The following is a 576,716-nucleotide window of genomic DNA, read 5'->3' on the forward strand; positions in this document are numbered from 1 at the left end:
TATAGGATCCAAAACCCGCGAGACCCGGAAGGCGGGATGATGACGTTTTGCCTCGATTTCAGATCCGAGTCAGGCGGGAAAAGTCGAGCCTGACTCGCATCGGCCTCGGATCGGGGGGGCTCGGGGGGGTTCGGATTTCAGAAATCCGAACCCGATTACCCCTATTTTGAACTGCACAGGCAAAAGGACAACATCACCAAAAAAACAAAAAATTCAAAAGCAACCATAGTTTAAAAGGGAAACATACCGGGTATAATGCTGACTGGGCCAGGAGCCCCGAAATCGTCCTCCTCAGAGGTGGGCCAGTACTGCACGGATGGAGGAGAGGTGATTTGTGAGGAAGTTGAGGGTGAGGAAAAGAGAGGGGGGGTGGAGGGGAGGGTAAGGAAAAGAGAGGGGGGGGTGGAGGGGAGGGTGAAGTTGGAGGGATGGGAATGTGAGGAGAGGGAGGGGCCTCACGGTCTACCAGGTCTGGGGTGGAGGGGGAATTTGGGGAAGAGTGGGGAGAGGATGTTTGGGTGGGAGTGGGGGATAGGGGACGAGCCTGACGTCGGTGACGTTGGAGACGTCGTAGTCTGCGCTCAGCCCCTAAATGATGTCGAAAAATTTATATTATTACATATTTAATATTTTGATTCTAAAATTTACACACCTAAAAAGAAAAAACACGGCTATACGGTAAACATGCACACGCAGGTATGTCCAAAATAAAGAAACAGGGCTATACGGGAAACATGCACACGCAGGTATGTCCAAAATAAAGAAACAGGGCTATACGGGAAACATGCACACGCAGGTATGTCCAAAATAAAGAAACAGGGTGATATGGGAAACATGCACACGCAGGTATGCTTACATTTTAAAAAATTTTAAAAAACCACTTACTTTGCAGTATTTGCTGACACAAATTGGCCAACAGGCGTGGGGATCGGCGCCGCAGATCGGACCACCTTCTTTCCAGCCGTCCGATATTTCGGCGGTAGCCGATCGTACGCAGGCGGCGCCGCACCTCCGCGTAGGCAAGCCGCTTGCGGAGGTTAGTGATGGGGCCCGTGGAATTTGTTATTCTCCGGTCCATCACATCAGTGAGGACCAGGAGTTCACAGCGACAAAAAGCTGCGGCTCTCATGATGGCAATGATTTTTTTTACACAAAACAGTTTTAATAAAGGTCCTAGAAAAAATTTGATTGGCTAAAGTACTTTGTAAATTAACAGAAAGCATTCTATTGGTTATTGTATGAGTCATGTGACCTACACTCACAAATATAATGTGAGTTATTATAGGCTTGATGCAGTGACATGCGTAAGCTAATTTAAATATTAGTAAAAAAGATGAAAAATCTGCATATAAAAAAACGCAAAACAATAGTAGCATTCAAACAAACTTTTAATTTTGAACAACCATCCCCTTGGTCCAACCGTACGTATTCTGCGGAATCAATGACACACACTAACAATAATAAAGTTTATTAACATTGAAAAAAAAAAAAGGATTGCAAACATGTGAATACCAATTAAGGTAATTAATATAGTGATTGCCATTAATCGATTCAAGTATGCTTGCTGCATGAAATAGCAGGCAATCGAAAACTGACAGGGCCACTTCCGGAATTGACTTGTGCGAGCGTTCCCTGCAACCAAAGAGGAGACGGACGGACGGTCGCTATTTAGAACGTTCGCTAGCTAGAGGAGGGGTTGGGAGACTATTGGGCGGAAGATTAGCTGTGAGCGAACATACGAGCGAGCGCTTGAATTTACATTTTTTCGCTCGTACGCCGAACGAGCGAACGGCCACTTACGTCCGGGTCTGAATCAGGCCCTATGACCACTGGTAGAGTTTATGGTTATGAAGCAGCTGCCTGCAGACATGCAAGATATTAGTCATATCTCAAAAGGCCCGCCCCATCCTCCAATTCCCTGACCACTGTAATAATCTCTCTACTGGCAGGCAAGGCAACTTGCATCTTGCCCTTCCAAATGTGGGGGCTTGTGTGGTCAGCGGCTCCCGGGTAGGAGAAGCCTCGTCATGAGTGACACCAGTCTGTCTCTCTCACTCTCCTCTTATCAAAACCCACAAGGTAAACATGTGGAGCTGGTATGACTATGTAATGGGTGTACCGTGTACAGCTTTGCTGCTTGCCTATGCCCGGTCCCACTGCAGCGTTATCTAGAGTTACACTCTAGAGTCGCCGCTCTGCTGCCGGCGTGCCTGACCCACTGCTGCCGACGCTCGTATGCGCAAGTATCGCATCGACATGGCAATGGCAACCATTGCGATTCACAACACTGCAGTGACAGAGTGCACATACAGGAGTCACGCCACGCATGCGCAGAGGAAACTTTGCCCAGCGCTGACTTTTTCCAGCAAAGTCTCTTCTGTGCATGCGTGGCTATTCAAAAGCGGGAACCATCGATGATAGATGGTAGAATACTTTTAAACCATCGACAGTTCCTACTAAAATAGCCACCAATGGCAACCATCGATGGGGGATGTGCCAATGGCCATCCCTAGTACACTCATACTACTCGGCGGTGGTGTGTTTGTTTTAGCAGCCAATGAGAGTCAGACAGACTTTCATTGACTGCTGCACCCATGGCCAGAGCCGGGCTGGAGCTCACTTATGAGCTCCGCCTTCCAGCTCCCGCAGTGGGCGAAGGGATAGACGTCATGACATCTCTCCCACCATAGTGCGAACGGGAGGACGGAGGAGCGGGGGTTCAGGTAAGTGTTTTGTTTTGTGTGTGTATGTCTGTGTGTTATATATGTAAGGGGCACTACTGGCTGGGGGTACTGTATAAGGGGCTCTACTGGCTGGGGGCACTATATACGGGGCACTACGGCCGGGGACACTGTATAAGGAGCACCACTACTAGGGGCACTGCATAAGGGCCACTACTGGAGCACTGTATAGGGTGACCACTACTGGGGGTACTGTATAGGAGGGACCACAACTGGGGGGCACTGTATAAGGGGTACTACTGGGGGCACTGCATAAGGGGGACAACTACTGGGGCACTGTGTAAGGGGCACTGCATAGGGGGGACCACTACTGGGGGCACTGTATAAGGGGCACTACTGGTGGCTCTACTGGGGGCACTTTATAAGGGACACTATTGGGACACTACATAGGGGTGACCACTACTGGGGGGACTGTATAAGAGGCACTACTGGTGGCACTACTGGGGGCATTGTATAGGAGGGACCACTACTGGGGGCACTGTAAAAGGAGCACTACTGGTGGCACTGTATAAGGGGCACTGTATAAGTGGCACTACTGGGGGGGGCACGACTGGGGGCACTACGTCAGGGGGCATTGCATAATGGGCACTGCATAATGTTCACTACAACAGGGGGAATTGCATAACGGGCCCTACTACTGGGGCACTGCATACGGGGCATTACTACAGGGGGCATTGCATAAGGGGCACTACAACAGTGGGCATTGTAGGAGGGGCACGACTACTAGGGCCATTGCATAAGGGTCACACACTACTGGTGTCATGGAAGTGGTGGTGTCATGTTGACACGCCCCCATTTGTCATTAATCATGCCCCTTATGGCATGTGACCATGCCCACTTTTTCTACGCACACACTCGCACATATTTAAGGGGGGGGGCACTCCATTTTTTCACTTGCCCTGGGCTCCAAATACCCTAGTTACACGAATGTCCCAGTGTGTCTATGAAAGATAAGAAATCTGGTAACACCAACCTCTGCTAACACACACAAGTGTTAATTCTGTCTTTCCTCCATTTTTAGTATGTGACCTGCAGATAGGCAGAAGCTCTCAAGTGGTGATGGAGACACTAAAGAAGGCAGATGCCACAATAGGGCCGAAGGTTGACAAGGTTTTGTTGGACATCCCTGTTAATAGGACATAGGAATTACTAGAAGTTTTTTGGGTAATTGCTGTAAGCAGTAAGGTTTTTTGTTCCAGCTACATGGGAAATTACTGACTGGAGAGAGAGGGAGAGCCGAGGGGTGGGGGACAGATTTACAGGTGTTCAATAAGTAGAGTGAGAGGAGAATCCAGGTGGACAATAGCTAGGGAGTTTTATGAATCACTAACCTGTATCCAGTGATTCTGCAGACTTGCCAGTCCAGTTTGGCACCACTTATCCTAAACACAATGCAAGTTTTCACCAGTGATCCCCGCAAGAGGATTTGGTGCGCAGGTTGCAGCCCCAACGCAAGCACCAGACATGGTGAGGATTGGTTGAGAGGGACACCAAGGTATAGAATACAGGAAGCAGAGCCATAGTTAAGCAATGGGTCTTGACAGGCGACAAACAAAGAGTGGTTTAATACGTTCCGGGATCAGAGTTAGCGATAACAGAGCAAATGGGAGACAAGCTTGGTACGGGGAAGGCAGCTGATGAAGAGGAGTCCAGAGTCAGGCGAGGTCAGCATTGGAGAGATCAGAATGGTCAAATGCGGTCCGAGTCAATAACAGAAATCCTCTGGTAACAGTAACAGGTTTACGACCAATCACAAGGACAGCTAATATCACCAGCACTGGATACTGTATGCTGACTTCCTGCTTTATATACCCAGGAGATTGACTGTGGCCAGGAAGTGGGCGTAGAGCAGGGCGTGTTCAGGAACATCAAGTAAACCAGAACCAAAGATTAACCGAGCTGCTTCTACTGTGGCTCAACTGACTGGAGCACTGGCTTCAAATCTTGAAGAGGTAACAAAAATAATTTATTGCAGGCTTGTATTTCTAACAGTAGTGAAAGGCAGGTTAGGGACTGGGCAGCAGGGCTGCCTTCAGAAATTGTGGGGCCTGGGACTAACCAAATCGTCAGGGCCCCCCTTTCACCCGCTACCTTATTCCTACAAGAAAAACATTTGGCCAAAAAATATCAAGCCTGCCCTCTTATGTGTATCCAGCCAGCCGCCCTTCTGTCTGTCCAGCAGACCCACATATGTGTGTCGAACTATGCCCTCCCTATGTGCGTCCAGCCAGGCCCCTCTTATGTGCATCCAGTCAGCCCCCAGTGTGTCCAACCAGCCCCCTTTTGTGTGTCAGCCAGGCCTCCCCCTTATGTGCTTCCAGCCAAGTCCCCCCTTATGTGCTTCCAGCCAGCCTTCCCCCCAGCCAGGTCTCCTTTAGGTGCATCCAGCCAGGCCCTTCCCTTATGTACGTCCAGCCAGGCCTCACTCTTATGTGCGTTCAGCCCATCCCCCCCTTATGTGTTCCCAGCCATGACCCCCTTATGTGCAATCAGCCAGGTCCTCCCCTTATGTGTATCCAGCCAGCTTCCCAATGTGTCCAGCTAGCCCCTTTATGTACGTCCAGCCTTCCCACTCCTTTCACAGGCACAGCACAGTCAGCCTAGTACAGCAGTGCATTTAAACTTACCAGCTGCTGTGCTGACTCCTCTGCTGAGTCCTCGCACCCGGGCATTGATGCGCCTACACGTGTTGCTGGAGCCGTACGAACAGGAGCTGTTAGAGCCGCGGCGGATCCTAGTGCCCGCCAGCTCAATCTAATCTGACGGAGACAACAGCAGTGCTCTCCGAAAAAAAAAAACCCCACAAACTACAGGCACGGTAGGAGCAGGCCCCCCCTTTTTGTCAAGTATCCGGGCCCGGGACTGCAGGCCTGACAGTTCCCCCCTGATGGTGGCCCTGCTGGGCATTGTAGAGAAAAGGTTATATAGAGGGATAGAAGTAGGACAGGAGAGCATAGGGACAGTGTATCCAATGTTTTAAGGTTGAACTTTCCCATCTGCCCACATCTAAGCAAACAAGCAAGTAAATCAGGATACTATCAGTGGTGGATTTTAATAAAGGGACTGCAGAGCTGCAGCCCACGCAGTAAAATCCACCAGCCTAGTGACAGGCTGCGGCTGCCTTGCAGTGGCTTTCCATTGGAAGCGCTGACTGCTAATCACAGCCGGACAGGCAGTCCTAAGGGTAGGTGTTTTCTAACCTGGGACTGCCAGTATAGACTGCAATTAGCAGAGAGAGTGCTTCCAAAGGGAATCCACTCCCCTACTATAATGACAGCCCGATCTGGACTGCTTGTTAGCTTGTGCTCAAGTGCGGGTTTGCAAACTCGTGCTTGTGCACAGGCCACACATTTCAGCTTTGCAGAGCAAACCCCCCCCCCGAGAGAGAATGGAGGCTTGTTGGATCAGTGGAGTGACATTGGACAATCTAGACATCGTTAACAAAACTAGTAAAGGGGAGACCCCGTCCGCTCAGCAAGGAACCCCTCCAATCTATTACCCTGTCCTTCATTGCCTGCAACGGAGCCGCTTGTGATATCGTCCAGTTGGACATGCAGCACGGCCAACCGGACGATGTCGCAAGCGGCCGCGGGAGCGCGCATTTTGGCCGTACACACTGAGCAATGCGGCCGATATGTCGTTGCGATTCCGATAAGTGTGAGATACAGTCTGCTTGAGTGTATGTTATGAGCAGCTAGGAACAGGGCCGTAGCTAGGATAGTGCGGCCGGTGCCATCGCACAGGGCACCACAGGTCAGGGGCGCTGTTTGGGCCTGTCAAATTTATGTTTATTATCATTCTTGCTTGTAACGTCCTCTTATTTCATCCCCAGCATCTCCTGGCCTCTCCTATCTCTTCCCTGGCCCTTCCCCATGAAGCCATGGCCCTTTTTTGGGTGCATTATGTCCCTTTGAAAAATGAGGGGGGCGCCAATGCTCTTTCTGGTACAGGGCACCAAAAAGTCTAGTTACGGCTCTGGCTAGGAATGCAGTAGGAGAGGGGTTATGTATTCAAAAAACAAAACAGGAATATCCAGAAAGGTTAATCCAGCTTTTATAATGATAGAAGAGCTCACTCTATGTTTCCTATATTTGCCCCTTTCGATTTGACATTTCTAACATGCAAGTCCATCAGTTCCTAAAATGTTTCCGTTATTTCATGATCACCATAATTTCATGCAAATAAAAACATTTTTGAAATGTCAGGCTGCTTACACTGATAATGTTCAGAGAATACCATACGTGTTCACAATGAATATGAAGTTTTCAAAATTATGCCTGCAATCATTTATCATTGCTATTCACATATGTAGAATAAGTGGTAGACAGGGTCGGCTCTACCATTAGGCAGCTGCCTAGGGCGCAAGCACCTGGGAGACACCACTGAGTCTACCTATATCAGAACTAAGGAACATAATGGAGGTGGCGACTGTGGATGCGGTTTGTATGTAGTAACGGAAGAGCGGTTAGAAAAACGTGAGCATGTCACAAACGTTTTATAGGAGTGTTGGATCCAGAACCTGGGTCTTTGTACGCAGCTTCACTGGTGCCGGCGTCTTTGTTCCGTCGTCTATTCTGAGTAGCCATAGGCTTACTGAGAAAGATGATGATCAACTGATCTGCGATTAATGCTGTGATATGTTGCACAGATGCTGCAACTTTTTACGCAGCTGCTTGGATTTGCAGGTGGGCGTCTCAATGCATCTCCCGTCGGCTGCGACATTTGCATATATTCACATAGCATCTGTGTAAAATGTCGCAGCCGCGACGGGATTAGTGTACAACTCTGAATCAGGTCCAATGTCTTGTTAAAAGGTGCAATATAGCAATTATGAACAGTTGTAAAATAATCATATCCAGGCTTATGTAAAGAGACTGTTATGAATTACAAATATTCCTAGTTATCCTGTATATCATAGCTAAGCAGTACTTTATAAAGTCATTGTAATTCTCCAACACTCTCCTTCATTAACCAGGCACGGGGAAAGATAAAAGTGATAGTGACGCAGTCGTAATTCAAAGAGCATATTAGCAGCATTACTGTGAGACAGCACATATAACTGCCATAATAGCTCTATAATGAACCTCTGTGTTCCCTTTACATAATATGCTAAAAAACATATGTGCAACTCATTATTTTTGTCTATTTTTTTCCCCATTGTATTATACATGTATAACTAGATAGGCCGCTGGGGGAACAAGTAGTTTGTAGATGTTCCATATGAAATATATACACTGCTGTCTGACTAGGCTACAAAATCTCAAGACTTCCTTCCACTGTGTTTATAAACCCAACTAATTGCTTAGGGCGGTGGTTCCCAAACTGTGCGCCGTGGCACCCTGGGGTGCCTTGGGACACTTGCAGTGGTGCCTCAGGTTGGTGGTCCAGCACCAAATCAAATCATTTATGGTCAATCCAATGTAAATATGTGGACAAACAGAAGCACAAACCTGTCCACAACCAAATAACTGATCCTAAGGCAGAGATGCTGACATTCTGGCTGTCCCTTCCTGGAGGGGGCAGCCAGATTCTCAAAATCAGGGGCGTGGCCGGTGGTTGTGGGCGGAGCGGATGCATGGCCATGCGATCACATCATTTTGGTCCCGCCCCCGCTACACAATACTGATAATCCTTGTAAAGCAGGTGTCACACGCCGCCCTGGAGACCCCAGAATCAGACCCCGTCACCTACCTTTGCGGGTGCTGACCCGCGCTGTCTTCCGGCTCCCACGCTGTGCGCTGCTTCCCTCTCTCTCTGGCTGGTCTCCGCTGTCCTCTGGAGGGTCCCGCTGCTCTACTGCTCCCACGCTGGCTGCTTGTCGCTGGTCCCTGCTGACTTCTTCTGAGAAGCGCTGTCCTCCGGTCCATGGGCGCGGCCATCTTGGATTGCCCATGTGACACACTACCACCAATGAGGAGTCTTCTCCTTCTCTCTCAGCCTGTCAGCTCCCAGCGTCCACTATATAAGGTTCCCCAATGCTGACACAAGTTGCCAGTGCAACTAGTTTCCTAGTGAGCTTTCCCACTGTGCTCCAGTCGCTCCACGTAGCTTCCCAGCTACCGACGTCTCCCCATGGCTATCCAGCCGCTCCAAGTAGCCACCCAGCTACCAACATCTACCCACGGCTATCCAGCCGCTCCACGTAGCCACCCAGCTACCAACGTCTACCCACGGCTATCCAGCCGCTCCATGTAGTCACCCAGCTACCAACGTCTACCCACGGCTATCCGGCCGCTCCACGTAGCCACCCAGCTACCAACATCTACCCACGGCTATCCGGCGCTCCATGTAGCCACCCAGCTACCAACGTCTACCCACGGCTATCCACCCGCTCCACATAGCCACCCAGCTACCAACGTCTACCCACGGCTATCCGGCCGCTCCACGTAGCCACCCAGCTATCAATGTCTACCCACGGCTATCCGGCCGCTCCACGTAGCCACCCAGCTACCAACGTCTACCCACGGCTATCCGGCCGCTCCACGTAGCCACCCAGCTACCAACGTCTACCCACGGCTATCCGGCCGCTCCACGTAGCCACCCAGCTACCAACGTCTACCTATGGCTATTCAGCCGCTCCACGTAGCCACCCAGCTACCAACGTCTACCCACGGCTAACCAGCTGCTCCACGTAGTCACCCAGCTACCAACGTCTACCCATGGCTATCCAGCCGCTCCACGTAGCTTCTCAGCTCCTAACGTCCACACAAGGCTATCCAGTCTTTCCAAGTGGCTTCCAAGCTACCACACCACTTCTAACAGTACTCAAATTCCCTATTAGTTCACTGCTTCCTCTCATGCGGAGGAACTTTATTAAACCAAGTCTCCTCCTGCGAGCGTCTGCGCCAAGTGATACAGGTCCAAGGCCCAGTCCGGGAACACAGTCTTTAAATCCCACGATTGTGACAGTTTGCACTGGCCAGATGGACTCGGCAAGTGGTCAAGGATCTGGGGTAGATCCCTCGCAGGATGTACTATCTCGTCTGGAATGACAGGAGACCTCTCAGGCCCAGTTGATCCAGTTCATCCAAGATATGTCGTCATGCTTGGACAATATTCAGTCCTTATTGGCTCATCCCGCTCCCACTGGCTCCCAAGCCGCCTCTCCTCCTGTGGTGTCACCTGCTCCCCCGCTTCTACCTCCTGCTCATCTTCAGCTTTCCCCTCTGAGCAAGTTTGATGGCAACCCCAAATTATGCAGGTTTTTTTTAAACCAATGCGAAATCCAGTTCGAGCTACAATCTGCCAATTTTCCAACAGCCAGAACCAGGGTGGCATATATCATCTCTCTGCTCTCTGGCCAAGCACTCGACTGGGTCTCGTCCCTTTGGGAGAAATCGGATCCTTTGCTCTCCAACTACCCTGAATTTATTTCCACGTTTCGCAAGATCTTTGACGAACCTGGAAGAACCACTTCCGCATCAGCTGATATTCTACGCCTCCATCAGGGTAGCAGGACCGTCGGTCAATATGTAGTCCAGTTCCAAACTCTGGCCTCAGAACTCAATTGGAACGAGGTTGCTCGCATTGCTGCCTTCTGGAGTGGTCTTTCAGAAAGACTCAAAGACGACCTAGCTTCCCGTGACCTTCCAACCAATTTGGATGATTTAATTTCCCTTTGCAACAAGGTGGATCTTCGTCACAGGGAGCGTGCCTTGGAAAGAGGCAAACTTGACCATGGAAGGCCACGTCCAGCTTCCCGTTTACCCTCTCCTCCTATGGGCGAAGAACCCATGCAGGTCAACCGCTCTCTTCTATCGGCTAAGGAACGACAGAAAAGGCAGAGACAGAACCTCTGTATGTACTGCGGATCTCCTCAACACTTAGTTAGATCCTGTCCCATCCGTCCAATTCGTCCGGGAAACGCCTCCTCCTAACTTAGAGAGGTTAAGTTAGGAGTTGCCATTGAACCACATAGGAAGTCTGATTCCACCATCCAGGCTCACTTAAAGCTTCCCCGAGGTTCCAAAGCTGTATTAGCTCTTCTGGATTCTGGAGCAGCAGAGAACTTTGTCACTACGGACTTTGCCCAGAAACATCAAATCCCCATAGAAGCGTTGCCTCGGGTCATCACTTTAACCGCCATCGATGGTAGTCGCATTACTAGTGGAACCATCACCCATCGTACAGCACCACTTAGACTTACCATTGGGGTGCTCCATACCGAACAACTGTCCTTCCTAGTGATTCCCAAAGCCTCTCATTCTTTAGTCCTTGGACTACCCTGGCTACAGAGACATTCACCACAAATTGATTGGACCACCATGCAAATAACCTCTTGGGGTTCCAATTGCTTCAAAGGCTGCCTTCAGCGGGTAGTACCTGTCTGATCTTCTGTCATACAGGATTCTACTGACCTGCCCAAAGCTTATGGTGGGTTTTTGGATGTCTTCAGCAAACAGAGTGCAGACCTATTACCTCCCCATCGTGATTGGGACTGTCCCATAGATCTGATTCCCGGGAAGAATCCTTCTAGAGGCCGAAACTACCCTCTATCTCTCCCTGAGACTCAAGCTATGTTGGAGTACTTTAAAGAACACTTAAGTAAAGGCTTCATTCGACCCTCCACGTCTCCAGCCGGGGCTGGATTTTTCTTCGTAAAAAAGAAAGACGGTGGGCTGCGCCCATGTATTGACTACCGGGGTCTTAATGAAATAACTATTAAGAATCGTTACCCTCTTCCTCTCATAACAGAGTTGTTCGATAGAGTCAAGGGAGCCACAGTTTTTACCAAACTCGACCTAAGAGGGGCCTATAATTTAATTCGTATCCGTCCAGGTGATGAATGGAAAACGGCCTTCAACACCAGGGATGGGCACTATGAATATCTCGTTATGCCCTTCGGCCTCTGTAATGCTCCAGCCGTCTTCCAGTTTTTCGTCAACGAAATCTTCCGGGATCTTTTGTACAAGAGCGTGGTCGTATACTTGGACGACATTTTGATTTTTTCTGAAGACCTCCAAACTCATCGAGACCAGGTGAAGGAAGTCCTTCTGAGGTTGCGGTCCAATCAACTTTTTTGCAAATTAGAGAAGTGTCTGTTTGAAGTCTCAAGTGTACCATTCCTGGGGTACATCATCTCCGGAACAGGCCTTCAAATGGATTCTTCAAAACTACAAGCCATTCTTGATTGGTCTCTTCCTTCTTCCTTAAAATCCATACAAAGGTTCCTAGGGTTTGCCAACTATTATCGCAAGTTTGTGAAAGGTTTTTCAACACTGGTAGCTCCTATTACAGCTCTCACCCGTAAGGGAGCAGATCCAACTAAGTGGCCCGTCGAAGCTACCTCAGCATTTCAACTCCTTAAGCAAGCCTTCATCTCCGCTCCCATCTTAAAGCAACCGGATTCCACCCGTCCATTTATCTTGGAGGTGGACGCATCCTCCGAAGGTGTCGGTGCTGTGCTTTCCCAGCAGTTTGAAGATGAAAAACTTCATCCCTGTGGTTTCTTTTCCCAGAAGTTTTTGCCTGCAGAAAAAAACGACACCATCGGGGATCAAGAGTTACTCGCCATGAAACTAGCCCTCGAAGAATGGCGATATCTTCTAGAAGGAGCCCATTACCCCATTACCATTTTCACAGACCACAAGAACCTGCTTTATCTTAAATCCGCAAATTGCTTGAACCCTCGTCAAGCCCGGTGGGCAATGTTTTTCTCCAGGTTTAACTTCAAACTCTCCTATCGCCCTGGCTCGCAAAACCTCAAAGCCGACGCACTCTCCCGTTCCATGACAAGCGACCCTGATCTACCCATGGAACAGCCCCAACCAATCCTGAATCCAGCTTTCTTCGCCTCCACCAAATTATCTTCTATACCCCCGGTTGGGAAGACCTTCGTCGCTCCAGAACTCCGCAAGAAGTTGCTGCATTGGGCCCATGCTTCCCGGTTCCCTGGACACTTGGGTATGGATAAAACCCTTGAATTCATCCAGCGGTCCTATTGGTGGCCTTCGATGAAAAAGGACGTCAGGTCTTATGTATCGTCATGCATCAAATGTGCTCAACACAAAATACCCCGGCGGGTTCCACACGGTCAACTCCAGCCTCTAGCAATTCCATCTAAGCCATGGACTCACCTCTCTATGGATTTCATCTCTGAGCTTCCTCCATCTCAGGGCCACTACACCATTTGGGTTATCGTGGATCGCTTTTCTAAAATGGCTCATTTTGTACCTCTTACTGGGCTCCCGTCTGCACCTCTACTCGCCCAGAGTTTTATAAAAGAGATCTTCAAGCTCCACGGCCTTCCTCAAGAGATCATCTCAGACAGGGGAGTACAGTTCATAGCGAAGTTCTGGAGGTCACTCTGCTCAGCCCTTCAAATAAAACTAAAATTTTCTACCGCTTATCACCCCCAGACCAATGGTCAGACCGAAAGGGTCAATCAGGACCTGGAACAGTTCCTGCGCACTTTTGTCTCCTCCTCCCAAGATGACTGGATTGAACTTCTTCCTTGGGCCGAATTTGCTCACAATAATCATTATCACACGTCCACCAACTCAACTCCTTTTTTTTACAGTTTTTGGTCATCATCCTCGAGTGCCAGATTTTCCTCTTCTTCCAGCATTAGATGTGCCCGCGGCCAAGTTGTCTCTTCAACGGTTCTCCAACATCTGGGAAAAGGTTCATTCCTCTCTGACTAAAACCTCAGCCCGGTACAAGAGATTTGCTGACCGCCAAAGATGAGCGGTTCCAAATTTCCAACCTGGGGATATGGTCTGGCTCTCTACCCGAAACCTAAGACTCCGAGTTCCCTCAATGAAATTTGCCCCATGGTACATTGGTCCATTCCCAATCGTCAAAGTCTTGAATCCTGTGGCCTACAAGCTAAAACTTCCTCCATTTCTTCGCATTCCAAGTTCTTTCCATATTTCTCTTCTAAAACCACTGGTCTTAAACCGATTTCAGAAGGTCCTTCCCAAAGCTTCTAGTGTTCAAACACAACAAGGAGAGGAGTTCGAAGTTGACAGAATCTTAGATTCCCGTTGTCGATACAATCGTCTTCAATACCTCATCGACTGGAAAAATTATGGTCCAGAAGAACGAATCTGGATAAATGCTTCCGATGTCCATGCGCCCCGTCTGGTCAAAGCATTCCATATGAAATTTCCTCATAAACCAAGGAAGTGTCCGGTGGCCACTCATGAAGAAGGGGGTACTGTCACACGCCGCCCTGGAGACCCCAGAATCAGACCCCGTCGCCTACCTTTGCGGGTGCTGACCCGCACTGTCTTCCGCATCCCGCGCTGTGCGCTGCTTCCCTCTCTCTCTGGCTGGTCTCCGCTGTCCTCTGGAGGGTCCCGCTGCTCTACTGCTCCCACGCTGGCTCCTGCTGGTCGCTGGTCCCCGCTGACTTCTTCTGAGAAGCGCTGTCCTCCGGTCCATGGGTGCGGCCATCTTGGATTGCCCATGTGACACACTACCACCAATGAGGAGTCTTCTCCTTCTCTCTCAGCCTGTCAACTCCCAGCATCCACTATATAAGGTTCCCCAATGCTGACACAAGTTGCCAGTGCAACTAGTTTCCTAGTGAGCTTTCCCACTGTGCTCCAGTCACTCCACGTAGCTTCCCAGCTATCAACGTCTCCCCACGGCTATCCAGCCACTCCACGTAGCCACCCAGCTACCAACGTCTACCCACGGCTATCCAGCCGCTCCACGTAGCCACTCAGCTACCAACGTCTACCCACGTCTATCCGGCCGCTCCACATAGCCACCCAGCTACCAACGTCTACCCATGGCTATCCGGCCACTCCACGTAGCCACCCAGCTACCAACGTCTACCCACGGCTATCCGGCTGCTCCACGTAGCCACCCAGCTACCAACATCTACCCACGGCTATCCGGCCGCTCCACGTAGCCACCCAGCTACCAACGTCTACCCACGGCTATCCGGCCGCTCCACGTAGCCACCCAGCTACAAACGTCTACCCACAGCTATCCAGCCGCCCCACGTAGCCACACAGCTACCAACATCTACCCACGGCTATCCAGCCGCTCCACGTAGCCACCCAGCTACCAACGTCTACCCACAGCTATCCAGCCGCTCCACGTAGCCACCCAGCTACCAACGTCTACCCACGGCTATCCAGCCGCTCCACGTAGTCACCCAGCTACCAACGTCTACCCACAGCTATCCAGCCGCTCCTCGTAGCTTCTCAGCTCCTAACGTCCACACAAGGCTATCCAGTCTTTCCAAGTGGCTTCCAAGCTACCACACCACTTCTAACAGTACTCAAATTCCCTATTAGTTCACTGCTTCCTCTCATGCGTAGGAACTTTATTAAACCAAGTCTTCTCCTGCGAGCGTCTGCGCCAAGTGATACAGGTCCAAGGCCCAGTCCGGGAACACAGTCTTTAAATCCCACGATTGTGACAGCAGGGGGCAAGGCCAAAATGACGCGATTCGGTGTGAATGGCGTCACAGGCCCCCCCCTGCTGCCGGGGATTCTTATGTAATCGCAGGGGGTGCAGGAGGGGTCGGCAGCTGCCGGAAGGCTTGCCTGTTCTCCCGGGAGGCCAGGAGCGGCACCCGATTTTCGTGAGGCTCCTGACCAAATCGGGAGGGTAGGCAAGTATGGCCTAAGGATGACAGGTAAGCACAATTTACTTCACTTTACTACATTTTTTCTGAATTTTTTCAATATTAAACATTTGGCTTAGGGGTGCCGTGAAAACAATGCAGATACCCTAGTGCGCTGTGGTTCAAAAAATGTTGAGAACCACTGGCTTAGGGTGTTAAGGACAGTGAATATCGCTACCTGACAACAAATATGATACCTTGATAATTAGTAAACACACAAAAGAGAATTACAACTATTCAGGTTACATTATACAAGGAGTAATGAATCACTTTAATAAAAGAAAAAAAAAGAACAATAAACAGGATGCCGAGGAGAAAATGAGGTTTGCCAATAGGAAAAATATCCATGATAAATTAAAACCAAATGAACACATAGCAAGCATGTTCAATAGCAATAGACCTCTAAACAAATACTGACCTACCCTACTATAAAGGGGACTGAGCTTTGTAGTACAACATACATATGTGTTCTCATACATCTAGCATCTATACCCCATACGGTGTGAGACTCCCGGCGTACCTCAGATGCTCCGAGATGAGTACCGTGCCGTACTTTACATTTTGTGTCTTATACGCATCACCGATACAGCGAAAAGCCACTCACAGTGTACTAGAGATGCTAGACTGCGACAATAACCGTAAAGGAATTGTTTATACACATACAAAGTAGTAGATTAAGCACAATCGAACTTGAAATGAGAACAAACATGGTTGCTTGCAGCACAAAGTAGTATATATAAAGAAATTATATATACAAGCAGCGGTATTAAGGGAGTCAGTCTCCAGAAGGTATAAAAACAGATAGAATATAACAGTGTACATAGGGCCTGATTCAGCAAGGATCGCGTCTGCAATTACACACGCAGTCTCACTGCAATGATATTCTAATCCATTACGATCGCTATACCGGTGCAGCACAACATCGGAGCCTCACGAACACTTGCACAAGGCCTGGCCTTACTCAGAAATTGCTTACTTCATCACACGCAGTGAAAGGCCAAGCTGCGTACGGCATGGCAGTGGATAATTTATGCACGCCCCTGTAACGGCGTTCAAATGCACTGGCACGCCTGAGTATCGCCGACCACCCCCCTGTTACCTCCCACAAACGGGACTTCCTGTCAATCACTCTGTGATGGGTATGCGTAGTCACTGCGATCGCAGTTGCTGGTTTGCGCACGCACATTGTGATGCATACGCATGTCCCGAATGCAATAATCGGCTGATTGCGTGCATAAGCGCAGTTGCGATCCTTGCTGAATCAGGCCCATAGTCCCTTGGCCACAAGTATTATTCCATAATTAATGTAGTTACGTATATAAATAATATATTTATTACATATTAGGCATGTTTAAAATGATAATCATATACACTAAAAAAACTTAATAAAGAGTATATTAATAACAATATACATATGTAAAAGGATTTTGAAAAGCAATAAATCATCAAATAAGTCAAATTAACTGTCAGCAGTAGTTCTTATTCTGCAGTTTAGGCTTTGTGAGAATGATATAATGAGGGCCTCACATCAGTTGTAAGATGGCGGGGTGGTGGCAACATGGTCAAACACTGAGGTGCATCATCTGATCAGACTCCTGCCTCTATAGGCCACATTAGCAGATGAAATTCATCGCCAACTTTTCGAGGTGTATGGTGATAATGTCATGTCACGGAAACAGGTTTGGGTATGGTGCACTGCCTTTGATAACAGCAGGATAGACGTTCAAGATGAGCAACGACCCGGCCGGCCAAGCACGTCCACCACAGATGACAATTTGTGCCGTATTGCAGTTCTGATTCAGTAAGACAGACGCATTCAAGTTAGTGATATTGCTCAATGCTGATGAACTGAACATCTCAGTGGGTACTGCGCACAACCACGTTCATGAGCAACTGGGGTACTGGAAAAAGTGTTCACACTAGGTACCATAGCAACTCACAGATGTTCACATAACCAAAAAGTCTCTCATGCACTTGACGCGGTACCATGAGGAGGGAGTGCAGTTCCTGCAGCGTATTGTTACAGGCGATGAAATGTGGATGCATCATGTGACACCGGAGACAAAGCAAACATCCATTACATGGAAACACGCATTGTCCCCACCTTCAAAGAAATTCAAAACAACTCCATCAGCAAAGTAGGTCATGGTGACCGTGTTTTGGGACCACAAGGGAGATATTTTGAATGCACGCACGCGTGAGCTATTGATTATACATATATGTACAAGTTGAATACAGTAAATTGACCTTATTTATTGAACCACTCTCATAAGACACATACAGTATTTTGACTGAGAAAGATACCCAGGACCTGGTACGCCCATGGGCAGCTCAGTCAAAAAACAGGGATGACCAACGGTTGGTGAAACCATCGATGGTCATCCATTGCATAGTTGGTAGCCACTGATGGCCATCCCTAGTTTGTACAGGAGAAAGAAATATATCCTGTCACAGCCAGTGTCGGCATCCGTCAGACCGTCCAACCCCATCACCACACCCCCTGCCAGGCTGGTACGCCAGAATCACATAAAACAATAATAACAGAGTACTCGATCCAATTTTTTTTGTTGTATGTGATTCCAGCTTACTAGCTGGTTACTATTGTGATAGGCAGGGAGGCAGGCCTGCGGTGCGTGCCCCGGGCCCCCCTCTCACAGGGAAGGATATGCAGTGCGCAAACTTGCCTGCCACTGCAGCAAATAAACAAGGCGGGAGCGCAGGCTGGAGTGACAGCCTCCAGTCCTATCAAGTCTGTTTGGTTCCTCCCCCACACGGACTTCAGCGGGACCCACGGCCCTTTCTTCTGTGGCTGTGTAAGGAGGAACCAAGCAGCTGAAGGACAAGAGACCCACGAGACCCCCGGCCCTTTCTTCTGTGGCTGTGTAAGGAGGCACCAAGCAGCTGAAGGACAAGAGACGGTGATCAGAAACAGGAGAAGGAGGGGGGAGAGGAATTTTAGTGGGAAACTGGAAGGTAGTTAGCATCATGGCGTGCGGGATGCAGATGGTCAAAAAAACGGTGCAGGAATCCCGATAGTATCACAACCCCGGCTGCTGTATCTCGACCGCTAGCATCCCAAAGATAAGTATCTGGGGTTAGGGGGAGAGTTAGGTTTAGAGTTAGGGGTTAGGGTTAGGCAATAGGGGGAGGGTTAGGGTTAGGTGCTAAGATGTGAGGGTTAGGTTTAGGGTGCGGGGAGGTTAGGTTTAGGCACTAGGGGGCGGCATCCCGACTGCCGGGATCACACCCAACCCATTGGTGGTAGATAAACTACATAGTGGTAGATAATTCAGAGATCTCAGTTGCATATATTTGCAAAGATATGGCTAAGCCTTCAGGCCACATCACGGCTTCTTTGATACTGGACGTCCCTAATATTTGGTCAGTCTGGGGTGCAGAACCCCCAAAAAGCCGGCGAAGGCCAGCCACCCCAGGGAACCACCCATGAAACACTAAAGTGTTAATGAGAATAAAGCAAAACTATGTGTTAATAGGTGATACATAGGTGAAGAGTGTAATTAAAATGCTAAGAAAAAAAGAAAAAATAAATAAATTATATAGTAAGAAAAAAATATATAATTTGAAGGTGTTAAAGTGCTAAATAAAGTGTTAAAGTGTGCCACCCCAGAGCAGCCCAGCCACAACAACCCCAGGGGGCACCGCACACCAAACTCATCCCCAAAACTGATAACTATATCCAATTCGGGTCATATAATTAGGATATAGTTATCAGTTTTGGGATGAGTTTGGGGTGTGGTGTATACGCCATATACTTCAATGGGGAGAACTCCGTCCGTGCTTAGTCACAGCCCTTGCACATGTATCGCGGCACCAATGTAGATGGCTACATCTGTACATTGGCACCATATGCTCATATATATATATATATATATATATATATATATATATATATATTGTGGCAGTATCACCAGAGATGGTGCTGGTGAACAGCAGATTATGTGTGTGGCAGGAGAGGTCCGCCCACACAGAGTACAAAAGCATTGTGGGAAATTGTGTAATGGCTGCCATAGGACCAGAGCCCAGGTGAGGCTGCTGGTGGACACAGTCAGCCAGTCCAGGTGGGGCTGCAGTGTGAGTGAAGCAGACCAGGTGGTCAGGATCATACATGCAAGGAGGCAGGGAAGTCCCTATACCTCTGACACTGTCCTTGTGAGAGGCGGCAGCCAACAAGATAAGAAAGCTATACCAGGCCAGGAGGCCAGTGTCCAGTCCTGCATGTGGCAGGAAGGACCACCAATCTCAGAGACTGTGAGGGACTTTCATGCAGATTAGCTGCTTCTATAGAGAGGGTTCAAGAAGTGAGCTAGTGCCCTAAGAGAGGGCTAGGTTGTTTATTATTTTCTTTATCTGTTTCCTGATTTCCATGCTGGAAGCAAAAGCACCATTTTCATTTATTTTACTGGAATACCATGTGTGGACTTTATTCTGCACCTAATCACTGCACCGCTGACACCAATCGACCAAGCTAATTACCCTCAAGATATCACAATATCACATGCAAATAAATCAAACCATAGATGTCCATAAATTAAGTTATGTGTAATAATGTGAAATGACACAGGGAAAAAGTATCACCATTTTCTATAGGTCCCAAAATTCCTCATCTAGACTGTTATCCATTTTAGGATTAATAGGTTCAAAGGACTCTTTATTAAATATAATCTGACACATGGTGGCACGTACGCCACCTTGATGGCTTAACCTTAAAAAACTCATTATGTAGAGCAGTGATTCCCAACCTTGGTCCTCAACACACACTAACAGTCCTAGTTTTAGTGATATCCATGCTAAAGCACAGATGGTTAAATCAAAATAACTGAGGTACTAATTAAGTCACCTGTGCTCAAGTATGGCTATCCTCAAAACCTGGACTGTTATACCCCTTTTTCAGCAAAATTCCGGGTCTGACCCGAAGTTGGTACAGAGGGCCTGATTCAGAGTCGGATGCTCTTTCAGAGCGCTCGCTCTGAATCAGTGCCCGCCTATTGTATTTTCCCATGGGAATGCCTCCGTCTGGACAGCCACGCCCCCGGCCCGCCCACCAAAGGGGGCGTGCTGTCACTGAACATCGACAGCACGCCTCCTTTGTAGCGAGACCCGGAGCGACGGCTTGCCCGTCGTTATCCGGGTCCCGCACATGCGCACGATGAAGCCGCCTCCATCGTGCGCATGCGCACTGGGCCAACATCGACCCACTGGCGACCACTCAGTGCTTGCGAGCGTGTCTGAATCAGGCCCAGAGTTCCTATCCATATCAGACCCGGAATCTAGCCGGCGCTGACTCGGGATATTCTCGAGTCGACGCCGCTCACACCGGAGTCGGGTCTGCATAGACCTGGCTTTCCCGGCATGAAAGTGGACGCTTGGAGATGACGTCATCTCCAAGCACCACTGAAGCCGGACCAATCGGCCGGCTTGCAGCGCACTCCAGGGCATAGTGACCCGAAGTGCGCTGTTCTCACAGCAGGGTTTCACGGGCTATGCCCGTATTAAACCCAACTATTTACCTGGGTTGGATTGCCGGGTCACTCGACCCGGCGATCCAACCCTCTCCCCTTTTACACCAGGGAGCTGCCTTGCAATAACCCGGGTTTTAGCTCCGGTGTAAAAGGGGTAGTGTGCCTAGAGGACCGTGTTTGGGAACCCCTGGTGTAGAGAAACCACTATTTACAGAGTCTAAGGGTGCTGCCCCTTAACAAAAGAATAAAAAATCAATTAAAACAATAGTGCAAGTGGAGCACAAAGCTCAAAAAACTTTGTAGATGAAAAAACAATAATAACAATATTAAGTTTTCAAACACACTAATTCACACTCCCTAATAAAGGTGGCTGCTAATTCTTCAAGGGGATGGTCTATTCAAAAAACCATCAATGTTTGCTGAAAATTAATATGCCCGAACAGCGCCCCCGTCCTGCAGTGCCCTGTGCCACGGCACAGGTCGCACCACCCTAGTTACAGCCCTGGTATAATGTATACATTATTATCAACAATATACATTATTAATAGAGATGTGCACAGATCACCGTGTCTTGGTTTTGATTTTAATTAATCGTCGGGTTTCGGTTTTGCCAAAACAGCCCTCGAGTGTTTTAGTTTTAGATCTGTATTTTTTTTTTAAAAAATTGGCAAAAACAGTTAAATCGCATAATTTGGCCTGCTTTTGTTCTCACAGTATTGTTGACCTCAATAGCATTAATTTGAAGGTGTTTTCCAGTGAATTGTGACCACCTCACAGCTCACAATATTGTTTTCACTAGTTTTCACCAATATAGGCCAAAGGCTGCTGCAAGATGGCTGGCCAAACCAAGCGACAGAGCAACGGCACAAACATACAGCAGTTTGAAAGAATATAGGACATCTATGAAACATTATCACGCACAGTGGCAGACGGGATGGCAGTTAAATAAACTATAAAAAACAGCGCATAATGCAAAGAAAAGAGGTGCAAGATGGAATTGTTCTTGGGACCTCAAACCCACCCTTATGTTGTATATTAAACAGGACATGCACAGTTTAACATACCAATCACTTCAGCGACAGGGACTGCCACTTGTGGCTGAAATGTTTGGTTTGGTTGGGCTTGTACAAAACAAGCTACCAATTGGCAGCTGATACTGCTGGCAATGATCTCTACGTACAGATTGGCTCTACAGAAGCATTATTTTCCTCACCCTCATCAGTGTGTACATCATCTTCACACAATATTATTTAGTCCCCGCTGGAATCCAGGTGCATCTGGGCTGACGTAATTGTCGGTAAAGGTCTTCTTCATGGAATTTGTAGTTTATTTTGATGAACATCATCTTTTCCACATTTTGAGGAAGTAGCCTCCTACGGCGACTGCTGACAAGATTCCTGAAGGTGTTGAAAACTTTTTCTAAGTACACACTGGAGGGTGGGCAGCTTAAGTAAAGCAATGCCAGTTTGTGCAAAGGCCTCCAAATTGCCTTTTTTTCCTGCCAGTAGTCAAACAGAGGTATACAATAGGGAAGCCGGCAATCGGGAAGCCGGCTGCCTTAATACTGGCAGCCGGCTTCCCGACTTTAATATCCCGGCGAGGGTGAAATGCCGGGCGCTTAGATGTAGACGCCTGACATTTCCCAGATGCCAGGAGACCGGCACCCAGCATCCCGATCGAAGGGATGCCGGGCGCCGCGAGTGGACAGCTGCAGGGGGAAGGGTTAGGTTTAGGGCACCCAGGGGGGACTTAGGGTTAGGCACTCTCCCGGGAGGGTTAGGGTTAGGCTAGGGGGAGGGAGGGTTAGGCATCCCCGGGTGAGACTTAGGGTTAGGCACCCCCCCGGGGGACTTAGGTTTAGGCAGCGGGGTAGGGGGGGTTAGGGTTAGGCACTTGGGGGGGAGGTTAGGGTTAGGCACCCCTAAGGAGGGTTTGGGGGTTAGGTTAGTCAATACTTACCTATCGATGATCGGGATTTCCAGCGCTGTCGGGCTTCCGCTGCCGGGAACTCTGCTGTGGTCGGCCAGGCGCTGCCGGGAATCAAACCATGCGACCGGCTGTATTTCATGCCGATTCCCAAACAACTGTCTGACATGCCTATTTGGACACTATCATTAAAATAATCCTCAACCATTCTTTGAATGGTGACTATATCAGATGTAGTCATGGTAGAGGTGTCACTAATTTTAGGCAATTCTTTTAGACCCAACCAGAAGTCAAAATGTTGTGTTGACTTATCTGCATCACCAGTGGGTCTCCTTGGAAAGCTGAGTTTTTTCTGCTGGCCATAGTTACCGTAGAAACTGGGGGAGACATTGCCATGTCATGTGCCTCTTGAGCTGACAACTTGCTCGCCAAGAGCTCTTTGCATCTCTTAAGATCTGTGTCTGTTAGAAAGAAGGACACAACTTAAACCTAGAATCAAGTATGGTCGCCAAAATGTAGTGATCTGATTTCAAGATGCTGACAACCCTTGGATCCTGGTGAAGCGAATAAAGAACTTGATCTACAAGTCCGACATACTTAGCGGAATCACTTCATTTCAGCTTTGCCTTCATTTTACCAAGCTGCTTTTCCAAAAGCCTAATTAGGGGAATCACCTGACTCAAGCTGGCAGTATCTGAACTCACTTGACAGATAACAACTTTCGAAGGGTTTCAGCACCTTGCACAACACAGAATGTAGTCTCCATTGCGCTGGAGTAAGGTACATTCTCCCTATGTCATGGCTCACTGTGTAGCTTTGGATGGCTTTTTGCTGTTCCTCCATTTGCTGAAGCATATAAAAGGTGGAATTCCACCTTGTTACTACTTCTTGCTTCAGCTGATGGTGGGGCAAATTGAACTGTTCTTACAGGTGCTGCAATCTACTATATATAACTGATGAATAACGAAAATGTCCCAAACGTTTTTGAACCCACAGACAACATTTCCTGCATTCCCCTGTTATTTTTAAAAAAAATTCTGCACCATTAAATTCATTTTGTGAGCAAAACATGCGGTCACAATATTTGTGGCATTGTCAGAAATCACAAATGCATCACAAATGCTGAGGAGAGTCCAAGCTGAGTAAGTAATTTTGCAATAACATCCTTAAGCTTTTCTAAGAGGTTGACACCGGTATGCCTCTTAGTGAAGCTGGTGATACAGAGAGTAGCCTGCCTCTAAATTAACTGGCATTTCTTAGATGCTGCTGCTGTTCATGCTATTGATGGCAATACACTTACCCAGTGAGCTGTCATAGTCATGTAGTCTTTAGTTTGCCCAGTTTCACTTTTCCACATTCTGTATCTGTGGGTAAGTGGACAGTGGGTACAATGGCATTTTGGAGGCCAATAATTCAATTTTTTTTACTTTGATGTACAGACAGGGAATTGCTTTTCTAGTGAAGTGGAATTTGGATGGGATTTGGTAGCGGAGACAAAGGACCTCAATTAACTCTCTAAAACCAACTGCATTAATGGTGGATATTGGACGCAGATTTAATACTAGCATAGCTGTTATGTTGTCAGTGATCCGCTGTGCAAATGGATGACAGATGTCATAACTGCTTCCTCTATCAAAGGATTTTTTAACAGTCAATTGTTTTTTTAAACTACTACTAGTAGTAGTCTTCTTGGTCACCTTCTGGGATGAAGATCCAAACCCAGCAGCAGCTGCAGGCCTAGCATTCAAGGATTCTTCTGAGGAATCTTGGATAGGGGTGGACTCATCCTTATCAAATTTGATGCAGGACCACTTCCGATCATTATTGAGGATATTGATGATGAAGGTGTTGGTGGTGGAGATTGCAGGTGCTTAGATCTAGCAGAGAGAAGGGAGCTAGCTGACACTGGACTACGTGTTATTTGTTATTTTTTTTAGCATAAGTTTATGATATTGCCAAAAACTTTTCATGAACGCACTGCAAATGATGTAACAGGGAGAAGGTTCCTAAACGGTTAAGGTCCCTACCTCTACTTACTGTAACTTTACAAATGCTACAGATCGCAAGACAATTGTTGTCCGAATTTGGTTAAAAATAATTCCATACATAAGAGGTGGATTTTTTCATGTTATGCCCAGGCATGACAATGGCATTCTTCTTATCATGGGCGAGAACTGCTTCCACTGGTGACTCACTTACACAAACAACATCCTCATCATCAACATCTTCATTAACACCTGCATCAGCTATACAAATATCTACCTCATCCTGTTGTACTTTCATCGTAGCATCCTCAATGTCTAGGTCAGCAGCTTCTTGACTTGTGCTGCTCATCCCCACATTGGCAGAGGGTGCAGTAATGGAGGAAGGAGACTTCTCTATGTGTACAGTATCAGAAAGGTCACACATAGCACTCCCGGACACACTTTTTAGACTTTCCTCAGGGATTTGTGACATTTCTGAACAACACAGTTTGTTTTACTGCCTTAGTAGTTTTTTTTTCACCAGTAATATTACAGTTTTCATTTTTCGGCACCTCTTCTAGAGTGAGATGATCTTTCATCGTCATATGAGGCAAAAGAAGATGCCTGACTGACAGCAGTTGCAGAACCACCACTCAGAAATAAAGGACAAGGCCTGAGCCTTTCCTTATCACTGCGTGTGGTGTATGGCATGTTGACAATTTTATGTTTTTCTTTAGCAATGTAGTAAAATATGTTTTTTTTTTAATTTTAGATGCCCTGACTGAAAGCCTCTATGTCCTTGAGCATCAGCTTTAGTAGATGACGTTGAAGCTATATCATGAAGTTTTTAACCACACACAAGTAAAATAAATAATATTCCTGCAAAAACAAAACAATGATTTGCTGACTGCCTATCCAAAAAAAATAGCTTGGCCAGTGTTACCTTGGTGACTGTCACTGATGTGGGTGGCACTGCCCATCAAAGACAGTGTCACTAAACCTGTCCTGATTCTCACTGTCTTACTCAGTCTCACTAACTGTCACTGGGCCTGATTCAGCATGGTTCGCTATTCTGTTTATATGCATGCAACGCAGGTGATAATATCAGCGGTGATATTCAAATGTTTGCATTCGCATTGCGATCGCACCCTACCATAAGGATGTCCACTTCCACTTACTCACACGGCGTCGCCCACAGAGCTCTTGTGCATTGGTCACACACCCCTAGTTACAGCCCTGATACCCACCATGGTGCACACGGGCCCCTGCATCCACATATAGTAAATCTTACCTCTCCACAGTCTCCAGAGTGCTGCTCAGCTAATCTGCACGTGCACAAAACCTGAATGCTTCTGTGCATGTGCACAGCAAAACCTTTGACGGTAATACCATGGAAGCCATTGCATCGCTGGATTTGATGTCAGAAGCCCGACAATCATTCGATGCTGGGCTTCCAATGTTCATACCTACTGTATCCTGCTGTGCAGATGCATGGAAGGAGCTTATCCATGAAGATAAAGGAATGCAAGAAACGGTAGGGGAGGGAGGGGGAGTTGCAAAGGGGAAGATGCAAAGGGGAAGGGGCAGGGATTAACAGAATAGAAGCCAGGAAGATCATCACGGAGGGGCAGGCCAGCCCCTTGATCTGATAAACTGCACACATTATCTGTCAGCCTAAGCACATAGCCTGTACTGGCAGTAAATTAGCTGATTCTGCTGTAAGCAACAGAATACTAAAAACGGTGGTTGATCCCTGGGAGGATACTAATGCCAGGGTTTAACACTTTTTGACTAGGACCTGCCCAAATAAACCCATTCCTTGGAGACTGATTAATGAGCGATCTCTGTGCTGGACGATTGAACATGGTGAAACACCTGTCAGACAAATTGATCCATGCACTGACAGGAAGAGACCAGACTTGTCTTTTACTTTCTTCCCTATGCAATCGCTCCTCTTGCCCCCCATTCGTATGGGCTAGTATGAAGACATCCAGTATACTCACTGAACAGTATGAATAACAACTCGGCCTTGTTTAAATAAATTCCAGTTGCATTATGTGTTGAAAGCCCAGACTGATTCCTTTAGTATTACACCCTAACTATCAGAAATCACAGTCAGCTCTTTATGTTCATCTGTGTTATACTTGACCTTCCCCCTTTGATATAGCCTGCTAAAATGGTTTGCAGGCTTAATAAATTTGCCTGATGAGCAATGGAAAGAGGTTCAGGCTACAGTCATTAGCTTGAAGGACAGATTAATATAATTCTGTTTTCTCCATAGAAACTACTTCATCTAGGCCCATTTGTGCTGTGACACTATTTTATTGTGATGGTAGATTCACAAATAAGCTACATCTAGTGCATTCAGCCAAACATCATGAATTTGGGGCAATTTTCATTCATTGCATTAAACATGTTGCTTCCTATAGTTGGTTAATCTACAGTTCCTTAATTAGGAAATGAGATGGAGAAGCACATGCGTATTTATGTCTAATTTGCATAACCTCACAAAGCGCAACATCACGGTGCACAGAAGCTTTTTGAGATCATTGATGAATATACAGTAATTCACATATATAGTCAGCACTGTAGCAGGGATCAGAGGCATACCAGGAACAGGGAGATGTGCAATGGGCTATAAATAGGTGTCGTTAGAGCCTGTGGTGTTGCTATACGGGTGCGAGCTGCAAGGGGGGTGACACCAAAATGCTGGCTCCTCCACAGTGACAGGAGCTGGGTGCTACAGTGTGACATTCTCCTACAGCACTCGGATCCTGTCACAGAGGAGAAGCCGACAATGCAGACACTAATCTCCAGGGGCAGCCTAACATCACCGGGTATTTTCCGTGAGGCTATGCCCCTGTATGTTAAGTCAGGCACCCTTTTCGGGAGTGGAATTTCCGAGGGTGTGCTGGGTGTCAGCAGACCCGGAGTCGCCTCTGGTTGGAGCAGAAATTATGCCCACCAACCAGGGACGTGCAGTCAGAGTAGGCAAGGGAGGCAGAGCCTCCCCTGTCATACCCCCTCCCCATCATACTTCCTGTCATGCTACAGAGTTTTGATATAAAAACTATTAGAATAATACAAAGAAGATATGTATAACTTATAAACATCTTTGTTTATTGTAATCATTATTTCGTTAAAACTGGCCAAATCTGCGGAGCTCCCTAGAAGTGCAGAGAGGAACGAGAGGTGAGGCAACAAAAGCTCTACACTGCTTGCAGAGCTGATGGCGGGCCCACACCACGGACAGTAATACTGCACAGAAAGGGAACCAAAAGAGGCATGCCTCACTGTGTGTGTGTGTGGGGGGGGGGGCTTGAGCACTGATGAACACCTTGGATGTGTCATGTGACCAGGAAGTGTGCTGTTCAGATACCCACCAAAGCTCAGTCAGCAGCAGCGGGAGGAAGAGAAGAGACAGTTTGTGAGGCAGGTAGGATAATTAATACACTGAAGCTTAGTATAATGAGGGGAGAGTTACAGTGAGTAGGGGGTGAGACAGGCTCCCGGCACTCAGACCTTCTCCCATGTGTACCTCCCCAGCCATTGACCTCACCGCACATCACTGCCACCAACTCAGGCCATGAACCCTGAGCAGAGGCACCGGTTGCACACCACTTGCTATGACCCTATATATCATGGCCAAAACAAAGCAAATTACACCATTTTGTTTTAACTACCAATGTACTGGTCACTATCCCTTCTATATAATATATACGTATGAGAGCAAGGGATTACTAGGGCTGCTTTTCTAGCACAATTACACTTTTTTTTTTCTCAATAAATTGAAGGGATAGGACAGCCAGGTTAACACAGCAGAGGGTGTGGCGTGACACAGATGGGCCCTGCCCCTGCTATACAATGGCGAGATTAAAGGCATTGTAAAGCAAGGGCAGGGCTACGATGATGCAATTCAGTGCAATCTGCCCCCTGGGCCATACATTCAGGCAGTGGGTGGCACTGGGCAGATGCAGCCTGGCTCTGGTAGACTTGTCCACTCTTCCAAGGGGGGCCAGGAGTGCCACCCAAATTTCGGGAGCCTCCCAGCCGTTCCAGGAGAGTGGGCCAGTATATTTAGAATTGATAATAATCCATCATAATCTTTTGTTCCCAGATGCTTTCCGATTGTAATGGGCAAAGTCTAAATACATAGAACAATAAACTGTGGGGAGAGTTGGCACCCTTGTTGAGTACCATCCTTAATTGTAAAATAATGAATTGCCCTATATGGGAGTTTAATCGAGCAGGAAGTGTGATGCTTTTAACAAATGCACGCTAAAACCCTATCCTAGCAAAACTATAATAATAAATGACCAACTACCTTAAAAGAAAGAAGGGAGTTTCACTTAGCTAATAATATTAATCACAATTTGTTCCAGGAACAGGAAGAAATTAGTGAAATAATTTCAGAAATGAATAAAATAAGCTTCTTGTATCATCTTTTAACTTTAAGTGAGCACTTGTAATTTTATTCATAGAAACAAAGAATTGTTTTTCATCAGTAAGTCACAGACCAACCTTAAGGAACTCATTAGCCAGAAACTTAAGCCAGCCATACATGGTGCGATACGCACCGTGCGGCGCGAGGTGGGATCCGACGTCCGGCATATTGGGTGGTCCCCACACATGAGCCCTGATTCAGAGCCGCTCGCTAGATGCGATCGCTCGCATCCAGCGTATGCAAATTCGGCAAAGTGACGCCATGGCAGGCGGTCACTCGGAAAGGCATTAGCACGCCCACTTTGGCTGTGCGAGCGATCGCTTTGCGTATGTAGACACCCATAAGCGTATGTTGAGACGCCCACTAGCGCACGTCATCTCCAGGAAGTGTATTAAAACATTGGTACATCGAGCACCATCGGTAGCGAACGCAGCGCTTGTGGTTGCCTTACCGAACCGCAAGCACTGCGAGGACTTCAGGTGTAAAAAACAGGCATGTGACGTATACTATGACGCTGCCTGTTAACTATGCACGCCTTAAAAATGGTGTTGAAACACCGAGGCACGCCTGCGTTCAAACCTCCACACCCCCGTTATTAGTGTCCTGCCCCTGTTACCACCCACAAATGGCCTCTCCTGTCACTCATTTCACTGGGCTGTCTTTGCTGGGCGAGCAAGCGGGCTGCGATCGCACAGAATAGTTTGCACAGGCGCAGAACGAAGCGTGCACATGCGCAACCATCAGGCCGCTTGTGAGCGCACAGCGCTCGCAAGCGGGTCTAAATGAGGTCCATGGTGCGTTCGGGTGGCCGACCGTCCGATATACCGACTCCCCCCTCCCCCACCTGCATAGCGTTGCATGGGATTGCACATCGCATCCCCTGATCAACTGAACCTGCAGTAAGATCGGGGGGTGCGCTGTAGGACCCCACGGGTGCACGCTTTGTCCGATATCATGCCCATACATGGTACGATAGAGCAGCCAAATCGTACCAATCCGTCGGATCGACTGCTTTATCGCAACGTGTATGGGCACCATAAGTCATACTTGCCTACTCTCTTCCACTGTCAGGAAGATTGGCTGAAATTGTGGTGATCTCCATGAAGAGTCTAGCAATATCCTTGAGACCAGGCTGCATAGGCACAACACAGTGATGATGTCATCCCTATTCTCCCACCATGGAGGAAACACTGGGGAGAAGAATAGGAAGGATGTGTGCTACAAGAAAATGTCCTTTGGATCCCTCTCAGGGGAATTGTGCGGAAAGAAGCCCATAGGCCATAGGCTTTTATAGATGGCGTTGCCTATTGGGCAGGAACTTGGTGCATATTGCACATGACAGCCTCATATAATTCTATGGGGACTGCAGTACCGGCAGACTGCAGCAGATGTTTCATACATCCGCTGAAGGACCTCTTTAATGCATATGTCGATTGCGGAAAACCTCTGAAACTGCCGTTTTCGGAGGTCTGATCGCATTTTTAGAGTTAATACATCCCACCCGGGACTTTTAAAGGCAAAAAAAATGGTTTCAACAAATCTTAAGAAAGATCTCCAATAGATTCCTTTGAGGATTTCAGCTAAACTGTTTTATGTCACTTTAGTGTATGTGTTTTATGTTTATTCTTTATTAGATGGTGTTTATATACAGTACATTACACTACATTATATTACATTAGTTTTCCCTTGTTCTGCATATACATATTTATTTTCTGCTGAACAGCCTCTACTCTAAAAACTATAGAAGGGAATTGACAAGGAAGAGTGACTACTGAAGCCCAAGGACCATGGTACACTTCAATGACTTAACCTTTCTTTCTATTTCTGGTATATGCATATAATTGTCCACCTTAAATCTAACTGATCAGAATGAATGTCACCATTTATCTTCCTTATTTTCCGAAAATTGCAAGAGTTTCTTAAAATAAAACTGAAATATAGCATGGAAACATAAGTAACTTTGGGCCGCTCGCAAGCGGGTCGATGTTTCCCAAGTGCGCATGCGCACGAGGGAGCCGGCTCTGTCGTGCGCATGCACGAGACCCGAATAATGACGGCCAAGCCGTCGTTATGGGTCTCGCACCAAAGGGGACGTGTTGTCGATGGTGATTGACAGCACGCCCCCTTTGGTGGGCGTGCCGGGGGCGTGGCTGCCCAGACGGAGGTGTTCCCATGGGAACGCCTCCGTCTGGGGCCGGCCCCACTGACATCACTAGCGATGTCAGTGGGAGTCCTTTTGGCTCTGATAGAGCCAAAAGCACTCCAGGGCTTGCGGCAGCGAGACCCTACTGCAACGGTCTCGTCGCAAGCCCGATGGTCGCTATGGTCTTGACCATTGCGACCATCATTTTGGCTGCTCGCTATAGCTGTGGGTGGTCACCCACAGCTATGCGAGTGGCCAGGAGGCCGCTCCAAAAAGGAGCAGGGACGGCCCTGATTCAGAGTGAGCGCTCTGTCAGAGCGTCCGGCTCTGAATCAGGGCCTTTATTCATACTTTTCAACTGATCTGCCAACACAAATCACAATTTGGATAATTATCAGTAGCAGATTGACAATTTCATATTTTCTCCATTACTTTTTAAACTTTCTTCCTTGCTCAAATCCACCTCATTGGTGACATCAATGAAAAATATGTATTGTTATAGTAATCTGTTTCCTCTTTTAGTAGAATTTTCCACACCAATACATACGAAACATGATTACCTTATACAGGATCTAAAGAACATTATCTGGGTAATAAAAGTGTTTGACTGCTTTCTGTGATAACAGTGCATCTGAGTAAATAATCAGAGTGATTACAAAAAGCAGGACCCTGATACATGTCGATTTACTTTATCAAACTACATTAACTCCTTTTATGCTTCCACACAGTAATATTCTGGAAACCATTTTGACTGTGTGAATTTAGATTATAGTATTAGGCATGACAACATTAACATAGTATTTCCATAATTATTCTTATTAGATTATAATCATGAGACAATTTGTTTGCACTTATTTGTGTTTTATAAACAAACAGAACAGAACTTCTGGAGCAGAAGTTTGATTCAAAATTGTTTGGCGAAGCAATTACTACCTCAGATATACAGATAGTTATACTAAATTGAAAATAAAGAAGGAATCTATTTTTAAAAAAGTTAAGAAAAATAAACAAACAAATGTTGGCTTACTGATCAATATTAATAAATCAATAGCAAAGTGTACATTGCCTTCCAAGGCTCAAAGGTTTATATGAATGATGAGTGAAATTGTAACTATGAGCCAGGTATTAAGGCTATGATCAGCCAGACATTGGGAAAAATTTACTGAGCAGCGGGTTCTAAACCCCGGCGGTTTGGTGGCGGTTTGACGGCGGGTTCTATTCTGTTCTAAAACCCGGGGGTTTGGTGGCGGTTTTGCAGCAGTTTCTAAATGACAGCCCTGTTCTATTCTATTCTAAAATGTGTTTGCAGCGTTTTTGTCCTTAGTAAATCTGCAGATAGTAAAACCGCTGCCAAACCGTAGTCAAAACACATTTTAGAATAGAATAGAACAGGGCTGTCATTTAGAAACCGCTGCAAAACTGTCACCAAACCCCCGGGCTTAGAACAGAATAGAACCCGCCATCAAAATGCCACCAAACCACCGGGGTTTAGAACCCGCCGCTTAGTAAATTTTGCCCATTGTCTGTACAGAATTTCATTATAGGCTAGTAGTAAAATCTTATGTAACAACTGGTACATGCATAGAAAATGGCAACTGTCTAGGTTAAGCACGGGAGAAAAAATGCCTATGGACTACATACAAGATTGGGATGCAGTCAGGAAGCCGACGGTCGTAATGCCGACCGGCGGCTTCCCGACTGTCTAATCCCAGTAGGGGTCTAATGACAGGCTTCGAGAGCCCGACGTCTGTCATTTTACCTACGCCGGGAGCCCGACGCCCGGCATACTGATTGAAGGTAAGCCAGGCGACAGGCGCGGATAGCCGCGAGGGGGGGTTTAGGTTGTGGGCTCCAGGGGGGACTTAGCAGTGGCGTAATTATAAATTTTGCTCCCCCATGCCAAAAAAGTTTCAAGCACCCCCAAAAAAAGATCAAACACACCCAAAGATGATGTTTAAGGTGTGTGGTTACATGATACAGCAACGTGCCTTACACATTATGACACACTAAGTAATGCCACTTATAACACAGTGTGCCACACTGGAATGCCCCTTACAACACATTATGTCACATCAGAATGCCCCTTACAACACATTATGCCACACAGCAATGCCCCTTACACATGCCACACAATAATGCCACGTATAACACATAATGACATACAGTAAAGCCATGCTGTAATGCCCCTATTTCACATTATGCCACACTGTAATGCCACATACAACACATTATGCCATACAGTAATGCCACATACAACACATTATGCCACACAGTAATGACCCTTACACATTATGCCACACAGTAATGCCCCTAATAGCACATTGTGCACACAGTAATGCCAAATACACATTATACCAAACAGTAATACCCATTACATCCTACCCTGACAGATCTACTTCACCAACCCTCCTCTCTGCTCCTGCCAGTCTGTCACCTCAGCTCAAGACAGGTTGCACAGTTTTTATGTCCGTGTAGAACCAGATTATTGGGAACATAGTTTACAACCTGTAAACTGTATGTATCAAGTTAGTGCCCCTTATACAGTGCCCCCTGTAGTTGTGCCCCAAAATGCAATGCCCCCTATACTAGTGCTCCATATGCAATGCCCCCTGTAATAGTGCCCCTTATGCAATGTCCCCTGTAGTAGTGCCCATTATGCAGGGCCCCCTGTAGTTGTGCCCATTAAAGTAGTGCCCCTTGTAGTTGTGCCCCATATGCAATGCCCCCTATACTAGTGCCCCTTATGCAATGCCCCCTGTAATAGTGCCCCTTATGCAATGCCCCCTGTAGTTGTGCCCATATGCAGTGCCCCTTGTAGTTGTACCCCTTCAAGTAGTGCCCCCTGTAGTTGTGCCCCTTCTAGTAGTGCCCCCTGTAGTTGTGCTAATTTTAGTAGTGCCCCTGTAGTTGTGCCCAGTAGTTGCCACCTGTAGTTGCCCTCAGTAGTGAGCCCCCTGTAGTTGCACCCAGTAGTTGTCCCTTGTAGTTGCCCCCAGTAGTGAGCCCCCAGTAGTTGCCCGCAGTAGTGAGCCCTCTTTAGTGATCTCCCTGTGGTTGCCCCCAGTAGTGAGCCCCCTGTAGTTGCCCCCAGTAGTGAACCCCCTGTAGTTGCCCACAGTAGTGAGCCCCCAGTAGTTGCCCCCAGTAGTGAGCCCCCTGTAGTTGCCCCCAGTAGTGAGCTCCCTGTAGTTGCCCACAGTAGTGAGCCCCCTGTAGTTGCTCCCCCCCGCGCACACAGACACACACATAAAAAAAAAAAACACTTACCTTTATCCCCGCTCCAGTGCTGCTGCCGTCCATACCCCGGCGTCCGCTCCTCGGCACTATGGGAGTGACGTCATGGTGTCACTCCCATAGTGCCCTGCGGGGACCCGGAAGACGGAGGGAGCTCCATCCCCCGGCTGCCGCAGGGGGTTTGAATAGGAGCCGGGCGCCCGCTGGTAACACACTCAGCGGGCGCCCAGCAGATGGAGGGTGCAGGGGGTGCGACCGCACCCCCTGCACCCTCCATAGTTACGGAAGTTCCGCCACTGAGTGGCCTAACTACTGCCCCCGTCGCCCCCAAGCTACCCAGTGCCTCCAAGCCACCGCGGGGGCTGCGGGGGCAGCAGTTACGCCACTGGGACTTAGGGTTAGGTACCCCTCCGGGAGGGTTAGGGTTAGGCTAGGGAAAGGGGGGGTGAGGGTTAGGCACCCTCGGGAAAGGTTAGGGTTAGGCACCCCCCCGGGAGGGTATGGTTTAGGCAGCAGGAAAGGGGGGGGGGTTAGGTTTAGGCACTTAGAGGGGGGTTAGGGTAAGGCACTAGGGAGGGAGGTTAGGGTTAGGCACCCCTAAAGGAGGGTTAGAGGGGGTTAGGTTAGTAAATACTTACCTTTAGAGCGGTCGGGATGTTCACTGGTGCCGGGCTTGCGGCGTTGGGATTTGAACCGCCGGACATAGGGCCTGATTCAGAGCCGGACGCTATTTGCGGTCGTTCGTTCAGAAAAAAGGGGTGGCTATTCAAATGAACCGTTCACTCTTTGCGGTCTGTTCACGCCTCTAGGTCTGAACGAGCGAACAAAACTTGCGGTCGTTTTTTGGATAACTACGCCCCCTGGCCGCTCGCATCCTACGTCATGTCCACTATTTATTAGATTAATCGAGTACATCGACCAGCGTATGAACTGCTCGCTATTCTTGTGGTTGTTTTTTCCTACCGCAATCTTGCAAGCAGTTCTGACTATAAAATAACCCAATGACGTGGACAATGACGCTGCTGTATTAATTATGCACACCCATAAAACGCCCGTTTTAACCTTTAAGCACGCCTGCGTTCGGATCTCCACTCCCAGTTTTCAAGCACCTTCCCATGTTACCACCCACATACGCCTCCTCCTGTCACTCAAAATAGCAGGCATTCGAACAAACGATTTTCAGCCGCACTGACTGGCTTGCGCATACGTATTACGATCCGTACGCATGCGCAGTTGGGCAAACATCGCTCGGAACGAACGAGCGGCCGCTTTCGAGCGTCTCTGAATCAGGCCCATAGCTCCGGCGGTATTTCATACCGATCCCCAAAGATGGCTAAGAGAAGAAAAAGTGAGATATTTAGCTTATAGTGCTGCAAGAAATCTTTACAATGGACTGCAAAACAAACAATCAGTATTTCACTTAGATAAACCCAGACTACAGAATATCTCATATTAAAGTTTAAGTTCAAATACATTGGCCACTTAATGCAAAAGTAAGATGATATTAAGCAAATGGAATGACAGACATTAAGATGGTTATACACTACCACTGATGCCATAAAAATTAACTTACAGAGCTCAATAAGCAGCTGCTGGCAGACAAGGCTAACATGCTAATGTCCAACACTTCATTAATGAGACACAAGTTATCGAATGAACGCACATCGTGTCCACAATCGCACTGATGATTGATTATGTAAAAGGTATTCATGTGATTAATGAAACACTGATTGCCAAACATCAGTAAATTTTCTGACATGAAAACATGGCAAATATTTCCACATCACTGAACAAAATTAAGTTTGTAAAAATAGGACATAGCATGCATAGTCTGTAGAGGATTATGAATAGTTTCAAGATGCTACTATTTTCAATTATTGATACATTTTAGGATTATCTATACTAATATATTAAAAGTGTTCACTTGCATAGGATAGGCTACGTAGCAGTCTGTGCACAGGGCAAAGAGTGACATTGGTGTGAGTGGTAGGGATGGCAATCGACCATCAATGATTAACAAATATCGATGGTTAGCCACCAATAGCTGATGGTTTCCCATCGATGGCGGTGATCCAATGGTTCACTGCCATCGATGGCACAGAGCCAAACAATGGGCCTGATTCAGACCCACTCGCGAGCGGCTGTCCGCTCGCAAGTGGGTCGATGTTAGGCACTGAGCATGCGCACGACGGAGGGAGCTCCGTCGTGCGCATGCGCCAGACGCGACGAGCGAAGGAAAGTCCTTCGCTCGTTGTGTCCGATCAAAGGGGGCGTGCTGTCAATGTTGATTGACAGCACGCCCCCTTTGGTGGGCGTGCCGGGGGCGTGCCTCCCTGACGGGGGCGTTCCCACGGGAACGCCTCCCGTCAGAAGCCGGCCCACTGACATCACTAGTGATGTCAGTGGGAGTGATTTTGGCTCTGTTAGAGCCAAAATCACTCCGGAGCTTGCGGTTGAAAACCTCAACCGCAGGCTCCGGCTCGCAATTTCGATGGTCGCGATGGTCACGACCATCGCGGCCATCAAAATGCACGCTCGTATAGCCTGTGGGTGGTGACCCACAGCTATACGAGCGTCCAGGAGGACGCTCCATGAAAATGGAGCCCGGCCCTCATTCAGAGCGTGCGCTCTGCTCAGAGCGTACGGCTCTGAATGAGGGCCAATGTTTTTCTTTTTCCCCACCCTGTGCCGGGACATGGAGCTTAGCTCCACCCCTGACAAAACCTGCAAAGCCATGCCTCCACTCCCTGATTGGCCCACTGCCAGGCCAGTATTAAAGCAAAGTTGACCGTGGGTGGATGAAACCATCGTTTCATACCATCGATGTCATCCACCAATGGGGACAATCGATGGGTAACCTACCGATGGCCATCTCTTGTGAGTGGTGGGTGAAAACATTGCTACCACCAGCCCGTATAGTGCTGCTGGTGACATGGGCCACTGCCGCTACAGGGCTCCTATGCAAAGCAATACAACTAGAACACCTATATAAAAAAATGTTTTTAGAAGCGATATCATCATGGGCGAAGCCGCGGGCAACAGCTAGTATATATATATATATATATATATATATATATATATATACACCAAATGCAAAAAACGAGACTGGAGAAACAAAGTCACTGAAGCCGGCACTCCACAAAAAACAAAAGATACTTGCCCAGGTGCCATCCGAGGTAGGGGAGACCTGATGTGTAGAAACGAATGAAACAGCAGCACTCACGGGACTTGGTAAAAAAAGACTCAGGTACACAAACGGTGTGTAGGATTCGACGTTTCAGTCGGTGAGGACTTTTATCAAGAACCGTCACAGTGCACGTGGTGACGTTCGGCGTGTGACCAAAAACCTGTCCAAAACTGAGTTTGATTTACAAAACCTGGTATTCCAAGGGAGTCACCCACCCTTGAGAGGTTGTTGGTTATTCTTCCTCTTTAAGGTTTGCTAACATACTCACACTGGATAAGCCCGATCTCGTCCGATCTTGGAAGCTAATCAGTGTTTGGCCTGGTTAGTACTAGGGTGGGTGACTCCCTTGGAATACCAGGTTTTGTAAATCAATCTCAGTTTTGGACTTTTCCCATCTCTCTCCTCATCTGACCTTGTGTGGTCACTATGATCTTGTCTACCCTTAACGTGGCATTGTCCTCAGTACACCATAGGCAATTTTTCCTGTTGACTCCAGTTTTGTCTTTTCTTAAGTCTAGTTATATCTATTAACCTGCTCAGGTTTTCCTTTTTTAGTAGATATGTCTACTCATATATATGTTTTATCTCACATGTCCATTCGCTTTTTGGTTGCTAGTTCATTGCATCACCTTACAATATGCCGCATAGTCTTTTCTATTACTTACTATATCATGACTATTGCAGTTTATTTGTTATATGTTGTTTCTGTCCAGCACGTATTGCATGGGAACGCTTGGGAACGCCTACCATCAAGGGCCGGCCCCACAGACATCACAAGTGATGTCAGTGTGAGTGCTTTCGGCTCTGTTTGAGCCGAAAGCACTCTAGGGCTTGCGGCAACGAGACCCTACCACAAGGGTCTCGTCGCAAGCCCGATGGTCTTGACCATCGCAACCATCTTCCTGGCCGCTCGCTATAGCTGTGGGTGGTCGCCCACAGCTATACGAGCGGCCAGGAGGCCGCTCTAAAAATCAAGAAGGACGGCCCTGATTCAGAGCGAGTGCTCTGTCAGAGCGTCCGGCTCTGAATCAGGGCCACAGTCTCTCAGCGTCAAGGTCCCAGTCCTGTCTATGACAGGTATACTCACAGGCTCTAGCCTGCTCACGTTCAGGCTCCTGGCCTGCTTGTGGTCTCACAATCTGCTTCCATCAGCTTAACAGACACAGTCTTTCTTGATGGCCTTCCATGTCTCCTCCATGTATAGGCTCTGGCCTCCCAGCCTGCAGCCCAGCTGCTTAAATGTATACAGTCTTTAGAGTTTTTTGACCCTCCCTGCCTCCTGCAGGTATGGACTCAGGCCCCCTGGCCCCCAGGCACACTGGGCTCTTTAGCGTCCAGTACTCCCTGGACTGATTCCACATGCAGCCTGACTTTAGGTCTGCCTTGTTAGCCCTTACCTGAGCTCTCTCTACAAGGCAGCCCAAAGGTGTGTCAAAACTCAGTATTTCTACCCTGTGTGGGCGGATCTCTCCTGCCCCACACAAAATCTGCTGCTCACCAGCACAATCTCTGGTGATACTGCCACAATATATATATATATATATATATATATATATATTATCTATCTATCTATATACACAGTACTGGAAGGGCTGATATATACACAGTACTGGAGGGGCTGATATATACACAGTACTGTAAGGGCTGGAAAGCGGTACAAGTATGAGTGTCTGCAGGCAACAGTGAAGCATGGTGGAGGTTCCTTGCAAGTTTGGGGCTGCATTTCAGCAAATGGAGTTGGGGATTTGGTCAGGATTAACACTTCTATTTTTGATAGCATTCTTACTTTGCAGCATTTTTTCCACACCTGCCTTAAACTTTTGCACAGTACTGTATATACATATATAATCTGTCATATAAACCATACTTTCCTACCTCTCGGAATGGCCAGGAGGCTCACGAAAATTGGGTGGCACACCCGGCCACCTGGAAAGGTGGAGAAGTCTCCAGGGAGCAGGGGCCACCTGGCCGTGGCCACCCACTTCCCCAGTAAAGTGGGCGACCCAGGGGGCTAATGTTGCGATTCCTGTTGAATCGGTCATTGTGGCTCCACAGTGCTGACCTGGCTGCCTGTTCCTGGAGGAGACAGCCAAAAGGTTGGCAACTATGATATAGGCTATCATTTACTTTTTAATAAAATAGTTTAAAAAAAATAAAAATAGAGTTTTACAGGGGTGACAACCAGAGGTGTAACTAGAACTTTGAGGGCACCACAGCAACATTTTGAAGTGGTCCCAATGCTTCTAGAGCACAGGTTCTCAAACTCGGTCCTCAGGACTCCAAACAGTGCATGTTTTCCAGGTCTCCTCACATAATCGCAAATAAAATAATTAGGTCCACCTGTGGATCTTTTAAAATGTGTCAGTGAGTAATGAATACACCTGTGCACCTGCTGGGTGACCTGGAAAATGTGAACTGTGTGGTGTCCTGAGGACTGAGTTTGAGAACCACTGTTCTAGAGAGACACCTCTCTGAGAAGTGAGCATGCCGAGTGCTGACAAAATAGTAGATGCTCATGATCAACTCAATAGTTTTTCACAGGTGCTTATAAAGGGAGGGGTTACTCTAGGCTAGGCTACAAGCACATGTGAAAAACTATTGTTGATCATGAGCAACCACTATTTTCTATTGCTGTTCTGAGAGGCATGGATGGGACCAGCATTGGGAGGGTGTGCTGGTTCCTGTAGTCCTATTTGAAGGTCGCTGGGGTACCTTCAGGTAAATTGTCTCTCAACTTAAATATATCTATGTACGAGCTGTTATCATGTGGCATTACAGTATGTAATTATATAACCCAGAGTGGGTGCTATTATCATGTAGCCTTAGGCACGCTGGTACAGAGAAGCCTTGACGTGGCCCGGCGCTTATCCATGTATTGGCAAATATATGCAACAAAGATCTCTGAATTTCTATTATCATGTAGTATTCAAGTCTTTTTGCTGTTTTTTTTGCAGTGTGCTGGGGGATTTTTTTCTTTCTTTTTTTCTAGCCTAGAGTAACCCCCCCCCCCCCCCCCCCCTTACAAGCACCTGTGAAAAACTATTGGTCACAGTTGATCATAAGCAACCACTATTTTGTATTAGAGTTATGTAATGTACACACCAGCAGATTCACATAAAGAACCAAAGCAGCCATTTTAATGGAACTTAACCAGGGTGTGTAGTTTATTTGTGTACAACAGTACTCAATGTAACACTGGTTATGTCCAAGCATGAAGTGGAGACTGTAGCGGAGTGGGGTTAGGCAGCTCACCAGCAGATGACTGTCTCGTATGCTGCGGTTACGGTGCAGACGGTTACTGGTCAGGACAGCCGTCATTTACTCTATTGCTCATACACAGTGAAACAAGATTGTGCTGCGCATGCGCAGCTAGGTTATCGGCAGCCATCTTGGTAAGGGAACAAAAGTGCCCCTTGAGGAGCCATGTTGTTGGTGACTGCGCAGTAGCGCACTCCACTTCTAACAATATATACACATGCATATAGACACGGGGTAATATGACACTCCAGGCCTACAGGTCCAGCCCAACACTTTACGGCCCTCAACAGTTCGCAAAACCTACCCAGTGGCACCTCAGCAGCCATATTTGCCCACTCGTCTTAGTAGAATTCAAGACAGAAACAACATACAGCAATAGTACTGTAGCTCATTTTATGCCCCATAGTAGTGCCCTAGTTCATGTTATGCCCCATTTAGTATCCTGTTAGTCAAGCCGCCTGTTACCTTATCGCTTACACAAAAGGCTCCTCCTCCGAGACAGGTAAGCTGCTGCTGGGAGCTACAGAGGCAGGCACTGGGCAGGGAGCCTCAGTCTGTGTTACAGCTTTGCGCGGTCACCTGGGAATGATAGGGACGGTTCTGTAACCCCAGTACACGTCAGATCCTCCCTGGGGTGTTTTAAGAGAGGAGGAGGGGTTCTATGTGCACACACAGTTCAGGTCCCCTCCTCTCTTATGGCGGTGCCGCGGTGCACTAGATTCTGGCGTAGTGCCATAATCTACTGCGCATGCACGGGTCTCTGGGAAAATAGCACCAGCAACGCTTTTCCTAGGGACAGCAGTACTGCGCATGCGTGAGTCACCGGGAAAATGGCTGCCGCCATTTTACCAGTGATATTTGCTGCTCTGCAGTGTCGGCCCGGCGCTGCAGAGCAGCACTCTGGAGACTACGGACAGGTAAGTATAAAGGTGCCTACACACACAGCGATTTTGTTACCCGATTTGGGCAATTTTGACGAATCGTGATGACAAATCGTGTAAAATATGGCCAAATCGTGAGTTTCCACTCACGATAGCGATGCCAATGCACATCTCCGGTCGTCGTTTATCGCATCTTCAGATCTGCCGTGCTGTAGGGTAGATTTTCCAATCTGGGACACGATGTGGTGCCGATCCTGAGTATTTTTTTGTTACTCACGATGTATCTCACGATTCATCGTACGTCGCGGAATTTGACAGACATTGACTGTACACCCCATCCGCCATCTTGTGCAGCATCGTGGATAGAAGGAGAAGGAGCCACGATTGGGAGCCTGCACACTGAAGTCTGGATTGCAGAACTTTGGTGAGTATTGGTACTGTATTAATGCAACCCCACTGCCCACCAATGTATGCTACCCACCTATAAATGCATGACCCAGCCACAGCCCGCCGGAATGAGGCGGGTGGTGGCTGGGTCATGCATTAACCCCCCTGCCCACTAAAGTGCGCCACCCACCCACCTACCCACCCATGTGTGCCACCCACCTATAAATGCATGACTCAGCCACCGCCCCCCGGAATGAGGTGGGCAGTGGCTGGGTCATGCATTAACCTGCCATGCCCACCAATGTGCGCCACCCACCTACCCGCTCACTGGCCATCAATGTCACGGACTACCTAATAAATAACTAGAAAACGCTCCAAATATATGAAATTTCAAAAACAAATATATTACAACAAGATAAACAAAAACATTACAACAACATAATTAATTCTATTACAACAACATAAAATATATTTCAACTGCATAATCAAATATATTACCTTTGTTTATGTTGATGTAATATATTTGTTTATGATGTTGTAATATAACATCATAAACAAATGTACTGCAACAACATAAACAAATCTATTACATAAACAGAAATATATTAAAATTAAAATACAAATAAAAACACATTACATTTCTGTAACATAAAGAAAAAATTACAATACAAATAAAATAAATACACATTACATTCCTGTAAAAGAAAAACATTACAATACAAATAAAAACACATTGCATTCCTGTAAAATAAAAACATTACAATACAAATAAATACACATTACATTCCTGTAAAAGAAACAAAACATTACAATACAAATAAAAACACATTACATTCCCGTAAAAGAAAACATCACAATACCATAACAAACATATTTAAATCCTGTAAAAAAAAAATATTAAAAACATTAAAACATTAACAACATTAAAAATAACAAAACTATTAAATACAATAATACATAAATATTTATATGTCCTTATTTTTTATTCTTATTAGGAATGTCAATGGATAGTGAGCGCGAGTTTGTGACTGGATTCCTCGAGATCCTACAGTCAAAAGAGTGGCTATGGCGGATAAGCTGTAGACAGTACCATAATAAGTCTCAGAAATTGGCAGCTTTAGAGGTGTTGTTGGTCTACACGAAAAAGTTAATTGCGGATGCTGACCTGAAAACAGTCCACCACAAAATCCAGAACCTGCGTACAGTCTACATCAAGGAGAAGAAGAAAGTGGATGACTCAAAAAGTTCCGGAGCAGGCACCGACGACGTGTATCATCCAACGCTGTGGTACTATCACTTTATAAGCTTTATCAGCGATCAGGATCCACAATGCCAGTCTGTTGTCCTAATGGCCAAGCGAGAGGGAGAAGAGGAGGTGGCAGTAGTGAGTAGACCGTCTATGAGGGGGACCGTCTGAGGAGATTTTGGTAAGTTGCAACACAGTTCATAAATCAAAAATTTTTTTTTTTAAATAATCCCAAATGTCCACTGTAGTCAGTTAGTTCACAGACAGTCCTCCTGCCATGGCACTGCACCTGGTCTGTTGAAATAGGCCATATACTCCTCCCTCACTTCTTTGGCACGTGTGGTTGATGTTGTTGAAATTGGTGGTCCAGATACTGATGTAAACTGGGCAATCTCCTCCAGATGTCCTGCATCTTCAGGTCTAGCTGTGACTGGCCCCCGTTGTGTTGTTTTCCTTCGCAGAAAGTTATGCAGCACACAGCACGCCATCACGACCCAGTCTATCTTGTCCAAACGTAGGTTTATGGTGGTGTGGAAAATGCGGAACCGGTTGCTTAGTATTCCAAACGCATTTTCCACAATGCGCCGCGCACGGGATAGACGGTAGTTCTCTTCTGTCTGGTCAGGCCCCTCTGTGCGAATGGCTTCATCACATGTTAATGTAAAGCAAAATCCTTGACTGCGATGAAAACATAATTTAGGCTGTGCTTTGTCTTGTCCAGTGACGGCAAGTTGAGGGTTTTGTTTGTGAGTCTCTGGTAGAATGCCGTCTGTTTGAAGGACCCAACATCCACAAACAAAAATTCGTAATTGGAATTCACCACTACCATGAGAACGATGCTGAAGAAGCCTTTGTAGTTGTAGTAATATGATCCGGTGTTGGCATGTGGGTTGATGTGGATGTGTTTTCCATCGATGGCTCCTCTGCAGTTAGGGAAATTCCAACGTTGTTCAAACTCTTCGGCAATGCTCTTCCAATCCTCCACGGTGTTTGGAAACTAGAAAAATAGTAAAAAATGGGTTAAAACATGACTATAATATTGTTTCTGAATTTTTTTTCCTATATAGACTCCCACCCAAGCCTGATATGTCCTCCACGCCGGACCTAAGATGGATCGGGGACAGCGAGGTGGAAAATTCTGCCCCAGTGCCAACAAGCATTCAACACCCCCATCATGTTCTGCACCTCCCCAGCGAAAAAAAAAAAACAGGGGAAAAAGCAGCAGGATTACTCTGAACAGGAGGACATATTTCTCCAACAAGCAGAACGCATCCTTCAGAAACCGCCGGATGATATCGACAATTTTATAGCACATATTAACAGTAGAATGAGTAAAAAGGGATGAACCAACTAAGATTAATTTCCACAGGCTCGTGTATGAGCTATTAATTAGGTAACTCAAAAGCAATTTACATGACTACTTACATTGCAGACCCACTTCTATATTCACCTGCCCCAAGCGCATATGTGAGGCCCCTTGCCATCCCAGTTGGAGGTTACTCCCCCACCCAGTACCCCACACGCAAGCCAGACCATTTATAATGCTCTGCTGGAGTCAGGAAGATTTGCTGCGTTACTCATAATTTTTAGTTTTTTTTTTATTATTATTGTTGCCTGTACTATCACCAAATTTTATCACTCCCAATAGGTGCTGCTGTATGGTATACGGTGGCAATGACGCTTTTTGGACAAGGTCACTACACACATGGCGCAAGTACAGATTGATGGAAGCCCGGTCCACAATCTGTACTTGTGCCATGTGTGTATTGGCCTGTTCAAACTGGCGTCTGACCCACCGTATAACATACAGCAGCCTACCTATAGGGACTGATAAAATTTGGTGATAGGTATTTTTTTTTATTATTGTTGCCTGTACTATCACCAAATTTTATCACTCCCAATAGGTGCTGCTGTATGGTATACGGTGGTGATGACGCTGTTTGGACAAGGTCACTACACACATGGCGCAAGTACAGACTGATGGAAGCTGGGGCCACAATCTCTACTTGTGCCATGTGTGTATTGGCCTGTCCAAACTGGCGTCTGACTCAGCGTATAACATACAGCAGCCTACCTATAGGGATTGATAACATTTGGTGATAATGCTGTTTTCTACATTTTATATACATAATGTGAAATTGATATATTAAAAAAAAAAAAAATTATTTAATACTGTGCAGTGTTGTTGGCACAGTCTTGTTTATGCAGCCTTATTGGCTGACAACACAGAGTTAAAAAAATAAATAAATAAAAAATAACTTTTTCTTTCACAAGAAACAAATGTGTATGCAGTGTGTTTTTTTTTTTCTTACCTTGCAATACTGGCACTGCAGCACTTTAACGACAGCCTTGCAGGTCTCTGGAATGATGACGCCCAAGGACTGAGGGGAGATGAGGGTCCCAAACTCAGGTCTTCCAGTGACCTTCCTGTAGCCAGGTACCTCAGGGTAGCCACCAGTCTCTCTTCAGCAGGGATTGCCCTCCGCCACTTTGTGTCCTGCCTCCGGATGTGGGGGGTCACCATACTCAGCATCTCCTGGAAAGTGGCATCATCCATGCGCAGGTAGTTGCGATAGTCGTCTGGGTTGTTCTCCTTGATCTCCATCAGCAGGGACATGAGAGTGAGTATCCCTTTGCTGCAGCCACTCCTTGGTCCAGCATGCTCTCCTCCTCCTTCGCTGGGCCCTCTCCTGGATCACCTTGACCTCAACTTGGGCGACCAACACTTTATACTGATAGGGATGCATCAGCACGGAATTCAGGAACAGGATAGAATGCAGGTAGGTAGCACACACTTGCAGGTAGAAGACACTTTGTAAAAGGCAAGCCAAATACAAAGCAGAGCACAGTAGCAATGTACAGGGTTCAGCAGGTATACACCTAGCCTCACTAGTAGCAGAGCAGAATGTGCACAGGGTTAAAATGGCTCCTGCTTTTTATACACCATAGCTAGCCCCGCCAATTATTTAAATTTCCCACCAATTGTGAGGATCCTTGTGTGTTGTTTGGTAAACTCACGATCTATCGGGCACGATCTCACGATTTGGAATTCCGACACAATTCACAATAGATTGTGAAATCGTGAATGAAATTGGCAGCTTTTTTTACCTAATCTTGCTCACGACTGCCCAGGGAGAGTTCAGGGTAAATCGTACACGATGTCGGATCGTGAGCACATCGCTATGTGTGTAGGCACCTTAAGACTATATGGGTGCAGGGTGTGCGCCCCCTATGACCCAGGGGCCTGTGTGCCCTGCATACCCTCCACCCATTATAGATACGCCCCTGGATCCCCCATTGTATTTACTCCCATTTGCTTCATGGCTGTGTCCAGCACATGCAGGGTGACACGGGGGAGAACAACTAGGCACCAACATGGGGATTTATTGTGAGATGGGTGAATACTTAACCTGAATTATGCACATCACCTCCCTACTGCCACTGAGATGCCAGTCACCCTCACATGCATGAGGGTGATAGACAGATGCTTCTCAATTTGTGATTGTTAAATATTATAGTATGTTTGGGCCACATGTCCTGTTTGTAATATATAATGGCTTGTTGGAAATCGTGAAGGCTGTGATCTAACTTGCCTCATTATAGCTTTCTCATGGTTTCAAATCAGGGCCCAGATTTATCGGGCACTGTCCCACCATCACACCTGCAGCCCACAGGGGGTTAGGAGGCCCCCTCTCACCTGCTGCTCTGCTTAGAGCGAATGGTGAATAAATGCTGTGTGCATGCGCGCCATATCTATTCACTGGAGACAGGGTCTGGGGGCATGCCCAGCAGCTACCAGGGTGTTGGGCATGGCTCCAGCGTGACAAAAATGGGGTATGGCCTTCAATGCACGCAAAAGAATACAATGGGGCACCAAAATATATATTCGCTTACCAAAAAATTGGGCTCCAGCCAGCCCTGGTGGTATATCCCATGAAACATTCTATAAATGACGTGCAATACAATGGGTCAGATTTTTTACATGACACTGATCAATCACAAGTGTGGCAGTGAAAATAAACGGTGAACTGAATGACCCAACTGTAGGTATACAATACACAGAGAAATTACTCCTTATAAATAAAAAGTTGGATTTGTCTGCACTGTGGGAAAGTATTACCGAGTACATGTTGAGTTTCCAGTAAGAGACGGTATAGTAATACTGTGTCTGTAAAACGCTTTTCAGTCCAGGATTGAATGTATGTGTAATGACTGTGCGGTCCAGTAGGTGGCAGCAGCATACCTGGAAAGCAGCAAGCAGCCATTTAAACAACACAAGGAGAAGTCTGAGCTGTCAGTCCCGGGCCGGCTCCAGCCGCCGCTAGAGCTTCCAACAAAACACTGAGTAGACACAGGGAACAGGAGGCATAAGCCATCTTGCCAGTGCTGGGACCAGCGCTTTCTGTAGGGGTGTAAGGACCCCAATTGCCCCTCATCTGCTGCAGGGGTGCAGAGGAGAAGGGGACAGAGAACCTTATCTGTGGATGCTTTTCCAGTTCTAGCTTGTCCCTTATCCCATTTATGAGAGGAGCTGCTGGAGGAGCAGACCAGCATCCCACCATCACAGCGGATACAGCCTGCAGCGAACAATAGCCCATTGCTTTTACCTCTGCTTTTTCTACGTTTATGCCATAGGATAAATGTCGGGATAAGGTAAAATCCCAGGGAGCACAGTTACAGAGGAGAACCCTCCATCCTGTGTGAGGATCACACAGATAAACTCTTCTTATGGACGATGCAGGGAGCCCATCCTTGTGAGGGGATCTAGACACCATCTACCTGTCCTGTGCACTTCAGCTATAGCGCAGGGATCCGGGGCTGTCCTGTGGGTATCAATATCAAACTAGCACATACACAGCGTCAGTCTCTGCTGGCCAGAACCCTCCGGGGGCTGCAACCTGCCCGTGTGCTACCGCCTGCAGCCCTGTGCCCCCCACCCCGCAATGTGCCTGTGCAGGATAAAGGAGAGAAGGGTTTGATGATGGCACAGTGATGCCGGGCACAAGCTGACACGCCTGGGAGGGGGCAGCAGGAGACACACAGAGAGGAAGTTTCCTAGATGCTATTAGCCGGAGAGTGTGGGACAAGGAGGCAGATACATGGAAGGAGGACCATAGGCTTGGCTGGGGGAGAGGCTGCCAGGACACAGAGGCGGTGCAGGGCTGCTGGGATCCTGGGGTAAGAGGTGCATCTGCTGCCTGCAGAGCTACACACAAAGCGGTGACATCGGCGAATGTGCATTGTCCTGCCCTCTGGGGGTACTAGCTGCTGCCATTGGGATAGCCCAGCCCGCTGACTCGCAGGAGGGAGACCAGGCACGTACTGTAGGAGGACAACAAAACCATCTGAGACTCCCTCCCCCCCCCCCTCACCCGCCCAGCCAGGGATTGGGCACACTGACACACTGACACCGCATCCCTGCTGCTCCGGGACCCCGCTACCGCCGCCGCTGCTGCCATTGTGGATGCGCTGAGCAGGTGCAAAGTGCGGCCGGGAGAACACCATGGAGAGCGACCGGGACATGTACCGCCACTTCCAGGACTGGTGCCTCAGGACTTATGGGGACTCCGGGAAAACCAAGACCGTCACCCGCAAGAAATACGAGCGCATAGTGCAGCTGCTGAACGGCTCCGAGTCCAGCTCCACCGACAACGCCAAATTCAAATTCTGGGTGAAATCTAAGGGCTTCCAGCTGGGGAAGGCGGAGGAGGGGAGCCCAGGGGACACACAGGTGCTCCACGTCCCTGTCAAGACCACGGTGAGTGCCCGCAGCCCGGGGGCCCCTGGTAGGCATGTCACCCCTTAGGATCTGGGGGGAGGGGGGCTCCGTATTTCACCTCTCTCTGCTCCTTCTCTTTGTTGTCCCGGTGCCCTGTGTCATGGGCCATTCTGCCATCTTTAACACCCGGGCTCTGCTGTCCCTGTCACAATATGTCATGACATGACCTAATGGACACTTCCCCTCTATCCCCATCCCCATGTCTCTCCCCAGCCCACATACACTTTTTAATGCACCCCCCCCCACACACACACACCACAACCACCCTTACTAAGAGAGCTGGCATCATTGGACGTGAGCATCCACTGCCCCCCTCTCTGTACTGATGGCTAGAACAGGGAGTCTGGTGGTGCCTGGCTCTGTGCCAGGGGTGGCGCTGGCCCTTTTATTTGGGGCTTTCCCAAAGCTCATTGTCACAGAGCAGCTGAGCCGGCTAGCACACCCTGGCACACACACTGGTGATGCTAGCTCTGGTCTGGTGTGATGGGTGCTGAGGATGGGCGTGTGATGGGGAGACATTGGTGCTGGGGAGCACTCACCTGAAGAGATGGATGCAGATATATATATATATATATATATATATATATATATATATATATATTCCCCTCTCTTGCAAAAGCTCAAAGAAGCACAACTGGGAGCCACAAGTAGGTTTTGACATTCAGTTCCCGAGCTTGAAGATGCATGCATTTGATTATGGTAAGAAATACTATGTATTTTAATTAGTGTATATATATATATACATATATATATATATATATATATATATATATATATATATATTTAAAACATTTTTACTTTTTTAAATACTTTTTTTGTTTTAATGTATCAAGCCACATTAATTATTGTGACGTTTGATTAAAAGATAAGGTGACATTATTAATGTAATAACTGATCTTGTTGTAGGTTCTTCATGGTTTATGTGTGCCTTATGACTCTTATTATCTTGATGTTTATATTTATAATTGAGTTTATAGCACAAATGCACCACACTTCAAAGCAAACGTGAATACAATACTACAGGAAAGAACAGTACTTAGGGTGAAATAGACTATTGAAAAGAGCTTACAACATAATGTAAATTATTTATTTTACCAGGGGTGTGAAAAATTAATTACAATTTGTGTTTTGACACGTGAAATCTGTTTATTCAATTAAATAGAATAATATGAGGAGAACATTTGAGCAGATAGCTAGAATAGTATATTTTAAATGAATAAGTTTAGTCCTGAATGTGTGTATTTGATATAGCCTGCAGTTCTTATCTTCTGACAGTCACATACCTCATAGTCCAGTATAATAAACGCGTATGGATTGTAAAATGAATACTAGAAGCCATTTAGTACCACACCATGAAAAAAGTGTTTGGCAGCCACTGAAACTTTTTTAAAACCACACTGTTTGCTGGGAAACTAGAATCGCTGCTGAATTTTTAATGCTTGTCATTTACTTGTTTGTAGACATTGCTCACTCATTTGCTTACATGCATATTAGCCATTTGTGATGAACACTATGGACAAAGTGATGACACCTGTAGTTGGGAGTTCTGGTGACAGTTCTGGTCTTGGGATACATTTAGTCATCCCAGTGCTTCTAGCTACTCCTTAGCAAGTAACAGTGTAGCTGTCATCCAGGCCAGGGTACCAAGGACCAATAGGAGCCCGTTACATCACCACAGCATGACATGACAGTTCCTAGACACTGGTGCTTGTGGTTGGATTATTCTTTTGTTTATTTTTGGCAGATAGCAGTCTTGTATTGAGGAGTCCCCAGAGATTTTGCTAATAGTGAATTCATCTTACGTTTTGGGGAATTATAATCTTTGCTGCTTAATGTCTATGACAGTGGGCTGAGAATAAAGGTGCATACACACGTAACGATTTTGTAACCAACGATTTTCTGTCAGATTTTCTCTTCAAAAAGTGAATGATTTTTTGAAGTGTAATGAACGATTTTTTGAACGATGAACAAATAATGTTCCTTCCCTTAATGAAAATCGTCATGTTGGACAGTCCGAAATGGACGCTGAATGATAACTACAAACGGGAGTGCGCATTTGTGATTATTGTTCATCGTTATAACTCATAAACTGAACACATTTTTGGAACGATTTAACGATAAAGACGTCGTTATCGACAAATCGTTCAGAAAATCATTACGTGTGTATGCACCATTGGAATCTCATACTTTGGATCTTCAAGTCATGCCGTTATCGTTATTTTATACACCATGGAGAAAGTACACTTCGTTCTGGCTCTTATTGCTGTGTTTAATCTTTGGCCCTTAGTTGAAGCTAGGCATTATTTCCATACTGTCTCTGAGGTCTGCTGAGAGCCTGCTGCATGATTCCACCTCTTTTCATATGAAGTAGATCTTCCTGTGATTTCCCATTGCCTGCCACCCTCTGGCATCAGTACCCGACCTTTTGTTCCAGCTCCTCACTTTCTCAGTAACAACTTCCTTGTGGAAATATGCTAGATTATTGGAATGTGCCTGTAATGTCCCACCTCCCATTTACTCTGGCACACTGAAAATAACACCAATTTCTGCTGCCCCATTACCAAGGATTTGACTCCAGTAAACATCATTTTAGTAAATGTAATACTCAGAACTGAATGGGAAGCTAATTCTAGAATTTCATAGAGCGGTTTCAGTACTGTTATATGCAATCATTTCTGTACTTGGAGGAAAACACTTCTACAAGATTCTCTCAGAATTGATACAAGATTGCACTGATATGGGTCACATTCAGCTCCTTAGGGGTAATGTATTAAGGTGCGTACACACATAACGATGTTAGTAAACAACGATTTTAGTGAACGATTTTCGTCCAGATTTTCCCTCGAAAAAGTGAATGAAAATCGTTTATAAAAATCGTTGGTTACTAAATGAATGAACGATTTTCATGAACGATGAACGATTTTTTAATCATGCATACGGTGAATGGACATCGTTCATTGTTCATTCTGTACAATTTTCTGAACGAAAGTTGTTTGTTGGACAGTCAGAATGGACGATGAACTACAAACGTGAACGCGCATGAACGATTATCGTTCACCTTAAAAAGATGAATGGTTCTATAAACGATTTAACGATAACGTCGTTAAATCGTTATGTGTGTATGCACCTTTAGGGTTCAAGTTGGTAAAAGTGCTGATTTTTTGGCGATTATGACACAAAATATAAAGCTGCATTTTTTTTAAAGGCAAAACCAACTTCTTTCATTCTTGCTAAAAACTCACCCCAAAAAATCATCACTCTTACAAACTCATACCCTATTAACAGGTTCTCAAACTCGGTCCTCAGGACCCCCAACCGTGCACGTTTTCCAGGTCTCTTCACAGAATCGCAAGTGAAATAATTAGCTCCACCTGTGGATCTTTTAAAATGTGTCAGTGAGTAATGACTACACCTGTGCACCTGCTGGGTGACCTGGAAAACGTGATGTGTGTGGGGTCCTGAGGACCGAGTTTGAGAACCACTGCCCTATTATATTCCAGCCCTACTCTCTGGTGATTGATGACAGAGCCAGATGTGTGGACACGATGCTGGAGGTGACACAGTACATCATCATGGTGAACTATTCTATTCATGTAACCATGGGTTAAATTATAACTACATTATACATTATATTATTTGTTACCAATGGGATGTAGTCATGCTGGGACTATGGAGTGCTGTTACAAGGGGAGTGGCCTAGTGAGGTACAACGTGTGCATGTGGGTCTGTATGAATGGGCTTCCCATTTTTTCCTCTCCAGGCCCTTTGCCTTACAATGAAGAATGAATGACTGTGAGCTGGGAACAGGATAGGTGGGAGGAACAGAGAGGAGTGAATAATCTTTCAAACAGACTCTTAAAGGAATGATGTATTGTATATAATTTTACAGGTGTTTGTGAATGCATGAAAGCAAAAGAGACGGTTTGTGTATAGATATGCAAGAGATTGTGTTTGTGCACACACAGAAGTGCTTTAATTATTTTCAGCTGCAAGGTGTGTATGTAAAATACACGGAGGTCGATTTATAATATACAAGATATTTCACAGAAGAGATGAATGGTGTCCCACTGGTGTTATTAGTAACGTGTGTGTATATAGTAAACAAGAAAACGTGAAAAACAGCTTAAATGGAGGAGACAGACAATATGTCGACAAGGAGCAGAATAATATGCTGTATGACAGTTATGGGCCTAATGATCAAGGCTGTTGATGGAGGAATAAGGCACATTTTTAGTATCGTGGGCTATATAACAAAGCTAAGTGACACAGTAAAGTGATCACTTTTCACTCTTCGCCGGATGGGCTCTTATCTGAGCTCTAGACACGGCAAAGTCAATTTGATAAATAGGCACACAACATTTAGTTGTGTCTTGTGGCGATAAGATATGGTAGTTTGTGGGGGCCATTGTCTGTAATGAAAAATAGGCCCCTTATAATGTAATAGGTGTCATTACATTCATTTTGTTTATTTTAATATGCAAATTATGGATGAGCAAACATAAATCTACTGTGCAGTCATGACATTTGAAAACCCTGAAATTGTCTTTCATTTAAAAAAAAAAATATATATATATATATATATATATATATATATTTTAAATAAAAAGTATTAAGAGCCGTAACTGTTGGAACAAAAACATATCACAATTTTTTTTCCAATTTATGTCAAATTAATTTTCCCTGAACATTAAAAAATTGTGGCCTTAAGGCCCCCATACACGGTGCGATTCAAAGTTGGTAAGATGTGTTGTATGATAGCCCTTGAAATTCTTCCCTTGAAATTCTTCAAACGATGTGGTCAAATGGTGTACGACTGATCGGTCCGATCATAGGATAAGATGCATAGAAGTGAATCTGGTTGTACTCAAAAGATCGTAGATCTATCTGGAAACCCATCTGATCTGCGATCCAACTAGAGGACGGAGGGGGCACGCATCGGGGTCGCAGAACACACAAAATACACCTATTTTCACACGATTGGTCTGTCCAACCTGTCGTAACTGGCCATATTGTTTAAAAAATCATCCCGTGTGTGGGCACCTTTATAGTCCCTTTATAGTGCTAGAAATTGCTATGATAATATATTTGTAATGTACAGGATGTGTGGTCTTGTTTTGTAACTGATGCCTCAAGATCATGGAGTGAGAAAGAGGAGGGGAAGTTATTCTCAATTGCACTATTTAATGAAACATACAACAGGAAGTGCAGTTGTAAGTTATTTATTAACTCCGTTGTTGCTGGGACAGCTCTTCAGTACATCCATGGCTTAATGACAAGTCCTTTGTCTTTGATACCTATGTAACAGAAACACATTCTAAAGGCACTGGTAGGTCAGATAGTGGTGTGTCCAAGGAGAAAATGGGCGTCCTAGTATAGGGGGAGTCCCGTTAGAGTATGTTTGCACAGTTGTGAACAAATGTAGCCTGTGATACAGACAAATATATGTCTGAGAAAGCCTTATTATTTGCAAGTTGACAGATGCAGGTGCAAATATGGATAATGATCACAGTCACAGGTGAACTGCTTGTGATTGGCTGCCTTCGAATGCACTGCTGATGCTGATTGGTGCTTTCCTCGTTACTCCTGCATATACTTTTGTGTGTATTTTACCAAATTTATATATTTTCGTTTGGGTTTTTGAAGTATTATTGATGCTTATAGTGAATGTATGTTTTAGCCAAACAAATGGTGGCATAAGTGTGTGTGTGGCATAAACCTGGCACATATGCTATTGGGGCTGACAGGCACTCATCTTGCAGTGTGTTTGCCTTGGGCATAAACATGCTATTTTTACTTGCAACTTCTGAAGGGTTAATTACACTTCCTACATTCTGCAAACAACTGTACATCAGGTCCCTGTATGTGATTGTATACCATAAGGATTGGGCTTTGCAGGCATGGAATCTTCTATATGAAGAAATTACTTCTGCTTAGTGGTTTTGGCTTACACAAAGACATGATATGGAGTGAATCTTCCTACAGTCACTATGAGGAGTGCTGCAAGGTAATGCATAAGGGAGCAGGCCTGTATATGGAGTATTAGAAATAAACTATAAGTATTATTTCTGCTTTATCACAATCCACAATCCTACAGTGTAGCCAGGGACCGTAAGAATCTCACCAATACATTTTATATAAGTGCGCTTTGTAAAATGCTCATCTACTATTTCCCTGAGTAGACATGATGCTATGAGTAAGGATTAGTAATGTCAGGTACTAAATTTTCTTGACGGTTCTAACAAATACCATATAATTCATAATTGCAGATTACACAAGATAGGCAGCTAAATGCTTATATATATATATATACTTAATATATCATATATTTACTAGGCCAAAGTTAGTTTGAATCACTATTAATATTATCATAATCATTATTAACCTCAGGTTCCATCATATCGAGATCTACAATTGTGGAATTGGCTGTCCTATAGTGAAAACTCCTGCAGATTAATAAAACAGACGGCTGAAGAGGATGTTGTGTGACCTACAGTAACTAACATACTACTAGAAGTAAACGTAATTTGAATAGAAAGAGTTTTTTTATCTAAAAGTGGCAGGTTTTATTAAATCCAGTGTTTTTAGAGGACCATGTTTGTTACTAATATGTATGTACTGTTGTGCTGCCTCTGGGTAATCACAGAGATGAACAAAATGATGTGGCACTCAAGAGCCAATCACAATAATGGAGCCGTTAAACTTTTTTTAATTTTAGATTTTTCGGCTAAATCGAAAGCCCCAATATCTGTGCTACACATTATACGATTCTAGAACTAGCTTAGTGTATATGGGTTTCTATGGGATGGGGAGATCGGTGAGGTAAGTATTAAACAGCACATAAGACGCAACTTCCCGATCCCGGCCATTGCAGGAGCGGTTTAAACCATTTATCGGCTAGCACTCATGCAACGCACCTTCATACACACCTATACAATCGTCAGCCTGATCATCCGATACTGGGTAAGGTGCCGACGACTGTATAGGTGTGTACCCAGCTTTAGTTATTGTCATGAATATTATTTACTTGCTTAAATACTGTGAGTACAAAAGTGTCCATATACACTTTTGCTCAAACCTGGCTATTTGGTATGCCATGGACTTTGTGACTTAGTCTCTCCAAACGTCTTTTGTCTTAAAATATGTATCTTGGTAGTGTTGTCAATGCAACAAAAGCACAATGTGCACTTGGCTACTGACGCTTTCATTCCGATACAAGTGCCATGTGCTATGCATCACATGCAGGGCCGGCTCAAGGCATTTTCAACTAGTACAGTCGAACAGGGGTGCCACCCCATAGAGGGCGCAACCCTCCCAACATACTGATTTCAGCAGGACAGTCCCACTTTTCAGGCACTGTCCCGCTGCTCCACCTGTGGGCCAAAGTGTCCCGCGGGAGATTGGGCACCCCCACTGCCACAGCTGAATGGATGCTGCGCGCAAGTGCATGGCATCCATTCAGTGCAGGGAGAGGACTGGCGGTGCCCAACCTCCCGCGGGACACTTTGGCCCACGGGTGGAGCAGCGGGGCACGCCCCCAAACAGGGCCGGACTGGGACTAAAAATAGGCCCTGGCATTTAAAGCACACAGGTCCACCTAGGCGTCAGGCCCCAGACGTAGACTCCTCCCATTACTATTCCTGACTTCTCCCACTTCATAGTCAATGCTCTTACATATATAATAATTATTAGAACAACATACAAGTATACATCATTCTCTACATTAAAATACACACACAGCAGAGCAATTCATACAGGGGATTCAAACATGTGCCATAGTTAGATATTTGGTATTGGGTTGGTTCTGTTAGGTAAAGCTGGCGGAGAAGGCATTTTCCCAATTGACCAAGCCCTAGCTTAGCAGTTGTAGAGGATTAGATAGCGTTCACTGTAGGAATTTTTTAGGGCAGGGGTGCTGAACACAGAGGATGATACATCTGTGCACACTAAAGATGAGCCATAAGTACACAATTTTGTGCACTATGTACATAAAGAGCATTGGTGACACCATCCACAACGAAAGCAGCGAGAGCGCGCACCGAAGGCGCGTGCCGAAAAAAAAACCTGGCGTGGTTGGGTCGTGACCGCACATTACGTTACACAGTGGTGCCCCTTTTTCACGTTACTCCACACAGTAGAGCCCATTCAGTTAATGACACACAGATCCCATTCACGTTATGCCACACAGTACAATAGTACTCCTTATAACACATACCACACAGAGTAGTGCCCCTTATAAAAAATTATGCCATACAACAATGCCCCTTATAATACAGTAATGCCACACAGTAATGTCCATAACACATTATGCCACACAGCTCTCTCCCCGACACCATAACCCTTGCGGTAGTGGATAGATCCCCTTCCGTAGATGTGCCCTGATGTCATCAGTTACTGTCCAACATAATTTTTACTATCCACGTGGACATAGAAGGGGAATATAAACCTGTGATGAGCGAAGCGAGCTACCATGCCTGAAGCCTATTCCTCACACAGCTCTCCGCCTGACACACCATCTCCCTCACACATCTGTCCCCCTGACACACCATCTCCTCTGGGCCCCAACACAGCATCTCCCCCTGACAATCACACCATCTCCCCATGACATTCATACCATCTCCCCCTGACAGTCACACCATCTCCCTCACAAAGCTCTCCCCCTGACACACCATCTCTCCCTGACACACCAGCTCCCCCTGACACAGCTCTCACCCTGACACACCATTCCCCCCTGACACACCATCTTTCCCTGTCACACCATTCCCCCTGACACAGCTCTCATCCTGAGACACTATCTCCCCCTGGCACTGTTCTCCCCCCGCCTCACCATCTCCCCCTGGCACAGCTCTTACCCTTGCACACCATTCCCCCTGACACAGCTCCCATCCTGAGACACTATCTCCCCCTGGCACTTCATCTCCCCCTGGTACACCATCTCCACCCTGACACACCATCTCCCCCCTGGCACACCATCTCTCCCTGGCACAGCTCTCCCTCCTGGCACACCATCTCACCCTAACACAGCTCTCACCCTGACACAGCTCTCACCCTGACACACCATCTCCCCCCTCTACAGCTCTCCCCCTGGCACTGCTCTCCACATGGCACAGCTCTCCCCAGGGCCCTCCTCACACAGTTTATCCCCCACTCATGCAGCTCAACTTACCTCTGTTGCGCTCCTCATGCCGTCTTCTGAACTGTTCCTTCGCCGCTCCCTGCTGCCTGTCACTGATACCGGCGACCGCGTGGGTCTGTCCTCTAACTTCTCTCCATTGTCCTCTTCATGCGGCAGCCGGCAGGAGAGACAGACGCGCGATGACGTCACCGCGCTGTCTCATTCTTCAGTCCCGGCACAATGAGAGGGGTCTTGAGGGAGGCTGGCTCAGTCACTGCCTAGCGCCGTCCTTCAGCCAGCCGCATCTATTCCATTTTATATTGAACTTTAGGCACAGCGGCTGGTGGCAGGCACAGCAGGGCAGAAAGTCTCTATCTGTCAGGCAGCCACAGCACTGCATGTACAGAGTGCTGTGGCCGGGAATACTGCTGCAGCCTGAGCACCCCATTGGCGGCACTGGCCGGACCGGCCCATCTAACCATCGGCCCTTCTGGCATTTGCCAGAACTACCAGATGGTCAGTCCGGCCCTGCCCCCAAATAACGTAATTTAGGGGGCGTAACCTATGGTAATTAGGCCACACACCCATTTTCGTTTACAGGGCAACTATTACCCATCCTACACAGGGTGCGGCCGCCCCTGGCCCTGCCTAAATGCCAGGCGCTATGTTTTTATGCTTAATCGGCAACTTTATACGGATTTCTTTGCAACAAAAGTATTATTCTAGTGTGCCTGGTTCGCTATGAGTGACATGTGGCTACAATGCAAATAAGATGTAAAATTCACAAAAAATGTTGAATTACTTCCTGTGGCTCAACATCTAAGTCGCACCAAGCGTCTTGCGCCAGGTACAAATATGCAAAGTAAATAAGGACACATCTGTATGGTTAATACAGTGTGTGTGTGTGTGTGGGGGGGGGGGAGGTAAAGGGACTTTGAGAGGATGAAAGCGTTATTTTATGTCTTAAGTGTCAACGAGAAATTATTTAGACACCCAAATTAGAAAGTACCTATAGTGAAGTTACATGATTTAAGATAAAAGATCTTTACAATGTGGTATAATTACATAGTGAGATTATTATAAAAATGCAGAATAATTATGGAGTAGGGCTAAAGGAGAGGAAAACGTTGAAGGAAGTTTCCACATAGAGTAAAATTACAAGATGATGAGGAGGTGCACACAAACCATTGTAATATTTAGCTACAGGTTATTTATGCGCATTTAAAATTTGGAAGGAAAGTTTAGTACATTGAACTCCAAAGGCAGGTTGAGCACTCAATTTCTTTCATGAAGATCAAGGTTTTAGGTTACAGGCACCATATATGAATAAATTCTCTTCTATGTCGGCATACTCGCCAGTACAAACGAGAAGGTTAAAATCTTTTGAGCAATTGTATAGGAACAAAGTATTACCTAGTATAGGCTTTATATGCATTTTCTTTTCTCAAAGTTGAGATGGACGCCATGTTATAAAGGATATAGATTGTACCTTATGTAATGGTGTTATAATGTCACATATGCTCAAATGGAGTTAGGGATCTGAGCTGTTAGTCCCCAGACAGAGAACAGAGAAAGGAACATATTTGTATATATTCTAACAAATTGGGCCGGGGGATGATGTATCTCTCTGAAAGGTAATCTAAACATCTCGTCTTTGCCCCATCAATAAAACACTAATTTAGTTTCTCTGTTACCTCAGAATGGGGGGAAATAAGGCCACAAGTTGAAAGAAATGAGAAGCATAATAATATTGAGTGACATCTGGGAGTGTTCTGCCACCATAATAAGAATGAAGAATTGCAATCTGGATGGTTTACCTTATTTATAGCTTTTCTTATAGCTAAGAATGTTCCCTGGCACTTGTATTGGAATTGTCTGAAATAAATATAAAACTCAAGGAAGAATATTCATTATAATAGTAGCGATTTGACCAAACCAGCAGATTGTGAAGTTACCCTTAGCGTACATATTTCTATGGACTTCGATATGTGGGTAGGAAATTGCCCTAGCATTGAGAGGAATAGTTGTAATGTCTATCCCCACATATTAGATTTTATTTGCCTTTTAAAGCTGGAGTTTTTGGATAATAACTCCAGCTTTAAAAGGCAAACAAAAACTAATACATGGGGCAAATTTCCTACCCACATATCGAAGTCCATAGAAATATGTACGCTAAGGGTAACTTCACAATCTGCTGGTTTGGTCAAATCGTTACTATTATAATGAATATTCTTCCTGTATCTGTATCTGCTTATCTTTTTCTGACATATGGGGGGAGGGCTTCTAATTTGGCATAATTTATTATATATACAGAGATAGCAGAGAATAAATACATCCTTTGTATAGATTTGGAAGAAGAATATGAAGAGAAGAGAAAGTGAGGAGTATATCGTGTGCAAAAAGTGATCTTTTATATTTCATACACCCATCCCCTCCATATTTGGAATTCATCTAATAAGGTCTGCATGTGTGGAGAGTCTATAATGGACCACTCTGCCTAGTACTGTTTCCTATTCGTAAAAGATCTGAGTTAAGGCCCTAATACTGATTAGAGAGCCTCCCCCTATTCCATATGTACCTAAAGTACAAAATATAAAGGGCCACAAAACCGATGAGCCTTTTAAAATCCTGTTGAGAAGCTCCCAAAATAAGTCACCAGCGTAGTTGTGTTGAACGCAAGAGACATAGGAGAGGGGTTTTATCTACTTGTAATATAAGTTAAATTACAATATAAGATCAACCAAAGAAAGAGGCTCCTGGAGAACTAATAGTGAAGATGCCATTAAAGTATGTGTATTTCTGGCATTTAACATATATAGAAATGATAAGCTAACTCATAATTTGCCATTTTCTGTGTTTCTGTATATTTTGGAAGGGATGTACTAAGCATCGCATCCACGATGCTGTACATTCTACCACTTTCGGGTACATACCGGTGATAATATCGCCGGTATGTACCTAGAAAATTGCAAAGGACAGCTCTCCTGATAAGAGCTGTCCTTTGCGATAGTGGGACTTCCGGGTTTATGATCCAGAAGTCCCTCTGGTGTCCTTGTGCAATGTGCAAAATAAAGCGCTCGCCGCAGTGGGTGCTGTGAGGTCTCCGACTGGATCTCTCTCAGGGGGAATTGTGGAAAGGAGTCTATAGGCTTCTGTTAGATGGCATTAGCAACCGGGCCCAAGCTCTGGAATGTATCGCATTCCCGGAGCTTGATAGATATGGAAATGCGGCCAAAACTCAGAAAACGGGGGTTTTCAGAGTTTTGACCGCATTTCACCCTTTAGTACATCCTGCCCATAGAGATGAGGTTCTTTATATTTCAGGATACTGTTGTCATAAGGCCTATTTTTCTTACTGCATTATTCACTTTAGCTAGTCATTAGTATTGAGGATGAAACACAAACAGTATATCTGTTATATTTATATGTGGATTAAAGCATGATTGACTGAAATTGATATTCCTTGTAGCCCAACAATACCAGAAGCTATGCCATATCCACACTATTCAGACTAGTAAAAAGGTAATGCAAACGGCTCTTTCACACTATCACATACTAGAACAAATACATAATGCAGTATAAATGTGTGTGTGTTGAATTTAGGACTAATTGAATCTTCTGCTGCAGAACATCTTACATGGAACATCTGTCAGACATCAGTGTGTTTTAAACTGGTGAGATTGTGACTTCTTATTTGTTAAGAAGTGGCATCCCATGGTGACCCAGCTCATTAAAATCTAACCAGCCTGAGAGGCATGTCAGAGCTCCCCCACCACCTGCTTTTCAGGCTGGAGGGAGGTAGGAGAGGGACCAAACCTGAGGTTAGAGGGGGATGGGGCAGCAGAATGGAAATCTGCTTCAGGGTTGAAGAGGAGTGTGAGGAAGGTGGAGAATGGATGAGATATGGCGAAGGAAGATAAGACCTGAGGCGAAAGTACAGCAATACAAAGGAGGAGCTGAATGCTTGAGGGATGAATGAGGAATGAGTAGTGGACCGGTAAGAATCCACTGTCGTGCCCAGTACGACCCCTGCTATTCTGTCACACTGAGTGCGGATATAGCAGTGGAGCAAGCTGATTTTGATTTCATAGCATTATTGAACATGGTCCTATGATGTTATGTTATATGTGACCTCACATTTTCAATATTGCAGACCATCTGTATACTTTATATTGATTTGCAGGTTATTACTTATTATTTCTCTAGAGATCTGTGGATGATTGGCTGCTCCTACACTGATACTTAGGTCATACTTGCCTACTTTTGAAAAAGCATTTCAGGGAGATTGTGAAAGCTGCACCTATGAGCGTGGCGGTAAAGTGGACGTGTACTGCTACATCTGAGAGGCGTGTCATAAAACTAATTTACATCCAAATGTAAATGAGCCCCAAAGCAGTTACTAAGATCTACTTGGTGATGAAAACACACTGATACTTTTCCGAAAATGCATGTAGCCATAGCGATCATTGGGCCTGATTCAGAGCCGCTCGTAAGCGGCCGTCGTTCGCTCCGAGCGATGTTCGCACAACTGCGCATGTGTATGGGTTGTAATTAGTGATGAGCGGTTCGGATTCTGAGGAATCCGAACCGCTCCGAACAGGTGGAATCCGAGTCCACCCGAACGCAAGTTCGGGTGTTCCCGCCTGACTCGGATTCCACCTCGAGGCCGAACGTCACCCGTCCGGCGTCGGATTCTCGCGAGAGCCGAGTGACGTTCGGCCTCAATAAAAAGGCGCGGCGCCCGGCAGTCGGCGCCATTTCTCGCGTGACGCGTAGTTAGGTAGTTAGCTAGTGCGCTGTCTGTTCTAGTGTTAGATAGATTAGAGTAGGCAGTGCTCTGTGACTTTACTGGGCATAAGCCCTTGTGTGTGCTCCGTGACTGGGCATAATAAGCCCACTGTGTGTATGTGTACTCTACTACTCACTGTATTATACAAGCTCCGTGACAACTGACAGGGCATAGCCCACTGAGTGTATTATACAAGCTCCGTGACAGGGCATAGCCCACTGAGTATTATACAAGCTCCTTGACAGGGCATAGCCCACTGTGTCTATTATACAAGCTCTGTGACAGGGCATAGCCCACTGTGTCTATTATACAAGCTCCGTGACAGGGCATAAGCCCACTGAGTGTATTATACAAGCTCCGTGACAGGGCATAAGCCCACTGAGTATTATACAAGCTCCGTGACAGGGCATAGCCCACTGAGTGTATTATACAAGCTCCGTGACAGGGCATAGCCCACTGAGTATTATACAAGCTCCTTGACAGGGCATAGCCCACTGTGTCTATTATACAAGCTCTGTGACAGGGCATAGCCCACTGTGTCTATTATACAAGCTCCGTGACAGGGCATAGCCCACTGAGTGTATTATACAAGCTCCGTGACAGGGCATATGCCCACTGAGTATTATACAAGCTCCGTGACAGGGCATAGCCCACTGAGTGTATTATACAAGCTCCGTGACAGGGCATAGCCCACTGTGTCTATTATACAAGCTCCGTGACAGGGCATAAACCCACTGAGTATTATACAAGCTCCGTGACAGGGCATAGCCTACTGTGTATATTATACAAGCTCCGTGACAGGGCATAGCCCACTGAGTGTATTATACAAGCTCCGTGACAGGGCATAAGCCCACTGAGTATTATACAAGCTCCGTGACAGGGCATAAGCCCACTGAGTATTATACAAGCTCCGTGACAGGGCATAGCCCACTGTGTCTATTATACAAGCTCCGTGACAGGGCATAGCCCACTGAGTGTATTATACAAGCTCCGTGACAGGGCATAAGCCCACTGAGTATTATACAAGCTCCGTGACAGGGCATAAGCCCACTGTGTCTATTATACAAGCTCTGTGACAGGGCATAAGCCCACTGTGTCTATTATACAAGCTCCGTGACAGGGCATAGCCCACTGAGTCTATTATACAAGCTCCGTGACAGGGCATAAGCCCACTGAGTATTATACAAGCTTCGTGACAGGGCATAGCCCACTGAGTGTATTATACAAGCTCCGTGACAGGGCATAGCCCACTGTGTCTATTATACAAGCTCCGTGACAGGGCATAAGCCCACTGAGTATTATACAAGCTCCGTGACAGGGCATAGCCCACTGAGTGTATTATACAAGCTCCGTGACAGGGCATAGCCCACTGTGTCTATTATACAAGCTCCGTGACAGGGCATAAGCCCACTGAGTATTATACAAGCTCCGTGACAGGGCATAGCCCACTGTGTCTATTATACAAGCTCCGTGACAGGGCATAGCCCACTGGGTCTATTATACAAGCTCCGTGACAGGGCATAGCCCACTGAGTGTATTATACAAGCTCCGTGACAGGGCATAGCCCACTGTGTCTATTATACAAGCTCCGTGACAGGGCATAGCCCACTGAGTGTATTATACAAGCTCCGTGACAGGGCATAGCCCACTGTGTCTATTATACAAGCTCCGTGACAGGGCATAAACCCACTGAGTATTATACAAGCTCCGTGACAGGGCATAGCCTACTGTGTCTATTATACAAGCTCCGTGACAGGGCATAGCCCACTGAGTGTATTATACAAGCTCCGTGACAGGGCATAAGCCCACTGAGTATTATACAAGCTTCGTGACAGGGCATAGCCCACTGAGTGTATTATACAAGCTCCGTGACCGGGCATAGCCCACTGTGTCTATTATACAAGCTCCGTGACAGGGCATAAGCCCACTGAGTATTATACAAGCTCCGTGACAGGGCATAAGCCCACTGTGTCTATTATACAAGCTCTGTGACAGGGCATAAGCCCACTGTGTCTATTATACAAGCTCCGTGACAGGGCATAGCCCACTGAGTCTATTATACAAGCTCCGTGACAGGGCATAGCCCACTGAGTGTATTATACAAGCTCCGTGACAGGGCATAAGCCCACTGAGTATTATACAAGCTTCGTGACAGGGCATAGCCCACTGAGTGTATTATACAAGCTCCGTGACAGGGCATAGCCCACTGTGTCTATTATACAAGCTCCGTGACAGGGCATAAGCCCACTGAGTATTATACAAGCTCCGTGACAGGGCATAGCCCACTGAGTGTATTATACAAGCTCCGTGACAGGGCATAGCCCACTGTGTCTATTATACAAGCTCCGTGAAAGGGCATAGCCCACTGTGTGTATACAAGCTCTGTGACTCCAGTTCATAGTGATAAAGTAATATGGATCACGAGAATGAACTGAGAGGAGAGCAGAAACAACATGTAAATGCTAGCATTGCAGCGGCTGGAAGTCCATCACTTTTATCTAAAGCTGATGCTCAAGGGCGTAGAGGCTTTAAAACCTTAGGGAACCTGAAATCAAAAAATTTAGATTTTACAGGGGTAAAGACAAAAAAAAAACCTCTAAAGACTACTACTTTTGCAGAGAAACAGAAAATTGGCAACATACCATTCACCACACGTAGCGGCAAGGAAAGACTCAGGCTTTGCCCTTTATTTCTGAGTGGTGGTTCTGCAGCTGTCAGTGAGGCATCTTGTGCCTCTCGTGATGATAAAAGACCTTTTCAATCAGACTATAGAAGTGTGAAAAAATTTAAAACCAATAAGGCAGTCGAACAAACTGTGTTTTTTGAAACACAAATGTCAGAAATCCCTGAGGAGAGTCTAAGTGGGTCCACAAGTGGCATTTCTATGTGTAAGCCTGACCTTTCAGAGAAGCCGCCCTCCACAGTTTCTTTTCCATCTGTAGTTGTGGGGATGAGCAGTATTGCCGAGGACATAGAAATTGAGGATGCCACCGTGGAATTGCAAGAGGATGAGAGGAATATATGTGCAGCTGATGCTGGCACTAATGAGGATGTTGAGGATGAGGATATTATTTGTATAAGTCAGGCACCAGTGGAAGCAGCTCTTGGCCAAGATAAGAAGGCCATTGCCATGCCTGGGCATAGAACCAAGAAATCCACATCTTTTGTGTGGAATTACTTTTACCCAAACCCTGACAACGTTTGTCAAGCCATTTGTAGCCTCTGTGAGACCACAGTTAGTAGAGGTAGGGACGTTAAACATCTAGGAACCTCTACGCTATTACGTCATCTGCAGCGAGCTCATGACAGGTGTTTGATAACAGAAACTACTGCAAAAAAAATAACAACAAGCAGTCCAGCATTAGCTAGATGCCTTCTCTCTACTAAATCCCAGCACCTGCAATCTCCGCCGATAACACCTTCCTCCTCAATATCCTCAGGAATGATCAGTGGTAGTACAACATCCAATTTATTAGTGCTAAGTCACGGTGACTCCTCCAATTTCCAGGACACCTCAGAAGAAACTGAATCTTTGAGCGCTAGGCCTGCTGCTGCTGCTGCTGGTGGATCTTCATCCCAGAAGTGGACAAAGAAGACTACTAGTAGTATACCAAAAAAACAATTGACTGTTAAAGAATCTCTTGCAAGGGGAAGCAAGTATGACAGCTCTCACCCTGTCGCACAGCGGATCACTGACGCCATGACAGCTATGCTAATATTAGATCTGCGTCCAATATCCTCAATTAATGCAGTGGGATTTACACAGCTAGTTGAGGTCATGTGTCCCCGGTACCAAATTCCATCTCGGTTTCATTTTACCCGAAAAGCCATTCCTCGGCTGTACCAGGACGTTAAACAGAACCTAATTATTGGTCTGCAAAATGCTATTGTACCCACTGTCCACTTAACCACAGATATGTGGACAAGCGGTAGTGGACAAACTAAAGATTACATGACTGTGACAGCCCACTGGGTGGGTGAATCGCCTTCAGCAGCAGCAGTATCTAACAAACAACACCAGCTCATTCAGAGGCAGGCAACTCTGTGCATCACCGGATTCAATAAGAGGCATACCGCTGACAACCTCTTAGAAAAACTAAGAGATGTCATAGAAACATGGCTTACCCCACTTGGACTCTCCTCAGGATTTGTGATTTCTGACAATGCTACAAATATAGTGAAAGCATTACAGCTGGGTGAATTCCAACACATCCCCTGTTTTGCTCACACAATAAACTTAGTGGTGCAGGGTTTTTTAAAAAACGACAGGGGCGTTCAGGAGATGCTGTCTGTGGCCCGAAAAATTTCGGGACATTTTCGGCATTCAGCAACAGCGTGCAGGAGATTGCAGCACCTGCAAGAGCAGTTTAATTTGCCCTGCCATCAACTGAAGCAAGAAGTGGTAACGAGGTGGAACTCAACCCTGTATATGCTTCAGCGGATGGAGGAGCAGCAAAAAGCCATCCATAGCTATACGACAAGCCATGACATTGGGAGAGGAGGGGGAATGTACCTTACCCCAGCACAGTGGAGAGTACTTTCTGTCTTGTGCAAGGTGCTCAAACCATTTGAAGTTGCCACTTGTGAAGTGAGTGCTGACACTGCTAGCTTGAGTAAGGTGATTCCCCTGATTTCGCTTTTGGAAAAGCAGCTGGAGAAATTGAAGGATGATATTAAACAAAGTGATTCCGCAAAGTATGCTGGACTGATAGATCAAGTCCTTTGTTCGCTTCGCCAGGATCCACGGGTGGCCAAGATCTTGAAATCTGATCATTATATTTTAGCAACCATTCTTGATCCTAGGTTCAAGTCATATGCTGTGTCTTTCTTTACAACTGACCCAGATCTTAAAAGAACCAAAGCGCTCCTGGTGAGCAAGTTGGCAGCTGAAGTGACACATGGCACTACGATGACGTCTCCTCCTTCGGTTTCTGCAGCAGCAGCCAGAAAAAAATGCACCTTTTCCAAAAGACCCAGTGGTGATGCAGATAAGTCAAGTCAACATTTTGACATCTGGTCGGGTCTAAAAGATTTGCCCAACACCAGTGACACCTCTACCGCAACTCCATCTAATACGATTACCATCCAAAGAATGGTGGAGGATTATTTTCAGGACACCATACACGTAGACATGTCACAGAGTCCCTTCGAATATTGGAAGAAAAAAAAGGCAATTTGGAGACCCTTGTATAAACTGGCTTTGCATTATTTAAGCTGCCCACCCTCCAGTGTGTACTCGGAGAGAGTTTTCAGTACAGCCGGGAACCTTGTGAGTGAACGACGAAGGAGGCTACTTCCACAAAATGTAGAAAAAATGATGTTCATTAAAATGAACTGGAAATTTCACGAGGAAAACCTTTCCCACCAATCACGTCACAGTACAGATACTTCTGTAATGGTAGATTCCAGCGGGGATGAACTGATATTGTGTGAGGAATCGGATGATGTACACACTGATGAGGGTGAGGATGGCAATGATGGTGACATCATGCCACTGTAGACCTGTTGCCTTTAGTAGATTGGAAGATTTTTTTGTGGGGGCCCAAACAAACCAAGCACTTCAGCCACAAAGTGGCAGTACCTGTCGCTGAAATGCTTTGTTTGTTAAAGTGTGCATGTCCTTTTTAAGATCCAACATAAAGGGTGGGTGGGAGGGCCCAAGGACAATTCCATCTAGCACTACCTTTCATTTCTGCCACTGCTGTGTGGCATAGTTTCATAGATGTGCTTTAAACTGTGGTGTCTGTGCCACTGCGCCGCTGCTCTGACGCTTGGTCACCAGTCAGCTCAGTGCAACCTTTGGCCAATAATGGTGAAACCAATAATTTAAGCTGAGGTGGTCTAAATTGACTGTAAATGACTGGAAATTAATGTTATTGAGGTAAATAACACTCTAGGAAGAAAAAAAAGCCCAATTTATGTAATTTTAGCTTTTTTTGCCAATTTTGGCAAAAAATCCAAATCCAAATCCAAAGCCAGTCACCGCAGTTTGGCAAATCCAAATCCAAAGCCGGATGACGAATTAGAACCAAATCCAAATCCAAATCCGGCAAAAATGGTCCGGCGCACATCCCTAGTTGTAATATGCATGCGCGAACCAGTCATTGCGGTTGGAAATTGTGTGCTCGCAAAATAGCGAATGCCTGCTAATTTGAGTGACAGAATGAGGCGTTTGTGGGTGGTAACAGGGGAAGGTGCTTGAAAACAGGGAGTGGAGATCCGAATGCAGGCGTTCCAAAAGGTCAAAACGGGCGTTTTAAGGGTGTGCATAATTAACAAAGCAGCGTCATCGACCACGTCACTTGGTTGTTTCTTAGCCTGAACTGTTTGCATGATTGCGGTAGGAAAATCCTACCACAAGCACTGCGAGCAGTTCAGATGCCTTTCGATGTACTCGATTAATCAAATAAATAGCGGAGATGACGTAGGATGCGAGCGGCCAGGGGGCGTCTTTACAAATTAGCGAGCGCATATTTCGTTCACTCGCTCAGACATAGAGGCGTCAACAGATCGCAGAGAGCCGGCCCCTTTTTCTGAACGACCGTTCGCAAATACCGTCCGGCTCTGAATCAGGCCCATTGTGTCTTATAACTAATGCAGGAAAATTATACTAATGATCCCATTTTAATGTATACATCTCTGTTTTTTTTGTATATAACAGCTTCATACTGGGGGTAATGTGCAATCAGGGAGATTGGTGGACTCTTCAGGGAGATTGCTGTTATTTAAGGAGTCTCCCTGACAATCAGGGAGAGTTGGCAAGTATGACTTAGATGCAGAGAATCTAATGGTACATACACACGGGACGATTGTCAACGATAACGATATCGTTGAACGATCTCCTGGGTGTGCTGGATGATTGATATCAATCATCCAGCACACCACCAACCCGCCAACGACCCGCAATCAACGATCGCAGGTCCCTATATTAACCTGGTCGATATTGACTAGGTTGACCTGCATGCACGGTTGATGGACGATATCTTTATCGTCCATTCGTGCCCGCGTATCGCAGGTCGTTATTGTTCATATCGTGCATTTTAATCGTACCGTGTGTACACACCGTTACACTTACAAACCAGGAACAGTCCGAATTGCAGATCTGACAGCCCTTGTTTAATCGCTGCGGTTCTGTAGGGAACATGATTCTCTCAGTTTGCACTTTCAGATAGTAATATCATTGGTGGCAACCTTTGTACTGTAGGAAAAGTGGTCAAGATGAAATCATAAAATGTATTTTTACAGGAGACGTGCTATACACTTGATCTTTTTTGGTCAAAGCTATAATATGGATAAAACTTGTGTCATTGTGCACATTACTGAACGCATGGACTAAAGCAGTTTGATAATAAAGCATAAGAGGCAGTAACTTGATTTTATTTCTATTTAATCCGGTACTTGTTATATTAGCCTTAATGCAAAGCTTTTCCGTATAGAAAGTATAAGTACTGTTCAACGTAGCTTCCAAACCACTTCATATCACTATAACTTGATGACTTGAATGTATATGCCATCCTGCATCTTACTGCTCACACAACAATCTGTCTGATGATATAAATGCATTACTAAACTTCACAGTCAAAAGCTAGCAGGATAAATTAATATTATTCTAACAAGTCTCTTTTCTCACAATAACTTTGTGTTCCTCCATTGTGTACTGAAATAAAAAGTGCCCAATAGATATAATTTTTTCCTATAGGGGTGTTTAGATGTAAGATTTGTATTTGTACATTCACAATGATCACTATATCCTTTTCTGGTACACGCTGAAATATAAATGTGCCATGCCCATACCTAATTACGTTCAGGACCTCCCTCCCTCAGGAGATCCTGAAGGGAAGGTCCAAATAACAAGTGCATGGGGCTTGGCGATGCAAATCACAAAATCCTGACCCCTCCCCTGTGGCATAATGCAGCAAATCGTGACATCACACTTCGGGGGCACTGCTCTGATTGGCTGCAAATTGTGTCATGAAGCTCTTGTTCCTCCTACTTTAATAAGGAAGAACTTGCTAGATGAGGATTATGCATAAACTGCATACATGAAAGGCAATATATCGGGATATCTATGAGATTTCATTATAATGGTACACTTAAAGTATGACTGTTATTCTAACATTATCACACTAGTGTCTCTGGAACATCAAATAAGAAGTGTTATAAAAGTTCTAATTCCTCTCCCCTACATTACAGTGACAACACACACCTTTCTTTTTTAAATATTACGGCCCCCATACAGGGTTTCGATATTTACCTTGCGATGCGACTTGCGATCCGACGGCCGACATATCAGGCGGTCCCCACACACGGAGTGATTGGGTGGCCGACCACCTGATATGCAGGTCTCCAGTAGTGCCCCCAGTAGTGATCCCCCCTATGCAGTGCTCCCAGTAATGGTCCCCCCTGTGCAGTGCCCCTTCTGCCCCCAGTGGTAAATCCCTTATATAGTGCCGCCAGTAGTAGTCCCCCATATGCAGTGCCCCCAGTAGTGGTACCCCTATGCAGTGCCCCTTATATAGTGCCCCCAGTAGTAGTCCCCCCCATGCAGTGCCAATAGTGGTACCCCTTATGCAGTGCCCTTTAAATAGTGGCCCCAGTTGTAGTCCCCCCCTATGCAGTACCCCCAGTATTGCCCTTTATATAGAGCCCCCAGTAGTGGTCCCCCGATGCAGTGCCCCCAGTGGTAGCTCCCCCCTATGCAGTGCCCCCAGCAGTAGCCCCCCCTCTATGCAGTGCCCCTAGTAGTAGTCCCCCTAGTAGTAGTCCCCCCCTTGTAGTGCCCCCAGTGGAGATCCCCCCCATGCAGTGCCCCTAGTAGTTGTCCCCCCCTTGCAGTGTCCCTAGTAGTTGTCCCCCCTCTTGTGGTGGCCCTAGTAGTAGTCCCCCCCTTGTAGTGCCCCCAGGAGTAGTCCCCCCCTTGTAGTGCCCCCAGGAATAGCCCCCCCTTGTAGTGACCCCAGGAGTAGTCCCACCCTTGTAGTGCCCCCAGGAGTAGTCCCCCCCTTGTAGTGCCCCCAGGAATAGTCCCCCCCTTGTAATGCCCTCAGGAGTAGTCCCCCCCTTGTAGTGCCCCCAGAAGTAGTTCCCCCTTGTAGGGACCCCAGTAGTAGTCCCCCCCCACACAACCCACAGCAGACACACACACGTAATAAGTAAATAAACACTTACCTGAATCCACGCTCCTGCTCCCACCGCCGCCATCCGCTCCTCCGTTCGTCCTCCTGGGTCGGGCCCGCTCAGCATTATGGGAGAGACGTCATGACGTCGTGACATCTCTCCCACTACCCACTGCAGGAGCCGGAAGATGGAGCGGCTCCTGTAGTGGGCGCAGCAGCAGTCAGTGAGAGTCTGACAGACTCTCATTGGCTGCTGATTAAAACAAACACGCCAGCGGCTGTGTGTTTGTCAATCACTGTGTAGTGCTGACCGAACTCCGTCCGACGGAGAGAGCAGAGCCCGGAGCCAGCCACAGTAATCAGCTGTGTGGTCTAAACAGACCACACTGTGATTCACTGTAAAAAAAAGTAAAAAAAAAAATCAAACTTACCTGACTCCAGGGACCGGAGTTCGGGGCTCCGGTGATGTCCTCTCTCCGGTCAGCTGGTCTCCCATGCTGCACTGCGGCCCAGTCGTCACCTGACATGGTCCCAGTGCAATATGGGATGTCAGCTGACCGGAGGACATGGAGGACATCACCGGAGCCCGATCATGCAGGTAAGCGTAATTAAGGGAGAGGGGGGCGCGGGGGGAGGGGGGGTCGCGGGGGGTCCGCAATAGATAGTTTTAGGGTCACGGGGAGGGTTAGTTTTAAGGTTAGGGGTTAGGATTAGGCAATGGGGGTGGTTAGGGTTAGGCTGCCGGGGGGGGGGAGAGGTTAGGCTGTGGGGGGAGGGATAGGCTGCGGGAGGGGAGGGTTAGGCTGCGGGAAAGGTGGGTTAGGGGAGGGTTAGAGGTTAGGATACTTACCTAATACTATCGGGATTCAGACTGTGTGGATGACGCTGTGGTATTCTGTCCGCCCTGATCTCGTACCCAACCCGTTTGTACTTAATTTAATGTATTATATTGTGTGCTAATAGAGTAATCCACTTTCTCATTGGCTACTAACATTGTCAAGCCACATCTCTTCTCTACGCTTATGTATAGGGCGCAAACGTGAATTCTATAGTGAATATCTAATTTCACTTAAAACAACAAAAACAAATACAGAAAGGGCATAGTTTACAACTGTCCCTAATTTCCAAGGAGAGTCCCTGTAATTTTTTTTGTGTACTTGATAATGTCCCTATACAAGTTTTTCAGTAGTGACCAACTGCTATTATCTTTAGGTTAGAAGAAATGTTTATCATGCATTTTTATTCATATTATTATTATTTTTCATAAATCAAGATTTATTGTAGATACAGTAAGTACTTGAATGCAAATAGCATGCTATAACTAAGTTCAGTGAGGTTGCCATGATGGTGATTGTAGTGCTTTAAGGTCTGCTGTGAAAGTTTCTCGGTAACGTACTTGGATTTATCAGCTCAACCACTGAGTGTCCCCGGCAACTATTTTAAAATGTTGACAACTATGAAAGAACATCAAAATAATGATTGCAGCATACAAATCAAAGTTCTTATATGAGAGCACACTTTGTATCTTCCATATAATAGGTATCAAATTTCCAATACATTTACTGTACTTGAGATGTTCCAATAGATATGGTTAGTGCAGAAAGCTATTTCTCATTGCTCATTGCACTACTGAGCTAGAGGAGGCATTATTGCTACCTCTGCAGGTAATTCAGGCTATTTTATTATCACATGATCACAATTTATCTCAATAATGTTGCCACATTAGTGTACCTATGTGTGTGTGTGTCTATCTATCTATCCATCTATCTATCTATACAGGGCCAGATTAAGGTCTGTGGGGGCCCCTGGGCAACAAACGTGTGGGGGCCCTATCAATAAAAGTAGATTTTTAATATATATATATATATATATATATATATATATATATATATATAGTATGAAGGACAGTACACACATAGGAACAGGAAGAGGAGGACTGTATATACACAGGTGGACCGGGAGGGGAGGACTGTATATACATAGGTGGACAGGGAGGGGGGGACTGTATATACCTGTACATAGGGGGACAGGGAGGGGAGGACTGTATATACACAGGTGGACAGGGAGGAGAGGACTGTATATACATAGGGGGACAGGGAGGGGAGGACTGTATATACACAGGTGGACAGGGAGGGGAGAACTGTATATACATAGGTGGACAGGGAGTGGAGGACTGTATATACATAGGGGGATAGGGAGGGAAGGACTATATATACATAGGGGGATAGGGAGGGGAGGACTGTATATACATAGGGGGATAGGGAGGGGAGGACTGTATATACATAGGGGGACTGGAAGGGGAGGACTGTATATACATAGGGGGACAGGGAGGGTAGGACTGTATATACATAGGGGGATAGGGAGGGGAGGACTGTATATACATAGGGGGATAGGGAGGGGAGGACTGTATATACATAGGGGGACTGGAAGGGGAGGACTGTATATACATAGGGGGACAGGGAGGGGAGGACTGGATATACATAGGGGGACAGGGAGGGGAGGACTGTATATACATAGGGGGACAGGGTAGGGAGGACTGTATATACATAGGGGGACTGGGAGGGAAGGACTGTATATACATAGGGGGACAGGGAGGGGAGGACTGTATATACATAGGGGGAAAGGGAGGGGAGGACTGTATATACATAGGGGGACAGGGAGGGAGGACTATAAACACAGAGGGATAAGGAGGGAAGGACCCCATATACACAGGAGGAAAGGGAGGGGAGGACTGTATATACATGGGGCAGGGTGGGAGGGAGTACAGGGGGACAGGGAGGGGAGACAGTGCAGACATAGTGACAGGGAAGACAGTATGTGCACAGTAAAAGATAGGCCTGTGATATACTCGTATGTCACCTTTTTCCTCCTCCTGCTGTGGCTGCTCCTTGTCACTTTCCCGTGCCTCCGCTACATACTCCGGCTGCCCTCCTCGGGGTCCTGGCCGAAGTCTTTGCTCTGCTCTCTAGGCGGATCCGGTTCTGAGTCATAGAGAGCGGCTGCACATTAGTCTGAGCCGTCCAGCCCCACCTCCTGCTTCTCCGCACAGGACGCGAAGCTGAAATCACCCCGTGACTTCTGGACTGCCTGAGCGACCAGCGCTGTGGCTGCTGCTGCTCAGCTGTCTCTCCACGGCTGGGCCCGGCATTAGCTGAAGGGGAGCAGGGCCCAATCGGCAGACATACCCCATGTAGGTGCTAGCAGCAAGCATCTCAATGAGAGGGAGGAGCTGTAGGGGCAAAGCTACACAGTGACACACCGAATGCCAAGTTCCACAGTGTGGCCGGGGACAGTGTGTGGGGGCTCCAGGACGACCGCCCCTATCGCCCTGCCTATAATCTATCTATCTATCTATCTATCTATCTATCTTATAAATGAGAACGTCTGTTTGCTTGTCTGATTGCGATAAACTCCGCAACCGCTGAAATGACTATGAAAACCGCAATCGGTTACACAATAGTGAAAAACGATTGCAGCTGCCACCACAGGAGACCCATTACAAAAGCGCTGATGTACCTGCTGTTGAGAGACCCGTTATGTGCGGTGATCGGTTGAGCTCCCTGTCATCTGGGGAGGCTGCAGCACTGTCCTGAGTGACGAGAATACCGGAGGGCAGTCATTGAAGAGAACAGAGGGGCTGGCTCAGTACAAGTCCCTAGCAGTGGTTTCTGTGCAGGAGGCGCTCAGTACAGGAGCGCTGGAGTCTAGATGGCAGAGATCACCAGAGTGCAGCCCACTGAGGGAGGAGCTGACTTCCTAGGGAGAGACAGATCACTGACTTCCACCCGAGCGGATCCAGGAAATATATATATATATATAACAATTTATATACATAATGGCAACTATATATATATGGTACATGGTATAATGTTAGAGTAGTTGGGGGCCACCCCATCAGTCTCTGAAAACTGTGAGCGATGAGAGTATTGACATGTTCATCATAGATTATACAGTCCATGGTGCCACTAGCATTCTTTAGGACAAATCCTGTAATAGAAACCATGTACTCTAGAACATACCCATATGACTATAGTGAGTGGCTGCAAATTATTATAGCTTCACAGCCCGGAACAAGCAATGTACACTGCCACATCATATTGACCTGGGCAGTGGCTCCCGCATTTGTTTATTGAATCTCTTTTAATGTATACATTAAACATATTGTGGGAGAAATGCCCACTGGAATACATTTAAGCGTGATGTTTTTGGTTGGCTGGCATTCGGTACATGTTAACATGCATAAAGAATATACTAATGACATTCTTGACATGATATAAACTACAAGCTCAAAGTTCCCAAGATTATAAAAGCTACACACTAACATAGAAATTGGAGTTATATAGGATGCATAAAAATGGAATCTTAGACTGATGATGTCTCTACACTGGTTTGACAAGCCGCACAAAACAAGAACAGGTTGTAGTAAAGTGTGGCCACACTCACTGGAACACTTATTGACAAGTAATGTGATACTGGATATTTTATTATCTCATTTGCAATCTTTCAGTTTGCCACTCTGATAAATTTACTTATGTTACTTCTGGTTTATATTTCCCAAAGCCGCCTGTGAGCTCTCCTGTATGCGAGAAAAGGTGATTGTCAAGTGGGAGACATGAACGGGAAGTGAACAAAACACATTTTTTGGATATAAGTGTCTGAATAAAGAATTTAAGTAATTAATGCCAACTAGCAAACTGTCACAGGATGGGAATTATCATACAGATTCCTGTCTTTTTACTGATCTATCTGAATACTTATGGCAATTGTAGTATGGAGAAGCTAGCCAGCATGGGCGTGAATGCTATAGACAAAGAATTAGAAGCCATGTAACCGTTCTGTGTGTAAGGAACAGCCTCTTGCATTTATCCAGCTGATAATCTAATATGTAGCTGAAATCTTTGGGACAGGGTCCCTTATGGTGTTGAGCTTATTTATTTTAACCTTATTTTTGTTGTAGTTTGAGTCATTTTAGTTCGGTTTTCAAGACAGAAAGCATATAGAATATGGAAGCAAAAAATCCAGCAGTAAATAGTTTAATAGGTGGATTTAAAGATGATATTAGCAAGTATGATATAATCAAATCACGCCTGTTGGTACAAATACACTATATAAATTTATACACTAAACTTCAAGATCTAAACATCTGCATGGAATATTATTTTATGTGTAATTCACATTGGAAGTTGGAACTAACCATACTAAAGTGAATATGTCATTTCCTTCAAATCATTGAATAGGGGCAGCTGCCATCTTGCTGTAAGGTTGCCAGACTATTATTATTATTATTATTATTTTTATTATTATTCACCTAATGCTGTAGGAATGATGAAATCCAGGAAACTCAAAAAACCCATCTGCAATGGTTTCAATCAGATTGCATTAATACTACATTTCAGCTTTATATGTTTTTAACCATTTTCCCGGTTGATCAAAAGTCAGTTCGCAAGACAGTCCAGCATTTCTAATAAGCATCTAATGTGCAGGCTTGAGCCAAATGGATGGAAACTGTATAACAAGCATAGGCAAATGCAGGGGTGGTTTCCGGTTGCCTGGAAACCTCCCTCCCCAGCTGACACCATGATGACCACAATAGAAATAGCATATAATACTAAAGTCGCATGTTTTTAAGAGCCCCTCAGTGTCACAAATTAAATAATTAGCACCACCTGTTGATCTTTTAAAATGTGTGAGCCAGAAATTAATACACTTGTGCACCAACTAGGAGATCTGGAAAACATGCACTGTTAGGGGTGCACTGATATAGACCACCTATAGGGTTAATTAGTAATACTGTATAATAATAAACTAGCCAGTACATAAAGAGACCAATTTGTACATATATGTCCAGGGCACGGCAAGGTTCTTTTGCTGCTCCCCAGATACCTGAACTTGCTGAAATGATCTGGAATGGAGCCCACATCAAAAATAAAAACATTCAGCTCAGGCAGGATGGCCCTAGTGCCGCATATAATGGAATATTGTGATTGTTGGTCCAGTATATGTCAGAATTATTACATACACTATACTTCGTATGATGTATATTATAGCTGGTTAATTGCTTATTATACACTCTTCATGGACTGGCCACACTTGCTTTAAAATTAAGCATTTGGAAACCCCTCTTTAGAAATCCTGCATTTGCCACAGGCATAAGTCTTGCACATAGATGAAATAAATAAAGAAGTTTGTCTGCGTACCTAAATATTACATGGAGCATTTTGGATGTTTAAAATCTTTTGAGATATGTACAGTTTTCTGCAGAGAACTTTGTGTGCAGAAGGATTCTAGGTTTGTTCCTTGAGGTTTGCTCCTGACGGTTCTGCCATCCAGTGCTTCTGGTAATTAGACCTCATTACTGCTGTGTTCATGGGAGAGGAAGAGGGGAAGAAGACAGGCTCGGTTTAATTAACTACTTGATTCTAATGAAAGAAGGACTGACTGATAGCAACTGGGGGAGAGCATCGGAACAGGAGAGGATGCACAGCAGAAACATTATTGAAGATAAGAAATTAAGGAAGCTTATAGGCGCCTGGCCTAGTACACTGTAAATATCATATGACCATTCACATGGAGATCTTTAGGAAGTATCTTTTTTAATAGTTTATTGTCATGAATAGAATAATGACATGTGCTGTACTCTTCTCCAAACACATCTGCATATTAATACAACCATTAATTATACTGTAAGCTGTAGGGTGCTTTAACTTGATCTTAATAGTCGTGTAATAAACATGTTATATTGTAACTTTTTTGCCCACTTTGTTGTATGCCTCCCTGACCGACATTTCAAATATTTGCTTAATATATGATCATAATTGGTTTTCTGCAATCAGAAGTTGTTTTTCCACTTTTTCAACTTTCAGAAGTTTGTAACTTAAAAGTCAGTGACATAGATCTGCTTTTACTATTTAACATGTCAGTTTTCATGAATAAATGAAATATGAAATTTCAAACACTATAGTTATAGTATTCTCCATGTACACCTACTGAATGCCCCCACAGCATTCAACTACAGTATAGTTATAGTATTCTCCATGTACACCTAAATGCCCCCACAGCATTCAACTACAGTATAGTTATAGCATTCTCCATGTACACCTACTAAATGCCCCCACAGCATTCAACTACAGTATAGTTATAGCATTCTCCATGTACACCTACTAAAATACCCCCACAGCATTCAACTACAGTATAGTTATAGCATTCTCCATGTACACCTACTAAATGCCCCCACAGCATTCAACTACAGTAGAGTTATAGCATTCTCCATGTACACCTACTAAAATACCCCCACAGCATTCAACTACAGTAGAATGTTTTGTTACTGATAATAATCACCTGTAATGTCCATCTTCTTTGTAATCTGTATGGTTATGCCATTTGTTCTGTTTTTATTTTTATTTATTATTTTTTTTAAGGCTCATTAGAAGTCTACACAAATGAGAAACCAAACTTTCTGTGAAACACTTTTTCTCACAAATCAACTGATAGCAGAATAGATTAGGACTCCAATTTAAAGGAACATACAACGTTTGTAATAATAATATTAATAATAATAATAACAATAATAATAATAATAATAATAATAAAAAAAAATAATAATAATATAATTTATATATTTGACTCGTAAGGGGATGAAAAGGGCCAAAATGCTTTCTCCCCCTTGTTCAATGTCCTGACTGACTGACTCATCAACGCCCTGTTCAAACCCCTTGACCTAGAAACATGAAATTTGGGGAGTATATTCCTTCCATGATGTAAGCACCCACTAAGCCGTGATTATTGAAAATTTGACCTCTTAAGGTGGTGAAAAGTGGTAAAATGTTTCCTCTCGAGCAAGGTCATTGGGTGACAAAACAACATGTCCCAAGTGCTGTGGGACTGTAAGCTCATTGAGTGCAGTGGTGGCTTCAGAGGTGGGGCTGCAGCACAGTCCATTGTTCAAGTAGGGGAGCCACACCAACTGCCAGTGATGTGTGGCAGCAGTTGGGGTGACAGTTGGTGTGGTTCCCCTGCTTGAATATTGGATGCACTGCAGCCCCACCTCTAAAACCGCCACTGATAAGGACTTAACACTTTGGGCCGTATTCAATTAGGTGCGAGAAGCCCATTTCTACGGAAAAGTATCGCCGGTGACATAATTTCGCCAGGCAAAAACGTATCCCCGTATTCAATTCCAAAGACTTTTCGCCGGTGCGGATAGTCATTGCATTGGATTAGGCGAAAAAGATTTGCCTATGAAAGCTGTCTAAAAAAGTGCAGAATGGGTGTTTAGGGGTGCAAACTTGCGGGAACCAACCTGCACCCATGGGACAGCCCCCCAAAGGTAAACTGTGTCAAAAAAAGAATAAAAAATACTTAAGAACACCCCAAAAAATTACTTTGAAAAAGTGGTAGAAAAAGTACAAAGTTGGGGACAAACTTAAAAACTAGCGAAATAGACTATTGGGGGGTCTTCAATTATGGGGGAGGTGTTTTTTTATTACAGGTGCTTGTTGAAGGTTCGTATTTAAAAAATTTTAAAACTTCACTTTTGCGATTCTTAGCCATGCTTGCACCCATTTTCATGTACCCCAAATTTACTGGGACTAGTTATTTTCTCCCCAAAAAACTGCAAAATGCTATTCTTCACCACTTGTGCAAAGACGCTAATTAGCAGCTATTGAGAGCATTTAAGTAACCCAAATACCTTCAGAAGGCCTATTCGGGGGTATCTATAGTGATCCCCAATGCCAGTGCATCTTTTGGTGGGTGTCAAGCGGATTTCCCCAAATCTGACAGCACTTTTCGCCAGGTCCGAATTCGCCGGGTTCCGTTTTTGCCGATTTCTAATTGAATATGGGGATAAGCGGGGACGAGCGCGATACCGTTTCCAATGGAAAACCAGCGATGTCGGCGAAAAGTCCGGCATGCGAAAAGTACGGGACTTTTCGTACCTAATTGAATATGCCACTTTGACTAGGTTTTTTCCATTTGGATGCTTCACTTGCTTTGTATTTGGATTTTTCATTTTCTGGAACATGGCAATTGAGTTTTTGAATGTTAAAGGGGAAATGGTGTCTCACACCGTTGTCCCCATCACAGGAGACAGAGCCTGCCTGTTCCGGTACCTGCCTGTTCCGGTACCTCTCTTATCTCATGGTGGTAGGTGCGTGAACTAATTGTGAAGGCTCATACAAACTTAACAATATGCTCCATGAGCGATATCGTTAAATGTTTCCCCTGCACTACCTGGCTCAATGTCGTTAACGATAGATATCGTTCAGTGACGGCACCCTCTCTCATCCCCATACTTGCAGAACATGACAATATTGTCAGGTTGCCCTGCAAGTACGGGCGTTGAAAGACATCATTAACGATCCGCAGGAGCGTGCATCGTTACTGATGTCTTGCATACACTAGACGATATTGAATGCGATGAACGATAACGATATCGTTCATATCATCCAACTTATCATCTAGTGTGTATGCGGCATGAGGCACGTGGTGGACAACTGGGAGGAGTTCTCCATCATGTCCCACGACAGCAAGGGGGACAATTACACCAGCTCTGCTGAGTACCTCGTTGACATTTCCCAACCTTTTATTTATGGTGGTTTATACAAACTGGTGGCAGCTCGACAACTTTTTAAGTTCGTCTTCGAGGTATACCGCAATGGTGAACTCTATGAGAGTTTTGGTGCTAAACATCACCCTGTGAGGAGACTACGCTTACACAGGGCCAATGCGATGCATACCAGCCACATGAACCTCAAAAAGTGTGCACCACATCACCCCTCCTCCAGCCTGACTCCGCCTCACACCTCTCACAGGAATCATCTCTTCCTGTCCCCAAGAAGGCTCCTGCCAAACGTTGTGCCAGATACACCCACACTAAAACTAGGAAGCAACTTGAGTATGCGGCAAGGAAATATGCGCAGATTATTCCTACGGTGCGCCGTGCTGTGGTGGCTAAGTAAACTAAGTATATAAGTTGAGTTAAGATGGTATGAAGGAAGTGAAAATATCTGAGGGCTACTATTTGTTATACCAAGGTATTTAGGTTGCTGTTGGTTAAATGGCCTCTTTCTTATTAATCAATTTTAGTACTCTAATAAAATGATCATCAAGAGTTTATTTTAAGTATAATGAAGAGTTAGTAGTTATTTACACAAAAAACTATTTTTGTACCCATTTGATTTAGTAACGTATGAAGGATAAGATTATTATTATTATTTTGACTATTCTGCATGATAGGATAAAGTCCCTCTGAGTCTTCCGGTCACTATGGTTACCTATATAAACTAACTACACTGTGAGACTAAACCCTCCCAGAATACCGCGCACTCCGAGTCCCCGATCACGTGATGTATTGGTACACCACATCATGGACTCATAGCAGCGCTGCCCATTGTGGGAGTAGACTCTGATGATCAGTGTAACTCCCTTTGTTACAATGGTGTATACATAAACAGTTCCCCCATGATGCTGTGCGGCCTAGAGCTCCGATCACATGACTTGTGTTTACATCACGTGATGGACTCATGGGAACGCAGAGTAAAACAACAAGGTTTGTACACTCTATAATAACAGTATCAAATATATATTTATCCTTACAAGATAGGATTGCCTCTTTGTCATTTTTTTTTTAATACTGTTGTTAGAATGGCTTGTGTATTATATGACTAATTGATGCAGCTGCAGTGGGTTTGCATTTGAGGGCAGTCACTGTGGAACCATGAGACACTTGCTTCTGAGGCACTGAGGGGTAATGACTGAACAAAATGCATCAAGCAATTCTTGCATTACCGTGACGCCAATTCTGCAACCTTTACTTATGTTCCTGACCAGTACCAGGATTTCATCATTGTATGCCAGTTAAAGGGACAACCAGCAGACATCCATCTGGCAGTGACTTCTTGCTTAAGGACTGGACATTTGTCACCACCAACTGGTAATATATTTCTAATCAGAGGCGTAACTAGAACTTTGTGGGCCCCATAGCAAAATTCTTAAGGGGCCCCCAATTCAGGTCTCAACCAGAGTGTATACATATACATAAATACGGCGGATAATATTTTCTCCAAATCGTGGGAACTGCTATGGGCAGTAACATGGTACCATCTTACACGAATCTATATATGGATGAAAAACTTACATCATCCCGCGATTTGGAGAGAAATTTAAATTTTTCCGCCAGTTTATAGATAATGTATTTTTTATTTGGTGTGACTCCAGAGAATGTCTAGATGATATACTACAATATCTGAACACCTTGGACTCACCAATTAGATTCACTATGGATGCTCATGCTGAACAAATACATTTTCTAGATGTAACGGTGTATGTAACTTACACTGGTTATGGTCACAAACTCTATAGAAAACCAACTGATCGCAATACACTACTTTGTTTTGACAGTTTTCACCCAGAAAACCTCAAGCGTACCTTGCCGGTCTCCGAGTTTTTAAGGGTCCTACGTAACAATTCAGACTCAAACATGTCTGAGATCCAGATTAGAGAAATGAGCACTCGTTGCACTCAGAGGGGCTATAATGATACCACTGTAACAAGATGCCTAGCTAAGGCACGTAGGATTTATGCGGGTTAACTTAGAGGAAGAAGGCGTGCACGATCGGGAGAACCATTTGTAATTACAACTACATATGACACAGCTGGGATAGCTGTAAAGAAGGCACTTAACCAGCATTGGTCAATTATGACCACAGTCCCAGTGTTCAAGAGGAAATTACAGAACAAACCTCTTATCAGCTATAAAAGAGGTTCCAACTTAAAGGATCTACTGATGCATCCGAAATTATATCCGAGAATGGCACCTAATACCTGGCTTATGCCACAGAAACAAAAGAAAGGCTGCTTTAAATGTGGTGGCTGCATAACGTGTAGGAGCATGCTGACAGGTGAAACATTTTATCACCCACACAACTGGCCGGAAAATGAGGATTAAACATAGGGTAACCTGTACATCAGACTATGTGGTATACATCTTGAATTGTCCCTGATCACTATTTTACGTGGGCAATACCATTTGTCCATTCTGTGAACGGATGGCGAATCATCGCTCATCAATTAGGTCAGCTATTGAGAATTGTTCTACGGACAAACTGGTGGTCAAACACTTCACGGAGGCCCACCACTCTTTAGCGTCTCTGAAGTGTATGGTGATTGACTTTATCCCCGCGGTAACAGAGCGAAGATGCTATTACGTAGGGAAGCACTCTGGATCCACAAGTTTGACACAATCTGGCCACGGGGCTTAAATGAATCTACACACTACGGAGCTTTTCTGGATTGAATAGTTGGACACTACCTGGATGATGGGAATATAAACTTTGTTTTCTACTGAATCTCTCTTGTATTGTTGAGATGATTTTATTTTCATTTTTTTAAATTATTTTTTTCATTGTTTGATTTTTTTTTATGAGACATAGTGATGGTTAACAGACCGGTGCCGGTAGGCGGAATGATGTAACTGTAAGATTCGGTAGTGACTGAGATGGTTCTTTATTGGCCTCAATGTATAACATGCAGGGATCATTATTCACACGCTGATAAGATGTGTGTCATAGCGGGATTACGGTCGCGGCGGCTTGCGTTCCACACCATGGGGGTGACTGACTTCCAGCTTGTTCCCAGGAAGTGCAGCGAACTCCTGGAACCATGTGCAGACAGCATCCGTGTAGAGTGCGGTAGTGGAGCTGGTATGTAAGTGATAACATTGTAATGGGGTTTGTGTTTTTATTATGGGTGGGTTTATATTCTAATTAGGGTTGGGATGTGTGTATGGGTGGGGTATATTAAGGGCATAGGGGGCCTTTGAGTCTGTATCTTGACAAAGATCCGTGAGGGGATCAAAACGTCGATTTAATTAATTGTGCCCCATGATGTTGGAATAAAGATTTATTGCTTACTTCAAGTCTGGTGAGTGCACCCCTTACTTCTAAGTAAGCTGCAGCGGGACTCGGGACGGAGTTTGTCCGTCTGTGACTGACCAGCAGCAGGAGCAGGGAGAATCGGCACTGAGAGAGGGAGGGGTGGGGGCTGGGGGACAAGGTTGTACTCACCGCGTCAGGCTGTCTGCAGACTCTCCGGCAGAGTCTCCTTCCTGTGCTGCTTCCTGTCGTGGCACTGGGCGGCTCTTCACAGTACGGGACTCCCGGTGAGACCCGAAGGCAGTGGGCTGGCGTAACTACAGATGGCACAGCAGGGACGGATTTAATAAACTTTATATTGAAAAATCTTTTCTTTTTTTTTAAAAAGTGCAGTTTGCTTGCTGGAACTCAGGCCCCCCTAGCGACTGCACTCCCTACACCCTCTGTAGTTACGCCACTGTTTCTAATCCTGACTGGAATATGCAGACTGAATTTTACTACTAATTTCTATTCTCAAAGCCCTTCCACTTGAGGCTGTCTATTCAGCAAATAGGGTCTCTGCCTTTTATATTGGGGACATTTTATTAGTTTGTGACTAAGGCAGTCCAGCTGCATATACCCAATGCTTATATTTACCCTATTTTTTAAATAATTGTTATCTATATATTGTAGTTACATTATTAATTATATGCGTTTCATTTTATCCACAAGCCATACTCGTTAATATTTTCTTTATCTTATAATGAATACCTATTTAGTGCTGTTTTGATTTGTTGTATTTCTCACATGCTATTTAGTCTTGGAGGCTGACACCCTCTCTTTACAGCTTCTCCAATCTCATTAGCAGTGCCACTGTTGAATCATATTGTTTTTTTTATTTTTTATTGGAGAAGCACTTTTGTGACTAATGAACTGGTATTGAAAAACTATAAAATATTTGTGTAAATTTTGTGTCAACTGCTTACTAATTGGGCATTGTACACAGGACGTGGGCAAGTAATGAGACAAACCCAGTTCCAGCACTGTGTCATTCTTAGATTAATCTTTAACTAAGGGTCATAATGTAAATTGTGTTCTCAGGCCTAACAGTCCTTCCATCTGGATTATAGTCCCTAGAGAGGAGCTTCAGATGACTGCCCTAGCCCTTTTCCAGTGAGGATACCAGTCACTATACAGTAGTATACAGTCATGGAGCACACTGACCAAAGCCAGCATTGCCTGGTACCTGCATATCAGTAGTGGCTCATGTGCAGATTGGAGGTTGGGCATTAACTTACACTGGTACACAGATCAAAACTCATCATGAATACACTCAAAGCTCCCTTTTACATACCCTGATTTTAGACATTCACAGATTTAACCATTTTGCTTTTCACCAGGCTCCTTCATTCCCAAACAGATTCCAATGGGTCCATTATGAGGGCAAGAGAGTGGGAGTTTGGACACAATAGCTTAAAGTGAAAGGATCATCTCAGTACCAGATTGGTTTAAATTAATTTTGCTTTAGGGTTTCTGAGCAGGCCAGCCTGGCATGGAAATTAGTGTAAAATTGGCATATTTGATTCAGAGCTTGTATCTCCCGGTTTTGTCAGAAATAGAGCTTTTCACCATTTAAAAATATAAAAAGCACCCTTAGGGGCCCATTTATCAATAGTCGCTTACTCAATGCGATTTGGGCGTGATATTAGCGCCCATGATTGCATTTCAGTATGCTATCATGCCACCCGGATGTATTAAAGAGCACCCGCAATGGGCTAGGAGTGAAGTGATCGCCTCAGTGGTCTTTTCACTCCTGTGCCAGGACTCCTGCGCATGTGTCTGCAGACCACGCATGCGCGGTGGCCATTGCTTCCTCCTCTGGAACCCTCTTCCGGCTAGTTTTGCAATGTGTGCCCATAGGCTACAGCAGCACAGTGCCATCTTTATATGGCGTTAGCTACGGGAGCCAAGCTCCTTGGTAAACCTGACAACATCGCATCCGCCATAGAAACCTATGGGACTTGTGGCTGCTGTCGGATATCAGAGATATTTTCTGGGGGATACTAAATATTTGTGGCTATCTCCCAAAAGCGGGTGTTATTGGGGAATATGACACAATTAGTTGATACTAAATTGGCCGCTTACTGACTAAAAGGTTTTATATTTTGACAAATCTTACCAGGATATTAACATATATTAAAAGGTAACTCCAGATGAAATATAATTTTTACCTAGATTCTCCATCTAACAACACACAATCCATTGTTCCCCATATATAACAACTATCATCCTCAGACCATTGAGGTGAAGTATGGATGACAAACTATGTGATGAAGTCAATCGTAGATGACAACCTCAGTCTTGCTGACTTTCTGGCTGCCCCCTCTGGCTAGGTCGGCACAGCAGGGGGCGTGGTGGCAGCAATGGTGGGTGGTGCGGGGGTGTGGTGGCAATAGTGGGCGGTGTGGGGACGTGATGGCGCAATCGAGTCATTGCACCTCTGCCATCGAATTTTGGGATTACCGGCAATGTAAAGCAGGGGGCGGGGCTACAATGACGAGATTCATCGTGAATTGTGTCTTTGCCCCCCACCAGAACGCCTACTTTCACGTCGACTGCCGGGAGGGTGGTTGGCTTTTACTGCAGGGTCCAGTTACTTGTCCTCTCTTGAGGGTGCCTGGGAGCGCCACCCGATTTTCGGGAGCCTCCTGGCCATTGCAAGAGAGTCGTCAAGTATGGGCCACATCCATCAATAACCTGGTGGAAATTTCATCCAAAAATGACTGGAACTTATTTAAGTGTATTTTGTTATTGCGCAATCAAAGACAGACAGTCACACAACCAGCCAACTTGTCTTCCTGCTCTGACAGATCAAAACTGTAATTTTTGCCAAACGATCCCTATTTTTTTTTAAAGAAAAATCTTACTAACCATAAAGTTGTCATTGGACCTGTTTCTGTAAGGATCGTAATTGCAAAGCTGCACGCAGGCTATAGATATATGACGTATGCACGCAGGCTATAGATATATGCACACAGGCTATAGATATATGATGTATACACGCAGGCTATAGATATATGATGTATGCACTCAGGCTATAGATATATGATGTATGCACTCAGGCTATAGATATATGATGTATGCACACAGGCTATAGATATATGATGTATGCACACAGGCTATAGATATATGATGTATGCACGCAGGCTATAGATATATGATGTATGCACACAGTCTATAGATATATGATGTATGCACGCAGGCTATAGATATATGATGTATGCACGCAGGCTATAGATATATGATGTATGCACGCAGGCAGCTTTGCAGTTGTGATCCTTGCAGATATGGTAATGCAGCAGGAGGCATCACGCCGGCGCAGTGAAATGCAATAGATTGCTCATAAATAAGAAAAGTTGATGCATGGGTGGGTAGGTGTTATTAGTCTACTTTTCCATTTATTTAAAGAAACAAAATATACAAAGCAAAGCCCTGCTTCACATCTTCCAATAGTCCTAATTTTTGTCAGGTTTATGCAAAGTTTTAAAACCTAAAAATTAGGTGGTTTTCGTTTTCTTTCCGTTGTATGTGAATGGCAGATTTAATCTTTTAACAGAGTTTTAAATAGGATGAAGGAAATATAAAAAAAAATTGTCAAATCATTTCCACACTGCTAAATTTAAAGTATTTCCTCAGATGCACAGAGGCCTCAGCTATATTGCATATTTTATGCTATTCCTAATGGGGTACATTATTTGGCTCATGTACAGTTGGATGTATGTTCTATTTTACCTGTACAGTATACATTTTGGTACCACACATAAACAAAAAAAGACATGCTCTTGCATCTGTGTGCAGATTCAATTGCCCCTAAATATTGACAACACCCTCACATTAGAGGGGCACAGTGGGAAGGGAAGGCAAGCCTACGCTCAGTATAGTAAGGCATGTACACATAAATGCTATTGAGGTAGGCCTGGACTCAAACACATATGCACCTGTTAGGAGGGGTATCCTGCAAGTGCTCAAACTCTGGTTCAAACTACAAACCGATGATGGTGGCCATCGGCAGCCGCTTCTGATCGGCTGATTGTGCCTGGGATTCAATCATGACATTATCTCCTTGAAAAAGGCCTGAATAGGCTGAAACGCGTTGGAGTTCATTGAACGTTTTTATTACAATCTATTTGAACCATTTCCTAAGACTATAGATCAGTGTGCACATTGGTATCATCCGGAATCAGTGCCATAACATCCAGTCCCTCTTGCAAGACACCGTCTCCTGCAGTACTACAGTCACGTGACCAACCCATCGGAACACCAAGGAAGGAAGCAAGCGCCTCCGATCATGGGAAGAAGACCTGGCCGGCAGGGCAGGAGCGGTGCCCTCCAGGTAGAGAAGTAAGTCTCCTGTGCTCTGACGAGCTGCATAGCCGCGTTGTCTCCCTCTCGGACCGCAGCGTGCACCCCGCCACGGATTGCCGGAGTCAGCCTGTCCAGTCAGGCGTCTTCCGGCATCCTAGCCGGTGAGTGACACCAGCACTGTAGAGAGACTGCCTCTCCCTCGCAGTCCACACTGTACTCTCTGACCCGCAGAAGACACCCCGGGCACCATTTTTCAAGTTTCCCTATCTGATTTACCAAAGCGGGACACCGCTATTGACTCTCTAATCTCAACATCAGTATCACCAGTTACAACGTCTTTGGACATTATCCATTTAGATATTCTTTTCAACACTGACGCCTGACATATGTAGCTGGATGTTATTTACACTATTTTTGCAAGTGCAGCTTTTCTAGCTAGTTCTGGTTTAGCACATGCCTTAATAAAATATTCTGATTTTTACAAATTATGCTTCTGACACATCTATGTCTATATACAACATACCAAGGATAGACTATCCACCTTCATATACAGACCATTATTACCTTTGGGTCTACCATTTGATACATAGGGTACACTGTGTGTGTATGATTGATACCAGGTGTGTATATGCACATTCATTCATTCTCTGATTTGGACAACTCTGCATTAACAGATGGGTCTTAAATATTAATACCACTTACGTATTATATAGAGGTTAAGCGCAGCAACATCCTTTTTTCTATTGATTTCTACTTTATAAGCTAGGGTACCTTGCCCGTCGCTATCGCTATCCGGCATGCGTACGACGGAGCCGCCTCCATTGTGCGTATTTGCACTGGGCCAACATCGACCCGCTTGCGAGCGCTCAGCGCTCGCGAACGGGTTTGAATCAGGCCCTCAGTGCGCAGACTCGTTCTGCTTTGGAATTGGGTATTGTGACTTTAGCATTGACCACTAACACCGTCCAGTCCCATCTCTATGCGTATGTTACTTCAGGTGTAAATCTGGAGCATATGCTGCTGTTGTAAAGCTGGACGCAGTTTGAGACGTATTTGGCTCAGCATACATATTGCTCATTTTTTCACACACTCCGCCAACCGCACTCAGCCAACCACACGCCTGGGTTAAGGCGTTACCATTAGGAGATACTGGACCACCCTCCCCTACAGCCTTGACCTGGCACTGAGTGATTTTCAACTTTTTGGTCCATTGAAGAAGCACCTGGTTGGAAGATGATTTGCAACTGATGGTGAAGTTCAGCAAGCCGTCATGTCCTGGCTTCAGGCGCTTGTCACTGATTTCTTCTATGCCAGGATAGATACTTTGGTGTACCAGTGGAACAAATGGTTAGACAAGTATGGGAACTATGTGGAAAAATAAGTGCCAGCATGTCACACTGGCGCTTTTGTACAAAAACACATCCAACTGTACATAAGCTCTTTTGTGTCTTTTAATTTAGAATGTGTCTACAACTCGGAAAACAATACCAGAAACGTGATGTCTCCTTGTTTATTTATAGGCTATATGCAATTTTTCACTGTGCTCTCTGACATTTTTAAAGTTAATATGATTCACAGGTATATTAATGTTAAACATTTATGGCTTCAGTATATTGTACTGCAATGCTATTACTAGGGTGGTTCAATAAGTATGGTAACAAGACCTCTCACGTGTGTAATGTTCTCTATTTCACTCTAATTTCCCGCCAGGCCAGAGCAGGTAGTCCACTGCTGCCCCTCACGGCCATTAGACTGCACCTCATGTCATACTGTCCCAACATCAGTTGTAAGTTGTCAGCGCTGGCGGAAATATAGTCAAAAATTGAGGTGCGTAGAGTGATTAGATTTGTTTGTCTAGAGGGCACAACAGCAGCTGGAATTTATAGCCAACTTGTCAAGGTGTACGGTGATAACGTCATGTCACGGGAACAGGTTTGGGTTTGGTGCACTGCTTTTTTTAACTGTAGGACAGACATTCAAGATGAGCACGACCTGGCCGTCCAAGCACATCCACCACAGATGGCAATTTGTGCCGCATTGAAGATCTGATTTAGGAGGACAGGCGCATTTGAGTTAGTGATTTTGCTGACAAACTGAACATCTCAGTGGGTTCTGTGCACAACATTGTTCATGAGCAAGAGGTGTACAGGAAAAAGTGTGCATGCTGGGTACCGAAGCAACTCACAGAAGTTCACAAAACCAATAGGATGGATTGTCTTTCGTGCACTTGACGCGGTACCATAAGAAGGGAGAGCAGTTCCTGCAGCGTATTGCTACGTGGGTGCATCATGTGACACAGGAGATGAAGCAAGCATCCATGACATGGAAACACGCATTGTCCCCACCTTCAAAGAAATTCAAAACAATTCAATCAGCAAAGAAGGTCAAGGCGACCGTGTTTTGGGACCACAAAGGCGTGCTTCTTGTTGATTTCCCCACCAAGGGAGATACTATGAATGCTGTCTGCTATTGTGACACATTGAGCAGGTTGTGGAGGGCAACGACCTGGGTTGCTGCAAACAGGCATCGTATTGTGGCATAATAACGCCATCCGCACAGGTGAGTTACGGCGCTACCATTGGGAGGTACTGGACCATCCTCTCTACAGCCGTGCCCTGGCACTGACTGATTCCAACTCTTTGGTCCATTGAAGAAACACCTGGGTGGAAGGCGATTTGCAACTGATGGTGAAGTACAGCAAGCCATCATGTCATGGCTTCAGGCGCTTGACACTGATTTCTTCGATGCCAGGATAGATGCCTTGGTGTGCCATTGGAACAAATCGTTAGACAAGTATGTGGAAAAATAATCTGTACCAAGGCAATACTATTGATTATACGTATAATTACAAGTTAAATAGATTTACACAATGAAAAGTCTGGGTAAGTTATTTATTGAACCACCCTCGTGTATTAGCGTGGAGATTTTCCTCTTTCATGAAGTTAAAATCAAAAGACTATTTTGTGCATTTGTGATGTAATTACACCTGCCTTAGTAATTGCTTTAGCTATGTAAATTGAGACATTTCTAATGGCCTAACTAGGGGGTGATTCAGCAAGGATCGCAATTGCAAAGCTGCACGCAGACAGCTTTGCAATTCCGGCCTTGCTATTATGCATATGCAGCAGGAGGTGCATGACACCCCCTGCTGCATTTGCGATCCCAGAACTGCGACAGAGGTTACAGACTGGGATCACCATCACGACCATCGGTGGTAAGCCTCAGCATACTCAGGCTGGCCAGCTTGCGAGCCCAGGAATGCCGGCCACCGCCGCACCGCCTCTTAAATGTCTCTGCCTGTCATTCAGTGTCCCCGCCCTCCACCCCTCACTGCCGGATACAGGTTATGCGTTCAGGGGGAGAGTCGCCACGGCAGTGAAGGGCCGGGAAGAGATGGGGGCGTGCCGTTAGATCAGGCCCTCGTAACTCGCGGTGCGCCCCCATCGGGAGCGCCCATGCCTAAGGTGAGAGCACAGGGCAGACTGCCAGACCTGAACTACAGCCCCAGTCTGTCCCTGCAGCTAGATGTACCGATATCTCTGCAAGATGTATCGGGTGTGGATTTATGTAAATACAAGTATTAATTAAAATATGTTTTATTACATATGTATAGAATCTTGTAACTAAAAAAGGTATATATTTTATTGTTATCTGAAATATACAGTAACTCTGGGATACTCATATGTGTTTATAGGGGGATTCTCGGAACAAGTTTAAAGTACATAAGGCTATTTAATAAACACTTTGTTAACACTAAAGCTTTGTCATTATAGCAAGGGTGGTGATAAAAAGATAACATTTCTTGCAATACTCTTTGGAGCCATTTACCTTCATGCAACTTTTATGTAGGATGTGTTTTGAACTGCGATGAAAAACTGTCAGGCTTCCATAGAAGAGTGGTGCAGTATCACAAAGCTGGCTGCTGTGGATATTAAAGCGCTCATAATAATCTTCGCCTCTTTGTTACAAAAACTCACGCTCAGACACCGCGTGAAACAATTTGCTGTAAAAACCCACCTGGATTGTAATCTCCTCCATACATGTTGCCTTACAAAAAGCTGCACCAGGTCTGCGTGAGTAAATGATTATTCCACACTACACTATCCAGCCTATAAATGATTCCATCTAGTTATCACCCTATCTTTATGCTTGCTAGTTTGCATTAGAGTTCTATTGCATTATTTTACCATTTCCCAAAGCACTGATGATTTACGGCTTGATTCAAATTTGTACTCTAATGCCATCACACCTGCGATGCCGTACGCAGCTGCTATGCAAGTGTGGCAGGCGGAGTGGAATGTATAGAGATGCTTTGCAAATCCAAGCATCTACGTACAAAGAAGGAGAATCGGCCGCAGATACAGTATCACAGTTCTGAGTATCCCTATGGTCACACAGACGATAGAGGCACCTTCACTGCATACAAGATCACAGTTGCAGGCTGTGACATCCCCCCCCCTCCCCGAAAACTATAGCGGAAAGCCTGTTTTCTTTGCCGCCACCGCCTGTTACCTCCATCAAACGCTCCGTGTCTGTCAATCGAACTGCGAGTAAATATTAGCTGCGGGCGACTACGTTAATGTAACTTGATTCTTGCACCGTGCGACTCAGACATGTGCGCAGATTGGCGATTAGGGGTCAAATGCATAAACATCAGAATTGCATATATCTTTGAATTAGGCCCTTATGGGGCGATTCAATTAATTGCGATGTGAATAGTGCTGGGATGTTGGTCCTGGATCTATTCAATTCACCGCATTGTTGAGCCGACTAAAGGATTTCTTATCGCACCCTCTGAGGGTGCAAAGAGAAATCCGACTAAAGTGCCGACCACGAGGCTGTTTGCCGGCTTAGCCCGGTGCTAACAGCCTCACGGCAAGCACTTTGATTAGAGAATGCCAATTCTCACAACTAAACGCCCTGCTTAAGTCACGAGAACTGGCATATTCCGACTTAAGTACTTCTAGTTGGACTTAACATCACTGTGAATTGAAAAGCTCCGTGACTATCATCCTGGCGCTATTCACATTAAATTGAATCACCCCCTTAGTTTGCCAGCACACATAGATAATATGTCTGTCTCTGAGATTATTTCTGTTGTCAAACTGAAACCTAACTAGAAAAAACTTAAATCTATAACCATTAATAACGTGACAAACCCTCACAGTATTATGTTTCATGGCATTACGGCTTTGTTTATGCTTCTGCTTTATGTAATTTGTATACTTCAACATTTTCAATAAAAACAGTTTACAAAATAAAAAAATTATGTGACAAACTAATGTCATATGCTTGTATATTCTCAACATAATAATGACCTACTATATAACTTTATATAAAAAAATCTGAGTATTTTGGGTGAATTTGAAAGATTTTCTTTTGATCATACAGCAGATTTTGGTTGTATACTAAAGATGTGTGCAGGCCCAAGTGTTTTGGTTCTAAATTATCATGTGTTGGTTTTGGCAAACCCACACTCAAATGTTTGGTTTTGATTTTGGTTTTGGATTTCATTGCAAATTTGTAAAAACAGCTAAAATCATACATTTTGGATTTGTTTTTGTTCCTACAGCATCAATAACATTAATTTCCAGACATTCCGGGGTAAATTTACTAAGATTTGAGTCTGATCAAGTTTTTTTTTTTTTTTCACTTGATTAACATCGGGTGATTTGAGCCTCCTGAAACTCACAAATTTAGTAATAAGTGAGTTTAGCTGAGAGTGAGTTTGCTGATGGTGAAGTAGATCGAGATTTCTCTCCAGAGTAGCAAGTTTAGATGAGATTACTGACTGAACTGCCCATGCGTAGGACCCATTCTGAGCATGTGCAGAACGAGACCAGGATGTGACGCCCCGTTTTTTGGGAGTGCCAAGGCCAACCTCTGCGTTGGAAGACGCAGATTTCCTGGACTCGGCAGAGCAGCTAAAACGGAAATTCGGAGTAACCTTTGGCCTGATGGTTGCAATGGTGATCTGATGCTGCGTCTTCGGTCGCAGCACTCGGATCGCAGATGCTGACAGGAGGCATGTATTTCCTTCAGGTGCCTCCTGCAACATTAGAATATTTATACATCGTTGCTCTGTACAAAGACGCAGCAGAAATGTATTCTGCGTCCACATCTGAATCAGGCCCTGTGTGCGCAAAATATGGTACGTGTTGAAATGTACCCAGTTGTAATACTGGTACGATGTTACTTGCGGAAATGACAAATCCTGAGAAGAGTCTTAGCATTGTCAGCCATTTCTCTTATTGAAGCCAGGGATACAGAGAGTAGCTGGCATTGTGTGTTAGATTCTGCTGCTAAAGGCGATACACCTACCCAGTGAGCTGTCACAATCATGTAAACTTTAGATTGACCATTATCATTTGTCCACATATCTGTAGTTAAGTGTATAGTCGCTACAATGGCACTTTCTAGGCAGAGAATAACTTTTTGTGTAACGTCCCAGTACAGGTGAGGAATTGCCATTCTGGTCAAATAAATCAAGGTGGAATTTGGTTGCATGTACTCATGATCTCAACTAATTGGCTAAAAGCACATTCATTGATGGAAGATATTGGATGCAGGTCTAATGGTGCGTACACATGGTACAATTAAAATGGACGATCTGAACGATAACGATATTGATCATATCGTTATCGTTCATATCATGCATTTTTCAGTGCCCAACGACTTGCGATGTGCGGCACGTATGGTCGATATCGATATTGACCATCACCCGTGCATGCAGGCCAACCTGGTCGATATCAACCAGGTCACTGTAGGGACCTGCGATCTTTTATCGCGGATCGCTTTAGTCGTTGGTGAGTTGGTGGTGTGCTGGATGATCGATATCGATCGTCCAGCACACCCAGGAGATCGAACAACGATATCGTTATCATTGTCGATTGTCCCGTCTGTACGATCCATAATGCTAACAGAGCTGTTGTGGCTTCAGTGATGCGCTGTGTAACAGCAGCTATCATACTTGGTTTCTCTTGCAAATGATTGTTTCACAAACAATTGTTGTTTCAAACTACAGTACTAGGGGTAAATTTACTAAAGGGAGAGTTTTAAGAAGTGAGGTTTAGAAGAGATGTTGCCCACTTTAGTAAATTTACCTCCTAGTCTTCTTTGTTCTTTTCTGTGATGTAGATTCACCCCAAGCAGCAGAAGCCCTACCGTGCAAAGATTCTTTTTGGCAATCGTGGATTAGGGAGTCAGTTTCCCTTTGCAATTTGGATGCATTACCTCTGATTGCTAAAGAGGAGGTTGTTGATGAAGGCATTGGCGGTGGAGATTGGATGTGCTGGTATCTTTCCATGCTGTTGGTAGCTGATGCTGGACTGCTTGTTATTATATATGATTTTTCAGATTTTGATAAACAACTTGAATGAACTCACTGCAAATTAGTTAGATGCCTAGATGGTTTTGGGTAAAAACAATTCTACGGGGAAGAGGTGGCTTTTTTGGTCTTTTGCCCAGGCTTGCCAATGCGCTTCTTATCACTGGCATTAAGGTCCTCATTCAGAGTCGGTCGAAGCCGCCGCACGGTCGTATGCGAAAAGGGGCCGTATATGCAAATGATTCCCTCGCAAGTTGCGTCCCTAAGTTCGGATCGGTATACCATAGCGTATTCCTAAAACACTTCCAAATCTGATCCTTAAGTAAGTGGTAGAGGGTATCTATGTAACTCTCCCATGTTTCAAAAACTATTTCAGTCAAAAACTATTCAGTAAACTTCTGCTTTGTAGTGAGGCCTCCAACCATTCCATTCTAAAAACGTGAAAATGTTTTTCTCGGGTATTATGCCAAAAAAAATTACCCATTCGGAAGATAGGGGTAGGTAATTAACTACGTAAATGACGATTAACATAGCCACATTGCTGAGCCCAAAATCTCTGTATCACTGGACACGCACATAAACAATGCATTACTTCAGACCTTTGAGAGACATATCTGGGACATGAGTGATCTTCTGTAATCCCTATGAGGTATCTGTGATTAGGGGAAAGATAAGTCCTGTGAAATATGTTCAAGAATAGTTCTACATAGGATGCTGCAGGGATTAGTTTAATAGATGTGTCAAGTGCCTGCAACATGTTGGCAAATTTACGTTTTTCGGTAGTAACTTTTCCCTTCATACTCTACTTAGAGGTGATTTTTTTATCTTAAGTATTGTCACACATTGTTTAGATTTTAAGTGCCCTTTCTTACACCTTCTAAACCCTTGACCTTTAAAAGTTGATGCTGTAGTACTTGTTTAAAAGTAGATGTTGAAGAAATACTATGACTGCCAGCACTAGTACTGGGTTGCTCCAGTTCTTCTATAGACTGATTTTTTACTGATTTACACCAGAACAGGAATAAAGCTAGTGAACCCGAACTTTTAACTACCACAACACCAAGTGAATGTACAGTGAAATAGGGAAATGAGGGACTGGTACCTTTGCCATGCAGTTTTATTAAAAGATTGAGTTTTTTTTTTTTAAACCAAGAATTAAAAAAAAAAACAACTTTTATTATTTTGGGGTGCAGCTGACGGGGACACAACACCCAGCAAATACAGTAATATATGCTGCCTTTCAAACAGACACAATATTCCCTTTCACTTCAAATATCTACATTGAATTATAAATGACTTGGATTATGTCTTCTTTAGGTGCAGCTCACTCAGACACAGGGCCTGATTAAGAGCCGCTCGTAAGCGGCCGCTCGCTCGCTCGCTCTGAGCGGTTTTCTCCCGTCCGCGCATGCGTACGGTTCTAAATACGCTTGCGTGAACCAGTCTGTGCGATGGGAAATCGTGCACTCGTAAAGCAATGAGCGAGCGCTATTTTGAGTGACAGATAATGGCGTTTGTGGGTGGTAACAGGGGAAGGTACTTGTGAACAGGGGAGTGGTGCTGCTAACGCAGGCGTGTCTGACCGTCAAAATGGCGTTTTAAGGGCGTCCATAATTATCATGGGTTCGTCATATGATGCGGCAGTAGGTGTAATTTGACAAGAAGCAGGGTAAGGTCTACCACAAGCAGTGCGTGTGCTTCCGATGGCTCTCAATGTTAACGATGGCTTTAAACACTTCCTGGAGATGACGTTAGCTGCGAGCAGCAAGGGGCGGTATTTCAATAAAATGCGATCAAATTTTCCTCGCTTGCTGAGACATAGAGGGCGTCCTTATGGTCTGCCGTGCGAGTGAGGAATTTGAATAGCCAGCCCCTGTGAGCCGCGAGCGTGCGGCCGCTTACGAGTGGCTCTGAATCAGGCCCACAGTACACTATTTTATGGTCAGCTAAGCTTGCAATCACAGTACTGTATCTGCCCTCATACACAATATATACTGCAATTGTAAGTAAGTGCATCTTACTTCAAATTCAAACAAACATACAGGATGAGTCTGTACTGCAGATTGGAGCTGCTAGTGTTTGACAAACATGACATACATACGAGCCTGAATTATAGATTGCTTGCTAGTGTCTGACCCTCAAAGAGTCAGACATACAGATTAAACCTATGCCTGCATTCTTTTCTACTCTTCCCACCCATTCTAACCACCTACAACTCTCTCTAATGACAACAAATGCAGCACAGCTACAGCCCACAACTCTCTCCATGCACTCTCCTATATAATAATGCTTCTGAAGTAACGAGGTAGGGACATGTAGGGACTTTTATGCAATCCAAAACACAAGAGATTCGAGATTTCTAGTTTTGTCTTATTTTGAGAACCAAATTTGTCGGGAGGACACGAGCTGGGTCTCTGTTCTTCTCAGAAACCACAAATTCAGTTCTGTCGGATTTCTCCAAATCCGATCTGCTCATCTCTAATTATACATGGAACTGTTACTTTGTGATTTGTTCCACGCAATAATGTAGCACCATCTGATTACCCAATAATAAACTTCAATTGTGAATGATCTGAAATGAGAAATATATATACACTACAAATAATAATAATATCAATAATAATATAGAACATAAATATAGTGATATATAAGTAGAATGGGAAAGTAATGAATATATTTATTATTAGCAAATTGTAAAGCATTGCAAATCTTTAATTGGGTTTGTGTGTGCAGTAGATGAAGTGGAATTTAGAAGTGTCGTTATGAATGAAATTGAATGGGGTTTTATTATTTTTTTTTAATCAAAGCAGTAGAACAGGTGTAGGTACAGCATTCCAGCTCACTCCTTCCCCTGTATGTGTATGTGTATATCTGTATAAGGTCTGTCCATCTCCAACATGCACGCGCAGTGAGAGCTGGGCCACACACCCCATCGGCTCCCACTGTTAGGGATATGGGACAGACTTAGGAGAGGTGAAGAACTTGTGGAGCGATGTAAACTATGTAAGTATGGGGGCGAGGACTACTGGATGGTGCTGGTGGATGGGATGGGTGGGGAGGACATATCAGCTGAGAGGGAAGTGAAGCTGGACTGAGTGGAAGAGAGGGGGCAGACTAAGGTGACGCTGGTGACCTGGGTCTATTTACTAATATATATTTATTCATGCACATTTTTTGTCTTCCTTCATTAATAAAGCTAAGTTCGTGTAAGTTCTTCTGCCTTGCAAATGCCTGTGATGCATGGAAACTATGGCGCAGGAAGAAAGCTAGACAGGAAGTAAAGGTGGCCCAACTGTCCAACTACTGTATGTCAGAGCGTTTCATGCAGCACACTTTGTTTTCGGCTCTTTGTGCAGATTTTCAGTGAGTGAAAAGCTGGCTGGTTTACGAATGCACAGACCTGCAGAGCCCCTTGCTGCTTAATGTGAACACTCTGCTCCAGGCTAGTATCAGTCAGCTGTCCCTACAATAGTTATTTGATAAATTACAAACATAAATGAAAAGATGTGATACAAAAAGGCTGTCTTTAAGAAAGAATAAACCTACAAAGGTATCCAGCAATCCTCACAAAGGGTTGTCTATGGAGAGGTGAAACTACGGGTTTAGTATGAAAGATAGACAGGAATTAGATAGACAGTGTCTAGTTAGACAACAGGTCTTAGGCAGGCAGTAGGTCGACAAGGACAAAAGGTTGACATGGACAAAAAGGTCGACACAGAAAAGGTAGAAATGGAAAAAGGTCGACAGGTACAAAATGTTGACATGGGCAAAAAGTTGACACAAAAATGGTCGTCACAAAAATGGTTGACTAATGTTTTGTTTTTGTTTTTTTCTAAACCTAATCTTCACCCTAACCCTTCCTCCTGATGCCTAACCATAACCGTCGGGGTAAGTGCCTATCACTAACCATCCCTTCTAGTGCCGAACTCTAACCCTCAGAAAACAAAAATGTGTCAACCATTTTTGCGTTGACCTTTTGACCCTTTCGACCTTTTGTACCGCTTGACTTTTATCCCTGTCTGCCTTTTCTGTGTCTACCTTTTGTCCCTGTCGGCCTTTTGTTACTGTCGACCTATTGCCTGTCTAACATCTGTTGTCTCTCTAGACATTGTCTAATTACTGTCTATTTATAGACTGGAACCCGAAACTACATCCCTGCAGTGCAAAGGTCTATTTGCGATGCTGGGTGCCTACCTTTGTGTTACTGCTTGCCCTACGTAGCTTGTTGTGATGGAAATAGTTGACCGGACTCTGCTACTCCTTGCTGAATGTAGGATTGTCACAGGAAAGTGCCTCACACTGATCCCATATGTAAAAGCCAGACTTTGTGCCGAAGGATGAGATATCTAAATCATTTTCAATAAGTGGAGACTGCACATTTAGGGGGGCATTCTGTCTACAAAGTGAACTTGTTTTTGCATATGCTTGGAGGTGACAGATACTTTTAATGAGATACCTTTTCCACCCTCAGAGGTTTTTACTTTAAAAAATAGTAATTTTATTAAATATATTGAACTGTACAAATTTAAAAAAAAAAAAAAATGCATTTCCAATGTTTGCCAATGTCGGGACTGGTGTTAGGAAGAAATGGCAATTGCCTAGGGCCCTAAGCTAAAGGTGTGCCTTTTAGCTTCTCTTTCCTAATACTAGCGATGTGGGGGTGTGACCAGTGCTGACCCAGGTTTCCAAATAATGACATTAAGGCAGCACTCACTGGTTGTTTTAAAAAAATTGTATTCCCAACAAACCATTAACACAACATGAAAAGTCAAGTCAACTTTTCAGGATGGCACAGTTCCTTTTCCTCAGGACCATACATACATGAATAACATGATATACATATTTGCCACAATTTGGCACTATTTTCAGAAGCTGCCAAACAACTATATTATTATGTACCGACGGTTCTTTTTTTCCTGTGCCCAGCACTCCTTCATTTTACAGGCCCCTTAGGAATTGCAGAGGCTGAAATTACTCTGTCTGATTTGGAAGAATTGAGTTAAATGAAAACTGTAATTCTCGTTCCTACAAGCTTTCATGTGACCTTTGCTGTGCTGTCTTATTTAGTTTCACTTGCAAGTCTTACTCTGCCAAGAACGGACCAACACAGGATAAGCGCCACCTTTTTAAATACTCCATAGCATTCAACATTTTATTACATGATAATCAAATTGCCACTCATTCCAGATCACTTCACCAATTTACACTTAAATTCCAACCACATCAGAGGAGACAAATGTCCCACTTCTATGCTATATAGCGCCATTACTCCAGAGCTTGCATTCTATCATATAACTATTGCAGAAGCTAACCACACAAGTACGGATATGTATGGTTGGGCAATTGAAGGAACCGCATCGGTGTTACCCATCAATGCGGACATCGACATCTACCCTGTTATGCAACTATCAGCGAACATAAAAATATGTTTAATTGCATTGATCCTTAAATTAAACTGGCAGAAAGAAAAGAGGTAGTGGTGCATGAGCTGGCGCGCCTTAACAGCTAAAGTGTCATAAATTAACCTTTCCACAACCAGAAAAGTCAAGTGGTGTCTAAAGAGTTAACTACCATATTGAGTGACTTTTTGCTGTCCATGATCAGATTCAGTGGTGTATTTTGCCTAGGGGCTGCAGAGTTGCAACCACCCCAGTAATATCCATCAACTCAATGAGCCAGTTGCAGTCCATGACTGCACTGGCTACACTGTGACTTAAGCTGGCCATACACGGTGCGATATGCACTGTGCGACGCTACGGGGGATCCGACGTCCGACATATCGGGTGGTCCCCACACACAGTGCGATCAGGTGGCCGACCGCCCGACATGCCGGCTCCCCCCTCCCGCATAGTGCTGCATGGGATCGCACATCGCATCCCCAGATCGACTGAACCTGCAGTAAGATCAGGGGGTGTGATGTACCACCCGACGGGTGCGCGCTCTGTCCGATATCATGCACATACACGGTACGATAGAGCAGCCAAATCGTACCAGTCCGTCGGATCGTCTGCTTTATCGCACCGTGTATGGGCACCTTAACAGTGGCTTTGCATTGGAAGCAAATCATCTGCCAATCACAAACAGGTTAGGTACTGTAGGTCAAAAGGGGGAGGTGTTTTCTCCCCCTGTGACTGCCAGTCCAGGCTGCGATTAGCAGAGATTGTGCTTCCATTGGGACGCCGCTCCTCCATCTTTCGGGCAGCCCTACCCGGCTTCTAAGGGCTGTAGTTTGTGTCAATAGAAGGTTTAATTGCAAAAGCAGGAGGAGATTCTTGCCTTCAGTGGCGGTTGTCCAGAATTACCCTAGTGTGAACTATAAAATTTGTCCCACAGACATCATCTCTGTTGAAGATTTTCATTTCTAGTCAAACACTCTACTCAATAGAAGTGTTCGCTCCTTTTGCTCTAACATCAAAGAAGCTTCACTTTACTGTGACTGCCTAAGCATAATCATCACAGAGGCTGTGCTTGCAAAGCTTGGAACCAACTCGTGTGACACTCGTGTATGTATTTAAGGTGAGTGTGTTTGTAATTTTTCATTGTCCTGATGAAAATGCTACATAATAAGCATTGAAATGTTGACACCTCAAGCTGTGTGAGAGTCTTATTTTATTAGCGTGGAGTGCCACACCGGGTGGATCCTATGAAATTGAACTTTGTGGGGGCAACCAGCTAAGTAGTTAATGTTAGACCGAGTGCCCGACCTATGTGTTGTATATATACGTATATATATATATATATATATATATTATATACGTATATATATTTATATATATATATATATATATATACACACACGCACACATATACAGTATATGGAAGATGGCCTCGGGCCTTACTGAGGAACTGCAGCCGTTCATGCAGTAGGCTATCCTGGAAATGCTTCCAGACACAGGACTTTACATATATTCAGAATGACCCATATTTGCTTTAATAGGCTGCTTTATGTTTTTTTTTTATATTTGTAATTATTCTGCTTTGTTCAAAATAAAGGTTAAAATAATATAAAAATGGTAATTGCCTGTAGCATAATTATATTAAAAGGTAATAATATAATATGAAAAATATAAATGTTTGAAAAATGTATAATTCTAAGTGATGCCTTATAATATTTATTCTAATGGAATATCTAGGGGGATTAATGTGCTGTCATGTGGAGTGGCTTCATAAGGAAATAGGTATTTTTCTAAACTGTTGAGCTAAGTCCAGTCACTGAGCATTAGGTTGTGCTGACACACACTGAAACAGAAGCATACAATTAACTGATCCTCTGTCGGTTTTGTTGCTACGGTGACAGAACCATAAGACAAGAAACTGCATTGTGTTAGGCATGTTCTACACAGTCCCATCCGATGGATGATCCCAAACCCCTTGTGGACGGCTGGCTTGCATGCGTTCATCAATAGCTGGACAAGTAACAAAGCAGTTTCATATGCTTAAAGAGCTAATGCTGTAGAGATAGTGAGCTAGTAGAAATGACCCAAACACCCAATTCAGTCATTAACATTTTATCTCCCAGTCATTTTATATGAGTTCCTTTTAATTCAAAAAACCAATAACCTCCAGAGCATCTCACCTCAATCGTACAGTATGTCTTTTGTTTGTGTGGGACGGGATGGGTGACAGATGACCCTCGGTGCCTTCAGCTGCAGTATCCTTATTCTTGCTTTATTGTCAGGATTGTGTTATAGCTTGAGTTGTAACAGTTGTTAAAAATGTCTACTTATTTGTGATTACTCTTTCTTTTTAATTAAATCTACTGTATATAAATTGTATTGTTTTGACTTGCTACTGAAATTAAAAGGGGAATGTGTGACCCTTTTGAAGCTTAGAGAGCCGCCCATGCAGTCCCTGAAGTTTATCAGCTTGCCTATCACGGCTGTAGGGGAACATATTGGTCAAAATTCACAGCATGTACATTTTATCATTATTATCATTAATTTATATGGTGCACAAGTGTTCCGCAGCACCTTACAAAGTACATGAACAAATAAGTAACCAGTGACTTACAATACAATACAATGCAGGACATGGACATGTATAATAAACATTGCTTTATTAGCGACCTTTACGCCCACATAAGCACCCGAGTGTTGGTTGCACTAGTGGGGAGTAAGAGATAAATTAAATTACAATAGGGAGAAGCACAAGAGGGTAGAGGGCCCTGCTCGAAAGAGCTTACATTCTTTAAGGGAGGCACAGACGAACAGGAGAGACACAGATGGGGTAGGTGGGGAGGAAGGAAGATGTAGCAGCAAGTTAGGATGAGAGCTGGAAGACTTTAATGAAGTAGTGGGTCTTAAGAGCTCGTTTGAAAGATTGTAGAGAGGTGCAGAGTCTGATGGTGAGAGGGAGGGTTTTCCAAATGTGGGGAGCAGCGCAGGCAAAATCTTGGAGGCGGGAGTGGGAGAAAGTAATCAATTGGCATGAAAGGCGGCATGTATTAAGTGAACAAAGAGGGCAGACAGAAGAGTGAAGGGAGAGGAGATCAGAGATTTAAATGGGAGAGGAATGGGTGAGGGCTTTGTAAGTGAGTGTGAGAACCTTGAATTGGGTTCTGAAAGGGAAGGGGAGCCAGTGGAGGGCTTGTAAGAGAGGGGAGGCAGATGTAGAGCATTTGGAGAGGAAGATGAGCCGAGAAGCAGCATTGAGCACAGACTGGAGAGGAGAGAGATGGGATTTGGGGAGGCCAGATAGGAGGAGGTTACAGTAGTCCAATCTGGAGATGACCAGTGAATGTATGAGGGTTTTGGTGGCATCCTGGGTGAGAAAGGGTCTGATCTTGGAAATATTCTTGAGATGGAAACAACAGGACTGCGAGAGGTTCTGAATATGTGGTTTGAAGGAGATAATTAGATGAGATAATTATGCCATCTACTGATAAAGAAATAGTGGGACATGATGTTATGTGGGAGGGTGGGAAGACGATCAGCTCAGTCTTAGACATATTAAGTTTGAGAAATCACTGGGACATCCAGGAAGAGATAGCAGAGAGACAGTTAGAGATACGAGTCAGTAGAGAAGGGGAAAGATCAGGTGTGGAAAGGTAGATTTGAGTATCATCAGCATAGAGATGATAATGGAGGTTCAAAAGAGTGGATGAGCTTACATAGAGAGGATGTATAGAGAGAGAATAGGAGAGGTCCAAGAACAGAACCTTGGGGAACACCTACTGTAAGAGGCTGTGGGGGGAGGTGGAGTTGTGAGAGGAAACAGAGAAGGAGCGGTCAGAGAGGTAGGAGGACAGCCAGGAGAGAGCAGTGTCACGTAGACCAAGGGAGTGAAGGATATGTAGCAGTAGAGGGTGGTCCACAGTGTCAAAAGCAGCAGAGAAGTCAAGGAGAATGAGCAGGGAGTAGTGGCCCTTGGATTTGGCAGCAAGGAGGTTGTTGCTGACTTTTGTGAGGGCAGTTTCAGTGGAGTGAAGAGAACGGAAACCAGACTGAAAAGGGCCAAGGAGGGAGTGGGAGGAAAGAAATGTGGTGAGGCCGTTGTAAACAACACGTTCAAGGAGTTTGGAGGCAAAAGGGAGGAGAGAGATGGTTGGTAGTTAGAGAGAAGGTTAGGATCAAGGGTAGATTTTTTAAGAATGGGGGAGACAAGGGCATCCTTGAATGCAGAAGGAACAGTGCCAGAAGAGATGGAGAGATTAAGGAATTGGGCAAGATGGGAGCAGGCAGAAGAAGAGAGGTAGCGGAGGAGGCGGGAGGGGATAGGGTCGAGGGGAGAAGTGGAAGGGGGGGGAGGACTGGATAAGTGGCCCTAACATTTAAAAAAAAAAAAAAATACTGTAATAACAGAAGTTGCTATAGTTTATTTCCTCCATTCAAAATAGAAACACATTAAAATGCATGTTATTATACCCTTGTATTTGTTAAAAAATTTTTTTTAATAATCTGTTTTCATAACATTATACATGTGCAAAGAAAAATATTTCCTTGGGGACATTCCTTAATGTAGATCTTTAATCCACTTTTTATCATAATCTCCTTCTCCCATAGCAGAATTTGTGTAATGTTTCCTAGACCCATGCGGAAATCTAGTTTATAGAGTTCACTGCTAATTTCAAAGTAATTTATTATATTTTGGAATGCTGCTTGGGTTTAATGGTAGTTTAAACATGATTTTTGTACTGAATTCCTTATTATATGTTTAGGAACAAGGGTGGACTGGCCTGGGGGCAGGGTGGTAGATGCTCCCTGGGCCGATACAATTTTTCCACAACGGGCCCACAGACGACATCCTGCTACTGTATGTTCTCATCTGGCGGCTGGAAGGCAGGCAAATAATACTCATCTGCCACCCCATTAGTGTCTAATGCTGGGTACACACCTTACAGATATATCTGCAAATGATGGTTGTTCATACACATTGAACAGCCATCATCTGCCCTCTGGTTGCGGGTCCCGCTGGCCGGGGGGGCATGTTCACAGACATATCGCTGGTACACACTGCCCGACGCACACAACATATATTCACCGATCAATTAATTGCCCCATATATATGCCAGTGTGTACCCAGCATAAGGGGCATATTTACTAATCATCGGGTTTTAGACCCGATTATTAGAATTTGAAAAGAGGGCGTGTCCTTGAGCCGTGCCCCCTTTACATCACTGAGATGCTGGGCTGCCTCCAAGCTCTCCCGGAATTAATTCACCTGGCAGTGATTGTTAATATGCTAATTCTGCAGGAGGCATCTGAGGGAAAAAGACTGTTCCTGCTGGCATCCAAATGCTTCATCCAAAGATGCAGCATCGGATCTTCTGCAAGACCATCGGTCATATAAGTTGGAAGATGCAGACCCTGGCCTCTGCACTACCAGAATACGGGGTGATGTCCCCGATTTCTGGAATTGAGGTAAACGCCGCCTCTCCTTGCCCTCTGTAAGTCTGTGCTCAGATGGCACTGCGTGTGAGGACGCAGGACCCGTTCTGTACATGAGAGTTGTACGCAAACCATCAAATTAGGCCCATAGTCAACTAGGAGCACTCCTGGTCATGGTCTGACACAGGTGTTGTCAACCGGCTTCCTGGATGACAGACTCTCTTTGGGGTACAGAACTAGTTAGTGCAGTTGAGGTTTTAGAAGCCTGCTAAATACAGGCAATGTTACAGTCCCAGAAAAGGGACCTTATCAAAGTAATAATTTTGGGAAGAGTATTCAAAGAAATGCAATATGGATGCCCCCTATGTGAACACGAGTAAGCCATATCACAGCTGCAGACAGTATTTTGCTGTGACATCAGAAAAAATGAATGGCAGCCTCCGCTTTAGTGTGGATAAAATGAAATGCAAATAAGGGCTTATTGTTCTTCTAGTGGACAGTTATATTAAGCTGTCATTTCCAAGTCACTCATGATAGTTAAAAAATATATTATTTTATAAACAACCTCAACATATTGATTGCCACAGGTCTAGCACATAGAATCTCTGTATTGTTTTATGACCAATCCTTTTTAATGATTATCTGTGTCTGGTTTAGTGCACTGCAAATGGGTTATTCAGCTGGTTTCAATTGTTTTCACTCACTACTTGTTTTATCTCTGAAGTTCATCTCTGTACTGTATAACGGTCACTAGAATGATGCCTATGTTGTATATTGCTCACTAGAATACTCCATGTATTTTATATAAGTCGCTATACCAATTCCTGTATTGCATATTGGTCACTAGAATGCTGTCTATATTGTATATCGCTCACTAGAATACTCCATGTATTTTATAAGGTTTCTGATTGGAAGGTTGACACTGCATAGGTCGAAATCAATTGGTCAACAGTCGATATGTCGACAGGAGAAAAGGTGACAGGTACAAAAGGTCGACGCACAAGAAGTCAACATGGGTTTAGGTCAGGGGAGGGGAACCTTTTTTCTGCCGATGGCCATTTTTTCTGGCGAGGGCCATTTTGATATATATAACATTATTTGTGGGCCGGTGATGACCACGCCCCCTTCGAGTGGCGTCATACAGGGGCAGGCCCACAATCGATGGTGATTGCAGCAATGCCTGGAGCATCCTGAGGATGCTCCAGGGAGCTGTAAAGGCAGCGCTGTGACCATCTGAAGCGTCCTAAAGACCCTCCATGTGGCATTGCTGCATACATTCTGGCTTCAGGGTGCCATTCCAGGCACCCTGCTAGCTAGATTAGGCTAGCAGAAAAATGCTCCAAGGACCAGACCAAATGATTCCGCGGGCCTTATATGGCCCCGGGGCCTGAGGTTCCCCATCCCTGGTTTAGGTGGACAGATACAAAAGGTTGACATGCACAAATGGTCGACTTGTGAATGGTTGACTGTTTTGTTTTTTAAGGTTAGGAACTTCCTGGAGGGTTAAGGTAAGGCCAGGGGTTCCCAGACTGTGCGGCACAGCACCCTAGGGTGCCGCAACACTGACACCAGGTTGCCACAGCTTCCGGTTGCCTAAAGAAGCCGGCCAGTGTATATATTTTTTTGCACACGTGGAAGGGGGAAGTTGGTGCCCGGAGGAGCAAGAGGCTGCTGCTACCCCGCAGTGAAGAAGGGAGACCGGAGTACAGTCAGATCAATGAGGGACCCACCGCTGGAAAGAAGGGTGCTGTGATGGACCCTAAGTGCCATTATCCGCAGCCTGATAGATGAAGATGTGTGTCTGCTGAAGGGAGAAGACCCCCCTTAGGACCCGCCGCTGCTGAGGAGTCAAGACCCACTGCCGCTTAACACATGGCCGCAGGACAGGGGACTGGAGAGCTGCCTGCCCAAGAGGAGGACCCTGTAGAAGACCCAGGAAGAGGAGCTGACCACCAGAGTGGGGGAATCCCGGAGACCTGCCGCTGCCTACCAGACCAGTCTTGTGGAAAAGCCCGTCCACTGCCGGACATCTCTGGCAGTGTGTATGACAGCCCCAACCAGCACCTGCCCAGCGAGGACCCCTGGAGCAGAGGATTTCCCCTGTTGTGCCCGACGGAGACAGCACTGGAGGGGAGGGAGGGAGTAGCAGTGGACCAGTAGCTGAATTGCAATTGCTCTGAGCGCAGCCCTGTGTGGTGCTTTGCATCCCGGGCTGTGTCTGAATATTGGAGGTGGCAGAAGCGCCACAGCTTGGGGGTAAGACATCTGGTGCCCTTACTGTATCCTGTCCTAGTGTCCTTCTCTCATTCCCTTGTCACTCCATTTCTTTAACCCTTCAGTGTGTCCTCTCTGCTTAATGCCAGTTGGAATTGGGTGCCCTAGGTTCTGTGTAAGGACCCTCCTTTGTTCAAGTCCTTTGAGTGTCTTCCCATGGGAGACATGGAGGGGGCAATGTGAGAGAAATGGAGTGGCAATGGAAGAGAGATAAAGGGGGCAATGGGAGAGAGAGATGGAGGGGGCAATGGGTAAGAATAGCAAAGTTTTTACTACTTAAAACAGGACTGTTCGGTGATTATTTTGGCTTAGGGGTGCCTTGAAAAAATGATGGCGACCCTAAGGGTGCTTTGATCTCAGAAACTTTGGGAACCACTGGGTTAGGCATTAGGAGGGGTGGTTAGGGTTAGGCACTTACCCTGTCGGTTAGGGTTAAGTGCTTTGAGGGACAGTTAGGGTTAAGCATCAAGGGAAGTGTAAAGTTTTGGGTCAGGGTGAAGATTAGTGTTAGAAAAAATAAACAAAAAATGTGTCGACCTTTTTTGTGTCGAACATTACCATGTTGACATTTTGACCCTGTCAACCTTTTGTACCTGTCAACCTAAGTCCATGTCGACCTTTTGTCCCTGTCATTTATTGACTGCCGATCAATTGGGGTCGACCTGCACAGTGTCAACCTTTTTAGTGTTGATCTATTATACTCAACCCATTTTATAAGTCACTATACCTATTCCTGTATTGCATATTTGTCATTGGAATGATCACTGTATAGTATTGTAGTCACTTGAATGCTTTCTGTATAGTATATGGGTCACTAGAGTTGTCTCTGCTTTGTCAGATGGTAGGTGGTGTTTTTGTTCATAGTTCTTTGATATAATCATTTTTTATATATTTTAGTGGTTAAGTAAACCCCACCCTTGACTACAGGATTTTTGTCACATTCCATTTTTCAGTTGTAGTTTGCTGGTAGAAAAGCCGGGGCCACTTGCTTGTGTTTGCTCCCATGCTGAAAGTTGCCAGCCTTGTAAACCCTTGTAAACAGTTCAAGTACATTGTAAACAAGTTAAAGGATAACATGAATAGACAATGTAAATGTAGCAATTGATTATGACATTTGATTTTGCTACATGTGTATATATGAAAAGAGTAATGTTGTAGATCATATATGACACATTTTTCAGGTTAAACTTTTGTTGTCACAATTCTATACTTGACCCTGTAGGGCATGTCAAATGGCATAATTGTGATTGGAACTATTACAGACCCCATGTGATCTCCTATGGCATTTTATGTTACACTAGAAAGAGAGTAAACTACAAATTTGTCTTGTGCGAGCCATCTGAATTGTTCATGTACTTTGCTGCAAATTATGTTGGTGGTATATAAATCAAATATAATGATAATCTCAATCAACCTCATCCTCTCCCATCTCTGACTTCAGCTCTCTGACCACAATCTTTTTTCCTACTACCTCACCTTACCACCTCCACCCCCATCTGTACCCAAATCTATGCATCCACAATGGTCTTGACCATATTCTCTTTCCTTCGCACTTAAACCACTGTACTCATTTATAGCCTGTCCTGCTCTAAAGCTGTAGTCTTCTACAACACAAGACTCACTGCAGCCATAGATGAGGCAGCTCTATTCACCACATATTGTCTCCAGTGATCCAAACCCTGACCCTGGTACTCCTGCCAGGCCCTCCAACTGCAAAAGTGCTTACAGTCAGGTTCATAAATATTGGGACATTGACAGAATTTTTATATTTTGGCCTCTATTCACCACCACAATGGCTTTGAAATGAAACAAACAAGATGTGATTTAACTGCAGACTTTCAGATTTAATTTGAGGGTAATTACATCCAGATCAGGTGAACGGTGTAGGAATTACAACGGTTTCTATATGTGCCTCCCACTTTTAAGGGGCCAAAAGTAATGGAACTATCAACTCAAAAGCTATTTCATGGACAGTAGTGGGCTATTCCCTCATTATTTCATTATCAATTAAGCAGGTAAAAGGTCTGGAGTTGATTCTAGGTGCGACATTTGCATTTGGAATCAGTTGCTGTCGACTCTCAATATGAGATCCAAAGAGCTGTCACTATCAGTGAAGCAAGCCATCATTAGGCTGAAAAATCAAAACAAACCCATCAGAGAGATAGCAAAAACATTAGGTGTGGCCAATTCAACTGTTTGGAACATTCTTAAAAAGAAAGAACGCACCGGAGAGCTCAGCAACACCAAAAGACCACGGAAGACCACGGAAAACAACTGTGGTGGATGACAGAAGAATTATTTCCCTGGTGAAGAAAAACCCCTTCACAACAGTTGGCCAAATCAAGAACACTCTCCAGCATGTAGGTGTATATGTGTCAAAGTCAACAATCAAGAGAAGACTTCACAAGAGTGAATATAGAGGGTTCACCACAAGTTGTAAACCATTGGTGAGCCACAAAAACAGGAAGACCAGATTAGAGTTTGCCAAACAACATCTAAAAAAGCCATTAAAGTTCTGGAACAACATCCTATGGACAGATGAGACAAAGATCAACTTGTACCAGAGTGATAGGAAGAGAAGATTATGGAGAAGGAAAGGAACTGCTCATGATCCAATACATACCACCTCATCAGTGAAGCATGGTGGTGGTAGTGTCATGGCGTGGGCATGTATGGCTGCCAATGGAACTGGTTCCTTTGTATTTATTGATGATGTGACTGCTGACAAAAGCAGCAGAATGAATTCTGTAGTGTTTTGGGCAATATTATATGCTCATATTCAGTCAAATGCTTCACAACTCATTGGACGGTGCTTCACAGTGCAGATGGATAATGACCCGAAACATACTGCAAAAGCAACCAAAGAGTTTTTTAAGGCTAAAAAGTGGAATGTTATGCAATGGCCAAGTCAATCCCCTGACCTGAATCCAATTGAGCATGCATTTCACTTAATAAAGACAAAACTGAAGGGAAAATGCCCCAAGAACAAGCAGAAACTGAAGACATTTGCAGTAGAGGCCTGGCAGAGCATCACCAGGGATGAAACCCAGCGCCTGGTGATGTCTATGCGTTCCAGACTTCAGGCTGTAATTGCCTGCAAAGGATTTGCAACAAAGTATTAAAAAGTGCAAGTTAGATTTAGGATTGTTTAGTTTGTCCCATTACTTTTGGCCCCTTAAAAAGTGGGAGGCACATATAGAAACCGTTGTAATTCCTACACCGTTCACCTGATTTGGATGTAATTACCCTCAAATTAAATCTGAAAGTCTGCAGTTAAAGCATATCTTGTTTGTTTAATTTCAAAGCCATTGTGGTGGTGAATAGAGCCAAAATATGAAAATTCTGTCAATGTCCCAATATTTATGCACCTGACTGTATGTACTACTGACAAATTCTTATGCAGGTTAAGTATTATACAGCCCTTTATCTCACCAAGCAAAATTGCCCTAATATCCATACCTTTGCCCCCCCACCCCTTCTTGCCTTTGTTTCCTAAATGTTCATGACTTTGCCACCTACTTCAAAGGTTAAATTGATACCAGTCATCAAAAATCTCCCCTTGATGAGTCAATCACCCTACATCAACCTTATACTCCACTTGCCTAAATACTCTCAAATCTTTCTCTCCTGCTACCAAAAATGAGGTCTTCACATTTCTTTCTTACCCTCATCCTTTCTCCTCAATCCATTCACTTCCAACTCATCCACATCCCCCCTCCCCAATGCTTGTCTGTAGTAGCTCACCTCCTTAAACTGTACCTTTCCAATTTTCCCTTCCATCTAAAAACTTGCATTATTTTTTCCTTAATCTCAAGAAACCATCTCTTGACCTTAAGTCCGTCCCCAGCTACTGACCCATCTCTCGCCTTCCCTTTGTATCCAAACTACTTGAGTGACTTTTGCCCTCTACATTCCTCAAAGACTGTACTCACTAAAATGACCAATCACCATCTAATGGTTGAGTTACAGCGTTATTACTCACTGCTCATCGTCTTTGATCGCTCTGATGCTATTTTTGCAGCACTGTTCTCTCCTGGTTCATCTTCTATCTTTTCGAATACCCCTTCAGTGTCTCTACTATTGACTCATCCTCTCTTCCACATCTTATGTTTGTTGGGGGTTCCTCAATTCATGATTTTTATTATTAATTTATTTTCTCTCTTTATATATCCTCTCTTGATAATATAGTCATAATCTTTTATCTCAATGATATAGTCCTACAGCCTCCACTACCACCTCTATACAGACAACACATCTCTGCTACCTCTATATCTCTTCCCCTGACCTCTATACTTCTCTATTATCCCTTGCGTCCAAATGTTTCTCTGCCAAATCCTCTCTGCCAAATCCTTATGGATGCCCCAATGCTACCTAAAACTCCACATAAACAACATGTATCAAATGGTGCTCCACAATGTCCGGAGCCATCCTAGTGCTACTACACATTGTTAACAAAAGCTGGAAATGCTGATAGTAACAGTTTAAAAGAATCACATCTATCTTATAACTAAGTTGGACAATGAAATTTCCGCTTGATAATGTATGGTGACCTAAATAAGTCTACCGTGACTGAGACACATGGAGTCTTTGTTTCCTAAACCTCTGATTATTAAAAGCCAGCACATATCTCTAATAGTTCTTGAACTATGATTCATTTATATTAATCGGATGAATACTAAAAAAAACAGAATTAGTACTTGATCACGAGGTTTGTGGATCTGGAGAGGGTGGTGGTGTCTATCGGGCATCAAATGAAGCATAAACTGTTTATCATGAGTCTAATTTAAGAGAAATTGCTGCTAATGAATATGCCTGAGCAAGCTCAGTTCAACCCTTTGACCACTTCCTATCTTTAGTAATACCACCATTAGACAGAAACCCTGTCTTTAGCCCGGCTTGGACCCAGGACACTGACCTTTGGTTGAAGCTGGGGTTATCTCTGGGTTGTTGCCATTCAGACCAGACCTGAATCTTCCAGTGACCCAGGTTATGCCTTTCACACAGGAGGCTGCCTGGGTTGGACCCAGAAATAGCTCTGGTAGCAACCAGGGTCAAAGTCTTGGGAATTTCGACCAGGGGTGACCCTTTCACACAGAAAAAGGACCTGGGTTGACCCGACTTGCCCCGGCAAATTACCAGGTCTTTTTCTCTGTCTGAAAAAGGTATAAATCACTTGTATCCTTGGAAAACTTATTTTGTGTATTATTGTGCCTATTCCTAGCGATCCTGCTTTTGACTGAATCCCTGTGCACCGACACTTGGTTTTGTAAGTTGACCCTCTTGGCTCTGACTTAGGAATGGACATCAGAAGCCTCCATCACATTGTTCCCAGGCTGTCCCTCCCGGCTCTGACTTAGGAATGGACATCAGAAGCCTGCATCGCATTGTTCCCAGGCTATCCCTCCTGGCTCTGACTTAGGAATGGACATCAGAAGCTTGCATAGCATTGTTCCCAGGCTGTCCCTCCCGGCTCTGACTTAGGAATGGACATCAGGAGCCTGCATCGCATTGTTGCCAGGCTGTCCCTCCCGGCTCTGACTTAGGAGTGGACATCAGAAGCCTGCATCGCATTGTTGCCAGGCTGTCCCTCCCGGCTCTCACTTAGGAATGGACATCAGAAGCCTGCATCGCATTGTTGCCAGGCTGTCCCTCCCGGCTCTGACTTAGGAATGGACATCAGAAGCCTGCACCGCATTGTTGCCAGGCTGTCCCTCCCACTTCTGACTTAGGAATGAACATCAGAAGCCTGCATCGCATTGTTCCCAGGCTGTCCCTCCCTGCTCTCACTTAGGAATGAACATCAGAAGCCTGCATCGCATTGTTCCCAGGCTGTCCCTCCCGGCTCTGACATAGGAATGGACATCAGAAGCCTGCATCGCATTATTGCCAGGCTTCTGACATCAAATCATGTGTATCCATTGCATCGAAACCATTCAATGGTATAACCATCGATGGTTATACTGTGCGCATGCACAGAAGCAGTCATAGCTTCGGGTTTGTGCACAACTTCCGGGTATATGCAGCTGAAAAAAATGTCAGCCATTGTATCGGCATTGTAAAGTTGCATCTCATGACTGGCAACTATTGCATACCCACAATTTGATGGAAAAAGTACTTCCATGGGATCATGAGCATTAATGGTTGCTTACCATCGGCTTCAGATGTCCATCCCTACTCTGACTTTCCTGTGGTATTTGAGTTCCCGATATGGTTTTAATATTTTTCGTCTGCAGCTACTGGGGTTCATTACTACAATAACATTTACTTTATTGAAAAAGTGCCTTTGTTGAGAAAATCTTGAACATCTATTCACCTGATGAGTTGTTTCTACAGTTGTCATATTTTTATCCCATGATTGTAGGGGTTTAAAATTAGGACTCCTTACGGATTATATGCATGTTAATTATACATGTTGACAACCCAAGAGTAAATGTATCATGCACTGATGAACAAAAAAGGTAAATTCACCTTTATCTATGAGTCTTGGAATTGGAATATTGGTTTCCTGTAACATTGAATGAAAAAACCCCAGTTTAGCTGTTGGGATTTTATTTTTTAAATACTGTAGGTACAGAGCATTCACTAAACTGATACAAGCTGTCTACATACAGTACAGGCAAAGAGAACAACTGAACACTGATTTTTGCATTGTTAGTCAATGTGCCCTAAATTAGTAACTGGGGCAGCTCACAAACAAGTGCTACTCTATCTAACACTGCCCTCTCCAGTACTTGTGCTGCAGAAATATGGTCAGTCTACTCTTATGCTCTACCCGCCCACATCATGTGTCCAGTCAGCCCACATGCACAGAGCTAACAGTTACAGTAAAAAAGTCAGTTATTTATATAGCGCGCACATATTCTGCATCGCTTTACAGCAAATATTTACTCATTCACATCAGTTCCTGCTCCAGTTAAGCTCACAGCCTATGTTTCCTACAACATGTACATACATACACACTAGGGTTCATTTTTGTGAGAAGCCAGTTAACCTACCAGTATGTTCTTTCATTGTCAGAGGTATCTGGGGAAACCCATGCAAGCACGGAGGGAACATGCAAACCTTACACCTTACATTACCATTACCTTATTATTTTCTTAAAGTAAAAATCTAATTCTCACCACGTTTATGGTTATGGTCAGTGGTGAATATAATAAAACAAGAAGTGAGTATGTCATGAAAGGTTGGCACAATACAAATGAGCTATGTGTCAAAGACAAAAGGCATTCCAAACTACAACACTGTATATTACCCGCTACAATTAAGGTTTGAAAAACGAGCAACACTAGAATATTCCTAATAAAAATAGATTTCATGTATATGGATAAAATGAAATGTATTCACAAAAATCACATACTGCATATTAAATATTATATTTATTGATATACTGGCCAACTTTTTCCAAGGCTCACTTCTTTGGGTAAGTGGGCAGATGCGGGAGACTGGGCTAGCCTTTCGGGAGTCCGAGAGAGTTCCACAAAACACAGACATTCCAGTTGTCTATGCAAGCATTAGACACATGGTTTTCATCTTAAATATTTTTATTTTGGATAGAGAAGAAAAATGAAGATACCGAAAGCATGAAAATGTGTGACATATTATTATAAATGGCACCATTCTGTATAAATTATTTTTATGTAGTGTTGATAAATAGTTCTCAGCAGGATGCGGCCGTAATACTGACCGCGGGGATTCCGCGCCGGCATCCCATACCCAACCCTTTCTCAGCATGCACATGTCAGTTATATTAGAAACATTTTAATTTATTTGTAATCTCTGTTTGAGAAAGAGTATTATTTTGGTGACTAACCAGATGGAGCATAAAAGACAACAAGTACCAATCTCCGATAATGAATCCAGAACTTACAAATGGTCACAGGCGTCCAGGCTACCATACATTTATAATGAACACAATGGATGTGCTGGGTCCAGCTCAGTCATTACCATCTGGTGCAATTATTGTTGCTAAACAATTCCTTGTACAGCTAAATAATCCTTGTACAGCTATATGGGAAAACAATCCCTGCTATGTACAGTTTAATAACAAAAATAAATTTTTGTACCTGTGATTTGTTTTTCATGTGCACTTTCAAGGCACACGTTTGTTACAAGGGATTATGTTATCCAAGAAGAAAATGATTTGATTTTGATCCACACTAATTAGAGCCAATGCTAACTGAACATAATGTATTTTATCTTTAGGAATACAGTTTAGGAAAAGGTGTCAGAGGTACAGTATGGGATGTGTCCTTCCATTAGGTGCTTCTATTACATTTATTGGGCCCAAATGTACACATTTACCTATGTAACAACCTTGTGGGCCTGACTCAGAGGTGCATGCAGTGGCGATGTCGAATGCAAGTGGGCGATGTGCAGCCTGAGCATGCCTCCAAATTGCACTGCCCATGCGTCCCTATGGTTACTGCTCTCAGACTCAGATCCAAATTGCACATTCCCGGGCAGGGCCGGCCCTAACCAATGTGGTGCCCAAGGCAAGATTTAGGCTGGTGCCCCCTAGCAGATAATCCCACCAGACTACACTCTCCCCCACCTGTTCAAACATGATACCCAATTATCACTTACCTCTTAGGTCTTCCTCTTGTTTCTTTCTTTCTCTTTCTTTCTTTAGGAGTTTGGCAGAGGGCACATAATTGTGATTCATATGCCTCCGTTTTAAGATATCTATTACATCTCTCTCTCTCTCTCTCTCGATATATAGCTACATGTATGTACACACAGCACACACTGATCCAGTTACTACCCACCTCACAGCACACCATACTGCCCCCTTCACTGCCAGCCTCACAGAACAGCACCCCTCTCTTCTCTCAGCACAGCACCCCTGACATCATCCAGTATCCCTTTCCCAGCACAGCACCCCTCCTCCAAACCAAGCCTCATCCCTTTCCCAACACAGCACCCTTGGCCACATTATGTACCCCGTATCCAGCACAGTCAGCACCCCTGATTCAGCAAAGCACCCCTGGCCTTATTATACACCCCTTTCCCAGCACAGTCATCCCACGCATTCAGTACAGCACCCCTGGCCTCATTAATTACTCCCCTTTCCCAGCACAGCACCCCTCAGTCATCCAGCACAGTCAGCACCCCTGACCAGGCTGGCCTCCATGCACCCCTTTCCCAGCACAGTCAGCACCTCTCAGCCATCTAGCAGCAATCTAGCAGCACCCCTCTACCAGCTGAGAGCTCAGCTGACTTACTTAGGGCCCCATTTATCAACGATGCATAAACCCATTAGCACTCGCTAAATGGCTTATATCATCCTTTCTGTATTCAACAAATAGCGGCAATCTAAGATTACAGCTGTTTGTTAAAGCATCGTTCTTGCCATCTTTATGGCGAGTGTGATGCGGTCACCATTGCACTGCCGGGTCTCCGTTGGGTTAAGTGCCATGCACATGCGCAGACGGACTGTTGAGCATGCACATTACACAGTGTTTAGCTTCATTAATAAATGTGGCTCTTAGACTCAATCTCTTCACGGAGGCATTCACGGCCACCCCTGCTTGTTTTTCCAGCTCTTGGACTGTCCCTGCTGCACTTGGTGGGCGCTGGGCGGCTGATGGAGGTGGAGCCGCGAGGGGTGAGGAGTAGTTGCAGCTGGGAATGCGTAGCATGCCCTCCCATGGCCATTTCACAGCCCAGTGGCGGAACTAGTGAGTTGTGGGCCCAGGTGCAGATAGCAAGAAAGGGACTATCTGCGCGCACCACAGGCGCGCAGTCGAAAAATAGATGTGGACGCATGGAGAAGGGGCGTGGCCTCACACAACATAGGGTATCAGTAGCGCCATAATGCAGAGTGCGTCGCAGTTAGGGCCATATAATGCAGAGGTGCCATATAATGCAGAGAGCGTTGCAGTGAGCACCATATAATCTAGAGAGCGTCGTAGTAAACGCCATGTAATGCAGAGTCCATTGCAGTGAGAGCCATTTAATGCAGAGAGCGTCGCAGTGAGCGCAATATAATATAGAGTGTTGCAGTGAGCGCCATATAATGCAGAGCGTTGCAATGAGCGCCATATAATGCAGAGCGCCATATAATGCAAAGCGTTACAGTGAGCGCCATATAATGCAGAGCGCCATATAATGCAAAGTGTTGCAATGAGCACCATATAATACAGAGTGCCATATAATGCAAAGCGTTGCAATGAGCACCATATAATGCAGAGCGCCATATAATGCAAAGCGTTACAGTGAGCGCCATATAATGCAGAGCGCCATATAATGCAAAGCGTTGTAATGAGCGCCATATAATGCAGAGAGTTCCACAGTGAGCGCCATAAAAATGCAGAGAACATCAGTGACCCACATATAAGTATAACTAGAGCCCCTCTCACACACACGCATACACATTAAATTAATAGGCTGATCAGAAGCTGTCTTGAACAACGCCATTATCTTGATGTGGCCACTGAACGATATGTCAAGTGGTCGCACAATATATTGTTTAATGTGTGTGACCGACCAACATATCTTTCCGTCACTCATGCCGTCGGCCACGATCCAGGAACGTCTAGTGTATAACCAGCTTAAGAAACAGCACAGTCTGAATTATGGAGGAATTCTGATTAATTTAGATATAGCTATACAGCAGTGTTTCCCAACCCCGATCCTCAAAGTACACTAACAGTCTTGGTTTTAGTGATATCCATACTTGAGAACAGGTAGTTAAATCAAAATAACTGAGGTACTAGTTAAGTCACATGTGCTCAAGTATGGCTATCTTTAAAATCTGGACTGTAAAGGTGCATACACACTAGACGATATGCTCCCTGAGCGATATCGTCTAGTGTGTCCCCGGCAGGCTGTGCTCAATGTCGTTCATGACATTGAGCACAGCCGCTGAACGATATCATTAGCGATATCGTTCAGCGCCGGGCTCTCTCACCCATTCCCTGACATGCAGCAACCTGACGAGGTCGTCAGGTTGGCCTGCTTGTCAGCCCGATGAACGAGGATGACGAACGACCCGCGGGAACGCGCGTCGTCGTCATCGTTCATCTTTTTTGTGTTAAAAATGGACGATAAAGTGGACGACTGAACGATAACGATATCGTTATCGTTCAGTCGTCCACTTTAATCGCCCAGTGTGTACGCACCATTAGTGTGCCTTGAGGACTGCGGTTGGGAATCACTGCTATAGTCAGGCCAACCCTCAGTTAATTCAAACGTAACTATTTGTTACTTTTACTGTAACTGTTAGCTGCTGGCAGATGGGATTCAAACACTCCCCAGATGAATCTGACTGCAGGTAGCTGGGTGGAGAGCATTTAAATTCCCAATTTCTTGGTCTGAGCTGTTTTTTCCTAGTTAACATATAAAAATTTCCTTTCAGAATTTATTTAGATGAATGTGCTCGAGATGCACTTTAATAGTATTTCTCTTGACTGGGTGGGATTAGTGTGCCTGATTCAGAGATGGACGCAAACCAATATTTTCGCAGTAGAGCGATTAACGGTGGTCTGCGCATGCATATGAGTCGCACGGGGCATGCAGCAAATTACGTTACCGTTATTGGTTGTAGCAAGTATTTGCCCACAGTGTGATTGACGGATTGGGAGCATTTGAAGGAGGTAATGGGATAGTAGCGGCTACAATGCAGGCATGGTGCCACCTTTTCAGGGGCGTGCCACAGCTTGTGACTGCCACCCCGTACACAGTCAAAATGGCTCCAGCGTCTTATATTATCCATTGGCCATCCTGCGCAGCAATACTCAAAAGTTCGCTAATCTGCCACCAGCAGACTTCTTAATACAAATCTAGGCGGCTGCGATATTTGCATATTTTCGCAGATCCGCTGCCTACGGGATCACAGCAGCGGTGGCATTCGTGTACACTAGCTGAATCAGGCCCAGTATCTCTGCGATCGTGTGTAACCCCCTCAGCTTGAGAGGCGTTCTGTTGTACTATTAAGCTCATTTTGACAATTGAGTGGTCAACACTGGAAATACATCTGCTAGAGCTAAAGACAACAACATTGGCTTTCAAGTCCATAGTTCCCAAGCAGGTTGAAAGGGTCTCGTTCCATATCTCCAGGCAAGTCAGCACTGTAGATATTTGATTGGGTGGCTCCACAAAGCATTCTTTGTAATTGCAATGCATTTTCCAGGGGAACAATTTAGCAGTTTCTGTATCACACCAGTGGACAGGATGGCTCAAAAACACAACTTCCAAAAGATAGTACACACCTTTTTGAGTCGAGACATGGGGCCAAATGTAATAGGATGAGTTTAGAAAATGTGAGAGATTAGCAGTAAACTCTCACACTAATACATTGGTTGAGTTGTATTTTAAAATGGGAAAACATCTGGATGAGAGTTTAAATTGTAAGAGTTTTTTGAGTCTGAAAAACATGAGAGTTTGCATGTCCTCAGAGTTTAAAAAGTGTGAGAGTTTACTCTAAAATTTTATAAAATATCACCCTATTACATTTGACCCATGCACTTTTTTGCACAGATCCCTCTCTTCATCTCTTAGTGTCCATTTCATGGGGGAATCTGACCTATTCCCATACTTTCCCCCTACCAGCAGTTGAAGGGCAGCGTGGAGGGGGCAGTCCCAATAGTTCTGATATACCTACCGCTAGTGTTTGGTCCCCTTAATCAATCACTTGCTCAAGGGCTTCAAACTTCCTCTGGGCTTGTCCACAAACTGCTTATAGGACACTCCTGTTTTGTTAGACCATACCTTATTGGATGGCAACATTACGGTGTTGCCAGCTTATGTAGTATTAACATTAAACATAAAGGCCCATATGTAATAGTCCATTATTTGGTTTACCTTAACACTATATATCGACCAGGTTGGCCTGCATGCACGGGCGATGGTCGATATCGTTATCGACCATCTGTGCCCGTGCATCAACCATCGTTTGGGGTTTAAAAAAAAAAAAGAACGATATAAACGATCAAACGATATCGTTATCGTTCATATCGTTCTTTTTGTCTGACCGTGTGTATGCACCATTAGGCAGGCCAGTCGACCAGAAGCTCCATTTCACATTGCACCTTAACCCACAAGAGTGGACAGTACTAGGACAGCTGCAAGCTTCAGCATGTTATATTCTGCAGAATTCCAGTGTTACAGCTTCTAGAGATAATTGATTATTTGCTATTATTCCCTTTGTTATTGTTTACATTTTCAATTTCATAGTTATGTCATTATGTGCCTTGAATCTTTATATTTTATATTACAGTACATTCAGCAATGGTTTCAAATTACTTTGATGCAATCGTGTTTTTCACCACTCAGGAAGTTCCCCCCTTTTTCAGTACTTGTTTACTATTGCGCAGTGTAGTGACGTGCGGTGAGGTCAGTGGTTGGGGAGGCACTGGCTGTTTAATACCCCCCTTAAAAAAAGCATAGGGTCCCCCCTATATAACAGTAACCAGCACCGGGCTGAACTAGCCAGGAGGATAATGCCATAGGAGGGAGTACGCTCACATTAACATTAGAGATTAAACTAGTCAGCCCAGAGCTGGAATTCCTTGAAAAGTGGGGATCCCCCTAAAAAATAAAATGGGGTCCCTCCTTCCGAACAACAATCTGCCCAGTGCTATGCCCTGCACCCCTGGTGGCAGTAGGTGCGGGGTTTATGGTATAAGATTGATCTTTACAGATGGCCTACAGGTCCCAGCAAAACTACCCCAGCATGCCGGCACTTGGAGAACCACAAGTGCCTTCATGCCCGGACATTAAGGGCCCGCTGGCACCTTTAGTCTGCCTGTAAAGAAAATATTAAAATAAACACAATACACTTTAATATTTTAATAAAAGTTTATCATATAGTATCTTCACCTGGGGCGCGGCGTCCTTTCAGCTCTTTTGCATGGCTGCCGTCCCTCCAGGGCTTCTGGCTTCTTCATCTTGGGGGTGGCCGCCTTTAGGGGTGCCGCCTTCCCTGGGCTTCCAAAGCCTTCTGTCTCCAGAGGCTCTTGCATGCTCCCTCCTGCCAGCCGCTGCCTCGCGCTGGCTTATATAAGGCAGCTGAGGGGGCGGGGCAATGATGTTGCAAGCCGTGATCGGCTGTGGCGGCCACCTTGAATTTCAGAAATATAGCATTTTTTAATTTAGCACCACTGCCGAACTCTGCAGAATGGCTGACAGGGAATGGATCCTCTCGAATCCAGGCCTGCCACAATGCCAGCTACCTCTGCCAGGTTCCACCGCCGCTAACGCCGCACCTCCGCCGTGTCACTGCCGCATACCCAATCAGTAATGACAGCGGATCCATCACTGGATCCGCTGTCCAATCAATCTGCCTGACTGACAGAGGAGTGTTTTCATGTGGGCTGAAGGCACGTCCCTGTAAATGAGGTATTTGTATGGTTGCCGCTTTCCCCTTTATTTTCAATGGGCTTTTACACTGTAAAACCCCATTGAAAATAGAGCCCATGGAAAGGCCCTGCCCCCTGCTCATCTGTTGACAGTGGGAGGCAATGCACTCGCTGCCTGCCGTCCGATTTTTACCATAGAATGCAAACCAGATATTTATAACACAGAATCTGTGTTAGAAATGTATTCTTTGTATTATTTTAATCATTATGACGGGAGAATCTGTGTCCCCTGCATCCCGTGACTGCACGTCCCTGGCGCAGTGCGTGTGCACACCTGATATAGGTTTGCGTGAACATGCTGAATGTCAGTGTGCTAGAGGCCCATCCTGTGTGCTGCAGGCTACAGTACCATTTTTTTTCTTTTCACTCTATCTCACTGTTACAGCAGTATTTCGGAAGACTTCTTCCCTATCCTCCAGCTCTTTTCCTTAAGACAAGCTGCTGGTCATAAAGTCCAGCAAATTTCTGTTTGCGGCTTCTGTAGTCTTTTGCCACAAGCATTGTACACAGATGTTTGATGTCACTGTAGGCTGCACATCCCCCTAACAGCGCTGCCACAAGAAAAATTCTGAAATTAGATTGAGTAAAAAAAACATGCAGAGTTTTAGTTTTATTACATGTATAATTTAAAGATAGTATTGCCACCTGCCTAACATTAGCGATTGTACCTCTCAGCCATATGCTCCAATTTCCTCCCACATCTCAAAAGCATATCTCCAATGGAACAGGGACTAGTATGAAATACTAAAACCACTCTAAAGTGCTGTGTGATATTTAGGTACTACAGCCATGGCCAAAAGTTTTGAGAATGACACAAGTATTGGTTTTCACAAAGTTTGCTGCTTCAGTGCTTTTAGACCTTTTTGTTAGATGTTACTATGGTATACTGAAGTAACATTACAAGCATTTCATAAGTGTAAAAGGCTTTTATTGACAATTACATTCAGTTTATGCAAAGAGTCAATATTTGCAGTGCGTACAACTCTGGGTCACTTGTACCTGCCTGCGCTCAGCTCCAACACATGCGCAGCTGCCAAAAACATGCGAGATCCTGATACACCTCATAAAAGAACAAGCAACCCTGAATAAGGCTCTTAGCAGTATAGCAATTTTGTAGTATAAAAAGTAAAGTGCTATGCGTTTTTTGCATTACCCTTTATCATACACACTAAAAAGGTATTTACAGTTATGGATATGGGCCTAAACGCTAAAACAACAAAACTGAATAGGACAGTACTTCCAGCAAAACGGCCTGTTGTTAGGGTTCAGCGTGTGCAAAGACCAATATTGGATCCGGAAACAGATGAAGGGGCATAAAAAATAGGTTTATTTATACACAGCACACATGAAGACAGGTGACTGCGGAGCATTAAGGCTGGAGAGCGCAAAAACAAACTCGAGCAGACTGAAGACACAGGATACCAAAAGCCACAATGAAGAAGTTAGGCAAATAGTACCAAAATTTATAACTCACTGCTCTAAATGAATATCTCGAAACAGGCGATGATGCTTTTTTTCCATTTAGCCCTGTAGCAGAATGCACTTGGTAAATTCTATTGTTAATTACAGCCAAACAGGAGACTGGAACAGCAGAATGCACCTAGTAAATGCACCTGGTAAACTGGATAACACAGGAAGCTAAATGTTGTAAGCAACACAAGGAGACCAACCCAGAGAAACTGGTAAAGGATCTGTTATGAGGAGTATGGCACAGGGAAACAGACTGTGGCCCTGATTCAGAGCCGGACGCTCTGACAGACGCTCTGAGCGCATAGCTGTGGGTGACCATCCACAGCTATAGCGAGCGGCCAGGAAGATGGTCGCGATGGTCAAGACCATCACGACCATCGGGCTTGCGACGAGACCCTTGTGGTAGGGTCTCGTTGCCGCAAGCCCCAGAGAGATTCCGGCTCTAACATAGCTGAAATCTCTCCCACTGACATCACTCGTGATGTCAGTGGGGCCGGCCCCAGATGGAGGCGTTCACATTGGAAAGCCTCCGTTTGGACAGCCACTCTCCCGGCCCGCCCACCAAAGGATGGCGTGCTGTCACTCAACATCGACAGCACACCCCCATTGGTACGAGACCCGGAGCTATCCGGTTCTCGCACATGTGCTCTGGGCCACCATCGACCCAGTTGCGAGCGCTCAGCGCTTGCGACTGGGTCTGAATCAGACCCTGTGTCAGAGGGTGGAATAAAAGACCTCATGAACAGGGGTAGCTCATGAGGCAGATGTTAACTCCTCACAGGTAAGATCACCATTAGTCCGGAATAAGAGAGCAGCCCCCACTGGTGAACCACAGTACTGCACAGACCAAGATGTACAAGACAGAGGACCTCATTCAGAGTCGGTCGTAAGCGGGCGCTCGGTCGTACGCATCCAATGTTTCCAAACTACGCATGCGTACTGTTAGTTGTGTGCATGTGCGTACGAGGCCTTGCGATCCAAAATGCTGTCGATGGTACAGTTTACGAGCAGGAAGTGGCTTCCGAGAGTTGATTGACATGAAAGGCCATTTGTGGGTGTTGACGGGGGTGGTGGCCTAAAAACGCAGGCGTTCCTCACCGTTTTCAGGGGCGTACATTTCCTGCTACGACCGACATAGAAGGCTGGAAGTAGTAAAACGTCACTCTGCGAGCAGGTTAGAGGCCTGGCTGATCGTACAGTTTGAGGTTGGGTATGTGCTCTCTCAATCCCCAGAGTACAATCGATACTATCGAATGTGAATGATGTTAGGAGTGATGTTTCTATTTTGAGCCACACAATGCAAGCAGCTAATAATCGTTTTTTGTATCTAATAACACTGCTAATTGGCTTGTAATTGATTCAGCTGCGTTTGCATTAGCGAATAATAAGAATAAATATATTTCATGGGGATGGCTTATTCTATGCGTTTTTTTGTTAATTTTTGGTGTAAATTGCACACAACACAAGGGGCCGCAACCATCAGAAGAAAATTAACATACAGCGACTGACAATGACTGACTGACAACGATTGACTCGATCGCTAGCTGCTATCACTCGCTAGCTAGAGGAGGTGCATTGTTCACGTATGGGCGTCACTTTGGTTGCGACCGACCGGCCGTGCGATCGCTTCCTTTCTCAGTTTTGCGGTCGTTAGGCGTACGACCGAGCGGCCGCTTATGACCGACTCTGAATGAGGGCCAGAGTCATGTGTGTCACTAATGCATACCTCCCAACATAACCCTCTCCAGGAGGGATACAATGCTCTGTTCCTGGATCTTCCCTGGTAATTTATGATTGCTATTACCTGTGTTGCAATAGTTAATTGATAAGAAAGGTGTTGGGAGGTATGCTAGTGTATCACTTTGGTTTTAAACACCAATCAGCAATGTTTGTATTACAATAACATACTTATATCATTCTGTGAGGGTGTTTACATTTCTTATTTGCAGAGGTCACTGTTTAGGAAAATACAATTGCTTTTTGCTCTATCAAAGAATCTTTCATCCCATTCCAAAAGACCACCTGTCAGTCTTCTGCTATGTGATTACAGTCCTCTCACTATACAGTACAATAACTTGGAGGAGGGGTCTAGTGGTAATGAGTATGCAATCACAGGGAGTGTGGGATGACTACATTTGGAGCATAGCAAAGATCCAGAAACCTGAAAATATGACCAATTGCTTGCAAAGAGCTTGTAGAAACTTCCTAAATTAGCATATCCTTTGTCTCTAAGTATATGGTTGGTCGTTTTTTAAAAGACAAAAGGTTTCGTCTCTTTTTTTTTACTGTGTTCGAATTGCAGAATTATCATAACACTCTTTAATAAATATGCCCTATAGTCTGGCTAACACGTGACTACAATGCCATATTATGTTGTATCTATATTACAAGCCAAATATATTACAGCCGTTATACCAACTTGTTCCATGTAAGACTCGATTAGGGAAAATACCCACATGTCATATAGGATCCATTTTTATTACATCATTTCCTGTATTAAGTACAATATAGGAAAGAAAAAGGGAATGTAGTCAAAAGGACATCCACAATGTCGACAGTTATGATGTAGACATTGTCAGAATGTCGGCATTAAGCTTAGCCTGCGGGAGGGTTAGGGTTAGCCTGCAGGAAAGAGGGTTTGGCTGAGGGCAGGAGGGTTAAGATCAGCGGCTGCTCCTAGCCTCTTAGATGAGGGGGGCTGCCGTTGCCGGAAACCACCCGGCTTCTCCTGGCCGAGTCCCGGCACCTGCGCAAGGTGCCGCACATGCACATATCACCAGTTTCCAAAGGGCTGCATCGTCTGCAGCCCCAAGGAGCCGGGTAGGGCTATTGGATAGGCAGAGAAGTGGCTTCCTACTAGAAGCCGCTCTCTGCTAATAGCAACCCAGCCTGGCAGTCCCAGAGGGAGGAGACACCTCCCCCTGAGACTGCCTGTTTATGTGACTGCAGGTAGTGCTTACAATAGGAAGCCACTGCCAGTCACAGTGTAGCCAGTGCAGTCACAGACTACACTGAGGTGGTGGATTTTACAGGCTGCAGCCCCTAGGCAAAATCTGCCACTGTTTAGGATTAGACTGCAGGAGGAGGGGTGGTAGGGATAAGCACTAAAGGCAGGGTTAGAGGATATGGGAGAAATACTCACCCGCACGTTGGAGGATCAGAGGTCTGACCTGGAAGTCACAGTCACATGACCGGCGGGACCCAGAGGATGAGCTGCAGTCGTCGGAAGCAGGTAAGTCACCATTGGGCCACCAGGGACTATGGACCTCATTCAGAGTCGGTCGTTGCGGCCGCACGGTCGTACGCCACCGATGTTCGCTATACTGCGCATGCGTAAAGTTTGCAATGCGCGTGCGCAAACTAGCCGCTACGAGCAGAAATTTCTCTCTCCTTGAACACAGCCAGGTCGGTAGTTTGAGTGACAGAATGAGGCGTTTGTGGGTGGTAACAGGGGAAGGTGCTTGAAAACGGGGGAGTGGAGATCCGAACGCAGGCGTGCCTAATTATGCGAACGGCGTTTTATGGGAGTGCATACGGTTTATGGGAGTGCATAATTAACAAAGTAGCGTCATGGCACATGTGACATGGGAGGTTTTTACACTGACATGATCGTAGAGCTTAAGAGAGGGTATGGTCAACCTTAAGCTCTACGACCAGTTTCGATGGTCTCGATTAATCCTTATATGCCCGAAGATGACGTGCAATGCGTACGAATAAGGGGCGTATTTTTTTTAATTCCGACCGCTTCCTCCCCTTGGTCGGCCAGCTACCGATCCGAACTTAGGGACGCAACTTGCGAGGGAATCATTTGAATATTCGGCCCCTTTTCCCGTATGACCGTGCGGCCGCTTCGATTGACTCTGAATGAGGTCCTATATGTTGGTATTCTAACATCACTGTCTACATGATGAATGATGACATGGTCAACGTTGACATTATAAAAGAAAAAGGTGTGAAACTGTACTATAAAAAAAAAAAGAAAAAAGAAAAAAAAGGTTATATAACACCGGTAGGGCAGTGAGTGTTAAGAGTGACACATTCGTAATAATAATAATAATGATAATAATAATAATAATAATAATATGAATTTAATATCAATCAAACAAAACAATCACAATATAATAAATATATATACTGTATATATATATATATATATATATATATATATATACATACAGTCAGGTCCATAAATATTGGGACATTGACAGAATTTTCATATTTTGGCCTCTATTCACCACCACAATGGCTTTGAAATGAAACAATCAAGATGTGATTTAACTGCATACTTTCAGATTTAATTTGAGGGTAATTACATCCAAATCAGGTGAACGGTGTAGAAATTACAACGGTTTCTATATGTGCCTCCCACTTTTTAAGGGGCCAAAAGTAATGGGACAAACTAAACAATCCTAAATCTAACTCTCACTTTTTAATACTTTGTTGCAAATCCTTTGCAGGCAATTACAGCCTGAAGTCTGGAACGCATAGACATCACCAGACGCTGGGTTTCATCCCTGGTGATGCTCTGCCAGGCCTCTACTGCAAATGTCTTCAGTTCCTGCTTGTTCTTGGGGCATTTTCCCTTCAGTTTTGTCTTCATCAAGTGAAATGCATGCTCAATCGGATTCAGGTCAGGGGATTTACTTGGCCATTGCATAACATTCCACTTTTTAGCCTTAAAAAAACTCTTTGTTTGCTTTTGCAGTATGCTTCGGGTCATTGTCCATCTGCACTGTGAAGCGCCGTCCAATGAGTTCTGAAGTATTTGACTGAATATGAGCATATAATATTGCCCGAAACACTTCAGAATTCATTCTGCTGCTTTTGTCAGCAGTCACATCATCAATAAATACAAGGGAACCAGTTCCATTGGCAGCCATACATGCCCACGTCATGACACTACCACCACCATGCTTCACTGATGAGGTGGTATGTTTTGGATCATGAGCAGTTCCTTTCCTTCTCTTCTCTTCCCCTCACTCTGGTACAAGTTGATCTTTGTCTCATCTGTCCATAGGATGTTGTTCCAGAACTGTAATGGCTTTTTTAGATGTTGTTTGGCAAACTCTAATCTGGTCTTCCTGTTTTAGTGGCTCACCAATGGTTTGCATCTTGTGGTGAACCCTCTATATTCACTCTTGTGAAGTCTTCTCTTGATTGTTGACTTTGACACATATACATCTACCTCCTGGAGAGTGTTCTTGATTTGGCCAACTGTTGTGAAGGGGTTTTTCTTCACCAGGGAAATAATTCTTTTGTCATCCACCACAGTTGTTTTCCGTGGTCTTCCGGGTCTTTTGGTGTTGCTGAGCTCTCCGGTGCGTTCTTTCTTTTTAAGAATGTTCCAAACAGTTGATTTGGCCACACCTAATGTTTTTGCTATCTCTCTGATGGGTTTGTTTTGATTTTTCAGCCTAATGATGGCTTGCTTCACTGATAGTTACAGCTCTTTGGATCTCATATTGAGAGTTGATAGCAACTGATTCCAAATACAAATATCACACCTAGAATCAACTCCAGACCTTTTACCTGCTTAATTGATAATGAAATAACGAGGGAATAGCTCACACCTGTCCATGAAATAGCTTTTGAGTTGATAGTCCCATTACTTTTGGTCCCTTAAAAAGTGGGAGGCACATATTGAAACTGTTGTAATTCCTACACCGTTCACCCGATTTGGATGTAATTACCCTCAAATTAAATCTGAAAGTCTGCAGTTAAAGCACATCTTGTTTGTTTCATTTCAAAGCCATTGTGGTGGTGAATAGAGGCCAAAATCTGAAAATTCTGTCAATGTCCCAATATATATGGACCTGACTGTATATATATATATATATATATATTTATATATATATATATATATACAGGTTGAGTCTCCCATATCCAAAATGCTTGGGACCAGGGGTATTTTGGATATCGGAATATTCCGTATTTTGGAATAATTGCATATTATAATGAAATGTCTTGGAAATGGGACCCAAATATACACACAGAATGCATTTATGTGTTATATACACCTTATACACACAGCCTGCAGGTCATTTTAAACAATATTTTTTATAATTTTGTGCATATACATGAAATTCATTTATGTTTCATATACACCTTATACACACAGCCTGAAGGTTATTTTATACAATCTTTTTAATAATTTGTGCCTTAGACAAAGTTTATGTACATTAAACCATCAAAAATCAAAGGTTTCATTATCTCAGTCAAGCTGAAAATATTCCGTATTTCGGAATATTCCGTATTTCGGAATATTTGGATATGGGAGACTCAACCTGTATATAGTATATATAAACACACTCATAAAAGATCATTACACGTGTGTTGCCTTTGAAAAATTGTTCATCACGCTGGAAAAAATATACATATGATATATATCCTCACAGGATTGTCCAATTCAAAATTCCAATATAATTTATATAGAAAGTCATGTAAGTTATAATCTGCAGAAACATATCTGACCAGCAAGTAAAAGAAAGCTGTTTAATTACCAGAGAGTCCAGGTTAAAACAAAGGTTCCCAAACCTTGGTCCGGTAGCCGTATATGTAATCACACAATAGACTGGGACTTCCTCGGCACTTAACCCTCTCACAGGTAGGCAGATGCCCCAGCTAGATAAACCAGGCTCAGCAAACATCCATGTAATCACCTGGAAAGTATAACTGCTGCGCCATGCAGCACTAAGGGTCTGATTAGCAAGGAACGCAACTGCGAATGCAGTTGCGATTGCGCACGCAGTTCAACTTCAATAGTATGCTAATTCATTGCAATCGATATGCCGCCGCAGCACTGCACAAGGACACCCACTTTACCTTACACACATCCATAATGTTTAGTAAGACTGCAAATACATCGGTACAATCCAGTACCATCGCAGCCTCACGGACATTTGCACAAACTCTGACCTTACTCAGAAATTGCTAACTTTATTGCACGCTATGAGTCCTCAAGCTGCGTATGCCATTGCAGTGACTAAATTATGCACGCCTCTGTACCGGAGGCCAAACGCACTGGCACGCCTTTGTTTTGCCGACCACCCCCCCTCGTTACCACCCACAAACGGTACTTCCTGTCAATCACTGCGACGCGTACAAATGCACAGTGTGTAACAATTGGCTGACAGCGTGCATATTCGCAGTTGCGATCCTTGCTGAATCAGGCCCTAAGACTCTCTTGTCCAGGATGCAGATAATATTAGCAATATAGCTGCCCAGCAGATTTCCAGGAGTTATCACTATAAATCGGCACAATCCAGAGGGTAAAATAAGTATCTGTGAATCAGCATGTATCCTCTGACGATTGACATGATGAATGACAACATATCATACCCAACCCAGTCTAAGTAAAGGGCCCCAAACAGCAGCGGATTGCCGTGATCCTGCGATTCTGCAACCCGGCATCGCAGAAATCCAACATGCTGGCTTTTCCTGATTTGACGATCGCGATCAAAAAATGATCGTGATTGTCTAATCGTGGACATTTAACATGTAAAACATGTAACATGTAAAATGTCAGCGATCGCTGAACATCGATGGTGGGCGGTTGGTGTTTCCATCCAGAAGCTCGGCATTTCCGATAGAATTGCTACATCGCGACAATCCATTGCAGATGTATGGGCACCTTTTACATTGATGCTCTTACAGCTAAAACTCGTTTCCACGTGACATTAGCGTCCTTGTCCTTTTTTGATTGATAATGAAGTGATTCTTCCATTCCGTACATGAAATGTATGGACAGTCAGTGGCCCGACTTGCTCGTGGCTAGATTGCAGCGTAGGTGTTCTGTTAATTTAGATAATCCGGTCTCTGAGGACCATTTAACTGATTATGTGTTTTTTTTTTATTTGCTCCATCTGTGACTTTTCAGCATTTAACAAAAGCACAGGTCTCTATAACTACGGGCATTATGCAATCATCTATGGTTAACTCCTAATATACTGGGAGATAAGAACCTGCTCTATTCCTAAAGGCGCTTCAATTCAAAGTATTATTTTATATTGCATGTATGTACATCTTGAAGCTAGTAAAAGAAAACTGACTTACACAGTGTAAATGAAAGTCTGCATTTTAAGCACAGTTGTATGTCAGTGAATGATGCACAAATATTTCTGGCTAACAACCCCCCCAAACCCCCCCCCCTCCCTTTCCCAATCAAATCCTCATTCAGCCAAAACAGCTAGACAGGCTTCCCCTATAACAAGGAGACCACGATCATAGAGTCCCTCTGTATTACTGATAACTAGCCCTAGCACAGGTTGGTGTCTCAATGGTGGCAAAAAAAAAATCAGCGTGCCCACCCTCTGACCCCTCTGGGCTATGGAGGTTGGGATAATGAAAGTGATTGTCACTCTTAAAGTTTCAACCTTGTCACTAATGTGGTCTCATTATAATAGACACATGTCCCTAAGACCTCTGTTCATTACACTGGGTAAAAACAATTACAGACATATACAATTTAAAAATAAACTTTAATTGAAAAGAGACTTAACAACCCCCTTATTTATCACATTATTAATGCTAAAATAAGACTTTTGTTCTTTATCTATCATAGTCCAAATCTTCATCCGTTATAGTCGAAATGGGAAAAATCCCCATTGAAAAATCTTCATTCACGAGTATGCTCACTAAAGCTGGGTACACACTATGCAATTTGTCGTGCAATCATGGTACCTGCCACCACTCTGCATAACCATCGTGTTGTGTGTGCACACATTTCATGCGTGGCCCCATCATCCTATCTGACATGCTGCACATCAGATGGGACAATGCAACAAACGATGTGGTTTGGTTTCATTAATCATGTAACGATATAGATAGAGCGCATCACTGCACGGCAGATCCTGCAGTGTATTCACAGGCGCAATATATATATATATATATATATATATATATACAGTCAGGTGCATAAATATTGGGACATTGACAGAATTTTCATATTTTGGCCTCTAATCACCACCACAATGGCTTTGAAATGAAACAAACAAGATGTGCTTTGACTGCAGACTTTCAGAATTAATTTGAGGGTAATTACATCCAAATCAGGTGAACGATGTAGGAATTACAACGGTTTCTGTATGTGCCTCCCACTTTTTAAGGGGGCACCTGACTGTATGTATACATCGCATCGCCTTATCATTGTCCTGGCGGATCTTTGCATTGTGTGCCCACTTAACACTTCCCACCACTGAATGACTAAAGCATGACGTCCCGGAGCCTCCCCTTGGTCAGTGGGCAATCCCAAGTGGCCATTGTGAGAAACCGCTTATGATTGGATAACGCAATTATCAATTTCAAAGTGGTGTGTGGTATAATTTGTTTTATTTTTCTTCTCTAACCAGATTCAGATTTGAATTATCCAATATCTATCTGAACTGTTTTCTGACTGTCCAACTTTTTCGACAAACCCCCTCAATATTTTACTGGTTTATTTTTCAACTTTGAAGCAAAGTATTAATCAAGGTTTGTGTTGTCAGTCTGCATGATTAACTCTTGCTGATGGGTCAATGGGACCCTCTGAGGAAAACTTCAGAGAAAGCTATGACAATTATTTTTGCACAGTTACTTTCATCTGCTTAAATAATCAGACAGTCCTTTCTAGCAATATATGGGTTAAATTATATCCCAGGCCCAAATGCCGGCTTCTGCATCCTTTCCTTCACCCTACACTAATTCCACCCCCTCCTCACAACTGACATCTGGTGCTAGGAAGCTGTCATCACCAGGAACGGGCTACTGATAACTCAGGATACTGTCTGGTTGCCTCATCTTCTTCAGCGTGTTTATATCACGAAAGTGAGCTTTTGCCAGAACATGAAATTTACATATTGCAACTGTGCAGCCATATTGGAAATAGCATACTCATAATAGGGCAAGTTCACATTTATCTGTTTTCTATATTTCTTCCTATCTCCAAAATATTTGTATTTTATTCTTGGGATCTAAACTTCCCGATTTCATCTTAAGCATTAAGGACAAAACAACTGGAATGCTAGTTACTTTTTCATTGCTTATCAGTTAACGTTTAGTATTGACTACTACATTAATGTTCTCATGTCCAATCAAGATTCTTTCCTATATCACAACTCCCCTGTCGCTCCTTCATCTCATTGCACTCCTGACTTCCACTCTTATTGCACCTTATCTCTGGAACCTAAATCCTCCGTGCCCATGTGCCCGTTCCCATCTACTGTATGTTTACAGTTGATTTCAAAGGAAGGTATCCACTTATAGATATACAAACGAGAGCACGATTATGACATTGCTGTCGTGCTCTCGTTTGTATAGCTAGTGATGTGCCTACACTGAGACACTGAGTGTTCACTCGTTCAGTCCAGGCACATCCCTCATCCCCGCACATGCTGAACCTGACGAGATCGTCAGGTTGACCAGCATGTACGGGCGATGTCGGATGTCGGAAGCGACCAGCGGGCACTCGCATCGCTGGTCGCTTCCGACCAAAACATGCCCGATGCATGAGCGATTTGCAGGCGATTGCACAGTAACGACGTCGTTATCTTGCAATCGCTTGGTTAAATCGCTAAGTGGATACCCCCCTGAAACTTCTCATTCATTGGGCTTGTAATATAAACAACAATAAAGTTATTATTTCTGAGTACATTTTCCCAAAAATGGTGGTCAGTTTTTTTTTCAATTGAGTCATTTATTGTATTTTCCCATATTTTTTATTTTGCCAGGGTGGTGCAAAAAATATTTATTACTCAGTCTGTAAAATATACAGTTTAGCCTCAGTCTTGTACCTGCTCTCTCTCCTATAGTGGTGAGAGGTAAACCACGTCTGTGTGATTCTTTTTATTCCATGACCACACAACTGTGTGCCAGGACTGCTGCTCTGAGGTACACTGGCTGAGAGCAGGATCCCAGCTTCCCTGCTGCAGATCTATTGAGCTGCTTCCCTCTGGTGCCTACATTGCAGCGTTGCTCCATGGGCTATTTTTAGCCGCCTGGGACAGTTTTATAGTAGCTCTGTCTGCAAGAGCGTGTGCATTACATTGGTATGGTCATTTGATTATATTCGCCATGGATGATTTTAGTCATTTACACAGTATGCAGCTGTATTATTAGATTTCATGCTACTAAAGGGAAAAAAATACATATATATATTTTTTTATTGTACTCTTCAGTTCATTTATAGGGAGCTGGCGATAGTGTAATTACACCTTAGAGAGCACAATTGTATAGCAAGAGGAGAGCAAACTTCTGTCACATATGACTGGGTACTGCAAGCTTGTCAAATGTGTCCATTGGCAGCAGATAGCTGATGAAGGGGTGTGAGGTCTGATAGCTGGTGTGCTTCAAATCTCCATTTCTCTGAGAAATCCTATCTATGTATTAGGTGATAAAGGACACAATACTTTTATTTATTTTTTTAATCAAGTGTAAAAAGGCTCCTTCAAGGCTGTGAATGTCCCATCTGATGGCTAAAGCGTTCGCAGTCTGCAAGGTAGAGGCTCCCTATGTATGTGACACAAGCTCTTAGGATACAGGACTGTCACAGTTTCATTACATCTTCTGCATTGAATGATTCTGGGCCCGGCCTGGCACGCAGGGCACTAGTGAGGGAGCAGAAGGAGGGAGAGCTGCCTGCCCAGGTTTCTATGGCAACACTGAAATACCTCCAGGACAGGAGAAGGCGGCAGCAGGGAGATGAGGAGAGAGAAAAAAAATAGTCTCCTAACCCAGCACCAACACCGACCACAGCAAGTGCAGCACACACCCCGTGCCTGCTTCCTGCTGCATCCCTAATGACACAGGCACTTTAGGCCACAAACATGATATATTTATCCTCCTCTCCGAAAATGGGGACAGTGGCATTAACTGAAAGGAAGTACTGCTCTACTTATGTGGGTCTGTTTTTTCTTTTATCACTGTATCCCAGCTGTTAGCTTAACAAAAAAAAAAAAGCCTGCTTAATCCTAATGTCCCAGGCCCACCCCAGGAGCTGCTATCGATTGGTGGATTCTAGGGTTGGTTGCTCACAGTGAAGAAGTGTAGAGGGGGGAGAGGGATGAGGGAGGCTATACAAGGTCCTCCTCCTACACTCTCCCGTCCTTGGTGCATTCAGGCCCCATGTGTTCCCATGGAGACGGCCCGTCTGCACGGCACCTGTATGGGCAACCTGAGAACTGCTTGCTGTCTTATTCACTCGGTGACTGAAATTAGCGACACGACCTAGCCCACAGCAGCTGCTACATCCTGCATGCTAAACCATTTCAATTAGGAAGTAAAGTTTATTTCATTTGTGTGGCGTAGGCTCCTCTCACTAAGCATGTCTGAGCAGTTTATTTGGCGTGCAGTCAGACAGTGCTGCTATAGGATTTTCTTGGCTAATAGCAGATCTACAATGCTCAGGCAGTAAAAGAGGGTAAACCGGTTATAGGAGATGTACCATAGGCCGCTGTCAGCCCACAAGCCATTGGAAAAGTATTGCATGTTGTGAATAATAGGCATTTTTCGTCATTGGGATGGTTACCTGTGAGTTTGGTAACATTGGTCAACATTACAGAAAAATAGAAATATCAGACTTTTTCTCCATTCAAGTGTGCGGTTCGGTTCTCCAGAAATCCGAATCCACCCGATATTTGTGAATCCGTATAGATCCGAGTGGTGGTTCTAATCTTCTGAGGAGCTCCAGCTAAATCTGAGTTGCGGTTCTTCCAGCGGTTCGGAATTTGGATTTTAAATCAGAATTTTGGATTGCAAAAATTACATGATTTTTGCTGTTTATAAAATCTTTCTATAATTTAAAAAAAATAAATAAAAATAGCCAAAACCAAAACATGAAGATAAATACAGATCCAAAACCAAAACACGGGGATCAGCGCACATCTCTAATTTTTACCCTTGCAGTACCGAACTTTCAGTTCACTTATCCTGAGTATCCATTGTATCCAGTATTATATTGTGCTTAATTTGTGTTATTGCAATCGATATATATGTACAAATTCTCACCAGGAATGGTGGTAATAGCTACAGATCAGACATATGCTTCCATTTTGTAAACCGCACATGAAAAATTTAAAAAATCTAGCTGCTTTTTTTGTGCACTCGTTTTTGGACCATCCATCCTTTGTTACTATGATTTAACAATTTGCTATTTGGATATCTGTGATATTAGTACAGAACAGAGAGTCATTTAGAGCAATCATTAAAAAAAAGGTAATGATGTTGTCCATTAATACCACAGTGACACTTCAGTTCATGGCGGGCCTCACTGTAAAGTTAATGGGTTAACAAGGACACATTCATAATTCAGGCAGGGATTTGTGGCAGGTGCATTGAACACCACTGCAACAATCTAGCTGAAGCCCTTTGTGCTGTGACATCTGCTGCCCTGTTCAGAACTGCTTTTCTGTGTTATTAGAAGCTTGTTATTTCACAGAAGTATTAGTGAATGGGGGAAATATAGGATGCGAAATAGAAAATATTGCAGTGCTCAGTACTGTACCAAAGTAGCCACATGCCCAGTTCTGTCCACAGATCCAAATGATTAATCAATGCATTTAGTGGCTCACCTAGGCTAGTATATCCATGTGGATTCAGTAATCTAATTGGATGTTTCTACAAATGTACAGCTCCCATTGGGGACTACTTATCATATGTCACAGAGGTAATTTGAGTAGACAAGTGTGTTTAATACCAAAACTGAACAAATTGCGTTATGACATTTTTTTTTTTTTTTTATATAGTTCAAATATAATTTTGCACAATGAACATTTTTTTTGCACTTATAGGGCTGGATACAATTAGCCGTGGTAATTAACCGCGGGATAATTTGTCGGCCAAGGTTTTTCAGTTACAGCCCTCAATAATACCCCTTTTCCACCTAAATTCCGGGTCTGACCCGGAGTTGGAACAAAGGGCCTGATTCAGACCCACTCGCGAGCGGCTGTACGCTCGCAAGTGGGTCGATGGTCTGCACTGAGCATGCGCACGACGGAGGGAGCTCCGTCGTGCGCATGCGCCAGACACGACGAGCGAAGGACTTTCCTTCGCTCGTTGTGTCCGATCAAAGGGGGCGTGCTGTCAATGTTGATTGACAGCACGCCCCCTTTGGTGGGCGTGCCGGGGGCGTGCCTCCCTGACGGGGGCGTTCCCACGGGAACGCCTCCCGTCAGAAGCCGGCCCACTGACATCACTAGTGATGTCAGTGGGAGTGATTTTGGCTCTGATAGAGCCAAAATCACTCCGGAGCTTGCGGTTGAAAACCTCAACCGCAGGCTCCGGCTCGCAGTTTCGATGGTCGCGATGGTCACGACCATCGCGGCCATCAAAATGCACGCTCGTATAGCCTGTGGGTGGTGACCCACAGCTATACGAGCGTCCAGGAGGACGCTCCATGAAAAAGGAGCCCGGCCCTCATGCAGAGCGTGCGCTCTGTTCAGAGCGTACGGCTCTGAATGAGGGCCAAAGTTCCTATCCAGATCAGACCCGGAATTTTGCCGGCGCCAACTCGGGATATTCCCGAGTTGGCGCCGCTCACACCGGGGTCGGGTCTGCATAGACCCGGCTTTTCCGGAGTGAAAGTGGTCGCTTGGAGATGACGTAATCTCCAAGCGCCACTGAAGCCGCACCAATCGGCCGGCTAGCAGCGCACTCCAGGTCATCGTGACCCGGAGTGTGCTGTTCTCACAGCAGGGATTCACGGGCTAGGCCCGTGTTAAACACTGCTAGTTACCTGGGTTGGATTGCCGGGTCACTCGACCCGGCAATCCAACCCTCTCCACTTTTACACCAGGGAGCTGCCCGGGTTAACCTTTCAAAAACCCGGGTTTTAGCTCTGGTGTAAAAGGGGTATTAGCCTGCAGTCTGCACACAACGTGTGTTTCTGTTCCAGCCTGAGGGAGACTTGAACAGAAATCAGCGGTAAGTGCCCATAACGCGGGTGCCGCGAACGTGTTAACCCATAGCTCTGGGTACTTATCCCGGAACCTCTGGGTTAAGCCGCAATTTTAGCGCACGAGGAAAAGGGATTGTAATTGAATATTGAGGCTACCACGCTTTTCCTCACGTGATAAATTACCGCTGCTAATTGAATCCCTTAGGGGTAAATGGAATAGCCTGTGACTTGTCGGCTATTCCATGTTTTTCCTTTTAAATGACTCGCCGAGATCTCGTCCATGCCTGCAAGTCACAGGCTTTTAAATTTACCCCTTAGGCCTATAAATACAAAGCAGCGGCTGCTTCTCGGTGGGTTGGAGGAAGCTGAAAACTTAAAGCGGCACTCACATTCCATGTAAGTGCCGCTTTAAGTTTTCAGCTCCAACCCGTCGAGAAGCAGCTGCTTACCAAAGCCACCGCTTTGTAAATATAGCCTTTAGTTTCTGGTTGGATCAGTAAGGGGAGCAGTTGTAGTAAGCAATAGCACAATTAAATATGTCAAACTGTACTGATACCACATTCTGTGTTAAGATAAGTATTTGAGGAGGTGTGCATCTACTACTTGTAGCAAAATTGGTAAGATGAAGTGGTCTATTTGTAACTACTTCCTCCCATCTGCAGCTAGAAGTATAATTTACTTATTACAGCAATAAAGAGAAAATCACTTGTCTCTATTTATCAAAATGAGGTTGGGTATGGGATGCCTGTGCTCCGGATCCCAGCGGTCAGAATACCTACGCCGGCATCCCGACAGGGTTAGACTACCGACACTTGTTGGTCGGGCTCCGGTGATGTCCTCCCTCCAGTCTGCTGGTCTCCCGGCTCCTGCACTGTGACCCTGGTCAGCTGCTGCATTAAACAGCTGACCGTGTCACAGTGCAGGATGGGAGAGCAGCTGACCGAAGCCCGGAGGGAGAACATCACCGGAGCAGCAGAGGTAAGTGAAAGTAAAGGGGGTGATGGGAGGTCACGGGGGGGAGGGGGGGTTGCCGCGAGGGGGGGCACGGGGGCGGGCGGAATTAATCATTAACTCGCCCCCCCAATACAACAGTCTAGATCCGCCCCTGACCTAACCTCCCCCTTGCCGCACACTCTAAACCTAACTATCCCCCCTTAATGCATAACCCTCACCCTAGTGCCTAACCCTGACCCCTAACCCCGCTACTTACAATCGGGATGCCGGCGCCGGGATTCTGACAGGTGACGGGATTCCGGCGCTGGTATTCTAAGCATCCCATGTGCCAAGATATTGATTGTATCCCATCAAAATGTATCCCAATAGTGGCAATAGTATCCCAACTTTGCAGTGACAGGAGGTTAAGTAATAGGTTCCGATATTACGGAACCGGTGGGATTTCAGCGAGATTACTGCTTAATTTAAAACTGATATATAAGGCTGGTTCAGTCTTATAACTGATTGCTGCTTTAAATTTAGCTGCAATTGCGCTGAAATTCCTCTGGTTCTGTAAAATCGGAACCTATTTCATAACCCCCCCCCAGTCTCCATTGTTTTGCTCATGTAAAAGGAACCAAAAGCCCAGATATGGACTTTCACAGTTGAATTTGATTAAAAAAAATCATATATCAATAAAAACATAAACAGATAATGATCCATTTATATAATGTAGAACTTTTGTAGAATGTTGTCTTTTTCCATAAACTAAACTTTATTTGTATAATGAAATATTTATTATTCAACTGTATTGCATTTTTATGTTATTTTAAATGAAGCATTATTTTAATGATATTGGACCTCATTCAGACCCGCTCGCAAGCGGGTTGATGCTTAGGCCCTGCGCACGAGCAGCGGCCGCGTTGCGCTTGCGCAAGCCCCTGAGCGGGAGAGAAATTCTGTGGCTCCGGAGCTCACTACAAAAGGGGCGGCTGTCGATGTTGTTCGACAGCTTGACCCGTTTTGTAGGCGTGGCGGGGGGGTGGTTTCACAAACGGAGGCGTTCCTTAAGGAACGCCTGCCGTTTTGTGGGCGGCCGCACTGACATCAGCAGTGATGTCAGTGGGGAGCTTCGGAAGCTCCCTGGGGCTTGCGGTTGCCAAGACCCAACCTTAGGGTCTCGTCGCAAGCCCCGATGGTCTTGACCATCGCAACCATCAACCTGGTCGGTCGCTAAAGCTGTGGGTGGTAACCCACAGCTTAGCTAGCGACCAGGAGGCCGCACTTCAAAAGCCAAGCAGCCGCCCTCATTCAGAACGAACCCTCGCATTTTGCGAGCACCTCTGAATGAGGGCCATTGTTTGGGACACTCAAATATACTGCCAAGATACTTGTTAAATAGGAATGCCCATGTACAAGCATCAGGAAGCCTAAGCTGGCAAAACATACATAGGTATCGCTTGCGTTAGTCCCTGTTGAGTGATGCAATAATAAGTCAAATTGGGCGGGATGCATGAGGCATCGCAATTTGCATGCGATGCATCCCGCCACTGTTCGCATCCATGCCAGTAAAGCATCCTGAGACCATTCATGTGTGGGGTTGCTTCTCAGCCAAGGGAGTGGGATCACTCAAAATTTTGCCTAAGAACACAGCCATGAATAAAGAATGGTATCAAAACATCCTCAAAGAACAACTTCTCCCGACCATCCAAGAACAGTTTGGTGAAGAACAATGCCTTTTCCAGCATGATGGAGCACCTTGCCATAAGGCAAAAGTGATAACTAAGTGGCTCAGGGAACAAAACATCGAAATTTTGAGTCCATGGCCAGGAAACTCCCCAGACCTTAATCCCATTGAGAACTTGTGGTCAATCCTCAAGAGGCGGGTGGACAAACAAAAATCCACAAATTCTGACAAACTCCAAGCATTGATTAGGCAAGAATGGGCGGCCATCAGTCAGTATGTGGCCCAGAAGCTGATTGACAGCATGCCAGGGCGAATTGCAGAGGTCATGAAAAAGTAAAATATTGACTCTTTGCATAAACTTAATGTAATTGTCAATAAAAGCCTTTGACACTTATGAAATGCTTGTAATTTTACATCAGTATAGCATAGTAACATCTGAGAAAAAGGTCTAAAAACTCTGAAGCAGCAAACTCTGTGAAAACCAATACTTGTGTCCAGTGGCGTCACAAGGGGGGTGCGGGGGGTGACACCAAAGTGCAGACTCCCCCTCAGCGACAGGAGCTGGGTGCTGTACTGTAGAATTACGTGCATTACTGGTACACTGGTCCAGAGGGGCAGCCCACACGTCCGGGACCCCCCGGAGAGGCTAAAACCGAGGTTCGGGACTGTGACCCTGTCCCCACCCTCAAGGCCCCACCCCTTTGTCACGAGGTCACGCCCCCTATTTCCCCACATGCTGCGATGCCGCGCACACTGCTTAGCTACCCGCATCGGGTGCATGAAAAGGTAGGGACGCCACTGCTTGTGTCATTCTCAAAACTTTTGGCCATGGCTGTACTTGCAGAATAAGGGGATATTGGATAAGCAAGAGTTTATTTTATTGGTATTCGGTTGAGTGATCTTTTAGCTGTATGCGAGGAATGTAGTCGGCATCCTGGCGTGCGGGATGCCGACGGTCTAAATAACGGCGCGGAAATCCCGACACGTCGGGATCCCGGCACAAGCATCCCGACCGTCGGCATCCCGAAGGTAAGTATCAGGGTGTTAGGGGGAGGTTAGCGTTAGCTATTGGGGTTAGGGTTAGGCATTAGGGGGAGGGTTAGGGTTAGTCACTGAGGAGGGAGTGTTAGGATTAGGGTGCGGGGAGGGGGATGTTAGGTTTAGGCACTAGGGGGGTGGTTAGGTTTAGGCACTGGGGAGGGGGTGTTAGGTTTAGGCACTAGGAAGGGGGCGTTAGGTTTAGGCACCGGGGAGGGAGGGTTAGGGTATGGAACCTATATCAGATCATCATTATGTATCGGACAAAGGGCCTGATTCAGCAAGGAACGCACGGGTGCAGACGCACGCACCCGACCGCTGTGAGAATATGCCTTTCAATGCATACGCACGAAGACCACAGCACAAGATGCAGACGCCCAGCCCCATACTAAGCCACCCATCTCCCTTTACTCACAGCCTAATTAGCACGCAAGATAGCGTAAACATCGGTAACATCGAGAACCATCGGACTCATTAGCGTAATAGTGCATGACCTGATCTGCTGTAGGATTTTGGCCACTTCCTTTGTACAGCTTACGGTATGGCTGCGTATGCCACCACACTGCTTTAATTATGCACGTCCCTATTCTGCGTGTAGTCTGCGTACCATAACCCGATTGCACTGGCTATTTCGCACACGAGCAGTGCGATGCATACACTTGCGCAGAGCAATAACATCGGCCAATTGCGTGCGTTCTCTCCTTTGCGTTCATTGCTGAATCAGGCCCATCATGTACACCTGAATTATATTCAGCAATAAACAAAGGGGATTATATGGTTACATTGGGTGACATTAAATGCAAGAGCAATTTGTCATATGGTTTTATGCAGCTTGGTTACATCTGTCTGTAGTGCTCATTTAGTTCATTCATTAAAACAAGCATTTGCCTACCTGGTGTATTGCTGTATTGTTTTTACTCTACGGACATGTCATAAAGGACTTTATGCATGTTGGGTGTAACTTCACTCCCCATATAAATATCTCTAAACATTGTTATTCATATCAGGAGTACGTTATCATTTGCGGATTGTGGTTACCCGGATAAAGTTTTTCCTGTACTCAAGGAATTTAAAAATATGTATTAATAAATTCACAGCAATCTCAATGATAACATATTTGAAAACAAGCTATACGAATGCTGTAAATAGCAAACTTACTTTTGTATGTTATGAAAAAAACTAACAAACAATATTTTAATCTCGGATGTCTATAAAACTTTTCTCCACATCATGGCTTTATTCAGGTAGCGTTCTTATTACAGTACACCATTGGCGTACTGAGGAAACAGTATAAAATTATTCAAACTCTTTTTGATTTTTCACTGGTTATTTGGCATATATAATACACCAATCTATTAGCATGAGAAGTTTTCCGCAGCACAGAGGAAGGATTTGCAATACGTAATTTCTAATTTATGGCATATTTCTTCCAATTGGAGATGGGTAAACAGCCTCTAGCGGAGTCTACTCACTATAAAGGCTGATCACTTGCTGCATGACTAGATCAAAATTGGACAGATCTGGGTAATCCAGCAGCAACCAAATTGCGAAGTTACGTTGTCTCCATCCACTTTGGGTACAGGTATATAAACTATGGCCCTCATTCAGAGCCACTCGCTAGCGGCAGTACGCTCGTTCCGAGCGATGTTCGCACATCTGCGCATGCGTACGGTTTTTAGTACGCATGCGCGAACCAGTCAGTGCGGCCGAAAATCGTTGGTACGCAATATAGCGAGGGCCTGCTATTTTGAGTGACAGAATGAGGCATATGTGGGTGGTAACAGGGGAAGGTGCTTGAAAACGGGGAGTGGAGATCCGAACGCAGGCGTGCTTAAAGGTCAAAACGGGCGTTTTAAGGGAGTGCATAATTAATACAGTAGCGTCATTGACCACGTCACTTGGTTTTTTTTAACTCAGAACTGCTCACAAAATAGCGGTTGAAAACACCAACCACAAGAATAGCGAGCAGTTCATACGCTGTACGATGTACTCGATTAATCTAATAAATAGCGGACATGACGTATGATGCGTGCGGCCAGGGGGCGTTTTTACCAAAAAAACGAGCGTATGTTTTGCTCGCTCGTTCAGACTTAGAGGTGGGAACAGACTGCAATTTGCGAACGGATCATTTGAATAGCCACCCCTTGTTTTTGAACGAACGACCACAAATAGCGAACGGCTCTGAATCAGGCCCTATGTTTTTCTGCCAAACCAAGGAAACTATTTATCGAAAAAATTGGTCCAGTCCCAAAATTCACTTTATTCAGAGAAAAATGTTTTCATAGGCCACAAACAATGCAAACATCATCTGTTTGTCTGTGGGCAAATTAAATACAGCCCAGTTCTCACTATAGCATATGCAAGGAGAGAACAACAGTGTTTTAAATACCTTTCTGATACATAACCCTAGTTTTTCATCTAAAATCTATGGCACAAGTCTAAAGCAGCATCCTACTATTTGTCTCTGTACCCTCTTTTGATTGCCATTATACTGGCTGGAAATATTATGTTTTGCTGCTTCATTTATTACCTAAAGCAAAAAAGAAGCAACCTGTCACTATGGATGAAATAAGACCACTAAATCATTTAACATGCGGTAGAAAGGATCACAATTAAAACAGGTCGAACCAGAGGAAGGAAACCTAAACCACGAGACTATCTACACTTCTCAAGATAACCCCTTCCTCAGGATGCACAATGCCTGGCTATTTAATGACTTTTAGGCTTAACATGGCTTGTGGTCATCAGTGCAAAGAATAACAGTTGCTGAAAATGTACCAAAAATGTAAAATGTACCAAAGGAAAACCGATGCCCTAAAGAAATTTAATATATTGAAACTTTTCCTTGATGTATTTAAATAATGGTATCCAACCAAGAATGGCATCTACAATGTAATATTAATAGTCTAGTAACCAAACTAAAAGAGCTTGAACGAAAACATGTAAATACGGATTGTAACATGGTAACCACATATGTATGTATACTACCAATTAAGGTGCCCACACACATACCGATGTCCTCACGATACGATTTTATGGCCAATTTCCTCATGAACTTTCACGGGAGCTCCCTTGCCGTCGTGATCACGATTTGGAGTTAAAAATGTCCTATCTGACTAAAGATCTATCTTGCAGCCAATGCATTGTATCCCAGATTGGCTAATCTGCCCTACAGCACGGCAGATCAGAAGATGTGATGTACAACGAGCTGGGACGCGCATCGTCCTCGGTGTCGTGAGTATAAACTCACGATTTGTACTTTTTTTTACCCGATTCGTCGTCACGATTCGTCGAAATCGGCCAAATCGTGTAAAATGGCGCTATGTGTGTGGGCACCTTAACACTGCACAACAATGAAAATGTTTCCGATGTGAAATTAGTTACTTCTAATTGATTTCAGCATACAAAGAATGAATATGACATTTAAAACTCTCAGTTAGCTCTGAGTTCCGAGATATAGCCCATGACGATGTAGGGGTATTCCTAGTGAAGTGGGCAGAATGGAGAGAATCTTACCGGCAATCTGCGTTCTGCACAGAGGGGGCCGGGCCTAATGACCCAATTAAATGAATCAGTTATTTGTCCCCTCCCCTATTCAAATATATGCGATTCATTGGATTACCCACACAAGATAACATTCAGTGACAAGCATAGTGAGCAATTCCACCAAGACATTTCAGCAATGGAACAAAGATATCAGGGTAGGTGACTCACTATTGTTGGACAGTGTCAAGAGATGCCCCAGAAGAGGAGTACAAGCGACAAGCAAAGAGAAAGCACCCCCATGAATAGGCCACTATATTAGATAATACTTTTGTATGCTGTATGTTTGTTTCGTATGCTGTATGTTTGTTTTGTATGCTGTATGTTTGTTTTGTATGCTGTATGTTTATTTCCTTTTGTGTTCTTATTTGTGATTGATTGAATTAAAACAACTGTTATTTATTTTCTATCAAGAAAATATCTGATTATTTTAAAATACCTTTTCACTATGACTATATTACTAATGTACATACAGTATAGTGCAAGTAGTGTAGCTCAAAAAATAGAGCTAGTAAAAACATTCTGAAATCATTTTAGTTTTTCTTGACCTCAAATTAGTAATGTATGACTATTTTTAGAAAGGAAACAAATTAAAGTATTAATTTGTTGTACAGTGTAATTTATGGATCTGAAAAGGGTGATGTTTTTCTGAACTTGAAGAATGATCTGCATGTTCCTGTGTACGATATAACACCATATAATTGCTTGGTTTGGTCAGCTCGCCGTATGGCATGAGTTGGTCAATCGGTAGTTTTGGGGCTTGGTCATTACTGTCCCAATTTTCTGCTTTGGGATTTTGGAAAGTATGTGTATTGTACATTAATAGAGAACATAGGTCAGCGCAATGGGGGGGAATGAGACAGCGTGACATGGCATAGGTGGGCGGTGCAGGGGTGTGCTGGCAAGGTTGCATCATCCAGGCCACGCCCCCTGCTATACAAAGCTGATATTAACATTGTAAAGAGGCGGCAGAGCTATGATGATTCAGTTCAGCTCGAATCGCATCATTGACCCAAACTCCTCCGCCGGGGGGGTATGAACAGATAGCAGCCATCTCCAGGAGACTTGCCCACTCTTCCGGGCGGCTGGGAGTGCCACCCGATGTTCCCGGGAGAGTAGGCAAGTATGGTTTTTTGGTAAAGTTATGACAAAATATAAAACCTTGCTGTGTCACTGTGATCCACTGGGTGTCATCAAGGTATCAGTGGTCCAGCCCTGCTCTCCTCTTTGGTACTGCTAGCCTGTTTACACATACATTGTTGTTGCTGGTTCCACTTCCATGTTAACTTCCAATTCATCAGAGTGGGAAATCCACAGGGAAAGGACAAAACAATTGTAGGATTATATCAAGTCTGTCTTTATTAGTAAAGAGTAGAGCAGCGCTGGTCTGTTGGGACATATGTGACTGAGGAACGCTGATCCCAAGGAAAGTAGAACACACTATGTTATCATAAATGTATGAGCCGAATCCACCCAGAACAAATTGTTTTTGATAGAGGGCTTGATTCAGAGATGTACGTTCATCCGAAGATGAACACACATCTCCGATGTTTAGGGGTCTGCATCTGCACAGAACCTGTTCTGCACATATGCAGGTCCTGCGATCTCGCTTGCAGGCCCCCCAAACCACACGATGATTGACATACTGCGGTGTTGGGGGGGGGGCGCAGGGGTGTGCCTGCTTGTCGTTCCCGGTCAGGCTGCGGGAGGCTTCAGCTCCCCTTCCCCTACCCCTTCCCGCAGCATGACCAAAGGAGCAACCGTAAGGATTTCGGCGCTGGTATTTAGACCGTTGGCATCCCGCACGCTGGGATGCCAACTACATCCCATTCTAACTGCCCTGCGCTTGTGGCTATTTAAAATATTTCAGTATCCACATTATACCAAGCCATACAAAAAGACCTACACAGTTGTAAAAGTTTGCAGCTGAAATCCAGTCAGCCAATAAATGCTCTCACTGCAGTTTTGTTTTTTTCTGTTTGGTGTGTAATGATCTATAACAGTATTATTGTTTACTTATAAGGCACCAGAAGTGTTTCGTAGCTACAAACAGCGGGGACACAACTAACTATAGGTACATGATATAGACAAAAGCTTTGTATACAACGTATCATATGATATATCATTCCGACGTGGAACGGAACGATATATTGTACACATCGTACACATGATATAGTGTGTATGCCTGATCCGTCGTTCACGATGGTCGCACATTGCATCTTCCCATCTGCTGTACTGCACAACAGATGGGACGATGTAATCAACGATGTGGTGCTGTTACATGTAGCATGTAATGTAACATTGCTCCATCGTACGCCGGATCGTACAGTTGGTCTCATTCAGACCCGATCGCGAGCGCAGGACGCTCGCAAGCGGGTCGATGGTACCCAAATGCACATGCGCATGACGGAGGCTGCTCCGTCTTGCGCATGCGCGAGACCTGACGAGCGACGGAGAAGCCGTAGCTCGGGGTCTCGCACCAAAGGGGGCGTGCTGTCGATGGTGAGTGACAGCACCCCGCCTACCGTCTGGGTCCGGCCCCACTGACATGTCAGTGGGAGTGATTTTGGCTCTGATAGAGCCAAAATCACTCCAGGGCTTGCGGCAGCGAGACCCTACCGCAGGGTCTCGTCGCAAGCCCGATGGTCGCGATGGTCTTGACCTTCGCGACCATCATCATGGACGCTCGCATAAGCTGTGGGTGGTAACCCACAGCTATGCGAGCGTCCAGGAGGACGCACCAAAAAAAACAAAAACGCCCTGATTCAAAGCAGGCGCTCGTTCAGAGCGTCCGGCTCTGAATCAGGCCCCATGTGTATGGCGCACACCATGTATCATTACATCGCATTGCACCATCGCTGGGTCGCACATCGTATAGTGTGTACCCAGTTTTACACATATATAATTATAGAACTTTGGCTGCTGCACTGAGTGCAAATAAAAAAGACCCTGACTAAAATTTTTAACTTAAAGCTGGGTACACAGCCGACATATCGGATCCTGGGTACACATCAGAACGAAGTAATGAATGATACCTCATTACTTCCTTCATTACCTGCAACGGGGCGATTTTCGATATCGGGTGACCGGGCAATGTTGCAAGAGGCCTAAGGAGTGTGCATATTGGCCGTACACACAGCGATGCGGCTGACACATTGCTTGCTTGTGCGGAGATATATATATATATATATATATATATATATATATATATATAAAATATTCTAATTAAAGTGATATACATTTATTTCAAACAGCCTAATATCTGAGGTGCGTCCCAAATAAGATTTCTTTTTTGCACTGTGTATTATGTGCACGTCTCTAAATTTAGTTTTGTGAACACTGCCCCCTAGTGTATTAATTCATAAATTGCCAGTATTAATTTCTCTTCCTTAGTAAGCAGTTAGCCACTATTCACCTATATTGTAATTAATACTTAAACTCTAAAGGCAGCTTTTTTTAAATAATATAATTCACAGTACAAGTAATGAATTTAACTGATATTTTTACATTACTTTTGTCATAGAGGTTACTTGATAAATAAAAATAGGTATTTGATTATTAGGGGTAAATTTACTAAGATGGAAGTTGTATTAAGAAGTGATCTTGCCCATAGCAACAAATCAGATTCCAGGTATTATCTTCTAGAAGGTGCTAGATAAATGAGAAGTAGAATCTAATTGGTTGCTATGGGCAACCCCTTAGTGTTCTGTTATGCCATTTTTGTTAATTTTTGTGCCGTGATCAAAATCCGAAAAAAAAAAAATTAATTAAGCTATTTAATTATATCTCTACGTTGCCTTGAACCACAACTTCGAATTCCTACACTTTGCTTTATACATTTTGTCAGGGACCCCAATATGATTCGGCACTGAAGAGCCTAGGACACTATCACCCGGACTGGTACTACACTAGTGTCAGGATTCTTGATGTAATGAGGACAGAGCCTAATATAATACTCCCAATTAATATGATACCACTCTGTCTGTTACACCATACACCTCTCTTGCTTGCCCAGGTAAGTAGCGGGGAGGGTTAGGTTTAGGCACTAGTTGGAGGGTTAGGGTTAGGCACTGGTCAGGGGGAGGGTTAGGTTCAGGTAACCTAAGGAAGACAGAGTTGGGATACCTACTGACAGGAAATCTAACCCTGTCAGGATGCCGGCATTGGGATTTTGACCGCTGGGGTCACGAGCGTCAGCATCCCATACCCATCCCGAGGGACACAGATTATAAACCTGTATGTAACATGTCTGACTTATTAGAGGATAAAGTTTAGGGAAACTGAGTTTGCATTTTTTTTAATGTAATCTGTTTTTATTGAAATCAAAGTAGCATAGTACATATATGGCCCACAACGGCCTACTTAGACACCAAATAAGTACAAATAACAATATAAATTCAATGGACAAACATACTCACAAAATATATTGAAGAAAAAAAAAAAAGAAAGTCCCAGATAGACTAATATTTAGTTGTACTTTCATACATTGTTAGATAAAATAAAAACAAAAATAACTAATACAAAAAAAATATATAAGAATTGGAAAAAAAAAGAAAACATACATAGAGAAAGATAAAACAATAGGGAAAGTCACTATGTCCTAGGGGGCGTTGAGATAGTATGTATCCTGTACTCAGAAGATTCTTTAAAAGTCAACCAAGCATACCAAATTGCTGTAAAATCAGAGGGAGGTGATCTCAAAGAGGAGAGATCTTCCCAAGATATACTGTCAGGTGCATAAATATTGGGACATTGACAGAATTTTCATATTTTGGCCTCTATTCACCACCACAATGGCCTTGAAATGAAACAAACAAGATGTGCTTTAACTGCAGACTTTCAGATTTAATTTGAGGGTAATTACATCCAAATCGAATGAACGGTGTAGGAATTACAACAGTTTCTATATGTGCCTCCCACTTTTTAAGGGGCCAAAAGTAATGGGACTATCAACTCAAAAGCTATTTCATGGACAGATGTGGGCTATTCCCTCGTTATTTCATTATCAATTAAGTAGGTAAAAGGTCTGGAGTTGATTCTAGGTGTGACATTTGCATTTGGAATCAGTTGCTGTCGACTCTCAATATGAGATCCAAAGAGCTGTCACTATCAGTGAAGCAAGCCATCATTAGGCTGAAAAATCAAAACAAACCCATCAGAGAGATAGCAAAAACATTAGGTGTGGCCAAATCAACTGTTTGGAACATTCTTAAAAAGAAAGAACGCATTGGAGAGCTCAGCAACACCAATAGACTCGGAAGACCACGGAAAACAACTGTGGTGGGTGACAGAAGAATTATTTGCCTGGTGAAGAAAAACCCCTTCACAACAGTTGGCCAAATCAAGAACACTCTCCAGGAGGTAGGTGTATATGTGTCAAAGTCAGCAATCAAGAGAAGACTTCACAAGAGTGAATATAGAGGGTTCACCACAAGATGTAAACCATTGGTGAGCCACAAAAACAGGAAGACCAAATTAGAGTTTGCCAAACAACATCTAAAAAAGCCATTACAGTTCTGGAACAACATCCTATGGACAGATGAGACAAAGATCAACTTGTACCAGAGTGATGGGAAGAGAAGAGTATGGAGAAGGAAAAGAACTGCTCATGATCCAAAAAATACAACCTCATCAGCGAAGCATGGTGGTGGTAGTGTCATGGCGTGGGCATGTATGACTGCCAATGGAACTGGTTCCCTTGTATTTATTGATGATGTGACTGCTGATAAAAGCAGCAGAATGAATTCTGAAGTGTTTCAGGCAATATTATATGCTCATATTCAGTCAAATGCTTCAGAACTCATTGGACGGTGCTTCACAGTGCAGATGGACAATGACCCGAAGCATACTGCAAAAGCAACTAAAGGGTTTTTTAAGGCTAAAAAGTGGAATGTTATGCAATGACCAAGTCAATCCCCTGACCTGAATCTGATTGAGCATGCATTTCACTTGATGAAGACAATACTGAAGGGAAAATGCCCCAAGAACAAGCAGGAACTGAAGACATTTGCAGTAGAGGCCTGGCAGAGCATCACCAGGGATGAAACCCAGCGTCTGTTGATGTCTATGCATTCCACACTTCAGGCTGTAATTGCCTGCAAAGGATTTGCAAGAAAGTATTAAAAAGTGAAAGTTAGATTTAGGATTGTTTAGTTTGTCCCATTACTTTTGGCCCCTTAAAAAGTGGGAGGCACATATAGAAACCATTGTAATTCCTACACCGTTCACCTGATTTGGATGTAATTACCCTCAAATTAAATCTGAAAGTCTGCAGTTAAAGCACATCAAGAGACAGGAGGGCAAATCGGAGATCTCCAATAACATGGTATAGTAGCCTTCGCAGCATTAATCAGAAGACGTAGCAAGGATTTTTTGTATATGGAGATAGATAGGTCCGATAGATTTAATAACCAAAAATCAGGTTTATCAGATAAGGGAAGACCAGTGATCAACTCTGATATCTGTCGAACCTTCCTCCAAAAGTCGGTTATTACTGGGCATTGCCATCAGATATGGAAAGGAGTACCCACTGCTTGACCACAGCGCCAGCACATTTCAGATAGATTTGGGAACATCCGGTGAATGTGAACAGGGCACCTATACCACCTAGCCAAAATCTTGTATTGAGTCTCCAAAACTTGGAGTGAAGAGGAACTAGCAAAAGTAAAACTAAATATTTGTGACCACTGATCCTCTGTCAGTTCCCTTCCCAATTCACCATGCCAAGCAGAAACATAGGAAGACATAGATGGATTGGAACACTCAAGACATAACTGATATATTAAAGAAATAAGGTGTCTTGTTGGGTCTTCTTTCATACATAAAACTTCAAACTTAGTCGGGGTCCAACGAGGACTACCAGTAATAAGAGAATTAATGTAATGTCTTAATTGGAGATAAACCCAGAATGAACAAAATGGGAGATGGTATAATTGCTGGAGATCTAGAAAGGAACCCACTAGTTGTAATCAAATGGGATATGAGTTTGCATTTTTGTTTATGTTTTACCATATTTGCCAACTCACAATACATACTATTGGCATATCCTATTGTATTAGGACTAAACAAAACCAACTTAAATGTGCAGCTATTTATAGCCTTCTGAAAGAACAGTTTGCTGTTGGTTTTTGGTTATAGTAAGGTGAAATGTAAGCCATACTCTCCCCAAAGTTGCGATTTTCCGGGTAACCCCCCACACCCCCGGAAGAGTAGGCATATCTCCCGCGTCCTAGCCACTTCCTAGTGAAGTGGGTAGGATGGGGAGATTTTAAGGGGAATTTTCGGGTCCGTGGGTGGGTGCCGTCCCCTATATGGGGATCCGCAAATCACGGCCTTTTCCTGTGGTGGGGCGGGGCCAAATGACGTATGCAGCCCCGCTCCCGCAGATATCTAAAGGATCTAATCTACAGCTTTCTCCAGGGGAGGAGATTTTTAAAGTTGCTAAGTATGGTCTAAGCATGTCTTCTCCTTCTGGGTGTAAGCAGCCCAGCATAGTGTGTGTTGTGATGTCTGATAATAAGCCCATGTGTGGCATGAATGCAATGTGTACTGCACCTATTGTACTAAACTTATTGCATTATTAATTGTTGCATGTATTGCTGGATTAGAGGGATTGGGAGTCCCTTTGGGGCATATTCCATTAGCCGAGGGGTTTTCCCCGAGACTAATTGCCGTCCAAAATCCCTGTGGCACGGGGAAAAGCTATTCAATTAACTAACCTTTTTCCAGTGCCGTAAAATCGGGACTCATGCAGAATCACACAGAATCAATGTTTTTTTCCCCCGCGCGCAAGGCTGATTTGGTTGTTTTTACGAGGATTTTACCTCGCACCTCCAGGAGCTGCGAGGTAAAGTCCGACTGCTGTGACTCACGCGCGCAGTCTAGGTGCCTCGCACGCGTGGAATCTCCGGTGATTGAATTGGTCCGGCACGACAATTTGAATATGCCCCTATGTCTGTATTTTGGTGGAGTCTGGCGTAGTCACTATATGTGCGTGTTAATGTTTGTACTTCATACTTGCCTACCTTTACTTTCTCCTCCCCGGGAGAAGCCATGGCAGGAGAAGCAGATGGGTTGCGACGGGAGCGGAGCCTGATGAATTGTGTAATTATGCCCCACCCGCTTCATGGTAAATGACCACGATTGGCACAAATTTACATAGGGGCGGGGCTAAATGACGCGATTAATGAAATTCACTCCATTCTGCCCACTTCACTAGGAAGTGGGCAGAATATGGGAGAAATGCCTAACCTTCCGGGGGTGCGGGGAGTTACTCGAACAATCGTGAGCATGTATGATGTACATAGGGGAGCTAGATGGTGCAGAGTTTGCGGCGGTTGATATGGATATATTTATTCACTTTGAATTTCTTCTTGTTATATACCTACAGAATATTTGCAGTGGTGTGTGTGTATAGTACAGGGAATAGCGGTGTGCATACACTGGGCTTGATCCTATTAGGTGTAAGTAGGGTCCTGAGAGTCATTCTCATGGCAATTGGCAATGCAAATTCAAATTACAATCCAATTACAAACTCGCATTGATTTTTCATAGGAAATTTCCTTTTTTTTCGTGCGCATCCCCTCAGCAGGAGAAAATGTAGGAAAAATCTTTATTTTTTAGATAAAATATCAGGACACAGTGCAGAACCTCTGGTACACCCCTCCCAATGAATAATCAGGCAGTTGAAAGGGTTTAAATTGCATAATATGGCCAATAAAGACATATTAGTTGTCATGTGAATTTCTCTAAAAAGCTCAATAATGGGTTAAATTATGTGGGACAGTTATGTGGAGGTGTAAATGATGTGGGACAGGTATGTGGAGGTGTAAATGATGTGGGATAGTTATGTGGAGGTGTAATGATGTGGGACAGGTATGTGGAGGTGTAAATGATGTGGGACAGGTATGTGGGGGTGTAAATGATGTTAGACAAGTATGTGACATTGTATATGATGTGGGACAGGTATGCGGAGGAGTAAATGATGTAATACAGGTATGCGGAGGTGTAAATGTTGTGAGACAGGTATGTGGAGGTGTAAATGATGTAGGACAGGTATGTGGAGGTGTAAATGATGTAGGACAGGTATGTGGAGGTCTAAATGATGTGGGACAGGTATGTGGAGGTGTAAATGATGTAGGACAGGTATATGGATGTGTAAATGATGTAGGACAGGTATGTGGAGGTGTAAATGATGTGGGACAGGTATGTGGAGGTGTAAATGATGTGGGATAGGTATCTGGAGGTGTAAATGTTGTGAGACAGGTATGTGCAGGTGTAAATGATGTAGGACAGGTATATGGAGGTGTAAATGATGTGGGACAGGTATGTGGAGGTGTAAATGATATGAGACAGGTATGTGGAGGTGTAAATGATGTGAGGCAGGTATGTGGAGGTGTAAATGATGTGAGACAGGTATGTGGAGGTGTAAATGATGCAGGACAGGTATGTGGAAGTGTAAATGATGTGGGACAGGTATGTGGAGGTGTAGATGATGTGAGACAGGTATGTGGAGGTGTAGATGATGTGAGACAGGTATGTGGAGGTGTAAATGATGTGGAACAGGTATGTGGAGGTGTAAATGATGTGGGATAAATATATGGAGGTGTAAATGATGTGGTACAGGTATGTGGAGGTGTAAATTATGTGGGATAGTTATGTGGAGGTGTAATGATATGGGACAGGTATGGTGGAGGTGTAAATGATGTGGGACAGGTATGTGGAGGTGTAAATGATGTGAGACAGGTATATGGAGGTGTAAATGATGTGGGACAGGTATGTGGAGGTGTAATTGATGTGAGACAGGTATGTGGAGGTGTAAATGATGTGAGACAGGTATGTGGAGGTGTAAATGATGTAGGACAGGTAAGGGGAGGTGTAAATTATGTAGGATAGGTATGTGGAGGTGTAAATGATGTGGGACAGGTATCTGGAGGTGTAAATGATGTGGGATAGTTATGTGGAGGTGTAATGATACGGGACAGGTATATGGAGTTGTAAATGATGTGGGACAGGTATGTGGGGGTGTAAATGATGTTAGACAAGTATGTGACATTGTATATGATGTGGGATAGGTATGTGGAGGTGTAAATGATGTGAGACAGGTATGCGGAGGTGTAAATGTTGTGAGACAGGTATGTGGAGGCGTAAATGAAGTGGGACAGGTATGTGAGGGTGTAAATGATGTGAGACAGGTATGTGGAGATGTCAATGATGTGGGACAGGTATGTGGAGGTGTAAATTATGTGAGACCGGTATGTGGAGGTGTATATGTTGTGAGACAGGTATGTGGAGGTGTAAATGATGTGGTACAGGTATGTGGAGGTGTAAATGATGTGGGACAGGTATGTGGAGGTGTAAATGTTGTGAGACAAGTATGTGGAGGTGTAAATGAAATGGGACAGGTATGTGAGGGTGTAAATGATGTGAAACAGGTATGTGGAGATTTAAATGATGTGTGACAGGTATGTGGTGGTGTAAATGATGTGAGACAGGTATGTGGAGGTGTAAATGATGTGGGATAGGTATCTGGAGGTGTAAATGTTGTGAGACAGGTATGTGCAGGTGTAAATGATGTAGGACAGGTATATGGAGGTGTAAATGATGTGGGACAGGTATGTGGAGGTGTAAATGATATGAGACAGGTATGTGGAGGTGTAAATGATGTGAGGCAGGTATGTGGAGGTGTAAATGATGTGAGACAGGTATGTGGAGGTGTAAATGATGCAGGACAGGTATGTGGAAGTGTAAATGATGTGGGACAGGTATGTGGAGGTGTAGATGATGTGAGACAGGTATGTGGAGGTGTAGATGATGTGAGACAGGTATGTGGAGGTGTAAATGATGTGGAACAGGTATGTGGAGGTGTAAATGATGTGGGATAGATATATGGAGGTGTAAATGATGTGGTACAGGTATGTGGAGGTGTAAATGATGTGGGATAGTTATGTGGAGGTGTAATGATATGGGACAGGTATGGTGGAGGTGTAAATGATGTGGGACAGGTATGTGGAGGTGTAAATGATGTGAGACAGGTATATGGAGGTGTAAATGATGTGGGACAGGTATGTGGAGGTGTAAATGATGTGAGACAGGTATGTGGAGGTGTAAATGATGTGAGACAGGTATGTGGAGGTGTAAATGATGTAGGACAGGTAAGGGGAGGTGTAAATTATGTAGGATAGGTATGTGGAGGTGTAAATGATGTGGGACAGGTATCTGGAGGTGTAAATGATGTGGGATAGTTATGTGGAGGTGTAATGATACGGGACAGGTATATGGAGTTGTAAATGATGTGGGACAGGTATGTGGGGGTGTAAATGATGTTAGACAAGTATGTGACATTGTATATGATGTGGGATAGGTATGTGGAGGTGTAAATGATGTGAGACAGGTATGCGGAGGTGTAAATGTTGTGAGACAGGTATGTGGAGGCGTAAATGAAGTGGGACAGGTATGTGAGGGTGTAAATGATGTGAGACAGGTATGTGGAGATGTCAATGATGTGGGACAGGTATGTGGAGGTGTAAATTATGTGAGACCGGTATGTGGAGGTGTATATGTTGTGAGACAGGTATGTGGAGGTGTATATGTTGTGAGACAGGTATGTGGAGGTGTAAATGATGTGGTACAGGTATGTGGAGGTGTAAATGATGTGGGACAGGTATGTGGAGGTGTAAATGTTGTGAGACAAGTATGTGGAGGTGTAAATGAAGTGGGACAGGTATGTGAGGGTGTAAATGATGTGAAACAGGTATGTGGAGATTTAAATGATGTGTGACAGGTATGTGGTGGTGTAAATGATGTGAGACAGGTATGTGGAGGTGTAAATGATGTGGAGGTGTAAATCTTGTGAGACAGGTATGTGGAGGTGTAAATGATGTAGGACAGGTATATGGAGGTGTAAATGATGTAGGACAGGTATGTGGAAGTGTAAATGATGTGGGACAGGTATGTGGAGGTGTAGATGATGTGAGACAGGTATGTGGAGGTGTAAATGATGCGGGACAGGTATGTGGAGGTGTAAATGATGCAGGATAGGTATGTGGAGGTGTAAATGATGTGGAACAGGTATGTGGAGGTGTAAATGATGTGGGATAGATATATGGAGGTGTAAATGATGTGGGACAGGTATGTGGAGGTGTAAATGGTGTGGGATAGTTATGTGGAGGTGTAATGATATGGGACAGGTATGTGGAGGTGTAAATGATGTGGGACAGGTATGTGGGGTTGTAAATTATGTTAGACAAGTATGTGGAGGTGTAAATGATGTGAGACAGGTATGTGGAAGTGTAAATGATGTGAGACAGGTATGTGGTGGTGTAAATGATGTGAGACAGGTATGTGGAGGTGTAAATGATGTGGGACAGGTATGTGGAGGTGTAAATGATATAGGACAGGTATGTGGAGGTGTAAATGATGTGGGGCAAGTATGTGGAGGTGTAAATGATGTAGGACAGGTATGTGGAGGTGTAAATTATATGGGATAGGTACGTGGAGGTGTAAATGATGTGGGATAGGTATGTGGAGGTGTAAATGATGTAGGACAGGTATATGGAGGTGTAAATGATGTAGGACAGATATGTGGAAGTGTAAATGATGTGGGACAGGTATGTGGAGGTATAAATGATGTGAGACAGGTATGTGGAGGTTTAAATGATGTAGGACAGGTATATGGAGGTGTAAATGATGTAGGACAGATATGTGGAAGTGTAAATGATGTGGGACAGGTATGCGGAGGTATAAATGATGCGGGATAGGTATGTGAAGGTGTAAATGATGTGGGACAGGTATGTGGAGGTGTAAATGATGTGGGATAGTTATGTGGAGGTGTAATGATATGGGACAGGTATGTGGCGATTTAAATGATGTGAGACAGGTAAGTGGTGGTGTATATAATGTGAGACAGGTATGTGGAGGTGTAAATGATGTGGGATAGGTATGTGGAGGTGTAAATGTTGTGAGACAGGTATGTGGAGGTGTAAATGATGTGGGACAGGTATGTGGAGGTGTAAATGATGTGAGACAGGTATGTGGAGGTGTAAATGATGTAGGACAGGTAAGGGGAGGTGTAAATTATGTAGGATAGGTATGTGGAGGTGTAAATGATGTGGGACAGGTATCTGGAGGTGTAAATGATGTGGGATAGTTATGTGGAGGTGTAATGATACGGGACAGGTATATGGAGTTGTAAATGATGTGGGACAGGTATGTGGGGGTGTAAATGATGTTAGACAAGTATGTGACATTGTATATGATGTGAGACAGGTATGTGGAGGTGTAAATGATGTGAAACAGGTATGTGGAGGGGTAAATGATGTGGTACAGGTATGTGGAGGTGTAAATGATGTGGGACAGGTATGTGGAGGTGTAAATGTTGTGAGACAGGTATGTGGAGGTGTAAATGATGTGAGACAGGTATGTGGAGGTGTAGATGATGTGGGATAGTTATCTGGAGGTGTAATGATGTGGGACAGGTATGTGGAGGTGTAAATGATGTGAGACAGGTATGTGGTGGTGTAAATGATGTTAGACAAGTATGTGACATTGTATATGATGTGGGACAGGTATGTGGAGGTGTAAATGATGTGAGACAGGTATGCGGAGGTGTAAATGTTGTGAGACAGGTATGCGGAGGTGTAAATGTTGTGAGACAGGTATGTGGAGGTGTAAGTGAAGTGGGACAGGTATGTGAGGGTGTAAATGATGTGACAGGTATGTGGAGGTGTAAATGATGTGGGACAGGTATTTGGAGGTGTAAATGATGTGGGTCAGGTATGTGGAGGTGTAAATGATGTGAGACAGGTATGTGGAGGTGTAAATGATGTGGTTCAGGTATGTGGAGGTGTAAATGATGTGAGACAGGTATCTGCAGGTGTAAATGATGTGAGACAGGTATCTGCAGGTGTAAATGATGTGAGACAGGTATGTGGGATTGTAAATGATGTGGGGCGTTATATCGATGGGAGAGGGTATAATTGTTTATTCCAATTTTTTTACAAACATGTATAAAAAAACACTAAAAAAATATTATACAGGTACACACATTTTCCTGTACCCCAAAATGCTGGAAAAACTTTAATTTGTTAGCACTTTTGCGATCATTTTTCAACCATTAATAAAAAGTGTAAAAATCAGCCATTTGACACCTTTTAAAAACATCTAAAAAGGCCACTAACAGCCTTTTATATGGTCCTGCTATCACAGGTGTCACTTTTTAAGGGGTCCTGGAAGGTTTCCCAACTTTGTCATGAACTTTTCTCAGGTCACATTTAGTCGAAAAATCTCACACTCTGCTGTTAGTCCCACAAATTGCATTTCTAATTGGGATTACATTACTCTGGTGCACGCATTCATGTGATGACTGTGACTTTCATGAAACAAACTCGCATTTGTAAACTCGATTGAGCTCACTGTGTTTGGTCTTTGGCTAATTGTGTGACGCTGATTGCAGCAGAGAGGGGAGTGTGGGAGTCTATAGGTGGACGACCCTGGTCATGGACAGCACCATGCACTGTAATATGGCCTGCCAATGCTGCATCATTATCCAGTACATGTCTGCATTTTACTGGGGTTTAAATTAGGGTGGGGTTATTTCATTTGTCTGGAAACATTATATTAGCAGGGATGAATTGGAGGGGAGGGGGCCTCAAACCAGAATCTCACTTAGGGCACCATGGGGTCCTAATCTGCCTCTGATGCAGGGACGGACATAACACACAGATTTTATTATTAGGCTGCCTTTCATTGATGTGTCCAGTTTAATAAAGTTAGGAAAACAGCCGGCTTCACGTTGCATGTTGGTCTCCTACATTTTCAGTCTCTCCTATGGGAGCAGACCAGAGGAGAGACACAGCTGGCTTGAGGTAGAGGCGGAGCCCGCTGCTTCGCGTCACTAAGCCCTGCCACCTCACGGAACCTGCCACAAATTATGGCTTAATTGAGAGGGGCATGGCCAATATGTCTTAATTTTCTTAGAAATATGTCATATTGGGTCTGCCCCTTCACTGTTTACCCACAATTCGCTGGATTATCCTCCCTATAGTGTCCACTTCACTAGGAAGTGGGCAAGATGCGGGAGGGCTGCCTACTCTTCCAGGGATGCGGGGGAATGCCCACAAATTCTGAAGACTCCCGCTACTTCCGGGAGAGACTCAGTGCACCCTAGCAATAAGCTCCTAAATTTACTCCAAACTACAACTCCCAGCAGCACGCGGGTATTCATCCACCTCTCTCTACGCTGTAGGATAACTTGTCTGTACAGAGACACGCCATTGGCTGCATGTGTTCCCGAAGCTGTGTGGTTGCTCTGTATTAGTGTTTTGTCTGTGAGTGAGGAGACTGGGAGAGTAGTGATGTCCGCATACAGAGGCCATATCAGCAAAAGCAAAGACCCCTCAGGCTTAAGGTTCCCATCCACTAGACGATTAAGTTGAGCGATTGAACGATAATGATCGTTCGATCGTTCACAAATTGTTTTCAAATCGTTTGCAAAAATGTCTAAAACGACCAGCGATGCGTGGTGTTATGATATATCTCAATATTCTGTTTTCTTTTTACAAGTATAAAATAGGAGATGACATATGATAATTATCTATATTCCGGTTTATATATTTTTTTCTACTTCAGGGTCCATAGGGTATCCACAGGATACCTTGTGGTATAGGTGTGACGTCAGTCGCTGGGCACCATAGAGTTAAGCTTTTCAGCCTCCCAGGATGCACTAGGTTCCCCCTCCTATACCCCGCCCCCGAGCCAAGGCACCTCAGTTTAGTTTGGTGCCCGGCCGGCGTCGGGTGCACCTGTCGGAGTGGGGGGCTAGAAGAGCCCCTGAAGCTTTCTTCAGTGCAGCTGTGGCTGCACATCTGGATGTACAGCATGGACAGTCAGTCCTGACGTCCATGCTGTCTTCCCTACACCCCCGCCGGTACCAGAACGCCGGTACCGATCCGGGGATGCTGGTGAGCATCTGGGGTCACAGCTAGCGGTGACCCCAGATGTTCCGGACCATGGCCGGATCCAAGGGGGACAAAGGTAAGCAGCGGGGTCCCGCGGTGGGTCCCCGCTGGTCACATGGTCCTAAGTCCCCAGGCAGGGGGCTCCCTGGGGACTGGCTGCAGCGTGGAGCCAGGCGACCAACCTGCGCTTTCCACTACCCCCTGGGACAGCGGACCGCAGCAGAGCGGTAGCGCTGCGGCGTCCCAGGGGTTAAATGCATGCCAGGGGAGCGCGCCTTCCCTGTCTCACAGCCGGCGCCTCCCCCGCTGCACACAGCCCTCTCTGCATGCTGCCGACTGGTCCTGTGGCAGCGCTCCTCCCCCAGGCCAGCCTCCTCTCTGCTCCTCGGCGGCCATCTTCTCCAGAACGCATGGTGAACGCTGCTGGAAGCGCTGGACGGAAGCATCGTGGTCTGGGTCCCCCCGCATACCTCTCCTCCGCTGTGGCTCAGGTCTGTGTATGCAGCGCTGTGTCCTACCAGGCCCTGTGTCTGTGTAGTTGAGTGATCAGCGCTGTTAGTGCAGGAATTGTTATTTCTCTGCATTGTATGTGACTGTGCTAGCGCTGCCTGTAACTTTTCTTCTCTAAACTGTCAGCTTTATTACTGTCCCTGTTCTTCTGCTAAAGCCCTTGCGGTGCGGTGCTGCAGGGTGGTCTCTCGCCTATTTAATACTTAATTGGTGAGAGAGGTCACATACGTGGTGCCATCATGTCTGAAAGTGATTTTCCCCTCCGGCTACAGTGTACCACGTGCAAAGTACCGTTAGCGGAGGGGGAGGGTAGCGCGGAGGGCCTTTGCCGGCAGTGTTTGTCCATGGCGCGGCCTATTACGGTTACAGCACCGGTACAGGAGCCGCCCTGGGCTTGTTTCGCTCAGGCGTTAACAGCTTTAGTAGGCCAGTTAGCTCCGCAGCCCGCGTTTACTCCGATGGGTTTGTCCCAGCAGTCTGTGGTGTCGTCACCCATGCAGGGGTTCCCACGACAATTGGTGGTACCCCACAGTCTCCCTATTTCCCCGCTCCCGGGTTCTCAGGAGCCAGCGTGGGTTAACTCCCTGACGAGTTCTGTACAGCACTTGTCGGATGTGTTGCAAGGGGAGTCTGTGATGCGGCCTCATAAAAGGCCGGTGGCGTCTCTGTCCGCTCCTTATGAGGATGACGAAGGGACGTCTGATGATGGGGAGATTCTGGATCCTTACGATCAGGAACCTCTCCATACTAAGGACGCTGATGCTAAGTCCAAAGTATATATTCCTGGACTTATTCGGGCGGTCCGCACAGCCTTGGTGATTGAGGACGAAGTTCCCCCAGCGGCTAAATCTAAGTATGCCTTTTTCAAAGATGTGAAGGGCGATGCCACAGTCTTTCCTCTTTCGGGTCAGTTGGTGGACCATTTAGAGGAGGCGTGGAAACAACCTGGCAAAAGATACCAGCCGCAGAGACGCCTGGCGGTGGCTTATCCGTTCGCGGATAATTATTTTGCTAAGTGGGAATCCCCTCCACAGGTGGATTCTCACGTGACCCGTCTTGTCCGTAGTGCCACATTGCCGATGCCATCCATGTCCTCCCTTAAGGATGCTACGGACCGCAAGGTAGAAATCTGCCTGAAGTCCGCTTATTCCCTTGCAGGGGGGGCAGCACGGCCGGCTATGGCCATTTGCTGGGTTGCCAGAGCGATGGAGCGCTGGGCGGATTCATTAGAAGCTTCTTTTGAATCCGACTGTCCGGCCAAACAGGCGGAGTTGATTGGCAATCTCCGTGATTCGGCCACCTACATCAACGAGGCGGCTCTAGACATTAGTACTCTGGTGTCTAGAATTTCTTCAGCAGCGGTAGCTGCTCGTCGCACCTTGTGGCTGCGATCCTGGAAGGCGGACGCAGATTCCAAGAAAGGTCTGGAAGCGTTGCCGTTTACCGGAGAAGTTCTCTTCGGTCCGGATCTGGATAAGATTGTGGCCACGCTGGCGGCAGCCAAATCTGCTTGTCTCCCGTCGGCCGCTGCTCCTTCTGGTTCGGGACCATCGTCCTTTCGGTCATCTAGGGCCCAGGGCAGGCCCAAACCACAGTCGTTTCCTCGACAGGCTGGCCCTAAGAAATCGGTCAAGCCCCGGAAGCAGGCATGGAGTACCAGACGTCCGGCCCCCAAGCCAGATGACAAGCCTGCGGCCTGACGGTCCGGGCCTCCCTGTGGGGGATCCCAGGGTGGGAGGCCGCCTGCTACAGTTCGCCCAGTGTTGGTCGACCACTACGACAGACACTTGGGTTCTGGAGGTGGTTTCCCACGGATACGCCCTCTCCTTCCGGCACAGACCCCCGGCTCGCTTCTTCACCACGGGTCTCCCATCAGACCGGAACAAGGCTACGGAGCTGCGGAAGGTATTGCACACTATGCTCCAGGCTGGAGTTATAGTGCCTGTTCCATTCTCCCAGAGGGGCCAGGGTTTCTATTCAAATCTATTTTTGGTACAGAAACCCAATGGGTCATATCGTCCGATTCTCAACCTCAAAGCACTCAACAAGTCTTTGCGGGTCCCGAAGTTTCGGATGGAGACCCTACGGTCCATCATTCTGGCGCTGGAACCTGGGGACTACTTGGTGTCATTGGACATACAGGACGCTTCCCTGCATGTCCCTATTCTTTTGCGCCATCAACAGTTCCTCAGGTTTGCAATCCGCAGCGACCACTTCCAGTTTCGGGCGTTACCTTTTGGCCTGGCAACAGCACCACGTGTTTTCACCAAGGTGATGGCGGTCATGGCGGCTTCTCTGCGGCTGCAGGGAGTCCGCATGTTGCCGTATTTGGACGACCTGTTATTGGTGGCAGGATCTCCAGAGCTCCTGTTACGCCACTTGGACCTGACCATTGCACTGCTGCAACGGCACGGCTGGCTAATCAACTGGCAGAAGTCCACTCTAATCCCGTCTCGGAGGATTCTGCATCTTGGAGCCTTATTGGACTCGGGACAGCAAAGGATCTTCGTGACGGAGGACAAGATCTCTGCTTTACAGTCAAGGGTGCGCAGTTGCCTGCACAGCCGCCGGGTGTCCTTACACTCGGCGATGAGGTTACTGGGCTCCATGGTGTCGGTGTTCGACATGGTGGAATACGCCCAGTTTCACTCCAGACCTCTGCAGCACCTGATCCTGTCCAAGTGGAACGGGCTGCCTCAGTCTCTGAAGTCCCAGACGATTGTGCTCACCCAGGAGGTTCGCCTGTCCCTTGCGTGGTGGTTACAGACGACCCACCTCAACAAGGGACGTCCGTTCTGGGTTCCAAATTGGGTCCTGTTGACAACGGACGCCAGTCTTCGGGGCTGGGGAGCAGTTTCGGGTCCACACTTGTTCCAGGGCAGGTGGACGCCGACAGAAGCGGAGCTTCCAATAAATATCTTGGAACTCCGTGCGGTCTTCAATGCTCTCCAGCAGGCACAGCGGTTTCTCCAGGGTCGCCCGGTGCAGGTCCAGTCGGACAACGCTACCACCGTGGCCTACATAAACAGGCAAGGAGGAACTCGCAGTCGGGCGGCTCTCGTAGAGGTCTCTCGGATCCTGGTTTGGGCGGAGCGCAATCTTCCGGCCATATCAGCGGTCTTCATCCCGGGAGTGCTAAATTGGGAGGCGGACTTTCTAAGTCGCCAGGACGTTCAGATGGTCCCTGCACCCGGATGTTTTTCAACTACTGGTGGACAGGTGGGGTCTTCCAGAAATCGACCTCATGGCGTCCCGGCACAACAACAAGTTGCCGGTGTACGGGTCTCGCACAAGAGACGAAGGGGCGTCTCTGGTGGATGCTCTGTCCGTCCGGTGGACGTTCCGGTTTGCATACCTGTTCCCTCCGGTCTCCCTTCTTCCACGGGTAATCCGGAAATTCAAACAGGAAGGAGGGACGCTCCTGTTGATAGCTCCCGCGTGGCCCAGACGGCACTGGTTCTCACACCTTCAGGGTCTGTCCGTGGACAGTCCTCTGCGGTTGCCGCTACGACCGGACCTTCTGTCTCAGGGTCCTTGCCTTCACCCGGACCTGACTCGGCTGTCTTTGATGGCGTGGCTGTTGAGACGGCCATGCTGAGGTCCCGGGGGTTTTCCAGCTCTGTGGTGCGTACCATGTTACGAGCTCGGAAACCGTCTTCCGCGAGGATATACCATCGCGTGTGGCATACGTTCTTCCAGTGGTGTCGACCGAGAGGTTATGCACCGCGGGAGTTTCGTCTGTCTCGGATTCTCGCCTTCCTGCAAGCGGGACTAGATCATGGGCTTCGCCTTGCTTCTTTGAAGGTACAGGTTTCGGCCCTATCTGTCTGGTTTCACCGTAGGATTGCTACAATCCCGGATGTGCGCACCTTTATGCAGGGTGTTCTCCGCATTCAGCCGCCCTTTGTTCCACCTGTGGCGCCTTGGGATTTGGCTGTGGTCCTGAGGGCTCTCCAAGGACCGCCGTTTGAACCACTGGGCTCAGTGGATCTTAAATGGCTAACAGCTAAGACTGTTTTCCTTCTGGCCATTGCTTCGGCCAGACGTGTTTCTGAGTTAGGGGCTCTTTCTTGTAGACCCCCTTTCTTGGTTTTTTATGGGAACAGGGCAGTGCTCCGCACTCGGCCCGAGTTTCTTCCCAAAGTTGTTTCCCAGTTTCATGTTAACGAGGAAATAGTTGTTCCGGCCTTTAACTCACCGGGTCTTTCCATGGGTGAGGCCTCTTTGGATGTTGTGCGGGCCTTAAGGACTTATGTTGACCGCACTTCTTCGTTTAGGAAGTCGGACGCTTTGTTTGTCCTCTATGGCTTCCGTAAAAAGGGTTGGCCTGCCTCAAAGCAAACTTTGGCAGCCTGGATCCGTATGGCTATTTCTGAAGCTTATCTTCATGAAGGCCTACCGGTCCCTCCTTCTCTGAAGGCTCATTCCACTAGGTCTGTGGGTCCTTCGTGGGCAGCTCGACGTGGTGCCTCGGCAGTTCAGATCTGCAAGGCTGCTACGTGGTCCTCTGTCCATACCTTCGTGAGGTATTACAGGTTTGACACCTTCGCCTCTCAGGATGCTTCCTTCGGGCGGCAGATTCTCCTTTCTGCACAGGAGCGTCCCCACCCTTAAAGGATACTGCTTTGGGACATCCCCAAGGTATCCTGTGGATACCCTATGGACCCTGAAGTAGAAAATATGAGATATGGTAAGAATTTACCCTTGTTATCTCTATTTCTACGAAGTCCATAGGGTTCCACAGGACTCCCGCCCTGTCGCACCTGTGCTGCAGATGGGCTTTGCTCTGGTCACCGGTTTTCCGTCTCCCTCTGGTGAGAATGTGATTCTTGTATGTGTCCAGATCTTTTTTCTCTCTCTTCCTTCTCCTCCTCCGGCCTATGGCTTGATAACTAACTGAGGTGCCTTGGCTCGGGGGCGGGGTATAGGAGGGGGACCCTAGTGCATCCTGGGAGGCTGAAAAGCTTAACTCTATGGTGCCCAGCGACTGACGTCACACCTATACCCCAAGGTATCCTGTGGAACCCCATGGACTTCGTAGAAATAGAGATAACAAGGGTAAGTTCTTACCATATCTCATATTATTTATAATATGCATATCATTTATTTTTTTGGTTCTGATAAGACACCTCGAAGTATATTAATATTCCAATATTTTTAGAAGTTTAATTGTAATGTAAAACTAAATTGGTGCTCCATTTTAAAAGGTTTGATCGAAAGATTTATGTATATAGGTGAAAACAAAAGGTTAAAAGTCTGTGGGACTATCAGCCAATCAGCATTTACTCTGAGGGATATATTGAGGCTCCAGTGAACTGTGAGTCATCCTCTGAAGAAACCGCCACGTCATTGGGCGGAGAAACGCGTCAGTTGACCCGTGAGATGCAGGTGGAACGCACAACCGGAAGCCGGAAGTACCGAAACCAGAAATAGCGGACCACGTGTGGACAGCGTTCTGCACACCATCACTACATTGGAAGCAGCCGGGAGTGCCAGCATACGGGAGCGGAGGGCTCTCTGCCGCAGGACCTGAGCACATCTCCCGCACTGCAAGGTATTTACAGTGGACTGTGGATACCAAGTACGCATACTACTAGTGCACAGACTATACGGATTAGGCACTTAGATTATCCTCCCCAGGACTGGGTAGAGATAAGGACTGCCATATAGCAAAGGATACATTATACAAATATATTGTTGGAAGCTGTTTTTGCTCATACTACCAACTCCCCAAACTAACGTTTTCTTGCTTTGGCATACTAATCCATTTGATTTGAAATATTTGCACTAATACTAACTGAGATATATGCTTGGAACCTACGCTGTGCTACTGCTGTTCGCTACCACTACTTCCTTCAATTGGCTTCATTAATTTTTTTGATACATCACATTTATGGTTGTTTGTTTTTTAATATAGTAGATAAATATATCTTGACCCAAAGATTCCATCTGCTTACCATGGTAATGCTTTATGTTTTTAATATATATAACTAATTGTTTTATTGAATAAATGATGAACCAATCTTCAAACCAGCAGCTGCATGTTTAGCGCTCCCATTTTTTTATTGTGTGATTCAATATAGTGGGTGGAGTTCCAGTTCCATCTTTGTGGCTGCAGCTCACACAGCTGTACATCATAACATACATTATTAAACTATATATTTAGCGCCCACTTTTTAGGTTTTTCTTTCAGAATCGTGCAGTAGTTTTCATGTCTGCTAGTGGATGGGCACCTTCACTCATCTCTGTCATCAGGTAGGTGGTGTGGCGGGTTACTCCAGCTGCCCTTTAGGGAGAGACTTAGAGGCGCCAAAATTAAATTATATTGGACCCCCCCAACCTAAAACCATTGTGGCCCCCCTGGACAGGTGTATAAGTTACATGGTCACGCTTCATGGGGGCATGGTCACACATTACAGGGGTGTGTCCAGCGCTTCTGATGTTAAAGACTGTCCCATTGCCTCCTCCTTAAAGGGGAAGGGGGCTCACATCTGCCATGCTGCAGAGCAACAGTAAATAGGACATACATTCTGGCCCCATTGGGACAAAGTTGTTTTGACTGAGTTGAGGAGACGGGGTATTCCATTCAGTACTGTCCTACCTAAATCAGGACACCTGGGAGGTAATGTATGTGAACAAAAACTTGGATAACACTGAATTGTTTTTATTTTAGATGGGAAAATGAACAGAATAGGGGCCTATTGAAGTTGTGAGTTGTGAGCTATGTGCTTGTCAGAGCAGGGGTAGAACGAGGCTCAATTGGAAATGTGTACCTCTTTCATGCACTTTTTGTTTTCAAATGTGCTTAATAGAACATGAATATCTTTTTTTAAGCCACTGTATATCTTTTGTTTAATACATCCCTGCAGAGTGTACCTATAATCATGCTTGGGAAAATACTGAAGTCCTATGCTTATACTCCAATTGAAGCCTTCTCTGTCGGTGGGCTTAAAATTGACACTGGATCTTCCAGAGAGACTTCCACAGTTTTCTATAGGTCATTCTAAAGGACGATACAATGCTACTAATTTGCTAATACATTTGTTATCATTATTTTTCCAAATGAGCCAATATATCAGTAGAGATATCACGTATCAGATTCTGGTAACTTGCAACTCTCCAACTGTTAGGGTACTATACAGTACAAGTCCACATCTGCCGTACAGGCACAGCTTTCCTAAAATATACATATGAATATGACATAAAATAATCCATTTAAATCATACTTGTAACACTTATTACAATATGGTAAAAATATACCACAAATTGTTGCTGGGATAACAGGGCTGAGTATGTGACATTTCTTCATAAAGTGAATAATATCACAAATGTTCATGGTTTTTTTTACTCTTTAATAGCACCTCCTGCTGTGTATATGGTGTGCACTGGAATCGGTATGACATACCGCCGGACGTGAGCCCGGCGGATGTAATACCGACACCGGAAGACAGAAGAGTGAAGACCCCGACAAGTAAGTAACTATACTATCCCTGACCTTCTCCCCCCCTAACCCTCCTTTAGGGGTGCCTAAACCTAACCTCCCCCCTAGTGCCTAACCCTAACCTCCCCCCAGGGGTGCCTAAACCTAACCCCCCTCCCCGCAGCCTAAACCTAACCATCCCGGGTGGGGGGTGCCTAACCCAACTACCCTTCTCCAGCCTAACCCTCCCAGGGGGGTGTCTAACCCTAAGTCCCCCCGGGAACCCCTAAACCTAACCCTCCCCCTGCGCAGCTGTACGCTCCTTGGGATTTCGGCGGGTGGATAATGGTAGGCGTCGGGATTTCGGCGCCTATCATTAGTCCCATGCCGGGATTTGACAGTCGGGAATGCTGACTGCATACCGTGTGCACTGTATCCTTCTGCCCCAGTACTGACCAACTGTCTTTCTAATAGCACCTTTTACTGTACTTTGTATGTGCTTTTCTTTGTAAATAATCCTAAAATTTAGCCATATGGCCACATGTGCCACGCCTTTGAATCTGAGAATTAGCCACGCCTTGTGATTTTTGCTACTTTAATCTGCTACTTTAAACAAATCCGTTTGCAGGAAAACAAAATTGGGATACATCCAATTGCTACTCGTCATGGAGCGTCTTAGTCGTGATGGCATCTCGTGCCAAATGAAGCAAAAAAGGAAAGGTGTATGAGGACACATCTGTAAGTGGGACAATCATGATTTGAGGGGACCATCCCACCAGAGCACATATTAGGACTTTTGTCCTGATTCCCACTGATGAATGCCCTTTCCATGCTGTACAGCAGTGGAGGGTTGTTTATTGGGGCCATGGGATTGGGATAGCAATCCAGATGCACGACTAAAGCCCTCTTATATCATAACCACATCTCCGTCTTATGCGGTGATGCTTGCACTGTTCCAGCTAATGATATATTAATAAGGGGGATATATATTATACTTATAGGAGTTATAGAAGCTGTGCCCCATGCACTATATCCGGATGCCCTATTAATGGCTGGATGTCTCTGTATCAGCACCTTCTGCTAAGTATGTGCTGATTTCTGTGTTCTGTATCCGTTATCCCCATTATTTTCTGCTTGTTTCTGCTTTCAATGTGAAAGATGAAGATAGAATATTGTAGACCATCATACTATATAGTTGGATGGCAACAAGACTGCTCATCATTGGGTTTATATTTTTTTCTGGAGCATTTATAGTTAATGTTTTATACATCAGAAACCACTACTAACGGCTATGTAATTGCTTTGTGTTTAATATTGGCGTTATATGGACTAAACCCGTTAAGCACTGCTTTGTGACCTATTACAGATGTAAGCTTTTGTTAGAAGCACTGTAGAGTTGACCACAAGAGATGAGTGATGTGCACGTATTTATTAAAGGGGACATATCATAGCCACATAAAACTACACTGCTGTCCTTCAAACATTAAATAATTATGTGTCTATTTCACTGTGTTACAAGTAGGAAGGGATGGAAGGAAATGATTGCAGAGTAAGGCTGGCTGTGACAGATAGCTGCCGCTATTACGCGCTGTTATGTACACGGGCCAGCACGACGTTGCCTCACAAGGCAGATGTTGGGCTGCAACATGTACGAAATTAATTGAAAGGGTTTTTTTCTGCAAATGGATTTATATCTTCTTGGTTGATCTATATTAATTATAACTTTTTTTTTGTAGCTAGTATTATATTAATACAAACGTTTTGCTCTTTGCGAGGGATGGAATGGACACAATTTCAATAGCAACAGAACAGTTTACATTGAGGCTAAAGACAAATAAGTAGTTGAAACCATGGGGGTCATTCAGACCCGCTCGCGAGCGCAGGACGCTCGCAAGCGGGTCGATGTTCCCCCACTGCGCATGTGCACGACGGAGGGAGCTCCGTCGTGCGCATGCGCGAGACCCTGCGAGCGACGAGCTCTCCATCGCTCAGGGTCTCGCACCAAAGGGGGCGTGCTGTCGATGTTGATTGACAGCACGCCCCCTTTGGTGGGCGTGCCTTCCAGATGGAGGCGTTCCCATGGGAACGCCTACCGTCTGAAGCCGGCCCCACTGACATCACTAGTGATGTCAGTTGGAGTGATTTTGGCTCTGATAGAGCCAAAATCACTCCAGGGCTTGCGGCAGCGAGACCCTACCGCAGGGTCTCCATCGCAAGCCCGATGGTCGCGATGGTCTAGACCATCGCGACCATCATCATGGGCACTCGCATATGCTGCGGGTGGTCACCCACAGCTATGCGAGCGGCCAGGAGGCCGCTCCATTTTCATGGAGGAGGGCACTGATTCAGAGCGAGCGCTCTGGTCAGAGCGTTCAGCTCTGAATCAGGCCCCATGAAAGAACTTGCTGCCATACTAATCTGCGTCACAGTTAATGGTCTACAGACCAAAGCAAGTGTTGTCAGTGTTCTCTCCAGGCTATATTTCTGGAGCAGTCCTTCCAGCCACCCGGCACTGTGATGCGCCCAAAAGTAGCGCTTTGCTGACGTTTCAGCGCAACGTGACTTATTGGCCATGTTACAGTGCAGCTCACTGCTCTGAGCAACCCCCATCAGAAGGAGGATGCCGGTGACTACCTCCAGCTTGTCTCCTGCTCACCATGTCGTAGCCGTCCCCGCCGAAGGAGGATGCAGACCTCGACCCTGGCCCACCCTGCACTGAAGGAAAGCATGGCAATCTCACAGCCTCCCCCTCTCCTACCTGGTGCCTGCCAACAGTAAGTGAGATGCCAGATGGCAGGGGGTTGGGTTCCCTATGGGCTGCTGCTAACCCCAACCCTCACCTCCCCCTACCTCTGGTACGCATGCACACCCTACAACTTTCTGAGGAGAACACTGGTTGTGTGTCTTTCAGGTGTGGTTCCAGGACCTTGTATTTGGATGCTACTCTAGTCTACACACTGTGTTACATTTATCATGTTTTCCTCTTAGTATCATTCTCTCTGTTTCTCTATGGGTAATTTATCATCTCCATTATTGCTTTAATATGGCCTTTCTATCCTCAACTGCCATACAAGTCAATGAGCTGAAGAACTGGTGTTGGAGCATGATAAATCACCCTCTACTTATTTATTTTATTTCCTCACTCACTTTCCTATCAGAAGCACTAATGTCTGTACAGCAGGACAGCAACAGCAAGCGTGGCATTTGGTATCTTCAAATTGGCTCCGACATCTGCACGGGAAAGCACAAAGATGTTACTAAAACACCACATAGAGATTTGTCTGATTGGGGGATGAAAAATTAACTTACATACAGTAATTAGCTTTGCATGCCCATCATCTTCTCCTCACACCTTCAGCTATTTTCTTTGAAGTTGGAAAACCTGCTGAGACTCTATTGTTATTTGTATAAAAAGTAAGCTATCACATAGCCAGTCTGATTTAATAAGAGGCAGAGGGCATCTGCCTGGCGTACCTGTCCAGCAAGGCTGACTAGATGATGCTGTGCTTTGCTGAGTTCGATAAGTTGCAGTCTGGCAGCCTGTTATACAGTAATCTGTCTCCTCATGCTACCTCTCTGAGGTTTATTTACGAAGCCTTGGATGGAGATAAAGTGAACAGAGAAAAAGTCCCAACCAATCAGCTCCTAACTGTCATGTCACAGGCTGTATTTGAAAAATGACAGGAGCTGATTGGTTGGGACTTTATCCCTGTTCACTCAATCTCCATCCAAGGCTTTAGAATAAACCCCTATTTCCAGAGAGACACGTGGCTGTGTACTGTACGTTAGAATATAGCACAAATCAGGGCAGCTCATATTTGTCTCTTCTGATAATTATGTGGGTTGATTGTTGAGAATTAGGGGTAAATTTACTAAGATGGGAGTTCTATTAAGAAGTGATGTTGCCCATAGCAACCAATCAGATTCTACTTCTCATTTATCTAGCGCCTTCTAGAAGATAATACCTGGAATCTGATTGATAACTGTGTAGCGCGGGCAGCACTCACTGCGGGCTGCACTACACTGAGTGTCTATGGCGGGCCTGCACTGCAGCGCACCACCGGTTCCATGGCACCCAGGGCACGAGCCTCGGCGGCCCTGCCCTAGTTACACCACTGGTTGTCAAAATGGGAATTTTGGAGTGAGAGTATGGAAAAATTTGCAATGGGGACCGTATAGATGGCGTAAGCAATACATTGACAGATACTGAAAGGAGGACATAACCCCTTAAGCGAGTGTTAAATGGGTTAGGTCTCATTGTGAAATGGGGCCAATAGGCTTCACATTAAAAAAAAACCCACACACATAGATTCACACAGGAAAATAACAAACACATAGGCACCCACAGGAATAAAAACACATACATACGCACCCACATGAATAAAAACACACACATAAGCACCCACATGAATAAAAACACACACATACAGTAAGCTCCACATGAATAAAAACACACACATAGACACACACAGGAAAATAACACACATAGGCACTTCCCCGCTGTGTGCAGTCTAATTAGAAACTTCTGGCACAGTGCAAATCGAAGTGCCGGTATATCAAACTGCTGTATAGTGGCATACTTAAAGCACTGCTTCCAGGTCATATCATACTAATTTAAGTAGATATAGCATTAGTATTATAGCCAATATGTTGTTTGCTTCCATGCTTAATGGATTTAACCTGTTTGGGATCATAAGCTATTCCTACGAACGTTTCATACATTAATACTTTATAGCAGTGGTTCCCGAACTGTGTGCCAAGTTGGTGGTCCAGAACTAAATCAAATTATCTGTGGTCAATGTAATGTAATTATGTGAACAAACAGAAGTGCAAACCTGTCCACCACCACATAACTGACCCTAAGGATGACAGGTCAGCACAATTTACTTCACTATACTATTTTACTAGATTTGTTTTCTGTATTTCACAATAACAAACTAAAACTCAGGGGTGCTGTGAAAACAATAATGATACTCTAGGGCGCCGTGATTCAAAAAAGTTTGGGAACCACTGCTTTATAGTAGGGGTGAGCGGGTTCGGATTTCTGAAATCCGAACCCCCCCGATCCGAGTCCGATCCGAGTCAGGCTCGACTTTTCCCGCCTGACTCGGATCTGAAATCGAGGCAAAACGTCATCATCCCGCCTTCCGAGTCTCGCGGGTTTTGGATCCTATATAAGGTACCCGCGTCGGCGCCATTTTCTCACTCGGCTGTGGACAGTGAAGAGGGAGGGTGGGAGTTAGGGCTGTGTAGTGTAGTGTAGTGTAGTGTAGTGCTGCTGTTGTCCACTACTTCAAAGTCCATAGGGGCTGGCTGTGTTGTGCTGTGCTGCTGTTGTTAATAGGGGCTGTGTCCACTACTTCAAAGTCCATAGGGGCTGGCTGGACTGTGTTGTGCAGTCAGTTCTCCATAGGGGCTGTGTCCACTCCAAAGTCCTGTGCAGTGTCCCAGTCCTAAAGGGGTGCTGTAGTGTTGTCCAGGGGGTGCTCTGTCCATCAGGGGTGCTCCCCCCAAGTGCTAAAAAAATAATATATTTTCTGTGTATGTGAATTGTGTGCGCAGTAGCCGCACGTGCATCAACAAAGTAGTGCCAAGCGTGCGCCTGTGTCATAAGTAAAGGGCCGGCTGTCTTGACCGTTAAAGGGTGCTGTAACCCCCGAAAGTACACTCCAGTCCAAACCAAAAAAAAAATAATTTTCTGTGTTTGTGAATTGTGTGCGCAGTAGCCGCACGTGCATCAACAAAGTAGTGCCAAGCGTGCGCCTGTGTCATAAGTAAAGGGCCGGCTGGCTTGACCGTTAAAGGGTGCTGTAACCCCCGAAAGTACACTCCAGTCCAAACCCAAAAAAAAATAATTTTCTGTGTTTGTGAATTGTGTGCGCAGTAGCCGCACGTGCATCAACAAAGTAGTGCCAAGCGTGCGCCTGTGTCATAAGTAAAGGGCCGGCTGGCTTGACCGTTAAAGGGTGCTGTAACCCCCGAAAGTACACTCCAGTCCAAACCAAAAAAATAATTATTTTCTGTGTTTGTGAATTGTGTGCGCAGTAGCCGCACGTGCATCAACAAAGTAGTGCCAAGCGTGCGCCTGTGTCATAAGTAAAGGGCCGGCTGGCTTGACCGTTAAAGGGTGCTGTAACCCCCGAAAGTACACTCCAGTCCAAACCAAAAAAAAAATTATTTTCTGTGTTTGTGAATTGTGTGCGCAGTAGCTGCACGTGCATCAACAAAGTAGTGCCAAGCGTGCGCCTGTGTCATAAGTAAAGGGCCGGCTGGCTTGACCATTAAAGGGTGCTGTAACCCCCGAAAGTACACTCCAGTCCAAACCAAAAAAAAAATTATTTTCTGTGTTTGTGAATTGTGTGCGCAGTAGCCGCACGTGCATCAACAAAGTAGTGCCAAGCGTGCGCCTGTGTCATAAGTAAAGGGCCGGCTGGCTTGACCGTTAAAGGGTGCTGTAACCCCCGAAAGTACACTCCAGTCCAAACCAAAAAAAAAATAATTTTCTGTGTTTGTGAATTGTGTGCGCAGTAGCCGCACGTGCATCAACAAAGGAGCAGCGCCAAGCGTACGCCTGTGTCCCATAAGTAAAGAGCCGGCTGGCTCATTTCTTAAAGGCTGGTGTAACCCACAAAGTGCACTACTCTCCAGCAAAAATAAAAAAATATTTTCTGTGTTTAGCAGCACGTATATATCAAATCGATATAACATAAATGGAGGACCAAACTTTCTCTGATAAAAATAAAATTGAGAAAGATCAAGAACCACTTCCTCCTAGTGCTGAAACTGCTGCCACTAGTCATGACATAGACGATAACATGCCATCAACGTCGTCTGCCAAGGCCGATGCCCAATGTCATAGTAGAGGGCACATACAATCCCAAATGACAAAGTTCAGGAAAATGACCTTGAAAAAAACATTTAAATTATCTGAAGAGAAATGTAAACTTGCCAATAAGCCATTTACGACACGGAGTGGCAAGGAACGGCTAAGGTCTTTCCCTATGTTCATGACTAGTGGTTCAGCTTCACATGACGATGGAAGCCCTCCTCCCACTAAAAAAATCAAAAGAGTTAAGCTGGCAAAAGCACAGCGAAGAACTGTGCTTTCTAAGAAGATATCACAAATCCCCAAGGAGAGTCCAAGTGTGGTGGTGGTTGCGATGCCTGACCTTCCCAGCACTGGACGGGAAGAGGTGGCTCTTTCCACCATTTGCACGCCCCCTGCAAGTGCTGAAAGGAGCACCCACAGTCCACTTGCTGATATGCAAATTGAAGATGTCACTGTTGAAGTACAACAGGATGAGGATACTGGTGTAGCTGGCGCTGAGGAGGAAGTTGGCAAGGAGGATTCTGATGGTGATGTGGTTTGTTTAAATCAGGCTCCGGGGGAGACAGTTGTTGTCCGTGGGATGAAAAAGCCCATCACGGTCATGCCTGGGCAGAAGACCAAACATTCCACCTCTTTGGTCTGGCAATATTTCTATCCAAATCCGGACAACAACTGTCTTGCCATATGTACCATATGTAAAGGTGAAATAAGTAGGGGTAGGGACGTCAACCACCTAGGAACATCCTCCCTTATACGGCACCTGCAGCGCGTTCATAACTTTGGCTAAGACCGTAAGCAGTCCAGGGACACCTAAATCCCGTTGTCCTGTTGTATCCAAGCGCCTGCAAACCACACCGTCAACTCCCTCCTCGTCAATTTCCTCCTTAGTCAGGATCAGAAGTAGTCCTGCAGGCCATGTTACTGGCATGACTGACTCTCCTATCCGGGATTCCTCCGGAGGATCCTGCATTGCTACGCCTACTGCTGCCGCTGCTGCTATTGCTGCTGCTGGGAGTCGTTCATCATCCCAGAGAGGAAGTAGGAACACCACTACTTTTACTAAACAATTGACGCTCCAACAGTCCTTAGCGAGGAGGATGAAGTACGACAGCAGTCATCCTGAAGCAAAACGTATAACTGAGGCCTTGACTGCTATGTTGGTGTTAGACGTGCGTCCGGTATCCGCCATTAGTGCAGTGGGATTTAGACAATTGATGGAGGTAGTGTGTCCCCGGTTCCAAATCCCGTCTAGATTCCACTTCACTAGGCAGGCGATACCGAGACTGTACAGAAACGTCAGAAAAAGTGTCCTCAGTGTCCTGAAAAATGCCGTTGTACACAATGTCCACTTAACCACGGACATGTGGACAAGTGGAACAGGGCAGACTAAGGACTATATGACTGTGACAGCCCACTGGGTAGATGTATCACCTTACGCAGCAACAGCAGCAGCAGCGTCACCAGTAGCAGCATCTCAGAAACGCCAGCTCGTTACAAGGCAGGCTACGCTTTGTATCACCGGTTTCAGTAAGAGGCACACCGCCGACAACCTCTTAGAGAAACTGAGGGAAATCATCGCCCAGTGGCTTACCCCACTTAGACTCTCCTGGGGATTTGTGATATCTGACAACGCCACCAATATTGTGCGGGCATTACATCTGGGCAAATTCCAGCATGTCCCATGTTTTGCTCACACAATAAACTTGGTGGTGCAGAATTTTCTGAAAAGCGACAGGGGCGTGCAGGAGACGCTTTGGGTGGCCCGAAAAATTTCTGGCCACTTTCGCCATTCAGCGACTGCGTGCCGAAGACTGGAGCGCCAGCAAACACTCTTGAACCTGCCCCGCCATCACCTGAAGCAAGAGGTTGTGACGCGGTGGAACTCAACCCTCTGTATGCTTCAGAGGATGGAGGAGCAGCAAAAGGCCATACAAGCCTATACATCCACCTATGACATAGGCAAAGGAGGGGGTATGCACCTGACTCAAGCGCAGTGGAGAATGATTTCCGTGTTGTGCAAGGTTCTCCAGCCCTTCGAACTTGCCACACGTGAAGTCAGTTCAGACACTGCCAGCTTGAGTCAGGTCATTCCCCTCATCAGGCTTTTGCAGAAGCAGCTGGAGAAAGTGAAGGAGGAGCTAAGACGGAGCGATTCCACTCGGCATGTGGGACTTGTGGATGAGCCCTTCATTCGCTTTGCCAGGATTCCAGGGTGGTCAATCTGTTGAAATCAGACCACTACATTTTGGCCACCGTGCTCGATCCTAGGTTTAAAGCCTATGTGATGTCTCTCTTTCCGGCCGACACAAGCCTGCAGAGGTGCAAAGACCTGCTGGTGAACACACTGTCAGCTGAAGCGGAACGTGACACGTCAACAGCTCCTTCATTTTCTCCCGCAACTGGGGCTGCCAGGAAAAAACTTAGGTATCCTAAGCAACCCGCTGGCGGTGATGCAGGGCAGGCAGGACCAAGTTTGGACATCTGGTCCGGACTGAAGGACCTGGCAACAATTTCTGACATGTCTACTGTCACTGCATATGATACTGTCACCATTGACAGAATGGTGGAGGATTACATCGGTGACAGCATCCAAGTAGGCATGTCAGACAGTCCATACCTGTACTGGCAGGAAAAAGAGGCAATTTGGAGGCCCCTGTACAAAGTGACTCTATTTTACCTGAGTTGCCCCCCCTCCAGTGTGTACTCCGAAAGAGTGTTTAGTGCAGCCGGGAACCTTGTCAGCAAAAGGCGTAGGAGGTTGCTTCCACAGAATGTGGAGAAGATGATGTTCATCAAAATGAATTATCAGCTCTTCCAGGGAGACCAGCCTCCAGAAGGTACAGAGGGACCTGTGGTGGTGGATTCAAGTGGGGACGAGTTAATACTTTGTGAGGATGAGGATGTACACACTGAAGAGGGTGAGGAATCGGTGGATAAGGAGGATGAGGATGACATCTTGCCTCCGTAGAGCCAGTTTGTGCAGGGACACATTAATTGCCAGCTTGTTTTGTGGGGGCCCAAACGAACCAATCATTTCAGCCACAGTTGTGTGGCAGACCCTGGCGCTGAAATGATTGGTTTGTTAAAGTGTGCATGTCCTGTTTATACAACATAAGGGTGGGTGGGAGGGCCCAAGGACAATTCCATCTTGCACCTCTTTTTTTTCTTTGCATTATGTACAGTTTGGGGCCTAGTTTTTCAAACTGCCATCCTGTCTGCCACTGCAGTTTCACGCCTAGATGGGTCACGTGTTTGTGCCGCCCACTCGTGTCGCTTAGCATAGTCATCCAGCTACCTCGGTGCAACCTTTTGGACATAAAAACACTATTGTGAGGTGTGAGGTGTTCAGAATAGACTGGAAATGAGTGGAAATTAAGGTTATTGAGGTTAATAATAGCATAGGAGCAGAAAAACACACAAATTCTGTGATTTTAGCTGTTTTTATGCTTTTTTTCAAAAAAATACAGATCCAAAACACAAAACCCAGAACCCAAAACACGGAAGGGTGGTTTTGGCAAAACCAATCCAGATCCAAAACACGAAGAAAGATCCAGATCCAAAACCAAAACACAAAACACGAAAAGTGGCCGGTGCACACCCCTACTTTATAGTATGAATCTTATTTGTTGATGTGTATTCAGCGCACATAATATCTGCCCCTGGAGGGTATTCTTGATGACGTCTTAAATAGTCTCCTATGCATGTTTAATGTCAAGCATGAGTCATCTTTTAAAATGCATTATGATAGCCACTTGTCATGATTATGTCATGGTTCTAATGTCCCATTGCTCGTCCAAAGGATTGCAATAAAAGCTGAAAATCAAATGTGTGGTTGGCTGATTTATATCCTGCAATTGTTATTGCATTTTTATTACCCATTCTCGTAAGCCAACTAGTACTAGTTATTAAGCTGACTGCTATAGGCTTTTAGAGAGACAGCTTTGGTAAGGTTCTGTTACAGCTTTTAATGACCTCTTTAAAAATAAGTTTGTAGTGGTTTCAAATTCTTACAGCATACCTGCCAAACATGCTGTTGTGTTGGGACTTAGGGGCAGATGTATCAAGTCTTCTAAAGAGTGGAGAGGTGGACAAGTGGAGAGGTTGGCCTTTGCAGCTAGTCAGCTTCTACCTACCATTTTAACAAGCCAGTTGGTTGTTATTGGCAACTTCTCAATTTCTCCACCCTTTAGGAGGCTTGATAAATCTTCATCTAGTCCCTGACAAAAGGTGTGAGACTTGCAAGAACAGGGTACGGCCTCAGGTTTGGGTGTGCTTTGCTTGATCGTCATGGCCTTAAAGGGATTGGATACAGGATGCCGGCACTCAGGATCCTGGTGGCCAAAATCCTGACAGGGTTAGGATACTGACACCTGTTGGTAAGTATCCTAACCCTACCACTAAACCTAACCTCGCCCACAGCCCCGCTAGTGCCTAACTCTAACCCTCCCCTAAAGCCTAACCCTAACCCATTATCCTCCCCCTAACCTCACTACTTACCATCGGGATGCTGGCGCCGGGATTCTGACTGGTGTTGGGATTCCAGTTCCGGCATCCTGACTGCTGGGATGTAAACTACATCCCTCTTAAAGCAGTTATTGCATTCTTCACTCATCATATGTCTGGACTACTGTGATTAGCCACAGCAAATATAAATTAGTTTACTGATAGTTGCATTATAATACTGGTAGCTCAAATAGCAACCAAAACAGGCCCTGGGCACCCAGCTGTGAACTTTATGTGCGCTCTCTGGGCTGCTTGTTACCACCTCCATCCTTGTTACCATGGAAGAAGAAGCACAGCCTGTTTATCAATTACAGGATGGTTTCTAAACCAGGAGCCATATCACCACACAATTTTGTCTTGGGAATCCTGGACAAGTAAGTGCACTACATCTACCAAACAGGCCAAGTTACTTAGGTAATTGCAGAGAAACTGGAAATATACATGGAGGACAAGCGAGGGACAGACAGAGGGGGAAGACACAATATACAAAGGGGAACAAAGAAGAAGTATACAGAGACAATGGGGCTTAGGTATGACTGGGAAGGTAGAAGACAAGAAGGGATAGGCATGACAGGTAACAGATATCAGGCAGCGAGGGGAAATGTCTGAGTATGAGATAGGTGCAATGGGTATAATGTTTGTGTATGCAGTACAGGGTTTTTATATTGAGGACTTGTCAGAGAGGTATCCTTTTATACTGGTCATTTGTGGACACCAATCCAGCGCCATTATAACAGAAAACCCAAGAGTGTACCCCACCCTCTCCCCTGCTTTGGGAAAACCCAGAGTTTGTATCCTCTATAGGGGAGGTGCAAAGAAACATAATACTATCTCCCTGGAGGCAACCACTCTTGTGCTTTAATGCAGGGCAGCATTTCCCAACTTCACTGATGGGACTGTGGTGGCTGGGGTCATTAACAAGATTGGGGCCCCTGGAAACTTCCTACACCCAGTAGGCTCAGTATAGTGTACAGGAATACAGTAAGACCCAAGTCCCTTATACCAATACAGTAAAAAAAAAACACCCTCAGAATTATATAAAATAAACTTATTTATGTTAGTATTTCAGCTCACTCTACTGTCTGTAGCCTAATGAAATTCCTCATTCTGCAGCTTCTGTTTATGTGGAAGCAACACAAGTGTGCCTAACTTGCATTCAGCAGGACATACCACTATCTACCCTCCAGAAGAGCTAAACCTCTACACCTTCCGATGTAGCCATCATCACAGCTAGTGCACAATAGGTAGTTGATGGCACAAATAGTATTTGCACTGTGGACATAAGCTTTTGAACTTTTACTAATACACTAATAAATGGCATCTTGAAATGAAATACATAGTCGCACAAAAAGGATCATTTTATCTTATTAAACTAATCTTCTTCCCCAAAATACAATCTTGTTTTTTGGACGAGTTATAGTAGGTGAAATATTCTACTGGCCTCTCTCCTTCCATTAAGTAGTGCAATCTTCTGCACCTCCATAAATGCCACCATGTCACAAACCAGTGCACCTATGCAATAGGATTTTACTTGACTGAAGTGCTCTAATTGTAGTTATTGGAAAACATGCTATAAAACAGATTGGTGTACACAGGGCCGGCTCCAGGGGTGTTCGACCAGTGCGGTCGCACAGGGGCGCCATCCGTAGAGGGCGGCACCCCTCCCCAGCATCCCAATTTCAGTGGGAAAGTACTGTCCCGCTGTTCCACCCGCGGGCCAAAGTGGCCTGCGGGTGGTCAAATCGGGAGGCTGGGGACCCCCACCACCGCAGCTGTGCGGCGGCGCCAGACTCCCAGAGAGTGAATGGATGCCACGCGGCAACCATTCACTGACGGGAGAGGGCTGGGGGAAGCCCAGCCAGTGACGGAGTGCTGGGCTTTACCCCCAGTCTGACGTTATTTGGAGGCGTGCCATGCGGGCACGCCTCCAAATAATGTCACACAGGGGGCGTGGCGAGGTTAGTGCGCTCTCTCAAGAGCCAGCACAGGGTGCGCAGAACCCTGGAGCCGGCCCTGGGTGTACGATACTCATGGTTGAAAAGCCAAATATTTTTTAGAGTTTTGCATCTTTGTTGCACTATTTTTTGGAAATGAAAATATGTAGTCACATACAGCAGCCAGACAAAGGTAACAGGGCAGAGAGCCTTTCTATGAAAGCAGGTAAGTTTAACACTCTTAACTTATTATTTCAGGAAAAACTGCATGGATAATAGAGCAGCTTGTATTGCAGTGTGCATTTTCCATATTTGCATATTTTTTTCATGCGTTCAATGCATCAGAGTTCATATATAAAACACCAATCTCCACAGCGGCAGACCTGGCTTCCTGATCTACTGCTTTACACCTTGTTTGCTGATTTTATCATTCTAACTGTGTCCCATGAGAAGTTTCTTCACAGACTTTTTTCTCCATGTATGTAATATATTGTTTTAATTCACAGTTAAGACAGTGTTCTACAGGCACATACTGTTTTGTGCTCACTATTGATGGGGCTGCCAATAATTGCTATTGCAGGTTGTCTTATAGGAAAACTGCTGCTGGGCAGAAAACAGCTACTGCTGGAAGATCAATAGAGTACAGTAGAAGGCAATTTTTCCAGAAAAATACAACAAATGGGTATTTTCTTTCCCTGTATTTGGAAACGCATACCCAATACTTGAGGGGAAATGTATCAAGCCGTGGAGAGAGATAAAGTCCAGTAGTTGCCAAAGGCAACCAATCAGCTTCTAATTGTCATTTCAAAGGCTGTGCTAGATAAATGACAGAAGCTAATTGGTTGCTTTTGGCAACTTCTCCACTTTCGCTTTTTCCAAGGCTTGATACATCTTCCCCTTGGTAACCTAGGGACAAGTGTAATAGGCTGAGAGTTTAGAAAATGTGAGAGTTTAGCAGTAACCTCTCACATTGATTGACTTTTATCTTCAAAATGGAAAACATCTGAATTAGAGTTTAAATCGTGACAGATTTTTGAGTATAAAAACATGCTAGCTTGTATGTTGTCTGACATTGGCCGAGTTTAAAAAGTGTGAGAGTTTACTGCTAAACATTTTATAAACTCTCACCCTATTACATTTGGCCCTTAGAATCAAGTCACAGAGCGTAGTGGACGGGTTCCACATACCTGGTCTGCATTTTTTTATTGTGTCAAGGGAATAAGACCCAACCCCCACCCGCAGCAGTTGAAGATGAACATACTGATAACAGGTTGGTGGAACAGTCCACAACACTTGGGATTGTCCCACCGAAATTGGGATAGTTGGGAGGTATATGTATATAATTTATATAATTCAGGTGTACCTTGTAAATGCATATGAAGGAGAAACATATGATGCATTAACATATGAAGGAGAAAAGTAAGTAGTTACCAGGGTGCACTTTGTCATTAAAATTTTTTAATGTATACCAATAAAGTGTATAACTTTTATTAATGAATTTGGTCCGAGTGCACCCTGGTAACTTACTTACTTTTCTCCTTTATATGTTAATAGTATTTTCTCTAGTAGTGGGTAGCACCTCGCAATAGCCTCACTATATTCTGTTGGAATAACACCAATTTATACATTAAGCTATACTCGAGCATAAGACCATATAAGAAGAGGACACCATACAATTACAATACTGGTGCGGGATTGACATTTCTATGGATATGTTGTACCATTGTACATGTTATATTCATAAATGCCGTAATTAGATTTACTGTGTATAATATATGCTACTTTCATTAAACACGTTGCATCAGGTAAAGCAAGTTTCCAAAGCCATCCTGTAGTATTGAAATTCCCTGCAATACATTTTTCTGCAACCGTATGGCACTTAAAGAGACGCAATTTGCTCATTTCAGAAGACTAAAAAGTATATGGCTTATCCATACAGCACTACAGTAACTTCACAGTTTCAATGAATGAATCTGCAGCATCTGCAGTCTGAGCTGTAATAACCGTCTCCGAAGCAGTAACGAACTTCCACCTCTTAACAGCAAAGAACTGCAAGTGATTGATTGATCCAGTTACTGTAGATCCTACACTGACCTCAAATATTTGCAAGGATTCAATAGCAAACATGCACTTAGCCATTGTGTTACCAAGTAAGACTTATCAGTGGTTTGGCATGTAGTTATAACATGACATATGAAAAAACATACTTAATATTTTATGAGATAGCAGCAGGTTTATCATGCATTGGTGAGCAATTCTGTACATGCTACATTTGTATGTAAATCAATGACAGCAAGCTACTGGGAGTAAGCTATAACGTTTGAAACGAAATCAAGAGTTTATTTAGCCTTTGATCTTAAAAACTAATTAAAAATCAAAATACAGATGCTTATACTGTATATATGGAGACAGCACATCTCTGAACCACAACCACTAAACCACATCAGCCAATCACCGATTGGCTTTTATCTTTCTAGGACAATGTTAGGAACAGGCGCCTCCAGCTCCTTCCTGCTTTATGATTCATCTGTTTTTTTGCATTTTGCCCTGTCAGCTGCATCTTTTAAGCTGGGTACACACCTATACAATCATCCAGCCAATCACCCGATATTGGCTGTTCGGCCCTATGATTGTATAGGAATGTACGCTCCGTTAGCCAATAAACAGCTTAAAACTGACCTGCAAACGGTCAGATTGGGAGGTCGCATCCTAAGTTGGATGGACTGACGCGTTTCGCTGCAAGTTTGCAGTTTTATCAAACCTTTGATACAGCTGCAAACTTGCAGGTAAGGTACATTTTATGGAATCTGGAAGGACTTGAAGGTATTTTGTAGTATTTGGGGTTCTAAAGGGAATAAGAGGGGATTTTGAGGGATCTGAGGGGTGTTTTGGGGTGAATGTAGGGTGTGTATGGTATGTTGTTGAAGTTGAAGTCATATTTTGTCTATTTAATTTAATGTATTGTTTTAACTTATTATTGAGAATAAGGGTATTGTGCCTCTCTTGTGGGTTAGAGGGCCACACATGAGGCTCTTGAAGTATTGCCCAAAACTGGTCTATTACATGTTAGACAATAAGGTTCATTTACCAAATGCACATACGTACAACTCAAAATGCATCTCATGTATAAATTGTGTATTATGCTCCACTTTCTTTGTAATAAATACAAAATAAAAACAAAACTTCCAAAAAAGTGATTATAGATTATAGTTCAGCAGACAGTGTAGTAGAGATATTTGATCAGAACAGTCAGTTTCAGCAGTTGACATCCAGGGGTTAATTTCCTGGTAATCCATTCTCTCAGGATGCTGAAGTAACCAGAAGAACCTACACTAAGACCTAATAAGTCTGCAGTTTCCTCTCGTTTTACTCAAATCCACCACAGGCTTAAACAAATCTGTAGAAAAGTAGAAAGCGAGGCCCTCCATAGTGTAGGTCATCTTTATTAATAACTGATTTACAAGATTATGTACCAGAAACATGAATAATACTGTACGTGCTCATTAGACTAGATGACAAGGCTCAGATATTTCGATCCAAACTATATGCAGGATGGAAGCGATTTTAGTGGAAGTCAGATGCTGGAGTCAGTAGTGCACCAAGCCATATCCCATTCTTGGAGCTATTAGAACTTTGTGCCCTTAACAAAATAAGGGAGCAGAAAGGTTACTCATATAAATATGTTTTGAAATAAATTAATCTTATTGAAGTGCCACTAACCACCACTAGATGGATATTCCAATACTGTCGGCTTATCATATATCACAATATTTTCTACGCTTATTTAGTTTGGTGCATTTATTGTGCATAAAATGTGTGTGGTGTGGAAAGGCTCACTGCAACCAGGCATTTCAATGACTGCGACCTATATGGAAAATAAAATAAAAACACAGCACGTTATTTACAGTCAGTCAGCGATACTATGCCACAGGTCAGCACTATGTGCCTCAGCAGTCTGACTGAAATGGCTCTGCCATATATTATCATCCCCGATTATTCATTCTATGTACAGTACCTTCACAAAACAACTGCAAATAAATACATTTGCACAATTCCACAGAATCGCTTCTTTGAAGAAACACATTGTCTTGTTTTGTAGATTATCTCCCAGGAAGAGCACATTGAATTGATCTTGGTTCTCCTTTGAACAACAGAAAGAACATTTTGTTGTTGTGTTTTTAAGAAAACAGCAAACAACTTGTATTATTGTTAGCAGTAAAAAAATAACCTTTGCGTCGCTTTATTTGTTTACCATTAGTAACCATTCGTTACCGTGGTTATCACAAGACTCTTCTCTAATAGGACAGTGGTTTATACTCCCCATTATTCATCATCACATGGCTTTGCCTATCAGTTGATACTTTGCCTATCAGTTGATACTTTGCCTATCAGTTGATACAGGCTCATTTTAGGACTAGAGGCAGCCCATGTGCAGTTGTCCGTGGGCTCCCCAGCTCTCTGAAAAGAAGTGTCACATATAAAGACTGTCACAAAGACTCTCTCTGTAAATACCTAATAATCTGGCATCATCTTCTGAAATATGACACCGGCGTCATACTTCTGGTGACTACTTCAGAAATTTGGCACTGGTGCCATATTTCGAAAATATCAGTGGAAAGCAGGACTGGCAGAAGGTAAGTAAAGGAAATAGGAGCAAGGTGTGTGGAGTGATCCCCCCTGGACCCAGGGGCCCATGTGCACACCGTACCCTGCACCCATTATACATATGACAGTTTGCTTAAAATTGATTCACGAAATGTCAAAATACCATTTAGGGCAAAAAGGACCTGACCATCATCTGCCTGACCCGTTCATCCATGTCACAATTTTGCTGTGATTACAGCCTAATTCTATTACGCAACACTCCCTTCGGCTTCAACTAATCTTGACTTAATGGAGCATGGGATATTGGGAGGTCTGTTATAAAGAAGATCTCCAAAAATTAGTTTTACGTGTGCTTAATTACCAGCTTATTCTGTTTCAATAGACAATAGTTTTACAAAGTAAACAGAATTTGGGGTATATGTACCAATTGTTCTCTGGCACGGCCCCTCTTTTAGGAAGCTGTCCCTAGAGATATCAGTCCTGCTTTTCTCTTTATATTTTTTTGTCACTGTGTTGGAAAGAAGCAGTATAACTATAACTACATGCAGGAAACTACATTTAAATTGCAGAAAACTGGTTTAACTATATATTACAAACTTAATATGTAAATATGTTCAGACAATTACATATTTATATATGTGTATCACCATATTTCTCTTTATTGTTCTATTACGAAGTTCCAATCTGACTCGGTATTATATTTGTACAAAAAGTGGGCTATGTATGGTGAAAAAGTAAGGACATATAAAAGTAGGGGGCATAATGCAGGAGATGCATTTGTGTATCCAGGGATGGATTTCCACTCTGCAATATCTGTGTACCCAGACAGTTGTCTCCAGTCCTAGCACTTATTTGTGTTCTGTAATGTCCTTGTGTCATGTTTTATGTATTCTCCATGTTCCCTGCTGTGCAATGCTGCAGAGTATTGTTGTTCCTTACAAATACATGCTTATTAATAGAAAGACTCTGCTTTCCTTCTTTTTTCTGCCATCTTATTATCAAATATACTTTTCCCTCCCACCACCCCAGTCATCCCGCTAGTGCCCTCTATCAGCAAACATGTGTTGCTAGTCTCTACTCATTTCACACATCTATCACACTATGATAGGAGCTTCTAGGGGCCGGTGCAAGGTATCTCGGCACCCTAGGCAAAACTTCAGCCTACTGAACCGCGCTCACCCTCCCCCACTTTCCAGCCCCTCAGGTGAAAGTGAGTAGGCGCGTCTTAGAAGTTCCACAGCCGTCACCTGCATTTAGTACAAGAATGTCTTTCTCAGAGACATCCTTAATATTGTGATAGACAGACTCTTTGGGGCCCCCCAGATCCAAGTGTTCTAGACAGCTGCCTAAAGCTGCCTAATGGTAAAGCCGGCCCTGGGAGCTTCACAAATGTGAAAAGAGAGTTCCGCACTGCAAGTTTTAGCCTTAGTGACTTATAGGTTTGCCTGTTTTGAACCAAACTTTTTTTTTGTATATTTGTTTTGTTTTTCAAATTTACTATTAAAGGTACTATAGTAATAGGAATGTGATTGTGAGCTGTTAGAACAGTGGTGTTAGATGAGGTTGGGCATGATATGTCGACAGTCATAATTTTGACATGCATCTCAACATCGTAATGTCGACATGCATGGCGACATTTTAATTGTGGTGTCGTGTCAACGTTATGAATGACAACATTGTCATTGTCAACCTTTTGACTACATCCCTGTGTTTCTATGTAAGCAAAGTAAAGTACTCTCTTTTTGTTTGGGGAAAAAGACTTGGACAAAGACAGACAACATTTACACATGTTAGTGAGGCAGTAGTAGCGTCAAGTGAAGAAAAAACTCAAATGGTTTATTTGTGGATACCACTGTGGTCAATTAAGTAGTTATATCAAGGTGAAAAAATTGTATTGAATTAAATTCACTTAATTGAAAGGGATATGGGCCCTGATTCAGAGCCAGATGCTCTGACAGAGCGCTCGCTCTGAATCAGGGCGTCTTTTTTTTTTATGGAGCGGCCTCCTGGCCGCTCGCATTGCTGTGGGTTGCCACCCACAGCTAATGCGAGCAGCCAGGATGATGGTCGCGATGGTCAAGACCATCGCGACCATCGGGCTTGCGACGAGACCCTTGTGGTAGGGTCTCGTGGCCGCAAGCCCCAGAGAGCTTTCGGCTCAAACAGAGCCGAAAGCTCTCCCACTGACATCACTCTGTCTGGGCAGCCACCCCCCCTGTCCGCCCACCAAAGGGGGCGTGCTGTCACTCAACATTGACAGCACGCCCCCTTTGGTGCGAGACCCGGAGCGACAGATTGCCCGTTGCTATCGGGGTCTCACGCATGCGCACGATGGAGCCGGCTCCGTCGTGCGCATGCGCTCTGGGCCACCATCGACCCGTTTGCGAGCGCTCAGTGTTTGCGACCGGGTCTGAATCAGGCCTATGGTCCCTTAATGAAGGCTGGGCATACACACACAGCAATTCAATAAAACACACAATTCAATTTATTCTATTACACTCTAATATAAATTCAATAAATCCCTTACGTTTGTACATAGATAAGTTACCAAAATGGATATTGGCAAAACATTAAGCAAAAAAGGAGAAAAATAGGTATTTTTTATATCAATGGGACTGACACTCCAAAAAGATTTCATGTAGATCCCAAACTGGGTAAATCATAGCCAATAATCCATAACATGTAGTATAACAGTATCATCAATACATATTCTGTGACGGTGAATACTGTACATTCAATCAATATTTATGAGATTGATATTGAAGAGTTGTCACTATCCAGGTATCAGATATAATAAAGAAATGAGATAGATACCTCTCACTAATAGCAAGGGGATAGGTGGCTGCTGTATCTCATGTACAATTGTAGTGAATGAGACATGAGCGGACCCACCGCATACACCATGAGGGTATTATAAATAAAGTGACATCTGCTATTCTCTCACTTCAACCACTGTGAGTCTGGTATCAGATGCAGGCTAGATACCTATGCAATATACACAGATGCAGTACTAGATCATGGAAGTATTTCTTCCATTCTGTGACCAATACTTTGGCACCAGTGCTTAGGGTCTCCCCTCTTCCCCTTCCCTATACCTCATGACTACATCCCTGTGTTGCAGGCCTAATATTGCTAACTGTATGAGGCTAGCTGTAATTGTTAGCTTAAACCATTGCAGTTAAGCAGATCTATGTAGTCTGCAGCCACACACTACATAGATCCGCTTAGCTCCAATGATTTAAAGTAACGTCCTAAATCTCTCATAGCGCCTCTGGCACTGATAATTTTAAAATATGAGTATTACTATTATTACCGATGAAGTGGCCTATGACTGCTGTCCTTAAGTTGTGTGATCAGTATCAGTTTTAAGTTATGACTTTAACCAGATACTTCCTACATCCTATCTCAAGCATTACCCACAAAACGCCAAATGTAATGGGCATAATCACCTAAGCCTGAAATATGTACCAAATACATCTTGCATTTTTCACTGTAGATACTGTATACCCAATGTAAATAATTCATAGATGGTCTGGTCTATATCAAACCAGTGTGTCCTTCACATCAGTGTTTCATCAAAGAATACATCACCATAGCAACATCAGAAACTTACCTTTTGTTACTGTGCCCTGTGATGTCCCTCCGAGTCAGGAGAGGCAGGACATATATTTCAGCTAGCCCACCCTTCTCCTATCTCATTATGGTAGTTTTGCCTTTACTCATTATGTGCTATAGGGCACATTTTCAAAAAGATTGGGTGACCTGTGTTTTTTTAATTTATGAATAGATAGTGTATTGTAGCAGTGTATTTTTATTTCATCTACTAAAGTAATTGATTAATAACCGTATGGAATGACTTACGAGGAAAACTGAAAACAAATCAAAGCTGAATATTTCAAGCTATTGCAAAGTTTGGACAATTTACTGCAGTTAGAAGTCCTTACTCAATTCAGTAACAAGTAATAACCCCATTTTCACATTAAGAAATATGTTATAAACCAGACTTGCATTATTTTTTCTTTTTTCCGTGAAAAATAGGTTAACGATTTGGTGTTCTCAGCCTGATGTAATGAGAATGTTTCCTGTGCGGAACCAATGTGCCTATAAATATGGGTATTTCACTCTGTTTAATTGCTGCAGCTGTGGACAAGCACATACAGTATATATGATTTTACTTGCGTATGCTCATATTAGTTTTATTGTAATTGCTGAATTATATTTTTGTTCTGGTGTGTATTCTGTATTGTTTCCAAATCTCTAAAAACGTATAGCAACATATATTAAAATAAATGTGCAACTTTGTTTCGCTATAATTGATAAGTTCACTATCTCATTATGGGAACACATATGTCAGGTTTGTGAATCGTGCATATCAACCGGAAAGTGAATTGAGTGTAACCAATTACACTGAGTGAATGGAAGCCACTCAAAGCCCTCAACAAATTCTTTTACTGCATAAATAACTTGCTTTGTTTTTTATTCAAAGCACCACAATGTACCTTAGTTCTACTGTCAAGCAATGTACAATGACAAAACAAAGGAGACCCAAGAAAAAATAAATGTTGTTTAGAACTTTAACTTTTAGTCATCCATTTGTCGTAATTTAATTTATACAATAAATACAAATTCACATTTACCAAGGAAGTATCAGTAGTGTTAGCCCTTGCAGAGCTCCTAGGTGTGATCAGTGTGCTGGATTGTAAGACAATGCTTCAAATGAAACAATTTTGTGGCTCTCAGTTTAAAGCAAAGCAAAAAAAGAGCTAGTAACTTTGCACCTGGGTAGAACCACGGTGCACTGCAGGTGGGGTAGATTTAAAATGTGCAGAGATATAGGGGTATATGTAATAGGCTGCAGACTTCAAGCTTCGGCGAATACCATGCGAGACTGGCCGATGTTTTAAATTAGCAGACATTTAAAAGGAAAAACCCGTTTGATTTTGCCTTCTAAATCACTGCTACTTTAAAACATCGGGTAGTATCACGGTACTAACCGATGCTTGAAGTCTGCAGCCTATTACATATACCACATAGCGTGTACTCAGACACATATAAAATGGACAAACAAAGTTCAATCTCTGTGAATGTTTTTAGTAGCTTCTTTAGATAAACCAACTTGTGTTTTAGGGGTAGAACCATTTTTTTTAAATTGAGTAATTTTTTTATTAATTTTATAAAAAATACATATATACAGCAAGAAGAGTGAAAAGAAAACAGAAACTTAAAAAGCGAAACAAAATACAGAGATGCACAATCTAATATTGACAACTCAAATAAATGGCATGGACCTACAGTCATCTGCATTATTATGCTGTCCATCCACTAGAAGACAGGCAAAAGACTGCACGATTACGACATTGTAATCGTGCAGTCGTTTGTCTGTCTGTGATGTGCCTACACTGAATGAGAGCGAGATCTTATAGAAACTATAACATTTCCCACAAATATTGTAATACAGAAAACAAATACAGTATACAAATTCCAAATATAGAAAACAAAGAAAAAATACATAGGATAACATACATATAATATAATAGTGCAACATAGAAAAAAGGGTAGTAGCACTTGTACCTCTCTTGTTTGTAGAAATAATAATAATTATTAAAAATAATAATAAAAAAAAAAACCATTTAACTGGAGGAGAGAAGGTTAAGTACTAACATACAGTAGGTTTAAACTAGGGGTGAGCGGGTTCGGATTTCCGAGCCCCCCCGATCCGAGTCCGATCCGAGTCAGGCTCGACTTTTCCCGCCTGACTCGGATTCTGAAATCGAGGCAAAATGTCATCATCCCGCCTTCCGAGTCTCGCGTTGGATCCTATATAAGGTACCCGCGTCGGCGCCATTTTCTCACTCGGCTGTGGACAGTGAAGAGGGAGGGTGGGAGTTAGGGCTGGCTGGGCTGTGTAGTGTAGTGTAGTGCAGAGTAGTGTTGTGCTGTGCTGTGCTGTGCTGCTGTTGTCCATAGGGGCTGTGTCCACTACTTCAAAGTCCATAGGGGCTGGCTGTGTTGTGCTGTGCTGCTGTTGTTAATAGGGGCTGTGTCCACTACTTCAAAGTCCATAGGGGCTGGCTGGACTGTGTTGTGCAGTCAGTTGTCCATAGGGGCTGTGTCCACTCCAAAGTCCTGTGCAGTGTCCCAGTCCTAAAGGGGTGCTGTAGTGTTGTCCAGGGGGTGCTCTGTCCATCAGGGGTGCTCCCCCCAAGTGCTAAAAAAAAAATATTTTTTCTGTGTTTGTGAATTGTGTGCGCAGTAGCCGCACGTGCATCAACAAAGTAGTGCCAAGCGTGCGCCTGTGTCATAAGTAAAGGGCCGGCTGGCTTGACCGTTAAAGGGTGCTGTAACCCCCAAAGTACACTCCAGTCCAAACCAAATAAAAATATTTTCTGTGTTTGTGAATTGTGTGCGCAGTAGCCGCACGTGCATCAACAAAGTAGTGCCAAGCGTGCGCCTGTGTCATAAGTAAAGGGCCGGCTGGCTTGACCGTTAAAGGGTGCTGTAACCCCCAAAGTACACTCCAAACCAAATAAAAAAATATTTTCTGTGTTTGTGAATTGTGTGCGCAGTATCCGCACGTGCATCATCAAAGTAGTGCCAAGCGTGCGCCTGTGTCATAAGTAAAGGGCCGGCTGGCTTGACCGTTAAAGGGTGCTGTAACCCCCAAAGTACACTCCAAACCAAATAAAACATTTTTTTCTGTGTTTGTGAATTGTGTGCGCAGTAGCCGCACGTGCATCATCAAAGTAGTGCCAAGCGTGCGCCTGTGTCATAAGTAAAGGGCCGGCTGTCTTGACCGTTAAAGGGTGCTGTAACCCCCAAAGTACACTCCAAACCAAATAAAAAAATATTTTCTGTATTTGTGAATTGTGTGCGCAGTACCCGCACGTGCATCAACAAAGTAGTGCCAAGCGTGCGCCTGTGTCATAAGTAAAGGGCCGGCTGGCTTGACCGTTAAAGGGTGCTGTAACCCCCAAAGTACACTCCAAACCAAATAAAAAATTTTTTTCTGTGTTTGTGAATTGTGTGCGCAGTAGCCGCACGTGCATCAACAAAGTAGTGCCAAGCGTGCGCCTGTGTCATAAGTAAAGGGCCGGCTGGCTTGACCGTTAAAGGGTGCTGTAACCCCCAAAGTACACTCCAGTCCAAACCAAATAAAAAAATATTTTCTGTGTTTGTGAATTGTGTGCGCAGTAGCCGCACGTGCATCAACAAAGTAGTGCCAAACGTGCGCCTGTGTCCCACAAGTAAAGGGCCGGCTGGCTCATTTCTTAAAGGGTGGTGTAACCCACAAAGTGCACTAGTCTCCAACAAAAATAAAAAATTATTTTCTGTGTTTGTGTGCGCCTTAGCCGCACGTATATATCAATATAACATAAATGGAGGACCAAACTTTCTCCGATAAAAATAAAATAGGGAAAGATCAAGAACCACTTCCTCCTAGTGCTGAAGCTGCTGCCACTAGTCATGACATAGACGATAACATGCCATCAACGTCGTCTGCCAAGGCCGATGCCCAATGTCATAGTAGAGGGCACATACAATCCCAAATGACAAAGTTCAGGAAAATGACCTTGAAAAAAACATTTAAATCATCTGAAGAGAAATGTAAACTTGCCAATAAGCCATTTACGACACGGAGTGGCAAGGAACGGCTAAGGTCTTTCCCTATGTTCATGACTAGTGGTTCAGCTTCACATGGCGATGGAAGCCCTCCTCCCGCTAAAAAAATCAAACGAGTTAAGCTGGCAAAAGCACAGCGAAGGACTGTGCGTTCTAAGAAGATATCACAAATCCCCAAGGAGAGTCCAAGTGTGGTGGCGGTTGCGATGCCTGACCTTCCCAGCACTGGACGGGAAGAGGTGGCTCTTTCCACCATTTGCACGCCCCCTGCAAGTGCTGAAAGGAGCACCCACAGTCCACTTGCTGATATGCAAATTGAAGATGTCACTGTTGAAGTACAACAGGATGAGGATACTGGTGTAGCTGGCACTGAGGAGGAAGTTGGCGAGGAGGATTCTGATGGTGATGTGGTTTGTTTAAATCAGGCTCCGGGGGAGACAGTTGTTGTCCGTGGGATGAAAAAGCCCATCACGGTCATGCCTGGGCAGAAGACCAAACATTCCACCTCTTTGGTCTGGCAATATTTCTATCCAAATCCGGACAACAACTGTCTTGCCATATGTACCATATGTAAAGGTGAAATAAGTAGGGGTAGGGACGTTAACCACCTAGGAACATCCTCCCTTATACGGCACCTGCAGCGCGTTCATAAAAAGTTACTGTCAAGTTCAGAAACTTTGGCTCAGACCGTAAGCAGTCCAGGGTCACCTAAATCCCTTTTTCCTGTTTTATCCAAGGAATCGGTGGATGAGGAGGATGAGAACGACATCTTGCCTCCGTAGAACCAGTTTGTGCAGGGACACATTAACTGCCAGCTTGTTTTGTGGGGGCCCAAATGAACCAATCATTTCAGCCACAGTCATGTTGCAGACCCTGGCGCTGAAATGATTGGTTTGTTAAGTGTGCATGTCCTATTTATACAACATAAGGGTGGGTGGGAGGGCCCAAGGACAATTCCATCTTGCACCTCTTTTTTTTCTTTGCAGTATGTACTGTTTGGGGCCTAGTTTTTCAAACTGCCATCCTGTCTGCCACTGCAGTGTCACTCCTAGATGGGCCACGTGTTTGTGCCGCCCACTCGTGTCACTTAGCATAGTCATCCAGCTACCTCGGTGCAACCTTTTGGCCATAAAAACAATATTGTGAGGTGTGAGGTGTTCAGAATAGACTGGAAATGAGTGGAAATTAAGGTTATTGAGGTTAATAATAGCGTAGGAGCAGAAAAACCCACAAATTTTGTGATTTTAGCTGTTTTTATGCTTTTTTTCAAAAAAATACAGATCCAAAACACAAAACCCAGAACCCAAAACACGGAAGGGTGGTTTTGGCAAAACCAATCCAGATCCAAAACACGAAGAAAGATCCAGATCCAAAACCAAAACACGAAAAGTGGCCGATGCACACCCCTAGTTTAAACATAACACAAGGCAGGATCACAGAGCAACTAGATACCACATGCTTTTATTATGTATTTTTATTGTATTTCCGTGATACATGGAAATACGGGATGCGGTCAATATCCCGACTGTGGGGATTCCGGTGCTCAGAATGCCGCCACCGGGAATCCCATACTCATCCCTGGAAATACTACTATCTCCTGCCATAGTTTTAGCATAATCTGACAGCAAAACTGTGGCAGGCAGGGCCGGACTGGCCATCTAGCAATTCTGGCAAATGCCAGAAGGGCCGATGCCAAGATGGGCCTGTTTGACTGCAGTGCGGACATGCCCGGCCGAGGGACACCACTTGTGCTAAAGTCCCACCCAAAATGGCCGCCACCACAGTGAAAAATGCAATGTAGTCAGGGAGAGGTGGGCTCTAGTGTCTCTAAAGCAGCACATGCTCTGCTGGAGGCGGTGCTATTGGTTCCGTGGGTGCTGCACATCACAGGTATACACCCTCCTGGGAACACACGAGCCGCCCCCCCCACACACACATACACCTCTCCTGCACGTTACAGGCTGTCTCGGTGTCTCCCCCTCTCTCTCCTGGTGTGCTAGCTTATTTCCTCTGTTATAATTGAGTCACAGCCTGTCCCCCTCTCAGCTGTAAGTGACAACCTCCTCCATTCCCTGTATATGGCAGCCTTTATATCCTATAATCTCCGCTGGAGCACTATTGTCTTTCATTGCCCCTACACTTTGCAGCATGTTATAGCTATTGTTTCCCAACCCACGTGTTTCCTGCCCCATGTGTGACAGGTTTTGTCTCCACTCCCCGCCCTCAAGCCTCTATCTTTCCCAGTGTGACAGCCTGTCTCCTTTCCTACCCTCTCCCCCAATCACTTCATGGTCTCTCCTGTTTTTTATATTTTCTGAGTCCCATACCACCTGCCCCCTCCCCCTTATGTGTGACATCTTATTTCCCCTGACTCTCAGCCCCTCTGCTAAACTTACAGTTTCTCTCCTCACCCTTCCCTGACAGGCTTTCTCCCCATCTATCCCTTGTGTGCAACAGCCTGCCTAACCCTCATCCCTGCTGATAGCAGAGCTCCCTCCCCTATTGTCTCCAGTCCTACCCTCTCCCCCAGTGTATGACAGCTCTTCTCCACCCCATTTCTTATTCAGCTCCCCCCATTTTGGTGTGACAGATTCTGTCTCCTCTCCTCACCCCTGTGTTGTGAGAACTTTTGTACCTCAGTGTGTGTCAGCTTGTCTCTTCCCCATGATGTGAGAGAACTGTGTGCCTCCCCCATCCTCTCTGTGTATAACAGCTTCTAACTGCCCCAACCCTCTACTCTACATATAACAGCCTCTCCTATCTCTCACATCCCATCCATACTTGTGTGGAAGCTTCTGCCAATCAGCTTTCTTCTCTTTTCATATCACAGCTTCTGTTTCCCCCATACATATCTTCAACATGTAACATCCAACCCACTCCCTTCACATGTGACAGCCTCAGCAGCTGTTTCCTCCCTCTCTCTCTGTGTATATCAGAGCCCCCCTTTCTCCCTTTCACTCCTCTTGTTTTTAGACTCCCCCACTCTCTCCCCACATTGTGCAATCTTTCTTCTATTCATTCCCCTATGTTTGTGGCATAGTTTACAGCCTCTCCTCCTGTCAAACATGGGGCTATGTTTTTCCTGACATGCATGCAATCCACATGTGCAGGCAGCAAGGGAGGCAGACAGAAGGGTCTGCCTCCTACTGTATACAGCTCAGGAACATAGTAAGTGTATTTGTGTAATGTGGATGAGGATTTATAGGCTATTCATTTATGGGTGAGAGCTATTCACTAAATGGTCGGTGAATGTGGTGGTGGGCATGGGCAGATTGGCCATAGCCTTACCTGTCCATTATTCTAATGGAGCCAACCAGAAGTCTCCTGATGTTTTTTTTTCTTTCCATTTCTTTTTACTTTTTAGTACATTTTAGTTTGTGTGACAAATCAGGACTGGAGGTCAGCAGCATGTGGTGGGTCAGGTGAAGTTCCTGTCCCTTCCTTGTAGAGCAGTGATTCCCAACCTCGGTCCCCAAGGCACACTAACAGTCCTGGTTTTTGTGATATCCATGCTAAAACACAGATGGTTAAATCAAAATAACTGAGGTACAGTACTATTTAAGTCACCTGTGCTCAAGTACGGCTATCCTTAAAACCTGGACTGTTAGTGTGCCTTGAGGACTGAGGTTGGGAACCCCTGTTGTAGAGGCTGTGCAGTCTACTATTTCAGTGTATGGCCCCTACCTATTCTTTGATGACCCCGCACCCTCACAATCTGAGGTGGGATCCAGTCACCTCCAAACTCACTGTGGTGTCACGCTGTGCCATGGTTGCAGCAGTACATACATGACTCACAGGAATGTGCCATGCCAAGTGAGTGCGGGTCAAAGAGCCAGGGCGGGGGCCTCGGGACTGAGCTGCTGGTGCCTAGTTTATGAAATATTTCTGTAGTTAATTGATGTTTTATTGAAGATAAATTATATATTTCAGTGCCATGGTTTGTTTATTTATTTAAAAGGTATTGTTGGTATTTTTCTTTCTTGCAGGTGACTAATTTCCTCACCATGATGTCCATCTGATAGGAATGAGGGACTTGTTGTGTAGATGGTGATTTTAACTATTTGCTTGTTTAATTCAGTAACCTACTCTTATGGTACGTACACATGGTACAATCAGTCAGCGATAACGATACCGCTGACTGATCGTCCTGCACCTTCCTGGTGTGCTGGATGATCAATATCGATCATCCAGCACACCACCAACCCACCAATGATGCCCAGCGGGTCCCTATAGTAACCTGGTCAATATCGACCAGGTTGGCCTGAATGCACGGCCGATGGACATATCATTATCGTCCATACGTGCCCGCACATCGCAGGTCATTGGTGGGTTGGAATGGACAAAAAAATGCACGATATGATCGTTATCGTTCATATCGTACATTTTTCTCGTACCGTGTGTACGCACCATTAGACCTTTTCCTTTGAAGTTGCCTTCACTTTTCATTTTTGTTCTGGTCAAATCCAATCATTTTCACTTTTTATCACAAGGGGCTACATTTGCAGTGCTTTTCAAAACCACCACATCTCTGCATAGGTAATTTAGCCCATGGACTTTATAATAGGATCACCCACCCTTAGATTACTGAACACCTGTCTATTTTTGAGTATTTTGAAGATATCAGATTTGTCCATCCTACACTGTTCTGTTTTATTCCTGTTTAAATTTAATTTTCTTTGGTACTTAACCAGTAGATTAACACTAAATCTGGTAGTTAATTTGTGGCAAAATTAATTAGTTCTGTCCATCCATTAACTCACACCTTGACCTTGGGTACTTTCTGTATCTTATGACATTAACTGGGTTGCTGTCTGTACTGTATTGCAGTCACAAGGATGCTCTCTGATATGTATGGCAGTTACTGGGATGTCTGTACTGTATGACGATGTGGATTCTCTCTATATTGTATGGCCGTCACATGGATATTCTATATATTGTATTATGGCTAGCTCTAACTGCAATCCCAGCTATATTTGTGTTGGACTCCTCATTCAGTTTATTGGTTCCACCTACATGAGGCCACTTTCAGAGTTTTTTCCAGTGCCACTTTAAGTTCCCAATCCGCCCCCACCGCTGCGCATGAGTGTTCAGCAGACAAGGCATGCGCAGGAGTGCCAAAAGAGGAGTGAAGATATCGCTGATGCAGTCACTTCATTCCTAATGCTGGGCATACACTGCCAGATAAAATACCTGTCAGACCGACACCCAACCGATATTGCGTGCATACACTGTGGGGCAGATGTACTAAGCTCTGGAAAGGGATAATGTGGAGAGTGATAAAACCACCAATCAATCAGCTCCCAAGTGTCATTTTTCAAACACAGCTTGTAACATGACAGTTAGGAGTGCTTGGTGGTTTATCACTGTTTATCACTTTCCAGAGCTTAGTATATCTCCACAGTGACTGAGATATCCGCGTTCTGCCCCTGGGGAGGAGACATTTCCCCGTTCCTTCCCTGTGAAGGAAAAATAAAATGTTTGTCAGCCGGCCAATTTGCCCAACATTTAAGTTACAGAATATCACTTCGGACGGGCATGTTGGACGATCCTGCATGCCCGACAAATCGATATTTTATCCTCAGTCGCCCGGATACACAGTACAATTATCAGGGCGATCTTCTGATATCCGGCGGATCGTCCTGATAATTGTATAGTGTATGCCCAGCATAACACATCGCAGGGACTAGAGTTGAAGCTTGAAAACTTTACCTATGCAATGGTCGTGAGACAGGATGGCAGACTGTCAAGGAAACAAAAGTTCTGGTGATGGGTTGGAACTGGGACCCAGAAGGATGTCTCTTTATGGGTGTGCAGGAGAGGTATTTTAGTATTTTTGTAGCAAAGGAATTATCGCAGATTAAGCATAACTATGCATGGTGCAGGTCACTTGTATCGGACCTGTTTATTTGCCCTAGATTGTGTACTTTTTCCTTTTTTTGTGTCTTAAGTTTGCTTATAGTGTACTATATACTTAGGATTACTGTTTTGCGTGGCCAAGTCACAATGTCCATGGCGCGCTAAACAGAGCTATTTGGCTCGATTTAAGGATAGGAGTATGAGGGCATATCTGTAAGTGGTATTGTAGATGACTGTGTAAAAACAACCAATACGGCACCTTCCATGCAGTGCATTTATAAATGCAGATTTACCTAATATCTTAATATTTTATCTGAATATTGTACATACCTTTATATACAGTACAGTTCAGTGTCCATAAACTCACAATGAAAAGGTCATAAGAGTACATAACTTAATAATACCACAGGCAATGACTAAAGCACAGAGGAAATTACCTAATAAATGACATTATTTCATTGACTAAATTCAGTTATTTTGCAAGCACAGATGTTTATGGTAACCTAGTTTTATGTAACCTGCCAGGGACAGTCAGACCAGTCAACATACATCAAGCACATATGGAATTTAAATGTAAAATAAACCGATAAAAGCTGATTCCTACTTGCAGTCTTGGTGAATGTAAAAAAAAATTTGGATGCAATTGGTAATGCATTTTTTTGCACATTGATCATTACTTTTAATATGTACATAAAAATAAAAAAAAATGCTATGTCCGAATCTTTTAAAACCAAACAAAAGCTTTGGTGTAAGAATGCATCATATGGGCTTACTTACATCTGTGCGCTTACTTACATCTGTGCGATTCATGTTTTGCTTTTATACATTTAGCATAAGAATGTTTAGCCAATATTTTACACCATAAATCAGTAGTGAATATTTAAATGATAACTGTAAATTTTATTACACTCCCTTTATATCTATATACTCCTACAGGCCTAAATATATCAAATAGGGAATCCCCAGGAATATACAAGGGGCAGTTCTCTTCATGTAGGTCTCAGTCAGATCCTCTTGCTGACATGGCGCTGTAAATTATGTCATTAGTCCTGCCCTTGCAGTGCAATATCGTGATACAAACGTTATATGTAGTGGGGGGACCATGATGACACAATTGAGTATGAGTCCTGTTATCAAACCCCCTTGATCATGTACGTCACTGATGATGTACGTGGGAATGGGTAGACTGGTCTACGTCATTTTAAATAGTAGGTATGTAGGCCTATGGCGATTTGTTATGGAAATTGTTTATAGAATTCTATTGAAGAGCTGTACGCGACTTTGCAAAAAAACAGAAGCACAATTTAGCGCAAGCCTGTGCTTTGCTAGTAACTGGGCTTTTCATGCTGTAGACATTTTGTCTGCATTCAATTGAAAACTACGAACACATAACCAAGCTAAAAAACTGCTGAAAAACTGTAATAATTGATAAAATCATGCACACATAGTACATCTAAAGTGTCTGTAGGGCAGCCAGATGTGCTGCAAAATAAAACATACATGTAATAACCCGCTGAGTCGCTGGTGGGGGCTATCTCTGATGGTAGTAGTTCTATCTCTGGCAGTACACCTTATTAGATGGGACTTTTCACTGTTTGATAAATAGGCATGTTTACAATCCATATGTGCAATACATGGTAGTAGATACTGTATATCTTATGCAATCAATGTGCTTTTCTCATCCACATGCTTGGATAAGGATTGGGTTGGCATATGCATATTGAATATGTGTGTCTATATCTATCTGTATACTGTACGAATGTATGTATATATATACACACACACACAGATACCATAGTTTACTGTCTTCTACTTGTTTGCCAACTATGAATGTAATAATACATTTTGTTAATTACCAGCATTTTACACATTTTGATAGTTTGCATGTGATATATGTGATATAAGTGTAATGCCCACTCAGAAAAAGGAAAGTGTTTTATTCCTAGGTAACTAAGGAGAGATATCAGGAATGTACAGTATGAGCACACTGCAGGTTTGTGAATATAATGGTAGCATATTACAAGCAAAACATGCTGGGATATATGCCTCAATATTATGTAGTTATACTGTCGAGTCGACATTTAGAATGTCGACACTGTAATGTTGAAAGGGTCAGATTGTCAACATATTCAGTGAGAATATGTTCATAATGTCGACATTATTCATGGCTACATTATGACCATATGAATGTTAGGGTTATGCTGCGGTTAGGGTGAAGTAGAACTGTCGAAATCCTCACTGTCAAATTGCACAATGTCGACAAATTGAACGTGTTGGCATTATGCCAGTGTCTACATTGGCATCTGAAATGTCGATATCCGGAATGTCGACATACAGGCCACTTCAACATTCTGGTGTTGACATTCTGAGTGTCAACATGGTATACCACAGCCAGCTCAACAACCACTGGCGATCCATTTGCTTACCTAGTCTTATTCTATGAGATCTACATGTTCTAAGGCAGACATAGTTAATAGCGGTATAGGAATGCATTGTACATGCATGAATGGTATTGACTGTTTCTTCTCTCTTGTCTTTTTAGGTGATCATGCTTTATTCATGTTTCCAGATGAAGGTTTATTGTACTGTGTGACCATACACCTACCCCTGCTCATCCTGCCTCTCTCTCTCTCTTGTCTTAGGACGGCGTGGGCATTGAGGAGAAGCTGTCCTTGAGGAGAGTAGCCGTGGTGGAAGATTTCTTTGACATTATTTATTCCATGCATGTGGAAACGGGGCCTAATGGAGAACAGATTCGGAAGCATGCTGGTCAGAAGAGGACGTACAAAGCTGTAAGTGAAATGACTTGTTTGTTTGTGCCTACTCAGATTTTGTGTTCCGTCATTTAACTATTTATGCTCAGTTCATATTTTTTATGTCTTAGAATTTGGTTTAACTGTTTATGTTCCATCATAATTTATTCATATATATTGAATTAGTGAATTAGTGTATCCTATTTGCAGTTTTACAAGCTGACTATTTCCTAAACCGAAGATATAATGACATTAAATGTGTTGTTGCATTTAAATGCCTTTATCAACTTACACTTGCATCTTTCAACTATTGCTAAATACAGTGGTTTTTCTATCTAGCTTCCTTCAACACAAAACTCAGGGCCTGATCCAGCAAGGAACGCAGTTGCTAATACTCACGCAATCGGTCGATTGTTGCATACTGCGCATGCGTATGCATCAAAGTGTGCATGCGCGATCTAGCAATTGCGATCCGAACTGCAATTGCAGAGGCTATGCAGACCCTGAGCACAGTGATAGGCAATAAGTGCCATTTGGGGGTGGTGACGGGGGGGTGGTCGGGCGAACGCAGGCGTGCCACTGCTTTGCAACGCCGTTGCAGGGGCGTGCATAAGTTAGCAATTCCTGATTGAGGTCTGACCTGCCTTAACTGTGTGGGTCCGATGTTACTCGATGTTACAGATTCATTCGCTATGTTGCCCAAGTATACGGATGTGAGTAAGGGGTAGTGGGCATCCGTATGGTAAGCTGTGATCACAATGCGATTGCAAACATTTGCATTTCACCGCTGATATTAGCAGAAGAGTGATCCTTGCTGAATCAGGCCCTCAGTCTTATTATAACAACCCTCCCTGTTAGTATAAATCATGCTTGCCTACTTTTTGGATCTCTCCTTTAGAAGATCAGAGAGTGGAGGTCCAATGAGCAAAGGCAGGGGGTGTGATGACAAGCAGCATTGCAGGCAGGGGACGGGGTGGTCCAATATCTATTAAAAAAAACAAAATTTTTTTGTGGCAGATAAATCTTTACAGAACATCCTATGGTTTAATGTAAATATCTTGATTGATTAATGCTTGAAGCTTTGAATCCTGATAAACTTTAACACTTTCCTGAGCTGCTTCTTCCCTGTGGTGGAGCACCGAGGGCAGCACACTGAATCAGTTTTCCGTTTATGTATTGCAACACTGGCAAAAGATACTTCTCTGCTGCTGTTGTAAAATGGCCAGTGAGAATGGTTGTGTGAAGGTGTACAAACAGGAAGCTGACAGGCTCATGCTTGAGAATTGTTATTGGATTACAGGAGCACTGGGAAGCGTGCAGATTGCGGGAATCCACTAAGGGTACAACAAGCAGCTCTGGCATACCTAGCGTGTCACAGGAAATACAGCAATAAGGATGGATCTGTCAACGAAAGTGTGGACTGAGGGAGGGCTTATTGTATATGTATGACTAAATGATAAAAACAACTGATACAACTGATGTCATCATATTGGAGTGTTATGACAGTTGGTGGTAAATTTACTACGATTCGAGTCTGATCGACTTTGTTTTTTGTTTTTTTAAATCGACTATCCTCGCCGAAACTTGGGTGATTTGAGGCTCCTGAAACTCACAAATTTACTAAGAAGTGAGTTTAGCTGAGAGTGTTTTTCAAGGGTGAAGTAGATCGAGATATCTCCCCTGAGTAGCAAGTTTAGATGAGATTATTCACTAGAGATTGCAGTGTTTTCTCTCTGCCAATATCTCCCGAACAAGCAGCCTGCCAGGGGCTGGCTGGCAACTTTTAGCCTGGGGGCAAATGCATGCAGGCGGCCCTGGCAGAGGAGTGGCGTGTAGCAAGGGTGCCCGGAGCACGTGCGTGCTACGTCGCCCCCCCCCCCCTCAAGTGTTCCATGGAGGAGGCGGGTCCATATGGGATTAAAGTAAAGTTAAAAAAAAAAAGTTTAGGGGCAGCCCCCTGTAGTGGTGCCCATATGCAGTGTCCCTTGTGCCCCAGGAGAGGACCCCCTTATGCAGGCCTCCAGTAGTGATCCCTCCTATGCAGTGCCCATTATACAGTGCCCCCAGTAGTGGTCCCCCCTGTGCAGTGCACCTTCTGCCCCCAGTAGTAAGCCCCTTATATAGTGCCCCCAGTAGTGGTCCCCCCAGTTGTAGAACTCCCCTTGTAGTGCCCCCAGTAGTAGTCCCCCCTTGTAGTGCCCCTAGTAGTAGTCCCCCCCTTGTAGTGCCCCTAGTAGTAGTTCCCTCCCCTTGTAGTGTCCCTAGTAGTAGTCCCCGCTTGTAGTGCCCCCAGTAGTAGTATTCTCACCCCTTGTAGTGCCCCCAGTAGTAGTAGTCCCCCCTTGTAGTGCCCCCAGTTGTAGAACCCCCCTTGTAGTGCCCCCAGTAGTAGTCCCCCCCCTTGTAGTGCCCCCAGTAGTGGTCTCCCCGTTATAGTGCCCCCCAGTAACGGTCTCCCCCTTGTAGTCCCCCAGTTGTAGAGCCCCCTTGTAGTGCCTCCAGTAGTAGTCCCCCCCCTTGTAGTGCCCTCAGTAGTGGTCTCCCCATTATAGTGCCCCCAGTAGTGGTTCCCCCCCTTGTAGTGCCCCCAGTAGTGGTTTCCCCATTATAGTGCCCCCAGTAGTGGTCTCCCTGTTATAGTGCCCCCAGTAGTGGTCTCCCCCAGTAGACACATAATAAAAAAGAAAAAAAGCCCACTTACCTGAATCCCCGCTCTGGCCGGCGTCATGCGCTCCTCCGTCTGTCCCCTCGGGCCGGGCCGCTCTGCATTATGGGAGAGACGTCATGACATCATGACGTCTCTCCCATTACCCACTGCAGGAGCCAAAAGATGGAGCGGCTCCCGCAGTGGGCGCTGCAGCAGCCGATGAGAGTCTGTCAGACTCTCATTGGCTGCTGATCAAAACAAACACACAGCTGCCGGAGCTGGCGGCTGTGTGTTTGGCACTGTGTAGCGCTGACCGAACTCCGTCCGGTCAGCGCTACACTCGCAGTGCAGCCTGTGTCACAGAGACACAGACTGCCTGCGACCGGCGGCCCGTATGGCGCTGCGGCCCGGGGGGCACATGGCACCCTGCCCCCCGGCCCAGCCCGCCACTGCAGCCTGGACATAGTGAGATATGTGAAGGCTGCTTGTGTGTTGTACTTGTAAAAAAAGGGGTTACATATTTTTTTAAAAATTACATAGAGTCCCCCCCACAAAATAAAAAAGACATAACCAGTCCCGGACTGTTCAGCCAATCCTAGTTCCTAAAATTACTGGGGGAAAAAACGTGTAGGGTTCCCCCGTAGTTTAGGAACCAGCACCTGGCTGCAGGGCCAGTCCTGGTTTTAAATATAAGGGGGAAGACCTTATCACCAGCTCTCCCCGGCCAAAGTATTAACACCCCAAGCCGGTCAGCCCAAGCCGGGGATCTCAGGAGAGGTGAGATCCCAAGAAGGCATCCCCCCTCTCCCGAAACCCCATGCTTAGACTGAAGCCTGGGGCTCTTCCCCGCACCCCTGGGCTGTGGGTACGGGGGTAATAGTATTGCAAAAAAAGTTCAAACAGGTGCCAGCATTCCTGCCCTTTGGCACTTGTGGAACTACAAGTGCCAGCGAGTGGACGGCACCCGTACCCCCACTGTAAAATAACCACAACACTCACACACCGTGTATAGTACAACTTTATTACATACCTACCTCACTCACACATACTTACCTGCTGCCAGCTGGTCTGTCCCCTTGTCCATGTAGAATCCACTGGGAGTACCTGGAAAAAAGATCCCATACTCGCCTACATCCTGGTGCTGCTCTCTGTAGCATCCCTGTACTTGTCAAAATAAAAAAACGAGTGAACCGATCCAAGGCAGACAGGTGTAAGTATATGTTGTCACATATACTTACACTACGCAAAATGACAGATTATCACTATCATCTGTATTTCCCATGGACCGCTAGCCAATCAGCGGCCGCTTTACATGTAGCGGCTGCTCATTGGTTGGTTACACGATGGTCCCAGCCAATGAGCTGTGGGGAGGAAGTGATAAGGTGAGTGGAAGAAGGAGAGAGATGGAGTTATAGAGAGGGTGTGTGTGGAGATATCTCTTGTGATATATCTCCCATTGCAGGACACAGCAGCCCAATTTTTCCAGCACTATTGGAACTACTGTACAATTTGTCAGGGGAATAAAAACACAGATATAATTGTGAATGTACATAATATTACTTTACATTTACTAACGTGAAGCTACTGTAAATAAAACCTCTGTCTTAAATGTGCAGTGTGGTTTATGCAATTAACTATAGTGATTCTATTGTGTTTGATATGGTAAATGCTGCATTGAAAGCAGACAGTCACAGAGAACACCTAATAGCATCGCTTTCCGGTTCTACCGCTTGTTCCATGACAAAAAGAGATATATGGGAGGACACAGCTTGGTGTAGGAAAAGGTCTATACCAGTGTTGGCTAACCTTGACACTCCAGCTGTTATGGAACTACATAACCCAGCATGCACTACAGTTTTGCTATTAGGGCATGCTAAAACTGTGGCAGGGCATGCTGGGATATATAGTTCCACAACAGCTGGAGTGTCAAGGTTAGCCAACACTGGTCTATACCGTGACTGACAACATAAAAATATTACTGTGTTGTTCTGTCACCCGATGGCACCATTTGTGCAGACCGCCTGATATGTCGGATACCCTGTCGTCTTGCGCGGTGCCATCGCATTGTGTATGGCCGGCTTAAGTATTAACGATCGATACAGAGGTGTTGAATAACAAAACAAAAAAAACCTGTTAAAAGCACATACAAAACCTTGCACTTTGTACTCAATTTTAACAGAGCATTAGAAGCATTTTTCTGAAAGCCACTATGCAGCAGAGAACACTAGATACTAATGAGAATTACCATAGTACGCTATTGTATTTTACAGCGTGTTCAAAACTTTTGAACACTGCAGTCAATGTTGAAATTGACAGAAAGCAAAGCTTAGCGAGTGCTTGTCTGAAAGAGTATGTGTAAAGGAGTAACAGCACTAAAGCACATTTAGGGTGAGAATTCAATTAGCTGCCGTAGCTAATTGATTGCGCCACGCAGGGAAAGGCTATTCAATTAATTATCCTTTTACAAGTGCGGTAAACCAGGGGCAAATGCGTGCTTACCCATTGATTCTGTGTAAAGTGCAGAATCATCGCAGCTCCTGATGCTATGGAGAAAAGACCACTTCTGAATGTTAACGCTAGGGGTAAACCCTGCTAATTGAATTTTTCGGTGCGGGTAATTAGCCGTGGGGTAAACCCATGCCTAAATAAGTTTTAAGAATATGTACTAAATGCACAGAATAAATCTCCAGATAAGCAAGTCTTATGTACTGTGCAGTTTTTGTAGCTGTTTATAGCCAGCTACAATTTTTTATACTTTGCATCTAAAATTCTGCCATGGTATTTAGGAATGTTTGATGCCATGAAAACATATTTTGTTTTAATACAACAAAAAAAGGGGATGTCCACCCAAAATAATGTTTAAGAAAAGTCCTTTTTTACTTGCCTGGTAGCTGTAGTCTGAAGTTTGCAGAAGAACTAATGGGGGGTATCCACAAAGCGATATGCAAACGACAGCACGATTGCAACATTGCAATCGTGCTGTCGTTTGTATAGCTAGTGATGTGCTAGGACTGAACGCTCACTTGTTCAGTCCCGGCACATCCCTCATCCCCGCACATGCAGAACCTGACGAGATCGCCAAGTTGACCTGCATGTACGGGCGATGTCGGATGCAACCCGCGGGCACGCGCATCGCGGGTCGCTTCCGTCCAAAACATCCCCGATGCATGCGCGACTTGCAAGCGATTGCACGATAACGACATCGTTATCGTGCAATTGCTTGCATAAATCGCTTAGTGGATACCCCCCATAAGAGTTGACAGGGATTATCAAAAGCAATTGACGTTTTAATGTACAGATATATCACCAATCCTTGCTAAACATGCATTATTACATTTTTGCTTGTTTGAATATTTCAAAAGGTGCCGATCTTCTATCTATCTACTCCTCACCTTTATAGAAATACTATAGGGGGTGTTACACTATTAAGTCCATAAAATTTCAATAATCAGGGAATACAAAGTAAAAAAATCCCCTTATTTGTTTTTAGGAATGCTATCAACTGTCTCTTCTAATCACACTGAAAAAAATACAGAACAGTACTAACTAAGTAAAATAAATCTATGGGGTCTATTTACTAAGCAGTGTTAGAAGACAGAGTGAAAAGTGCTAAGAAAGTGATATGGTACCAGCCAATCCGCTCCCAACTGTCATTTTTCAAACACAGCCTGTGAGATGACAGTTGGGAGCTGATTGGCTGGCACCTTATCACTTTCTTATCACTTTTCCCTCTGTTTCCTAACACTGCTTAGTAAATAGACCCCTATGACATTTAATATGCATCATAAAATATCACAACTTTATTCACAAAAATAATACAAGGGCTGATTAAGAGTTGAGAGCAAAGCAAAAAAAAGGAGCAAATTGTCACCTTGGCAAACCATGCTGCACTGCAGGTGAGGCAGATTTAAGCTAAATGCAGATTTAAGTGCAGAGAGATTTAAGCTAGGTACCCACTAGACGACTTTTAAACAATGCGATGTTATAAATGATTTCCCTTGAACTCCCGGGCAAACGATGTGGTACATTCACACTGTGCAATCTAACAAACGACCAAATTATATATCTTGCATCGTTTGGTGGTTAGATTGTTAACTATATAATGTAACCATATCGCCTAGTTGTTTGGTAGAGAGTACACACTCCACGATCTGCAAGGAATAGTTAACGAGATTGACGGATCTTCCTGCATGTACAAAAGATCTGAAGATGTGACGAACGATGCCGCGGGAACGCGCATAGTGCATACACACTTAACAATTTGAACAATTTGTCATTCCAATGCGTCAAAATCGTCCAAAATTTTCAAAATGTCATCTAGTGTGTATTGGCCTTTAGAGTTGCCAGGAGTGTGTCTTAGCTGAACTCTAAATTGCAGTATAAAGTTGTCCAGTATTTGTAAGCAGCAAAAAGTATCTAGTGCTTACCCTGTATTTGCACCTCTTGCATTGAAATTGGTTTGTCCCGGTGAAAAGTGGCTCCTTTTTTGTTCTTTGCTCCCAGCTATGAATTAGCACCAGTCTTCAAATGATCCATTGATTAATCCAAGTGATATAAAACAAATGAGTTCACTACTTAAAAGTTATCTTATCCAAGGTCTTATGTTGTCTGTCAATGCTTATAGCAGGGGTGGATCTACAGGCGGTGCAGCAGGTGCGCTGCACTTGGGCCCCTGGTAACTAAGGGTCCCACCGGTGGTGCTGACCAGACCAGAAACTTGTTATCCCTGGCCCGAATCGCCTGACCATTTCTGCAGGCACAGGGTTTGTCTGATGACCAGTAGATAGCCACCAGTGCCAGTATGACATTTTGATGTCTGGGGTGGAGCCAGGAGTGTGGTCAAGTGAGGCAGCGGGAAGGATGATAGTGGAGAATAGCACTACAGCAGAATGCTGTGTGTTCTTCTAGCGTCTGTGCTCTGCGGCTGTCGAGAGGAGGCGGCAGAACCCCAGGAGAGAGGCAAGCAGCACCTGTTGGTTCCATGCCTGGCGAGGCTTGTAACACCATCGTAAGGACTGGATTGTGCACCTCTGACAGCAACTGCCTTCCAATGTCACCCTCTGCCTGAAACTGTGACCCTCTGCCTCCCCCTGTTACCTTCTGCCTCTCCTCGTCGCCCTTTGCCTCTCCCTGTTGCCCTCTGGCTCTCCCTGTTGCCCTCTGCCTCCCCATGTCACCCATTGCCTCCACCTGTCATTGACAGCCTCCCCCTGATTGTCTCTGCCTTGCCTCTCCCTTGAGGTAACCTGGTACACTGCAGGCTATTATGAACTCGGAGTGAGGTGAAGGGGAGGCCCCACAATTCGCTAGTTCCACCACTGGCTAATAGCTGTAGTATATGGAAACTGCTCTTCATAGGTGCAGGATAAGTAAAATTCTGAATTTGGGACATTTTAGGCAGTGCCCACCCAACTGCGTAATCTGGAAATGACGGTGTTAAAAGCGTATTGTTTAGGGATGTGCTGTACAGCAGGTTCCCAATGCAGCCTTTACATTCTCATAATATCTAGCTTTGAACTCATTCACTTCCAGATATCAGACATGGGAGTATTTCAGAGAGGACAAGGCAATAATCAGCAGATCCCTGGGGAGTCTAGTAAACTAATAGCCTTCAGATGATTAATACCCAATCTAAAGGAAGAACTAAAAGTTCTGGATAGTAAATGTTTATAGGTCAATATAGTTCCAGAAAAAAAAATTATTCGTTTGGTCAGCATTTTGTAGAAAGTGACGGGTTTCTAAAGAGCTGGTCTTAGGGCTTTGAAGTGCAAAATAGGCATTTCATTTAGGGACATCAATACACGTTGTTATCTGTTTCCTACAAAAAGTCAAATCTATCATAAAATTATTTTTGTACTGTACATATATGTTGGAAAATATTTTTAGACACAACATACACAAAAGGGTTTACTTTGTCAGAATCCAAATACTGGTATGATTTTGGAGGAAATACATGCAAACATGGGGAGAACATGCAAACTCATGGGGATAGGTTTACCAAACATTTTCAAAGCTGCCGCATTTTCTGCAGTTTAGTCTGCTGGATTAAAAGTGTCAATAATTTTAAGTACAAAACCAGATGTGTTTTGTACTTAATATTATTGCTTTGAAAAGCACTGCACAGCAACCTTAACCCATGACCTCAGTGCTGTGAGGCAGTAATGCTAACCACTATGCCACTGCACTGCCAACAGCACCTATTATTGGAGAAGGTTTTCTCACACCAAACCATATGAGTAGCTGTTTTGTATCACAGGTTCTCCCTCGGTACAGATCAGTTTGTTGGTTGTTGTTATTGGCAGATGTTCAGACTTTTATTTTCTTTGGGGATGTTCACAAGAGCAGGGGTATATTCCTGGCAGGCAGCAGGCTCACTGGAGATAGTCTGTCATCATAAGACAACACCTGAAGGAAGCAAGTATTTAAATAGGCGCTGCTCTACAAATGGACAATAATGCGCTGGCATAAAGTCCATGGTAAACTTATGTGATGCCCCATGAGCATGAGCAAACAGGCTTAGGGGTATATTTACTAAAGTGCAGGTTTTTGAAGTGGAGATCATGCCCATAGCAAACCACTCAGATTCTAGCTATTATCTTCTAGAAGGTGCTAGATTAATGTTAAGTAGAATCCGATTGGTTGCTATCTGCAACATCTTCACTTCTAAAAACCTGCACTTTCGTAAATATACCCCTTATATTTTGAAATTCCTGTTGGCTAATAACATAATAAAGAACATCAACATTTTGTAAGAGAATACAGATAGGTCTGACTACCACAGATAAGGACTAGGCATTCTATTTCACATTAAGCAAAAGGGGTGTTCAGGGGTGGATTGTGGTGGAAAACCAGCCCGGGAAATTTCTGGAAGCAACCCTTATGAGGGCGGGTCTGTTGAGGGGGTGGGCCTGTTGAGGGAGCTTGGTCTGTGGAGGAGGGCAGGATACTCCCTCCTCTAAGGGCCTGGAGGGGCTTTTGCAAGCCACTGAGGGGAGCAGAGTCGGCTACAGAAATCTTGGTGAATGATACACTCTTTTTGGGGACCCCCATCCCTCTGCACTAGGTATAGGCCAGTCAGTTTGCTAAGTCTTTTTTCTTACCTACTGTATATGGCGGTTTCTCTGCAAAAGGGAACCTCTGAAGAATTTGAGCCTCACTGGGCAGCGTCTTCAGCCGGTATTCACTATTCATGTAGATCACACTGTCTGGAAGATGCCTGTTTACGTAGAAATATGACCAATGTCATCATCATAACCAGATAATGTACAGTAACAGAAGTGTTTGTGCAGGGCAAAATGTTAATTTCCCTGATCAAACAATTTCTGTGTCTTTCCAGGCCCCCGTGTTACTCCAGACCTCCTTACGTCTCTCCATCCCCAGACCCCCCCCGTGTGGTTCTCCAGGCCCCTTGTGGTTCTCCAGGCTCCCTGTGTCTCTCCATCTTCAGGCATCCATGTCTCTCTCCAGGACCCCATATGTCTCTCCATACCCAGGCCCACCTGTAGCTCTCAGCCTCATTCCCCCAGACCCAGTGTGTCTCTTAACCCCATTCTTTCAGACTCAGTGTGTCTCTCAGACCCATTCCCCCAGACCCAGTGTGTGTCTCTCAGACCCATTCCCCCAGACCCAGTGTGTGTCTCTCAGCCCCATTCCCCCAGCCCCAGTCTGTCTCTCAGCCCAATTCCCCCAGGCCCAGTTTGTCTCAGCACCTGTGTGTCCCAGCCCCAATGTGTGTCAGCCTCATTCCCACCAGCCCCTGTGTATCTCAGCCTCTGTGTGTCCCAGCCCCAATGTATGTCAGCCTGTTTCCCATCAGCACCGTGTGTGTCTCAGCCCGTGTGCCCCAGCTCCAATGTTTGTCAGCCTCATTCTCCCCAGCACCTGTGTATCTCAGCCCATGTGCCCCAGCTCCAATGAATGTTGGCCTCATTCCTAGCAGCCCCAGTGTTTGTCTCAACCTTGCCCCCCATGCAGATGCTGCCGCCGCAACTTACCTGCAGCTGCTCTTTTTGGCTGCCCACTGCTTGCCGCGGCGTCACTGTGCAGTTTGCTGTCCCGGAGGTGGGGAGTCGGTCCAGGCTGCAGAGGGGATGGACGGAGGCACATTTATCAGTGGAGACTGACAGTCTCTGCAAAGGCTTGTGGGAGGACCTGCTGCGGCCGCGCAGCGGCTCTCCTGTCAGCCTTTTTTTTTTTTACCATTAGCTGTAGAGCTGCCCGATTGGAGCTGAGCTCTGATCGTGGCAGTGGGGGTGGGTAAGTGTTGGGCAGCCGCCAGCCAATGTAGGGACCGGCCCAGCGGGAACCAGTACGGTGTCCCGGCGGCCCAATCCGCCCCTGGGGTTGTTTTTAGCCAGGGGATTTAAATAGACCAGTTTCGGCTCCACTCTGGGAGATCCAACTCCTTGCAATTATCTCCTTTTGCCTCCTAGCCGCATCACATTGCAAGAGGGACTGTTTGGCACGACCGCAGCAAGAATGTATGAGGACACATCTGTATATATATATATATATATATATATATACATAGTTGTACATGGATATTGACTGGGGAGCGACCAGCTGGTTGATTATAGATATAAATAAAACAGTGACTAAAAACACACGTGTGTGTAAACTTACAATATGTTACAAAGTGCAGATGCTATATGTGCAAAGACTCTGCAAAAAACTTATCTCATGTGTATATATATATATATATATATATATATATACCAATATTTCAATAAAGTGCAAGTCCTATATGTGCATAAACTCTGCAAAGACTTATCGCATGTATATATGTATATGTGCCAATATTTCAATGAGGTGCAACCAAGTGGTCAAGCGTATATAAGCTAGTTAAAAGATTTCCCAGATCGGGTGGGATGTGCATGCGTAATCAAGCGCTCTAACAATCTTCATCTTTATTAATAGGTTACTTGGTGTATATATATATAAATTACATTTTCAGGTGGTCTAAAGTAAATAACTATATACCGGAATATATGTAAAGGATTCAATTAGTGACATCATGAGCCCAGGTGAGGTGCTGTGTCCGGTATTGTAGTGTTAACAGGGGCACTCTGGTGAGTCTTCTGATCCCATATCCCATGGAAGCTAAAAAACGCTGTACTGACCTACTGGTTTTGCGCGTGGTGCCTTCTGCATTGAATGTGGATGTGATTTGAGCCAGTGTTGCTTGTCTGTTACCACGGACAATTCTAGCCAGAAACCGCTAGTCATAGTTATTAAGCACCCGTGGTCGGCCACTGTGCTGTCCACTGTGGGTGGTAATGCCTTCCATGAGGTATTCCCGGTACACAAGTGACACTGTAGATTGAAGAATGTTGAATGTCCGCACAACTTCAGAAATGGAATGTCCCATCCGACGGGCACCCCCTATCATGCCCTGTATAAACCCTGATAATTCACGTGCCTTTCCATGAGTGGCCTAGCTGGTGTTCAAACTGACTCACAAAATGTCAGATTACAACTGATGCAGGTCTGGGCATTTCCAAGATGTCACAGTATGGTGACACCACCTACCATTACCTTTACATACTGCTGTCCCATGACTTTTCGTACTTCAGTGTGTGTGTGTATATATATATATATATATATATATATATATATATAGCATCTATTTACTATGCTTTGTGATGGAATAATTCTTACTCTTAGGTGGTTCTTGGTCCTTTGTTCCTTTTACTTCTATTACATTTGGTGATAACTTTCTGTGAACTCTCTACTATGTGAAAAGTCTGCATGACAAAAATAACATCAAAATGCAGACACTGTCTTGACTTTGTTAGGTCAAATGTATCAGACACTTTTTGCCTAACTATAGTTACAGCATGCAAAGTACAAGTTTATCCAACTTGTACTTTGCATGCTGTAACTATAGTTGTGTTTTTTTTTTCCGTAAATAAGACCTAGGTGAGATATCTCGGTCCATTTAATATTGTAATTTTTCTTCTGCTCTCAATGGCAACAAGGGGGACAGCTCCCTGTCCATTATAATAAGTCTTCTTGCAAGCAGAGTGTTACTACAACAACAACCAGAGGGCAGAGCCAATCAGATTTGCGCAGGCTGGACCAGCTACTTATAAACTTGTTGCTGTCCAAGGTCCTGCAGTACTTCGGTGTATGGTACACACTCTTCTATCAGCTGAAGGTTAAAGCTTCTCTATTACTGCACAAAACACGTGTTTTGCTACTGTTCTGCACATTTTGATCATAGATGAGGCATTAAAACTGTCTGATCTGACTTTCCTGCAGACATAACGTCCATGTGGCTATAACTGATATGATTGTAAATATACTGAGAGGTTTTTCATTCAGCAATAATTAGTAAAGCAAAGTGCTAATTTTGGCAGATCAAGAAAATAATAGCAATAACTGTGGAACTCTCTCTCTCCCCCCCCCCCCCCTTCTCCTCCCCTCCACAGGAAACCCTGCACACGCACACTAGCAACCCTTTAACCCTTTACATCTCAGCTATATATCTCAACTTTCAAAACAAAATCTAATTATTGCATATGTGTGCAAGTCCAGGGGGGAATGTGTACCAAGCCTGCACTCAACCAGGAATTTTCCAATTTAAATACCTTCTCTAATCAGGAGTAGCCATCCTGATCTATTGTATACTTCCTGTATAAATGTATTACAACTAATGCATTAGAAATTAACTACCTAATTGTTTGGATTGAAAGCCCCATGAAGATCCTATTCCTACCTGAGAATTTCCCATATTAAAATTCTGAGCAGTGTAATTTAGAAATCTAAGAGAACATTTTAGTGTAAAGAAAAGTTGGAATACCCCATAGCAAACATTTGCACTTGCCCCTCTGTAAGAAACTGGGGATGTAGTCGGCATCCTGGCGTGTGGGATGCCGATGGTCAGAAGAACGGCGACTAAATCCTGACAGGTCTGAAACAAATAATTTTGCCATCTAACCACCACCAGACCACAGACATAGAATACATGCAATTGATACATATTATTTTTTACATTGCAACAACTTTTACTGATTTCCCTACTTCAAAATAGCTTTCCTTTTCCCTAGTATTAAAAAACCTAGCGCAGGTTTTGTTTTATGAAGTGAAATAAGAATAATAAAAAAACAACTCATATAGCACACTCAGACACCCTTAGCTTTCCAGCTGCTTTGGTACTACAAATTCCAGCACATACTGTGGTCATAGTTCTCTAACACATGAAAAGCCACAGCTTTACTACCTCTGACCTATAATATGTTAAGTAATTATATATGATAATAATAATATATTATCACATAGAGAAATATATGCAGTGGGTATAATTATGTTTAAAAGAAAACATTATTAATACTTTGCTTCTTTGTCCCCAAAGTTTAATATTCGTATGTACATGTATCTGGAGTTTCATCTTAGTTGTATACTTCTAAAGTCACTGTAACATGATCTATACTTGCAGAAGATACCCTGTCTTGTCATTGCTGGCCGTTTAGGTAATTAGGTTTCAATTCTGTGTTCAAAACTTGAAATATTCAACATCTTCATTTGTTAGGTAGAGAGCAAATAGTATTATCATAATTTCTCATCTGATGTCACTTACACGATTGCTTATGCTGGTTAACAGGACAGTGGAGCCTTAAAGCAGTTATAAATTAAACAAATTGACTATGAAAATTAGTTTGCATTTACAAAGATACATTACTTTGTCATAACTTCAACACTACTTTCCAAAAAAATAGAATGGAAAAAAGGAGAGAACTAAATTAACTTTAAATTTATTTCACAAAATATAACACTTGCATCGCAATTTCTCACTATCTGAGGTCATTCACAGTTTTTAAGCAATATACAGAGTTACATGGTTTGGTCAAGTGTGTCTATTTGTCCATTTAATGCATGCAGGGGTGCCTAGAGGGGGGCTCGGGTACTAAGGTCAAGGGCTTCTCTGGGTACCCAGACCTGCCAGGGAGATCTAAATTTGCCTTAGTTGGTGCACAGTGATGCAATGCTTCTGTACAGTGACCTCGATGGTGTGTAGACACTGTTTTGGCCATGCCTCCTCAGTACTGGGGCCTGACTGAACCCTTGGTGGACCTAAACGCGTGTCAAGATGCACTTCCACATTCTAGTCATTGAAAAAGGGGAATGTGCTTACACCTGAGGGTTATAGCTACCCCAGGAAATAAGCATGGCATAAACAGTAAAAATGTAATTACAAAATCCAACCTGCTTTGAGTGGAGGATCACCCATGTAAGGTTCTGCTCTGTTTATCCTCATTTATGTCCTGATTTAGAGTGAGGGATAATAAATGGGATTATTTTTGTTACTTGTGGAGTTTTTGTTTGTTGAAAACTTTATTTTCATTTCCTAAAAATGCAGTTTCCTGCAAAATGCAATTGGAGGAATCCTATCACCTCTGACTGCCAAAGATATCAAGTGTTTTTGCTGCAAACCCATGGGTAAAATTGTAACCCCTCCCTAAATGTGTCTTCATTAGCTTAATTTCACTAACAATAAAGAAACTAGGCACAATCGTACTCCAAACCCGCATGTAGCAAGTCAAGTAGGAAACGGACAGTGGTCCAGCGAAACATTGTATATTTTGTGTTTTTCATTCATTCCTTGACTATACTTCTGTTGATAATGCATTATTGATTATTCATTAAGATAATATTTCTTTCATTTAACGAAAGAAAAAAATTGTCATTTGTTTTAGTTTTATCCTGCATTTGGACCACATGGTCCTAATGAGTACTTTGATTATTTGATAAATCAAAATAGTATTTTTAGGGCCGAATTCAGTTAGACTTGAAGGGCTAATTACCTGCGACAGCCACTCAGTGATGTATTCTGTTCATCTAATCCTGAGGCTTGAACAGAAATCAGCATTAAGTAGGGCTTTCTGCCCTTATCGTGGCAGCCGCGAACACATTAACCCATAGCTCCGGGTACTTATCCCAGAATCTGTGGGTTAACATGCAATAGCCACAGATTTACCTCTCAAGGAAAAGAGCTTTTTATTGAATATGCCCGGGCGTAAAAGTACAAGACTGTCACCCTTTTTCCTGCGCGGTCAATTAACGAGGCTTATTGAATCCAGCACTAAGTGTTACTAAGTGTCATATTATAATGTATATATTTATAATATATACCCAAAAGACACAGACTATATATCCCATATACATGAATTCTGGGTTACTAGTCTACCACTGACTATCACATAAACAAACCAAGGACATTGGGATTATAAATGACTGTCCAATGCGTATATTCTAGCATCAAAGGTAGAGAACCATCTACAGAGAACCAGAACATGCATACGTATATGTAAATATGGTAGACACTATGTTTTCCTTTCTGCAACTTCTTCTGAAGACTAAAAAGAAGTATCAGCAATAGTCAAGAAGCATTTCCACACATCATTGCCACCGTCTGGTAGGAGATTACCCAACACTTGATTCATTGTTGAAATTGGTCAGCATATATAATACCAGCCTGTATCTTAATACTTATCACATACAGTGTACACTTTATTGTATATCTCCTTTCTTGGCACACCATCCTGAAAACCACCCACCCTTAGAGGTTGCAAAAGAGCTGGTACAATTCTCCTTTACTTTGCTTCTTTGTTGGAACTAGTGGTCAGTACCTGTGTTCCAAGATGCACACCTCAGGCCTCTGGCAGTCCTGTTTGCCTAAATCTATTAGTGCAGACTTGGAGAAGACATTTGATTAAAGCATGCCTTGCATCCTCCAATCTTGCCAACCTTGCCTGTCCTTAAGGGAAGCGCTTTATCTAATGTTGCAGCGCCATGCCCTCTGCATTAGAACCAAATTCTGTTACATTTAGAATGTTGTATTCTGTGATTTTGCAGCCAGGAACAGGAAAAACTACTGTCCTCGTGATGTCAGTGACAACAAGGTTCCAGTCATGGCCCAAAATATTACACCTACTTTTTTCCAGGAAACTTTGCTTCAAATGAAGTTTCATTATACACTTCCCCTCCATCACAAATGGATGTATGCTACTGCCCACAACTCTGAGACAGTATAAATAGAACAGTATCAAAACTTGATTTTTATTTTCAGAAATAATTAAATGTGATAAGTCATAAATTTGACTTACCTATGTTTCATGGATATATTTATTTATCTAGCGTGTGGAGTTAGTGTTTCGATGGCAAAGCTTAACATTTCAGTTATGCTTGCTGTATTATATTGGGCAAATTGGTTTTGTATGTCTCACCAATCTGTAGGTTGTACAGATTTTTTTGTCGTAGAGAATTGATGTGATGAAGGATAATGAAGCACCATACTCTTAAGCAATGTCTGCTTTCTCTAGATATAGAACATATTGGAGATGTTTCATACCTTCTAAAGAGTGAAGAAGTTGCCAGTAGCATCCAATCAGCTTCTAGCTTTCATTTGTCAAGTACATTCTATAAAATGAAAGCTACTCGTATAAGCTGATTGGTTCCTATGGACACCATGTCCACCTGTCCTCTATAGAAGATTTGATATATCTCTCTCATGGGATACTAGGTAGATTCAGTTAAGTATAATCACATCCATTATTTTTGACACCCTATTTACTTAGTAATACAAATTATTGGATATAATTTGCTTGCTGTTTCAGTTTAGCAATGTGAAGTACAATAGTATACATGTGCAATGCTGAAAATGGCTCATATCACAAACATCACAGTTTCAAAAAAGAGGCTTTGCTGCCTCACTGGCTTTGTGATAACAACTGGCTAATAGTGCATGGTCCATTTCTCTTTCTTTACACACCAACCTTGCTAGTACAGAAATGCCACAATATAACTATGACATCACTGGCACATACTCCCAAAGGAATCGGTATGTAACACCGCCGGATCTAAGCCCGGCGGATGAAATTCCGATGCCGGAAGGCCGACAGATGAAGATCCCGACTAGGGTAAGTAAGTACCATAATCCTCCCCTCTCCCTCCCTTAGTGGTGCCTAACCCTGACCTCCCTCCAGGGGTGCCTAAACCTACCCCCCCTCCCCACACCCTAAACCTAACCCTTCCGGGAGTCCCTAAACCTAACCACCCCCCCGCGGTTAAGAGCTCCTGGCGCCCAGCTTACCTACGTATGCCGGGCATCGGTATTTCGGCGTGAGACTAATGATAGGCATTGGTATTTAGACGCCTATTTTTAGTCCCATGCCAGGCTTTCACTGTCGGGATTTCGGCAGTTGGCATTTCGACCGCCGGTTTCCTGACTACATCCCCTCCCAAGGCCAGTCAAACACTCCACTGTGACACTGTTAATAAATAAAGCTTACATTTCTCAATTTCAACAAATATAATTAATGTTTTCACACAATATATCAAAAATAAAAAGTAATAGAGATAAACAAAAAAAAGAAGAAGAAAAAAAGCCTAAACTATGGGGAAAAAATGCTAATTATTGAAAGACAGCTTGTCTCCGTGGTCAAGGTGGCTCGCTCAATAGAAGTAAAATGTATTTATCCTTGTCTTCTTTGCATATTATCCCACATATCCCACCATTGTAATGTAGTCAGTTTTGAATTATGCTTTGTGACTTTATAAAGGTTTTTGGCATCAGAGTTACTGTAATTCATCTAAATAGCTTATGTCATATTTGTATTGAACTATTCATTAAACTGTTGCTTTTGCAGCTGCTTCCTGATGTCATAATGATATATATATATATATATCTATATATATATATATATATATATATATATAAGAAAATACCTTCTGGGGTCCACAGTGATTTATCACAAGCCGCCCTGAGTCCCACCCGCATGGTCTCCTTTCTGTTTCCGCACCTAGGAATGGTGATTGAGGAAGGCACTGATGCAAATATCTACGTTTAAGCACAGGGGTGCCGGCTATTTGGCTAATTATATAAAGTATATATATAGTATGAAGTAATACGAAGGCACTCATAGTCTCAGCAGCACTTTTAATGGATAACAGGCACAGCCAGGATAGTCAACGTTTCAGAGCGTTGGCTCTTTTATTAAGACATATCTTGATTATCCATAACCATCCTTTTACTTCATAATACTGGTTGAGTCTCCCATATCCATATATTCTGAAATACGGCATATTCCAAAATACAATTCTTTTTTGCATGACTGGAATAGTGAAACTTTTGCTTTTTGATGGCTCAGTGTACACAAACTTTGTTTAAGGCACAAAATTATTAAAAATATTGTATACAATTTCCTTCAGGCTCTGTATATAAGGTGTATATGAAACAAATAAATTTCATGTATGTACACAGACTTGTTTGAGCCACAAAATCATTGAAAATATTGTATAAAATGACCTGCAGGCTATGTATATAAAACATAAAAGCATTGTGTGTTTAGAGTTAAGTTCCATTCCCAAGATATCTCATTATGGTAAGCACATATTCCAAAATACAGAATATTCTGATATCCAAAATACCCCTGGTCCCAAGCATTTTGGATATGGGAGACTCAACCTGCACATCTATCTGCTGGAGAGGCACCTGGGCATGCTGTGGTGGCTGGGGTGTGTGCCGGAATATTTAGATTACATATATATATATATATATATACATATATATTAGGGGTGAGCGGGTTCGGATTTCTGAAATCCGAACCCCCCCGAGCCCCCCCGATCCGAGTCCGATCCGAGTCAGGCTCGACTTTTCCCGCCTGACTCGGATCTGACATCGAGGCAAAACGTCATCATCCCGCCTTCCGAGTCTCGCGGGTTTTGGATCCTATATAAGGTACCCGCGTCGGCGCCATTTTCTCACTCGGCTGTGGACAGTGAAGAGGGAGGGTGGGAGTTAGTGCTGTGTAGTGTAGTGTAGTGTAGTGCTGCTGTTGTCCACTACTTCAAAGTCCATAGGGGCTGGCTGTGTTGTGCTGTGCTGCTGTTGTTAATAGGGGCTGTGTCCACTACTTCAAAGTCCATAGGGGCTGGCTGGACTGTGTTGTGCAGTCAGTTCCAAAGTCCTGTGCAGTGTCCCAGTCCTAAAGGGGTGCTGTAGTGTTGTCCAGGGGGTGCTCTGTCCATCAGGGGTGCTCCCCCCAAGTGCTAAAAAAATAATATATTTTCTGTGTTTGTGAATTGTGTGCGCAGTAGCCGCACGTGCATCAACAAAGTAGTGCCAAGCGTGCGCCTGTGTCATAAGTAAAGGGCCGGCTGGCTTGACCGTTAAGGGTGCTGTAACCCCCGAAAGTACACTCCAGTCCAAACCAAAAAAAAAATTATTTTCTGTGTTTGTGAATTGTGTGCGCAGTAGCCGCACGTGCATCAACAAAGTAGTGCCAAGCGTGCGCCTGTGTCATAAGTAAAGGGCCGGCTGGCTTGACCGTTAAAGGGTGCTGTAACCCCCGAAAGTACACTCCAGTCCAAACCAAAAAAAAATTATTTTCTGTGTTTGTTAATTGTGTGCGCAGTAGCCGCACGTGCATCAACAAAGTAGTGCCAAGCGTGCGCCTGTGTCATAAGTAAAGGGCCGGCTGGCTTGACCGTTAAGGGTGCTGTAACCCCCGAAAGTACACTCCAGTCCAAACCTAAAAAAAAATTATTTTCTGTGTTTGTGAATTGTGTGCGCAGTAGCCGCACGTGCATCAACAAAGTAGTGCCAAGAGTGCCCCTGTGTCATAAGTAAAGGGCCGGCTGGCTTGACCGTTAAAGGGTGCTGTAACCCCCGAAAGTACACTCCAGTCCAAACCAAAAAAAAATTATTTTCTGTGTTTGTGAATTGTGTGCGCAGTAGCCGCACGTGCATCAACAAAGTAGTGCCAAGCGTGCGCCTGTGTCATAAGTAAAGGGCCGGCTGGCTTGACCGTTAAAGGGTGCTGTAACCCCTGAAAGTACACTCCAGTCCAAACCAAAAAAAAATTATTTTCTGTGTTTGTGAATTGTGTGCGCAGTAGCCGCACGTGCATCAACAAAGTAGTGTCAAGCGTTCGCCTGTGTCATAAGTAAAGGGCCGGCTGGCTTGACCGTTAAGGGTGCTGTAACCCCCGAAAGTACACTCCAGTCCAAACCAAAAAAAAAATTATTTTCTGTGTTTGTGAATTGTGTGCGCAGTAGCCGCACGTGCATCAACAAAGTAGTGCCAAGCGTGCGCCTGTGTCATAAGTAAAGGGCCGGCTGGCTTGACCGTTAAGGGTGCTGTAACCCCCGAAAGTACACTCCAGTCCAAACCTAAAAAAAAATTATTTTCTGTGTTTGTGAATTGTGTGCGCAGTAGCCGCACGTGCATCAACAAAGTAGTGCCAAGCGTGCGCCTGTGTCATAAGTAAAGGGCCGGCTGGCTTGACCGTTAAAGGGTGCTGTAACCCCCGAAAGTACACTCCAGTCCAAACCAAAAAAAAATTATTTTCTGTGTTTGTGAATTGTGTGCGCAGTAGCCGCACGTGCATCAACAAAGTAGTGCCAAGAGTGCACCTGTGTCATAAGTAAAGGGCCGGCTGGCTTGACCGTTAAAGGGTGCTGTAACCCACAAAGTACACTCCAGTCCGAACCAAAAAAAAATTTATTTTCTGTGTTTAGCCGCACGTATATATCAAATCGATATAACATAAATGGAGGACCAAACTTTCTCCGATAAAAATAAAATAGAGAAAGATCAAGAACCACTTCCTCCTAGTGCTGAAGCTGCTGCCACTAGTCATGACATAGACGATAACATGCCATCAACGTCGTCTGCCAAGGCCGATGCCCAATGTCATAGTAGAGGGCACATACAATCCCAAATGGCAAAGTTCAGGAAAATGACCTTGAAAAAGACATTTAAATCAGCTGAAGAGAAACGTAAACTTGCCAATATGCCATTTACGACACGGAGTGGCAAGGAACGGCTAAGGTCGATCCCTAGTATGTTCATGACTAGTGGTTCAGCTTCACATGACGATGGAAGCACTCCTCCCACTAAAAAAATCAAAAGAGTTAAGCTGGCAAAAGCACAGCGAAGAACTGTGCTTTCTAAGAAGATATCACAAATCCCCAAAGAGAGTCCAAGTGTGGTGGTGGTTGCGATGCCTGACCTTCCCAGCACTGGACGGGAAGAGGTGGCTCTTTCCACCATTTGCACGCCCCCTGCAAGTGCTGAAAGGAGCACCCACAGTCCACTTGCTGATATGCAAATTGAAGATGTCACTGTTGAAGTACAACAGGATGAGGATACTGGTGTAGCTGGCGCTGAGGAGGAAGTTGGCGAGGAGGATTCTGATGGTGATGTGGTTTGTTTAAATCAGGCTCCGGGGGAGACAGTTGTTGTCCGTGGGATGAAAAAGCCCATCACGGTCATGCCTGGGCAGAAGACCAAACATTCCACCTCTTTGGTCTGGCAATATTTCTATCCAAATCCGGACAACAACTGTCTTGCCATATGTACCATATGTAAAGGTGAAATAAGTAGGGGTAGGGACGTCAACCACCTAGGAACATCCTCCCTTATACGGCACCTGCAGCGCGTTCATAAAAAGTTACTGTCAAGTTCAGAAACTTTGGCTCAGACCGTAAGCAGTCCAGGGACACCTAAATCCCGTTGTCCTGTTGTATCCAAGCGCCTGCAAACCACACCGTCAACTCCCTCCTCGTCAATTTCCTCCTTAGTCAGGATCGGAAGTAGTCCTGCAGGCCATATCACTGGCATGACTGACTCTCCTATCCGGGATTCCTCCGGAGGATCCTGCATTGCTACGCCTACTGCTGCCGCTGCTGCTGTTGCTGCTGCTGCTGGGAGTCGTTCATCATCCCAGAGAGGAAGTAGGAACACCACTACTTTTACTAAACAATTGACCCTCCAACAGTCCTTAGCGAGGAGGATGAAGTACGACAGCAGTCATCCTGAAGCAAAACGTATAACTGAGGCCTTGACTGCTATGTTGGTGTTAGACGTGCGTCCGGTATCCGCCATTAGTGCAGTGGGATTTAGACAATTGATGGAGGTAGTGTGTCCCCGGTTCCAAATCCCGTCTAGATTCCACTTCACTAGGCAGGCGATACCGAGACTGTACAGAAACGTCAGAAAAAGTGTCCTCAGTGTCCTGAAAAATGCCGTTGTACACAATGTCCACTTAACCACGGACATGTGGACAAGTGGAACAGGGCAGACTAAGGACTATATGACTGTGACAGCCCACTGGGTAGATGTATCACCTTACGCAGCAACAGCAGCAGCGTCACCAGTAGCAGCATCTCAGAAACGCCAGCTCGTTACAAGGCAGGCTACGCTGTGTATCACCGGTTTCAGTAAGAGGCACACCGCCGACAACCTCTTAGAGAAACTGAGGGAAATCATCGCCCAGTGGCTTACCCCACTTAGACTCTCCTGGGGATTTGTGATATCTGACAACGCCACCAATATTGTGCGGGCATTACATCTGGGCAAATTCCAGCACGTCCCATGTTTTGCTCACACAATAAACTTGGTGGTGCAGAATTTTCTGAAAAGCGACAGGGGCGTGCAGGAGACGCTTTGGGTGGCCCGAAAAATTTCTGGCCACTTTCGCCATTCAGCGACTGCGTGCCGAAGACTGGAGCGCCAGCAAACACTCTTGAACCTGCCCCGCCATCACCTGAAGCAAGAGGTTGTGACGCGGTGGAACTCAACCCTCTATATGCTTCAGAGGATGGAGGAGCAGCAAAAGGCCATACAAGCCTATACATCCACCTATGACATAGGCAAAGGAGGGGGTATGCACCTGACTCAAGCGCAGTGGAGAATGATTTCCGTGTTGTGCAAGGTTCTTCAGCCCTTCGAACTTGCCACACGTGAAGTCAGTTCAGACACTGCCAGCTTGAGTCAGGTCATTCCCCTCATCAGGCTTTTGCAGAAGCAGCTGGAGAAAGTGAAGGAGGAGCTAAGACGGAGCGATTCCGCTCGGCATGTGGGACTTGTGGATGAAGCCCTTCATTCGCTTTGCCAGGATTCCAGGGTGGTCAATCTGTTGAAATCAGACCACTACATTTTGGCCACCGTGCTCGATCCTAGGTTTAAAGCCTATGTGGTGTCTCTCTTTCCGGCCGACACAAGCCTGCAGAGGTGCAAAGACCTGCTGGTGAACACACTGTCAGCTGAAGCGGAACGTGACACGTCAACGGCTCCTTCTTCATTTTCTCCCGCAACTGGGGCTGCCAGGAAAAAACTTAGGTATCCTAAGCAACCCGCTGGCGGTGATGCAGGGCAGGCAGGACCAAGTTTGGACATCTGGTCCGGACTGAAGGACCTGGCAACAATTTCTGACATGTCTACTGTCACTGCATATGATACTGTCACCATTGACAGAATGGTGGAGGATTACATCGGTGACAGCATCCAAGTAGGCATGTCAGACAGTCCATACCTGTACTGGCAGGAAAAAGAGGCAATTTGGAGGCCCCTGTACAAACTGGCTCTATTTTACCTGAGTTGCCCCCCCTCCAGTGTGTACTCCGAAAGAGTGTTTAGTGCAGCCGGGAACCTTGTCAGCGAAAGGCGTAGGAGGTTGCTTCCACAGAATGTGGAGAAGATGATGTTCATCAAAATGAATTATCAGCTCTTCCAGGGAGACCAGCCTCCAGAAGGTACAGAGGGACCTGTGGTGGTGGATTCAAGTGGGGACGAGTTAATACTTTGTGAGGATGAGGATGTACACACTGAAGAGGGTGAGGAATCGGTGGATGAGGAGGATGAGGATGACATCTTGCCTCCGTAGAGCCAGTTTGTGCAGGGACACATTAATTGCCAGCTTGTTTTGTGGGGGCCCAAACGAACCAATCATTTCAGCCACAGTTGTGTGGCAGACCCTGGCGCTGAAATGATTGATTTGTTAAAGTGTGCATGTCCTGTTTATACAACATAAGGGTGGGTGGGAGGGCCCAAGGACAATTCCATCTTGCACCTCTTTTTTTCTTTGCATTATGTACAGTTTGGGGCCTAGTTTTTCTAACTGCCATCCTGCCTGCCACTGCAGTGTCACTCCTAGATGGGTCACGTGTTTGTGCCGCCCACTCGTGTCGCTTAGCATAGTCATCCAGCTACCTCGGTGCAACCTTTTGGACATAAAAACACTATTGTGAGGTGTGAGGTGTTCAGAATAGACTGGAAATGAGTGGAAATTAAGGTTATTGAGGTTAATAATAGCATAGGAGCAGAAAAACCTACAAATTCTGTGATTTTAGCTGTTTTTATGCTTTTTTTCAAAAAAATACAGATCCAAAACACAAAACCCAGAACCCAAAACACGGAAGGGTGGTTTTGGCAAAACCAATCCAGATCCAAAACACGAAGAAAGATCCAGATCCAAAACCAAAACACAAAACACGAAATGTGGCCGGTGCACACCCCTAATATATATATATATATATATATATATATATATATATATATATATATATATATATATATGGTAAAATAAGTATTGAACACATCAACATTTTTCTCAGTAAATATATTTGTGATGGGGTTATTGTAATGAAATTTTCACAAAATGTCAGCAACAGCCCATGCAATCCACACATACATATAAATCAAACCATGGATGTCCATAAATTAAGTTCTGTATAATAATGTGAAATGACACAGGAAAAAAGTATTGAACACATGAAGAAAGGGAGGTGTAAAAAGGCATGGAAAGCCAATATACCAGCTAAAATCTATCAGTAATTAGAAAGCAACCCTGCCACTTGCTGTACAAATTAATATAAGCTGATTTAGGGCCTGATTCAGAGCTGAACAAATGAATATAAGCTGATTCAGGGCCTGATTCAGAGCTGACCAGAGCGCTCGCTCTGAATCAGGGCCCTCCTACCTGTTTTAGGAGCGTCCTCATGGACGCTCGCATAGCTGTGGGTTACCACCCACAGCTTATGCGAGCGTCCATGATGATGGTCGCGATGGTCAAGACCATCGCGACCATCGGGCTTGCGATGGAGACCCTGCGGTAGGGTCTCGCTGCCACAAGCCCTGGCTCTATCAGAGCCAAAATCACTCCCACTGACATCACTAGTGATGTCAGTGGGGCCGGCTTGAGACGGTAGGCATTCCCATGGGAACGCCTCCGTCTGGCAGGCACACCCCCGGCACGCCCACCAAAGGGGGCGTGCAGTCAATCAACATCGACAGCACGCCCCCTTTGGTGCGAGACCCGGAGTGATGGAGAGCCCGTCGCTCTCCGGGTCTCGCGCATGCGCACGACAGAGCTCCCTCCGTCGTGCGCATGCGCAGTGGGGGACACCGACCTGCTTGCAAGCGTACTGCCGCTCACGAGCGGGTCTGAATGACCCCCACAGTCCCAACTGATGGCCTATAAAAAAGTGTCTCATTACCACGGTGTCACACAAGAAGCATCTCATGATGGGTGAAAGCAAAGAGCTCTCTCAAGACCTTCACAACCTTATTGTTGCAAAACATACTGATGGCATTGGTTACAGAAGGATTTCTAAATTTCTGAATGTTCCAGTGAGCACTGTTGGGGCTATAATCCGGAAGTGGAAAGAACATAATTTCACCATAAACCGGCCATGGCCAGGTGCTTCTCGCAAGATTTCTGACAGAGGAGTGAAATTAATTATCAGAAGTGTTGTTCAAGAGCCAAGGACCACTTGTGGAGAGCCATACGCGCACGCAGGGGGGTTTCCGAGTATCTAGAAACCCCCCCTGGCCGCCGCTCCATCGCTGCCCGGCTGATTATTCTTTTCTAAAGTGAAGGAGCTTCCGCCAGCTGGGCCCGGAGTTCAGCTTACAACTGGCTGGGGCTTGGTTGCTGGCTGAACGTAGGGGGAGCTGCAGCGGCAGCGCGCAGCTCCTCCCAGGCAGTTCCGATGGGGCACTGTGAGAGGCGCTGACAAGCTGAGTGCTGCCGGGTGCTGACTATTCTCGGCACGCTCTCCTGGAGCCGCAGGTGAGGGGGGAGTGGGTGCTAGGGGGTGGGGGTTGCGGGGGGGAGGGTTCTATATTATATGATGCAGTAGTTTGCCTGCTTTCATGTTTATAAGTGAAAGGATTGTGTTGTGTGTTTTTGTGTAGTCTGTGTCAGTGTGTGTGTGTAGTCTTTGTGAGTGTCTATCAGTGTGTCTGTGTCAGTGTGTGTGTCTGTATGTGTGTGTAGTCTGTGCCAGTGTGTGTGTAGTCTTTGTGAGTGCCCTATCAGTGTGTCTGTATCAGTGTGTGTGTGTGTGTAGTCTTTGTGAGTGTCTATCAGTGTGTGTCTGTATATGTGTGTGTAGTCTGTATCAGTGTGTGTGTAGTCTTTGTGAGTGCCCTATCAGTGTGTGTGTGTAGTCTGTATCAGTGTGTGCGTGTAGTCTGTATAGTGTGTGTGCAGTCTTTGTGTGTCTGTCAGTGTGTGTGTAGTCTTTGTGAGTGCCCTATCAGTGTATCTGTGTCAGTGTGTGTAGTTTTTGTGAGTGTGTCTGTCAGAGTGTGTGTAATGCTGAACAGTCCATCAAATATTTATATATATATTGGAAACAATGAGTGCTGCTGCTTGCATTCATCTGGTTTTATATCAAATCAGCACGTTGGACATTAGTAAGGTTGTGGGAGTGCCGGCTATTGGTATATATATATATATATATATATATATATGTATATATGTATGTCTGTGGATTTTTTTAATTGGCCCTGTATTCGGAAATTGGAAACCTCCTTTCAAAATCCTGCGTTTGCCCCTGAGAGCTTCAGAAAGACCTGGAATTAGCAGGTACAATTGTTTAAAAGAAAGCAATAAGTAATGCAATCAACCGCCATGGCCTGTATGCATGCTTACCACACAAGACTCCATAGCTGAAGAAAAAGCAGGTTGAATCTCGTTTTGCTGCACAACATTTGGACAAGCCTGTGAAATACTGGGAGAATATAGTCTGGTCAGATGAGACCAAAATTGAACTCTTTGGATGCCATAATAAACACCACGTTTAGAGGAGAAATGGCACTGTACATCACCCCAAAAACACAATACCAACGTGAAGTTTGGAGGTGGGAACATTATGGTGTGGGGCTGTTTTTCAGCATACAGTACTGGCATACTTCATATGATTGAAGGGAGGATGAATGGAAAAATGTACCGAGACATTCTTGATAAAAATCTGCTGCCATCTACCAGGATGCTGAAGATGAAAGGAGGGTGGACATTTCAGCAAGACAATGATCCCAACACACAGCCAAGGACACTCTCAATTGGTTTCAGATAAAGAAAATAAAGCTGATAGAATGGCCCAGTCAATCACCTGACTTGAATCCAATTGAAAATCTATAGAAAGAACTAAAGATCACTGCTCGCTGCGAAAATATGCTAATGAATGCAATCACACGGTAACCGCAACTCTATACCAAGACGCCCACCACTGTATAAAGCCTGCCCACTTCCCATGACATGCATCCGCAAGTCAGCGAAAACATCGGTTACATCGAGTAACAGCGGAACCATCCACACAGTTGTGGTTGACCTGACCCTACCTCAGAAACTGCTAAACTTACAGTCGCCATCTAGACTTCTGCCAGCGTATGCTATCGCAGGGGCTTAATTATGCATGCCCCTGTAACAACGTTCAAATGCTCAGGCACGCCTACGTTTCTCTGACCACCCCTCGTCACCAACCTCAAACAGTCACTTCTTGTCAATCACTGTGAAGACTCTGCGTGCTCACTGTGATCGCTTCCTGATCGCAGTGGCCAGTTCACGCACACGAACTACGATGTGCAGACTGCAAACATCGACCGGCTGGCCCAGAGTTCATAGAAGAGGCCCACGGAACCTTCATGATTTGAAGGCTGTTTGTGTGGAAAGAAGGTGCTTAGAAAAATGGTCTATATAATATGACAATTAGACACAATATAATATACTGTACACTGGCCAGTATAGCTAAAAAACAAGTGCAGAAAAAATTATAGTAGCACTATTACCAAAATTAATCCTATTATACAAGCACATGTAGAATCAGATAATTCATCTTAATCTTTTTAGAAGGCAAGAATATATAGTAATATCACAATTGCTTCAGAATCACAGTCCATGAATAATTGCTGCATATGCTTATAACTATTAATGCATCTTACCATATATCTGAGATAAGGCTGAATTGCTACTTTTGTGCTCTCAGCAATGGAAACACAGCTGCACAGTCTGTGCTTTTAATAATGGATAAAAAGTTTCTCAGTGATTAAAATCCATTAGTATTTTGGAATTTGCTTTGTATACTTATGAATATGATGCAAACCTTATAAATATTTTGGCATTTACGAATAGTGCTTGTGCTAGTGACAGCGGCTATATAACTTCAGGTTAATGAATACAACTGACTGTGACATTAATGTTTGCTATTAACACAATTAACACATATGACAGATATTTAACCCCTGCTTGGGTTGTACCGATGCACAGCGTTAAGTACATGGACTGTGATTCTGAAGCAATTGCGAAATTTATATACTTGCTTTCTGAAAAGATTATGCTGAATTATCTGATTCTGCATCTGATTCTGCATGTGCTTGTATAATGGGATTCATTTTGGTAATAATGATACTATAATTTTGTATGTACGTACTTGTTTTTTTAGCTATAGCGGCCGGTGTATATTATATTGCAGGGGTCAGGGAACTTTTTTAGCTTTTACCCAAATATATTTAGATACGCCGACGTTACCCGCTTGATTTGAAATAAATTTCAGTAAGCGTGTTCAATACTTTTACCCTGTGTTTCCATTAAGTTGTACTACTTTCAAGTTAAGACATATGCTAAAAACTTGATCAATCTTGTATCCCAAGGGAGACTTTAAGTTTTGCTTTTCTAATCTTACTAATGTGTGTTCATTACTCATCTGTATGATCTCCTAAGCCAGTAACTTCTTCTCTAAATTAATTCCCACTCCAAACTGTTCTTCAGTTTGCCTACACATATAAATACTTGCAAGAGAACACACACACAGCACTCACTGCCAATGTTTCATTTGCTGCTTGTCCCAAGGTCTGTGGGATAACAGTGACAGATGGTCCACATACTTCTTACCTCCTTGTGCGTTTAACAGCCCTTCTATTCACGCCATGTCGTTACATGACTCAGTAGCATTGAGCGACTTTTCATGCAACTTTTTACCTTCAAATGTGTCTTATTTGCAACATAAGGTGAATAGGACACACAAGTGGCTTCTGCTGATTAAAATGACATGCGGTATGCCTATATCTGCATGCAAAATTATACGTTACAGTGTCACAGCCGCTGATACTGTAACGTAGCATTTCGCATGCAGATACAGCCGCAGTTGCACACAGAATATAGGCATGCTGCATATCATTTTAATCAACAGAAGCTGCTTGTGCATCCTATTCACATCGCTTTGTGAAGAAGATGCATCTGAAGGTAAAAAGTAGTGCGAACCGGCACTTAGCGCTACTGAGTCGCACAGCACTCGCACGTTATATTTAACATGACTTGCAGCACACAGAGTTAAGCTGTATGTGGACACATCCATGTGAACACTTATACACAACATTAAAACATATTGGTAGCCATATAAATCTTCGTGGTGGAAGTGTTTGTGTGTGTGTGTTAATTGATCCATGGTGCATCACTTCTGTGATCATGAAGTCAGACAGATTTTTTTCCACCTATTAAACGCGCCTCTTCCATTTTTAAAAAAGTAGGGTTGAAAAATTATTTTACTGCCTCTACTTGAATGGTAGGGAACATCACCTGGTAAGCCATTTCTCTGTGCTAGTGGGGACCAGAGCCGTAACTAGACTATTTGGTGCCCTGTGCCAGAAAGAGCATTGGCGCCCGCCTCATTTTTCAAAGGGACATAATGCACCCAAAAAAGGGAAATGGCCTCATGGGGAAGGGCCAGGGAAGAGATAGGGGAGGCCAGGAGATGCTGGGGATGAAATAAGAGGAAGCTACAAGAAAGAATGATAATAAACAGAAATTTGACAGGCCCAAACAGCGCCCACTGATCTGTGGTGCCCTGTGCAATGGCACCGGCCGCACTACCCTAGCTACGGCCCTGGTGGGGACCACTGCTGAATTTCACCAAGCAGAGCCATATTTGCATGGCAAGCCACAGTAGGGCTGTCCTGGTGTGATCCCTATACCTCACCCCCCAATTTAATTACTTTTCAAATTATGCTATGCACATGTAGGTCAGTAGAGAATTATTCATTGTCCATTTATTGCTTAATTGTCTAAAAATAGTCTTCTCCTGTATGGAGTTTTAGGATGAGTCTACACAGGTAGTTTTCAAGCAAGTACTGTACATCTCAAGCTCATGCCCAATTTATATAGCAGTTTATCAGAGTGGAAAAAGAGCAGCATTTTTCCAGTTCATGGGTTAAATTGGGTCTCTGTGTGACAAGGTCTGCTCACACACTGTGTAATGTATTTAAATTAGTGGTCAAACCACTTTTTGAAAACTTCTCAAGTGATTAAAGCACCTGTCTGACATCTTCTTTATGTTGCTCATGGAAGAAGTCAGGTCCTCACAATGGAGGGTGTACAGTATATGCAGTAGACGGAAAAGAGAGCTAAACTTAGCAGAACTCAACCACAGTGTTTGACCTGAAACAGATCCCAGTAAAGACATCCTCCTAATGCTGGTGGTAATGTAAACTTTTCATTTGAACATTTCAATGTAGAGGTTTAGTGGTCCTTTAAATCAGCCTATATTATAAATTGTGTTTTCATGAAAATTAATGTTTATAGTCTATCTGATTATATTGATTATCTTGTTAATAAGAATTATAGGTATGAACTTGTGATATAGCAAAAAAAAACAATGAATGAAAGAATGACACTTTGGAGCACTTATATGCTATGCTTTAGATGTGAAGCTTTAACAGTACCATCACCTCTATGGAAAGTGTAAGAAAGACTGAAAATTGTAGCATTTGAAAATATGGGATTCGTATGAAATGCCGACAGTCGTGATAGTGGCGGTCAGAAGCCCGATGCCGAGATCCTGACAGAGTTAACATACCGACACTTGTTGGTCGGTATGCTAACTCTCCCCCTCTCCCTACTCTAACCCTAACCATCCCTCTTTGGTGCCTAACCCTAACTTCCCCCCCAAGTGCCTGAACCTAACCTCCCCCTCCCCGCACTCTAAACCTAACCCTCCCCCCCAGTGCCTAACCCCTAAACCGGTTACCCCCAACCCCGCTACTTACCTTCGGCATCCCGGCATTTGGGGTGCTGGCGCCTGAATTCTGACCGGCGTCGGTATTCCAGCGCCGGTAATGTAAGTGTCTGCTTCCCGAACGTATCCCGAAAATAAAATTCCAGTTTCCAGATCAGCCATTGTCAAAAACAGTTATAAGAAATCATAATTGTATAATTTTCACCTACTTGTGCAAATATGTGTATTTAGCAATATGATTATTGCTGTTTTTTAAACTACTCACAGTAGCATCTCCTGAGTTTCAAGCACTGGGATCTTTTTCTATGTGTTTTCTCTTATTGGGATCCTATTGTGTGAATATTTTTCATATTGCTATGGTACTATCTTATTTATCTCTTCCTCTTTACCTCCAAACCACTTGGGTGTTTTGCAATCAGGCTTCTGTCTCCACCATTACACTGAGACTGCATACACAAAAGTGATCAATGAGTTTAAGTTTAAAATCACTTCTTAATACTCCTGGACATCTCCGCTGCTATCAACACTGTTGATCACTCTCCTTTCTTGCACAACCAACATTCCATTGACATTTGCTGCACAGTTCTTTCCAGGTTCACTTCCTACCTACCAAACTGCTTCTAGAATGTCTCCTCTCTCTCCCTCCCTCTCTCCCTCCCTCCCTCTCTCTCTCTCTCCCCCCTAATTTGCTCATTCGGCCCCAGTACCGACTCTATGCTGATGACACCCAAATTGACCTCTGCTCCCCTGATCTCTCTCCTTCTGTACTATCTTGTGTGGCTAACTGTCTCCCTGCTATCTTCACACGGATGTTAAATGCTACCTAAAGCACTGCATGACTTAAACATAACTAATCATCTTCCCATCTCCCCTTAAATCTTGTTCACTGTCAATGGCACCACAACTTCCATACACTTCATCTCTTTATTAGCACTTATTCCCACTAGCAACACTAATGCCCCATCACAACTGTGCCAATTTCCACTCTTAGCCACACTCTTATTTCTGTACACTCTGCCATTTAGAGCGCTCTCATGAGCAAGGCCCTCTCTGCCCTTTGTGTTCATAAAAGCATTTAGTTTGTTTACCTTTTATGTTCCTGTTTTATGTATGCTCTGGTTCCTCATTGTTCTGCATTGCAGAGCACTTCCATACCAACAATAATAACAATACATGATACTAAACAGTTTGCTGAAAGTAAAGACAATAACAACATTCCACAAATAATCTAGTTAATGTCATAATAATTATAGCACAGAAGGCTATTCTATACCATTAATTCGATTCAGTGATCCGATACCAAGGACCCTTTGATGTTTGAACATCAGTGAGTCCTTCTGCCTATTTATAATTCAAGGAATCATTTAGAGAAGCCAGAGACAGTGCAATGTTCATTTTGGTCAAAAGCTGACAAATTTGCGACTTGGTCCGCACATGTGTGGCCAGCTTTACTCTGTGCTTATTTAGAAATAGTAAATACTGAAAGGAAATCTGTTCTTATGGAAGCAAAGTGGATAATATATTTAACCTAGACTAGTGTATTGCAAGAAGCAATCTTCTGTTGTAACCACAGAAGATATGATTTTCCCGTATAGATTCAGGGGTGTTTCATTGAAGCGTCAAGAGGTTAATAGAATTGCTGTAAAGGAAATTATTATCATAGCCAGTTTATTTATGAGGCGCCTCTGCCTTGATGTGAGATAAGTTTGAGTGAGAGACCCAACATAAGCCAGCATCTGTATGATAAGCAGTGTGTTTCCTTTAGCAATGGGAGCCCATCCTATGTGCTGCAGGGTCATGGAAGACATCAGGCCCCCACAATGGAGTTCCTAAAATGGATACACTGCACAAACAGACACATTTAGCAGCAGATCTACTGCTGTCCCAGATTTTTCACTTGCTACAGATGGCATTAAAGGTGCCCATCCACTAGCAGACATGAAAATAACTTCACGATTACGATATTGTAATCGTGCAGTCGTTTGTCAGTCTGTGATGAGCCTACACTGAATGAGCAGTCGATCAGTGCAGGCTCATCAATCATCTGCAAGCATGCTGAACCTGACGAGATCGTCAGATTGTCCAGCATGTTTGCACGATGATAGATGTCTAAACAACCAGCGGGCATGCGCATCGTTGATCATTAAAGACATTTTTACAAACGATTTGCAAGCAATTTCCAAACTATTTATGAATGATTGAACAATAACGATATCGTTATCATTCAATCGTTCAAATAAATCGTCTAGTGGATGGGCACCTTTAGATCTGATCCTTAATATGTGGAAGGAGTTTCAGCTGTTTGCAATTAACACTTTCCCTATCCACAGAGCTGGTTAACACAAATTTCAATTTTGATGTTTTTAGTGGTCCTGTAAATTAAATTGTTGTCATGCAAATTAATCTTTACATTCTAAAAGATTTTGTTCATCATCTTCATGCTTAGAGTAATAGATGAGAACTAAACTTGTGATATGAAAAACAGAAATATTAAGCTTTATCCTCATTTTGTTTAATATTTATTTTTAAATGTAAGCTAATTGATTATTAATACAATTTCCTTAGATACAAAATAAAGGTGCGTATCCACTAGCAGATAGTGAAATGACAGTACAATTACAACATTGTCTTTCCTCTTCCCCTGCAGTGCCTACACTGAACGATATGTCGTTCAGTGTAGACACCCTCCCTCATCCCTGAACATGGTCTATCTGTCGTTATCGGCAGATTGACCAGCATGTTCAGGCGATAATTGACATTGGAAACGACCAGGGGGAGCACGCATCGCTGATCATTTCCGACATTTTCATGCCCGATTTGTGCACGATTAATGAGCGATTGAACGATAACGATATCGTTATCGTTCAATCACTCATTTTAATCGGCAAGTGGATACCCGCCTTTAGCTTACCTTGGAGTAAATTGTATGTAATGTTGACATTTAACATGTCGGCACTGAAGAATGTTGGCATGTTCAAGATGTCATAAGTTACTCTAGGTTACTTTGTCACTTTGACTTCTGAGGAACAACAAAAATAGATTGTCAGCTTGGCTGGGCAGGACCATTTTGTATGAACATGTTTGTGTTAATTTGTATGCACTAAACTAGGGTTATCTAATTAGCAGCATGTGGGCCAGAAGTGGCATGAAAAGGCTTTTCTGTGGCCATTCTTTTTTGACAGCTTCTAAAGGCTATTAAGTAACCTTTTTTTATTAGTATTCAGCCCCTCCCAGTGTAGTTAGCACAAGTATGTTGCCCTTTTCCATGTAAATACATATTCCACTGTAGAAAAATAATAGAGAAATAGGTTCTAAAATGTCAATCCTCAACATCTGAGGTCTATGAATAATAGTTACTTTTAACAATGAATGATAGTTCTGTGTTTTTAAGTTAAAAAAATAGTTGGAAATTCTGAAAACTGTTTGTCTTGCTAGAACATAAGCAGGCCAAGGTGAGAGGCAGCATTCCACTAATGCTGGTTATACAAAAGTCATGCTGTGTGCTGGCCTGCAAGATTGGCATGCGCCTTTAAACTAAAGTACTGACATCCAACATGTTCTCAAAAATCACTTTGTATTTCACCCTGACAATGGTTTGTTTGTTTAGTTTTGCTCTCATTCAAGGTTGTAATCAAAGCTTTTTGCTAAAACACTTTTCATTTTGTTGTTTTATGTTAAAGTGCATAAGTGCATGATGTTAGGGGTTTTTTTTAGCATAAATTAATTTTTCGTTGTGTGCATGCAAAAAAAAAATCATCCACATACATGCATTTCTTAGTGTTTTTTTTATATATTCTGGCTATTTTATTATTGCTATTAATGCAGTTGTTGGTATAGTTTTTTTATCTAGTATTTTTTTTTACATTTTTATTCTTTTGAGTTGTATTACTGTATTTTATTTGTCATGTAGACATTTTAAGGTCCTTTTATGGATGTGTCAGTCAGTTCTCCGAATTAATGAGTCAATTAAATTCTCAGTAATTCGTACAAATGCGCACATTGGCGATAATTACAGTAGAGAAACATGGGTGATTTTTCATGCACACACTCTATGGACAGCAACTGAAAATCTGCGATGTTTGTGGCTTTGAGTTTACTGGGGAAATGGTCTGAATTCTGGCAACTCACGACCATTGCTTTTAATTACATTGACCCCTTAAAATATATATCTTTGCATATCTCCCATGTTCCTCATTTGGACCCAACTATCCTCCTTGGTCTTTTTATCTTTGAAAAGTATGTGTTGGGAGGTCATCATGGTGAATGGACCTATTATTTTGGATTACTGTAGCTTTCACACCTTGAAAAGGGATTTTTTTTAAGATCTAAGTTGGCCCACGGTAAAGATCTCGTTAGCGGAAATCAAACCCCTGTTGCGAAATGGGAGAGGAACTTGGAACTGTATCCCATATTGCTGAATGCATACTAGCCTGTGAGAGGGTTGCTTTCATTTATAGAAAATGGGGGAGAGTTGGCTGGAGTTGGATCCAAGCTTTTGTAAGACTCAAGATAGTTTGAGAGCTTACAGTTAAGCTTTATAATGGTACTAGGATGTTGGGTCTCGTATTAAAGTTTGGTTTGGTATAGATGTAGATTTAGGATCCACCTAAAGTTACAGGTCTGTAGCAGTAATGGATATTATGATGTTGCTGCAAAATGTATTGTCTCATAAATAGAATATATATATTGGAAAATGTGCATATTATATTATATGTTTTGCTTATCACTGAACAGAGTGGCTAAATTCATATGGTGGCTGTTTTGTAAATTGCTCTAGATTTCCGAGACCTATGCCTTCCTTCCCCGAGAAGCAGTGACCAGATTTCTAATGAGCTGTTCAGAATGTCAGAAAAGAATGCACTTAAACCCAGATGGAGGCGATCACAAAGGTGAGAGCAATGACCCCAGGTACGTTATATACATGATAACGCGTGTCATTGATCATAGTCATTTAGAAGACATGTCATGATGCAGCTTTCTACTTAACAGTTGTACATAGAAGAATCTATAAATGAATCTGTACAAACAAAGTGGACACAAATAAGGGCACTACAGTTAATCAGCTTAAGCCCAGTAACTGTTTTATTTCTGTTATATCTATTTGATTCCAGCTCTGCAATATGGGGTATTCCTTAAGCAATGCAGTTTATAACAGCTGGAAAGGTCTATCACCTGATTACTAAGAAATAATACTAATATAATACGCACTTGCGGACCATACCCATATTAAAGAGAACAAGGGTCTCACTAAATGGGAAAAAAAATGATTTAAATGAAAACGCCATAATGTGGCTCCAATTAAAATAACCCCAATAGTTAACGTTGCTAAAATATCTTACCCTTATTAATAAAACAAAAAACAACAAGTATACATTTAATGAAAAAAAATAATTAATAAAAACACATGGACTAACTGTGCTATTTGTTTTCTTACAGATAATGGAAAACCTCCCACACTAGTGACAAGCATGATCGACTATAATATGCCAATTACCATGGCTTACATGAAGCACATGAAACTGCAGCTCTTAAATTCGCAGCAAGATGAGGTAATGCAATATATGAATCATGAGACCGGCCGAACGCTGACCCTCAGATGTTATTGGAATGCAACGCCTGTCAACACTCGCATATTTCCATTGGTTTTTATAGTCATCAAAGACCAATACCCAAGTCATCACCAAAGCTAGTGACTAGGGGGAAACTTTTTAAACCTTCTAAAGAGGTGTTGTAGAATCGAGTCAGACTCCAGCTATCATTTTCCAGAATGTAACATAGAACATAGAATTTGACGGCAGATAAGAACCACTTGGCCCATCTAGATGTACTAGATGAATGATCGCCAGAAGTTGATTGGTTACTATGGGATACACCTCAACTTGTCCGCTAGAGCAGTGGTTCCCAAACTTTCTTGAATCACGGCACCCTATAGTATCAGAATTTTTCTTTTTTTCACGGCACCCCTAGGCCAAACGTTTCTTATTATATATCTTATTCTAATTATTATTATTATAAATGTCTAGCTATATTTCAGCGAAAAATATAAAATTAAGAGATTCTTATTCCTCCACCGGATCCGACCTTACTGTTCCGATATTGTCTGCCAAACTGAAACTCATTAAGTGGGCGGTAGGCTTATGTCTCATATAAGGCCTTGTATTGGTTGTGCCTCTCACACCACCTCTTCTAGGAGGGTGGTCTCTTTTCTTATGCAAAAAATGGTTTGTTTTACATTACAATTTATGAAAGTGACCCATAGGGTCGTCATGTGTTATTTCAAAGAAAGATTAATTCTATACACCTTCTATAACTGGCCATTTATGTCCCCCTCCCGAGTTGGGTATGCGATCCCGGCGCTGATAATGCCGGCGGTCAGAATCCTGGCAGCGTAATCCCAATGGTGGAAATCCTGACACATGCAGGTAAGTATCCTAACCATAACCCACTTTTCCCGCAGCCTAACCCTCCCCTCCCACAGCCTAACCCTGACCGCCCCCCGCAGCGTAACCTAACACTCCCTCTGCTTTATTCCCAAAATGTCCTGAAAAAAGCTGCTGCCTTTATGGCTGTCTCCTGATATTCCCATTGTCTGTCTAGGAGATTTCAGTAATGATTTGGACCCTGTTATGGATAGATGGAGAGTCGCCTCGGGTCCTTCTTCCTAGACAGGTGGTAGATTTGTAGCCATTGTGGCAGAAATGGAAATGGTGGATGCTTTATGGGCAAGACACCCGGGAGTGCAACACTTCTCTTGCTTTTCGCATACACACCAATCACTCTCGAGGATTGACCTGGTCCTCCTTTTTTACAATTTGATACCTAAAGTCACTTCTGTATGGTATGAGTCTGGGGTGATATCAGACCACTCCCCGCTTGTCCTTGGACTAGATCTGGCAAATCAGCACAGGCAACCTTCTTTAAGCTCAATCCATTTTGACTAAGGCAAATGGGGGCTGGATCTGAACTGGAGGCTGCATGGGAGGGTTAATTTTCTGCAAATCAGGACTTGGCCCCGGGTATGGTGGTCTGAGATGCATTTAAAACCTTCTTGAGGGGTACCCTGTTTAAGCAAGTTGCTAAACTTAAGCCCTCAGAAGTTGGGACTTGAGACTTCTTGTATAAATTTTGAATTAACTTATCTGGCGCAAGTCTAGATTGAAGTGCAGTTTGGCTAACCCGCTAACAGTTTCACTGCCATTGCACTGCCCTTCCGATATGATGAGGCTAGGGACTATTTAGACTCTCCACTGACACTGGAGGAGGTTGATGCATCTATTCGCTCCTTCCCTGGCAGCAAGTCTCCTGGACTTGATGGTCTACCTACAGAGCTGTACAAAAAACATGCTCTCTTCTATGTGTCACGTCTTCTTGAGCTCTATAATGGGTTGTACAGGTGGATGATTCTTCCACAATTTGGGTTAGAAGCTCTTATTATTGTCCTCCCTAATGCTGGGTACACACTGGACAACATATTAGCCGTTCATTTGAACAGCCAATATATTGTGGGCGTGCCAGCTGATGTGTACCAGTGATATATCTGTGAACGTTGCCGTTCAGACATATAGTGTCAGCTGTGCATCACAACGCATTCCTAATATATCTACAGACAGGTGCATCGTGCTGTGTGTACGGGCGGTCAGCTGACTGCCAGTACACTTGCTGCAAAGGCTGCAGGTGATTGACAGCTAAACTGGGCGTGCACATGTAAATGCCTGCCCAGTTGTGAAGTCAATCACAACTCATCGTGCTGACAATTGATAAGTGTGTATGCACTTACCAATCATTAGATAGGATGGCGGATTGGCCAATCCGTTGTCCTAGTGTGTACCCAGTTTAAGCCAGGGAAGACTCAAAACTTCCTGATTTTTATTGACCTATATCTCCTCTCCCTATAGATGTTAAGATTTAAGATGTTCTAGATGTTAAGATTTTGGCTAAGATACTGGCTAACAGGCTCAGTCAGGTAATCGCTTATGATCCACCCAGGCCAGAGCAGATCGAATTAATGCCGGGCCAATGTACTTCGGTTAACATTTGAAAGTTGTATACTCATTTGCAGGTCTCTCATGGGCACGACATCAAAGGTTGTCTCGCTAGTTGCCGCCAAGGCTTTTTCATTCTGAGGAGTGGTCCATCCTGTGGGAGACAGTGTTTCGGGATGATTAAATTGTTTCAACTTATAAACTTTGCTCCGGTGGCCAGGTCCATTAATGGTTTTAGTTCTTCCTCCTCCCCTTTGTCACGCGTATGAGCCTGGATTGCCCCTTATCGCCCACTTTGTTTGTTAAAGCGATTGAGCCCTTGGTCTACCTAATACAGAATCATTGGGGTATCAAGGGTCTTGCTTTGGGCTCCGGACCGAATAAGGTGGCACTCTATGCTGGTGATTTTTTTTATTTTTATTTTTGATTATCATACCTGTACTTCCATTCCTAATGTCCTTACTTTAATAAATCAATTTTGGCACCTTCTTGGAACTTACTAGAAATTCTTCTTCTTCAAGTTAAGTGCTCTGTGTGTCCCCCTATACCTCTTTGGCTGCAGTACTTAGGTATTTGGATCTCTAATGTTTCCCAGGGCTGTGTACAGTATCTTAGGTATTTGGATCTCTTATGTTTCCCAGGACTATGTATCTTTAAATGTTCAGCCCCAGTTGAACTACCTGAAGACTTGTATGGAGTAAGCTCTCTCTCTTGCTCTCACTGGTCGTGTTAATCAAGTTACAATGATCATATAACCTAAACTTTTATATGTCTTACAACAATCTCCAGTCTTCCTCTCACTTAAAGTTTTCCAACTTATAGATAGCATTGTTTCTTCTCTGGTCTGAGTGGGTCACTGCACCCATATGCAGCTTAATGTACTCACTAGATTCCGCCTGACGGGTGGACATGTGCTCCCTCACTTCCAGTTTTGTTATTATGCTTTCTAGTTTGCTCACCTATGGTATTTGCCCTGGGATTCTGACAGTAATGCATTGCATACTCTTCTGGTAGCCCAGGTAACCCCAGATCACACCCACTTTCAGGCTTTGCTTAGTGGCAGGGTGACTGGTGCAACAATCCCATTGTTTACTAAGGCAATCGGGATTTGGAACTTTGTTACAGACATTTTTCAGGGTCAGGGTTTAGATCCGGCTACCCTTTTGTGGCATGCTAGGAGAGCTATTACCACTGCAAACCAGGGAGGTGTGGTTCAGATGGGGAGTGGTCTCTATTGTAGAGTTAAATATATCTGGTGTCTTTAAATTATTTAATCAGCTTCATTTGGAATTTGGTGTACCCTCTACTCCAGGGCCCGACAAATCCCAGGGGCCAGGTCGCCATGGCTACCAGATTTTGCTGCCTGGCTACCAGATTTTGCAGTGAGGGAGAAAGCAGATCCTCATCAGCTCTGGTGGAGATTCGTGCTTATAGTTTTGCATGTTAATATCATGAACAGGAGTGCATGTGCCGAGTGTCGCCTTCGGTTACTGCTGTGCCACTGTCCGTCCCGGCCTGCGCTGACTCCTCCTCTCCATCCTGGCCTGCTCTGATCCCTGCTGTCTGTCCCAGTCTATACTGATCCTCCTATCTCCAGCTGCATAGAGCTCTCCGGTAGTAGGGTCTATGCTGGCCAGGGATAGCGGAGCAGCGTCAGAGGGAGTGGTGTGACCATGAGGAGAAGGAGGTTTTGTTGTACTTTCTGGCACCATTGTTTTATGTGAAATGTGGTCCGTTATTACTGGAGCGTGGAGCAGGGGAGCTGTGCAGAGCAGTGAGGGAGCCTCCATTTTACTGTATCCATTCAACTGTGAACATTTTGTGGACTAGTATAGTGTGTATAAAGGTTGCATAACACACAGAGCTGTGCTCCTTACTCACTCCTGTAATTTTTTGGGGGGGAAGGTGGCCTGGCTCCTACAAATTCATCCTGGCTTCTAGATTTTAGAAACTTTTGTCAAGCCCTGCTCTACTTACTTCTATAGTTTCTTGCAGTTCAGACATGCTTTGGCCGTCCAGTACCCTGACATTCCCCCCCCAGTACTTAAGGACTCCCCTCTTAAAAAACGTCTGTGTACAGTTAGCCCCTATTGGGTTGTTTCATATGTGTACTCCTCTATACTGCAGACTCACTCTGCAGATTTGCAGAGACTATGGGTTCAGTGGGAAGCGGATCTGGGCACTTTACAGGATGAGGTGTGGCAGAGGGCTTAGGAGGAGTGTCCATGATATCTACTACATTGATTAGTTTCCAACAGATTCAATTATTTTTATTGCATAGGGTACTATATATCTGACTTTCATTCGTTTATGCTGGTTTGGGGGCCGGTTCAGCTCTTTATATACAAAATGTCAGGCTCCATTGGGCACATATGGGCATTTGCTATGGGAATATTCCCTGGTGCAGACCTTCCTGGGACAGGATACTTTAGGTGATTTCCTCCATGGGGGTCCCTCTCTTTTTCCCTAGTATTTGTTCTTTGTTGTGTGCTGGATGACAACTTGTTCGATAAATATACTGGGCAATAAGTCCTTCATTTATGTATGCTTGCTAAAGTGTGTATTGCCTATTCCTGGATCCTTCCCACAGGCCCTTTTTATTGTACCAGACTCTCCCTGGTTGATACTACCATTGCACAATATGTGTACTTGAATCCACTGTAAGTTTGACCGTATATGGCGTACAGGGTTGCGATACTGTTTGTCCACATATTTTGTGATTGGGGCACTGGTTTTACATGTCAGAGTGGCCATAAATAATACAATTTGGTACTGGACCACCATCACATGGCACTCCTGCATGCACTTTGTTTCACCCCAGGGTGCCAAGGCACCCAGTTTGTGAACCACTGCTCTAGAACATTTGATAAATCTCCCTTTAAATTCTGTTCAGTTTGCCAATACAGGTTATCTCTTTTTAGTTCCACCCTTTTCATGGTATTATCAATGACTAACACAGATATAACACATTGCTGTTATAGGTATCTGTGTGCCGCTATATTTATTGATAACATTTTCATGTGTGAATTTTTTCTTCTATCAATTGGTTAAGGAGCCATACTAGGCGTTTATTGATGGTGACCGGTGTTTAAGCTGGCATACCTACTGTATTAACTGTTGGTGCATCTTGCAAAATCATGAATGAAAACAAATTACATGCCTGTCTCTCTGATGTCAAGGTGTCTATGTGGATTAGCCTGGCTGAGAGCTCCCTGAAATAAGAGACTAGCTCAAGTCATCTGTCAGAACCAGTAACAATAAGTATGCTGTGCACAACCATTAGACCAGTGGTTCCCAAAGTGTGTGCCGAGGCACCCTGGTGTGCCTTGGGACACTTGCATGGGTGCCTCAGGTTGGTGGTCCAGCACCAAATCAAATTATTTATGGTCAATTAATGTAATGTAAATATGTGGGCAAACAGAAGCGCAAACCTGTCCACCACCACATAACTGTACCTAAGGATAACAGGCCAGCACAATTTACTTCACTGTACTACATTTTTTTCAGAATTTCTCAATAACAAACTTAAACTTAGGGGTGCCATGAAAACAATGCTGATACTCTAGGGCGCCGTGATTCAAAAAAGTTTGGGAACCACTGCACTAGACAAATGCTGTTGCCTCTGCTATGATATCATGCTGGTTAATTTATATGTTCAACTTTAAGGCCCATATTTATAGTTGTGCAAAGAGCCATAAATCCAGCGAAAACTGATGTTTTCCCCAGAAACAGGTCTTATCCCTATTTAATAAGCTGCACAGACGGTATTGCTGGATTAGCTTTCAAAGGCCACCTCCGGAAATAGCTTCCCCTTGCAAAGCTTCTATTGCTATCTCCATCTCAAGGTGGCAATAGTACAGGCGATATACAGAGAAAACTAACTTTAAGATTAAAATAAACAATTTTTTTCGTTGGTGAATTTATTAAAATATTTGTGTTAAATCTTTTAAAATATTAAACATTTTTTTTTTTAAGCTGCTACAGGAAGACAGAGTCCCTAGTTGTCTACTGGCCCTATTTTCCAGATTGTAGAGATTTGGAAATGTCTGTAATGTTCACTGTTGGACAATGTTACAGTACAATTCTTCTCTGTTGGACAATGTTACAGTACAGTTCCATTCTCTATACTTGATCAGGGCCGAAACTAGGTTTTTTGTCATCCGGAGCAAGGCCATAATTTGCGCCCCTCCCAAAAAAAGTACAACATAGAGAATGAAAAGGGTGTGTGATTTTGTGAAACATAATGTTCCTATTAACACATTATGCCACACATTGATGACCCTTATAACACATTATGTCACAGTAGTGCCCCTTACAACATGTTATGCCACACAGTAATATCCCTTATAACACATTATGCCACAGTAATGCCCCTTACAACAAATTATGCCACACAGTAATGTCCTTTATAACACATTATAACACAGTAATGTTCCTTACAACACATTATGCCACAGTAATGCCCCTTACAACACATTCTGCCACAGTACACATTATGCCACAGTAATGCCACATATACATTAAGCCACAGTAATGCGCCATATACATTATGCCACAGTAAGGCCCCTTACACATTATGCCACAGTAAGGCCCCTTACACATTATGCCACAGTGAGGCCCCTTACACATTATGCCACAGTAAGGTTCCTTAAACATTATGCCACAGTAATGCCCCATATACATTATGCCACAGTAAGGCTCCTTACACATTATGCCACAGTAATGCCCCATATACATTATGCCACAGTAAGGCCCCCTTTACATTATGCCACAGTAAAGCCCCTTACACATTATGCCACAGTAAGGCTCCTTATACATTATGCCACAGTAAGGCCCCATCTCCCTTCTCTTACCTGCCAGGGCCGTGTGTTGGGTGAGCTCGAGGTGGAGTGGGATGGGGCTGCCACACGCTGGGGAACTGTTAGTACTGCCGTCATAGTAATGTGGCGCCGCTTGCGAACCAATTGGAGCTCATGGACCTGCAGCACCTGCTGATTGATTGGCTTTCAGTCCGCAAGCACTGATTGGCTTGCGACCGGCACCACATTAGACTGACATGATGCGGCTCCAAACCCAGCAGCAACCTAGCCTCCCGGCAGCCTCTCCCCGGCACCCCCTCAAGTTTGGCACACGGGTCACATGCCCCCTTAGCCCCCCCCTAGTTGCGGCCCTGACTTGATCTACTGTGTACTATCCACTTTTAAGAATTAGAGAGTAGTATCAATATTAATTGGAGAATAGTATTTCAAATTCAAAACAAATGTCAATATGATATTGTAGCGTACCACGTTTAATGCAGACAGTACTGCATCTATCATGCTTAGATAGAATGCTTTTTAACAACTAGTAAAAAAATGTATTATATAAAATAATCCTGCCACTAATCAAGTGAAGCCTCCTTTAATCCCTTTACTATGCAATGCTCAAACTGCCCCAAGAATCTATCACCTTATATTGTTCTTGGATGATGCAGCAAACTGTAAAGTTCTTGTTTGCAGAAAAGCTGTAATCTTGTATTGCATAGCCCTCTGCTCTTGCTTTCCACCTACTGTGTTACTGTCACTGAACAGCGAACTTGCACTGAGTTAACATGTAATACTGAAGTATTCTTATCAGAGGCAGCAGCTTCTCACAATGTGAACCCTATATCTATGTCGGCAGGATGAAAGTTCCATAGAAAGCGATGAATTTGATATGAGCGACTCCACCAGGATGTCGGCTGTGAACTCTGACCTCAGTTCTAACCTTGAAGAAAGGATGCAGAGCCCTCAGAATCTTCATGGACAACAAGATGGCAAGTACTTCAAGATTCCAAATGTGTCCTTTCATGTCACTGGAGGGTCATTTACAATTGCTGTGCAGTGTTGTACTTGGTGGCAAGTGTCTATTTTGACACTATTGCAAAATACATAATAAATTTAAAGATGGCTCTGGCTGGGCAAACTAAGCAGAAGTAGGAAAGCATCTACCTATCTATCTATAAATATATGTATATATATATAGTCCATAGGTGTAAAGCTGCATCATGCAGCGATCCACGACACTGCACTCCAGGGCTTAGACAAGTTGCTTAATTTATTGTCAACATTTCGGGGCTTCTAATACCCAGTCTTCAGGAACAATCAACATATAAAACTAAAGGGTCTTACCTTATATCCCCCTTTAGTTTTGTATGTTGCTTGTTCCTGAAGATGGGGTGTTAGTAGCCCCGAAACGTTGACAATAAATTAAGCAGCTTGTTTCAGCCTTGGAGTGCAGTGTCGTGGATAGATGAAATTGAGTTTTTGTAACAACTTTGGCAAATGGGGGGGGAAGGGGACTTCCAATGTTGGGCTATTGTAGCCCTAGCAGATATTAAAATATGACCAAGAACATAACGAGCAGGTTTGGGAATAGTGAGAGGGTACCAATGTAAAAGGGCTAGAGAGGGATCTAGAGGCAATGTGCGACCTAAAACTTCCTGTATAAGGGAAAATACTTCTGTCCCAAAAAATATGAAAAATCGTACCTTCAGAGTGGCATAACGCCAGCAAAATTTAGAAAACGTAGGCCATATCCCATGTAGTTTAGTAGGTGTCAAATATAGTCTGTTTAGGAGTTTAATATGTATTTTAGCGTGATTAGTGCATTTAGATAGGGAAAAAAAGAGGCTAAATGGATAGATTCCCATTGTTTAAGGGTAAAGGAACATTGAAGATCAGCCTCCCATCGAAGCTGAACAGAAGATTTGGTCGTCTGGTCAGCAGGAGACAACAGTAAGTACCAAAAGGAGATGGCCCCACGGGAAGATGATCTAGATAGTCTATTTAGAATTTGGTCTGGTGGTGTTTGGAGCATGGAGGGGCCGGTATTAAATTGAGCTATCCAGTGATGGATTTGAAGATAATAAAACCAAACTGATGGGCCCATTTAAAATTTGGCACATAAATCAGAAAACGGTAAACTAGAGGACGGGGAAAGAAAATCTGCTAGGGACTGAATACCTAATTGCATCCAGTAAAACATGTGGAGATTGGGAAACAAATTATCTAATGCTTGGAGGGATATGGTCCTAGTAGGGAGAGTGAAATTAAAATGAGTTGGGAGCCTAACATCCCATATCTTTAGGGTATTAAGGCCAGACTTGGGAAGTCATGGGGATTGTGGCGTAGTTGTTTAGGTAACCATAAAAGGTCCGATAAAGGGATTTCTTGAAAAAGGGCATGTTCTAGGTCCACCCAGGGCTTAGTGTGGGGGGGAGAAACCAATCACACAGCTGAGAAAGGAGGCAAATTCATGGTACCTAGGTAGGTCAGGGAGATTGAGGCCTCCTTGTTGTCTAGAGCGCATCATACGGTTATAAGCTATTCTAGGAGCTTTGTGTTTCCATACATAAGACGTCATCAGTTTCCGCATTTGTTGTAACATTTTACGGGGTATTGCATATGGTATAGCACGGAACAGGTAAATCAGTTTGGGCAGTAACATCATCTTGAATGCCGCTAGACGGCCTAACCAGGAGACCTCATGATTCATCCAAGCAGTGGTTAAAGTTGTCAACTGTATCAGCAGAGGGGCGTAATTAACAATGTGAACATTACTAATAGAGGAGGGGATAGAAATGCCTAGGTAGGATAGGGAGGAGTCCTTCCAAGAAAATGGAAAACGTCCTTTCAGGGATTGAAGGATTGTAGGGGATTGTTGATAGGTAGAGCTTCCGCTTTAGTTGTATTCAATTTGTAATAGGAAGCAGCGCTATAGTTGTTTAAAATATTTTGGAGGGGAATCAACGAAGTCTCCGGGTCAGTCACAAACAATAAAACATCGTCTGCAAAGAGACACAATTTATGAGAAATGTTACCTACTGAGAGACCAGGGAAATCAGTGGATGAGCGAATCATTTGGGCGAGGGGTTCTATAGCCAATACAAAGATTAGTGGGGAGAGAGGGGATCCATGTCTAGTTATATCTGGAAAGGTGAGGAAAGGAAGCCATTGCTAAAAATCCAGGTTGAGGGGCCAGTGTAATGAGCATTGATTGAGCTAAGGATATCGCCTTGGAGTCCAAACCTGTATAACACCTGGCGCATATAGTCCCAATGGAGTCTGTCGAATGCTTTTTCAGAATCTAGTGATAAGAGGAGAAGTGGTTGTTTATTATGTGAGGCCCATTCCACCAGGTCCAGAACCCTACGTGTATTGTTGGGAGCCTGACGTCCAGTAACGAAGCCCACCTGGTCAGGGTGTATTAACTGAGGAAGTAGTGGGTTCAGACGATTAGCTATTAATTTAGCATAGATTTTAATGTCTGTGTTAAGAAGTGCTATAGGTCTGTAGTTTTTACAGTCAGAGGGGTCCTTGCCCGGCTTCGGGATAGTCACAATTTGTGCCTCCACCATTTCGGCTGGAAAGGAGCCAGTTTTAGAAGCCTCTAGATATAGAGTAAAAAGAGTTAATAAAGCCATCTGGGCCCGGGGCCTTACCCCTAGGGAGTTGCCTAATTACAGACTGTATCTCCTCCAGTGACCAAGGGGCGTTTAAGGACGCCAGGCTACCTGCATCTAAGGAAGGAAGAGTCGAACTATCTAGAAAAGAAGAAATAATATAGCCAATACAAAGATTAGTGGGGAGAGAGGGCATCCCTGTCTAGTTATATCTGGAAAGGTGAGGAAAGGAAGCCGTTGCTAAAAATCCGGGCTGAGGGGCCAGTGTAATGAGCATTGATTGAGCTAAGGATATCGCCTTGGAGTCCAAACCTGTATAACACCTGGCGCATATAGTCCCTATGGAGTCTGTCGAATGCTTTTTCAGCATCTAGTGATAAGAGGAGAAGTGGTTGTTTGTTATGTGAGGCCCATTCCACCAGGTCCAGAACCCTACGTGTATTGTCGGGAGCCTGACGTCCAGTAACGAAGCCCACCTGGTCAGGGTGTATTAACTGAGGAAGTAGTGGGTTCAGACGATTAGCTATTAATTTAGCATAGATTTTAATGTCTGTGTTAAGAAGTGCTATAGGTCTGTAGTTTTTACAGTCAGAGGGGTCCTTGCCCGGCTTCGGGATAGTCACAATTTGTGCCTCCACCATTTCGGCTGGAAAGGAGCCAGTTTTAGAAGCCTCTAGATATAGAGTAAAAAGAGTTAATAAAGCCATCTGGGCCCGGGGCCTTACCCCTAGGGAGTTGCCTAATTACAGACTGTATCTCCTCCAGTGACCAAGGGGCGTTTAAGGACGCCAGGCTACCTGCATCTAAGGAAGGAAGAGTCGAACTATCTAGAAAAGAAGAAATAATATAGCCAATACAAAGATTAGTGGGGAGAGAGGGCATCCCTGTCTAGTTATATCTGGAAAGGTGAGGAAAGGAAGCCGTTGCTAAAAATCCGGGCTGAGGGGCCAGTGTAATGAGCATTGATTGAGCTAAGGATATCGCCTTGGAGTCCAAACCTGTATAACACCTGGCGCATATAGTCCCAATGGAGTCTGTCGAATGCTTTTTCAGCATCTAGTGTTAAGAGGAGAAGTGGTTGTTTGTTATGTGAGGCCCATTCCACCAGGTCCAGAACCCTACGTGTATTGTCGGGAGCCTGACGTCCAGTAACGAAGCCCACCTGGTCAGGGTGTATTAACTGAGGAAGTAGTGGGTTCAGACGATTAGCTATTAATTTAGCATAGATTTTAATGTCTGTGTTAAGAAGTGCTATAGGTCTGTAGTTTTTACAGTCAGAGGGGTCCTTGCCCGGCTTCGGGATAGTCACAATTTGTGCCTCCACCATTTCAGCTGGAAAGGAGCCAGTTTTAGAAGCCTCTAGATATAGAGTAAAAAGAGTTAATACAGCCATCTGGGCCCGGGGCCTTACCCCTAGGGAATTGCCTAATTACAGACTGTATCTCCTCCAGTGACCAAGGGGCGTTTAAGGATGCCAGGCTACCTGCATCTAAGGCAGGAAAAGTCAAACTATCTAGAAAAGAAGAAATAATAGGGGTTGTGGGTTGAGGGGTGGAGGGATCTTCAGACAGGTTATACAATTTTGCATAGTATTTTGAGAACAGATTGGCAATGTCGAGGGGATTAAGGCATTTGGAACCGGAGGGGGAGAGAAGACACTTAACCCTATTTCTGGCTTGGTGACCGCAGAGTTTACGAGCTAAAAGGCGAGAAGCTTTATTCCCGGCAGTATAGAACTTGTGACGTAATCGAGTAAGGGCTGAGTGCATGCGGAGCATAAACAGTTTCTGAAGCTGCTGTCGGACCTCTTGCAGTTGTTTACGTAACAACCTAGTAGGGTGGGCCTGATTCTGAGATTCCAAGGATCGAAGGGAAGACTCCAAATCGATTTGTGATTTACGGGAGCGAGCTTGAAGTTGAGCACCTTTTTGGATAGAGGTGCCGTGAAGTACCGCCTTCAGGGCACACCAATATGTAAAAACTGAAGTGTCCGAAGGCAAGTTGGTCTGAGTATATAGCGTAAGAGAATCCGTAAGAGCCTTTAGAATCTCAGGATCATGGAGATGGTAGTCAGGAAAACGCCAAGGGCGTGTAGGGGGAAAATGTTTATCAGTACTCCAGGACCATAGGAGGGGAGCATGATCGGACCAAGTGATGGGGAGAATTTTAATTTTGTTAGTGGACTGGAGTATTCTTTTATCCAAAAGAATAAGATCTATTCTGGAGTAGCTATTATGGAGAGAAGAGAAGAAAGTATAGTCTCTCTCATTTGGGGAAAGGGTGCGCCAGGCATCATACAAGTCAAACTCAGCTAACAGTTTCTTAAAAGCAAGTGAGGGGCCCACATCACGGGGGGAAGAAGAGTGTCCCAGCGAGGAAGAGCGATCCAGTTTGGGGTCAAGGACTAGGTTAAAGTCACCCATCAGTATTAGGGCGCGTTGACGGACCTTAGCAATTTCTTGAAAAATTTCTCTCAGGAAAGGGACCTGGCGAGAATTGGGAGCATATATAGAGACTAGGGTAACTGGAACTTCCTCAACAATGCCAGTAAGGATAAGGAAACGCCCATTTTTATCTTCAATTTTCCTATGTAGTACAAATGGGGTATTTACATGAAATAAAATAGCGACCCCATTCCGTTTGGATGGGCCATTAGCGGTATAGCAGGTAGGGTACCTATGGTCTTTAAATATGGGGGGCGCAGCAGAAGAGAAATGCGTCTCCTGTAAGGCCACAATATTTTCTCTATGTTGATGAAAAGTGTAGAGAACTAATCGACATTTATGTGGGGAGTTCAGTCCCTTGACATTTAGGGAAAAAACCTTAACCATTTATAGTCATACAGTTGTGTGAGCACCGTGGATATACCTGTTATGAAAAGCAAAAGAAAAAAACATATCTTTAAGAAAAGGGAAAGATAAAAAAGGGTGAAACAGAATCAAATCAAACAGCCCAGTATATCGGGCCACAGTAGTTGCCGTGGGGGAAAAAAACGGCAAAATGGTTAACATGTGGGGGGTGGACTGTTCCAATACCCACCCAGAGACCTCCTATATAAAAACATACAAACATTGTAAAACGTAAAAAATACAATATTGGCAGTATATATCATATATGGTTGAAAATAGAACTATCAGTACTGCCAAGGACAAGAAATAAAATATAAACAGTATAATATCAACATATAAGACATTTCTCAAAACCTATACGTGAAACTGACATCCTAGTTACAATAGCAAATAGGATGTAATAAAATAACAAGCACCATAGTCGCAAATCCTGTGATATAACATAGGCCAAAGTTATCAGTAAATCAAGGTCTAAGACCTATATATAATTGCGGCTAAGAAGACCAATGCATAGCGTCCCAGAGCGGAGCGACCAACAGAAACAGGAACAATAGGAATGTCTCGTCTGGAAGGGTCAAACATTGTTGGTGCTACAATAGGCTACCAGGTAGCAACCCAGTCCAGGAAAATGCATATGATTCAACCAATAAAATAACAAATGAGATTGTATATATCCAGGAAATTTTCATCCAACTTGGGTCCATTCCAACTGAATGGGATTAGGAGACGCTGATGCAATAGAGACAGGGATTTTCCACTCTGATAACAACTTGACACCGGCCTCCAAAGACGAAATGACGAACGTGGAGCCATCTTTCCGTAACAAGAGCTTCACCGGGAAACCCCAGCGATATTGGCTATCATTATCACGAAGAGCCTTGGTGATAGGTTGGAAAGATCTATGTTTGTTGATGGTATGGATCGAGAGATCTGGGAATAGTTGAAGATTATTAGGACCTCTGTGTCTTCTGCCATCCGTGCAGCTCTAAGGACATCTTCCTTAATATGGAAAAAATGAAGGCGTAGCAAAACATCTCGGGGGGAACTGCCAGGGGCTGTGCGGGGTTTAGGAAGGCGATGGATGTGGTCAAATAACAGGTAGCGGACCTCAGCAGACGGTAATAATTTCTGGAAAAGGGTCAGGGCAAAGTCCTGGAGACCATCATTAAGCACAGATTCCGGGACTCCTCTTATCTTAATATTATTTCTCCTGGATCTGTCCTCTAGGTCAGCGAGTTTATCCTTAACCGCTGTTAATTCCATCAGGACAGAATTATGGGAGGTGAGAAGATCGTTATGGGAGGACACAAGTTCTTGCATCTTTATTTCTAAATGGTTAGTGCGGTCACCTACATTCGTTACTTCAGCAGATAATTTTTAAACTGAGGTTTGGAAGTCAGAGGTGAGATCTGTCCGGAACGCTTGGAGCATCTGATGGAGTGTACGGACTGTGAGTGGTGCGTCAGTAGTGGGGTCCAGACTGGTCATGAGACTGGATGGGGAAGCGGCCATGGAGGTGGACGCTTCCGAGGTCTTCCCGGCAGATATAACAAATTTAATAGGGGGTGCAAGAGTAGAGAGTTTGCCTCGTTTGGCAGGCATAACGGTCTTCAGAGGTTGGGGGCACAGGTGTCAGAAAAATAGAGACTGCACGTTAGTTGGTTTTAGAGATGCTGGATTATGGTGTCATATAGGGAGGAGATGGATATATATATGTCAGCAAGTAGGTATGGAGTGTTGTAGATCACATTAGGAGGATAGTAGTAGCAGAGGTTCAATCAGAAGAGCAGGAGCTGAAGAGGTCTCATGGGGGAGGGTAACATAATATCACTAGAACAGCATGGTGAGGCAAGGGATCACAGCCTTTCAAAAAGGCAAGTGAAAAATAAACAGTCAATCACCAACCTGGGTGCAGGAGTAGAGAGGCATGAGAGCTGTACATTTTATAGGAGCTGGCAGGGTCTCAGCAGGCAGCATCCAGGTACTCCATTGTGGGCTCCAAAATTTAGCCCCCGGCTTCTGGAGCTGCAGTAGGCCGCAGATCTCTGGACCCCCCAGAATGGTGCCAGAGTGCAGGAATCGGGTCAGGGTGAGAGCGGGCACACGCTGGAGGTGAGAGGAGGCTCAGGGAGGCAGGAGGCAGTGTCTATTTGCCCTTTAGAGCACAAAGACCAGGAGCTCCAAAGAAATTCTGCTGTCCAGTAAGCCAGTCAGGCCACGCCCCACAAGAATTTTTTACACCATTGGAGTGCCGCTCTTTCTTTTGGGCTGGGGCTTCCCTGGTTCCTAAGGAGATGCTGTATATGCATTCTATTTGAGAAGGCACCCACTTTGAAGTGACAGTTTGTATATGTGTGCCAAACCACACGCTTCTCTCTCTCTCTCTCTCTCTCTCTCTCTCTCTCTCTCTCTATATATATATATATTAGAATATGTTTCTTCTGTTGTGTTTTTAAGTTTATATATCTATTTAATGACCCTATGCAATTACAATATTTCTATATTACTACATAGCATTTTGAGTAAGAAAAGTGACATTATTAATTCAGTATGTTCATATGCACCATTTATGTATCTGAGATGTAATGATTTGTGGTGTTTATAGTATTGCACTTTGTGTCCATAGATAGCTAACTTAATTTGGGCCCAGAAAGCTAATTGAAATCCACCAAGGAGTACTTACATTTGTGAAAAACCAGTACTGAAGCTACCAAAGCTGTTTTCATGTTTATGCTAAAATGTATGATGTCATTGTGTTTCTTTAGTATAGTTGTGATGTAATAAGTGTCAATAACACATTAGACTGGTATTGATGTGTCATGCAATGTACTGTCGGCCTGAGTCACTACTGTGCGCAACTGTGTATGCAATAGCGATTACGCACGCAGTTCAACTGTGATAGTATGCTAATTCATTGCGATCGCTATGCAGCACTACACAAGGACGCCCACTTTACTTACCACACATCTGTAATGTTTAGCGAGACTGAGAAAACCATCGGTAACATAGAGTTCCATCACAGCCTCACGCACACCTGCACAAGCTCTGACCTTACTCAGAAATTACAAACAACAACACACTGTATCAGGACTCAGGCTGCGTAGGCCATTGCCTACAGTGCATAATTTATGCACGCCCCTGTAACGCTGTTTAAAATCACTTGAACACCTGCGTTCACCCTACAAACACCACCCACAAACGGGACTTCCTGCTAATCACTCTGTAATGGGTCTGCGTAGTCACAGCGATCGTGGTCCCAATTGCAATAGCTAGTTCGCGCTCTGCGATGCATGCGCAGAACGCAACAATCGGCCGATTGCGTGTGTAATCGCAGTTGCGTACGGTAGTGAATCAGGCCCTAAAATATATTGTTTTAAAAGTAGACTTTACTAATGATTCTTCACGAATGCAATAGTCGCTCAGAAGAGGACACAATCTATAGTTCATAGCTATAATACATACATTAATCTATAGTTCAAAGCTGTAATACATACATAAATCCATAGTTCATAGCTATGTGAATGGGCAGCGGTTATGTTATGTCTCTCCTCCCATGGAGCATAGGGGGAACCTGAGTCTTTGTGCTTCAGTTCTATGTGTAATAATTGCCTAGTGAACTGTAAGCATTGTTAAAAATTCCATATTAATCAGCTTTGTCCAAATAAAATGTAGAATGGAACAAAGCTCAGCTGTACTGTTATAGCATGAGTGTGTTTTTTTCATAAACCTGTATTTAAAATAGCTATGTGAAAACTGTGTGACCTTAAATCAGAAGCAGCATACAGTAAGTCAATGAGAAGGCATTGATCACTGTCATGGTAACAGCCATCTCTTGAAGTTCGACACTTTGCACAGAACAAACACCTTTTTATTATATACAATTAGGAATCAGTAAATATTCTGCAGCAGAGAAAAATCTCTTCCTGCCCATCGAAGTAGCTCAGTTTTGTCTTTTGATCCTAGTGAATTGCTAATCTGCACTCACCTGTATTTATGAGAACCTAACCTTCCCATCCTCAATGATCAAAGTTTCAATTTGGAGACTGCTCTCACTAACTGATTAATAGCTTATTGTAAAAAAAATTCCAACACTTGAATTTACAGTAAGTAGACTTTCATTTAGGCAAAAGTATTTTTCCTCAGAGACATATAATATGTTACAGATTTTCCTTCATACATTGTGATACATTGTGACTCAAGTCGCCCCAAATAGCCCCTCTCAGCGCACCAGGTACCGGGGCTACTTGGCCGCGACCAGCGGCTTTTCTCTCAACTAATAATTCAGTTTTATTCGCACAAATAAAACTGCTGGAAGCTACAAAGCTGTATTGCTAGTGTATGCAGACCACTGTGATTTGCGACATGTGATTATCTGTATGCGACTGAATTCACTGCGCCAAGTTCCTTTGTGAATTCCTCACGCCAAGTTCGTTGTGCTTAACTTGCATGTGTAAAACCAATCCCTGTGCAGTTAAAGTCACAGCCTAGTGTCTTTAACACATTGTGAGCGGCTTTTCGCTGATTCTGCAATGCGTATAAGATGCAAATTGTAAAGAAAAATATAGAAGTTACACCTCTAGGAGTGTCTCGTTTGAGCTGGCCGCCTGGCGCCTTATGGCACATATATACACTAGGTGTATGAGTACACATCAGTGCACGGAATCAGACAAACCCAACTGGCCATCACATAGAGCCTCTCTGTTTTAATGTTCACAGTTTCCCATAACTAGAATTTTTGGGAACAATGGAAGTGGCCTGGAAGCTACATCACCATTGTTATTAATAGAGGTAACAAGGACCTGCAGGACCCAAATTGGAGAATTGCAGTCATCTGAACAGCTTGCTGCATTTTCTCAAATACCCTCTAAGTGCAATTGGAGGGAAGATATATAATAATGTGAATCTCTACTGGATAGGAAAGGCATTTATTCCTCTTGAATTCGGGCACCACCTTATTCCCACATGAGCCTAAATTGCTACTGTATGTTCCATCTGGAGTTTACGTGAAAGACCCTTCAAAAAAATAGGTTTGCCAGCATTTTGTGTTGGCATTTGATGTTATTACAAATAATCGCCTGCGGTTGTAATATCAGCTTGCACTCTTTCCTTTACCATAGTAAATCTTTCTTAAAAATTATTGCCACAGGCATGATGCCACTTCTACTGAAAACAAATAAAAGTTGTAATCGTTTTCCCCATTTATCATTTGAACATAATCCATCCCCCAGAAGATATATAGCTTCCTCTGGACTTCTGTTTTCTTCCCCTGAATAAGAAAATAATAATAATTCTCCATTAGCTCACGCATGCACAGTTGGAAAGCTGGATCCGAAACCAGCTGTAAAGTGATAGCTCACTCTACTATGGGACCGTGGTCCCAACGACAAGACAAATGAGCATAATTCATAATGGAATTTTGACAATGTTCACTGCAAATGCTGATAAGACATCTGATGTCAATTTAATTTATCTAGAACTATAATATTTTTTCTTTTACTCATGTGTTTATTACCTCCTCGACATTTACATGTCCAGCTTTTAAGGCTTTCACCACATAGATCACGGCAATGGCTGGATGACAGGAAGCCCTGATATCGAATAGTATTTAATTTGATCATTTTTAATTCTCCTTCTTACATCTCTGAAAGTGACAGAATTGTCCATAGGCAATGTAACATGTTGCATGATAGCTGCATTAACTACTGGAATAGAAGATAAGTTAATTTCCTTATGTATAATTTAGAAATAATCAGTTATTCTAAGATAACTTTTATCCAAATTCTTCTATTCATCCAGAGACCTTTCTAGGAATAAAAAAACATTATTTTATTCACTTGTTAAGATAGGGCTAATAGAATATCTTGACTCTCCTCCAAGCAAGTCCATAGTATCTAGTACAGTACATCTATGTCAGTATTGAAAAGTAGTTAGATTAGCAATGTACATGCTGTCGACAGTCAATATGATGCCCGCATGATATTGATGGGTCAGTGCCGACACCGTTGTAAGATGATTTACGATCATGTATAAAGTTATCATGCTGACAACATTACAGTGCTTTAAATAACATTTCAACAGTATCAGCATTGTCCTGTCAATATCATGCTGTCGATATATTGACTGTCACCAGCATGTACATTGACAAAACATAGGTATCCCTCCATAGCTGGGGGAGATCTATGTGCCCCCAGCTGTATGCATCCTATACCCTCTGCCGTTTAAAACAATACAGTACATTGAATATTCTTCTGAACTTTTCTCTCTCTCTCTCTCTCTCTCTCTCTCTCTCTCTCTCTCTCTCTTACTCTCTTACTCTCTCTCTCTCTCAGTTTACTTTGGATAATTCTTCCTCTAGAAAACCAAGTAGAAAACTATAATTAGTGCTGTCAACACAATTTCCTGTCTTACCTCCTATTTTGGAGCTGGCACTCACAGGAGGGGGAATAGATGTTCAGGGCCTGAGGCAAATTAGTAAAAGGTTTGTTCTGTTCAACTGTGATAATAATCATTAAAATGTCATATACATAATAAAAAAAAACACTAGCTCTATTTTTCCTATATTGTCACACCACCCAAAGGGTAGGAAGCAAAGTCTGCTGGAGGGTTGGGTAAGAGGTCAATGAGATGTCAGTTCTAATATGACAAATGTATCTCTGAATGACCCTACAGATAGACAAGGCACAAAACTGGATGGTGTATAAAAGGAAAAATGTAAACATTTTGATTTTAGTGATAATGGATGAGGTTCAGATTTGTAAGAATATTCACCAGTCCATGGGCGAAGATGAATGGTGTATGCTAAAAGGACTGTTCTGCTTATACTTTAGTGGAGGCATGGTAGTGCCAGTGTAGAATCCCAATGCTGTTAGCCCTAAGCCAGAGGTTCCCAAATGCAGTCCTCAAGGCTCCCCAACAGTTCATGTTTTAGAGATATACATGGTTGAGCACAGGTGACTTAATTAGTCCTTCAGTCAATTTGATTTAACCACCTGTGCTCAACCATGGAAACCTGAGCTGCTGGGGTGCCTTGAGGACTGTGTTTGGAAACCTCTGTCCTAAGCGATGATTGGATGTCAGGGGCTTGCATCCTTTAATATGTGGGGAGCACATATTACACAAACTAGTCCTATGTTTCTTTCCATTTCAAATAAAGTTGGCTAAATTTGTTTCCCATGAACTCAGAATGGGTAATGTCTAACACCTTGTTGTGAAACAGAAATAACAGCCAAGGTACAGTGTACATTTTGATTGTATTCAGTCTCACCAGCTGTGATACGGTGGGTAAAGCAATGTAAATGAGAACAGAGACCACCACCCAAGAAAGTATTTCACTGTAAATGAGATAGGACTGCTGTATGTTCATCATATACGTGGCTCTTTGTAACACATTACAATTTATACTCTGCACAGTTGCAGCTCCCAGATGGTTAATGACAATGAAATACCCTCATGTGTACTGTAGATCAACAGTTTCTTGGATTAGGGGACTTAGGTATAGTGGACAAAGCAAGACGTTTGTTAAGGCAATGGTATCCCATACTACCCATCTCATACTACACAGGAACTTAGATGTTAAAGTTTTGTAGTAATGCTCAGAGGTATATAGGGCACTGTAGAGCATGCAGTCTTCCATCCACATGCACAGAGACTAAGAGGGTATTGAAAATCATAATATATATGTGTAGCAGTCAGTCATACAGTAAGTTTCAGCTAAGACTTTGCAGTAGAGTAAAGCAAGCAATCTCAGAGTCTAGCTGGATCTGCACATTGTATTGCATTATATCTGTGTTTTTTAGTTAATAGGGCTTCTTTGGTTTTACTCTACTGCTATAGGGTCCACTGGATCTTAAGCACTCCTGAATTATATCTAAGGTTTTATACAGTCATTCCTATAAAGTATACTGAAAACGCTGAACCAGTTGAGTCAGACCCATCTGAAGAAAGGTACGCATCTCCCAATTTCAAGCCAACAGCTTATGTTTCTAAATCAGAAAATATGCACAAACATGTTAGATATTGTGCGTAAAGAGACTGACAGAGAGACTAAGTAGGTGTTACTGGCGGGCAGCTGAGCAGTGAGTATTAAGCTGTACGGAGCGGCAATGTCTAATGGGAGTGTCATGAGTGCACATCGTGACATTGTGCCTTTTTTGCGTCTTTTTTGTCGCAGCTTTTTTCATTCCAAGTTCCGTTGGGGTTCATATACTGTACAGACTCGGTCGCACACAGATATACAAGTGTCGCATATCAAATGAATCAGCACAGTCTGCTGATGCATCCTAGTTGCATCATGTTGCGATTTAGACACATGTTTAGCGAAAAAAGACATCCACCGCTAGCAGGTTTGCACAGGACCTGGCGGGTCACTCATGCCAGGCAGACACATCTGTATGTCATATTTTACTGATCAAGTGTGTGAGTTGAATTACAATTGTATTGGAATATGCCTTTGAAATTATTGATTTGAAACAAGCAAGTACAGTTCAAACATAACAAGACAAAAACCAATATATACATGGCAATCAGTACATTTTACTTTGCCCATCAAGGGTTGTAGAGTGCAATGTAATCCAAAATGTATGGTAGGACAGAGCTCCTATCTGACTCCAAGACTACACGCCCAGTTGAATTACTTTATATATATATATATATATATATATATATATATATATAACTAGTGACCCGCTCCGGCTTCACGTGGGAGCAATTTCATCTCGCCAAAGCCTCCTGCATCTCATAACAACCTACACCATGTCACCTCAGCCCCCTCCATCTCCTAACAACCTACACCATGTCACCCCAGCCCCCTGCATCTCATAACAACCTACGCTATGCCACCGCAGCCTCCTGCATCTCATAACAACCTACACCATGTCACCCCAGTCCCCTGCATCTCATAACAACCTACGCCATGTCACCCCAGTCCCCTGCATCTCCTAACAACCTACGCCATGTCACCTCAGTCCCCTGCATCTCATAACAACCTACGCCATGTGACCCCAGTCCCCTGCATCTCATAACAACCTACGCCATGTCACCTCAGCCCCCTGCATGTCACAACAACCTATGCCATGTCACCCCAGTCCCCTGCATCCCATAACCTACACCATGTCACCTCAGCCCCCTGCATCTCATAACAACCTACGCCATGTCACCTCAGCCCCCTGCATGTCATAACAACCTATGCCATGTCACCCCAGTCCCCTGCATCCCATAACCTACACCATGTCACCTCAGCCCCCTGCATCTCATAACAACCTATGCCATGTCACCTCAGCCCCCTGCATCTCATAACCTATGCCATGTCACCTCAGCCCCCTGCATCTCATAACAATCTACGCCATGTCACCTCAGCCCCCTGCATCTCATTACAACCTATGCCATGTCACCTCAGCCCCCTGCATCTCATAACAACCTACGCCATGTCACCTCAGCCCTCTGCATCTCATAACAACCTACGCCATGTCACCCCAGTCCCCTGCATCTCATAACAATCTACGCCATGTCATCCAAGTCCCCTGCATCTCATAACAACCTATGCCATGTCACCTCAGCCCCCTGCATCTCATAACAACCTATGCCATGTCACCTCAGCCCCCTGCATCTCATAACAACCTATGCCATGTCACCTCAGCCCCCTGCATCTCATAACAACCTACACCATGTCACCCCAGTCCCCTGCATCTCATAACAACCTACGCCATGTCACCTCAGCCCCCTGCATCTCATAACCTATGCCATGTCACCTCAGCCCCCTGCATCTCATAACAATCTACGCCATGTCACCTCAGCCCCCTGCATCTCATAACAACCTACGCCATGTCACCTCAGCCCCCTGCATCTCATAACAACCTACGCCATGTCACCTCAGCCCCCTGCATCTCATAACAACCTACGCCATGTTACCTCAGCTCCCTGCATCTCATAACCTATGCCATGTCACCACAGCCTCCTGCATCTCATAACAACCTACGCCATGTCACCTTAGCCCCCTGCATCTCATAACAACCTACACCATGTCACCCCAGTCCCCTGCATCTCATAACAACCTACGCCATGTCACCTCAGTCCCCTGCATCTCATAACAACCTACGCCATGTGACCCCAGTCCCCTGCATCTCATAACAACCTACGCCATGTCACCTCAGCCCCCTGCATGTCACAACAACCTATGCCATGTCACCCCAGTCCCCTGCATCCCATAACCTACACCATGTCACCTCAGCCCCCTGCATCTCATAACAACCTACGCCATGTCACCTCAGCCCCCTGCATGTCATAACAACCTATGCCATGTCACCCCAGTCCCCTGCATCCCATAACCTACACCATGTCACCTCAGCCCCCTGCATCTCATAACAACCTATGCCATGTCACCTCAGCCCCCTGCATCTCATAACCTATGCCATGTCACCTCAGCCCCCTGCATCTCATAACAATCTACGCCATGTCACCTCAGCCCCCTGCATCTCATTACAACCTATGCCATGTCACCTCAGCCCCCTGCATCTCATAACAACCTACGCCATGTCACCTCAGCCCTCTGCATCTCATAACAACCTACGCCATGTCACCCCAGTCCCCTGCATCTCATAACAATCTACGCCATGTCATCCAAGTCCCCTGCATCTCATAACAACCTATGCCATGTCACCTCAGCCCCCTGCATCTCATAACAACCTATGCCATGTCACCTCAGCCCCCTGCATCTCATAACAACCTATGCCATGTCACCTCAGCCCCCTGCATCTCATAACAACCTACACCATGTCACCCCAGTCCCCTGCATCTCATAACAACCTATGCCATGTCACCTCAACCCCCTGCATCTCATAACCTATGCCATGTCACCTCAGCCCCCTGCATCTCATAACAATCTACGCCATGTCACCTCAGCCCCCTGCATCTCATAACAACCTACGCCATGTCACCTCAGCCCCCTGCATCTCATAACAACCTACGCCATGTCACCTCAGCCCCCTGCATCTCATAACAACCTACGCCATGTCACCTCAGCTCCCTGCATCTCATAACCTATGCCATGTCACCACAGCCTCCTGCATCTCATAACAACCTACGCCATGTCACCTTAGCCCCCTGCATCTCATAACAACCTACGCCATGTCACCTCAGCCCACTGCATCTCATAACAACCTACGCCATGTCACCTCAGCCCCCTGCATCTCATAACAACCTACGCCATGTCACCCCAGTCCCCTGCATCTCATAACAACCTATGCCATGTCACCTCAGCCCCCTGCATCTCATAACCTATGCCATGTCACCTCAGCCCCCTGCATCTCATAACAACCTACGCCATGTCACCTCAGCCCCCTGCATCTCATAACAACCTACGCCATGTCACCTCAGCCCCCTGCATCTCATAACAACCTACGCCATGTCACCCCAGTCCCCTGCATCTCATTACAACCTATGCCATGTCACCTCAGCCCCCTGCATCTCATAACAACCTACACCATGTCACCCCAGTCCCCTGCATCTCATAACAACCTACGCCATGTCACCCCAGTCCCCTGCATCTCCTAACAACCTACGCCATGTCACCTCAGTCCCCTGCATCTCATAACAACCTACGCCATGTGACCCCAGTCCCCTGCATCTCATAACAACCTACGCCATGTCACCTCAGTCCCCTGCATCCCATAACCTACACCATGTCACCTCAGCCCCCTGCATCTCATAACAACCTACGCCATGTCACCTCAGCCCCCTGCATGTCATAACAACCTATGCCATGTCACCCCAGTCCCCTGCATCCCATAACCTACACCATGTCACCTCAGCCCCCTGCATCTCATAACAACCTACGCCATGTCACCTCAGCCCCCTGCATCTCATAACAATCTACGCCATGTCACCTCAGCCCCCTGCATCTCATAACAATCTACGCCATGTCACCTCAGCCCCCTGCATCTCATAACAATCTACGCCATGTCACCTCAGCCCCCTGCATCTCATAACAACCTATGCCATGTCACCTCAGCCCCCTGCATCTCATAACAACCTACGCCATGTCACCTCAGCCCTCTGCATCTCATAACAACCTACGCCATGTCACCCCAGTCCCCTGCATCTCATAACAATCTACGCCATGTCATCCAAGTCCCCTGCATCTCATAACAACCTATGCCATGTCACCTCAGCCCCCTGCATCTCATAACAACCTATGCCATGTCACCTCAGCCCCCTGCATCTCATAACAACCTATGCCATGTCACCTCAGCCCCCTGCATCTCATAACAACCTACACCATGTCACCCCAGTCCCCTGCATCTCATAACAACCTACGCCATGTCACCTCAGCCCCCTGCATCTCATAACCTATGCCATGTCACCTCAGCCCCCTGCATCTCATAACAATCTACGCCATGTCACCTCAGCCCCCTGCATCTCATAACAACCTACGCCATGTCACCTCAGCCCCCTGCATCTCATAACAACCTACGCCATGTCACCTCAGCCCCCTGCATCTCATAACAACCTACGCCATGTCACCTCAGCTCCCTGCATCTCATAACCTATGCCATGTCACCACAGCCTCCTGCATCTCATAACAACCTACGCCATGTCACCTCAGCCCCCTGCATCTCATAACAACCTACGCCATGTCACCTCAGCCCCCTGCATCTCATAACAACCTACGCCATGTAACCTCAGCCCCCTGCATCTCATAACAACCTACGCCATGTCACCCCAGTCCCCTGCATCTCATAACAACCTATGCCATGTCACCTCAGCCCCCTGCATCTCATAACCTATGCCATGTCACCTCAGCCCCCTGCATCTCATAACAACCTACGCCATGTCACCTCAGCCCCCTGCATCTCATAACAACCTACGCCATGTCACCTCAGCCCCCTGCATCTCATAACAACCTACGCCATGTCACCCCAGTCCCCTGCATCTCATTACAACCTATGCCATGTCACCTCAGCCCCCTGCATCTCATAACAACCTACGCCATGTCACCTCAGCCCCCTGCATCTCATAACAACCTACGCCATGTCACCTCAGCCCCCTGCATCTCATAACAACCTACGCCATGTCACCTCAGCCCCCTGCATCTCACCATAGCCCCCTGCATCTCACAACTGCCTCCTGCTTCGTAGTCCTTCTACCCCCTGCATCTCACAACAGCCTCCTGCTTCTCAGTACTTCCCCCTGCATTTCACCACAGCATCCTATATTTCACCACAGCCCCTTGCATATCACCACAGGCCCCTGCTTCTCACTCCTTCCATTGGTTCTTACCACAGCCCCATGTATCTCACCACAGATCTCTGCATCTCACCAAAAGCCCCTGCTACTCATTCCTGCCCCCTGCATCTCACCAGTGTCACCACAACCCCTCCTACTGCTGCACTGCAGCTAGCTGGGGCCCGCCCATTGGGAAGTGCTGGGAAGGGCAGGAGGATCATGGATGAGACATTTGTATTGCAGCTACCGTAAGAATTATTAGCAGCATGTCCTCAGGGCTTGGGAATCTGCATATTTCCGCAGCCTCCATGCACACTCGTCCCCGGCTGCTGAACAATGGCCCTCATTCAGACCCACTCGCAAGCGGGCGCACGTACGTTAGGCGTACGTACAAAAATATTTAAATTCAATGGCTCGCTCGTATTTTCGTTCGCATCTAAAATTCCTCCCAGAACTCTGACGACCCCTCCTCTAACTAACGAGCGTACGAAATAGCGAGCGTACATCCCCGAAATGGCTTGAAAGGAACGCACGCACAAGTATAAACAGGAAGTGGCCTTGTCAGATGTCGATTACCTGCTCCTTTATTCTGCCTACCTCCATCAATCGTATCATGCCAATCAATGTATCAATTAGCTTAATTGTTTGTTTTTTTTCAACACAATGAAAGAAACTTTACTCTTGTCTGTGTTTGTGTTTACCCGCAGAATACGTACGGATGAAACATTCGCTTGTATTGTTTAAAAAACATGTGAACCACAATTAAACAATTGTACTATTGCTGTGTATCCCCGCATATTTCCCTGGGTTCATTTCTTTATTTAAATTTGCTTACGCATGTCACTGCATCAAGCCTATCCTAACTCTCCAGAGATTTCTGGCCCTGTCGAACACATGACTCATACACTAACCAATAAAATTGCTCCTGTTAATTTCCAAAATACATTAGCCAATCAGAAAATTTTTACACACTTTATCAAAAATGATTTTTAAGAAAAACACCATTGCCATCATGAGAGCCTCCGCATTCACCAGGCGTGAGCTGCTGGTGCTTACGGAGGTCATGGATCGCCGGATCACCAGCCAGCCAGAAACCATGACCAACCGGCAGAAGCGCTCCGCGTATGCGGAGGTACGGTCCCGCCTGCGGTCCTTTGGATCACGCCGCAACATCGGCCAGCTGGAGCGCAGGTGGTCCGACCTGCAACGGCGAACGCCCCGCTTGCTGGCATGCTTTCGCATGCAGATCCTGGCAAGTAAGTGTTATGTATTGTGGTTTTAATGTTTGTGTTTGTGGGGCAAACTGCGTGTGCATGTTTTCCTGTCTGTTCAATTTATTATTTGTACTCATATCTGCGTCTGCATGTTTTCCTGTCTGTTCAATTTATTATTTGTACTCATATCTGCGTCTGCATGTTTTCCTGTCTGTTCAATTTATTATTTGTACTCATATCTGCGTCTGCATGTTTTCCTGTCTGTTCAATTTATTATTTGTACTCATATCTGCGTCTGCATGTTTTCCTGTCTGTTCTATTTATTATTTGTACTCATATCTGCGTCTGCATGTTTTCCTGTCTGTTCTATTTTTTTTTTGTACTCATATCTGCGTCTGCATGTTTTCCTGTCTGTTCTATTTATTATTTGTACTCATATCTGCGTCTGCATGTTTTCCTGTCTGTTCAATTTATTATTTGTACTCATATCTGCGTCTGCATGTTTTCCTGTCTGTTCTATTTTTTTTTTGTACTCATATCTGCGTCTGCATGTTTTCCTGTCTGTTCAATTTATTATTTGTACTCATATCTGCGTCTGCATGTTTTCCTGTCTGTTCAATTTATTATTTGTACTCATATCTGCGTCTGCATGTTTTCCTGTCTGTTCTATTTTTTTTTTGTACTCATATCTGCGTCTGCATGTTTTCCTGTCTGTTCAATTTATTATTTGTACTCATATCTGCGTCTGCATGTTTTCCTGTCTGTTCAATTTATTATTTGTACTCATATCTGCGTCTGCATGTTTTCCTGTCTGTTCGATTTTTTTTTTGTACTCATATCTGCGTCTGCATGTTTTCCCTCTTTTTATGAATTTTTAATTCTACTGCTATTTTTTTTTATTTTTTATTTTTTTTGTTTGTTTGTTTGGCCGGATTTGTCCATAAACTAAACGCAATTTATTTGACATATTTTAGGGGGACAGCCAAGACTCCGCCGTCAACGTCGGCGTTCCCGCCCACTCTCCCCAACCCCCAGCCAACACTCCACCCCAAATCTTTCCCCTATTCCCCACTCCTCCCCATCCTTCCCAGACCCTCTCCCGGAAATGTCGGGACTCCTTCCCCTCCGTCCCACTTCCCCCTCTCCTCCACCCACCCCTCTTCCAATTACCCCCTCCCCGGAGTCCAGCATAACTCCGCCCCATTCTTTGGGGAATGACGGATCCTCCGAGGAGGATCATGGAGGTTTTGTCGGAGCTCCCGATTTGTTTCCCGGTATGTTTTTTAATATTTTTTTTTAAAGCACAAACTGTTTGTATGTAATCATGTGTCGTGCCTTTCTTCGTGTTTTTGTGGCTTGACTTTTGTTGATTGTGAAGGTTTGCCTTTACCTCTTCCTGGTGATTTAAGCATACACATATCATACCTGTGGGAATTTGTACCTAGGCCTTGTATTTTTGCCAGCCCACACTTTTTATTTATGTTTTTGGGTTTAGGAGTGATTTGTTTTTTAAATAATGTTTTTCTGTGGAGTCCCTATTGTTGTATTAACCCACACACTTTTCTCACCCACAGAGGAACAGAGGCGTCGCCAAGAGGTGGCGGATGTTGTGGGGCAGATGCGCCACCATGTAATCGGCCTTCTGGTGGCCCTCGACCGACTGTCTGGCCTCCTTCGGCATTAGATTTTTTTTTTTGGTTGTATTTTCCCAATAAAATTTTAAAGACAAATATACGTTGTGGATCATTTTTTAAAACCAAAACCAAGATAGTTTAGCCTGACATAAGTTCCTGCAAGGATTTCCCTTTTGTAAAAGTTAGATTGTGTTTTGTCTTTGTATGTCAAACAGACACCAGAAACACATAACAGTAACAATGTAATTTCCCTTTTTGGGTGTAGTGTCAATTTCAGATTTCTACATTTTCCAGGTTCCTACTTGGTGCGCAAGCTGCTTAGGCCAATCTTACAAATCCCAAGGTTGGGCCAGGCTTCCTTTTGGTGTGGATTTGAAAGCTGAAAACATATTTCAGTTTTGCTCATCTGGCGTCAGTACTGGTTTACCCCTTAGTCAAATGTAACTTGTGTTAACCTGGTTACACTTGCTGTTAACGTCCCAAAAAAGGAAGACCATTTCACTCTTCAAACATTTATTCACCACATAACAGAGCAAACAAAGTGGTCACTCCCCAAAAAAATACACAGTGATAAATTCAAATACAACACATACCAAGAAAAAAATAAATAAAAACACAAAATCAAGAACTGGTTGACGAAGGACCATGCCAACATGATTCCACAAACATGGCGTTGCGATATGGGTTCCAGAATATATGCCCAAAAGGACCAGATCCAGGTTTGGTAAGGGTAGCAGGAAGTAGTGAGCGTTGGAGTGCCAAAGATTATGTGAACAAACAGAAGATGGTGAGAAAAAAAAAAATTAATTAGATGTTTGCCCAAAAAAAAAAACACATTAGGTATAAACACTGGAGTTTTGAACAAACTTACCTAAAAAATCTGGCCACCACATCATCGCGTATGGCCCCCCCACATACTGACCTTCGACCAACCTCGGGGGGGCCATCCTCAGGTAAGGCATCCTCTGGCTGCATTGGGACACCACTCCTTATGGCAATGTTGTGAAATATCCCACACAGGACCACAATTTTAGACACCATATCCGGCACATACATGAGCTCGCCACCAGAGCGGTGGAGGCATCTGAATCGGCCTTTTAAAAGGCCGATACAGCGCTCCACCACTTGCCTGGTGGCTGTAAGTGCGGAATTATACGCACTTTGTGGCCCTGGTGTGGGAGCCAAATAAGGAGTGAGCAGCCAGGACATGCAAGGGTATCCACTGTCTCCTGTGAACAAAAATAGACCACATCAGGAACACTGTGTATCAAGCTTAACATTGTTATGTACTAAAGGTCTCCACTTACCCAGAAGCCACGCATCACCAGCTTGTAGGTTGGTTAATTTCTGCCATATCCCTGATTGCCGGATGACGAAGGAGTCATGAGCACTTCCGGGTAATTTAGCATTCAGGGACAGGATCTGGAGGGAGGCATCACATACCACCATTACATTCAGGGAGTGATAGTGTTTCCTGTTTCTAAATATGGCCTCCAGCCGTGCTGGAGGCTGAAGTGGTATGTGAGTACCATCCACAACCCCTATGATGTGTGGGAAGCCAGCTATTTGGTAAAAATTGGCCTTGGCCACACTAAGGGCACCCATATCCAAAGGCATTTGAATAAAATGATGGAGGTGCTTGAAAAGTGCCTCCATCACTGCCCTCAGGATCCGGGAAAAGGAGGATTGGGAGATGCCCGCCACTATTCCGACCGTTGTTTGAAACGATCCTGAGGCACAGAAATGTAACACCGCCATAAATTGCGTCAGTGGTGGTATTGCTGTTGGACTGTCAATTTGCCGCTCAAGATCACTTTCTATTAATGAGAGAGTGTCTATGATGATTTTGGGAGGTAGACGGTAGCGTCTTAAAACCTCATCATCGGGCATTCCAAAAAGGGTGACACGTGTTCGAAATATCTGGGGCCTTGCATGCCTACGATGCCTACGCCTGGGACGAGTTTGAGGTTGGTCGTCTTCCGGGAGCAGGGCCAGAACAATTCGCCCCAGATCTATCTGAAATTCAAAGTTCACTATGTAAGGCTTTTGACCCACCCCAAAAGTAAGAAAAAAAAACTTAGCTTTCTGATACCATCCATAGCTGCTTACATGCCGGGGTATTGTCATGATATGTATAAACTGTAAAAAAGGCAACAATGAGACGTCAAAAATGTAAAGGGTTTTTTTTTAGGTAAAAAATTGTTGCAAGCCAACACAGAAAATAACGGAAAAACACATTTGGCCATCGCTGAAAACTACATTGCACACCGTACGTCAAATAGGGTTCAAATGGACCCAAAAAATGGAAAAGGGAAAAGCAAAACTGGATTATATGATGAATAAGCCGTCCAAAATGCGGTAAATTATTCGCAAATGCAAGTCACTACACCAACAGTCCAAAATGCGGTAAATTATTCGCAAATGCAAGTCACTACACCAACAGTCCAAAATGCGGTAAATTATTCGCAAATGCAAGTCACTACACCAACAGTCCAAAATGCGGTAAATTATTCGCAAATGCAAGTCACTACACCAACAGTCCAAAATGCGGTAAATTATTCGCAAATGCAAGTCACTACACCAACAGTCCAAAATGCGGTAAATTATTCGCAAATGCAAGTCACTACACCAACAGTCCAAAATGCGGTAAATTATTCGCAAATGCAAGTCACTACACCAACAGTCCAAAATGCGGTAAATTATTCGCAAATGCAAGTCACTACACCAACAGTCCAAAATGCGGTAATTCATTCGCAAATGCAAGACAAAAAATGGACTTACCCAACTCGAATATATAAGATGTCCTCAAAAAACTTCTTTGGGTCCGAAAACAAAAAAAAACTAACAAATATGAAATGAGTGTTAAACAAATTAACTAACCACAAAACAGAAGAATACAACAATTGGCCACAAATTTGAATGCACAAAACTTACCAAATCAGGAAAGGATGTTGAAAAAATGAAAAAAATGCGAACGGAAAAACAAAAGAAATGTAGCAAAAACAAACAAAAAAACAACTCTCCAAATTCCTCCAAACGCAACCAACCAACCAAATCCAAACCACTTCAGCGACAACACTCCAACAACCCCACCTCGAATCCACACACACCAAGCCATAAATAGTGTTTATTTTCCCGCACAAATTAAGGATGAATCATAGGGACGCACAATCAATGATGCGGCCGCAATCTAACGACGCATGTATAAATACGTCACAAAATCACATAGAATTTCTGGATGATTTCATGCTGGAAGCAGAGACATGGCTTCAAACCAGGGAAACAATGGTCAAAATTGCGGCGGTAAGGCCTTCATGCATTTTGTGTCAATGAGTATTTTAAAACATAATATTGTGCAAGTTGTGAAGTGGCTAAATCTGCATATTTACCCAAATAGGTGAGGAGGATGACATGGAAGAGACTGCTGGCCCCAGTCAACCCGCCAAAGCTGCAAAAAAAAAAAGGCAGCCACATTTCACAAGCAAGGAGATGGAGGTTTTGATCCAGAAGTGCGTTGACATCCTGCCCCAGGCAGCCAGGAATATGAGCCAAAGCCAGAAGTGGAGAATGTGGGAGGAGGTCGCCGTTGCTGTCAATAGGGTGGGTGATTATGTCCGTCTAGCCCGGGATGTCAAACGGCGGTAAGTAAACACTTTCCCATCCTATAAACAAACCCCATTGTTAAAAAAAGGATAATGGTTCCAAATTCATTCCACAGATGGGCAGACTTCAAATATCGTCTAAAGCAAAAACTTGCCGACAGGGCTAGGCATGCAAGGGGGACAGGTGGGGGTCCCACCCCTGTGTCATTGGAGTTGACAGACTTAGAAGAGATGGCACAGGGGTGTGTGCAGGCTGTGGAGGTGTTTGGCGTGTCCAACATGGATACGGACATGCCAGACTTTGCGGCTCCTCATGTTGGCCAAGGTAAGTCTTGTGATGTCACCATCTCAGAAATGCTATTGTGCCAATATGTAGATTCTAATGTGAGTCTTTTCTCCAATTTCCTAACAGAGACAGAGGCGGATGAGTCTGCTCCAGAGGGGAGCCTTGGCCGCAGAATTTCTGCTGACTCTGCAGGGGAGGAACCAGTACATCCGGCTGAGGACCCTGCAGAAGCCAGTCCAGGGCGTGCCCCCTCGCAGGCAGTGGGCCTCCTCACAGAACTCAATTTTAAATCGGATTGCCATACGGAGATTCTGCAGAGGATGGACGCCAGTCTGATACGGGTGGCTGAGGCCCTGGAGCAAAATGCTGCAGCCAACGTGACCATTGCTCAGGCCCTGGCGGAAAATACCAGGGCCAACATCCGCATCGCCGATGCCCTGGAGCAGCTCGTTCGCCAGCACATGGTGGAGCCGACCTCCCTTCCTGCCGGAACATCCAGATCCTCCACCTCTGGCACAACATCAGCCAATCCTCCAAATGTGCCTAGCCCTGTGCCTAGTCCAGAGGCCACAACATCTGCCTCTGGACAGGCCAGCCCGATGGCATCCCGGACCCGGTCTGGCGCCCACCCTCACCCATCCAAACGGCCGAGAAAACGGTGACAGCAATGGCGACTTTTCCCACTTTCCTTCTGTGCTTGGCTCATATTCCTTTCTGGTCAAAACTTCCCTCTCCTTTCTTGTGAAATGTTTTTAAATTTTGTATTTACGATTATGTTAGTAGTTATGTTTTTTTTTTTTTTAGTTCAAATATCTTGGCCACAAAAAAAGGCAATACAATATTATGCCAATTTGTTTGTGTGTAAACAATAAATTTAACAAAAAAACAGACATTGTATTGTGACATTATTGTACAAATGGGTTACATTTAATCCTGGCCTTAAACGCAAAAACTGACCCTCTTATGTTAAAAAAAAGGCCTCTTTAAGGAACGTTTAAAAAAACACATAGCGATGCAAATTCCACAGTAAACCAAAAAAAAGGGGAGCTAATTAAAAGATGATGACATTATTTTTACAATAGGCCATAACCAACAAATTGTAGTAAAAAAAAAAACACAAAAATGTACGCTAATTGATTATGTAATCATGACATTAGCAGCTCTGATTTCCACCTGCGTACGCTTTTGTGCTATCCCAATAAACTGCTTTCCAAACACATACCAAGCCGGATTTCAATCCAACACTAATTACTTTACTGACCAGCCACGATTAATCGCAGCACCATCGTGGAGTCCCGGGACGGAGGAGAAGGCCATCGCCAATGTGGTCGAGTAATCCTGACCCTAAGCTGTGCGAGCATTTTGAAGGGAAAGCGGATGTTTCAGTGACGTATGAGACGGTCCGAACACATTTGACGTTCGCATCTGCTAATGTATGTACGCCCCAAAAACGCTTCGCCACGCCTGCGTTTTGTCATCTCCACCCCCGTCAACACCCAAAAACGCCCTGTTCTGTCAATCACATTTGACATGTCACTTCCTGTACGCTATTTTAGGAACGAGAGAAAAAAAGCTCGCAATTTGCCGTACGCGCATGCGCGGTGTAACCCCGACGCATGCGCGGTTAGTCAACATCGGAACGCAACGAGCGTACTGTTGTTAACGTGCGGCTCTGAATGAGGGCCAATGTCCTTTTTGCACAATGTACCCTGTATTTCCTGGTCTTCCTGTTCAGCTCCTCGCCATGGTGCCCCTGTCCGAGAATAGTGCTGACTTCCATGGTAGGTGCCTCCTGTTCACCAAGGGCGTGTGACTGAGCGGGAACATCATGCTGGAGAGGGAGCATGGTGTAGGAGTTCATCTGCAGGTGCAGCGTAGGTCGACATCGTAATCCGATGGTTACTAACCATCAATGTTTTTGTCCTGATGGTAGTGGTCTGATGAGTGCCACCAGGGCTGCCAGGCCCAGGTTCAGGGAGGGGACGTGGCCAACCAGGGAGGTGTGGCAAGACCCCTCCTTACAAAAGACTACAAAGTTAATATGTTCATGGCCGCGTGCGCAGGTGTCCAGGGTTGGGGGTGTCGGGGGTGCAATGGCTTTCCCCCGCATATAACACAGGGAGAGAGAGAACTGACAGCTGCTGCAGCAGCCTCTCTCCCTAGCCCTGCACACAGTATGATGGCAGAGTGTGTGCTGGGCTGGGGAGAGAGGCTGCTGAAGCAGTCAGCCCTCTTTCCCTGCCCGAACTATAGTAACGGTGGGGGACGGCTTCAGGTCCCAGGCACTTGCTGTGCCTCTCAGGCCCGGGCCCAAGTAAATAGTGCCTGTCTCCCCCCCCCCTCTCGGCACCCCTGAATGCCACCATCGAATGGAATTAATTTGATGGTGTTCCGATGTTTTTTTTAATTCCTGATAACTATGCCTCCCCTGGCTCCTTTCTGTCTACTGTGTCTGCATTGGGGCATATTCATGGGTTCGTTGGAGGCTGTCTCTCACTCTCTGTTTTCTGTATCAGACATGACACTGCTCAGCCCCTGACTCCCTCCCCTCTCTAGGCTGCTGCTAAGCAACAGGGCACATTGCTATCTCTGATTGGCTCTCACTGTCTCTTGCTGATTCAGCACCCTGGCCAGCAGCTTGGATTTTGTTTTTTACTTTACTTCACTAAAATCATCACTGCTCGGCTCCCTGTTGTTACAGATGATTGGTTCGTACATATAAATCTTACTTGACCAATGATATTTGGAATAGAGAGAGAGAGAGAGAGAGATGTAGTAGACAAAGAAAATGATAAATACAACATATCCATCTTGATTTCTTCAACATGTGTACACACACACACATCACATTTGCCCATCTCTTGGAATTTGGGTGAAAGTCGCATCCCAGGAGAGTGACCACCAAATCTCTCACATCCGCCACTTCCCAGGTGAAGTGGACAGGGCAAGAATTTTTTTATCTTATCTAGCTTTGTATTTATAAGTATTTAAGCTTCCTTTTAAATGTCAATTTCTACAGTCTCCCAAAACTGCTGCATTGGTATCTCGCTTATCTCTGCTTTATTCCTAACATTTATACTCTCTTTTAGTCTTCCCTCATCCACTTTAGAAATATTGTACGCCCTTTTCTTACCCATAATGCTACCAAATTTCTTATCCACTCTCTCTATATCCCGTGACAACTGCAAGCTCCTCCTCTCTGGCATTTCCCACGCCCGTCTATTTCTGCTACAATACAGTAATGCCACAGTAAGACTACATTTCCTCTTGTCACTCTACACCTGCACCACTTTATAAATCTCTACTTTGGCTGCATGTTTCCTCTAGAACCCATCTGAAACTACCCACCCTAACCTGTAAAGATCTTAGCAACTCTACCTCTTCAATCTCATATCAAAATACTCTCCCTCCCAGCCTGTAGATCTATTTCTGACCTGCATCTCACCATTGTGTTTGGTAGCCCCTTCTCACACCCACCTTCTCCACTTTAACACTTCAGCTGTGGCACTACTCACTTGTGGAATTCCCTACCTTGTCTGATCAGACTCTCCCACAGCTTTCGGATCTTTGTACATTCTTTTGAAAGCTACCTTAAATAAAGCTTCTTAAAGCTTCTCTCACCTATAGTACCCACACTTATTCCTCCTTCTCCACTCAGATATACCCAGATACACAAGAGTGGTACAGTCAGGTGCATAAATATTGGGACATTAACAGAATTTTCATATTTTGGCCTCTATTTACCACCACAATGGCTTTGAAATGAAACAAACAAGATGTGCTTTAACTGCAGACTTTCAGATTTAATTTGAGGGTAATTACATCCAAATCAGGTGAACGGTGTAGGAATTACAACGGTTTCTATATGTGCCTCCCACTTTTTAAGGGGCCAAAAGTAATGGGACTATCAACTCAAAAGCTATTTCTTGGACAGGTGTAAGCTATTCCCTTGTTATTTCGTTATCAATTATGCAGGTAAAAGGTCTGGAGTGGATTCTAGGTGTGACATTTGCATTTGGAATCAGCTGCTGTCGACTCTCAATATGAGATCCAAAGAGCTGTCACTATCAGTGAAGCAAGCCATCATTAGGCTGAAAAAGCAAAACAAACCCATCAGAGAGATACCAAAAACATTAGGTGTGGCCAAATCAACTGTTTGGAACATTCTTAAAAATAAAGAACGCACCGGAGAGCTCAGCAACACCAAAAGACCCGGTAGACCACGGAAAACAACTGTGGTGGATGACAGAAGAATTATTTCCCTGGTGAAGAAAAACCCATTCACAACAGTTGGCCCAATCAAGAACACTCTCCAGGAGGTAGGTGTATATGTGTCAAAGTCAACAATCAAGAGAAGACTTCACAAGAGTGAATATAGAGGGTTCACCACAAGATGTAAACCATTGGTGAGCCACAAAAACAGGAAGACCAGATTAGAGTTTGCCAAACAACATCTAAAAAAACCATTACAGTTCTGGAACAACATCCTATGGACATATGAGACAAAGATCAACTTGTACCAGAGTGATGGGAAGAGAAGAATATGGAGAAGGAAAGGAACTGCTCATGATCCAAAACATACCACCTCATCAGTGAAGCATGGTGGTGGTAGTGTCATGGCGTGGGCATGTATGGCTGCCAATGGAACTGGTTCCCTTGTATTTATTGATGATGTGACTGTTGACAAAAGCAGCAGAATGAATTCTGAAGTGTTTCTGGCAATATTATATGCTCATATTCAGTCAAATGCTTCAGAACTCATTGGACGGCGCTTCACAGTGCAGATGGACAATGACCCAAAGCATACTGCAAAAATCAACCAAAGAGTTTTTTAAGGCTAAAAAGTGGAATGTTATGCAAAGGCCAAGTCAATCCCCTGACCTGAATCCAATTGAGCATGCATTTCACTTGATGAAGACAAAACTGAAGGGAAAATGCCCCAAGAACAAGCAGGAACTGAAGACATTTGCAGTAGAGGCCTGGCAAGGCATCACCAGGGATGAAACCCAGCATCTGGTGATGTCTATGCATTCCAGACTTCAGGCTGTAATTGCCTGCAAAGGATTTGCAACAAAGTATTACAAAGTGAAAGTTAGATTTAGGATTGTTTAGTTTGTCCCATTACTTTTGGCCCCTTAAAAAGTGGGAGGCACATATAGAAACCGTTGTAATTCCTACATCGTTCACCTGATTTGGATGTAATTACCCTCAAATTAAATCTGAAAGTCTGCAGTTAAAGCACATATTGTTTGTTTCATTTCAAAGCCATTGTGGTGGTGTATAGAGGCCAAAATATGACAATTATGTCAATGTCCCAATATTTATGCACCTGACTGTATATCTAACTTATACAATGGTCCCTGTTGTCACAAAATAGTTCTGTGTGGAGATGATGTAGGGTGAAACAGACACAGAATAGGAGGAAATAATAGTTCACAATAGGCTGTTTAATTTTAATTATTTTTCAATGAATAAACAATTAACTGGATAACAGTGTAAGTGAATAAAACAGTTGAACATTCAGAATAGGCTGCTTAAACAGTTGAACATTAATGACTGATTAAAGAAAGCATGTGTTGAGCAGTGAATTGTGCTGGCAGGAAGTGCTTAATGCTTCTTCAGGGTCAGGGTTTAGCATGTCTGCTGGGCTGGTTTCTGAAGTGACTGCTCAGGTAAGTCCTGTTCAAGTTCTTTCAATAGATCATCATTTGTACCAGACAATATTTGGTGAGGACCGATGTCAGGTACTTTGAGTTGTGTAGTAATTTTGACATTTCTCAAAGTGTTTCTGTCAGGAATGCGTGTCAGTGAGGCAGTGATGTGCTGTTTTACTGTGAGCAGTGTCTCTGAGATATGTTATTTTTTACACTTGTGGAGTGATACAGCTGTGGCTTTGTGATGAGGTTTTAGTAACATTGGGAAATAGATCGGGTGTGTGGTCTTTGGGAAATTATGCACATCATGTGATCTAGTGTGTCCAATCATGTTGGTGGTATCTTTCTTACTATATTTAACGCCATTTTGTGTGTGTGTGACGATGAGGAGTCAAAGGTGTAGTATTTAAACACACAGGGCCAAATGTAATAGGGTGAGAGTTTAGAAAGATTTAAGAGTTTAGCAATAAACTCTCACATTGGTCGAGTTTTATCTTCAAAATCGGAAAACATCTGGATGAGCGTTTAAATCGTGAGCGTTTTTTGAGTCTAAACACAGGCGAGTTTGCATGTTCTCGGACTCTATTACATTGGCTGAGTTTACTGATAAACTCTCACATTTCCTAAACTCTCACCCTATTACATTTGGCCCTCAATTTGAATACTAAGGTGTAAAAATATATGAAGCAAGGTGTGCTAAGTAAAAACGTGCTTATCTGTATTTCTTTTGAATAGTGCATCAATTAGCAGGATTCTGTAGTATGGTCATTTTGAAGTGCATCCATATCATCTTAGATCGCATCCATATAATATAAAAATATAGCAAACTACAGTAGAGTGCAATACCTTATAGTGGATAGTATATTTATTGACAAGGGATTAACATGCGTACATTTAAATTAATAAACTATGCTTATCTGATGTACCACAGAAATGCCTGTAGCAGGAACCAGCACCTGATTTGTTTGTTATGTATAAATGATAACTTATGAATTTGCCTTTAATAAAGTTCAAAGTAGGTGAATTGAGTGTTGTAAGAATACATTTTGCCCATATAAAACTACTATTTTCTTATTATACATCTAATCATGTATAGTCCCTCATATCATGCTGCTGTTTCCTGCTTTAAAATAACAAAGTAATGTTTTCCTCAAGCCTCAATACATATAGCGTAGAGGCCATAGAGGCCACACAGAAAGCTCTTGTCAGACATCATTTTCTGGTGGCATTTCTTGTCTATTTTGACATATTACATTGACATATGCATGGTGCTTCGGGCTATTCTGTTATGTCCTAATCATGAAACATCATTTGCATTTATGCAAATTTTCAGCTTGTCCAATTGAAAATTAATGCACGTTAATCCATGTTAAAGCACTTATTGTTCACTCATTTGATAATTTTGTAAGATACAACTTATATTAAGGCTAGGCCACATTACTAATACATGTATGTATATACACATACATTGTACTATGTTACAACAAAATGTATTAAATGTATTACTACGAGCCCCCAGATATGATCATTTCAGATTATTTTGGAATATTCAGGTGCATAAAATACAAAATGAATTATACACACTCAGTAGATTATTTTATGGCTTCTCCTTATATTACAGGAATGCCATTTTTTAAATGAAATGTTCATTGACATCCTTAGTATTCTGTTATAATATAATGTAATGTTACATCATCCACTATGTAGCTGCAGACAATGAATCTGTCATGTTAATACATCTGGGTTTATGCCAGTTGCACAAATGATCACAGTTACTCAATTACAAAGAAAGATTTATATTATTCACATCATGGTTTGTACAAGTTTATAACCATAAAACTAATCTGTTAACCAATATAAAAATAACCACGATGAACTGTCCTATGTTCAGTGCTATACAAGAAGAAGATATTGGATTTGCAAATCACAAAATATTCTCTAAATTAAATTATAGATTGTAAACTGATATGAGTAGGGATTTCTCCCCTTTGTCTTCCCTACATCATTATTCTAGCTGTTCATTGTTATGATATATCTATGTGAATGTATGTATTGTCTGTATTGGTCTGCACGTATGTATCCTGTTGACAGTTTTATCCCCTTGTACCAGAGATGGATTAACACCTCAACACCTTATGTGGCCCTGCAAAAAAACATTCGCTAGATGAAGTGGAAATTAAGGCAAATCTAAAATATCAAATAACCCACATTGCACTCTGGTAATGACTTTCAAAAAGGAAGCTGAGGCATAGCTTGTAGAGAGTGTTTCAGAGGTTTTATAAAGACATCTAAAAGAGGGTCAACCTCTGAAATGTTCACTACAAGCTATGCCTCAGCTTCATTTTCATGGGATAGATGCCTAGTATTGTGAAGGACCCCCACTAGCCCTATGAAGTGCAGCAACTCAACATGGCATCGATTCCACATGTAGACAAAAGACCTGTCTAGACACGTTGATCGATGTCGTCTGGTTAGCTTCCCACAGCTCCCTGATATTTGTACAGTAGGTGCAGGATCTTGAGTGCGAATTAACCTCTCCACCATGTCCTATAAATGCTCGATTGGGTTCATGTCAGACGAACGTGGTGGCCACACCATTTGTCAGAACTCTCCAGAATGCTCCTCGAACAATATCTGGAGAACTTGGGACCGATGACATGGTGCATTATCCTGCTGGAATATTCCATCGTTGTAAGGTACATAAAGTCCATTAAGGGAAGCAGATGGTCATCAAGCAATGTAACATAGTGGTTACTGGTCACTGATGTGTTCAGATGGGCCAACGGACCCAACACATGCCACATGAACACACCCCACACAATTATGGAACCATCACCAGCCTGCACTGTGTCTTGTTGCCAACTGGGGTCCATGGCCTCATGAGGGCTGTGCCACATCCGAACCCCACCATTAGCCGGAAACAACTGGAACCATGACTCATTTGACCATGCAACATGTTGCCAGTCCTCCTTGGTCCAATTAGCGATGTCACTAGCCCAGGTGAGAAACTGTGTCTGGTGTCATAGTATCAACAGGGGCACTCTGGTTGATCTTCTGCTCCGATATCCCATGGAAGATAAATAACTGTGCACTGACCTGGTGGATATATGTCTGGTACCTCCTGCATCGAATGTAAATGTGATTTGAGCCAGTGTTGCTTGTTACCATGGACAATTCCATCCAGACGCCGCTGGTCACAATCATTAAGCACCCGTGGTCGAGGAATGTTAAATGTCCGCACAGTTTTGGAAATTGAATGTCCCATCCTTTGGGCACCCATTATCATGCCCCGTTCGAACTCCAATAATTCACGCTGCCTTGCCATGAGCAGCCTAGCCAGTGTTCAAACTGACACACAAAATGTTAAAACTGACTACAACTGATGCAGGTCTGGACATTTCTAAGACATCATAATACAGTGACACCACCTACCATACCTTTACATACTGCTATTCCATGACTTTGGCACTTCAGTGTAACGCTCACTTAAGGTCACACCATGGCACCTCAATGGACTTGAGGTCTGGACTTTGACTTGACCATTCCAAACATTTTTCTTTTTCAGCATTTAGTTGTAGATATGCCGGTGTTATAATTTTGACCAAGCTGGTCAGATGAGCTAAGTCATAATTTCCCATAAATACTCTGATTCTATATGGGTGCTTTTGGCAATTACCTTCAGTGTTCTCCATTTGTAAATTGTCTTTCTAACGCTAGAATGATGGATTTCAACATGTTTATAAATGATCTTCCTACCCTGTTCATAATGATAATCAGCAACAGTTGCTTGCTGGAGATCATGGCATATTGCATCTCTTTGGCATGATTTCAACACAAACCTAATGGATCCAAACCAAATTGCCAAAGGTTCTGCATTCATATAGAGAAGGTAGCACATCCCAAGGATCCAATAATAAATGGTATGGAACATTATCACACCATGTCGTTCTCATGTTAGATTTTATTTGTTGAATAAATGTGACAAGGTATCATCTGTCATGGGGTTTGTTTATTACATGGGTTACATTTATCAGAGTTTATAACCTGGTGGCTAGATCCTTATATGTTAAAATAACAATTTGAATATGGTACTATCTGCTGACCCGCAAACAATAGGCCATGTTCCATCTTTACTACTGGTGGGACCTGCTCCCGTGTTTAAAAAGGGCAGCATACCATGAATAAATTCTAACTGCAATCAAAGTGCCAAATGACAAGCACTCGATTGTCCTGTCTTTAACAAAGAAACACTCTCCATCTCTCTGGGGTTTTTTTTTTTGGGGGGGGGGTATGTGAACCAATGTTTATTAAGATTTTATACGCAATATAAAAGTAGGAGGGGTACAGAAGGGAGATGGCAAGAATGAGGGAAGGGTTATATAGTGGAAAAAAAAACTATAACATAGCTTTGCAAACATTTAAACAGTAATTTTTGTATAGAACAGGTTCATAATGCTGAACACTCATTCCCCATGAGCAAAGACACCCCTGACAAATTTGATGCCTTAGGCAAGATTCTGACTGGTGGAAAACCCCCATGTGGGACCCAAGAAGCTGGCGTGGCCTCATCAAATGGGCATGGCCTCATGACAGTGGGTAACTTGGGAGGAAGAGGGTGTCAGTGTCTCCAGCCATCAAATCTCTCCCCCTTGTGTATCTCCAGCTATAAAATATCTCCCCCTTGTGTGTCTCCTGCCATCATATATCTCCCCTTGTTTCTACAGCCATCAAATCTCTCCCCCTTGTGTATCCCCAGCCAACAAATCTCTCCCCTTGTGTTTCCAGCCATCACATATCTTCCCCTTGTGTGTTTCTAGCCATCAAATCTCTCCCCTTGTGTATCTCGTCATCATATCTCTCCCCCTTGGGTATCTCCAGCCATCAAATCTCTACCCTTGTGTGTCTCCAGCCATCAAACCTCCCCTTTGTATCTCCAGCCATAAAATATCTCCCCCTCGTGTATCTCCAGCCAACAAATCTCTCCACTTGTGTCTCCAGCCATTAAATATCTCCCCCTTGTGTATCTCCAGCCAACAAATCTCTCCCCTTGTGTCTCCAGCCATCAAATCTCTCCCTCTTCTGTGTCTCTAGCCATCAAATCTCTCCCATTGTGTACCTCATCATCAAATCTCTCCCCCTTGTGTATCTCCAGCCAAAAAATCTCCCCTTGTGTCTCCAGCCATCAAATCTCTCCCACTTGTGTGTCTCTAGCCATCAAATATCTCCCTTATGTATCTCGTCATCATATCTCTCCCTGTGTATCTCCAGCTATCAAATCTCTTCACTTGTGTGTCTCCAGCCATCAAATCTCTCTCCTTGTGAATCTCCAGCCATCAAATATCTCCCCCTTGTATTTCTCCTGCCATCATATCTCTCCCCTTTGTTTCTCCAGCCAACAAATCTCTCCCCTTGTGTCTCCAGCCATCAAATCTCTCCCATTGTGTACCTCGTCATCATATCTCTCCCTCTTGTGTATCTCCAGCCATCAAATCTCTTTGCTTGTGTGTCTCCAGCCATCAAATCTCCCCTTTGTATCTGCAGCCATCAAATATCTCCCCCTTGTGTGTCTCTAGCCATCAAATCTCTCCCCCTTGTGTATCTCATCAAATCGCTCCCCCTTGTGTATCTCATCAAATCTCTCCCCCTTGTGTATATTCAGCCAACAAATCTCTCCCCTTGTGTGTCCAGCCATCAAATATCTTCCCCTTGTGTGTCTCTAGCCATCAAATCTCTCCCCTTGTGTATCTCGTCATTATATCTCTCCCCTTGTCTATCTCCAGCCATCAAATCTCTTTGCTTGTGTGTCTCCAGCCATCAAATCTCCCCTTTGTATCTGCAGCCATCAAATATCTCCCCCTTGTGTGTCTCTAACCATCAAATCTCTCCCCTTGTTTACCTCATCATCATATCTCTCCCCATTGTGTATCTTCAGCCAACAAATCTCTCCCCTTGTGTGTCCAGCCATCAAATATCTTCCCCTCGTGTGTCTCTAGCCATCAAATCTCTCCCCTTGTGTACCTCATCATCATATCTCTCCCCCTTGTGTATCTCCAGGCATCAAATTTCTCCCCTTGTGTGTCTCCAGCCATCAAGTCTCTCCCTCTTGTGTATCTCCAGCCATGAAATCTCCCAGCCATCAAAACTCCCCCTTGTGTGTCTCCTGCCATCATGTCTCTCCCCTTGATTCTCCAGCCATCAAATATCTCCCCCTCGTGTATCTCCAGCCAACAAATCTCTCCCCTTGATTCTCCAGCCATCAAATCTCTCCTTCTTGTGTATCTCCAGCCAAAAAATCTCCCCTTGTGTCTCCAGCCATCAAATCTCTCCCACTTGTGTGTCTCTAGCCATCAAATATCTCCCCTTATGTATCTCGTCATCATATCTCTCCTTGTGTATCTCCAGCCATCAAATCTCTTCACTTGTGTGTCTCCAGCCATCAAATCTCTCCCCCTTGTATTTCTCCTGCCATCATATCTCTCCCCTTTGTTTCTCCAGCCAACAAATCTCTCCCCTTGTGTCTCCAGCCATCAAATCTCTCCCATTGTGTACCTCGTCATCATATCTCTCCCCCTTGTGTATCTCCAGCCATCAAATCTTTCCCCTTGTGTGTCTCCAGCCATCTTTCCTTGTGTATCTCCAGCCATCAAATCTCTCCCCCTTGTGTATCTCATCAAATTGCTCCCCCTTGTGTATCTCATCAAATCTCTCCCCCTTGTGTATATTCAGCCAACAAATCTCTCGCCTTGTGTGTCCAGCCATCAAATATCTTCCCCTTGTGTGTCTCTAGCCATCAAATCTCTCCCCTTGTGTATCTCGTCATCATATCTCTCCCCTTGTCTATCTCCAGCCATCAAATCTCTTTGCTTGTGTGTCTCCAGCCATCAAATCTCCCCTTTGTATCTGCAGCCATCAAATATCTCCCCCTTGTGTGTCTCTAGCCATCAAATCTCTCCCCTTGTTTACCTCATCATCATATCTCTCCCCATTGTGTATCTTCAGCCCACAAATCTCTCCCCTTGTGTGTCCAGCCATCAAATATCTTCCCCTCGTGTGTCTCTAGCCATAAAATCTCTCCCCTTGTGTATCTCGTCATCATATCTCTCCCCTTGTGTATCTCCAGCCATTAAATCTCTCCCCTTGTGTGTCTCCAGCCATCAAATCTCCCCTTTGTATCTCCAGCCATCAAATATCTCCCCCTTGTGTATCTCCAGCCAACAAATCTCTCCCCTGTGTCTCTACAGCCATCAAATCTCTCCCCCTTGTGTATCTCCAGCCAACAAATCTCTCCCATTGTGTCTCCAGCCATCAAATCTCTCCCTCTTGTCTGTCTCTAGCCATCAAATCTCTCCCCTTGTGTACCTCATCATCATATATCTCCCCATTGTGTATCTCCAGGTATCAAATCTCTACCCTTGTGTGTCTCCAGCCATCAAATCTCTCAGCCAACAAATATCTCCCCTTTGTGTGTCTCCTGCCATCATATCCCTCCCCTTGATTCTCCTGCCATCAAATTTCTCCCTCTTGTGTGTCTCTAGCATCAAATCTCTCCCCTTGTGTACCTCATCATCATATCTCTCCCCCTTGTGTATCTCCAGGCATCACATTTCTCCCCCTTGTGTGTCTCCAGCCATAAAATCTCTCTCCTTGTGTATTTCCAGCCATCAAATATCTCCCCCTTGTATTTCTCCTGCCATCATATCTCTCCCCTTCTTTCTCTAGCCAACAAATCTCTCCCCTTCTGTCTCCAGCCATTAAATCTTTCCCTGTTGTGTGTCTCTAGCCATCAATTCTCTCCCCTTGTGTACCTCGTCATCATATCTCTCCCCCTTGTGTATCTCCAGCCATCAAATCTTTCCCCCTTGTGTATCTCCAGCCATCAAATCTCTCACCCTTGTGTATCTCCAGCCATCAAATCTCTCCCCCTTGTGTATCTCCAGCCATCAAATCTCTCCCCCTTGTGTATCTCCAGCCATCAAATCTCTCCCCCTTTTGTATCTCCAGCCATCAAATCTCTCCCCCTTGTGTATCTCCAACCATCAAATCTCTCCCCCTTGTGTGTCTCCAGCCATCAAATCTCTCCCCCTTGTGTGTCTCCAGCCATCAAATCTCTCCACCTTGTGTATCTCCAGCCATCAAATCTCTCCCCCTTTTGTATCTCCAGCCACCAAATCTCTCCCCCTTGTGTATCTCCAACCATCAAATCTCTCCCCCTTGTGTGTCTCCAGCCATCAAATCTCTCCCCCTTGTGTGTCTCCAGCCATCAAATCTCTCCACCTTGTGTGTCTCCAGCCATCAAATCTCTCCCCCTTTTGTGTCTCCAGCCATCATATCTGTCCCCTTGTGTGTCTCCAGCCATCATAACTGTCCCCATTGTGGGTGGGTGAAAGTGGGTGGTATCCATGCGAAACTTACTCCCCTGCATGTTATAATTAAACAACTGCATTGTGGAGAAAGTCAATGGTGGCCATGTTTAAGTAGTGATCTGACCATGATACACTAATTATATCAGCCACAATGAGGAAATGACTACAACCCAAAAACAAATCTATGAATGAATACGAATTGTGAGGAAATGAAAAAAAAATTGTATAATCACAAGACAATGGATGGAGCGCCCTCCAGGTATCAAATAGGCCAGCCTCGACCATACAAGCCCTCAGCGACTTAGTACACGCCATGTGAGAAGTGGATTGGTGAGACCCTGATTGATCCAGAGATGGAGAAAGGACTGTATTAAAACTCCTCCCACCAGTAGTAGGCCCATGTGGACAGAGTGTAAAAGGGCAAACAAAATTGCTTTAAAAAAATTAGTTTGGCACAAATTTGGGGGCAAATACATTTACCACAGTGATATTAAGGCAGCTTATCTTGCCCAGTAGAATAAGGTAGCATCCATCAGGGTCCCATTTAGAATCAGAAAGCTCGAAGGGGACAGAATTGCAACAGAGTTTTTTGGTACAACTAGAGGCATAATACATGAGGGAAAGTGACTAGTGGTCGTGGAGGGGTGGCCACTCTGTTTAAAGTGGGTTTCCTCTTACAGCATAACGTTACCCTGTGATGAGCGCAATGTTCTAAAAAGCTTTTGTGGAATATTAAACCCTTTATTAACGTGGTAAAGAAACTTCAGAGGCATGATAACAGAGTGAAAATGGCAACAAAATTGTAAAGTGCCGAAAGACAGGTGGGAACCTTGGCACGAGAGGTATAGAATAAGGGGAAGGGACAGAGGACTAAGCAGCAGTATGTATAAAAACTACCCAGGAGATGAGTGGGGCAGGGAAAAGGAAAAAAAGAAATAAAAATGGGGTAATGTTTGGTATGGGAAATGCAGTCGGCATGCGGAACTGATGCAAAGTTGGGGCACGGAGGAGGTTTTTCTGAAATCCCCTCCAAAAGCCCTATGATAAATTTATGTGAAACTAAAACAATGTGAAACTGGTGTGAAAATACAAATTTTCACATTATTTTAGTAGAAAAAAGATTGATAAATATGCCCCTTAGAGATTTGCAGTCTTTACTTATTAATGTTGTGGTTCAGTGACCCAGATGAGAAACACCTTGTTTTGTGGAATTAACATTTACTTGGTTCAACTGACAGTAAAGGTGGTCATGAAATAATGATGAGACTGCAGATGGTAAAGATGGGAAGCAGTCGGGAAGCCGACGGACGTAATCCCGACCGCCAGGCTTCCCATTTGTCTAATCCCGGCAGGGCACTAATGATATCACCGATCGAAGGCAAGCCGGGCACGGACAGCCACGGGGGGGGGGGGGGGGTTAGGTTAGGGGCTCCCGGCGGGGACTTAGGGTTAGGCACCCCCCCAGGAGGTTAGGTTTAGGCTAGGGTAAGAGGGGGTTAGGATTAGGCACCCCCGGGGGGAGGTTAGGGTTTGACACTCCCCCCCGTGGGACTTAGTTTAGGCACTTAGGGGGGGGATTAGGGTTAGGCACTTGGGGGGAGGTTAGGGATAGGCACCCCTAAGGGAGGGTTATGGTTAGGGGGTAGAATAGGGTTAGTGAATAACTTACCTTTTGAAGATCAGGATTTTCACCCCTACCGGGCTGCCGCTGCCATGCGGCCGGCGGTAAATTATACTGATTCCGGTAAATATGCATGTCTACTGAGACATCCCGCTACACAGTGGTCAGTGGTGAGCTGCTGGAATGCAAATCAATGGTTACTCTTACATTAAAAACAATAATTTGGGTCAAACATGCCTCATACACCTTATCTGAATCATTAATATCAGTCTCAGGTAATGCATTTTTCTAACATGAGATCACATTAATCTATATATATATATATATATATATATATATATATATTGTGACACAGTTAGGTTAGGGGGTCCCTCTCCTGGGCAGAGGACTTCTTCCTTACACACACACACACACAGCAGCAGGGAAGCAGCACACCAGTCTGGATGCAAGTACAAGCTGGTCGGTGCCAGTCTTTATTGAACAATGTCAGAAATAACACAAAGAAAACATAAACGTAAATCCTAGCCCTGTCGGGGCACTAACTTCACAGGTAGTTCCCTCACTACCAGAACCTGGCAGGGCCTAATGCCCTCGCCAGCAACAAAGCACAGCACAGTACTCACAAATTGGTTTTTCAAGTGTCTGAGCAAACTCCCTGCCTGCTCTCCCAGGTGAGACAATCAGCCCTCAACACACTAGGCTTATATTGGCCACTCTCAGGTGGGAAGGAACCCAATCAAGCCTGTTACCAGGCTGCGAGAACCAAAACCTGGAGTGGCCGTGGGTGGAGCCCTCCCTCTCCTCTCACCCACAACCCCCAGGTCCCAAACCGGCTTTTCAAAAAGCCAAAACTCAAGCCTGCTACACTGCAGACTTTCTCCTGGGGATTTTAAACACATAGGACAGGAATCTGGGATAAATGTCCCTGCCACAGACCACTTTACCAGTGATCCTATCACATATCCCCCCCCTTTGTTTCGACCTATGGGGCGGAACAACTGAAGCCCCCAAACAATGAACGCGTGACAACGCGTCTGCTTTAAACAACAGGCCCCCTGGCCTGTGTTCCACCGAAAATTTAAAAGTTTGTAACGCCCACTTTATGGCCAACGCCTCCTTCTCCACTGTGGCACCGGGTAGGCATCGAATTTTGAAACACTGTTCAACTTTCGGAAGTCATTGCAGAAACGCACACTCCCGTCAGGCTTTGGAATCAACACAATGGGACTTGACCATTCACTATGTGATACTTCAATAACCCCTAACTCTAGCATATTTTTAATTTCTTTCGACACCGATGCTCTTGGTGCTTCTGGTAACCTATAGGGCTTTAGATTAACTTTAACCCCTGGGTCAGTGATGATGTCATGTTTAACGACCGAGGTTTTCCCAGGTACGTCCGAGAACAGCACCCTATTTCTAACCAGAAACTCCTTGACCTCTCGTTGTTGAATTGCCGACAGGGTTTTTGCCACTGTCACTTCGGGAACTAAGGGCCCTGGACTTACTGGAGGGGCTCGGACGGCCGACAGTACCGTTCTATCTTTCCAGGGCTTTAACAGATTTATATGGTATATCTGTTCCGGCTTTCTTTTCCCCGGCTGTTAAACTTTGTAATTGACCTGTCCCACTCTTTCTAAGATTTCAAAGGGCCCTTGCCATTTAGCCAAAAGTTTATTTTCCACAGTGGGAACCAGCACTAACACTCTGTCCCCAGGAGCAAAGCTGCGTAACCGAGCATTGCGGTTGTATACCCTCTGCTGTGCCTGTTGAGCCTGTTTCAGGTGCTCTCTCACTATCGGCACCTCTACAATAGGCAATGGAACTAGTGGACCCTTAAAACGTGGTCTGGGAGCATGATACTGACACTCAGGGCAGGATAAATCCTGACACATTGCCATGTGGGGATAGGACAAAGGACTATCAGGGTCTACGGGTTTACCATCAACTACCTTTACATTCTTCCTGGCTTTTACCAAAGTAGGGTCTTTCAACTGCTCCACGGCAAAGACCTCTCTTCTGACCTCTAAATCAGGCAGACGATCAACTGGCCCAACAACACTTCCCACCTCAATGGGAGGCACATCAGTTGGCGGGCCACCGTCTCGCTCCGCATTCTCTAGTTCGCCAACCATAGTAGGAAAAGGGAATAACTCTGACTCAGAAGAAACTCCCTCCTCCACTATATCGACAACCTTCTCAAGTGGACGGGGTTGTTCACTTCTGGAACAAAACGGCTTTCCCACAATTTCCAGAAGTGAGCAAAGTCTCTCCCCAATATTGCATCGTACATCAGACCAGACACCAAACCCACAGAAACTATAGCACAGCCACATGGTGTCTCGATGTTCACCTCGGCAGTAACATATCGATTATGCCCATGTATGCAGGTCACATCAACAGTTTTCCCCTTATGCCTCAAGGGGTTCACCAGCTCAGCTTTTATAAGTGTCACCAAGCTACCAGAGTCTAAAAGTGCCTCTACTCGGTTGCTATCTATAGTGAGTACACACATGTGCTTATCAGTCTCAGCCTGCCGGTCAGCCGTACAGGCTGTCTGTGCAAAGAAAGACTCCCTGCGGTAGACATGAGCAGTATCACATTGCATAGGTTCAGTTGTAAGTGAACAATTAGCGGAAATATGGCCGAAGTCACCACACCGGAAACACTGAATCATATTAATGTCTAGTCGTTTACGGGGCAAGAACCTACCTGGCCTGGCAGGCTTGTCTCCAGGTTCTACACCCTCAGTCTTAGGTACATCCCACCGCCCAGCACCCTTCTCCCCTGGAACAGTCTTACCAGTGTCTGTGGGAGTTCGCCGGTGCGCCATCGGGGCTTGGTGGGGCATATTCCTCAGCTCCTCAGCCACCACGTACCTCTCCACTAGCTCGACCAACTGGTCCGCGGACTTAGGGTCTGCATGGCTCACCCACTTGCGCAGAGTCGCGGGTAATGATCGCAGGTACCGGTCCATCACGACCGTTTCCACGATCTGTGGTCCCGTCAGCGTCTCGGGCTGTAGCCATTTTGAGGACAGATGGACGAGGTCATGCATCTGTGAACGTGGAGGCTTGTCCATATGGAACTCCCAGCGGTGGACCCGTTGGGTACGAACAAAGGTGGTGACTCCCAAGCGAGTTAGGATCTCCTGTTTTAGTTTTTTATAGTCCTTGGCATCAGCCAGGCATAAGTCGAAATATGCTTTTTGTGGCTCCCCAGACAAAAAAGGTGCCACCAGACTTGCCCACTGCTCCTGGGGCCAACTCTCCCTTTCGGCCGTTCTTTCAAATGCGGCGAGATAGGCCTCCACATCATTGCCCGAAGTCATCTTTTGGAGGAAGTGACTGGCTCGTACGGAGTGAGTGGTGGTGGGAAGACCAGTATTAACATCTCTGGGCCGGGCGACCAGGTGCTGTACCACCTCTTTTATGGCCTGGCTGTTTTCCGCTAAGGCCTGGCGGGTTTCATCGATGGCGACCTGTTGTTGCCTCTGGGCTGTCTCCAAGGCCAACATTTGCACCCTGGTGGATTCCTGCTGAGCCCAGGTAGCTTCCTGCTGAAGTTTGTTCGTCTCCTGCTGAGCTCTGGTAGATTCCTGCTGAAGTTTGTTTGTCTCCTGCTGAGCTGCTGTGGCTTGGAGCAAGGCCTTAACAATGTCCTCCATTTTTGTCCTGGGGCGTAGGTTGGAAGCTGAACCTTGCCTCTCTGAGCATTGGCTGACGCCTCCTCTATGGGACTCCAAGGACACAGTGTTATTTCCACACTCACAAATTGGGTGTCTGTCCCTTTAATTTTTAAATGGAAAGTTTTCCTCTTGCTGCAACTTTTGTGTGTGTGGTTGCCCGCATTCTCCACCATATTGTGACACAGTTAGTTTAGGGGGTCCCTCTCCTGGGTAGAGAACTCCTTCCTTACAAACACACACAGTAGCAGGGAAGCAGCACACCAGTCTGGATGCAAATACAAGCTGGTCGGCGCCAGTCTTTATTGTACAATGTCAGAAATAACACAAAGAAAACATAACGTAAATCCTAGCCCTGTCGGGGCACTAACTTCACAGGTAGTTCCCTCACTACCAGAACCTGGCAGGGCCTAATGCCCTCGCCAGCAACAAAGCACAGCACAGTACTCACAGATAGGTTTTTCAAGTGTCTCTGAGCAAACTCCCTGCCTGCTCTCCCAGGTGAGACAATCAGCCCTCAACACACTAGGCTTATATTGGCCACTCTCAGGTGGGAACCCAATCAAGCCTGTTAGCAGGCTGCGAGAACCAAAACCTGGAGTGGCCGTGGGTGGAGCCCTCCCTCTCCTCTCACCCACAACCCCCAGGTCCCAAACTGGCTTTTCAAAAAGCCGAAACTCAAGCCTGCTACACTGCAGACTTTCTCCTGGGGATTTTAAACACATAGGACAGGAATCTGGGATAAATGTCCCTGCCACAGACCACTTTACCAGTGATCCTATCACAATATATATATATATATATATATCACAGGGGCTCTGCACTCACCATAATAACTAATAATAATAATAATAAACATAATAAACAGTGGGGTTTTGGTTCATGAATTGATCAATGCATTTAAGCTTGCAGCCCATCGTCACGGGACCCTGCTTTACTGCAAGTCCCTACTCTATTGCTCAGAATTATAACATGGACATAGCCATCACATTAGTGTTAAACTCAGGGTATGGGTATCTTTTGTTTGGAATTTAGGAACTTATAGATACATCTAGCCTACTTCTAATTGCGCCTTTCTAATTGCGCCATGCCATAGCATGACTCAGTAGCACCGAGCGTCTTTTTGTGCGACTTTTACCTTCAATTGCATCTTATTCAGACAGTGATGTGAATAGCTAGCACAAGCAGCTTCTGCTAATTAAAATGATATGCAGCATGCCTACAGTATGTTCTCTGTGTGTCTGTGGGTGTATCTGCAATGAAATGTGAACATTACATTGGTACAGCAGCTGTAACACTGTAACGTAGCATTTCACATGCAGATATACCCGCAGATGCACAGAGAACATAGGCATGCTGCATATGATTTTAATCAGCAGAAGCTGCTTGTGCTAGCTATTCTCATTAATATGTGAATAAGATGCATTTGAAGGTAAAAAGATGCACGAAAGACACTCAGCGCTACTGAGGCACACGGAGCTCCTGCGTTAAGTGTTGCGCGACTTGTAGCGCATGGAGGATAGATATATGTGGACACATCTGTAGGTAGATTTTGGAACACTATCACAGGATTTAGGGATTTTGCCTGTACAATGTAACCCTCACCAACGGCATTCTGCAATGGGACATGGAAGCCTATTTATCATGACGGTCGCAATACAAGTACTGCCGTTGTTCTCCATTAGATGGAGGTGATCACATTAAAAATGCTTTATTAATTGAAAACTTTTTCTTTGTTTATGCAGATATTTCTTTATATATATTGTTTTTCTACAATTACTTTATTTTAGATTTTTTTGTTAAATCTGGCACATGAAGCCCTATTCTGGACTTTCAGAGCACATATGTGAGCCGATAAGCCGGCTCTTGCACACGCTCTCTGACAGTTCGCTGGCCTGGCAAAGACTACTCTTTTTTCTTTTTTTTTTATTTGACAAATCAGCTCGAAAAAGTTTTTTCAATGGTCAGCAGTAGTAAATCTTTTTTGTCCGATCTGATAAATTTATCCCCAAGTAATTTTTAGTTGCCAGCTCAATAAGTTTCAGGCAGATCTCTACAGTGCATGTGCCATCATCACATATTGAGAATTTGAGTAAAATAGAGAACCACTATCCACTATCTACCTACTTCCTCCAATTTCTACAAATTTTGTGTAAACACCACTGAATATGGGGGTTTTGCTGTCACAGAGGAAGTTTTCCCAAATCTCTGGCGCATTAAGGATATACTTACAAATGAATGGTGTCCTCCAAGAAATCCTAGATAAGGTGATCCTGGTGCAGTGAATTGTATCATTGCTGAACCATCCCCGCTGTACAATGCCCTGATTCACGGAAATTTACATACAGCAATAAGCTTCTAGCAAAGCTAATCCCGACATCACATGGTACATTGGTAAATTGCAGAAATACTATATCCCTATGGTATGATTCAATACAGTATACTAGGCACCACTGCAGGAGAGTGAAATTATAAATAGATAAATAAATAAATAAATACTACTGTACAACACAATTAATTAAAGATAAAATATATATTTCTTTAATTGTGAAACTTTATTAAGGTCTACAGCATAGTATAAAAAATACAGTTATATATAACAAAACGACTAATAAACATATCGTAAGAGATATGGTAGTAAGGACCTGATTTAAACCCGCTCGCTAGATGCGTTTGCACGCAGCCAAAGTATGCAAATCCCGCAATCGCACGGCAAGGCATTAGCACGCCCACTATGTCTTGGCGTGCGATCGCGGTGTGTATTTAGATGCCCCCCAGCCTGTCTTAAGACGCCCACTTTCCCTTAGTGTTACACGTTATCTCCAGGAAGTGTATGCAACAATCGGTAACATCGAGTAACATCAGACCCATACGCAGCACTTGTGACTGACCATACCCTACCGCAAGCACTGCGAGTGCTTCAGTGTGTAATTGAGCCATGTGATGTGTATTATGATGCTGCGTCTTAATTATGCACGGCTCTGAAATGGCGTTAAGACGCTCAGACACGCCTGCGTTCACACCACCACACCCCCGTTTCCATCGACCAACCCGTCACCACCCACAAATGGCTCATCCTGTCACTCATTCTAGCGAGGCGACTATGTTCAGCGCGCGAATGCTTCCCTATCGCATGGACTAGTACGTGCACTGCGTCTTATATGCTTGTGCACATTGCAAACATCGGCAGGCTATGTGCAAACGCAGCCTAGCGAACGGGTCTGAATCAGGCCATATGATCGAAAACCAAGGAGGCTCATGAGCAGGTGTAGGCAACCCACTGGAGAGTAAAATAAGATAAACACGTGCATAAAGAACCCACAATAAATAGGAAACTAGTATAAACAGTAAACAGAGGGGCAGAAATAGGAATGTACTAGTGGCCTGTTGGTCCAAACGAATTCCAGGGGATAAAGAGAGAGTGTATAAGGAATTGGTGAACATGTAGAATAGTAGGTGAGAGACACAGGAGGAAGGAAGAGAATACACTAGGAAGTACAAAAGAGACATGTAGGAGGAGAAGAATAAGGATATAAGCAAGTTGGTGGGGGGGGGGTAAAAAAAAGGGGAGGGTGGAAGGGGGGTGGGGAGAGACCAGAAAAATTGATATAGAATGAAGGGTATCACCCACTTTAGCAAATCCAGTAAGGGTCGCGCTATGAAATGTGTACCTCGGAGACCAGACTGCATGAAACTTGTCCACTGTGTTGTTTTGGAGACTGGTAATATATTCCATATGAGACACAAGCCAAATCCTGTTTATAGTCTACTGGCGAGATGGAGGATCATGTTGTTTCCAAGCTTGGGCCAGCTGATACTTAGCTGCACAAGAAACATGTAAGATTAATTTGTTGGTAGGTTTAGACATCTGGCAGACTGGGGCACATAAGAGCAACGTAGCCGGGGTAAGAGGGGAATCAAAAGCTGTCACAACAAGTGCAATAAGCGACTGGCCCATCGCCCAAAACGGTACAGTTGAGGACATGTCCACCAAGTGTGAAAGTAAGTACCAGTATGCCCACACCGTCGCCACAGGTCAGAGGCACTGGGATACATCTGATGGAGGCACTCTGGAAGAAGGTACCACATGGTTTACACTTTATAGGCATTCTCCTTAATGGCCACACTAATGGAGCATCTTGAGACTCCCAGGTGTCATCGCCCAAAGAAGAGCCCATATCTGATTCCCAGGCAAGTTCATGGACAGCCAAGGGTGGGGAGTCCAATGTTAGAATGGAGTGATAAAGGTAGAAATGGTGCCCCTATCAGTGGGCAGGAAAATATCAGTCAGATTTTGCAGGTGTAAATGCAGTCGGTTCTGATCTTTCAGTTCATAACCCATGGCAAATACAATCTAAAACATGACTACAAACGAAAAAAAAAAAAAGCACTACACAGAACACTATAATCTGTACAGGCGTTTTAGAATAAACAGAACAGAAAGTGTTACATATTTTTTTTCCAAAAAAGCAACATGGGGTCCCCCCTAAATCCATAACCAGTTTTGGACCTTTCAGCTTGGTCTGGTTATGGAAAATCTTGGGAAAAACCGGTGTGGGGTTCCCCGTTTTCTCCATTAACAGCACTGGGCTAAACCAGCCGGGGTGGTAATGCCATAGCAGGGGGACACACAGCCCGGGACCTGGCGCTGACTGTCGTGACTGAAGCCACAATGTTTGAGGACACATCTGTATGTTCTTTATTGTAACGGCTATATATCATAGTTGGAGATACCAATGATTCAGCTTTATTAGCTCATGTGTTATGTCTTTATGTTGATCTACTCTGGTTTCAAAGCCTGACCCTGCAAGGGATAAAAAAAACTCACAGACAGTAAACCGTTCCACCTAGAAAGTCACCAAAACACAGCATTATTCCCTACCCTCAGTCATTGCTGTATATTGCCCATCTTTGCTCTGCTAGTGTTATTGTGTACTGTGGGCCTGATTCAGACCCGCTCGCGAGCGCATAGCGCTCGCAAGCGGGTTGATGTTTGGGCCCTGCGCATGCACCGCCTCCGGGTGCAGCTCCAGGGCTCACTACAAGACGGGACGGCTGTCAATGTTGATCGACAGTTCTTCCCGTTTTGTAGGTGGGTAGGGGGGGTGGCTGCACAAACGGAGGCGTTCCCGAAGGAACGCCTGCCGTTTGTGGGCGGCAATACTGACTCGTGAAGTCAGTAGTGGACTTCCTGCTCTATTAGTGCAGGAAGTCCACTCGGCATTGCGAGTGCTGAGACCCTACCTTAGGGTCTCCTCGCAATGCCGATGGTCATGATAATCGCGATCATCGCCAGGCTGCTCGCACTAGCTGTGGGTGGTCACCCACAGCTTTGCGAGCGGCCTGGAGGCGAAACTAAAAAAAAATGGCCTGCCCTGATTCAGAGCGAGCGCTCGCAGACAGCAAGCGCCTCTGAATCAGGGCCTGTGCACAGAGAAGAGCATACAGTAGCAGCAGTCACATCTTATCCAATAAGCTTTGCTAAACTTATCTCTTAGCAATGTAGAAATAAAAAAATCACATTTCAGGACAGGTATTGCTCTTGTTCAACGTTTATTGACGGTAGTATAAAATGGACCCATTCCAAGTCTAGAAACCTGTAATCGATAATTTATATAATATGTACTCAATTAAAATGTCTGTCCTAGTCAGCTAGAAACAACTTCATATCGTTCAGTTCTGCTACACTATGGCAATCAGTACATTCTAGTTAGCATAGAGCTATAAAATCATTGTAATGTATGAATTAGATAATCTGAGCTAAACACTCATCACATACATGCTACACACTTGTTTCTGCAATATATTATACAAAACGATATACAGTGTTCACAATTAATGTATAGGAAATGTGTTGTAAGTCTTCTTGGCCCGCAGACCGCAGTAAAACTAGGTGCACACTGGAGCGATGTCGGGACGATTTGCCACTTCGTAACGACATATTGACTACATCGCTTAGTGTGAATGCATGAATGCGCACTCCCACGGTCGCAAGCGACGGTCTCTAGGGTTGATGTGCTGAACATCAAACCTAGTGATATCGCTAGCAATCTTGTGCCTATCGTGCTGTTGTTGTAAACGGATGTTCTAGTTTGTACAATGGCAACGACAAATCACTAGCGACCAAACAAAACATTATATCGTTCGGTCGTTCACAAGATTGCAGTGTGTGTATGCTCAATATTGCTTGTTCTGGGCTCAAGTGAAATCGTTAGTAAAGTAATAGTGTGTACCTAGCTTTAAAGAATGAGCTTCTACCAAGGCAGGTTTGGTCCTCCAAATAATCTGGATCTACCAAACCCGATTTACACAACATAGTTTTATTTCACAGTATAAGAATGGGTACATACTAGAGCGATCAGCGATCGTTCTGACTTTACTGATGATCTCCCTTGAGCCCAGAACAAGCGATACTGAGCATACATACACTGCATTCTTGGGAACGACTAAACGATGTATTGTTTGGTCGCTAGCGATTTACCGTTGCTTTTATACACACTAGAACAACCGTAATCAGGATGAAGGCATGAAGGTGACGTCAAATCGGGCTGACATATCGTTATTGCTAGCGATATCGCTAGGTTTGATGTGCTGCACATCAAATCTGTCGACAGACGCTTGCGACCACGGGAGCGAGCAATCATGTGTACACACTGAGCGATGTAGGCGATATGTCGTTACGAATTGGCAAATTGTCCCGGCACCGCTCCACTGTGTACCTAACTTGAGAATTTATGTTAAAAGTTATTTATGTTACCAAACCACAGAATTATTGTTTGTTTTAATATGTCCGATGTATATTCAAACAGAAATGTTCACCCTTGGGCAGATTATAGCCATGGAAGACTGTTCTTTGGACCCAAAATTTGTCTTTGGTTGGTCCCTGCTTATAAATAATAAATATGTCTGGGGATGCATACTATAAGATTGCAGGGAGTAAAGACAAGTTTGTCTGACTTCATTATTAGCAGATAATTCCCTCTACAATGATGTGAATGGCTGGTCTGATGCTAAGGCTGACAACTCCGCCATCAGGTGGTTATTTACATAGCACACTGATTATTTTCCTTTATTAATAAATTATTGAAATATACGCCTGCGTGTGGCAGGTACTCTCCTGAGTCCCCATTGTGACGTAAGCAGTATCTCCATGATCTCCTCGTGGCTATTACTGGCTTACGGTTGCAGGAAAAAAAGATGTTCCTGCAGAACAGTATCCTACTCCACCCCCCGCCGCCAGGCTGAGAGCTCTGCGTTTCCTCTCTCTGCAGAAGATCGGATACACTAATAGGGTTACATTAACCCCACATGATTAGTGGAAGCGTTTTATTCTGCCGGGGTTGCAGGACAGAATATGTAAAAACCCAGAATGCACTGGGGAGAAAGAGAACACAGTTAAATGTTCTCCATCATTTATCACCTGGTTTGTAGCTATAATGAGCCTTACATCCCATCAGTAAAGTTGTTAGAGGCTTGGATTCCTGAAGCACAGAGCTAGGAGCAGCAAGAGGAAAAGGAGTATATGTGTTTCTCATGCATCCTTTTTTTTTTTATTTCGGCTGGGCGCAGCAGGATCAGCCCCAGTGATAGAATGTGCTGGTCGTCATGGCAACACCCTCCCCTGCTTCATACACGAAAGATTAGCTCTCACTGTGCAGAGGAAAGAAATTCGGGAAGTCAGGATAATCCCTGGGTGCACAACGAGAGAAAGGTTGGATCATGCCCGGGGGATGCCACATCTGTATTGATAGATCTGGGCAGCCAGAGAAGCTGGTATACTGAAAAGCAGAATTCTGCTGCTATAGGAAGAAGCAGAATACTGAATGAGGGTAATAGTCTTGGTGGAGACTGTCCCATGACAGCAGTTAGAACTGGCAGAAAGGGGTATTGGAGGGGAATTTGAATAACTCATATGGTAGTGAATATATGGATAAACTGACTCTTCCATAATAAGGTACAAAGTGTGCACTGGGGAAACTGGAACACTACAATGTCCCGCAAGACAGATACTTTAATATAAATGCAGTTACATTTTATCAGATATTCACCACTGGTATAAAGCTTCACACAACAGTTAATGGTTGTAGTGTTTTGTTTTGTTTTGAGATATCATATATAGATTTGTGATGGACAACATGCAGCCCCAGGGCTAAGCCCTTCCTGTTTTATGCACTGATGGTCATTTTCTCTGCTTTATACCCCTCCAAACTACATCCACAGCTCCATGCTTTCATACTAGTATTTCCATCATTCACTAGGTCATTAGTTTTTGTGCCTATTTTTTTCCCTCTCTTCTCCAACTTTCCCATCTGTCATCTCTCCTTCTTTCCTCCCTCTCTCTGTCCCTGTTCCCACGTCCAATTCCCTGTGTATCTCTGTCTTTCTTTCACGTATATCTCTATCTGTCCACTTGTCTACCCCTGTGTCTCCTTACCCCTTCTTTCCCCTATCTCTGGCTATTTCTGTGATGGGCCATACCACTCGGTTAGAGGGTGGGTCTAGTCCACTGATAGGACATATGGGGGTAGATGTATGAAGCAGTGAAAAAAGTGGAGGTGTGCCAGTGGAGAAGTTAACCATGGCAACCAATCGGCTCCTACCTGTTATTTATAGAATGTACTTGATAAATGCAACCTCAAAGCTGATTGGTTGCCATGGGCAACTTCTCCACCGGCACACTTCTCCACTCTTTTCACTGCTTCATACATCTACCCCATGGTAACAGTGTTGCCAGGCTGGGAGTGGAGCAGTGAGTTAGGTCTGATTAGAAGGTCTGCCCGAGACACTTAAATCTACTATGTCATGCCCGTCCAGGAGGGTGCTTGTTCGTCACATTACCAAGTCACTTTATCTGCTGCCTCATCGCATCATCCTGCTATTTAGTGTGTTAGTGTGTTTTTGTATACCCTAAAATAAAATAAATAGCATTCAGAGTTAATAAATACCTGTTTCACTCCAAACAATCCTGACATTATATAAATTACACCCACGTTTAATACTAGGCCTCATTCCTCCCAATATGCCTGACATACAGTGAATGCAGTTTATGTGCCTTCTTCCACCCCAACCAGTCCCAAAATATAAATTAACATTGCTATTTAGTGAATAGACTTACTGGCTCGCAACCACAATTTAATTAATAGTATTCAATTTAATAAATGCCCAGTTCCCCACCACTACTAGCCTGCATATTAAATCAGTAGTGTTAACATTTAATAAATAGACATAAGTGACCCTTCATTAAATTAATAACATTACCGGTTAATGAACAGATCCACAACCAGCAGCTCAGACATTAAATGAACAGCATTCCCATTTAATAAATAGGAATATTTCCCACAACCATCCCTAATTTCAAGTTACTGTAGTAGCATTCAAATGTCCCCCACGTGTCCCAACATCAATTTATTAGCACCAAAATGTTATAGAGACCTCACAGTACATTGATAGCAACCCAGCCCCACATTAAATAAATACCCCACTATGCCCTGATGTATTTCCTCAACCAGCAATGACAACCTCAATACTACCAGGAGATAAGGAAGAAATGGATCTCCAATCCATAGTATATAGAATTAGGTGGCTGAGAGAAGGCCAGCTAACCGGACGCACAACTTTGGAAGAGAAGAGGAACAAACATTGCAAAAAAATTACAGGTGGTCGCCAAATAGTATTCCCTATATTCCGGGGCCAGAGTGACACCACAATAATCTCAGCGCGGGGCAGCTCAGAGCCATTTTGACTCTTATTGTTGCTGTGAGTCATCTGAGCCAGCGTCCTCCCCAGCCTTGTACACAAGGCGGTAGCGCAGGCCGCACCGCCCTACTTATGGCCCTTCTTATAGATGTTACGATTTTTGGGTGTTAGTTAAGTGACACTTTATATTGCTTGTAGGTGCCAGGACAGACATTTTTCCAGCCAAACCATGACTTTGGCCGACCATGTATGCAGCTATCACCTGACTGGGCAAACAGTGCCCATCTGATCTAGCCCCTCACCAATGGGATGCAGTCAGTATCCCAACCGTGGGGATTCCGGCGCTCAGAATGCTGGCGCTGGAATCCCGATACTGCCGGCGCCAGCATCCCGCCCGCTGAAATCGCAACTGATAAAGTGACGAAGCATGACTCCATTTTGTGTTCAAATGCTAAGAAGAAATTATATTCTCTATGAGACATTGTGCCTGAGAAGGGCCTCATATCTATCTATTCTAGCTCTTAGGAATGTACTCATATAGAATAACTTATGTTAGCCAATTAAGGCTATAGTAGAGTGTATTCATCCTTTGTATTCAATTTTGATTTATATGACAGGAAAGATAAGAGATTCTATGGTTCTATTCAGAACAGTTGTGTAAAATGTCAGACACTGTTTACTATCGAGGATTTACGTTCTCCAAGGCTAGACATAGCTAATAAATATGCCAAGGAGATGTCATTTAAATTTATATCTGTAGATACTAATATTTGTTTATTGATAAGTTAGACAATACTGCCATCTACTGACAATGTATCTAATGCTTGAAATGTAATCATAGATATTATAATTAGATCAGATAGGCAAAGTTATTGAGCATGTGCAGACTAGATTTCTTTGTCTCTGTGTTAATTTGAGTGCTATAAAATAATCTGCCTGTCCAAAATAAAGGCAGAGTGGTTTTGGAAACACACAGGTCTTGTTATTTCCCATCATTCTCCGGCCGTAAAATGCATTGTGTTAACTGGTGGCTGACCGCTGTATGTGAGCTGTGGAGGATAAAGGGTCTATTAAGATCAGCGTTATCACAACCTAACCCTCCCCCAGCGCCGGGATTCTGAAAGTGTCGGGATTCCGGCGTCGGCATTATGAACACTGGAATACCACGGTCGGGATATTGACCGCATCCCGAAAAGGTGGCTTAGGTGGGTTATGAGTCAAAAGTAACACATGGACACAATCACACATTACCTTTAAGGGCATACACTATGAGTTTATCTAATCACAGAGAAGTTACAGCACTAGAGACTTCTGCAAGTGATGTTAAGATTGTGGTAACATTGTATAGGGGATAATGTACTAAATACTGTACCGGAGATGGATTTGTATTCACTGAGAATGTCTGTCACCTTACTGTATGAAGTTCATAGCTCTGCAATGCAGAAAACATCATACGGAGACAAGGACATCCCAAATTAGGAACTCCGATCTTTGTTTTATCAAAACTTAACAAATCTTGGTAATTATGTTTGGGAAATTCAAACTACATGTATATTCAAATATCATAATTATTTTAATCTTGAGGCATACTTTGTTTTCTTATAATAAATACGTTTCAGTTTGAAAAAAAAACTAATTATGCAGCTTTTAAAAAGTGATGCAAGTACTCATCTTAGCTAAAGTATGTTATTAAAATCCCTATTAAGAAGTCCTGAATTACAACTATTGTAAAGTGCTGCTCCAAGAAAAAGTTGATACCTCCAATATGCTTCCAAACTGCCTTCAATCCCCAATTTGTAAAGCACTATGATGCTGTTGGATCTATTAGAAGTCTCTGCTTCTGATGGCATTCAAGTCTTTTATATTACTGGACCTCTGAAACAAACACATATGGGGAGATTGTATATATTTTTGCCATTTTTCTTTTAGGCAAAAACAGCATTTATGCAAACTGGGCGCCCTATTACATACCTATCTCCCCCATCCCCCCCCCCCCCCTCTTCTCCCATAAAATATATTTTAGTGAATTGTGTGTGTCCATTATTGGTGAACGATAGGGTTTTGCTTATAATACTTTTTTTTCTTATGCCTATAATTAAAGCTGATCATATAGCTGGTGTTCTTTACACGTTACAAAGTGTGTTAGATAAAAATACATAACCACACAACATTTGCATTTATTTTTTCTTTAAAGAAAAAAAAAAGCTTAAGTAAGAACAAAATATTAGCACAGTAATAAAGAAAGGTCTCACTCAATAAAGTAATCCGGTGCATGGAGTTCACACTGTACACTGCTGATGGTGGCTTGGCATTTGAAGACAGCAGTGCCACCTACTGTGCATCACCAAGATAAGCAGCAGAGACAGAACAGCCCTCAGTCATTTTACTAAGTGATCACAGCAGAAGTGCTGGTTGCCAATCCACTTTGTATCCTGTGTGCATTTATCTGTTCATGTACTGTCCTGCTCTTGATGTTACCAGGCATATTAAATTCTGTCTTTGCTGCTTTCTTATGTTGATGTTATCTTTAGTGCGACCAAATATATTCAGCGTTGGAACATTTGTTTTTCACTGCTGTTTCTGTTACTATAGTTTTGCCTAGAATATGTATTGTTAATTATAAGGGAAGACTTACCTGTATATTGTATTTCTAAACCCTTTGTTAAAGACTTAATCACCTAGTAATGCTTTCGGCACAGAAGACACACAGGCTGAAGAGTATTTCATGCTCTATATTTAGCTGTAAACCATGGTTAATCCGCAGCTGACTTTGGTCTCCTTCCCTTTCCACTTCACTTGATCTTCTGTTTCCTTGCAAAAATCATGCATCCTGTCACAGTACAGGCCATGTGCATTTATTGCATGGCAATGCCCTACTGTTGTGCAGTGCAGAGCGATGGGACGGCCTCACAATTGTGCCAACTTCTCACTTAAGTTCAGAGAAGCAAAATTATATCGGTTAAATCAGGACCAGCTCTGTGTGATTTAAAACAAGAAAAGAAAATGGACCTGTTCTAAGGAGAAAGGCGCATTTGCTGGCACACTTGTGACCTGTCATAAAACACCCCCCAGACACAATACATGATGTAATAAATAAAATAAGTAAAGAAAATGGCCATCATGTACTTGATTACTGGTTCAAGCAGGTGAAAGAATTTCAGCATGATTGAGATATAATACTGCACAACAATGAAAATGTTTCCGATGTGAAAATAGTTACTTCTAATTGATTTCAGCATGCAAAGAATGAATATAACATTTACAACTCTCAGTTAGCTCTGAGTTCCTAGATATAGCCCATTTATATCGATGTAGGGGTATTCCTAGTGAAGTGGGCAGAATGGAGAGAATCTTACCAGCAATCTGCGTTCTGCACAGAGGGGGCGGGGCCTAATGACCCAATTAAATGAATCAGTTATTTGTCCCCTTCCCTATTCAAATATATGCGATTCCCGGGATTACCCAAACAAGATAACTGTGGTGCACTGAGTGACCAGCATAGTGAGCGATTCCACCAAGACATTTCAGCAATGGAACAAAGATATCAGGGTAGGTGAATCACTACTGTTGGACAGTGACAAGAGATGCCCCAGAAGAGGAGTACAAGTGACAAGCAAAGAGAAAACACCCCCATGAATAGGCCACTATATTACATAGTACTTTCCTATGCTGTATGTTTGTTTCGTATGCTGTATGTTTATTTCCTTTTGTGTTCTTATTTGTGATTGATGGAATTAAAACAACTGTTATTTATTTTCTATCAAGAAAATATCAATTACTTTAAAATAGCTTTTCACTATGACTATATTACTAATGTACATACAGTATAGTGCAAGTAGTGTAGCTCAAAAAATAGAGCTAGTAAAAACATTCTGAAATCATTTTAGTTTTTCTTGACCTAAAATTAGTAATATACGACTATTTTTAGAAAGGAAACAAATTAAAAGTATTAATTTGTTGTACAGTGTAATCAAACTGAGGGTTAAATACATTTTAGTACAACGTACACAAAATTCTACACTGCTGTGTCTCTCCTTTAGTTTTTTGGGGTTTTTCTTTAGTTATTGTTATCATTTATTAGACTCAGTAGTGTCATCCTGGCTGATCCTGTTATATAGGCTTTTGTGGCTCACATTTATTGTTTCCTTTCGCATTGGCAATCAATATTTAGTTTATTTACCATTAGTGCTTGTTTTGCACATCTTTGTATTTACACATCACAGAGTTGCTGAAGCGCGAAAAAGTACAAACAGAGTTCCTGACCTTTAATTCTTCTAGAGAAAGGTTCTTTTTTAGTGTTTAATATGCATTCTTAAGCCTACTAAACAATATTTGATGCTGATAGCCTAAAGGAAAAACATAAGTGCATGGACCTGTACAATCACTTATTCTGACAACAGTTGGCTTTGTTACAGTACCGTTCAGAAGAGTTGACGCTAGGTAGAATAATCTATGGGAGGTCTCATTAAGTACACAGTACACTATACTGTAAGGAAGCTTTGTGGACACAAACAATCTGTCAAAATAGAGAACAAAGAACAACAGTTTGTCTAAGCTTTTACTAATGTTGTGTGCAATTTCTAGGTGTTTAAGAACCATTAGGAAGTGGCAAGAGTTCTTGTACTTAGGGCAGTGGTTCCCAAACTTTTTTGAATCACGGCACCCTAGAGTATCAGCATTGTTTTCACGGCACCCCTAAGTTTGTTATTGAGAAATTCAGAAAAAACATAAAGTAAAGTAGTAAAGTGAAGTAAATTGTGCTTACCTGTCATCCTTAGGTACAGTTATGTGGTGGTGGACAGGTTCGTGCTTCTGTTTGTCCACATATTTACATTACATTGACCATAAATAATTTGATTTGGTTGTGGACCACCAACCTGAGGCACCTCTGAAAGTGTCCCAAGGCACCCCAGGGTGCCACGGTACACAGTTTGGGAACCACTGACTTAGGGGATACCCTGTGGAAGAGATAGATGTAGCCGCGCTCATCTATCCCGCGATGTAAACTCATCGCGTCATGGATGGCGCGACTAGTGTGCCCACGTCTATGGCGCACGCCATATACTTCAATGGAGCGAACACCGTCCGTGCCTAGTCGCAGCCCGTGCACACGCATCGTGGAAATGATGTAGATGGCTACATCTGTACAGTGGCACCATACTGTGAATGTCCAATAGAATAAAAACACAAGCAAAATTGGAAAAATCAGTATTAAAGTAAAAGTTTAATTTTCTTGATAGAAATATGAAAGACATCAGAAACAAATAAACATTTAGGGCCATATTCAATTTGGCTGCTAAAAGTCTTTGCCTCATTTTGGCATGTTTGAAGTATCCCTGTATTCAATTTCAAAGATAAGTTTTTACCATTTTTTTTTCATGGTGAAAATAAGTGCAGAATTGGGGTTTAGGGGTGCAGGATTTAAAAAAATAGCCTGCACCCCTGGGAATAGCCCCTAAAAATGAACTGTGTCAAAAAAAGTTTAAAAAAAAATAGGGACACCCCAAAAAAATTAATTTCATTTTGGGGTTAAAAAAATCAATTAAAATGGGGAACACGTTTTTAAATAACAAAATGAATTCAGGGGGGTTCCCAAGTAAGCGGCAGATGTGTAAAAGAATGCGGGTGGTAGTGGCAGCTGCATTTTTGAAGAATTTTCAAAATGCACTTTAGGGACTTAAAAATATGCTTGCACCCATTTTCATGTACCCCAAATTTGATGGGCATAGTTATTTTTGCCCCAAAAAAACCTAAGTGATATTCTTCATCACTTCTTCAAAGTCGGGAAAAAACACCTGCCGCGGCTATTTAAAAGCCCTAATTACCTTCTGCAGGGAAAAACGGGTGTACCCACAGTGATCCCCCATGTCAGGACATCATTAGGGGGATCCTAGGATGAATTCCCAAAAATTCCTTATTTTTCCCGATACTTACCTTTCTGCCGGGTCCCGTTTTCGCTGCTTTCTAATTGAATACGGGGATAAAGCGGGCGCGCGCTTGATACTTTATCCCTGTAATACCTCCGATGTGGAGCGAAAAGTCCAGCACAGACTTTTCGCTCCCAAATTCAATATGGCCCTTAGTAGTATATTGACGTGTGCTCAGTTTGTATATCATTTGTCTGTTTTGCGTAAAATAAAAGTGTTTCTTTTTTCACCTAATTTCTGTCTATTTTGGCAATGAAGACAAAACCCTGTTAGAAATGAACTTATACACTGATTCTGCTGTTCACTCTGTAGTGTATGTGCAAGTGATAACAAACTGGTTTATGTTCATAAGAGATTAAATGGAGATCACACACATTCACAGATTAAATTTATTAAACATGTCACTGCCTTGCTTTCATTTTGGGTCCTTGGAGGGATTGTTACTTTAAAAATTTATTTACTCAAAGTGCTTCTAGCAGACAAGCCAGCTCGCGATTAATTAAAATTAGAAGGTAGTTGACAAGCTAGAGCCACTTTCCTGCCCATTCATCACTGCTTTATCTACACATCATGTTACTAAATCACTAGTTTGCCAACACAATAATATATTGAACTATAATTTTGTAACCTTTTATCGCTCTTCAAATAGATTACAACTCAGCAGCACTTGAATATTATATATATAGTGTTCACTCTAGATCCGGCAGCAGGCAGGGCGCAGGACCTAGAGATAGGGTATCTCTGCGCACGCCTAAGGACACGCGTAGCTGAAAAGGGTGTGGCCAAAGAAAAGGGGGGGTGTCTTTATGAAGCGTCCCCTATTCGTCACTCCTGGGGGCGTGCCCAGCACATACGGACCTGCTGGGCAGCCCCCAAGTGCTGCGGTCACTGTGAATGGATGCCGGGCGCATGTGCCCGGCATCCATTTACCGGCGGTGACCGCTGCTACGCCGTGCGGGACACTGCTATCCGCGGGTGGAGACAGAACCCGCAGGCTGTCTCAGCGGGGCGCCGCGCTGGAGGGAAGGGTACTTTCAATATATATATATACTGTATATATATTAATGTAATATATATTGGTGTCCCCTTAATAAATAGTATTAATAACCATCATCTACTACTGGACACTGCTTAATGGGGTCACTTACTATGCAGAGGTGGTTGCAAACTTAAACCAGGTTATGCTCACGGGTCTAAATGATGGTTTATGGAGATTTGTGGCGATTGCTAAGGAAGAAAAAAATCTCTGTGATGGTCCTCTTATGCTGCTTTTCCACCTGCCTAGGGTCTGACCCGAGATGTGGAACACAGTTCCAAAACGGGTCAGACACTGGATATACCCCTTTTACACTATGAGTAAACGGGACCATTTACAGCATGGAATAAACAACTCCGACCTGGGTTACCCGTTTAAACACTGCAGGATTTCACGGGTCGTTCCCTTGTAAATCCTGCAAGTTAATAGGGTTGGATTGCCAGGTCACTCGACCCGGGAATCCAACCCTGGCCCCTTTTATACCTAGTAGCAACCCGGGTTAATCCTGCTATAACCTGGGTTTTAGCTCTGGTGTAACAGGGGTATAAGTAATGTAACTTTATGTGGGGAATCTGTCTTCTGTAACAGGACTGGGACACAAATGCATTATTAATTGTTGTTGTTGTTATTATTATTAATAATAATAAGTAATAACAGTGTTTAAAACATTCCAATATTGTTCTTTAAGTACATTTCAACAATTTGATCTTTGTGCTGCCATCTGCTTCTGTGCTTATTGGTCAAACCAATCTCTCTCTCTCTCTTTCGCTTATTAGATTTTTATTGGACACACTATGGGACTAATTCAGAGTTGTACGATACTCCGATGTTTATGCAGTTGAACAATAATCACAATCTGCGCATGCGTCTAAATTACACATGTCAAGGTACATTACCATAGTCGATCACGGCGACTACTTAATCTCAGTGTGATTTACAGTCAGGGAGTGTTTGAGGGTGGAAACGGGGAGTGGTGGGCGAAGACCTTATCGGTAGCAGCTGTGATTCCGTACACAAAAAAAATGTCCCTGGTGAGTTCCTGTGGCCACTCTGCGCATGTGTAACCATAGGGTTATGCTGCCCATCCACTAGGCAATTATACCTAGCGATGGAGCGATAATGACGGTTGTTATCGCTCCATCGCTTGGTAATCGCCTGCAAATCGGGCAGTAAAGGGTTAAAAACGACCAGCGATGCACGCGGCCGCGGGTCGTTTTTAACATCAATCATCGCCCGAACATGACGGTCAACCTGACGACCGCCGTCAGGTTGCCAAGTTCGGGGATGATTGATCTGCATACACTGAACGTCTGAACTTTCAGTGTATGCAGTTCACCCCGCAGGAGACGACGGCGTCGTAATCGTGCCGTCGTCCCCCGCATCGTTAAATGGATGGGCAGCATTACTCAGAAGACCAATAATGAGAGGCTCAGCAACCTATCTGCTTTGTATACGAATGTTTGGATTTGCAAAGCAGCGGGTGGGAGTCTCAATACATTCCTCGGCATCTGCGGCATTTGCAAGTTTTCGTACAGCAGCTGCAATGCATTAGTGTATATCTCTGATTCAGGCCAAATAATATTAAACAATTAGGTTGAATAGAACAATAAAGGACAAGCTTAGCTAAAAACCTTAGGTGTACTGTACTTTTACTACTATAAAACAAACAGGAGGTATGCCGGAAAGGCAGCAGGTGACTAAAGCAATAAGATGAGCAGAAGAAAGTACTCGCAGGCCAATGCCATCTCTCATGTAACCCCGGAATTTAGAGTACAGTGCTGTATTACTACTGCAGCAGACAGGCATGCATTTAATGTGTTACCTGTTCATGTGATTGGGGTTTAGACTTAGCTACAGTAATTACAGTACACATCATTGTATAATACTAGGATTTAAAAATGTTGTAAACTATCTTTAAATCCCAGTGTTAAATCCTAGCAATAAACCCCAGCATGTAGATGTGCTGGAGTCAGTAAGACGCAGCTGCAAAAACATGTTAATGTGTCTAAAGATCACCCGAGCCTTAGGACTCCCACTGCTGCCTTCGTACATGCTTACGACGTCGCTTACCTGTGTAAATATCGTTAACATCGACGCTCATTAAGTGTCTCTTATGCTGTGAAGGAGATATCGCAAGGGCTAATTTATGCATGCCCATATAATGGCATTCAAACGGACAGATGCACGCCGGTGTTTTACTGACCACCCCCCTGTTACCACCTCCAAACGCTGTGAACCCGTTACTCACTATGCGATGGATTCCTATGTGCGTCCGTAATCGCAATGCGAACACTGGGCACGCGAAGTGCGACTTATATGCATTCGCAGTGACAAACAATTGCTCGATCTGCGTACGCAATCGCTAGAACGTTCAACTCTGAATCAGGCCCTACTTCTACTGCCCTCTCTCCCAGTCACTCCACAGGATCCCTGTGCCACTCAGAATTAAATTCAGACAACTCCCTCTCACCTATCTCACTCTCAACCTCACCGCTCCTCTCTACTTCTAATGATCGCTGCCTCACCACCTCCCTGATCACCACTTCCCACTCTCAGGGTTCTCCCAATCCATTCCTAACCTCTGAAATACTCTCCCTAGCTCCATTAGACTTTATCCAGCCTTCTTGCCTTCAAGTGTGCAATTAAAACTAATTTTGTACATTCTACCGTACCACCCCATCAGAAGAACAAATAATTCAGACCTCCGCAAGTTCATCTCCTCCCAGTGACAAAAGGAAAAAAGAAAAAGTTTCATATTTCACACTATACAGCACACAGTGGGCTAGATTCAAAGGTGTAGACAGAGGCAGGGTTGGACTGGCCCCCAGGGGTACAGGGGAAATCCCCGGTGGGCCCCACTGCCTGGGGGCCCACCCCCTCCTCTAGGTGTCATGTTCCACACTGTGCACTGAATTGTACATTGTTACTGTATTAGATGGTCAGTTACCTTGTGGAGCAGGTACATGGATGAACATCAGTTATTGCTTTGCTTCTATAGAAACTACACCAAGATTTGCCCGATAGTTGGCCAAGCCACTGTGGTGGCTGGCCACACCCCCTCTGGTGGATGACCACACCCTTTAAGCATGGGCCCCGATCACTGCATTCCCCTGGTGGGCCCTTTATGCCTCAGTCTGACACTGGACAGAGGCAGCGACTTTATGCTAATGCCGCTACAAAGCCCTTTCCTAATGTACAGACGTGATTCCCAAAATGCAATGAAGGAGATGACCACTTTCATTGTCTTTAGACGCTCAAATACAGCTTGGTGCATGATGCATCTTTAGATGCCACAATCGGTCGCATCATCAAAACTTGCCCCAGCCCTATGCTAGGTGCAGATTACCCATCTGACTATGACCTCCAATGTGAGCTATATACAATCCACTTTCAGCTTCATGCCTGCGACACTCCCATAACAGTCCAATAAGATGCAACATCTTTGTGCATCTGATTGGCTACATCCATGTCACCATCCAGGAACGCCCCGATATGTTTCAAAGACCGTGCACCTGAATAAGTACTGTGAATCTGTGCGCTAACAGTCAAGACGCATGCATAGTGCAACTTAAACGCGTGCACAGTAGAAAAGCATTGCTCCCCTGCACCCGACATCGTCAGTGTGTGCGACTCAATCAGGCCCAGGATAACAAGTGCACAAAATGCTTTATTATAGTCAGGTATCTAAACAGAAATTGGCGCAGATTCTTTAGAAGCATCAAAACTTCCTTCTTATCTCCTCATGAGAACATTCTGGCCAACAAGTTTTTGATTATGATCAATAACTCGCTGCTCTGTCTCTTTCACATATCCACTATTCCAGTCTGATAAATCACAGAGAATATTGACATACTGTATACCCAGTTCACAAGATTAATTGCCCGGCTTTCTGCTAGATCATAATGTCTTTATTCCTCTGTGAGTCAGGGATTATAGGACAATTAACACTGCGACACTGGATGCAGCGCCTCACCTGGGGTCGTGATATTGCTTATTGGACTGGCAACATGTGGCGATGAGTCATGGTTCCAGTTGTTTCGGACTGATGTGGTGCACTCAGTTCAGGAGTGGCACAGACCCCATGAGGCCATTGAGCCCAGTTGTCAACAAAGCACCGTGCAGGCTGGTGGGGGTTCCATAATAGTATTGGGTGGGTTCATGTGGCATGGGTTGGGACCGTTGGTCTGCCTGAACACGTAACTGACAGGTAACCACTATGTTGCATTGCTTGATGACCATTTACAGCCCTTCGTGGATTTCATGTACCCCCACAACAATGGAATATTCCAGCAGGATAACGCACCATGTCATTTGTTCCAAGTTGTCCAGAATCAGTTCGAGGAGCATCCTGGAGAGTTCCGATGAATAGTGTGGCCACGACGTTCGCCCGACATGAACCCAATCAAGCATTTATGGAACATGTTGGAGAGGTCCATTCACACCCAAGATCCTGCACCTAAAAGTATCAGGGTGCCGTGGGAAGCTATCCAAATAGCATGGGTCAATATCTCTCCAGATGTCTTCCATCCACTTGTAGAATCGATGCCTCATCAAGTTGCTGCACTTCGCTAGAGAGGGTACTACATGATACTAGTCATCTCTCCCATGACTTTTGAAACTTCAATATATATATATATATATATATATATATATATATATGCGTGTGGGTATATAATATATAAATATATATATGTATGTATTTCTCATATACACCAAGCCCTGGAATGCGATGCAATCTGGGGCTTGGATGGAGTGGGTAATGGCATCTTTAGTTGGTGTTACCCTATAGAAGCCTGTTGGCTTCTAATCGCAAAGAAATGTGAGAGGGATCCAATCAGATCCTTCCCAGCACCCCAAATCCCCCCCAGACGAGCAGAAGGACGCCAGACGGAATTCTGGGTCATTGACCTGGAAGTCCCTAACTCGCAAAGGACAGCTCTTACAAAGAGAGCTGTCCTTTGTGTTTCTTTTGATGCATACCAGCGTAATTAACGCCGCCATGAATGCAATTTATGGCGGGATGCATGCAAATTGCCATGCGTCATACATCTCACAAACAGTGTATGTATGGAATCAGAGACCAATAGAGGATGTGTAAAGCAGTCTACTGTATATAAGCATACCTAGTTTTATATATTTAGTGTTGTACACCTCTTAATAGTATCCATTTCACAGGCCAATAAAAACACAGATTAGTTCTTAGTGAAGGTGTAATTGTTATGTGATGTGATTAAACATAAAGATTGCATAGCATAACCTTTTCTTTTATTTAGTGATCCTAGAATAATGTATACATGTACAGAATTTTTTCTGTCCGATCTGAAGGTTATCTAATCTGATTATTTTAGATGTAGTGAAAATGTGGTATACATATACACACACTAATGCCGTTGGTGTTATGGTTGGTTTATCAGACTGTGTAAAACTAAATAGCTGTTTCAAATATATGTTTTTCAGATGATTCTGCTCCCGAGAGTTTGACTGGTAATGAAACCGTGGGACATGTCTCAAGTGCTACAGGAGCAGCTCACAGCAGGGAGGTGACAGAAGCCAACACCAATGGAAAAGCTAGTGCGGAGCAGGATGAACAGCCATTGAATCTGAGTGACTGTCCACTGTCAACTCCACCAAATTCTGAATTCCGAATAGATGATCACAATAGTAATGGAAAAACAAAGTACAAGAACCTCTTAATAAGTGACATGAAGATGGAACGGGAAACAAGAGAGAATGGCAGCAAGGTAAGTCATGTCTACTGCAAACCACTATGGTGGTTTTCTACAGTATTGACCTCCAAATAATGCATCTAATGGACGGTGAATTACGTGTGTGCTAGTCTATTAGTATAGTACAGAGGTTCCCAAACGCAGTCCTCAAGGCTCCTCAACAGTCCAGGTTTTAGAGATATCCATGGTTGAACACAGGTGGATTAATTAGTACCTCAGTCAATTTGATTTAACCACCTGTGCTCAACAATGGATATCTCTAAAACCTGAATGGTTGGGGAGCCTTGAGGAGTGCGTTTGGGAACCTCTGGTATAGTATTAGACACTTACAAGGATCTATTATCTTAGAGTTTCCACACTAAAGTACAGTAGGTGTTTTTCATAATATTGAGCATAACAGCTTTCATTTACTAGTTTAGCAGTGCTTCTTACAGTGACTGTAGCTGGGAATGGTGAATTGTTAATAAGAGCTCCGCACAGTGCCTGCAGTAGGGAATGTTGCGTAAATTGTTTAGCAATGCTCCTTACTATGATTAGCTGGGAATGTTGTGTTATTTGTTTAGCAGGGCTCCTATCTATTATTGTAGATCAGACTTGGCTAAAATCTGCCTGGCATGCCGGCACAGTGAGGGGGGGCAGGGCGTGATGCGATTTTGAGGGCAGAGATTACCGGCATTGTGCAGCGATGATGCAATTTAGCACGAATCGCAACAACGTCTCCCCCGGACTCTAGCTGGGAATGTTATGTGAATTGATTAGCAGTGCTCCTTACAGTGACTGTAGCTTAAATGTTGAGTGAAGTGGTTACCAGTGCTCCTTACAGTGACTGTAGCTAGGAGTGTTGTGTGCAGCATTCATTTCTTTTTCTTTTTTAACTTAAAAACGTGATTATACAGTAGCTAACAGGTAATATACAGTGCATCTGTAAAGTATTCACAGCGCTTCACTTTTTCCACAGGTTTTTTTTTAAATTAAATTTGCAAAAATCTCAGAAAATTTTTTCACACATTGTCATTATGGGGTATTGTGTGTAGAATTATGAGGACAAAAATGAATTTATTCCATTTTGGAATAAGGATGTAACATAACAAAACATGGAAAATGTGAAGCGCTGTGAATACTTTCCGGATGCACTGTAATTATACTGCTGCTGTAGGATAAAACCCCAATACTATGTAATTATATTAATAATTCCAAATTCAGAGTGCTTTTTCAAACTCACCCCAGAATACTATGATGCATTCTAATTTGATTGTACTGTTTACCCCATCCTGCCTCATGGTCATCATCAGGGTCATTCAACATAACAAACATGGGACAAACATATTAGCTATAGTGGGTAAAAACATACAGAAGGTAAATTAGTTATTTTAGAAAAATACATATTCAGATTAGGAAAACTACATATTTCTACTGACAACACAGGAATAAACTAAAAGGGGATCAATAAGATTCACTGGTTCCACTTATTCCGCTTATTCCACAGAGATTTACTATTATGTAGCAATGTCTGTGGATAATACAGATTGTTAATTAGCTGTAATAGTAACCCCACCAACATTTCAAAGGAGCGACGGCAGATGACGTTCAGGTGTTGTGCTTTATAGTAATAGGCTGCACAGCCCCTGCACTACATGGAGGAGGAGGTGTAATGTACAGTCTTTAAGTTACTTAAAACACAGCACATTACACTTCCCACTCCGTGTAGTGTACAGCCCGTACAGCCTATTACTATAAAGCCCCTGACAGTCCGCGAACAATTTTGTAAAGTCATCTTGTTGTCACACACTGGATAGACTCCGATCACTGTACACTGGTCACATTCCTGTCACACACCTGATAGAAGCCAATCACTGAACACAGGCCACATTGATGTCACAGACCTGATAGACGCCAATCACTGTACACAGGCCACATTGATGTCAGACACCTGATAGACGCCAATCACTGAACACAGGCCACATTGATGTCAGACACCTGATAGACGCCAATCACTGAACACAGGCCACATTGATGTCACACACCTGATAGACGCCAATCACTGAACACAGGCCACATTGATGTCACACACCTGATAGACGCCAATCACTGAACACAGGCCACATTGATGTCACACACCTGATAGACGCCAATCACTGAACACAGGCCACATTGATGTCACACACCTGATAGACGCCAATCACTGAACACAGGCCACATTGATGTCACACACCTGATAGACGCCAATCACTGAACACAGGCCACATTTATGTCACACACCTGATAGACGCCGATCACTGTACACAGATCACATTGATGTCACAGACCTAATAGACGCCGAATATTGTACACAGGTCACATTGATGTCACACAACTGATAGATGCCGATCACTGTACACAGGTCACATTGATGTCACACACCTGATAGACGCTGATCACTATACACAGGTCACATTGATGTCACACACCTGATAGAAGCTAATCATTGTACTGTACACAGGTCACATTGATGTCACACACTTGATAGATGCCGATCACTGTACATAGGTCACATTGATGTCACGCACCTGATAGACTCCGATCACTGTACAAATGTCACATTGATGTCACATACCTGATAGACGCCGATCACTGTACACTGATCACATTGATGTCACACACCTGATAGAAGCTAATCATTGTACTGTACACAGGTCACATTGATGTCACACACTTGATAGATGCCGATCACTGTACATAGGTCACATTGATGTCACACACCTGATAGACTCCGATCACTGTACAAAGGTCACATTGATGTCACACACCTGATAGTCAGTAATTACTGTAGACAGGTCACATTGATGTCACACACCTGATAGACGCTGATCACTGTACACACGTCACATTGATGTCACACACCTGATAGACACCGATCACTGTACACTGATCACATTGATGTCACACACCTGATAGACCCTGATCTCTGTACATTCATCACATTGATATCACACCACTGATAGACGCCGATCACTGTACACTGATCACATTGATGTCACATACCTGATAGACGCTGATCACTGTACATAGGTCACATTGATGTCACATACCTGATAGACGCCGATCACTGTACACAGGTCAGATTGATGTCACACACCCCAATCTCTGTGCTTTGGTCACATTGATATCACACAACTGATAGACACCGATCACTGTACAGTGATCACATTGATGTCACACACCTGATAGTCACCGATCACTGTACACAGGTCACATTGATGTCACACACCTGATAGAAGCTAATCACTGTACTGTACACAGGTCACATTGATGTCACACACTTGATAGAAGCTGATCACTGTACACAGGTCACATTGATGTCACACACTTGATAGAAGCTGATCACTGTGCACAGGTCACATTGATGTCACAAGCCTGATATTCGCTGATAACTGTACACAGGTCACATTGATGTCACACACTTGATAGAAGCTGATTACTGTGCACAGGTCACATTGATGTCACAAGCCTGATATTCGCTGGCCACTGTAAACTGGTCACATTGCTGTCACACACATGATAGAAGCTAATCACTGTACACAGGTCATATTGATGTCACACACCTGATAGTCGCTGATCACTGTACACTGGTCACATTGACGTTACACACCTGATAGGAGCTGATCACTGTACATTGGTCACATTGATGTCACACACCTGATAGACGCCGATCGCTGTACACAGGTCACATTGATGTCACACACCTGATAGACGCCGATCACTGTACACAGGTCACATTGATGTCACACACCTGATAGACGCCGATCACTGTACACAGGTCACATTGATGTCACACACCTGATAGACGCCAATCACTGTACAAATGTCACATTGATGTCACATACCTGATAGACGCCGATCACTGTACACTGATCACATTGATGTCACACACCTGATAGAAGCTAATCATTGTACTGTACACAGGTCACATTGATGTCACACACTTGATAGATGCCGATCACTGTACATAGGTCACATTGATGTCACACACCTGATAGACTCCGATTACTGTACACAGGTCACATTGATGTCACACACCTGATAGACGCCAATCACTGTACAAATGTCACATTGATGTCACATACCTGATAGACGCGGATCACTGTACACTGATCACATTGATGTCACACATCTGATAGAAGCTAATCATTGTACTGTACACAGGTCACATTGATGTCACACACTTGATAGATGCCGATCACTGTACATAGGTCACATTGATGTCACACACCTGATAGACTCCGATCACTGTACAAAGGTCACATTGATGTCACACACGTGATAGTCAGTAATTACTGTAGACAGGTCACATTGATGTCACACACCTGATAGACGCTGATCACTGTACACACGTCACATTGATGTCACACACCTGATAGAAGCTAATCATTGTACTGTACACAGGTCACATTGATGTCACACACTTGATAGATGCCGATCACTGTACATAGGTCACATTGATGTCACACACCTGATAGACTCCGATCACTGTACAAAGGTCACATTGATGTCACACACATGATAGTCAGTAATTACTGTAGACAGGTCACATTGATGTCACACACCTGATAGACACTGATCACTGTACACACGTCACATTGATGTCACACACCTGATAGACACCGATCACTGTACACTGATCACATTGATGTCACACACCTGATAGACCCTGATCTCTGTACATTCATCACATTGATATTACACAACTGATAGACGCCGATCACTGTACACTGATCACATTGATGTCACATACCTGATAGACGCCGATCACTGTACACAGGTCAGATTGATGTCACACACCTGATAGAGCCCAATCTCTGTGCTTTGGTCACATTGATATCACACAACTGATAGACACCGATCACTGTACAGTGATCACATTGATGTCACACACCTGATAGTCACCGATCACTGTACACAGGTCACATTGATGTCACACACCTGATAGAAGCTAATCACTGTACTGTACACAGGTCACATTGATGTTACACACTTGATAGAAGCTGATCACTGTACACAGGTCACATTGATGTCACACACTTGATAGAAGCTGATCACTGTGCACAGGTCACATTGATGTCACAAGCCTGATAGTCGCTGATCACTATACACACGTTACACACCTGATAGGAGCTGATCACTGTAGACTGGTCACATTGATGTCACACACCTGATAGATACAGGTCACATTGTCACACAACTGACAGATGACGATCACTGTACACAGGTCACATTGATGTCACTCACCTGATAGATGCCGATCACTGTACACAGGTCACATTGATGTCACTCACCTGATAGATGCCGATCACTGTACACAGGACACATTGATGTCACACAACTGATAGACCCTGATCTCTGTACATTGGTCACATTGATATCACAAAACTGACAGATGCCGATCACTGTACACAGATCACATTGATGTCACACACCAGATCACATTGATCACTCAATCTCATTTACCTGAGGCTGAGTATTAGGGGTCACATGATCATGGGCTGAGCTATTCCAATCAGAGATAGAAGCAGAGTGACATGGGAGCAGAAATAACCTCACCTGCTCTTCTAGTATAGCCGCTGAGTCTACATCCTCCCATTAACCCTTCAGAGACCTTCTGAGGACTGTTTATCATATCTCCTGGTATCCTATGAATCTTGCACACTCTTCAGTTAATTCTATTGCATGCAGGTTATGTTGCAGTATGCTAGCTGTGAAGCTTTTTTTACCATGCTATAATATCATTTAATTATGTTTTCTTTCTTAAAACTGAGTGACAAGCTTGCATATTGCAAGATGATATCATGGTGTGAATTGTCAGTGGTGGTTACTAGTCTTTCTGTTAGTTGAATTATTTCTGTTTTATTTTCTTTTACAAACAACTGGATGTTTATTCTTGTAAACATACAAGTAGAAAATAATGTATAAGTCAATATGGATGCAGTGCATTTAACATTGATAAATTGCTCATACTGTATGTCAGACAGGACCTCATTCAGAGACGATCGCTTGCTGCAAGCGATCGCTCTGAATGAGGGCGGCCGCTTACTTTTTTAAGTGCCGCCTCCTGGTCGATCGCTAGGCTGTGGGTTACCACCCACAGCTCTTGCGATCGACCAGGGTGATGGTCGCAATGTTCAAGATCATCTCGACCATCGGGGCTTGCAATCATCAATCGCAAGCCCCAGGGAGCTTCCTGCTCTGATCGAGCAGGAAGCTCCCCACTGACATCATTGCTGATGTCATTGGGACCGCCCCCAAATGGCAAGCGTTCCGTCCGGAACGCCTCCGTTTGGCCGGCCACGCCCCCTGCCCGCCTCCCAAATGGGGCGATCTGTCACTCTCCATCGACAGCTCGCCCCCTTTGGTGCGAGACCCGTAGCAACGGAGTGTCCGTCGCTAGCCGGGTCTCGCCCATGCCCAGTGGGGAAACATGGAACCGGTTGCGAGCGCTCAGCGCTTGCGACCGGGTCTGAATGACCCCCACAGTCCTTCCCTGAACTTCCTGATGAAACCCATATATACAGTATCATAACAGTCAATAATTAACTTAATATTTAGAAGTGGTGAGAATTACTGCTTTACACACTTGGCAAGTTAGCGGCGACCTTAGTAGCTTAGTAGCCAGTCTGACTATAATGTGAAATGTACAAGCAAATGCAGGAAAACTATTTTGTCCTTGTAGGTTTCTAAGTCAGATCAATTAATTTGGTATCTTATCATTTTAATGGTAAATAAAGTGAATATTTTTAAAATAAGAGAAACACTAACCTATTTATTATATAGAAATATTTATGTAAACTGAATAAATTATATGTGGCTCCTCTTTAATGCATACTGCCATCCTTATTGGCCCTCTACCAAAAATTAGGAATGGACCTTTACTCAGAGTGTGAAGGTTATTCTGGGTTGGAAGAAACCCATCATTTTATAAAGAGCACATATAGTGTCGGATTCTGAGTTGTACGCTGCAGCGTCTGTGTGCAACTGTTACTGGTATTGCTTTCGCGACTTTATTCTAATACCACTGCAAGTCCTTCCCTTGGGCACATCCATCTGTCTACATGTGCAAGGACTGAAGCATCGGTCGCGCCATTGAATATTGCTCTAGCTCCATGCTAGGTGCAGATTGTCTATCAGAGTATGGCCTCCAGTGTGAGAGATTATGCAACTGAGTTTGCAACCAGTCCAGCGACACTCCCATAACACACCCATAAGATGGACTATCTCCATTCGTCCATATAGCCTCCTCCTAGTCACTGCCCAGAATCGCTCGATACATTTTCAAACCAATTCTGAGACCATGTGTCTCATTTGCAACTGCAGCTATGCACATGGACTCTGGACGCGTGGACAAAAGAAAATAATCGCTCAACTACTTCCGACATAGAGTCCGCCTCAGAATCAGGCCCATGCTCAGCTTGTGTTACTTTCTATATAAGGAACTACAAAATCTTTCTCCGCTAGTATAGGTCATGTATACTGTGCCTTTTTCTACTTTTGATGTTACTAAAGCTAGCCACACTTCTAACCAACGTTCACCCAACTTACCAATTGTTCAACTTGTCTGGCCATCTAAATGATCATGACGTGTACCCCACACATGACAACTGAACGATTCTGATGCCACAAAAAGTGTTATACATATGTCATCAAACCCCTCCTCCGCAAGTTTTGTCAAATATGTCCCTGTGTTCCTCAGCAGATTACATGTGTCGCTCAGTAATGGTTTGAGAGAAAAAGGAGCTAGTTTGCAACTGATATCGCCAATACCTCCCAGAAGAACTCATTTGTATTATAGATATATTATATAGTACCTTTGCTCCCTTGGCAGCTGCAGCCTGCAGGGATCACTAGAAGCTTGTGCACTGCCTGGTATGCCAACTCAGAGGACAGGCGACCAGTAGTGGGACAGCGTTGACACCAAGCCATGCAGGAACAGGCGTCAACTCCTGACTCAGCCGCTGGATCCAGTTGACAGAGAAGGTCAGGTTAGTGGTGTTCAGCTGAAGACTCATGTGCAGACTTCTGTACAATGGGTTTCGATTTATAGTGATCGCCCAGATCAGAAGCAATGACTTCTTTGGGGCACTGGAGTGCCAACGATAGAGCACACAGGACGAGAGCACACAGGATGGGAGTGTGCTGTACTAGCTTACGGGAGAAGTAAGCTGACAATTTTTCAGATTTTAACAGAAGCAGGCGTTCCAACTAATTGGTAAAGTTAAACATGTTTGATTTTATCAACTAGATGGGAGTGAACGAACGATTGTTTGCTCTCATACCCTGCCTGATTATCGTTCCCACCAGCTTACTAATGATCATAGACAGATGGTCCTGTAGCAGTGCATTTCTTCAGCAGTTACTACAGTATAATCTGGGATGCAGTTTATAGACTAGCGGACTAAATGCCTGCGTTCTATATCCCGACACGAGGAGGCCGACGGGGGACTTCAGATAGCTGTCAAAATACCGACGCCTATCTGAATCCCGATACCAGAACGCCAAAGGACGACAGCCCGAACGAGGTAAGTCTGGGGCGTCCAAAGCATTAGCCGTGAAGGGGGGGGAGGGTTAGGTTTAGGGAGTGTAGCGGGGTTAGGGTTAGGTTTTGGGGGGGAAGGTTAGGGTTAGGCACCCCTAGGGGGGAGGGTTATGTACCCCCGGGGGTAGGCTAGGGTTAGGCACCCCCTGGAAGGAGTTAAGTTTAGGGTGCGGGAAGGGGGGGTTAGGTTTAGGCACTCCCGGGGTGGACTTAGGGATAGGCACCACCCCGGAGGTTTTAGGGTTAGGCACCCCTAAGGAAGGGTTAGGGGGGGAGAGGGGAGGGTTAGTGTATTTACCAGTCAGCGTCAGGATCTTCTGCTGTCGCCCTTCTCATGTCGGGATTTGAACTGATTCGGATCACAGTATCAGGACATGGAAATAGATAAACACTACAATGTGGCCTAGACAGATATTTATGTTCCATCAGCAATTTAATTAGTTTGGTGTCCTCTTTATTTGACTTGGGGTTCTGCTCCCCATTGAATAATAAATCAGAATGTTTAACTTGTCCAAAAATTGCTTTCATAAAACGGTTCTCACCTTTTACGTAGTCATGAACTGAACCAGGCTCCTCCAGCCCACATGTCACTTTAGATTTGCTAATCAGTATGTGTGCCTATATATTATATTTGTACAATAGTTTACATTCTTTATGAACTTTATTATCTGTCCAGAGTGCCACTAATTCTACATTGCAAATGTGTGTCACTGTGATGACAATTTGATTATGTTGTACTTGTATATATAAATATAGGCGCTATTCCAGATTCCATCGTACACCGTACCTGAATAATAGACCGAAGAAGTGTTGAAATTGTGTGACTTAATTAGCCTGTAAAGTATATCACTTTAACGTCACTTATGTTTTCTTTGTACGTGTTGAGCGTCTCTTAATTTGATTGAAATTGGAAATTACTAAGTAAGAACCATCGAAGTGTAGCTGTCACCTAGACAATGTCAATTTACTAGGAAGGGGAAGCAAAACTGACACACTTTGTGTATCACTAATTCCTTTCCCTCTGTGAGTCCGCAGGGGAACAAAAAGTGTGACCGACCATTTAGGAAGCCTGCCCGTGTGTCTAAATGGTGTTGTGGCCGGTTGGGCAGATGGAGGTGTTGCCTATTTCGTCCTCAGCTTTTTTTTTTTCTTTCATGTTAGAATGCTGAAAATGCTAGTGTTTTATTTATAAGGCACCTGTTGTAGGTGATTGGCTGCATTACTCAGATAATAACACAAGTTTTATGTTTCTATTCATTTTCATTAAAAAATTGTTCGTCGTTCGTCGTTTACCGCGACAGATAGTTCTAATATCTGTCAGCGATAAACGATAATTGACCAACATGTTGGAGAGACAAAAGGCCCAATTTGTCGGCCGCGGGAGTGCGCATTTTTATCGTTCAGAGCCTATCCATTAGCAGATAAATTCAGCGACTGAACGATAAATCATTCATCGTTCAAATTTATCTGCTAATGGATGGGCCCCTTTAGAGTAGGGATGTGCAGGCTCGGATAGGTTCGAGTTTGCACGTGGAGTTCGGATTTTTCCCTCCAAAAAAACGGAACTCAGAACGAGGCAAAACGTCATCTTGCATGGACGAACATCATCATTCCTGGACAAAAGACCAGGAATGATGATGTTCGTCCATGTAAGATGACGTTTTGCCTCGATCTGAGTTCCGTTTTTTTGGAGGGAAAAATCCGAACTCCATGTGCAAACTCGAACCTATCCGAGCCTGCACATCCCTACTTTAGAGTATCTTATTTATCAGAGTGTATTGACATACAAGCAAGGGCGGTGGAAGCAAGCTGCAGGGGGTACAGGAGGAATGGCCGGCGCGGGACAGTGGTGAGGCAGCAACAGGATATCATAGAGAATCGTGTAAATGTATTTTTAGGATTAGTGTTGTTGGGGTTCCAAGAAAATAACATTTGCTAGACATAAGTTATGCATATAGTTTTGCAGGTGATCATCTGTATCTGTAAACACCAGATGTGTTCACTGAAATATTGTCCTAGCGTAGTTATCTTAAAGATGTACAGCGTCATGAACTGCACTGTTTTGCTGTGATGGATTATGTAGATTAGTTAATAGAAACACATTAACAAAATAATAGAAACTTGTTGTGTTCTTTGTCTTGCAAATGATGTAGCCAGCCATAAGGACATGGGATGCAGAATCAAATGCTCAGAGAAAAAAAAGAAAGGCATTTAGGAAGGTCACAATTGTTTGCACTGTGAAATGCTCAGTTATCACGGATATATCCCCCTATGTCATATGAGGGGAAGTAGTCGGCATCCCGTAGTGTTGGGATTCGGGCAGTCACGATCCTGGCTCCAGAATCCCGACCACCGGCATCCTAACGGTATGTATTAGGGTTTGGTACTAGGGGGAGAATTAGAGTCAGGTAGCAGGGAGAGGGGGTTAGGGTTAGGCTGCAGAGAGGGAGGGTAAGGGTTAGGCTGTGGGGGGAGGGTTAGGGTTAAGCTGTGGGAATAGTGGGTTAGGGGTTAGGGTAGGGATACTTACCTGAAGGCGTCAGGATTCTGACTGTCGGGATGCTGCTGTCGGTATTTTGACCGCCGGGATCCCGTACCCAACCCCATAGTAGGCCATACTGGACCATAGTAGAAGTGGGTAAAACCGAATAGCATTTAAAAGGTCTTCCTTATAAAATAAAATCAGAAGTGTTAAATATCTTACGAGCCAGCCATAGTACTTTGTCCCTCCCCAACCATTTGCTGTATCTGGTTCCTAGTATTTACATACAGTATAACTGAGAGCTGTTGTGTCGGGTCTCTTTTGCTATGGAGACAGCAAAGCAGGGCCATAGGCAGTGGCGTAGCTATAAATTTTGCTCCCCCATGGCAAAAAAGTTTGACCCCACACCCAAAATACAAACACACCCAAAGACGACGTTGAAGCTGTTGGTTTCATGATACAGTAATGTGCCTTACACCAGGGGTTCCCAAATGCAGTCCTCAAGGCTCCCCTACAGTTCAGGTTTTAGTGATAACCATGGTTAAGCACAGGTGGTTAAATCAAATTGTCTGAGGTACTAATTAAGTCATCTGTGCTCAACCATGGATATCGCTAAAACATGAACTGTTGGGGAGCTTTGAGGACTGTGATTGGGAACCTCTGCCTTACACATTATGACACACTAAGTAATGCCACTATAACACCTAATGTCACACAGTAATGCCCTTATAACAAATTATGCCACGCCGCAATGCCCCTATTTCACATTATGCCACACTGTAATGCCACATACAATACATTATGCCACACAGTAATGCCCCTTACACATTATGCCCCTTATAACACATAATGCCACACAGCATGCCACACTAAGTAATGCCCCTAATACCAAATTGTGTGCACAGTAATGCCCATTGCACATTATGCCACAGAGTAATGCACATTACATCCCACCCTGACAGATCTACTTCACCAACCCTTCTCTCCGCTCCTGCCAGTCTGTCACCTCAGCTCAAGACAGGTTGCATAGTTCTTATGTCCGTGTAGAACCAGATTATTGGGAACATAGTTTACAACCTATAAACTGCGTATATCAAGTTACTGCCACTTATACAGTGTCCCCTGTAGTTGTGCCCCTTATGCAGTGCTCCCTGTACTAGTGCCCCTTATGCAGTGCCCCCTGTAATAGAGCCCATTATGCATTGCCCCCTGTTGTAGTGCCCATTATGCAGGCACCCTGTACTAGTGACCCTTATGCAATGCCGCCTGTAATAGTGCCCCTTATGCAATGCCCCTTGTAGTAGTGCCCATTATGCAATGCCCCTTATGCAATGGCACCTGTAGCAGTGCCCGTTAAGCAATGCCCCCTATACTAGTGCCCTTTATGCAATGCCACCTGTACTAGTGCCCCTTATGCAATGCCCTCTGTAGTAGTAGTGCCCCCTGTACTTGTGCCCCTTATGCAATGCCCCTTAAAGTAGTGCCCATATGCAGTGCCCTTTAAAGTAGTGACCCTGTAGTTGTGCCCCTTCAAGTAGTGCCCCCTGTAGTTGTACCCTTTAAAGTAGTGCCTCCTGTAGTCGTGTCCCCTCCCCTCCCCACCCCAGTACTTACCTGACTCCGCGTGTCATCCGGGCTATCACTTCTGCTGCCGTGCTGACTGGATCTAAATTGATCCAGCAGATGAGGTTGCGCAGGTTCCCCAGGTCGCGGGTGTCGTCATGACGTCACCCGCGCACTGCATTACTGGGAACGCTTGCCTCTGAAATGATTGGAGGCTTCCTTAGCCTCCAATCACTTCAGAGGCCAGCGCTCACAGTTGCAGTGGTGAAGCTACGGCCCCCAAGCCACCGCGGGGGCAGTAGTTACGCCACTGGCCATAGGTGACCTGTAGAGTTCCACACTACATGTAAGTGTTGGGAGCCTGCCAAACAGAGCAAATGCACTTTTATTTATCAGTGAGGTTATTTAGAAAAAGAAATCATTAAAGTGAAAACGACTTTAGTATAAAACCTATAAATACATCTTTATAAAAAGTATACAAAGAAGAAAGCTTTATTCTGGATGATCATTTGTAACTATCCTCAGAATTTTCTCTCAGCGTAATTGACCACATCTACTGTAATAATCCCTTTTAGGTTGGAGGTCTGCTTTAAGTTGTTATTGTAATCTATTTCTCTTTATGAGGAGTGTTTTTTTCCGCCACTAGTTTGAATTTACATTCACAGTTCCCAGGTCTGCTAGTGTGAGCCCCAGCAGGCAGAAATCAGTAAAACACACTGTTATGTAGAGGGTCATCTGACAGTATCATCGTTTAAGATATTTTAATCAATCTGAAATTACAGTTTTTTTTTCTTCTCTTGCAATAAGTCAGAGTTTGATTCTATTAGTTTAAAACAATAAAGAAAGCAACGACTATAATGAAAAGGTAAGAATAAAATGACCTGCTGAATAGGAAGCAAGCACAGACTTCTTTCTCCTCAATAAAATTTCACAGCATGCTAATACGTCTCTTCAGACAGCTCATATAAATATATCTCATTAGCTCATTTAAGATGTCCATAAATTCAAGTACCCATTCACAGAGTCAAGATTGCACAAATATCATTAGAAGCCCCACAGCTTGAGCCTGCCCCCTCTGGCTGTATAACATTTCTCTAACCTGATTAATTGTGTTCAAAGACGCTTGAAGTAAAAATATTCTGGTTTTTTTTTTTTTTAGTGGGAACAGTTTGCACACAAAAAAATTATAATGTTTTAATTTTATGGACTGTGCGGATTCTACCAGCAGACTGTTATCATTACTAATTTTATTGCTATTCTGTTCAATACTGTAGTTTTACAGTTATTAGCAAAAAGTAAATTATACCAATTATATGAAAGATCACTGCGCAGAATAAGCAATGTAGCAACAAACAATTTTTATTATGGAAGTTCATATTTTTCAGTGTGTATTGAATGATATGTAACTTATTTAGTGTATATATATATATATATATATATATATATATATATATATATACACTACCATTCAAAAGTTTGGGGTCACTTAGAAATGTCCTTATTTTTGAAAGAAAAGTGCTTTTTTTCAATGAGGATAACATTAAATTAATCAGAAATACACTATACATTGTTAACGTGGTAAATGACTATACTAGCTGCAAACGTCTGGTTTTTAAAGGAATATCTACATAGGTGTATAGAGGCCCATTTCCAGCAACCATGGTACATTGTGTTTGCTAAGCTCGTTAGAAGACTAATGGATGATTAGAAAACCCTTGAAAACCCTTGTGCAATTATGTTAGCACAGCTGAAAACTGGTTTGCTCATTAGAGAAGCTATAAAACTGGTCTTCCTTTGAGCTAGTTGAGTTTCTGGAGCATCACATTTGTGGGTTCGATTATACTCTCCAAATAGCCAGAAAAAGAGAACTTTCATGTGAAACTCGACAGTCTATTCTTGTTCTTAAAAATGAAGGCTATTCCATGCGGGAAATTTACACGAAACTGAACAGTTCCTACAACTGTATGTACTACTCCCTTCAGAGAACAGCACAAACAGGATCTAACCAGAGTAGAAAGAGAAGTGGGAGGCCCCGGTGCACAACTGTGCAAGAAGACAAGTACATTAGAGTCTCTAGTTTGAGAAATAGACGCCTCACAAGTCCTCAACTGGCAGCTTCATTAAATGGTACCCGCAAAATGCCAGTGTCAACGTCTACAGTGAAGAGGCGACTCCGGGATGCTGGCCTTCTAGGCAGAGTGGCAAAGAAAAAGCCATATCTAAGACTGCCCAATAAAAGGAAAAGATTAATACGGGCAAAAGAACACAGACATTGGACAGAGGAAGATTGGAAAAAAGTGTTATGTACAGACGAATCGAAGTTTGAAGTGTTTGGATCACACAGAAGAACATTTGTGAGACACAGAACAAGTAAAAAGATGCTGGAAGAGTGCCTGATGCCATCTGTCAAGCATGGTGAAGGTAATGTGATGGTCTGGGGCTGCTTTGGTGCTGGTAAAGTGGGAGATTTGTACAAGGTAAAAGGGATTTTGAATAAGGAAGGCTATCACTCCATTTTGCAACGCCATGCCATGCACTGTGGACAACACTTGATTGGAGCCAATTTCCTCCAACAGGACAGTGACCCAAAGCACACCTCCAAATTATGCAAGAACTATTTAGGGAAGAAGCAGGCAGCTGGTATTCTGTCTGTAAAGGAGTGGCCAGCGCAGTCACCAGATCTCAACCCCATTGAGCTGTTGTGGGAGCAGCTTGACCGTATGGTACGCAAGAAGTGCCCATCAAGCCAATCCAACTTGTGGGAGGTGCTTCAGGAAGTGTGGGGTGAAATTTTTTCAGATTACCTCAACAAATTAAAAGCTAGAATGCCAAAGATCTGCAATGCTGTAATTGCTGCAAAAGGAGCATTCTTTGACGAAAGCAAAGTTTGAAGGACAAAATTATTATTTCAAATAAAAATCATCATTTCTAACCTTGCCAATGTGTTGACTTTAAGTTCTATTGATTTTGCAACTCATTTGATAAATAAAAGTCAGTTTTCATGTAAAACACGAAATTGTCTGGGTGACCCCAAACTTTTGAACGCTAGTATATATATTACAGTACCAGTCAAAAGTTTGGACACACCTTCTCATTCAGTGGTTTTTGTTTATTTAAATTATTTTCAACATAGATTAATACTGAAGACATCAACACTGTGAAAGAACACATATGGAATTATGTTGTTAACAAAAAGTGTTAAACAAATCAAAATATGTTAGAATGTTCAGTGCATTTATAAATAATTTGTATTTAAAACAAAACTAAAGAAATGACAGAGAGATATTTAATTGCCTGCTTCCAACAAATGTCTGGTTTCTGTTGCATTTTAGAGAATTTTGTGTAATTTATTTTCATTCCTATAGTCAGAGCTACACTGAGGTTTTAAAACAATCCTTTGCATGGCTGGCCCTATGGATGATGAGGTATGGCCTGCTATTAGGTCCAGAATTGCCAAAGCCTCCATAAGCGTGGCTATAAGGGAAACATATTGTATGTTATATTAGATGGTGCTTAACACCGTGTCAACTTCACACACTGTTTTCTTCAACTTCAAGTTCCTGCTGTAGTATGTGGAGGGTTTTGTCATGTTTTTTCACATACGGCTATCATGCCCTGTAATTTTCACTTACTGGGTTCAAGTATGGGACCTGATATCGCAGATCACTGGTCTTTCTCTGCAGCGAGATGTGTGACCCAGTGTGGGTGGCCAGTAAACATCAGGACAAGTTAATAAGCCACATATGTGATTGCTAAAGCTTGGAAGTCTTCATCTGCTACCTTTTTAGCAGCCCTTTGACCCCGTGTCCATATTGTGGCCTCAATGGAATACATTTCGAGCCTACATAACAACACTGTGGCTGCCTTTCACAAGGTCTGGTCCCCGTGGTACCAATATCAGTCATCCCCACTACCTGGTGTCTGCTAATTTTTCATCTCTCCATTATTTGCCCTGTGCGTCACCCCCTTTAGGTTTTATATTTTGATGTCTTTATAATATCTTCTTAAATTGATAGTAAATTTCCTTCTGATGTCTGTTTATTCTCATCTCCCCCCCCCCCCCCTCCTGTTCAAAGAAGTCTGACATCTACCCCAGTCTAGTTTGGTTCTGGCTCTGTTGTTGGTCTTTCAATAGTATGTCTATGACACGTTGGTTTTTGTTTTTCTTTTCTACTGATTGTACCCCATTTCCTTGGTAATCTATTGTAATGGTGGTTCTCAATATGCTCTTTATTATTGTCTAGCTGTTTACTGTAAAATTTCAATACAAACATTGATTTAAAAAAATTAAATAAAAACCCTTTGCATGCAAAGCATACAAACCTATATTTATTTACATGACTGAAGCAGAAAAAGAAAAAAAAAATACTAAATCCAATGTCACAAGGAGAACAAATATTCCCTAAGTACACAGGATTGCATATGTTTGATGGCATCGATACTGATCCCACAGTGTAGTGGGCATGGAGGAATTGGCACTGTGCCGGAGTCTACAGCTCATGCGCGGATCACTGAGAACATGGCGCCCACTATACGTTCCCTGTGCTTTCTGTACTGCGCATGCACAAATCTCTGGGAAAATTGGGTTTCACCATTTTGCAGGTGATTTGCGTAGCCCCGCGGGACTCTGGCAAGGTAAGTATACTAAATGGGTGCAGGGTGGCGGTGTGGGTCTCCAGGTGCCTGTGTGCACTGCACAACCTGCACCCACTATTGATTTGCCACTGATAGTGGGAGCCAAATGGAGAGTACAGAGGCAGGGCAGGAGAACGTGTTGCTATGGGGCTGTGGTGTTGTTGCTGCAGAGGTGAGAACGTGTTGCTACAGAAGGAAAGGGGATTGTGTTATTACATGGGATGGCTACACTCTCACTGGTGGCACATCATACATAGCAGCATTACATACGTTTCTGTCTCCATAGGGACCATTAACAATCCACTATGAAATTGTATGTATTTTACATGTTTAAGCAAGTAACATTTTATTGTGGCCCCTTCAATGTGCGTGATTTCCCAAAGCAGCCCTAGTTTGTTCTACGTGTAAACTGTCTATACATAGTGGAATTTCCATGAGAAAAATACATCTATACAGTGACATAATATGTTACCTTGAGAGAACAAATATGAATTTATTCAAATCTCAACCAACACATTTATTCCTATGTTATGCACAGTATTTTTACACTGCTATAACAGGAACTATTGTTTGGAACATGTCAACTATGGGACAAGCATTATTAGTTCAAAATCTAGAGACCATAATCATTGTTGATCTTGAAAACATATCACGTTGTGTATATTAAGTGGTGTATTAGGAAGAAGAAATAACAATGCTACAATACTTTGTAACCTTGAAGCTGTTCTGCGCTGTATACATGTTAGCTTTCAGATGACAGTTGCTGTTACTCCTTATTCAGGATGTTGATTTGTTTGTATCAGGCTTGGAGATCACGGATGGTCAGAATGATAACCGTACTGATGTATGTTCTTCTCCTTTCAGTCTCCAGCACATAGCTACTCCAGCTATGACTCTGGTAAAAATGAAAGTGTAGGTGGTTGTGGTGAAGATTTGTCTTTGAACCGGGGTGACGAAGATGAAGATGACCACGATGACCATGAAGACGTTGAGAAAGCAACTGAAGCAGACGGCGTAGAAGCAGAACGCCTGAAAGCTTTTAATGTAAGGGTTTATAATTACTCTCCTAGAAAATAACCTACAATATGAATGTGTGTCTATGGTACCAGGTTCTGTATAGTTATGTGGGACAATAATGAAATACTATTATGAACTAATCAATATTTTGTGATGGATGGTTATAGGGTATGATATGTATGTTGGAGCAATTGCCGTTTTCTATTGTTATGAATTATTTGGTTGCATTGACCAAACGAGTTACAGACTTGGTTGCCATTAAGAGTAGAATGACCTCTATGATGCCTACATGATGGATAATTCCATATTCTATTCATCCGTGGGTTCACTGTTATGTTCCATGTATTTATTCTTTTTCAACTGCAAAAAATCTCATCTCATGATCAGAAACTGCACCAAAAAGAAAAAAGAAACCAGCTTTGTCATCCTTACACAACAGCATGCCAAATCACAATTTGGTTAAATCATATTTTTGGTCTACATACTGTATGTATATATGTTATTCAATCTGCCATCTTTTCTGACACTGCTATTGCCACCCTCCTGGTAGTTCAAAACAAAGTCTGTCAATATATAATAATTCCATAATCGACCAGCACTTTGTGCATGAAGACCTTATCCAGTACAATATGCATAGAAGATGGAATCACCATCTCCGCATCCAGTCTTCAGAAACTGCTGTTCAGTGGATATAGGTAATGTTAATGTCAAGCCTTGAGACTAAGCTATTTGTATTTCTCCATTGAACAACAGTTTCTCCGAACTGTTCTTGATTTGGTCAATAGTAGACTGAAGACGCTTCTTTGGCATAATTCATCATAGTAATGATCACCAGTATGTATGTGTATGTATATATATATATATATATATATATATTTTAAGAAGTGAGTACCCATATGTAATTCAAGCTCATCCCCGCTACGTTTTTTTTATTTTGTTTTCTTTCTTTGCTTAACTCTATAACGCCATTTGTATCATATTTGATATATGAGTTTCTGTGACTTTCTACAAGTTTTATTTTGTGTGTCAGGCTTTACAAGGTTGTGTTGTGTTGTGTTGTAGCCCTACTCTATTTGATATTATCCACCATTAATGTCTGTGGTCATGCTTTGATTTATCCAAATAGAGAATCACAGTACAGTATACATTAAACCAAAGTTTACCAAGTATGTTTATTTCTTGGGAATTTCATGTTTTTTTGTGCAATGTTAATAACTTTGCTTCTGCTTGCTGGTTTGTCCTATGAAATTACTCCATGAGGAACTATACTTGGTCTAGGATGATGCTTCTTTCTGCAATCCATCTTCTTCCCATGGCAAAGTGTCTGTTCCAGTCAAGAATCTATGGTAGTAAGATGAGAGACGAGAGCAGTCCTCCAACCCCTTCTCCTCTGTCTCCCTCTTACCAACAGATGTTTGTCAGGCTGTTTGTAGATGAAAACTTGGACCGAATGGTCCCTATCTCTAAGCAGCCCAAAGAAAAGATCCAGGCAATCATTGACTCATGCAGGCGACAATTCCCTGAGTACCAAGAGCGTGCCAGAAAACGCATACGCACTTACCTCAAGTCCTGCAGGCGGATGAAAAGAAGTGGTTTTGAGATGGTGAGTTTTGACGTAAAATCAAGCCCATCAAAACTCCATATGTAATTTCATGGCACTATTTTGTTTTCATCTTAGTGTCTTTATTTTACTCCCTGGTTCTAAAAACATTTTTTTTTGTAATCCTCTCATCATTCCTGAATTTTTCCCCATTTGTTCCTTACACAAGATATGCCTGTTTTTTTCATTTACCTGGGCCATAAAAAAATAAAAAAACAAAAAGGGTGGATAAAATAAACACCTAATATGGACACTGTGATGGGCTTAGGAACAAAATAGAGAACAGTTCTAGTGGAGGAGAGGGCAGTGAGGTGGATAAGTTCTGATCTACGTTCTACAAGACTTACATATTGTTATTCAGCCTGAGCAACTATTTTCACTGGTTGGTTTCCTGGTTCTGATTTGATTCTCTGAACCTATTTTCTTATATTATTCTTTGACAATTGAGTAGCTTAGCATATTGACTTCCCGTATCAGAATCATCGGCTTGTGCTTTGCTCTTGATGTGTAACTCCAGTCATGCATAAATTGTCAGGTTTAATAATACAATGAGTAAACAATTTAAGTAGAAGATAAAGAGAAGCATCAATAATAAAATAAATCGTTTGGAGTAAAACGGTTTATAATGTACATGACTCTAGGCTTGTAAGAATGGCAACATCATATGTCGAGCATGAGTTTAGCGCAGGAAGCAGCGAGCTGTGAGCATGGGGAGATCTTACTGTTCTTATGATAACAAATGTTTTATTAATATGACCTGTAACTATCAATTTGCCATAAATGTTCTGTTATAGGAAAATCCAAAAGATCCCACTTGATGGGCATCTGTGGACTCTTGGCAGCTTAATTCCATAGGGGTTGCCCTAAATTGTGAGGTTGGGAGCTGTTTGTTTTTAGCTTATTAGTGACATTTAAGAAGATGCATAAATAAATAACTTTTCGTTGAATGCCGACATTGGGTGTAATTTGAGGAAGAGTTTAATAGACTATTAATAATCCTTATGAAATGTAATTGCTGAGGTCTTTCCCACTGTGCCTATGCCATTATTGACTGCATAAGAACAGCACTCCTGAGCCAACCCATAAACAATAACTGTGGCATCAGCACATGTTCTACATTAGGTGTTATAAACAGAAATAAGATAATTGTGGACATTGCAGACATGGACCTGGAGAAGGTCATAAATATATTTAACGAATGGTTCCCTCATCTACTACAGAAAGCCACAGGTAAAAAGACAACAGCACTTTATAAATATCAACAGAGAGATAAAATGTATAACATTCAGCACAAAGGATGAATGGACTCACACACGCATTATACAAAAGACTCTGGACCTCATTCAGAGGTGCTCGCAAAATGTGAGCGCTTGGTCTGAATGAGGGCGGCCGCATCTATTTTCTGACCCGGCCTCTTGGCCGCTCGCTAGTCTGTGGGTGACTACCCACAGCTTTAACGAGCGGCCAGGTTGATGGTCGCGATTGTCAAGACCATCGGGGCTTGCAACGAGACCCTACGTCGGGAACACCTCCGTTTGGCAAGCCACCCCCCGCCCCGCCTACAAAACGGTGCAAGCTGTCGATCACCATAGACAGCCATCCCTTTTGTAGTAAGCCCCGGAGCTCCAGGGCTTACGCACGCGCAGTGCGGCCACTGCGCTTGCGCAGGGCCTCTACATTGACCCGCTTGCGAGCGCATCAGCGCTTGCGAGTGGGTCTGAATGAGACCCTCTGTTTTGCCCAAGAACCCAGATCATGTCTAGATGAAATTCCCCAGCTAGGAATAGTTATTCTCTAGTAACCTTGTTGTGTTAGTGTGCTGCTGGTCCGTCCAATCATCATCAGCCTTAGAACCTGGCACAATAAGTTTTATACCATTTTTTCTAGTTCTGAACCCAGGACATAAATTACTGGGTCACTGGCAGGTATATGCCCTGATGGACTGTACAGGACCCTGGCATGGAATCCTCATAGTGCTGTTGGTTTGTGGTAGATTAAAATAAAACAACACATTTTAGGTTTAATTATTTTTTAAGGCAGAGGTTCCCAAATTCAGGGCCTGATTCATCACAGATCACAAGTCTGCAATTGCACGCACCCACTCGCTGCGAAAATATGCAAATTAATGCAATCGCAGCACTCTACCAAGACGCCCACCACTGTATAAAGCCGCCCACTTCCCATGACATGCATCTGCAAGTCAGCGAAAACATCGGTAACAGTGACTAACATCAGAACCATTCACACAGTTGTGGATGACCTGACCCTACCGCACAAATGGCTAAACTTCCTCTCGCCATCTAGACCTCTGCCAGCATATGCAATCGCAGGGGCTTAATTATGCACGCCTCTTTAACGGCGTTCAAACACACAGACACGCCTGCATTCTGCCGACCACCCCTCCTCTCCACCCCCATACGGTCACTTCATGTCAATCACTATGCGATGGCACTGCGTGCTCATTGTGATCGCTTCCCGAACGCAGCGGCCAGTTCGCGCACTGTGATGTATACGCATGCGTAGAGCACAAACATGGCCCAGATGCGTGCCAACGCAGACTTGCGATCCAACCTGAATAAGGCCCGCAGTCCTCAAGGCACCCTAATGGTGGCCATACACGGTGAGATTCAAAAGTTGGTAAGATGAGTTGTACGATTTCCCATGAAATTATTCCCTTAAGATCCTGGACGATTTGTTTTGAAAATGCAATGATTTCACATAAGACTGCACATAAAACTTCACATAAGATTGCGAATCATACACGATAGGTTGAGGTCTCTCTGCAAAACCATCTGATCTGCGAACTAGACGATGGCGGGGACACGCATCGGGGTCACAGAATACTCAAAACACAACTATTTTCATAAGATTGGTCTGTCCAACCTGTAAAAACTGACCAAAATTGTGTGATCAATCGTTCCGTGTATGGCCAACATAACAGTCAAGATTTTAAGGCTATCCATGTTGAGAACAGGTGACTTAATTAGTACGTCATTCAGTTTGATTTAACCACCTCTGTTCTCAGACATGAATATCTCTAAAACCTGAACTGTTGGGGTGCCTTGAGGTGGGAACCTCTGCTTTAAGGTATATTGGGGCAGATGTATGAAGCTGTTGAAAGTGATAAAGTGCAGAGTAATAAACGACCAACCAATCAGCTCCCAACTGTCATGTTACAGGCTGTGTTTGAAAAATGACAGTTGGGAACTGATTGGTTGGTCATTTATCACTTTGCACTTTATCACTTTCCAGAGCTTCATACATCTGCCCCATTGTCTGCTGCAATCTACAATCTAATGGTAGTAATGCAGCATTTGTCAACCCTGCCTCTCTTTCACACAGATTGCTCCTCCTGGACAGACAGCCTACATGATATTTAGTCAGGACTGGCACTGGTCTTATCAAGTATTGACAGAGACAACAATAAAAATATAACTATGCCAGCACAAAAAAAAAGAAATACAGACAAAGCACTGTATTCTGTGTACAGGATACTATTGTTTTCAAACTAACCTCACTTTCACAGCATGCCCTTTCGGGAAAATTGTAGTTGAAAAGTCTTTAAAAAAGATTTTTTTTTTACTATAGATTTTTTTTTTACATTCATGTTTAAACTACTTTTTAACTAGCTCTGACGACTGTTCCTCGACATGAACGCAAAAGTGGTATAATTTTGCATAGATGGGGTCACTAACAGATGAATGAGGACCAGAAACAGTTCTGCAAAATGATTGTGATGACCGGATCTCAACTCAACAAAATTGGAAAGGAAAATAATCTTTTCTAATTGGATCAGCACAGTTACAAATTCTAAAAGGCTGAACTCGATGGACCTGTGTCTTTTTCTAAACCTTAGTAAGATGTCACTGTATGGGATTCTGGAAAATAAGATGAATATTTTGATAAATGTACTCATGAAAATGACTTTCGGAAACGTTTCTGATGTGTTCTTCTTCTGAATTGGCCACAGCTTCCCTATGCAGTATCTCTACCACTGATAGGGTGGAGATGTACTAAGCCTTGGGGAGTGATAAAGTGGAGAGAGATAAAGTACCAACCAATCTGCTACTAACTGCTATGTTACAGGCTGTGGGCCTGATTCAGAGCCGCTCACTCTGACAGAGCGCTCGCTCTGAATCAGGGCCGGGCTTTTTTTTTCGGATCGGCCTCTTGGCCGCTCGCATAGCTGTGTGTGACCACCCACAGCTATTGCGAGCGGCCATGATGATGGTCACGATGGTCAAGACCATCGCGACCATCGGGCTTGCGACGAGACCCTTGTGGTAGGGTCTTGTGGCCGCAAGCCCCAGAGAGATTTCGGCTCTGACAGAGCCGGAATCTCTCCACTGACATCACTGGTGATGTCAGTGGGGCTGCCCCCAAACGGCAGGCGTTCTCATGGGAACGCCTCCAAAGGGGGCGAGCTGTCACTCAACATCGACAGCTCGTCCCCTTTGGTGCAAGACCCGGAGTGACGGATTGTACGTCGCTAGCCGGGTCTCGCGCAGGCACACGACAGAGCCAGCTCCGTCGTGCGCATGCGCTGTGGGCCACCATCGACCCGGTTGCGAGCGCTCAGCGCTTGTGACCGGGTCTGAATCAGGCCCTGTGTTTGAAAAGTGACAGTTAGGGGCTGATTGGTTGGTACTTTAAATTTCTCCATTTTATCACTCTCCAAGGCTTAGTACATCTACCCCAATATCTGTAAAAATAATATACATATTTTCAAGCTTTCTAATAGCAACAACTATATAAAAAAAGAAAAGCGTCATCATTCTATTCTATTAAACGTTTGGTTTAATAGCTATGATTTGTGTAAAAAAATCCAAACTAAAATGTCTAACAATTATTTTGTATCTGCATGTAGCCAGCAAAATATTAAAAAGTAATATCTATGTGAGATGTATTTCCTCCAGCCTGTATCACTATGCCAACAGAGGCCATTTCAGACTATTAAATTATTATGTTGCTTAGTTACCTCTTGGGACTGGAGAAATGTAGCATGTTATTGGTGCGAGATGCCAATGTCACCAGTGAGGGCAGAATGTTAGCATGCCCATCAGTGCCACCACACAGTCATTACCTGTATATCAGAGTTCTAGAGCTTATAGGCATGGCTATGGATAGCATCCCAGAAACATCACAAAAACAGTCAAAAAGCTGTCAAGGGGAGGGGGGGGTAATTTGCAGGTGTTGGGGGCTTTTATGCTTTTCAATTTTGTACTGTGAGATCGCATTGCAATTCTTTAGAGGTCAGGCTAATTACATGGGATTTGTCAGCAAGCAAGTTGTTTATTTAGATGTTTTCAATGTTGTCATCCTCATCCATGGCATACTTGCCTACTTTTGAAAAAGCATTTCAGGGAGATTGTGAAAGCAGCACCTATGAGCACGGTGGTAAAGTGGGTGTGTACTGCTACATCTGAGAGGCGTGTCATAAAATTGATTTACATCCACATGTAAATGAGCCCCAAAGCAGTTAGTAACATCTACTTGTTGATGAAAACACACTGATACTTCTCAGAAAATACATGTAACCATAGGGATTATTGTGCCTTATAACCAATACAGGGAAATTATACTAATGATCCCATTTGAATGTATATATCTCTGCTTTTTCTTTTATATAACAGTGTCATAATGGGGGTAAGGTGAAATGAGGGAGATTGGTAGACTCTTCAGGGAGACAGGGAGATTGCTGCTATTTCAGGGAGTCTCCCTGACAATGAGGGAGAGTTGGCAAGTATGATCCATGGGTTTTTCAGGATTGCTTGATCTGAGGAAATCTGGTCTTGAAAGTGTTTCACTGATACTACAGCGTGTTTGTTGTTACTCTTTGACAACTGGATCAGAACTATTTAATTCACAAATTCTAACTATAACTTGAATGGATGTCACAGCAGAACAATTCACATACTTGCTGATTAAGGAAATATTCTATTTTAACAGTATTTATTTTTGTTGATACATAATTGAAAATAAAGTACAGCATATGTATCATGATAGTTGTTAATACCAATTATTAAGTCTTGATAAGGACTACAAAATACATTGGTAAATTATCGATTTGTTAAAACAGAGAGGGAGTGTTATGTCTGTTCCTTCTTGCAAAAGCAGAGTCAGGTAACTTGGTCAGCAGGTTTTTAAGCCACAGATTTTTTTATGGGATTAAGGTCAGGACTTCGGATCATATATTTTCTTCATTTGGAGCCACTACAATTTTGGAGCATGCTTTGGCAGATTGTCTTGTTTGAGCTTTTTTGGCAAAAGGTAGATGTTTTTTGTGCAGAATTTGTACATAAACTACACTACACATTATTATAGGGTGAATCACCCAGCGAATGAACATTTTCAGGTTTAATACAGTAATCTTACATTTTAGTGCATGCAATCTTGGATTAGATCTATTGACTATGTTTTATTGATGTAAGTCATATTATTCATTTACTGGGTTTGTCTATTCATTTGCTAACATTGGGCCTGATTCACTAGCATAAGCAACTGTAATTACGCAAACAATCGGTCGATTGTTGCATACTGCGCATGCATTGTAGTGCGCAAATTAGCCATTGCGATCAGGACTGTGATCGCAGTGACCACGCAGACCCATCACAGAGTGATTGACAGGAAGTGCCGTTTGTGCGTGGTGACGGGGGGTGGTCGGGGGAACGCAGACGTGCCAGTACGTTTGAACGCCATTGCAGTGGCGTGGATAAGTTATCCACTGCAATGCTCTACGCAGCCTAAAGCCTGATAGTGTGCGTGGAAGTTAGCAATTTCTGAGTAAGGTCAGGGCTTGTGCAGGTGTGCCTGAGGATGCGATGGTACTCTATTGTGTCAATGGTTTTGCAGTCTTGCTAAACATTAAGGATGTGTAAGGTAAGGTGGGCATCCTTATGTAGTGCTGCGTATGGCATAGCGATCGCAATGGATTAGCATACTTTCACAGTTGAACTGTGTGTGTAATCGTTATTGCATTCGCAGTTGCATTCCATAGTGAATCAGGCCCATTGTGCGTTCATTCACTGGTAATTTCTGATTTTTGGTTGTAAAAGTCTGACTATTCCTTCAATCTTTAAACCAAAAATGTATATTGAAAGTATACATAGTAATAATGGCACATGTCTAAAAATAGTTTTTATGTTGTATCTTCTGCATACACCATCCCCTTAAATATGAGAATTCACTTGACCATTCATTCACTGGACGTTTCACTCTAGTGTATTTATATGGCGCCACAGATTCTGTGGCAATGGACAGTAAACAAAAATCACCTTGCTGAAACAAAAGTAAAAGTAATCATTAGCTACAGGATAATTGTCGGTAATATTCTGTAAACTAATACACTTCTTTTTTATTTATAAGTTAGTGATGTCCATCCCATCGATCCTGAAAAGATTGATAGCCCGTGTCGCTGAAAAGATGGTTTCCTTAGGAAGGGGGTTTCCTGTTACCCAAAAACCTCCTGGGTTCTGAAAACAATTGTATAATTTCCCTGTAATGCTGGAGCTTCGGGCACTGCAGGAGGCTCTGAGGAAGGGAGTGGGACTAGTTCAGGAAGCAGCAGAACAGACCAATAAATTGTGTGTTGCTTCTACTACATCAGTGGTTCTCAAACTCGGTACTCTGGACCCCACACAGGTCACATTTTGCAAGTCACCCAGCAGGTGCACAGGTGTAGTCATTACTCACTGACACATTTTAAAAGATCCACAGGTGGAGCTAATTATTTCACTTGCAATTCTGTGAGGAGACCTGGAAAACATGCACTATTTGGGGTCCTGAGTACCGAGTTTGAGAACCTGTGTACTACATCATCAAGAGGCTCCCAGAACACAGCACAGGAATTAAGGGAGTCTGTAGATGTCTGATCAGCAGAGAAAAGAGGATGAGCACGGTCAGTGTGTCTGTCTGACCAGTAAGCCTGTCTTCTCGCACTGTAGTATGACTGTCCCTCAGTCCAGTTTTGTCTCTGGCTGAGTTGTGAGCTTCTCTTCTAGCACTGTTATGTCTCTGTCCTTTAAGTGGGTATGTCTCTCTGATCTGTGAGCTTGTCATCTAGCACTGTCAGTGTGTATGTCCCCCAGTCCTGCCTGGGTTTCTATCTGTCCAATCAGTTAGTCTTTGTGTTTTCAGGGGAATCTGTGCAAGCTAGGTTGTGTCACACGCCGAAGTCCGGGACCCTGTTACCAGGTCTGGCGCTGTCACTTTGCAGCCGTCCATGTCCCCGCTGGCCGCCTGCAGCATCCCCTTAGACACTTATCTGTTGCTGGCGTTCTCTTCCTGACTACTCCCACCATTCTGTACCTTGGGTGCTGCCACTTGACATGCTCTACCTACCAGCTTCCAGTGACATGTTTTGGTCAGCCTATCAGCACATAGAGCATCCTATTTAAACCAGGAACTGCTGACAGCAAATTACCAGTGCAACATCTCTCTCAGAGGATCAGTACCCTGGCTCCTGGTTCAGTTCCTGATCCAATATTTGCTTCAGAGCATTCTGCATTAGTGCATTCCAGCAAAGCTACATCAGTATTTGCTTCACATCATTCTGCCTCAGTGTAAACCAGCAAACCTGCTTCAATATTTGTTTCACATCATTCTGTCTCAGTGTAATCCAGCAGACATGCTTCAGTATTGCTTCACAGCATTCTGCTGCAGTGGATTCCAGCAAATTCTTTTCCAGTATGACTTCACAGCATATATCACTGCAGCGTGTTCCATTAGTGCTCCAGCACCCAATTCCAGTGTTACCTGCAGTCTGTTTCAATTGTGCTTCCAGCACCCAGCTCAAGTGTAATCTTGCAGCCTGCTTCAGTCGTGCTCCAGCACTCATTTCCAGTGCTTCCTGTAGACTGCTTCAGTGTCGCTTTCGGCACCTAGTTCCAGTGTTTCCTGCAGTCTGCTTTAGCTGTGCTCCCGACACCCAGTTACAGTGTAATTGCAGTCTACTCGTAGATATCCTACATTCTGTCCTACCCATTCTGCAGCATCAGTCTTCTGTAACTACTTGTAGCCTGCAAGAGGAATAACCATACTTGCCTACCCTCCCGATTTGGCCTCCCGGCAGCTGCCGTGCCCTCCCGGTGGGCCCTTAATGCCCCGCATGCTGGTACTTGTGGTTCTCCAAGTACCAGCATGCGGGGGAGGCTTGCTGGGACCTGTAGTTCCACTGTAAAGACAATGATGAAAATTAAATTTTCTATACTACACCTTACACTATCAACCCGCCACCCACCACCCAGGGGTGGCGGGGATAGCCCCGGGCTATCAGCCTAGGCCAGGGGTGCCCTGGAGAGGGTGACCCCTTTATTGGGGGGTCCCCAACTCCCCAGGGATCCTTGGCCTGGGCTGACTAACAGTCGTGGCTGATGTTGCAGTTGGGGGGCCCTGTGAAAGGTCACCTCTGGCTGTGGCATCAGTCCCCCGTTAGAAAGGGTGCAGGGCTGGTTTTAAATATACGGGGGAACCTCACGTCATTTTTTTTCTCCATATATTTAAAACCAGTTCTGTCCCTGCTGCCTGTTGCTGGTTCGTAATTTACAGTGGAACCATACACATTTTTTTCCCTGTAAATTAAGATCCAGGACAGGCTGGCAAGCCCGAGGCTGGTTAGTGTTTTTTTTTGGGGGGGCCCTCACGTAATTTTTTATAAAAACATTTATCTATTTTTTTTTAGAAGTATTAACATACAAGCAGCAAGCACATATCTCACTGATATGTGCTGGCTGCTAGCTCAGGAGAGATTTGCAGAGAGAAAACACTGCAATCTTGGGTGAGTAATGAGTTAAAACGAGTTACTCGGGAGAGATATCTCGTTCTGCTTCACCATCGACAAACTCGTTTAGCCTCAAATCGCCTGTTGGTAAATGTGGTAAAAAAAAGGGATTAAATCACCCGAATTTTGGCGAGTACCAGCGAGATAAATCACTTTGAAAATCGGGACCATCAAGAATTTTAGTAAATTTACCCCCTGATATCCAATAAAACATTAAACAATAGCATTTTAGTTGCAGTGCGGTCAACGGCTTTGATCATATAGTGAATACAGCAAGAACTACCTTCTCTATAGTAAATGTACTATACATTGCTTGCATACTTATCCCAGCACTAAACATACCTGAAACATACACTGCGTGGTGGATACAGCTAACTTCACTACAGGTAAAATATTGTTTTATAGTGAGAAAAAAACAACATTTTACCCTTTTAAATATACTATTAATTTCAATAGATAAGAATGAGAATAAGCAACACTTTGGGATACAACCAAATGTATGCAAAGCAATTGAGCTATAAGAAAGTGTCTGATTTAAGCTCATTTCTGCAGTTTTTGTTTATTTTGTTCCTAAACCAAAATTTTGAAAACCCCACTATAGAAAGGCTGCATTTGCCCCTGAAGAACGAGAAAGCTTTTTTGAATTAACAAAAAAATGTAAACAATTGATCTACTAATTTCTGTCTAATGTAAAACTTGTAATTTTTGTATTATTATTATTATTATTATTATTATTATTATTATTATTATTATTATTATTTTTTTTTTTTATTTTAAATATATAGTAATTTGTGGAAAAGTTTTGGAATATTTTGAGTTTATTGAGTACTCAATACTGTACATACAGTAAGTGCTAAAGAAATGAACTTCACCTTATTTCTAATTCAGAATCTATGACACTAAAATATTAAAAGTTACTTGGGTGCAAAATAATTTTTTAGAAGCATTATAATGTGTCTTGTTACTTTTGTTGAGCAGTATAAACTAAAAATGCTTATAAACACAGTATTGTAGCTCATTATTGTCGCTTTGTTCTACATTTCCAGTGTTATAGGTAATGAATTGCGATATGTGTATTCATTTGTAAAATATAATTAATTTAGAAATAACAAATTATTACTTTTACTTTTCTTTCAGCTAGGTGATTTTTACAAAGAAAATCTAACTTTAGATTTCTGTTCACATTGATTGTCACACTGATACATATTTCACCAAGTATTAAATGTAATATGTATATTTTTCTATCCTTCTGTCAGTATTATATGGAGTATCATGAAAGTGACTGTGAGTCTCTAATTGTTCTTTTCAGAAAACTTTATCCTTATTAAATCCGACTACCATTAAAGTAAATCATGGAATAATTGGAGAATGTTGCTGATTGTATAATATGAAGACAACCTGTAATATATTATTTAAAAAAAACGTAGACAATGTGTCATTCTATAGCAGTCATTAAACTGTAGTTCCCCAACATGGTGCCAACTTGCAAGCATCTCTGCATCAGCCCCAAAATGTTTTATTTATACATAAAGGAATAAAAATGCCATATATTTAGCACTCTTAGTTGCAGTTGTTCACATAAGCCCCGCCAAGGATGTAGAGCCAAAGCACACTGCCTTGTGTGACACTGGTAGCATTTGTTCAGGACATAATGCTGCAGGTCTAACTGAAATTGTGTAATCTTCTGATGTTTTGTTTTATTTTATTTATTCATTTATAAATAAATAAATTTAAATATAGAAATGTTTATACGTGTTATCAACCAGTAGGACTGTCTTGCATTGTCAGAATCTGGCCTCCGTTATTTTTGTTTCCATCCGATTACATGGATGGTTGCTATTGGGCATAGGTTGGAACATTTATTACATATAGGGCAGATGCAATTACAAGCCGTGTTTACAGTGCGGGTAAAGTACCGCTATTAATTTATTAGTCAATTTCTCCTCCTTCGCTAAGTCCAAGAGGGTTTATTTAATGCAAATATTTATTCGCAGATCCTGAGTCTGTGAGGAAAAATATTGTGTGAAGTGCACCCTCTGGGGCTTACCGAACGGGGTAACGAGCCTTAATTGAATACCTCAGGGCTGACTGTTAACCATGGGGTAAGCCTGTGGCTAATTGATTCTGCAGCATAGAGTATATGTATATTGATTCTTTTTTGATATCTTATGATTGACTGAGTGGGAAAAGCTCAGGTTACAGTGAGTTAAGTATCTCTGAGCTTTGATGTAATGAACCCTTGGATAAATGTCTCCCTCCCATCATGTGAGGCATGAAAATAACATTGGTATGACTTAGTTACTCGGCTATGTAAAATGGAATGGAACCCCATGCTGCAGTCCATACTGGATGATGGGCCTCTTGGAGCGAGAGATCGAGGTTATGATGGGTACAGTACCCATCATAACCTCAATCTCTCACTCCAAGATTGAGGTCTACGTTAAGTGATCTTTGTTTGCTTCTCCTCATGTTAATAGAAGAATTTTATCTAACGACTTATGAAATTACTTACCCTAATTATTTGGCTTCATTGTTCATACAATTGATAACAATTTGGCAATATTTGCGAGTAAATCCATTGTCCCATGTTTTCTTGTATTACAGTGGCCCACCATGGGATTATCCGTCACTTTTAAGACCAGTTTATTTATAATTGTGCACAAGGAGTTTCAGTTCCCAGACGTTTATCATACTGTTCTATAATTTGTATCTACATTCATTTTATATTAAATATGTAATCTTTGTTTTTGATACATTGCATCCATGGACAGCAGGATTTAATACCATTAATTATAATGGTCAATGGCATTTAAAGTTGTGGGGGGGTTTGGTACTGTTTTATTGTTTTGTTTTTTAATTGTTTGTTTTTTATGTCAACCATAATGTAACTTTTACTTTTTAGAAAACTATACACAGAATTGAATTTGTAACTGACTAAAACAAATACTTTATACTATATGTGCTTGTTGAAGGGTTATCCTGGCTTTATACCCTCATTTTTCCATCAGTTTCATATCCCCTTTCAGTTGTTTTTTGTTGTTGTGTTTATGTGTATTTTAAAGTGGCATTCAGTAAGTGCATTCACGTCTCCATGTTTCAAAAAGTTTTAAAAAGCAAGAGATGATAAATCCTGATATATATAAATGTGTTCTTTTTCAGTCACGACCTATACCTTCGCACCTCACCTCCGCTGTAGCAGAAAGTATCTTGGCCTCGGCCTGTGAGAGTGAAAGTAGGAATGCCGCCAAGAGGATGAGACTAGACAGGCAGCCGGTAATGTTTTTGCCCACACTCTAACAGTGTAATGATAATGGTGTCAAGTTTCTTTTTTTTAGTCAATTTCCTTATTGGTCAAATCATGTTTAACAAACAACAATATAATGGTACATTATAGCAAGTAGCAACTGCAGTTGGAAAAAAAAAGTATATAATCAATAACATATGATAAACGATTAAACAAATGTCATCGAGAGTGGAGAAAGAAGATGATAGTGTGAGCACTTGATGTATGAGTATTAGGGGTATATTCACTAATGTGTGGGTTTTTAGAAGTGGAGTTGTTGCCCATAGCAACCAATCAGATTCTAGCTATTATCTTCTAGAAGGTGCTAGATAACTAAGAAGTAGAATCTGATTGGTTGCTATGGGCAACATCTCCACTTCTAAAAATGTGCACTTTAGTAAATGTACCCCTTAGACTCTAGGCCAGAGACTCACTTTGTATTTTAAGCTTCTGATGTGCCCTTATAGGGCCAACTGTAGAAGAGTTTTAAATGTATAGCCCCTACTGTTTGATGACTTCCATTATAGGATCTGCTGGTATTTTTATTATTTGTAGACCCTGAAAACCACAACAGAGAAAACCTGCCTTAGATATCAATACATTTAAATGACTTTAACTGCAGTTACTTTGTTAGAAATAAGGTAATAACCGTGCTCTGCATTGTAGAATATTGTTTTGAATGATTAGGTTGGTGTCACAACATCAGAATCGCTTATATCCTGTACGACCACTTGTTTATGTCTCCTGGGCTCCTCTCACTACACTTCCAAAATGGACCCATTATTATGAGTTGCACATATTGCAGGAATGGCTATCTATTAAGTGGGATGTCAATAACCTAATGGGTAGTATGTTGAAATGTAATCATAAAGCAGTTTAGTCTCTTACAGGTGTGAATATTTAAAAACAAAGATGACAGATGCAAAACGTGATAAACAAAATGTACATTCTTGGCTTACTGTATCACATATGAGGATGAAACAAGCAACGATAAGCCAGGTGTAATGAGTAAAGCAATGTAATATAACAAGGACAAGGTTAATATATCAGTTATAGACAGAAAGTTACCAACACTAAACAGTATTGGTGTGAGCCCTGGATTATGTTATAAATTTGATATTCTCTCTAAAGCTTTTCTTCTAAAATGTACTTGAGGATGACTTCATAAAGCAGAACGGTGACTCACACCTAATGCAGAGTATTCATGGCAATCTTTTCACAAAACCTAGAATTATAACTGTATAAATGGGTCAGTATAATGACTCACTAGACCAAGTATGCCATCTAAATAATACATAATGCAATTACAATTGTACTTGTCAAGCAGCATGAGACTTACTTTCCCGAAACCGCATATGTAAAACAATTCCCATTTTAGTGGAATCGCTGTATCTACACAAGTTTATATTAAAAGAAGTTAAAAGAAACTGAGAGATATTTTAATATGGCTGAATGGCTTTTGGGTTGAAGAATGAGGCAATATGCAGATTAGAAGTCGCTGTAGTCAGTGGGAACAGTACTTTACAGAATCTATTTCTGAGACATTTTTGTAAACTAGTGACATGAACTTTGTTACCTTATTTGGGGTTTACAGATTGTTCATTACTGACCTCTAATACTGGTGCCGCTTGGGCAAACTAGCCACTTACGGACTGTCATCTTTGCACCCCTACTTATAGGGAATATATCACATTGCTGGTTACTCTGACTGATTCAGCCTGACTACCTGCATTGGATCAGGACAGCAGGCAGAGTGTTGGCTCAGGACAATGGGCCTGATTCAGAGATGGTTGGTAATAAGCCGCATTCACAGCCTGTTACAGTGTGTATATTAAAATCAATAATAATAATTCCTTATACAGCTAAAACCAAAATATATAAATGAGATGTGATAATTTTCCCAGAGCTTAGAAATATCAACAGAGAAACCAGCTCACAATACAATCTAATTAGCATTTGTTTACCCTAGCTAAGAGACACAGCTTCCTGCCTAAGACCCTATACAATAAGGTTTGAATGTCCTTTTATGGGCAAGATCCCACAGGTGAGGAATGGGAGGAGGGCATTCACACAAACACTCTACAGAGACACAGGAAGGATCTCACACAGATGCAGACACAAACACTTGGAGAAACACACATGCTTGCAAGGACACACCAGGGAGACACAAGGACAGCAGACTTTCTCCCCAGAAGACTGCCAAGATGCAGCTTCAATCGCCTGGAGATATCTGCTCATAATGGCTAAGTAAACTGTACATTAGTTAGCCTATAATGGGTATCTATAACTAGTTTGATTTGATCTGTGTTTAGCTTATATAGATAGTTTGTAGTGATTTGGGTTCAGTTTTATACATATAGCTGGCTGTGATATAGATGTACTTTTTCCCCCTTCCTTCCCATGTGCTTGGACAGTGGCATAGTCTGAGTGGGATGGGTTTGGTGTGTGTTGTATTCTCGTGGTCTGACTGTATCATTGTGTAGTTGAGATTGGGATGGAGATTGGGTGAAATGCTGCAATCTGTAGATGTATATTTGTTTGATATCAGCTAGTGGTTGTGGTTCCATGGGAGTTGCGGATTGCTGGCCATGTTGTGATAGTATTGTAAAGTTATATATTATCATAGTTTGGGAATTTAAAGATGCTACCTCCATGTGGTATGAACAAAGGAAATTCCATGTGCTCTCCCCCTTCCCCCATTGACCCATGTCTCTAATGGAAATTGAAGTTGGTCCATGTGGTTGGTGGATGCTTTATAGTATTATGATAGAATTGTGTACTATGAGTTGTATACTGGTATTTTTAACTATTACAGAGGAATCAGCTTATATGTATTATACAACATTATAGTATCTGAAAAGCTTGTATAGTATAGTGAATGCAGTGTTATATCAGGGAAGTTGAAAATATTAGACACTAGTATACAATATAATGTACTGTTTTGGTCCAAAGATATCACACAGTTGTAGTGGGTGAGAGTATTGCTATTACAGAACATGGCATTATGGGAGATTTCAATGAGGGACATTCAAAATGGAGTTTGTGATCAGAGACCATGCGGTTTGAACAATAGGACAAAGGGTCACAACAACCACCACACACAATCTCACACAGCAGCCATATCTCTCTCTCTCGTCTATATTGTATTTTAACAAGCATTGATTTTATGAAGATTTGATATATAAAAACGTTTTACTTATAACATTTTGTGTGCATCGTTATCTTTATGAAAGGAAATTATCCAAATGATTTAAAAGGTATATAATTCTGGTTAACACTTTGCGAAGTTCATATATTTATGTTACTTATAACCTGATAGTTATTATATGAAAAATAGAATAATTTGCTTCAGATATATTGGGATTAAACGAGCTGGTAATGGCCTCTGTGTGTACAAATAGAAAGAAGGAAAAAAACCACCCCTAGCACAGCCACTCTTGTAATAGCAGTTGTCAGAATATACAAATGGTTATCTCAGCCTTCCTTTTGTGCTCCAGGGTGCGATGGAGAGTACGTTTTCAGGCTCTGTGGTCTGCACATGTATGATGGAGATGGTAAACACTCCAAAATCGCCACAACATCGGTCACACCATCGACATTTGCGGTAACCTAGTGTCTACTCTACCTACTTTCCTCAAATCCAACTAATCCTGGCCTCTGTAGCTGTGGATTTGCAATTCAGAATCACATTTTAGAGATCTACAGGCGGTACTAGTTATTTAACTTGTGATTCTGTGAGGAGACCTGGAAAACATGCACTGCTAGGTCTCCCTGAGGACCGGAGTTTCATTTAAGCATTAGTACTCATCCTTTAAATACAAAAATAAAAAAAGCTGAAACCTTACATTTTCAAGTGTGTGACACTGGGGCAGTCTCACAGTAAAATATAGGTAAGGGCCTAGCAATGCCAATCTAGGGGCCTGACTGATCTTAAAAGAGCAGGATCTCTTCTGAGCATGATTCATTGAGAGGCATTTACAAGGAGGAATGGGCAGATTAAGGTTAGCGTGAGCCCCGGGTCAACAAATACATGGGGGCCCTATTTGTTATATATATATATATATATATATATATATATATATAAACTTACACACATAAACACTAGCTGTTGTACCCAGTTTCACCCAGGTAGACCTTAGATATATACATTTCCTTCATACCATGTAAAGGGACGTGCTAGAGGGGTTGGAATGGCCCCTAGAGAGGTCCTGTATAAAGCATAGCCTCCTCATGATGTTCAGCACCGAAACTCTTAATGAGCTCACCATTGCAGTAAACCTCGAAGTCAAACTGGAGCAGTTGCCCAGCCACCACCAGTTCGCCTAAAAAACACTCTCAATTAAAGGTTGGAACATGCCAAGGAAGTACTCAGCAGAGCTGTAGTAGTTGTTCCCTTGCTGTCCTGGGACATGATGGAGAACTTCTCCCAGTTTTCCACCATGTGCCTCACAATTAGATCACGCACAGGGTTGTCTTAACAGCAGTGTGGGCCCTGGGCAAAGCAATGCACTGGGGCCCCTACCTACCGATTCATGAGAAAAAAATGTAAATGGTCAATAAAATTAAATCCTCCTGCATGCCCATCAGACCTCCCACACATGCAGAGAGACTCTGACTGGTCTGAAGCTGGCGAATGAAGTGAAACTGGGACTGAGGTGAGTACTCGTCACAGGGGGTGGGGGATTGGGTGGGGGAGGTCAGATCGGAATACAGTGCATCGGCGGCCGGCTTATAAAAATTTCACAAATTTACCAACTGGCCGCAGCTGCAGGGGGGTGGGTTGGAGGGCCCCTACAAGCTTTGGGCCCTTGGGCAACTGCCCAAAAAGCCCAATGGAAGAGATGGCCCTGATCACGCACCTCCCTAGCCATTAGCTGAGTGTCATACATGAGATAGAATAGGGACCGGAACAGGCAGGCTCCATCCCCTGTCATGGGGACAATGGTGTGAGGCACCATCTCCACTTTGGCATTCAAAAACTCAATTGCCATGTTTGAGAAAAATAAAAAATACAAAGCAAGTGAAGTATCCAAATGGAAAAAACCTAGTCAAAGTGTTAACTCCTTAGCAGTGGCAACTCCCTAGGTGGGGCTGCAGCACATCCAGTATTCACATAGGGGAACCACACTAACTGTCACCCCAACTGCTGCCAAACATCACTGGCAGTTGGTGTGGCTCCCCTACTTGAATATTGGACTAAGCTGCAACCCCACCTCTGAAGCCACCACTCCACCCAGACAATGAGCTAACAGTCCTACAGCACTTCGAACATGTTGCTTTGTAACCCCATCACCTCATTCAAGAGGAAACATTTTAGCTCTTTTTCAACGCTTTAGGTGTAAAATTTAGAAAAATCCCTGCTTAGTTGGTGCCTACGTCATGGAAGACTCCCCGAATTATATACTGTATTTGTAGGTCATGGGGTTCGGGCTGGGCGTTGATTCAGTCAGTCAGTACATATATATATATATATATGTGTGTATATATATATATATATATATATATATATATACTAGCTGAAGTACCCAATGTTGCCTGGGTTTAATTCTTCAAGTTACTAAGTTTTACAATGTGATGTCGTCCAAATCTATCCAGTGGAAGGCCCAGAACAGGCTCCCTGGGTCAAAGTTCTGCCCGGCGCACTCCGGGAGGTCCTACTGGAACACCAACCACTCCATTAGGCATCCCAGAACAATTGCCACCTCTGTGAAATTTTCATCCAAATCCATCCAGTGGAAGGCCCAGAAGAGGCTCCCCGGGTCAAAGTTCTGCCCAGCATCCACGGGTCAAAGTTATGACCAGCATACACCAACTGGAGGTGCGACAGGGACCTCAACCCCCTAGTACGTCTTCTGGGCTCCAATGTTACAACTCTGTGAAGATTTCATCCAGATGCATCCAGTGGAAGGCTCAGAACAGGCTCCCTGGGCTAAAGTTCTGCCTCCCTAAAACCTGGCCATTATCCAACTGGACCACCAGGGGTGTTCAAATGCATAACCGGACAGACAGACAATCAAATAGCCAATGAAATATATATATATATATATATATATATACACTACTGAATGAACATAGCGTGGAGCCACAGAATGACTAATGGCACTATGGTACTTGGTTGGCAACTGAGGCTGCAGGCAGTGTGATTCCCTGCTGGCCTTCCCCTGTCCCTTCATCTCTCTCCCTGTGCAGTGTGAAAGGACCCAGTTCAAATAACCCGGGTTGAGCCACCCGGCTTTTCATCCCTGGTAGCGAGCAGGGTTGAACACGAGTTCAACCCTGCTAGCGGTGCAGTGTGAACGGGTAACCCACCTGGGTCGATGCGACCCGGGTCCCGTCCACAGCATAGAAAGAGTGTCACGGTCCGGTTAGGTTTTCTGTGTCACTGGGTCACTTACCGCTCCTGGGCCAACAGGCTCGCTCCATGGACTTTTTTGTGCATCCACTGTCATCCCTGTGAGATGCAGACTTCATTTGTTTCCGGCCTGCTAGGCCGTAGTCTACATCAGAGCCTAGCCTAGCCTGGAGTACTGCTGTGACAGGTCCCGATTATCTGACCACGGTCCATCCAATCCTATGCCAGACTAAGCCTCCCTGAACAACCTGATTCTGCTCAGCCTCTCACAGCTTACCCAGGGGTATAAATTCCATCCACTGGTTCTAGCAAATTGCCATGCAACGTCTAACACAGTTTCCAATGTGGCAGGTATTCCTGAGCCTTAGGGGTAAATTTACTAAAGTGAGAGTTTTTAGAAGTGAGTTTTAGAAGAGATGTTGCCCATAGCAACTGATCAGATTCTAGCTATTTTTTTTTTGTTAAATCTTTTTATTGAAATTTTATAATAGTTGCATACAAAAGAATTAGATGATTTGTGTTAAATACAAATAGATATTATGGTAACAATTCGACATAGGTGGAAATTATAACCAGAATATAAAATATATATAGTTGAACAATTAACTCACTATACAGCAGTAACGATTTCTGTAGTGATGATGCACATAGGGGTTTTAATATTAGTTTGAGAAAATATGAATATCTGTACTCAGAGGCCTGCTCTGATTTTTCCCCATTCGTGCAGTTTGAGAAAACAAAAAGAGAAAAAAAAGAAATCGTTGTCTACATTAATTAAACCAGACTAACAAACATTTCCATCATTTCTCTTTTGTACACCAGTTCAATAAGTACAATTATTCATAAAAAAAGGGGGGGGGGCACACAAGACAAACATACATGAGGGGAAAACACGATAGGTAGGGTGGGAGGGACATAGGGAAGATTCTCAAAAATAAGTTGTATTTCGAACCTCACGATTTCTCCATCCGTATATAATCAGGCTCCTATTTTTCTGTTTCTGTCAGTCATATCCGCATATCGTCACAAATACAATAATAGTATATATATTATTAACTTATAGTGAAATATAATACAATCATACCCTCTATATTTAAATCAGCTGCCTCAGCAAATACCAATTTGTGTTTTCAAACACCTGTAATATTTGGGTTTGGGTCTGTGGTGGCAAATAATCAATGTAAGGACCCCATCTCCTGTAGAATTGCACTACTCCCTTCTCGACATCCGGAAATGAAGCCCTCCTATCAAAATATAAAATTTTAAGTAGTAAATGTTGTACCTCAGAAATAAAGGGTGGGGTCTTACTGGTCCATTGTTTTAAAATAACTTTTTTGTCCATAGTTAAAATAATAGAAAGTAAAGGAATAATGGTTCTTTTATGTGGGCCCAGTTCCCAATTGGTGTAAATAAGACATAAGACCGCTGAAGGGTCTGGGCGTAAATGTAAGGAAAAAATATTATTAATAAACACAATTGTTTTGTTCCAAAATCGGCGAATCTTCCTACACTCCCAGAAATTGTGATAAAAGGAGGCTGATTCATGATGACATTTAAGACATCGACCTGTTTCGTTAGGGACCATATATTTCCTCTGATGTTGTGCGTTATATGCTCTATTCAGTACTTTATAATGTACTTCTTGAAGCATTGCCGTGCGCAAGTGCTTCATTGTAGAGTCAAAATGCAAGAGAAAGCTGTTAGGTTCCGGGAAAGATGGAATATCCCTGGACCAACCACTATGTAAAGAGTTCCAGGCATGGTGGGAATCAGTCTTATTCAGCATGTCAGTTAATAGTTTAGTGTGATAGGTACGGGATTTTATTAGAGATAAGAGTGAAACTAGTGGGTCAGATCCATCTGGAGTTAAATAGGCTTTAGGTAGATCAGAAATATAGTGTCGCAATTGGAGATACATATAAAAACAGTTGTTCGAGACGTTAAAGGTATTTCTGATATTGATAAATGGTAGTATGTTACCCCCCGGGTCGAATACATCATTGATTATTAGAATCCCCTTCCTCTTCCATTCTGCAAAACCCCTATTGGTCATAGCAGGGGGAAATAGTGGATTACCACAGATAGAGATAAATGGAGTGAAATGCCAATCCCTTTTCAGCCTGCGGTTAATCGCTATCCAGGCTAGATAGGTGCTATTAAACAGGGGGTTTGCTATAATTTGTTGGGGAATGGATTTTCTGGGGGTATGGAGAAGACCACTCAGGGAGTACGGTTTAAATAACTCTTTCTCCACATCCAGGGAAGTATAAACAGAACGATTCAGTAACCAATCTGAAATATATCTGAAGGCAACTGATAAAGAGAAAATCTTTAGATCAGGGACACCCAATCCCCCCTCTTTCCAGGGCAAACTAAGTCTAGCCAAGGTAATCCTTGATTTTCCGCGGTTCCAAATTAATTTAGTGAAAATTTTTTTGAGTGCATGTAGATCTGTTTTGGTGAGGGAGATCGGCAACATCTGCATAGGGTATGAAATTTTGGGGAATATAACACTCTTCAAGACGGCAATGCGTCCCAGTAAGGACAAAGGTAAGGATAACCAATCTGTTAGTAATTTTGATATTGATCGAAGTAATGGGGTGTAATTCACTGAGTATAGTTTCCCAGGATCAAAAGGAATATGTATCCCCAGATATTTCAAGGTTGGGCGTGCTAAACGAAAATTTTAAAAAATGGGGATTGAGTGAAAGTCCTCTGGTGCACCAGAGAGTGGTAAGTATTCCTACTTGGCTACATTCACCCTGTAACCCGCAAAAGATCCAAATAAATCCATGAGGCGCATCACCTCCGGCATCGAGGAAGCCGGATCGGACATAAATAAAAGCATATCATCAGCAAATAATGCTACCTTTAGTTCTACTGCTCCAACCCGGATTCCCCGAAACACCATGGAAGCGCGGAGTGCCATAGCAAGCGGCTCCAAAGCGAGTGCAAACAGGAGTGGTGACAGGTGGCAGCCCTGTCTGGTACCCTTGTATATAGGGAAGGGATCTGAGGCATAGCCATTACAGACAATTTGTGAGAATGAGTGAGTATATAGTGAGGTAAGAAGCATAATAAAATCTGACTGGAATCCAAATTTATGGAGTGTGAAAAATAAATGGTCCCAGGATACCAGTTCGAAGGCCTTTTCGGCATCAAACGATAAGATGGCATGTAAATCCCTGGTTTTTAATGACTGTACCCAATTGGACGCTGCCAGTACTCTACGTATATTGACCGTCGAGTGACGCCCCCATATAAACCCAGTCTGATCTTCATGTACCAGTCTGGGAAGTACTACTTTCATTCGCTCGGCCAATATTTTTAATAATAATTTGTAGTCATTATTAAGAAGAGAAATAGGCCTATATGAGCCAGAGCATTCCAGGTCTTTGCCTGGTTTGGGTAGGACTTTTAGGATTGCTGAGTTAAAGTAAGATGGTAAAATCTTAGTAGTTAAAATGTGATTATATACAGACGTTAATGTATCTATAATTTTGGGGGAGAGAAATTCATAAAATTCCCCGGTAAGCCCGTCAGGGCCAGGGGCTTTACCCGAACTCATACCTTGTATAATTTTTTGTACCTCTGATGCAGAGATCGGGGCGCTTAAGGAAGCAGCCAAGTCGGAAGGCAATTGAGGAGGGGTAATAGTAGACCAGAACAAATCTCTGTTTGATTCGTCAGGGGGGGACGCAGCATATAGTTTGGTATAAAAAGAACAAAATTCTTCGACTATTTGTTTGCTAGAGGAAGTGTAAGAGCCGGTGGATGTGCGGAGTCTTTTAACCAGAGTGGACGGTCGTGGGCCCTTTAAAAGATTGGATAAGAGGCGTCCGATCCTATTGCCGTGCTTGTAAAATTGAAACCCTCTTTGGAATGTGTGCCGATCTCCCATGTCAGTTAGGATTGCGTCAAAATGGGTTTTACAGCCCAAGTACAATTGCTTATGTGCGGGAGTAGGAGAAGTTTTAAATCTCGAAAATGATTCTGTAAGTGCTTGTTGTGCAGATTTAAAAGTTTTCAAAAATCTTTTTCTATTATAACTGACATATGAAATTAATTCCCCTCTGAGTACTGCCTTTGAGGTCTGCCAGAACAACAGAGAGTCTTCTTGCTCATGTGATTGATTATCCTGCTTGTAGTTTTGCCATGAGGACTCAATTTTTTTACGAAATTTCAGTGAGGACAATAGGCTGGACGGAAAGCGCCATTGGCGAAATGGGCCTTTGTCTACATTGACTGCAAGATCAACCCAGACCAACGCGTGATCTGAGAGACTTATTGATTCGATGCAACTATCAAGTGATTTCAAAAATATGGAGTCGGACATTAAAATATAGTCCAGCCGGGATAATGAGCCATGGGCAGCCGACAAGCAGGAGTAATCTTTTTCAGTGGGATGCTTGGCTCTCCAAACATCAATGAGCTGCAATTGTTGCATGACATACGGTATACCATATCTGGGCATGTGTGCAGATCGACGGGATGGGTGTTGACAATCCATCTCCTTTGATACTATTAAATTAAAATCTCCTCATAAAATTACGTTCTCATTACATATAGGGTATAGTTTTGAGAGAACAGATCGTAAAAATCTCTTGTCATACCGGTTAGGTGCATAAATAGTACAAATCACATAAGGTACATCATAAATGGAAGTTTCCAGGATGGCATATCGATCCTCAGGATCTGTCTCAGTCCCAAGGACTGTAACAGGTAGATCATGTCTGGCCATCACCACCACACCTTTAGATTTGGAGTTGTATGGGGAAGACGCCAATACTCTCCAACCCATCATATTAAGTTTAGCAACCTCTGTCGCAATTAGATGCGTCTCTTGTAAACACACCAAATCTAGATGTAATTTATTTAAATATATTAGAATTTTTTTACGCTTAATCGGGGAGTGGAATCCTCCCACATTCCAAGTGAAAAATCTTATTTGTGACATAACGTTAATTTAAGACGATGCTAAGAGGATATGTGCTATTTCCAATGAGCCAAAATATCAAACCTATCATAAGGACATGGTGAAGAGAAAAAGAAATACATACATGGACAGGGGGAGGGGGAGTGGACACAGTGGGTAAAAGACATACAATGGGGAAATAGTAACACAGCCATTGTAAAAGGCGCTGATGAATACTTGTAAATACAAACAGGCTGTTTCGTTATCAAAATTGAGACTTCTGGTTGGCGCAGGTGGATAGGCGCCAATAATAAAGAGTCCTGGCCAGTGAACTCCTAACCAGACCCAGCAAAACAATAGTAATATATCCTTCAGCAAAGAATATTTTCACTTTTGTAAAACAATGTGTATTATAACTGAATGTATTATTCATTGTCAACCAAAGGGTGACACAAGGTAACGAATTAAACAGCAATGTCAGTAGAACACATTATACTCAGACCCTCGAGGGGGAAGTAGGAGAAGACAGTGCGGAGTCTTTTTCGGATTCAAATAACTCCCGAGTATAAGCTTCAGCATCTGCTGCGGTGGTGAAATCTTTATATGTGTCGCCGTCGTATAATCTCAGACGTGCTGGGAATAATAACGCAAAGCGACGACCATGTTGGATTAAATTTTGACAGATAGGGGAAAATTCCTTCCTAGCCTTGGTGACTTCTGTAGAAAAGTCTTGGAATATAAATAGGCGGTGACCTTCCCATGTAAGGTTACGACATTTGCGGGATGCTGACCATATAATATCTTTATTCACATAATTCAGGCATCGGAATATGACAACTCGAGGTCTCCTGTCAGGAGTGTTTCTTTGCGGGCCCAAACGATGCACTCTCTCCACAATAATATCCTGACAGTTCTCAGCAACATCTAAAAGTGCCGGGAGTTGTGTAGATAAAAATTTAACAAGGTCTGTCCCTTTAATGGTCTCCGGGAGACCTACGACTCTTAAATTGTTCCGACGTGACCTGTTCTCTAGGTCGTCGACTTTAGAAAGTAGTTGCTGGTGAGATTTATGTAATGTAATAAATTCAGCTTTCAAAGTGTTAAGTTCGTGAAAATTAGATCCAGACACATTTTCAGTTTCAGAGACTTTGAGAGATCTGCTGCATCTGGCCCTTTAAGGCAGACATTGTCTGCTGAAATAGATCTGCCTGTTACTGAAGCATAGGTCCCATAGCTTCTTTAACTGCTTGGACCACCTCCTCGTAAGTTATGAAAGAATCAGCGGTACCTGCAGCAGGCTCTGAGGATGTCTGAGCAGCTTGCTGTGTAGAAATAGGAATCGATTCTCCCTGCTGCGGAGTCGCGGCGCCATCTTGGATTCGGAGGGGCGGCGGTCAGCGCGGTTCCTCTGTGATTTCCCCGGCATTAAGGAGGGGAAATACTTTTCCATACAGGTAAGCGGGGTCTCGAGTGTCTGAGGAAACTTCAGGGGGCAGATTGGAGGCTGTCAAACAGCCCTGTGGTATGTAATTCACCGGGTCTGGAGCGGAGCCCTAGCCACACACAGCTCACTGCATAGTGGGCGGAGCCGGAAGTCCAGATTCTAGCTATTATCTTCTAGAAGGTGCTAGTTAAATGTTAAGTAGAATCTGATTGGTTGCTATGGGCAACATCTCTTCTAAAGCTCACTCCTAAAAACTCTCACTTTAGTAAATTTACCTCTTAGTATCTAGTTTCATGCTAGAGCTATTCCTGATTATCCGTGTTGCAGTTCCTTCTGACTGCCCTACCAAATCCAGTATCCAGCCACTGATCTCTGCCATCAGTAACTTGCTGAGTTTACTATTTCTGTCTGCAATACTTACAGCCATTTCCCCGACGATCTGCGGATGGGCAATAGACTCCGGGCACACTCTAGCGCCCAGAGTCTATTGATTCTGTGGTGGCCGGCCAGCCGCGTCAGTCAGCTGCCGGAGTGAGAGGAGGGGTCCATGACGGGGGATGCACACGGACCCTTTCCTCTCTAAAGTCTCCCCTGCAGCAGATTGTCAGTGATTGACAGTCTGCTGCTGTTTGTGGGCGGGGAGGGGGCGGCCCAAAACGGAGGTATGTCGCTGCCGTTGGGGGGGGAGGGAAGAAGCCAGGATCTCCGTCAGCTGACGGAGATTTCCTGGCTTCTTCATCTCAACTGCGTCAGCCGGCTGCGTGACCCCATGGGTCACCTTAGCCGGTCGATGTCCCGCAAAGTATCCGATGCTGCGTTAGACAACGCAGCTCGGATACGTAATGCAGCAGGAGGCGTTATGTCTCCTGCTGCATTACCATATCAGCACAGACGGAATTGCAAAGCTGCTTGCGAGCTGCAATTCCGTCTGAAGCTGAATCAAGCCCAAGTCCCTGATTTGTAAACACCTCTCAAGGTTAATTATCCACTTGAGGATTCATCTGTATCTGCAAGCCTGTGGGATCCAGATTGCAGTGTTTATCACAGTCCTTCTAGCAAGTGCTGCTGCAGTGCATTTTCCAATCTGTTGCAGAGATCCTGATTCCTGGCATGCTGTTAACCTCTGATACACCTGCAAATTACATGAGTCAGTGAGTTCTCTACCTCTACTTTCAGCCTTGTGTCAGTGACCAGCAGTACTGACCTTTTCTACCTGTATCCTGCAAACTCAGCTACTGTATATCCATTCTGAGAAAAGTCTAACAAAGTTCTCACAGTGCCCTATTATACCAGAGCTCCACAGCATTACACTTTGCATCTAGAATACTAGTGCAATTACCATTTTGCTGCACTCCTCATTTATTCCTGCAGGTTCCAGACCGCACCAAGAAGCATCTTGGACAGCCTTCCCGACTATTTGGCTGCCTCTTCCGAGAGAGGCAGCCAGCTCGGCACAGCTTGGGGGCGTGACACAGTTTTGATGGCGGGTCGGGGGCGTGACCTCATGATTGCATCACCGCAGCCCCGCCCCTGGCAACATAATGCCTGTAATCTCGGCATTGTGTTGCCGGCGCCACGATGACGCTATTTAGCGCGAATCGCATCATCAGCGCCCCCCTCCCCAGGTATATTTTTTCTATTATATCCGGCGGGCGAGGGGAGGGTAAATTACCGGGACAAGTGCCTACTTTTCTGGGAGGTTGGGAGCGGCACCCGATTTTCGGGAGGCTTCCGGCCAAACCGGGAAAGTAGGCATGTATGATCTTGGATACCCAGTGTCTTCACAGTATTGCTGTCTGAATCCAGTTTCTTCAGAATCCAGTCCAACCATCATATCCATTCTCCCTGTTGCTATTCCCAGAGTCTGCGCAGATCACAGCTCAAGTCAGCCAGCCACACTCACTCAGACCCCAGTCCAGGTCACAACCTGAGTCCGGATTCATAAACCAATCTGCTCTGTGAAAGAGCCGGCACTTGGAGATGAACTCATCTCCAAGGGCCGGCTCAGCACGTGATGGCGATGTCTCAGCCGGGATGGACTTGTGTACAAAATCCCGGGTGCAATACGGGTTTCCAGTATAAAAGTGGGATTATTAATCCTGTCATGTCTGTATGTTGATAACCAAACTAGTTTATAAATATAGTTTTACCGCAAAGGGTAGCTGTGGTGTCAGCCCAGACACCTCGAGCTGCCGATTGGTGAGTGTTTATAGCTCACTAATTGGATTCTCTGACGGCGTATAAGTCTGCTGATCCATCCGTTGTCAAAGGGTGTAGCCAGCATTACTCCTTACATTTTTCCTTCATTATATTGGTAGAGCCACAGAACAGTGTTAGCAGTGATTCTATCAGTGAAGCAAATCACTACAGACAACAGTAGTGTGATCAGTGTTAATTCTCCCATTGAAACATTTTCTTCCCTTAGCAGCTATGTCCTTATTAACGAAATTGCAGTTTTGTACTAGTTGATGCCCTCACTATAACTCTGGTTAGCGGCAAAATACAACTGACGAACCGGTATGCCAAAGGCTGGACCAGCCACCTCTTCTACATCAGGAACTAAGTCAGTTCTTTCTGACTAGTCCTCAACAGGGCTGCTGACAGCTCTGCTGAGCCCAGCTACAGGGAGAGGGTGTGACCAACCCAGGGAGGTGTGGCTAGAACCCCTCCTTACAGGGGGCGCAGGTGTCATGGGGTGCTGGGCTGGGGAGAGAGGCCGCTGCAGTAGCAGTCAGTCCTCTCTCTCCCTGCCCTAAGTAAATTACCGGTGATGGGCATCAGGTGGGCGGGTGTTTGGGCTGCAGGACCCGGGCCCCTGGTGGGCCCCTCCAACAGGCCCAAGCCCAGGTAAATAGTATCCGCTGCCCTCCCCATGCCCCTGGCCCTCAATATTAAGTCCTTGAACTAGTATTTATAACAAAATATTTCTAAATAGAGGGTACATTATTGCTTGCTAAGGGATCTAGCATCGGTGTCTTGTTTTGTAATGCTTCCTTGAGACTTCACACTAGAGCTAGATATTGCACAATGGTCAGAAAATTTGGCCTTTGGCGAATTTTAAGGGAACTCTGGGCCTGATTCAGAGCTGAACGCTCTGACCAGAGCGCTCGATCTGAATCGGGGCCCTCCTACCTTTTTTTGGAGCGTCCTCATGGACGCTCGCATAGCTGTGGGTGACCACCCACAGCATATGCGAGCGTCCATGATGATGGTCGCGATGGTCTTGACCATCGCGACCATCGGGCTTGCGACGGAGACCCTGCGGTAGGGTCTCGCTGCCGCAAGCCCTGGAGTGATTTTGGCTCTATCAGAGCCAAAATCACTAACACTCACATCACTAGTGATGTCAGTGGGGCCGGCTTGAGACGGTAGGCGTTCCCATGGGAACGCCTCCATCTGGCAGGCACGCCCCGGCATGCCCACCAAAGGGGGCGTGCTGTCAATCAACATCGACAGCACGTCCCCTTTGGTGCGAGACCCGGAGCGATGGAGAGCCCGTCGCTCGCCGGGTCTCGCGCATGCGCACGACGGAGCTCCCTCCGTCGTGCGCATGCGCAGTGGGGGCACATCGACCCGCTTGCGAGCGTACTGCCGCTCACGAGCGGGTCTGAATGACCCTCTCTGCTCACATTTCATCACTTCTACATCTAGCATTGGATTTCTCTGCCAATAAATCTGATGGAGGATTAGCTTCTTATATCTTGTGTTTTTGTGTGTTTTCTTTAGTAATCCCTAATTTAAAGAGAGTAAATGATACTTTTGTATGCTGCTGGGTATACATCACTCAAGGCCTGCTTTACGAACAGACTCCAAAATTTGGGACATATATAACTTCTTTGTCATTTTAGCTAAATTAAGAAAGCTTCTAGTATGTTGCATTTATCTATAAAAAATAGCATCTTTGTTTGCTTTACCCTTTAAGCTTTCATTCATTTTTCAGACACCTGATCTCACCCCGGACTCGCACATTTTTATAAGGCTGCGAACAGAAATGTGCAAGTAGGGAGGTAGCGTAAGTGCAGCGTACAGCGCAACTTACTCGTGGGTGCTAGCTTCTTGCGCCTAATTGGATTGATCCCATAGTATCTATGCGCCATACGGTGCAAGGAGCTCGGTGTAACTGAGACGCTCTGAGAGGGATAGCGTACTATACTTTTCTTTCCAATTTTCATCTTATGCTCATCACAGAAGGAGCAAAAAGCTGCTCAGTGTACTAGAGACGCTAGGCTGCAACACTAATCGTACAGGAATTGGTTTTACACACATACAAATTCACAGAACAAACACAACAGAACATGGCTGCTGCATTGCAGCACTTTGTATACAGGTTAATTCTCCATTGCACACAGGTGTACAAATGTTGCACATGAAATTGATCAGTGTAATGCTGGGCATACACTTTACAATTTTCTGTCACGTATCTGTCCAATCTGGCTGGTTGGAATGAAAACCTGGTAATGTATGGGAGCAAATGACAATTGTCCATTTGCTCACAAACACTGGAAAATATCCAAAAATTGGTTGTTCAGACAAATTGGTTAAAAACACATGAATTTAACTAATTTGAACAAATTTTTATGTCCTTTTTTCAGTGTTTAAAACCATATGATCGACTGTCATTTGCTCCCATACATTAGCAGGTTTTCATTCCAAGCAGCCAGATTGGACAGATATCTGACAGATGATTGTATGGTGGATGCCCAGCTTAATATAGCAATTTTGTTTTCTCACTCCCAGTTGTTTTATTTATGCGAATAAGATTAATATTTTGAAAGAGTCGTCTGGGACCTGGTGCAACTGAAGCCACAGTGTAAAATGACACATCTGTATATGGTCTATCGGGGAATAGTAAAGTATACCTGATTGAGGACATAGATATTGTCTAAAAAAGCTGCAGCTAGGGGCATAATTTGCAAGCAAATACTGAAGAGGTGTGTGATAGTCTGCCTACCAGATGTAGCTATGTGGCAAACCTCCTGGTGAGCAAACAGTCGTTTGCAGGGCTCTGTCCGTCATTCCGGCATGGTGAAGTGAGGGTCCACAAGAAGTCAGCATCAATACTGAGAGTTTAGTTTTTCAACCGGTTTCCACAGTTACAGTCTTTCAAGGTTGGGGTATGTGATTTACACCTCTGTCACAGATAGTTCTGTCAAGTGACAGTGGCGGCTTTAAATACCATATATTTCATTATTTACAGCTGCTATTGTTTACAAACCATGTCTGTCATTGAAGTTCCTCCCTGATTTAGGATTTATTACGCATGTTCCTTCCTTGGGATAAAAACAAACAAACACAAACATTTTGTGTGGTTTGCCATCAGTAAGCTTCTGCTGCTGGCAGCGTGCATGTGTTACTTTGTGCCTTAATCAGATTTGCACACAAATGCCCTCACAGCTGCGATCTCTCACTGATCGCAATTGCAAAAATATGACTCACTTGCTGTCCAGTGCTTACAGACCTCCACTGAGAGCATCTCACATCCACTTCTCTCACACAAACAACTGAAACATCTTAGGACGATCAGGCGGCCATCAGCCGTCTTTGTAAGTCTAAGCTGTTGCAGACTAGGGGTGTGCACCGGCCACTTTTCGTGTTTTGTGTTTTGGTTTTGGATCTGGATCTTTCTTCGTGTTTTGGATCTGGATTGGTTTTGCCAAAACCACCCTTCCGTGTTTTGGGTTCTGGGTTTTGTGTTTTGGATCTGTATTTTTTTGAAAAAAAGCATAAAAACAGCTAAAATCACAGAATTTGTAGGTTTTTCTGCTCCTATGCTATTATTAACCTCAATAACCTTAATTTCCACTCATTTCCAGTCTATTCTGAACACCTCACACCTCACAATAGTGTTTTTATGTCCAAAAGGTTGCACCGAGGTAGCTGGATGACTATGCTAAGCGACACGAGTGGGCGGCACAAACACGTGACCCATCTAGGAGTGACACTGCAGTGGCAGGCAGGATGGCAGTTAGAAAAACTAGGCCCCAAACTGTACATAATGCAAAGAAAAAAAGAGGTGCAAGATGGAATTGTCCTTGGGCCCTCCCACCCACCCTTATGTTGTATAAACAGGACATGCACACTTTAACAAATCAATCATTTCAGCGCCAGGGTCTGCCACACAACTGTGGCTGAAATGATTGGTTCGTTTGGGCCCCCACAAAACAAGCTGGCAATTAATGTGTCCCTGCACAAACTGGCTCTACGGAGGCAAGATGTCATCCTCATCCTCCTCATCCACCGATTCCTCACCCTCTTCAGTGTGTACATCCTCATCCTCACAAAGTATTAACTCGTCCCCACTTGAATCCACCACCACAGGTCCCTCTGTACCTTCTGGAGGCTGGTCTCCCTGGAAGAGCTGATAATTCATTTTGATGAACATCATCTTCTCCACATTCTGTGGAAGCAACCTCCTACGCCTTTCGCTGACAAGGTTCCCGGCTGCACTAAACACTCTTTCGGAGTACACACTGGAGGGGGGGCAACTCAGGTAAAATAGAGCCAGTTTGTACAGGGGCCTCCAAATTGCCTCTTTTTCCTGCCAGTACAGGTATGGACTGTCTGACATGCCTACTTGGATGCTGTCACCGATGTAATCCTCCACCATTCTGTCAATGGTGACAGTATCATATGCAGTGACAGTAGACATGTCAGAAATTGTTGCCAGGTCCTTCAGTCCGGACCAGATGTCCAAACTTGGACCTGCCTGCCCTGCATCACCGCCAGCGGGTTGCTTAGGATACCTAAGTTTTTTCCTGGCAGCCCCAGTTGCGGGAGAAAATGAAGAAGGAGCCGTTGACGTGTCACGTTCCGCTTCAGCTGACAGTGTGTTCACCAGCAGGTCTTTGCACCTCTGCAGGCTTGTGTCGGCCGGAAAGAGAGACACCACATAGGCTTTAAACCTAGGATCGAGCACGGTGGCCAAAATGTAGTGGTCTGATTTCAACAGATTGACCACCCTGGAATCCTGGCAAAGCGAATGAAGGGCTTCATCCACAAGTCCCACATGCCGAGCGGAATCGCTCCGTCTTAGCTCCTCCTTCACTTTCTCCAGCTGCTTCTGCAAAAGCCTGATGAGGGGAATGACCTGACTCAAGCTGGCAGTGTCTGAACTGACTTCACGTGTGGCAAGTTCGAAGGGCTGAAGAACCTTGCACAACACGGAAATCATTCTCCACTGCGCTTGAGTCAGGTGCATACCCCCTCCTTTGCCTATGTCATAGGTGGATGTATAGGCTTGTATGGCCTTTTGCTGCTCCTCCATCCTCTGAAGCATATAGAGGGTTGAGTTCCACCGCGTCACAACCTCTTGCTTCAGGTGATGGCGGGGCAGGTTCAAGAGTGTTTGCTGGCGCTCCAGTCTTCGGCACGCAGTCGCTGAATGGCGAAAGTGGCCAGAAATTTTTCGGGCCACCCAAAGCGTCTCCTGCACGCCCCTGTCGCTTTTCAGAAAATTCTGCACCACCAAGTTTATTGTGTGAGCAAAACATGGGACGTGCTGGAATTTGCCCAGATGTAATGCCCGCACAATATTGGTGGCGTTGTCAGATATCACAAATCCCCAGGAGAGTCTAAGTGGGGTAAGCCACTGGGCGATGATTTCCCTCAGTTTCTCTAAGAGGTTGTCGGCGGTGTGCCTCTTACTGAAACCGGTGATACACAGCGTAGCCTGCCTTGTAACGAGCTGGCGTTTCTGAGATGCTGCTACTGGTGACGCTGCTGCTGTTGCTGCGTAAGGTGATACATCTACCCAGTGGGCTGTCACAGTCATATAGTCCTTAGTCTGCCCTGTTCCACTTGTCCACATGTCCGTGGTTAAGTGGACATTGTGTACAACGGCATTTTTCAGGACACTGAGGACACTTTTTCTGACGTTTCTGTACAGTCTCGGTATCGCCTGCCTAGTGAAGTGGAATCTAGACGGGATTTGGAACCGGGGACACACTACCTCCATCAATTGTCTAAATCCCACTGCACTAATGGCGGATACCGGACGCACGTCTAACACCAACATAGCAGTCAAGGCCTCAGTTATACGTTTTGCTTCAGGATGACTGCTGTCGTACTTCATCCTCCTCGCTAAGGACTGTTGGAGGGTCAATTGTTTAGTAAAAGTAGTGGTGTTCCTACTTCCTCTCTGGGATGATGAACGACTCCCAGCAGCAGCAGCAACAGCAGCAGCGGCAGCAGTAGGCGTAGCAATGCAGGATCCTCCGGAGGAATCCCGGATAGGAGAGTCAGTCATGCCAGTGATATGGCCTGCAGGACTACTTCCGATCCTGACTAAGGAGGAAATTGACGAGGAGGGAGTTGACGGTGTGGTTTGCAGGCGCTTGGATACAACAGGACAACGGGATTTAGGTGTCCCTGGACTGCTTACGGTCTGAGCCAAAGTTTCTGAACTTGACAGTAACTTTTTATGAACGCGCTGCAGGTGCCGTATAAGGGAGGATGTTCCTAGGTGGTTGACGTCCCTACCCCTACTTATTTCACCTTTACATATGGTACATATGGCAAGACAGTTGTTGTCCGGATTTGGATAGAAATATTGCCAGACCAAAGAGGTGGAATGTTTGGTCTTCTGCCCAGGCATGACCGTGATGGGCTTTTTCATCCCACGGACAACAACTGTCTCCCCCGGAGCCTGATTTAAACAAACCACATCACCATCAGAATCCTCCTCGCCAACTTCCTCCTCAGCGCCAGCTACACCAGTATCCTCATCCTGTTGTACTTCAACAGTGACATCTTCAATTTGCATATCAGCAAGTGGACTGTGGGTGCTCCTTTCAGCACTTGCAGGGGGCGTGCAAATGGTGGAAAGAGCCACCTCTTCCCGTCCAGTGCTGGGAAGGTCAGGCATCGCAACCACCACCACACTTGGACTCTCTTTGGGGATTTGTGATATCTTCTTAGAAAGCACAGTTCTTCGCTGTGCTTTTGCCAGCTTAACTCTTTTGATTTTTTTAGTGGGAGGAGTGCTTCCATCGTCATGTGAAGCTGAACCACTAGTCATGAACATACTAGGGATCGACCTTAGCCGTTCCTTGCCACTCCGTGTCGTAAATGGCATATTGGCAAGTTTACGTTTCTCTTCAGCTGATTTAAATGTCTTTTTCAAGGTCATTTTCCTGAACTTTGCCATTTGGGATTGTATGTGCCCTCTACTATGACATTGGGCATCGGCCTTGGCAGACGACGTTGATGGCATGTTATCGTCTATGTCATGACTAGTGGCAGCAGCTTCAGCACTAGGAGGAAGTGGTTCTTGATCTTTCTCTATTTTATTTTTATCGGAGAAAGTTTGGTCCTCCATTTATGTTATATCGATTTGATATATACGTGCGGCTAAACACAGAAAATAAATTTTTTTTTGGTTCGGACTGGAGTGTACTTTGTGGGTTACAGCACCCTTTAACGGTCAAGCCAGCCGGCCCTTTACTTATGACACAGGCGCACTCTTGGCACTACTTTGTTGATGCACGTGCGGCTACTGCGCACACAATTCACAAACACAGAAAATCATTTTTTTTTGGTTTGGACTGGAGTGTACTTTGGGGGTTACAGCACCCTTTAACGGTCAAGCCAGCCGGCCCTTTACTTATGACACAGGCGCACGCTTGGCACTACTTTGTTGATGCACGTGCGGCTACTGCGCACACAATTCACAAACACAGAAAATAATTTTTTTTTGGTTTGGACTGGAGTGTACTTTCGGGGGTTACAGCACCCTTTAACGGTCAAGCCAGCCGGCCCTTTACTTATGACACAGGCGCACGCTTGGCACTACTTTGTTGATGCACGTGCGGCTACTGCGCACACAATTCACAAACACAGAAAATAATTTTTTTTTAGGTTTGGACTGGAGTGTACTTTCGGGGGTTACAGCACCCTTAACGGTCAAGCCAGCCGGCCCTTTACTTATGACACAGGCGCACGCTTGGCACTACTTTGTTGATGCACGTGCGGCTACTGCGCACACAATTCACAAACACAGAAAATAATTTTTTTTTTGGTTTGGACTGGAGTGTACTTTCGGGGGTTACAGCACCCTTAACGGTCAAGCCAGCCGGCCCTTTACTTATGACACAGGCGCACGCTTGGCACTACTTTGTTGATGCACGTGCGGCTACTGCGCACACAATTCACAAACACAGAAAATAATTTTTTTTTTGGTTTGGACTGGAGTGTACTTTCGGGGGTTACAGCACCCTTAACGGTCAAGCCAGCCGGCCCTTTACTTATGACACAGGCGAACGCTTGACACTACTTTGTTGATGCACGTGCGGCTACTGCGCACACAATTCACAAACACAGAAAATAATTTTTTTTTGGTTTGGACTGGAGTGTACTTTCAGGGGTTACAGCACCCTTTAACGGTCAAGCCAGCCGGCCCTTTACTTATGACACAGGCGCACGCTTGGCACTACTTTGTTGATGCACGTGCGGCTACTGCGCACACAATTCACAAACACAGAAAATAATTTTTTTTTGGTTTGGACTGGAGTGTACTTTCGGGGGTTACAGCACCCTTTAACGGTCAAGCCAGCCGGCCCTTTACTTATGACACAGGGGCACTCTTGGCACTACTTTGTTGATGCACGTGCGGCTACTGCGCACACAATTCACAAACACAGAAAATAATTTTTTTTTAGGTTTGGACTGGAGTGTACTTTCGGGGGTTACAGCACCCTTAACGGTCAAGCCAGCCGGCCCTTTACTTATGACACAGGCGCACGCTTGGCACTACTTTGTTGATGCACGTGCGGCTACTGCGCACACAATTCACAAACACAGAAAAAAAATTTTTTTTGGTTTGGACTGGAGTGTACTTTCGGGGGTTACAGCACCCTTTAACGGTCAAGCCAGCCGGCCCTTTACTTATGACACAGGCGCACGCTTGGCACTACTTTGTTGATGCACGTGCGGCTACTGCGCACACAATTCACAAACACAGAAAATAATTTTTTTTTAGGTTTGGACTGGAGTGTACTTTCGGGGGTTACAGCACCCTTAACGGTCAAGCCAGCCGGCCCTTTACTTATGACACAGGCGCACGCTTGGCACTACTTTGTTGATGCACGTGCGGCTACTGCGCACACAATTCACAAACACAGAAAATATTTTTTTTTTTGGTTTGGACTGGAGTGTACTTTCGGGGGTTACAGCACCCTTAACGGTCAAGCCAGCCGGCCCTTTACTTATGACACAGGCGCACGCTTGGCACTACTTTGTTGATGCACGTGCGGCTACTGCGCACACAATTCACAAACACAGAAAATATATTATTTTTTTAGCACTTGGGGGGAGCACCCCTGATGGACAGAGCACCCCCTGGACAACACTACAGCACCCCTTTAGGACTGGGACACTGCACAGGACTTTGGAACTGACTGCACAACACAGTCCAGCCAGCCCCTATGGACTTTGAAGTAGTGGACACAGCCCCTATTAACAACAGCAGCACAGCACAACACAGCCAGCCCCTATGGACTTTGAAGTAGTGGACAACAGCAGCACTACACTACACTACACTACACAGCACTAACTCCCACCCTCCCTCTTCACTGTCCACAGCCGAGTGAGAAAATGGCGCCGACGCGGGTACCTTATATAGGATCCAAAACCCGCGAGACTCGGAAGGCGGGATGATGACGTTTTGCCTCGATGTCAGATCCGAGTCAGGCGGGAAAAGTCGAGCCTGACTCGGATCGGACTCGGATCGGGGGGGCTCGGGGGGGTTCGGATTTCAGAAATCCGAACCCGCTCACCCCTATTGCAGACATACTGTAGTGGGTCACCAGACACGCAGCGGGCTCTCCTGTTGCGAGCAAGGATGCAATGGGCAATTTAGTTTACTCAGGGTTACATTCAGAGAGGAGAGAAGATGCGGAGCCGGTTGCCTTGCATGCGTAGAAGGTGCAGACCGGAGGTAGCACGTCTAGCAAGCCGCTGGGTCCTAGTGCCCGGCATCTGTCTCTCTCTTTATCAACCGGGCCGCGGTGATTCGATCAGCAACATGGGCACCTACAAGCAGGCCAGCCATTGGAAACTGTTCCATGTTCCCAATCCGCCCTTGGAAATTACTGTAAAATTTTAGTGTGGAGCACATTTCTTCAAGAGTGAAAAAAATTGGGAGCAAACAATTTTATAACAAACAATGGCCCCCATTTACTAACGAATTTCATCACCAAAACGAGTGATAAATGTCACTGAGTATGATAAATGGTGCTCCAGCCAATCAGCTCCCAACTGTCACTTTTCTAACAGTTGACAGTTGGGAGCTGATTGGCTGGAGCACCATTTATCATACTCAGTGACATTTATCACTCGTTTTGGTAATAAAACTTGTTACTAAATGAGGCCCAATATGTGAATCAAGCAAAATATATTTTGAGGTTTGGTGATGCATGCTGGCAAGGTAACATAACACCACTTGTTATAAATACATTGCCAGTCTCTGCTTCATCAGACTTACTTTGTCTCCATGTTGTATGCCCACCTCCCTCCTCACCTCTCCCCTCCCCCCCATCCAGTACACCTTCCATTCCTGCCAATTACAGCTCCCATTTACAGCACTACTTGCTGTTCTGCTGCTGTGCTCAGATCATCACTATAGAGGAACCCTGCCTATAAGTATTCGAACACGTGGCCCTGGACATAGCAGTTCACATGCACTGTGTTATAACTCGCTATCACCAGGAAGCAGGTTTCTGTCATATGCTCTAGAGATCTAGCCATTACTCTCAGACAGCTTTTAGTGCAGAGAGGGAGTACAGAAAGGGGACACACTCTGATCTCCAGGGTGCGTTTCTTTGTTGCCATGGTGACCAAGATTGTTAATGTCTGTAAAATGTAATGGAACCCTGCTGTATAAATGACAATTCTTATTAGAAAACTTCATGTGAGAAGCATATATTCATACTTATGACTGAAGACATGAATTGGTATTTAATTTACTAACTTAATCTGTTCTACTGTATCCACTTTTGCTGACTCCTTATCGTGGGTGTTGGTGCTTTATATAGCAAAGAAAATTGATTCAAGTCTTTTATATTTGTAAGTGCAATGTTTCTGTCATTCTTTTAATACCCAGTTGTGGCATATAATGAGGCAAACAGGATAGAGTCCATGTCAGTGATTTGTTAACATGAGACAGACTTTCACAGGAATATGAATAACCGTATTGTGAGAAACATCTAAATAATTTTCTGGAAGGATAAAGCTGTTCTAACATTCAAGAAAGACAACAGTATACTAGTTAATTCTCAGTGACACAATAGAAAACACTTTAGGGCATGTTTTTGAATTCTGCTTTTTGGGTTGCAGTCTTGGAATTTAGTAGTTTACAAACACCATAAGCTGATATGCCCTGTATACCATACAGTGTACCACTCTGTACAATCAGGCAGTGCTTCAAGTATATATTTTTTATTTCTGAAAGTATCCTTGTCACAAGGACAGTGTAGCTTCTGCTAGCTGTAACTGCACCTTTTCCAGGAACAGGCTCTTCCCCAGGATTAAAGATCCACATGACTACAAAATAAGAATACATTTAAAAGGAGGCGCACTGGCGGTCGGCCGAAATGTAATGCTAGAGCTGTGCCTAGTTCTACAGAGGAAGGGGGGTCTATCAACCACACCGCTAACCACATTGTTACTCAAGGAGGGGGTCACACAGAAAGCAGTGAGTTGTAATTTTTATGGAAACAAGGTATCTGCCATAAAGACAGGTGACCTTCTATTAGGGCCGGCCAGAAGAATTCTGTCCTCTTGACAAATTGTTATTCTGGGACCGCCCTCCCTCTCTGCGAGAGATGAGTTTGAAAAAATTTTATATCTCACAACCTAATTATACATTGATATTCCTTGAAAAATTTCATAATTAAACAATTCATAATTAGTTCAACTTCGGGACAACTGGTTAGATGGGTTAGAGGTGCCGCTGGTACGATCTGTTACCCTAGGGTGCAACCTGATCAGCCAGTGGTTTTGGTTGATCAGGCGCTGGGTGGGCGGTCCTGGGTCTGGATGGGCCCTTGAGAGAGATGGGTGCTTGGGGCATGTGCCTCAACAAGCCTTTTTTGGCTCTGCAACTAGGGACCCCTGGGCCCTAGGCAGTAGCCTATGTTGCCTAAGGGATGATCTGGCTCTGTGATGGATATAGTAATTACCAATAAGGGGAACTCTGACACAGTTAGAGAAGAGAACAAAAAGGTAGCAAAAAGCACAGAGAGGACAAAGGCCTGAAAATTGTAAGTATGTAGTCCAGAAGATAGTGTGAGTGGCAGGTTGCTCATGAATGGCTAATCATGAGGTTTAGAGATGTAGGTTTCATCATAACACTCATGCAGAATATAGGGCCCTAAACTTATTCCCCGTTATATAAAAGTTTACAGTACATTCTGATTTTAGCACCACAACTTAAAACAAATGTTACAGAAGGACCCATCTCTTGGTAGGAAAATTTCAAAATGTCACCTGAAGTTTAGACATATTTCCCTGAGTCCCATCCCTTTAGCATATTTAGATACACTCTGTAGCGACAAGCCTGTGTGCAGCCTGCACAACGGTCCACCCATTACATGTGATTGCGTCATCGTAGTCCCACCCGCACTATACAATGTTGCTTTGTAAATCGGGGCCGGAGCCACAACACTATTCATCTCAAGTCGCGTCATCAAAACACCCGGATTGCTCATTTCATTCAGAAAGTGGGTGATAGCGGGCAGTCATAAGGGGCTCCAATAAACTTGCCTACTTTTCCGGGCGTCTTCGAGTGCCACCCGAGATTCTGGAGTTTCCCGGACATTCTGGGAGAGTAGGCAAGTATGCTCCAAGGCCAAAAAAGGAAAGCTAAAAAATAATGGGAAAAGCCTAGTTCTAATATTAGAATTCGAATCCTTTCACAGCTCTCTATCTTTAGTCTAAGTCCCAAATAATACTCTTTCCCAAGCTGCAGCACTAAAACTATCCTGAGCCTTTAGAGAGCTCTGATCTTGCCTATGGGCCTGGTGTCGAGATTTACGCTAATGCAATCACAATCTCTTACGGATCACAATTGCTAAAATATGCTAATGCCTTCCAAAGCTTAGCCGAGTATAGAGACACCCAATGCAGTCTTCTCATATCTGTCCAATGACAAACTGTAAACATCGGTAACATTGTAACATTAAAACATGCAAGTTTACAACTACCAAACTAGCCTTGTAAACTTGGGAACATGAAATGTACCATGCCACAATTATTTCACATATATACTGCATTCCAGGACTTGTTAGTATGCAACATGTATTGTACACTAATCAGCCAGAACATTAGAACCACTGACAGGTAAGGTGCATAACATTGATTATCTCGTTATAATGGCTCCTCTCAGCAGCAGGGAAATATTAGGCAGCAAGTGAATGCTCAGTTGATGTGTTGGAAGCAGGAAAAACAGGAAAGCGTAAGGATCTGAGCGACTTTGACAAGGGCCAAATTGTGATGGCTAGATGACTGGGTCATAGCAAATCCAAAAAAGCAGGTCTTGTGGGGTGTTCCCAGTATGCAGTAGATAGTACTACCTACCAAAATTGGTCCAAGGAAGGGTAACTGATGAACCAGGGGGATGGTCATGGGAACCCCAAGGCTCATTGATGTGAGTGGGGAGTGAAGGCTAGCTCGTCTCGTCCTTTCCTGCAGGAGAGCTACTGCAGCACAAGTTGCTGGAAAAGTTATTGCTGGCTATGATCGAAAGGTGTCAGAACACACAGTGCAACGCAGCTTACTGCTTATAAGTCTTGTATGTTTGTACTTTAATACTATGGGGTCTATTCATCATCACTTATTTTTCACAAAAGCTAGTGAAAATTTAAATTTTCACATACTTTCGTAAAAAATAAGTTCAGACAAAGCATTTTTTTTCAGAACTTGATGGTGTTACTGAACACTACCCAGAGATGGCGTTCAGTCCCCGATAATCTTCACAGGATGCTGTTTACATGGCAGCCTGTAAAGATTTACAAGGCAGCCACAGCAGAGGGATCTATTAAGATCCCTCCCTGCTTTGACTGTACCGCAGCTGTGAGTCCGCTCGTGGAGCGAGTAAATGTGGTTATATGCACTTGCGGACAGAGCCGTAACTAGACTTTTTGGTGCCCTTTGCCAGAAAGAGCATTGGCGTCCACCTCATTTTTCAAAGGGACATAATGCACCCAAAAAAGGGTCATGCCTTTATGGGGAAGGGCCAGGGAAGAAATAGGAGATGTCAGGAGATGCTGGGGATGAAATCAGAGGAAGCTACAAGCAAGAATGATAATAAACAGAAATTTGATAGGCCCAAACAGCGCCCCCTGCCCTGTGGTGCCCTGTGCGATGGCACCGGCCGTACTACCCTAGCTACGGCCCTGCTTGCGGATATTTATTGGCAGCCTCATAGGGCTGTGTACATAAATTCATGTGTCCATGGCAAGATTGGGCTATGAGGGGGGCGAGTTGAGGAGCCTAATTAAACTGACTTCTTTGTCAGGGACTATGCATAAAGTCACTCTTTTGAATATAAGATAAAGTTCTAATTTAGTAGAGGATAATAGTTGTAGACTGCTGTTTGCATTGCTAAGTGTATTTGTAACTAATGTAAGTATTTAGGTGGACATTTATTTGTCAGAGAAATAATTTGTTTCTAGTATGCTGATATACCTTCTGCTAAATCTGTTGCCCTAATAGCTGTATGGTTTGTAGGTACAGGCTAATAATGGTAGAGAATGTTATGATTGTTGTTTCAGGTCAGTAATGGGTGTGAAGTCTTTGGATAGTATGTACATGGGGGCGCGGGGCAGTGTTTGGTTTTTAGGTGCAGGTCCGTAAAGGAGGGAGAGACAATGTTTGGTTGTAGGTAAAGATCAGTAATGGGGGGCAGTGTTTGGTTTTTAGGTGCAGGTCCGTAAGAGGGAGACAATGGTTGTAGGTAGAGATCAGTAATGTGGGGCAGTGTTTGGTTTGTAGGTACAGGCCAGTAATGGCTGAAAATATTACAATTGTAGCTTCAAGTCTGTATCTTTTGTAAGTATGTACAGATCAGTAATGGAGGGCTGTGATTAGTGTGCACGAACAGGTTAGTAATTAAATCAATATTTAGTTTGTAGGTACATGTCAGAAAAGGGGGAGAGTGTTACAAATGTAGCATAGGATCAGTAATGTGTTCAGTGTTTGGCTTGAGGGCACAGGTCAGTACTGGGAGGCAATGTTTGGATAGAGGGTACAGGTCAGTACTGGGAGGCAATGTTTGGGTTGCGGGTACAGGTCAGTACTGGGAGGCAATGTTTGGGTTGCGTGTACAGGTCAGTACTGGGAGGCAATGTTTGGATAGAGGGTACAGGTCAGTACTGGGAGGCAATGTTTGGATAGAGGGTACAGCTCAGTACTGGGAGGCAATGTTTGGATAGAGGGTACAGGTCAGTACTGGGAGGCAATGTTTGGGTTGCGGGTACAGGTTAGTACTGGGAGGCAATGTTTGGATAGAGGGTACAGGTCAGTACTGGGAGGCAATATTTGGATAGAGGGTACAGGTCAGTACTGGGAGGCAATGTTTGGGTTGCGGGTACAGGTCAGTACTGGGAGGCAATGTTTGGATTGCGGGTACAAGTCAGTACTGGGAGGCATTGTTTGGATTGCGGGTACAGGTCAGTACTGGGAGGCAATGTTTGGATTGCGGGTGGCACAGGTCAATACTGGGAGGCAATGTTTGGGATTGAGGGGGTACAGGTCAGTACTGGGAGGCAATGTTTGGATTGTGGGGGGTACAGGTCAGTACTGGGAGGCAATGTTTGGATTGCGGGTACATGTCAGTACTGGGAGGCAATGTTTGGATTGCAGGTACAGGTCAGTACTGGAGGGCAATGTTTGGATTGCGTGGGGTACAGGTCAGTACTGGGAGGCAATGTTTGGATTGCAGGTACAGGTCAGTACTGGAGGGCAATGTTTGGATTGCGTGGGGTACAGGTCAGTACTGGGAGGCAATGTTTAGATAGAGGGTACAGGTCAGTACTGGGAAGCAATGTTTGGATTGCAGGTACAGGTCAGTACTGGGAGGCAATGTTTGGATTGTGTGGGGTACAGGTCAGTACTGGGAGGCAATGTTTGGATTGCGGGTACAGGTCAGTACTGGGAAGCAATGTTTGGATTGCAGGTACAGGTCAGTACTGGAGGGCAATGTTTGGATTGCTGGTACAGGTCAGTACAGGGAGGCAATGTTTGGATTGCGGGTACAGGTCAGTACTGGGAAGCAATGTTTGGATTGCGGGTACAGGTCAGTACTGGGAAGCAATGTTTGGATTGCGGGTACAGGTCAGTACTGGAGGGCAGTGTTTGGATTGCGGGTACAGGTCAGTACTGGGAGGCAATGTTTGGATTGCGTGTACAGGTCAGTACTGGAGGGCAGTGTTTGGATTGCAGGTACAAGTCAGTACTGGGAGGCAATGTTTGGATTGCGGGTACAGGTCAGTACTGGGAGGCATTGTTTGGATAGAGGGTACAGGTCAGTACTGGGAGGCAGTGTTTGGATTGCGGGTACAGGTCAGTACTGGGAGGCAATGTTTGGATTGCGGGTACAGGTCAGTACTGGGAGGCAATGTTTGGATTGCAGGTACAGGTCAGTACTGGAGGGCAATGTTTGGATTGCGTGGGGTACAGGTCAGTACTGGGAGGCAATGTTTGGATTGCAGGTACAGGTCAGTACTGGAGGGCAATGTTTGGATTGCGTGGGGTACAGGTCAGTACTGGGAGGCAATGTTTAGATAGAGGGTACAGGTCAGTACTGGGAAGCAATGTTTGGATTGCAGGTACAGGTCAGTACTGGGAGGCAATGTTTGGATTGTGTGGGGTACAGGTCAGTACTGGGAGGCAATGTTTGGATTGCGGGTACAGGTCAGTACTGGGAGGCAATGTTTGGATTGCAGGTACAGGTCAGTACTGGAGGGCAATGTTTGGATTGCTGGTACAGGTCAGTACAGGGAGGCAATGTTTGGATTGCGGGTACAGGTCAGTACTGGGAAGCAATGTTTGGATTGCGGGTACAGGTCAGTACTGGGAAGCAATGTTTGGATTGCGGGTACAGGTCAGTACTGGAGGGCAGTGTTTGGATTGCGGGTACAGGTCAGTACTGGGAGGCAATGTTTGGATTGCGTGTACAGGTCAGTACTGGAGGGCAGTGTTTGGATTGCAGGTACAAGTCAGTACTGGGAGACAATGTTTGGATTGCGGGTACAGGTCAGTACTGGGAGGCATTGTTTGGATAGAGGGTACAGGTCAGTACTGGGAGGCAGTGTTTGGATTGCGGGTACAGGTCAGTACTGGGAGCCAATGTTTGGATTGCGGGTACAGGTCAGTACTGGGAGGCAATGTTTGGATTACGGGTACAGGTCAGTACTGGGAGGCATTGTTTGGATAGAGGGTACAGGTCAGTACTGGGAGGCAGTGTTTGGATTGCGGGTACAGGTCAGTACTGGGAGGCAATGTTTGGATTGTGGGTAAAGGTCAGTACTGGGAGGCACTGTTTGTATTGCGGGTACAGGTCAGTACTGGGAGGCAATGTTTGGATAGAGGGTACAGGTCAGTACTGGGAGGCAAAGTTTGGATTGTGGGTAAAGGTCAGTACTGGGAGGCAATGTTTGGATTGCGGGTACAGGTCAGTACTGGGAGGCAATGTTTGGATTGCGGGTACAGGTCAGTACTGGGAGGCAATGTTTGGATTGTGGGTACATGTTAGTAATGAGGAGGTAGTTTTCAGATTGTAGTTTCAGGTCAGTCATTTTTATCTATTATAAAAGTCAACTGCTTTTCTGGTTAGGGAACAAACAACTGGGGGGTGCGCTGCTGGGTCTTTATGTGATTACTATTATTTATATAGTGCCAACACATTACACAGAGCTTTCCAGACGCAATTGAATAAATCATTCACATCAGTCTAATAGAAGAGATTTTAAATCGAATGTACATTTGAGGAAACATTTAGAGAATAGTGATGATCTTCCTTTCAATAAAGAGTTTTTTTAAAGAAACAACAAAAACTGAATTTTAGCAGGATAAAATTGATCATCTTACAGACACTTTCAAGCTTGTAAACATGGAATTATACTGCATACAGTAAAAGCACAGATACTGAATGGGAAATTTAAAATTAGTGTTTCAAGTATTTACCATATGGCAGCAAAATGCTAGGAATGAAAGGCAGCCAATGTGGTTACGTATGCAAATGTTGGACTTACTGTAATAAAGGTGGAAAAAGAGCATTAGAAATGTTACAACTAGAATGTGATGAAAAAGAGTTATAGAAGTACATGGATTATGCTACAGTATGTAACCAGGACACCAGGGTAGAAAAGACTGCAGTGGGAAAACAGATTGCTAAAGATATTTAGTCTAATCCCAAAACATTTCAATTTACCATATTGAGCCACTGTATAACAAAGTAGAAATATAATTGTAAAGATAAAGCTGTTTTTTTTTTGTTTTTTTTACCTTACTTATTAACTGGCAAATTTGTTTTCCCAAAAACCGCTACTAAATTCTCTTCTTTTTTTTTAAATGATTGAATTAGGTCAAGAACATTTATTTAATACTTATCTAACACAATTATATTCAAAAAAATATATATATTTTTTTTATTTTTTACTATATCTGTCATTGACTAATATATTTTTTAGTATAATCGGACTATCGATGTATGGAACATAACTGTAATTTCCCAACCGCCTGCTCCTCTGAGCAGCTGCCAGGTAAACACTGGAGGCTAGGGGGGTGTTAATTTACATTTCCCCCAGCGGTTGCTCCTCCCTGCAGCCACTGGATGGGGGGTCCTGCCGTGCTGACTGATCAGCAGCACGGCAGTCACTGGTCAAGGGTGCAGGGATGCAAAGGGGCCGGAAGGTCCCTCTGCTATTGACTCAATCTGCACTTATATCTTCCGACAGCTGCCCACTGTTTGCGACAATGTCAGTTAACACACTGGCTGCTGTAGTCGCAAACGATGGGACCATGCCAGGCAAGTGGTTTAAGGTAATAGCACATCAAGCTAAAGAGCCCACAATTTCATCTGGATGCACATTTTACCTCATTCCTTACTCCTAGCTTGCCAAGGTGCAACATTTCACCTTCCACTTGGAGTTTCTCCTAACTCTGAATCCTACTAATACAGGAGGTGCAGGTATGGCTAAACAAGAGTATGATAGATAAAGCACCAGCCCAAAATGGCATCCACCCATGTGGTTTCCAGTAAATAACTCAAGTCCAGCAAATGATCAACAACTATTTCTTATGTTTAAGGAATCTCACATAACTAGGTCAGTGCCAAAAGATTGGTGGAAAGTAGATGTGGTTAGAGTTGGCCAGAGTTAGCAACCATCAACTGTTTGATGGAGAAGGTGAGAGTTTTCACCATCAAAGGGAACATGGATAGTGACTGCTAGCGCTTAGTGACGTCTGCAGGCACCATCTGCACATGCACAGAGCGCAACCATCGTTGATTTCTAGCTGATGGTTAAAACCATTGACCATCGATGACAGAGCTGTTGATGGTCATCCTTCAACTTAGTGCAAAGGGATCAAAATCACAGGCAGAAAATGACAGACTCACTTCTCCTGTGGGTATCACTTAAAGAGATTCTGAGGGATGCGATTCTGAAATATAGTGTAGAAAATAATTTGATAGCACAGTGTCAGTGAAGTTCATGAAGTTCATGAAGGACTTGCCAAGCTTAACAAATATAATTCGGTTTTGGGAAGTGGTAAATGATACATTTCAAAATCAAACCTTGGTAGTACAGTTGATGTGTAATATTTGCAAACGCATATATTCCACAAAACAGTACAGTATGTATATCAGTAGAGAACTGGTTGAAAAGAGGTAGATAATTCGCAGTGTTTGTGCTGCATCTGTGTGGCATAAATTGTCACTGTTACAATTTCAATACTGACATATTAAATGCAGCTCAGTCGCAACACAAATGCCGGGCTCTATGTTCTAGACCAGGGGTGGGCTATAACATGCCCTCCAGCTGTTGTTGAACCCTCTGAAAGCAATCATTTAATTTTTGTACAGAAGTCAATCACTTGATGTTGTTTATAAGAATTTGCAGTTCGCATGTCTGATGAAGCCGGCAGCCGACCCATGAAACGCGTTAAAAGTGCTGAATATCTTGCTGTAATTAGCCCATTCGTCTGGGAGCTATTTGAGCATACTCAAGTTTTTATCATGCATTTAATAAAATAAAATAAAATATTTTTATAATTTAATCCTGTGGAAGCATTTAATTACACAAAGATATAAAAGATTATTACTTCATGCTGTGATCTCATTCATATGGTACACCTGCACCCAAGAGAGCAACTTTATTCCATTACAATTATAAAGAAATGTTAGAAGAACTTATTTTATTTAGTTTTGGAAGAAAGGCACAGCAGTGGTAACCTAATCAATATATAAAAATAAGATTTGTTTACAGAAAAAAAACTTCTTACGAAGAAGCATAGGAAGGGATTCTTAAAGGTAAGGGTGGTTAAGCTGTAGAATTCCTCATTACATGAGAAACAATAAAAAAAGATTGGATGCCTTTCTTAAAATAAATAGGGTCTATAGCTATACGTATTAGAGGATATTTAAAATAAATAGGGTCTGTAGCTATATGTATTAGAGGATATTAAAATAAATAGGGTCTATAGCTATACGTATTAGAGGATATTATGAAGGTAGTGATCGGGTAATTAATTTTATTGCCATCTGTGGGGTCTAGAAAGAATTCCCCCTACCTGGCAACTGTCACAGAGGGTGGGGGTGGCTGGGGGAGGTAGTTTCTGGATCAACCTAATTAAAATTTATGAAGGGTTGAACTCATTAGACCTGTGTCTCTTTCTTTTTTTTCAATTCACCCATGTAAAAGGCACCATATGCTTCACAAACATTGCCACACATGAGAGGGGAATTTGTAACATAAAGGTTGGGAAATCCTGTTCTGTCATTGTAGACTCTCACACGCAAATAATAATAATTAAACACTTATGTTTATCATTGCTATTGTTCAGCGCAGCCAGTTTAATGTATGTTCAGGCTTATGATAATCTTTAATTAGTGCAAAAATATAACCATGTCCACAAATACATGTTTGGCAGAACTGTTGTGTTATGTGAAACGAATGATGAAGAAAGAAGTATTAACACACATAGGGTTTTATTACACCTACTCTGGCAGTGATCCTTACATAATCAAATACTTGAAATATAGCTAAACTTAAACAGATTCTTTAGTACAGGCCATGGAAAAGTCTGAAGAAATAAAAAAGAAAAAAAACATGAAGTAGTAAATTAAAGGCTTCATCATTAAGAATGGTGAGAAATATTGCTTTCAGCTCTTAAGGACTTAAGAGGCAGATGAAGACAGCTATTAGGTCTGTGACAAAGCAATTACAGACTAGACACATATGCTGCTGCTGACCTGACATTTGCTTCTGGATAGTTGTCATAGCAGCAGCCTGTTCAGAACAGTTTGATGAAAGTGTTCATATGACCCAGTGAATGAACACACTAACTTAATGCAACATATATTAAAGGTGCATGCGTGCTGCAGAGTTATAAAAGCATATCCAGGATTTTTAATATTTTGTACAGTATATATATATATTTTTATAAATAAATAACGCTATGTTAATGATTTACCCCTGGCCAGTTTGAAGTACCATTCAGTCTCGTTGGTTACCTGGTAACAAGGGAATGTTATTCAAACACCATTTTGTTAACAAGCAAGAGGTTCAACTGTTACAGCCCAGTGAGCGCCCAGAGGGGAATTAATTACATGAAACATAAAATGAAGAATAACTGTAAATCAATCATCTATTTGGATATATATAATTTGCAGGTTATGTGGCACGTGTATTACTCCATGCTGGTTGTAAACTAAGTCACTGTGCTCTAGTAAATACTTCTGACAGCTGTTATTTTGCAGACAGAAGTATTTAGAACTGCATATCTTGGTTTACAGGGAATGTGGGTATGCAGTCAGATTTGTCCACACAACGATGTCAGATGTTATGATGTCGACATGGTTAAAATGTCATCATCCAACATGCCAACATCTGCAAAATGCTGACATACGACAGTGAAAATTATGGTTATGGGTTAGGCTAAAAACTGCTTGTAGGCATAATGATCATAGCGACATTTTGTCAGTGTCGACATGGTGCTTGTCGACATGTTGATCATGTCAACAGAAAATACCAAACTCAGAATATGCAGCCTGCAATGAGGTTTTAGGATCCTATAGTCGTTTTACTATCCTTATGTAAAGCATGTACAGTATATACTCTTATTTAATCATTTCAAATCAAGAACACAGTAGTCATAAAAACAATATAACGGTTTGTCATAACGAAGTTACACAATAAAACATGGATAATTGTGCTTGCCTACTGTACCTAAAGAAACAATCCCATGCTGTAGGTTTGTCCCTGGGAATATGCTGCTTTTCAAAAATGTCCAACAGCATAATGACCTTTTTTTTAGTCTGCATTTTTCTCATCAGCTCTTGTTTTTTTCTGGGATTTATGTTTATTTGTTGTAGGCTAAGAAAAGTACTTACAATTCAAGAGAGAGTGTTTTATAATGTTACTCAGGAAACATAAAATTATGCCGTTCTCATACTGCAGGTCACACATAGACACTATCTCGCATGATGCCCGAATCAGGAGCATAGGGCCCATGAAACTTATTTGAAATGTTGACAACTATGGTTTAAAGGTCACCAGTGCTTGCTAGTTATTATTATTTTTTTTTATCTTTGACTCTTCGGGGTATATTTACTAAACTGCGGGTTTTTAAAAGTGGAGATGTTACCCACAGCAACCAATCAGATCCTACTTAACATCATACTTGCTGACATTCAGCTACCTCCTTCCGGGAGGGAGCTGATTTCCTGTGTACAGCGAGGGGTCGTGGCCGGCCAATGACTACGTATTGGGGGAAGGGCCAGGGTGTGACAGCAAGATTGTGTCATCGTGGCCCCTCCCCCTCTTCACAATGGCAAAATTAAAGGCATTGTGAAGCAGGGGGCGGGGCCATGATGATGCAATTCAGTGCGAATCGCGTCCCCGTCCCCCCTGCTGCGTGGGTTTCTATCACTAGTGTGGGGGGGGCTCCCAGCCAAATCGGGAGGGTAGGCAAGCCAGCTTAACATTTATCTAGCACATTCTAGACGATAATAGCTAGAATCTGATTGGTTGCTATGGGCAACATTTTCACTTCTAAAAACCCGCACTTTACCCCTTGTAGTGTTAGGGAACCTTTTAATGGATTCGGCTGTATTGTTGCAGATTGTTCTTTCAAATACAGTATTTTTGGATGGATGAATAACAAAGAAATAGCCATAAGAAAATGAAAAAAGTATAAGACAGTGGGCTCTATTTATCATAAATGGCAGTGGGGCAGCGTTAAGAAATTATTTTTCTGGGTTATTTTGTAGTTTAGATAGGGCTCTGTCCCAGTGAGGAGGTTTGCTGTAAAGTGATATACTGTATGTTGCTATCACTTTATTGCCAGCTCTGACCCTGCACATGCATGTACAGTACAGCCAAGGCCAAAAGTTATGAGAATGATACAAGTATTGATTTTCACAAAGTTTGCTGCTTCAGTGTTTTTAGACCTTTTTGTCAGATGTTACTATGGTATACTGAAGTAACAGTAGAAGCATTTCATAAGTGTCAAAGGCTTTTATTGACAATTACATTAAGTTTATGCAAAGAGTCAATATTTGCAGTGTTGACCGTTCTTTTTCAAGACCTCTGCAATTCGCCCTGGCACGCTGTCAATCAACTTCTGGGCCACAAGACGAAGACTTTTGGAGGATGGCCTGGTATCAAGAAAAGCAGCAAAGAAGCCACTTCTCTCCAGGAAAATATCCGGGACAGACTGATATTCTGCAAAAGATACAGGGATTGGACTGCTGAGGACTGGAGTAAAGTTATTTTCTCTGATGAATCCCCTTTCAAAATTGTTTGGGGCATCTGGAAAAACACTTGTCCGGAGAAGGAAAGGTGAGCGCTACCATCAGTCCTGTGTCATGACAACAGTAAAGCATCCTGAGACCATTCATGTGTGTGGTTGCTTCTAAGCCAAGTGAGTGGGCTCACTCACAATTTTGCCTAAGAACACAGCCATGACTAAAGAATGGTACCAAGAGCAACTTCTCCCAACCATCCAAGAACAGTTTGGTGACGAACAATGCCTTTTCCAGCATGATGGAGCACCTTGCCATAAGGCAAAAGTGATAACTAAGTGGCTCGGGGCACAGAACATCAAAATTTTGAGTCCATGGCCAGGAAACTCCCGAGACCTTAATACCATTGAGAACTTGTGGTCAATCCTCAAGAGGTGGGTGGACTAACAAAAACCCACAAATTATGTCAAACTCCAAGCATTGATTAGGCAAGAATGGGCGGCCATCAGTCAGTATGTGGCCCAGAAGTTGATTGACAGCATGCCAGGGTGAATTGCAGAGGTCTTCAAAAAGAAGAGTCAACACTGCAAATATTGACTCTTTACATAAAAATTGTCAATAAAAGCCTTTGACACTTATGAAATGCTTGTAATTTTACTTCAGTATACCATAGTAACATCTGACAAAAAGGTCTAAAAACTTTGTGAAAACCAATGTCATTCTCAAAACTTTTGGCCACAGCTGTACAGAACAAATCTGTATCTCACACCTATGCGCAAATATGTGTGAGTGTGTATGTGAGTGATTATGTGTGTGTGTGTGTGTGTGTGTATATATATATATATATATATGAAAAGCTGATGATGCCCGGCACTCTGTGGTAGCTCCAGTAGTGCTGCGGTGCCCTCTCAGGATGATCACATCCAATGCATAAGAGTACAGGAATGAGCGGCACTCAGCAGACTAAGTTATGTGATGAAATAAAAGTCCTTTATTCCTACGGCGTTACGGGGCTATGCCCCCGTCTTCAGGGACAGACAGTATAAACTACATACACAGACAAGAACATATATATACCATGAAACACTTAACCATGATAAACAATCATGGTACTCACCTGGAAGGCACCGTCCGATCCCGCCAACGCCGCACACGCCAAACAAGCTCTGTACTGTCGCGGTGACGTCACCGGGCGGCGCCAACCCAGGAAGTAAGGTAAAAACTGTGGATGTGTTGTCATGGCAACACCAATGCTGGAAAAGACAAATAAACAAACAAACGGGCATGAGCAAAACTAATAAACATTAAGGAATACCTATGGTACACACAAATGAATAATACTTAGTCAGGTAAGTTCAAAAAACTTTTTCCTAAACATGACTGGCCAAAAGCCTTAGACTGTTCATAAATAGAGGTACAAAACTATGAACTAGTATGGCAGAATTTACCTTATATCTATATAACAAAAAATGAATAATTCTAGTTGGATATACATAACTGGCAGGACAAACATTAAAGAAAACATTGCAATCCCAAGGATTCGTTGAGCCCTTTAGGGGCCAGTGTATTCAATAGATGAATCCATTTACATTCTTTACGTAAAAGTGTCTTATTACGATTACCACCCCGCATAGAAGAAGGAACATGGTCTATAATAATAGACCGTATGCTAGCAATGCTGTGTTTAGCAGTAAGGCAGTGACGTGCCACTGGCTGATCACTGTGGCCAGATGTCAGTGCGCTACGAATGGCACTACGATGTAGGGCCATGCGTTCGCGGAATTGCCGTTGTGTCTTCCCAATGTAAGACAACCCGCATGGACAAGTTAACATATAGACTACATATGTGGTAGTGCAAGTAACTGCATGTTGAATGAAAAATGAACAGTGACCCTGATCTTCCCTCTTTACTCAATAAACGTCTCATGCCTAGCTATACTAGGGGGAGAAACATACGGGACCATGTGGTAAAATTGGATGTTACAGGCATGGGGAGCTCTCAGCCTTCACATTTTCTTAGTCACCGACGAGGATGTCACCGCTGTCTGGGATGTGTCACCTGCCGTTCTTTATCAGTGGGGAAATATTTTTGTCATCCCCACACCGGGAAGAGATTTTTCATTCAACATGCAGTTACTTGCACTACCACATATGTAGTCTATATGTTAACTTGTCCATGCGGGTTGTCTTACATTGGGAAGACACAACGGCAATTCCGCGAACGCATGGCCCTACATCGTAGTGCCATTCGTAGCGCACTGACATCTGGCCACAGTGATCAGCCAGTGGCACGTCACTGCCTTACTGCTAAACACAGCATTGCTAGCATACGGTCTATTATTATAGACCATGTTCCTTCTTCTATGCGGGGTGGTAATCGTAATAAGACACTTTTACGTAAAGAATGTAAATGGATTCATCTATTGAATACACTGGCCCCTAAAGGGCTCAACGAATCCTTGGGATTGCAATGTTTTCTTTAATGTTTGTCCTGCCAGTTATGTATATCCAACTAGAATTATTCATTTTTTGTTATATAGATATAAGGTAAATTCTGCCATACTAGTTCATAGTTTTGTACCTCTATTTATGAACAGTCTAAGGCTTTTGGCCAGTCATGTTTAGGAAAAAGTTTTTTGAACTTACCTGACTAAGTATTATTCATTTGTGTGTACCATAGGTATTCCTTAATGTTTATTAGTTTTGCTCATGCCCGTTTGTTTGTTTATTTGTCTTTTCCAGCATTGGTGTTGCCATGACAACACATCCACAGTTTTTACCTTACTTCCTGGGTTGGCGCCGCCCGGTGACGTCACCGCGACAGTACAGAGCTTGTTTGGCGTGTGCGGCGTTGGCGGGATCGGACGGTGCCTTCCAGGTGAGTACCATGATTGTTTATCATGGTTAAGTGTTTCATGGTATATATATGTTCTTGTCTGTGTATGTAGTTTATACTGTCTGTCCCTGAAGACGGGGGCATAGCCCCGTAACGCCGTAGGAATAAAGGACTTTTATTTCATCACATAACTTAGTCTGCTGAGTGCCGCTCATTCCTGTACTCTTATATATATATATATATATATATATATATATATATATATACACACACACATACACACACTATAAAAGTTTTAGGCAGTTGTGGAAAAAATGCTGCAAAGTAAGAATGCTTTCAAAAATAGAAGTATTAATAGTTTATTTTCATCAATTAACAAAATGCAAAGTGAATGAACAGAAGAGAAATCTAAATCAAATCGATATTTGGTGTGATCACCTTTTGCCTTCAAAACAGCATCAATTCTTCTAGGTACACTTGCACAAAGTCAGGGATTTTGAAGGATTATAGTCAGGTGATAATGATCATAATTTTCATATGTAGGTTGAAAGTTTGAAACACAGTCAGTCATTAACTGAAACAGAAACAGTGTAGGAGGCTTAAAACTGGGTGAGGAACAGCCAACTCTGCTACAAAGGTGAGGTTGTGGAAGACAGTTTCACGTCACAGGTCATACACCATGGCAAGACTGAGCACAGCAACAAGACACAAGGTAGTTATACTGCATCAGCAAGGTTCTCCAGGGCAAAGGTATCAAAGCCAACTGGGGTTTCAAGATGTGCTGTACAATCTCTTTTGAAGAAGCACAAAGAAACGGGTAACGTTGAGGACCGTAGACGCAGTGGTCGGCCAAGGAACCTTAGTGCATCAGATGAAAGACACATCATGCTTACTTCCTTTTTGAAATTGGAAGATGTCTAGCAGTGCCATCAGCTCAGAACTGGCAGAACCCAGTGGGACCCAGGTACACCCATCTACTGTTCGGAGAAGTATGGCCAGAAGTGGTCTTCATGGAACAATTGCGTCCAAAAAGCCATACCTTAGATATGGAAACAAGGCCAAGTGACTCAACTATGCATGAAAACATAGAAACTGGGGTTCAGAATAATGGCAGCACATGCTCTGAACTGAAGAGTCAATATTTGAAATATTTGGCTGTAACAGAAGGCAGTTTGTTTACCGAAGGACTGGATTGCTTGACAATAATGAGTGTCTGCAGGCAACAGTGAAGCATGGTGGAGGTTCCTTGAAAGTTTGGGGCTGCATTTCAGCAAATGGAGTTGGGGATTTGGTCAGCATTAATGGTGTCCTCAATGCTCAGAAATACAGGCAGTTACTTATCCATCATGCAGTACCATCAGTGAGGTGTCTGATTGACTCCAAATTTATTCTGCAGCAGGACAACAACCCGAAACATACAGCCAATGTCATTAAGAAATATCTTCAACGTAGAAGAACAAGGAGTCCTGGAAGTGATGATATGGCCCCACAGAGTCCTAATCTCAACATCCTCAAGTCTGTCTACGATTACATGAAGAAACAGAAGGATTTGAGCAAGCCTACATCCACTAAAGATCTGTGGTTAGTTCTCCAAGATGTTTGAAACAACCTCCCTGCCGAGCTCCTTCAAAAACTGTGTACAAGTGTGTCACAATTGGTGTCTGCGAGTTACCTGTCTCAGGTGGTGATCGGGTTTCAACGGAGGCCGGCATGACTGGAACCACAGATGATGTAGATAGCTCTATTTACAAGACTTGTGTAGCAGTGAAAACTGCCTTTGATGATAAATGACAGGAACTGGAGGGACGGACTGGGACAGGCAGGAAGACTTGTTGAATTGAACTGATGAACTAAGAACTTGACTCTGGACTGGAACAACGTGGACTGAACTGATGAGCTTGGAACTTTACTCTTTACTGGAACAATGTGACAATGGCTGAAGGGAAGTCAGGTAATGCTGAGACGAGGGTTAAACAGGGTGATCCAGAAATGCTGTGACAAGGTTGGAACTCAGGTGCAGGCTGGATTGGATAATTGGGAATAACAGGTTTCAGGAAGGAATGGGTAGGTTTGGGAATTTTAGGTTCAGGGAGGGAGTAGGTAGGTAAAAGGAGCAGGAGTTGATCCACAGCAGGAAGCAAGGCAAGATGACACGATGCAGGTTTACAGAGTGCCAGGGACCAACCAGGAGTAGGACTAGCAGCAGAGCACAGGCCAGGTCTGTAACAGGACGACCAGATGCCAGGTATTACTGTAGCAGATTTTCGGGATGCATCAGGGGTTGCTGTCAGCAGGTTTACTGGATTGCCAGGTTTAGCTGTAGCAGGTTTTCTGGATGCACCGGGGGTTGCTGCCAGCAGGTTTACTGAATTACCAGGTATAGCTGTAACAGGTTTTCTGGATTGCACCAGGGGTTGCTGTAGCAGGTTTCAGGGATACACTTGAATGCAGAAACAGCATGAACCATACACCACGGAAAGAAGAGATGTTCAGGCCCAGAATGCTATCAGGGGAGGATATATATACCCTGGGTCTGGCAGCAATTGGTGGATATGGACAGGTGGTCTGGCAGTAGCATTCTGAGTGGTGGAAGGCACAACATGCAGAGGGAGTATTCATCTCTGCAGCACTAAGAATCAGAACCACAGCTACAACTCCAATCAGGGCTAGCAGTGCTCACAGGCAGGAGAGGCCAGGTGCAATAATCACTATGACAGGAATGCATAGAGAAGTCAGAGCAGATCCCCCAAGAGAACTACAAACACAGATCCATGGGACAGCTGACAGGGGTAAGTCTCAAGGCAAAAAGGTGACAACTAGACAGGGTCGTGACAGTAACCCCCTCTTATGGGTGGACTCCGGACACACAAAAAAAACTTTCTTCAAAGCTCTTCCTAATTCTCAATTTTGTTGGGGTACTTAGAGTGCAAAGTCTACAAAGGAGATAGTTCAAGACCTTCGCCGATTCTCCTTTTTGCTGCGAGAACGTTTTGTGCCAACCAACGGACAAGGAATCTCTGGTAACTCCTGTGGAAATATATGACAGGAAAGGACAGGGTCAAATGACAGATGGTTTTCAGGGAATGGAGAATTATCATATGCAGGATCGAGTTCAGACTCAAAGTCAGTATCTAAAGATAAAATGGAAGGATTAGTAGGACTTGAACATTGATAGGACTCCTGGGAGGAACTAAGCGAAACATGACCCATTTTGATGGTGTTTTGGGAGGTACCGCAGTATGATGAGGACAAGGAGGTGGGCGCACATCTCACGTTCAGGGATGCTGATTCTATAGTGCCACTTTCCTTGGATGCTTCAAATTCAGCACGTTGGCCCTTGAAAACTTGACCTTGTTTGGACTTCAGGGAAGTGGAGGACAAATTCTTGGTAGCACAAACAGACTGTTTGGACAATATTTTGGAGCTGGGAACTTCGCTAGAAATTTTTTTTTTTTTACAGGGTTAGGACTAAGGGCCTGATTCAGAGCCACTCGTAAGCGGCAGCTTGTTCGCTCCGAGCGATGTTTGGCCAACTGCGCATGCGTACGGATCGTTATTCGCATGCGCGAACCAGTCAGTGCGGTCGAAATTCATGTGCTCGCAAAATAGCGAATGCCTGATAATTTGAGTGACAGAATGAGGCGTATGTGGGTGGTAACAGGGGAAGGTGCTTGAAAACGGGGAGTGGAAATCAGAACGCAGGCATGCTTAAAGGTCAAAACGGGCGTTTTATGGGTGTGCATAATTAAAACAGCAGCGTCATTAACCACGTCACTGGGTTATTTTATAGCCAGAACTGCTCGCAAAAGTGTGGTAGCAAAAACTGACCACAAGAATAGCGAGCAGTTCATACCCTGTTCGATGTACTCGATTAATCTAATAAATAGCGGACATGACGTAGGATGCGAGCGGCCAGGGGGTGTAGTTTCCCAAAAAACGACCGCAAGTTTTGTTCGCTCGTTCAGACCTAGAGGCGTGAACAGACCGCAAACAGCGAACGGTTCATTTGAATAGCCACCCCTATTTTCAGGACGAGCGAGCACTAATTGCGTCCGGCTCTGAATGAGGGCCTAAATTCTTTGATAACAGCTTCACTGAAAGTCTTTATATTTAAAAGCATTGGACTCGATGATCGGATTGGCCCAGTCTAATGCTTTGCCACTAAAGGAAAGAAGAAGGAACCTAGCGATGTTGGTAGGAGTGATACCACTAGTTGGATCTGATTCCATAATGGCGGAGTATTGCCTTATTAAAGCATAGTATTGAGATAAGTCCCCATCAAAATAAATGAATGGTGGAGTATCCGACGAATCCTGTGTGTTCAAGGATTGTGGAGCACTTTCAGGTGCCTGGCTGGAGGAAGCTTGAGGATGCTCCGATTGATGAGGAGTCGAAATAACTGAAGCTGACAGATGTTCGGAATTCGGACCAATTGATGGAACTTGAAGGAGTCCTGAGGAGCTAGAGACAGTAGCATCAACAATCAAAGCTGAGAACATACTATAGAGATTGTCATCTTCTGGAACGATATTTGCAGGAGATGGTGAACAGGAACCATAATCAGATTTTGTAGTACAAGACACCTCTCCCTGATAACAGGAACTTGAAACCCCCTCCTGAGGCATGAGACTTGAGGCCCCCTCCTGGGGCGCGAGACTTGAGGCCCCCTCCTGGGGCACGAGACTTGAGGCCCCCTCCTGGGGCGCGAGACTTGAGGCCCCCTCCTGGGGTGCGAGACTTGAGGCCCCCTCCTGGGGCGTGAGACTTGAGACCCCTCCTGGGGCTGTTGACTGGAATCCGGGCTGGGACCGGAACGGGCAGAAACCGGGCTGGGACCGGAATGGGCAGATCCGGGCTGGGACCGGAACGGGCAGAATCCGGGCTGGGACCGGAACGGGCAGAATCCGGGCTGGGACCGGAACGGGCAGAATCCGGGCTGGGACCGGAACGGGCACTGAGACGTTGATACTTGGAACCACTGCTGGAGTTGCAAAGGAAACAGTCTTTAATGAAGTGGTCAAAACTCCCACAATAGAGGCAGAGCTGTAAATCTTTACACCGCTGGCGTTCGGCCACAGAGAGCTTGGGGCGTGGGTAACTACGATGTCTGACATTACTTGGTTCGGAAGAATCCTTGTTTCTTAGGGATTCCAAGGCAGAGGTTTTAGTCGAGACAGAGGCAGCTCTAAGAAATTCAGGAATGATCTGAAAAATTTTGCTGAGTAGAGCCTGAAGCTGTTCCAGCAGTCGATGGAAGGTCAATTAGGGGTTCAGGTAAGGTTTGGGTAACATCTAGCCGGTTATTCAGGATTTTCAAAAGCTGTAGCACTTGATGCTGTACGGCCTCCTGTGAATCCAAGCGGTTGACCAGGTTACGGAAAGCATCTAATCCCTTAATAGGTGCTTGATCCGCCTCCATCGTTGGGCCTGAACATTCTGTCACAATTGGTGTCTGCGAGTTACCTGTCTCAGGTGGTGATCGGGTTTCAACGGAGGCCGGCATTACTGGAACCACAGGTGATGTAGATAGCTCTATTTACAAGACTTGTGTAGCAGTGAAAACTGCCTTTGATGATAAATGACAGGAACTGGAGGGACCGGACTGGGACCGGCAGGAAGACTTGTTGAATTGAACTGATGAACCTTGAACTTGACTCTGAACTGGAACAACGTGGACTGAACTGATGAGCTTGGAACTTTACTCTTTACTGGAACAATGTGACAATGGCTGAAGGGAAGTCAGGTAATGCTGAGACGAGGGTTAAACAGGGTGATCCGGAAATGCTATGACAAGGTTGGAACTCAGGTGCAGGCTGGATTGGATAATTGGGAATAACAGGTTTCAGGAAGGAATGGGTAGGTTTGGGAATTTTAGGTTCAGGAAGGGAGTAGGTAGGTAAAAGGAGCAGGAGTTGATCCACAGCAGGAAGCAAGGCAGGATGACATGATGCAGGTTTACAGAGTGCCAGGGACCAACCAGGAGTAGGACTAGCAGCAGAGCACAGGCCAGGTATTGCTGTAACAGGACCACCGGATGCCAGGTATTACTGTAGCAGGTTTTCGGGATGCATCAGGGGTTGCTGTCAGCAGGTTTACTGGATTGCCAGGTTTAGCTGTAGCAGGTTTTCTGGATGCACCGGGGGTTGCTGCCAGCAGGTTTACTGAATTACCAGGTATAGCTGTAACAGGTTTTCTGGATTGCACCAGAGGTTGCTGTAGCAGGTTTCAGGGATACACTTGAATGCAGAAACAGCATGAACCATACACTACGGGAAGACGAGATGTTCAGGCCCAGAATGCTATCAGGGGAGGATATATATACCCTGGGTCTGGCAGCAATTGGTGGATATGGACAGGTGGTCTGGCAGTAGCATTCTGAGTGGTGGAAGGCACAACATGCAGAGGGAGTATTCATCTCTGAAGCACTAAGAATCAGAACCACACCTGCAACTCCAATCAGGGCTAGCAGTGCTCACAGGCAGGAGAGGCCAGGTACAATAATCACTATGACAGGAATGCATAGAGAAGTCAGATCAGATCCCCCAGGAGAACTACAAACACAGATCCATGGGACAGCTGACAGGGGTAAGTCTCAAGACAAAAAGGTGACAACTAGACAGGGTCGTGACAAAGTGTACCTAGAAGAATTGATGCTGTTTTGAAGGCAAAAGGGTGGTGATTTGATTTAGATTTCTCTTCTGTTCATTCACTTTGCACTTTGTTAATTGATAAAAAATAAACTATTAACACTTATATTTTTGAAAGCATTCTTACTTTGCAGCATTTTTTCCACACCAGCCTCAATCTTTGGCACAGTACTGTGTGTGTAATATATATATATATATATATATATATATATATATATATTAGGGGTGAGCGGGTTCGGATTTCTGAAATCCGAACCCCCCCGAGCCCCCCCGATCCGAGTCCGATCCGAGTCAGGCTCGACTTTTCCCGCCTGACTCGGATCTGAAATCGAGGCAAAACGTCATCATCCCGCCTTCCGAGTCTCACGGGTTTTGGATCCTACATAAGGTACCCGCGTCGGCGCCATTTTCTCACTCGGCTGTGGACAGTGAAGAGGGAGGGTGGGAGTTAGGGCTGTGTAGTGTAGTGTAGTGTAGTGTAGTGTAGTGCTGCTGTTGTCCATTACTTCAAAGTCCATAGGGGCTGGCTGTGTTGTGCTGTGCTGCTGTTGTTAATAGGGGCTGTGTCCACTACTTCAAAGTCCATAGGGGCTGGCTGGACTGTGTTGTGCAGTCAGTTCTCCATAGGGGCTGTGTCCACTCCAAAGTCCTGTGCAGTGTCCCAGTCCTAAAGGAGTGCTGTAGTGTTGTCCAGGGGGTGCTCTGTCCATCAGGGGTGCTCCCCCCAAGTGCTAAAAAAATAATATATTTTCTGTGTTTGTGAATTGTGTGCGCAGTAGCCGCACGTGCATCAACAAAGTAGTGCCAAGCGTGCGCCTGTGTCATAAGTAAAGGGCCGGCTGGCTTGACCGTTAAAGGGTGCTGTAACCCCCGAAAGTACACTCCAGTCCAAACCAAAAAAAAATTATTTTCTGTGTTTGTGAATTGTGTGCGCAGTAGCCGCACGTGCATCAACAAAGTAGTGCCAAGCGTGCGCCTGTGTCATAAGTAAAGGGCCGGCTGGCTTGACCGTTAAGGGTGCTGTAACCCCCGAAAGTACACTCCAGTCCAAACCAAAAAAAAAATTATTTTCTGTGTTTGTGAATTGTGTGCGCAGTAGCCGCACGTGCATCAACAAAGTAGTGCCAAGCGTGCGCCTGTGTCATAAGTAAAGGGCCGGCTGGCTTGACCGTTAAGGGTGCTGTAACCCCCGAAAGTACACTCCAGTCCAAACCAAAAAAAAAATTATTTTCTGTGTTTGTGAATTGTGTGCGCAGTAGCCGCACGTGCATCAACAAAGTAGTGCCAAGCGTGCACCTGTGTCATAAGTAAAGGGCCGGCTGGCTTGACCGTTAAGGGTGCTGTAACCCCCGAAAGTACACTCCAGTCCAAACCAAAAAAAAAATTATTTTCTGTGTTTGTGAATTGTGTGCGCAGTAGCCGCACGTGCATCAACAAAGTAGTGCCAAGCGTGCGCCTGTGTCATAAGTAAAGGGCCGGCTGGCTTGACCGTTAAAGGGTGCTGTAACCCCCAAAGTACACTCCAGTCCAAACCAAAAAAAAAATTATTTTCTGTGTTTGTGAATTGTGTGCGCAGTAGCCGCACGTGCATCAACAAAGTAGTGCCAAGCGTGCGCCTGTGTCATAAGTAAAGGGCCGGCTGGCTTGACCGTTAAAGGGTGCTGTAACCCCCGAAAGTACACTCCAGTCCAAACCAAAAAAAAATTATTTTCTGTGTTTGTGAATTGTGTGCGCAGTAGCCGCACGTGCATCAACAAAGTAGTGCCAAGCGTGCACCTGTGTCATAAGTAAAGGGCCGGCTGGCTTGACCGTTAAGGGTGCTGTAACCCCCGAAAGTACACTCCAGTCCAAACCAAAAAAAAAATTATTTTCTGTGTTTGTGAATTGTGTGCGCAGTAGCCGCACGTGCATCAACAAAGTAGTGCCAAGCGTGCGCCTGTGTCATAAGTAAAGGGCTGGCTGGCTTGACCGTTAAAGGGTGCTGTAACCCCCGAAAGTACACTCCAGTCCAAACCAAAAAAAAATTATTTTCTGTGTTTGTGAATTGTGTGCGCAGTAGCCGCACGTGCATCAACAAAGTAGTGCCAAGCGTGCGCCTGTGTCATAAGTAAAGGGCCGGCTGGCTTGACCGTTAAAGGGTGCTGTAACCCACAAAGTACACTCCAGTCCAAACCAAAAAAAAAATTATTTTCTGTGTTTAGCCGCACGTATATATCAAATCGATATAACATAAATGGAGGACCAAACTTTCTCTGATAAAAATAAAATAGAGAAAGATCAAGAACCACTTCCTCCTAGTGCTGAAGCTGCTGCCACTAGTCATGACATAGACGATAACATGCCATCAACGTCGTCTGCCAAGGCCGATGCCCAATGTCATAGTAGAGGGCACATACAATCCCAAATGGCAAAGTTCAGGAAAATGACCTTGAAAAAGACATTTAAATCAGCTGAAGAGAAACGTAAACTTGCCAATATGCCATTTACGACACGGAGTGGCAAGGAACGGCTAAGGTCGATCCCTAGTATGTTCATGACTAGTGGTTCAGCTTCACATGACGATGGAAGCCCTCCTCCCACTAAAAAAATCAAAAGAGTTAAGCTGGCAAAAGCACAGCGAAGAACTGTGCTTTCTAAGAAGATATCACAAATCCCCAAGGAGAGTCCAAGTGTGGTGGTGGTTGCGATGCCTGACCTTCCCAGCACTGGACGGGAAGAGGTGGCTCTTTCCACCATTTGCACGCCCCCTGCAAGTGCTGAAAGGAGCACCCACAGTCCACTTGCTGATATGCAAATTGAAGATGTCACTGTTGAAGTACAACAGGATGAGGATACTGGTGTAGCTGGCGCTGAGGAGGAAGTTGGCGAGGAGGATTCTGATGGTGATGTGGTTTGTTTAAATCAGGCTCCGGGGGAGACAGTTGTTGTCCGTGGGATGAAAAAGCCCATCACGGTCATGCCTGGGCAGAAGACCAAACATTCCACCTCTTTGGTCTGGCAATATTTCTATCCAAATCCGGACAACAACTGTCTTGCCATATGTACCATATGTAAAGGTGAAATAAGTAGGGGTAGGGACGTCAACCACCTAGGAACATCCTCCCTTATACGGCACCTGCAGCGCGTTCATAAAAAGTTACTGTCAAGTTCAGAAACTTTGGCTAAGACCGTAAGCAGTCCAGGGACACCTAAATCCCGTTGTCCTGTTGTATCCAAGCGCCTGCAGACCACACCGTCAACTCCCTCCTCGTCAATTTCCTCCTTAGTCAGGATCGGAAGTAGTCCTGCAGGCCATGTCACTGGCATGACTGACTCTCCTATCCGGGATTCCTCTGGAGGATCCTGCATTGCTACGCCTACTGCTGCCGCTGCTGCTGTTGCTGCTGCTGGGAGTCGTTCATCATCCCAGAGAGGAAGTAGGAACACCACTACTTTTACTAAACAATTGACCCTCCAACAGTCCTTAGCGAGGAGGATGAAGTACGACAGCAGTCATCCTGAAGCAAAACGTATAACTGAGGCCCTTGACTGCTATGTTGGTGTTAGACGTGCGTCCGGTATCCGCCATTAGTGCAGTGGGATTTAGACAATTGATGGAGGTAGTGTGTCCCCGGTTCCAAATCCCGTCTAGATTCCACTTCACTAGGCAGGCGATACCGAGACTGTACAGAAACGTCAGAAAAAGTGTCCTCAGTGTCCTGAAAAATGCCGTTGTACACAATGTCCACTTAACCACGGACATGTGGACAAGTGGAACAGGGCAGACTAAGGACTATATGACTGTGACAGCCCACTGGGTAGATGTATCACCTTACGCAGCAACAGCAGCAGCGTCACCAGTAGCAGCATCTCAGAAATGCCAGCTCATTACAAGGCAGGCTACGCTGTGTATCACCGGTTTCAGTAAGAGGCACACCGCCGACAACCTCTTAGAGAAACTGAGGGAAATCATCGCCCAGTGGCTTACCCCACTTAGACTCTCCTGGGGATTTGTGATATCTGACAACGCCACCAATATTGTGCGGGCATTACATCTGGGCAAATTCCAGCACGTCCCATGTTTTGCTCACACAATAAACTTGGTGGTGCAGAATTTTCTGAAAAGCGACAGAGGCGTGCAGGAGACGCTTTGGGTGGCCCGAAAAATTTCTGGCCACTTTCGCCATTCAGCGACTGCGTGCCGAAGACTGGAGCGCCAGCAAACACTCTTGAACCTGCCCCGCCATCACCTGAAGCAAGAGGTTGTGACGCGGTGGAACTCAACCCTCTATATGCTTCAGAGGATGGAGGAGCAGCAAAAGGCCATACAAGCCTATACATCCACCTATGACATAGGCAAAGGAGGGGGTATGCACCTGACTCAAGCGCAGTGGAGAATGATTTCCGTGTTGTGCAAGGTTCTCCAGCCCTTCGAACTTGCCACACGTGAAGTCAGTTCAGACACTGCCAGCTTGAGTCAGGTCATTCCCCTCATCAGGCTTTTGCAGAAGCAGCTGGAGAAAGTGAAGGAGGAGCTAAGACGGAGCGATTCCGCTCGGCATGTGGGACTTGTGGATGAAGCCCTTCATTCGCTTTGCCAGGATTCCAGGGTGGTCAATCTGTTGAAATCAGACCACTACGTTTTGGCCACCGTGCTCGATCCTAGGTTTAAAGCCTATGTGGTGTCTCTCTTTCCGGCCGACACAAGCCTGCAGAGGTGCAAAGACCTGCTGGTGAACACACTGTCAGCTGAAGCGGAACGTGACACGTCAACGGCTCCTTCTTCATTTTCTCCTGCAACTGGGGCTGCCAGGAAAAAACTTAGGTATCCTAAGCAACCCGCTGGCGGTGATGCAGGGCAGGCAGGACCAAGTTTGGACATCTGGTCCGGACTGAAGGACCTGGCAACAATTTCTGACATGTCTACTGTCACTGCATATGATACTGTCACCATTGACAGAATGGTGGAGGATTACATCGGTGACAGCATCCAAGTAGGTATGGCAGACAGTCCATACCTGTACTGGCAGGAAAAAGAGGCAATTTGGAGGCCCCTGTACAAACTGGCTCTATTTTACCTGAGTTGCCCCCCCTCCAGTGTGTACTCCGAAAGAGTGTTTAGTGCAGCCGGGAACCTTGTCAGCGAAAGGCGTAGGAGGTTGCTTCCACAGAATGTGGAGAAGATGATGTTCATCAAAATGAATTATCAGCTCTTCCAGGGAGACCAGCCTCCAGAAGGTACAGAGGGACCTGTGGTGGTGGATTCAAGTGGGGACGAGTTAATACTTTGTGAGGATGAGGATGTACACACTGAAGAGGGTGAGGAATCGGTGGATGAGGAGGATGAGGATGACATCTTGCCTCCATAGAGCCAGTTTGTGCAGGGACACATTAATTGCCAGCTTGTTTTGTGGGGGCCCAAACGAACCAATCATTTCAGCCACAGTTGTGTGGCAGACCCTGGCGCTGAAATGATTGGTTTGTTAAAGTGTGCATGTCCTGTTTATACAACATAAGGGTGGGTGGGAGGGCCCAAGGACAATTCCATCTTGCACCTCTTTTTTTTCTTTGCATTATGTACAGTTTGGGGCCTAGTTTTTCAAACTGCCATCCTGTCTGCCACTGCAGTTTCACGCCTAGATGGGTCACGTGTTTGTGCCGCCCACTCGTGTCGCTTAGCATAGTCATCCAGCTACCTCGGTGCAACGTTTTGGACATAAAAACACTATTGTGAGGTGTGAGGTGTTCAGAATAGACTGGAAATGAGTGGAAATTAAGGTTATTGAGGTTAATAATAGCATAGGAGCAGAAAAACCTACAAATTCTGTGATTTTAGCTGTTTTTATGCTTTTTTAAAAAAAAATACAGATCCAAAACACAAAACCCAGAACCCAAAACACGGAAGGGTGGTTTTGGCAAAACCAATCCAGATCCAAAACACGAAGAAAGATCCAGATCCAAAACCAAAACACAAAACACGAAAAGTGGCCGGTGCACACCCCTAATATATATATATATATATATATATATATATATATATATATATTAGGGATGAGCGGGTTTGGATCTGAGCCAGATTCGGGTCAGGTTTGAGTTCTCCCGCCTGGCTCGGATCTGAAATCGAGCAAAACCTCTTCATCCCGCTGTCGGATTCTCACGGGTTTTGGATTGTATATAAGGTCCCCGCGTCTACGCCATTTTTCACTCCTGCGGTGGACAGTGAAGAGGGAGGGTGGCAGGGGCAAACGCCGGAATTTTAAAGGGGGGTTTCCAAACGGTTGATCTATAACAAAAAAAAAGCAACTATATATATATATTAGAGATGAGCGGTTCGGATTCTGTGGAATCCGAACCGCTCCGAACATTGGGGATCCGAGTCCACCCGAACCCTGTTCGGGTGTTCACCGCCTGACTCAGATCCCCGTTCGGGGCCGAACGGCGGCCGCCTGATGTCGGATTCTCACTAGAGAATCCGACATCAGGTCTCCTCGCGTGTAGGGCAGAGCGCAGTGATAGCGCTCTGCCCTACACAGACACAGACACACAGCCGCCAGCGGCAGCTGTGTGTTTGTTACAGCAGCCAATGAGAGTCACACAGACTCTCATTGGCTGCTGCACGGAGGGAGCCGGCTGGAGCTCACACATGAGCTCCGTCTTCCGGCTCCCTCCTCAGCGTGTGACAGAGCGGACGGCGCGGGAGCGGGGATACAGGTAAGTTTTATTTTTTTTATTTTTTTACTTGTCAAAGGTCCGGGGGCGCTACTGGGGGGGGGTCTGCACTACTGGGGGGGTCTGCTACTGGGGGGGGGCTATACTACTGGGGGGGCCATACTACAGAGGGGCCTGCTACTGGGGGGGCTATACTACTGGGGGGGGGTCTGCACTACTGGGGGGGGGTCTGCTACTGGGGGAGGCAATACTACTGGGGGGGCCATACTACAGAGGGGCCTGCTACTGGGGGGGGCTATACTACTGGGGGGGGGTCTGCTACTGGGGGGGCCATACTACTGGGGGGGATCTGCACTATTGGGGGGCCATACTACAGAGGGGCCTGCTACTGGGGGGGGCTATACTACTGGGGGGGTCTGCACTACTGGGGGGGGTCTGCTACTGGGCAGGGCTATACTACTGGGGGGGCCATACTACAGAGGGGCCTGCTACTGGGGGGGGCTATACTACTGGGGGGGTCTGCTACTGGGGGGGCCATACTACTGAGGGGCCTGCTACTGGGGGGGGCCATACTACTGGGGGGGCCTACTACAGGGGGGGCCATACTACAGGGGGGGCCCATACTACAGGGGGGGCTACTACTGGAGCAGCCTACTACTGGGGGTGCCTGCTACTGGGGCAGCCTACTACTGGGGGAGCCATACTACTGGGGGGGCATACTACTAGGTGGCATGCTAATGGGGGGCATACTACTGGGGGGGCCTGCTAATGGGGGACATACTACTGGGGGGGCCTGCTAATGGGGGGCATACTACTGGGGAGCATTCAACTGGGGGCACTGCATAGTGGACCGTACTACTAAGGGGACTGCATAGGGGGCACCACTGCTGGGGGACATTGTGTAAGGGACACCGCTACTGTGGGCATTGTGTAAAAGGGTCACTACTGTGGGCATTGTGTAAAAGGGGCACTACTGTGTGTCGTAACATAAATAAGAGACACTACTTTATGGTGTAATGTGAATCAGGCCCTATGTGCGGTGTAATGCTAATAAGATTGTGCACTGTGACTCCTAGGGCCGTAGCCCACTTTGTAAACAAGTACTGTGACTCTGCTGGCCGTACCCCACTGGGTGGGTGCACTACTTTTCATTTCTGCCACTGCTGTGTGGCAATGTGTCATAGATGTGCTTTATACTGTGGTGTCTGTGTCGTTGTGCCGCTGCTTTGTCGCTTAGTAACCAGTCAGCTCACTGCAACCTTTGGCCAATAATGTTGAAAACAATATTATAAGCTGTGATATGGTCTAAATTGACTGGAAATTAATGTTATTGAGGTTAATAATACTCTAGGAAGAAAAAAAAGACCAATTTATGTGATTTTAGCTTTTTTTGTCAATTTTTGTAAAAAAATCCAAATCCAAATCCAAAGCCAGTCACCGCAGTTTGGCAAATCCAAATCCAAATCCAAAGCCGGACGACGAATTAGAACCAAATCCAAATTCAAATCCGGCAAAAATGGTCCGGCGCACATCCCTAATATATATATATATATATATATATATATATATATATATATTATACACACATATGTATACACATATATAACCCATGCATAGACAATAATGACCACAAAGCAGATTGGTTTTTTTGGACAGGGAGAGGGAGATAATGTTATGTGAATAGGAGTTGGAGACTCCAGGCTGCATGCTGGTACCCAGGTCATATTTTAACCTCAGCAGCACATCCGACATATCAGGGACTCCGACCAGGACAGCACATAAACAATTAAGCAATTACATTCCCCATTCATTCCTTCCCGTCACATACAGAAGCACACAAACCCTGTCACACACAACAACAGCACACACACACTGTCATACACAACAGGACACATACCCTGTCACACAGAGCAGCAGGCCAGCAGCACACACCGTGTCAGCAGCAGCACACACGCACACACACAGCACGCAGCATACACCTCTCTGTACAAATGCCTAAATCCTTCATCCATGGAGTTAATCATTCACGCGTCTGCTTGCCGGGCTTAACGGGACTCTGGAGAAGTGAAGGGTGACTGGAATGCAGGCTGCCTGTGTTACTGCGGGGCTGCTGGGTGATCCTCCTCCCACGCTCCCTGCTTTTGGAGGACTGTAAGGCAGTGCCCGAGCTGCTCCGATCGTAGTGGGTGGCCTGCGGCTAGTGCAGAGACAGAGACAAGGCTGTCTCTGTCTCTGAAATTTTTTTTTGGTCTGACAGGGGGGGTTTCTGGGTACTCAGAAACCCCCCCTGCATGCGCTAATGGGTGGGGGTTTGCTGTGCTGGTGCTGCTGTTGTCCATAGGGGCTGTGTTCAAAGTCCATAGGGGCTGGCTGTTGTGCAGTGTCCCATAAAGGCTGTAGTCCTAAAGGGGTGCTGCAGTGTTGTCCAGGGGGTGCTCTATCCATCAGAGGTGCTACCCAAGTGCAAAAAAGACAATCATTTATTTTCTGTTTGTGTGCGCTGTAGCCGCACATGCATCAACATAGCAGTGCCAAGCGTGCGCCTGTGTCATAAGTCAAGGGCCGGCTGGCTCGTCTATTGAAGGGTGGTGTAACCCCCAAAGTGCCGGAATTTTAATTTTTTTTCCTGTGTTTGTGATTTGTGTGCGCTGTAGCCGCATGTGCATCAACAAAGTAGCAGCGCCAAGCATGCGCCTGTGTCATAAGTCAAGGGCCGGCTGGCTCGTCTGCTGAAGGGTGGTGTAACCCCCAAAGTGCCGGAAAAAATAAATAAAATTCTGTTTGTGACTTGTGTGCGCTGTAGCCGCACGTGCATCAACAATGTAGCAGCGCCAAGCATGCGCCTGTGTCATAAGTCAAGGGCCGGCTGGCTCGTCTGCTGAAGAGTGATGTAACCCCCAAAGTGCCCCCAAAAATTTAAACATTTTCTTTTATTTCTTTTTCTGTGTTTGTGTGCGCCTTAGCCGCACGTGCATCAACAAAGTAGCAGCGTCAAGCGTGCACCTGTGTCATAAGTCAAGGGTTGGCTGGTCTCTTGAAGGGCGGTGTAACCCCCAAAGTGCCCCAAAAAATTTAAACATTTTCTTTTTTTTCTTTTTCTGTGTTTGTGTGCGCCTTACCCGCACGTGCATCAACAAGGTAGCAGCACCAAGTATGTACTCTTTGGGGCCTAGTTTTTCAAACTGCCATCCTGTCTACCACTGCAGTGCCACTCTTAGATGGGCCACGTGTTTGTGCTGCCCACTTGTGTCACTTAACATAGTCATCCAGCTACCTCGGTGCAACCTTTTTGCTTAAAAACAATATTGTGAGGTGTTCAGAATAGACTGGAAATGAGTGGAAATTAATGTTATTTAGGTTAATAATAGCATAGGAACAAAAAAAAAAAAATTCAGTGATTTTAGCTGTTTTTATGCTTTTTTCCCAAGAAATACAGATCCAAAACGGTGTAGGAATTACAACGGTTTCTATATGTGCCTCCCATTTTTTAAGGGGCCAAAAGTAATGGGACTATCAACTCAAAAGCTATTCATGGACAGGTGTGGGCTATTCCCTCGTTATTTCATTATCAATTAAGCAGGTAAAAGGTCTGGAGTTGATTCTAGGTGTGACATTTGCATTTGGAATCAGTTGCTGTCGACTCTAAATATGAGTCCAAAGAGCTGTCACTATCAGTGAAGCAAGCCATCATTAGGCTGAAAAATCAAAACAACCCATCAGAGAGATAGCAAAAACATTAGGTGTGACCAAATCAACTGTTTGGAACATTCTTAAAAAGAAAGAATGCACTGGAGAGCTCAGCAACACCAAAAGACCACGGAAAACAACTGTGGTAGATGACAGAAGAATTATTTCCCTGGTGAAGAAAAACCCCTTCACAACAGTTGGCCAAATCAAGAACACTCTACAGGAGGTAGGTGTATATGTGTCAAAGTCAACAATCAAGAGAAGACTTCACAAGAGTGAATATAGAGGGTTCACCACAAGATGTAAACCATTGGTGAGCCACAAAAACAGGAAGACCAGATTAGAGTTTGCCAAACAACATCTAAAAAAGCCATTACAGTTCTGGAACAACATCCTATGGACAGATGAGATAAAGATCAACTTGTACCAGAGTGATGGGAAAATAAGAGTATGGAGAAGGAAAGGAACTGCTCATGATCCAAAACATACCACCTCATCAGTGAAGCATGGTGGTGGTAGTGTCATGGTGTGGTTGCCAATGGAACTGGTTCCCTTGTATTTATTTATGATGTGACTGCTGACAAATGCAGCAGAATGAATTCTGAAGTGTTTTGGGCAATATTATATGCTCAAATTCAGTCAAATGCTTCAGAACTCATTGGACAGCGCTTCACATTGCAGATGGACAATGACCCGAAGCATACTGCAAAAGCAACCAAAGAGTTTTTTAATGCTAAAAAGTGGAATGTTATGCAATGGCCAAGTCGATCCCCTGACCTGAATCCGGTTGAGCATGCATTTCACTTGATGAAGACAAAACTGAAGGGAAAATGCGCCAAGAACAAGCAGGAACTGAAGACATTTGCAGTAGAGGCCTGGCAGAGCATCACCAGGGATGAAACCAGCGTCTGGTGATTTCTATGCGTTCCAGACTTCAGGCTGTAATTGCCTGCAAAGGATTTGCAACAAAGTATTAAAAAGTGAAAGTTAGATTTAGGATTGTTTAGTTTGTCCCATTACTTTTGGCCCCTTAAAAAGTGGGAGGCACATATAGAAACCGTTGTAATTCCTACACCGTTCACCTGATTTGGATGTAATTACCCTCAAATTAAATCTGAAATTCTGCAGTTAAATCACATCTTGTTTGTTTCATTTCAAAGCCATTGTGGTGGTGAATAGAGGCCAAAATATGAAAATTCTGTCAATGTCCCAATATTTATGCACCTGACTGTATATACATATATCACACACACACTCAAGAGAGCTAGCTCATAGGTTTATTCAGTTGCCACCTAGTGAAAACACATTTATTCAATACCCATCTTACATAGTGAAAGTGGGTGGTTAGTAGTAGATATTGATCGACAATTTGGAGAGTTGGTATTTACCCATTTTTGAGAAATAGCTGTATAATAATATTTTCCTGGACTAAAGACTCAAATATTATATTTGATTCAGATGTGTCTACATTTAGGAATTTAGCACTTTTAATGTATGTGCTTACGCTGTATAACTGTACTGCCATATACTATAAAGCAAAATGTGCACCGTACCATGTTAGTCAGTAGATATGTGAGAGAAAACTTGGAGTATTTATCAAAGCTGGGAGAGAGATATACATTTTACAAAATTACCAACCAATCAACTCCTAACTAACATTTTTTAAACATCCTGCAAAATGTAAATTGGAAGCTGATTGGGTAGTACTTTATTTCACAGATGGTGTAATGGTAGCATTACTACCTCACAGCACTGAGGTCGTGGGTTCAATTCCCACCACGGCCCTAACTGTGTGGAGTTTGTATATTCTCCCTGTGCTAGCGTGGGTTTCCTCCGGGTACTCCGGTTTCCTCCCACACTCCAAAAATATACTGGTAGGTTAATTGGCTCCAAACAAATACTAACCCTAGTGCGTATGTGTGTGCGCGTATGTGATAGGGAACATAGATTGTAAGCTCCACTGGGGCAAGGACTGATGTGAATGGCCGAATATTCTCTGTAAAGCGCTGCGGAATATGTGTGCACTATATAAATAACTGGTAATAAATAAATAAATAATTTCTCACAATTTTATCTCTCTCCCAGCTTTGCTAAATAGTCCTGAAAGGAAGAAAAATAGAACCCAAAGTCTAATGATAATGCTGGGCCATATAACGAGTGGCAGAGTGGTATAAGCAGAGGTGTAGAAGTGGGTGGTGACACGTGTGCACAGACACAGCAATTGCCTTCCACGTCTTATGCTGTGGTAAATGGCTGCTTATTCTTGATTTTTACCTCATCACTTTGCCAAAATGCAGATATGTACTATAAACCATTGCATTGGCCTTTCCCGAAATATCAAGTTTTAATGCCTACAGTATGAAAATGGGAAGATTGCAGAGATGCCAAGGAAGGTGAAGGTGCATTTCTCTCCCTTTCATGACAAAGCGCACACAATACATTAGGTCCTAAAAGGTATTTTACTCAGTTTATTATGTTTTTTTTCATGGGAAAATGTCAACATAAAAGCAGTTTAATGAACATGCTATCAAATGCTACTTAGGCTGCCAGCGTACAGAATGCTGCTTTCTGCTGTATCCTTTGTACACTGCACATATTCCAAACCTAGTTCTTTATCTTCAACGGGCTAATACATTTCTTTCACCCCTTTGTAAAATGATGACTGCTAAGTACTATAGACAGCTCTCCCCGTCTTCCATCCAGAGCCTGTCTATATAACTGACCTTGTCTATACAAAATCCCAGAACTCAACAATATACACAGGTTCCTTCTCTAACTGAAGGGCGGGTTGTGGATTATACAGTGTCAATCTATCATCTAAGATTTGTCTGCAGTTCTTAACCTTGATCCATAAAAGTTTAAATAGTGCTGTGCCTATTATATGTATGAAAGATTTACCAGGAATAGAAAAACTTCTCATTCTAATTCTGTGTACATGAAAGACATTGCTGGATAATAAAACGCAATGTGTCCAGCTACTTTTCCATGCTCACGTTGAATGATGCCGAGTGCATCTTGCCTGTTTTTACACTGCGCGCTCAGCTGAGCACATGCAAGTTCGGGAGATGCAGAGTCAGACGCTTTTCAATTGCATCTACACTGGCATCTGAGGGGGCATAACTGGGATGTAACCCACAAAGGCAGTGTTCAGTGAGGGGGTGTTGACTGAATTGTTGGCTGTGTGTAGTTAGACTTAAGCACAATTACACCATTTTCAGTTGTATCTTTTGTACCTACTGCAACATAGGATAAGTACTATTTGTCATTTACAGTGATGACTAGTAGCAACCAAGTGAACACATGGCCAGATAATGCACCCAGGGCCATTGCAGGGACCAGGAAGCTGAGGTCCCGGTCCTTCCTAAGGACGAGCTTCCCAGCAGATCTGCAGGATGCTGCAAGCCAAATACAAGTGCCATTGGGCAGCCTCCTTGGCCTTGTGCCCTGGGGGGCAGACTCGCTTGCACACCCCTAGTTATGGCACTACACATATGGGCAGCCACATTGCACAATGCATAAAACTCTGCATACAGGCGTATATACACATTTCTTCCATGCATGCAATTTGGGAAGAATATATGTCCGGTTTCAGTCCACTTGCACTCAAAGTGTGCAGTGTAGGGAAACAGAACTTCCCCCAAGGTGCTGGAAATAGAACATGCAATTTTCAAATATCCTTAATACTGTTAGTATACATGGAGGGTTTCAGATATGTACATAAACGCAATGGTTTACTTACATCTCCGTTTTTTGTGGGCTGCACATGTGCAGAATGAGTTCTGTGTGTTAGCACACAGTGCCCCCAAGACATAGCACAGGGAGTGGGATGTCGCCAGCCTGCATTCCTTGAAACGGGCGCAACAACCCCGCTTTCCCGGAATCCCGAAGCCAAGGTCTGCTTCGAAGTATGCACATTTCCTGGCCTCGCAAGCGGGCAGGCGGAGGTTAGTCTGAGCAAGCTTCAGATAGCTGATGCCTGGAACATTGCGACCAATGTTCGCTATGTTGATCTGATGCCACCTCTTCAGGTGCACTCGGATCTGTATGCGGCTGAAGGAGTCTTGTTTCCCCTCAGACGTCTCCTGCAGGCATTAGTATATTAGCTGTATGGTACGGCCTTCCTGCGGCTGTGCAGTATCGTACATATCTGCGTTGGGCCCATTGTTCAGTGGAACAAATCCCCACTAATTCCACAGCACCCATATCCAGCAAAGCTCTTATTTGTCTGAAAAATGGCATAAAGTTATACAAACTGTTGTATGAGTTATTTTTGTGTTACACATAGTAGCATTCTCTTAATTACTAAAATAAATCATTATATATATATATATAAAGAGAAAAGTTGACTTAATACGCTGATACATGTTAACACACTTTCTTGCAGGATGAACCAGCACTACCCGACAAACCATACAAACAAGAAACTGCACAGGTCACTTACTCCACGTCCGCTGTATCCAGCACGCAAGAGGTGTTATACATCAATGGGAATGGGACTTACAGTTACCATAGTTACCGGGGGCTAGGAGGAGGCTTACTCAATCTCTCAGATACTTCTAACAGTGGTGAGTTTCACTGCATTTCCTCGCTCAGCTATTTTAAGGTCTACAATTACATACAATCATCTATTATATTAATCTAGCAGAATAATACAATGTACAACACATAACACATCATCTAGTTAAACCTAAATTGTTTATATTGATTTTTTTTTATTCAGGTAAGTGCTTTGTTTATTTATTACTGATCGTTAAAATGGAATTTGCTTTATTCAGTAGCTACTAAGTAAGTTCACCATTGTATATGCAAAGGCTATGTATGGTGAGCGTAACATGTGAGAGAAGGATTTCATGATGTGGGAGGCAGTACAGCAGTCAGTAAGACAGTGACAGACATTGCACTCAGCCTGTCTACACCTAAAATGACTGATTACAGTGGGTAGAGGTTTGAAGTTCAGTAAAGGGTATTGCATGATGTTTTTCAGCAAAACTTTTAGACTTTAAAGCTATTTAACAGCTAATACTCAGAAATGTCTAGCTGAGTCCTTACACTAGTGATGTTTATGGTTTATACAGTATATGCTGAATTGGTTAAATGAATGCACAATTTAGTAAATGGAAACAATCGGTTATCTCCACTTGTGTAAAGTGATAAATGTATGTGACCTCTGGGCTGACAGCCCCAGGGGTGTGGTGTGTGGTATGGGAATGGTAGGTTTACTGACTTTCCACGTCTTCAGTGCCTCCACCTAGGTCGACTTTGGATGGTACCGCAACAGGAGGTGGACGTGTACTTCACCCTTCAGGTGTCGACCCGGGTGATCCCCTGCCTGGCTCACCTGCGACACCAAGTAACAATACAAACGGTAAGGAGGAAAAAATAAAATGGTGTTTTCATTTCTATAAGAGTGGGATGGGAGTAAGAGTTAGTGCTAAGGACCTGATTCAGAGATGAACACAAATGTTATCACTGCTCTGACCCCCATACACAGCGGCTGTGCGAATATATGCAAGTATGGCAGCCTCTGGAATTTGTTTTGAGATGCCCATCGGCAGCAACGCAGTCACGCCATTTGCGTACAAGGAAGCAACTATTGGACGCACATCGGTCGATCATCTGACTTCTTTGTTTTTCAATATTAAGTTTTTATTAAGGTATGGAAATAAAACGGACTTCTGAGTAACCATGTGGTTGCTCGGATTGGCCAACGGAACCGAATCGTTAGAGCCTTAACAACTGCGTGCAGGATCACAGGTTGTGACACACTCCCAAAGCGGTCCAGACAAACCTGCGTTTGAGTCGCCACACCCCCACACCCAATAGAACTACCCACAAATGGTTCATGACTGTCAATTACTTTGCAAATAAATCATTTGCCCACCCGCCATGGCAAACCCATTGCGGGACATTCACAGTGTAACTCTGGAGCATGTGCAGTAGATAAAACATCAGCCATTTCTGAATCAGGCCCTAAACTGTAACGGTGCAATGTAATGTATAAACCGATTTTACTTAATAACCCTGCATACAGTATGTAGCTATGTATTGCAAACATCAATTTGTAAACAATGATTTAGTTCTGTCTTTCTAGTTCTCCCTGACACAAGGCTACAGCTAATAGTAAAATGGCTAGCATGTGAGTCCAGGCTTAGCTAACATCATGTATCACTCCCACGGTCAGTACAGCAGTGTTGAGACCGAGTTGGTGCACATAAACTTTACAACACTAGGCCAACTTCAGACTGTTGGCTAGGATGGGCACTTCTTCACTTGCACTTCTTCTTTTAGGCCTATATCACTGCCGGGGTAGCAATCTGTACTAGGGGCTACTTTGGATGCTGCAGACTTTGAGGTGCCTCTGAAGATGCAATCCTCTTGTAATCAAGTCCAGTGCTCAAAGACAAATCTGAAACACTCAGGAACAAGCGATCGCCATCTGCTCACTCTCCACTCTATGCTTCACTGTATTGCTGCAGTGACCAGGCTCAATTGTGCTGCAGACAGTGCTTCCAGCTGAAGCCAAATGAGGGGAAGATGGCAGCTTCAATGGGATTCTGGCCCTGATTCAGAGCCGGACGGTCTGACAGAGCTCGCTCTGAATCAGGGCCGGGCTATTTTTTTTTAGAACGGCCTCCTGGCCGCTCGCATAGCTGTGGGTGACCACCCACAGCTATAGCGAGCGGCCAGGAAGATGGTTGCGATGGTCAAGACCATTGGGCTTGCGACGAGACCCTTGTGGTAGGGTCTCGTTGCCGCAAGCCCAAGAGTGCTTTCGGCTCTAACAGAGCTGAAAGCACTACCACTGACATCACTCGTGATGTCAGTGGGGCCGCCCCCAAACGGAGGCGTTCACATAGGAACGCCTCCGTTTGGGCAGCCACTCCCCCGGCCCACCCACCAAAGGGGGCGTGTTGTCACTCAACATCGACAGCTTGCCCCCTTTGGTACGAGACCCGGAGCGACGGATTGCCCATCGCTATCCGGGTCTCGCGCATGCACACGATGGAGCCAGCTCCATCGTGCGCATGCGCTCTGGGCCACCATCGACCCGGTTGCAAGCGCTCAGCGCTTGCGACTGGGTCTGAATCAGGCCCTCTGTTTGATCCTTACCATCAGTCTTTGCAACTGGTGCTGATAGGACATGTAGTTTACCCAGCCACCTATTAGTAGGAAGTGTCTAACAGCCCTGGGACTGTCCAGTGACATGCCTGACAGATATTGGCATCATGGGAGCATTTAAAGCATTGGGAGTTTGCTAAGGGGTAAATTTACTAAGAATTGAGATTGTCCCTATTAACAATGAGATTAATCTCGCTGTACCTCGCCAGAACTCGGGTGATTTTTTTCACAAATTGAGTTGGCCGATGGTGAAGCAGAACGAGATATCCCCCTGAGTATCACGTTTTGCAGGAGATTACGCACACGAGATTGCAGAGTTTTCTGTCTGCCTAACTCTCCCAAACAAGCAGCCTGCACATATCAGTGAGATATGTGAAAGCTGCTTGTGTGTTGTACCTGTAAAAAACGGGTTGAAATACTTTTAAAAAATGATGTAGGGTCCCCCCCAAAAAAACCTAGCCATCCCCGGACTTGTCAGCCAGTCCTGGTTCCAAAAATTATGGGGAACAAAAAGAGTAGGGTTCCACCGTAATTTAGGAACCAGCACCAGGCTGCAGGGCCAGTCCTGGTTTTAAATATAGGGGGGAAAAATTGTGTAGGGGTCCCCCTATATTTAAAACCAGCACCGGACCCAAACCAACCGGGGTGTAGTGCCACAGCCAGGAGACCTTACCACCGGGGCTCCATGGCCAAAGCATTAACACCCCAAGCCAGTCAGGCCAAGCCGGGATCTCAGGGGAGATGGGGACACCCCAAAAAAGGGGTCCCCCCCTCTCCCAAAACCCCAGGCTTAGTCTGAAGCCTGGGGCTCTTCCCCGCACCCCTAGGCTGTGGGTACGGGGGTAATAAATTGTTAAATAGTAGAAAACTATTGTATTTTACAGTGGAACTACAGGTGCCAGCTTGCCTGCCCCTTGGCACTTGTGGAACTACAAGTGCCAGCAGGCGGCTGACACCCGTATCCCCGATGTAAAATAAATAGTTAAACAAAGACAGTAGACACACACCGTATACAGTATAAGTTTAATACATACACCTATCCCATTCACTGATTGGCCCTAGGAAAAAATTCAGAAAGTGGCCCTACGTGCGCGTTTGAAAGGCGCATGGCCGAAAAAAGTTGGTGTGACCTTGAGAGGCGTGGTGTGGTGTGAAATTACATGCCTGCAAGCAACTCCCCCATTATAGTCATGCTGGGGGCATGCCCACCGTGCCGGGAGATGATGGGCGCATCTCACCAGAATAAACACAGAAAGAATGTGAATGAGTATTTTCTTACCTATATGATTCTCTAGAAAAGGGGGCCCTAGACTGCACACCCTGAATATATATAATGGGAGGTGCTACGTGTGGAGACTATTGTTGCAAACACATGAAGAAAAAGTACAGGTGCACAACTCCAACATTACTAATTATATACAGTCAGGTGCATAAATATTGGGACATTGACAGAATATTCACCACAATGGCTTTGAAATTATACAAACAAGATGTGCTTTAACTGCAGACTTTCAGATTTAATTTGAGGGTAATTACATCCAAATCAGGTGAACGGTGCAACGGTGTCTATATGTGCCTCCCACTTTTTAAGGGGCCAAAAGTAATGGAACTATCAACTCAAAAGCTATTTCATGGACAGGTGTGGGCTATTCTCTCTTTATTTCATTATCAATTAAGCAGGTAAAAGGTCTGGAGTTGATTCTAGGTGTGACATTTGCATTTGGAATCAGTTGCTGTCGACTCTAAATATGAGATCCAAAGAGCTGTCACTATCAGAATTATTTCCTTGGTGAAGAAAAACCCCTTCACAACAGTTGGCCAAATCAAGAACACTCTCCAGGAGGTAGGTGTATACGTGTTAAAGTCAACAATCAAGAGAAGACTTCACAAAAGTGAATATAGAGGGTTCACCACAAGATGTAAAAACATTGGTGAACCTCAAAAACAGGAAGACCAGATTAGAGTTTGCCAAACAACATCTAAAAAAGCCATTACAGTCCTGGAACAACATCCTATGGACAGATGAGACAAAGATCAACTTGTACCAGAGTGATGGGAAGAGAAGAGTATGGAGAAGGAAAGGAACTGCTCATGATCCAAAACATACCACCTCATCAGTGAAGCATTGTGGTGGTAGTGTCATGGCGTGGGCATGTATGGCTGCCAATGGAACTGGTTCCCTTGTGTTTACTGATGATGTTACTGCTGACAAAAGCAGCAGAATGAATTCTGAAGTGTTTCGGGCAATATTATATGCTCATATTCAGTCAAATGCTTCAGAACTCATTGGACAGCCCTTCACAGTGCAGATGGACAATGACCCGAAGCATACTGCAAAACCAACCAAAGAGTTTTTTAAAGCTAAAAAGTGGAATGTTATGCAATGGCCAAGTCAATCCCCTGACCTGAATCTGATTGAGCATGCATTTCTCTTGATGAAGACAAAACTGAAGGGAAAATTCCCCAAGAACAAGCAGGAACTGAAGACACTTGCAGTAGAGGCCTGGCAGAGCATCACAAGGGATGAAACCCAGCGTCTGGTGATGACTATGCGTTCCAGACTTCAGGCTGTAATTGCCTGCAAAGGATTTGCAACAAAGTATTAAAAAGTGAAAGTTAGATTTAGGATTGTTTAGTTTGTCCCATTACTTTTGGCCCCTTAAAAAGTGGGAGGCACATATAGAAACCGTTGTAATTCCTACACCGTTCACCTGATTTGGATGTAATTACCCTCAAATTAAATCTGAAATTCTGCAATTAAAGCACATCTTGTTTGTTTCATTTCAAAGCCATTGTGGTGGTGAATAGAGGCCAAAATATGAAAATTCTGTCAATGTCCCAATATTTATGCACCTGACTGTATAATACATTATGCAATAGAATTTTGCAATACATAGAGGTTTTAGCATAATCATGGCCATGGTTATGGGCCTACCCACTGTGCCCAGGTAACCTCTGAGGGTAGGTCCCTAACATACTGGGGTTGAAATCCAGAGCACAGGACACCCCCAAACAGGCCCAGCTGAGCCACCCCAGGGCATCACTCTAATGAGAGAAGGTGAAGTGTAAGAACGGATAAGATAGATAAGAGCAGCTGTTGCTGCATATATAAGAAGGTGAAAAATAGAGGTTTAAAAATAATATATATATATTAAACAAACAATAGAGGTGCTAAAAGTGCAAAAAGGAAAATGTGTTTATAATGCCATGCCCTGAAGGCGCCCAACCAAAGCAATCCAGGGGACCCATGCCCCAAAAATCAACCCATTGCTGCACTGCAGTATAAAATTTTATAGGACTTACCTAGAATTGTGCCTTGTACTAAGGTGCAGTCAAAATGCCAGAATTCCTGCTTAAAACCAATGGGGGAGGGGTGCTAATCTAGGCTGAAGACGTCTCATATCTTCAGGTGTGCATGGGAGCATACTAAATAGAGTATATAGAAGAGGGGGCCCTAGACTGCACACCCTATATATGATTCTCTGCAATAAAGAAACCTCTAAAGAAATGGATCCTCCCTGTACAGGCAGTGTCTTCCGTAGGAATAAAGCCAATGTCATCAACATGCAACAGAGGTTCAATCAGATAATATATAGTAAAAGGAGTTTTGGTGCAGGGCAAAATGGGATTTTCCCTGATCAAATCATTTTATAATAATAAAATATATTTGCTAATTTATCAGCAATATGGTTTCTTAATAATTAGTGTATTTTACTGAAGATTACTGTCTGCCCTTCTAATACTGCCAGTGGTCCTATCTGTGTCTCACCACCACCAGCCCCCCCCCCACCTCCCATGTGTCTCTCCAGTGCAATCTCTTCTGTGTCCCTCAACGCCATCTCCTCTGTGCCCACCCACCAGCGTCATATTCATGTACAATACACAGCCCCTGATGATGAATAGGCCCAAAAAGATCTTACCAGAAAAATGATTCAGATAACTGATTATTTAAGTTTCAAAATTATTCACTACATCAAGTTCAGATTATTTTATATGTAATAGAGTAAGAATCTTCTGTTGCAGGAGGTAGGTCATCCTTTATAGCAGAGGTAGCTTCTCCAGCAGCTGAATAAGTATAGTGTAGCCATGTGCCAGCCACGGGTGGCATGAAGATACATGTGAGTGCTCAGTGCAGTAAATTACAGTGCAGGGCAGTGGGGTAAGATCGCTGAGTGAGGTAGGTGAGTTAATGAAGCTGAAGTTTGATAATGCAGAAGTTGCAGTTGTCCCCACATTGGAATTAATATTGCATGAATTATGTTTGTTGCTTTTTCTGTAACACACAGTTTTGCTTACCCTGCATATCGGTAATTTATACATGCACCGCTGTTACATTTCATTCTGACACCAATGTGATCTTTTAATATTATTGGTGAGGTCTCGCATACCATGATAATGTATAATTATAGTGGATAAATTAGTGTTACAAGGAGACCCATAAGTCAGCCATATATGATATGTCATTGAATTAAACGTACTTTAGAATTTGAAGGCTCTCTCCCACATCCTGGGCTATAGAGTATGTAATAAGAGGCTAGTAATGAGCTTTTCCTATGCCTTGCAGGGTGAGTTATGCAGCTATCACATCATCCTGTTCATGACTGTCCTGACAATGAATCATCAGCCTTTTCCTTTTTAACTCAATACTAATTAATTTTATAGTAAGCAAGAATAATTACCATAACATTATTACGTATTATAAACTCCATGATAGAGCAGGGATATACTGTATTATCTCACAGTGACAGGTGAACCTGGTTATAATATTGTTGTGTAAGCATTGCACATTGCTCCAGTGTGTCTGAGTGTGGAGGATGGTGAATGTGGTTGGTCTTAGTGAGAATTCTAACTTTACCTGTCATGGGTTTTTCCCCAATGGGATTATAAAGGCAGCAGAGTTTCCAGTTTGCCTATGAGAGAATAGAATAGAAGAGGTGAATGAGAGGTTATAGTGAGTGTTTTACGTAATGAAAGTTTATTTTTAAAAGGTTTTATTTTTCTTCATTCATTTTGAATAATAGGCCCCTAGAACTAGAGCTAGTTTTTTGATTATATAAGCATGCACTGGGAGGAATTGAATAAAGGCATGCTGGTGCTGGTCAGTGGCTGTCAGTACGTGCTGGGACGTGTAGTTCAACTATCGCTGTAGTTTCAGTATAATTTTAACATCTTCGACATCTTCCAGCAACGAAGGCTCCAGGACCTCAGCTAAATCCTACAGAAATTAATGCAGTACGGCAACCAGTCACCGGCTATCAGGGATCTGCTGCATTCTGGTTACACTGAGCAGATTTATGCAGCCTTTTTATATGAAATATGCATATTACATCAGGTAGGGGACTGTAAAGTCATTGTGAACACAGGGAGATAATTTCTGGATCACCTATTAGCAATATAATAAAGCACTGCCCTGACTAGAGATAAAATATAGTTAGCCCTCCATTTTCCTAAGGACAGATCAGTTTCGCTACCTAAGGCATACCAGCAAATCAAACATCAGCTTTTATGATTTAACTTGCATTAGACCGTTAAAAGCTTATTGATGATTGGTTACTATGGTTTTACTGCAGCTTTCTTACCCTTGACCAATGTTGGTAAATAACCTTCAGTATTTCAGTGGAGCTTGTCCTCTGTGATAATGAAATCAATAGAATCAAACTGAGGGGAAAAAAACTTTAACGACTTAGACCTGGTACAGTAATATGCCCATTCCTTACACGCTTCACTCTGCCGGTAGTGGATAGCACATGAATGCCCTTTACATACATTAATATTCTTCATTATATGCTCTTGAAAACCATTAGTGTCTCATTGTAAGCAGCTTCATTGATGTGACTAATGTGTACAGATGACTGTGCCTTGCAATCCAATATACTGTATGAAAAGAGCCATTGCTCTGATGCTGACGCGCATTAAACTTGATTTGTCTTGAACAGGGCCAACAGATCTGAGCATGAAGAGTCAGTTAGCAACTACTTCCACATCGTCCAGCAACGCAAGCTCCAGACCTCAGCTAAATCCTACTGAAATTAACGCAGTCAGGCAACTAGTCGCCGGTTACCGGGAATCAGCAGCATTTTTGTTACGTTCAGCAGATGAACTAGAAAACCTGATCTTACAGCAGAACTGAGTCACACAACCTCTTCCCTGGCCTGATTTAATCCCGGAGTTCCACTAATGACATGCTGACAATGTAAAAGCCAGAGTGGACCCGTCCGGTTACCGCACTGATGAGTAGAGGAGTTAATTACCATAATGCTACACTGTTTTCTATCCATGAAGTGATGTCAAGGTGCTGCCGGTGAACTTGAGACCTCTGACATTCTGCAGGTCTTTGATGTGTCCAGCTTTATGTTCTCAGTGTGTCGGTTTAAATATTGCATATGTGGCTGTAGATCATTAAGTCGTGCAAAGCGGTGGAGCAAATGGGAGACACTAAGATGTTAAATTATTTCCAAGTGCAATATTAGTGGAATGTTCTACTGACTCTGGAATTAAATCTACACGATATGGCAGGACAAAATGCCAAACATACACTCATGGTAGAATATTCAATGAAGGATTGCATATTTTTTAAATAATGTGATTTTTATATGGTCATCTTTTTTCATGCAGACATTTTAATTTATATGAACTTTCCACATTCCCTACAATTGAGAAAATATTTTCGATTGCCATTTCCTACGGCCCTTTCAGTTTCTGATTGCTAAGAAAAAAAAAATGCACAGCAGGTAACATCTTGCAAACATCAGCTATGGGGTAATAGGATTGAGGAATGTATACCTCCATGTCCAAATGAAGCCATTTTCCAAGTGATATTTTCTATATGTTAATCGTTGTTTTCATTTAAATGATTTTGTCAGAGTAGAGTATAGGTCCAAGACCTTTTGTGTTAACTGCTGTAGTGGAGGACATCAGAGGAAATGGTCGAGTATCTGTGTTTTGGTAATTCAAAAGTAAAGGTCAAATCATTAATTTGTAAGCTGTACATACCTGCTAAAGCCTTGAAGCTACATATCTAATATAAAAGGTACCTCAGAAGAAACACTTACATATTCAATAGGATAGATACTCTTCCAGAAAAGTGACGTGATGTTTGGGGAAGCCTCCTTAGATGCCGGTTCTCGAGAGCCTGGTCCACATCATGTGACATGACACTGCCTTACAATATTATTGTACAAAAACCTCTATGCTTGGGGCAGGTTTTCTATACACAATAGAGAACAAGCAAGTTCCATCTTATAAGCAAGTTTGAGAAAAACAATGCAGCTTAAAAATGACATTTAAAGCTTTTTTATTGCCCAAAGAGATTTGGAGCTTCACGAAACCGATGACAAAGCTATGATTCAAAATTTTTATGTATGTTTACATATTTCCTTTTTTGTTTTTATAATTATTGTTGGTGAAATTTTAGTGTGAAGTATTCTACAACAAGATAGCATTGGCATACATGTAGCTGGATCCTCCTGGCAATGTTGTCAAGGTATCATAGGAATCTAGAGAGTCAAATACATTATAAGTTCTCTGTATAACACAACCCAGGGAATGTATAGCTGTGTTCTTTCATCATTTTTGCTGCTGTAACTTGTGCAAAGTCCTATTCTCTGAGGTTGGGATGATATTTAAGAGGTTGCAAGTGACAATCGGATAATTTGCACTCTGGTGGGTATTTTTCATTTTACAAAGATATATTTAGCAACCCATTGGGAGCAAGAGACATCACCACTGCGCACCCAGCGGGTAACCCCTTTTGCTGCCAGAGGTGTTAGCAGCACACTGCCATGCAGAACCTTGCACTGCTAACTGCTCTCCAAATAAAAAGGGGTAAAATTATAACCTCCCACAAGACCGGAACATGTACAAAAAAAAACAATCTGTAAATGAATACAAAAATCCAGCCTCTCTAATTCATTATTTGATGATGTGGACTACACATTATTAGTGTTTCTTTGTGCACTGAATCATAATTTCACTTTAGCAGTAGAAAGTACTTTTTTTCTTTGCACAGTATGATAATTGGTTAGTTGTTTAGCTTTTGTTAAATATCACGTCCCTTGTGCATTCCTGAATTTGCCTTATTTCATGTAAAAATGTAATTCAATTTTTGACAATGAGTTTAAGGCATCAGTGATGATATTTTGTACATAAACATACCTGTTTTATATAGACTGACTGTGATTGTGACTAGGTAATGTGCACTTTTTCTTGTAACTGTGGGCATTGCTATGCTTTTTTGAGTGTTTCTAGAATTATTGTTGCTTACTTACAAAAAAACTTTTGTGATACTGTTTGTGAAATATAATGTGAAAAACTATTGAATTATTAATATTTTTAATATATTGTACATTATTATTATTAAACAGGACAACTTTAAGTTGTGGAACCAGATCCACAAATTTCAGTGAAAAAATCAAAGATTTGAGGGCTGACATTTCCTCTGTTTTGTTTGGATAAATAAATTGATTTATGTGTAAAACGTACTATTTTCTACTCTGTATTTTTGATAAGGGAACTTGATACCCATAGGGGCATATCCAATTAGCCGCAAGATTTTCACAGCAAAAATTACTGCGACCATTGCCATGCTATCCAGCTAAAAAATAATGGTTGCAGTAATTCATGGGGGGGACAGAAGAAGCCTCTACCTCCTGAAAAATTGAAAGAAATATTGGGCAAGATAATAAAAGTATATTACCGTCCCAATGAAAATTATTTTAAGCTTTAAAATAATTTAAACATGGCTGCTTTTTGCATTTTTTTAAAAAATAAACAAATTACAGTATATAAAGCAAACTCTTTTTCATTTAAGTACAAATGGTGAAAAAAAGTAGAAGAAAAGGTAATTTGGGGGTAATTTGAGGTCATTTTTAATTCAAAAAAGAAAAAAAGCAATTATTTTTCATTTAAATAAATACTGTAATTGTATTTGTGGTGCATAAACAAAAAAAAAGTTTATTTTGGGTTAATTTGAGACCATTCCCTCCACCAATGTCTGCCTTATTTAGCTATGGGCGACCGGTGCCGTCGCACAGAGGATCTGTACGCAGAAACTTTGCCACCCAACTGCCGTTGCTCCTGGCTAGCAGGGTGCCTGGAATGGCACCCTGCAGCCAGGTTTGCTGCTGCAGCACCCGCTGAGAATCCAGATGGAAACTCTGCACACTATAGGCAGCTGATCGGGCATCCTGAGGAAGCCCAATCAGCGATGTACTTACGGGAGCTGCTGGGCACTTCTCCTTTGCGCGAAGTCATGACATCATGCACTCAGTGGGCAGGGCTGTCACATGGCACTGATTTGCCTAGTGACAGTCCTGCTTAATAATGACTTGCAATATTGAACTAATTAAGCTAACTGGAAACTTCCCAATTGCCTAATTAGTTATTAGGGGGTGTCCAAGGGGTTCTGAAGCAAGTCTCAACAATTTTTACTTAAAATAGGGATTTTTCCAGACTTTACAACTGCTCTGAAGGTGCGATAAAAAAGCTGCATTAATTCTTTTTTTTTTAAATTGAGTATTTTTTATTGAAAATGTTTTCCAATTGAACAATACAATATAACAATAAAACAAACAAAAAAAAATAATTATCACACATCACAATAATGAAACATATCAATCACTAATATAGAACACCTAATGTAAATAACATTCACAAATTGCAGAGCATAACAGGGAAAAATAAATCAAAAATTACAGCATATATAAACATATAAAAATAATAGACTCAGGGGCCGATTCAGACCTGGACGCTAAGCTGCGCTCTCTCACAGCCGTCAGGGCTGGATATGCAAATGCCGCGATTACACAGCCAGGCTAAAGGACGCCCTCTATGTCTTAGAGAGCGACAGCAGAGTGAACACTCGCCGTTGTAATGACGCCCACTTTTCATTCTTGGCACACGTCATCTCCAGGAATTGTATGATTATTCAGTATCATCGAGAGCCAGGCTGAAATACAACCAGGTGACATGTACAATGATGCCGACATGCTAATTATGGACGCCCAAGGAACGCTCAGACACACCTGCGTTTGCACATCCACTCCCCTGTTTTCCCGGACCTTCACCTGTTACCACCCACAAACGGCACTGTCACTCAAAGGAGCTGCCCGTCTGCGGGCTTCGAGCGAGCACTTCCCCATCGCACAGACTGGTTCGCGCATGCGTATTTTGCCGCATACGCATGTGCAGACAGGCGACAATCGCCCATAGCGTCCGGGTCTGAATCGGCCCCTCAGTGCAGAATAGTATCAAAATCTAGTACAGAATATACAATATATTTTACACTAGAGCATTCATACATAAAAGTTAAGGTGCCAATCCACTAGCCGATTACACTGTACGATTGCGTGATTACGGCATCGTAATTGTGCAATCGCTCAGTAATCGGCCGCAAATCATGCATCCAAATGTCAGAAATGACCGGCGATGCACGCTCCCACTGGTCTTTTCCGACATGAATCATCAGTCGAACATGCACGCCAATCTGGCGATAACGACAGATTGGCCATGTTCGGGGATGATTGATGTGCCTATACTGAAATATCAATCGTTCAGTGTAGGCACTGCACCCCCTAGGGGAACGACGGTACGATTACGATGTCGTAATCATACAGTCTTTGCCTGATCTACTAGTGGATGGGCTTTTCTGGCACATAAGGTAGAAACCTCCATTCCCAAAATGCATCAGATAATCATATATAAACAGCATTGAGCAAGATCCACATATAGGGCCTCATTCAGAGCCGCTCACAAGTGGCTCGATGTTTCTGTGCGCATGCGCTGCGTCCAGCGTGCGCATGCGCAAGCCCCGACGAGCGACTGAGCTTCAGTCACTGTGGGACTTTCTACAAGATGGGGCGGCTGTTGATGGTGAGTGACAGCTCACCCTGTTTTCTAGGTGGGGAGGGGGGGGGTAGTTGGGCAAACGCAGGCATTCCCAAAGGAATGCCTGCCGTTTGAGGGCGGACCTACTGACATCACTAGTGATGTCAGTAGTGTACTTCCTGCTCTATTAGAGCAGGAAGTCCACTCAGGCTTGCTGAAGCCGAGACCCTACCACAGGGTCTCGTCGCAAGCCTGATGGTCACGATAATCGCGATGGATTCCAGGCCGCTCGCACAAGCTGTGGGTGGTCACCCACAGCTTTGCGAGCGGTCTGGAGCAAAAAAAAAAAAAATGCCCTGATTCAGAGCGAGCACTCGCCAGCAGCCAGCAGCTCTGAATCAGGCCCATAGTCTGACTGCCAATCAATAGACAAAACATAAAAAATAGAGTCTAGAAAAAGTATGCTGATCCAACAACAACTTAGCATATGTAGTTTGTAACTATTTCTGCCAAATTCGGTCAAACTTGGATTCAGTTTTACGAGTAGTATAAAAATACAGCTCATGAGATATTGTGGTATTAACTACAGCAACCCACATTTGAAACTCAGGACACGTAGTAGCCATCCACGCTCGCGCTATACATACTGTGGCCAAGGTACATAAATTAAGAATGTATTGTCTAGTGCACCTATCAAAAACAGCCTTGGCCAAAGTACGAAGAGTACAAACTGCTGGCATCAAAGCAGATTGGGGTATATTTGATGATGCAGTCACTCCAATTACCTGGCCCCAGAAACTGGGGCATGTGTAGTATGTGTAATCTAATAGCGCCGTGGATTCTCTTGGACTACCAAGGACCAGTGACCTGTATTCATCACACATTGGGCCAACCTCCACCTTGTTTAAGACTTGGAAGGTTAGATCAATGGTGAGCATTCATAATAAAGGAATAAGGACATGAGAGAGCTCTATGAAGATGAGAGAGCTCTATGAGCATTTAGGGACAATCGTAACAACTTGAGCATGGAATCCTGTAACATCAGATTTACACCCACGCATTGTGCATTTAAAGCATGCCTAAGCTGTAAATAAATGAGGAATAGTGTATGGAGAAGATTAAATTCACTTCATAATTGGGTAAATGATTTTAGAACATTATCGTCATAGACCTGTCTCAACACAGTTATTCCTCTTCTACCCCATACTGCCCCCGCCTCTAAGGTTGATAGTTTTGGCAATGCTTTAGCATTCCATAAGTGAGTAACAGGGTCAATATATGTGAAACCCAGGAGTTTATTAACCAGCACCCATATTTTAGCAGCTTGTAGACGTAGCGGGGGGCCCAGTCTATACTCCTTATTGGCCAATAGTACTTGCAAGGCTGTATGCCTGAACTACTAGCAAAGTGTGATGGGTATTTACTAAGATATCATGCAGCCAAAGCCTCAAGTAGTTGAGCCGCAGAGTAGAAAAAACGATAGACAATATTTTGGCATCATTAGGAATCAGTGATATAGGGCGGTAAGAATCTGGTAACTTAGAATCCTTCCCAGGCTTGGGCAGTACTATTATCAATGATTCTGACATATTGTAGAGGTGGGGAAAATATCTTCTTCAAACAATTTACTATATATTTCCAACAATTGTGGATCAAATAATGAAGCATGTTTTTTACAGAGCTGTCTAACCCTGGAGCTTTGCCCCCTGGGAAAGATCCAATAGCCACCCCCATCTCCTCTTCCAAAAAGAAGCATCCAAGAAGGCTGCATCTTTCAAAGACAGGGAAGGCAATCCTATATCTGCAACATAAGACACCAATTCAGCATGGCTGCAAGATAATCTTGAAGAATGCACAGATTTAAAATAAGACAAAAACACCACAGCTATGTCAGGGGTAGTGGACTCCACATAACCGCTATTGTCTATAATTTCAGCCACTGTATTTGAAGGACGATCAAATTAATCATGCCACTTGCTTAGTGGTGTTGCAGCCTCTGGGGCCTTTCAGAAAAGGTATGTTTATACAGACAGATCATTTGACACAGGTGGACTACATTTCACTAATTATGTGACTTCTGAAGGTAATTGGTTGCACCAGAACTTTTGAGAAGCTTCATAGCAAAGGGGGTGATTACATATGCACATGCCAATTTCCAGAATTTTATTTATAAAGATTATTTTAATATATATTTTTCTCATTTCACTTCACCAAATTAGACTATTTTGTGCAGATCCATAACATAAAATTCAGATAAAAAAAATAAATAAATTACAGGTTGTAATGTAACAAAAAAGATAAAAAGCCAAGGGGGGTGAATACTTTTGCAAGGTACTGTATAGCTAGAATAAAAAGGGAAATTGAATTAATCTTATAGTCAAGGAACACGAATCGTCCCCCTGGATCAGTACAGATGGAGTTTAAAACAAAAGGGACTTTTTTTAATCAATATAAAAGCACCATTGGCAGCTGATGTATGAGAGGCATGATATGCCCAACCCACCCATGGCCTTCTGAGAGAAAGCAACTTACTCCCAATTAAATGTGTCTCGGTAAGGCAAACTATATCAGGGTCATAGCGCCTCAAGTGTTTGAGGACCAGGGAACGTTTGAGCTTGTCATTTATCCCCCGAACAATCCAGGTTAACAATTTACCCATGGCACAGTCGACAGTGAATGGCAACCTCTAACACAAACTGTACATCTATTCGATAATGCCCTTTGTGATGTTCTGGGTTGTTTGTGGACCCGGGGTGGTAGCAGGAGCGATCACAGAAGCAGATTTGAAAATAAAACTAGAATTTTTAATAAGTGCTTGAGTAGACATATAATGGCAGTAAATAAAAGTCCAGGAATATATAAATGTGCACAAGAGTTCTGTGGTGGGAGTAAAAGGGTTAATGGCCAAGGTGAAACAATTAGAGCTGTCCAGGTGTGTAGGAAGTGAAACTGAAAATAATCAAACCAGGTATGCAGGTAGTGAACTGAAGCGCAGGATGTCAGCAGGCTCAGGCACTCAGGTATGGGCAAGGGTGATGGAGGAAGCGGGGTAGTCCAGTGGGAGCTAGGAGCTGACAGGCAGACTGGCAGACAGCGAATTCACAGGAACAGGAAAGCACAGAGGAACTCCCTCTCAGCTAGGCTGAGATACACGTTGCACTGGCAAAGAAGGAAGGCACTGACCCTTCCTAAATACCCCATGCCGTGCCGTTACTGGCCGTAGGGAACATGTGACTCACCAGGATTGGCCAGCCGCATCACATGGCCAGAAGGCAAGATGGCGGTGTCCATGCCAAATGGAACGGAGACGCCGCCAGGCCTCACCAGCGCAGAGTGACAACAGGGCCGCACAACAACGCGCGTAGCCAAAGCCCCCCGCCAGACACCAGCTCCGCCACCAGATAGCCCGCGCCACAACGACCTCACAGGTAACACCCGCCTAGCGCCATGCTGAAATACCCTGGCCGTGACAGTACCCCCCCCTTTTGGGGTGGCCTCAGGACACTCAGCAGGCTTCTCCGGATGGGCAGAATGGAATCTCCTGATGAGCGTGGGAGCGTGGACATCACGAGCATCAGTCCAGCAACGTTCCTCTGGACCGTAACCTTTCCAGTCCAACAAATACTGAAGATGACCTCTGCGCAGACGAGAGTCCAAGATCTGGGCGACTTCAAACTCAACTCCTCTCTCCGTCTGGACTCGAGGAGAAGCAGGTAGAGCATTATGGAACTTATTCAGGACTAGGGACTTTAATATGGAAACATGGAAGGAATTGGGAATTTTTAGGTATGGGGGTAACTGTAAATGGTAGGCCACTGGATTAATGGTTTCTGTTATGGTGAAGGGACCGATGAAGCGGGGTGCGAATTTCATAGAAGGAACCCTCAGACGAAGATTCCGGGTGGATAATCAGACCTGGCTTCCAACTTGCATGCGTGGAACTATTCTACGCTTCTTATCGGCCTGGGTCTTATAGCGAGAGGATGCCTTCAACAAATCAGACCGTACTTGAGTCCAGATGGCAGCAAAATTCCGCACCGTGTCCTCCACGGCCGGAACATCGAAAACAGGCAGGCTTCGGAATTCGGGAACACGAGGATGAAGGCCATATACAACCTGAAATGGTGTTTGGTTAGTTGATGAGTGGTAGGAAGCATTATGTGCAAACTCAGCCCACGGCAGCAAGGCAGCCCAATTGTCCTGGGAAGATGACATAAAAATTCTTAAGAAAGTCTCTAGATCTTGATTAACTCTCTCGGTGGAGCCGTTGCTTTGCGGATGGTAGGCCGTGGAAAAGTTTAACTTCACTTGAAGAACAGAACACAAAGCCCTCCAGAATTTTGCAGTAAACTGCACACCACGGTCAGAGACAATTTCAGCAGGAAGGCCATGTAGACGAAATATGTGTTGGACAAACAACTGTGCCAGGTCAGGGGCAGAAGGTAACTTCTTCAATGGTATATAGTGGACCATCTTAGAAAATCAGTCTATTACAACCCAGATGGTGTTGAAACCTTGAGAGACTGGCAGGTCTGTGACGAAATCCATGGAGAGATGCGTCCATGGACGTGATGGAGTAGGTAATGGAAGCAATTCCCCAGTTGGAGCTTGTCGTGATGATTTATGCTGGGCACAGGAGGAGCAGGAAGAGATAAACTCCATTATATCTGCCTTCATAGAAGGCCACCAATAGTGTCTTTTCAGGAACTCCAAGGTCTTCCGAGTGCCTGAGTGCCCTGAGAAGCGAGAGGAATGTGCCCAAGTGAGAAGCTGCTTCCTTAATTCCGTGGCCACAAATGATTTTCCCATAGGAGGCTGAAGTTGTAATGCGGCAAAAACTCTTGATTCCAAGACAGGGGTATTGCTTTGATTTTCAGATTGATCATCACAGAGGAGAGATCTTGATAGGGCATCAGCCTTCTGATTAAGTGCTCCAGACCGAAAAGGTCAGGGTGAACGGAAACCTGGCAAAGAATATTGCCCAGCGGGCCAAACGAGGACTCACACATTGGAGGTTTTTGAGAAATAGGAGATTTCTATGGTCCGTAAATACAGTAAATGGAAACTTGGCGCCTTCTAGCAAATATCTCCATTCCTTCAACGCCAACTTTACAGCTAGTAGTTCTTGCTCACCTATGGCGTAGTTCCTTTCAGCAGGTGAGAATTTTTTAGAAAAGAACCCACACGGATGGACTCGGTTGTCCTCATAACGTTGAGACAAGACTGCTCCCACAGCTTCAGATGATGTGTCTACTTCCAACAAAAAGGCCTGTCCAGATCTGGTTGTCGAAGAACTGGTGCTGAGATAAAGGCCTGTTTTAGAAGATGAAAGGCAGACTCTGCCTCAGGTGACCATTGGGCAGGATTAGCACCTTTGCGGGTCAAGGCTGTAATGGGAGCCAGCAGTGTAGAAAATCCCTTAATGAAGCGTCTATAATAATTGGCGAAGCCCAACAATCTCTGGATGGCCTTCAGTGTCTGAGGTCGGGTCCAATCCAGAATTGCTTGTACCTTCTTGGGGTCCATTTCTAAACTGGAGCCAGATATTACATAGCTGAGAAAAGGTACACTGGGCACTCCAAAGACGCACTTCTCCAGTTTGCAGTAAAGGTGGTTTTCTCTCAAATGGGTCAAAACTTCTTTAACATGTTCTTGATGTTTAGCCACAGACGGTGAAAAAATCAGTATGTCATCCAGATAGACAACAACCAAAACATATAACAGATCCCGGAAAATCTCATTAACGAAACTGTGAAAGACAGCAGGGGCGTTACACAATCCAAAAGGCATTACTAAATACTCGAAATGTCCATCTCTGGTATTAAAAGCGGTCTTCCATTCATCGCCAGCTCGGATACGAATGAGGTTGTAAGCCCCTCTTAGATCTAATTTAGAAAAAATGACAGAGCCCTTGACCCTATCAAACAACTCAGTAATCAGGGGAAGAGGGTATCGATTCTTTACAGTAATGTCATTAAGGCTTCGATAATCAATACATGGTCTTAGACCACCGTCCTTCTTGCCAACGAAGAAAAACCCAGCTCCGGCAGGTGAAGTAGAGGGGCGAATGAACCCCTTTGCCAGGTTGTCCCGGATGTACTCTGTCATGGCTTGAGTCTCAGGCAAGGACAGCGGATAGGTACGACCACGAGGTGGTATCTTATCAGGTATCAATTCAATTGGACAGTCCCATTCCCTATGAGGGGGTAAGATATTTGCTTGTTGTTCAGAGAAAACGTCGGCGAACATCTGATATTCCTTGGGAATGGCAGAAGAGACTAATGGAACTGTCTTTCTCACAGGTCGAATTTTTGGAAGACAGGATTTCTGACAGTCCATCCCCCATGACAGAATCTGCATAGAACTCCAATCAATCCTGGGATTATGTTGACTTAACCAGGGTAGACCAAGAACAATTTCTTGAGAGGCCTCTGATATCACCAGGAATTTTAAGGACTCAGAATGAAGTGCCCCAATTCGGACCAATACTGGTTGAGTCTCTTTGGTGACTATCCCTGTAGTTAGAGGGCGTCCATCTATAGAGGTCAGAGAGATGGCATGGTTGAGAGACAAACAAGGAATCTGAAATTTATCTATGAAACTAGACGTTATGAAATTTCCGGCTGCTCCCGAGTCGAGTAGAGCAGTAGCAAAGACAGGTTTGGGTTTAAGATCCAAGGCTAGGGTAATTTTTGGAGACGGGTTCATAACTCCTAACTTGATGTCTCCAGGGTCAGTTAGGATTTGGCATTTCCCGGTTTACGGGGGCAGGAGATCAGCAGGTGACCGGACTCTATGCAGTACAGACAGAGGTTCTTTTGCATTCTTCTCTGACGTTCTTCTTTGGAGAGGTGTGTATGATTCACCTGCATAGGCTCCTCTTCAGTAGGAGAAGGAATGGGATGGGTAGAAATGGAGGGGTAAATGACCTTTGCCGGTCAGTTCTGTTTTTTTCAGCCTGACGTTCCCTGAAGCGTAGGTCAACTTTGATACACAACGAAATCATGTCGTTCAGATTAGTAGGAAGCTCTCGAGTGACTAGATCATCCTTTAGTCGGTCTGACAACCCATGCCAGAAGGTCGAGGTTAGGGCTTCCTCATTCCATTTGAGCTCTGATGCTAAAATTTTAAATTGCACGGCATATTGACTGACAGGACCGACCCCTTGTCTCAGTGTCATGATGTTTGATGATGCTGATACAGTACGCCCAGGTTCATCGAAATCCTCCTGAAGGATGACACAAAGCCTGCTTAATTATCCAGCAGCGGATCTGAGCGCTCCCAGAGTGGGGAAGCCCATTCCAAGGCCTGGCCAGATAACAGAGAGACTATATAAGCCACTTTAGTTCTTGCAGTTAGAAAGTTGTCAGGCTGAAGGGTAAAATGTATGTCACACTGATTTAGGAATCCTCGGCAGAGTTTAGGATTGCCGTCAAATGTATTTGGTAAAGGAAGATGTAAGCGGGGAGATGATCTGCCTCCTGTATTCCCAGACGCTGATACGGATGTAGATGCTGGTACTTCAGGGGTAGAAAAGGAAGTTTGCAAATTATCCTGTCGCTTGGACATCTCTTGCAGAAATTGAGCCATCTGATGCTGCATGTTTTCCAGATTTTCTAAACGACCAGAAATGCACCGGAACAAATCCACTCCTGACTCCTGATCCGTGGCCGGCTCCATGGGGCCAGTGCAAACTGTGATGTTCTGGGTTGTTTGTGGACCCGGGGTGGTAGCAGGAGCGATCACAGAAGCAGATTTGAAAATAAAACTAGAATTTTTAATAAGTGCTTGAGTAGACATATAATGGCAGTAAATAAAAGTCCAGGAATATATAAATGTGCACAAGAGTTCTGTGGTGGGAGTAAAAGGGTTAATGGCCAAGGTAAAACTATTAGAGCTGTCCAGGTGTGCAGGAAGTGAAACTAAAAATAATCAAACCAGGTATACAGGTAGTGAACTGAAGCGCAGGATGTCAGCAGGCTCAGGCACTCAGGTATGGGCAAGGGTGATGGAGGAAGCGGGGTAGTCCAGTGGGAGCTAGGAGCTGACAGGCAGACTGGCAGACAGTGAATTCACAGGAACAGGAAAGCACAGAGAACTCCCTCTCAGCTAGGCTGAGATACACGTTGCACTGGCAAAGAAGGAAGGCACTGACCCTTCATAAATACCCCATGCCGTGCTGTTACTGGCCGGAGGGAACATGTGACTCACCAGGATTGGCCAGCCGCATGACATGGCCAGAAGGCAAGATGGTGGCGCCCATGCCAAACGGAACGGAGATGCCGCCAGGCCTCACCAGCGCAGAGTGACAACAGGGCCACACAACAACGCGCGTAGCCAAAGCCCCCCGCCAGACACCAGCTCCGCCACCAGAGAGCCCGCGCCACAACGACCTCACAGGTAACACCCGCCTAGCGCCATGCTGAAATACCCTGGCCATGACACCCTTATAACAAAAAACCCAGAGTATACAATTCTCTGCCTGCATTGCTCTGCAATCCACTCACATACCATACAACATAAAAAGAAAAAACATAATAAAAAGAACATATAAAACAAAAGAAGTGGGAAAATCCCAAAACTTCCCCATCCTATGCACCTCCCCAACCCAGGCATACTTATAACCCTAAAAAAAAAAAAACTTAGAATACACCTAAATCTCTATAGGACTAAACATAGACCTACCTAAATAGAGACAGGAAAAAAACAAAAAAGAGAGACAAAAATAGAAAAATAATTAAGAGGCAGTGAATTATAATAACCACCATTGCAATGAGAGCCCCCTGAAGTAGAAAAACCTGGCAAACATAATATACAACATCAAATGAAAAAACGTTGGTGATGCAGCTAGTGTATACAGCAATAAGTATTATGCAAACTAATCAGAGGCAATAGAGAAATGCTTGAGATTTGTATGCAAGAAGACAGTGAAACCCGTAATCCAGCTCCACTATCCAAACATACAAAGGTATTCCAAGGAAGAGTCAGACGATCAGTCCTCAGCAAGTTGCCTTCTTCCCGGAGCGTATCGCTCTAACCATGCCGACGCTTCTCTTGGGGTGTCAAAAAACTTGGTTTCACCATTAACTACCACACGAAGTTTGGATGTGAATAACATAGCATATGGCAAGTTCAATTCACGAAGATGTTGTTTTATAGGAAGAAACTGGGCCCTGTCCTTCTGTACCGCCATTACAAAATTAGGGAAGACAGAGATACGGACTCCGTTTCGCTCCAGTGGACCCATAGTGCGGGCCAGTCAAAGCACCGTATCCCCATCTTGGTAATGTGGAAACTTTGTGATGAAAGTACATGGAGGAGCGCTCCGAGCTCTCCAGGGAGAGACCTGGTAGGTATGCGATGTGCTCTTTCCACAGAAAGTTGAGGCCAAATGTATCAACCACCCATTTCACCAGATAATCTTCTGGGACAGAACCTTCTTTTTCAGGAAGACCAATAAAGTGCATGTTGTTCCGCCTCAGACGGCCTTCCAATTCCAAAATTTGACAAATACGTGTTCTTTTAAAGGAGAGTTAGTCCTCTAATGTGGAAATGTGTGTTTAGCCTCCCCAACCCATTCCCGGACTCTTTGAAGATCTTGGCGTACTAACGAAAGATCCAGTTGTACCGTCTCCATTTTATCAGACAGACGCTTTTCAGAGGAGGTAACAGCGTCTAGAAACTGCTTCAGGGTAATTTTAGGCATAGAAATCTGCTCAGAGCCAGAAGATGTAGAAACAGGGGGTGAAGAGGGGCCTTGGGCAGCACCTCCAGGGGGCGACTGTGGGGCAGAGGAGCATGCATTTCTTTCCAGCCTAGCAGCAGCAGCCTGCCCAGACATCCCCATATTAGGAGATAAACAAAGATTCAGCACAAGAGGGCAAGCAGAGGTGGCAGTCCTATATAGACTGTATGCGAACACACTGATCTCAGGTCACAACTGTAGTATGTACTGGTGCACTGTGCTGCCAACAGTGCTCACAGTAAGGGGGGGAGGAAGCAAGCAGGTCAGTCAGGGGTGTATATAATGGGTGCAGGGTATGCGGTGCACATGGGCCCCTGGGTCCAGGGGGGCCCACACCACACACCCATAGTTTTTAAATCTTACCTCACCGAAGTCCTGCGTCGGCTGTAGCAGTGCTGCTCAAAACACCTGGAAATGGCCACTGCTGCATTTTCCCCAGCATTTTGCTCATGCGCAGTAGGGAAATTAACCACAGTAGACTCTAGGCACAGACTAGTGCCCAAAGTCTACTGCTGCGGTCACACTGGCCCCCTCCTGTCTTAATACTCCCCTGAGCTCAGTATATATCTACTAGCCGCACAGTGTGAAGGGTTAAAGGAGCCAAGTTCTTTATGCTACCAATAATAAACACCGGAAGAGGGGATAAAAGACAGGCAGCTCTGTAGTTCTATTCCTAGCTGAAGTGTTTGACAATAAGGAGAGGGATCTGGTTGTCCTGCACTGCCAGCAGTAACTCTAAACAGCTCCAGGACACTCCAACAGTGTCAGCACGGGATAGAATTGCTGCATAGCAACAGACAGCCAGGTATCTTTAGCTTCAGCAAGTAGCTTCCTACTCCATGGCCACGTCCCCAAAATGCGTTAATTCTCATTGAAATTACTGCGGCTTAATTTCTCGCAAAAATAAATATCACTCGCAATTGATTATGCCCCATACTTGAAAGATGCAGTGAATGAGATGCTGCTGAAATAGTGAATGGTAGTATTATGATAGCACAACAAGTGAATTGACTCACAGTTTATCTAACCTGACCTGCAAAGGAGTAACTTCCTGCCTGGTAAATAACTGTTGCTTCACTGTGACACACATTAAGAACATACAGATGATAGTTACCCAGGTGCACTCCAAATTATAACCCTTTCACACTGCTAGCAATAACCAGGGTTACTGTGCAGTGCGAAAGGGACAGGTTGAAATAAGCCGGGATGGGAGACCCGGCATTTCAACTCTGGTCACGAGAAGGGTTAAACGCGTTTTCAACCCGGCTGGCGGTGCAGTGTGAATGGGTAACCTGGGTTGATGGAACCCGGGTCTCGTTCACTGCATAGGAAGAGCCAGCGCTTGGAGAAGATATTCTCTCAAATCGCTGACTCTCACATGATGGCGGTGACTGTCACTAATGCCAGGTCGGGCCGCCAGTCTGAAAGGGGTCTCAGCCGGGATGGGCTTGTCCCGACATACCAATGTGAAAGGGGTATTACACTCTACCCTGAATTAAAATAGACATTTTTCCCAAAGATGGGGCTTTCATAGGAAGACCTGTTAGAATTTTCTTCTTGGAAATCACGCCAGTGCTCCAATTTCCATCTCACAAGTCACTTAATTAGTACAATCGGGCAGACCAAAGTACAAATTGCCTAGCTTTTGCCTTCATATCCATTTCACAGCACTAAACCTATTAGCGGCTGAGGTGTGTTTTGTGTGTGACACTGTCACCTATATATAAACTTAATCAAGAATAAACACACAGGAACAGAATTGGGAGTTAAAAAGGTTATCTAGTTATTGGTAATAAACTAAGAACTGTATGGGCAATAAAAGTACAGCTTCCAATCAGCACAACCCAACAATGCAAAACCCAACAATGCAAAACCCAACAACAGTTACATAAAGGTGGTTTTGGTGGAAGGGTGGTACAGACTTGCAAAACAATCTCCACAAAGGTGAGTGTATCCAACAAGCTAACTACACCCGGGTTGATAATTAACCATCCTTTCCTGCCAAAATAGCTAACCACTACAAGCCTCAAGGAAATGAAGAGGGAAGGTGGGAAATTTTATTCAGAGGACTGAGCCCAGAAGGCTTACAATGTAAGTTACATAGAACCCAACAACTCCTCCATTGTGTAAAAGTTGTCTTGGATGCTTTCCTCATATTACTATCATATTTTGAAAGAAAATATTATATTTTTAGCATGTAATAATTTATCATAATTAATAACTAATTATATACCTTTTATTAACTTTCTTGCAAGGTTATATCCAGGAATTATACCTTTAAATCATTAGGATAATTATATTCAAGAAAGACTGCACACAAGATAAAAATGGAGTGTGTTTTCATTAACATCAGATCCTCAATAACGTTCACATATATGTTAGAAAACAGTATTATCGCATTGTAAAATACAATCTAATATTTCAATGTTTTAACTTTGTGTGTGCATGTGTGTGTGTGTTCATGTGCGTGTGTGTGATTTCAAACCGTTATTAAACTCCCATGATACCACAGTCTCCATAGACCACAAAGGTGATAGCAGACCTATTTGATCTACACTCAGATCCATTTTTAAAACACTGATAACAGCCTGATTGTATCTATGATAATCTACTCCATAATACAAACTTATTCACACATTATTACAATACTATCATGATACAGCCAGTATTCACAATGCGATGCATCTCAAGTTGCCCCATTGTTACAAGCACATGGCTGAAGGGGGGAGGGGAGAGACCACATAGCAGCAGCTATATTGGTTTCACAAAGCCACACAGCATCAAAACCTACTGTATATAACAATTACCATCTGATTCTAACTTGAAATATGCACATTACAAACGACTATAACTTTGTAATATATTGCAGAAAAAGACTCCATTATATAGTAGTCCAGAATGTATAAACTATAAAACACTGTATAATCATACTTGCCTACTCTCCGAGGAGTCGCGGGATTTTTCGGATAACCCCTGCACCCCTGAAAGAGTAGGCAAATCTCCCGCATCCCGCCCACTTCCTAGTGAAGTGGGCAGAATGAGGAGATTTTCCGAGATGTTTGCGGGTTCGTATGGAGGGGGCATGGCTAAATGACGTGAATTGCATAATTTAGCCCCGACCCCTCCTCGCGGACCTGCGAAGGTTTCCTGTAAAGGGGTCGGGGCCTAATGCTGGCTACTGTCTGGCCCCGCCTCCGAAGATGAAAGAAGCAGGTCCTCTCCAGCTGCTGCCCTGCAAAGTCGGTAAGTTTGTGTTTAATACATAAGATGATTCCATCAAATATATCTACAGTTAAGCACCAATACATAAATCACCATCCTAAACACTATCTAAGGCCCTCATTCAGAGCCACTCGCAAACAGCAGTACGCTCGTTGCGTTCCGATGTTGACTAACCACGCATGCGTCGGTGTTACACTGCGCATGTGCGTACGGCAGATTGCGAGCTTTTTATCTGTCGTTCCTAAAATAGCGTACAGGAAGTGACATGTCAAATGTGATTGACAGAACAGGGCGTTTTTGGGTGTTGACGGGGGTGGAGATGGAAAAACGCAGGCGTGGCGAGGCGTTTTTGGGGCGTACATACATTAGCAGATGCGAACGTCAAATGTGTTCGGACCGTCACATACGTCACTGGAACATCCGCTTTCCCTTCAAAATGCTCGCACAGTTTCGGGTCTGGATTACTCGACCACATTGGCGATGGCCTTCTCCTCCGTCCCGGGACTCCACGATGTTGCAGCGATTAATCGCGGGTGGTCACAAAAGCAATTAGTGTTGTATTGAAAACCGGCTTGGTATGTGTTTGGAAAGCAGTTTATTGGGATAGCACAAAACCGTACGCAGGTGGAAATCATACCTGCTAATGTCAGGATTACACAATCAATTGGCGTACATTTTTGGGGGGTTTTTTTGGCCTCAATTTGTTGTTTATGGCCTATTGTGACAATAATGTCATCATGTTTTAATTAGCTCCCCTTTTTTTTTTTAATGTGCAATTTGCATCGTTATGTGTTTTTTTAAACGTTCCTTCAAGAGGCCTTTTTTTTATACAAATGAAATGGTTTTTGGTGTCCTTTTTTGCCTTTAGGGCCAGGATTAAATGTAACCCATTTGTCCAATAATGTCACAATACAATGTCAGATTTTTTTCATAAATTTATTGTTTAAACACAAACCAATTGGCATAATATTTTTTTTTAGTTTTTCTGCCAAAGATACTTTTTTTCAAAAATAAATAATCAATAACTGATAACATAAACGTACAAAAATAACTTAAAAACATTTCACAAGAAAGGAGAGGGAAGTTTTGACCAGAAAGGAATATGAGCCAAGCACAGAAGGAGTGTGGGAAAAGTCGCCATTGCTGTCACCGTTTTTTCGCCCGTTTGGAAGGGGGAGGGTGGGCGCCAGACCGGGTCCGGGATGCCATCGGGCTGGCCTGTCCAGAGGCAGATGTTGTGGCCTCTGGACTAGGCACAGGGCTAGGCACATTTGGAGGATTGGCTGATGTTGTGCCAGAGGTGGAGGATCCTGATGTTCCGGCAGGAAGGGAGGTCGGCTCCACCATGTGCTGGCGAACGAGCTGCTCCAGGGCATCGGCGATGCGATTGTTGGCCCTGGTATTTTCCGCCAGGGCCTGACCAATGGTCACGTTGGCCGCAGCATTTTGCTCCAGGGCCTCAGCCACCCGTAGCAGACTGGCGTCCATCCTCTGCAGAATCTCCGTATGGAAATCCGATTTGAAATTGAGTTCTGTGAGGAGGCCCACTGCCTGCGAGGGGGCACGCCCTGGACTGGCTTCTGCAGGGTCCTCAGCCGGATGTACTGGTTCCTCCCCTGCAGAGCCAGCAGAAATTCTGCGGCCAAGGCTTCCCTCTGGAGCAGACTCATCCGCCTGTGTCTCTGTTGGAAAAATGAGAAAAGACTCACATTAGAATCTACATATTGGCACAATAGCATTTCAGAGTTGGTGACATCACAATACTTACCTGGGCCAACATGAGGAGCCGCAAAGTCTGGCATGTCCGTATCCATGTTGGACACGCCAAACACCTCCACAGGCTGCACACACCCCTGTGCCAGCTCTTCTAAATCCGTCAACTCCAATGACACAGGGGTGGGACCCCCACCTGTCCCCCTTGCATGCCTAGCCCTGTCCGTGAGTTTTTGCTTTAGGCGATATTTGAAGTCGCCCCATCTGTGGGGAAAAATGGAAGCCATTATCCTTTGGTTTAAAATGGTGTTTGTTTTTAGGGGGGGCAAGGGTTTACTTACCGCCGTTTGACATCCCGGGCTAGACGGACATAATCACCCACCGTATTGACAGCAACGGCTACCTCTTCCCACATTCTCCACTTCTGGCTTAGACTCATATTCCTGTCTGCCTGTGGCAGGATGTCCACACACTTCTGGATCAAAACCTCCATCTCCTTTCTTGTGAAATGTGGCTGCCTTTTTTTTTTGGCCGCTTTGGCCGGAATACTGGGCCCAGCAGCCTCTTCCATGTCATCCTCCTCACCTATTTGTGTAAATTTACAGAATTCACAAAATCACAACTTGCCTCATCTTATGTTTCAAATTAATCGTTGATAGAAAATGCATGAAAGACTTACCGCCTGACTCTTGGGCATTTTTTCCCTGGTCTGTCGCCATGTCTGCGGTCCAAACAAGAAATACACCAGAATTTGAATGTGTTTTCGTGACGTATTTATACATGCGTCCTTATTTTGCGGCCGCATCATTGATTGTGCGGCCCTATGATCCCTCCTTAATTTGTGCGGGAAACGAAACACTATTTATGTCTTGGTGTGTCTCAAGTCGAGGTGGCGTTTTTGGATTGTTGGAGGTTATCTTGGCTGGAGTTTATTGATTGTGTAGAAAGGAGTTGGAGGTTGGAGAATCGTTTGTTGTTTAGATTTGCGTTTTTTTTTCCGTTATCTTTGTTGGTTTATATTTTTGGGACCTCGTTTGTTGATTTGGTAAGTTTTGTGAAGTCTAACTTTTGTTCAATTGTTGTTTCATTGTGTTTTGTATATTTTGTAATTTTTGGATACCTAATTTATTCTATTTTAGATTTTGTTTATTTTCGACCCCAAAGACCTTTTGATTTTGCATCTTAGATATTTGCTCTTGGTAAGTCCATTTTTTATCTTGTATTAGCGAACTAATTAGCGCATTTTTAGTAGTTACTCTTGTGACTTGTATTAGCGAACTAATTAGCGCATTTTTAGTAGTTACTCTTGTGACTTGTATTAGCGAACTAATTAGCGCATTTTTAGTAGTTACTCTTGTGACTTGTATTAGCGAACTAATTTGCGCATTTTTAGTAGTTACTCTTGTGACTTGTATTAGCGAACTAATTAGCGCATTTTTAGTAGTTACTCTTGTGACTTGTATTAGCGAACTAATTAGCGCATTTTAAACAGCTTAATAATCATTCTAACTTTTTGATGGTTTAGCTTTCGCTTTTTGAGCCAACATTTCGACCCGTTTTGATGTACTGTGTTAAATGTCGCTTTGCGGTTTTGCTAAATGGGTGTTTGGCATATTTGAACTTTGGTCTAGCACAAAATGTATCCACAAAAATGCACAGAGTGAAATGTGTCAAGTAATTTTGTTGTTTATTTTCAGTTTGGACGTATCATGACAATACCCCGGCATGTAAGCAGCAATGGATGGTATCATCAAGCTAAGTTGTTTTAATATAGTTTGGGGGTGGGTCAAAAGCCTTACTTTAAAATTTTGGAATTTCAGGTTGATCTGGGGAGGATTGTTCTGGCCATGCTCCCGGAAGCTGACCAACCTCAATCTCATCCCAGGCGTAGGCATCGTAGGCATGCAAGGCCCCAGATATTTCGAACACGTGTCACCCTTTTTGGAATGCCCGATGATGAGGTTTTAAGACGCTACCGTCTACCTCCCAAAATCATCATAGACACTCTCTCATTAATAGAAAGTGATCTTGAGCGGCAAATTGACAGTCCAACAGCAATACCACCACTGACGCAATTTATGGCGGTGTTACATTTCTGTGCCTCAGGATCGTTTCAAACAACGGTGGGAATAGTGGCGGGCATCTCCCAATCCTCCTTTTCCCGGATCCTGAGGGCAGTGATGGAGGCACTTTTCAAGCACCTCCATCATTTTATTCAAATGCCTTTGGATATGGGTGCCCTTAGTGTGGCCAAGGCCAATTTTTACCAAATAGCTGGCTTCCCACACATCATAGGGGTTGTGGATGGTACTCACATACCACTTCAGCCTCCAGCACGGCTGGAGGCAATATTTCGAAACAGGAAACACTATCACTCCCTGAATGTAATGGTGGTATGTGATGCCTCCCTCCAGATCCTGTCCCTGAATGCTAAGTTACCAGGAAGTGCACATGACTCCTTCGTCATCCGGCAATCAGGGATATGGCAGAAATTAACCAACCTACAAGCTGGTGATGCGTGGCTTCTGGGTAAGTGGAGACCTTTAGTACATAACAATGTTAAGCTTGATACACAGTGTTCCTGATGTTGTCTCTTATTTTTCACAGGAGACAGTGGATACCCTTGCATGTCCTGGCTGCTCACTCCTTATTTGGCTCCCACACCAGGCCCACAAAGTGAGTATAATTCCGCACTTACAGCCACCAGGCAAGTGGTGGAGCGCTGTATCGGCCTTTTAAAAGGCCGATTCAGATGCCTCCACCGCTCTGGTGGCGAGCTCATGTATTTGCCGGATATGGTGTCGAAAATTGTGGTCCTGTGTGGGATATTTCACAACATCGCCATAAGGAGTGGTGTCCCAATGCAGCCAGAGGATGCCTTACCTGAGGATGGCCCCCCCGAGGTTGGTCGGAGGTCAGTATGTGGGGGGGCCATACGCGATGATGTGGTGGCCAGATTTTTTAGGTAAGTTTGACCCAAACTACAGTGTTTATACCTAATGTGTTTGTGTTTGTTTGCGAACATCTAATTTATTTTTATTTTTTCACCATCTTCTGTTTGTTCACATAATCTTTGCCACTCCAACGCTCACTACTTCTTGCTACCCTTACCAAACCTGGATCTGGTGATTTTGTCCATATATTCTGGAACCCATATCGCAACGCCATGTTTGTGGAATCATGTTGGCATGGTCCTTCGTCAACCAGTTCTTGATTGTTTTTTTTAATTAAATATTTTATTTGTATGTGTTGTATTTGAGATTATCACTGTTTTTTTGTTTTGGGACTGACCACTTTGATTTCTCATTTATGTTGTGAATAAATGTTTGGAGAGTGAAATGGTCTTCCTTTTTTTGGACGTTAACAGCAAGTGGAACCAGGTTAACACACCTTACAATTGACTAAAGGGTAATCCAGTACTGACACCAGTTGATGTAAACTGAAATATGTTTGCAGGTTCCCAACCCACACCAAAAGGAAGCCTGTCCAAACCTTTGGATTTTGAAGATTGGCCTAAGCAGCTTGCACACCAACTAGGAACCTGTAAAATGGCGAAATATCTAATTGACACTACATCCAAAAAGGGAAATGACATTGTTACTGTTATGTGTTTCTTGTGGCTGTTTAACATACAAATACAAAATACAATCTAACTTTTAAAAAATGGAAATCCGTGCAGGAACAGTCTACTTATGTCAGGGAAAACTATTTGTGTTTTAGAAAAAAAGAATGAGCCAGAACGTATATTAGAACTACAAAATTTATTTACAAAACGAAAAAAAAAAATAAAAACTACTGGCGAAGGATGCCAGACAGCCGGTCAAGGGCCACAAGAAGGCCAATTACATGTTGGCGCATCTGGCCAACACAATCCTCCACCTCTTGACGACGCCTCTGTTTCTCTGTGGGTGAGAAAAGTGTGTGGATTAATAAAACAATAGGGAATCCACATTAAAAAAACAAAAACACAACGAAATCACTCCTAAACCGAAAAAAAACAAAACAAAACAAAAAGGGGGTGCTGGCAAAAATACAAGGCCTATGTACAAATTCACACAGGTGTGATATGTGTATGTTGAAATCAGCAGGAAGAGGTAAAGGCAAACTGCTAAATCACCAAAAGTAAACCAAACAAGCACGAATAAAGGCACGACACATGATTACATACAAACAGTTTGTGGTTAAAAAAAATGAGAAATAAAAACATACCGGGAGCCAAAACGGGATGTCCAGAAGTCCCTCCATGTTCCTCCTCGGAGGAGCCTTCATTCCCCAAAGAACGGGGAGGGGTAACGATGGACTCCGGGGAGGGGGTAATTGGAAGAGGGGTGGGTGGAGGAGAGGGGGAAGTGGGACGGAGGGGAAGGAGGCCCGACAGTTCCGGGAGAGGGTCTGGGAAGGCTGGGGAGGAGTGGGGTATAGGGGAAATATTTGGGGTGGAGTGTTGGCTGGGGGTTGGGGATAGTGGCCGGGAACGCCGTCTGGCCGGACGGTGACGGCGTAGTCTTGGCTGTCCTCCTAAAATATGTCAAACAAATTGAGGTTAGTTTCTGGGCAAATCCGGGGCCCAAATTAAAAAAAAAAAAACCAGCAACAAAAAACATGCAAAAAGGAGTAGAATGAAAAAAACAGAAATAGAGGGAAAACAAGCACACGCTGATATGAGGACAAATAATTAATAGGACAGACAGGAAAACATGCACACGCAGATATGAGGACAAATAATTAATAGGACAGACAGGAAAACATGCACACGCAGATATGAGGACAAATAATTAATAGGACAGACAGGAAAACATGCACACGCAGATATGAGGACAAATAATTAATAGGACAGACAGGAAAACATGCACACGCAGATATGAGGACAAATAATTAATAGGACAGACAGGAAAACATGCACACGCAGATATGAGGACAAATAATTAATAGGACAGACAGGAAAACATGCACACACAGTTTGCCCCACAAACACAAACATGAAAACCACAATACATAACACTTACTTTCAACGATCTGCATGCGAAAGCATGCCAGCAAGCGGGGCGTTCGCCGTTGCAGGTCTGACCACCTGCGCTCAAGCTGCCCGATGTTGCGGCGTGAACCCATCGACCGCAGGCGGGACCGTGCCTCCGCATACGCGGAGCGCTTCTGCCGGTTGGTGATGGGTGGAGGCTGGCTGGTGATCCGCCTATCCATCACCTCCGTAAGCACCAGCAGCTCGCGCCTGGTGAATGCGGAGGCTCTCATGATGGCAATGGAGTTTTTCATACAAAACATTTTTGATAAAGTGTGGCCAAAATTTCTGATTGGCTAATGTATTTTGGAAATTAACAGGAGCAATTTTATTGGTTAGTGTATGAGTCATGTGTTCAACAGGGCCAGAAATCTCTGGAGAGTTATGATAGGCTTGATGCAGTGACATGCGTTTGCAAATTTAAATAAAGAAATGAACCCCGGAAAATATGCGGGGATCCACAGCAATAGAACAATTGTTTAATTGTGGTTCACATGTTTTTTGAACAATAAAAGCGAATGTTCCATCCGTACGTATTCTGCGGGTAAACACAAACACGGACAAGAGTAAAGTTTCTTGCATTGTGTTGAAAAAAAAAAAACAATTAAGCTAATTGATACATTGATTGGCATGATACGATTGAGGGAGGTAGGCAGAATAAAGGAGCAGGTAATCGACATCTGACAAGGCCACTTCCGGTTTCACTTGTGCGTGCGTTCCCTTCAATCCATTTTGGGGATGTACGCTCGCTATTTTGCACGCTCGTTAGTTAGAGGAGGGGTCGCCTGAGTTTAGGGAGGAATTTTAGATGCGAACGAAAATACGAGCGAGCCATTGAATTTAAATATTTTTGTACGTACACCTAACGTACGTGCGCCCGCTTGCGAGTGGGTCTGAATGAGGGCCTAAATCTACAATAAACAGCATATACGGCATGCTGACTATGTTAAACCAACTTCCACAGTACTAAATCACAATTTAGCCATTACTATTAAAGCCATCTGTTTCACAGATTGGGTTCTATTTATTATCATTATTTTAATGGTAATGGGTAATGCGATCTGTCTGCAAGTTACTAAAAATAAAATGTGAAAAAATACCGGGGGAAGCCCTGTGATAATAACGCCACCTGGAGGTGGCATTATCCAGGGTCTCCCCCAGTTACCGGACTCCTGCTCTGCTCTAACAGGCAGAGCAGAGCCCAGAGCCGGCCCCAGTGATCAGCTGTGTGGTCTAAACAGAGCACACGCTGATACACTGCTAAAAAATTTAAATAAACTTATCTGTCGAAGCCGGATGGTTGGCTGAGACCTAAATTGTAAAATTAAAATCTGTACGACGCCATTTTATGTTTCCCCTGACAACACCATCTTGCGTCGTCAGCCTGAAACCATTGTGTGCGATGCTACTAGCATCTAGCGTCTTTTCTTAATATCCCCACACTGACACATTGCATACTTACATAAAAGGGTTCCCTAGCATTAAGGTTAATATTAAAGGTTTTATATGTTATCAAATCTATTGTGAAATGCAGGTATTTTTCAAGTGATCATGAATTGCTACTCAAAACTATAGATCGCAAGTTATGTGATCTATAGAGTTAAGTAACAATTCTACAATGCAGTTCTTTATGAATAGACCATATACCAGCGCTACCCTAAACAGTTATAAAATTATGTACGGTTAATCATATAACATAATATGACACAAACACTAATGTGGCCACTTGTATATTCATAACATTTTTTTTAAAGAAAATGTAGAAAAAATATAATAAAAATGAAGACAATAAATGATTACTTGGTTCCTGTAATGACCAAGTTTATATTAGGACTCACTCATCTGTGTCTCTATAGGATCCTGTTAAGCAGCATTAAATTACCATTTGGATGATATTCAGATGTCCAGACGGTCTATAGCAACCGGTGGTGCAGGTGGATAAACTGGATTAGTGTGCTAGATCTCCAGAGCAGCCGATGGTGCAAAAGAATAGACTGAATGGGTATAGCAAGTGTCCAGAGTGCCGCTGTTTCATCCAGAGGAAATAGAGTCCAATCGAGTCGAATGTCATATCAGGTAACCAGAAAGGGGTCTCAACGCGTTTCACCAGATGATATCACCCAGCTTCATCAGGAGCACACATTAAACTACAGATGTGTCCTCAAACATCTAGCCTCCTTGCTTGTTAAACAGCCCTTCTAGTTGCGCCATGCTGTGGCGTGACTCGGTAGCGCTGAGCCTCTTTTGTTATGTGACTTTTTACCTTCAGATGAGTTTTATTCGCACAGTGATGCAAATAAGACATGCAAGCAGCTTCTGCTGATTAAAATTCTATGTGGCATGCCTATATTCTGTGTGCAACTGCAGGTGCATCCAGGGCCGATGCTACCACTAGGCAAACTAAGGCAGCTGCCTAAGAGCACAGGCCCTGCAGGGCGGTAGTGTGGACAGCACATTAGTGCAGTCCACACTAAACTATTAGTATAACAAACACACAGCCGGCACCGGCAGCTGTGTGTTTGTTTTAGCAGCAGATGAGAGTCAGTCAGACTCCCATCGGCTGCTGCGCCCACTGCGGGAGCCGGGCTGGAGCTCACTCATGAGCTCCATCTTCTGGCTCCCGCAGTGGGTGATGGGAGAGATGTCATGACGTCTCTCCCATCATGCAGAGCGGGCCGGCCTAGGAGGACGCCAGATGGAGGAGCAGATGATGGAGCGTGGATCAAGGTAAGTGGAGTTTTTTTTTCTTCGTGCGTGTGTGTTTGTCTGGCTAGGGAGGGGGTACTACTAAGGGCACTGCTGGGGGGGCTACTACTAAGGGCACTGCTGGGGGTACTACTGGGGTCGCTGCTGGTGGTACCACTACTGGGGGACACTGCATAGAGGGGAATTACTACTAGAGGCACTGCTGGGGGTACTACTAGGGGCACTGCACACTGGTGGGACCACTACTGGGGGACACTGCATAGAGGAGGATTACTACTAGGGGTACTGCTGGGGGGGACTGCTAGTGGGGCACTACATAGGGGGGGATTACTGCTGGGGGCACTGCTGGGAGGGGCTACAACTAGGGGTACTGCTGGGGGGACTACTACTACTGGGGGAACTGCACTGGTGGGACCACTACTGGGGAAACTGCATAGGGAGGGATTACTGCCAGGGACACTGCTGGGGGGGACTAGAGGCAATGCTGGGGGAGGGCTGCTACTGGGGGGATTACTAATGGGGTCACTGCTGGGGAGAAGACTACTAATAGGAGCACTGCATTGGAGGGACCACTACTGAGGGCATTGCAAAGGGAGGGTTACTACTGGTGGCACTATATAAAGGGCACTGCATAGGTGGGGAGCTACTGGGGCACTGCATAGGGGGACGACTACTGAGGGCACTGTATAAGGGGTACCATATTGGGGGCACTGCATGGGTGGACCACTACTGCTGGCAGTACTGGTGCACTGTATAAGGGCTTGTGGCTTGTGTAGCTATCGAGGGTGGGGCGGGGTGTAAGGCTGAAGAAATGCCTAGGGTGCCAAGAAACCTTGCACCGGCCCTGGGTGCATCTCATACTTACCAACAGTTTTGGTGGGTGGGGCCAAACTATCGCCATCATTAAGCCCTGCCCCGTTCAAGTAAAACTCCACAATTTGCGGGTCTGTGAGGAGGGGGCGGGGTTAGATTACACGATTCGTAGCCGCTGACACTAACGTAGTATTTTGCATGCAGATGCACCCGCAATTGCACACAGAATATAGGCATGCCGCATATTTTAATCAGCAGAAGCTTGTAAAGCTTGTAAGCTTGTGCATCCAGTTCACAATGCTGTGTGAATAAGATGCATCTGAAGGTAAAAGTCGCACGAAAAGACAATCTGCGCTACTGAGTCACATGGCTCTCATGCGTTGTGTAATGCAACTTGTAGTGCACAGAGGATATATGTATGTGGACACATCTGTATGTACTATGCCATAATCCATGTTCCCTTATCTGACCATGAGTGTGTAATTAAATAAGCTGGTGTCAATAAGAGGTAGAGGACAAGCATCCAGGTGTGTTCCACTCCATTGTTGGTGTGAGAGTGAGGGAGTGTGTGGTGTGAGTTGGTATATTCAGCCTGTGCTCACCTCTGTGTGATCAAAACCTGTTGTCTCATGTCCAGGCCAGTGTCGGGTGCGGTGTAGCCACTATCGATTTCTACCTATCTATACACTCTAAAATTGTCGCTATTTAGCATTATGAGTCGCACAAGAAATAATTGCTTCAGACTTTGATTGTGGTTCCAAAGCACAAAAAGTTATTATTCACCATAAAAACAGATAGTTACACTCTGTGATCTAAATACAATTAGCGCAAACAAATTATACAGACACAAGGTACAGTCGTTACATATGCACGCGCTCTGGATCCAGATCCCGGCATCAAAGGTGAAACCTCCATCAACAGCAAAGCAAGAAGTCTAGCATCTAGTTTCAGAGAGCCTGCATATATACTCTAGCAGAGATAGGCAATACAATAGAACAGGTTGGCATGATTCCATTGGTTCTTCTTTCTGGTTCTTCTGTTACAGTACAGTTCATAGGTCAATTTGTATGGTCACATTCCAGCCTCCAACAGCTCTTTGTGGCCATTTTTCCCCCCTGCATAACAAATTAGACTGACTGCATTATAGGAAACATTTCAATCCCTAACTCTCTATGATCCATAATTTGCAGACACATGTTGTGATTTTTTCCCAGATGGAACCGGAAATCTGCAAAGACACAGTAGTTTAGAATGACACCAAACATGGTCTGCTTATCATGCACTAAACCTTAGATATCAAAGAACATGTATTTCACAACATTACTGATAATGAATGGAACCTTAAATATTAACCTTAATGCTAGGGAACCTTTTTATGTAAGTGTGCAGTGTGTAAGTATTGGGGTATTAAGAAAAGATGCTAGTTAGCGTTGTGCGACTACGTGTTTTGCATGGTTGATCATATTATATGTTTTAGTAACTATCGTTATTTATATGATGAGGACTTTTAACATCTTTCTATTGCCTGGGAATCGCACAACGCGAAATAATAGTATCGCCGTATGTACTTATGTGTGCGATTCGCAAACAAAATGCTATCACACTCTGATTTTACAATTATTTTAATTTAGGCTTACATTATGATATATTATTTAATGTTATATTATGGGATGGCACAAGGTGGTTCTTAAACTATCAATAATGTGTCTCTAGATGGGACATAAAACTACCCTTATACACACATCGCGGATCTTGGGAGATCATGGGAAAGATGTGGGGATGCACCAATCCTACAAAGGAAGTCTTGAAGGCAATAGGGACTTACATTATTTAAGATGTTTTAAAATAACATTTTAATAACACATTTCATGCATGTCTAAATCTTATACATCATCTGATGGTACCTTCTAGTTCAGGGTTGTAATGCAGTCCTACATTTACCTCAGTATTCACATTGTTGCTTCTAACCACCATCAAAATGTAATTCTGTCAGGTTACCTTGTCTTTAAATTTTCCTTATTTCAACACAGTAGGAACACACATGACACATAAGCCAATTACTATGATGACAACCAATATGAGGATCAGGAGTTTACCTATACTAGCAACCATTTCCTGGACCCACTCTACCTCTACCTTCTCCTCTACTTGAGCCATTAAAGCATTATGGTTCTTCCGGAATTCCCATTTCAGCTGCAGAATTTCGTCCATCTTTAGGTCTATCACATCCTTGGGGTCACTAGTGTTATTTGTAATATATGTGCAACACTTTACACCAAATTGAGTGGCCAAAGTTACGCAATACCCTCCAGTGATAGCTGTTAAATAATTTAACACTAGCCTATGTTGCACGAGTTCTTTCTTGTAAGCTTGCAACTCCTAACCTGTATATCTAAACGTGTCATCATACATCTCGGTGATATTATCTATTAATTCAGCAAGATCTTGGATATGTCTGAAATTTAGTGTACCCCGAGCGATCCTGGTGGGATCCAAAGCGACTAAAACTTGAAAGCCAGTTGTTTCACTAATTAACTGTGTGGCTTTATGTACATCACCAGGTATCATATTTCTTTTGTCTCTATGTTCATACTGTGTGTGAAGATATGGTAATGGTGTGTTTTTATGGATACCAAGCATTTCACCATGTGTGAGGGTCATAACCTCTGGGACTACTCTTCCCAGATAACACAAACCTTCGGAACTCAGAGAGAGACACTTATACGCTTTCCTTCCACATATAAAATATACATCATCAGGGTGAACATAAGGAATAGTAAACATCATTATCGTCACACACATTTCCCTAGCAAGTGAAATTACTTACCTGACTCCAGGGACCGGTGATCGGGCCTCCGGTGATGACTCCCCTCCGGTCAGCTGGTCTCCCACAGTGCACTGCTGCCCGGTCATCAGGTGATCGGGCCCCAGTGCAGTATGGGAGATCACCTGACCGGAGGAATGGAGAACATCACCGGAGGCCTGGAGCATGCAGGTAAATGTAAGTAAGGGAGGGGGGGTCGCGGGGGGGTCACGATCGCGGGGGCGGGGCTTAGCACCAGGGGCGGGGCTTAGCGCCGGAGGGGGGTAGCTGCGGCAAACGGTCGGCGCATGCGCAGGCACTTAATCACGGTAATTTTTGCGAAAATACCATGATAAGGCTCCGAAGGGGATTAGCAGGGACGGAGCTTTATCGCAAGCTCTGTCCCTGCAAGGGATTTGTAGTAAATCCCTGTGATATTGCCTGAATTCGCAATGCAAATTCACTCGGTAATATCACACTACAATCTGCATTACCAATGCGGATTGTAGTAAATAGAGCCCGTAGTGAGAAGGTCATCGTCTGGTTATTCCCCCATCCCAGCTTCCTGGGTCATTGGAGTTGGTGATGTTTAAAGATAAAAAGTGATTTATCTACTTGGTACTGGTGGAGTTTGAAATTAGGTGGTTTGGACTTAAGACATTTTACATCCAGTGCGTAAATTTCAGAGACATTCAATGGGAATGGCACTAACCCTACATTATGCTGTCCTTGAGGCACGTGGGAACACACACAACAGTATGTTTGGTTTAAAACTTTGCCCACCATGGTATGATAATCCACTAAAGGATACCCACCCCAATACTGGTTATACTTAGGTTGGCACTGCTGGGTGCAATTCTCATCAACTGAGGACCCACAAAACTCGCACATACAATAGTCTTCAGATGATATACCTTCACACTGTCTCCGAGTTTCCACAATAGCAGATTTCTTAACAATTACTGTACTGGGTTTGGTCAGATACTCCCCCGGTTGGTTTAGCACTCCTTCTCCCGACTCCACTCCATCCATATCACCATCGGCTCCCCTCTCCGTCCTCTTTCCTCCGTCACAGAAACCAGAGATTCTCAAACAACTCAAGATAATGAGGACTCTGGGAGAAAACACAAAGATAACCACAGCAGACCAATCCATTGCTGAAACAACGGATCTACAAATTTCTTTAGCTTAGGTATCTCACTGTAACCTTTAGCCCTCCCGGAACAGGCTTGCAATTGACAGGTCTACGTTATCTGCCTCGATTCCGCCTTGTCTCTCCACCGGTTTGTTGACCTTCTTACAGTGAATGGAATGGACCCAGGTATCTCTCTCTGCCACCTTCAATGAAGTTGTACTCAGGCCCGCCAAGAGCCGTGGCGGGCCCTAGTAATAGGGGGCGTGACCTAATCACGGGAGGCGTGGCCTCGTCCCCTACCGAGAAAAAAAAAAGATTTGCAGCGCGGCGAAGCGGCGCTGTGCGCTGGGGAGGGGGCATGCTCTGAGCCCCCTCAGCCCAGCACAATGCCAGGGGGGGCGCGATCAGTGTGATCGCTCCCCCGCACAGGCATAGGAGACTGCTGTGGTCTCCAACTGCAGCTCAGCACACGCTGTGTGCTGGGCTGCTGTGAGGGGGGGAGCGGCGCCGGACCCGGGCCCCCGCCGGACCCCTCAGGAAGCCCGGGCCTGGGTAATCTGTACCCACTCCCCCCCCCTCTCGGCGCCCCTGGTTGTACTCACCAGCAACACCTGATGCGGACCTTCCCACCGATCTGTCAGACAACCTGAACGCAAGAAATTTCTGATCATAACAAATTCTCCAGGTTCAACATCATGACAGTTTGTTTTAGGCATATCATGTGACAACAATTTCAGTTTCTGCTGTTCCTGTTTTAACTGTTTGTTATAAGATACCTTACAGTTACCTTGTTGTTACTTTTCAAATCCTCCTGTGGGCTTACAATCAAATGAGGTTGTCTACCAAACAGTATTTCAAAGGGGGACAGATTGAGAGGGTGGGTATACGAATTGTCCTGATACTATGAAGGACAAGTGGTAGTGCTTCTGTGCTTCCAGTCCAGTTTCCATCATGATTTTACTTAATTTATTTTTAATAGTACCGTTCATCCTCTCCACCTTGGCACTGGCTTGCGGTCGGTAGGGGGTGTGAAGTCTACTATTAATTCCCATCAACTTACACATTTTGGAACACATCACCTGTGAAATGAGTACCCCTATCACTTTCAATAATTCTAGGGATACCGTATCTGCGTATGCCTCAACCTAATTAGAAAACACATCAGTGCACACTAATTGGATGAAATCAGTTTGTATTACCTGAAAAGGTCCATCGGTCGGAGGAATGTGGGATGGTTCGGTAGGGATCGTTTTTCAAATGTTTTTCCTCAAGCAGGTCAGACAGGACATTGCTCTCTTTTCTGCTTGAGAAGAAAAACCTGGTGCACACCAGTATGCTCTCACCAATTTGCACATACCTTGCTTTCACAAGTGAGTCAGACCGTGCGCTGCCTCAGCCAGGCTTGGGTAATACGCCTTGAGAGCCACTGGCTTACCTTGTCCATCTCTCCAGAGTCCAGAGGACTCTTGTCCACATCCCTTGGCCCTCCAGACTGCATTTTCCTGGATGGAACACAAATTTTGCATCTCAATTAATTTCAGCATGTCAATCATTTGAAACATCATTTGGTTAATTGGCACATTTACTTTTAACCCTGCTGCCCATTTGGCAGCTTCATCTGCCCTGTTGTTGCCCAATGACACTGGATCATCCTCACATGTATGGGCTTTACACTTAATTACCGCCACTGTCTTAGGCAATTGGATCGCTGTCAGTAGTCCTTTTATATGTCTGGAATGTGCGATTGGTGTGTCTGCAGCTGTCATAAAATTTCTCAGACGTCATAGAGCCCCGAAATCATGTACCACCCCGAAGGCATACCTAGAGTCAGTGTAGATATTAGCAGATTTACCTTCTGCTAACTCACACGCTCTCCTCAATGCTACCAGCTCTGCCACTTGGGCCGAATGAGGTGGACCTAAAGGTACGGCCTCTATGATATCTTCGTCATTTACCACAGCATAACCTGTACATAACTCTCCAGTGTCAGTTTGTCTATGACAACTCCCATCCGTGTAAAATGTCACATCTACGTTTTCTAAAGGTGTATCCCGTATGTCAGGTCTTGCAGTAAAGGTTTGATTCAGATATTCCATACAATCATGTGCATCAATATACCTGCAGAACTCACCTTCTGCCAGCGACTCACCTCTCTCCACCCTTTGTGCATCACGTTGCACATATGGTAAATACGTAGCTGGATTTAACGTACTGCACCGTTTGATGGTGATGTTTGCAGGTGCTATATAGGCTAGTTCCCATTTTGAGAACCTAGGCGAGGAGACATGTCTGGTTTAGTCAGAGTTTAGCAAAGAAGATATAGCATGGGGAGTATAGACAATCATATCATGGCCTAATACCACATCCTCACTCTTACTGACCAATAGAGCAGTTGCTGCTACACTTCTTAAACATGTTGGGAGTGATCTTGCTACAGTGTCCATTTATGCACTGTAGTATGCTACGGGCCTACTGGCATCACCATGTTTTTGTGTGAGGACACCTGCTGCACAACCATCAGCTTCCGTACAATACAAATCAAAAGGTTTTTCATAATCAGGTATTCCCAATGCAGGTGCTTTTGTCAGACTATCCTTAAGATCAAGGAAAGCCTGCTCTGATTCCTCTGTGTGTATGACACGATTGTGCTTTGAGGAAGAGACTATGGGGCCTATTCATCAACACTAAATTAATGTTTTTAAGGACATTTTCCTTAAATAACGTTATTTTAGTATTCATGAAGTATCTTAACGCAGGAGATATCAGTGATATCTCCTGGTTAAGTTCCTCTGCGTTCATTTCCACACTCCCCATACATTCATCAAATTCCGAAAATTATGTATTTTTGAAATTTGATGGAGGTACTATCCCCACTGTGAGGTGGCAAATAGCAGGTAAAACTTACCTGCTTACAGCTGGACAGGTCCCCCGACGTCTCCCTCCGGTGCATCCTCTGGCTCCGGAGGCTGATCGGACACTGTGTTCTCCCAGCAGAATACAATACAGATTAGAAACCCCCCCTTTTTTTTTTTTCCTAATCTGTACTGTGGTGTGCTGGGAGACCACGTGTCCGACCAGCATGACGGAGCCGGAGGCTGCTGCATGCTCAGGTAAGTGCGGGATGAGGGGGAGGTGAGCGCAGGGGGAAGGGGGGGTTGGGGGGTGCACAAAATTACTGCAGCTATAAGTAGTGCTGGTCATGCGTTGGGTTTACAAATGTAACAGCGCATGCGCAGCACGGATTCCAGTGTAGAGAGGGATAACTATCTATTTTTCCCGAAAAGCTGTCATCGCAAAGATGACAGCTTTTCGGAATAGATAGTTATGGAGAGGAGGAATGATGAAATCCTCCTGTTATTAGGTAGGACTCCATGCGAGTTCTAAACCTATTAACGATACTGGATCAGAACCTCTATACACACCTTCCTATACCTTCTAATGTCCTGCCTATACCTTCTAATGTCCTGCCTATACCTTCTAATGATGACGCTAATTTGCGTACGCAGTCACACCATAAATAAAGACTTAGACATGGAATCTGTGGTTCCAAAGCACAAGTGATATTCAGGTAAAAGTTCAGACAGTTACACGCAATTGATCAAGACACAATTTAGGCGCAAAAGGAAATTATACAGACCCAAGTACAGTATACATACGCAGGCGCTTCCGGACCCAGAGATAGGCATCAGCAAGAGAACCCTAGTCATTCAGCATTCAGCACGAAGACTCAGAATCAGCGTTCATGCACTCATATTTATACGCCCCCAGAATAAACAGGACAATAGGGAAGTCTGTTGCTGATATCATTGGTTCTCAGGGGTGAAGCATCTGTTATAGAACATTTAACAGGCTGGTTCAAACAGACTCTCCCTGCCTCTAACAGCTGGGGGTCTTCCTCTTCACGCCTCCGGCAGCATCCTAACAGTTGTTTCTAAAATATACATTTTGTTGCTTGTAGGCTCTGCGATCCATAACTCGGGAATGCATGATGCGATCTCCCCACCAATAACACCGGAATACTGTGAAAAGAGTACGCATCAGTACAACTCCAAACACGACTGGTTTAGCATGTATAATACCTTAGTTATCAAATATCTTTATTTCTCAGCATTTAAACTAACTGAACCTACTTAATTCATACACTTTAAAGCTTATTGAACCTTATGTGTGAATATATAATGTGTGGGTGTCCAGGGTTTGATATGAGGATGCTAGTTAACTTGGGGCAGATGCGTGCGCATAAAGCTAATAAAACAGCGGTTTCATACAAAGTCCTATGCATTCACTAATATGCGACTAGTTAACAGCGCTATTGTATGTATTAATGTGCGTATGGGAAATGATGAAAAATGCAATCGCATGGTGCTATTAGTATTATCGCCACATGTACTAAAATGTGAGTTCATCTAAAATGGCGCTTAGGCGGCCATTCGCAAAATGGCCTCTTGCGATCTCATTTTCAAGATGGCGTCTTGCGGCCAGTCGCAAGATGGCGTCACCACGATTAAATTTCAACCTGAACTTGTTTTACCCAATTATTCAGCTTTGACAGTCCACCCTTTGATAGCAAACAACATGCTATCACAATCTGCTATTAGAATTTAATTTAGGCTTACATTTACATATTATTTGGTGTTATTATGGGATGGCACAAGGTGGTTCTTTATCCATCAATAATGTGTCTCTGGGTGGGGACATAAAACTACTATTATACGCACACCGCGGATCTTGGAAGATCATGTGAAAGGTGTGGGAATGCACCAGTCTTATAAATAGCAGTCTTGAAGGGGAATTGAGACTTTACATCATCTGAGGTGTTCTATGAATAACATTTCAATAATACATTCTATGCATGTCTAAATATAATACATCAAACGATTGTATTTCCTAGTTCAGGGTTGTAATGCAGTTATATATTTACCTCAGTATACATATTGTCATTACTGACCACCATCATAGTTTCGTTCTTTCGTTTCACTCTATTTCTACATTTTCCACACTTCAACACAATAGGAACACACCGGACGCATATGCCAATTATTATGATGACAATCAGTATAAGGATTAAGAATTTGCCTATGCTGGCGATCACTTCCTGGACCCATTCCCCTAGACCTGAGAACCATTTTACTGGGTTCAGCCATGACACCCATCCTTCTATCTTTTCCCCTATTTCAGCCACTGAAGCATTATGGTTCTTGCGAAATTCCCACTTTAGCTGCAGAATTTCATCCATCTTCCAGTCTATCACCTCCTTAGGGTCGCTGGTATAATTGGTGACATAGGTGCAACATTTTACTCCAAATTGGGTGGCCAATGTTACGCAATACCCTCCAGTAACAGCAGTTAAATAATTCAACACTAGGCTGTGTTGCACCAGTTCTTTCTTGTACGCTTGCAATTCTTTCCCTGTATACCTAAATGTGTCATCGTACATCTCGGTGATATTATCTATTAATTTAGCAAGTTCCTGGATATATCTAAAATTTAATGTACCCCGAGCGATCCTGGTTGGGTCCAATGCGACCAGAACTTGAAAGCCAGTTGTCTCACTGATTAACTGAGTGGCTTTATATATATCACCAGGTACCATATTTCTTTTGCCTCTGTGTTCATATTGTGTGTGAAGATATGGTGACGGTGTGTTTTTATGTATACCCAGCATTTCAACATGTGTGAGGGTCATAACTTCTGGGACTACTCTTCCCAGGTAACACAAACCTTCGGGACTCGGGGAGAGCCATTTATACGCTTTTCTTCCACAGATGAAATATACATTATCAGGGAGAACATAAGGAATGGTATGCATCATTATCATTAAGCACATTTCCCTTGCAAATTCTATTTCTGGTTCTTCCATCTAGTACATGCAAGTTTCTGGCTGTATTATTTTAGCACAATAACCATTTGGCACCTTACCAATAATTTCTTTGGTGGAACTCAATGTATACCGATACCTAAAATGTTTCCCACCAGACTTAATGGAGCGCAATAGGTCATGTTTATGGACTCATTATCAGCTCTTTGTGAGAAGGTCATCGTCTGATTATTCCCCGTCACTTCTCAACTCCCGGGTTTATTGGGGTTGGTTATGTTTAAACACAAAAGTGATCTATCTACTTGGAATTGATAGAGTTTGAAATGAGGTGGTTTGGATGAGAGGAATTTTCCATCCAATGTTTTCCCTTTTTGTAATTCTAAAATTTCCGTGATATTCAATGGAAATGGCACCAACCCTACATTATGCTGTCACTGGGGCACATGTGAACACACCCAGCAATCAGTTTGATTTAACACTTTGCCTACCATGCTATGATAATCCTCTAGAGGATACCCACCCCAGTACGGATTATATTTAGGTTGGCACCGTTGGATACAGTTCTCATCAACTAGGGACCCACAAAGCTCACAAATACAGGAATCTTCAGACGATAACCCTCCACACCTTCCCTGAATATCCGGAATGACAGCTCTTTTAACAATAACAGTACTAAGATTGGAAAGACACTCCCCTGATTGGCATTGCACTCCTCCTGGTTCTACTCCATCAGCACTACCATCAGCTCCCGTTTCCTCAATCGGTCCCCCATCACAGACACTGGATATCCCCGGACTGACCAGGATGGTGAACACTCTAAAAGAGAATATGAAAATGAACACAGCAGGCCCGTCCATTGTCACAACAAGACCTGCAAATTTCTCTTAGTTCAGGTATCTTACTACAACCTTTTCAATCCTCCCGGAACAAGCTCGCGAGCGACAGATCCACGCTATCAGCTTTGTCTCCGACTTGCTTCTCCACCGGTTGATTGACCTTTTTGCAGTGAGTGGAATGGACCCAGGTATCTCTCTCGGCCACCTTCAAAGATGTAGTACTCGTCAGCAGCACCTGGTACGGACCTTCCCACCGATCAGTCAAACAAACTGAACGCAAGAAATTTCTGATCATTACATATTCTCCTGGTTCAACATAATGACAGTTCGTTTCAGGCATATCATTAGACAACAATTTCAGTTTCTGCTGCTGTTGCTTTAACTGCTTACTCATTGGTATAAGATACTTCACAGTTACCTCGTTGTTACCCTTTAGATCTTCCTGTGGACTTATTGTTCGGTAGACAACCTCATTTGATTATATTTCAAATGGGGACAGATTCAGAGGAGGTCTAGGAGTGGTCCTTATGCTATGTAGGACCAAAGGTAAAGCTTCTGGGCCATCCTAGTCCAGTCTCTGCTATGATTTTACTTAGCTTATTTTTAATAGTCCCGTTCATCCTCTCTACCTTGGAACTGGCTTGCGGTCGGTAGGGGGTGTGAAGTCGGCTATTAATACCCATCAGCTTACACATATTTTGGAAAACATCACCTGTGAAATGGGTACCCCTATCACTCTCGTTGATTTTAGGGATACCGTACCTGCATACAAATTCCTGAACTATTTTCTTAGCAGTAAACGCAGCAGTATTAGTGGCCGCTGGGTAAGCCTCAACCCAGTTAGAGAATACGTCTGTGCACACTAATACATACTTAAGGTTCCTGCAGGGTGGTAATTGGATGAAATCAATTTGCATCACTTGGAAAGGTCCATCAGTCGGTGGAATGTGGGATGGATCGGTAGGGATCGCTTTCCCTATGTTCTTTCTAAAGCAGGTCAGACAGGACATTGCTATCTTCTCTGCTTGTGAAGAAAAACCTGGTGCGCACTCTTGCCCACACCCCTTGGACTTCCAAATAGATTTTTCCTGGATTGAACACAAATTTTGCATCTCAATTAATTTCAGCATATCAATAGTTTGAAATGACAATTGTTTCAGTTGGAGGAAACATTTTTAACCCTGCTGCCCATTTTGCAGCTTCGTCAGCTCTGTTGTTGCCCAGTGACACCGGGTCATCCTCACATGTGTGGGCTTTGCATTTAATTACTGCCACTGCTTTGGGCAGTTGGATTGCTTCTAAAAGATGTTTTAGGTGTCGGGAATGTGCAACTGATGTGCCTGCTGCTGTCATAAAATTTCTCAAACGCCATAGAGCCCCAAAATCGTGCACCACCCGAACGCGTACCTCGAGTCAGTGTAAATGTTAGCAGATTTGCCTGCTGCCAGTTCACACGCTCTAGTTAGTGCTACTAACTCTGCCACCTGGGCTGAGTGAGGAGGACCAAGAGGTTTTGCTTCTATGGTGTCTGTGTCATTTACAACAGCATAACCTGTACATAATTCACCTGTGTCTGTTTGTCTATGACAACTCCCATCCGTATAAAAAGTTACATCCACATTCTCTAAAGGTGTGTCATGTATGTCAGGTCTAGCAGTAAAGGTCTGATTCAGATATGTCATACAATCGTGCGTATCATTATGTCTCACCTCCCGCCAGCAACTCCTCTCCTTCCACCCTTTGTACATCATGTTGTACATATGGTAGGCATGTTGCTGGATTCAGCGTACTGCAACGTTAACACAGTAATATTTGCAGGAGCGATTAGAGCTAGTTCCCATTTGGTGAACCTAGCCGAGGAGATGTGTCTGGTTTGAGCTGAGTTCAACAGAGCAGATACAGCATGGGGAGTGTAGACAATCATATCATGGCACAATACTACATCCTCACTTTTACTCACCAATAAAGCGGTAGCTTCTACACTTCTCAAACAGGTGGGAAGTGATCTTGCTACCGTGTCCAATTGGGCACTGTAGTATGCTACGGCCTACTGGCATCACTATGTTTTTGTGTAAGGACACCTGCAGCACAACCATCGGCTTCCGTACAATACAAATCAAAAGGTTTTTCATAATCAGGTATTCCCAATGCAGGAGGTCTTGTCAGACTATCCTTAAGATTGAGGAAAGCCTGTTCTGATTCCTCTGTGTGTATGACATGATCAGGTTTTGAGGAAGAGACTAATTCCTGTAAAGGCAAGGCCAAAATAGAAAAACCTGGTATCCACATTCTACAGTATCCACACATTCCCAAAAAGGTACGAATTTGCTGTTGATTCTGCGGCAGTGTCATGTTTTGTATGGCCTGGATTCTATCTGTTGTAAGGTGTCGTAACCCCTGGGTTAGGCAGTGTCTCAAATATTTTACTCTGGATTGGTATGGCTGTAGTTTGTCCTTAGCCACCTTGTGTCCTGTTTGTGAGAGCTGAAGTAACAAAAGTTTAGTATCATTCAAACATGACATAAACGAGTCAGAACATAGCAATAAATCATCCACATATTGAATTAGAACAGATCCATTGGCAGGTTGAAAAGATTGTAAACAGTCGTGCAATGCCTGGGAGAAGATACTGGGGCTGTCTATGAAACCTTGGGGTAATCGTGTCCATGTGTATTGTAAACCTCTGTATGTAAATGCGAATAGATACTGACAGTCAGGATGGAGAGGCACAGAGAAGAAAGCTGAACAGAGGTCAATGACAGTGAAATGGGTTGCATTTGGTGGGATTTGCATCAAAATGACAGCTGGATTCGGCACTACGGGGAATTGGCTCTCTACTACCTTATTAACACCTCTAAGGTTTTGTACCAGCCTATAACCCCTCCCACCACTCTTCTTCACTGGAAAGATGGGACTGTTGGCTACACTAGCTGTACATACTAAACTTCCCTGTTGCAATAATCGCTCAATTATTGGAAAAACCCCTAGTTCTACCTCCTGCTTTAGTGGGTACTGGGGAATTTTTGGAGCTTGCCTTCCGCTTTTTAAATTTACCATTACTGGGCTTACGTTTGCCATTAATCCAGTGTCCTGTCCATCTTTAGTCCAAAGGGAATCTGGAATTAGGGACAACATTTCATCTACTTGCGATGGAGTTTCATTAAAATGGTAGAGTGATACATTATCCTTTGAGGAGTGTCTAACATATCCCGCACCTCGTATACCATTCTCTCTGGGATATCTAAAAATACACCATCAGGGGTGCAATATATAACACATCCCATTTTACATAACAAGTCTCTGCCCAGTAGGTTAGTAGGAGCCGCAGCAGCCAGGAGAAAAGAATGCCTGGTATGCAACGGCCCAATAGTAACCTCTGTGGACTTTGTTAAAGGATAATGTTCCACTTTACCTGTTACACCCATTGTTGGTACTGTCTCGTTGGTCACCTGCAAATTAACGGGAGATTTTATCACCGACCTGGTCTCTACAAGAAAAGGATATTCAGTACCAGCTACATCAACCATCATGACCGGTTCTTCCCTAGTACTTCCCGTTAACCTGATCATCTGTAGACTACAGGTATGACCTGACCCCTAGCGTTGGCTACCATTCTCCAATAAAGCATTTACAGCTACAATTGGAGCTGGTGTCTGCTGAACATTTGCTGGCCTCTGTGCATATCCCTTATGGGGATATCTCGGTCTTCCCTGATGTGAGATCCCTACTCCTTTTACTCTACAGTTTCTACTTAAGTGTCCTATTTGTTTACAGTTAAAACATGTTTGTGTTTTGGGTGAAGACATGTGGTGTTGTGAGATTTGTGCAGAGGGTAAAGGTGGTGGATATGGGTAAGTATAGGGAGGGTAAGGGTATTGTGGGGGAAAGAAGTTGGTGGATATCCTGGGACCTGTGGTTGCATCGGGTTAGTGGGATAGAGTTGTGTTTGTTGTTGAGTGGGGTTAGTGAGAGCACATACTTGTTCAGAAGTGACTGTGTGTGCAAGTGCAAGTGTGTCTGTTGGCTGTGGTGTTACCGTCATTCCCTCCAGAGCTTGTATACTGACAGCCATTAGTCTTTCACTCTGGGCTTCTCTCTTTTTGGAGATGTTTTTATCATGTTCAATAGCGGTTTCTATGATGGTATCTATTGTAAGTCCCTGCCAGCCAGGCTGTGAGGTCTGAACCCAAGTTTTTAAACTCTCTTTCAGACCGTCCACAAGTACCGTAACTATCATTCCCCTGTGGTGAGTGCTATCTTTAATATCTTCTATCCCACTGTACTGGGTGATAGCCTGCAGAGCCCGATCGCCGTAATCTTCTGCAGTCTCACTCTCTTTTTGTTTAATGGTGAAAATGTTGTTCCAGTTAACTACTACTGGAAAATATATACCCAATTGAGTTACAATGCGGGAAATGTTACCTTGGTTTACTTGGTCTGTTAAGGGAACGTCACCATCCAATACACAATCCGTGATAAATGTTGTCACGTCGGTATTGCGTGGCAGAAAAGCCCTTAACACCAGATGCCAATCTTTATTAGTGGGCTCATGTGAACTACCCAAATTTCTAAAAAATCTTTGACATTTGGCTAATTCCTTTTTGGGATCGGGGAAATCATTTATGATGGAATTTAGTTCTGCTCTTGTCCAAGGACAATGCATTACTACTTCCCTCGTGGGCACTATACCGTTTGCGTCTGCATTTCCATTTGGAACAGTTATTGTCCGAATGGGATGCAGACCGGTAGCGCTGCTACCTTTGACCTGGTTACCTGGCTGGGAGTTAAGTCTGCTGCTGCTGCGTATGATATGAATGACTTCCTCTACAGGTGCAGAGGACACTAACACTTCCCATGCTGTTACCGATGGAGATGGCGGCACCACTCGTGATTGTGGTGATGCAGCATCTATCATCTGCACAGCATGGGAAATGGCAGACATTACAATAGGCTCATCATCCGCATCATGAACATTTTCTTTATAGTTGCTTAAGAGAGGGTACAAGTTGCTTGTTACATTTTTATGGGTATTTTTGGTTACTGTACTTGCACCTCCATCCACATAAGGTGGGGGAGGTGAGCATGAACTGCTGGCAATACTCTCCACGACGCTACCTTGTCGCACATGCGCGCCATTTTGCGGCTCGCCCGTATTGCAATTTAGCGTCATGGATGTATTTTCTGACAAGTTGCTCGCGACGCTAGTTTGCATCGTTTGCACATTGTTAAGCCACGCATCCCCTTCATGCTGCCACAGTTTTAAACATTCAAAATATTTAACCTTTTTCTCTCGGGAGCGCATCAAACTGATGTGATCCCGGACATTGTCTAACACATTTTTATCGAAACTACCAATTCTGGGAAACGGTCTAACACTCTTTCTCGTCATATTAAACCATAAATCACAATATCTTATTGCATAAGTACCGTACTTGGTATGCATGATACGACGGGTCGATCCGATCGGTGCCTCCATTAGCAGCACATCATTGCCTAACATCTCTACTGTTTGTGTGGCTCCCATTCTGAGACAACTCCTACGCTTTTCAATAAAGATTTAAACCGGTGAAAGACAATCAAGACACTTTCACTTACCTGTGGACGATTTAAGTCGGCGGCGCCCACACACCAGGATAAGATTTAGTAAGGCAACTTCCACACCCGGATAAGATTTGAAAAAGGCAACTTCCACACCCGGATAAGATTTAGTAAGGCAACTTCCACACCCGGATAAGATTTAGTGAGGCAACTTCCACACCTATGAGAGTTTGTATGTCGGCTACTCTCACGCACCTCTCTACAACAAAGACAACATGTACACCTGCTACTGTGTATAGAACGGTAAAGCTGCTTACCGAGCGGCTAGACTAACCCTTGCACCTAGCCTTTAAGATCATACAATACCCTTAACTTTGTTCAACAAATATTCACCATTACACACTTTTTTCCTGCGCAGAAAAATACTCGTTAACCCAGATACTGGTAATAGAAAAAAATTAAAACCTCAATGGCTTTGTTCAAACACGTAGCAGCACAACCGGAAGTACGTATATGCTATTGTGCGACCAGCCGCATACACAATAATGCGACTACCACACAACCGTATAATGGCTTTTTTCTAACTGCGAACGCAAAAGTGCATCTTTGCTATGCGCAAACCTGCGACTTAGCCGCGTACTCAGTACTGCGACACCCTTTAAACTAGGGATGTGCAGGCTCGGTTCTACTCGGTTCCGTTCGGTTCTTTTTACCGGATCTTATTGGGTTTCAGCTGTCACGAGTTTTGGATAGCCAATAAGATTCGGTAAAAAGAACCGAACGGAACCGAGTAGAACCGAGCCTGCACATCCCTACTTTAAACGTAAGGTTCTATCAACAGAGGAAAACAAACTTTTTCCTCTCTTATCCCTGGATTCTAGTCAGCTCCCTTGATTCACACGGAGATGGATAGCGATCTTTCAGCACAAAGCGGTTGCAGGCAAACTCTGCATGTGGCCACTCCACCCTTTGCTGAAATATCGATGACCGTATGTACCGGGTAAGTGACTTCACTACGAGCCCCCAACTAATGATACTGGATCAGAACCTCTATACACTCCTTCCTATACCTTCTAATGTCCTGCCTATACCTTCTAATGTCCTGCCTATACCTTCTAATGATGACGCTAATTTGCGTATGCAGTCACACCATAAATAAAGACTTAGACGTGGAATCTGTGGTTCCAAAGCACAAGTGATATTCAGGTAAAAGTTCAGACAGTTACACGCAATTGATCAAAACACAATTTAGGTGGAAAAGGAAATTATACAGACCCAAGTACAGTATACATACGCAGGCGCTTCCGGACCCAGAGATAGGCATCAGCAAGAGACCCCTAGTCATTCAGCATTCAGCACGAAGACTCAGAATCAGCGTTCGTGCACTCATATTTATACTCCCCCAGAATAAACAGGACAATAGGGAAGTCTGTTGCTGATATCATTGGTTCTCAGGGGTGAAGCATCTGTTATAGCACATTTAACAGGCTGGTTCAAACAGACTCTCCCTGCCTCTAACAGCTGGGGGTCTTCCTCTTCACGCCTCCGGCAGCATCCTAACAGTTGTTTCTAAAATATACATTTTGTTGCTTGTAGGCTCTGCGATCCATAACTCGGGAATGCATGATGCGATCTCCCCACCGATAACACCGGAATACTGTGAAAAGAGTACGCATCAGTACAACTCCAAACACGACTGGTTTAGCATGTATAATACCTTAGTTATCAAATATCTTTATTTCTCAGCATTTAAACTAACTGAACCTACTTAAATCATACACTTTAAAGCTTATTGAACCTTATGTGTGAATATGTAATGTGTGGGTATCCAGGGTTTGATATGAGGACGCTAGTTAACTTGGGGCAGATGCGTGCGCATAAAGCTAATAAAACAGCAGTTTCATACAAAGTCCTATGCATTCGCAAATATGCGACTAGTTAACAGCGCTATTGTATGTATTACTGTGCGTATGGGAAATGATGAAAAATGCAATCGCATGGTGCTATTAGTATTATCACCACATGTACTAAAATGTGAGTTCATCTAAAATGGCGCTTAGGCGACCATTCGCAAAATGGCGTCTTGCGATCTCATTTTCAAGATGGCGTCTTGCGGCCAGTCGCAAGATGGCGTCGCCACGATTAAATTTCAACCTGAACTTGTTTTAGCCAATTATTCAGCTTCGACACTAATTACATGTGTTAATGAATAGGCCCCTAAGTCCTGTAATGGCAAGGCCAAAATAGAAAAACCTGGGATCCACATTCTGCAGTATCCACATATTCCCAAGAAGGTACGAATTTGCTGTTGGTTCTGCGGCAGTGTCATGGTCTGTATGGCTTGGATTCTGTCATTTGTCAGATGTCGTAACCCCTGGGTTAGGCAATGTCCCAAGTATTTAACCCTGGACTGGCATGGCTGTAGTTTGTCCTTAGCAACCTTGTGTCCTGTTTGCGAGAGATGAATCAATAAAAGTTTAGTATCATTTAAACAAACATAACAATAAATCATCCACATATTGTATTAGAACAGACCCATTGGCAGGTTGAAAAGATTGTAAACAGTCATGTAAGGCCTGGGAGAAGATACTGGGGCTGTCTATGAAACCTTGGGGCAATCGTGTCCATGTGTATTGTACACCCCTGTATGTAAAAGCGAATAGGTACTGACAGTCAGGATGAAGAGGTACAGAGAAGAAAGCAGAACAGAGGTAAATGACAGTGAAATGGGTTGCATTTGGTGGGATCTGCATAAGAATGACAGCTGGATTTGGTACTACGGGCAATTGGCTCTCTACTACTTTATTAACCCCTCTAAGGTCTTGTACCAGCCTATAACCCCTCCCACCACTCTTCTTCACAGGAAATATGGGACCGTTGGCTACACTTGCTGTACGGACTAAAATTCCCTGCTGTAATAACCGCTCAATTGCGGGATAAACCTCTAACTCCACCTCCTGTTTTAATGGGTACTGGGGAATTTTTGGAACTTGCCTACCGCTTTTTAGATTTACCATTACGGGAGCTACATTTGCCATTAATCCAGTGCCCTGTCCATCCTTGGTCCAAAGTGAATCTGGTATTTGGGATAACATTTGATCTACCTGAGATGGATTTTTATCTGAACCGGTAGAGTGATACATTAACCTTTGGGGAGTGTCCAACATATCCCTCACCTCATGCGCAACTCTCTCTGGGATATCTAGAAATATACCATCAGGGGTAAAATAAATGACACATCCCATCTGACATAACACTTACTTTCCCAGTAGGTTAGTAGGAGCCGCTGCTGCCAGGAGAAAAGAATGCCTGGTATGCAATGGCCCGATAGTAAACTCTGTGGATTTGGTTAAAGGATAATGTTGCTCTTTACCCGTTACACCCATTGCTGGTTCTGTCTTGCTGGTCACCTGTAAATTAGCTAGAGATCTTATCACTGATCTGGTCGCCCCTGTGTCTACAAGAAAAGGATATTTAGTACCAGCTACATCAACCATTATCACCAGTTCTTCCCTAGTACTTCCCATTAACCTGACAATCTGTAGACTACAGGTATGACCTGACACCTAGCATTGACTCTCACTCTCCAATATAGCACTTAAGGCCACAATTGGAGCTGGTGACTGTTGGAAATTTCCTGCACTCTGTTTATATCCCTTATGTGGATATCCAGGTGCTCCCTGGTTAGGAGTCCTACCTTCTTCACCTTACAGTTCCTACTTACATGTCCCACTTGGTTGCAGTTAAAGCACCTTCGTGTGAGTGTGGTGGGTGAAAAGGTTGCTGTGTGGGTTGAGAGGTAGAGAAAGAGTGGGTGTGGATAAGGATTTTGAGGGTAATATGGTGGCTGTGGATAGTATGGGTTTTGTGGCTGTGTGTGATAAGTGGGGTAGGGCTGTGTTTGAGGAGGTGCAGGATTGGTGAGGATGTGTAGCTGTGCAGGTGCATGTGTGTCTGGTGGCTGTGATGTTATATTCATTCCTTCTAGAGCTTGAATACTAACAGCCATTAGCTTCTCGCTCTGGGTCTCTCTCTTCTTGAGGATGTTTTTGTCATGCTCAATAGCGGACTCCCTAAGTGTATCTACAGTAACTCCTCTCCAACCAGGTAGAGAGGTCTGGACTCGGGTCTTTAAGACCATCCATAAGTACCGTGATGACCATTTCCCTGTGATGGATGCTATCTTTTTTATCTTCTATCCCAGTGTACTGGGTGATAGCCTGCAGAGCTCGGGTACAGTAATCCTCGGCAGATTCACTCTCTTTTTGTTTTATGGTGATAATTTTACTCCAATTAACTACTACAGGTTGAGTCTCCCATATCCAAATATTCCGAAATACGGAATAATTTTGGCATGACGGAGATAATGAAACCTTTGATTTTTAATGGTTCAATGTACACAAACTTTGTCTAAAGGCACAAATTATTAAAAATATTGTATAAAATTACCTTCAGGCAGTGTGTATAAGTTGTATATGAAACATAAATGAATTTCATATATATACACAAATTTTGCTTGAGCCACAAAATTATTGAAAATATTGTATACAATTACCTGCAGTCTGTGTGTATAAGTTGTATATAGCACATAAATGCATTCTGTGTGTATATTTTGGTCCCATTCCCAAGATATTTCATTATGATATGCAAATATTCCAAAATACGTAATATTCCGTTATCCAAAATACCCCTGGTCCCAAGCATTTTGGATATGGGAGACTCAACCTGTACTGGAAAATATACACCCAATTGAGTTATTATGCGGGTAATGTTACGGTTATCCTCGTCTGTTAAGGGACCATCTCCATCCAACACGCAATCTGTGATAAACTTTTTGACGTTGGTATTGTGTGGAAGACAAGCCCTTAGCACCACTCGCCAATCCTTATTGGTTGGTTTGTGAGCATTACCCAAATTTTTCTAAAATCTTTGGCATTTTGCTAATTCCTTCTTAGGGTCATGGAAATCATTCATTATGGAATTTAGCTAAGCTCTTGTCCAAGAACAATGCATTGCTACATCCCTTGTGGGCACTACACCATTCGCATCCGGATTCCCATTGGGAACAGTTATTGTCCGTATGGGATGGAGACCAGCCACACTGTTACCTTTGACCTTGTTACCTGGCTGGGGATTTAGCCTACTACTGCTACTTATAGAGTTAACAAATTCCTCTACGGGTACAGCGGATGTTAACACTTCCTGTACTACCACTGATGAAGATGGGGCCACCACTCGTGCTTGTTGTGATGGAGCATCTAACATTTGTACGGCATGGGAAATGGCAGACATAACAACAGGTTCATCATCCGCATCAGAAACATTTTCCTTGTTATTACTCAAGAGAGGGTACAAGTTACATGTTACATTTTTATGAGTTTTTACATTGACTGTACCTACACCCCCATCCGCATAGGGCGGTGGTGGTGTGAGTGAACCACTGACATTACCTTCTGCAGCGCTACCTTGCTGTGCGTGCGCGCTATTTCACAGCGCGCCCGCACCGCAGTTTAGCGCTGCATGCTCACTCCATTGCATGGTGCACGCGACGTTGGTTTGCGTCGCCTGCACACCCTTAAGCCACATATCCCCCTCGTGCTGCCACAATTTTAAACAATCATTATACTTTATCTTTTTCATTCGAGAGTGCACCATACAGATGCTATCTCCTACATTGTTCAATACCTCCTTATCAAAGCTGCTAATTCTGGGAAACGGTTTCACACTTTTTCTCGTCATTTTACACCATACATCACAGTACCTAGTTGCATAAGCACCATACCTAGTATGCATAATATGCCGTGCCGATCCAAGCGGCGCTTCCAAAATCAGCACATCATCTAACATCTCTACTGTTTGCTTGGCTCCCATCCTGGGAAAATAACTCTAAGCTTTTCAATAGAGATTTAGACTGGTGAAAGAATGTCAAGGCTACTTTCACTTACCTGTGGACGATATTAACAGGATGCGCCCACACACCTATAAAAGAATAACCAGGCTGCTTCCACGCACCTAATCCCTTTTTGACTACCTTTCACTGCTAGCATTTAGGCATTCCAATAACACCTACCCTTTTCAGTGATTTTGTCCACCCTCTGCTCAGTTCACAATTTGCCACAACTGTGCGGTTCAATTACAATGCTCAAATAACCCTAACTGATCACTGAATGCTACAATCACACAGAGCCGATACCTACAACAAAGACAACAACTACACCTGCCTATGTGTATAGACTGCAGTATCTACTACCGAGCCACTAGGCCGACACCAGGCGCCTAGCACTTAAGGGTCCTAAGATACCCTTAACTAGGGAGCATGTTACCCCTACCAAGAAATGTTCACTGTTACATACCCTTTTTCTGTGCAGAAAAATAAACGTTTTCCCAGATTATGGCAACACTGACTAAGATATTTACAACAATGCTATCTATCAATATCACCATGCACTCTCAACGGCTTTGTTTAAAACACGTGGCAGCAATACAGGAAATACGTATACGCTATTGTGCGACTAGTCGCATACACAGTAATGCGACTGCTACACAAAACGTATTATTACCCTTATGCTATTGTGCGACTTCCCATTTTAACATGAAATTCTATCAATGAAGAAAAACAAGCTTTTTCCTCCCTTGTCCCTGGATTCTAATCAGCGCTCCTTGAACTCACACAATTTACGGATAGCGGTCTCTCAGCAACCAAGTGGTAGCAGGTTTTCGAAGGCAAAGCGTTCTTTCCTGCTTATGGCGCCTTTCCACCCTTTTGGTGAGAGATTGCTGACCGTGTGTCTATCGTGTAAGTAGTAGCGTGATTTCACACTGCGAGCCCACAACTATTGATTCCTACCTATCTATACACTCTAAAATTGTCACTATTTAGCGTTATGAGTCGCACAAGAAATAATTGCTTTCAGACTTTCATTGTGGTTCCAAAGCACAAAAAGTTATTATTCACCATAAAAACAGATAGTTACACGCTGTGATCTAAATACAATTAGTGCAAGCAAATTATACAGACACAAGGTACAGTCATTACATACGCATGCTTTCTGGATCCAGATCCCGGCATCAAAGATGAAACCTCCGTCAAAAGCAAAGCAAGAAGACTAGCATCTAGTTTCAGAGAGCCTGCATATATACTCTAACAGAGATAGGTAATACAATAGAACAGGTTGGCATGATTCCATTGGTTCTTCTCACATTCCAGCCTCCAACAGCTCTTTGTGTCCATTTTCCCGCTGCATAACAAATTAGACTGACTGCATTATAGGAAACATTTCAATCCCTAACCCTCTATGATCCATAACTTGCAGACACATGTTGTGATTTCTTCCCCGATGGAATCGGAAATCTGCAAAGACACAGTAGTTTAGAATGACACCAAACACAGTCTGCTTATCATGCACTAAACCTTAGATATCAAATAACATGTATTTCACAACATTACTGATAATGAATGAAACCTTAAATATTAACCTTAATGCTAGGGAACCTTTTTATGTAAGTGTGCAGTGTGTAAGTATTGGGGTATTAAGAAAAGATGCTAATTAGCATTGTGCGACTACGTGTTTTGTGGAGTACACCGTGGTACGTGTTTTGCAGGGTTGATCATATTATATGTTTTAGTAACTGTCGTTATTTATATGATGAGGACTTTTAACATCTTTCTATTGCGTGGGAATCGCACGACGCGAAATAATAGCATCACCGTATGTACTTATGTGTGAGATTCGCTAAAATGGCGCTGGGCGGCCAGTCGCAAAATGGCGTGTTGTTGCCATTCGCAAAATGACGTTGTGCAGATTTAATTTTAAACAGATTCTGTCTCAGCCAATTATCCGGCTTCGACACCACACACCAATCACTCCTGGGGTCCCGAAGGTGCTGATTGCCTCCGGGGGACCACTCTGCAGTGCCGGTTCCCTCACTGTGTCAGGAGCCAAATGCTGCACGTAATGCTACAGTTGTAGCACTTATAAAAAGTTACTTTCCAAAAACCAAGCACCATGATTTGCGCGACAGAAACAAATGGTGGTGCTGATCCAAAACAAGTGAGTTCCAAAATCACCCGGAGAGAGCCCGGTGCTATACACAGACTACTTTAACTTACAGGGTTTGTTTTTGCTTCTTTCCTCTGGTAAATGTTGGCAGCATGAAAATGTAATTTCGATAAAAAATACTGTGTATTACTCATTTAAATTTACACTTCTGATACATTTTTCTTTCTGTTCGTATCCCATGTGCTTTGATTAGTATAGCAGGATTACAGCTAACTGGCATTGTGTGTATTTTAGCCTTGAAAGTCAAGAAACATGCAGCATCTAAAAATCCCTCCAATTCCGATGTTATGTCTATCAGCCCTTTTAATTTCAAACAAACTCGCCTTATCTTTTATATATGGCTCAATAGAGTTGAGGCTTTAAATCCTGTCTTATTAGGATACAGCAGTGGGGGAACAGTAAAAGTGGGCTAGAAGGGATAAACTGGCAGCACTGCTATGATTTTTTTCGGATTAATTGGGTTGGTGCAGTACATGTTCAGGTCATGTCTCATTTTCCAGTATGTTCCAGAATGGAGGAGATTTATTATGCAATTAAAGAGAACAAGCTCATAGAGAACTGTTGTAGTTAATTTCCTGCATAGTACTTCTTCTAGCCACTTGCAAGCTTGATTTTTCCAAAATAATTTTCCAAATACAACTACACTTCTCTGCTTACTGCAGGCTACTGTCCCCAACAATACTCCTTTCCCAGAACTCACACACAGTGCACCCTGTACCGCCCCCGCCCCTAAACCCTTTGACGGCATGATGTCATGCCTGGGGGTGAGGCTGCCAGCTCTAGAAATTAAAGCACTGTCAGGAGTGTCCTAAGGACAATCCAGGCAGCTCCACAGGCTGCAGGATGCCTGCCCGAAGCGTCCATTGGAGGCTCCAAGTGCCTCTGAGTAGCGCTATTGGCTGCAGGGTGACATTCCAGGCACCTTGCAAGCCACATGCAGATGCTATGGGATAACAATAGTGCCACCCCACGGCCCTGCAAAATGGCACCATTCACACACCCCTAGTTGCAGCACTGGTGACACACATGGCAAAAGGAAAAATGGTGAGAGCCCGTACTTCCCACATCAACCTATGCCTCTGCACATGAAGCACAAAAGCCCAATAGCAGGGCTATGCAGGAAGCACCTGCAGGAAAAACTAAGCTGTTTCAGTTGCACTTCACAATTCTATACACTAAGGCAGGCCTGTGGCACTCCAGTTGTTGTGAAACTACAAGTCCCAGCATGCCCTTCCACCAATCAGCTGGTAAAACATGCTGGGACATTTACTTTCACAACAGCTGGGGAGCCACAGGTTGGTCAGGCTGCACTTGGGCATAATTCTCAACCAGGAGATCTATTGGGCCTACTTAGAACATAAAACAAACCAAAGACTCACTCTAAAGCTGGCAACACACTAGATCAACTTTTAACCAACCAACCAACTAGTTGATTGGTTGGAAAGAAATCTGGTAATGGATGGGAGTAAATGATGATCAGCAATTTGCTCCTAAATCAGAGAAAACAGATGAAAATGGTCGGTCAGGCAAGTTTGTTAATTGTTTGATCTAAACAATTTGTTCAAACAACAGTTTTTGTCCATTTTTCAGTGTTTGGGAGCAAATTGCTTATTGTCATTTGCTTTCATAATTTACCAGATTTTCATTCCAACCAATCAACTAGTTGGCTGGTTGGATGTAAGTTGGTCTAGTGTGTGGCCAGCTTTAGGGGTCTATTTACTAAGAACGGAGATAAAGTCCCAGCCAAACAGCTCCTAACTGTCATTTTTCAAACACAGTCTGTGACATGAAACTTAGGAGCAGATTGGCTGGGACTTTATCTCCATCCAAAGCTTAGTAAATAGACCCCTGAATGCCATACATACATACATACATTGTACAATGTACCATATGTCTTAAACAATTTGAGGGGGATTAGACATGAAACTTAATAGGCAGGATCTGTCTTGGGATCACCTCATTTCCCCTTGGATCTCCTAAATTTTGCATAACTGTGTCTTACCTTTTTCATAAATGTAACTTTGTATATTTGATGATTCCCCTATTCATGCAGTCTAAAAGTATTACTACCTCTAGCAGTTGATCACATGGTGTAATGAATCCATTGATCTATAGTTATCTCCAGAGATGGTATCATAGGCCTGCGTGACATGTTCATCTATCTCTCTTCATTCATAAAATATTTAAGTTCAGATCTCTTTCACATGTGGGAGATTCTGGTCCTTGAGCTTGTAAAGTGTTTGGGAGAGATGTATCAAGCCTTGGAAAGAGATGTTGCCCAAAGCAACTAATCAGCAGCTACCTGTCTTTTCACAGAATGTGCTAGATTAATGACAGAAGCTGATTGGTTGCTTTGCACAACTATCCCACTTTCTCTCTCTACAAGGTGTAGATTTACTAAAGCCTCTAAAAAATGATAACTGGAGGTGTTACCCATAGCAACCAATCACTCTAGCTATCATTTCTCTATTGCATCCTGGTTGTTTGCTATGGGCAACACCTCAACTAGTAATTTTTAGTAGCTTCAGTTAATCTACTCCCAAGGGTTCATATATCTCACAGTTTGATGATGGACAATGCCTTTTCCAGCATGATGGAGCACCTTGCCATAAGGCAAAAGTGATAACTAAGTGGCTTGGGGAATAAAACATCGAAATTTTGGGTCCATGGCCAGGAAACTCCCCAGACCATAATCCCATTGAGAACTTGTGTTCAATCCTCAAGAGGCGGGTGGACAAACAAAAACCCACAAATTCTGACAAACTCCAAGCATTGATTAGGCAAGAGTGGGCGGCCATCAGTCAGTATGTGGCCCAGAAGTTGATTGACAGCATGCTAGGGCGAATTGCAGAGATCTTGAACAAGAATGGTCAACACTGCAAATATTGACTCTTTGCATAAACTTAATTTAATTGTCAATAAAAGCCTTTGACACTTATGAAATGCTTGTAATTTTACTTCAGTATACCATAGTAACATCTGACAAAAAGGTCTAAAAACACTGAAGCAGCAAACTTTGTGAAAACCAATACTTGTGTAATTCTCAAACCTTTTGGCCATGGCTGTACAAGAGTCCTAAGAAGAAAACCAAAACCAACTAAAACAAAGGCTAGCCAACCTCGAGTGGGCTATATAATGTTACCGTGCAATCTTACTATCAAAATATATCAATTTCAATGAGCGCAGTTATAATTCTAACACCATATGACAAATAAATGGAATATCAGAAACCGTTTAGTGGTCGGGAATATCTTATCCATAGATATGCTGATGCTGAGGCGAAATTGATTAACTATGTACCATTTACCCCGTAATGGGCAATATTAGGGATTATTAATCCAGATCTCCATTACAAAAGCAGGGAAAAAACTCTTGCTAGCGCTTAGTGCTGCAGGGAGGAAGACTATTTTGCAGGGGTGGATTGCTGCAGATCCCCCCAAATACCTTTGTTTCTCAATAAACTTAATTTTCTATTTAGGATGGATTGGATAGAAATACTTTTGCTTAGGAATATGAGAGCAGAAAGTTTACTTATGACCTGGGAGTCTTATGTAAACACCCTGCCATTAACAGTAAGACTACAAGTCCACCACAGTCTTAAAAATTCAACGTGGTATGTAACCAGACTAGCAGCGCAGGACCAACCAATTTCATTAGATTAATTAGTGGGATGTTCGTGGGTCTTTCATCTGGGGTTCCATGACAATACTTTATTTTTGGTAAATGGGATCACAGCTGGGATCGCTATTACATAATTTTATTTTTATTAATATTTATGGTTGTATATATTCAGTTCACAATTCATTGGTATTATGTTTGTTAGCTATAAAACAATGTGATTTAAAATCTGTATTTTAAACAATTTGTATTTAAAATCTATTGTTATTTTTTACAGTGTTTTTTTTTAATCATATTGAAAATATTTCAATGTTTGTGAACCTTTTTTTTAAAAAAAAATGTTTCACTGTATTTCAAATAAAAAATTGTTAAAAAAAAAATAAAAAAAGTGGTTGGGATATTTTTATTCAAGAGGGCTACTAATGGCAGGGTGGTGAGGAGTAGTAACAGTAATTACTTCTACTTAGTCTACATCAATAAAAAAAATATTTTAAAATTCCGAATTCTGGGCCTGATTCAGACCCAGACGCTATTTGTGGACGCTCGTTCTTAAAAAGGGGCAGGATATTTAAATTGAGCGCTCGCTCTTTGTGGTGTGTTGACGCCTCTATGTCTGAGTGAGCGTCCGAAAAATGCGCTCGCTATTTTGTAAAGACGCCCTTTTGCCGTTCGCATCACACATCATCTCCGGTATTTATTAGATTAATCGGGAACATCGAAAGGCATCTGAACTGCTCGCAGTGCTTGTGGTAGGATTTTCTTCCCGCTATCACTGCGAGCAGTTCAGGCTAAAAGACAACCAAGTGACGTGGTCGATGACGCTCCTTTACTAATTATGCACTCCCATTAAACGCCGTTTTGACAGTTAGGCACGCCTGCGTTCGGATCTGTACTCCCCCGTTCCCGTTACCACCCACAAATGGTACATTCTGTCAATCAAATTAGCAGCCCCCCACTGTTTTACGAGCACACGATTTCCGACCGCAATGACTGTTTTGCGCATGCGCATTACGACCCATATGCATGCGCAGTTGTGCGATCACCGCTCAGAGCGAACGAGCGGCCACTTACGAGCGGCTCTGAATCAGGCCCTCTGGTCACAATTAAAACACCAAAAACTTCAAATTATATGAAGCAGTGATTGGACAGAGAGCATTATGGCATACGTGGCCTAACGTGTACAGAGGCATCCAATTCCATTTAGAACATAATGAACAGTGTGTGGTACATATAATTCCATAGTCTGTGCTTCTCATCATTGTCCACATAGCAGCTATTAACACCACACTAGTGTCTCTGGTATTATGCATTGCAGATGCACTAACACCAACGACTGATAACTAATGGATTCATTACACATATAGGAATAGCTTTGTCATCATCTTTATATAGAACAAAGTCTACACTCACTACAAAGTATAAATGTGTGACAATATTGCTACGGATACAAACTGACAAGATAAATGTGTAGATAGCATATCTATCAGTGTACTGTGTCTCTAAACATGGAGTTTGACACATCCGAGAAATGTGTGTTTAAATCAGCCAAGAGTAAAGATGGCCTCATGTCAGGAGATTACTGTATGTGAGCACGATGGTATTCCCTCAGGACAGCTCTGTACATTATCTATTAAGATAAGTAGAGATGTTTGTACAAGTGATTATAATGCTTTCTTCAATACATCATTTTATCAGGAATATGTGACTGACAGCTACAAAGCTACTCAATGGCATAATTATATGCACATATTTCTCATCTCAGATTTTAGAACAATTGTCATATTATTCTTAATACAACAAGCTCTGTTATGGAAATTCAGGGTAACTTCCTCCAAGGAATAGCGGCTTTGTACTAGCTACAGTCTTATTTTATTATATATATGTTGGCGCTATATAAGTAACTGTTAATAAATAAACACCATTCACTTTTTTAATTTACATGAATACCAGACAGTGCTGCCTTCTGTCGCCCTACATTTTATTCTTGCCAGGGAGCCTTTGGCATCAAGGAGCAAAAATGCCCTTATGTGCATACTATCGATGATCTTCTACCTCTTCTAAATACTCCTACTATGACACTTAATAGTTTGCAGGTATAAGATCCCAGTGGAAGGAGACCTGTCATTCCTTATCTCCTAAAATAGAATTCATCTGTACATCATTTACAATGCATACCATGCTATTCTGCTTACTTGATATAGAACCTGACCTTATAAATAAGATTTCCATTAACAAACTTTTCTGCATTAAACCTCACACTATATCTACTGTACACTATCAAAGTTAGCATTCTTTCTTTTTATATAATATTTAAATTTTTGAGACCAATACTCTAGGAACTACAGTACATCTTATTCTCTAATCCAGGGGTTCTCAACTCCAGTCTTCAAAACCACCAGCAGGACATGTTTTGTGGATTTCTTTAATCATGTCCAGGTGAGTTAATGTATGTTGCTGGGTCAGTAAATATCCCACCTGCTTCCACAGACAGAAATCCGGAAAACATGAGCTGTTGGGAAAACTTGTGGGTTGTAGTTGAGAACCACAGGTCTAACCCAACAAAACTAGCAAGGAATAGTGCAAGATCTACCTGTTTTATAAGCGAAAGTATAGTCTATGTACTCAATGTAACAAAATTAAATATAATCCCTATTTTTTTTTACTATCTAGCAATTGCTTCAACCAATTTGTTTAACACAAACATTTCTACAACTCTATAGACACACAAAACATGCTAGCATAACCATGCCCACTGGAATTGCTATGATTACTCAGATATTCTTCAAAAAGTCTAATATCAGTCATCTAGCACCAAATGATAACACACAATCAAATGCTAATGGTTCACAGAATATGTAATGGGATGAAGACATAGGGGAAATCTTTGACCCCAGGAGTGGGCATCAGTCAGGAATATTTTAAAATAGCTCCATATATGTTCCAATTAAGGATAAACCCCTAATAAAATAATTTACAGATCTTTTGTACTGACACGGTAGCAAGCCATATTCCTAACACAACTAAATTATATTGGATATTTTCTGGTCAGTAGTGTACTCTGTACAAAATCTAATGGAACTGTCCTAAAATAATCAGACTCTGAAAAATATGCATCAACTAATTAAGGCAATAATTGGACCACAGCTTCTAGCTTCCTCCTATTCATTAGAGCATCAAACTATATTGAGAACTCCTAAACCAGAGTTTCCCAAATTCATCCCTCAAGGCACCCTAATGGACCAGGTTTTAAGGATATCCATGGTTGAGCACAGATGGTTAAATCAAATTGATTGAGGTACTAATTAGGTTACCTGTGCCCAAGCATGGTTATCCTGAAATCCTGGACCGTTTGGGTGCCTTGAGGACAGAGGTTGGGAACCTCTGTACTAAACACATACAAGAATAAATCTGGCACATGTATGGGGGAGGAGGTATTTATTGATGTAATGGGGATGCTCATGATGTGACGTTTGGAGTCATTAGGAGAAATAGGCCTATTTGTAAAATGTGTACAATAGACTATTAATTTAATGTTGAGCTGTTTGGGGGTTTTTCAGTTGCTCTACTTTCCAGGAAGTGAACAGTATAGTCAGTGGCGTCCTCCCCGCGGTGTCACCTGGTGTGGGGACGGACGCTGTGCGTGCGCCGCTAAAAAGGGGCATGGCCTCGTGGGACAGGGGAGTGGCCTCACTGCTCGAACCCCGGTGTCCTATTCTTGTTACTGCAGTGGGGTGCAGTAGGTGTCTTGTGGCAGTGTTGGCTCCCTTACAATGTCAGGAGCAGAGTGCTGTACTCAATGCTACAGTGCAGCACTCGGCTCCTGTCACTGAAGGGGAGTCTGCACCTTGGTGTCACCCTTCGTCGGGAGACACCCGGGTGCGGGCCGCACCCCCCGCATCCCCCTTATGATGCCACTGAGTACAGTGTCCGGCCAAGCAGTATTTGGGCTTACCTCTTACTACTGCTTTCACTACCTGCTGATTTTTTAAAAGAACTGTACAATTTGTGGTATACTGGGGACTTTGTCTGGGATACAAGGAAAATCAGGAGATACATTTCTCTTCAAACTTCTCTGTTTGTGGGAGCCACCAGCACTGGTGATGCATGTGCTGCTGCCATTATGTGTGATGGGGAAGTGTTTGGAGGGTGACTAACTTCCATATGATGCTGGGCGGCCCCACATCTGTGACTTGCCTCTTGTTGATTTGACTCCACCTACTGAACATTTGTCCACACTAAAGGTGCCTACACACAGTACGATGTTGTTAATGATTACCGTGAGGTAACTTTCACATTATTTCTGAGGGTCACTTTGAATTCCTAATCCACTCCTGGCTATCAATAATAAAGACCACTTCTAGTGATGCTACCTTATAAGGAAATGCATTGCCTGACAGTTATGTTAAGAAAGTTGCACTTCCTATGTTGCACATATTAATAGACATGCTATGCTTGTGCCCTTTTTTTCCTCCTTAGAGATATCTAAAAAGTCTACACAGAGGAATTTAAATATCACAAATCACCAGACTGATGCTTGAGGATAATCCTGTGGTTACTGAAATGGACCATTGGACCCTTGCGCACATGAGCAAAGGTGGGTTCATTTCTGTGGTAAACAAGAATTGGTTTGCACAATATTGGCAAACTTGCCCTATAGGTCACTCGTACAATGTTGGCAGAAGATGTAGCAGACCACACAGACTGTGCTTTGGACCCACTTGTAAGTTTGCAAATATTATCCAGAGAAAATATTACAACTTTGAATATCATTTGGTAATTTTATATAGGAATGGCTGAGGCTTAAAACATGTGCCAAAGCAGACACTACTGCAGTAAATAAAAACTCACTTAATAGTTTAAATCTATGTATGGAAAGCCATTAGGGGTAAATTTAGATAACGGTATACATTTCATTGGTTAAATAAGTTCACGTGAAATATGTTAAGTGTTGCTCATCTCACACATGTTCCATTGTCCTTATTATCCACAATATCCAGGGAAAGTAGAAAGATGAAATATCTGCATAATCAGAGTTGAAATTGCCTGATGCATTATCGATAACCATAATAAACATAAATACTGGACTGATATATTAATGGGAAGAATTGTGAGAATTCCATTATATTTGTCTTTTTCTCAATTTACAACTGACTAATGAGTTTATACCAGCTTATACTAGTTACACACTATGCCAGGGGTTCCCAACCACAGTCCTCAAGGCATACTAACATACTATAGCCATACTTGAGCACAGGTGTCTTAATTAGTACCACAGTGATTTTAATTTAACCATCTGTGCTCAAGCATGGTTATCACTAAAACCTGGACTGTTAGTGTGCCTTGGTATATTAAAGAGGGTGACAATGAGACAGATTTTGCCTCCTCATATATCAGAGTGAATCTCTCTGCAATTATAATGATTGTGTTACAAAAAGAACTGCTTTGGGTTTTCTGTTGGCAGTCTTGCACTTATTCCTTTTTATTAAAATACAAAGCACTGGAAGGGGAAGAACCTTAACAGATCAAGCACAAATTCAAATAAGTGCTCTCCATGCATCTCAGAACACTACTGGGTCCTAGGTGATTGCAGATTGGAGTAACAGCAGTAGTCAAATACCATTACTTTTAAAGTTTTTATTAAACATATTTTTGAATGATGTCCTTTATTGCTCAAAGGCAGTAGCACTTCTTCCCTTCTTTGAGGAACCCCTTACACCTTATTCTTGTCTCTCTCTCTCTATATATATATATAATATATATATATATATATATATATAAATATATATATATATAGTGACACAGTCGGGATCCCTCTTCTGGGGTAGATGGACTCCCTTTTAGGGGTTCTCCTACAAACTGGTCAGCGCCAGTCTTTATTGTGCCAAATGAATATAAACATAAACAAAACATAAACAAGTCCTAGCCCGGCTGGGCACTAGCTACACAGCAGATTCCCTCTCTATAATAATGGTAGGGCCTATTGCCCTTACCATCAACAAAACACGTGCACAGTACTTACAAAGATTATCACCAAGTGTCTCTGAACAGGCTAGTCTGCCTGCTCTCCCAGGTGTAAGACACTCAGCCACAAACAAACCATGCTTATATTAGCCATTTCCAGCTGCAAGCCCTAATGAGCCTGTTACCATGCTGAAAGGCCCAAAACCTGGAGTGGTCTGTGGATGGAGCCCTCCCTCTCCTCACATCCACACCCCCGGGACTCAAACCGGCTTTTCCAAAAGCTGACACTCTGGTCTGCTTACAAAACAGACTTCTCCTGGGGTTTTTTAGAACACATAGGCCAAAAAACTAAGACAAATGTACCTGCCATTGACCACTTTACCAGTGCTTCTATCACATATTCCCCCCCTTTGTTTCAACCTGTGGGGTGGAACAACCGCAGCCCCCAAACAATGGACACATGACAAAGCATCTGCATTGGCCAGCTGGCTTCCTGGCCTGTGTTCTACCGTAAATTTAAAGGTTTGTAATGCCAAGAACCATCTCGTTATTCTCGCATTAATGTCCTTGTTTTCTGACATCCACTTCAGAGGGGCATGGTCAGTGATCAATCTGAACTTTCTTCCCACCAAGTAGTACCTGAGAATCTCTAACGCTCACTTTATGGCCAATGCTTCTTTCTTGACCATAGCATAGTTTCTTTCATGTACATTTAACTTCTGGCTTAAGAAGAAAATCGGGTGTTCTTCACCCTCATTGCTTTGGGACAGGACTGCTCCGATGCCTACATCTGATGCATCGGTTTGTACAACAAACTCTCTGTCAAATCAGGAATCATAAGAACTGTTTGGGTACATAACGCTATTTTTAACTCCTGGAGAGCCTTCTCTGCTTCAGGACCCCATTCCACCTTGACTTTCTGTTTGCCTTTGGTAATTCAGTTAGTGGGACTGCAATGGTGGCAAAATTGGATATAAACCTCCTATAATAATCAAGTGATCCCTAAGAAGGCTCTCACCTGGTTTTTATTCAGGGGTCGTGGCCAGTTTTGGATTGCCTCAATCTTATTGAGCTGTGGCTTTATTAAACGTCTGCCAATGGTGTACCCAAGATATTTTACTTCTTCCATCCCCAGACAACACTTTTTTGAGTTGGCTGTCAAACCACATCATCCAGATAAGCAGCAGCATACTGTCTATGGGGCCTTAGCATCCTATCCATCATTCTTTGAAAGGTAGCAGGTGCCCCATGTAGCCCAAAGGGCAACATTTTGTATTGAAACAACCCCTCTGGTGCAGAAAAAGCTGTCTTTTCTTTGGCGTTCTCAGTTAACGGCACTTGCCAATACCCTTTGGTTAAGTCAAGAGTAGTTAAATATCTGGCTGTCCCCAGCCTTTCAATTAGTTCGTCCACCCTAGGCATAGGGTAGGCATCGAACTTTGACATACTGTTCAATTTCTGGAAGACATTGCAGAATCGCACACTCCCGTCGGGTTTTGGAATGAGCACAATGGGACTTGACCACTCACTATGTGATTCTTCAATTACACCCAACTCTAAAAAATTTTTTACTTTCCTTCGATACTGATTCTCTTTGGGCTTCTGGTAACCTATAGGGATTTAGGTTAACCTTAACCCCTGGGTCAGTTATTATGTCATGTTTGATGACCGTGGTTTTCTCAGGTAGGTCAGAAAATAGCACCCTATTTCTGATCAGAAATATCTTAACTTCCTGCTGTTGACTGGCTGACAGGGTTTTTACCACTGTCACTTCGGGTACCATGGGCCCTGGGTTTACTGGAGGGGCTTGGATGGCTGACAGTGCTGCTCTATCCTTCCAGGGTTTTATAAGATTTACATGGTATATCTGCTCTGGCTTTCTTTTCCCCGGCTAGTAAACTTTATAATTGACCAGCCCCACTTTTCCTAAGATTTCAAAGGGTCCTTGCCATTTAGCCAAAATTTTACTTTCTACTGTGGGAACCAACACCAACACTCTGTCCCCAGGAGCAAAGTTGCATAAGCGAGTATTGCGATTGTATACCCTCTGCTGTGCCTGTTGGGCCTGTTCCAAGTGCTCTCTTACTATCGGCACCACAGCAAAAATTCTTTCTTGCATTTGAGAAACATGCTCAATAACTATTTTATACAGACTGGACTGCCCCTCCCATTTCTCTTTGGCAATGTCAACTAACCCCCTTGGATGTCTCCCGTACAATAAATCAAAAGGGGAAAACCCTGTGGGAGGACTGGGTAACATCTCTTAAGGCCAACAGCAAATAAGGTAACAAGTAATCCCAATCTCTACCATCTTTGTCCACGACTATCCTTAGCATGTGCTTTAAAGTTTTATTAAACCTCTCCACTAGCCCATCGGTCTGGGGATGGTACATAGAGGTTCTTAATTGGTCAATTTTAAACAGGTGGCATAACTCCTTCATGATTTTTGACATAAATGAGGTACCTTGGTCAGTCAGGATCTCCTTAGGTATTCCCAACCTGCTAAAGACATGGACTAATTCTTTAGCAATGGTCTTGGTTGATGTATTGCGTAATGGTATCGCCTCCAGGTACCTGGTAGCATAATCCATTATCACCAGAATATATTGATGGCCCTGGGCAGATTTCATTAATGGCCCAACCAGATCCATAGCTATTCTTTCATAACAGCCTCAATAATGGGTAACAGAACCAGGGAACATTTGAAATGTGGCCTTGGAGCATGATACTGAGATTGAGGGCAGGATGCACAATAGTCAGATACCTCTTTATGGACCCTGGGCCAAAAAACCCTCTGCACAATTTGCTCAGTAGTTTTCTCTACCCCTAGGTGGCCTGCTGTTATATGACCATGGGCCAGATCTAATACTGTTCTTCTGTATGCTTTGGGAACTATTAATTGTTCCACAATGTCTTCCCCCTTCTTAGTCACCTGATACAACAAATCCTGACATACTGCCATGTGAGGATATGACAAAGGACTATCGGGGTCTATGGGTTTACCATTGATAACCTTGACATTCTCCCTGGCTTTTACCAGAGTAGGGTCATTCAACTGCTCCACGGCAAAGACCTCTCTCCTGACCTCAAGATCAGGCAGGCGGTCCACGGGCTTAATAACTCTCCCCGCCTCAGTGGGAGGCACACCACTTGGCGAGCCACCATCACACTCCGCATTCTCTAGTTCGCCAATCATACTAGAAAAAGGGAACATCTCTGACTCTGCTACTACATCAGTAACCCTCTCAAACGAGTCAGGGTGATTTACCTCTGTGCAAAATTGACTTTCCCACAACTTCCAGAAGTGATCAAAGTCCCTCCCCAATATCATACATTAAGCAATGTACCAAACCCATAGATACTATCATGGAACCACATAGTGTTTCTATGTTCACTTCTGCAGTAACATAATACCGGGTATCCCCATGTAAGCAGGTCACACCAACAGTTTTCCCCTTATGCTTCAAGGGGTTCACCAGTTCAGCTTTCATAAGTGTAACCAGGCTACCAGAATCTAACAGAGCCTCTACTCGGTTGCCTTCTACAGTGAGTATACACATGTGCTTATCTTTCTCAACCTGCCGGTCAGCAGTACAGGCTAGTTGAGCAAAGAAAGACATCCTGCGGTCGACGTGAGCAGTATCACATTGCATGGGTTCAGAGGTAAGCGAACAATTAGCCGCAATATGGCCGAAACCACCACATCGGAAACATTGAATTACAATATCATCTAGTCTTTTATGGGGTAGGAACCTTCCTGGCCTGGGTGGCCTGTCTCCAGGTTTCACACGCCCAGTCTTGAGTACATTCCACCACCCAGCACCCTTCTCCCCTGGAACAGTCTTACCAGTGTCAATGGGAGTTCGCTGATGCGCCATCGGGGCTCGGTGGGGCACACTCATCAGCTCCTCAGCCGCCACGTATCTCTCCACCAGTTCCACTAGCTGGTCTGCGGACTTAGGGTCTGCATGGCTCACCCACTTGCGCAGAGATGCAGGTAGCGACCGCAGATACGGTCCATCACGACTCTTTCCACAATCTGTGGTCCTGTCAGCATCTCGGGCTCCAGCCATTTTGTGGTTAGATGGACAAGGTCATGCATCTGTGAGCGTGGAGGTTTTTCCATTTGGAACTCCCAGCGGTGGACTCGTTGGGCCCAAACAAATGAGGTGACTCCCAAGTGGGTTAGGATCTCCCGTTTTTACTTTGCATAGTCCTTGGCATCATCCAGGCATAAATCATAGTAGGCCTTTTGTGGTTCTCCAGACAGGAAGGGTGCCACAAGACTTCCCCACTGCTCTTTAGGCCACTTCTCTCTTTCGGCGGTTCTTTCAAAGGCCATAAGGTACGCCTCCACATCATCACTCTGGGTCATCTTTTGCAGAAAGTGACTGTTCCGTATGGTGTGAGTGTTAGTTAGAAGAGCAGGGGAAGCATCTCCAGACCGGACTACAAGCTGTTGTACCAAATCTTTTATGGGCTGGCTGTTTTCCACTATGGCCTGGCGGGTTTCCTCGATGGTGACTTGTTGTTGCCTCTGGGCTGCCTCCAAGGCCAATAGTTGCTCCTGGGTGGATTCCTGCTGAGCACTGGTAGCTTCCTGCTGAGCCCTGGCAGCTTCTTGCTAAATTTGTTAGTTTCCCGCTGAGCCCTGGTAGCTTCTTGCTGAGCTGCCATAGCTTGGAACAAGGCTTTAACAATGTCCTCCATTTTGTCCTGGGGTGTAGGTTGGAAGCAGAATCTGGCTTCCCTAAACATCTGTGGATGCCACCTCTATGGACTTCAAAGGACACAACTTTATATCCACCCTGACGACTTGGTGTCTGTCCCTTTAAATTTTACACGAAAATTTTTCCATGCTGCAAACTTCAGTGTGTGATTGCCTGCATTCTCCACCAAATGTGACATAGTCGGGATAGGGGTTCCTCTCCTGGGGTAGATGGACTCCCTCTTTACACACACAGCAGCCATAAAGACAGGATACAAGTCAGGGGTTCTCGTACAAACTGGTCGGCACCAGTCTTTATTGTGCCAAATGAATATAAACATAAATAAAACATAGACATAAGTCCTAGCCCGGCTGGGCACTAGCTACACAGCAGATTCCCTCTCTATAATAATAGGGCCTATTGCCCTTACCATCAACAAACATATGCACAGTACTTACAGTGATTATCACCAAGTGTCTCTGAACAGGCTAGTCTGCCTGCTCTCCCAGGTGTGAGACAATCAGCCACAAACAAACCATGCTTATATTAGCCATTTCCAGATGCAAGCCCTAATGAGCCTATTACCAGGCTGAAAGGCCCAAAACCTGGAGTGTCCTGTGGATGGAGCCCTCCTTCTCCTCACATCCACACCCCCAGGACCCAAACTGGCTTTTCCAAAAGCCAACACTCTGGCCTGCTTACAAAACAGACTTCTCCTAGGAGTTTTTAGAACACATAGGCCAAAAACCTAGGACAAGTGTACCTGCTATTGACCACTTTACCAGTGCTTCTATCACAATATATATTCTGCATGTTCATTCTGGCTAATATCTTGAACCACTAAACAGATTTTGATGGAATTTTCACTATTCTATACAGCATTGGTCGAGGTGAATGAACCATCAGCTATGACAAAAGGGAGCTGAGCAGTGACAATTTCAGTGAAGCAGTCACAGAAAAAAAATCTAATCTTACACCAGGTTGAAGTACAGTAGCTGTCGTAGTGCTAAAACAGCAAAGTGAGAGCCAATCAGAGTTATCAATGTGTTTTGTTACTTAGCCGCAGTCTAGAGAGGGGAGGAAGTCAGAGACTGGAGTAGGATCACCTCTGAGGCACACAAAGGGCCTTACTTAGATCTAGGAATAGAGTAAGAAAGAGCAAGTAACTGTGCATCTTGGTAATACCATGCTACACTGCCGGTGGAACAGATTTAAAATTTGCTGAGAAATTCAGATTTGAGAGGGGTGTGTCCAAACTGAAATCTTAATTACAGTTTAAAAATAATGCTGTCCAGCATTTGTAGGCTACATGCAAAAGCAGCCAATATTTACTCCACATGCAATAAAAAAGTATGTATTTGCACCCCTTGCATTACAACATGGTTTGTCCGGGTACACAGTTACTTGCTATATCTTACTCTATTCCCAAATCTGAATCAGGCCCAGAGAGTGAGAGATCGCCTCCACGAACCCATGAAGATGCCTAGCTAGGAAGGAGCCAGGGGAGGCATAGTTATCAGGAATTTAATAAAAAACAAACAATTGAAACACCATCGGATGATTTTCATTTGATGGTGACACACATCAGGCCGCCACCATCCAATGGTAAAAAATACTACCATCTGAACAAAAACATTGATGGTTAGCAACCATCAGATTCCGATGTCCATCCCTATGCTTAACCTGTAGGCGGACTCTGGCCAACACTCCTCCACCGTGAAGTGCTCCCTCTCCAGTGTGATGTTCCCGCTCAGCCACGCACCCTTGATGAACAGAAGGCATCTCCCATGGAAGTCACCGTTGTTCTCGTACAGGGGCACCACGGTGAGGAAGCTCAACAGGAAGCCCAGGAAATACAGGGTACATTGTGCAAAGAGGACATTGCTCATCGCCATGTTCAGCAGCCAGAAAAAGTTGCACATAGTGGTTGCGGAAATATACAGAGGTGCCCCAGCCTCGGGGCATGCTGCTGATAATGCCTACAGTGGCTGCAATACAAATCTCTCATCCATGATCCTCCTGCCCTTTCCAGCACATCCCAGTGGCCGGGCCCCAGCCAGTTGCAAGGCAGCAGCAGGGGGTGGGGATGTAATTAGGAAGCCGGCGGTCGAAATGCCGAATGCCGGCTTCCCCACTGTGAAATCCCGGCATGGGACTAATGATAGGCGTCTATATACCGACACCTATCATCAGCCCCACACCGAAATCCCAATGCCTGGCATACAGATTGTAGGTTAGCCGGGCGTCGGGAGCGCTTAGCCGTGCGGGGGGGTTAGGATTAGGGACTCCCGGGTCGATTTAGGGATAGTCACCCCTCCTGGGAGATTTAGGTTTAGACTAGGGGAAGGGGGGTTAGGGTCAGGAACCCCCGGGGGGGGTTAGGTTTAGGCATCCCCCGGGAGGGTTAGGTTTTGGGTGCAGGGAGTGGGGTTAGGTTTAGGCACCCCTGGGGGAGGTTAGGGTTAGGCACTAGGGGGGAGGGTTAGGGGTAGCCTACTTACCTCCCCTGTCAGATTCTTCAGCTGCCAGCCATCCGGCATCGGTATTTCATCTGCTGGCTGAGGTCCGGCTGTGATTCATACCGATTCCACAGGGGGAGTTGTGGTGACACTTGTGAGATGCAGGGGGGCAAGAGTGAGAAGCAGAGAGTTGTGGTGAGATACAGGGGGTTGTGGTGACATGGCATAGTTTGTTATGAGATGCACGGGGCTGTGGTGAGATGCAGGGGACTATGGTGACATGGTGTAGTTTGTTATGAGATGCAGGGGGCTATGGCAAGATTAAATTGTACCTGTGCGAAGCCGGGGCAGGTTGTGAGTTCCAAATAAATCTGTTCCTACAAGCACACTATCACGGTTGCTGCCTCCTTACATCAAGACAGTTTCTGAAGCCTATTGACATGGTTTGAAACAGGGGCAGAAAATTAAAACTGTATTATGATTCTTGTGTGTGCTGTATTAGGATTATGTTTGTTAACCACATTGACATGTCGCTATAAGTCAGTGGTTCTCAAACTCAGTCCTCAGGACCCCACACAGTTCACGTATTGCAGGTCACCCAGCAGATGCATACTGTAGGTGTATTCATCACTCACTGACACAGTTTAAAACAGTGGTCACCAACCTTAATTGGGATGTGAGCTACTCGAGAAAAATGAAACCTCTTGAAGAGCTACTAACATTTTTGAAAAAAAAAATAAATAAAAATCTGGCTAATAACCGAAAAATTAAATCATTTAATGAAAAATAAATGTTTCATAGTAGACAACAATTCATTTAATTAATACAGTGATAATGAGGCACATTTCACTTTTAAATTACCGGCTCCAAGGAGGTAAGTGCAGTACAGGAGCAAAAGATATAGGCAGGGCTGCTGTGTTGTTTTTTGGCAGGGTTGGGCAGGAGTCACTCGCCCCAAATGCAGTCAACTCCTGTGATGTCCAGATGGTGTCCATCACTTATTGTGTTGCCCCATGGCAATCGCCTGACGTGCTTCCCTGTCGCTTCACCCACGGCTTTGTCAGAGGTCACTTCCTCCTAGTTGACTCAGCCAGTGGCGGGCTGGGCCGGGGGGCAGGGTGCCATGTGCCCCCCGGGCCGCAGCGTCATGCGGGCCACGGGCCGGTGCAGTCTGTGTCACTGTGACACAGACTGCACCGCGTGTGTAGCACTGACCAGACGGAGTTCGGTCAGCGCTACACAAGTGACAAACACACAGCCGTCGGCTCCGGCAGCTGTGTGTTTGATCAGCAGCCATGAGAGTCTGTCAGACTCTCATTAGCTGCTGCTGCGCCCACTGCAGGAGCCGCTCCATCTTCCGGCTCCCGCAGTGGGCAATGGGAGAGGCGTCATGGCGTCATATGATGTCTCTCCCATAATGCAGAGCGGCCCGGCCCGGGAAGGACAGACGGAGGACTAGATGGCGACGGCGGGAGCGGGGATTTAGGTAAGTGTTTTTGTTGTTTTTGTCTTTTATATTACGTGTGTCTACTCGGGGGGGGTCTGGCACTACTGGGGGCACTACAAAGGGGGGGACTACTACTACTGGGGGCACTACAAGGGGGATGGGGGACTACTACTACTGGGGACTACTACTACTGGGGGCACTACAAGTAGGGGACTACTACTACTGGGGGTACTACAAGTGGGGACTACTACTACTGGGGGCACTACAAGGGGACTACTACTACTACTGGGGGCACTACAAGGGGGGTGAAGGACTACTACTACTGGGGACTACTACTATTGGGGACACTACAAGGGGGGGGACTACTACTGGGGGCACTACAAGGGGGGGACTACTACTAGTGGGGGCACTACAAAGGGGGGTGACTACTACTGGGGGCACTACAAAGGGGGGGACTACTACTAGGGGCACTACAAAGGGGGGGCTACTACTACTGGGGGCACTACAAGGGGGAGCTACTACTACTGGGGGCACTACAAGGGGGGGGACTACTACTAGGGGCACTACAAGGGGAGGGGACTACTACTAGGGGCACTACATAGGGGGGAAGGGACTACTACTAGGGGCACTGCATAGGGGGGAGGGGACTACTACTAGGGGCACTGCATAGGGGGGAGGGGACTACTACTAGGGGCACTACATAGGGGGAGGGGACTACTACTGGGGGTACTGCATCGAGGGACCACTGCTGGGGGCTCTATATAAAGGGCAATACTGCATAGGGGGGAGACTACAACTGGGGCCACTATTTAAGGGGTATTGCATAAAGGTTACCACTATTGGGGGCACTGCTTGGGGGTGGACTAATACTGGGGGCACTATATAAGGGGCAGTGCATATGGGTACCACTATTAGGGGCACTGTATAAGGGGCTTACTACTGGGGGCACAAGGGGCACTGCACAGGGGGGACCACTACTGGGGGCACTATATAAGGGGCTTACTACTGGGGGCACTGCATAGGGGGATCACTACTGGGGGCACTATATAAGGGGCTTACTACTGGGGGCACAAGGGGCACTGCATAGGGGGGATCACTACTGGGGGCACTACTGGAGGCCTGCATATGGGTGTTCTCTCCTGTGGCACACGGGGGCACTGCATATGGGCACTACGACAGGGGGCTGCCCCTAATCTTTATTTTCACCTTACATTAATCCCATATGGACCCATCTCCTCCCTGGAACACTTGAGGGGGGGAGGGGCCGTAGCACGCACATTCTTCGGGCACCCTGGCTACACGCTACTCCTCTGCCAAGGCCGCCTGCATGCATTTGCCCCCGAGGCTAAAAGTTGCCAGCCAGCCCCTGGACTCAGCAGTACTGCAGCTAGGAGAGCTCCCCAAATTAAGGCCGCGAGCTACGGGTTGGAGACCACAGGTTTAAAAGATCCACAGGTGGAGCTAATTATTTCACTTATGATTCTTTGAGGAGACCTGGAAAACATGACCTGTTTGGGGTCCTGAGGACAGAGTTTGAGAACCTGTGCTATAATTTAATGGATAAGAAAATTAATTATCCATATGTACCCTTTGGCAGAAGGAAAAAGATACATTAAATTAATTTATGAATATAGATATGGATATGAATTGTGTCTCAAAAAGGCACAATAGCAGGAATGGAAGTGATAATTACATATTTTAATTATTATTATTTTTGTTTAAGTTACTTATACAGACTCCAGTATAAAGGATAATAAAGCCACACTTAGGGGTTGATTCAGACCCTCTCGCTAAGGCACGTTCGCTCGCTCTGAGCGATTCTCCCCATCTGCGCAGGCGTATAATTCGCAGTGCGCGTGTGCAAGCCAATCGTTGTGATCTGCTTTTGGTAGCTCGTAAGCAACCATCAGGCCGCTGCTTGGAGTGACAGATAGTGCTATTTGGGGGTGGTAACAGAGGAATGCGCATGTGAACAGGGGAATGGTGTTGCGAACGCAGACGTGTCTGCACGCCAAAACGGTGTTTAAAGGGCATGCATAATTAGTAGCGGCATTGTACACGTCACCTGCATGTATTTCAGCCAGTGCTGATTGCTGTGCTTGCGGCAGGTTAAGGCAACACCAAGGTCAGCGAGCAGCTCCGATGCCTGACAATGGTCCCGATTAATCAAACATTTCCCAGAGATGACGTGTGTTGCGAGTGGCAAAGGGGCGTCTTCAAACACTTGCGAGCGCACTTTGCCGTAGCTCGCTAACACACAGTGGGCGTCCTTACACGGCACAGTGCGAGCGCTTAATTTAGAAGTCCGTCCCCTTTCTGCAAGCGAACGATCGCATCTTGCGAGCGGGTCTGAATTAGGCCTTTATTCCACTGCAGCTCAGGTGCACTAGTATCGCATGGGTTGCCATGATGCTTTCACTCAATTCCTGGTGTAACAGGTACAAGAGATTTAGGGCCTGATTCAGAGCCAGAGCGCTCGCTCTGAATCAGGGCTGGCCTAGCTTAAAATGGAGCGGCCTCCTGGCTGCTCGCATAGCTGTGGGTGAGCATAGCTGTGGGTGACCACCCACAGCTTATGCGAGCGGCCAAAAAGATGGTCGCGATGGTCAAGACCATCGCGACCATCGGGCTTGCGACGAGACCCTTTTGGTAGGGTCTCGTCTGCCGCAAGCCCGGAGTGCTTTTGGCTCTATCAGAGCCAAAAACACTCCCACTGACATCACTAGTGATGTCAGTGAGGCCGGACCCAGACGGTAGGCGTTCCCATGGGAACGCCTCCGTCTGGGCAGGCACGCCCACCAAAGGGGGCGTGCTGTCACTCACCATCGACAGTACGCCCCCTTTGATGCGAGACCCCGAGCGATGGCTTCCCCGTCGCTCGCCGGGTCTCGCGCATGCGCACGATGGAGGCGCCTCTGTCGTGCACATGCGCATTTGGGTAACATCGACCCGCTTGCGAGCGTACAGCGCTCGCGAGCGGGTCTGAATGAGACCCTCATTCCCTATGCTCATAGAGTTGAGCTAATTGGTTCCATATTGGTTAACAGTATAAGGTGGTCAAACATCATAATTGATAATGGTTCTTGTCTCTGGCTTGTCTGCCATTCTGTTATACTGCTTGTTACTGCCCACCTTCACATTTTCTCATTAATAGTTACTCTTGTCTGGTGCCTGCCATGCCATTTGCCTATTTATCATTGTGTGCCACATGTCCTCAGCATTGCAACCTTACTTAAAACCAATTATGAGTTCTGGAAAGTTAGCAGGAAGCTGGGAGTATTACACAAAAGCCGGATTATAGAGGTTTTTTTTCCCAATGCTTTAACAATTGTTAAGGCCGTACTAATAGCAATGCAATTCCTATTCTGTCATCCTATAAGGATCAGAGGCCTACATAGGGAGATAGAGCAAGATAGGTACACAAACAGAACACAGCTTAACAAGCCCTGGCAGCATGATTTACTCGGACATCTTGAGCAACGTGAGGATAACCCAAATGGGCAATGTTCACGCAGCTCATCCGATGCTGCATCTTCCAATACAGGAGCGGATCAGAGAAGCCGGCAGGAGGCGTTTATCCACACAAGACACCTCCTCCGGCATTTACATATAGTTACAATAGCATACATCTCTGAATCAGGCCCTATATATGCTGTTTTCCCACATGACAGGAAAGCTGATGATGATAGATGTGCTGCTTGTACAATCTGAAGGCTTGCAGACAGTGATTTCCCTGTGTGTCTATGACATGTAGCAATGGGCCACGTATATGGTGCTACTTTCCTTCAGTCTGTAAGCCTCCCTCTAACACCATAGAGCAAAGGACCTGTTGTGGGTTCTCGCCAAAGCATGTTAGAGGGCAGAGTCATGGATGTAGGAATATAAACAAAGAGAAAACAGCGCTAGTGGAGTGATAATATAGGTGCAACTGCACAAATCTAATACATATACAACAAATTGTATGGAAAAAAAAACGTCAATGCGGCTTGGTTATATACTTTTCAAAGCTTGTTTATAAGATAAATTAAATACTTTGGTCATCGATTGCAATTACATTATTAAAATTCCATATGCTAAATGTTTATAAAACACCAGTTCCAACAAATTTTATAGATATTAACAAAAAATGGAAATGGAAAAAAGATGAGAAATAAAGTCACTTGTTACTGACCCAGGAGAGCAATTTTATTCCACAGATTCTTTGGTTTCAAGTGGTGCACTTCATAGTGTATGTATCTCCGGCCAATATCCAGTGTAGGAGGAGTAAGTCAATGTACAGAGGGGTAGAAATAAACCTCCTTAGCAAGGTGTCCTCGCACAGCTTGAATCAACGCTGGAAACTCGACTCCGTAAACCGGGCCGGATGTGGATGGTGCAGCAGCTACTCAAGTACAGTATAGAATGTTTAAAAAGGCTCAACACGTTTCGAAAGGTCCCACACCTTCTCCAGGAGCATGTGTGTATCCCCTTCCATTTGACCAGTTTATATACTGGTCTAATTAAGACAAATTCATTACAGATGTCCATAATTACAGTCAATGTACAACCAAGCCGCAAAACAAAACCTTTAATAGGATTAGTGTGATAGGAGACATGAGTGGATATACCGATAGAATGCATAGGAGACACTCATATTTTACTTGATGGGACAAAACCCCACTCTGTGATGATACCTCTGTGGACACAGATATGGAAGCAATGTCCAAGAAACTATTTGTGCTAGAAGATTTATTATGTAGTGAGTCCAGGAATTGGCTGGACAGTGTGAACTTACAGCACTATGTTGAAAAGAAAATAGTACCGAGAGAGTTAAGATTGGTTAAACCATCTATTTTTGAAGAGGGTTCTGAATTCCAGAAGAAATGGATTGTCTATTGGACGACTGTTCTCTGAATATGATGAAATTTGTCATCAAGTTCAGAACACAGAAAACCAGAGATTTGGAAAGGAGATTGAGACACTAAGGGCCATATTCAATTAGAGGCAAAAAGTCTGAGCTTGGACTTTTCGCCATCATCGGAGGTTTCTGTGGGGATAAAGTATCGGGCTCGTGCCCGCTTATCCCCGTATTATATTTGGATCCGGCGAAAACGGGACCCAGCAAAAAGGTAAGTATGGAAAAGTCCTGTCAATGTTTGGGTAATCATCCTGGCACCCCCCTAAAGATAGTCTGACATGGGGGATCACTATGGGTACCCCTGATTTGGCCTGCTGAAGGTATTTGGGGTTTTTAGATAGCCGTGGCAGGTGACTAAATGCGCCTGTGAAGAAGGGGTGAAGAATAGAATTTATCTTTAAAAAATAAAATAATAACTATGCCCATCAAATTTGGGGTACATGAAAATGGGTGCAAGCATATTTTTAAGTCCCTGAAGTAACTTTTTAAAATACCAGCTCCATTCTAGAAAACACCTACCGCATACATGGAACACCCCCCCCCCCCCAGGGGTAATTGAAACAGGTGAAAATGACATCATTTGTGATAAATTATCACCGATAACGGACTTTTCGCGCCATATTGAATATGGCCCTAAGACAGAAACTTGAACCCTTTTCTACACACATGGAATTTAAAGAAAGAGATTCTGTGATTAATGAAAGAATTGAGAGATTTGAAAAACATACAGTATAGTGGAACAGAAATAAAAGAAATTTAGACGAGATCTAGATAACTACCATAATGATAGATCAGGTCCTATAAACACACCAGAAACAACAATAACAAAAAACAATCAGTAGAATATAGATATAGATCTAGTCATACAACTACACCATACCCTAGTAATATACAATCGCAGGGTCATAATTGGTGAAAGGATTAGATAAGGTACAGAGTCAGAATATATACAGTTCAGGGACCCTATAAATTCTAACTGTATAAGTGACCCCAATTACCAACATGTATCACCAAATAAATTGGGTGGTAGACCTAAATACATAGACAAGAATATCACTTTGGAGGAAAAAAGGAGGTCTGATACGCCTCCTAAGGATTTTCAGAAAGAATCCCCCTAATGTTTAATCTAAGGAATTAGGGAATGCCAAACTCTTACTTCTTGAAAAAGGACTTAAGTTCGCTCCAGCTAGCAAACCCAATATACTTGATCTTTTTGTTGACCTCAACAGATTCATGAGAACACTAAGCCGTAAACCAGAGGTTCTCAAACTGGGTCCTCAAGGCAACCTAACAGTCCAGGTTTTAAGAATATCCATGCTTAACCATGGGTGACTTAAGTAGTACCTTAGCCAATTTGATGTAACCACCTGTGCTCAGCCATGGATATCTCTAAAATCTGCACTGTTGGGGTGCCTTGAGGACCGCGTTTGGGAACCTATACCGTAAATGGTATTTAGCTCAAAAACATCTTAATGAGAGAAATTATGACTCTATTTGGTCCTAGGTACTGCAGATGATCCCTCATTAAGGATTCTACAAGAACCCTAGGATGAAGGGAACGAAACAAGTATATAGCCCTACTACCAATTTATGATCATCCTCAGAAGAGATTTAAACAAAAATCTGAGTTTTTTCCACTTTCAGCCAGAGGGGGTAATGTGGAGTCATTTTTAAAATCTTCTAAGGTGATCTTATAAAAGATGTGTATACAAGCTCAGAAAAGTTCTAAACATACATCTAACCGTTTGAGAGCAGAGAAAAGAGCACTTCGAGAACTAAAGGAGGATACCTCTATTATTATAAAAGAGGCGGACATTTTTGGTAATTCAAGAGAGGGAGGATTATATAAAAGAAGTTAACAACCATTTGAAGAATCCCTCCTTTTACCAAACCCTCCCTAATGATCCCACTCAGAAATATTTGAGTGAACTCAAGATTCTCTTGGATTCAGGCTTGGCTGAAAGGGTCATATATAGGGATACGTAGCACTTTCTATTTGCCCCATTTCCCACTATCCTGGTATACTATCATCTTCCTAAAATTCACACATTTTTAACCTTACCTCCTGGGTGACCTATAATTTCTGGGATTAATTCTGTGACCTCTAACCGGTTTTATTATGTTGGCTCTTTTCTCCAGCCTCGTTTTCCTGCACTCAGGTCTCTGAGATACTACACATTTTTTACAGAAGATTCAACATATAGTGTGGAAGGATACTTATGCCTTCCTCACTTTAGATGTTCAATCACTATATACAAATATTCCTTATCAACTTGGTATCACCCACATATCCCATTGTATCTCACGAGATGGAGACCTGTCGCAGGAACAGTCTTTTCTTCTCTCCCGTATTTCTTTCATTCTATCTCACAACTATTTCCTTTTCTTGGACATATTTTTTCTTCAAGTCATGGGGATGGCCATGGGGATTGATGTCAGTGGTGAGCTTCCGGCTCTATTAAGAGCCAGGAGCCAGAAACTCAGTGGGGCTTGCGGGAACGAGTCCCTACCACAAGGGTCTCATCACAAGCCCCAATGGTTTTGACCATCGGAACCATCACCTAGCTTTTCGCAATAGCTGTGGGTGGTCACCCACAGCTATGCGAGCGGCCAGGAGGCCGCACAAAAATAAAAGATAGAAAACCCTGATTCAGAGCGAGCGCTCTTTCAGAGCATCCGGCTCTGAATCAGGCCCAGTGTTTCTATAGACATTTCTCAATGATACATGGAGGGGATCCATGCAATCTAACAATCACAGGGCTGGAACAAATCCCCACTACAACACTGAAGGGGGGGGGAGACAGATATAAAAATCTATGCCGGCATGAGGTATTTGGATATTTAAATTAAATACAATCTATCCAGATGGCCTGAATGAGTCTATAGAGCTCAACTCAGTGCTATGAATGGATAATTCATATGGTGGGATAGGGTTGAGATAGATAGGGTCCCCTTCATCGACCTCGATCCAATCAATATCATTATTTTAGATTCTGTCCTTGATATCTATATTTGGGGTTTGTTTAGGTAGTGGAATACTTGGCATTCATTTGAGACATGTATTTATATAACTTTTAAATAAGTGTTGTATATAATGGGTTGGTATGCCTAAACTGCATTATTTTGATGAATAATTATTACAAAAGTGGGAGACAGATGTTTGGTTTATAGTGGTGTACTGTATATAAGAAACTGTGAATCAATAAATATAATTAAAATACGTGTTTTTATTAAATATTGATATTTGATAGAAAAACTATATATAGGATGTAAATGCTGTTTCCAGAATTAGGATCCATGGATGAAATTATGCAGGATACATAATGTTTGTGTATACTATGTGTTCCAACTCCTAAATGGAACGAATTGCCCAGATTAAAGATGGCTACATATGATATTGAGTCTTTATAAGAGTAAAGTATGGAACATGTGATGTCTATTTGCATCACACGTTCTGAATTTTTGAATCACGCACAGGGAGGGGGGTCACATGATGGGAGTTGATTACACGTGACCCCTCGTTTCACAACAATCGCTATAACTACCGCTATGCCGAGACGAGGCAGGTCACATGGCCGGGATACAGGACAGCGCAGGTAATACATTTAACTATAAAATAAGTTAAGAGAGTTGATTCTAGTTATGGATAGGATTGTCTCCTATCACACTCGTCCGATTAAAGGTTTTGTTTTGCGGCTTGGTTGTACATTGGTTGTAATGATGGACATCTGCAATGAATTTGTCTTAATTAGACCAGTACATAAACTGGTCAAATGGAAGGGGATACACACATGCTCCTGAAGAAGGTGTGGGACTTTTCCACACGGAAACGCGTTGAGCCATTTTAAACATTCTATACTGTACTTGAGTAGCTGCTGCACCATCCAAATCCGGACCAGTTTATGGAGTCGAGTTTCCAGCGTTTATTCAAACTGTGCGAGGACACCTTGCTAAGGAGGTTTATTTCTACCCCTCTGGACATTGACTTACTCCTCCTACACTGGATATTAGCCGGAGATACATACACTATGAAGTGCACCACTTGAAACCAAAGAATCTGTGGACTAAAATTGCTCTCCTGGGTCAGTAACAAGTGACTTTATTCCTCATCTTTTTTCCATTTCCATTTTTTATTAATATCATTATCTATCCAATTTGTTGGAACTGGTGTTTTATGAACATTTAGCATATGGAGTTTTAATAATTTCATTGCAATCGATGACCAAAGTATTTCATTTACCTTATGTGTAATAAACAAGCTTTTAAAAGTAAATAACCAAGCCGCATTGACATTTTTCCATACAATTTGATGTATATGTATTAGATTTGTGTAGTTGCACCTATATTATCACTCCACTAGTGCTGTTTTCTCTTTGTTTACATTTCTTTGTGTTTATTGAGAAGTCTAACACTCTCCTCTTATACAGCTGCTGTATTGACGTGCGCCAATTCATTTTATATTTTGATGGATGTAGGAATTGGCTGCATTGCGCATACAATGGCAAAAGGGGGGATTACCACCCATTTCTGGTTCTCCAGGCAGCCGGTATACTAAAGGGTGGATTCCATAACAGGGATGGGCATCTGTACAACTGGAAACCCCACTAAGTGCATCTTTGAACAAGGGAGATATTTAAAGTATTTAGAATAACTGTAACAGTGTGTTGAGAATTCATGTAAACATGCCGGCTTGTCAAAACAATTAGTTCATTTTCCTGTACTTGCATGCAAACATTTACATAGCTAGTTGTGAGGGCAGCCTTAGGGACCGAGGGCCTGATTCAGGGGTGGATGCTAATGCAGAGTCTTTTTACACAGTGCAACAGTCGCACCATTGGCAACATGGGCCACACAACGGTCGCCAGCATTGGACACACAACGGTCGCACCATTGGCAGCATTGGACACACAATGGTCGCACTGTCGAAGTCAAATAATTGGTTATGAACGTTTATAATTATTATCTGATGATCTAGTTGTTTATGGGCTAATAAAAAGTAAATCGGACGCTACTCTGCATCGGAAGCAAGCCAATGCGCACAAATTCGTGTATATGTATATATATATATATATATATATATATATATTTATTAGGGGTGAGCGGGTTCGGATTTCTGAAATCCGAACCCCCCCTGATCCGAGGCCGATCCGAGTCAGGCTCGATTTTTCCCGCCTGACTCGGATCTGAAATCGAGGCAAAACGTCATCATCCCGCCTTCCGGGTCTCGCGGGTTTTGGATTCTATATAAGGTACCCGCGTCGGCGCCATTTTCTCACTCGGCTGTGGACAGTGAAGCAGGAGGGTGGGAGTTAGGGCTGGCTAGGCTGTGTAGTGTAGTGTAGTGCAGTGCAGTGTAGTGTAGTGCTGTGCTGTGCTGCGCTGTGCTGCTATTGTCCATAGGGGCTGTGTCCACTCCTCCAAAGTCCATAGGGGCTGGCTGTGTTGCGCAGTGCTGCTGTTGTCCATAGGGGCTGTGTCCACTCCTCCAAAGTCCATAGGGGCTGGCTGGACTGTGTTGTGCAGTCAGTTGTCCATAGGGGCTGTGTCCACTCCAAGGTCCTGTGCAGTGTCCCAGTCCTAAAGGAGTGCTGTAGTGTTGTCCAGGGGGTGCTCTGTCCATCAGGGGTGCTCCCCCCAAGTGCAAAAAAATTAAATATTTTTTCTGTGTTTGTGAATTGTGTGCACTGTGGCTGCACGTGCATCAACAAAGGAGCAGTGCCAAGCACGCGCCTGTGTCCCATAAGTAAAGGGCCGGCTGGCTTGTCCATTAAAGGGTGCTGTAACCCCCAAAGTGCACTCCAAAAAAAATGAAAAAATATATTTTTTTGTGTTTGTGAATTGTGTGCGCAGTAGCCGCACGTGCATCAACAAAGTAGCGCGAAGCGTGCGCCTGTGTCATAGGTAAAGGGCCGGCTGGCTTGTCTGTTAAAGGGTGCTGTAACCCCCAAAGGGCACTCCAAACAAAATAAAAAAATATTTTCTGTGTTTGTGAATTGTGTGCACTGTGGTTGCACGTGCATCAACAAAGGAGCAGCGCCAAGCGTGTGCCTGTGTCCCATAAGTAAAGGGCCGGCTGGCTCATTTCTTAAAGGGTGGTGTAACCCATAAAGTGCACTAGTCTCCAACAAAAATCAAAAATTATTTTCTGTGTTTGTGTGCGCCTTAGCCGCACGTATATATCACTATAACATAAATGGAGGACCAAACTTCTCCGATAAAAATAAAATAGGGAAAGATCAAGAACCACTTCCTCCTAGTGCTGTTGCTGCTGCTGGGAGTTGTTCATCATCCCAGTGAGGAAGTAGGAACACCACTACTTTTACTAAACAATTGACCCTCCAACAGTCCTTAGCGAGGAGGATGAAGTACGACAGCAGTCATCCTGAAGCAAAACGTATAACTGAGGCCTTGACTGCTATGTTGGTGCTTCCGGTATCCGCCATTAGTGCAGTGGGATTTAGACAATTGATGGAGGTAGTGTGTCCCCGGTTCCAAATCCCGTCTAGATTCCACCTGCATCCTCAAAGCAGCAGCGCCAAGCGTGCGTCTGTCTGTTAAAGGATGGTGTAACCCTCAAAGTGTGCTCCACAAAAAATAAAAAATTCTTTTTTTTCTGTCTTTGTGAATTGTGTGCACTGTAGCTGCAAGTACAACAAAGGAGCAGCGCCAAGCATGTGCCTGTATCCCATAAGTCTGTTAAAGGGTGGTGTAACCCCCAAAGTGCTCCAAAAAATAAATAACAATTTTTTTTCTGTGTTTGTGACTCGTGTGCGATGTAGCCACACGTGCATCAGCACAGTAGCAGTGCCAAGCGTGCGCCTGTGTCATAAGTCAAGGGCCGGTTTGGACATCTGGACCGGACTGAAGGACATGACAACAATTTCTGACAAGTCTACTGTCACTGCATATGATACTGTCCTCAAAGCAGCAGCGACAAGCGTGCGTCTGTCTGTTAAAGGGTGGTGTTACCCCCAAAGTGCGCCCCAACAAAATAAAATAATCTTTTTTTCAGTGTTTGTGTGTGAAATGTATGCGCAGTAGCCGCACCTGCATCCTCAAAGCAGCAGCGACAAGCGTGCGTCTGTCTGTTAAAAGGTGGTGTAACCCTCAAAGTGCGCTCCACAAAAAATAAAAAATTCTTCTTTTTTTTTCTGTCTTTGTGAATTGTGTGGGCTGTAGCCGCACCTGCATCCTCAAAGCAGCAGCAACAAGCATGCGTCTGTCTGTTAAAGGATTACATCGGTGACAGCATCCAAGTAGGCATGTCAGACAGTCCGTACCTGTACTGGCAGGAAAAAGAGGCAATTTGGAGGCCCCTGTACAAACTGGCTCTATTTTACCTGAGTTGCCCCCCCTCCAGTGTGTACTCCGAAAGAGTGTTTAGTGCAGCCGGGAACCTTGTCAGCGAAAGGCGTAGGAGGTTGCTTCCACAAAATGTGGAGAAGATGATGTTCATAAAAATGAATTATCAACTCTTCCAGGGAGACCAGCCTCCAGAACGTACAGAGTGACCTGTGGTGGTGGATTCCAGCGGGGACGAGTTAATAGTCTGTGAGGATGAGGATGTACACAACACTGAAGAGGGTGAGGAATCGGTGGATGAGGAGGATGAGGACGACATCTTGCCTCCGTAGAGCCAGTTTGTGCAGGGACAGATTAATTGCCAGCTTGTTTTGTAGGGGCCCAAACGAACCAATCATTTCAGCCAATGTCGTGTGGCAGACCCTGGCACTGAAATTATTGGTTTGTTAAAGTGTGCATGTCCTGTTTATACAACATAGGGATGGGTGGGAGGGCCCAAGGACAATTCCATCTTGCACCTCTTTTTTTTCTTTGCATTATGTACTGTTTGAGGCCTAGATTTTCAAACTGCCATCCTGTCTGCCACTGCAGTGTCACTCCTAGATGGACCACGTGTTTGTGCTGCCCACTCGTGTCGCTTAGCATAGTCATCCAGCTACCTTGGTGCAACCTTTTGGACATAAAAATACTATTGTGAGGTGTGAGGTGTTCAGAATAGACTGGAAATGAGTGGAAATTAAGGTTATTGAGGTTAATAATAGCATAGGAGCAAAAACATCCCACAAATTCTGTGATTTTAGCTGTTTTTATGCTTTTTTTTAAAAAAAGTACAGATCCAAAACACAAAACCCAGAACCCAAAACACGGAAGGGTGGTTTTGGCAAATCCAATCCAGATCCAAAACACGAAGAAAGATCCAGATCCAAAACACGAAAAGTGGCCGGTGCACACCCCTAATATATATAAGGTTTAGTCAAGTGTGTGAGAAGCAGGAGTATGTCTGTGACAAGTAATTAAAAATACACTGTAAGTGTTTGCATATATATTGAGAAGCTCCGCATACAGATACAGTATGTCTGTGGCAATTGAAGTGTAACACAGACACTGATATGCTCAGATGAAGTGTTCTGAATGTAGAGTTAGAAACAATTGTCAGAAGTTTGATTAACACTAGCAATTGTATGCCTTGTGTCCAATGCTGATGTGGTTAAGAAGTACTGACAATTGTATTCTAAAAAAGCATAAGAAAGCCTTTATTAAAGTTATCAGACTTCTTGACTATGGTCAAGGCTTGCCCCACCTGTGAGCAGGACAAACCTCTTTTTATATGACCTTTTGTAGTTAGATTCAGATGGATATAATATCAAAAATACCAGTTACTGGATAAAGCTATATATATATATAATTTTAATCCATGACACAAACACTAATGCACATTTGCACACACATGCATGCACATAGACAATTCCATGTTTATCCACAATGCGAATACATAGACACTCTTATGCTTAAGCACATACCCACGAACATACCCTGTAACTATATTAACATGAAGACGCACAATGCACATTAGCGTATGTAACATAAAATGCACAAACACACAGGGCATAATTGCGTTGTGCACAATACATACACGCACCGCAACATTTGTGCTGTGCTCAGACACACAACGCATACTTATGTATTTCTGTAAATATCTCACTATTACTTATACAAGCACATATAGAAAGGTTTTATTAGACAATCATTATGGTATAAAGTGTGCATATATGATATTTAAGGTATACAACATGGTAGACATGGCATGTTTGGTACTATACTGACACCCTGTTTATTTCCAGATATTCAAATCTATCAGCAAGGGAGTCGCATCTTGCGTTCAATGGTTATGGATTATAGGAAATTATTGGTTAGAATGTATACTCTGTATGTAGTGTCTTAAACCAGTTAAAGAAAGACAATGTAATCTCAAGACATTGTTGGAGAATTGGGACATACCCCTAGTGACAACATATGAACTGTCCTATGAACTACAGCGTACTACAAAGACCAAGAACCAATGGAATTATGTTTGTCTGTCTACATTGTTGTTATCATGATCTGTAGGGTATATAACCTGTGCACTGGTCCCAGTCAGTAGCCATTCCCTTGGATGACCACAGACCTCAGGATTGACCCATGCGTATGTATCAAGCTGTACCTTTTGCATTTAATTGTCTTTGCGCTAATTGTGATAGATCAAAGCGTGTAACTTACTTCTTGTTGCAATAATAAATTATTGTGCTTTGGTACCACAATCAAAGTCTGAAAAGCAATGATTTCTCTGTAGCGATTTAGGGGTATTCATAGCATCTTTGGCAACATGGGCCACACAACGGTCACCAGCATCGGAGAGTACTGGGTGGTTCACTGACTTCACGGTATCCGCTGGTGTGTACTATTACTCTGCTATACCATCCCCAATAGTATACTTAGGGCCTGATTCAGACCCGGTCGCAAGCGCTGAGCGCTCGCAACATGGTCGATGGTGGCCCAGAGAGCATGCGCACGACGGAGCCGGCTCCGTCGTGAGCATGCGAGAGACACGGATAGCGACGGGAAATCCGTCGCTCCGGGTCTCGCACCAAAGGGGGCGTGCTGTCGATGTTGAGTGACAGCATCCCCCCTTTGGTGGGCAGGTTGCTGAACCATACAGAGACGTTCCCATGGGAACGCCTACCATTTGGGGGCGGCCCCACTGACATCACAAGTGATGTCAGTGGGAGAGCTTTCAGCTCTGAGCCGAAAGCTTTCGGGGGCTTGCGTCCACAAGACCCTACCACAAGGGTCTCATCGCAAGCCCGATGGTCGCGATGGTCTTAACTATCGCGACCATCATCCTGGCCGCTCGCATTAGCTGTGTGGGTGGCAACCCACAGCAATGCGAGCGGCCAGGAGGCCGCTCCTTAAAAAAAAAAATAAAAGACACCCTGATTCAGAGCGAGCGCTCTGTCAGAGCGTCCGGCTCTGAATGAGGGCCTTAATACGGTGTGGAATAGTAAGTCATTTGTGTTGCAAAACTACCTGCACCGGACTCTCAACAATATTCACACCAAATGCACATATTTAGGCAAGAGGGTACAATATTACAGAGGCGTCACAAGGGGGGTGCGGTCCGCACCCAGGTGTCACCTGCTGAAGGGTGACACCAAAGTGCAAACTTCCCCTCACTGACAGGAGCTGGGTGCTGCACTGTAGCATTAAGTGCAGCACTCGGCTCCTGACACTGAGGGAGCCGGCTGGCACCCCCCCTCCCCCCCAAAGTAATAGGCACGGTGGTCTGGGCAAGGAGGCCATGCCCCTATCCCAAGTGGCCACGCCCAACGTCCCTTCCCGCACCGGGTGACACCGCGTGGTGGGACGCCACTGCAATATTATAAGTGTCTCACTCCCCGCTATGTTGATTCAGCTTACTGCCGCTTACTGTGCACCAAGAAAAGCGGCTTAGATAGCAGGAGCAGTGCATCCAAATATAGGCGGCAGGTGAAAGGTGTACTCTGCAGGAGAGGCTCTGTTACAGCGATCAGAGGTGAGTGGTGATGATAATAGGAGCAGCATATCCAAATATACTAGAGACAGCAGATGATATGTATATTCCGCAGGATAGGCTCTGTACAATGATCAGAGGTGAGCAGTGGCGAGAGTACCGGAGGGTGTAAGCAGGCGACAATCGATCAGTCTAACACATTTTCCTTTACAGTGTGAGGGTTCATCAGAGGATTATGGTTAGGAATCTAGGGCCCGAATGAAATAGTGTCCATCTAATATTAGCAGCGGCTGTGGTAGTTTTAGTCTGGGTCATTGAACCCACTCTATACTTCTCTCAATATAATTGATTGATAAGACGATACAATAAATAATAATTAAATTCCGCGAGCAGTCTCCCACTGCAGCCCAGCACACAGCAGCGTGTGCTGGGCTGCAGTAAGGTAAGAGGGTGGTGGGTGGATGGCTGGCGCTAGGCCCCTCCAGTGGGCCCAGATAATTAGTACCCTTCCAATACCCTCTGTGCCCCTTTGCTATTTCTCTGGCTCCTTGTTAATGCGGTATCTCTAAAAAAAAGTGATTCAAAGCCACATGTCACAAAATAGTAAAAATATCTTCATTTTTGGAACCCATATCTGAAATAATAAGACAACCTGGGCGAGTGCTCAGTGTTTTGTGAAATTTAGGGAGGTGATAGTAAGTGGAGATAATTAGATACTTAGGGAAAAAGTAATAAAATTCTACCTTAGAAATAACTTTTTTTTCCAAAGCTTCATCCAATAGAAATTTACGTTCAATTTGAAATCATACTGTTGGATTATTTTTTAAAATAACATAGGTCTCTTTATTCATGAGTTGATGGTCCGCTTCTCTAATATAATCATTAGTGTGGAGAGAAGTATAGAGTGGGTTAAATGTTCTAGACTAAAACTACCACAGCCGCTGATAATTAATTGATGAACACTTTCATTTGGACCCTGTATTCACCTGCTTACTCCCTCCGGTACTCTCACCACTGCTCACCTCTGATCATTGTACAGAGCCTATCCTGTGGAATATACATATAATCTACCCAGGGGCGTATCTATAATGTGTGCAGGGTCCAGGGGGGCCCCGCACCGCACACCCTGCACCCATAGTAATACTTACCTCTCTGGAGTCCCACGTCGGAGCAGGGGTCCGGCACTGTAACAACGACTGGAAAAAGATTGCCCATCGTTTGCGCATGTGCAGTAGATGGAAAATGGCTGCCGTGGCCACTTTCCTGGTGACCTGTACATACTCTATAGACTCTGGGCGCACTCTAGTGCCCAGAGTCTATAACTCCAGCACTGGCCGCACACAGCTCAGTGTGCTGCCAGCCGCCAAACAGAGAGGAGGGGGCCCGTGTCGGAGACTGCACAGGGGCCCCCTCCTCTTTAGAAACGCCCCTGCATCTGCCGTCTACAGTACATTTGGATGTGCTGCTCCTGTTATCACCACCGCTCACCTCTGATCATTGTACAGAGCCTCTCCTGCAGAGTACACCTTTCACCTGCCGCCTATATTTGGATGCACTGCTCCTGCTATCTAAATTGCTTTTATTCTCTGGGATTATGAACCTAGGGCCTGATTCAGACCCACTCGCGAGCGGCTGTCCGCTCGCAAGTGGGTCGATGGTCTGCACTGAGCATGCGCACGACGGAGGGAGCTCCGTCGTGTGCATGGGCCAGACGCGACGAGCGAAGGACTTTCCTTCGCTCGTTGTGTCTGATCAAAGGGGGTGTGCTGTCGATGTTGATTGACAGCACGCCCCCTTTGGTGGGCGTGCCTCCCTGACGGGGGCATTCCCAAGGGAACGCCTACCGTCAGAAGCCGGCCCACTGACATCACTAGTGATGTCAGTGGGAGTGATTTTGGCTCTGATAGAGCCAAAATCACTCCGGGCCTTGCGGTTGAAAACCTCAACCGCAGGCTCCGGCTCGCAGTGGCGATGGTCGCGATGGTCACGACCATCGCGGCCATCAAACTGCACGCTCGTATAGGCTGTGGGTGGTGACCCACAGCTATACGAGCGTCCAGGAGGACGCTCCATAATTATGGAGGGCGGCCCTCATTCAGAGCGTGCGCTCTGCTCAGAGCGTACGGCTCTGAATGAGGGCCCTAATTTCTAATCTTATTTGTGTGCAACTATTTAACCACCTGGCCATTTTTTTTTACATGTGACAAGTATTACTTCACTGCAGATACAAAGTATCAAAAAAGTCTATTAACTACTTCATGTTACATGTTGTTACAAATGTGTAACAGCTGGTTATTTAGTGTGCTGTTAACATTTCTGTATGTATATGTTTGTGGAATAAATGTTGTCTTTATATACAAACTGTCACGCTCCAGACACTTAAAAAATAAGAGTTATGGTAGACTTACCTTTGTTAACTCTTCGAGGTCCATAGGGTGCACAGGAACTACCTTGAGGTATGTGGTTGGAGAGATCCAGGCACCAAAGAGTCAAAGCTTTTAGCTCCCAGAATGCACTAATCCTCCTCCATATATACCCCACCCCCAGCCACAGGCATTCAGTTTGTAAACAAGCCTAAATGGCAGGAAAAGGAAAGTGGAGAAAAAAGTACAAATGACACTAGAAACACTATCAAAGATGAGGGAATCAGTGACAAGAAGGAACAGATCCCAACTGAGGCCAGGTGCATCAGGGTGGGTGCCCTGTGGACCCTATGGACCTTGAAGATAAAAAGTTAACAAAAGTAAGTCTACCATCACTCTTATTTTCTTCTTCAGGTTCCATAGGGTCCACAGGAACTACCTTGGGGATGTCCTAAAGCAGTTCCCATAAGGGTGGGGATGCTCCTGAGCCGAGAGGACAATCCGCCGGCCAAAGGAAGCACCCTGGGAGGCAAAAGTATCAAATGCATAAAATTTGTTGAAAGTGTGGACCGAAGACCAAATGGCAGCCTTGCACAACTGTTCCACAGAGGCGCCATCATGCCTAAATGCACAATGATAGTCCCACAGACCAAGTCAAATGTGCTGTCACCATGTTAGGGACAGGGAGATCAGCCTGTGTATAAACCTGAGCTATAGTCATACGCAGCCAGCAAGCCAGAGTCTGCTTGTTGGCTGGCCAGCTTCGCTTGTCAAAAAACCATATAATACAAAAAATGCATCTGATTTCCTGATGGAGTTGGTATGATCCACGTAGGTACGAAGGGCTCGAATCACATCCAGGGAAGCTTCACCTGTAGAAAGGTCTGAACACTGAAAGGCCGGGACTACAATTTCTTCATTCATATGAAAATGGGATACCATCTTCGGAAGGTAACCTGTCCGTGTACGGAGGGCAGCTCTATTCTGGTGAAAAATCAAATATGGGGAGCGACATGAAAGCACTGCCAAATCAGAAACTCTGTGAGCTGAGGAGATAGCGAGGAGAAAAAGTGTCTTTGCTATCAATGATTTGAGGTCCACTGTGCCCAAGGGCTCAAAGGGAGGAGCCTGCAGCACCCTGAGAACCAAGGATAAATCACACGGTGCCACCGGAGGGACAAATGGTGGTTTAAGGCGGAGAACACCCTGCAAAAATGTTCTAACATCAGGCAGGGGAGCAATTCTGCGCTGGAACCAAACTGACAATGAAGAAACCTGAACTCTCATGGTAGCCAGGTGAAGACCAAGGTCTAGTCCAGCCTGGAGAAAAGCAAGAACTCGGGAGACAACGACAAAGTTTAGGGTCGTACTGTGGTAATACCATTGAAAAAAGGAATGCCAAATCCTGTACTAGATGCAGGCAGAGGAAGGCTTTCTTGCCCTGAGCATCGTCTTAATCACAGAAGTAGAAAAACCCTTGGCTTTTAAGACAGAAAACTCAAGAGCCACGCCGACAAAACCAGACAAGGTAGTTCCGCATGTAGGCAGGGACCCTGCCCTAGCAAATACAGCCATAGAGGAAGTGGATTGTCTATGGATAGACATGTCAGATTAGTGAACCAATGTCACCTGGGCCTAGCCGGGGCTATCAGTATCAACCTGCCACCTTCTTGTTTGAATTTTCTGAGGACCCTTGGTAGGAGGGAGATTGGAGGAAACAGGTATGGCAACCTGAAATCCCACCTCGCCACCAGAGCATCCATGAAGGCAGCTAGGGGTCTCTTGACCTGGACCCGTACCTGGGGACCTTGTGGTTGTGACGTGATGCCATGAGGTCTACTGTCCCGTAGTCCCCAGTTGTCCAGCAGGAGCTGAAATACGTCTGGGTGGAGAGCCCATTCTCCGGCATGTCTGTCCTGACAACTTAGGAAATCCGCTTTCCAGTTGAGGACTCCTGGGATGAATATTGTTGAGATTGCTGGAAGATGGCATTCTGCTTAAACCAGAATGTTCGCCACTTCCCTCATGGCTGCCGGACTTCGTGTGCCTCCCTGATGGTTGATGTAGGCCACTGTGGTCGCGTTGTCATACTGAACCTGGACCGGCCTGCCCTGAAGGAGGTCCTGTCCCAGAATGAGTGCCTTGTGCACTGCACGGAGCTCCAAAATGTTTATGGGCAAGTGACCTTCTTGAGCCGTCCATCTTCCCTGAAAGGTGGGATGACCTGTCAACATGCCCCATCCTCGAAGACTTGTGTCTGTGGTGAGGAGAACACAATTTGGGGATCCATAATGGGCGACCCTTGTTTAAACGGGTGGTCTGTGGCCACCATGAGAGAGAGAGTCAAACCTCTGGCGAGATGAGGATCATTTGAGACTTTATCAGATGATACTGTCTGTCCCACTGAGACAGAATCCATTGCTGCAGGAGCCTGGAATGGAACTGGGCATATACCATCATGTCAAAGGTGGATACCACGGACCCCAGGACCTGCATTGCTGAGTGAACTGATACATTTCAATTGAGGAGCAATTTGCACACCAGCAATTGTAGAGCAGAAATCTTGTCTCCTGGTAGAAAGACCCTTTGTGTCAAAGAATCCAATAGCGCCCCCAGATGTACCATCTGTTGAGTTGAAAAAAGAGAAGACTTTTTCCAATTGACTATCTAGCCATGGTCTTGTAGACAGGCAATGGTCAGCTGGAGATGACGTTGTAACATCTCCGGAGACTGCACCAATATCAGGAGGTTGTCCAAGTATGGCAGTATCCTGACTCCTTGTCATTGGAGATGAGCCGTCCTGTCTACCATTATCTTGGCAAACACACGAGGGGCAATGGACGTACCAAAGGGCAGAGCTTGAAACTGGTAATGTTGCTGATGAACAGCAAACCTCAGAGACCTTTGGTGCAATAGGCACATGCAGATATGAGGGGGATGCCTCTGAAACGTGAGGGCATATCCTCGAGAGACCACTTCTCGAACCCAAGCATCCATTGTTGTCTGATGCCAGGCGTAAGAAAACTGGAGAAGTCTGCCTCCCACCCTGAGAGCCCCCAGGAGGAGGCCCGCCCCATCAGGAATATTGCTTATCATCTGGCTTGAAAGCTGGACATCTGACCGACCAAGATTTCTTGGTCTGTGGTCTGGCCTTCCTGCGGGAATTATCTTGTCTGGAAAAAGACTGTCCCTTTGCCCTTCCTTGTGGGCAAAAGGACCAAAACGAAGACTGCCTATATATAGAGGTAGTTGCAGATGGCAATCCGGCAGATTTTGCTGCTGCCAAGGTAGCCACTATGTTATCTAATTCTGGACCAAACAACATTTTCCAGCAAAAGGCAGAGTTGAAAGGCTCTCTTAGATCCCATATCTGCCTTCCAGGACCTTAACCAAAGGGTTCTACGAGCCACCACCGAAGTTGCTGATACTCTAGTAGCCAGAAGTCATGTGTCAATAACCACTTCTCCCACATAAGCAGCCGCTTCTTACATTTGTGAGAGATAGTTGTTCTCTGGTAGCCTGTGGCATACTGTCTTCCAGAGCTTTTTCCCATTCCTCCATCGCCTTGGCTACCCAGGCTACAGCCGTAGCCAGCCTGCTAATAGCTCTAGACAATGAAAAAACTGATTTCAAACGTGTTTCAAGTTTCCTATCTGTAACATCCTTGAGTGAGGGATGCAGATGAAATAGGTCATGTAGAGCTCCTGATCAATTATGTTATATGAGCTTCTACAGCTGGTGAATGTACTGAGATGTTAACATCCTTGTAACATGAAAACATCTGTCAGAAGTGCTCCATGCTTCAGCCATGAGGTCCATAAGCTGCTCAGACTGAGGAAAGTAATCCTTTACCACTTTCTGATGCCCAAAAACCGGAGTCTTAGATTTAGGCGGTAACTCCTCTTCCTCTATACTAAGGATGGATCTAACTATTCTCACCAGAGAGAGGACATCCACAGAGGATTGGTGGTCTTCACCAGCTGAGAGAGACTCAGAAGAGGAACCATGTGTATCATCATCTGATGATGTGTTAGAATCCCCAGGCTGCACCTGATGGGATACTCTCTTATGCCTATGCTTAACAGTAACTGGTCTATTCATTTGCACCACTTGCTGAGCAGCGGTAGATAGTTGAACCATACTCTGATTTGAGTGAGCATAGGCATCCATCCAGAAATGATATACATAGCAGGATGTAACTCCTGTGGAAACCCCATAGTGAGAGGCAGTACCGGAGCTGCTGCCAAGAGGACACCCAGGATGGCTATATATATATATATATATATATATATATATATATATTGTATAGGAGCTGGTATATTGGATTGGGGAGGTAGCTGTTTCCTATAACAGGCAGCACACAAATCATCCTGTATGAAATCCTGAGCCGACAGGCCTGCTAAACAGGATTTACACGATACCAGCACAGGAGCTTCAACCTCCTGATTATCCTTAACCTTTGACATATCAATGTATAAAAGGTATAAGGTACAAGGTATAAATGCAATGCAATGTGACAGTCTTCACAAATGCAAGCATTTGTGAAGTACACGTAAAACCCCACACACCCTGTACAGAGGGATGAGGAGAAAAACAGTGATAGTTATAACTGACAGTCAGAAATAAAAGGCAGTATCAAACAGCAGCTAGCACAAGTCACATACAATGCATATGCAATTAAATCGCAAAGAGCTCTGAATCAACTGACCAAAACCCAATGCTTGGTAGGATGTAGAGCAATATATGCCTGACCCAGGGAAGAGGTATACAGGGAGACGAACCAAAACCTTCTGAGAACCGATGGTGGACTGTGAGCATCTTATATACACGTGGCAGGTAGGAGGAGCAACTCAGACGTGGGAATATTTTTGTATGGTCTGCGTCTGGGTCAGAGGAGATGGGCCGGGAGGAGCCTACCTCCCCTAAGCTGCATCAACCTGCTGGGTACTCTGGTCTCATGGCAGTAGATGCGTCTACTGCCTATTCTTGGCATCAGACGATAAGGCCCAGGTGGTCTAGTGAGGATGCAGGGGAGCGGCCAGTCCTTTACTGCAGCGGCTTCTGGTGTGTCTCCAGCGCCGAAAGCAAGGACTACCGTGCGCAACTCCCCATAAATGAGGAATCGCCTTACCTGACATTTCTGTGCATCCAATTGCAGTTCGGGCCTCCAATGTCGCTGCTAGCCAAGCTCCACTGTGACACGCCAAAATCACCAGAGATGTTATTGGTGTTGTGGCATCGGCAAAGGTAGAAGGAGTCACAGCACATGTGTCTTATTAGGATGCTCAGCACTACTAACCCTGTAAAATAGTAAACTAAAACAAATCATAAAATTAAAGCTTTCTGGGATCTAAAAGCTTTGACTGTTTAAGAAGCCAGAATTGTCGAGATACCTAAGGAGGGTAAGGACCCGCACAACTGTGCTAGTTATAGGCCTATCTCCCTCCTCAACCTAGATGTTAAAATATATGCAAAAATTTTAGCCAACAGGCTTAACCAGGTCCTTCCCTCCTTTATCCATTATGATCAGGTCGGCTTTGTTCCAAGGCGTCAAGCTCGGGATAATACCCGTAGTACCATAGATTTAATTCATACCATAAATTCTAGGAGGTCCCCGGCTGTTGTCCTCTCTCTCGATGCTGAAAAAGCATTCGACAGGATCTCCTGGACCTTTAAGTCCCAAACCCTACGATCGTTTGGGATATCGGGGAACTTCCTGACTGGTGTCATGGCCCTCTATTCCACTCCCTCTGCTACGGTTTCCATCAATGGAATCCCCTCCAACCGTTTCCTTATCTCAAATGGCACTAGGCAGGGATGCCCTCTGTCCCCTCTGATCTTCGCCCTGGTGACAGAGCCCCTGGCCTCCCTCGTCCGACTAAACCCTAACATTCATGGAGTGCAGGTTGGGAATTCATCTTCCAAAATCGCCCTCTTTGCCGACGACATTCTACTTACCCTCACTCAGCCCCGGATATCTTTACCCAACCTTTACAAATTACTAGACCATTATGGTGTCCTCTCTGGATATAAAATAAATTTTAAAAAATCTAAGGCCATGCCCCTCCATATCCCCCACCAGGATGTTGAGGCACTTAAATCCTCCTACAGTTTTAAGTGGCAACATAAAAAAATTAAATACCTTGGGGTCTTTCTGACATCCCGTTATGATCTTTTAGATCAGGAAAATTTTCCCCAACTTTTTACGAAATTACAAGCGGATCTGACTTCCTGAAAGAGGCTTATACTCCCGTGGCTGGGTAGGATCATCGCAGTGAAAATTAATATTCTCCCCAAATGGCTCTATCTTTTCCAAACCCTCCCAGTGGCGGTTCCCCTTACCCTCCTTCAAAACCTTCAGAAATCAGTCAATCATTTTATTTGGAATGGTAAACCGCCTCGGCTGTCTTCATCCATCCTAAAAAAACCTATTTCCAAAGGGGGTAGAGGTCTCCCGGATTTTAAGCTCTTCTATTTAGCCTCACACTTTTCCCAAATAGTGTCCTCCTACTCCCCCCACGGAATGTCCTCCTGGCTTGATATTGAATCTAGATATATCAATTCCCCAGACCTATCTTCCCTATGGGGCCTACAGAAGAAACACCGTCCTCCTCCCTCTAATCTTCCTCCAACACTCAAATTTCTCCTACACATATGGGTCTTATACTCACTTAAATTTAATATTACCACTCCTATATCTCCTCTTACTCCCATATGGGGTAACCCCAACTTCCCCCCAGGTTTACATGCGGCCTGTATGAAATCGTGGAAAACAGCATCCCTCAAATTTCCTGTTGACTTTTGTTCACAAGGGCTCTAGCTCTCCCTATCAGATCTACAGCTGCAATATCTAAACCAATCTCTAAATCCCTTTGAGTACTTCCAAATACGAAATTTTTTAGGCTCCCTATCACAGACCCCACTTCTCCGTGACCTCACTCCTTTTGAAAGACTCTGTAAATATTGCCCTATGTTCAAAGGGACGATCTCTCAAATATACGGCATCCTCATTGATGCTGTTCTGCCTACTAATAATCCCCATGAATTCTCGTGGGAGATAGATCTTGGCCCTCCACCTGATGAAGAGGCTTGGGACAGCATGAGACTGGCAATTGCTAAAACCTCTATCTCTACCCGCCTTAAAGAAACTTCTTACAAATTGTATTAACGTTGGTATACCCCAGTTCGGCTTTCCCATATGTTCCCTTCTGTTTCACCCCTCTGCTGGAGAAATTGTGGCCTCCGAGGTTCCTTAACTCATATCTGGTGGACCTGCCCGACCCTTGAGCCTTTTTGGACCTCGGTTCATGCTCTTCTGAACACGGTCTTTGGAGACCTGATCCCAAAAGACCCATGGACCTTCCTTTTAAGTTACCCCCCTCCTGATCTGAGTAAACGCTCTGTTAAGTTGTTGTCCCACATTTTAGTCGCAGCTAGAAGTTTGATTGCCCGTAATTGGAAAAACCCTCTTCCACCGACTCTCTCTGCCCTAAAATCACAAATCCGACATATAGCGGAAATGGAAAATATTACCTACTATCTTCATGATAGAGGCCATATGTTCTCTCAAATTTGGGCTCCATGGCTCTCATACGACAACATCTCATTACCTCTGCCCCCTGCGCTCACTACCCATATGTGATTCATGCGCGATGGTTGAGTCTGATCCCCCTAATCCGACTTCCCTATGCAAACCTCCCTAACTGACTGAATATTCTTCTCTCCTGTTTTCCAATTGGCACGTTTTTCTTTCTTTCTACCTTATAACACTTCTTGCCCAGCATTTGGATTTTTCTATAATGTTTTGTTTCTCTTGATAGTCCTGTTCCCATCCTCCCCAATACCCTCCCACCCACTCTACTACCCCTTTCCCCCCACATGCTTATTGCTATTTATTTTATTTGAAAAAAATGGCTCATGTACACTATTCATTGTATTTGTGTTTTTCTATGTTATTTTTTTATGAGCTTTCTAAATAAAGAATTTAAAAAAAAAAAAAGCTTTGACTGTTTGGTGCCTGGATCTCTCCAACCTCATACTCCAAGGAAGTTCCTGTGGACCCTATGGAAGCTGAAGAAAAAACACCTTTTTAACTCTCCGGTGCCTGTCCAGGCCAGCGATGAGGTCCAGTCGCACTGTGCAACACTCCCGGTAGCACAGAATTCCACTCATGCTGCACATCTCTCTCGGCTGGTGCTGAAGTCTACTCCTGCCCCGTCTGCTCGGGACGTCACTGAGCATGGAGATGGCTCTCCACAGTCATATACAAACTGCATGCCAGAGTTCTCTCCAGAACAACAGTATGGGCGCAGCCATGTTAGACTCTGTCACTTGACGCTCTTCCTCCTCTCAGTGCGCTGCTCCCAGACCAGCTGATTGTAACATCCAATCCCTGGGGATCCACCCCTATAAATTCCATTCCCTGACTGGCCCTCATTGCCAGTACAACATAACTTCTTGCTGAAGTTACAGCTCAGTACTGAGCTACCAGGTACTCTTTACAGTATCTGAATGGTCCCAGTCCATTATATCCAGTTCCTAGATTTGGTAAACAAGTATCCTATACCATCTTGCACTCCGGTCTGGTTTTACCACTGAGGGTTGTTCTTAAAGCCATCATCTGTTCCAACCGATCAAGTTCATCAATTCATCAACATCAGACTCATATCAATTAAGTTCCTCAATTCTTCAACATCGGATTCAAATCCATCAAGTTCTTAAAATCATCAATATCAGTCTCAAACCGATCCAGCTCTCAATCCAACATCATCGGTCCCAATCTGGTTCTGCATATGCATTCAGTATTATACTCTATATCCAGTTCTATTCCAACCTGCTGTTCAATAAAGACATTCCATTCCTGTTCTCGCCTTCGGGCCCATCATCCACTGCCGTATCTCTATCTCCTCACATCTATACATGAGGAGGTCCTGGCTCAAATCACCTAAATTCATCCACGCCACTCAAATCTCCTCTTCAGCCTTTCACGCCTGTTACAACCCAAACCTACCTTCAGGAGTGACACAAACCAGACTCTGAACAGTCTTTGTGATGTCATTCAGATTTAGTTGAAAGGTCACTATTTTGTAAAAAAAAAAAACTGTCACCTATTAACTGTATAAGCTGAATTGAAATCTCACAATGTAAGGTATGTCTATTTTAACCTAAATGTTATATATGAAAATGTTAGATAGATAGTTAGATAGATAGATAGAAATAGTGAAATGCAGGTAGGATATGATTTATAATCTCAATAGGCTGATCATGTGATTTGCTATAGAACTGTCAGTTATCTATATCTGTCAATATGTCTACTGACCTTGTGTAATGTAAACTTATTTTAACTTAAATGATAGATAGATACAGACAGCATTGGTGAAATACAGGTAGGATGTGATTTATAACCTCAATAGGCTAATCATGTGACTTGCTATAAAACTTATCAACTATGGCCCCCATTTACTAACGAGTTTTATCACCAAAACGAGTGATAAATGTCACTGTGTATGATAAATGGTGCTCCAGTCAATCAGCTCCCAACTGTAATTTTTCTAACAGTTGACAGTTGGGAGCTGATTGGCTGGAGCACCATTTATCATACTCAGTGAAATTTATCACTCATTTTGGTGATAAAACTCGTTAGTAAATGAGGCCCTATATCTGTTAATAGAACTACTGACTAAATGATAGATCAGTGGCATAAGTAGGGCGGTGTGTGTGGTGGGTGGGAACTGCATCAGGTGTCACCAGGCCCGCCAAGAGCTGCGCCGGGCCCCGGTAAAAAGGGTGTGTGGCCTAATTGTGCCAACATGGCCATGCCCTCTTAGGTTTCAAAAAAACAAACAAAAGATTTGCAGCTCCGCTAAGCGGCGCGTTGGCGAGGCGGGCGCAGTGAGCCTCCCCAGCCCGGCGCATAACCAGTGAAGGGTGCGATCAGCTTGATCACTCCCCACACAGGCATAGGAGACTGCTGTGGCTTCTTCTTAGCAGCCGCGAGCAGTCTCCCAGTGCAGCCCAGCACACAGCAGCGTGTGCTGGGCTGCTGTGATGTAAGAGGAGGGGGGGAGTGGTGCCAGACCCGGGCCCCCGCCGGACCCTCCAGCAAACCCGGGCCCAGGTAATTAGTACCCGCTCCCCCCCCTCGCCAGCGCCCCTGGGTGTCACCTTCTGAGGGGGTGACACCAGGGCTTAAAGTGGTCCTGGAGAGGTGGTGGAACTGAATGGCTGGTGGCCGCCTATGCTCCCAAAAGCTGTGGGGGCTATGACAGTGTGAAATACATTTTAGATGCTTTTTTAGAACTCCTTCCATCAGCTGAGACTACAATGTTAGATCACTTAAAAATAAACTATAACTGTAAAGAGTACCTGGTAGCTCAGTTTTTTATGGGGTCCCCACAAACTAGTCTATGTCACTTGGATGACCAATGTTTTTTTGCAACCCCTATGTATTGCCTTCGCTTGATTCTTTCCTTACCTATATGCTGTTTCTCTGAAGAAATTGAGCCTCCCTAGGCAGACAGTTAGTGGCTCTCTGTCTGTGGGACTTCTGTACAGGGACTTGATGGAGATGGAACTAGTTCCACCCCGTTCTTGCCCACTTGACACCAAAATGCTAGCTCCACCTCACTGACAGTGCAGTGCCAAGCTCCTGGTCACTGAGAAGGAGCTGGTAGTGCAAGGAGAGTGTCTGGGGGCAGCCCTGCATCTCAGGGAGTACTAGCCCCCAGAGCGATAAACCGGGGGTGTGCTTCAAGGACTCGCCCCCTTCCAGCGAGGTTATACCTTTTATTCAACTGCGAATGTAGGATTTAACCTACATGTTTTATATGAAAATAATATTAGATTGATAGAACTGATGAAATGCAGGTAGGATTTGATTAATAACATCAATCGATTGATTATGTGACGTGCTATAAAACGGTCAGCAAGTGTATCTGCCAAATAATTACATGTCACAATGTAAGATATGCTTATTTTGGGTTTGGTATGGGAGACTGGCAGTTGGAATGCCGGCTGTCAAAATACGGACAGCAGCATCCCGATGCTCAGAATCCCTACAGAGTAAGTATTCTAGCCCTCACCCCTTCACCCCCTAACCCTTACCCTCTCTTCCTGCATCCCCCCGCACCCTAACCCTCCCTGTTAGTGCCTAAACCTAACCATCCCCCCTTGGTGTCTAAACCTAACCTCCCCCCTTGGTGCCTAACCCTTATTTCAACCTACCTGCTATAATGATAGAACAGATAGATAGATAGATAGATAGATAGATAGATAGATAGATAGGGGGGAATTCAATTCAATGCAAATTTAATAGCGCTGTTATGTCGGAGAATGACGGTTCTAGTAACTAAACATGGGTATTTAGGCGAGAAAACTGACATTCTCTGACTAAAGTGCCGGGCACGCGACTGTTAGCCCCGCGCTAAGCAGGAAAACAGCTCCAGGAGGCGCGAGAATAAATCCTTGGCCCGCCCAAACTGCTTTGAATTCAATAGCTTCAGGAGCTCCCTCCCACAACTACTCAACATCGCATTGAATTTAATTCCCCCCATAGATAGACACAGTGGTGTATCTATAATGGGTGCAGGGACCACACCGCATACCCTGCATCCATACTTCCTAATACTTACCTCTCCAAAGACCCACGCAGGCTGGAGAGGTGCTACACAGAACTCCTGGAAAATGGCCGCAGCAGCCACTTTCCTGGAGTTCTGTGCATGCGCGGTAGGGAAATCGCTGGGAAAATGGCCACTTTCCCGGAGTTGTGCACCAGCGCTGTAGACTCCGGGCACAGACTAGTGCCCAGAGTCTACTGAAACTGTCAGTACGCCAAGGCTGCCGGAGAGAGAGGAGGAGGCCCCGGAAGGTGAGTGAACACAGGCCCCTTCCTCTCTAAATACACCCCTGGATAGACAGATAGATAGATAGTTAAATAGTGTCAAAGCTGGATAATTGGCTGAGACAAGATCGGTTTAAAATTAAATCTGCACAAAGCCATTTTGCGAATGGCAATGAGACACCATTTTGCGACTGGCCACCCAGCGCCATTTTAGTGAATCTCGCCCATTATAAGTACATACGGCGATGCTATTATTTAGCGGCGTGCGATTCCCACGCAATAGAAAGAAGTTAAACGTCCTCCTCATATAAATACCGACAGTCACTAAAACATATAAAATGATCAACCCTGCAAAACACATACCATGGTGTACTCCACAAACAAGTAGTCGCACAACGCTAACTAGCGTCTTTTCCCAAGACCCCAATACTTACACACTGCACATTTACATAAAAGGTTCCCTAGCATTACAGTGTAATATTCAAGGTTTATTCAGTATTATTAATGTTGTGAAATAAATGTAATTTGATATCTAAGGTTTAGTGCATGGTAAGTAGACCGTGTTTGGTGTTGTATTGATCCACTGTGTCTTTGCAGATTTCCGGTACCATCGGTGAGAAGATCGCAACATGTGTCTGCAAACTATAGGAAGAGAGAGCGCGATGGGGAGAGAGAGAAAGATAGAAATGGAGAAGAGTGAGAGAAAGCGATGGGGAAGATAGAGAGATAAAAATAGATGGGGAAAGAGGGAGAGAGAGAGAGATGGGGAAGATGTATATGGGGAAAGAGATTGATAGGGAAGAAAGAAAGGTATAACGGGAGAGATTTACTAAAGGTCGATTAAATTCAATCTGAATCCATCAACATTGACGGGCTTTCCAACTGCAAGATTCACATATTTGTCATCTGTAGGGTTTCAACTACGGATGACAAATATGCGGATTTTGTAGTCGGAAACCCCATTGATTTTGATTGATTTAGATTGATTTTAAATCAATCTGAATTAACCTGTTAGCAAATTTACCTCCTTAGAGCTCTAATTGCTGCATCCTCCTCTCCAGTTGCCAGAATGTAAAGGTGCCCATCCACTTGTCGATAATACTGAGCGATTGCACGATTACGACATCATAATCGTACAATCGCTCAGTTATCGGCTGCAAATCATTCATCTAAATGTCTAAAACGACCAGCGAGGCGCACGCCCACACATGTATCATCGCCCGAACATGACGGTCAACCTGACGACTGTCGTCAGGTTGCCCATGTTCGGGGATGATTGATGTGCATACACTGAACGTTTGAATATTCAGTGTATGCACTTCACCCCTAGGGAGACAACAGCACGATTGCGCTGTCGTAACCATGTCGTCGTCCCCGCATCTACAAGTGGATAGGCACCTTAACTCTCAGGGGTAAATTTACTAAGATGGGAGTTCCAATTAAGAAGTGATGTTGCCCATACCAACCAATTAGATTCTACTCATTTATCTAGCACCTTCTAGAAGATAATACCTGGAATCCGATTGGTTGCCATGGGCAACATCACTTCTTAACAGAACTCCCATCTTAGTAAATTTACCCCTCAGACGCTGAGAAGGCAAATCCTGTAGAGAGCATGGGGCTTTTATTTATACTGGGATCCCCAAATGCCTGGATCTTTCACACTCATGTGGAATATCACATGTGAGGGGTGCGGAGGGGTTGTTCTAAAATCGTCCACACAGTCCTGATGCTTTTCAGTCACAGAGAGTCCTCCACAATAAACGTTGAACACAACACATGTCCCTCAGCCTTTTCCACTCTACTATCACCTTTTTTACACTCATTACATATTTTACACTCATATTTTACACTCATTATATATATATATATATATATTATATATATATATATAAAATCACGTATGTGTATATATCTTTTATTGATATATTTCACAAACCCCCTATTTTTTAAAACAGTATATGAACCCGACTGAAACACTGATAAACTCCAGTAAGGGGTAACATAATATGCGACCACCAAGTTTAAATGCACCACACACAAAAATTAAAGCTGAAATTCAACATTTTAAAAATATGACAATAATATATGGGGTAGGGAGTCATAATTAATGCTTATAAGTAGAAAAAAAATTACCATTTTAGGGGTTAATCCAGTCAGCCGCAATGATCTCATGGGTGCGAGTCATCGTGGCAATAGCCGCACTTTACGTCAGCCCAAACTCGCAGAAAAGTGCTCGCAGCCCCATAGGGCTCTGTGCAAAATTGTGTAAATTTGGGTTTGGAGCGAGCCACGAGCGGTGCGAGATGCGGTGCCATTGCCGGCGTTTAACATCGTGGCAACGGCAACTCGCACCCTTCGCGGACAATTGGATTGGATCTTAAAATTATTACGTTTTATTATGTGATGTCATCCTAATCCATCCAGTGGAAGACCCAGAACAGGGCTCCCTGGGTCAAAGTTCCGCCCAGCGCACTCCACTATGAGGTCCAACCAGGACCTCAACCACTCCATTAGGCATCCCAGACCAAGTGCCACCCCTCTATGGGTCCATCCAGTTTAAGACCCAATACAGGCTCACTGGGTCAAAGTTCTGCCCAGCGTCCCTGGGTCAAAGGTCTGCCCAGCGCACACCAATGGGAGGCCAGCTAACACTGACCGGGACCTCAATCCCCTAGTATGTTTTCTGGGATCCAATGTTACCACTCTGAAGTTTTCATCCAAATCTATCCAGTGAAAGGTTCAAAACAGGCTCCCCGGGTCAAATTTCTGCCCAGCGTACACCAACGGAAGGTTTGGCCAGGACCCTAAACCCCCTAAAACCTGGCTAGGATCCAACTGGACCACCTCGCATTGGTTTCATCCCAATCACTTCAGGGGTGTCAGAATGCACAAACAAACCAATTAATTTTTTATATAAGATTTGAGATATATATATATATATATATATATATATATATATAATATATATATATATACACACACACACACATATACACACACACACACACACACACACGCAGCAGCAGCTATATATTATAACCGATATATATTAGTGGTGTGCACAACAATACAACAATTATACTAAACTATACAGCCAGCACGCACCTCTTGACTTTCTTTTTATGTTCCCCGGGTGCATCCCAGCTCCTCCTACACACATGATCAGCCTATTGAGGTTATTTATCACATTATACCTGCATTTCAATATTGCGATCTGGCTAACTTTATTTTCATATACTGTATAACATTTAGGTTAACATAAGCATACCTTACATTATGGCCAGTGACGTAACTAGGGTATTTGGAGCCCAGGGAAAATTGGAAATTTGCCCTGGGCGCGGTAAAAAAATGGGCGTGGTCACAAGGGGCGTGGCCACTGAAAATGGGGCATGTCAACATGACACACACCCCTTTCTTGTCACTGGGAACATTTCTTTCCATTTGCACCTTGATGCAGTGCCCCTTATACAGTCCCCCCTATGCAGTGCCCCTAGTAGTGGTCTCCCTTATATAGTACCCCCAGTATACAATGCCCCCAGTAGTGCCCCTTATACAGTACCCCCAGTAGTGGTCCCCCTTATGCAGCCCCCGATTAGTTCACCTTATACAGACCCCCAGTAGTGATCCCCCATATGTAGTGCCCCTTACACAGTTCCCCCTGTAGTAGCCCCCCTTATGCAGCCCACCATTAGTTCCCCTTATACAGTGCCCCCAGTAGTGATCCCCCATATGCAGCCCCCAGTAGTGCCCCTTATACAGTGCCCCCAGTAGTTGTCCCCCTTATGCAGGCCCTCAGTAGTTATCCCCCCTATGCAGTGCCCCCTGTAGTGGTTCTCCCTTTTCAGTGCCCCCTGTAGTGGTGCCCCCTGTGCAGTGCCCCAACTAATAAGCCCCTTATATAGTGCCCCAGTAGGAGTCTCCCTTGATGCAGTGCCCCGCTGGCGGCGATGTGTGTGTCAGCACAGTCTGAGCCCGCCTGCCTGCCACCCTCCTCCTGGCGCTATTGGGCATGCGCTCACGGGGAGGGAAGGGGCTCAGCAGTGCAGCACATGACCGGCGCTGGGAAGCCTAGCGCCGGTCCTGTGTAAACCTGTAGTGCTGACCGCACTCACTGTGGTCGGCACTACACTGGCTAACTAGGACGGGCCGGTATCATGGCTGGCAGCGGGCGGGGGCCCACACCGCCGGTCCCACGGCGCCCAGGGCACGTGCCCCGCTCGCCCTGCCCTAGTTACGCCACTGATTATGGCATGTCATATCAGCAGATAGAGTTGATAACTGACAGTTCTATACAAAATAGTGAACTTTCTACTAAAGGTGAGTGACACCACAAAGACTGTTTATGATGTAACAAGTCACATGGTGATTATAAGGAGGTAAACACCTACTGCATACAATTTGCTATTGTTATCTATTTAGATTGTATTTATTACCTTTCAAGTTATCTATCAAGTTAAAATAAGGTAACATTACACAAGGTCAGTAGACATATTAAAAGATGCAGTTGATATCTGACAGTTCTATAGCAAGTCATATGATCAGCCTATTGAGATGATAAATTATATCATACCTGCAATTCACTCTATCCATCTATCATTATTTTCATATATAACATTGAGGTTAAAATAAGCATACCTTACACTGTGACATATCAGATCACCTGATACAGTTGCTAACTAACAGTTCCCTACAAAATGGTGACATTTCTATCTAAGCTGAGTGACATCACAAAGACTGTTTACGACAAAACAAGTCACATGGTGAGTATAATGAGGAAAAAATCAACTCCTGCATGCATTCTGCCAATGCTATGTATTTATAAATTATTTATAAGCATATCTATAGTTTAGGTTAAAATACGCTTACACTACAGCAGTGGGCATATTGATACAGTTGATAACTGACAGTTCTATAGAAAGTCACATGATCTATTTAGATGAATGTTATGAGCCACTACACTGGCTGCGATGTCTCACAGTGTCTGATTCGTCACAGCTGTTGCTAGGCAACCAGTACACTCTGTAACACAGTGGTGCAAGGTCATCTTTGACGCCCGGAGGCATGTTATCATTTGGTGCCCCCCTCTCCCTGATTAAGTGAATTTGTTTCTATTAAGCCTATTTACTAAAGTAAATTTGCAGGATATCCACCAAAAATACCCTTTTTCGGGAGATATCTGCAGATTTATAGAACCCCCCAAATGTATCGGCCATAACAGTATACTCCAGGTACATTTAAAGCCCTAAGTGGGTTAAGTATATTTGGGGCGATGGAGGAGGTGCCCCCCTTCAGTGCTGGCGCCCGGCAGTAGACGCCTCCATTGTCTCCCATAGTTCTGCCCCTGGCGTAACACCATATTACGTCAGCCGCGCTGAAATTCTGGTCCCAGCCAATGACCAGGATGCCACAGCTCATTGGCCACACTGGCTACTGGTCCCAGCTGTTACTTGGTAGCCAGGACGCCTTCTCCAAGCCACTTCCACTGCTCTTAGCCAAACGGCTATGGCATAATCACACTGAGGTGCCAGTGATAACTAGGGGACTCTTGGATGGCTGTTGTGCAGCTAAAAGGCAAGAAGGTTTTAGCCTCCTTGCCTGCCTCTGATGCTGACCTACCTCCATGGATCTTTCTGCTATTGATCCTGACATCCGAATTTCTGCATTGTCTCAGTTATACAGACCTGCCCTGCAATTGCTACTGATATCCATACCTTCCTGTATTGTCTCAGTTATACAGACCTGCCCTGCAATTGCTACTGATATCCAGACCTTTCTGCACTGTCTCAGTTATACAGACCTGCCCTGCAATTGCTACTGATATCCATACCTTACTGTATTGTCTCAGTTATACAGACCTGCCCTGCAATTGCTACTGATATCCAGACCTTTCTGCACTGTCTCAGTTATACAGACCTGCCCTGCAATTGCTACTGATATCCATACCTTCCTGTATTGTCTCAGTTATACAGACCTGCCCTGCAATTGCTACTGATATCCAGACCTTACTGTATTGTCTCAGTTATACAGACCTGCCCTGCCATTGCTACTGATATCCAGACTTTCCTGTATTGTCTCAGTTATACAGACCTGCCCTGCCATTGCTACTGATATCCAGACCTTCCTGCATTGTCTTATGCTGGGTACACACTGGCCGATATATTGGCTGACCAATTGATCGGCCAATATATCGTGCCCCCGTCGGCCAGGGTGTACAGACGATATGTTTGTGAACTACGTCATTCACAGACATATCGCATTGGCTGTGCTGCACAGCCAATGAACAGATATGTCTGCAGACATATCTGTCCATCAGCAAGTGTGTACGGTAATCAGCCGATTGCCCATACACAGGGGTGCAGAGAGGGAGGGGGGAGCCGTGAGCGGGTACTACTTACCCAGGTCCGGCACAGCTTCCCATCCACAGCAGCCCAGCACACGCTGCTGTGTGCTAGGCTGCACTGGGAGACTGTCTGAGGCTGCTAAGGCAGCAGCCCGAGCAGTCTCCTATGCCAAAAGGGGGGGAGCGATCATGCTGATCGTGCCCCCCTTTCGCTGTGTGCCGGGCTGAGGGGCACACAGCGCACCCCTCCCCAGCGCGCCGCGCCGGAAATGGGTTTTTTCCCCGAAGGGGACGTGGCCACGCCTACTGTGATTAGGCCACACCCCCTACCCGCCCCCAGTCCGGCTCGACCCGCTGCAGCAGCAGATGATGGTCGTTCAGTGTGTATGAACGACCATCATCTGCAGTTATATCTGCAGATCACTCGATCTGCAGATATATCTGTCAGGTGTGTACCCACCTTAAGTTATGCAGACCTGCCCTGCCATTGCTACTGGTATCCAGACTTTCCTGCACTATTTCCTACCTTAGGTTACCAATTGAAGTTGAAACCCTAGGGATGACATATGCGGATTCTGCAGTCAGAACGCCCCTCGATGTTGATTCAATTAATTTTAAACCAATCTAAAACGACCTTTGTTCTGGAGCTCTGACGGCTGAGTGTGTCTGACAATCAACACAGACCTAGAGATTGGGAAAGAGACAGCGCAGTGTGAAAGAGCTTTTCCAGGTGCTGGAGTACTGCCTGCCAGTGATTTGTTGAGGTCTGTACCACACACAGTTGCTTGTTTAACAATATGAACAATGTAGAAGAGGCATGCAGCCTCCCTATAAGCCAGCACCAACACCTTATTCTGATTCCAATAATGTTCATAATTGTGTAAAGCTAATAACAAGACTATATAAAAAAAAATGAAATACATCTATAGACACCTATAAAGCCCATAGTAATATGGGTATCGAGCCCGCACCAGTTGAGTGGTATATTCTATTTAATCTGCAGAAATATATGGTCTTTCTAAAACCAACATCAACATTGTGGTCTATCTCAGAATATATATAGGATGACCCCTGGTTGGTGGTGCTCCCAAAGAATTTGTGTTATACACAAGTATTTATTTTGCAAGGGGCAAAAAAAAGACAAATTTTAACCTTTTTTGGGGCACTCTTTACTTGAAAAAATGTTAAAGTAATGATGAATATAAAACTTAACTTTTAATATAAGAAATCTTATTAACCTTATATGCCCGTTGCAAAATATATACCTATAAAGCCAACACAGGTTCAGATGTGATACAGAAATACGTTCCTCTTTGCACTAGTTAACAGTAGGGCTAGTTAACCACTTAACTGACGTGGTCATATGGGATGCGAACGCATCCAGCTGTGCTTCAGCCAATAAGGTGCGACCGCACCTCCCGCTGTGTTTTTGAAGAGAATATTTGTTCTACACATGTGCAGAACGATCTCCTCTGACTCCCCGGACTCTCCTGCGGACCCGGTAATTTCTGACCGGTTTTGCTGGAAAAATCGTCCGTTAAGTGATTCAAGAGACTCTATTTAAAGGACTAGTGGTTGTCAGCATCAGTCTTCAGGTTTCACCTGCAAAAGTAAGATTTTAGCTATCACATATAATAACCCTATTTCTTGGACACATTTGCTAAAAGAATCAGCAGCTGCTCTACCACGAATATCATATCAGCACTACAAAAGTTCTGAAAGAATATAATATATTATAGTTAAACCACGTTAAGTATATGCCCTCGCCAAATGACAGTCATCAACTGAGGAGTAGATGGTACAGCCTCTTTACTTTTCAGGATATGATTAAGGAGCAAATCCAGTATAACTAAGAGTACATATATGCAAAGCTAGGCTGAGGTAGACAAACTAATTAGCTAAGAAATTGTCCCCTGCCAGCATACAGATATATATAATTTTAGACAACTCACAGAATTAACTTTAATATGCAGAAAGATATGTCTACCCAGGATTCATGATAATAACAAAGTGCACCACCGAGGTAATGGCCACTTCAGTTCTGGACTGAGATGTACTGTATAAGCTTTATTAACTTTAAATTACAGATACTGGTACTAGTTGATAAACACGGTATTTGAATATTCATTAGAGTGAGTATGAAAATAGAGTGACCACAAGGAGGTGATCATTCCCCATTAATACAAAGTAATGTTAACACTGTGTTTGGGAACTAAGGAAAGGACAGCAATTTGGCTAAAGGGAGAAGGGGGTAGTGTACCTATTGATTATAATCATCATAAGGATGACTAATTATATTATATTGTAGCCTTAAATAGCCATATCGGCAATTCCAGGGAAGATATATGCATTTCCACCTTCACTGTAATGAGGTTATATAAAGGGGAATCGCTAACATCTAAGGCGCTCTGGTGTACTTACATTCGGGATGGCAGCTGTCAGGATTCCGGCGTCTATGTCTCTAAACTGGTGTCTGCATTTCGACGCCTATGTTTAGTCCCGCGTCAGGATTTCGACATTGAGATTCCAACAGCCGGCATCCCATCCGGCAATACAATGACTGCATCCCTATTAAGGGTTTTAGGAGCAGCAGCATGTTAGTCAGAAGAGAAAATGGTGTCATGCGGGGGCTGGCTGGCAAACACAGAAGGGGGTTGGCTGTTACTGGAAATACACTGCAGGGCTGGAGTTGCAGAAACACCGGGAGGGGGGCCCTGCCTGTTTTGTTAGTCCCGGTTCCCACAATGTCTAATGGCAGCCCTGACTGTATGTTATTATTATTATCCTTTATTTATATGGCGCCACAAGGGTTCCGCAGCGCCTTACAAAGTACAGAAACAAATGAGCACACAAGACAACAGCTATTAACAGTACAGACAATGCAGTGCAAGTACATGATTTATAAACAATGCTGCATAACACCTAAATAAGCAGCAGGGTGTCAGTAAGCAGTTTTAGGTGCCATTGTGAATGAAAGTAAAAGTATGGCAAGAAGAAGCACGTGAGGAAAGAGGGCCCTGCTCGCGAGAGCTTACATTCTGAGGGGAGGGTCAGACAAACAGGGGTGACACAGATGGGCTAGATAGTGAGGAAGGAGCATAGAGTAGTGGGTTAGGATGAGCGCTGGAAAGCATTGAGGAAGAAATGGGTCTTGATGGCCCATTTGAAGATTAAGAGCCAGGAAGCCAAGTGATGGAGGAATTTTGCAGGAGCAGTGGTGTCAGAGGGGTAAATCCAGGGTTTGGTGATGGCTAGGAGAATCAAGGCATTGCAGATGAAGCGCTCATGAACGGAGACCAGTTTATTATAGACAAAACTGGCTTTCCAGAGGGAACAGGAAAGAGGGACAGAGTTAAGAGGTGAGAGGAGAATGAGATTATTAGGGTTGATGCAGTGTGGAGGTGATACTGATCTAGAGAAGGGGAATAAGGAGTGTGGGGTTATGTGGCTGGCTTCTGAATGAGGAAGGGTGACAGCAGGTGGTGGGTCAGGTGGAGGTTTAGTGTGGTGTGGGGGGGGAAGAGGATAGGTAACTTGGAGAAAAGAGAGGGTGCAGGGTTTAGTGGTGGTGCAGCAGGACCATGGTGGAAGAGAAGTGAATAATACTGGAGTTGTGGGAGATGCAGTTGAGAGACTTATATGTGATAAAGAGAGACAGAGGAGGGGAAGGAGGGGGAGAACGTAGAGGGGACTATGGATGGAGAAAAGAGGTGAAAACTGGTGGTAGAGGAGAAAATAATGTAGCGGCTGAGTGAGGGTGGAGTAGAATAAAAGAGACATCGTGTAGATGAGGCGGTTGGGGGTGAAAATGTCAGTAGTAGTAATGAGTTTGAGATGAGGGAGCAGTACAGGTCAAAGGTCAAAATCAGATAAAAGAAAGAACAGTGCTGGAAGATGTAAAGGCACAACTACAATAGTAAATTATAACCAAAAAAGGAGTGTAGAGCTGTTAAAGTAGCAAGACTTGAGAATTAGTCTAAAGTATGAATATATATATATATATAAAAAAAAAAAAAGGTATAGGTGTGAAACAATGGTAGATACTACAGTGGTATAAAGATAAATTGACAGTGGTATTGGAATGATTTAAACAATGTAGAGAAGAAACGCAAACATACAAGTATTAAATGTTCAGTAAGCAGGTAGTTGCTTGCAATGCTGAAGCAGGGTGTTGTCAAAAGGTGGGTCCAGGTTATGATGGAAGCTGGTTGCTGAGTAGCAGGGTTTCCAGAAGCTCAGAAGATCCTTTGCTTTTTTCCAAGTTATAGAGAGTTCTTTTAAAATATTGTCCTCCTGTCTTCCTCCTGCGTAACTCCTGACTAACTCTTTAAGTTATGCTGTACATGTAGTCCCACTTAGAAAAAAAACACTTTGAAATAAAACCTAGCAGCCTTGTACAAGCCTAAAGCCTTGTGACCTACTGATTATATAGTTAAGCATAACATGTGTAGTCACTGATTACACCCACCCTCATTACCCTCACCCACACCAGATACAAGTCATAAAATTCTAATACAAACAAGCAAGGCCAAAACAGCATCCCATGAAGCTAGGAGATAAGATCTGACTGAATTCCAAACAGCATTGGTTTTTCTATAATAGGTGCCTGGTGCAAATATATGATTACCCAGCAAATCAGAGAATTCCAAACAGCATTGGTTTTTCTATAATAGGTGCCTGGTGCAAATATATGATTACCTGCAATGAAAGAATGGAAAAATCCGTCAAATCATCATCCCTCACTGATCGCAGAGGATATAGCTCATGTGTTATATTATATATTTTTCTCCCAGATGGGAGGTCCCAGAGAGTGGGATAGGTTAAGTTGCAGTCCCTGTTATTGGGATATTAGTGTTTGTGATTGAGGTATATGCTAAACATTAGGAGTCTCCCATCGTGGTTGAGACACGATGTAATGAACTTTGGATCTGGAGTCCCCTGTATGATGTATTTGATGGACTCATACCGTGAAACCACTGTTCCCAGCAACAGCAGGTACAGTATGAGATACCATTTCCCTTCTGTGTCAAATACATATGACTGTGCTGGAGGAGTTTGTAAAAAGTGGATACTGTAACTATCAAGTTTAATATACACAACATTTACAACCTACTGAAAGTATTGTGCCGGTGGAAGTTGTGCTTGAAAAAATGATGCATACTGTTCTTGGGAATGGGGAAAAGTGTAACTAAAGTTTGATTTCTTCTTTCACCATGAGATGCACTGGCCCAAACATTTGTTTGTTTATATTGCACCTGTTGTCCATATGTATCCCCTCCATCAGGTACCTTGGGCTAAGCACCTGTGTATTCAAAGGGCCCCTTCTGGTCCTGGACACCATACCTGCGAGGATAGTCACCGCATGAGGGGGAGCCATACTACATCTGGGTACCCCAAAAATATGTACTACAGCACCTGTGGGCTTTCACATATGTACAAGTGGGCACAGCCTGCATTCAGGAGGTAACTATCCAACTCTCCAACTATGGCATCAATGATTCATATGCCTCCCCTAAATAACAATTAGCGCTCAGTTCAGTGTGTACCTTTCTCTGTTTATATATTTATTTCAGTAAAACGCTGCACTGCATTATATGAACTGAAAATATCAATTCCTAAATTCTGAGAAGGTGACATGGCAGGAGATTTATTTCACTTTCTTTTGTTGTCTATTTTAAGGAATGTTGCACATTTATAGTTATCAAAATTAACAGGTTTTGATATGCAAATGATGTAAGCACATACAGTAAGCCATCTCTCCCCTTCCACTAGTCACACCTCTGTTATCAGACTTCTCTAACTTCAAAGGTCCCATCGTAAATCAGAATATAGCGGCAATATAAATTTCAAATAAATCAAATTTGCTCATCGCCACACAGGGCCGGCAACAAAAATAATGGGGCCCGGTACTCCCATTTTTTTAGGCTACCCTGGCAGGTACAGGCCAATTGCTCAAGAGTCTGCCTTACCTATATGTGTTTTCTCTGGGGAACCTCTGAGCCCCCACAGTGTCCCTCCATGCCCCACACTTACCCTATGTTTGGCTGCCGTGGCATCTCTGCTTGGATGTCTTTTCTTAAGGGTTGCACGATTTAAATCAACTGATGTAATTGTAGCCCTGGATTGTGCACGAAGACACAACTGCACAATCAGTGAGGTCGTACAAGTGTGGAAGAAGCTGTTAGATGATCTTGAAGAGATTGGACACCACAGCAATGTAGTAAAGATGGCAAAGGCAAGAGCTAAAATTGCACCCACAGATGCCCACTTGCTGGCTAATGTACTTGATCCTGGGTACAGGGGAAAAAAAGCTTATTTCTGCTGAAATTGAGACTGCTATAGAGTTTGTTCATGCCAATAATTGCCAAATTATGTTGGTCATCATAAACTTTCGTGCATCCATGAAACCATTTGCACCATACATGCTTGAAGTGGATACTTTACACCAAGTATCTCCTCTAGCCTGGTGGATGTCCTACACAGCTCTACTTCAGTTAGACACTTCTGTAGTAAATCTTCTAAAGCAGATGTTCACCGCAGTTTCATTAAGTGCAGGAATTGAAAGGAGTTTTTCAACGTACGGTTTTGTACAATCCAAAACACGCAACAGATTAGGAAATGAAAAAGCAGCTAAGCTGTTTGCATGCTACAGAGCCTTTTGAGGACAAACATGAGGACGTGGACAAAGATATGTACATGTTTGACTCAAACAACTGATTTCAGTGAAATTTAGAGTCTAACTGTACTTCTTGATTCAATTGTTTAGTGTGCATTTATTCTATTACTGTGTTCATTTTGTTACTCTTCTCACTTCAAAAATTGTTAATGTATTACAAAAACAAGGTGTAAAGATCTAAAATTAAACAGTTTACTTTAAAAAAAATGTTAATAAAAAAATCCTATTTAAATAAAAAAAATCTGATTTAAATCAAATAAATCCAATTTTTTTTATTTTTTTTTGTAAAATCCGATTTTTATGCAACCCTACCTTTCTTTGGGTCAGAGCTTCTCCTCAGCTTGCCAAGTGTTGGATTCTCTCTTGCCTCTCATGCTGGCTTGACTCCGCTGGCTACTTGATTCTTGATGGACTTAACCTAAGCAACAAGCAATATATATACAATATATATACACAGATCCAGTAATTGGCACTCCCGTATTTATAATTAATTCTTGCCCAGGTGCTAGTCCGAAAAACAATCAGTACATAGATCAGAAATAGCAGCACTCTTAGGTCTGCGTTACAGAATTAAATGACAGTCAAAAAGCCATACATGTGAACCAACGTTTCAGGTTTTAAATAACCCTTTTTCCTTAACCATAGTTCCTTGAAAAAGGGTTGATTAAAACCCAAAACATCGGTTTACATGTATGGCTGTCATTTAACTCTGCAACGCAGGCCTAGGACTACCGCTCATTCCATCTAACACTATACTCTCTCATACCTTATCCCACAATGTGCTCTCCCATTCCCCACTGCTCCCCAATCCCCCAGTCTACACTGTACTCTCTGACCCCACAATGTGCTCTCCCATCCCCCAATCCCACTCTGCTCTCCCAACCCACACTGTGCTATCCCATCCCACAATGTGCTTTCCCATTCCCCACTGTGTTCTCCCATCCCAAACTGTACTATCCCATCCCATACTGCTCTCCCATCCCCCAATGTGCTCTCCCATTCCCCACTGTGTTCTTCCATTCCACAATGTGCTCTTCCATTCCCCATTATGCTCTCCCAATCCTCACTGAGCTCTCTCATCCCCCACTGTGCTTCCCAATCCTATCCCATACTCCTCCCAGGCTGTACTTACCTGCTGGCACTTCCTGGGCAATTTCTGGTGAATCCTTCTCCTCAGTCCTGACTGCTGGTCTGCTGCTGCTGGGTGGGACTGGAGAGGCAGAGCACTGTGGTGGGGGTGGGGCTGTCTGATGACTCCTCGTTTCTCTCAGCCAGTTATCAGCTCACATCAGACTCCTCAGATCACTGTCTGAAAGATCAAGGAGTCATCAGGCAGTAGCCCCGCCCCCACCACAGTGCTGAGTTTCTCCAAGCCCCAGGGGCAACCAGTGCACCAGCAGTGACTGAGTGAGTGAAACAGACCAGCCGGCCCTGCTGCTATGTGTATGTGCAGCTTGCAGCCGTCTGTAGTTAATTTCTACTTGCCGGGTGGCGGGCAGCAGATGGCACCCTGCCCCCTCCACCACTGGACTTGCAGCTGCAGTGATCAGCAGGGGCTCCGTACATGCCTGCACCCTGCTGATCACTGCAGCAGTGGTACACTACGGGGCCCAGTACAGTTGTACCCTTGGCCCCCCCCTGTCACCACAGTACATTTGTTCAGATAAATAAAATTATAGCAACACAGTTTGACATTTGCGACCCGGTCCTCGGGAAGTTTACATTGTTTTTTTTCTTTTTTATATTGAGAAACATAATAAATCTAGTTACATTTAGAAAAGTAGCTCTACATTATAAGGACACAGTCGTGCCGTTATATTAAGGCAGAATAAAAAAGAAAGGAAATCTCCATAGAGAATTCTGGAGGGAGGGGCATGGTGTTTAAGGGGCTACACCTCAAAAGCTATTGGAGGTACTGGGCTGAAATTTGGCATGGGCAGGTAGAACTGTTGCTGGAAGCCAAATTTCAGGGCAAAAACATAGTTTTTTCTGCGAGTTTAGACTTGGGGTTTGTTTATTAGGTAGCTTTTGTTCCAGGGTATGGCCTTTTGGGATTCATGTAATTGAGAATGTTACAGTTCTTAAACAATTACCTCACGAATCCACCATTGTAGAGATAGGAAGTTTCAAGTCATTGCGCAGCCTCAGTAGGTGCCTCCAGCAGGTGTACTGACTGTGACTTCACTTGGGTGCACCAAGATGGCTGCCTCTAGTGGGCAGTAGCCGCGATGGGCTCGGGGGAAGAAAGAGGTTACTAGCTGTGGCCGGGACCCGACGGAGGGGGGGTAACTGGTGTTAGCTGCGGCGATGCGTGCGGTGATGGAGCAGGCGGCAGGGCCCAGGGGAGGTAGCAGTAGACAGATTCAGGCTCGGATCTCAAAGATTCATGATACCTGCATATGTTTTTAAATAAACAAAACAGAAGCAGGGACAGGTCAGTGAGACCCATCTGTGCTTCTGTTTAAAAAAGAAATATGGTGTGCCCCCCCCCCACAAAAAAAAAAAAAGATGCAACAACCTTTCCTGGGATTTGGAAATCCAGTACTGGTTGTGTTAAATACAGGGGACAAACAGTGTAGGGGTCCCCCGTATTAAGCACATCCAGCACCAGGCTTTTCAGAACCAGTCCTGGTTGCCAAAATACAGGGAGAAAATGATGTAGGGGTCCCCCGTACTTTGCACAACCAGCACTAGGCTCTGATCCAGTCCTGGTTCTGTAAATACAGGGGGAAAAATGCATAGGGATCCCCGGCCTGGGCTGACTAGTGGTTAGGGGTGATGCTTCAGAGCTGGGGGACCCAATGAAAGGGCTCCCCTGGCTGTGGCACTACACTCCCCTGCTAGAAAGGGTTCGGTGCTGGTTTTGGTAAATATAGGGGGCCCTATGCTTTTTTTTCCCCTCTGTATTTCCAGAACCAGGACTGGATCAGAGCCCAGTGCTGGTTGAACTGAGTACAGGGGGTCCCCACGTCATTTGTCCCCCGTATTTTGGCAACCAGGGCTGGTGCTGAAAAGCCCGGTGTTAGTTGTGCCTCATACGGGGGGCACTACATCTTTTGTCCCATGTATATAGCACATAGAGCCCGGGGCTGGTTGTTCCTAGGGTGAAGGGGCACGGTGTGGGTTTTTATTTTTTTATTTTTTTAACACAGATGCATGGATGGATCTCACTGATCCGTCCATGCATATGTGTCTTAATGATGGTTTTTTCAGATGCAAGCCACACGGATTGCACTGCGTGCATCTCTGAATCATTTATTTTACACAGATGCCTGCTTCACGGATCTTACTGATTCGTGTATGCAGTCAGTTATCTCCAGATCTTGCACAGTAGTTCCCAAGTCAAAATGTGTTGTTTAAGCACTAGTGTCCTGGAGTGCCGGGGAGTGTTAACATTGTTCCGTGTGTAGGGGTCTTAAGAAGCAGTTCAGGGCTGGGACTATCAGCGCCAGTGAGCCTTTCTGTCCCCCACTGCTGCCACTGCCCGGCACGCCTGTAGCCTGTCCCCTCAGCCGTCTCTCCCTCTGCACCCCCCATAACACCTCCTGTGTGCTGTCCCTTTCACCACCAGCGCTAGTGTACATTTGTGTTGCCCTTCTCCCCTGCAGGTGGCTCGGTTTTCTGCTCCCGTCCCTGATGGTTAATAAATTATAAAAAAGCAATGATATTCCATACACAAAAAATCTTACGGTTTCACATGTCTCATTAAGGCTTCTTAGACATGATCTGAAATTTCACAAAACCTATAGAATTTCGGCCAAATAATTAAACTTAAAAAAGCAATGAAATTAAGATAATTAAGGCTGACGCCTTAATGGACGTGTTCCTTGCGCAATACAGATATGGTATGCGATCACACCTTGTGGTTAACTGTAGATTCAGCACTCTCACAGAGTGAGATTGCTGTCACTGACAAAATGGTGGAGCTGCTAATTCACAGACTTGTGTGCTCATTGGAATACACACATGCAGTCTATGCAACTGAGGTCTGAGCAGTTATGGGAGATTAAAACCATAGATGTCCATAAATTAAGTTATGTGTAATAATGTGAAAAGAAACAGGGAAAAAGTATTGAACACGCTTACTGAAATGTATTTAATACTTCATACAAAAGCTTCAAGATGCCTCCTGTATGTAGAAACTAGTCGCATGCATTGCTCAGATGTGATTTTGGCCCATTCTTCCACACAAATAGTCTTCAAATCTTGAAGGTTCTGTGAGCCTCTTCTATGAATTCTGATCTTTAGATCTTTTCGACTATTTTCTTTCTAACAAGATACTGCAGCCACACCCATATTATCTGGAATCATCACTTTACCCACACATGGTGGAATAAGGCATTTTGTGGACTGAACCAGTGCTCCTTAGTTATGTCAGGGTATAGAGTTATAATAAATAATGGCATGGCTGCCTCCGATGAGTGTAGGGGTAAATTTACTAAAGTGAGAGTTTTTAGAAGTGAGTTTTAAAAGTGATGTTGCCCATAGCAACCAATCAGATTCTAGCTATTATCTTCTAGAAAGTGCTATTTAAATGTTAAGTAGAATCTGATTGGTTGCTATGGGCAACATCACTTTTAAACTCACTTCTAAAAACTCTCACTTTAGTAAATTTACCCCTAGGTGCGAGGAACTCTAACAAGGCACAACTGAAGTATAAATCCAAATTCATTCAGAATACTAACTTTACATGAAAAGTTAATATAATACAACAGCTGTAACACAATTAAAGAAATAGATTTTATTTATTAGACCTTACCTAATCTTTCAGCATTTTGATTTAATCCCGTATAAGAAAGTGCAGTATTTTATATAAATGTAGAGCTCTTGCCTACGTGTTTTGTTAATTGCTCAGGCGCAGAACTATGGGAGACAATGGAGGCACCTGCTGCCGGACACCAGCACTGAGTGGGCACCTCCTCCATCGCCCACAATATATTTACCCCACTTAGGGCTGTAAATATTAACCCGGAGTTACCATTACAGCCGCGGAATACATGGCACCTCTTCCAAGCACCTGAGAAGCCACCATACACTAGTGGAGGGCTCTGTGTCACCCCATCAGCTGCTGATTCCGTCTATCTGATTTGTAGTCCAGTATCTTGACTCAAACTCTGGGCCTGATTCAGAGCCGCTCGTAAGCGGCCGCTCGTTCGCTCCGAGCGATGTTCGCACAACTGCGCATGCGTATGGGTTGTAATGCGCATGCGCCAACCAGTCATTGCAGTCGGAATTCGAGCGCTCGCAAAATAGCGAGTGCCTGCTAATTTGAGTGACAGGATGAGGCGTTTGTGGGTGGTAACAGGGGAAGGTGCTTGAAAACGGGGAGTGGTGATCCGAACGCAGGCGTGCCAAATGGTCAAAACGGGCGTTTTAAGGGTGTGCATAATTAGCAAAGCAGCGTCATCGACCACGTCACTTGGTTGTCTCTTAGCCTGAACTGTTCGCATGATTGCGGTAATCCTACCACAAGCACTGCGAGCAGTTCAGACGCCTTTCGATGTACATGATTAATCAAATAAATAGCGGAGATGACGTAGGATGCGAGCGGCCAGGGGGCGTCTTTACAAAATAGCGAGCGCATGTTTCGTTCGCTCGCTCAGACATAGAGGCGTCAACAGACCGCAAAGAGCGAGCGCTCAATTTACATAGCCGGCCCCTTTTTCTGACCGAGCGAGCGCAAATAGCGTCCGGCTCTGAATCAGGTCCTCAAAGACCCCACATTAAGTGGTTTTCCGCTGCATCAAGGGAATCAGGAGGGCTCCCCAACCGCGTTCACCTCCATCAGGAGGACTCTGAGCCTCATACTAACAGCACTATACAAGTCACTATTTTATCTGTGACTAATGCATAGCTGTACACCTAATTAACTCCAGGGGACAGATCTACTAAGCTCTGAAAAGTGATAAACTGGAGAGTGAAAAAGCACCAGCCAATCAGCTCCCAACTGTCATTTTTCAAACACAGCCTGTAACAGTGGCGGAACGAGAGAGTGGTGGGCCCAGGTGCAAGAATATGCTTTGGCCCCCCCATCCCCCCCTTTCCTGGAACCCCACACCACAAAATTTTTTCACCACTCCTCATTCTCCCCCAGTAATTAAATCCAGTGTCTGTCCTGCTGCCCAGCCTTGTTTTTTTCACCACCCCCACCAGTGTCAGCCTCATTCTCTCCCCCAGCCCCAGCATGTCAGCCTCATTCTCCCTCCATCCCCAGCGTATCTTTGCCTTGTTCTTCCCCCCAGCGTGTGTCCCAGCGTGTCAGTCTCTTTCCCCTTCAGCCCCAGTGTGTGTGTCAGCCTCTTTCCCCCCAGCCCCAGCATGTCAGTCTCTTTCCCCTTCATCCCCAGTGTGTGTGTCAGCCTCTTTCCCCCCTGCCCCAGCATGTCAGTCTTTTTCCCCTTCAGCCCCAGTGTGTGTGTCAGCCTCTATCCCCCCAGCCCCAGCATGTCAGTCTCTTTCCCCTTCAGCCCCAGTGTGTGTGTCAGCCTCTTTTCCCTTCAGCCGCAGTGTGTGTGTCATCCTCTTCCCCCCCAGCCCCAGCGTGTCAGTCTCTTTCCCTCCCAGCATGTGTATCATCCTCATTCTTCCCCTAGCCCCAGCGTGTATCATCCTCATTCTCCCCCCAGCCCCAGTGTGTGTGTCAGCTTCATTCTCCCCCCAGCCCATGTGTCAGCCTCTTTCCCCCCTAGCCCAAGCATGTGTGCCAGCCTCATTCTCCCCCCAGCCCCAGCGTGTGTCAGCCTCTTCCCCCAAACCCCAGTCCCAGCGTGTCAGCCTCTCCCCACCCGGCCCCAGCATGTGTGTCAGCCTCTCCCCCCCCAGCCCCAGCATGTGTGTCAGCCCCTTTCCCCCCCCAGCCCCAGCATGTGTGTCAGCCCCTTTTCCCCCCCCAACCCTAGTGTGTGTGTCAGCCTCTTTCCACAACAGCCCCAGCGTGTGTGTCAGCCTATTCCCCCCCAGCCCCAGCATGTGTGTCAGCCTCTTTCCCTCCCAGCCTGTGTGTCAGCCTCTCCCCCCCTGCCCCAGCCTCTTTCCCCCCCCAGCCCCAGCATGTGTGTGAGCCCCTTCCCCCCCAACCCCAGTGTGTGTGTCAGCCTCTTTCCCCAACAGCCCCAGCATGTGTGTCAGCCTCTTCCCCCCCCAGCCCCAGCATGTGAGGCAGCCTCTCCCCCACCTGCCCCATCATGTTTCTCAGCTGCTTTCCCACACCAGCCCCCTGTGTGTGTCAGCCCCTTTCCCCCCCAACACCAGCATGTCTCAACCTCCTTCCCCCCAGCCCAAGCATGTGTGTCAGCCCCTTAACCCCCCCCAGCCCCAGCATGTGTGTCAGTCTCTTTCCCCTTCAGCCCCAGTGTGTGTGTCAGCCTCTTTCCCCCAGCCCCAGCGTGTGTGTCAGTCTCTTTCCCCTTCAGCCCAAGTGTGTGTGTCATCCTCTTCCCCCCCAGCCCCAGCGTGTGTCAGCCTCCTTCCCCCCAGCCCAAGCATGTGTGTCAGCCCATTTCCCCCCCAGCCCCAGCATGTGTGTCAGCCCCTTTCCCCCCAACCCCAGTGTGTGTGTCAGCCTCTTTCCCCCCCAGCCCCAGCATGAGTCAGCCTCTTCCCCCCCCCCAGCATGTGTCATCCTCTTTCCCCCCCAGCCCGTGTGTCAGCCTCCCCTCCCCAGCATGTGTATGAGCCCCTTTCCCCCCCAACCCCAGTGTGTGTGTCAGCCTCTTTCCCCAACAGCCCCAGCATGTGTCAGCCTCTCCCCCCCGATGCCCCATCATGTTTCTCAGCTGCTTTCCCACACCAGCCCCCAGTGTGTGTCAGCCTCTCCCCCCCAGCCCCAGGATGTGTGTCAGCCCCTTTCCCCCCCCAACCCCAGCATGTCAGTCTCTTTCCCCTTCAGCCCTAACATGTGTGTCAGCCCCTTTCCCCCCCAACCCCAGTGTGTGTGTCAGCCTCTTTCCCCCCCCAGCCCCAGCGTGTCAACCTCTTCCACCCCAGCGTGTGTCATCCTCTTTCCCCCAAGCCCCAGCGTGTGTCATCCTCTTCCCCCCCCCAGCCCCAGCGTGTGTCATTCTCTTCCCCCCCCCAGCCCGTCAGTCTCTTTCCCTCCCAGCATGAGTATCATCCTCATTTTCCCCCCAGCCCCAGCGTTTATCATCCTCATTATCCCCCCAGCCCCAGTGTGTGTGTCAGCCTCATTCTCCCCCCAGCCCATATGTCAGCCTCTTTCCCCCCTAGCCCAAGCGTGTCAGTCTCTTTCCCCCCAAGCCCCAGCATGTGTGTCAGCCTCTTTCCCCAACACCCCCAGTGTGTGTGTCAGCCTCTGTCCCCCAAGCATGTGTCAGCCTCTTCCCCCCCAGCCCCAGCATGTGTGTCAGCCTCTCCCCCCCAGCATGTGTCAGCCCCTTTCCCCCCCAACCCCAGCATGTCTCAGCCTCTTTCCCCCCCAGCATGTGTCAGCCCCTTTCCCCCCCCCCCAGCCCCAGCATGTGTGTCAGTCCCTTTTCCCCCCAACCCGTGTGTGTGTCAGCCTCTTTCCCCAACAGCCCCAGCGTGTGTCAGCATCTTCCCCCCCCAGCCCCAGCATGTGTGTCAGCCTCTTTCCCCCCCAGCCCATGTGTCAGCCTCTCCCCCCCAGCCCCAGCATGTCTCAGCCTCTTCCCCCCCCAGCCCCAGCATGTGTGTGAGCCCCTTTCCCCCCCAACCCCAGTGTGTGTCAGCCTCTTTCCCCAACAGCCCCAGCATGTATGTCAGCCTCTTCCCCCCCAGCCCCAGCATGTGTGGCAGCCTCTCCCCCCCTTGCCCCATCATGTTTCTCAGCTGCTTTCCCACACCAGCCCCCAGTGTGTGTCAGCCTCTCCCCCCCAGCCCCAGGATGTGTGTCAGCCCCTTTCACCTTCAACCCCAGCATGTCTCAACCTCCTTCCCCCCCAGCCCAAGTATGTGTGTCAGCCCCTTTCCCCCCCCCAGCCCCAGCATGTGTGTCAGCCCCTTTCCCCCCCCCAGCCCCAGCATGTGTGTCAGCCCCTTTCTCCCCCCCAACCCCAGTGTGTGTCAGCCTCATTCTCCCCCCAGCCCCAGCATGTATCATCCTCATTCTTCCCCCAGCCCCAGCATGTGTCAGCCTCATTCTCCCCCCAGCCCGTGTGTCAGCCTCTTTCCCCCCAAGCCCCAGCATGTGTCAGCCTCTTTCCCCAACACCCCCAGCGTGTGTGTCAGCCTCTGTCCCCCCAGCATGTGTGTCAGCCTCTCCCCCCCCCCAGCCCCAGCATGTGTCAGCCTCTTTCCCCCCCAGCCCCAGCATGTGTCAGCCTCTTTCCCCCCAGCCCATGTGTCAGCCTCTCCCCCCCAGCCCGTGTGTCAGCCCCTTTCCCCCCAACCCCAGCATATCTCAGCTTCTTTCCCCCCCCAGCCCCAGCATATGTGTCAGCCCCTTTCCCCCCCCAGCCCCAGCATATGTGTCAGCCCCTTTTCCCCCCAACCCCAGTGTGTGTGTCAGCCTCTTTCCCCAACAGCCTCAGCGTGTGTGTCAGCCTCTTCCCCCCCAGCCCGTGCATGTGTGTCAGCCTCTTTCCCCCCCAGCCCGTGTCAGCCTCTCCCCCCCCAGCCCCAGCATGTCTCAGCCTCTTTCCCCCCCCAGCCCCAGCATGTGTGTGAGCCCCTTTTCCCCCCAACCCCAGTGTGTGTGTCAGCCTCTTTCCCCAACAGCCCCAGCGTGAGTCAGCCTCTTCCCCCCCCAGCATGTGTCATCCTCTTTCCCCCCCAGCCCCTGCGTGTGTCATCCTCTTTCCCCCCCAGCCCGTGTCATCCCCTTCCCCCCCAGCCCCAGCGTGTGTCATTCTCTTTCCCCCCCAGCCCCAGTGTGTCAGTCTCTTTCCCTCCCAGCATGTGTATCATCCTCATTCTCCCCCCAGCCCCAGCGTGTATCATCCTCATTCTCCCCCCAGCGTGTGTCAGCCTTTTTCCCCCCTAACCCAAGTGTGTCAGTCTCTTTCCCCCTGAGCCCCAGCATGTGTCAGCATCATTCTCCTCCCAGCCCCAACATGTGACAGCCTCTTCCCCCCCCCAGTCCCAGCGTGTCAGTCTCTTCCCCCCCAGCTCCAGCATGTGTGTCAGCCCCTTCCCCCCCAGTCCCAGCGTGTCAGCCTCTCCCCCCCCAGCCCCAGCATGTGTGTCAGCCTCTCCCCCCCCAGCCCCAGCATGTGTGTCAGCCTCTTTCCCCCCCAGCCCATGTGTCAGCCTCTCCCCCCCAGCCTCAGCATGTGTGTCAGCCTCATTCTCCCCCCAGCCCCAGCATGTCAGCCTCTTCCCACCCACCCCAGTCCCAGCGTATCAGTCTCTTCCCCCCAAGCCCCAGCATGTGTGTCAGCCCCTTCCCCCCCAGTCCCAGCGTGTCAGTCAGCCCCTTCCCCCCCAGTCCCAGCGTGTCAGTCTCTTTCCCCCCCAGCCCCAGCATGTGTGTCAGCCTCTCCGCCCCCCCAGTCCCAGCGTGTCAGCCTCTTCCCCCCCCCCAGTCCCAGCGTGTCAGTCTCTTTCCCCCCCAGCCCCAGCATATGTGTCAGCCTCTTTCCCCCCCAGCCCCAGCATGTGTGTCAGCATCTTTCCCCCCAGCCTGTGTCAGCCTCTTCCCCACTAGCCCCAGCATGTGTGTCAGCCCCTTCCCCCCCAGCATGTGTCAGCCCCTTTCCCCTCCCAGCCCCAGCATGTGTGTCAGCCCCTTTCCACCCCCAACCCCAGTGAGTGTCAGCCTCTTTCCCCAACAGCCCCAGCGTGTGTGTCAGCCTCTTCCCCCCCAGCCCCAGCATGTGTATCAGCCTCTCCCCCCCATCCCCAGCATGTGTCAGCCTCTGTCCCCCCAGCATGTGTGTCAGCCTCTTCCCCCCCAGCCCCAGCATGTGTCAGCCTCTTTCCCCCCCAGTCCGTGTGTCAGCCTCTCCCCCCCAGCCCCAGCATGTGTCAGCCCCTTTGCCCCCCAACCCCAGTGTGTGTGTCAGCCTCTTTCCCCAACAGCCCCAGCATGTGTCTCAGCCGCTTTCCCCCACCATCCCCAGCACGTGTCAGCCTCTTCCCCCCCAGCCCATGTGTGTCTCAGCCTCTGTCCCCCCAGCATGTGTGTCAGCCTCTTCCCAACCCCCCAGCCCCTGCATGTGTGGCAGCCTCTTTCCCCCCCCTGCCCCAGCGTGTGTCTCAGCCTCTTTCCCCCCCAGCCTCAGCTTGTGTCTCAGCCGCTTTCCCCCACCAGCCCCAGCGTGTGTGTCAGCCTTTTTCACCCCCCCATACCACCGCCACTTACTTACCTAATTTCCTTCTTCCTCTTCTGCTCCTCTCGATCCCTTCCAGTAGCCCAGCCCCATTATGTCACGCGCGCCATGTCATAACAAAGGGCCGGACCATGGTGGGTGTCTGTCTTGTTGGAGCCGGAGTGGCCAAAGTGGGCCCGCTGCGGCTCCAACCATTTACTTAATGGGGACCAGGTCGGCGGGCAGTGGCGCTGTCGGATGCAAGCGGCCATGGGCCCCTGCACTGCCGCTAGTTCCGCCCCTGGCATGTAACTTGACAGTTTGGAGCTGAGTGGCTGGTCGTTTATCACTCTCCACTTTATCACTCTGCAGAGCTTAGTATAGCTCCCGATCTGTAGCTAAGGCACTCTTCATACAAACATTACATTCCTCAGTGCAGTCCCCTTCTTTATAATAGACAATGCTGCAATGTTATCCCTTATGCTGGCCTTCTAGGCAGATTGGCAATGAAAAAGTCATATCTGAGACTGGCCAATAAAAGGAAAAGATTAACATGGGCAAAATTGGACATTGGACAGAGGAAGATTGGAAAAAAGTGTTATGGACAGACAATTCGAAATTTGAGGTGTTTGGATCACACAGAAGAACATTTGTGAGACGCAGAACAAGTGAAAAGATGCTGGAAGAGTGCCTGATGCCAACTGTCAAGCATGGTGGTGATGGTCTGGGGCTGCTTTGGTGCTGGTAAAGTGGGAGATTTGTACAAGGTGAAAGGGATTTTGAATAAGGAAGGCTATCACTCCAACGCCATGCCATACCCTGTAGACAGCGTGAGTCAAGTTCCTCCTCCAACAGGATAATGACCCAAAACACACCTCCAAATTATGCAAGAACTATTTAGGGAAGAAGCAGGCAGCTAGTATTCTGTCTGTAATGGAGTGGCCAGTGCAGTCACCAGATCTCACCCCATTGAGCGGTTGTGGGAGCAGCTTGCCCGTATGGTATGCAAGAAGTGCCCATCAAGTCAATCCAACTTGTGGAAGGTGCTTCAGGAAGCGTGGGGTGAAATTTCTTCAGATTACCTCAACAAATTAACAGCTAGAATGCCAAAGGTCTGCAATGCTGTAATTGCTGCAAAAGGAGCATTCTTTGATGAAAGCAATATTTGAAGGGCAAAATTATTATTTCAAATAAAAATCATCATTTCTAACCTTGCCAATGTCTTGACTATATGTTCTATTCATTTTGCAACTCATTTGATAAATAAAAGTCAGTTTTCATATTAAACATGAAATTGTCTGGGTGACCCCAAACTTTTGAACGGTAGTGTAAATTTATTGAGTTAGACATTAATTTTTATTTCAAAACAGTTATTGATACAAGGCGCCTAGTCTCATTCTTAGAAAGGAACACACTCAGTGAATCAGTAGCACCTGGGCTCCCATCTGATACAAATAAGAAAGAGGGATCAGCTATGATCAGGGGCATAGCTAGACCTATGGGGGGCCCATAGAAATTTTTTTACAGGTCCCTTATGTTGTGCACTACACAGGGCGAACAGGCAATCACCTCCTGAGCCCCATGTGCAGCAGCTTCTCCTTTCTTAGTAGTGTGCTGCTGCAGGTACATCTGCTGTCCTGGCTGGCTCTGTCTCTTGTCACTGATGCTTCTCTCCAGGGATGTGCCAGCAGGCTCAGTACAGCCACCCCTCCTCCCTGGCTCAGTGAGAAGAGATGGAAGCGTATCCGCGTGGGACAGCAGCTGTGCCCACAGCTGCTGCTTAGGAGAAGCTACTCACGGGGCTCAGGAGGTGAGCAGCGTAACTGGGTGCAGGGGGAGGACTGGGCCCTAGAGGTGGCTTGGACCCTGTAGCAGCTCTACCTGCTGCACCCACTATAACTATGCCCTTGGCTACGATGATGGGAAATTATTTCAGAATACAGTATGTCAAGCTTAGGTATTCAGGTGTATATCAGCAGAGATGGCTTAAGTAGGGCTTCATAGCTGGTGAGTGAAGTGTAAAGAGAAAAGGATAAATCTTTGTGTACAGTAAGGTATGATAAGTAGGTGAGGAAGGTGCATGGAAACAAAAGCCAATACAATAATAGACTGGAACTACATGGCAAAAATTAACACAATATGTAGAGTTATTGTTTAATCTAAGCCAAACTTCTGGCCCTCACAGTATATCCAGGTCTGCTCATCATGAGCATCATCGCATTCCGGGGCTTGGCGCATATGAGAATTGTGGTCCAACCCGCATTTTCAGAGTTTTACCACATTTATCAGCTTGCTGCATCCCGTCTACAATATCACATATCTGTGAGTGGCAAAAGTATGTGAACCTTTGCTTTCAGTATCTGGTATGACCCCCTTGTGCAGCAATAACTGCTTCTTAACGTTCCCGGTAATTGTTGATTAGTCCTGTACATAGGCTTGGAGGAATTTTACCCCATTCCTACATACAAAACAGCTTCTACTCTTATGTTGGTGGGTTTCCTCCCATGAACTGCTCGCTTCAGGTCCTTCCACAACATTTCGAGTGGATTTAGGTCAGAACTTTGACTTTGCAATTCCAAAACTTTAAATTTATTCTTCTTTAACCATTCTTTGGTGGAATGACTTGTGTGCATTGAGTTGCTGTCTTGCTGCATGACCCATGTTTTCTTGAGATGCAGCCCATGGACAGATGTCCTGACATTTATGCAAAAATCTGAGGTAGTTTTAGGCCAAATTTCACTAGACATATAGAAAATCCTGAAGGGTTCACAAACTTTCAAGCACCAATGTACATATGGTGAAATTCCAAAAACTGCATTTTTGGGGGTTTTACCACATTTTTCAGTTTAGTACATCCCATCCATAGAGAGATTGGGTGGTGGATCAAACAGTTTTCTGCTCCACCTGCTTCCACTTTTCTTCTTTATGACCATGAGACAACAGCCAGACCCATGTTAGCCCAGAACCTGTCATGTATGCGTGGATCTAAATCCCTCAACATGTTGGTTTCTAGAGTTCATATGTCTAAAGGAATGAGCCAGTGTCTCTTCAGGGGGAGAACAAAAATACAACACATGGATGACCTGTTAAATTTATCCTTTATCAGAAACAAGAACCTCTCTAGTCAGAAGCTGTTGAATCCAGATAAATATATGTTGCCAGGCTGCAGTACAGGCTACCATTCTGCTGCATAGAGGTCTACAGTATAGCATACTGTACTAGCTGTGACACCTGATAACAGGTTGTGATATTGTATCACAGGTGGTTCATTGAGTAGCCCATCACTCATAGGTCGCTGTAGCTAATTTATGTCTGGTCAGGTAGATAATTAACGAAGGACAAATTTAAAATAGGCGTTTACTAAAATAGAAATTTGTACTTCCCTTCAGTACAGTATTACCCAGAAACCATTGGTACACCACTCACAGGCTACAGTGATTTAGCACTGCTGGGTAGGCATCACTCAGGGATCAAACAGCTGGAGTTTATTAGGAGAGAGTATCTGAGTGCTGGACCATTAAAGCCATCCAGGGGAAAAAATTGAATGTAAGGAAATTAGACCTCTGTATTTTATCTGATCTTTGTGAACTCCACCAGAAACTTCTGGTGGAACATCTTCTTTCACAGACTGTGGAAAAGACAGGTCCTGTTTAGGGCTATATGCATCTCTGAATGTAAATTATATATTTATTTATTACCCCCTGTGACACAGTGGGTCTTTCCCACATTCTAAGAAGAGGGTTAACCTCTTGTAGCCAGGGAGGGACCACACCCTTACCTCAATAAACACTAGCCAAGATATAAAAACCTGGTAAGTTGAGTTAGTCAGGGGGAATGTGAGAGAGAGGTTGCACTTTCAGCAGCTCACTCTATGCGGGGCATTCTGAACCCTGATTGTGCTGTGAATACTATTCTCGTTTGAAGTGTTGTCTCATGTAAGCTGAACTATTGTTCCTGAATGGTGTTTGGAAATTTAAGAAGCCATTACACTGGTTCTGCCTTTTCAAGCCTGCAATAAAAGCTTACTTGTTTGGAACATCTCAGTCTTCCATTGGTCATCTGGAACTTACCAGCTACATTTTGGTGTCACAAGTGGGATAAAGTGGGTCCTGTGCCAGGGATCCTAAAGAGACCACCATGGAAGCCATTTTGCAACAAATGTTGGACTTCTATAAACAGCGGCAAGCAGTGGTAACTGCTCCTGTACCCCCCAAAATGCAGGCCTCAGATTACCACTTTAGAAAGGGTTGCTACCTTGCAAGCATGGCCCAAAGATTCCAGGGCTATATGGATTGCCCCTCTGCTAATGGGGGAGGCCCAAGCTGCATATGCTGCCCTCCCCCTGGAAGATGCAAAAATATATGACCAAGTGAAGGCTGCCATAGCGGATTGGTTTTGTCCAGAAGTGTATCGGCGGAAATTCAGGTCTGTGTCCTATGATCCTGATGGAAGGCCACACGTCCAGGCACAGAACCTGCCGATCTCCCAGTTAAATGTCTGCAGCCAGACCAACATAATTCTGGCCGGCTGGTAGAGTTGGTCAATCTGGAACAATTTGTTGTGCTTCTCCCTGCCAAAGTTGCTTGCTGCATCGAGTTGCAAATTTGGATTCCGCTGTCATACTAGTGGAAAATGCCTTGCTGGCGCAGGATGGTATGGAGAAGCTCTCTTCTTTAAATATGCCAGAGTCTCCCAATCTGATTCCACAGCGGGCGTTGTCTTGGGATAAGGTGCCTCCACATATATATTCAGAAAGGCACCAGTACCCCTCGCAGATGATGGCTCTGGGGAAATTGAGGCCTACAGCTTTGCCCTTCTCTTCATGTAAAGAGGGTTTTTAGCCCATAAGTCGTTCTATGGGGAAGATGATGACCATCCGTTTTCCAGAAGTTGGAGGTGCAGAGTTGAGGGCTTCCCCAAAAGCTCAAGTGTGTTCCTCATGTGGCCAATGTGGGCATCAAGAATGGACATCAGGAATTGCTCTTTTTCTGGTTTCTTTACAGCTGTAGAGACCTGCCCTCTTCCACCTAGAATACAGGTACATGTACAAGTTGGGAATAGGCTGGTCGAGGGCGTGGTGGATTCTGGCTCTGCTACTATGCTGATAGAAAGGGATTTGTTGTCCCCAGAGTTGTTGTTGTCCAGTGTAACTTATTGTGCATTATATTTTTATGTGCAGCAAGTGCTGATATATTGTTATTTATTGCTATCTTCAAATGTTTCTTGTATTAAGTAGTTTTATCTTTTATGTGTGATTAAATGTTTTATATGCAATTCAAAGAAGGACTCCTCATTGGGTAATTCAAGCATACTTACATATTTTATTCTTATATTATATATATTTTTTATTAGTTACTTTTCCTAGCAACAATTGCGTGGTATTCATTGTTCCCAGAGTTGTTGTTGCCCCATGAAATAGTCCATATCTGTTGTGTGCATGGAGATGTTCAGGCCTTTCCTGTTGCCATAGTCCAATTGATAATAAGGGGAAAGACTGCCAAACTACGTGTGGGTGTGTGTTCTTGGTTACCAGCCCCTGTGCTAATAGGTTGTGACAGGCCTCACTTCCGGGCTCTTGTTTACCGGAGGAACAGGTGCCTGCAGCAACCCTTGGAGAGACATTTCCCTTCTCCCCTGATTTGTTTCTGTCTCAGGTAAAGGCTCCTAAATCTAAGAAACAAAGCAGAAGGGATCACAGAGACTGGCATGCTCATGATGTAGAGAATAACCTCCCTTTTCTATTGACCAGGTGTTTATGCCGAGTTCTCACGGTTCTGTTCCACTTATTCAGTGTGTCAAATGACAACAGTAAACTGCTGTCTCCTGCCCCACTGATGCCTCTCCCAATTGTAAGGGTCCCCTTTAAAGAAATAGGTGTTGATTTAGTGGGCCCGATTGAACCACAGCCTAAAGGCTATAAATTAATTTTAGTTGTGGTTGACACTGCCACCTGTTATCCGGAGACATTTCCCTTATAGTTCACTACAGCAAACATGTAGCGACTAAGGGCCTCATTCAGACCCACTCGCAAGCGGCTGTCCGCTCGCAAGTGGGTCGATGGTGTGCACTGCGCATGCGCACGACGGAGGGAGCTCCGTCGTGCGCATGCGCCAGACGCGACGAGTGAAGGACTATCCTTTGCTCGTTGTGTCTGATCAAAGGGGGCGTGCTGTCGATGTTGATTGACAGCACACCCCCTTTGGTGGGTGTGCCGGGGGCATGCCTCCCAGATGGAGGCGTTCCCAAGGGAACGCCTACCATCAGAAGCCGGCCCCACTGACATCACTAGTGATGTCAGTGGGAGTGATTTTGGCTCTGATAGAGCCAAAATCACTCCAGGGCTTGTGGTCGAAAACCCCGACCACAGGCTTCTGGTCGCACTGGCGATGGTCGCGATGGTCAAGACCATCGCGACCATCATCCTGCATGCTCGTATGTGCTGTGGGTGGTGACCCACAGCTATACGAGCGTCCAGGAAGACGCTCCATTTTTATGGAGGACGGCCCTCATTCAGAGCGAGCGCTCTGCTCAGAGCGTCCGGCTCTGAATGAGGGCCTAAGTTATTAGAACGGTTTTCCAGCGTTGGATTACCTAAGGAAATTCTTACCGACCAAGGGACAAAGTATATGTCCAAATTAATGCAGGGGGTGTTAAAGTTGTTAAAAATTTAATCTGTCAGAACCTCAGTATATCATTGCCAAACGTATGGCTTAGTCAAAAGATTCAATCACACACTAAAGTCTATGCTAAGGAAGTTTAGAAGACAGAAAAAAGATGGTATGCTTCTACCCTATTTGTTATTTGCAATCAGGGAAATGCCCCAGGCTTCTACTGGCTTTGCCTCTTTTGATATTCTTAATGGGAGCTAGCCGCGGGGTGTTCCAGACCTTCTACGGGAAGCATGGGAAGAACAACCAATAGAGGGTCAAAAGCATCAGTCATAGAGTGTATATTATATGTCACAGTATATGTGCATGTTGTCTGTTTACTATCTTTGTGTTACTAAAACAAACAAGGAAAAATGCATTTTAAGATTTTTAAGAAATATGCAAAATTGCTAAAACAGAAATTGAAAACTCAGCTGGCTGATTTCCATAGAAAGTATAATGTTGATTTTTCACTGCCTGTTGATGAGAGTAAAAAATAGTGAAAATTTACATAGTCCCATATATGTTGTGAAGGGAGGAGGAGTGTAAAATCTATGTAGAATCCAGCAGTGATAAGCAAGCCTGTCTCACAGAGAGACAAAACCTGAATCCACAGTGTCCCGTGAATTCAAAAGGGAGGGGCAGTGAGAGGGGTTCATTACTTAGCAGCTGCTGCTAGTGAGAGACAAACAGAGCACTTTACAAGCACAGCTGTAATTGAGAGAAGTAAAGATATTACAAAAGCTCTAGCCACACATTGTTAGAACAAGAGTATGGTTCTGAATTGAATGGAAACAAATGTGTGCAAGATGTAGTAGAAACTGAGGTTTCTGATAACATACTATTGGTTTGGTGGGAGATGAATGATGGTATACCTGAATAACAACATACTGCCCAGTTTGCTATGTGTGCTGAACTGAACAAGACTCAGGAACTGTCTGAGTGCCCATTAGAAAGGTTGGGCTAAGTTATGATGGGGGAGTGGTTATGATGCCCAGTGATGAATGTGAATTACCAAGAGCCAGGGGGTGGGAGACAGGCAGGATTGCAGTCAAAGTCCATACCCCTGAGAGAGAAAACTGCCCAAATGAAGTTTCATTTATTTGGCATAATTACCAGAGAATTACTGTGTTTCATATTGATGAAAATGCATGGTCTGCAAATGATGATTATGGTTTATCAGTTATTGATGAGACAGTAGTGGTGGGAAACACACTGATACTGATAACCAGTGAGCCATCACATATGGCAATTGACAAAAGTCGTGCAGCCACAAAATACCAGGTGATTGCGGAAATCCTGTTTGATAACAGAGAGCAACAGATAAATATTTGGGATGTAAACACGATGTTTTGCATTGCAGAAAAGCGGATTGTGAGTAGTAAGAAAGATCAGACCCCAGTGTATTTCCTGATAAAACCCTATCAGTCAATGGTTTTAAATCAGCTGAAAGATGCACAGTCACCAACAGCAGTTATCAGCGCTGACATGTCGATTGCTGAGGAGTTCAAAGCAGAGGAATGGATTGTCCATAACAGAGGTATGGTATTTACTATAAAGGATACGCATGAAACAACAATGCCCTTACATTGTACCAGTTATATCACAGCCGTCTGCTGGGCTTGTCAAGTTTAAACCATTGTTGCCAATGATACCAGGACTGGAGTATAGTGCTGCCTATACCAATACCAAACTTTTATGGACTCTTTCTGTAGCAATGCAGCCATCTTTTCATACTGTCAGACGGACAAGTGAAGAAAAGGAGCTACCCCTACTGCAAATAGGTGGGAGACCAGTTCAGGTGGCAGAGTCATATGCCAAATTAAATAAAAACCAGCTACAACTTGTGTGGTTCACAGATGGATCAGCCACACTGACAATGCAAGGACACTGCTGGACAGCAGCAGCATTCCAGGCAGCTACACAATAACTGTTGCATGAGAGCAGTGTGAAGTTGGATCAAACAGATATGCAGAACTGCGAGCTGTGCTGATGGTGCAAGTCCATGATAAAGCAGTCTTGGGTAGCACTGCCCTGTGCAACCGCAGGCATGAGTCCGTGGGCCATATCAATGCCCACACTGCACTAGATGGCAATGAAGTTGAGGATGTACTGGTTCAAGCCAGAACAGTGGTGCTTACCCCTGAAGAGCAAAGAGAACTGTACAATCTGGGAGAATGGGCTCATGTGCAGTGTGGCCACAGAGAAGCAGAAGGCCTGTGTACCTGGGCCCAGAGAAAATAAATTCCCATGACACAGTTGATGGAAAGAAACATCGTGAAGAAATGCAAAACCAATCAGCTGTGGAACTACAAGGAAAAGCAAACCAGTTACATGGACTCTATATACAGTGGAGAATGAGCAGGACAGGTGTGGCAGATAGCCTTTATTGACCCTGTGCCCATTAGACGTGGGGGGGGTCAAATTCTGCTGCACTGAGGTGGACACTTACTCTTTTTGGTGATTGTCGCTCGCCCTCTGTACATGCTAAGGGAACAAGGGAACGCCTACCGTCTGAAGCCGGCCCCAATGACATCACTAGTGATGTCAGTGGGAGTGATTTTGGCTCTGATGGAGCCAAAATCACTCCTGGCCTTGCGGTTGAAAAACTCAACCGCAGGCTTTTGCTCGCAGTTTCGATGGTCGCGATGGTCAAGACCATCACGACCATCATCCTGCACGCTCGTATATGCTGTGGGTGGTGACCCACAGCTATACGAGCGTCCAGGAGGACGCTCCATATTAATGGAGGTGGGCCCTGATTCAGAGCGAGCGCTCTGGTCAGAGCGTCCAGCTCTGAATCAGGGCCAAAGCACGGAGTACACTGGATGATCATTTACATTTCTTACTATCCACAAAACTGCCAGTGTGAATGTTTTGTTTAGGGAATGGAAAAGTTTGAATAGATATTACAGTAGGATGTATATCTGTTTATTACAGCAGTTGCTGATTAAATAAAATGTTTATTCAGTTTGTTTAGTAAGATTTAACAAGGGTTAAGGTGTAGATTTTGCAGTTAGGCAAATACACAAACATTTATGTAGAAAATTATATCTATAAGACTGATGTATTAGATTGTATTAGATACTGAGACTCACCCTGTTTCTTCCTTTTTTCAGGATGTGTAATCAAGAAAGATGATGTCCCTCATGTTTATCCTGGGCTTGTGATACTGCTATATATCAGAAAACTGCATTACCAAGTGCCCGATGACAACAGGGTAAGACTATTAAATTGCATGGGATCACCCACAGTGCAAGGATAGGGAGATATTGACTTTACAACAACTGGAATTTGGTGTGATCACAATTACCATCAAGGATTCAATATGTCCAAGTGTCAGATAATTGTGTTTGTACGTGTATGACAAAGAATGGTTAAATAATGTAATGGTAACACAAGGATTTGTGATAATGTGTATTACCTTAGTGGTAGAAAGGTGATGAATGAATGCCTTCTACATCATAAAACCAAGGGTGGATTGTAATGGGAGTTTAGAGAATGGTTGCTGAAAGCCAAATTGTGTGCAATGATTTTATAAATGTATCAGACAATAGAAATGGTCAGACATTAGAAGGTGGTCAGACAGTGCATAAGGTGTTTTTGACAGAAAGAAGCAAAGGTCACAGTTTAAGTTCTGTGGCCAGACATACTAATCCTGAGTCAACATGGTGTTACCGTCAGTTTACCTGAGTACATACACGATAAAAAACCCTCATAAAAAGTTATTCAAACATTCATAATTGAGACAACAGTATCCCCTACTGTCTATTAATATTTATGTATATTTCCAAACATGACCTTTATACTTGTTAAATGTTACTGTAAGAGTTTTTCTCCTATATAAACTGTAATTTGTCAGTATACAATCAGCCTAAGCATATGCCTATGCTCGCTGTACGAGATCCAGCTCCAAGCTGTTGGAGGGGCTCCTGGGAATGAAGGAAACCATTTATGTTCTGAGTAGATGATCTGACAAGCAAGTAAAGTGTTTATTATACTTTAGTCTCTTTCTTTTACTTTGTAAAAAATGTCTTTTTAACTATTTGTTTGTGTGGCTTGATTAACGTCTTTGTATACAAAGAATCTTATCTCGTTCCACCAAGAATAAACATGAACTGTTTGGGTTCCTGAGTACTGAATTCTTAGATGTTTTTTTGCTGTGTACGAAGTCAATTTGCCCGGGAAAAATCTGGCAGTGCACAGGATGCTCAAAAACCATAATTCCCGTACTCATATTTTTTCAACTGGGGATAAAGTCCTTATGCTGTTACCTACTTAGGGAAGCAAATTACTAGCAAAGTGGCAAGAGCAATTTGAAGTAATTAGAAAGGTTGGCAAAGTAAAATTATAAAGTCTCTTAACCTAACTCCCATAGAGGTAGGTAGATCTACCATGTGAACCTGTTGAAAGTGTGGAAGGATCAAGAGGTGTTTTTTGTAGGCTGTGGTAATGGCCCATAGTGACTTTGGTCCACAGATAAAACAATCCGATGGGGTCTCCCCACCCCTTGAACCTTTGGATTCCGACAGGCTGAAGCCTCCCTTGGGGAACCTTGTCAAAGAATCCTTAGATGTTTTTTTCTGACAAATCAGGGACCACCAATTTAGTCTTACATGACATTGTAACCTCACCTGGGACAGTTGTTCGACAAAGACCCTATAGGCATCCAAGGGAAATACAAGCTTAGGTAATCAAGGAAGTACAAGTAATGTTGAAGTTAGTGGTAGTTGAGAAGTCGTCTAGTGACTGGTGTAGCTCCATTGTCTCGGTCCCGAAACCAGATGGTTCTACAAGATTCTGCATAGACTTCCACAAAGTTAATGCAGTGTCTAAATTTGATGCCTACCCAATGCCAAGGGTCAACAACCTGCTTGATAGGTTAGGTTCGGGCAGATATACTGTATTTCTATCCTTGATTTTACGAAGGGATATTGGCAAATTGAGCTGACAGAGGAAGAAAACTGCTTTTTCTACTCCGTTGAACCTCTTTCAGTGGAAAACAATGCCTTTTGGCTTGCATGGTGCTCAGACATATTTTCAAAGGTTAATGGACCAGGTGCTTCATCCTCATCAGAATTATGCTGCAGCATACTTGGACAATGTTGTCATATACAGTCAGGTGCATAAATATTGGGACATTTACAGAATTTTCATATTTTGGCCTCTATTCACCACCACAATGGCTTTGAAATGAAACAAACAAGATGTGCTTTAACTGCAGACTTTCAGGTTTAATTTGAGGGTAATTACATCCAAATCAGTTGAACGGTGGAGGAATTACAACGGTTTCTATATGTGCCTCCCACAGAGTGGGTCTCTTGAACATTCAGAGGAAAGGGTTAACCTCCTTTAGCCAGGGAGGGACCACACCCTTACCTCAATTAAGACCAGCTAAGGTATAAAAACTTGGTAAGCTGAGTTAGTCAGGGGGAATGTGATGGAGAAGTTGCACCTTCAGCAGCTCTCTCTATGCTGGATAATCTGATCCCTGACTGTGCTGTAAATACTCTGCTTGTTTGAAGTGCCGTCTCATGTAAGCTGAATTATTGTTCTTGAACAATGTTTGTCTTATGTAAAAAGCCATTACACTAGCGCTGCCTTTTCAAGCCTGGAATAAAAGCTTACTTGTTTGCAACATCTCGGTCTTCCATTGGTCGTCTGGAACTTACCCGCTACACACCCTCTAACCTTTTTTTGACATATAACTGTGATAAGATTGCGATATAATTTATATTGTGATAAAAAGATTTCTTCATTCATTTAATAGGGCATCATTGCAGATAGCCCCCTAATGAAGGATATTGCTTGCCCTCACCAGAAGGGGGCTTTGATAAATAGGCCAAAGCCCTAAATTCTGTGAAACATTTCTGGTTTTGCAGGATTTATGCCTTTTTTTTATAAAACAACCTCTTAGGGGTATATTTACTAAAGTCCGGGTTATTAGTAGAGGAGATGTTGCCCATAGCAACCAGTTTCTTATTATCTTCTAGAAGGTGCTAGATAAATATGTAGAATCTGATTGGTTGCTATGAGCAACATCTCCACTTCTAAAATCCCGCACTTTAGTGAATATACTCCTTAGTCTCATCTGGTGACTGGTCTGATAAGTTTGCATATTCCTTACAGCTTATTGAATTTCATAGTATATAGTCTCATTCTGTGTTTAGTTGTTAATGATAATGTTTGCATCAGATGCGTCCAGTCAGAAACTCCACCTGCCCTGCTGCTGGAAGATGATATTCCAGTAGCTGCAAATCTCAGAGGGACCTCCGAACCCTCTGCACCTCTGGATCCTCCCCTAACATGTGCGGATCGCTGCTAGTCGTAGTGATCTGACAAAACCGGCAGCATTCCTCTCCAGGGAAATGTCATTTCCAGCTCTGCCTCCACTTAATACCCAGCTGCCGGGGACTTGCAAGATCAGCGCTGCCCCCCAGGTGAATATCCAGCGGCGGCAGAGAGGAGCAGCTGCTGTAGACATATAAACACATCAGAGCCTCGGCCCCTCAGTGCATCCTGATATGCAATGTACATTGATATTACAATATATCGATAATAAATGATGTTGAAAACAATAAATTGCTATTTCTATGGTATACTATGTTTAAAAAACCCTACAAATATATATTTTTTTATAAAATTGTGTTGGAAAAGTCTTAAATAGATGTTCAGGACCTAATCCACTCATAAAAAACCCCGAAAATTTCTGAGCGCTTAAGTTTTTTTAAAATATTATTTCGTTTAGTGATTAAAATTTTTTAGAGATACAGGGAACGCAATATCCATGTTAGTGGAAATGTGATGTACATGTCTGTAGGGGTTGAGTACGAGATGCTGGCGCTCAGGATCCCGGCACTCGGAATCCCGACGCCAACATCTCGGTTGGGTTACAATCCTGACACAAGCAGGTGAGTATACTACCCTTCCCCTTCCCCTACACACAGCCTAAACCAAACCCTCCCACTCGTAGCCTAACCCTAACTCTCCCTCTAACCTCAATACTTACCGTTTGGATGTTAGCGGTCGGGATGCTGGCGCCGGGATTCTGAATGGTGTCGGATTCCGGCGTCGGCATCCTAACAGCTCGGATCATGACTACATCCAGTCTGTAGGTACATAATGGTTTTAAGTAGCAGGATTGTTGCTATTTATCATTATCATCATTATGGATGGGACCAGTATCATTTATCAAATGTAACTGCATTGTCCACATCTGTCTATTAAATACAATTTACTCACTTTTCAGAATTGCTTTTTGGTACTATACAAGATATACAAATGACCATTGCATAAGTATGCGCCTGCTTCCCCTCACAAATAAGGAAAGCACTGAGTAGAACCCTGTGCCTGACTGCTAACCTTCCTACACTACTTAAGTTTATTAGCAACTGCAGTAATTCTGTAGCAGATGAGTCAGGTCACAGAGAATCTTCTGGGCAATTAATACTCTGAATGTCTCAGTATAATAATAAATACATTTAAACCCTATCTGCTGCTTGGGCTATTCCTTGATTTACAAGCTGATTAAAAATAACAAGCTATCGGGATGTAGAGCTAAATGAACTGGATGAAAAAAAAATCTTATATAATGTGGTAAACTGTAGTTCTATAGTAACTTGCACATACTGTAGGCTTAAAATGTGCATTCTCCATGCATTCATATCTAACCTGTTTTGCTGATATGTGGTGAAAGAAAAATGTACACTTATTAGCAATAGGACCCTAACCTACTGTAATTCAGTTCTTATTTAGCAGAAACTAGATTCTTGTGTAAAGAATAGAGGGTTTATCATAGGTCTAAGACATTTAATGGCAGGTGTTTCCACCTGTCCCAGCAGGTGAGGCTTCACCCAGCCAGTTACAGTATATGCCTAGTACCGTGTATTTAATTATTTGCAAGCAACAGCTGCTTATCGCTAACATTAATCTGGTTGTAAAGCCTGTCCAAACACTGACCCTTTCTCTTCTGTATGATCATTGGGTAATACAAAGAGTGATATACAGGTAGCCCTGATTGCCAAAACACATTAACAAAGACCAGAGAGTAAGCAGACAGCACAGTGGATTGTTATTATTCTTCTTTAGGGTAATTCAATTTATTTAGAAGATTTGTGTTTATGAAATGGTCACTCCCTTATTGTTGCATTACTGCTTTATATAAAATTAATGAAGAAGATTGCACAAGCTCATTAACAAATCTGTCTCATTATTTTGGGAGCCCTAACTAAATATTCTTGTATTCGATTCCCAGCCATTAGTGAGATACAGTTCAGCCATAAACATATAGAATTATGTATTAAGCTGAAATTACAGTGTGAGGGCTGCCTAGAACAAACTAGCAAACACTAACTTGAACAGTCGTTCTTAAAAACAGATATTACCTATCTATTTAATACATTATAACACTCACCAGAATGGAAATAATTAACATTAGTTTTGCAGTGCAATTGACATACACCTAGAACATGATAAATTGTAAATGTACACGGTATTGCAATTCACTGTGCATAGCGGATACGTGGCCTGTATATTACTCTATATTACAGTCCCATGACCATCTTGGTGCATCATATCAGCAGTAAATAATAGTCTTATGTCATTACGCTGCACCCAGCATAACAGCCTCATGCCCACCACAATTTTATGTTAACCATGACAGGCGCGAACACAGGGGGGGTTCCGAGTACCTAGAAACCCCCCCCGCCCGCCGATCCATTACCGTGCAGCTTAATAAAGCACTGAGCAGCAAACTTGGGCACTAACGCCAGTCGCGCGAGCCAATCACGGCTCGCGGACCGGCATCCAATCAGGAGCAGCCACATGGCCGCTCCTAATTGGCTGTCGGACCACGCGGCCCGGCAGCCAATCATTAGCGGCATGTGGCCGCTCCTAATTGTCTGTTGGTCCGCGTGGCTGGCGTATTATTCTAATCTAAAATTCCACCAAGCCGGGATCCTGAAGGGAAGAGTGCAGCACTCTGCATTACACCACTGCGGCGAAACGAGTGCTGAGGGGGCGGGGCTATGTTAAGAAGAGTGTGTACAGAGATGCCAGTAAGGTAAAGACTAGGGGTGTGCACCGGCCACTTTTCGTGTTTTGTGTTTTTGTTTTGGATCTGGATTGGTTTTGCCAAAACCACCCTTCTGTGTTTTGGGTTTTGTGTTTTGGTTCTGTATTTTTTTTTTTTAAAAAGCATAAAAACAGCTAAAATCACAGAATGTGTTGGTTTTTCTGCTCTTATGCTATTATTAACCTCCATAACCTTAATTTCCACTAATTTCCAGTCTATTCTGAACACCTCACACCTCACAATAGTGTTTTTATGTCCAAAAGGTTGCACCGAGGTAGCTGGATGACTATGCTAAGCGACACGAGTGGGCGGCACAAACACGTGACCCATCTAGGAGTGACACTGCAGTGGCAGACAGGATGGCAGTTTGAAAAACTAGGCCCCAAACTGTACATAATGCAAAGAAAAAAAAAGAGGTGCAAGATGGAATTGTCCTTGGGCCCTCCCACCCACCCTTATGTTGTATAAACAGGACATGCACACCAATCATTTCAGCGCCAGGGTCTGCCACACAACATTGGCTGAAATGATTGGTTCGTTTGGGCCCCCACAAAACAAGCTGGCAATTAATCTGTCCCTGCACAAACTGGCTCTATGGAGGCAAAATGTCGTCCTCATCCTCCTCATCCACCGATTCCTCACCCTCTTCAGTGTTGTGTACATCCTCATCCTCACAGAGTATTAACTCGTCCCCACTGGAATCCACCACCACAGGTCCCTCTGTACGTTCTGGAGGCTGGTCTCCCTGGAAGAGTTGATAATTCACTTTTATGAACATCATCTTCTCCACATTTTGTGGAAGCAACCTCCTACGCCTTTCGCTGACAAGGTTCCCGGCTGCACTAAACACTCTTTCGGAGTACACACTGGAGGGGGGGCAACTCAGGTAAAATAGAGCCAGTTTGTACAGGGGCCTCCAAATTGCTTCTTTTTCCTGCCAGTACAGGTATGGACTGTCTGTCATGCCTACTTGGATGCTGTCACCGATGTAATCCTCCACCATTCTGTCAATGGTGACAGTATCATATGCAGTGACAGTAGACATGTCAGAAATTGTTGCCAGGTCCTTCAGTCCGGACCAGATGTCCAAACTTGGTCCTGCCTGCCCTGCATCACCGCCAGTGGGTTGCTTAGGATACCTAAGTTTTTTCCTGGCAGCCCCAGTTGCGGGAGAAAATGAAGAAGGAGCTGTTGACGTGTCACGTTCTGCTTCAGCTGACAGTGTTTTCACCAGCAGGTCTTTGCACCTCTGCAGGCTTGTGTCGGCCGGAAAGAGAGACACCACATAGGCTTTAAACCTAGGATCGAGCACGGTGGCCAAAATGTAGTGGTCTGATTTCAACAGATTGACCATCCTGGAATCCTGGCAAAGCGAATGAAGGGCTTCATCCACAAGTCCCACATGCCGAGCGGAATCACTCCGTCTTAGCTCCTCCTTCACTTTCTCCAGCTGCTTCTGCAAAAGCCTGATGAGGGGAATGACCTGACTCAAGCTGGCAGTGTCTGAACTGACTTCACGTGTGGCAAGTTCGAAGGGCTGGAGAACCTTGCACAACACGGAAATCATTCTCCACTGCGCTTGAGTCAGGTGCATACCCCCTCCTTTGCCTATGTCATAGGTGGATGTATAGGCTTGAATGGCCTTTTGCTGCTCCTCCATCCTCTGAAGCATATAGAGGGTTGAGTTCCACCGCGTCACAACCTCTTGCTTCAGGTGATGGCGGGGCAGGTTCAAGAGTGTTTGCTGGCACTCCAGTCTTTGGCACACAGTCGCTGAATGGCGAAAGTGGCCAGAAATTGTTCGGGCCACCCAAAGCGTCTCCTGCACGCCCCTGTCGCTTTTCAGAAAATTCTGCACCACCAAGTTTATTGTGTGAGCAAAACATGGGACGTGCTGGAATTTGCCCAGATGTAATGCCCGTACAATATTGGTGGCGTTGTCAGATATCACAAATCCCCAGGAGAGTCTAAGTGGGGTAAGCCACTGGGCGATGATTTCCCTCAGTTTCTCTAAGAGGTTGTCGGCAGTGTGCCTCTTACTGAAACCGGTGATACACAGCATAGCCTGCCTTGGAACGAGCTGGCGTTTCTGAGATGCTGCTACTGGTGACGCTGCTGCTGTTGCTGCGTAAGGTGATACATCTACCCAGTGGGCTGTCACAGTCATATAGTCCTTAGTCTGCCCTGTTCCACTTGTCCACATGTCCATGGTTAAGTGGACATTGGGTACAACGGCATTTTGCAGGACACTGAGGACACTTTTTCTGACGTTTCTGTACAGTCTCAGTATCGCCTGCCTAGTGAAGTGAATTCTAGACGGGATTTGGAACCGGGGACACACTACCTCCATCAATTGTCTAAATCCCACTGCACTAATGGCGGATACCGGACGCACGTCTAACACCAACATAGCAGTCAAGGCCTGTTATATGTTTTGCTTCAGGATGACTGCTGTCGTACTTCATCCTCCTCGCTAAGGACTGTTGGAGGGTCAATTGTTTAGTAAAAGTAGTGGTGTTCCTACTTCCTCTCTGGGATGATGAACGACTCCCAGCAGCAGCAACAGCAGCAGCGGCAGCAGGAGGCGTAGCAATGCAGGATCCTCCAGAGGAATCACGGATAGGAGAGTCAGTCATGCCAGTGACATGGCCTGCAGGACTACTTCCGATCCTGACTAAGGAGGAAATTGATGAGGAGGGAGTTGATGGTGTGGTTTGCAGACGCTTGGATACAACAGGACGATTTAGGTGTCCCTGGACTGCTTACGGTCAAAGTTTCTGAACTTGACAGTAACTTTTTATGAACGCGCTGCAGGTGCCGTATAAGGGAGGATGTTCCTAGGTGGTTAACGTCCCTCCCCCTACTTATTTCACCTTTACATATGGTACATATGGCAAGACAGTTGTTGTCCGGATTTGGATAGAAATATTGCCAGACCAAAGAGGTGGAATGTTTGGTCTTCTGCCCAGGCTTGACCGTGATTGGCTGTTTCATCCCACGGACAACAACTGTCTCCCCCGGAGCCTGATTTAAACAAACCACATCACCATCAGAATCCTCCTCGCCAACTTCCTCCTCAGTGCCAGCTACACCAGTATCCTCATCCTGTTGTACTTCAACAGTGACATCTTCAATTTGCATATCAGCAAGTGGACTGTGGGTGCTCCTTTCAGCACTTGCAGGGGGCGTGCAAATGGTGGAAAGAGCCACCTCTTCCCGCCCAGTGCTGGGAAGGTCAGGCATCGCAACCACCACCACACTTGGACTCTCCTTGGGGATTTGCGATATCTTCTTAGAATGCACAGTTCTTCGCTGTGCTTTTGCCAGCTTAACTCTTTTGATTTTTTTTTGTGGGAGGAGGGCTTCCATCGTCATGTGAAGCTGACCCAATGAACATAGGGAAAGACCTTAGCCATTCCTTGCCACTCCGTGTCGTAAATGGCATATTGGCAAGTTTACGTTTCTCTTCAGATGATTTAAATGTTTTTTTCAAGGTCATTTTCCTGAACTTTGCCATTTGGGATTGTATGTGCCCTCTACTATGACATTGGGCATCGGCCTTGGCAGACGACGTTGATGGCATGTTATCGTCTATGTCATGACTAGTAGCAGCAGCTTCAGCACTAGGAGGAAGTGGTTCTTGATCTTTCCCTATTTTATTTTTATCGGAGAAAGTTTGGTCCTCCATTTGTGTTATATTGATATATACGTGTGGCTAAGGCGCACACAAACACAGAAAATAATTTTTTATTTTTGTTGGAGACTAGTGCACTTTGTGGGTTACACCACCCTTTAAGAAATGAGCCAGCTGGCCCTTTACTTATGGGACACAGGCGCACGCTTGGTGCTGCTCCTTTGTTGATGCACGTGCAGCCACAGTGCACACAATTCACAAACACAGAAATTTTTTTTTAATTTTGTTTGGAGTGTACTTTGGGGGTTACAGCACCCTTTAATGGTCAAGCCAGCCGGCCCTTTACTTATGACACAGGCGCACGCTTGGCACTACATTGTTGATGCACGTGCGGCTACTGCGCACACAATTCACAAACACAAAAAAATAAATTTTTTTATTTTGTTTGGAGTGCCCTTTGGGGGTTACAGCACCCTTTAACGGACAAGCCAGCCGGCCTTTTACTTATGGGACACAGGCGCACGCTTGGCGCTGCTCCTTCGTTGATGCACGTGCAGCCACAGTGCACACAATTCACAAACACAGAAAAAAAAATTTTATTTTGTTTGGAGTGCCACTTGGGGGTTACAGCACCCTTTAGCGGTCAATCCAGCCGGCCCTTTATTTATGGGACACAGGCGCACGCTTGGCACTACTTTGTTGATGCATGTGCGGCTACTGTGCACACAATTCACAAACACAGAAAATATTTTTTGATTTTGTTTGGAGTGTACTTTGGGGGTTACAGCACCCTTTAACGGACAAGCCAGCCGGCCCTTTACTTATGACACAGGCGCACGCTTGGCACTACTTTGTTGATGCACGTGCAGCTACTGCGCACACAATTCACAAACACAGAAAATATTTTTTTATTTTGTTTGGAGTGTACTTTGGGGGTTACAGCACCCTTTAGCGGTCAATCCAGCCTGCCCTTTATTTATGGGACACAGGCGCACGCTTGGCGCTGCTCCTTTGTTGATGCACGTGCAGCCACAGTGCACACAATTCACAAACACAGAAAAAAGATTATTTTTTTTTTAGCACTTGGGGGGAGCACCCCTGATGGACAGAGCACCCCCTGGACAACACTACAGCACCCCTTTAGGACTGGGACACTGCACAGGACTTTGGAATGGACACAGCCCCTATGGACAACTGACTGCACAACACAGTCCAGCCAGCCCCTATGGACTTTGAAGTAGTGGACACAGCCCCTATGGACAACAGCAGCACAGCGCAGCGCAGCACAGCACAACAGTACACTACACTACACTACACAGCCCAGCCAGCCCTAACTCCCACCCTCCCTCTTCACTGTCCACAGCCGAGTGAGAAAATGGTGCCGACGCGGGTACCTTATATAGGATCCAAAACCCTGCGAGACCCGGAAGGCGGGATGATGACGTTTTGACTTGATTTCAGATCCGAGTCAGGCGGGAAAAGTCGAGCCTGACTCGGATCGGCCTCGGATCGGGGGGGATCGGATTTCAGAAATCCGAACCTGCTCACCCCTAGTAAAGACTAGTGTGTTTATGCAGAGGCTGTGTGCTGTGTGTATGCAGAGGCTGTGTGTATGCAGAGGCTGTGTGTGCTGTGTGTATGCAGAGGCTGTGTGTGCTGTGTGTATGCAGTGGCTGTGTGTGCTGTGTGTATGCAGATGATGAAGGGGCTGTGTGTATGCAGAGGCTGTGTGCACTGTGTGTATGCAGATGGTGTGAGGCTATGTGTACTGTGTATGCAGATGGTGTGGGGCTGTGTGTAGTAATGGTGAGGGGCTGTGTTTACAGATCATGAGGGGCTGTGTGTATAGATAAGGGGAACATAGTGCTGTGGAGATTGCTGAGGGGAGGGGTGGCGTGAGGGGAGGGGAAGTGAGTGCTGCAGTGAGGTAAGTGGTGAGGGGAGAAGTGAGTGCTGCAGTGAGGTGAGTGGTGAGGGGAGAAGTGAGTGCTGCAATGAGGTGAGAGGTGAGTGGTGGTCATGTGAGGAGAGGTGTACTGCTGTGAGGGTAAGGTAGGTGTGAGAAGTGTGCTGTGGGGAGGGGGGAGGTGTGAGGACAGGTGAGTGCTGTCGGGGGGGAGGGGTGAGAAGAGGTGAGTGCTGCGGGTAGGTGAGGTGTGAGAAGAGGTGAGTGCTGTGGGTAGATGAGGTGTGAGGAGAGGTGAGTGCTGTGGGGAGGGGAGGTATGAGCATGAGGAGAGGTGTGTGTTGCAGTGCAGTGAGGTGTGTCCTGCAGTGAGGAAATGTGTGCTGCTGCAAAGGTAGAGGAGCAGAGAGGGAGGAAAGAAGACTTCCAGAAGAAAAGAAGAAGGAAAAGCCTGGACAGACCAGCAGCAAGAAGATGAGGATCAAGAAGCTGAGGACCGGAGAGTGCTGCAGTGGTGGAAAGGAAAAGACCTAAACGAATCTCCCCACTGCAGTCTCTCCCAGCGCCATGATAAGCGGCTTCGCCCACTTTAACTTATTTAATCCTCCCTAGACCACCGGGGTTGTTGGACACTAGGCCCATGGGCCTAGTCAGTCCTCAGGCCTTTGGTGCTTGTTTAGCAGGCAAAGAGCCCGTGCCCTTGGTAAGTGAACCTGGGCATTAGGCCCAGGTCACTGTCCTTATTTTGAAGTGGGGGTATGGAAATATCAGGGGGGTTCAAGATTTGGGCCTGCCTAAGCATACCCCCACTTCAAAATTTCCACTTTGACCACTGTATATATATAGATTCAACAGACTGGGTGCTAATCCTAAAATCTAAGCATAGCTCAGTCTCAATCAATCAGATACAGGCAGCGCTCTCCTCGGGTACTCAATAATCCAAGCTTATTAATCCATTTCTGTGCCACGTTTCAGTTGCATTTATTACATATTTTGTCAAGGCATCTGAAAGGTTGCACAGTAATGGCTTAACAAGCTTGGGTTATTGAGGAAGAGAAGGAGGAGTGCTGTCTGTAAGTGTTTAGATTTTTTGCCATTGGTTTTGTAACCAAGTATTGGAAACCCCCCTTTCAAAATCCTGCGTTTGCCACTGCATGACTGTTCTGTACACATTACATTAGTCTCATACTGACAATTGTCCTATGTCTCCCTAGTATCTCTTGTCAGCGGGTAACTGCAACTTTGTGGGCCCTATAGCACAGTGACGTGCGGTGAGGTACATGGCTGAGGAGGCACTGGCTAGTATCAGAGCCATATTTACAAATACATATATGAACCGAGGGTTCATGTGGGCATTATACAAAGGTGCAGCAGTATATTGTGCTGTAAATTTGGTGAGTTTTGATCAGGGAGGTGCGGAAAATACTGCCAGGGGAGGCAGTGCCTCACCTGCCATACACTTTTTACTCCAAAGTTTTGACTATAAAAATGAGTAGAATAATACAAATATGATATTTATATTATTTTCTTCAAAGTTTTGACTATTATTATTATTATTATTATCAGTGATTTATATAGCGCACACATATTCCGCAGCGCTTTACAGAGAATAGTTGGCCATACACATCAATCCCTGCCCCAGTGGAGCTTACAATCTATGTTCCCTATCACATGCACACACACATACACACTAGGTTTAATTTATGTTTGGAGCCAATTAACCTACCAGTATATTTATGGAGTGTGGGAGGAAACTGACGGAGGAAACCCACGTAAGCACAGAGAGAATATACAAACTCCACACAGTTAGGGCCATGGTGGGAATCGAACTCACGACCTCAGTGCTGTGAGGCAGTAATGCTATGAAAATGATATAGAGTATACCTAAGTATGACAGGAAAGGCTCTGCAAACCTGCCTCACCTGACCGCACATCACTGCTATAGTAACATTTTAAAGGTACACAATGCTGTTACAGAGACACCTCTATCGGCAGCACTGCAACGGAGTGGGCATGTTAAGTGCTGCCCAGGGGGCATGCTTACCACTTACTATCATTTTAATGCATTAACATCCTCAAGTCTCTTCATTATCTTCACATCCCACAAAGAAAAGGGATTCCCATCCAACCAGATAGAACAGAAGGAAAAAAGGGGAATATCTCCGGTGCTGGAGGAGGGTATAGCAACAATCTTGGTTATAACCTGATAAAATGTGCCTGTGACAGTCCTGTGACTAGACTGTCGCTTGCGGTCCTAAAAGAAGAGCAATACAGTGTTCTGGGACTGTCCTGCTAGTTGTCTTATTGTCACGAAACTAGGAGTGATAATCGTAGCCCTGGAGTTAGGAGGTGAGGGTTTAGGATGAGGACGGTATCGGGGGCGAAGAACCTGTATATACGTCTTCTTCATCCACTAGTACCAGACGTTGATTAGACCTGGTCAAAGGCGCAGAGTCTAACCTATCAGGAGGTGGTCACCAGTAACCCCTCCAATTGGGATATGGGTTTTAGCTGCACCCGATAGGCAGGTCACAGTCCTTTGGTCAGGTGTCTGATACTAATGGGGCCAAACGGAAGAACATATATAGAAGCTAGAGGACATAGGTGGACGTGCTGGTAATTGTAATGTGATCCGTGAAGAGAGCTGAGAACACTATGGGAATGAATGAGAGAACTCACTAGTACTGGCATCAGATGCAGAACACTGAAATAAATACTGAAATCCTGGTAAAATGAAATGCTAATAAACCTGGTAACCAGATGCATGAGATAATGATAGTATTTCACAAGCACTGGTATCCAAACATAGGAGATGGTAATAAATACTTAGGACCAATCATATACGGAAAGATTACTACTGGTAACTAGATGCTTATGGAGATAATTGTCCAGAGCACTGGGCCTGATTCAGAGCCGAACGCTCTGACCAGAGCGCTCGCTCTGAATCAGGGCCCTCCTCCCTGAAAATGGAGCATCCTCCTGGACGCTCGCATAGCTGTGGGTGACCAAGACCATCCCAACCATCGGGCTTGCGACGGAGACCCTGTGGTAGGGTCTCGCTGCCATAAGCCCTGGACTGATTTTGGCTCTATCAGAGCCAAAATCACTCCCACTGACATCACTAGTGATGTCAGTGGGGCCGACTTCAGACGGTAGGCGTTCCCATGGGAATGCCTCCGTCTGGCAGCCACGCCCCCGGCACGCCCACCAAAGTGGGCATGCTGTCAATCAACATCAACAGCACGCCCCCTTTGGTGCGAGACCCGGAGCGACGGAGAGCCCGTCGCTATCCGGGTCTCACGCATGCGCATGACGGAGCTCCCTCCGTCATGCGCATGAACAGTGGGGCAACATCGACTCGCTTGCGAGCGGGTCTGAATGACCCCCACTGTTATCAGCCATGGAGCCTGGAAGTAAACACAGTAGGATACTGAGCAAGATGCACTCATATATATATAGAGAAGAGCTGTGAATGCAGACATGTACTAGGAATGCTAGAGGTCCAGCTGAAAGCTAATTAGTAATTAGCATGAAAGCTGACACCACAGCAACACAGGGGAAAAGTCAGGAAACTGAATAGCTCACTATAAACAACTGAAGGCTGAAGAGTAAAGGTGTGTCAGGACTGCGACTATTTCAGTACATAAATATACTTTTTCCAAAGTTCCTTTGTGGTTGTTGGAGGAGCTATTCTGCTTGCTGGCGTTCTTCAAATACAGGGGATAGAGAGTTAAAGTGATCATGTGTTCCAAGGTGTTGTCAGGTTGTGGGATTCCTAGATTGCTCATTATTTCAAACCTGATTCCATTTGGGTCACATGTTCTGAACTTCCTATGGATCACAGACCTCTAGTATAAAGCCTGTTACTAACTGTGTCTCAGTGTCTGTTACTTTCAGGTCTTTCTTGGACTCCTGCCAGATCCCTGCTGTGCCTGTGGGTTGCTGTGGACTTTGCTATATCTCCGCTCATGTTCCAGCTAAACATCTGATGCCAGTTACCAGCCGCACTACAGAGCTCAGCATAGCCATTGCCTAAGTATTGCTTTCTACTACACTGCTGTGGTTTCAACTTTTGCTGCACTATTTACTTTGCCTGTTGTCTCTTACTCCTGTGGACATCGAACCCATCTACTGTTACAGTTGTCAACTGCATCATTACAGTTATCACCGCATTGGGGGGCTCAACCCCGTTCCGGATTCTAATCACACCAAAGGGTTCAACCCTATTCCGGAACCACACTGCTTCACAGAGCTCAACCCTGCTTCAACCTTCATTGCATCGTGGAGCTCAACCCCGCTCCGGATTCTAGTTACACCACAGGGCTCAACCCTGCTCCGGAACCTCACCGCATCACAGGGCTCAACCCTGCTCCGACCTCACCGCATCACAGGGCTCAACCCTGCTCCGACCTCACCGCATCACAGGGCTCAACCCTGCTCCGACCTCACCGCATCACAGGGCTCAACCCTGCTCCAACCTCACCGCATCACAGGCTCAACCCTGCTCCAACCTCACCGCATCACAGGGCTCAACCCTGCTCCAACCTCACCGCATCACAGGGCTCAACCCTGCTCCAACCTCACCGCATCACAGGGCTCAAACCTGCTCCGACTTCATCGCATCACAGGGCTCACTCTGCTTCGGATCTCCATCACTACAGGGTTCCACCCTGGTGAAGCTCCTTTATACCATCCTGAGGTGTTAGCCTCATACTGGACTCGGGGTTCCCTACCATATTAGCTCTTCTGTGTTAAAGACTATATGGGGGGTTTTCTCCTATACTCATTACTGCTTATGTGAACCTCTGTGTTGTTGAGACTTTATGTGAGACATTGCTATTATATTTCTCTTGTGAATAAATTCTATTTACTTTTATTCCATGCTACCGAGATTTCATGAAAAGGTCATTCCTAACGCCACCCCAGTTTATTGTGCCTAGTAGGCCTGCCTCCTCCCAGGAGTCTCAAGTGTCGGCAGCCATGACAGAAGGAATAATCCACATTGAGGACTGGAGACAACCCAGGGGATATCGGGTACAATGGTGTGTACTGTGTAAAGCTCACAGGTGATCCTCACTGAGAACTGAAGAGAGCCTGGGAAACGCAGTGTACAATGGTGAAGCCAGGAAGCTGACAGTAGTAATCACTGGAGAATGAAGTTGTACAGGAAACTACCTGCTGCAGGAGATAGATTTAAATACCCCTAGGCAGTTGGTCACTGGATCGTGAGATCAGCTGACAGACCACAGGACTGCCATTGGGAGAGACTAGTCAGATGACTCAGACTAACATGGCTGCGCCCATGTCCGCCACCGCTGGAACCAGGATGCACGCATGAAGACATCAGAAGATCAAGGTTTCACAACTTCTTTCGGGCATCTGCCCAACTTTCATATCCTAAAAAATTACTCTCATCCTCAGAGCACGTAGACCATTCTCCTTCACTACAGATGGAACTATCATCACCTAGAATATCTTCGGGAATGTTTGTAAAAGGAGTATCCTCAAAGAATGAAGTACTCAAAGACTTAGTACAAGGAGCTGTGGACTTCTACATCTTGAATGAAAGGAAGTGATTTTCTTTTGCACAGTTGTAGTTCTTACTGGTAACTCTCGATGGATAGTCTATAGGGAAGTGTGTATTATAATGTACTGAATTGAATCCGGATTCCAAATCTGTATCTAAAAGGGAGAATGGAAGAATAAATTTGATAAGAAAACTTAAGAGGAATCCTGGGATGGGCAAAGTGAAACAGAAACAACTCTGATGGTGTTAGAAGGTTGGTTTCTAACAATTCCTTGAGACTTTCTTTTGGACAGATTGATTTTGCACAGGATTATCTTGAGAAGGACTCAAAAAAGTGCATCTGAGCTTAATGGTAGAAGATGGTAAACCAGAGCTAGAAACTTCATTAGGACAAGTGTCTATGAGTGAACTTGCTGGGACAAACCTTTTAACAACAGTACTGAAAGCTACCAAATTCTGAAGAACTGGATCCTTGTGCTCTATTAATGGGGTAGCCCATGTCAACGCCTGTCCCCTGAATTTAGTGAGAAGAAATTTAACGATGTTGGCAGGAGTAATACTCCTGGAAGGATCAGTTCTCATAATGTTGGAGTAATACAAAATATTGTGCCAAATTCCCATCAAAGAAAATACACTCAGGAGTATTAGTGGAATTTAGAACTGTTGGTTCATAGTCAGATGGAGGAAAGAGATTGACAGAATTAGATTCACTTCCACAGGTCTTAGTTGAGATTTTCCTTGAACTGTCTGGAGAAGTTGGACCAAACCTTTAATTACCGCTTCACTAAAGGCTACTAAATCTTGAAGCATCGGATCTTTAGAATCATAAATAGGGGAAACCCAGTACCAAGTTTTACCTTGAAAAGATGAGATAATAAACTGTACAATATTGGTAGGCATGATTCCAAATGACGAATAAGATTTCATGATAGCAAGGAATTGATCCACCAATGTGTAATACTGCATTATGTCTCGATCAAAGCAAATGGGTATAAGAACATCAGATAGATCCTTGGTGATATGAGACTGTGTGATACATACAGGAGCAGAAATAGCTATAGCTTGTGAATTTCTTAACTGAAGAGGCATTGTAATGATTGACTCAGATTGACATCCTTCACTCGAACTAATAAGTGGAACTGAATCGGATCCAGAGGAAGTGGAAACCGTAGAAACTGTCAAAACTGGCAAAGGTGGACTCTAGCAGATGCCAGAATGGGCAGAATCCAACAATAAAGTTGAAAAAGTATTACACAGACTGTTCTCCAGTGGAATGATATATTGAGAAGAACCAGCAGTGGTTTCTGAGGAACTGAAAGTTTCTCTTGAGGTTGGATCTCTGGTAACATTATCCAGAGTTGGTAGGACAGTGTTTTTCTCGAAAGTTGATGCATCTTTAAACGGACCAACCAATGGGGTTAAACTGATTTTGGAACACTTTAAACCGGTTGAAACTGGAAGAGACAAACAAGAGTCCCTGACTGAAGTAGACAAGACATTGGAGACTATTTCCTCAGACAAAACACTGGAAGGCTCCTGCTTGGGTGAGGAACTGGAAACCTCAGTCTGGGGTGTGGGACTTGAGACTGAGACCCCCTTCTGGGGTGCGAAGCTTAAATCTTCACCTTGTGGTATGAAACAAGGACTTTCTTCTCAAAAAATTAAACTCAACTCCCCCTCCTGGGGTAACGAACTAGAAATTCCCTCCTGGGAAATACAACTTAAATTCCCCTCCCAGGGTACGAGACTTGAATTCCTCTATTGAGGCTTGAAACTTAAATTCACCTCCTGGGCCTCAAAACCTGAAACTCCCTCTTGGGTTGCGAAACTTGGAACCCCCTCCCGGGTTATGAGACCTGAAACTGAAGAGTTTAAACCTGGCTTTCAGATGGTTCTTCAGGGACCACCGGCTGGAGTACCCCTATAGAACAGGAAACATCTGGGCTGGGACCGGTAGTAATGGAATGGAGTGTGTCTCTGACACTAGGAGGTTGACATTCTTCTAAAATTCCCTGGATGAGGTAAGAAGCATTTCGTAACAGGGCCCCAATCATAAACTTGAACTTTCTTGGAGGACCTTCTTTTTTTGCTTGAAAGTAGAGGAATAAAAATCACTGATGGTTGATGGGAAGAACCGAAAGCGCAGTCATTGGGGAACACACACTTGCCACCACTTTTTGAAGGATGAAGGGCACAGTCTTTACTAAAATGGTCATCATAACCACAATATAAGCAAAGATGTAGTTCCCGGCGGTGCTAATGTTCAATCTCAGTAAGCTTAGAGTGCAAGAAACTTTGATGCCTTACTTTAGCTTGCTTGAGCGCGATGTTAGATATATCAGGGGTAGCACAAGAAAACTTGGGAATA

At 44.3% G+C, this 576,716-nt stretch overlaps 1 protein-coding gene and 1 pseudogene across 3 annotated transcripts; both read left to right on the forward strand.

The window, feature by feature from the left end:
- The first annotated feature begins 37,952 nt into the window (after nucleotides 1-37,952).
- Nucleotides 37,953-38,072, forward strand: LOC148526837 (5S ribosomal RNA; annotated as a pseudogene).
- Nucleotides 38,073-47,829: 9,757 nt separating this feature from the next.
- Nucleotides 47,830-425,408, forward strand: NOL4 (nucleolar protein 4). Of its 3 annotated transcripts, none has more exons than XM_088469570.1 (12): nucleotides 47,830-49,232; nucleotides 205,683-205,832; nucleotides 242,297-242,408; nucleotides 242,956-243,068; nucleotides 251,163-251,295; nucleotides 318,166-318,449; nucleotides 336,542-336,721; nucleotides 338,106-338,297; nucleotides 351,232-351,345; nucleotides 414,229-414,409; nucleotides 415,084-415,209; nucleotides 422,900-425,408. In XM_088469570.1, exons 1-12 carry the CDS (start codon nucleotides 48,978-48,980, stop codon nucleotides 423,091-423,093), a joined length of 2,034 nt encoding a protein of 677 aa, XP_088325696.1. In that variant the 5' UTR covers nucleotides 47,830-48,977; the 3' UTR covers nucleotides 423,094-425,408. The 3 variants fall into 3 exon arrangements, with proteins under 3 accessions (XP_088325696.1, XP_088325697.1, XP_088325698.1); XM_088469572.1 differs by lacking the exon at nucleotides 47,830-49,232 and adding an exon at nucleotides 49,873-49,952; XM_088469571.1 differs by lacking the exon at nucleotides 338,106-338,297.
- Nucleotides 425,409-576,716: the final 151,308 nt, after the last annotated feature.

This window comes from Taudactylus pleione, unplaced genomic scaffold (assembly GCF_031769625.1).
Source record: "Taudactylus pleione unplaced genomic scaffold, aTauple2 ptg000093l, whole genome shotgun sequence".
Taxonomy (NCBI): Eukaryota; Metazoa; Chordata; class Amphibia; order Anura; family Myobatrachidae; genus Taudactylus; species Taudactylus pleione.

Excerpts from the sequence above, each read along its gene's own strand:
- NOL4 (XM_088469570.1), top strand. The coding sequence starts at position 48,978 with ATGGAGAGCGACCGGGACATGTACCGCCACTTCCAGGACTGGTGCCTC. Across the intron at positions 414,410-415,083 it reads CTCAGATACTTCTAACAGTG|TGCCTCCACCTAGGTCGACT; the intron begins GTGAGTTTCACT and ends CCACGTCTTCAG. Across the intron at positions 415,210-422,899 it reads ACCAAGTAACAATACAAACG|GGCCAACAGATCTGAGCATG; the intron begins GTAAGGAGGAAA and ends TGTCTTGAACAG.